The sequence below is a fragment of the Arvicola amphibius genome, chromosome 3 (genome assembly GCF_903992535.2).
Source record: "Arvicola amphibius chromosome 3, mArvAmp1.2, whole genome shotgun sequence".
NCBI classification, from domain to species: domain Eukaryota; kingdom Metazoa; phylum Chordata; class Mammalia; order Rodentia; family Cricetidae; genus Arvicola; species Arvicola amphibius.
In genome coordinates this window covers 10,853,643-11,430,358 of record NC_052049.1, presented here as the reverse complement: position 1 = coordinate 11,430,358, position 576,716 = coordinate 10,853,643, and the positions used below count along the sequence as shown (strand labels likewise).

At 40.0% G+C, this 576,716-nt stretch overlaps 1 protein-coding gene across 1 annotated transcript; it reads right to left on the bottom strand.

The window, feature by feature from the left end:
• Positions 1-114,367: 114,367 nt before the first annotated feature.
• Fbxl7 (F-box and leucine rich repeat protein 7) lies at positions 114,368-454,656 on the bottom strand. Its single transcript, XM_038322814.2, has 4 exons — positions 454,162-454,656; positions 351,167-351,256; positions 125,194-125,805; positions 114,368-117,650 (listed from the first exon to the last, which is right to left on the bottom strand). The coding sequence occupies exons 1-4, from the start codon at positions 454,196-454,198 to the stop codon at positions 116,914-116,916; spliced, it is 1,476 nt and encodes a 491-aa protein (XP_038178742.1). The 5' UTR covers positions 454,199-454,656; the 3' UTR covers positions 114,368-116,913.
• Positions 454,657-576,716: the final 122,060 nt, after the last annotated feature.

The following is a 576,716-nucleotide window of genomic DNA, read 5'->3' as shown; positions in this document are numbered from 1 at the left end:
TGAACTCAATTGACAGTCTTAAAATCCATCAGTACTCAAGAATGAAAATAGAAAAACTTTACAACTATCTTTATGAATTTGATAATTGACATAATAATTGCACATGTTTGTAAAAAGCAGGGTGACAGTTTGAATGCTTGCAGTGTGTACTGATGAATTTGAGTACTTCTAGTTCCTTAAATATTGGTCATAGATGTGGGGAAACTTGTCTCTTCCAGTACTTTATGGATGGCATAATAAATAACAACAGACATTGTCAGCCTCTTATGGTGTAGAACACTAGACGTATTCTTTCCATCTAACTGTACTTTGAGCCTCTTTACCCAACTCCCCCCTCTATTCATCTACCCTTCTACTCTCTGAGGACTATGACCAATCCTCTGCTCTATACGTCTATGAAATCTAACCTAACATTCTCATAAAAATGAGGAGGAGAAGTAGTTGTTTTTCATTCTGTGGCTCATTATTCTTAAACACAATATTGTTCAGTGCTATCCATGTAGCCACAAATAGCAGCACTTTTTCTTTTTCAAAATTGATTTTATTTTAATTGTAAATACAATTACATCATTTTACTGTGTCTCCCTTCCAACCCATCTCATGCCCCCAACTCCATCTAAATTTGATTTTTTTCTTAATTATTGTTGCACATATATACATATATTCACACAAATTGATATACATTCATATGTATACATTTATACATACATGTGTGCATAAATATATTACACACAAAGCCTACTAAGCCAATTCAGTGTTGCTCATATAGTTTTAGGGCTTACTATTTGGTATTGGGTAACAAATCAGGAATTTCACCCATGAGGAAGAGTCTCCATTCCTCTCTCAGTAGTCACTAATTACCTGTATTCCTTTATCTTGGAGTGGGGTCCTTTGATATGTTTCTCATCCATACTGGCATATCAAGTGGAATTGTCATTGTTCTTGTCTTTTGGGCAGCCATATTGTTGACAATGCTTATTGATACACACATATTTTTGGAAGGTACTACAGTAGAAGGTAACTTTCCATATGACTTTTTGAAGGGCTTTAAGAGTAATTTATTTCTCCCTCTATACCTTCCTCTCCGCTCCCAAGTTTTACCCCACCTGTCCTATTAACCCCCTTTAACTCCTGTTTTATTACATTCCCATCATTTAAAAGCAACCCTAAGACCCGTTAGCAATTTCTTTGACATATATGACTCTCTTCAATGAACTGTGTACCTGCAGATTCAATGCTAGTCCCCACAAATGAGAGAGAACATGTGATATTTGTCTTCTTAAATCTAGATCCCCTTATTCAGAATGATCATTCCCAGCTCTATCTATTTATCTGTTAATTTAATTTTTTTTTACAGCTGATTACTATTTCACTGTGTAAATATACCACAATTTACTACCTGTTCATCAGTTGGATATCTAGGCTGTTTCCATTTCCTGGCTATTGTTAATAGATCCGCAGTGGAATTAATAAACAGGAATCTCTGTAGTAAGATTTAGAGTCCTTCAGGTATATGTCCAAGAGTGAAACATCTGGATTATATAGTAGACATATTTTTGGCTTTTTGAGGAAACTTTATATGATTTTCATAGTGTGGCCGTACCAATTTGCAATCCCAGTAACAACAAATAAATTTTCCCTTTCTCCACATATATGCTAGACTCTCCTAAAAATGGCTGCATAAGTGTTGGGAACAGTGAGACCCCAGATCCTGAGTACAGGTTCAATCAAAGTGACCAAAAGGCTGTGTGGTCAGGAGGGTCTTCTGTTTTATAAAAAATTTAGAGGGGAGATGTTGGGAGCAGTGAGACCCCAGATCCTGAATTTCTTGTAATCCCCTGATCTGAGTGCCTACAGCTGCTCTGAGCACGAGACCTTTAGGAGTTCCTGATGGCAGGAGAGTGGTTTCTGGTGGGTTTGGCTGGGGCGAGGCTATCTCTATATATTCTGCCCCTGAACACAATAAAGGGGGCATTCTTGGGGAAATTCAAGGATGACCGCTGTTGTCTCTCTGAGTCTTTGTGTTTTTTAACCTCCTGCCCCTTGCCTGAAACTCCCAAACTGGGTGCCAGCACACCGAGTGCAGACACAGGGGCGCGGTGAGTGGCACATAAGCAAGACTGGATCCAATCCATTCCTTAGCTTTCTGAGAGTATAGCCTCAAGACAAAGGTACCAGAGCCATGTTTATTGCCATAACTCTATAGCATTTCAAGATCCCTGACATCACTAAGAAGCATGCTGTTGGCAATTCATAAACACCATTTAAGTGCTTGGTGACAGGTCCTCTTAAAAGAGCTGCAAGGTTTTGCAGCTAAAGCTGAGTCAGGAAGCCTCTCTTAAATGAGGCACACTTGCCTCTAGCAAACAGAGCCCACCTGAGAAAATGCTACCAAGAAGCCATGCAACTCTGGTATTTTTGTCCAGAATTACTTCCTCAGCTCTCTCAGGCTTTAGGTGGATGCACACGTTGGGCACCATTTTTTGACTGGGGGTTTCTGTTGTACCATGTCCCACATCCATTTAGTCCCAAATAAACACACAGAGGTCTGCATTAATTATAAACTGTTGGGCCTAGTATCTCAGGCTTCTTATTAACTCTTATAACTTACATTAGCTCATAATTCTTGTCTGTGTTAGCCACATGGCTTTGTACCTTTTTCAGGGAGGCAGTGACATCTTGCTTGCTCCGTGTCTGGCTTCCTCTCTGTCTGGGCGATGACTACAGACTGAAACTTCCCTCTTCCCAGAATTCTTGTTGTCCTGCCTCTACTTCCTGCCTGGTCGCCCCACCTGTACTTCCTGCCTGGCTACTGGCTAATCAACATTTATTTAAAATATAATTGACAGGGTACAGACCATTGTCCCAAGCACTTATCCTGTAGGTCTTATCTCCCTGGAGTTGATGTATTGGACACCTCATGAACACACATATGCACACATGTGAGAATGAGTGACCTCCGAAAACTAAAACTAAAAGAAAAGTGAGAATTAAAACCATTTGGCCAAGTGAGACCAAAAATGCAGAAAGTTTTGCTTTCTTGTATTGCTGAATAGCTCAACATCCTTCAGGCTTTAGCGAACATGTACATTCTATCTTTAGAACACATTCAGAGAACAATTCCAGAAATGATACAGAGAGACTCCATCTGGAATCAATTGTTTAAAATGCTCAGCAAAACCCTCCTTCTCTTTGGAATGTTCCAGCCCCGTAAATAGAGTTAAGATTAAAATAACTCTCCAATCTCAATCTTGGCTGGAAAGTAGGAGTGTAGTTGGTGGGGGGGGGGATGTTCTAACATGAAGAATTCCTACAAAATATTCCAGTATGTTATGTGGTTTGTCCATGTAGTTCTTTCTACCCTTGTACCTTTTTTTAAAAGTTGTCTCTACCTTGCATAGGCTTAGAAGTTCATTTCTTTTATAAATACAGTAACAGAATAATGATTTTAGCCTCAGAGAGAACAGTCAACACCAGAAGATAAAAATGAAATGACTGGTTATCAGATGGGCATCTACGTGCCCATCATCCTCAGCACAGTGCTTTCTTCAAGGTAAAGAGAAGGTAAACTATCTTTTGTATAGTTTAGACCAAAACAGTCATTCTTTGTGGGTGCATAGAGGAGTTGAAGATGCAGAGAGAGAGAGAGAATGAGGTAATACGGTAATCATGTATGATATTCTAAAAAATATACTCACTATAAATAAAAATGAAATCATATCCATTCTTTTCCTTCACTGTCTGGGCCCTGTAGCTCCTATAGATTGGGTTTCTGGAAGTGGTTTGTCAGAAACATCTTTGAGCCTATTAGGTGCAAATTTTATGGTGTCAATAATGGGCCAGACACATGAAGCTGTTTTCCAAGGTACCAGGGAAAATGCATTTCCTATCCTCAAGTAGCTGTTACTGCCCATGACACTCAGGTTCACTTCTCCTCCCGTCTCTTTTTATTCATCCTAATTAGAAACAACTGAATCCAGAGCTGTTCTCTGCCTGGTCAATCTGCAATTGGATGTCTGTGTAATTCAGATGGAGAGACCTGATCCTGCCAGTTCGTAATGGGTCCTCTCCAACAGGCAAGCAGTGTGTCTGATTTTGAGGGTTTTTTTTTTGACAACACAAACTAAAAGGCTGTAGGAGCCTGACAAAGCCTACCAAGGTTTTCTCATGTTTCTTATTTTTGAGACATGTAAAAGTTTGACTTGCAAGGATTAATCTGTGCTCACTTGCTGCTGTGTTCACATACAGTGTGAGCACCTGGGCTGTGCTCGCCTTGCTGCTGTGTTCACGTGTAGTGTGAGCATTAGGACTTATTTTTAAGGAAAAGCCCCCAAATATGACAAAAGGTCTGAGGAAATCCACTCACAAGTGAAGGACAAGAATGTTTCAGTTCTCCTGGTTGTCAACTCAGAAGGCTCTTTCTGATCAGGAGTCAAACACAGTTGTCTTGTGTCATACGTTAACGGCAAGTTATTTGAGACCATCCTCTGTTTCTTTTTTTTTTTAATATTTATTTATTTATTATGTGTACAATATTCTGTCTGCATGTATGCCTGCAGGCCAGAAGAGGGCACCAGATCTCATTACAGATGGTTGTAAGCCACCATGTGGTTGCTGGGAATTGAATTCAGGACCTCTGGAAGAGCAAGCGGTGCTCTTCTCATCCACTGTTTATCTCGTTCATCTCAGAGGTTAACAAAAGAGTTGGGTCACACGGGCTTTTATAGAAAGGAATAAACTAACTTCCTACATGTAATCCAATTTAACATCAAAACTTCTCTTCAAATCAGTGCTAGAATATCCATTTCAGAAAGGTCGTTTTAAAATCACATGTGGTTTATTTTGCTACCTTTTGAGGGCTTTTATTTATTCAAGGCTGAGCTTAGCTTGAGCATCACCTAAGATTTCTCAGCTGCTGTATAAATCATGAGCCCCCAAATTCTCCCTGTGGTAAGATCCATGTATAAGATCCATGAATAGTTTGCAATCCCGTACTCTCCAGGTACCAGCAACTTTGGAATTGTGTAACAATTTCCAGTTCTATTCTCTACATGGGAGAGAACATTATCGTCAGGTATTACTATGTCTCTTCTGTTGTTTGTTTAAATAACAGTGCCTACATCCCTTTCAGGGGGATGCTCTTGGAAGAAGTCAGGAGAGAAAGACTTTGTGGGATGTCCAGAATCTGACCCGAAGGCGCCAACTCCCATTATACAGTTATTTGGAACAAGCAGCCAGGCAGATTTCCCAAACCCCTAAATCCATCTGCTTCATCTTCCTGACAGCTGTGTCATCTGTAAGGACCGCAGGGACGTGCTTCTTACTCTGTCTCACATTTCACATGAAAGTCACAGTCTGAAGCAACCCTGGACTCGCCAAAACCTTGTCATCTTCACGGAAGGTGTTCCGGACACCAGTCATCTGTTTCCACTCACCAGACGTCTCTAATTGTCTTGTAAAAGCTGGTAAGTCAGATGCCACAGAAGATGCCCTTGGAAGTGATCCTATGATGTTGTTTCTATTTGTCCTCTTAGAGGGTGAACATTCAAATCCAAGATCTCTTGATATCTCTGTTTCAAAGTACCAAGAATCAGCATCAACTGTACAGTGTAAGCTAGTGTTTCAAGATCATCTGTCTTGCAAAAATCCTTGGTGGGTAAAGGAGGAGCGAAACTTAGAACTCTGCTTCCTTTAAGCATGAGTCAAGTTAGGATGGATAGATAAACGACCATAATGAAGACCTCAGGAACTCAAGGGTTCAGTCAGTGTCCAAAGGAGTAGATATGGCCTTGAAACAGTAAAAAAAAAAAAACAAAAAAACTGGGGACCGTGGGCATTTAGTATGTGGGAACTGGCCATACATTATCAGTGTAAGCAGACCATAAAGAGGAATTACATATCCAATGTTGCTTCATGGGTTGTAAATAAACGATGCAGTGGGCATGCTATTTTTCATCTGTATGACATGAACTTAAAGTGTCTCGTGATGTACCTTTGTCCTTCCTTGACTCATTCTCCAGAGAAAGCATACCTCCCATTAGGAGGAGGCATAGCCTAGCTGGCAGGAACAGGGACAGCTCACTCAGAATGCCTGGGCTCGTATCTAGAAGCCCCTTGTTGGCTGTGTGGTTTCATGTGAGTTACTTCACTGTGCCTTGAGTTTTATATTTATGAAATGACATGTTATCATTTCCATCCCTGGCATAGAATGAATATTAATGAATTCAATATACCAGAAATAATTTAAACAGTGCCCGGCATATGATAAGCCTTGCAAAAGTGTTAGCAACCATTATAACAAAACAGAGGCAGATATAAAACGCTTTATAGCTGAAAATGAGTTCTGAACTATGAGAAGTTTAGTTGTAAAACATCTTTTTTTTTCTAGGAGTCTGGCTGGAAAAGTCAGAGCCACTTCCATTGTGGGTGTGAATCCTAGATGTTATGGTCTCTGGATGCAAGGCAGTTAATACATGGGTTTTCTCTGCTCAGACAGGTTCGTTCTTATTTGATGCTCCCCGTGCTAGGTAGCCTTCTGTCACTGTGAAAAATGTATGAGAAAATCAGCTTTCCCAGTTTTAGAGGATCCAGTCCCTGCATCTAAGCGCTTCTTCCCCAGCATTCTTCAGCCTGTGATGAAGCAGAATCATTGTGGTAGAGAATGGATGGTGGGCCTGAGCTACTGATCTCATGCCAGCTAGGAAGGAGAAAGGAGTGTAGTGGGGAGCTGCGGGCCGGCTTCCCGCCACCCGGCTCCCAGCCACCGGCTAGCTTTACCCAAAATAATTACACAGAAACTGTATTCTTTTAAAACACTGCCTGGCCTGTTACTCACATCTTGACTAACCCATATCGAATAATCTGTGTAACACCATGAATGGTGTCTTACCTGGAAAGATTCAGCACATCTGACCTGGTTGCTGGCTTCATCGCATCTCTCTCCCTGAGGAGAGGCACGGCAGTCTGACTAACTTACGAGAGGCGTGGCATCTGACTGAGCCATCTACCTCACTTCCTTCTTCCTGTTCTGTCTACTCCACCCACCTAAGGGCTGGACAAGGCAGTTTCTTTATTAACCAATGAAATCAACACAAACAGAAGACTCTCCCACATCAAAGGAGGGAGTGGGAGGGAGGGAGACAGAGAGTAAGAGACAGAGACAGACAGATATGAAAGAGAAACAGACTGGAGAGAGAGAGAAAAGATGAAGAAGAGGGAGGTAAGGAGGAAGGGAGGGAGGGAGGGAAGGAGGGAGGGAGGGAGAGAGAGAGAGAGAGAGAGAGAGAGAGAGAGAGAGAGAGAGAGAGAGAGAGAGAGAGAGAGAGAACCAAATTACTACTAAGGTGGCCAGAAAATACATTCTTCAAGGTATGACCTCATTCCTTCCTCTAATTTCTGTCCTTCCACATGTCTGTTTTTCTTGCCATCTCCAAATTACCCATCAATATAAAACAACTTGACTAAAACATCAATGAGGTCAGAAACATCATCATCTATCCACTGTACCAAATCTCCAACTTCAAAAACTACTGTATCAAAATGCACTATAGACCAAGCCTTTCACACACGATCTTTGTGATGCATTCCAGATCCAAACTATAGAACTCTCTGAACACAGGAGATGGTCGGTAAAAATGCTAGTCCCGGGACTTGTTCCTGCTCCAGGAATATGAAACCTGGATAGAGTATTCCAATACAGGTCTTGTCCCTCAGTTTGTTCTGAGAATTCTCCAATTCCAGTCTCCACTCCTACTCAATCAGATTAAACTTTAGCATTCCTGAGTTCCATGTAAAAAGTGATTTTAGTTACCTCCCAGCTACATGGTAATATTTGAGGTCATGGGTACTTTTGGCAGGGGAGAGGCGGTATGGGGGTGAGGGGAGTAGGCATCATTGAAATCATGACAGAGTTACAGGACTTGAAAAGGTACAAGCAGAATGAGAAAACATGTGCATTCTTTGTTTTCCAGCTTTTATTTGATGCCATTTTTAGTATCTGAGTAGGTTTAATACGTTTCTCTTATCCACTACTTCCGTTTTCCTGGGATGTCTCATTGCTCAGTAACAAGACAAAATATAAATAACCAGGACCTTCAGTAAAACCTCCTTACACAAACATCATTTGCAATTACTCAGGCATTGGTTTCAGCGAGATTAAATGGTGACTTTTTGTAGTGTGTGGGTGGGGTGAGAACAATACTTGAATTCCTATTCTCCATGCTGCTCAATTTTCCTCCGTGCGTGTTTCCATCTATATGTTTGCTTCTATCTATCCATCTCCTACCTACCTACCTGTCTAACCAACATACTTCTGGGTTGACGAAATACTGATAAGAGTTTTTGAAGAGATCTGGACTTTGGGGATCGAGACAGTTTGGGACACATTCATTGTATGGAGAAAGAGGGGCACAAGAAATCCATCCAGATAAACTCCCTATCAACCATCTGCACCAGGCAGATCATCTCACTTAACTGCACTGCCACACTGCGCACCAAGTCATCATTATTTCAGAGACAGAAAGCCTACCCTGGTACACGTAGCTAAGAGGCTGTGTATTTGTCCTTAGTGTAACAACTAACAGGCCACAAAATGCTTTCAGGTGAAATATTTTTAAACCATCAGAAATGAAATAAAGAAGCAGGCATGAATACATGTAATCCTCTTTGTTCCCACAGATGCATATTGTAACCAAGCCCTTAGCCCACCAACTTCCGCATCTCCGTGTATGTCTTCTTTTTCTCCAAGAATCCCTTCACTTTCCAATTCCTCCTAGACAAGCCTCCTCCTTTGTAAAGATAGAACCTTTTGCACCTCCAACCATTCGTAGTTTATATGACCTAGGAGTCTTACTCATGTAACTTTGTCTTTAGGATGCCTCTCTGGGGCATAAAAGATATATAAAAAAAACAGAGTTTTCATATTCTTATGCCACCTCCATGTCCAAATCTCCCTAGAAGAGAGAATAGAGAATATCCATGTTTTATAAGATTTCAGTGAAATATCATTTCAAAATATCAAATATTTCTGACATTTTTTTGTTCATAACAAAAACATTCCCCCAGAACTGCTTTGAATTCTGAAAGCTGTAACAATTTAAAGAAACATAATGGAACTTTTGAAAGTTATAGTCCCCTTTCCGAGTATTCAGTATGCTAAGGTGGGATCTGAGAAAATGGGGTGAAACTTCAGCCTGGGGGATGGAAACAATGTCACACGGGTCACATGAAGCAAAACCTGAAAAGAATATGAGATATATGGGTCTACTGTTAAGTGGCTTAACTATGTGACCTTGATCAAGTTACATTGTGTTTCTGTCCTCTCAATGGCATAAAACCCCAAACATGAATCCTGGTGATCTCAAAAAGCTATGTCGTCAAAATGTGGAAGAGTTTTGAAAATGTATTATGCACAAGGAATATTATATATGCTGTAAACAAACACTGCTTCCGGTAAGCCAAGAGCTGAGTCACTGGGACTAGCAATGAAGCAAATGGTGAAAGAGAAAAAAGAATGGAAAATATAGGGGCTGAGTCATTCTCCTTGAGCCTCATTACACTGGGGTAAGTCAGTGAAGGTGGCAGAGCTGAGGGCATAGCAGGTGAGCTGCTGGGAAAGGGAGTCAGACGGGGTTGTTCTTACATCCGGAAAATTGTTCAAGAGTCACGGGTGAATTAAGAAGGGGAGTGTTTTTGACAGCTAAGGACGCTCTGTCACATTAATGTGGATGGATCCTTTGCTTAATCAGGAAGTCTTACTTGCATTCAACGCCCACTGTGTGCAAGGTAAAAAATGCTGTGGGTGATTCAAGGTGTATGGTGCAATATTTGTCCTTGTTACAGAAATAACAAAATCTAGTAACAAGCAAGGTGAAGTGAATGTCACAAATGAATGAGATGTGGCAATGCTTCTCTCCTTGTATTTTAATATCTGTGTGTACTGCACATTTAAAATATCACCTCGGGAACAACTGTACACTAGTCTTCACAATATTTCGGAAGGATCAGAGGTTTCATTCCCAGGTTGGACATGTGAGGCTGTGAACCAGATGTTCACTTGGTTTTGCACATGTATATTTATTCATAAAGAAGATCTTTGGAAAAATATGAATTCTGAGCATGTGAGTTGGTTACCAGATATGGTCTAGAGCAGCCTTCACGTTAGCCTAATGGAAAGTCATGACTCACTGTAGTTTCTCTTTGCTTTCCCTGAGCATTCAGATTTGCTGGTCAGTCATTCTCTGATTAATTCATGTATGTCCTAAGTGTCTCAATATTTCATCTGTAAAATGTGAATGTAACATCAACTCACTTATAGTGTTGTGTGAATTAATACAGTGACGCTAAAGCCAGCAACCAAGTGTTCAGCAGAATACATGGCTCTTCATGCCCGTTTCCAGCAGAGAGCAGATACTATCCCATTACACTATTCTAGAGGTTATAATTTTATTATCATAAGTGGATTCTAATAACATATTTCTAAAGATTACAAAATATCTAAAATTCAACATAAAAAGCAAGCTTCTCTTCTCCTACACAGAAATGACCCTTCCTATGAAGTTCTAATGCACATTACTGGTTAGAATGCACGATTATTTAGATTAGTGAGCAAAGGGACAATACCTTGCTGCCTCTGAATTTATATGAACAAGGACACAGTCTTTGGCTCAAGGGTATTACCTGACTGTCCTTTGAGTCTTCAATAGGTTGCAGGAGATGAGAATAATTTCTCTGGCAATATTTAGAGCTGGGACTAATGAATCTTCATATCTTTTCAAGCTCATCTATTCTGATTTAAAAGCAATGAATAGCAGCAGTTTGGAGAGATGTACTTTGTTCATGGGCATAATAAAAAATAGATGTCATTGCCACACAAAGTTCTTAATGTCCTTTCCCCAGGGGAGAAAATAATTGTTACAAGGAATTAAAATTTAACTCCTTGCTCTTATTACTTCAAAAAGGCTTTCTGGCATTTTTTAGGTCCCCCCATGGTTTGTCCAATTTAACTGCAGGATATTTTATATTTCTATGTTCATTAATATTTTACCTGTATTTGGCATATTGCTAACAAACTAAATTTATATTCCGTTGTACTATTTTTCAAAGAACTCAGAGCTTTAGCACTTTGAATTGAATATACAGAATGCAGACCTCATGCTTAGTCACAATTTGTAGATGAGTATTGGTGTGTAGACCTGTCCTTACTCTCAATCCCTCCCAAAAGCTTCTCAGATAAAGGGGACCCTGCACAGATGCAAAGCAGTAACTCCTAAAGAAAGGAGATCACATTTGTGTCAGGAAGGGAAGCCAGATAGCAGTACTTTCTGCATTACAGTTTCTTTTGAGAATGAAGTCCAGTGTCACCACCTGAAAGGCAGAACTAAATTATACTCAGGCTACTAGGATGTTTCAGTGGTGTTGCAGAAGAGTCTGGATGTATGTGACCTTCTGACTGCCATTTGATGCTTTGGGAGCTCAGTTTTCTCGTCCTTGGGTGTAGATATGGAAAGGTCATAACTTTTATACTTGTGTCTGATACTTACTATGCTTAGTATTAATACTTACTATGCTAATATTTGGTGTTACTGGAAAGGGGGGTGAATCCAAGATATTTTAGTTATATTTATTTATTATAAGGGACAAAGTCATGGAACAGAAATGAGAAGTCCAACCTCAAGTGTGTAACATGAGAGCCAGAAAGAGAAAGAGCAAGCCCTGGGCGGGCTGGCAGTTTCCTGGGTACCCAAAAGGTCACACCCAAACCTAACCCAGCCTCTTAAAGGTCATATGCTGAAAGAGGTTCTCCATCACCTCCCTCTTTTTTCTAAATAAGAGAGTTTCAAACCCAGTACAAAACTATATACTAGGAACAGATATCAAGCATAAAATTAGGATTACCCAACATTAACAATATTAAGCAAGGTACATATGCTACATGTTTAATAAACATTTTATCCTAAGGAATCTGAGTCTTGTACTGAAAATGGTTTGGCTAAATCATAAGAGGAAGGTAACTATGACTATTTAATCTTTAGCCCCATCGAAGGCCTGAGAAGGGAGATTATATTACTTGAATGGACAAGAAGTTCTATCAAGCAGTTTCCAAAATTTGCAATATATGACAGAGACAACTGGCTACCCGAGTAATCTCTCAAAGTCTCATTTGCAATGTTGAAGCAACCAACTTTGGTAAGGCTTAAAGTAACTGATAGACCATTTTTTTAAAGGCAGGAAAAATTTTAGAACCATCTTACCCTTTCTTGGCAAGGCTTGACAGTCTTTTTCTTGTATGCTGCTTGTCCAATTCAGACACCATTCACTTTGTCAGTGGTCGAGGCATGGGCAGTTCCAAAGGCCAGTTGTGCCTAGAAGAAAACAAACTTCAAGTGGAGTGTCTTTGGTGCTCAACATTCTCTCACCAATAGATTGGTGCTGTCAGGATCAATCGTGTCTCATGTCAACAAAATTCTAAGTTATTTAAATGCCATGTTCTACAGATCTTTGAAGTGGTTGAAGTTTACCTATCTATGCCTAAATATATATATATACAATATATATATATATATTTACATATATATATGTATTTAAAGAACCTAATTAATCTAACTATAACAAACATGAATGACTATTGACCTATAATACTTAATACCTGTATAACTTAAAGACTAAGACTTTATATCAGAATATCAAATAATCTGTAAACAATTTTGCAGTAAATGAAGACAATGACTTCAAAATGTAAACAACATGTAAGTATTTTCATCAGAGGTAGAAATATATAATGTAATATGATAAATATATCCTAAAAATTGTATCAATAAACAAAATGTCTTAAATAGAGGTAGAAACATGCATGTATAAAATCTGACAAAATTTTGTCAGATTGTAAACAGAATATTGTAAACAGAAATAACAAATATAATTTGAACTTGTACCAATATACAAGAATCTATACCAATGTAAATTGTCCATAAATAATAGCTCACAAGTATTTACTTTTTTACTTACTATTATTATTAATGTAAGCTTACACTAAACTACCTATTATCCCATTTAATTTTTCCTCTTTTTTTTAAAGAGATCTCTGGGCCTATATAATTTCTACTCCAACCCTCTACCCTATACAAGTAATAATCAACCCCTAAATAGTGTTCCCGACCCTGAGGAAAAACTGTGTTGGGAGTGGGGATACCATTGGTGGAGCATGAGACTCTTAGTACCAGGGTTGTGGGTTTGAACTTCACATGGAGTGCCAGATGTTACTGGAAAGGGGAGTGAGGACACAGGTAGCCCTGGGAAGGCTGGAGGTTTTCTCTGAGTACCTAAGAGGTCATGCCTTAACGTGGTCCAGCCTCTTACAGATCATTGGCTGAAGGAGGTTCCCTATCAATTTGGTGCTAGCACATTTCCCAAGACTGTGCGTGCTCATTTTTATTATCAGTGTAATGGTGTTTAGATTCACTTCAGATAGACAATTTGGGGCACATCTGAGCATATTTCTAGAAAGGTTTGCTGAGGATGTAAGATTAATCCTAAATGCACCCAGTACCACCTTACAGTACCGTTAGCATCCCAGACTGAATAAAATGTAGAAAGGGAGAGAGAAAGCTACAAGTGAACACTCATTCCTCTCTGCCTCTAGGCTGTGGGTACCATGTGACCAGCTGTCATATAATTCTGTTGTGTTACCCTGTATATTCTGGCTGCTAAGACTTCCTTGCCATGATGGGCTGGGCCCTCAAACTATAAGCCAAAAGTAAACCCATCCTTACTGGATTTGACTTTTCTTGGGTATGAGTAACTAATAGGATGCTTTAGGTAGCTACCAGCAACTGTTATAAACTTACCACTGGGGTAAAGTCTACTTACCATTCATGGACTGGAAGATTTCAAAAGCACCATCTAAAATCCTAGGACTCTATTCCTTCTATAGCATCTACATTTTAATAACAATGATTTATAACGATGGAACATTTGGAAAGCACCCATAATACCCTTTGTTATATGAGAGCCCCAGGGAGCATGGCCTCAGACTAATGAAGTACTTAAAATGTCGCACACATAGTCCATAGCAGACAAGTGCTAACTGATGGGCTGCTGGGGTCAGACCTCAGGGTTTAGAGATATCATCTGGTCTCTCCCAAACATAAGCTGCACTATGTGATTTTAAAAATATGCCACAAGCAAAGGAGCAAGAGAACGTTTAGTAATAAAATGATTGAGCTATTGGCAGCAAGATACTATTAGATTTCTGTGGAATTTTTGGTGCTGCCGTGATTGCGATGACATTGCTAAGATGCAGAGCCTTGAGCATGTTCCCCTTTAGTCTCTTGTGCTGCACTGGAACCTTAGCAGTTTGGGTCTATGGTAAGGAACTGCAATACCACTTGCATATATTACCCAGTGCAAGCGACATACAGAAAATGCTGTATTTAGTAGCTGCCGTAAGTAGTTCTTCATTAAGAGATGCTGACACAGACCTTCCAGAGCTATTTCATTTCACTCCAGACTCTAATTCTCTCTGCATGGAAAAGTCAAGACTTTTATAAAGCAAATAAAGCATTTTGAAGACACAGTATTGACTCATGTCTGCTGCAAAAGGACAGTAGCTTTGGGGAGACTATGGGCTCCTTTTGGTTCCCATGCTGATTTTGGATGATTCTCACAATCATCTTCTAAAATAAATCTGTAAATTGACACAGATAGGAATGTCTTACTTCTCTGTCTGTGGTAAGTGCATTTCCTTCCAGGGTGTCCTTACTGATAAAGGGGTCCACTCTGGTGCTAGAAGGATGGAGCTACTCCAGACAATCTAAAGGAGAAGCTATAACCACATGCAGTTGAATTCCAGCTTTGCCTCAGCCTGCATTCTTCCACTCTCTTTGTCTTCATGGCAAAACTTTATGGGAACTTGTATTATTCTTTTCAGCAATATTAGAAAAAGATCACAGGCTGGGTGGCTTAAACACAGTCTGCAGTCTGGAGGTCAAAGACCAGCATGCCAGCATGGGGGTTACTTTGAGGGTCTGAGGGAGGGATCCATCCCAGACATCTCTTTCTGGCTTGAAAATGCCATCTCTGGCTGCATCCTCACATGGCCATCCTGTGTGCCTTGTTATCCCAATGTCTATATTGATAAAGAGATAAAGAATAGGAGGCGAAGCTGTTCTTCCCTGAGGTCACACACCACAGTGAGAGGGAGGCAGTGCCAGCAGCATCCAGCACAGCATGATAAGAAGACACATTCTAATTTCCACCTGAGAGGATTTAGAGATTTCTTATAGGGTCACTTTCCTCCAATTGTGAGACCTGTTAGGATAGACAATGCTTCTTGTTACCTGCACATGTATAGTCTATATGGAAAAGAACATGATAGATGTGGGTATAGAATAGCTACATAATCAATATGCAATTGCTCTTTTTGTTATTGTTACTTAGATAATGTGTACATCAGATTTGAAGTCATCCAGCTATGGTTGAATGTGAAAGGTGTCTCCCAGAGGTCCTGGTATTAGGGCACGTGATGTCCACTTGGTGGCACTGCTTGTGAGGTTGTGGATTCAGTTGTTGGGCATGTGGCCAAGCTATCCAGTGTGGGTCCTGAAGTATTTGTCAGCCTGGTTTTCAAGCATGAGTTCTCTGCTTGGAGCCTCTCTGCTACCTGTGAAACTCACCATCATGAACTTTACCATGCCTTCCCCACCAAGAAGGGTGGAAACTGAGACCTGAGTGGCCAAACAGAGTCTCTTTACATCAGCCAATATTATATTGACAGGTCATTTTTTGTCACGGTGATATGAAATGTAATGAATATCCTCTACTCTACTAGTGCATAATCTTTGTTCTGCAGAAGTCCAAAGCATATTTTCTCTGTTCTTTATCATTTTCAAGGGAAAACTCCTTAGTATGCTTTAACCAGAGTTAAGATACAACTTCAAAGCTCACCTTTGTTCCCTATCTACCACAGTTCTTACAGAGAGATCTTATAAGTTTCCTAGAATTTTCTTTGCTATGATCTGGTCTTCTTCCTCTTAGTTTCCACCAAGGGACATGGATAAAAACTGTCATTCTTCCTCCTTCACATTGCCATCAACCTTGTTTTACTCATCGCTAATGCAGGTAATTCAAAGGCTAACAGGTGTTGGCCTCTCCCCACTGAGACTTGACCTCAAAGGATGAAAAACAAAAACAAGCTACAGCTTCTGCTTTGCAGATCACCAGAAAGTGTCCAGTGCAAAGATGACCCCCTGTAAAGGACCAGACTAAAGATGGATCCTTGCCACTGTGAGACTTGGCATAATTTTGATATTATCAAAATTTAGACGCATGAAACCAGGCTGCTAAGTCCATTTTAGTGTGTGTTTTGAATTTGAGACACATATTTACATATTGTATACAGCTGTGGCTCTATGTTAAAAAGAAAACACTCCATTATAATGATATATGTTTACTTTTTGAAAGAAATGCTGCACGCATACCCCTCTCCCAAGCCTCTAATTTCTGGCTCTGTGAAACAGCAGTTTTATCTAGTCTTTGGGTTCTAATTTATACCCCTACTTTGGTTTTGATAGAAGGTAGATAGCTTCTTCAAATGTTCTTTCCTTGAAGGCATTTGTCTGATCTGTGTAGAAACAACTCTCTTTCTGCTAGTCTCATACACAAGGCGATGAGTGTAAAGCTCCTTATCTATTTGTCTTAACACGGAAAATTGTAAGGTAGTCATCGCCAGCATGTTCCTTATTTTATGGTGATACAAGGTAGTCATCGCCAACATGTTCCTTATTTTATGGTGATACATGCTTTTAATTCCAAAACTAAGGAGGAAAACACTAGTGAATCTTTATGGATCAAGAATATTCCAGGTTTCACAGTGAATTCCAGGCTAGAGAAGGTCTACTTAGTGAGACCACCTTGAAAAAGTAAAAAGTAAACATTTAAAAGTAGTTACATGTTAGTTGTTTCATTCTAATGATTTTGCCAAAAAAGAACAATAAATGTATTAGGTGCTGGATATGATAATTCTGCTTAGGCCATTGAATCATTACAAATATTTTCATCATATAAGAATGTATATATAAATACATATATAACAAGCAAACGCCTTTATGATTCACATAGCCAGAATTAAATATGAGAGTATTTCTCAGGGTAGTGAGCCTTGTAATCTCTGCTTGCTCATATACCCATGTCATATTAAAACCTGTAATTATAAGGTAGGGCAAAATCACTGTTTTTCTCTAAATATAGAATTTATTAGTCTTGATAAAAGATTGCCAAGACTGAACCAGAGACCTAGGCTGGAGTGGGCCTGAGATGGCAAGCTCCATGGGAGCAGGTCTGAGCCAGCAACCTAGGCTAGAGCAGGCCTGAGACAGTAAATTCCACAGGAGCAGGAACAGATCCAGACCAAGAACATATGTGCAAAGAGGACTGAGCCAGTGACCTAGGCTGGAGCAGGTCTGAGGCAGTGAACTCCACAGGAGAAGGAGCAAATCCAGACTAAGGACATTTAAGGAAATGGGACTGAGCCAGTGACCAAGGCCAGAACAGGCCTGAGACAGTGAACTCCACAGAAGCAGGTACAGGGGAGCAACTACTGGGGGAGTGGGACAAAGCCAGAGACCTCTACAGGTCAGGACATGAGTCTGGGACCTCTGAGAGAGTAGATGAGAGTCAGAGACCTTTGCAGGACCAAGGGACCTCAACAGGGGTGGATCCAGACCAGGGATATTTGTAGAAACAGGACTGAAACAGCAACCTAGGTCAGAGCAGGCCTGAGACAATGAACTTTACAGGATAAGAGCAAACTCTAGGATTGCTGAGTGACCTCCAGGAACACAGAGTGACTGAGAGGATGACTGGAACCATGGCACTGACTGCACCATGAGGAACAACCATATGAGACTTGGATTTACTGGCACCTGGAAAGTTGATCACCAGACTCACAGATAGCACCAGCTACACCAGTCAATGGAAAAAGATGGGTAGACAAGGTAAGAGCACATGCAACACTACAAAGAGTAATATGACACCAGTAAAACCTAGTGAACATATGATACACCAAATATAGATGAAGCAGAAGAAAATTACTTAAAAATAACTTTAGGAGAATGTTTGGGGCCTTTAAAGAGGAAATAAAAAATTCCCTCAAAGAAATGGAGGAAAAGACAAATAAAAAGTTGGAAGTTATCAACAAATCCCTTAAAGAAAACCAAGTAGAAGCAATCAAACATATGAAAGAAGCTATTCAAGATGATATTTTTTGGAAATATGTACCCCACAAAATTGGAAAACTTAAAGAAAATGAACAACTTTCTGGATAAATATCACTTACCAAAATTAGATCAAGACCAGATAAGCAAATTAAATAGACCTATAACTGCTAAAGAAATAGAAACAGTCATCAAAAGTCTCCCAACCAAAAAAGGCCAGGACCAGATGGTTTCAGTTCAACATTCTACAAGATTTTCAAAGACGACCTAATACCAATACTCCTCAAATTGTTCCACACATAGAAACTGAAGGGACATTGCCGAACTCCTTTTATAAGGCTACAATAACCCGGATACCCAAACCACAGAAAAACATTACTAAGAAAGAGAATTACAGACCAATCTCACTCATAAACATTGATGTAAAAGTACTAAATAAAATACTGGGAAATTGAATCCAAGAACATATTAGAACCATCATCCACCATGATCAAGTCAGCTTCATTCCAGAGATTCAGGGATGGTTCAAATCTGTCAGATGATTAAAATATGTCAATGTAATCAACCATATATGGTTGTGATATAAAAAAACTGTGATATAAAAACCACATAATCATCTCATTAGATGCTGAAAAAGCTTTTGACAAAATACAACATCCCTTCATGATAAAGGTCTTGGAGAGAGAAGGATACAAGGAACATACCTAAACATAATAAAGGCAATATATAGCAAGCCAACAGCTAACATCAAACTAAATGAAACTCCCAGTTATCCCACTGAAATCAGGAACAAGACAAGGTTGTCCACTCTCTCCATATCTATTCAATATAGTTCTTGAGGTTCTAGCTAGAGCAATAAGACAACAAAAGGAGATCAAAGAGATACAAATCAGAAAAGAAGAAGTCAAACTTCCATTATTTGCTGATGATATGACAGTTTGCATAAGCAACCCCAAAATTCTACCAAGGAAATTATACAACTCATAAACAATTTCAGTAATGTAGCAGGATTCAAGAGAAGCTCAAAAAAACAGTAAAAACCTTTTCAAAGATAATAAATGGGCTGAAAAAGAAATTAGAGAAACATCATCCTTTACAATAGCTACAGATAGCATAAAATATCTCAGAGTAACTCTAATCAAACAAGTGGAAGACTTGTAGGAAAAGAACTTTAAATCTTTGAAGAAAGAAATGGAAGAAGACATGAGAAAGTGGAAAGTTCTCCCATGCTCTTTGGTAGGTAGAATTAATGTAGTAAAAATGGATATCTTACCAAAAGCAATCTACAGATTCAATGCAATGACCATCAGAATTCTAGCAAAATTCTTCATAGACCTTGAAAGAATGGTGCTCTACTTAATATGTAAAAGCAAACAACCCAGGATAGCCAAAACAATCCCGTACAATAAAAGAAGTTCTGGAGGCATCACTATCCCTGACTTCAAATGCTACTACAGAGCTAAAGTATGGAAAATAGCCTGGTATTGGCATAAAAACAGACTGGAGGATGAATGGAACCAAATTGAAGACCCAGATATTAATCCACACACCTTCGAACACCTGATCTTTGAAAAAGAATAAAAAAATATAAAATGGAATAAAAGAAAACATATTTAACAAATGATGCTGGAATAACTGAATATCAACATGTAGACAAATGAAAATAGATCCATATCTATCACCATTCACAAAACTCAAGACCAAATGGATCAAAGACCTCAACAAAAAGCTAGCCACACTGAACCTCATAGAAAAGAAAGTGGGAAGTACACTTGAACACATTAGCACAGGAGACCACTTCCTACATATAACCCCAGCAGCACGGACAATGAGAGAAACAATTAATAAATGGGACCTCCTAAAACTTAAAAACTTCTGTAAAGCAAAGGACATGGTCAACAAGACAAAACAACAGCCTTCAAAAAGGCTGGAAAAGATCTTCACCAACCCCACATCTGATAGAGGTCTGATGTCCAAAATATACAAAGAACTCAAGAAATTGGTCATCAAAAGAACAAATAATCCAATAAAAATGGAGTATATAGACCTAAACAGAGAACTCTCAACAGAGGAATCTAAAATGGTAAAAGACACTGAAGTAAATGCTTAACATTCTTAATCATTAGAGAAATGCACATCAAAACAACTCTGAGATCCCATCTTATGCCTGTAAGAATGGCCAAGATCAAAAACACTGATGACAACTTATGCTGGAAAGGTTGTGGAATAAAGAATAAACTCCTGCATTGCTGAAGGGATTAAAAGCTGATATAGCCCCTTTGGATGTCAGTATGGTGATTTCTCAGAAAATTAGGAAACAGCCTTCCTCACGACCCAGCAATTCCACTTTTGATTGGTATATCAGAGGACACTCAATCGTGCCACAAGGACATGTGCTCAGCTATGTTCATAGCAGCATTGTTTGTCATAGCCAGAACCTGGAAACAACCTAAATACTCCTTGACTGAAGAATAGATAAGAAAAATGTGGTACACTTACACAATGGAGTACTACACAGAAGAAAAATTAATGACATCTTGAAATTTGCAGGCAAATGGATGGAGCTAGAAAACATCATCTAGAGTGAGGCAAGCCAGAACCAGAAAGACAGTTACCATATGTACTCACTCATAAGTGTGGTTTTTAAACACAAAGCAAAGAAAACCAGCCCACAAATCACAATCCCAGAGAACCTAGACAACAATGAGGAGCCTAAGAGAGGCATGCATGGACTTAATCTACATGGGAAGTAGAAAAAGACAAGATCTCCTGAGAATATTAGGAGCATGGGGACCATGAGATAGGGTTGAAGGAAGGAGAGAAGACGAGGGGAGCAGAGAAAAATATATGGCTCAATAAAATCACTTTAAAAAAGAATTTATTAGTCTTGGGTTCAGATGTGTTTCTGGTATCTTGTTCTTTAATGCTTCACTCTTTTGGCTTTTGTGGGGAGACACCACCAGCTCCAAAATAGATCACACAGAGGCTTATTTTTAGTTATGAATGCCTGGCCTTACCTTGGTTTGTTTCCTTGTTTCCTGCCAGTTTTTTTCCTTTCCTTTCCTTTCCTTTCCTTTCCTTTCCTTTCCTTTCCTTTCCTTTCCTTTCCTTTCCTTTCCTTTCCTATCCATCTATCAATCTATCTACCTATCTATCTAACATCTATCTGCCTGTCTGTCTGTCTATCTATCTATTTATTTTAAAAAACCCTATCTTTTCTCCTTTTATATAACAGTCCCAGTACCTACTTCTGCCCCTCCTCCACTTTCCTCCACCTTTCCCCCTCCACTCCACTACCCATTCACTACTCAGAGAGTTTAAGGCTTCCTATGGGGAATCAACATAGTCTAGAACATTGTTTTGAGGCAGGATCAAGCCCTCCCCCACCACTACAGAGAATGGGTTCCAAAAAGTCAGTACAAGCAGTAGAGATAAATCTTTGCCAACTTTTCTTAAATTATCCTATGTTTTTGTCTCTGAGCTTTTATCTTTGTCTATTTCTGTATACCTTTCTTTCCTGCTTACTCTGTGACTGGCTGGGAGGCAGAGTAGCAGAGTTGTCGGGTGGCTGGACCCTGATGTCCTCCTCTCCTTGTTCTCTTGATCCTCTTCTTCACATTTCTCCTTCTGTTTATACTCTCTGTCTGCTGGCCCCGCCTTATCCTTGGTCTTGCCTCACTATTGGCCATTAATCTCTTTATTAGGGCCATTCGGTGTTTTAGATTTGCACAGTACCACAGCTTCATAGAGTTAAACCAATATAGCATAAACAAAAGTCACACACCAGAAAATAATATTCCCCAGAAATACATCAATAATCCAAGGGAATAAACAAACAAAACTATTACATGTAAAACTCTAGGTCACTAGAATAATGCTTTGTGATGTCATTGTACTGGCCTTTGGATAAGGCACTCATCCCCATTGAGGGGCCCATACCTGAGGACTCAGGCTTACTGCTCAGGGGAAGAGAATTACTATTCCTTAAAATGATAGTTATTGTAATCAGAGCAGCCAAAGCTTAGAAAACAATTACCACATTCTCTCTTGGATGGTTTGCATATATTGGCTCAATGACTCTAGTCTTCCTCACTTCAGTAAATGGAGAAATGTATAATTCTAGGCTTACACATAAAATGCCTTAGAGATATAAAATAGGAAACCAAGAGGAAAACTTAGGGCCACACCTTATTCAAAAAGCAAAGACACACACACACATACACACACACACACTATACACACACACACACACACACACACACACACATATATATATATATATATATACATATATATATATATATATATATATAAAATAGAGTTATGCCAAACAGAGAGATAACACTTCCTCAAGAGCTATAGATTATTTAACAAAACTCTACGAAAAGGAGCTTCAGCCATCATGGAAGAAGCATATGGAGAACATGACACAAAACCACAGGGGCTCAAAGGCAGAGAACAATTGACTGTGAGGTATCCAGACCCAACTGGTACATCTACAATGCAACTCTTACACCTAAGATCAGGGAACATTATACACGAATGGGAGAAATGATTGTAAGAGCCAGAGGATCAAGCTGGGAGGTGGCATTGTCTATATTTGCACACACGAATTCTCAATAGAATTGTTGCCTAAATAAGACTTGAAAATTGCATCATCAATTGACATGCCAATGCAGATGGAGAAAGAACTCATCCCTAGAAGAACTATAGGAAATCAGTGAAAACTATGGGAGGGGAAGTCCATTCTATGAATGGATGAGTCTGATAGGTTGCCCAATCCCACGTGGTGAATACTACACACACATGCATAAAATCAACACTAAATGGATTCAATAACAAATGTACATAAAACACACATGCATGCACATATAATTTTTTTTTGTCATGAATCTGAGAAAGAGTGGGGAAACATGAGAGGAGAGGGTGGGATGGAAATGATGAAAATCTAGTATTCATTCACAGTATGAAATCTCACCAGTAAAAAATCTGCCTCTCAGAATAGGGCAGAACATAGGTAGGCGGGGAAGACAAAACTAAATGCTGGGAGGAAGAAAGGCAGAGAAAGGGAGAGACACCATGCCAAATCTTTCCTGGTAAGCTAGTGTCACATTGTGATACACAGATCAATAGAAATGGGTTAAATCAAGATGTGAGAGGGCCCTCCTCTTACGATTGGTGCTAGCTTAAATCCAAGTAAAAGAGGAGGGCCCGCTCATTCCTCCTGACCGCTCGGCTAGCTTAGCCCTGAAATAACCATCCAGAAATTATATTAATTAAATCACTGCTTGGCCCATTATCTCTAGCCTCTTATTAGCTAACTCTCACATCTTCATCAGTTCCTGAGCACGGAATCCTACCAATCCATGAAGTTCCTGAGCATGAACTCTCACCAGCCCTTGAGTGCAGACTCCCACCAAGCCCTGAGCACAGAATCCCGCCAATCCCCAAGTTTGCCCCAGAATCGGGCTTCAAAATGCCACCAACCCCAAGCCCCCTCTGGTAAGCTCCACCCCCACCAAAATCCTTTTTAAGCTCTGTACCCTGGGAGGTCACATTACATTAGCCTTATTTCTGTGTGTGTGTGTGTGTGTGTGTGTGTGTGTGTGTGTGTGTGTGTGTGTGTGTGTGTGAAGGGGGTTCATGGAGAGATTAGTTTGATACTGGTAGTCTGAGTAAGAAACAGTCTTCTCCATTGTGGGAGGGAATCATCGCAATGTGTGATTGGAACAGTTTCAACTGCTGATTTTGTTCTCAGCCCTTCGGCATATGCCTGGAACCGACATCTTCAACTTTGTTGTCAGGTCTCCACACTGTAGCAACACACTTCTGTGTCTTCAGCCTGCAGAGGGAAGATCAGTGGACTTTCACAGCTGCCACATGTATTTGTACAAATGTCTTACACCAGGCTGTCCTTTAACTCAGAATACACCTACCTCTGCCTCCCTAGTGCAGGGATTAAATGTGCGTGCCACCACCTTCTGGCTTACACCTCATTTTTACATATTTTCACAAGTCTTTTGCTAGTTTTATTTTTCTGGAAACATCAGAGAGTGCAAAAGTCAATACTTCAATTAGGTGGACATTTTGCAAATGTGTTCTTTTAGAGATAGGCTTTGTGCAGACCAATTCCATAACTGCACTTGCAAACCATATAATTTATTTGCTTCTTCTGTCTAGTCCTGAGTTTTGTCCGCTTCCATGATTAGTAACACTTCTAGTTGAACATAGAACCTCTCAAATCCCCACACTGGGAAAATACCACTGAGAAATGATACAGAGCAGCAGAGAACACTGGCAAACAGGGACATCACAGTCTTGGTACTGCACTCTGAGAATACGCAGATTTGAGAACATGCTTCCATTCCCAAAACACCATGCATGACATTTAGTGGCTTTTATTTCTGTAAATTTTTCCCTCTAAGAACAATTGTCTGATAAATGACATTTTTGAAATTTGTCTTATTATGAGTATCAATTAACTTATTCATATATAAAGGTCACATTCAGCAACAATGTCTTTAATTTTATTCTCTTAATATGGTCTTTATTTCCATCACTAGGTATTTCAACATGACACATTAGTGAGTAGGAGTATATGACTCGGTGTGTATATATGTACATGTGTGATTGTAATGTTCATAGTCTAAAAACTGAAGAATTCAGCTTAGTAATACAGTAAAATGAGGTATGGTGCTGGAAAAATTTTTCAATTGTTCCAAAATACATCTTGTCACTGCATAGCCTGTTTGCACATAACAGACAATCTTATACTTGAATGAAATATTGGAGATAATCTATGTTGAAATATTACAAAATTTTATTTTATTTATTTATTTATTTATTTATTTATTTTGGTTTTTCGGGACAGGGTTTCTCTGCAGCTTTAGAGCCTGTCCTGGAGCTAGCTCTTATAGACCAGGCTGGTCTCGTATAGACAAGGCTGGTCTCGAACTCACAGAGATCCGCCTGCCTCTGCCTCCTGAGTGCTGGGATTAAAGGCGTGCGCCACCACCGCCCGGCCAAAATTTTAAATATTTAATCCCCAAGTTTTTCTCAATATTTTCTTTTAAAAATAACCCTGACTTCTCTAACTCTCTGTCTGTCCAACTTTCTGTTACCCCCCTCCTTCTCCTTTTTCTGTGTGGTATGCACATGTGTGCATGTACATGTGCAGGTACTTTCATTCATTCATGCTCATGTGAATGCCAGATGGTGATATTGAATGTCTTTCTTTGTTACACTCCACTTTTTCAAGACAAGGTTTTATTGAACTCACAGCTTACCACTTTGACTATATTTGCTGGCCAGTAAGCTCCTAGGATCTAATTGTCTTTGCTCTGGCCTGCAGCATTGTGTTTCCAGAATATTTTTAAGTGGGTTCTAATGATCTGGACTCAGAGCCTCATGTTTCTGCACAAATATTTTGCCCACTGAAAGCTATCTCCCAACTCAGGAACATGGGCTTTCCGTGTGTGTTTCTTTAGTTCTCTCTTTTCTTTTTATTGAACTTTCAAGAGCTCACATGCATAGATTATACTTTGCATGTCCTTATTACTTCTGCTTTGACTGTTGCTATATCTGACTGCTGTTCCTATTTTAAAGTCGTCATTTTTCATGTAGACATTTATTTTCTTCTGTATTGTCTGTGCTCCTTTCCTTTTCTCAAAAACCTCATGCAAACTAATAGGTGTAGATTGAGAGCAGAAAGAATTGCCTTCACTCTTTAATAGACTGTTGAATATTTTCAGGACCCTAACCACCCATAGGACAAATAAACATCAGGAATCTAATAATAACCATCATATAGCATCAGACTTACCCCTTCCTCAAGCGATATCAAGGAAGGGAAATTTCTGGGCAGTGAGTTACATACAGAAGATACAAAGGCCACAGAGTTAGCTGGGATGTTGCCCCAAACTCAATGAGAAATTATTATCTTCCAGTTGAACCACATGGAAAACTTCTAACAAGCCTCTTCACCTTCAAAACCCAAACCCAAATATGTGCTTTCCTCAGTTTATAAAGAAATGTTGAACCAGTGTTTCCAATCAGTGTCAGTTGGTGTGGAACCCCAGAAGACACCTGAGCCTGGGTCCATCTCGCTTGTCCAGGTGAGAGAGATGCCCATTAATTAGAAATTTAACTTTTTCAAATGTCTACTTCTACACAGAGTTCAGGAATATTCTAGAAACTGATTGTTTTGGTCACTATCTGTTGACAGAGATTTCTGTCCTGCCTGGTACCACAGCTGTTCAGTCCCAGAGAAACACACAGAAGCCTACATTATTATAAACTGGTTGGCTTATTAGTCCAGGCTTTCTATTAACTCTTACATCTCATATTAGTCCATAATTCTTGTCTGTGTTAGCCACATGGCTTGGTACCTTTATCAGTGAGGCGTTCTCATCTTGCTTCCTCTGTGTCTAGGTGACAACTGTAGACTGACTCTTCTAATCTTGTCTCATCACCTCTACTTCCTGCCTAGTTGCGCTGCCTATACTTCCTGCCTGGCTACTGGCCAATCAGCATTTGATTAAAAATAATAAAAGTGATAGGATAAAAGACCATTGTCCCACAGCAACTATCCTTTTTGAACCTAAAGGACACTGTTATTTTCTTGATAAGTGGATGTGTGGAAGGTGTGTCTGGGGAGGCACAGATAAAACAAGAAGAAACTTTAAGGCCCATTATATTCACCCAAATGACAACAACTTTTAGTGGCATTGAGCATAGACTGTCCAACCAAGCACTGCATAAGGCAGTCTCCAAACAGCTGCTGTGTCTATGGTGCATCTTTGAATTTAAAGAATAAAACTTTATTCATGGTATTTCTAATGAAATAATCAGAAAGCACTCCCTGCTCACCCTCCCTCAAACATGCAATGGCATCTCATCCCTTTCTCACTTTGCAAACTGCACACATGTCTATACATCATGGACTGATTGGACACCATCAAAACAGAGTCACACAGCAAGGAGTATCTGGGAAGAGGGAGAGAAGAGAATATGATCCAAAATGTGTAGCATATTTTATTTAAAAATTTATATAACAATACACACACATATATATAGACAAAGCATGCATACACACATGGTTCATGTGAGCAGTTTGGTGCCTTTAATGAACTAGTTAATTTTTCAGGCAGCTTTATAAAGCAGAATACCTTAAACGAGCAAATGGGGGCAGGAATCATGCATGGAATTCCATATTTCTTTAGGATTAAATTTTTTAAACAAAAATTTCCCACAAATTTGTATCTTTGAAATGAAATAGAAAGAATTTTCCTGAGTTAGAGAGACAGCCCATGTGTTTGAGTTGTCCGAAAACAAGTTGATATGATGTCCATCTGTTGAGTGGGTCAATCACAACCTTTGCTATGTGGAGGACGATCTTACTTCCTTCAATGACTCCTAGATCTAACCAGAATCCCTTTTTTTTGGTGGTATGGGAGGAACCACAAAAGTAAGCTAATGTGTACTGACTTTCCCCACACTGTGAAGTGTATACTTCATTTTTAACTCATTAAAAATTCCTCTGCGCTGCAATTTCATTCAATAGTTAAGGAAACTGAGGATAAAGAAAGTTCAAACAAGCCTGTCTAAGATAATGCAACTAGTAAGTGATGGAAATGACATTTCAATTGAGCTTGTCTGCCTCCAAATTCCATGTTATGTCTAGCAAAAATCGATTCTATCTCTGCTGAATAAAAAGTTGCCTCCTCTGGTAATATTCGCATCAATAATTGAACAAGGCAGAGCCAGCCTTGGCATGAATGCCAGTGTAGGTCATCTGAGGTAACTGATGCCTGGCAGAAGCCCTTTTCCCTTTAGCTCTCTCCACTTTTCTCCGCCTAGTCAAATTGAATTCCAGTGTCGAGTGAGCACTGAAGTGTAACTTTCTACTCAACCCCATCTTTTCATTTGTAGAGCTTGGCAAATTATAAATTAAAGAAAAAATGCAGGAGAGAAGAAAAGGAAGTAGGAGAGATGAAAGAAGAAAGAGAAGGAGAGGGTGAGAAAGGGAGGGGAGAGAGAAAGGGAGGGAGGAATTATGTAAGGAAAGTAGGAAAGGAGGGATGGGGATGGGAGGGAGGGAAGGGCCAAGGAAGGAAGAGAAAGAGGGAGGGAATGACTCTCTTTAGTGTTATACTTTTCTCTTCTTCTTGAGATGTATGAAAAGGGCCAAATTCAGTATCCTGCATGCTAGCTTAGAGGCTGAGAGAGATAAATGTCCACGATGCTGATAAGGCACCAGGGAAGCTGCAGTTCAAACCAATTCATTGATTTATTTGCCCCCTATGCTCCTTTCTTTAAGAAGGACCTGTCACAGAAGTATCATGGAAAAGGCCTTCTAGGGCCATGAGCTAAACTAAGCTGAGGACCTCAACACTGTACAAGACGAAATCAATTATGTGCCATTCCCTCGAGATGCTCTGTAATGCTATGAGGAGTAGGACTCAGTCTCCCTACAAATGTTCTGTCAGACAGTGACAGCTACCTTCCCTGTTCCTCAGCTGCTACCAAGCTTACCTTCTGTTTCCCCAGCTTTATGTGTTCTCTCTTAGCATTGGGGTTCTGGGCTTTGTCCTTAAAAAATCAATATTTTCAATTTTTATAGCATCCCCAGTGAGAAATTCAGTTCATCACTTGAGGCTGCTTTGTTTCTCTTAAACAAGCCTGGAGGTATTTTCCCTGTTTTCATTTCAGAAGAGTTGCTCAACTTTTGCCAGAACCATTGTATGATTGCTTCTCTGTTAAAGAAAACTAGTATAATAATCATTATTTGCTCAGAGTTGGCATCTGGGTTAAATAAAGCACAACACAGGCTATAAAATTTAAGCAGGTTTGGTGTGTGTGTGTGTTTAGTTTTTGTAAGAACACTTTGTAATTATCAAGGTGTTTTGAAGGAAGCTCTTGGTATTCCTGCGGCCATCATTACAGCTATTCATCGCTCCTTCCACACAGGGAGGAAACTACAATTACTGAAACGTGAAGTGACTGCAGCTCTGACAGGTCAGTTTTAACTGAACAACCCTGAAGGACAATACTGTTTCTATGTTCAAAGAGGTGGGAGGTAAGCTCCTTAAAATGCCAGATATCCGCACAGACTCCATGACTTACACTCAGAATCTAAAGGAGAAGATGATTAAAAGTTAGAATGCCTGGTCTGGTTACACAATAGCATCAGTAATAAATCTGTTTAGGGAAGGTTTCTTTTTATTTTACATGCATAAATATGATAATAAGGGAAGAATATATATACACAATTATAAAATCCTAGTTGTTCCAACTGTGGCTGTCTCCATTTCTTTGAATTGTAGGCAAGGAAGCAAGCAGAATTGAGATTAAAATTTCTGCTGACAGGGATGCTGGTGATGTCTCTGTTCTGTAGATGGTGTTCTTTATTTCTCTGGGAAACTTTCTGTGATAATTTGAGTACATAATGATTTCTGATGATCTCAGGAGAACAAAAGGCTTACCCAGTCAGAATTTATCTTCTGCTTGCAAGTGTTGACACAATCATTTAAAATGATATTAAATATGGCTGTAATAGTTCAACTGAACATGCCCACCTTCTGGCACTGTGGTATCTATGCCCAGTGTCTGCCATTGAAGAGATGGGTGTGTTGCTAAAGGAGGCCTTGGCTTGAGATTCACAGATGGGAAGAGCATTGAACTTGAAGGGGCGTGGTTGATCGGTAGTTATGATTAACCAGGCTAGCTTTAATATATAATATTCAGCTTTAATAAAGGAAAGAAAAGGGAACTTACAAAAGCCAAGGTTCCAGCGAGTAGCGCAGGAAAACAAAGAGAAGGCGGGCCGCATACCCACAAGATTTTATAAGTAAATATTAGCCTAAGGGGACACGCCTTACAAACAAGATGATTGGCTGGGCTTCCCCTTCATGAGCTGGCTTGTAATCATGACCAATTCTCAAAGTAAAGGTTCCATTTCTGAGGTAACCCCATTCATCCACTGACAAAGCATCATTTATTAGTCTTCTTCTCTTGAAAATGTGACATTGAGGATTAAGTTTTCCATGCAAGTTTTATGGGGACACATTCGAACCACTGCGCATGACCTCTCCAAAGTGGTCTCCCTATTGTTTGTGCCACGTGACTTTAGACTTGCATGGTAAGTGCTGCTCGGGGCCAACAATCAAATCAATGTTGTGTTTTATTGCCCCTTCTCTCCAACAGACTCTCCTCAGAGTCAGCAAAGACCTAGGTTGGTGCTGGGATTGGATTGGGTAGAGTAGTCTCAAGGGTTTGTATGCTTCTGACCATCAAATAGGCTGAATGGTAAACATTTTAGACTCTGTGGGTCATCTGTCTACAGTAGCTGTATATAACACATAGTAATGTGTACATCACGTGACAACGTGAGGGAAGAATTGACAGGCAAAGGTCTTGAGTCTTTGGCAGCATCTAAAGAAGGGTTTATTTATTGTGACTCGTGGTTTAAGGGTATAATCCATCAAGTTGGGGAACGAAGGCGTGGTGGCAAGAGCTTGGGGCATCTGGGTGCATTACATACCCAGTCAGGGAGCAGAGAGGTGAAGGCTGGTGCTCAGCTCACTTTCTCCTTCTCTTTTAGCTCAGGACCACAGCCCAGGAGACGATTCCACCCACTTTTAGGAAGGATCTTCCCACCTCTGTTCACACAATTTAAAAACTCTCCTATGTACAATGGCTTGTCTCCTGGGAGATTTTAGAACCTGTCAATCTGTCAAGTCAGCAACCATTATTTAGCTTCTCCAAAATCTTTCTTAACTTTGCACCTAAGGGTATTATTTCTTTTTTGCCAACATAATATTTTTATTGATTATTTGGAAATTTTGTGTAATGCATCACTATCTCAGTCACTTCCCCATTCTCCCAGGTCCACCCCACCCTTTACTTCAACACACCCACCCCAAATAAAAGAAGAAAAAAAAAGAAGAGGAAAAAATATACCAAGTTCAATTTGTGTTGCCATATACCCACTGGAGCATGGTCACACTCCCAGTGGCCAGTATTCCCTTAAAGAAAACTTATACCTCCCCACAAATGGTTTCTCTCTTACACCTTCATCTTTGCAGTTTTTCTTAAAAGGCATCTCTTGGTCCTAGCATCACCATCATCTTAGGTCTCCATGGGAGTTTAGGTTTTATCTCCACAGCTTTACTAAAAGGTTTCTTCAGGCCTCATTATAGAAGTCCTGATAGCAACACACATTGCTTATCCTCAATGGCTCTCTGTAATGTTGCTGCAAGACTTTGTGACTTACTTAATTTTGTATCTGTTATGCTTGAAAAACAAGTAACATATGAACTATCCTACCAAGTCCACAGGAAGATCAAAATTGAGCACAGCCCCTTTGGAGCATAGCTGGATTGTCCTGTGTGTGCTGACCCTGAAGAGACACTCTCCTGAGGCTTCTTTTTGGGCAGGAAATGCCTTTAGTACCTCTCCTGCTCAGGCTTTTTCTTTCCAAGTGGTTTCAGCTGGGTGGGGCCTGACCCTCAGGGTACCTCAACTAGGGCTTCACCTGTGTGCTCCTTTCCCACAGTTTTGAACTTGCTCACACGACTTTCTTAGCCACGCTTCATAGATTTTCATTTCCGTTTTCTATTGCTCACTGTAGAATAGAATAAGAAATCAAACCACAGCTCAAATGCTATCCTGTCTTAAAATTACTCCATCAAACAAGGATAATAATCCATTATTTTTTTTCAGTATCTGTGGGAGGAATGGTTCCTCAGAAAGTTGGAAAAAGAGGCACCTCAAGATTCAGCTATATCACTCTTGGGCATATATCCAAAGGATGCTCATCCAACTACAGAAATAATTGTCCATCCATGTTCATTGCTGCTGCCACAAGTCTTACTGAGAACCACATGACTGGGTTAGCTATGGCAATGGCCCCATTTCTCCATATCAATTTTCCATAATAGTTACATTTATTGTTGCAAACGTAACACTTTCAAAGACAATGCAAGGAAGAAAGGGTTTATTTGGTTCTCAGTATAAGGGTCATCATGGCCAGAAGCCATGGAGAAAGGAACAAGTTCTAGTGATCAGCTAGATTTTTAAAATTCAGTTTAGAGCCCCATTCCTTAGAATGGTGCCATCAACATTTAAGATGGATCATCCTACCTCAGCATACCCTTTCTAGAAACCTTCTCTCAGATATGTCCAAAGACTTATCTCTTATATGGTTCTAGATTCTGCCAAGCTGAAGATTAGCATGAACCATCTCAATCCCCCTGCTTTTTTATATCACCAGTTCAGAAGTTGGACATATACGTTGTATTGATCAATCTTTGATTGAATGCTCACACATTCTTTAGGAGAGGGTTTGATGCACTGTGAAGTGTGTGTGTGTGTGTGTGTATGAGAGTTGGGAGGGAAGAGAAATAAAGAGACAGAGAAATGGGGAGAGATAGGGAGAGGCAAAGAACATGAAAGAGAGAATAAGACCAATACAGAGGGACAGACACACTGCAATAGAGGAAAAAGTCTGCAATATTTTCTCACCTACAAAACACACAGGTTGGATTAAATGATTGTGGAACTGTTTTGACTTTTCAGATGCTGCAATTTTCAAACTGTAACACCTAGATGTCCATGAATAATTATGAGTGTTTTCTTGTCATCTGAAAAAGATGGGAGGAATCAACACATCTACCATCTGCTTTCTAAGCTTCTTGGACCCAGCAAGTATTTCAGTGCTTGCTGTCTGGATGGCAAATAGATTTCATCATGCATACTAACTCCTATTAATTGGTTTCATTTTCCCAAAATGCTTGTGCAAAAATGTAACTCATGCAACAACCCTTGTTTATCAGGAAAGAGAGTCGGGAATGTTTTGAAAGCTTGAGGAAAGCGAGGAACTGGACCAAGGTAGAGCTGTTGATGGCATATGTGTCGCCTGCCCATTGTGAACCCTCAATTAGAAAGCATTTCCACACAGGGACAGGACTGGCGTAAGCTGTACTGTGTGGCTGATTGCTGAGACCCTGAGCTAAATGCTGAGCCAGATAGGCTGTTCTGCAGTCAGCATGGAGGGCAGCAACTTTGAAGTCATCAGTCGCCAGTGTAGACACTAATGCAGACACCAACCCCATGGCCTTACGTGGCCTTTCAACACATTCTAGGGGACAGTGGTGCAACATTTAAAGATAACTTTGCATGAATCCTGAAGATTCTTTACCCAGAGCACAGTTCCTGAGGTTATAACTCCTCCAGAATTATAAAGAGATAATGGAAAAGTAGAGCCTAGGAAAGGGATGAAATAGTTGGCACATAAAAATCTGAAGGCTGTTTACAAAAAAAAAAAAAAAAAAAAAACAAAAAAAACTTTCCCTGTTTAAAAAGTCTACATTCCCTTCCCATCCATGCGCCTAACTTATGTCTGTTAGCCCTTCCAGACTAGCCAAATTTGATTCACTGATATTGTAGGCACACAAAATTGAATGGGACAGCCATTTTCCTACATTAGGTGTGCAGATTCCTAACTGACACTTAGCCAAACACTCACAGAAAATGTGAGCTCAGTTTGTTGCATTTGCTTGAAAATGTGAATCTCTCTGCATGGAAAACAGTGGCTTTAATCTCTGGCAGTCTTTATTTGACATGTTATCTGTTACACGATTATGAACCATAAATATAACCTATATACCAGGATAACTTTTTAAAAAAGTTAGCTGTGACCAAAGCGAGAGGAAGACAGGGAAATGAAATTGCAAAGGTCTGAAGAGGATGGAGAAGTGGGAATTCTGTGGGATACTAGGTTGCTAATGCTGTTTTTGAATAAAAAGATATGCTTTAAAGATATATTTTGGTATTAATTATCTCAGACTCATATAAAAGATTGAGGAAAAGATAATTCTGGGAAGTAATAAAAGTCTGGCTGCAAGGCAGTTTCAGCTAAGATAGTGTGTGCTGGGACTGAAGAAAGTTTCATTTTCAATCCGTTTATTTCATCTAGAATCTATGAATTAAAATGCCAATGCAAGTGCATGAGACATATGAAATACTTTCTTGCTATTTACTTCACTTTTCCTCACTGGACTGAATGATTTAGCTACTTATGAAAGTCATATTAGCCCTGAAAAGATGATATCTACCTTCAGTAAGGAAATGTTGTATGTAGACTGCCTTCAGTGAAGGACATATAAGTGATACGCTACTAAAGATAATCTTCCAACAGCAGCCTCACCGGAACGGGGGTGGTACACGTTCTCAAGAAGCTAACTTTGAGGAGAAAAGAGTGATTTGTGTCAAATCCTGAATTGGAGGAAACATTAATAACATAATTTATAGTCAGGATTCTCCTCAAAATCTTCATGGAAGAATTTTTCAGCAGTTTCCATGGTAAGATTTGGAACTCTATTGCATAGACACTAGTTTTCACATCAGTATGACATCTCTATCCCTATCATTCTGCTTGTCATATTTTGCTTCTTACATTATCAGGATAACTGCTACTTCATGAAATTCAACCATGAAGTGCCCATAAGGTGGACATCAGATCTTATGAGATAGGTAGTAATGCCACTTCTGCTTCTGTTCGTTTGCATGCAGTTAGAGTAAGCATATAAGCACGAGAGATTGTTACAGATTGATAGCAACTGGTCTATTGAGAGTAGATATTTCCTACACAGTCACAGATTTGGGTATGAGAGCTGAGATTCTTACCCACTGAGATTCGGAGACCCTTCTTGATTGCTGTCAGATCCTCACAAGAGACATTGGCTTCTCTGATACAAGGACTTATTTCCTTGACCATAGAAATTAATATAGATGTCTCTGAAATACCAAGAAGACATCTAGAATAAGTTACACTGTCTTGATTTCCCCCAGTTCTTTGAAGCCTGATAAATGAGGATCTCAGCATAGTGCTGCTCCCAGGAGATACATCACATGTCCATAGTGAGTTATCACTGTCACATGAAGTCTTGCTAGGTTGATTTCCTTGGAAGGAGACAGTTTGGGCTCCTTTGCATCGGTTGCTAGGTGACTTGTATTCATCAGCTAGAATTACAGATGTACTGCAGAATATAAGAGGAACGCTTTAAAAAATAGCTTTTTACTTAAAAGTCCTGCAGGATGCAACTTCCCCACATCCCCAAGCCCCAGAGACACACGACCATAATAATTTATGGTACATCAGCCAAGAGGACAGAGAAATCATCATCTGTAAATTATGAAATCATAATGCACTCTATATAAGCTCTAGATTTCCTTCCATGCAAATTTAGTCTCTACCATTAAATGCAAATATAATACATTCCCAAACCACTGAGAAAAAACCTTCAACCTGCAAACTAGACAGTAGTTTACAGCTGAGTAAACCTGAATCAAATTTGAATTCCAACTAACATACAAATTTAATAATGTTAACCATACCCATATCCACTACCGTAGAATTGGTAGCTTTTTGATAGAAACTTGGGGAAATTTACAGTTGTATTCCCATAAACCCACCTTACACCTTAGTTTCAAACTTAAACTGGTTTTCAAGGTATCACTTGAAAACGTCTCCGATTTCCAAACGCACTTAAGCCTTGTCTCTGGCTGTTTTGTCTCAGAAAAGATTTTCCGTTAATCTTCCCAACTTCAATCATTTTAATTCAATTTCTGCTATGAAAGCTGATGTTCTTCCCTTTTGTTCAAGTAAAGAACTTTGGTGCACTGGAACAAATTTTCACTGTTGTGCAAAAAGAGATTGGTCATGTGCAAACAGTAGGAAAGCGGGGCCTCTCTGGGGACCTGACTATGTCTTAACTATAAGATATAGCAAATTGCTGAAAACTTATTAGTTTGAAACAGTTGGTAACTAACATCTCGCAGTTTCATAGGACCTACACTGGGTCTTCTGCTGTGAGAACAATGAGGCCTGAATTTGTGCAGCTTAACTTATTTGCAGATTCTGAGGATAAATTCACCTTTGACCTCATTCAAAATATTGGTTGCAAGTTTAAATTAATTTTATGACTGGGACCTCTATCCCTCAAGCTTTCAACCTTTGGGCCAACTTTGCATATATGGGCTATATATTTCATCCTGGCTTTTCATTCATCCACTCACAGCAATGGATGTGAATCCCATTATTGTTTTACCTATGTATTCTTCTGTGCTATCTCTCTATATGAAACTGGGGTAAAACATCCAGTGTTTTTCATGCATGAGATTTGAGAGTGCTACTTAAATATTACTGTGTAATCTTCTTATTGTAAGTTTCCTAGTAATTATATCACTAATAAGTCCAAATTCAGTGGATTAGAATTAAAGACAAGCAGTATAGTGGATTCCTTTATGAAGTGAATACCAAGTTACATAAACTGAACATTAAGCAACCAAAGAAAGTAAGACAAATTATAATAAGAAAAACATAAATGTTAGAGCGATCCGTAAACTAAGGTCTCCCTTCCTTTTCTTCCTCCTCCTTCTTTTCTTGTTCCCACTTGCTGTGAACTGCTTTTCCATAGCTCCTGGCTTATTTTTTTCTGCCTTGTCAATCAACCATTAGATTATTATAAAATTTAACTTCTGGCACATCCTACTTTCACATTACTTCTAATATTTTTTCAAATCTTTTAATGTCTCACTTGAAGATAGACAGCTGGCTGAGTCTGTTTCCATCAAAGTGTATAAGGAGTATCTGTTCTCATAATGTTCACCTGTGTGGAGGAGGAAGCGTTTGACTTCAGGAAGAACCCAGTTCACTAATCCGTTCAGGGAGGCAGGCAGAAGTTTCAGTTGAAAGGGATGATCTATTATTAGATCTATTATAAATCATATTATTTACTTTTCTTAATAACAAACGCACATTGATGTATGTATGATCAAGTGCCAAATCTCACCAACATAAATGTGTAACATGTTATTCCAATTAAAACATTTTATTAGAAGTGATCAGACTATATGTGTTGCAATATTCATAAAAAATATGACTGCGCACCTTGCTGTTAGCATGGCAGCATTCTCATAAGTGCTTGTGACCCTCCATAGCTGTCTTGTTCTAGACAAGTTCTTTATTGACAGAAGAACCCACAGCATTGCCTGACATGTTCTTTGGGGCCCCCGGGTTGCTTCCCTGTCTCTTTACCTCTTGTTTTTGTTTTGTTTTTTGAGTTCTGCTTCTGGACCAGGACAAAATTTTTTTTCCAGTTTATTTATTTTTTATTAAAAATTGCCATCTCCTCCCCTCTCCTCCCCCTTCCCTCCCCTCCCCTCCACCCATACCCCCACTCCCTCCCTCTCCAGGCCAAAGAGCCATCAGGGTTCTCTACACTATGTTGAGTTCAAGGTCCTCCCAACTCCCTCCAGGTCCAGGAAGGTGAACAACCAAACTGACAAGGCTCACACAGAGCCCGTCCCAATCATATTACAAAAGCATCTGTTCAACTATGTTTATAGCAGCATTATGTGTAATAGCCAGAACCTGGAAACAATCTAGGACAAATTTTTTTTATCTTGGTTGTGTTGTGCCCCAAAAAACAAACAAAGAAATGCTAGGTGTGCTGAATCTGACCTGCTTATAAACAATTCACTGAGCTGCCCAGTGGACAGACTAGTGACTTCAAAACTTCCTTAAGGATACATCAACACCAGCCTAAGAACCGAGGGGAGCTTATGAGCTTTCTTCTAAAACCAGCACAGATAATGTGCATGGAGCTCTGTCAGTACCATCTAGAAAAGGGTTACTGACCTAGGTGCAGATTTTACTCAGGGGCCACTGAGACTCAATCACTAAGGTCTCCTCAATATCTTTCTCACCTTGAAGAGATTTCACATAGAAGAAATGACCCAAAGGTAACAATATTATACTACTTCCATGCTTTCCGAGGACATGCCACAGTTGTGGAATTTGTAGCTTTAATAGTTAATGAACAAGTCACTTTTTGTCTAGAGAGGACCCCAATGGGAAATGTGGTGTGGTTTTGGCTTTTCAACTGTCATATGGCAAAATATTATATGCACTATTAGGTCCAATGATCCAGGAAAGATATGACATATTCTGTGAATGGAAGGTGTTATCCCTGGCTATGAGACATTCCAGAGAGGCATAGCAATGAAAATTATTTCTGAACATCATAAACATGACGCATGGCAGCAAGGACACAAAGAGTCAGCATATAGACAATTGAGGAAAGAAACAAAATACACAAATGAGACCATAGGTGGAATGAAATAAGAATTTAGAATGGGTGTTTTAGAGAAATCACGGGCTCTTCCTGTCTCATTTCCTCCAAAGCTTGAAGGTCAGTTTCCTTACTTGGTCAAGAATAGAAGTCCTTGTCTGGCAAGCTCTAGACCGAGTCCATCCTGCAGTTCTGCTACCTTTGCTATTGTTTGTTTGATAGTTTAGTTTGTTTGATTGGGAGTATCGTCTCACTCTAAAAATGAGGCTGACCTAGAACTCACTATATAGTCCACACTGGGCCCAAACTCCTGGGCCTTATCCTCCTCATTCCTGCCTCATCCTCCCAATTGGTGGGATTATTTTGTTTATGTAAAGCCATGTCCACTTTATATCCTAGTTCTGAAGGTGAGAAAAACAAATTTCTTCATCTTCCCAAGGATATAAAACATCCAAGGATTGGCTGTCAATGTGTAGAGTATTAAAGTTAAAAGAGACCTAATTCTCTCTTGTATTGTGATGTTGCCTTTACATTCATTTCTCTTAATGGCACAAGAATTTTCATGATCACATGAGGTTCGTATTAGATAAGTCAAACCAGAAAATCAAAAGTCAGAGAACCATTGCTTCTTCAGGAGCATCTTTTCAGGCCAGGATGGATACCAGCTCTTCCTGTCTTTGTCTTCCATTGAACATGTTAGGCGCTTCAGAAATGATCATGGCATGGGTAAAAATCTGTTGTTCATTCATTATATTCAAAGCCTCTTAAGCTCTGAAATCAGAGCAGAGATATATGCATGACAAACTTTACTACCCAATACTTGGAAGCAGAAACCATTCTTGATCTTTATTAGGAGGAAATGCAGTTATTGTGTTAAAGATACTGCATATGTCTGGACACAGAAAGTTGGGCAGGAAGCGAGAAAATGTTTCTTGGTACGTCAAATATATGTTCTGAACATCAAGCCTTAGGAAATTGCACCGATGACACTGGTTAATAGCAAGAAATATCAGAGAACTGTTTCAGGACTGCCTAAGCACCCAAGGGAGAGGGAACATCAGGAAATTCCTTGACATGGATTGATGCTCAACTTAGGCTCTCTACCAGCTCAGAGTCTCCTGAGACTGGGAGGGCATAGTATGCGCTGAGCTGGAGCTTTTAAGTTTCATGACTGAGGACCTCTTCTCACAGATCTGTCATTTCTGATCGCAAGATAATGTAGGGGTCACAGAGCACATACATGACCTACGCATGCAAATTAGAAGGAGGAGCCTTTCTTGGAAGATACAACGCAGTGCTAGGTGGGGTGCATGATGTATCAGTTAGTACATAAGCTGTGCTTTCATCCCTATAAACCTCTCTGGCAGCCACACTCGCAACAGGGCTCAACTTTGATAGAGTGGGATGGCCTCAGAAGTGCAGCGGAATTTTACCGAGAAGCCAGGAGGATGGAGAATGCTGAATAACTCCCTGTTTTCTCAATCTCTTATTTTTGCTCCTTTCCTGAACACAGGGGACAATTTGGTGACAGTTTTCCTTAGGGCTTCTCTGAGTCTCAGAAAATGCAGGAAGCACTGTGAACACATGACTACAGAGACTTTTCTAAAATGATTAAACTTCGTCAAACTCTCCAAGGATCTCCAACCTCAAGAGCGTAAAGGTATGACATAAATAATCTATTGCAACTCAAATATTTAAATCAATCAACATAAGGGAGAAAGAAAAGAGCCTGACAAGGACTCACTCATTATCTCGCTTGAGTTTACATGGCTCAATGAACACAGCATAAATATGAATTACTTTGTGAACAGCTGCCCATTCAAGGAAAGTTGCTATGTTTACCTGCTTCATATAGCTCTGACCACAACTTGTGTATACTCTAATAAATAAGTTATTAAACCAATAGATCCAAAAGTCTTCCAAATGGAATTTTAAAAAGCTCCTTTAATGAATGGCCCGTGAAAGGTTCAAAAACAACCTATACCCTGGTCCACCAAAAAGAAGCCCCAAGTGGTGACTGGGACTCCTGTTTGGAGTCAGGGTTAATTTTTGTCACCAACATTAAGTAATGGGGGTTGCGAGACTTCGATAGCATACTGAGTTTTACATATGCAAAAAATGGAATTAAGAAAAAAATGTGTCTACTTGTCAGGCCTGTTTAAACAGCAAAAATATGAAATAATATATGTTAAGCATTCTCCGCAATTCTTAAAAGACAGTATTGAGTCTGTACATATCAACTTTTTCATGTTATTACTTTCATTATTGGAAAAATTGGCCTATCAGAACCAGAGGGTATGTGGACTTAATATTTTTGGTGACATTTTCCCTTTCTTTGTGCTGTTTTCCCCAGAGAGTTAAAAAAAGATAAAACAGTATTTTAAAGATACAATATACATTACATTCCCCTTATTACACCTATGAGATATGTTAAGGTAAATACAGTCTTTAAATAATTTTGCAGTGTACAACAGAAAGGACTTTAATGAGCAGACTGACAGGTGATAATTGATTGTGTTGTCAAACTCTGAGGCTCTGTTCATAAAATTAACCTTGGATCAGGGGTGGAGCCAGACAGTAGTTGACAAGAATTAGTCATAAAGAGTACAGAAAACCCAGGAAGATGAAGAGATACACACAGGAAGACGTAGGGAAGGACTCATATGGATGAAATCTTGTCCCTGGGTGGGACAGTTAGAAGCAGTTTCATTCCCTTTAAATTTGTGTTTGGGGTAATCCTGAGCCCTTTCAGCTTTGGGAACTTCCCCATATAATTTAAAAAAAGAGAAGCCATTACATTGCAGACTAAATGTTCAAAGAGCACCAAGGCCAGCTAAGTCCTTAGAGTCCCTTCTGCCAACTGGTTCCAGTATGCAAGGGAACTCTTAAAAAATCTCTTTGTAGCCTTTCACTAATAGTCAGAATTCCTGCATCCTGCACATGTTTGTTTGAGAAGATTTTTGGTTATTTTTGCAGGATATTTGATCGCATTGTGAAACTCCAAGACTGCGTTAATAAAATTAACCTTGGATCGGGGGCAGAGCCAGAGATGAGTTGCAAGAATTAGCCATAGAGAGTACGGAAGACCCAGGAAGAATTAACCTTAGAGAGTATGGAAGACCCAGGAAGACAGATAGAGAGATGCACAGAAACGAGGTGGGAGGGATTTAGAGATTTGCAATCCTTTTTGGTTTGGGACAGGTGGAGAGATGCTCTCTTGCTCGGTCAGCAGCAGAAAAGCAAGGTCAGTTGGTTGCTTCTCGTCTTATCATCTAGCAGGTTTTCACCCCAATATCTGACTTCCGAATCTTTATTGGTAAATAGAACAACTCAGATAAAAGCAACACGTTATACGTCAGTTAATCTTTAAGGGTCAGGTCAGAATTTAAAATAACAAACAGTCAAAGGAGACCAGAAAGTGCCGAAATCTCAGTGGAGACCTCCAATTGTAACGCACCGCACCCCCGTGTCTGAGCTCTGTGCGCTATTACCCAGTTACCAAGCTTCGGGCAAGGGGCAGGAGGTTAAAAAACAGACACAGACAGACAGCGAGACAGAGACACGGGTCATCCTTGAATTCCCCAAGAATGCCCCCTTTATTGTGTTCAAGGGCAGATTATATAGAGATAGCCATGCCCCAGCCAAACCCACCAGAAACCACTCTCCTGCCATCAGGAACTCCTGAAGGTCTCGTGCTCAGAGCAGCTGTAGGCACTCAGAGGATTACAAGAAATTCAGGATCTGGGGTCTCACTGCTCCCAACATCTCCCCCCTAAATTTTTTATAAAACAGAAGACCCTCCTGACCACACAGCCTTTTGGTCACTTTGATTGAACCTGTACTCAGGAGAGAGTGACAGCATCTCCTCAGGAGAATACTGGCTTTTAAGGAACACAAGAGAGCAACTTAAGCCTGTAAAACAGGTAGATTCAAGTATCCCAGAGACTGTTGGTTCCTCATACTGTTTCCCACACACCCTCTTCCCCTCAAGTGAACAGAGGTGTGTGACCATATTAGATTTGGGACTTTTAGGAGTGGCTTTGCCATGACCCCAGGAACAGTCAGAAACCACTGCTCCTTCAGCAGTCCCCTAAATAACATACTCCAGCTGCCATACTCCCGTGGCACATTCATTCTTGTCAGCTGAGTGCATGGAAGACACCTTCTCGCTCATGCACCTTTTTGGCTTCCCTAGCAGCCCAGCTGATCCTGCTTCTGCTAAGTGACCATATGCTGCATTCTCATGAGTTGTCTGATCTTACACAGGATTTAAAGATGAATGCCCATGGCAACAGGCATTAAGATTGCCAGCAGTAGGGTCCCCAGTCACCACTGGACCCAGCCTCCCATTTGAGCTATGGTCTTCAACCATCCTTTGGCTAAACAGTACAATCTGGTGTGCTAATTGTAACATTTCAACAGTTATTCAAGTAACCATTAAGTTGTTTACCACATAAGAGGCATTAGCAATATTAACAGATGTCATACAAATGGAATAATGAACAAGATATTTGTTGTACTAGCCATTAGTCCACCTGCTCCTACAATAGGGCAGTCTCTTGATTTAAATTTGCTCTGCCACAGACTCTTCGGTGTGCAGAGCCTAGAACTGCCACTGCCTTTTCCTTGTCCCGCTGCTGCGTTTTCGGGCAGCCCAGTGCGGTCTGTGCTCCAGCTTGTCTCAGCTCCAGCACTTCTTGTTGCGTTTGCTGATACTTCTGGCACTGCTGTGGCATCCACCAGGCTAGGCACCGACTGGGCTGAGGCAATGTGCCTTCCACCACAGCCACCTAGCAAAGCTCTGCTCCAGCTGCCTTCTAGCCCCAGCTGCATTCGTTCTGGGTCCAAACCGGTGCATGAAGTGGAGCAGAACTCAGGGTAGCAGGCTTGCTGTCAAACCAAGTGAAGGTTGTTAGGATTAACCATATACCCCAATCCACCCTCACCTTCTGAGGGCGACCTCTCAGCGTTCCCTAGTTCCCGATCTCGGCTGGGACCTCCAATTGTCGAAATCTCAGTGGAGACCTCCAATTGCTGCGCACCGCATCCCCGTGTCTGCGCTCTGTGCGCTATTACCCAGTTACCAAGCTTCGGGCAAGGGGCAGGAGGTTAAAAAACAGACACAGACAGACAGCGAGACAGAGACACGGGTCATCCTTGAATTCCCCAAGAATACCCCCTTTATTGTGTTCAAGGGCAGATTATATAGAGATAGCCATGCCCCAGCCAAACCCACCAGAAACCACTCTCCTGCCATCAGGAACTCCTGAAGGTCTCGTGCTCAGAGCAGCTGTAGGCACTCAGGGGATTACAACAAATTCAGGATCTGGGGTCTCACTACTCCCAACACAGAAAGTACCAACAATATTCTTAATCTGGGGTGCACGTTACAACCAATAGGCACATATTCATTACTGTTCAAATAAACATTCATGGACCAGATCCACAGCACGTCTGTGAAGGAAGACAGGGGTCAGGGCTAAAACATTTCCAGAAGAGAGTTCAAAGTATTATTGTACTATGATAATATGTTAACAACAAACTTTTCTGCCTTTTGAAGAATAACCAATAAAGATGAATTCACAGCTAGAAGTAACACAGGGATGGGATCACCTCTCCTCTGCATATGAAGGACCCAAGACTCAAGTGTGAGGATGAAATGAACACTGCTGAAAAGAAACAGGAATACAAGGCATGAAGAAGGGACAGGCTTCCATGGTTACTCAGTGCTAGTTCTCCCCCATTACCCTGACATGTTTGAGGGAATCATTTCCTCCTGACTATGTGTATGAACTGAATGGGAAATACACTGTCTTATCTCACTGCTCAAAGACAATGGTGTAAATGTCTTTTTATACCACCCTGGAAATGGACAGTCATATCACTTATCAGTCCACAGCAAACTGACTCAGGGTTGTGTGGTTCGATATGGAAGCATTGAGCTTTCTGTGTAGTTAGGACAGTGCCAAAGGCCAATGAGAGTTGCTTTTAGGATTTGTTGTAGGCAGAGCTGGAAAATGGGTGCTCATTTCTTCACCAATGTCAAGGATGGAGAGAAGAAGCTGATGATTTTGCTTCTTGGGAAGTAGATGCTGAGACTTGGTGTAAGTTGCAGGAATTTTGGGAAAACTTCCAGGGGTACACAGTTATTGGAGGAAAGAGAAGGGGCCAGGACCAAGCATGGGGCAACTTGTGGCTGGGAGCTGCTCTTAATGTTTCCGTTCTTCCTCTTTAAATTGTACTGAGATTCTGTAATGAATACTGTGATGTAGAAGTTTTGGAACTAAACCACATGTCTCTCCAACACCTACACACCTCACTGAACACAGAATAGTCGAACTTGTACCTACCTAGAGCCTTCAACCCTACAGACTAATCTTCATGGTTTTGAGACACTCTGAATGATACCAAAGGAGAAAGGTAAACACTAATACAGCTGCAAACCCTTGGATCTACAACGATGGCCACCCTGTAAGACACACTAGTGTAAGAGTGGTACAAAGTTTATAGGAATAACCAGTATTTTATTGGCTTTAAGGTCCACTCTTTGAGATGGAACCCATACCTGATACTGTTTGGGTGGAAAAGAACCCAATACTAGATAGGATAGGCACCTAGGAGAAAATTGAATACTCCTGGTCTACAAAAGGAATGTAGAAATAAAATGACTCCTCAGGATATTCTGCTATACTCATAGACCAATAACCAAACCATGAACTTGCAACTAGAAGTAACAAACAGCACATCTTTGCTCAGTCACCATCAGAGAAGCTGCCTTCTGCAGCAGATGGGAACAAATACAGAGACCCATGGCAAGACAATGTGTAAAGAGTGAGAGAGCTTGGAACACTCAGTCCTAGATTGAATGTTTCCATCAAATTCCTTTCCTCAGGCCTCAGGGAATCCCTCAGAGGTGCAGGGGAATAGATTGTAAGAGCCAGAGGACGTGGAGGACATCAAGGAAACAAGACCTTCTAAAGCCAGCAGGACCGATGCACATACGACTCACAGAGGCTGCGGCAGCGTGCACAGGTCCTGCACAGGTCTGCATCAGATGGGGTCCAAGAGATAAGAGAAAAAGTGGACACACATCTCCATCCCTAACACAGAAGCTATCTCCAATGACAACCATTTGCAAATGGAAAATTAGTTTTCTGCAAACTAGTCTCATGGGGGAAACAAACCACTCTTAATGGTAGACCCTTTGCCCAACACAAAACAAACCCACTGGCATGGTTGGAATTTCCTTGCCTCATAATGTTATGTCAGTGCATTTTTTCTTTTTAACCATACAGGTCCTTTGCATATTTATTATTGCTTCCAGTTTTGTGTTTATGGGATTCCCGTGTGTAATATGTGTGTCTGTGCATTTTGTGTGTTTCTCGGGCATTTTCTTTGGCTATATTTCTTCTGTGGTTTTTTTTTTCCTATTTGGATTTGGTTTTATTTTATCTTATTTAATTTTAATATCGTTCTTTAGAATAATTCCTTAGAAACACACAAGAGAATTGTTTTCTAATAAGAGACAGGAAGGGGTAGATCAGGGGGAGGAGGTGTGGAAGAACTGGGAGGGGAAACTGTAACCTGAATATATTTGAAAAAAATCGGTTTTCAATAAAATACAATACATGTCTCCCCAGATGCCCCAAAATGCTGTCTTCAAGAATTTCCTGGACTAGAAAAGAGTCACTCACCTTGAGTTCATCACTGCGTTCCAGGGCAGCCACATCTAGTGAACTGTCAATGCACGATAAAGGCTTGGTCGCTTAGGCAGGCACAGAAAAAAATCCCTGCTGACCTAACTTACATATGGATTCTAACACCAGAAAAAAGGAGGCAAAATATAAAACATAAAATGTAAAGGAAAAATGTCACTAGAGGTGGTTGGAAGGAGGGGGAATGAAGAAATGTGGGTCAAAGGGCACAAAGTCAGAAATCTGGAAAATGAATCGATTTAAAAGGTATATAACATGAGGAGTACAATTAATAATATATAGTTCTCAGGATTGCGGGCTGAAAGACTGGCCCTTGCCACACACACCGAAGTAACTGTGAGATGATGAATCTGTTAATTTATTTGATGAAAGGAACATCTCATTGCTCATGTACATGTCAGGACACTGTATTACCTGCTTTAAAAACTTACAGTGCAATTTAATTTTTAAGTTCCAATGTCTCTCACTGCCAAGTGAGTATGTAATACAAAGTGGCCAAGAAGAGAGACTGTACCAGGAAATAAATCCTGCCACAACTTCACCCCTGGATTTTCCATTCTTTAGAATTATGAGAAAATAAGTACTTGTTTAAGCCAAAAACAAAAACTCAGGATACCTAATAAGTTCTGACCAGTCTTTCTTCCAAGATGTTTTCCCCAACTGCAAAAGAAATACACACACAATTGCTCCTTTGGTGTCAAGTCAGATGAGCAGGGAGAGTTTAATTGTAGAGGATAAAGTTTTTTTTTTTTTTTTTAAATCATCGAATGAAGTAGTTACAGTGTTTTGGAAAATATTGATAGCTTAAGGGTGGAACTTGATAGATGTAGGGGTCATTTAAGAAAATGGTTGGGTGAATTGAATAAAGGAAAGGTCTTTATTTAGCCGTTCAATCCTTGTAACTCAAATTTTGAGTACATACTCCAATCATGTAGGCAGATTGAAAGGAATGAAGATCGTATTCTCAGAGAAAAAGAACATTTAAGAAGTTCCTTTGGGGGGGCCTGGCCTGTTTGGATGCTCACCTTCCTGGACCTGGATGGAGGGGGGAGAAACTTGATCTTCCCACAGGGCAGGGAACCCTTACTGCTCTCTGGATAGGAGAGGGAGGGGGAGTGGAGGGGGGAGGGGGTAAATGGGAGGCGGGGAGGAGGCAGGAATTTTTAATAAAAAATACATAAAAAAAGAAGGCCTAAACTAGGTCCTCTGAATGTGGGTGACAGTTGTGTGGTTTGGGCAGTCTTTGAGAACACTGACAGTGGGATCAGCATTTATCGCCAGTGCTTGAACTGACTTTTTGGAGCCCATTCTTTCTATAGGGATACCTTGCTCAGCCTAAATATAGGGAGAAGGGCCTTTCTTGGGCCTGCCTCAAAGTCATGTGTCAGACTTTGTTGACTCCTCCTTACCCTCTCTGAAGAGTGGATGGGGACAGGGTAGGGGGACAGTGGGGAGGGAGTCAGAACTGGGATAGGTATGTAAAATAAGAAAAGATCACTTTACAAATGAATGAATGAATGAATAAAGGCTTCAATGACTCCAAAACCCTGATGATGGTAGCAGGTGCTTCCGAAAACTTTGGAAGAGAATAATCACAGCCTAAGTCATTGTTTGAATATATATGAAGTAATTATGTCATATGTTTAACCGTAGTGAGATCACACCCTATATACTTCTTTTCTTTCTGTTCTATTTGTCATTTTAAGCAGAGAGACCCATAATTTGAAGATGGAGATTGAAATATAATATGTATGGAGAATTGAAAACGAAACTTTGGCTAATCTTCCTTGGCTCAGACTATGGCCCCACAAAGACCAGCAGCAATAATAGCTGTGATTTATGGGTTTCTTGCAAAGTTCCAGGCATTGATCTAAGTTCTTTGTGTTAGTTATTTTATGCAATCTTCACATAAGTTCTCTAAGAGTAGATGCTCATTAATATCCTCATTTTAAATATGATAAAAATCCAGCTCGAGAGGTCAGATGTCCTGTTTCAAGGGGGGAGAAAAGCAAAGTTCAGATAGAACTAATGTTGCAGACTGCTTTGCAGAAAGTACTCCAAATGAAAGTAATAAATCATGTCCCATGATCTTTGGGGATGGCCAAGAGGGAATGGGATGGTGCTGCCTAGGATGAAACAGAGCACACACGTGGCTTAGAAAGGGATGTAGCGAGGGAAAATATGTAAATAGTTCATTACCCCAGCAGTGACAGATAGATAAAGGGCTGTGACATTTCAGTTGAAGGGCTCCACTTTCTACCTGGTGTACACAGAGGGTGCCTCTCCTGTGTGTCTTCATGGAACCATTCTAATTTATCCAAAGTGCACTGTGCTCCAAAGGTTTGGGAAGAAAAATGGAACAGATCAATGAAGGAATGAGTGAGTATAAGTTTAAGGAGGGGAGATAGTAATACAGTTTTCAACAAGACAGACAAAATATATTTTTAAAAACTAGCAGCCAGGGCGGTAAACTTCTGACTTGGGGACAGTTCCTGCAAAGACTTAAGTGAATGAATGAGGTGCTTTGTTTCTCTGCCCTACTTGTCTGTAGGTTGGTTTGAACATAGAGTCAGGAACTGTGATTTCATTCAGATACATACTCATCCCAGTAAGCAAAGTCTTATTTGAGGTTTGCCACATATGCTTAAAACATACATGTATTGTCTATGTTTATATATACAAACATATATATATAAACATATATATACATATATATATATACATATATATATACATGATTTTAAGAACTCAATAATGTTTGTTGAACACTGAGCACTTGTATGGCATAAGGACAAATTCAAATAGTTCCCATGTTTTTTTTTTTTTTTTTGGTTTTTCGAGACAAGGTTTCCCTGTAGTTTCTAGAGCCTGTCTTGGAACTAGCTCTTGTAGACCAGGCTGGCCTCAAACTCAGAGATCCGCCTGCCTCTGCCTCCCGAGTGCTGGGATTAAAGGCGTGCGCCACCACCGCCCAGCAAATAGTTCCCATTTTATATACTAAAATTAATTTGGTCTTACAGTATAGTTATTGACACCAAAACAGCAATGGTCTCATCTCTATTTGTCATCTCAGATTGAGTGTCCCTTCTTTATAAAAGCCGTGCTTATCTTGAAAACCTAACTCAAACCCCTTCTGTTATTTTTTTCTTGGTGACCAAATTTTGTCTCTTTACTTATTGTGTGTTCTAACTAACATCTATTGATGTGGAATAATTTAAAATGGCTTTCTGGTAGCAAAGGCTAGACCCTCTCATTCATTACTGTAACTCCAACACTTAGTGTCCAGCATGTAGCAGCTACTTAAATAAATTTAAATATCAATGAAAGAGGAAACAACACTCCAGTTTACAGTAAGATGAGAAAAACCACTGGGATGGTAATGACCTTTGAGAGGTCAGACTTTAACTGCCCACAGATGAAGAAAAGTATGCCGAGAAGAGGTGAACCAACTCGTTATCAAAGTTATTTGCATTTAAGGTAAATTAAGAATTTTATTTATTTAAAGGCCCATTGATTAATTTCCCAAGATAAGAAAAAGGTTACAGATGACGACAGCCAACACACTTCCTTCAGATATTGTATGGATTCTCTGAAAATGTGAGAATTCACACACACATGCACACACACACACACACACACACACACTCACACATATATAAACCAACACCCCAGCACACACACAAGCTGGTATAATATGGTTTTGTGAGATAGTCTAAGGTCAGTGCTGATAATTGCAAGTGTTCGAAGGCAAACATCTGATCTAACTGTAGAACACTGTTTTCAGAATTTAAACCTGCTCCAGGGGTGTGTGCAGCCGGGTAAGGAGGTCCCCGGAAAGTTCTGGTAACCCCTGCTTTAACCTGACTGGCCTCCTGAAGTAACCTTTGATTTTTTATAACTCCAAAATTCTACAGGAAAGCGTAATTATAAACCCCGTCATTTCCTCAAACTGCCATCATCTGTTCCTTTCTGGAAAAAGAGCTGAGCAGTAATTCTAGCCTCTGTGTTTGAAGTGCATGGGTTTTTTTTCACTCCAACAGCGATGCTTTATAAACTCATAACAAATGGGTTATGATTTAATAAACTCCACTCTTTCAAAGGGAACATGAGAAATCTGAGCAATTGGCCCAAACTGCATAACTGTTAGCCTTGATTTATTGGTAACAAAAGCAATTACATATTCATGGCGCTGTAACCACTATCTAGACACAGCATTAATATTTATTAAAGCATTTTCCAGCAATAAGTGAGCTATTTTTTCTAGCAAATCAAAATCCTGCATCATCTTGATTAACAAATATTATTGTTATACAGACTTTATGTGTGTATCTCAGACATTTAATCTTTATCAAACTTCTCAATCCTTGATTGAATTGCTGTGAGCTGACCTCGGAACACATGCAAACTTGGCCTTTGTTTTGTCTCCTCATTGCATACTATGTTTGGGGAATGGAATGAGTGTTTGAATATGCTAAGATGTCTGACCTTGAAATGAATATATTGTTTCACTATTTTATTCGATTCTATTTATATGTCATTTATATTATTTCCTTCACCATTTTATTCTCCTATAGCCACCTCACCAAGTCCTACTTGGGATGAAAACAACCCAATAATTTCTCTAGTTTATGGTGTTTATACATGCTGGACTGTATTCAGCCATACCTTGTAATATCATTTTAAAATTCACTACCCAGAAAACCCATTTGACCCAAAGCCAAGACCACAGGTTTGCTAGATTTGGGGACATGGATATCGCAGTTCCACAGTACAGCAAAACTACACTCCGGGTTCAGCAAGGACTCTCCCTTCTCTGTTATAATTAATACTACACAAGCTTGTTGCCAGGTTTTCCTCAGTTCATTTTTTTCCTTTCTAATTTCTTTTAAATCGTATTTCTTTCCCACAAATTATAGGCAAACTGGCTGCACCGAGGCAATCTTCAGTACCAATAAATCACGCATTCCATAAAACTGTACAGTTTCTTGCTGATGGCATTTGAAGAAGAAAGTTATTAAATCATCACTCATTTAATATGAATTTTAGGATGCTCAATTACAGCTTACTACATACTTTTCTCCTCTGGTCAGAGTGCAGGAATTTCGATATTGTAAAGACCTAGGCTGGATGTTAATAGCTTTCAAGGTATAATTGTCTGCTGTTGCTAATGCTAAACTAGATGGGCAGAGAACTTCCAGGTATGCCTATTTCCTTTAACTGCATGTTCCCAGCTTGGTGCCATGACATGAAGGAGACACTTTGCACTCAGAGAAGACAGCTACTGTGGCCTCATTGGACATCTCATGGAGTAGAACTCCTTTATTCCTCTCTTGAGTTCCACAACTCACATTATAGAGACCAACTCACATTATAGAGACGTGAGCCTGTAATAAGCTAATTAGGTCTAATGAGGTATATCCATGTTTACTTATGGGGAAGGAGAGAAGAGACACACGATGTAAGTGTAGAGAGATGGCATTTTCCCAGGCAAATGGATTGGTTCCTTGCTTTCTTGGAGGTGACATTCTTGGGGTGGAATTCCCTGTAGTAGAGTATGCCAGGCTTCAAGACTAGAACATTGATTCCTTCCCAAGGCTCAGGTCATTGTCCGTTAAGAGCATGGAAGTTGAATACATAAGACTTCAAGATTTTGCCAGGCATAGTGGTTCACCAAGCACTGGAGGCAGAGGCAGGAAGATCTCTGGGAGGGTGAGGCCAGTCTGTTCTACATAGCAAGCTCCATGACAACCAGGACTATACAGAGAAGCCATGACTAAAATGGAAGGAAGGAAGGAAGGAAGGAAGGAAGGAAGGAAGGGAGGGAGGGAGGGAGGGAGGGAGGGAGGGAGGGAGGGAGGGAGGAAGGAAGAAAGGAAGGAAGGAAGGGAAAAAGAGAACAGGGGGAGGGAAAGAGCAAGTAAGGGAAGGAAGGGAGGAAGGGAGGGAGGGAGGGGGGGAGAAAGAAAGAAAGAAAACCTTCAAGGATTTATTCACACCCCACAGCTGAAAAACTTAAAAAGACAGAAGACGTTTTTATAAATTCTAGCTCTATCACCAACTGCAGGTGGATAGAAATCGAGTCTCTTGGAAGCAAACGTTTGGCCCACCATCTTCTAGAACCCCCTTCAGTGAACCGCTTCTTGCACTGAGCAGCGACTTGCTGAAAGGCTTGTGCTGAGAGGAAAGGGTAGGACCTCAAGTAGTGCTCTTCCTTAGGGACTGGTAGCTAAAATTCTCTCATTGAAAACTGATTTTGACTTCATTATATTTCTCTTCCTCTAGTTCTTTTCTATAATTTTCAAATGTAAAATCATTAGTAAATTAGGGTAAATTTATAAAAAAACAATAGAGAAAAGTAGGGAGATATGAAATTTAAAGAAGTGGTGGGGAAATATGAGAATACTTAAATAAATAAATTTGTTTAACCTTGGGTTCTGGGGTCACAGCCTGTCTTTACGCATAAATTTCACAGCTCTTGTTTCCAAGCAGGGTTCCCCACTTTACCATCTGCATAGAGAGCTCTCACGTGTGCCGTAGGATGCTTAGCAGCGTCACTGTCCCTATACCAACAGGAGTCAGTCAAACTTCAGCTCCAGTTATTCCTTTTTTCAGACATTACCAACAATTCCCTGGTGGATAGAAGAATCGCCCCTCATTGAGAACTCCTGGCGTAGTGTTCTTTACAGACTCGAGGGTAGAAGGCTGAATAATCGATTTGTCCTATAGATGGCGCTCTTGTTCAAGAACAAGGTTCTCTGAATGGAATTACAGCATTAGTTCACCCGTCCCTGACTCAGCTGCAAATTACCCCCTTGGTTCTGTTTCTTTCTGAATCATCAGGAGTTGAACAGCACCAGGTAGCTCTGCTTGGTGATGCTGCCTTGACTCTCTCGTCTGGCTAGCAAAGCTGATTCCAAGGGTGGAAGGTTCTGGCTTCCAGGACAGTTCTTATCCAGGGAGGCTACCAGGAGAGGCTGGGGTGAATGCCTGCGTTTGCAGATCGTTGCCCATGAGGCAGACCGCTCACATGTTTTCAGTATTGCAGAACTATTACGTGTTGCCCTCTACATTTTGTTGTTAAATTGTTTTTATTGTTTTATGTGGTCTGTGGAACACACCTCATCTCTTCCTGCTTATAGCCATAATATTGCCAGTGTTTACCCCATTTAACAGAAGTTCCTTTCAATTTTTAGCCCAAGGGAGTCAACATTAATTTGGAGTTGCGGCGTTCAACAAATAACCCTTGAATAAGAGGTATATAAATACCTCCAACAAATTCCTTGTTACCCAAAAGAATACATATATCCTGCACACCCAAAATGTTGCTCAAGAATCCCAATGGCTAATTGTGGATCTCATTGTACAATGTTGGGTCAACTTCCGGGTTGGAAAGCCAAAGTGGTCCTCTCGTTGCTAGAGCACACTGCAGACCTCATACCCGTTCTCTCCCACCTGTGAAGGGAGTGATTGACAGGCACTGGAGAGAATGGACCACATAACTGTCTCTCATTTTGCCTTTAGCAGCAGGAGTGAGATTCATCAGCATTGGGAATTGTCAGCCCAGCTTGGTTATTATCCATAAACTCCCTCCCAACTTCTGTAAAGATTCGTGCTGCACAAATAAACACCCTAGAGGCCAGAGGTTCACATCCCCAGAGAACCCGCACTAGATTCATGACGTGAGTACACACTCTTAACGATTTACCATGTGAACATGGCTCCACTTTAGGCGAGGATGTTACTCCCAGGCAGGGGCACGAAGGGTCATCTAAAAGCATATGAGCCCATTTGCAGGAAACCATCTGGTCAAGTCTGCTTTTCAATACTCAAGAGCCGCTTCTTGGAACCTCCCTGGGGACCACTTTTTCCAGTCACAACAGCAGCAGCTGGACCTGTGGTGGCTTATAGCACCTCTAACGGGATATGAGGAGTTCCATAAAGCAAACCCATAAAGGACCCCGATGACCAGCAGCAGACAGAAGTGTGAGTTTAGTGCCCTGAGCTCAAGGGTGCTACCTGCATTCCTCTTCTTTATCTCTTTGAGGAGCCACCTCTTAGCATGTTCAGCTCACCTGGAACCACTGTCTCATCGTAGAGGTCCTCAATCCAGGTCATTCATTGCTGTCACTTATGAGATCTTAAAAATACCGCTGAAGGGGGCTGGGAGATGACTCGGCATTTAGGAGTATCTGTTGCTCTTGCAGAGGATCTGAATTTGGCTTCAGTACCCACATGGCAGTTCACAACCACCTATAAGTCCAGTTCCCGGGGCTTCAGTGCCCTCTTCTGACCTCCACCAGCACCAATCACAAGTATGGTGAGTTTATATAAATGCACGGAAGAAGTTATGGAACATACCAAGATGTCTACCCACAGTGGAATGGATAGAAATAGGCAGGGTGTAAACACAAAGGGATATTTTTCTATGTTAAAAAGAGTGACGTTATGATATTTGAGGAAAATGCACCTGGAGATAATCATCTCAAGCTAATTAAGTCAGTTTCAAAACGACAAATATCACATTTCTCTCCCTTTTATGTGCCTCACATTTTATGTAGTTGCATAGACTAATGTGTGTACATATTGCATGAAAGCAGAAGCAAAATGTCTAGAGAAGCCATTGGTGAGGACCAAGAAAAGTAGATAGAAGGTGGTATGGTGAGGATATATTCAACATACTTTATATACTTGTATGAAAAATGTCCTTATCAACCCCAGTGGTATGCAAAGTGAATATACACCAGTTAAAACATAAAAATGAACGTGGATGAAATACTGTCGCTGGCCCCCTGCCCCTAGAGATTCTGATGGCTTCACTCTGAAGTGGAGTCTCTCCTCCATCATAACTCAGTTCTTCATCCGTGTCTCTCAAGTCTACCTATGTGTGGACATAAGCTGGGGACTCAATATCCTGGTGTCTGAGCCCAACCTGAGACTACAAATCTCTGCAGAAGTACCAGCACCCCCCACCACTTTTGAAAGTTTCTCAGTGTCTGAACATAAGAATGTGGGGCCCATTGATGGACCTTCTGCTTTGTAATATGGGAAGAGCCCACACCAGAAGGAAGAATCTAACACAGACTGGCATCAACCTTTGTGTAGTAAGCATCAAAAACTAGATATTCCTTTGAGAATCCATGAGGAGGTATGTGTATGTATGCATGTGTGTCTGTCCATTTAAACATGTGTTGCACAATCATTGGCAAGGCGTGCTCTGTAAAGCTACATGGACACAGGTAGTAAACTCAGGACTAAGAAAAATAAAGTTGGTATCTCAAACATCCCTTAACAACTCCTGTACCCGAGCATTATTGAGAAATGATTGAAAGCTCAATCTTTCATGATTCAGAATCATACACTTCCAAAAGAAAAGATTGCCTTAATAGAACTTAGTGTGTTTATCAAATTAATATTGGGAAGAAATAGCAAATACCTAGATTTAAAGAAGTCTCCAAATATGTAACTTGTGTGACCTTTGGGAAATTTTATCTTTCTCGGGTTTTTGCCTATGAAGGTAGATTGTAGATGTTCTCCTGTATCCTGTCTCCCCTGTTTCTATTTCCTTAGGATAGTTATGTAGGTTCTATGCCATACACTCTGTATTTACTTGTGTTCAGGGTTCTGGATCTGTTGATGAACCCACTCCTGTCTTTCCTAAATATTTCACCCCAACATATGTCCTATTCTCTGAGGACTCTGTCTCCCAAAGTCTTCTGAGACAACTGATGTGCCAGAAAATTCTTAGAGGTGACTGGCTAGTGAAAAATGATTATAAAATCATCTTTCCTCTCAAAAATGAATGATTGTGAGAAAAATATCCAGAAAGTCCATTTCTATATAGAAACTGGTGAGTTGGTGGGAAGAACATGGGCTTTCTGTGGTGACTCTCAACTAATCCCCAATGTGAACAGCTGCTTTACATAGGATCTGTGTCGTCTCATGGCTGCCTGCCTGCTGCAGAGAAAGAACAAATCCTCTTTCTTTACTCTGGGAATTGTTAACATTGAAAAGTGTAAAAAAGTTAAAACTTCAAGATTTTACTTATTTGCAAATAGTAATTGATTTTTCCAGAATTTTTATTTAAGGTTAAACAGAATCCTACATGTTCTGAGAAGGTACGATGTTTTTATAAACAGATAGTGATATATGTCTTTCTACTAAACTAATAGAAAACTACCCAAAATGTTCATTTAAGTTTATATGTAAGATCACAGATAATGTAGAGACACTGGAAAATAGCATGGGCGTATTCCAAAGTGTTAAAATAGAACCTCCCCATGATCCAGCATCCCATCTCTGAGAGCATGAACAAAGGAAATGAAATCAGAACATCAAAGATATTTCTGCTCCTCTGTGTTTAGTGGGGATTATTCACTACATCCAAGATAGCGAACAACCAAAGTCACTTTTGATGAGAATAAAGAAACTATCTCTCTCCCACTCTCTCTTTCCTCTCTCTCCCCTCTCTTTCTCCCCCCCCCCCCAACAGAGGCATATGGTTCAAAGATGGAAATATTCTAGTTGTGACCACACATGTGAAAGTAGAAGAGCATATACAATGTGAAATAACCCAGGTACAAAGAGACAAATGCTTCAGAATCTCACTGACATGTGAAATCTAAAATAGCCAAGTTCACAGCAGCAAGATAGAACTACAGTTAGCTATATTTGAGGTGGGAAAATAAAGCTCCAGGAGTATGAAGTGTCTCTTACACTCAATAAAAACATTCTGAATCCTATGTGAAGCTACTATGTGAATATAGTTAATATGTGTACCTGAAATATACTGAGGCTATATCATAATTAAGTGCCTACACACACACATACACACTCACACACACAGACACACACATGCACAGACACACACATGCACACACACACACACACACACACACACCACCCCACTAAGGAAAGAAGAGAGGATGGTAGGCATGTAAAATGATTGTTAGGTTAATTGGCTTTACTGTTATGATTATTTTATAATGTATATATATTTTTATAAGATAAGATGTACATCACACACACAAGGATGCTGGAGATGTAAGTGATTGTCTTACTCATGTTAGGCAAGCACTCTAATACTGAGCTATACTCCAATCCACTGTTATAATGTTTCATTATAGATTAAAAAAGATGGGCAAGAACTGGCAGTGGGAGCATCTGGCTCCCACAGTTAAGGACAGGGTAGTTTACACAAAGATGCTTGAGGTCATCAAAGTATTTTGTTCTCACACCAGTTAGAATCACATCTCTACTAAGTGTGAAGACATCCCCTGTGAAATAGTTTAACTTTCTTATTTTACATAGATGAGCTTTTAGTTCTATATATCCAATGAGGAATGATCAGGCCAGATTCATGATTCTAGGATCATTTTTTGATGCTCAGACCACTGTGATAAGACAGGAAGGAAGCTTCTCCCATCCCCTTCTCTTCCTTATTTCATATTTTACAAGCAATGAGGTTTTGTACACAGAAAATTGGTGTATGTGCACATATATGTGTAAGGGTGCACAAACCAGTGTATACAGAACACAGAGGAGGATGCCGGGTGTAAACAGAGAATGCTTATTCATTCCCTGGCCATCCAGAAACAAATAATCACACGGAAACTATATTAATTACAACACTATTTGGCCTATTAGCTCAGGCTTCTTATTAACATCATAAATAAACCCATTTCTATTAATCTGTGTATTGCCACGAGGCTGAAGGTTTTCCGGCATCTTTCTCATTCAAAAGCTACATGGTGTCTCCCTGACTCTGTCTACTCTCTCTCTATATATATATCTTATCCAGCCTGGCTATATTTTGCTCTGCCATAGGCCAAAGTGTTTTTTTTCATTAACCAATAAAAGCAGCACATACACAGAATGACAACGCATATCAGTGGGGTATCCTGCTCTACCACCCTGTGCTTTATTCTCTTGAGAAAGGGACTTGGGGCTTACTATTCTGTTTAGCTTGGGTGGCCACCAATCAACCTGTGAACTTAAACTCATGACATTTTGGCAAAAGGATCTAAGAACACACAATGGAGAAAAAAACAATCTTTTGCAATTAGTGCTGGGAAATTTCATGTGCAGACACATAAGCTAAACTCCCATGATTTATGGGTTACAACTTTCAACTGAAAACAGATTAAAGACTTGAACTTCATATCCCAAACTATGGGACTTCTGTAAGAAAACAAGACATGATTCAGAGCATTAAGGTCAGTAATGGTACTTAGATCCCACACTGACTGAAAAAAATTTACAAATTTACTAATTGGGACTATAGCTAACTCAAAAAGATTCTGAAAATCAAAGGAAACTGTTGAGGAGAGAAACCAGTTAATGGGAGAAAATATTTGCAAATTATGCATGTGGCAAGAAATTAGTATCTAGAAACCAATGAGATTCAAAATAATCAAATACCAAATTTTAAAAAGTGTGAAGATGAAACACACATGATCTTCTGATAAGGGAAAGGGGTAAATAAACAATGATAAGCACTTAAGGAAATGCAAAGCAAAATCGCAGTGGGATATCACTGCACCCTGTTGAGAGTGATTATTATTCAAAGGACAAAATCTTAACAGCTGTTGGGGAGTATTTGGAGAAGGAGAAATGCTTACATACTGTTGCTAGAAATGTAAAGTTTTCTTGATGCCCAACCAGACTGCCTAACCTACCACACGTTCCAGAGCTCATGTCCTTGTCTACTTCAAGTAGAGATCTAAGGACAGAACATAAACAATGGCAGAGCCCAGAGCAGGCTGAACCACGGAAAGCAGTGCAGAAGAATACTGATGACCACACATTGCTTTATCCCAGTGCAGCTTACAATGAAAATATGTTAGTGATGTACAGAAGGAAATTCTGAGACTCCGACCATTTAACTAAAAGATCACTGGGTTTTGTTACTCCTCAGCAGTATTCTACAGCTTTATTGGAGAAGTTAACACACAAATATAACAGTAATTGTGTATTTTATGGTTTTATCATTGTATATCTTGGACTCAATCTAAATGTTGCTCCTTGGTTCCTTCCATCCATCCAAGAGAGTGAAGGACTGAATGAAAAGGCAAAAAGACAGAAACAAAGCTATTGCTGCATTTTTTTTTCCTTGCAAAAGCACCAGGCCACCCCTACTTACTCTTGCCCAGGGGATATTGGAACAAGAATTCAGAAATACCTGAAAGTTTGATTTGGATCTGAGCCAGTTCTTTATCATTGTCTCATCTGATGGACTCTCTTACATCAGGTGATAAGTTAGAAGCTTCACTAATATTTCCAAAGGTCGCCATGATTTATTGTAGTTCACTGAGTATATCTAACTGTGATGCTCCGATGATTGTATAAATTAAAATTCATACAGAATTCCAGATAAATTCAAACAAACTGAGATTGCCTCTCTTCCAGGTCTGTGGTTGTACAATCGAATTCCCATAAGGAAGTTATTAAATTAATATTATGAGATTTTGAAAAGATTCACATATGCCGCCAATTCACTGGTCTCTCAATCTCCTAGTCACAGAGTGTGCAGGGGACCGTTTAAAGCAGGGACTTATTTGATTCTGACATTTTAAATTATGGAAAAGTTAAATTTTATACTCAAGTTTTTTAAAAGATGAATAATATATATATTTTCTCTAACTGACACATAAAAATTTCATATCATTTTGAGCTAACATGTGATGTTTCCATTGATGATTATCCAAAATTCAAATATTGGACTAAGCGTATCTATCTACTCAAACATTTATCATGTCTTCAAACATGTATCAGTCAGGAAGAGGATACTTCACTGGAGCTAGAGCTACAGGCTCTTTCTTCTTGCCGTTCCTGTCTCCTGAATTGTGAGAATTGACTGCTTGCTAGTTTGTTATACTATTCTAAGTAATGGTCATGTTATCAGCATTTAAGGAAATATTGTAAGCTACTGGACCGTAGAAGAGGGGATAACAGCTTGTGCCTTATCCTTCACATTGACCCCAAATGGTGCAACACTGTAGTTTTTTTCTGATTGGTTCTTTTAGAGGCTAGAGGAACAATGAGAACTAAGGCGACATTTAAGAACAATTTAATTAAACGTCGAATCAGTAACTGTGCAAAATATATTCAACTGGCCATTAAGGAAATGAAAATTAAGCCCACTTTGAGATTCTATCTCATTCCAGTCAGAGATATTGTCATCAAAACATAGGACAACAGATGTTGTTGAGGGCACAGGAGAAGAGAAACCCTCATCCATTGCTAGTAGGTGTGTAAACCAGTACAGCCATTATGGAACTCAGGATTGAAGTTTCTCCAAAAATAGAAAAAAAAAGACATAATTACTACCTGAACCAGACATATCACTTCTGGGTGTATACCCCAAGTTCTCCCTACACTGTTACAGGGACACTTGCATGGTTGGTCACTGTTGCTGCATTTGTGATAGCAAGGAAATGCAGCCTGTTTACATGCCCATCAATGGATAATGATAATGGGGTATAAACAATGGCATTTTACTCGGCTGTAAAAAAGAAAGTAATTATGAAACCGGCATTGGAAAAGAAATGGGGAAGTATTATATTTGAAGAGGTGACCCAAAATTAGGCTTTAAAAAGTCCTCATTTTCTTTCTCATATTCAAAACCTAATTTGTAATATAGATAACAGTGTGTACAAATGGGAGTAAATGAGGATAAAGCCTCAGAAAAAGAGAAACGAGAACAAGGGATGGTAGAAGGAGACACTGGGGAAAGGCAGGGCAAAAGCACACATTTGCAAGGAGACTGGGGCAAGGATATGGGGCAGGGGAGCATGAAACTGGTGGAGAGGAGATGCAACTGAAGCAAATTTTACCCAGAGATGTCATAATTATTCCTAATATTTTATACTCTAATTAAATATTAAGTATTGTTTTTAGAAGGGGAAGGAATGGGGGCAGGCTCGAGCTATGCTTGAGGTAACTGAGGGATAGCTGTGTCTGGCAGGAGTATGGACACACGTTGGTATAAGGCCTGAGTTGGTCCCCTGGTCTTTCACAGGCTTCTCTATTTGAACATGAGTTGTCATTGTTCTGCACAGACCCACCATCTGCTGGGTTATAGAGCGCTCACAAAAAATTGGTCTAAGCTGTTTTGAAATTTTGTAATTAAGTCTCTTTCTGTTGTGATGCTAGCCTGTCTGAGAGACTTCATTGTGATGTGATAGTATTAAATAGACTAATATCCTGTCATCATAGCGCTTCAGTGACTTGTAAGTCACAGAGGGACATACCCTCCTAGCTCATCTACCCCTCTCGCACACCTGTTGTGTGCAAACTGTCCCATGGGATCCACTGAATGGATTAAAATGTGTTAGTGATTAGCTCTGAGCTACCAATAATGCATCCGTGTCAAATTAAGGAAAGAAATAAAATCAGTGTCCTTGGAGTTGTTTAACGGAGAGTGAGTCCAGGTTTGCATCACCTATGCCATGCTCCCCGTGTCCTCTGTCTTTTGGTCTCATGGGTCTGAATCTGTGTGTGTCTAGAGCTGCCTTGTGAGTCTTGTTTGTTATTTTCTCTGTGTATGCCTGTCCCTGTGTGTGCAAGCCAGTTATAGGAGATCTGTGTGGCTGGTGTGTGCTGCATGTATCTATGTGTGCGAGTGCTGTCTGTCGTGTGACAGGTTGTGTCTGTCTTCTCTGACAACGGGACACACTCTCTTGATTGAACAGCATAGAAAGTATAACACAAGGAAAGGATCTTTAACGGAGTTTGGCGAGGGCTTAAGTCACTGCCTCCAATTGATTCCAGCTGGTCCAGATAACAATGCCACCACTGTTTATCAAGCAATATCCATAAATGGTTGCTTTCAACCTTTACGGTAAACTTTCGAAAGTTGTTTTTAACTTCTGTATTTACTACTTCCAGCAAACACAATGATACACAAACATTTTCTGGATCAGGGTACAGAAGTCTACATAATTAAGATGGCAGATATGCATTTGTTTAGGTGGTACAAATTGATTACCTGGAAAATCCAAGGCTAGTAAGGTTGATGGTTACATTTTTCCCCTACAGGCAGGTTAAACAGAATATGAGTATACCCTCATTCTGTAGGTAGTTAACTTATACCCTCACTCTCTAGTTAGTTAAGCCCTCAGTCTTAAGTCTTCAACACATGTCCTATTAACTCTGGCTGTGAGGTTCAGCAAAAGTTCCAGTCGCTTGGAATGTAAGATATTATGATGATATTGTAGAACCACAATCCGCAGCATTTCTTTTGGAAAGTCATTGGCCTTTGTAAATCTGTACGTGCTGTCTCCTCATTGGCCCATGACCTCCACTCCTCTGTTCTGCTCGCTTCTCTGATGGCTGGTCCTGCAGCTCAGGGAGAACGATCGCCCATAGAGTGCTCACATGCATGGAGTGTGTTCTCTTTTCCTGTCTTCAGCATTTACTTCTACCCGAGGCCAGCTGTAAGCACACTGGAGGGGGAAGCAAGAATAGGTTTAAAGGAGATAAACTAAGTCTTTGAAAGGCACTTTATCTGATTTTGCTTATGGAACGTAGATGCCTTTTTTTTTTTTTTTTTTTTTCTGCTCAGACTCTCAGAGCTATGTAAATGGAAACTGAACTTCGGAAGCCAGTAGTAGGGAATTGGGGAAACAAATCCCCATTTCCATGCCCCTGTGGTGACTTTAGGATAAGAGGCAGATTCAGAGAATTTTTGTAAAAGTTATCAGGTGGCTAGCTAGGGAAACTCCTTTTCCCGTTTTAGCGTGGGCTATACCAGCACTCAACATAATCTATTAAATCGAAAATGTAGAATTAACGGAAGAAAATGTGATGAAATCTGTTTAACTCTGTTTTGTAAGAAATATTTTCCATGGGAAAGAACAGCGGCACTTTGAAATGGCTTGTATTTTGGCTGGCCGCCTGTGTTGTTTTCAGTGTAGGGTAATTATGAACGAGAGTGTGAACAGCGGGTCGGCAAGAAATGCTGAGTAGGAAGATCCCAGGTGCTGTTGGTTTATAATTCTCTATTTCAAGGGATCTTATGGAAATCCAATTCGACAACACCATGCTGGATAACTTCTAAGGCTTTTCTAGAAAGATGAAAGCACCTTCAACAAAGAGCCAGACACCACACACATGCTACATCGGTTAAGGACTTACATGGAAGAGTAGTTGCCCCATGCAGTTTAGCTTTTTATTTTAAAAGACAGAAATTTGGTCTGGCCAGATGGTTCAGCCGACAAAGAACCTGACAACCTGACTTTAATTCCCACGACCCACATAGTGAAAGGAGAGAATCAACTCTGGCAAGCAAGTTGTCTAAGTTCAACTGCACCATGGTATCCACACACACATACACAGAGAGAGGGGGGGGAGGGGGAGGGGGCGGGAGGGGGAGGGGGCGACGAGGGCGAGGGGAAGGGAGAGGGGGGGGGGGGAGGAGGGGGAGAGGAGGGGGAGGGGGAGGGAGAGGGGGAGGGGGAGGGAGAGGGAGAAGGATAAAAAACAAAAGACAAAAAATATTAAAGGCTTCAGTAGAGAAGCTTTGAAACTTGAAGCACTATTTATTTAAAAAATAGACTTTAGTTCTATATGCTAGATGAACATAAGGCAGAGACATAAGAGTGGAGGGAAAGGACAAAGCATAGAAGAAAGAGTACAGCAGATTTCTATAAAACAGGAAACAGATTTCTGTAGATCAGGATGAACAGAAAGGTCAGTGTGGTGCTATCTCCCCCGGCTGAGTAGGAAGATAGTGGCAGCTTCTGTGGTATTAATTTGTTAGCATCTAGTCACACATTTTAACATAGCATACCCGTAAAGAAATGAGTGGTCACCGCAGCCCACCATGGGACTTCCATCATCTGTGCTCAGTAGAACCCACCAGTCTGCCTTTATCTCCCAGACTCAGGGTCTGGGATTCTCTGTTCCACTGAGTTTCTCTGTCTCCGTACAATCTCTCAGTCTGTGACAATTCCCCAGTTCCACTTTATCTGCCAGGAACTGACATTTAGAAGATCATTGGATAACTGTTTTGAAGAATTTCCTGCAGCTAGGACTTTCCTAATGCTTCTTTATAAGTGGTCTTAACATTTGCGCGGGAATGGCATTGATCAGTCCTCCCGAGGCAGTGACTCGAGGGATCATCCCGTTGGAGTATCTCTCCCTGCTGATGGAACCTGCACAGTTGGTAAGACTTACCTGGATGAGGGGTGAGGACTGCACTGATCTGTGAACACAGGACAAACATTTAGAATGTACTTAGAGTTCACGCTGCTAAAGTGGATGGAAAAAAGACCTTGGAGCATCAACACTATAGCAAGAACTGCAGGCAGCTAAGGAATGCTGAGTGGGAGAAATAGTCTCCAAGGACAATTGCACCGATTGGTTATCTAGTACCCAATGGTTAGGCCTGAAAACAAATACAGGATTCAGAGCATCCAGACAGAGCCACATCGTGTGTATATATTTAGGAGGACAGAGTTTACTATTCTGAAAGAAAAGAAGGTAGTGGGGTACATAAGAAGGCTTGGAGGGAGGAAAGGGAAGGTGGAAATGATATAATATTATAACGTCAAAAATCAAAGAAATGATTTGAAAACAGCTTGCATTTCATTGGCCTTATTTAAAAGTTGTGATTTTCTTTTCAATAGCTGTTTTGAATGAGATCTTTGCACATTGCCAATTTTGTGTTTCTCTTTCAGGTTTTGTGTGTTTTAGGTGAATATTCATTAGTAGATTTTGTCTGCAATATGTACTGCTGTGGTATTCTAATGGTGAATTTATGTTTCTATTGTCTTTCTTATATTTGTGAATTTTTGTTTTGTTCATTAAATTGTTTAAAAACTATGTTTGTTTATAATTTAATTATACCATTTTTCCCTTTTCTCTCTCCAAACCATCCTATGTACCCCCTACCTTCTACCTTGATCTTTTTTCTTTTATTGTTGATGTGTGTGTGTGTGTGTGTGTGTGTGTGTGTGTGTGTGTGTGTGTGTGCCTGCATGAATACAAACTTCTCGGTCCGCATGCTACTTGTGTTTATGTTTTCAGGAATAATAACGGATGCTCCCTCCATCCCTGGGGAAGACTATTTCTTTTTCTCTTCGCATTTATTATTTTCCCATGGTTTTATGTAGAATTGAGGTCTCCTGGGCTTTCCCCATCTGTGCCCATTAGTGTCTTCTTTGTTCAGGTCATATTTGAGCTTTCATGTTGATTAGACTTTATGGGTGTACCTTCTGACATTACAATCTTTCTACGCCTCTTCCCTAATGACCCTTAAACTGTAGATGTAAGTTAATGACCCAAAACCTTGTTTTGTAGATGTATTCTTTGGGACTGGGATACACAACTCTACATTTTTATTTGTTATGGTTTTTTTGAAATGGTCTCCATAACTACATCCCAAGTATTTGTACTTATAGCCACATATAAGTGTATTCTTCCCCTTCACTGGGAAAACTTCTTTTTGCAATATTCATGAACTTTGGGAACTACTTTCTCCAAGTCTTAACATTAGATTATTTTTATGACATTTATTCATGGATTTTATTGATAATTCTACTGGTATTATCTATAAAATATTTTCACAAACTTACCCATGATTTGGACATTAGGAAGTATTTGAAATGTGAGCTTTTAAATGTTTTCACTTCTCCCCCAACATAATACTTGTTGATTATTTGGGAATTTCACATCATGCAACCCTAATCACACTCACTTCCCAGTCCTCCCAAGTCCAGCCCCCACCCTTGTTGAGGTGAGAAGAAGGAGAAGGAGAAGAGGAGAAGGAGGAGGACGAAGAAGAGGAGGAAAAGGAGGAGGAGGAGGAGGAGGAGGAGGAGGAAGAGAAGGAGGAGGAGGAGGAGGAGGAGGGCCACCACCACTAACAACAACAACAAATGCAAGTCCAATTTGTGTTGCCCATGGTCAAAATCCTGGTGGTCAATCCCTTAAAGAAAACTGAGTCCTTCTCTACCCATACCCTCACCAGAAGCCATCAGTTGTGGAGAAAACTACACATTTGAGGCCAAGTTAATGTCCGTGGTCCATGTTGCCACAGAGAGCAATGTATGAGTCTGTGATCCTGCTGCAGTCATGTTGACGTCCACAGCCATGCAGTTTACCTGATCTGTGCTGCTGCCTAGAGCTGTTTCTCATATTTTAGTACTTTCCCACTTTCTGAGCTACAAGTGCTCCAGGTTCAACATAGGTTGCCCACTCTTCTAATACTGACAACTTCAGAAGTATTAAAGTTTATCTTAGGCTTCCTGATCATCCCTTGTGTTGACTACTTTTGTAATACCAAGATATTTAGTGTCTTTTCTTAGAAAGCAGTTCATATGTACATATGAACTCTATGTATGTACATACATACATGCATACATACCAGAAAATAAGGAAAACAGTTCACAGTTCAATGTTGGCATGTCATTGATTCTGAATGCCACTGATGTTTATATTTTAATCAATATTTTGTTTTCCTTATTAATGTGGTTCTCTATTATCTTGAAATTCCTTAGTATGAGAGTTCTAACTTGACTTTTTGTTTCAAATCTTCGTCTTTTGCTTCATGTTCAATCAGTTTGTCAGTTTGTGATTATCTACACAAGGATCTGATAAATCTAGATCTAAGAGTTTTCACTGAAGCTGTGGATTATCTTGGTGTAAACAGACCTCAACAGTATAGACTCTTTCAGAATATTTGTTTTTCTTATGTGGACTTTTGCTCAGGCATCTCACTGTTGTTTGGCTCTTAAATATCCCTCAAGGTTTTAATTTTATTACTTATTTGCCAACCTTGGTAGTGAGAATAATTATATTCTCCTGTTGGTGATAGAGCACTTAGTCGATGGGTCTGATGGAAGGCAGCCCGGTCACTGAGAGAGCATGCTTTTTAAGGGATAAAGTGGCTCAGGCTGCTTTAATTTCTTGTCGCCTCCCAGAATGCAGACCAGTTCTACCCCGTCTTCTTCCATGTGGCTCTTCACTGTCACAGAACTAGAGGTATAGAGACAAACAATACAGACTGATACCACTGATTCTGTCAGCCAAATAAACTGTGTTTCTTTCTGACTTGATTTATCACAGGGATTTGTCACCTTGACACAAACTGAACACACTCCTGATTTTCCAAAAGTCTTTTTTTTGGGGGGGTAAGAAATTGATACTAATTAATTAAAATCTTATTTAAGGAACCTGGTTTCAGAACTTAATTCTTTGAATTGAGGAATGGACTATAACAAGGTCCAATAAGACAACTCAGCGCGTAAAGGTGCCAGCCCCCAAGCATAGCAACACAAGTATCTCCGGACACACGGAAGAAGAAGGAACCCAGTTCCTATAAATTATTCTCTCACTTCCTTCCATACTTTGTGGAACATGCATTCTTCCCCAATAAATAAAATGCAGTAAAAACAATACATCATAGTAATAGGCACCTTAACTTTTGGGTGGACAACATTTCACATAGTCCTCTTTAATTTGATTTTTATCTCTCCCTTGTCAACAGCAGATAGACCGAGGGAAAAAGAGAAAAGGAAAAAGTATCCATATGATAGGAGAGTCATAGGAGAATGTGAGTTTTTGCTTCTGCTGCCATTAGCAAAATTCACTATGCTCAGACTGAGGTAATGTCAAAATACCCATTACCCTAAGACATGTAACATTTTTATTTGTAAATGTTGTGAGAATTGCCTCCTGTGTGGTTCCTTTCTTACTCTGAAAACTCACAACCTTTTTTTTTAGAGATGGAAAAACATACCCATGTAGGATAAGATTGCAAATATGTGAAATTATTTTTTCACCATGAAATCATTATTTGTTGGAAATACCTTAGATTTCATTTATTGCAGGAGCTTAGAATAATCATTCCCAGTACATCTATTGTGGTTTGGAAACCAAAGAAGACATGCATGTGGTCTTTTACAGCCCATTTAGTTTTGAAGATTTTCAAGAATTAATGTGTTCGCTGACATTCTTTTTTCAACTTCATCCAATTCCACACAAGTTGCCCAGTTGGGAGAACATAATTAGGCCTCTGTTGTAGCTTAGAAATTAGCGATGCAAGGCAAGGATGGCTCAGAACAGTCTGAAGAGAAAGCCCAAGGGAGGGCTCAACTGACATATTTCACTTCTAGAAGTGTGTATTCCCGCTGATAGCTTTGTGGACATTTTTCTATTTAACTAAACTGTGCTGTGCGGTGGTACACAGTATGCCTGTGGTTTCAGCTGTTGGGTACCTTGGTATAGAAAGTTTAAAAAAAGAGGCTAGTATTATCTTTTGAAGGAAGGCCACTAGTGGATACTTTACTATTGATTTTATTCTATAATAAAAATGTGCTGAAATACACATAGTATAAAATTTACCATTCTGGTCATCTTTAAGTGTTCAGTTCTGTAGCACTAACTGCATCCATATTCCTCTGAAACTCACACCGCTATCCATCTGCAGAACTCATTTCATCTTGCAAAACTGAAATTCGATACCCATGAAACAATAACTCTCCATTTCCCTCTCTTTCCAGACGCTGGCAGCCACCATTCTGCTTTCCAGTTTTATGATTTTTGACTACTCTAAGTACCCCATATAAAAGAAATTATATAGTATTTGTCATTTTGTAGCTGGCTTATTTCACATATCATAAGTTCCCTAAAGTTGTTTCATGTTATAGCAAAGCTCAGCCTTGTATTCCATCACAAGGCAGAATAATATTCCCTTGTAGGTGTATGCTGCATTTTGGTGACTCATTCATATATTGATGGATGTTTGGGTTGCCTCCATATTTTAGCTATTATAACTAATACTGCTATAAACATGGGTGTGTTCGGATCTCGTTAAGACTCTACTTTCAGTTGTATGGTTAGTTCCAGCAGTGAAATTGCTGGGTCCGTCAGTAATGTCATTATACTCTTTTTGAAGATCCGTTGTTCTGTTTTCCACAGCGTCTATACCACTTACCATTCCCATCAACAATGTACAAGGTTCAAGTTCCTCAAGAACTACTCCAAGTACATTTGAGAATGTGTGTTGTTACTGAAGGTTACTCTGTTAGATCTAGGTGGTTATAGTGACATTGAGCTCTCCATTTCCTTTTGTCCTTTCCTGTCTGATTGTTCTGTAACTAACAGTTGGATGTTGACACCTCCAGCTGTTATTATAGAATTACCTACCTTTTTCTTTAATTTATTAATTTATGTATAATATCTTTTGAAGGTCTGCTATCATGTGTACAAAGGTTTTAAGTGTTTATGTCCTCTTTCTGTATTAATTTATTAACATGTATTTTTGTGTTCTGTAACCTTTGAAATTTTAATGACTATTTTACCCTCTCCTGTTTACTTATTTGCTCTTCATTTTGTCTTTTCCTCTTCTTTTCAATTTTTAATCTTTGTATTGGAAATGAATTTTTTTGTAGATACAACCTAGTTGGATCATTTTTAAAAATCCTTTCTACAGATCTCCACTTTTTATTGCAAAGCTTAAACTCTCCTGATGTAAGGTAACTGTGGTAAAGAGGTACTTGCTCATTTTGCCAAGTACTCAGGGCACTGTTCCCTCACTTCCATTTCTCTTCTTTCCGGTTGGATAGAGCGTCACCATGGGCTGCTAAAATGTCTTCTTTTTTTTTTTTCCTGCATCCAGCTTCTTGGTGCTTTTTAAGGGAAGATCACACTGGCTAGTTCAAGTAAATTTACAACACTCTAGTTTAGACTGTTCAATAACACTGGAAACTCCTTTGTGACTGTCTACATCACTTTGCATTATAATGTCACAAGCTAAACCTTTACACAATGTGCAGAAAAATGGAACTGCACCCATTTTACAAATCAATTACCTTAGTTACACAATAGCAAAATAAGGAGCTACTAATGAGGAGTGTATAACTGTTTTAATTTTAAATTTGCATTGTAGGATCCTATAATTATAAGCCTAAAAAGAAACTTCATATTCTGTACTTTGTCTTTTCATGCCAATTCTGTCAACTGACAGCCAAAGAGTGCATGCTCTGTGTTTGGTTCTGTCCTGAGAAGATGGTGTGGCCGATGAGTTCATGGTTTATATCCTCAAGGGACAGCACTCTAACAGGGGTGGCAGAAAGTCCATAAATATTGTGGGAGCATGTTGGGAGCAGTGAGACCCCAGATCCTGAATTTCTTGTAATCCCCTGATCTGAGTGCCTACAGCTGCTCTGAGCATGAGACCTTCAGGAGTTCCTGATGGCAGGAGAGTGGTTTCTGGTGGGTTTGGCTAGGGCATGGCTTTCTCTATATAAACATAATATAAATTTAGCAACCCGTGTCGCTGTCTCTCTGTCTGTGTGTGTCTGTGTATTTTAACCTCCAGCCCCCTTGCCTGAAGCTTGGTAACTGGGTAATAGTGCACAGAGCACAGACATGGGTCGTCCTTGAATTCCCCAAGAATGCCCATTTTATTGTGTTCAGGGGCAGATTATATAGAGATAGTCATGCCCCAGCGAAACCCACCAGAAACCACTCTCCTGCCATCAGGAACTCCTGAAGGTCTCGTGCTCAGAGCAGCTGTAGGCACTCAGAGGATTACAAGAAATTCAGGATCTGGGGTCTCACTGCTCCCAACATCTCCCCCCTAATTTTTTTATAAAACAGAAGACCCTCCTGACCACACAGCCTTTTGGTCACTTTGATTGAACCTGTACTCAGGAGAGAGTGACAGCATCTCCTCAGGAGAATACTGGCTTTTAGGGAACACAAGAGAGCAACTTAATGAGGTAGAAGGATCAGTCAGATGCCCACACCTCTCCTAAGTGAGACAGACCACTGTGCCTCTCCTGAGAGAGAGGCCAGACGCAATGAAGCTCCAGCCCAAGATGGATGTACGCTAGAATCTTTCCGGTAAGCATCACTTCGTGGTGCTACACAGATTATTAGATATGGGTTAATCAAGATGTGAGAAAGAGGCTGAAAATAATGGGCCAGGCAGTATTTAAAAGAATACAATTTGTGTGTTGTTATTTCGGGTTTTAAGCTAGCCAGTGGCCGAGAGCAGGGCAGTGGGAAACCGCCCGTAGCCCCTCACTACAACTTAAGCCTGTAAGACAGGTAGATTCAAGTATCCCAGAGACTGTTGGTTCCTCATACTATTTCCCACACACCCTCTTCCCCTCAAGTGAACAGAGGTGTGTGACCATATTAGATTCGGGACTTTTAGGAGTGGCTTTGCCATGACCCCAGGAGCAGTCAGAAACCACTGCTCCTTCAGCAGTTCCCTAAATAACACACCCCAGCTGCCATACCCCCGTGGCACATTCATTCTTGTCAGCTGAGTGCATGGAAGACACCTTCTCGCTCGTGCACCTCTTTGGCTTCCCTAGCAGCCCAGCTGATCCTGCTTCTGCTAAGTGACCATATGCTGCATTCTCATGGGTTGTCTGATCTTACACAGGATTTAAAGATGAATGCCCATGGCAACAGGCGTTAAGATTGCCAGCAGTAGGGTCCCCAGTCACCACTGGACCCAGCCTCCCATTTGAGCTAAGGTCTTCAACCATCCCTTTGGCTAAACAGTACAATCTGGTGTGCTAATTGTAACATTTCAACAGTTATTCAAGTAACCATTAAGTTGTTTACCACATAAGAGGCATTAGCAATATTAACAGATGTCATACAAATGGAATAATGAACAAGATATTTGTTGTACTAGCCGTTAGTCCACCTACTCCTACAATAGGGCAGTCTCTTGAATTAAATTTGCTCTGCCACAGACTCTTGGGTGTGCAGAGCCTAGAACTGCCACTGCCTTTTCCTTGTCCCGCTGCTGTGTTCTCGGGCAGCCCAGTGCGGTCTGTGCTCCAGCTTGTCTCAGCTCCAGCACTTCTTGTTGCGTTTGCTGATACTTCTGGCACTGCTGTGGCATCCACCAGGCTAGGCACCGACTGGGCTGAGGCAATGTGCCTTCCACCACAGCCACCTAGCAAAGCTCTGCTCCAGCTGCCTTCTAGCCCCAGCTGCATTCGTTCTGGGTCCAAACTGGTGCATGAAGTGGAGCAGAACTCAGGGTAGCAGGCTTGCTGCCAAACTGAGCGAAGGATGTTAGGATTAACCATATACCCCAATCCACCCTCACCTTCTGAGGGCGACCTCTCAGCGTTCCCTAGTTCCCGATCTCGGCTGGGACCTCCAATTGCCGAAATCTCAGTGGAGACCTCCAATTGCTGCGCACCGCATCCCCGTGTCTGTGTTTGGCGCGCTGGCACCCAGTTACCAAGCTTCGGGCAAGGGACAGGAGGTTAAAAAACAGACACAGACAGACAGCGAGACAGAGACACGGGTCATCCTTGAATTCCCCAAGAATACCCCCTTTATTGTGTTCAAGGGCAGATTATATAGAGATAGCCATGCCCCAGCCAAACCCACCAGAAACCACTCTCCTGCCATCAGGAACTCCTGAAGGTCTTGTGCTCAGAGCTGCTGTAGGCACTCAGATCAGGGGATTACAAGAAATTCAGTATCTGGGGTCTCACTGCTCCCAACAGGAGCAGGGATCAGGTCTCAAGAAAAACTCAGCAATGAGGAGGTCTTCTGTTTTAGTTAGGGTTTCTGTTGCTATGAAGAGACATTATGACCAGGACAACTCTTCTAAAGGAAAACTTTTAAATGGGACTGATTTCCAAGTTCAGAGGTTTAGTCAATTATTACGGTGGGAAGCATGGCAACACAAGGACAGAGAGTGCTGGAGAGGTAGCTAAGAGTCCTACATCTTGATTCATAGGCAACAGTAAGTAAACTGCATGTCACATTGGGCATAGCTTGAGCATTTAAGACATCAACATTTGCCTCCATAGTGACACATTTCCTCCAACAAGGCCACACCTACTCCAATGAGACCATGTCTCCTAATAGTGTTACTTTCTATGGACGAAGCAGTCAAACATATAAGTTTATGGAGGCCATAACCATCCAAACCACCACAACCTCCAACACGGGACTATAGAATAAGGGTGTCTAAAGCAAGCACACACATCCAAAGTAGCAATTACTGGGACAGCATCCTCTACATGCTGAATAGCAAATAAGGAAATTGTCTCATGAGGTCTTCACATGTCCATGTTAAAACAAGGAAAAGGAAAGGACCACAATGTAATGTCATCAAGTATGTGAGATTGGATTTATTCTGTGATAGATACCCTTGTAACATTTAATGATATAATCTTCTTTCAATAATAAATACATGTACTCAGTTATTCATATATATATACATATATATACATATATCTGCATAGAGAGAAACAACAAAATGTTAAAGTTGGTGAATCTGGATAAATTATATGTGGTAGCTATTTATTCTAGTCTACGCTTGTAATTTTCTGAAACTTGGTTTCAGAACAAATGCTAAGGGGCTAGAGTGAGAACTCAGTAGTCAAGACTATAAACTGCTCTCATAGAAGACTTGAGTTTAGTTCCTAGAACTCGAAGTGGATGGCTTGCAATCACCTGCAATCCAGTTCCAGGGGGATTCAAATCCTTCAAGGACAACCAAGCTCTCTCTCACACACATACTCATAGCCCCCACCTCACACATATTTAAAAATGCAATAAATATAAAAAAGCACAGAAGTAAAATTAAACCTTTTAAAAGGCAAACTCTGATGATACAATTATTTTTTTTATAAAATAAATGGAAAAATGTTATTGGTTTCAAAATTTTATTTTCTATCAGCTCCCAAGGGAACAATATGACAGTTTCTTTTTGATGTGGTAATAAGTTACTATGAAGTTATTAAAATGTACATTTTATTCTGGATTTTAGAAAGCAGGAATCCAAAATAGGTCTCAGTGAATTAAAATAAAGCTGTGAACTTGGCTTGTATTCTTCTGGCAACCCAGGAAAGGAATCCATCCCTCTGCCATTTTTAAGTATCTACTGAGTGATTTCTTTTGTGATTATATAGCTGGTAGGTGAGTACAGGATAGGAAGCTAGAAAGAGCAGAACACAAATTGGCTGGAGTACCCTGGGCCAGGGTCATGCTGTTGTCCAGAGATGGGCAGTCAAGGGGGATGCTGCCAGACAAAAGGGACAGCTCTAGACTCTGCTGCTCACTGGGGTCTCTGAGCTCATGGAAACCCCCTTGTTTCCTTCCAAGGATTCCAGGTGATTAAGTCAGGCCTGCCCAAGGTTAGACTGGTTTTTAGCTACCATAATTCACCATAAGTCATCTGATTAAGGATTTTAATTGCATATGAAAAGTCCCTTTCAACAGAACCTCTTTGGCTAAACCCTTGGGAGAAGTCTGGAGACCACCAGCTGCCTGCTTCCTTTCTTCCTTCCTCCAATCCTCATGGAAGAATTTCTCACCCAGACACATTATAGGGAGAGAATTCCAGACTCCGTGCTTCAGCCTCGCCAAGTTAGTTGACACATCATAAAGCTACAGCAGGAAGGGAGGAGTGAAGGAAACATGGTGTGAAGTTTCCTGGTTGGAGGCACTGAAATGAACTCTGGGGAGACAGGCAAGCGTGTGACACACAGAGCAACTCAGAAGAAGGACCTCTGTTATTTTACACTCTGTTGCTGTCATGACTTCAGACAGAAAGGACAGCAATTAGAGAGGTAAGTGCATGAAAAGAACCACACATTGTAAGGTCAATCAGCCTCTTTCTGGATGTCTCCTTCATTTTAGTTTGTGGTGATTAGACCCATGTCTTCAGGAGTCATGAGTATATGACCACTGGGAACTGACAGGTGACAGCAAGGCCTGTAGCTTTCCTGTTGGATTTTATTGCTTGGTAGTAACATTCACACCTCTTGGCCTCTTGGCTTCTCTGTGAAAAATGGCATCTGCTCATCTCTCTAGGGTATACACATAGGAAATTGAGCATATGTGGGATAAAAGGGGATTGGGTGGGGTCTGACGTCACTCTAAGAGCCATTTTGCAGCAGCTGTGCCTCATGCTGTTCAGCTTTGCACGTCATCATTGGTCATTTAGAAATGTATTACAGGGCATCTGTTGCTTCTTGGAATCCATACAATTTACCATCTTGTATTTACAGGAAAAAGTTACCCATGATGAGTCTTTATGCGTTCACTCTAAGTTTTGTAGTATCATGTTCTGTGTGTACATGTGTATTTGTGGAATAAACATGTATGTGTATGTGTGTGCAGGTATGCTCATACACGCAGGCATATGTAAAGACTGCCGCGCACCGTGCCCCCGTGTCTGCGTTCGATGCGCTTTTACCCAGTTACCGAGCTTTGGGCAAGGGGCAGGAGGTTAAAATACACAAACACACACACAGACAGACACATGGGTCATCCTTGAATTCCCCAAGAATGCCCCCTTTATTGTGTTCAGGGGCAGATTATATAGAGATAGTCACGCCCCAGTCAAACCCACCAGAAACCACTCTCCTGCCATCAGGAACTCCTGAAGGTCTCGTGCTCAGCGCAGCTGTAGGCACTCAGATCAGGGGATTACAAGAAATTCAGGATCTGGGGTCTCACTGCTCCCAACAAAAGACCAGAGGTTGACATTGGGATATCTATTTCTACTGCTGTCCACTTTGTACTTTGAGATAAAGTCACTCTACTGAACATAGAACTTGCCATTTTAGGTGGACAGGTTAGCCAGTGAGCCCGGATATCTGCCTGCCTTTGCTCTCTGGCACTAGAGTTACACCATAATTTTTGCATGGATGCTGAGGAACCAAACACAAGTCCTCATGCTTGTACAAGAAGTAATTAAACATTGAGCCACTTTTTCAGTTTTGGTTTGATTGTTAAAGTTAATGTATTGAATTGAAATGTAGGTTGAAAAAACAAAATCTACTTTGTATTGAAAATGAATTGTATACTGCTTTTATATTTGTTTTCCTATAGGCAGTCCAAGACATTAACCTTATTATTTACTCTTTACCAATGAGAATTTCCTAAGTCTATTTTATTGTTGTTGTTTTGGTTTTTGGTTTTTCAAGACAGGGTTTCTCTGTAGTTTTTGAGCCTATCCTTGGAGCTCATTTTGTAGAGCAGGCTGACTTTGAACTCACTGAGATCTGCCTGCCTTTGCCTCCCAAGTGCTGGGATTAAAGGTGTGCTCCACCATCTCAGTCTGGGTTTTAGGAAATGAATGGTAGAGTCAGGTTTTGAATACATATGCGGTTGAACTAAGGTTAAAGTTTTATTAACTATGACACAAATAAACTTTTATTTGAAGTTTGATGGCTATAACACAGTCAGGTAGTGACTATTCATATCAATGATGTTCTCTTACAAACTGATAGAAAAGCTGCAATCTTCAGGTACTCCATTGCTGAAAATTGATATCAATCAAAAGAAAACCACAAACTCATAAAACGTAAATGGCTGGAACAGCAATGAAACTGAATGCCCAGCAATGTAAAGTTCATGACATCTGTTGTTTGATTGATCGAGTCATCTTGGGCTAGACGCATATGGTGATGGGAAAGATAAATGTGCCGTACACTATGAGTGTGGCAGTAGATACGGCATAGGTCACCACAACACATGACAGTCTGATCAAGAGAGAAGCAAGTTTGGTAAGTCAGGAAGTAGCAATTCATAGAATTCTCAACAATTTCCATCATCTAGTCACAATCACCTTCTATCTCCTACATTAGAGAATTTTCATATTTGAAGTTCGGTCATTTCAAATTTGAGCTGGTTCATGTGTGTCTGAGAGCTGACACAACTACATTGACTGCCATGCCCTGGTAGCCGAGATGCAGTAGAAAGAAAGCTGAAGTATCATCAGTCGCCTCACAGTGCAGGATATTATCAAGTGAATATTTCACATTTTATTTTTAATGTCATTTAGAAAGAACACATAATAGTTATGAATGTTTACCATACCCATTACCTCAAACATAATTGTGACCTTGTGGTAAGAATATTCAAATTATATTTCGACCTATTTTGAAGTATATAAACCATTTTCACTGGACAGTAGTCATTCTCCTATGCACTAGGACACCAGAGTTTATTATTCATATCTAACTAACCCACTTGTCCCTGGTTTATTTCCTGCCTGATTGCCACAGTCTTTGGTAACCAATATTATACTATGTACTTCTATGAAATCAAGATTTTTAGATGCTAGTGTGCATTCATGAAGTATTTATCTTTCGGTGCCTGGGTGATGTCACTGAAAATAGGTTGCTTGCTTGTAGGTTTTGTAAAGCAGCTAATTCACAATTTGGTTTGAATTTTTTGAATAAGGTACCATTCTCGGACTTGGCATTGCGTCTTAAATGATTGTGCCTGCTGTCTTTCTCTCTCCTAGAATAGAGACATAAGCAGAAACATCACCACAGCTACACTGAGGGATGGAACTCACGGCAATGTGTCCGGCAGATTGAGGAGGGCAGCAACAGATAATGCATCAAGACAGGAACATAAACTGCTTTGCCTTCTAGAGGAAAGTTCAGATAGGGTTTGCCACTGAGAATACTTGAATTCCTAGACGGTAGGTAAAGGGAGATCATCATTCATTAATTAGCTTAGTTAATACTCATATAGAAAGCTCTGATGGAGGAGTGTTTATGTGTTACTTTCATTATTAATAAAGAAAACTGCCTTGGCCCTTTAAGAGACAGAAAATTAGGTAGGTGGAGTAGACAGAACAGAATTGTGGGAACAAGGAAGTAGAGTGGGGGAGACGCTTCAGGCAGTCGCCATAGGGAGTCTCCATGCTGCTCCTCTCCGAGATGGACGTAGGTTAAGATCTCTCCTGGTAAGCCACACCTCGTGGTGCTACCCAGATTACTAAATATGGGTTAAAGAAAGATGTAAAAATTAACCAATAAGAGGCTGAAACTATGGGCCAGGCAGTATTTAAAAGAATACAGTTTCCGTGTAATTATTTTGGGTAAAGCTAGCCGGGTGGCGGGACGCAGCCCTGCCGCTTCACACTACAAAGCTCCAAAAACGCACTGTTTTAGCATATCTCAGAATGCTTAAGGGGAAATAGTAATAAGTATCCCTGTAACTCAGGTGGAATTTGCTGAAGTCATGCTAGATAAACAGAGATGCACCTAAAAGTATCCTGTCTCTGGTCCTCCATTCTCCTGGTGTTTGAAGACAGAAAACTAAAAACTAATGTCATAAATAAGTGTGAACTACCAAGGATAAAAAAAGGCTGAGAGGATAGATCACGATAGTGTACTTGGTCCATTCAAAGCTGAGAACTGAGCAGTCGCCCTCTCCATCTTCCCCTCTCCCTTATTCTCTCCCTCCTTTTCTTGGTCTTTATCCATCTCCATCTCTTTTTCTGAGCCTCTTGTTCTTGTCACCATCATCATCACCATCATCATCACCGTCATCATCACCATTTCCGTCTCTTCTCCTTTCTGTCTCCTTCCTCCTCTCACTGTGTCTGCTTTCCTTGTGTTCTTTAATAACTACTACACTGATGCAGATAGGGAAGGAGCCAGCTAGCGTCACTTACACAGGAGCTAGTGAGCAGGTATAAAGCATTTCAAGAGCTAACAAAACATGGTTCATGCCTTGGGCACATCTCTGTTGCAAGATGAACCATATCTTTGGAAGCACCTCTTGTCCTGAATTGGATGTGAGTGCGTATTGTCTACATTTCTTTTATTTCCTTTTGATTCTTTTTGGTTTGGAGCCAGAATTTTATCCTTAACTGTGACCTACCTTTCCTGTAGCTGATTGACAATTTATTTACTCCCAATGTCTTCCTTTTAACCTTGTTTCTCACATGTAAAATGGTTGTCATCGTCTTAGTACACCTTGCCTCATGAGGTTGTTTCTGAAGCAAAATAAGAGTAAGACTATAAAAGTTCAGACAGTACTGAACACATAATATCCTTCACATAAAAGTTACATCTTCTAACTGTTGCTATTATGAGTATGATTTTTATTATTATTGGGTCATAAAACTCCTCAGTGAAACACGTGGCCTCTTCTTTCATCTAGTTCTCTGTGCATAGCACAGATACATCATTTTAAAATTGCTTCCAGGTTCGCTTCTTATATGGTCTTGTAAATCTAAATCATGATTGCTGTCAACATGCCTAAAATATTGCAACAATGAAGAAAATACCTTGTTTCCCCATCTAGGAGATAGTACTACTAACCCATTGTATATATTTTTCTATGTTTTACTGTGAATTTTATGCAGTGGTGTTGAAGTCTGTAACATACTTGTATATGCTTGATTTTTTAAAAACTATTGTAGTCTGATTTGAAATATACATGTTCATATAAAATGAAAGTAAATAAAATTTGTATGTTCATCATAGAAAAAGTAGCAATACTTACAAAATTTATCTCTACTCATTAAGAATATGTACCTCTTAATTTGTGGTTTTTAGTAAAACATTTCCATGATTTTAAAGAAAAAGAGTTGAAATGAGATGATATATAATAAATTAATTTTGATCAACAGAATACCTTTATCCTATATGAAAAAATTATAAAAGGCTATTGACTGAGAGATAATATTAACCTCTGAGTACATTTATTATTTTTCTAGTTGATAAACTCTTACCTTACTTACCTTCATATTAAATTTATGAGACCAAAAATTTTCATTTAAGTAACTTGAGATGCCATCTGACAATATACTACAGATATAGTTTTGCTTTTATAAGTAAAAGAAGCAATTTTTCAGTATTCTGCTGATTCAATTTCTTACCTACTCAAGAGATAGCTTTTCTTGGTATATTAGTTTTATTTCTTATTACTGTGACAAGATATCTGACGACAAGCAACTTGAGGGAGAAAGCATTTAATGTTGCTCATGGTTTGAGGTGAATCACCAGTCATAGCAGAGTAGGCAAGAGGATGAGTGGGCTGGCTGCTTTGTGTGTGATGTAAGAAGCAGAGTGTGATGAATGCATTCCTTTTGACTTAGACTTTCTCCCTCCTTTAATTTACTCTAGTATCCTAGAGTGTGGGATACTGTCATCCACATTCATTGTGGGTTTTTCCTTCTTCAACTAAATCCCTGTGGAAACATCTTCCCTAACATACCCCAGAGATGAATCTCATAGGTGACACTTAATCCAGGCAACGAAGAGCAACTATCACAAGAGTCCAGTTCTTGCCACTGACTTCAGACTTGCCAACATGATTCTTGTTTTTGCCACCCAAACGCTTCACTTTTTAGTTTATAATGTTTCACCATGGCTTGTGTTTTACATTAGTCTAACAATGCAAAGTGATTTAATCCGTTTCTCCAATTCTCCCAAGTTGTAAAAGTTCTAACATTGTTCAGAAAGTGAGGTCCACATTCAGAGGGCTTATGGAAACTCAGACAATCTCTTAACTATCAAAGAACAATCCCAATTCAGAACTATGGGATGAGGACACATTCATTAATTTTCTTGTTGCTATGTTAAAATACCTAACAAAACAACTTAGGGAAGGAAGATTTATTTGGCACATAGTTGGTGGTTACAGTCTTTCTTGATGGGGCAGACATGGTGGCAGAAACATGTGGCTGATCTCATCACATCCACAGCCAGAAAGCAGAAAAAGTTGAATGTTTGTACACACCTTTTGCCATTTTTTATGAAGTCTGGGATCCAGCCCATGGAATGATGCCATCCATCCATCCATATTCAGAGTAAATATTCATACCTCAATTAGCCTGTTTTAGGAATTCATATATATATATATATATATACATATGTATATACACATATATATGTATATATGTGTGTGTGTGTGTGTCCAGAAATTTATTCCCTGGGTGATTCTAGATCATTTCAAGTTGAAAGCCAATGTTAGGTATCAAATGGAAGCTATAGAATGGAAATATTAATTGAAAGCAAGAGTGAATTTCAGCATGGTAAATACCCAAGTCTGCAAGGCCTCATGTGAAATCTGGAACTTATTATTAAGTAATCTGGGCTCAAATACCCTTAGGTACATTCACCCCCTTTAGCTCTGACACTTACAGTACATAAAATCTCTGCTAAGAGTGGGCTCCACATTGTGCTGATATCTTTCTTGGTGGGTATACCATAATCCTGGCTCTCTCAATTCTTAGATTTTCATTGTAAGTTAGGCTTCATGGTCATTGCTTCATACATGACCGTTCAGTATTTCCCTAAAGAAAGTCTGAATGTGCCTCACCTTGCATAGTTTTGGGGGCTTTCTAGTCTGGTATAAGTCTCCATAACCCCATAACTCTTACCTTTTGCATTTCTGAAAAGCCAGCATGTAAACGATACTGGCCCATTGTCTAGACAAATAAATCGTGGTCTCCTAACACAGCTGCAACAACTTCTGTGTGGGTCGGTGACTAAACCTGAGAAAGCATTACCCTAGGTAGTTGTTTTAGAGTAGTGGTTCTTAATCTATGGATCTCAACCCCTTTAGGGGTCACATATCAGGTATTTTGCATACCAGATATTACATTGCAATTCAAACCAGAAGCAAAATAGCAGTAATGAGGTATCAATGAAGATAACGTTATGGCTGGGATCACCGCCGCGTTAAAGGGCCACAGCACAGGAGGGTTGAGAACCACTGTTTTAGAGTAAGGAGGATTCTCAGTTCGGGTTCCTTCCTTGGAAATGAATTTGGTGCATCAGGGAAATAGTTCTATTGTCCCAGTGCAGAGGGAGAGATTTGTTCAAATTTTTCTCATCTTTTCAACAACTGCAGCTGTTCCCTTTGCACCCACCTTGTCTGCAACTTTGAACATTCCAGTATTTCTTTCTTTGCCAAAATGCAAATTTTTAAATATATTTCTGCTCTCCCTCCCCCTCTCTCATCAACTAACAGGAATAAGAAATAACTAGGCTACTCCCTGAGTGTTCTCCTATCCTGAAATTTCCTTTACTGAGTAACTTAGAATAATGTTTTACAATCCAAACTCAGTCAAATTTACAAACAACAGGTCAGCCTATCATCAATCAATATATCATCTATCTATCTATCTATCTATCTATCTATCTATCTATCTATCATCTATCTATCTATCTATCTATCTATCTATCATCTATCTATCATCACCTATCTATCATATATCTATCTATCATCTATCTCTCATATATCTGAAATTTAATGACCCTTGTCCCAGTTCTTGGTAGAGTACACTGTTCTCTTTTAAAGCTCCATGAATATCTTTACTCTCTTTATATTTGGCTTCTTGACATCCACACTCTGGTTACAATATTCTTGGGCTATCCTATGCTATAATTCCGAGCTCTTCTTCATTACTCTGAAAAAACAAGTTCCAAAAGCCTAGAAATGGCATGGTCAGATTTATCACAACACTAATCCTGCTCTCGGTACTTCTATCTTAGTTATTTTTTTTTAGCACTATAGTTAAATACCTGAAAATAAGCATTGTAAGAGAGGAAGGTTTTATGTTGGCTCATAATCCGAGAGTCGCAGGCCATTATGGGAGGGAAGGCCTGGTAACATGAGCTTGAGTCAAGTTCCAGATCACATTGCTTTTTCCCACTTTGTCCAGTGGTCTGTAGAGGATGGGATCAAATAACAAGCCATGCAGGTGTGCTGGAGCACATTATAGATAAAATTATATGTGAAATTTATGTTAGATGTGAAGTTTGACCATTCTCTCATTCAATTCAAGCTAATCCAAGTGTAGATATAGTTTTCTGAACAGGTGGATTTTGCAATCTTTTTGTTGAAAACTCAACCTTGTAAACTGTATATTTCTCTTTATGTGAAGCCAAGGTTCTCATGCACTTAAAGTTACAGAGGAGAAAACTACTAATAGTTGCCAAGGCAAATTTTACTCAACCTATCCTAGAAGCTTATAAATTTGTCTTTATCTTTGAAATTCAAAGCTTCTGGCAGAGAATGGGTGTAGTTTGTCTTGATTTCCTCCTCCCCCAAGAATATAGTAAACTTTTCAGATTTTCACTCTTCAATTTTAAAACTCAAGTTCCTTGAAGTTTATCAACACAGAAATGTTATTTTTCAAACATAGCTTTGATTATTGCTTGTGTGGGGGAGCTCCTTCCCGGTTCTCATTTATAGCACACCATCTTTCACTTGATCAATTGTCCTTTATTTCGTTCAGCAGAAGAGGATTTCAACTGATTGTATTGCTAACTTCCTTACATTGATTACCTATTCCACCCATTTGCTATTCATGCTATTGTGTTCTGTTTCTTTATGTCTTCTCTGTCATTCCATCTGTTTTGTATTTTTCATTAATATCATGTTTTCTCTGACTATAATCATGAATAATTTTAAAAGAAGCTTTGTTGTTCTTCTGAGGTTTTAAGATGGTGCTTAAATGCATTTAATCACACCTCAAACACTTGTGTGTCATACCAGGCTGCTGGTGCAGGCCTTTGCGGTTGTTTATCTTTCTCCATGTGACATTCCCACAACTCCTTTTTTAAAAGAAGATTTAATCTTATTTATTTTATAAGAATAAGTGTTTTCCTACATGCATGTAAGTGAACCTCATGCATGTCTGCTGCTGGCAAAGTTTAAAAGAGGAGTCAGATCCCCTGTAACTGGAGTTAGCAATGCTTGTGAACCATCCCACATGGGTGCTTGGAAACAAACCTGGGTCCTCTGCAAAAGCAACAAGTGCTCTTATCCAGTTAGTCATCTCTTTAATTTCTAATGTTGATTTTATTTTTAATTTTTGAGACAAGTGCTCACTGTGTAACCCTAGATAGCCTGTATTTCACTAATTAGACCAGACTTGTCTCAAACTCACAAAGATCTGCCTGCTTCTGCCGCCTAAGTGTTGGAATTAAAAGCATGTGCCACTATGCCCAGTCTCGCACGAATCCTTTTCCTCTTGGTTTTCCATAGGCTAAGATCACAGAAATTTCTACTTGGAGAATAGAGGGAAATTGAGAGTGGGCCTGGGAATCTGCACTTTCTGTATCCCTTCTTGGGGCTTCTGTCTTCTGGTTCAAGTTCACTATTTCTTTTAAATTCCTCATCTACCCAACTCTACCCAGACCCTAGAATCTGCTCACTGTTCTCTTATCATTTCTTGTTACCAAAGCTTTTGATTTTCTCTATTTTATCTCTACTTATGTAAATAGAGAGGATGTCCCGGCTGAAGATGACACCGACCTACACTGCCAACATTTTAGCTTTACTTGCCTACTGGCCAAATGCTAAAGCCTTTATACAGACACACCCAGAAATGATGCCTTCCTAACCATCCAAACATCTTATGAGTCAGTCCAGGTGACATAGAAAATCAACCGTCACTTAATGTAGACTGGATCTGTTGACTATCTGTTCATACTGATCCATCCTTGGCTTCAGTCTTTGCAGTATATTCTTCAATATGTCTTTTCATTGTATTTAAAGTATTCTGAAAACAGTAGGATTCTAATTATCTAATGAATTTAAGTGTGGATATGCTACCAAACCTCCAAAAACACTTAGTGGCTCAGGTGGCATGTCTATGCAAAAAAAAAAAAAAAAAAAACTCATAGGACAATATTCTGGTTGATATTTTTCTTCCTTTTCTTGGTCACAAGCAGACACTATAGCAATTTTTTTGAAATTTTATACATTATTTAATTCTTCCTCAAAGAATAGAAATATTTGAAATAAGTTATACTTTTCAGAGCTACTATGATCTTAACAATTTGCTCAGTTGATTAATCCATTAATATTTAGCAAGAATTTTACCCAAATGAGGCAAGCTTCAGGGGCTCTTAAGAGAGGCTTTCGGTAGCTGCTTGCCAGATGTCATTTGAAAACCAGAAGTCTGAGCCCATCATTGTTGATAAGGAAATGATTCAATTCCATTTGGGTAAACTATGTCTCTCTATGAAAGCAGACACTTGATTGAATCAAAGGAGGCTTTTCTTGGACACTCTGGTAATTGCTTCAGCTCTCTGGCTAGCTCTCAGATATTGCAAAAATGGTGTTTGGGGGAGTGGAGGATGGTAGGTCTAATTGCAGAGTCTGGTTTTATAAGTAGGCTGCTTTCATCTTGCTCTTCTTTGGAAATAATGAGGTTTGTAAAAATCTCTGTAAATATACATCTGAACATGTAACCCTCCTCACTCTCCTGCATGATTTCATAAACAGCTGGTGTTGCCATGGCAGTTGAACAGAATAAACTTACTCATTCTAGGACATCTGTATCCAATACAGACTCTCTGGCATGTCTCTGTCCCACCTCTGTGTGTAACATGATGGAAAACAGGCTCGGAGTTTTGGGTGCCTGCCTCATGTACTTCTCCATATCATGAAAAGCCACTTCCTTTCCAACTCTCATAAATGCCTCGAGGATTTTCATTTTCCACTAAGAGGACAAGATTTTCCTTCTCTCTGTGATCTCAGAGGTTCTTGCAGCTGGTACTTTGAGGAAAGTGAAGAAAAGGCCGGAGGCTGCGACCCATCTGCTCTACAACCTCACCATTCCCACAGTTTTAACTTTTTATTTCGGTTTTGTAAATAAAACAATAGGCATAAAAACAAACGATAATTGATACCAAAAGTTGAAGGGCAAGATTGAGTGGCCTCTGCTTCTAAAGAATAAATTCTGGCCCATGTCGTCATTTTGTTCTACGTTTCAATTCTTCTCGAGTTCCCTACCCAAGGAGATCACATGCTACCCCAGTCTTAAAAAGTATATTTTTGCTTAGAAATTCTGATAAGTGATTTGAAATATATCACTAGGACATTTATTTAGTTTAACCCGATTTTGTCTCATTTGGAAGAAAAGGGTTTGCTTTAACCAAAGGGAAAAAAAATTTAGCAGTGTGTATAGTCTGAATTGTGATTCGCAGTGTATGGCCCTCGAGAAATACCAACATTCCTTAAACATTGATGGGGATGAGAATTCTTTGGACAAATCAAAACATAAAGATCTGGGATTGGGACCCATCTGTGTGTGAATTAGCCATATTTCCAGGTGACTGTTAGAATTTGAGAACACTTGCTCCCTAAAAGAAAACTAGAGGCTTAGAAACAAAATCAACATTTATAATAACCTACTCTCTCAGACCTTGACATAGAGACTATGGAGATAGCATATGCTCTGTGAGCACTCTCTTGAGTTATCTGATTTACTGGACTTCAAGTAATGAATCATTACAGCAACCAATGGAGTAAGTACTGTCATTCTGATGGCCAGAATGAGCTAAGTAGGACATTTTTAATATGACACAGCTTAATCAGCTGAGTGCATTCCAACCCAGCCCAAATGTAGCTAGGCATCCTGGGGCTTCTTACCTGGACCTGCAGGACCTAGGAAAGAACTGAACATTTTTTTCACATGGAATCCAGGGAAGCTCTTGGAAGAGTGTTGTGAAATATTGGTTTAAGATGAATTACCTTTTTTATGCTGTGGAATATTTCTTTAATGATGCAAAGATGTGTTGTATTCTTTTATACTGCCTTTGTTTAACTCTGTGAAGCTGTGTTACTTTACCTGTCTAAAATACCTGCTTGGTTTAATAAACTGAAGAATAGCCAACAGCTGGGTCAGAGAGAGAACTAGGTGGTACTGGCAGGCAGAGAGAATAAAGATGAGAAGAAGAGAAAGAAAAGGGAGGAGGGAGAAAAGGAGATGGAGAGAGTATGCCAGGGAGCAGTCACCCAACCACACAACCAGCCACAGAGCAAGAAGGAATAAAAGGTACATAGAATAGAGGAAGGAAAAATCAGGGGCAAGAGATAGATGGGATAATTTAAGTTAAGTAAATCTGACTAGAAATAAGCCAACTTAAGCCAGGGGTTCATAAGGAAGAATAAGTCTCTCTGTATTTATTTGGGAGCTGGGTGGAGGACCCCAAAAGAGCAAAGAGTTAAAAAGAAAAAGAACCAACTGCAGGTGAATGTGAGGTCAGGTTCATTTCCAAAATATGAGGTAAGAAAGTGTCTCAAGAGAACAGATAGGTTAAAAGTTAATATATGTGGTAAAGAAGGTGTACTATAGGTATATATGTGTATGATATTTGAACATTACATCTGAGCACAGATTTCTGCAGGTACTTCTCATTTTTTATTCATAGTAAAATATTTTTTTTTCATAAGCATCAATTGCCCAGCTAGTTCTTGAGGTTTAGAAAGTTTTATATCTCTCTGTGTCCAGAACACAGCCCTGATAATAGGATTTTCCAAGGATAATTTCAACTGTTTGGGGGTGTTCAGAGTTGTTTACATAGGGGCTCTTTGACTAGACTTTGGCTTGCTTTATGTTTAGAATGTAACAGGACTCTAGACCTTAGCATAGTGAATGCCATGTTAGAGGCAGCATTCTGATCTTGAAACTCAGGATGTAGGCTGAACACTTGTCAAAATGAGAACAAAGATCTAATCCATCAAAGACCTATTCCATAGTCACAGGAAAGTCCCTAAATGTACTGATCCTGCTTTGTGGCTGTTGTTTGGTTTCTTCATAATTAAGTATGGCAACCAGGATGTGTTTTGTGCATAAAGGACAAGGGCCATAAGGCTGCATGATTTGGTAAGTTCTCCAGGCAGCCTCTGGCTGGCAATAAATCCACACAGTGGTCTCTGGTGGGCTTATCTTGCAACAAGAACAAGCGATAGACACCTGTAAAAGATATCAAATTTTCATTAATGGTTAATGAAAGTAAGATGTGAAATTGAAAATCCTTACTTGGAGTCAGTAGAAGGCAACACTATATTGTGCATACCTGTATTATTTGGGTACCTGTGATTTGAGAACAATTTTAGGGAAGGGTCAGTGGGGCAAAGGGTGGAGTTGTGACCTAGTAAAAGTCAACTCTTTGTGTCTGTCTATAAGTGTGAACCTCTTGTTTGGACAATTTCTTCATGGTCACTAAATTGTTGAGCAATAGCATGGATGATTTTCTTGCCTTCTCTAGAACAGGGTATCAGGACTCAAGTACCTGGGTTTTTCTTTTGCTCCAGAATCCTCCATCTCTTCCACAAGTCACAGTCACCTTCTGGACTCCTTCTCCTCAGACTGGTGTGGTCTACCTTCTTCACCACCTCACTGTTGCATAGTTTGCATAAGTGCTCAGCATCTCTGAGGGAACACGGCCCACAGAAAGCCTTACGTGAAGTCACTTCTGCACTGATGAATGAATATGACCAGAGCCGTGAAGTTATCAGATTCTCTGGCAGAGTTGCAGAGGCTCGCTCACCCATCACCAAGTTGCTGCATTCTCCCCAAACAGAGCAGCTCTTTTTGGTACCTTTATTGAGCATTTGGTACATCTATTCAGGGATGAGGGTAAGACACTCTATGCCTCCCTCCTAGTCTCTGCAAACCGTTACTGAATCTTCTCTCCTGTAGATGGCGTATTTTTCTTCTCTATGATTACATACAGAAGCCAGATTCCACAGAGCATGACATGCCACCAGTAGAGATAGGTGAGGAGAACAAATCTAAAACAATTTGGTCCTGTTTAAAAAATATCTAAAAAGAGGATGCTAATGGAATATTTTCAAAATTAAATTAAACCTAGATAACTGATAACTCTGAATTCAGGAGCAAGGCTCTTTACAGAACCACAAGCATGGTGTCACAATGACACTTAAGAGGTGTCTTGATATTTAGAGAGACAAAATTTTCATTGCTTTAGAGTGTAGAAGGGCTGTGGAAAAGCATCTTACAAAGTTCACTGGTATACTTACGTTTTTTCCCCTTGAAGACTCTCACAGAAGTCCAAAATAGTTATTGGGTAATTTTCATGAGGTAGTGTATATTGAGCTAAAAAACTATATTTTGGCTCTTCCTGTCCCTTCCCAGCTGGCACCCAGAACCCCCCCCACTTATCCTCCCGTCTTTGGGGCCACAAAATCCCACAGCTCAGCCTGTTTGGGCACCGGGGACCTGGAATTGAGTGCACCCAGGCCGGTGGGAGGTCCCCTCCTTCATTAGCCTACCTGCAGCAAGGCAGGCCCTTTGTCAGCGAGCTGCTTGGCCTGCAAGGAGACCTGACAGTCTGCCAGAGGATCCATCATTCATTGGGGTGAGTGAATTGAATTCATTGGGGGGAATTGAACTTCTAAAAGAAGACCCAAAGGGGATTATTCACAGGAAGAAATGGGCAGACGCCAATGCAAGAATTCCTCCAACAATTTGAAAAACAACATGAAAGCACCAGAACCCAGCGAACTTATAACAGGAGGACTTGAAAACACTAATCAAGAAGAAGTAGAAAAAATTGACTTTATGAAAGTAATAGAGTCCCTTAAACAGGAGGTGAAAAACTCCCTTAAGGAAATGGACGAGAAGAATAACAAAAAGTTTGAAGAATTGAGTAAATCCGTAAATGATATCCTAGGAAACCAAGAAAATACAATCAAACAGATAATGGAAACAGTGCAAGACTTGAAAACTGAAATGGAGGCAAGGAAGAAAACACAATCCGAGGGCTAGCTGGATATGGAAAATCTATGTAAACGAACAGAGACTAAAGAAACAAGCATAACCAACAGAATACAAGAGATAGAAGAAAGAATCTCAGATTCTGAAGATACCATAGAGAAAATAAACGCACTGATCAAAGAAAACAGCAAATCCAACAAATTCTCATCACAAAACATTCAGGAAATCTGGGACACAATAAAAAGACCAAACCTAAGAATAATAGGCGTAGAAGAAGGAGAAGAATTATAGCTCAATGGTCCAGAAAATATATTTAATAAAATTATAGAAGAAAACTTCCCAAACCTAAAGAAAGATATTCCTATTAAGGTTCAAGAAGCTTACAGAACACCAAATAGACTGGATCAAAAAAAAAAAAAAAAACCATCCCCTCGCCATATTATAATCAAAACACAAAACATACAGAATAAAGAAAGAATATTAAGAGCTGCAAAGGAAAAAGGTCAAGTAACATATAAAGGAAAACCTATCAGACTAACACCTGACTTCTCTATGGAAACCATGAAAGCCAGAAGGTCCTGGATAGATGTTTTGCAGAAACTAAGAGACCATGGATGCAAGCCCAGATCACTATACCCAGCCAAGCTTTCATTCACTATAAATGGAGAAATCAAAATATTCCAGGATAAAAACAAATTTAAACAATACATAGTCACAAATCCAGCCTTACAGAAAGTAATAGAAGGAAATTCACAAACAAAAGAGTCCAGCATTGCCCCAAATAACCCAGACATCTAGTGACCCTTCACTAGCACATCTCAAAGAAAGGAAACACACAATCTCTACTACCAAATAAAAAATGACAACCGGAGTTAACATCCACTGGTCATTAATATCACTTAATATCAATGGACTCAATTCACCTATAAAAAGGCACAGGCTAAGAGATTGGATACGAAAACAGGATCCAACATTCTGCTGCTTACAAGAAACACACCTCAACCACAAAGACAGACATCTACTCAGAGTAAAGGGTTGGGAAAAGGTTTATCAAGCAAATGGACCTAAGAAACAAGCCGGTGTGGCCATACTAATTTCTAACAAAGTTGACTTCAAACTAAAATCAATCAGAAGAGATGGAAAGGGACACTTTATACTCATTACAGGAAAAAATCTATCAGAATGAAGTCTCAATCCTGAATATCTATGCCCCTAATAAAAAAGCATCCACTTATATAAAAGAAACATTACTAGAACTCAAGGCAGCCATCAAACCAAACACACTGATAGTGGGAGACTTCAACACTCCTCTTTCACCAATGGACAGGTCAATTCGACAGAAACCTAACAGAGAATTAAGAGACTTCATAGAGGTAATGAACCAAATGGACTTAACAGACATCTATAGAACATTCCACCCAAACAGGGAAGAATATACCTTCTTCTCTGCGGCTCATGGAACCTTTTCGAAAATTGACCACATACTCGGTAACAAAGCAAACTTCCACAGTTACAAAAACATATTAGTAACCACCTGCATCTTATCGGATCACCATGGATTAAAATTAGAATTCAACAACAATGCTACCCCCAGAAAGCCTACAAACTCATGGAAACTGAACAGTCAACTACTGAACCACACCTGGGTCAAGGAAGAAATAAAGAAAGAAATTAAAGTCTTTCTTGAATTTAATGAAAATAAAGACACAACATACTCAAACTTATGGGACACTATGAAAGCAGTGCTAAGAGGAAAACTCATAGCACTAAGTGCCCACTTAAAAAAAACGGAGAAAGCACACATTGGAGACTTAACAGCACACCTGAAAGCTTTAGAAAAGAAAGAAGCAGACTCACCTAGGAGGAGTAGAAGACTGGAAATTATCAAACTGAGGGCAGAAATCAACAAAATAGAAACACAGAAAACAATCCAAAGAATCAATGAAACAAAAAGCTGGTTCTTGGAGAAAATCAACAAGATTGACAAACCCCTAGCCAAACTAATCAAACGGCAGAGAGAGAACACACAAATTAATAAGATCAGAAATGAAAAAGGGGACATAACCACAGACACAGAGGAAATTCAGAGAATCATTAGATCTTACTACAAAAGCCTGTATGCCACAAAATTGGAAAATGTACAAGAAATGGACACTTTTTTAGATAAGTACCATATACCAAAGTTAAACCAGGGCCAGGTAAATGCGCTAAATAGTCCTGTTAGTCGCGAAGAATTAGAAACTGTTATCAGAAACCTCCCTACCAAAAAGAGCCCAGGACCTGATGGGTTCAATGCAGAATTCTACCAGAACTTCCAAGAAGACCTAATACCTATACTCCTTAAGGTATTTCATAATATAGAAACAGAACAGTCATTGCCAAATTCCTTTTATGAAGCTACAATTACCCTGATACCTAAACCACACAAAGACTCAACTAAGAAAGAGAATTACAGGCCAATCTCACTCATGAACATTGATGCAAAAATTCTCAATAAAATACTGGCAAACAGAATCCAAGAACACATTAGAAAAATTATCCACTATGATCAAGTAGGCTTCATCCCAGAGATGCAGGGCTGGTTCAACATACGAAAATCTATCAATGTAATCCATCATATAAATAAACTGAAGGATAAAAACCATATGATCATCTCATTAGATGCAGAAAAAGCATTTGACAAAATTCAGCACCCCTTTATGATAAAGGTCTTGGAGAGATTAGGGATACAGGGGTCATTCCTAAATATAATAAAAGCTATTTACAGCAAGCCGACAGCTAACATCAAATTAAATGGAGAGAAACTCAAGGCAATCCCACTAATTTCAGGAATGTGACAAGGCTGTCCACTCTCTCCTTATCTCTTCAATATAGTGCTTGAAGTTCTAGCAATAGCAATAAGACAAAACAAAGGGATCAACGGGATTCGAATTGGAAAGGAAGAAGTTAAACTTTCGTTATTTGCTGATGATATGATAGTGTACATAAGCAACCCGAAAAAGTCCACCAAAGAACTCCTACAGCTGATAAACTCCTTTAGTATTGTGGCAGGATACAAGATCAACTCCAAAGAATCTGTCACCCTCCTATATACAAAGGATAAGGAAGCAGAGAAAGAAATCAGAGAAGCATTACCTTTCACGATAGCCACAAATAGCATAAAATATCTTGGGGTAACTCTAACCAAGGAAGTGAAAGACCTATTTGACAAGAACTTTAAGTCTTTGAAGAAAGAAATTGAAGAGGATACCAGAAAATGGAAGGATCTCCCTCGCTCTTGGATTGGGAGGATCAACATAGTAAAAATGACAATACTACCAAAGGCAATCTATAGATTTAATGCAATCCCCTTAAAGATCCCATCAAAATTCTTCACAGATCTTGAGAGGACAATAATCAACTTTATATGAAAGAACAAGAAACCCAGGATAGCCAAAACAATCTTACACAATAAAGGAACTTCTGGAGGCATTACCATCCCTGACTTCAAACTCTATTACAGAGCTACAGTATTGAAAACAGCTTGGTATTGGCATAAAAATAGAGAAGTCGACCAATGGAATCAAATAGAAGACCCAGATCTTAAGCCACAAATCTATGAACACCTGATTTTTGATAAAGGAGCTAAAAGCACACAATAGAAGAAAGAAAGCATCTTCAACAAATGGTGCTGGCATAACTGGATGTCAACCTGTAGAAGAATGAAAGTAGATCTGTGTCTATCACCATGCACAAAACTCAAGTCCAAATGGATTAAAGACCTCAATATCAATCTGAACACACTGAACCTATTAGAGGAGAAAGTGGGAAGTACTCTACAACATTTGGGCACAGGAGACTGCTTCCTACGTATAGCCCCAGCAGCACAGACATTAAGGGCAACATTGAATAAATGGGACCTCCTGAAGCTGAGCAGCTTCTGTAAAGCAAAGGACACTGTCACTAAGACAAAAAGGCAGCCTGCTGACTGGGAAAAGATCTACACCAACCCCGCAACAAAGGTCTGATCTCCAAAATATATAAGGAACTCAAGAGACTAGACTTTAAAATGCTAATTAACCCAATTATAAAATGGGGCACTGAACTGAACAGAGAATTCTTAACAGAAGAAGTTCGAATGGCCAAAAGACACTTAAGGGCATGCTCAACCTCCTTAGCAATCAGGGAAATGCAAATCAAAACAACGTTGAGATACCATCTTACACCTGTCAGAATGGCTAAAATCAAAAACACCAATGATAGCCTTTGCTGGAGAGGATGTGGAGTAAGGGGTACACTCATCCATTGCTGGTGGGAATGCAAACTTGTGCAACCACTTTGGAAAGCAGTGTGGAGGTTTCTCAGGAAATTTGGAATCAACCTACCCCAGGAGCCAGCAATCCCACTCTTGGGAATTTGCCCAAGAGATGCCCAATCATATTACAAAAGCATTTGTTCAACTATGTTTATAGCAGCATTATTTGCAATAGCCAGAACCTGGAAACAACCTAGATGCCCTTCAGTGGAAGAATGGATGAAGAAAGTGTGGACTATATACATATTAGAGTACTACTCGGCGGTAAAAAACAATGACATCTTGAATTTTGCATGCAAATGGATGGAAATAGAAAACACCATCCTGAGTGAGGTAACCCAGGCCCAAAAAGATGAACATGGGATGTACTCACTCATAATTGGTTTCTAGCCATAAATAAAGGATATCGAGCCTATAATTCGTAAAAAATCCTAGAGAAGCTATATAAGAAGGTGAACCCAAAGAAAAACATATAGTTATCCTCCTGGATATTGGAAGTAGACAAGATTGCCGGACAAAAAATGGGAACCTCGGGGTGGGGTGGGATGGGGGGAGGGGGGATGGGGTGAGAAAAGTGTGAAGTGGAGGATGGGAAGAGCTTGGGGGAATAGGATGGTTGGGATATAGGAAGGGTGGATATGGGAACAAGGAATTATATATCTTAGTTAAGGGAGCCATTCTAGGGTTGGCAGAGACTTAACTCTAGAGGAGTTCCCAGGTGTCCAGGAAGATGCCCCCAGCTAGTTCCTTGGGCAGCTGAGGAGAGGGTGCCAGAAATGTCCAGATCCTTTTGCCATACTCATGAATATCTTGCATATCACCACAGAACCTTCACCTGGCATTGGATGGAGAAAATGACAGAGCCCCACTTAGGAGCACTGGACTGAGCTCCCAAGGTCCTGATGAGAAACAAAAGGAGGGAGATCATGAGCAAGGAAGTCAGGACCGTGAGGAGTGCGTTTACCCATTGAGACGGTGGGACAGATCTAACGGGAGACCACCAAGTCCAGTTGGAATGGGACTGATGGAACAGGGGACCAAACCGGACTCTCTGAATGTGGCTGACGGTGGAGGAGGACTGAGAAACGAAGGACAACGGCAATGAACATGAACTCTACAGCATGGACGGGCTCACTGTGAGCCTTGTCAGTTTGGTTGCTCACCTTCCTGGACTTAGGGGGAGCTGGGAGGACCTTGGACTTAACATAGTGAAGGAAACCCTGATGGCTCTTTGTCTTTGGAGAGGGGTGGAGTGGGGGTATGGGTGGAAGGGAGGGGAGGGAAGGGGGAGGAGGAGGAGAGGAGATGGAAATCTTTAATAAAAAAAATGAGAAAAAAATATGAACAACAACAAAAAAAAAGAGTAATCTCAGTAGGAGGGATGGAACTTACTCTTAGGTTATCTTACATTTTATTGGCTTTTTTTTTGTTTTTGTTTTTGTTTTGTTTTGAGACAGGGTTCCCTGTAGTTTCTAGAGCCTGTCTTGGAACTAGCTCTTGTAGACCAGGCTAGCCTTGAACTCAAAGATCTGTCTGCTTCTGCCTCCCATTTGCTGGGATTGAAGGCGTGCGCCACCACCACCCAGCCCTACATTTTAAACTATAAAAAGATGGAGCCTGAAAAAAAAAAACTGACAAGAAAAAAAAATCACACAATTAACCTGACTAAAATAGGGATTCTCTTTAACTTCCTTGTTTTGCAGCTATTCAAGCATGAGGTGTGAGACCCTGCCAGTGTCGCTGAGTGTGCGCTTGAATCCTAGTGAACAGCTTCACCTCATTTCACCAAACAAGTGAACACAGCCAAACACATGTAGCTTATAATGTCAAGGGTGTTTAAAACCTCAATCCATGATTGTGTTTAAATAATTGAAACACTTGACCAATCAGGTTCTGATTGGCAGACTCTCAACTGTTAGACTTTAAATGATATAAAATAGTCTCTAGTTCTTGAAGCTAAAATATGCCTTGAGGTGGGACAGAATTTGGCATTGTGATGAAGGGGGCTGGAAGTTGATGTCACAGAGGTTGGCTTGGAGCTGGTGGCAATCTCTAGCATCCCTGGCAGACCTTATCCCTCCCTCGGTGGAGTACATTGGTCTATCTCTGAACTGCTCGAAGAGAGTTGTTTAGGTCCTTTTCTCAAATCACAGGTTTGAGAAACTGCCGGTTTCTGAAGCAGCCTAGATCAGAAACCTTTTCCTTCTATTTGGAGGTGTGTGCGCACACGTGTGTGCACGCACGTGCATGCGCGTGCTCTAAGTAATTGTCGTTAATTCAGTGCTAGACATCTTAACTTTGGTAAGTATGCTTTGTAGTCATATTGTTTTCTGTAGTCTCTGGGCGTGCTGCTCCCCATTTCCTGATAGTAGACTAAGTCCAGGAAAGGGGAACTTGGTGGGAGGGTTAAGTGTTTAGCAGGGAGACACATAGGCTGCTAGAAGATGGAATGAGGCACAAGAAACTTCTGAGAAAGTTGGCTCATGGTCTCAGCAAGCCTGTTTCAGCTTCAGCGAGGGGTTGGCTGGACACATTCAGAATCTTTTTAACCCTGAGATAACATAACCTACTTTGTTTGTTTGTGGGGGTCTCCCACCCCTCAAAAATCCTGCTTTTAACACAATTATTTACTCAGCGGTGTAGGGCGGTAACGTTTTGAAGTGTCATTCCCTCAGTCCATGAAACAGGTCTCCCCAGTGTACTTGCTGGAGGAAGTTGACTCAGGGAGCACAGTTGGGAAGGTGTGGGAAGCTCCAGTGTGGGCTTTTCATTCGCTCAGGGTCCTTCACTGCCTCTGAACACTAATCACTTTCTACTGTCATCCTCCTTTCCTGGTATCTGGATTTTACTATCAAGTCTCTTTTTGTTGTTGTTTTTCATTTTTTGTTTGTTTGTTTGTTTTTCAAGAAGGGTTTCTCTGTGTAGCTTTGAAGCCTGTCCTGGAAACTAGCTCTGTAGACCAGGCTGGCCTTAAACTCAGAGATCCACCAGTTTCTGCCTCCCAGATGATGGGATTAAAGTCTTGGGCCACTAATGCCTGGCTCAAATCCCTTTTCAACGACAAATAAACTCTCTTACCCACCTGAGGTCAGCGTGGACCTCCCTGGCCAGAGTTCCTTCTACTTACACACATGAAGATCCATGCTTGGGACCTTTCTTCTTCACTGGGAATGGGACATGGGGCAGCTGTGGCCAAGTGGCTGCTGAATTTGGGAGTGAAGACAACTCCTCTGCCCGATCTTCTCTTCCAGGTGTGAAAGATGTTAGACATGAAAATGAAGATTCTTCTTGGCATTGCTGGCGGTCTACTGTTTATTATGTATATGCTGTTAATTTCTCTTTATTGTCTTGCCTGTAAAGCAGTCAAGGAAGTCAAATTCGCAAATTGTCAAGATGTTGAAAAGTGTGTTGAATCAAGAAAATTTACTCAAGAAAAGATCATCGAGGTCAAACAGATTTTTGATAATTCTTGTACCCTGCAGTACTGTGAGGAGTGTAGCACCTATGCAGATTCTGACACCCTGCCACCTTGTATTTGTGGCCTCAGTGATGGCTGAGACGGAACCCAAAATTATCACAATCAGTATTTCTTTGTTAGTAGAATATTTTATTTTTCAAATTAATTTCTGTTATGTTTATTCTTATTTATCCTTTAATATGGTTTTATGTTCTTTGTATAAATGCACCATAATAAAAATAGTCTTATACCTTCAAAAAAAAACTATATTTTGTGGATGAAGATCTTACATGTACCAAGAGCCGTGAAGTAGATATAATACTACCACACAATGTTTTAATGCAAACCTTGCGACTTTTGAGTTAAAGTCAGCAAGTTTTAGTCTGTGCATATTATCAGGTTATAGATACAATGCTGATGTATGATTAAGAAGACAGGATAATGCAACATAAATAAAAAAAAGTGGACAGGGTGTTTCTAAAGATAACTATGGCATTTGGATCAACAGAACATGGAAACAGACGCAAGAATCTTTGACTTGCAGTATACAGACTTTTGAGGAAGGACCAACACATCATTCGTTATTATTTTATCATGATTTCAGGTTGATGGAACACTTTCTTTCATCATCTCTCACATAGCACCCATTTGCTATGTAAGGAAGAAATCTGGGTCAAATTCTTACAAGTGAGGAATGAGGAAGCGAGGTAAAAACATGGCTTTGCTTTTCTCCTAGGTGCATTGTCCAGGACCATAGCAGATTAATGAGAAAAATACACACAGAAGCCTATCAACGTGTACATGCTGCATGCACATGGGAGCATTCAAACAGGAAGAAGAAGTGATTAGAATTTGAAATCTATATGCTTTGTGAGAAAAAGAGGGGAGGGAAATGCCTATGGATTTTGGAAAGCATAAACAAGTCTTGCTAGAGTAAGTGGAAGATATGACCACTTGTGACAGTTTCAGCCTGAATGTGGTATCAACTCTTCTTCCATGTGAAAGGTGAGTGACAGCCTAGGAAAGGGATTTGTAACAGCTGAGCTGTTTTGGGAGCCTTTACTTTTAGGCAGCTGAGATTTATGAAACTTCCTTGTCATGAGTAGAGACTCCTTAGGAGTAGGATGTCATATTCGGGTCGTCTTACAGCCACTAGGAACAGGGAGAGAGAACAGCTCCTGGAGACAAGTAGCTAAGAAGGTATAGAGCTGGCGCGTTGCTTTCCAAGCCTGTTGGTGTTCCCATGATAGCTGTTATGTCAGGAGAAGGCAGGGGCCATTACAATAAAGAGAGAAAGAAAGCAGTTACTGAGAGCAGCCGGTGGTGGCATAAGAACCAGGGAGAGCAGTGAGTGGTTTCTTTACAGACACCATACATCTCCCTCATCCTGCAGCTGACAAATAACAGCCACTGTTTCCACGGGCTAGTTCTTCATTCATGATAAATGGCTGAGACACTAGAGTCATCAAGCTGCAGATGTCTTTCTGGCACCTGTACACTTGCAGCAAGTAAAAACTTTTTTTTCCCTCATGGAAAGGCTTGCATCCTTGAGCGGATGGCTTCAATGGATGAGATCAGAAAAGAAACATTTTTATCAGGGCGTACCAGCGTGGAAATATTTGAAACATCTCTGTGTCTATCACACTGTATAGAAGATAAAAGAAGCTAAGTGCCATCAGCACTTCTGCCTCGGGACACATGAATATTTACATCCGTTTCATTAACAGGAAACACCTACTGTAGCTTAAAAAAACAGTAATAGGATAAGAGGCAATCCCTGTGTCTCTTTAACTTATCTATAGGCAACAACTTTTCCTGGTTGTAAATCTCTTTTCCATCACTTCCTACTGCTCCCTCCCCCCTCCCCAGCCACCTCCACTTTGTAAAACCACAGTATCAGAGAAGTTGCTGCTAAGGTTACTCAGCCATGATTTTAGCAGCCATGCATTGTATTGGAAATTTTTTGGGCCAAGAATTACTCCTGTCTACTTCGGGAAGCAAGAAGGACGTGTCAATCAATTTTTACGTCCAGACTGACAGGTGATGCACATGTTTCATTTTCTCCTACCCACAGCTCCAGGTCTCTACCAATGTGTAGGTCTCAAATACAGAGATTTAGAACAATTTCAAAAGATAACTAGAACATGACTATTGGTTCTCTGGGCAAATCGTGGTACTTTACAATCATACAGAGAAATACAACCTTTTTCTTAAGCACCTGTCTCTTCTCCCCTATTTGCATGACCTAAACCAATGAGGGTTCAGGGGACTGAGTTGCTGATGAGTTAACCGTGACATTGACACTGCTGTGTTTTGCAGAAAGTTTGTTTCTATGAAAGTTTATCCTGGCCTCAGCCCCCAGTACCAGTGCAGAAGTATTTGAACCTGAATTAGATGTTAAGAAAGATCAATGATTTGTTCGAAGCTTTCATTCCGGCAGGATGGATTGGTTAGTGCAAATGCAGATTGAATTTCTAAAGCACATTAAGATTCCTTGGCTCCCCTTATTTCCTCTTTCACTGTATAATCTCTCCCTGGCATGCTGCTTCTCCTCTGCTTTCTGTCAGGAGGGCCTCAACACAAGCCAAGCAGATGCCATCACCATGCCTCTGGACTTTAGAACCAGGAACAAATCATCCCTTTTGTTTATAAATAATCAATCTCACCTCTTCTGTTGCAGTCACAAATGGTAGACAAAGACAGTTCCAGAACTTAAGTTGGGATGTAGCTGATATCTGGATGTATGATTTGAGTATAGTCTGAGTGTTGCCATCCTCCACCCCTGAACAACAACTGGGAGAAAGAGAACTGGCATCTCCCAGGAATAACTCTTACTATTGGTTGTCCAATTTAGGGTGTTCAGCCCTGAAACCATGTTCCCACAAGTAACAGAAACAGACGCAGCAGGTCTCTCTTATTTCTCTCTCTTTCTCATGTGTGTGTAAGTGTGTGTGTGTGTGTGTGTGTGTGTGTGTGTGCAAACTGCAGTGATGATGGAGACAATTTTAATAAAGAGCATTGAGTGAAGACATTAATAAACAGCATCCAGGTTCAGTCCATTCCAGAGGAGGTCCAAATATAAACCATCTTTTGGTAGCTTTGTGGTTTTTAGAAAGAAATTACACACAAAAAAAACAAAACCAAACAAAAAGATGACATTCTTGGGATACTAGAGTGATCAGCTGAGGATTCTTAATCTTCAGTATTTCCCTGATGATGAGGATGAGGAGGATGAAGGAAAGATCTAAAGCAGCCCATATCCTCAGCGCTTCAGCATGCCAAAATACCTTTGTATGACAGACCATAGCATTCAAGCCAGAGCTAGGAATCATGTTCTTTTGGCTAAAGCTCTCATATTATACCATTTATTAGAATATAAATCTTGCCTACAAAAGGATTGGAGACAGTATATAACTTTAAACAACAAAAAGCAAAAGACTGGTAATCACATGAAAATCTTTGGAAGGAATAGATATTACCTGGAAAGAGCTAAAATGATGGCTTAGTCTATAATGTTTTTATTTCCTAGAAACAAAGAAAGACAAAGAGACACATTGAGATATGCCATTTTCCCAGACTCTTAAAGAAAGCAGGCAAACTTGTCTGCAGAGTAAATCTTTTTCCTGGAACTAAAGCCAAGGAGAAATTTATTGAGTGAGGCATTTTGCAGAAACTTAAGTGAATTAAGAATGTCAGATGTTGAACAAGGGATAGCAGATCATAAAATATACAATGTCTTCAAATAGATTTAATGAAAGCAATTATTTATAATGAAAACTGCCTTATAGCTAGCTTTAGTCTTATAAAAGAAATACTTGTTGTAATTCTTATCCTTGGGGAAATAAAACCTTTACAAAACTCCCTCCTTGTGATAACGGTGGTGACAGTGAGTGGGAGAAATGAACCTTACAGAACGAGGAAGCTGTAGAGTGCCACACGAGCCATTAGTGATTCTTCTTCTTTTTTTTGTACACGAATCTCCTGTTGATTGAAGATGCCTGTTTAAGACAATGTAGCGGAATGGTTTTTCAGAGAAACTCGAAACTTCGCTCTCTATATTTTTATCTTCCATCTTACCTCTCTGACTTCTTCCTTCTCCCTTGCTTTCTCTACTTCTTCTACCCGTCCTTCTGACTTTCTCCTGGCCTCTGAGACAGAGGGATCAGCATTGACCTAGCGGTATGACTGAACAACAAACAGTTGAGTAGTTGTCAAAAACAACATGCCCAGTATTCTATGTACCCGGTCTTCATTGCAGCTGCAAAGCTCACCCTTCCTTAGACATCACATCTTCCCTGGCTCACCCACGCATACTCTGTGATGGGTAGTGTATACCATTAGTGACAGGATGCTAGTCTAAAACAAGTTCATTAAAAAAGACATTTACACAATGGAATACTACATAGCAGAAAATATAATGTCATCTTGAATATTGCAGGAAAATGGATGGAGCTGGAAAACATTATTTTGAATGAGGTAACCCAGATACAGAAAGACAATTATCACATGTACTCACTCATAGGTGCTTTTTAAACATAAAACAAAAGAAAACCAGCCTACAAACCACAATCCCAGAGAACTTAGACAACAACGAGGACACTAAAAGAGACTTACATAGATCTAATCTATATGGGAAGTAGAAAAAGACAAGATCTCCTGAGTAAATTGGGAGCATGGGGACCTTGTGAGAGGATTGAAGGGGGAGGGAAGAGGCAGGGAGGGGAGCAGAGAAAAATGTAGAGCTCAATAAAAATCAATAAAATAAAAAGACACATGACATCTTGTTTGCTTCGTCTGCCTTCTTTCTTGAATCACTCACCTCATGTTGTGTCCTGTGTTCCCATATGGAGGAATCCAGCTTGCCAGGAACCAAAGCCTGTAGCCAGCAGTCACTGAATGAGAACGGAATTGGGATTTTCAGCCCACAAAGCTATCCAATGACGTTGGTGTGGCTACTGTTCTCAGTGAAAGACCTTGAATCATAATATTCAGTAAAAACTGGCCAAAATTTCCTGACCATGGAAATTGTATAATGATAAATGCTGTTTTAATTAACTTCATTTAGAGACAATGGGGGACCTTTAAAGAGGTATTGAGCTTTAAGTTGCCACAAAGCAAACGTTTTCTCTCTTCCTACCATGTATCTTCTCAGAGACAATTTTCCAACTGTTCCATGTAGAACATGGGTATCTAGCCTCACCTTTAACCCCTCTATTCCCTTTGTAGAATTCATTGCTACCTAATTTCATTTCTTTGTTCACTGTTTCTTTCAGCAAAGAAAATTTCACAGGGTTAAGGTGTCCTCTGTTCAGATTTCAGAATCAAAGAGAGTATTCAGCATGTCGTTGGTCTCAAGAAACCTTAGTTAGAACAGATAAAGAGTTAATTAAGTCCTTAATGAGTGTTCACTCACCACAAAGGAATCTTAGTGCAAAGAGAACAAGCAAGTATGCGCAATGAGATGGCTGAGGGGACTGAGCAATGCAGAGTTAGCTGGACCCAGAAGGAAAGATGGTATTTTGGGTGGGTTGGTGGGTTTGTTTCCAGAAACTTCCCTGTAAGGAGAACCAATGAAACACTTCATTTTGTTTAAAACCCAAGCTGTGACATTACCTTTGAGACCCTGACTCCCCCTACTTTGCTCCACATGCTCACTCCCTCCCCTCTCCCCCATTTCCTCCACCCTTCCTTCTGTGAAACTCATCTCTGAGTCCCTAGGATTCTCAAAGAAAAGCCTTTGCTCCGTGTTCACTTCTGGAACTCAGAAATGTCTTCCTAAGGCCACCAACTGGCCTGCTCTCTCACACTATACGCATCTTTCTTCCTTGCTAATTCTCAGAAAACACTTATTAAACTATCATTAAAACAAAACTTCCCTACAGTTTTTTTCTGCTGTGTGTTCTCCTTTTAATAAAAAAATGTTTCTCAAACTTTAATCTGCAAATTCTGTTAAAATGAGGGGGATGGCTCTCTCTCACCTATGTCTCTGTGTGCTGGCTGAGGTTCTAAGAATGAAACTCGGGTGTCAGACCAAATGCCATATCTACCACTAAGCAGCACACTAGCCCAGGGTCTGAATTTTAGCATCCCCAGTGCTGCTCACACTTCCATTGTGTGAACTGTACCTAGAGAGACAAGATCTACAACAACATTCTCAACAATCACCTGCTATAGGTGTTTGTTTAAACTTAATTAAAATGAAACTGGGAGTTTAATTGTTCAGTTAAACAGCACTGCGGCCACAGTCAAACTACTCAGTAGCTTGGTTTGTCCAGCAGTCAACTCTATTATGGGACAGTGCAGACATTGACTGAGTCTACCTCTGGCTTCTCAACTTTTAAATTGATGTTTTATTTAAAAAATTAAAAAACCTAAAGCCTGGCATGGCAATTCATGCCTTTTATCCCAGCACTCAGGTGGAAGAGGCAAGTAGATTTCTATAAAGTTTATGCCAGTCTGGTTTATGTAGCAAGCCAAGGCTACATAGTGAGACCCCTTTCTAAATAAATAAATAAACAAACATATAAATAGAATAGCATGCTCTTGGTGGCACATACGTTTAATCCCAGCACAATGCAGGTAGAGGGAGGTGGGTTTTTATGAGTTAAAGAAGAGAGTTTTAGGCAAGCCACAACGAGACCATGGCTTTAAAAATAAAATTAGAAAATTCATCTGGCAGGTTGTGATGGCTTTAGAATGTAAGCACTGTGAGGGCATGGTATCTGTCCATTATATTTCCCACTCTACATCTAGAGCCTCAAAACGTGGCATCCTTTTGTGGGCATCTAAGAACCCCTTTTCCCATTACAATTTTTATTTTATTTATAATTTACATGGAAGTGCATTTCTTTTTTCATATTTTCATGCAGCAAATTTAGACTCTATCCATCCCCCCCCACTACCCCTCAACTTTGTCTTTCTCCTTTTCCTTATTCTCTTTCATAGAGCACTGGGTCCTGTTTGTTGTATCCATGGAAGCATGGATACAGAACATCATCCAATGGAAAGAGAGCTAACTTTTCTTCCTCCAGCACCTATGAACTGCCAATGGCAGCTTTGCAACTGGTGGGGACCTCGTGAGCTTCTTTCTTGTCCACGCTGAAGTGTTGACTGAGTTGATCTCATACAGATCTTTTGATGGCAAAAGATTCCTGCTAGTTCATGAGTGCAGTTGTCCTTTCTTGTCCACAAGACACCTTCGTTGTCCTCTGTTCCTGGTTATCTTTGCGATTCCTTAATGTTACCCAAGTTTTGGGAAAGCTGTGATACAGATGTCCCATCTAGGGCTAAGAACATTTCTTTATTCTTGTCAAAACGCCTCTTAATGTTGTCTCTTCATCAACACCTGATGGCCACCTCGAAGGCACAGATTCCATGTGCTTGTGACAGAAACAGAGGGAAGACCACCAGTAAAGGTATACTCAATTAAATGTCCAGAAATTGGTCAACTTTATAGACCCCAAAGGACCTTTGTGTGTTAATAGCATGTGAAGGTTGAACATCCGGCAGGTGCATTAGCCTTTTCCCAGACTTTAAGCAAAAAAATAGAATTGTTCAAGTCATCAGTGGAAACTGAGTTTATGTCATTGCACAGACTACAATCTCTAGTCTAAACAAACTACTCATGAGCAGTCTCTTCCCCTTCTTCTGGACAGTATTTGCTATGGAAAATAACAATATAAAACATAATGTGGTACGTTTATATTTTTCTTTGTTTGTTTGTTTCTTTTTACCAAGACACGTTTGTTCTGTAGTTTTGGAGCTTGTCCTGTAACTAGCTCTTGTAGACCAGGCTGACCTCGAACTCACAGAGATCCGCCTGCCGCTGTTTCTCGAGTGCTGGGATTAAAGGCATTCACCCGGCTAAGTACTTTCATACGTTGAGAGTATTTCTGTGCCCTCAGTCCTTTCATTATGGCTTTCCACAGTCAGATCTAACTGTGCCATCAAACAGAAAACACTAAGAGGCTTCACATCAAAAGTTTGGTTGTGTTTTTCGGAAATTAGTTCCCTGGGATGCTGGTTACTTCTGGCTATCAACAGTATGCATGCATTCTGCTATACTTTTTGGCTAGTGGATTTGAAAAGCCAGAACAAAGCACACATCTGAATACTACCACACTGGCAAGGAGTACCAAAGAAACATTGTGTTTGGCAAAAGGGTAACTTTTAACTGCGGCTGATAAATACACTCTTCTTCACTCACAGTAACTAGAACTGAGAAAAATATCGAGGCCATGAAGCCCTGTCTCCATCCTTTTCAGATCATTATTTATTCTTTTGGCTCTGTCTGATGGCAGGCTCAGTTTTATTGGCTGAGTCAAACGTCTTTTTGGTTTTCATTCCGGCATCAGTAGTTTATCTTCCTCCTTCATTCTCCTAAGCAGTCAGAGGGACTAGAACTAGGATGATGCTGATGGAAACAGAACGGCAGACACAATGCTCAGCGTTCTTCATAGACACACTTTGATTTGTGTATTGTTTTATATTGAATGTTGTATCGTGTCTTGAAATGATTATGCTTCCTGAGGCTAACTGAAATGAGGAAGAAGCAAACGTGCCAAGAACACCAGTTTCATTATGATGGTACCAATGCTGGGCACTTTCCAGCCAAATTGTGTGTGTATGTGTGTGTGTGTGTATGTGTCTGTGTGTCTGTGTGTGTGTGTGTGTCTGTGTCTGTGTGCTTATATGTGTGTGTAGTTTGGGTCTGTCTTTCTTTCATATGAAGACCATCTTGGAACTATGAACAATGGGAATATTTCCAAGAGCTTTGGCTCCCAAGCTGCTATTGTTCTCATAAGCAATAATTTAGAAAAAACTCCAAGCAGCAACACGACATCAATGGCAGAACGTGGAAGCAACTTCTTCTAGACTGTTCATCTCTAATGTAGTGATTAATGAACACAACAAGACCTGATCTTGTTATGAAAAGTCAAAGCAGGCCTTTCTTTAAAAGCCTAACTGTGCCATCAAACAGAAAACACTAAGAGGCTCCACATCAAAAGTTTGGATGTAACTGCGCTTCAGCTCAACTGTGTCACCAGAATATCTCCTGCACATGTTTCCTCTTCACCTAGGTTTTGAAGTTTCCAATATATATGAATCATATACTAAAAGAGCTGTGGCTACTGTCTGTTTCATATCAAAATACATCTAACACACAAGCAGATCTTTGCCTACTTCAAGTCAGCATTTTAGTACATTTAGTGGGACTTTGCACATGTGAAGGTGTAATAGCCCATGAAAGCACGTTCAGCTGCCATCCTGTTGTCCGGGCAGACTTAGAACTGCTTGCTGGGCCTTTCTTCGCCCTTCCTTAAAGCTCTGCAATACTCCAAGCTGAAAGTAGAGAGCACTGACAAAAGTCTCAGGATAAACAGAGTTGATCCCTGCTCAGCATTTTTATTAACAGTTTCCAAATGCCCTTCCTTAAATTAACCATGGTTCCATGCTTGTGATATCTCCAAAGGTGATTACTAAAGTAATAACTTAATGTCTCCTGTCAACAATCCTGTTGACATTAGGGATCCATGGTAAAAGTCCCTTGGAGTAGTCATGGACCAAGATAAATCTCCATGCTAAGTCATCTCATACCCTGAAAGAGCAAACTCGGAAGTACAGCCCAACTCTACCCTTTGGTCAAAGGGCATTTAGGTTGTTTCCAGGTTCTGGTTATGACAAACAAAGCTGCTATGAACATAGCTGTGCACATGTCTTTGTGGCACAATTGAGCATCCTTTGTGGTATTACTGTGTCTTGAGGAAGATTGTTTCCTAATTTTCTGAGAAATCGCCACACTGACATCCAAAGGGGATGTACCATCTTACACTCCCACCAGCCATGCAGAAGGGTTCCCTCTTTACCCCACAACCTCTCCAGCATAAGTTGTCATCAGTGTTTTTGATCTTGGTCATTCTTACAGGTATAAGATGGAATCTCAGAGTTGTTTTGATTTGAATTTCTCTGATGACTAAGGATGTTAAACATTTCCTTAAGTGTCTTTCAGCTATTTTAGATGCCTCTGTTGAGAGTTCTCTGTTTAGGTCTGTACTCCACTTTTTTATTGGATTATTTGTTCTTCTGATGACCAATTTCTTGAGTTCTTTGTATATTTTGGAGATCAGATAGATATTATGATATTTTTAGTCAACAAATGTTGCAAAGAGCTTTGGTACTGCTGTAAATTGTTTTTTATGAATTGCTGCACTTTATCTAGCAAAAGGCTTTTTCTAGCTCAGTAACAGCTCCCAAAGACAGATTGACAGTCATTGTGCTGGTTAATTTTTTATTTTAATTATGATTTATTCTAAATGTGTTTTATGTCAAGTATCCTGACCTCATTCATTTCCCAGTCCCTTTATATCTGGCCTCTGCCCATGCAGCACCCTCCAAATAAAACAAAATTTAAGAGAAAAAAGGGCATAAAATTAAAGAGGAGAAGAATTTAAAATTTCATCATGAAAGCTGCAAGGTGACACCATGAGTCATGCCATAGACCCCTTGGTCCATACATCTTTATTTGTAAGTGCTCATTGCAAGGAGCCATTGGTCCGGTTCGAGGCCTCTGGATTTTACTATGATCAATGCTGGGCCCTCACTAGGACTCTTCCTGTTGTTGCTGTGTGTTGTGGAGATCCTGCAGCTTTAGGTCTATGAGTCAGGTTACTTTGCAGGCTCCAGCAGGTCATAGATGGGGTGGATGTTTGGGCTGGACCTGGGCAGCTGTAGGATTGGTCTGCCAGATGAGAAATGGGGAAGGGCGGGGCACTCTCATCTGCCCATGTCATCACAAGGCACATGGGTAATGGGGACAGCTGTCCCATGCTCACAGTTTCAGGGCTGGATCACCCACACCTGTGTTAACACAGTTGGCTCTATTGTGCTGCCCTGACAAGGTGCAGGGCCTGCTGTCCCGAGTATTGCAGCTCATTAGGTTTAAATGTTAACTTGCCCCAACCTAGTATCCCCTTGGAAGAGAGTTTCAGTTGAGAAATTTCCAGATCAGGTGGATTGTGGGTACATCTATGGGGGAAACATCTCTGTTACTCAATGATGAAGAAATGACAAACCAACACCGGGCAGCACCATTTCCTAGGCATGTAGAAATGAATGGTGCCAGAGAGCTAGCTAGCACAAGCCTACTGGCTAGCAAGCAGTCTCCTTGACTCCTACCGTGCTTGCTCAGATGTGGAGTTCCTGGGGTGGAGGAGATGGTTGGTGAGATAACAAGCAATCCTGCCTTCAAGGTTTTGCCATGATATCTAAGTGATGGACTGCGGAATGGAATTATAAGCTGAATAACCCTTGATTCTCACAGGAGTGAAACTTGAGTCTATAAATGCACTATAAAGAGCAAAAATGAAGAGGCAATCATGACCAGTGAGTCAACATCTTCAAATATCATGAATATTTTTGACAAAATAATCCAGCCCAAATGTCATCAGATCTATTGCTCTCTAATTCATAGTACGGGATAATTAAGTTTTTACATACACGGTGTTAATCTTATTAGCATAAGTATCCTATATGTTCACATTGCTTTGTCTGGTTCCAAAATGCACTCTTTCATTTCTCTGTTATAGACTTTTCGTCCTTGGTTTTTCAGTGTAAAGTTGGCTAAAAGCTGCAAAGAGTTGCCCGTCAGTAACCTGAGTGTTACCATGACTTGAAATATCCTCTAAGTAAATTAGTTCATTGCATTTGAATTGATCATATTTTAAACTTTCAGGACATGGATAAAAGGAAACCAGAACATGAATTCCTTCTGAAAATGGCACATAACAAATATGCAAATGACCAATTCCAGCTAGCAAAATAAATGGCCGTATCTCAATATTCAAAATGGGAGCAAAATGAATAAAGCCACCCGACAAAAATGATAAGATCTAGAAACTTAAGACCCAAATCTGAATTTGTATTTCCTTATTGTGGACATAAACGTGGCTGAGTAGCAGCGTTATGGAAAACAAAACAGATTTATGGGATTATATCTCATCAAAATTAAGAGATATTGCCTTAAAGGGGGTTTTTAAAGTTACATTTAGGATTCCTTTAACAATGACCAGTTAACTCTCAGTTTCAGCTAAAAGACACTCTTAGACCTATGTCCTTAAGTCTCACGTGTATTGGTTTTGTAAGTCTTTCTTGTGACTCTAACGGGAGCTGGGTTTAATGAAGTCTTCCAGGTCCTCGTGGAGAGGAAGATTTGAAACTGCTCCTAGGGTTCTTTCTCACCATTCAGAACATCTGGTAGGAAAGGTCAATTTTCTCCTCGTTCAGAACAAGCTAGTGGCTGTGAAGAATTTTCCACCAGGACCAGAAGGTCTTATACACTAAGGGTAAGAGAAGCTGCAGAAACAAAACTTCTTACTACTGCCGCAGGTGTTAGCCATGATCTACCATCATCGCCTGTAAGATCATCTTGAATAGAGTTTTAAAATGAAGGGGCCAGTGTTCTCCCACGTCCATGTTTGCTTTCCTCTGTGTGCTGTTTCAAGGAAAAACATCACACACATGTGCGTAGGAGTCTCAGGGCAATAGCCCTAGTAGAACTATGCCAGCTTGGGGATCTGGAAAGAGACTGGTTTTCATCATATGAGTGAGAGGTTACTATCTGACTATCTCTCCATTTCTCTAGATCCACAACCTCTTGTTCTCTAGGTTTGCAGCATGCCTGTGGTCATTCATTATTCTTTGGGTGTGCTAAGATTATAAACACGGAGGGGAGCCAACTGGAATCCCACTGACCCAGTTCGCTCATGGAAAGAAAGATGCTGCAGCACAGCTGCCTTCATATGCATCAATCAGAAGTCACACGTTTAACCGCATGCAAGCACAGATTCGAAGAGGAGAGACTGGAACTCTCTTACTCTGTTCTATGGTCAGTAATTGTTAGGCCAAACAGTCTCTTCTGCCACTTTACCAAGTGGTAGTAGAAGATGGAAACTCAATAGATCTGGATTAGCTCAGTGTCTACTTAGAAACAAAGAAACTGTACAGTCGAAATTAAGAATATTTGTTAGTTATTCTCAAACAATACAAAATCAACCTTCATATCTTTAAACCAAACCCACCCAAGGCTCTCAGATAATAGTGGAATAGGCTGTTTCAGTTCTGACATTTTTAACCCTTTATCTACTTTTCCCATAAATGAAAAAAAGCCATGGTAAGTTTGTTTAAAATGTAAATGAAATGCCATGAGAAACAAATGGTGTAGAAATCTGATGCTTTCTTTCTTTTTTTTTTTTTTGTTTTCATGTTACTGATAGAGTGTGTCTGTGTGTACGTTAGTGTTTAAAGAATAATGGGAGTAAATAAAGTATCAATTACTGGTTGATCTTTGTAACTAGAATTCCTCCCTTCTGTATCTTTTGCATGACTATCTGGGAATGGGATTAATCAGGGCCTGCATATTCTGGGAGACACTCAGGGGTCTCGGAAACCATGACAACTGTCATTCTGCCTAGAGGGAGGATTCAAAAGCCTTTTTGTTGCTTTTGCACTTGTAGCTGCTATTGCTGTTTAGTTCACTGTTACTCTGAATAAATAAATTAACGTTTGCCACCCTAGTGGCAAGTGCGATTGCCAAGAGCTCATCCTTTATGACATTACAGGCCATGGTAAGGGCTGTTGCTTTAGTCTTTTTAGGCCACCCATTATTTTTTAAGAGTACCGACACAGTCCATTTTCCAGTTAAGGGGCATGGTAAACTGAACTGAGACGCCTCGGTTATTTGGATCACCCTCAACATAGGTATTTGTAGCTAGAATAATACCAGAGGAGAACCTCACCGCTAAATACTCCAAGGATAATTGATAGAAGAACAGTTAGCTTCTTGGGAATCCTGACTAAATGTTCATAGGCATATGGGCCACCCATGCTTGTACCATCATGACATAAGTTGTTTGAAGGGGCATGCAAGCTTTTGGTATCATAGTTTCTCAAAGAAATTCTGTTTCAGGGCCCTTCTTTTCACAATGCTTCTATTTACCAACACACACACACACATGAGCCATGGGAGTAGGAAGGTACACATGGGAAAAGGGAGTCATCAAGAACAAAAGAGTGATCAGAGAGTTTAATGAAAGTATAAACATCATCACAACATACCATGTACATGGAAAAAACTGGCAAAAACTTAAACTATTTAAAAACTTAGGTTCAGAGAGTTAAATGGAAAAACACGACAATATTCATTCATTAATCCAACAAATGTTTATTGAAAGATGATTATGTTCTGGTCCCAATAGAATTACCAAAATACTGCTATAAGAGACAAATGATTAATCGTGGCCTCTTAGAGAAGCAGACCCTTGACGTTTGTTTCCCATTCTGACGAGGTGGGCATTAAAAAGTAACAGAATGGAATCCTATTGAATGTTCAAAACAGCATTTATGGAGAACACTCAAGGGGATAATATTGGGTAGCATTTCTCTCTCTCTCTCTCTCTCTCTCTCTCTCTCTCTCTCTTTCGTGTGTGTGTGTGTGTGTGTGTGTGTGTGTGTGTGTGCAGGTTGTGTACAGGTAGCCACAGAGGCTAGGTGTTCGTGGTCACAATGACCATGCCATAGCCAGGGACAGTAGTTCCTACAGCTCTCTTCCTCTTCCCCTCTCTCTGCTTGGTCTTACTGTCTTTCTGTCTCCTTTGATGTGCTGGTCCCTGGGTCATAGAGCGACTAATGTAGACACCTTATTTGGCGCTGACTGCTCAATAGTCACTCATTCTTAGCACTTGAATAATTTGTCTTTGCACTAACCATTATCCTCTGCAAAAAGAAGCTTTTCTGACCCCAGCTGAGTCATGCTGGTCTGTTTTTATAAATGTAAGTATATAGGAGGCAGTTTGGCTACAGTAGTATGTTTTTCATTAGAGTCTATAATTCCCTTCTCCCTTTCCAAGTTAGAGACTTTTTGACCAGGTGTACGGCACTAGCTATTTCTGTCTGTGCCGTACTCATTCGCCCACAGATTGCAACAGTGTCTGGTATGAGATAGATGGTCAATAAATGGTTACTTGGTGATTTTTTTTTTTTTTACCATGATCACTTTTTCATTCATGAGAAAAGATGATTGAAACATCCAGTGTTTATTAACATACTAATTTACAATGTAGTCGAGGATGGAATTTCACCAGTGTAAAAAAAAAAAAAATAAAGAAAAAAAGAAAACGAAAAAGAAAAAAGGCCCAGAGGCGAAAGGTAGATGGGTTAAATTAAGAAAAGCTGGCTAGCTGGGCGGTGGTGGCGCACGCCTTTAATCCCAGCACTCGGGAGGCAGAGGCAGGCGGATCTCTGAGTTCGAGGCCAGCCTGGTCTACAAGAGCTAGTTCCAGGACAGGCTCTAGAAACTACAGGGAAACCCTGTCTCGAAAAACCAAAAAAAAAAAAAAAAAAAAAAAAAAAAAGAAAAGAAAAGAAAAGCTGGCTAGCAATGAGCCAAACTAAGGCCAGGCATTCATAACAACAACAACAACAAAAAAAAAAATTCAAAAGCTGAGTAGCTGCTAAGACAACCATTTCACAACACACAAAAAAAGTTGCTAGATAACACAATCCTTTACATCTCTCCTCAGACATCTGAATGATTTTAACTGCTAAACCCTTGAACAACACTAAAAGCAGAAAAATGGGTTTTTTTCAGTGGTAAGATTGGGATCGGAGATACAGACATTTCTTGAGCTTTTGAGTCAGACAGCACATCTATTTTGTTGAAAGGCAGGTCTCGTATCCTGCATAACTTCTGGGTCAATGTGTTGTTAGAATACAACCTGATCTGCTAACTGGGGATTGGAATAGGGCTTCACAAGATGAACTCATGGCCTAAGAAATGACATTGCACTGAAGCAGAGAAAAGGACTGCATGTACCAGGTTATCCAGTGAAACAAGCCCAAGTTGCTCTTGAAGGAACTTGAGTTGTGTTTAGGCAACTTAGTGATAACACCAGCATACACTCAAACGGGTGACGCAAGCTCACTGCTAATGGCATTCTTCCCTGCTGAAGAATGATTTGGTAAATATGTATCAAACCCCAGAATAGAATGTACTAATAGCTTCCAAGTGGAGAATATCACAGATTTTTAGTGTATTTTCATTGCAACATTCACCTAGCCTTTCAATATTTCTTCTCCATGTAGTATATATTTACCTTAAGAAAATTACCTGGAATGATCATGATGGCCAAATATTGACACACTTGGTAGCTTTTCTTTGAGAATGTGGACACGGTAAGCAGTGATACTGTGTTACTTTTTCTCTTAAACTACTCAATCTTTTAACTTGAAATTGAATTCTCTTGAAAGTCAGGTATCTGGAAGGCATTGTCTAATTGTAAACAAATAATGAAATTTCAAGTCAAAGAATCTCAAAGTGAATAGGTTTAACTCACCAGTATTCTTATTCTCAGATCTTGACAAGAATTGAGCTATTGATAGCTCTATTGGTTTAAGGGACAGCTGTCAAAGCAATACAGCTTGAAAAGGTGCTTGAGGACAAATACATTTACAATTGACAAGTCAATGTCCCCTAAAGTCTTTCTGGGTGCTAAGGGGAGAGCTCGCCAATGCTTCCTTTCTTCCATATTAGTTTAGCTTAATTCTAAAGGTTCAGGCAAAGAGGGGACAGTTTGACATTTCACTTCTTCTACCTGACTGATATTATGTTCTTCCCCATCAGGTTGCCAGAACTCCTCTCATATTCTAACACTCTGAGATACTAATGAATGGCAAAACCTTGAAATTCTCTCAAGTATTTGTAGTGAGAGTCAGGGTGTATTGAAATTCAAGATTATTCATTCATAATTCTGAAATCCGTACATTTCTGAAAAAGTGGAATATTTTAATTATTTACTGCAGAAATCAACATGTTAACACCTGATCTGGATTAATATAATGCTATCTATCGAGCTTAATACTATCAATTGCATTGCACCATATTCACTACAGAATGCTAATATACTTAAGGACACTGTCCCAGATTCTCCATGGTATTAGAAAATCCATCCAATGTAACTTCTTTTTAAATGCAAAGTTATGAATTCAGTTATCTTGTGGGAAGGGTTTGGATGAGGAACTAAGTCTTGGGTCAACCTGCAATGTTTTATTCACTTACCTACCAATTTAAACCCAAAGTCCCAAGGTCCCTGGAGACAACAGAACCTTGGGTCTGACTTTAAAGGGACAATAGCAGCAATGAGCTGCTTGTTCTGACTTCAACAGGAAGCACTGTTGATTGATTTATTGATTAACTGATTAATTTTCAGTGCCCATATCCAAGCAGCACCACCTTAGGCAAGATTATTAAAAATGGAACTGAGTCTGATTGCCAACATCTTGCTTTATTTCTTGGTGGAAGTAAATTAAGGCTTTCTAGACTCGTACAGCACGCAGTGATTTGAACATTAGAGTTAAAGAGAAACAAACAAACAAACAACAACCAATGAGCATTCAATGTAACGGAGCCAGGAAAGAAGCCATGTTTTAACACAGGAAATTTCTCAATGAGGCCTTTTGCTTGTCCTCAAAAACTTACTGAGCTCTTCCCAGAGACTTCTGTCACAGTCCATACCCCTACCCTGATGGAGAGCAGAATGGGTGAAGGGGACAGGAAAGAGAGAAACTGGGGGAAGACACACATGCTGGGCAGCCAGCAAGTGTGAAATCTCCCCTGGGTCTCACATGGAAGAGAGTTCAGGTGATGTACTCCGTCAGCCGTGATAGTTACTAAAAACAGCTCAGGGAACCACTTAGGATTCCCCGGCTCATTCTGGGGAGTATTAAATCAAATCATTTGGAATGTTCCGGTATCGAGGGTAACAGACAACCCATTGTGACTCTGCAATTCACAAACTTTAGGTAGAGCCACAAGTCAGAGAGCAGAGGGGCACTTCACTCAATTTCTTTTATGGTTCTACACTTGGCGGCTGTCACTAGATCCCGTTCCCAGCCAAGACTTTTGCTTTCCCTTATGACATAATCTTGTTCACTCATCCATACGAGGATGGTGTGAACTGAGCAGAAGCTGGGGCTCATGGAGTGAGTGACAGAAACCTCATGACGGTTTGCCAGCTTATCGCCTAACTTCTTCTTCCCAACACAAGACAATAGTACACAGCGGAGCCTACAGTGGGAGTGCAGTTGTCGAGCAGTGTCTAAGCTTGGTCTGTAACAAAGGCAGCGTGCTTGGCTCGGAGGAGCAGAGGCTCTGCGAATGGAGGCTAGACACTCCGAGAAGAAGATGGGTGAACTGAGTGTGGCCAGAGAACAAATTGGGGGAAATTCTGGGTTTACTAACAAAAGACAACGGGAGTTCACAGAAACAAGTGACAGGATTTCTTCTGGCTATCTGATTCTTTAATAATGAAACTAGTAAATTGCTTTTTGTTCAGAAGGGACCATTTAAAAGTCCATCAACTGAAAATTCAAAATTTGAACTGATTTTGATGTTCTGTCCCAATGCCTTGGTGGGTGGAGCAGCATCTGTGTGGTCAGTGTGTTCCCTCTCCTGCATGTCTGGCGCTTCTGAGAGAACAATACGGAAACACCTGGAAGCCTGCTTTACATTCTTTAGTGGAAAACATGCAGACAGCAGGCAAGGTGGCCTTGGTACAATGAGCCACTTACAAATGTAACCCCAGTAGGCTCATTTGATGGAGCAGCAAGGAGATGAGAGAAGTCAAACTGAAATGTGAATGACAAAGGACCAAGGAATCTGTCCCCACGGGCTGCAGGACAGATGTGTCTGAAGCATAGCATATGTGCACCGAGAAGGGTCAGAAAAACCTTTAAGGACGTGGGCTCCCTTGGACCTCACTTGTTAATTAAAAATTATAAGGGTCTGTACTTGGATTTGAAAATGCTCAGTGGATGCAAGCTGACAGGGAGATGCGGGCTCGGTGTCATGGTGCACTCTCTTGCCTGGGTTGCGTGTGGTGGAGTGAGGGAATGCTACAATACATGAGCATGGAAGTGCAAGCATCCAATATGGCAGAAGACATGCCAAAGCCTAGCCCACCACACAGTTGTGCCGGGTCTCAGAGAAGAGCACAAGGACTTCCACACAGGATCCTAGGTGCACAGCAGTGACCCCACAGACCCGTCTGAAAGCACAGTTCATGCACACAACCAGTTCTCTCAGAAGCGTTGCCCATGTGCTTTCTACAATGCCTCTTATACAAAGCTCTGCTTATTGGCGTCACTATTCTCTCAGTTCTAAAATGGGTGTGAAGCTCATCCCCACCTCTGGCCTCTGGTGGTGGGACGCTGAAGCCCAGAAAGGTGAGACTGACCAAGGTTACACAGCTAGGTAGTGGCAGAGCTGGGAGAGGAATTACATCTCTTCTTATTCCATGTGATTTGCCATAATGCATTAGCACAGGGAAGCTCTCTGCACACAGAAAATGATAGCATGCCTTTAACCCCAATTTGCTTTGTGAGCGATTTAGGAGTGGTGCTTAGGCAGTGTTAGAGGGCCTTATTCTGATGCTTAATGCTGCAGCTGTTGCAGGGTTGGATGCACGAGTGAGGAACTCGGGAGCATAGCTTGTGTACAGGAGGGGGAAGGGAAGCCAGGGTAAGGTGCGTTTCTGAAGACACACTGACCACCTGATGAGCTGCATCCTTTGGAAGAGGATATGTCTACCAATGAACCGAACAGAACCAGTTTACCGTGGTAGAAATTTGGTTTTTCTCCTTCGTTTCTTTGACCTCATTTGCGGATGAGAAGTAAAAATAAAAGCCAGACTCCTAAGAACGTTCCTGGAAGAAACAGGGACTGTGAGTGGGCGTGGGTGCTCAACATGGGCAACTTTTACAAAACATTGTTTGGTTCTCGTTGCTGTGAAAACATGCCCCGCGGGAGCTGTCCCTTCAGAAGAAAGCAGGGTTGGTATGCTCAATGACACAGCGCTTGCAGTGCCGCTTCACAAACCGCAGGGCCTCCACTGAAACTTCACAGTCCTGGACGTTCAGCATCTGCAGGTCAAAGCAGTTGGCAGCCACGATCTGCAGGCCCTGGCCGGTGATGCTCTCACAGGATTTGAGGCTTAATCTCTTGAGATTGAAACAGTTTAAAGCCAGAGATTCCAGGCCCGTGTCAGAGACCAGAGGACATTTGCCAATGTCCAGAGACTTAAGTTTCGTGCAGTTCTTGGCAAGGTACTCCACGCCATGGTCCGTGATGCCCTCGCAGCCCCTCGCATTGAGGTAGCGTAATTTGCTGCAGTACTTAGCCACATAACGAATGCCCACATCCGTGATGCGGCCGCAGTGGGCGATGCTGAGGTACCGCAAGCGGGACTCCAGCTTAGCAATCTCCCGTAGGCCAAAGTCGCTGACAAAGCGGCAGTCACTGACACTCAGCTCTTTGATGGACGTGCAGTAGATCACCAGGTAGCGGAGGCCCTCGTCGGTGAGGCGGACACAGCGGCGCAGATAGAGGTGTGTGAGCTGCGTGCAGTGAGCTGCGATGGTGTGCAAACCTTCGTCCTCCAGCACGAAGCAGTCCGTCATATCAAGGTATCGGATGGAAATCTGTTTGCCATGCAAGGGGGACAGTTTAATGGAGGCCTCCCGGGTCAAGCTGATGCAAGTAACTTTGGAGCACCCTGCGTAAAGACATAGAACACACGCTCAGAACAACTTGCCGGAGTGGGAACTTGATGCTGGGGAGCCATAAGTGACTCTTAGCTCTCTCTAGCCCGACCTTGGGGTTAATGCTAATGGTCTTGACTCCTGAAGATAAAGATTTTAGGAATAATTTCCTGTTTGTCAGGGTATTTGATAATTTTGCTGAATTTGGGGCTTAAGGGGAAATTAGAATTGGAAATACCAACGTTTATTGGGGCAAATCACACTTTGGTTTCTTTCCCTAAAATGGACACAGGCCCTTTCCTGCAGGGCAACTGTAATGGGGTCAGACCATATGCCTACATCTCTGGCTGTGACCCTAGAGGTTCACGTAGTTTCTAAAGCTCTGGTAGTGACCCAGTGGCTTCTTGATTCGAATAAATGAAGTGAGAGAGAAGGATAGGGAGAGAGGACCCTGGAACTTGCTTGGGCAGCCCCTTCTGGGTTCCCTAGGCCGATGTTTTCACTGAATTTAGGACCACTTTTCACTGCTTTCCCAGGAGGCCAAATATTCTGCATCTCAATGCTGTGTCTGTCAATCCTATACTTTGGGAATAGAGTGACTTGCAGTGAAGCCACAGATAAGGAAAGACTTTGGAAATTATGGGATATTTCTGTCATTATTACTCTATCAAAATTAATGTGTGGGATTTGATTCAATAGGTATTGACAGAAGATAGCAGCATCATCTAAATGGTTGCTGTAACATGTCTACCTGTCTCCCTCTTTTGTTTGCCCTTCTCCCCAGTATTTCTATAGTTGTTAGAGGTCATTAGAGGTCTAGAAATGGCACTCAAAACATCTTCACTCAGAGTCTTTAGAAGGGGGCCCATTTTGTGCCGAGTGTAGTATCTAGTCAGTCTAACAGATCACCCAAGGGCTTCTCTGTGCTCTTACTGCTGGCCCTACTGTGTGCTTGTCATTTCCCTGACACCACCTCTGCCCCAGTCTTGTAGTCTCTGGGCCTGTATTATGAAAGGATCTTCCTCGGAGAGCTCTAGGAGCCACCTTCAACTTTCTCAGGTCCCCAATATAATGCTAGTTTACCCAACAATTGCTTTCCCGGACTGTCAAATATAAACCAGCATCCCCTTATTTTAAGCGCTTTTCTCAGTTGGTAGCATCGCGTGTTTATCTGCTCAGCTATTTATTTGCTGTGTCCTCACTCTGGAATGCACACTCCTAAGGGAAAGTACTCAGGCAAGTTGATGACCATACCTCCTGTGTTCAGTTCATAGCTGGCACCTGGTGGGTGCTGTTGAATGAATGAATGAGGGAGGGAAGACATGATTTACAGAAGAATGTCTCCATAATAGATCAGATGGGAGACTTGAACATTCATCATATACATGTTCAGACTTTGGCCTTAGCTCAAGAATATCTGCATTAAAAAGTACTTGTTTATTTTATAGTTAATAGAAATGCCTTTCATTTGTGTTGTCTTATGGCATTTACAAAGTACTGTGATGAAGATTTTTTATCTGATTCTTAATAATTTAAAGAATAGGATAGCAATGCCCAAGGAGATATTCTTGGTTAACTCCTATACAACATTTTTAATCCCCTAGAACTATGTCTAAAATTATATATATATATGTATGTATTGTACAGTTTAATTATTATATTGCATATAATAATAAAATACTCATCAAATATCACTTTACAAAAACATATGTAGCCAACTTTTATTATGTAAGCAGTCAATACCCATTAATATAAACTATAAAAATATACATTTAGAGCCTATCCCATTCTACTACATTTTTTTAATTCTCATTTTCTCCTCTTATCAGATGCTGTTGCAAGTACACCACCACGTGCCTCACTTCAGACACCCCAAAATTTTCGCTACTCAATACAATATCTAAGACTTGTGAGTAGCACTATAACAATTCTATTGGGGACTTTTCTCCTATCTCCTGACAGGCTGACCAGGAAACTTTGATAAAGCATAGTTCCTGGGAATTACATGTTTCAAAGATCATATCTTCAAAGCAAGGGTTTTAGGGTGTGAAGCACAGAACCAACCACGAGAGACAGATGGGGTTCTCCTCTGTGGGGGCATCATGGGTTACTGGGAGTTGGTTAACTCTGAGGTCTTCCCTTCCAGTTTTTCTTTTAGGTTTCTTTCTTTGGGATGACTGTAACCCTGCATATCTTGAATTTTTTTTCATATCTGGGTTGCCTGTGAAGGCATTTTTGCTTTCTTGTATTATATAATAAGTTTTAATTCAATATTTTGGTTCAAGTTTCCTTTCCAGATTCTTAATATCCAGCAAATCTATTGTACACCAGGAAGAACACAATATTTAGGCAAAACATATCTGAAAAATAGGAGTTTCAAATTTAAGAAAATTTTTGTTTAGTACAATTGCAGGAAATGATTTTGATATGCTTGTATGACTTACTATCAATAAATTTTAATGTTATAGCTATCTCTAATTCTTACAGAGTTGTTGAGTTTGCATTGGAAAGAAAATAAATTTTTTCATGGTTCAGTAATGCCAATGGATAGTTCATGCATTCCTGTTATACAGACACCCAAGGACCCTTAGAAATCATTTATTTAGACTTCAGTTTTAAAAGAGGAGGCATGTGCCTTCTGTTCACAGGCTAGAGCAAGTTCACAACTGTTCAAGGTTTCAATACTAAGAGGGACGTAAGCAATGACTATGAAATGGCAGCATTGTGGGTTACACAGGGATTTTCAGTAGATGCGTCATCAAGAGGCAAACATGCAGACAGCCATGGAAGAGCTTTTTGAAATGTCTATATTTAAGGAGATGATAAAAGAGAAATAACTTGGATTCACAGACATGAAGTAGCGATACTGAAACAAAGGAAACCAAACTTGAGAGGCAAGAAATCACTCAGTATCTGGAGAAATAAGAATATTCATGGGGTACATCTTATGGTTTCTGGAAAGACTTAACAGAAAATAAGGAATGGTTATCTGGAGCCATAACATGGGGGACTGCCTTAAAGTCCAAGATAAAGGGGGTGGGGTGAGAATACTCTTCCACCAAGAACAACAATGGTTGAACAAGTATTGATTCAAGCTTTCTCAAATTTTCTCCGCATCTGATTTACTCTCATTTGGGGTGAAGGGCATCTCTTCTTTCTGTAGAATGCAAGGTAGTCCTATCAGTGAAGACTGATGACTAATTTCTAAGATTCCTGATAAAAATATGAAAATGAAACAGCAATCGTTGCTGTTTATTGAGTGTTTGTTACAATTTTCTCAGTGGAGTGCATGCAATGACTTAACTCAGGGAAGCCTCAGCTACCCTAATTTTAATTATGAGATTTTTGACTGTCTTTTTCCCCCAGCTTTTGCAATGCATCTTGGTATATTAACCAATGGAAACTTGAATTATTTCAAGATAAGCATTTCGGGTTTTGGCAATTTTTCCCCCCACTTAATTACAAGATCCTGAAGTACAAAACAAAAATCCCTTGTTTGTGCCCATAAAAAGCTCATGACTTGAGAGAGTTGGACCTGTAAAAACACAAATACCAGGAAGTAAATTCAATGAGGCTTTAGTGGCCACATTCAAAATACAGCCACCAAGAGGAAATTCTTGGCTCACTTGACATAAGGTGTGGAAGATTGCTCACGTGAGATTCCACCTGTGGAATGGCAAATCTCTTAAGAGAGTTGTTGGTAAGGCTTTGGATGGGAGCAGAAAGGGTACTAGTATGGAATCCATATAGGTAGACATTCATTAATGTATGCGCAGGTTCTTTGTGTTTGGGGATCTGCAGATAGTTCTGTAGAAGAATGAGAATTTGAATCTCATTGGAAGGACAATTGGAAGGGCAATTCATTTGGGGCCTTAAATGAACTATCCTGTAAGTCTTAAATGGAGAACAACTGGAGATTTTAGGCATGAAAGTAAAGACTTAAAACTTGAAAAATTTTCCTCCAGAAGCTGAATATGTGGAGTGCGGACTGAAGCGTTAAAAAGAGCAGTTGATGAAGTGCTCCTGTAGGCGGGCAGGGGGCGGAGAGGGGATGGACTCCAGGGGCTGGGAAATTCACATGGTCTGGATAGGATTCTGCTGATCAGGAAGAAAAGATTAGGGAGGGAAAAAAGGGTGGTTCTCAAGTCTCCTATTGGAGAGAGCCTCTTTGAGATAATTTTACTTGCAACAATTACATTTTAGTTTTCAAAATAAGTTGGTTTTAAGATATTGTAATTATTTTTAAAATATTCATAAGACCCTGCCCCCTGCCCCTGGCATGGGCAGCATGATAGAGCCAACTTCATTGGCAGAGGTGTGGGAGGGCCAGGTCTGAAGTTGCCAGCATGGGAGAGCTGCCCCATGGGTGGGGGAGAGCTGGCCCTGAGGTCACAAGAGAGGGAGACCTGGCCCTGCTCCTCACTGAGACTGCAGCACTTGGGAGAGCGCCCCCTAAGGGATGCCTGGGCAACACAGTAGCGCTGCCTTGAAGGTGCAGGTGAGGGAGATCAGATGCTGAGGACATGAAAGCAGGAGAACTGGCCCTGCCTCTTGCTCATTGCTGCAAGAGGCTGGACTAGCCAGGGCAATGTAGGAGAGCTCACCCTGATGGTGAGGACAATGGAGAGCTTGGAGCTGAACAACCCTGCCATTATCCAGGCCCAGAACCAGGATTATGAGTCGGCCCACCCCAATATCCGCCCCATCTGTGATTTGCTGGACCCAAAGCTGCAGGACCGCCACAAGACAAGACAACAACAGGGTAACCAAGACAAGTTCCAGTGAGGGCCCAGCAACAACAGTGTAGCAGAAACCTGAGGCCTTCAACCAGACCAATGACGTTTTGCAATGAACACTCACAAGTAAAGATATGTGGATAAAAGGTTTACTGTGTGACTCACTGTGTCACACTACAGCCTCAAAAAAATACTAATAAAAGGTAATTTGTGATAATGTTAAGATACTGTATCTGGCTATGGTAATCACTAGTAATTTGAAAATGTAATATTAAATATTAGCATTTTCTACCTTGCTAAGTATGGCCCAGGTAATCTCATGCTACCTAGAGCAGTGGTTCTCAACCTTCCCAATGCTGCGATCATACAGTTCCTCATGTTGTAGTAACCCTCAACCATAACATTATTTTGTTGCTATTTCCTAACTGTAATTTTGCTACTGTTATGAATCATAATGTAAATACCTGATATGGACCCCTGTGGAAGTTGTGACCCAGAGGCTGAGAAATGCTATTCTAGAGGATTTGAACTCTAGACCAGAAAGTGAGCCTTCCTTACTGAAGTTTACTGTCATTGGAAAGCTAGCCACTATCTGAAATCCACTTAAAACCATGGGGGTTGGGCGATGAATCATGAAAGCAGTTTTGGCAACCTTCTGGCCTCTCTGTGTCTTTTGGCATGACCACTTCCAAATTCCCCCAGAAATGGAAGAAATTTTTAGTAAGTGCTGAAGGAAAACCCGTCCTTTAATCCAACCTGCTAAACCTTTCAAGTCCATCTCTCCCCAGCCACATGTGAAATTGCATCTTAAGTAGGTGAGCCGCAGGCTCCTCTTGTCCTCCTGCACAGATATATAGATCTGTGGTATTATTGGCAATCTTTATGAAGCTGTAGAAGTACGTATAATGTGAGAATGGCATTAAGGTAGAGGACAGCTAGCAAGACTTCGTAACAGTTAGTGAAGTCGTACAGCAAGCTTACCCAGGCCAGAAAGCTTAATAATCCCATTCCCAAGGAGTCAAGTGGCTTCAGCCCTTTAAGACCTTCAAAACGACCTCAAATAGGAGAACATAAGTACTTGAATTCTGTATGAAGACCTGGGGACACACTCTGACATAGTAGGGGATTCCAAACAAGTCATTCTCTAACCTGAGGAAATATAAAGAAGGGTGTGTAAGATGTTCAGATGGCAAGAATGGGAAAGAGTCTGTCAATCTTCTTAGCTAAAGAGAAAACACATCAGGCTGCAGCTCTGAGCACTAAGTGAACTGTCCCACATCTCAGGGCTCCATGTTTCCCAGAGTGCCTTGGAGAAGGACTCTGAAAAGGTCTTGTTTTCTGCTTCTGTAAGCCAATGGCAGCTCATGACTAATCTACCACACAGTCAAGATGGCTTTGTCCCGCAGCCAGCTCAAGCAGGAAAGCCATAAGCAGCTTTCCAGGCAGGAAAGGAATCTGCAAAAATAATGGGCTGTCAGCCGAAATATTTTCAGATGTCGGCTTCTGAAGGACAGAACAAGCTGGGAGCTGTTTTACCTCCAAGAGTTTTTTTTTTTTTTTTTTTTTTTTTTTTTTTTTTTTTTTTTTTTTTTTTTTTGAAGAGCTTCATTTACCTCAGATTCTTGTAAATCCCAAATTCTATTTCTTTGCCTGACACAGCGGGTTTTACCTTCTGACCTTTCTCCAACCATTCCTGAGATCAAAGATCACGTCGCTCATTTTTTTTTAAAACTCTCTGACACATATTACACATTTCAGCCTCTGTAATGTTCATTTTTTGACTGTATAGCAGATGAGATTTAAAAAGGGGCTGTTATTCAGGCTGGGTCCCTGTCTGGCGCCAAAGTTTGACTCTGGGTTTTAATTTTTCCTGCCTGAGAGACTTTTAAGTAAAGCAATTATATGGGGATTTCCTTCCATTTTTAAAAGAATGAAAAGTTAGATTCAATGGACCCTGTCCTTGTACTATGTACCTGAGAAATGCTTTAAAACGTTCTCTGAAGTTAACCCAAAGGAAGGGAGGAATGGGGAGGTACCACTTGACCATGACAGACTTCCCCAGTGTTTAGAGAAAGACAAGCCATTGTGAACGCAGCTGCCAGGCTTGCATTTTATTCCTCATGGTGGACTGTCTGGTCATGACGTGGTACGCAGGGGCATCGCTGTGGCTTTACCATGGTTCGCAGGCTCTACTAACTCATAACACATGCAAAAGGCTCGTTTCTAAATGACCTGTTTAATTAGATATTGCCTTCTGTTTGTCTTAATTAGATTTTTGGTTTCCATTATGCAGGTTGTTCTTAAGTATAAGGTCACAGTTAAGGTAGACAGACCCCCAAAACCTATCAGGACCAAGGTGCCCACAGTTCCTTCAAGAGGCAGATGTTCAATGCAGGGGCTACTTGTGGCCTTCAGAGTTATGAGTCCACAGTAAGGTATGTTCTGACTAGTTAGCCTCCCTACTATGGACTGTCTATCTCTGGTAGCTATCAAGGAGACACTGGGGACTGGAGAGATGACTCAGTGGTTAAGAATACACACTGCTCTTCCAGAGGACCTGAGTTTAGTTTCCAGTACCTAGGATTGGTAGCCCTTGACTGCCTTTAACTCCAACTCCAATGGATGCAAAGCCCTCTGTGGCACCTGTGGGCACCTGCACTCATATGCCCACACTATACACAGACACACAAATACACCTAACTTTAAAAATAGAAAAATAAACACTAATAAGAGAAAAGGACCCTATAAAGTTAGCAATGTATCTTCTACTCTGGGGTGGTGCATTAAGAATACACAGGTTTTAAGTTCAGATTCCATTTACCTGACACATCCAGGTGCTCGAGGTTGGGGCAGAGGGACACCACATCAAAGACAGCTTCGTTGGAGATATTGTAACATCCTGAGACTTCCAGGCGCCTCAGTTCTGGACAGCACTGCGCAATGGTGTAAAGGCCTCGGTCTGTGAGCCTCCGGCAGCCACTGACAATGACAGTCTCCAGCATGAGACACACACTGGGGGTGTCCTGGCAAAGCCTACGGGTCAGCACTTTCAGGGCACGGTCCACGTTGATGGTCTCACCCGTAAGGCGGATAGTCCTCCAGAGGCGCGGGTCCCAGGCCAGGTTGTACCAGCGGCGGCACACGCGTGCGCACCGGCACAGCTGGTTGGTGGGCAGGAAGGAGAAGATCTGCACCATGGAGTGGTCCGGGAGCCGGTCTATGCTGGCTTGCTCTTTCTGGGGTCTGGAGGCCAGACGGATGAGTGGGTGGGTGAGGCGGGTTGGGGGTGGGGAGTGAACCATTGCCACTGTCTCCCCGGTGATGGAGGATGAAGAAGTAGAGGAGCCCCTTCCATTCTGAAATCCTGGCAAAGTCGGTGGACATATCAAGGCTGGGCTGGGCGTGCTCAATGTACGCATGCTCAAGTCAGAATCTGGCAAAGGACAGAGAACAAAGGGTTAAGAATGAGGGCTTTTAATAGAACCTAGAGCTGGAAGGAAGGAAAGACACACATGGGGCAATGGTGACACTCCCCACGGCCTTCACTCCTGGACGTCTTTAGAGGCCCAGGCTGCAAGCCCCATCATTCCCTAAAAGCTTCTAACCCTCTTGCACCACAACAGGGTGAGCAAACTGCAGCATTCACTTGTTAGGCCTGGGCTTTTCATTACAGTGACTCAGCCCTGCTCAGGCAATGCAAAAACGGTCATATAATAGAGAGGAAAACAGGCAAGGGTGCCATAATCTTGACTCACACAAACAGACCAGTTGGAGAGGCCTCTGTGCAGACCAGAGGCAAATTCCCTCATTCCCCTATTCGCCCATAGCCCCCCAGGACTGATCATAAGAAAGTTCAGCTCCCAAGCTGCACTGCTTCTGTCTAGGGAGAAACCTTGTCAGTGATAGAACTGATTTGCTCTCCTAGCGTCTCTTGAAGAGGCAGCTGATTGTACTGTATTTTACAAGAGAGGGGGATGTGGTTCTGAGCAGAGAGGAGAGCTTGGCTGTAGAAAGCCTCTGTTCCTTTGTACTCACTTGCTCTGGCATGCACTTGGTCCTCACTCTGGTGATAGTTTCCCAGAATAGGGAAACCACCAGGCTTTCTGAGTTAGGCCAGGCTCCAGTCCTTGAAAGTTCCTTCTTCCTTCTTGCTAACTTTATTTACATTGCATTTGAAAGCCCTATTCTGTTCTTTGAAACCAGAGAGGTCACATAATGAGGACTCTTGTAGCTTCTGAGTCATTGAGGAATTAAGACTTACGAATCCCTCAGAGGACTAGAGAGATAGCTCATCACTTAAGAACATGCACTTTTCATGCAGAGGACCTGAGTTCAGTTCCCAGCACCTATTTTAAGTGGCTCACAATGGCCTATAACCCTAACTCCAGGAGCCTTGGTGCTTCTGTGGGCGACAGTAATCACGTACACAAACCCATATACAGACACATACATATACATAACTACAAACAAATCTAAAGAAAAAGAATTCTTCAAAGAGAATGCTCAGTTCATTTCTCTTTCTCTACGCACAAGAATTTAGTCTCTCCCTCTCTCTCCAAATACACTTAGATAATAGTATCTATTTTACATAAACATTATTTAGAAAATAATCCATTCAATATAGTTTATATAAATATGCACTTATAAATTCATACCCATATGTGTTTATGGTATGTAGAGATAGAGAGGCAGAGAGACACAGTGAAAATTTATTTCTAAACTATAAATTTCTTTACCTGCAAAAATAAATGACTTGGTTAAATTATGTCTCAGTCAGTTCCACCTGTGACCATATTTCTAAAGATTTAAGTCCTTTGAATATTCAAGAACAACTAACAGTAAAGTCTTTAAGGAAAATTTTAAGCAGAAACTCAATTATGGATCTTAAAACTGCCTCCAACTTATCATGATACCAACTTATCATGATCGCTTGTCCTCTAGGAATTAGCTCTGATGCCAGTATGTTTCTACAGAGGTGAACAGCTTACTTTGGGCCAGGAAGGAGGGACAATTCCAGGCTCTGGACTCTGATGTGTAGGAAGATAAGAAGGCTCTGAAATCTCTGTCTTGCTTGCGTAGGCTCCATTCATCTCGGAAAAGGTGTTTTAGAGCGCCACACGGAGCTCTGTGCGGTAAAGCCCTGAAGCACCGCACATACTCCCCTCCCTCTAGTGGAGGGGAACAGATGGCGTCACAACAGGAGTCTTCACCTGCCCCACTTTGTTCACTCATACCCCAGCCCTGAGGGGGTAATACGAATACATCCAGATCGTTTGGCACAGATGTGCCTTTCATGACTATTTCAGTCATTTGCTTTTTCTGTCTGCAAGATTCCCTGGGTGTGGTAAGAATTTATGCCCACCCTGAAATGGAAATTACCCACAACTTTGAGGAATATTCTGGGCTGGGAGAATTGGGAAGCTCTCTGATAGCTCTTCTTGCCATCCCACTTGGAGTTCATCTACAGGAATTCTAGAAGGAAGTCCACAATTCTTCATTGTTCACAAATTGTCTATGCGTGCATGCATGAGTGAGTGAGTGAGTGAGGGTGTGTGTGTGTGTGTGTGTGTGTGTGTGTGTGTGTGTGTGTAGGATTTATTCCAAGAAAGCTGATATTTCTTTTTACCAGGAACACATAGCAAGATTTGCTGAGTCCTTCAGGCTGACTTTAAAATGGGTAAATAATCCTCCTAGAACTTTTGAAAGTATATAATCATAATGAAATATATAGCATCCAGTAATTACAAAACAATAAAATGACGGTCTAAGCTTGAAGTATTCATACCTAGAAGTTTCTATAAAATACTTTTCTTGATATTGTCTCATATAAAATTCACACATTAAACTTAAAAGATAAATCTATCTATCTATCTATCTATCTATCTATCTATCTATCTATCTATCTATCTATATCATCTATCTATATCATCTATCTATCTATCTATCTATCTATCTATCTATCTATCATCTATCTATCTATCTATCATCTATCTATCTATCTATCATCTATCTATCATCTATCTATCTATCTATCTATCTATCTATCTATCTATCTATCTATCTATATTTGTGTGTGTTTAAATTGAAACACAATTATAAAAAAAAAGTAAGTATGCTTGCTAGACAATGTGCCAAAGAACCCTTTATTGACACTAGATATGGCTTGTAAAACAGACGACCCACAGAGCTATCAAGATACTACACTGTGTTGGCACACTGGACAAACAGAATATGGCTTCCACTTCAAACAGGAACCACATATGTCTCAGTTAGCAGCTATCGGTTGCACCAGAGAACGCAGAAACACCAACTCCCCTCTTTATACATTTTCTCTCCTTGGATCCTTTCAGCTAACTGGCACTGGTGTTAGCTGTTGACGTTTTCAAGTCAGCTTAGAAACAAGAACCTCAATGCCAAGCTACCGAGCATGCTCAGAAGAGTAGGGCACAGATGAAGTAGCATGAAGATGGCAATTATGGAAGAAAGCAACAAGCCTTCTCTTAGTCTTCTAGCATTGTGGTACAAACACACAGAAAGACAGCTAAATACATTGGAACTCAGACTTTGCAGGCATGACTTAGTTCAGTCCTAAGTAGCTAATCTTAGTAAAATTCTACCCTGAAGCAGAAGCCCACCGTTTGTTTTAGCAGGAAAGTGGTATATATTGCACTAAAGAACAGTTCAAAGACAACTCTGAGAGGATATGAATGGTCATCTTAATACTCGATAGGATTTTGCATATATCTATAGAAAAATTAGGTAACATACATCATCGCTCTTTGCCCCCCATCACCACAAGATGAGAACATTTGTGATTGGTACAAGGAGTTAACTACATACTGTCAGAAGGTGTTTTGCAAGGGAAAATGGGATTTTTTTTAAAAAGTATCAAACCAAATATGTGAAACCAAATGCTTCTATAAAGTGCCCAATTAATCTCTACCAGTACCAGCTGTTCTTAAGTTCCTGTGTATGGGAGTTGGAGAGACGGCTCAGTGGTTAGGGGCACTTGTTCTCTCTACAGGATCTGGGTTCAATTCCTGTCACCCACATGGTGACTCACAACAGATTGTAACCCCAGTCTTAGAGGATCTGATGCCCTCTTCTGGCCCTGGCAGGCACCCAGCATGCACATAACACACATACATACATGCAGACAGAATACCGCCACTCACAAAATAAAGCAAGAAAAATTTTTAGAATCCCGTCATAAGCCAAAGATTCTTGGTCACTATTTGAAGAAAGGATGCCAGTAAAGGAAAAATAGAAACTCCTAAATGAGGAGGACATTTTTTACACATATTTAAAGCATATTCCAGTGTTTATATAAAGGCTGGCGGCTTTTCGAAATCCACCAAGGCTACCGCTCTGTTGTAGGCACTCTTTGAACATATTTTGTTTATACATAAGTAAGTGCATAAATTGGTAATAGACCCTGTTAAACACAAATTAAATGTACCAAGGACTGTCATTTGGGTCTAATGTGTATGGCATATATGATGGTGGCCACATTGTGTTTGAGAAGGGTGCAGCTTTTTGGTTTCTCACCGCCCAGCTAGCTTAGATCGGAAATAATCACACAGAAACTGTATTAATTAAATCACTGCTTGGCCCACTATCTCTGGCTTCTTATTGGCTAACTTTCACATATGAATTTAGCTTATTTCTATTAATCTGTGTATCGCCACGTGGCAGTGGCTTACTGGCCAAAGTTCCAGCACCAGTCTCCAGTGGCTCCATTGCTTCTCTCTGATTCCATACTTCCTTCTTCCAGCATACAGCCTAGCTTTCCCTGCCTACCTAAGTTCTGCATTGCTATAGGTTCAAAGCAGTTTCTTTATTCATTAATGGTAATCCTAGCACACAGAGTGGACTCCTACATCAACATTACATGATGCTGGTATATTGACTATCGCCATCTTAGCTTGCATGACTTCTCTATGTTGTTTCCACAGTAGTGAAACTGTCTAATGATGTATTCCTCAGAATGCAGATCTGCTGTTGAGTGGTACACGGCTGATCTTTGCAGTAGGTAGTAGACAGAGAAGTGTCTCAGAGAAAGGCTGATAAAATCTGCAAAGGGAAAACATCCGGTTGGTATTAACTATCACAACTGGAAATGGTGTGCTGAGAAAGATGGTGGATAAAGTCACTTGCAGTGTAAGTATGATGAGCCGAGTATGGATCCCAAGAAACCATGTGAAGCCGAGCACATCAGTACACATCTGTAATTGCAGCATTCCTTTGGTGGGATGGGAGGGAGAGACACGAGAATCCTTGGAAAAATGCCAGCCAGACAACCTGAAGTACACCACGATAGGAAGAGACCCTAACTCCAACATGAAGAAATGATAAACTAACACCTAAGATTTTCCTCTGACTTCTACGCATGCTTCATAGTATCAGAATGCCTGCACACACGCACACACAAACACACGTACACACATACACACAAAAATGCACACATACACATACACTCATATGTCATAAGTTCACACACATTAAAAGAGAGCCAGAGAATATCTTGTCAATTAAAAATATGTAAGGACAGAGAAAAGATAGAAAAGAGAATAATTCATGTGTCATAAAAGCTGAAGAGGATATGAAAGTGAGAAATGACATAGTCTCACAATAGAATGTAAATTTCTGTATCTGGTCTCCTAGTGATACTAGAAAGGTAGAGATAGCCAACGGATAGTGAAAATATACTGGTATCTTTAGGGTGATAAACAAAATGGGTTATAAGGAATATTCTGACCAGGGAGGACAGGACAGCATTTTAGTTTTATATAATTCAATGTAATAAATGGTACTGTTGCAGATTCTTGGATTACATGGCTATGGGCAGATGGAGTTTTCATTCATTCAATGAATGATTTAACACACACTGTTCCTCATGTCTAGTTGAGGCCAGCAAGGGAGAGATAGCATCTGACTGGATTATAAAACAAAGGTTCCTAGCCTGCCTCCTGTCTTTCCCTCAGCCCCATTAGAGTGCCACCACAGCCCACACTCAGGTGTCTGCAATTTCTTGCAATCCTTTGGGGAGACAGACAGGCAAATGACTATATTGAAGTTATTCCCAAATCCCATAAAAGACAACATGGTAAAGGATAAAGAAGTTTTTATAAGTCTTGAAAAAAATAGAGTAGGAATCCAACATGGAAAAAATAAATGTAGATTCTACTAGCAGTGGAAAAATATGCTAAACAGTATTTTAATAAGCTTTTATGTTTTTTTTTTGACAAAAACAAAGGCATATTTTGACATAATGGCGATGGTGAAGTTAAATAAACATAATTGCATTTTATGATTATAGATACAGTCGAGTATGGACTAAATTAAGAGATTATAGATTCTTTAAAGAAATCCTGGTTTGTTAATTATTTAAATTACTTCCAAAGTATGTAACTGGTACAGGAAAATGTCCTTTAAAGAAATCATTTAGTTACTTCAAATATAAAAAAGAATTGCATTGTTTTCCTGGGGGAAAATCTTATGAATTTTTTTCTTCCTAATTTCAAAATTCTGGAAGTTTTACATCGTTAGTAATCACAGTACAGTACCAAAATATTCAAGGCATCTCTCAAAACATGCTTGTTAGTCACATATTCTTCTAACAAGCTAGTTGTCTATTTTTGCAGTTTTATTTTCAAACCACTGCTGTTTACACTCTAGGAATTTTATTTACATGATTTTGGGTTTTCAAAGTCAACGTTTACAAGCCCACCCTAGTGTTCCCTGCATCTGATGACCTAAGCTTTAGTGCAAGAGGCTTTACATCACAGCCATGCTTTCTCCTCAAGGACTATTGCCATAAAAAGCAAGGGTTCTTTTCTTATCTTAAACTCGAGCTTTAAGAAAATGGATCTATAAAACCGAGTTAATGAAAAAATAAATACACTCCAAGTGTATCATTTATCTCCTTGTTTTATTCAAAAATATTTTCTTTTAATGTGGTTCAGATCATATAAACAATCTAGAACCCACTTAAGGCCCTGGCAGCTCTAAAGTAGAAAATTATACATGGAAGGTTAAACCTGCATTTCATATGGAGGGAGTTAACTTCAGGATTTAAGAGTTCTTGTTGGGACTGCAGAAGGTGGCACTTGCAGAATTAAATAAATACCGGTTAAAGACCTGTCCAGAAGAAAGTACATCCATTGACAATCACCTGGACCAGCCTCACATGGGTATCTCTATCGTAACTGGCTTGTGGAATTCCAGTGAAAATAACGAGACTTTTCTGCTAGTGCATGTAAAGCCTATTCTAACATGCAGCTCTTTGTACATGTTTGAACTTTATTTTCCTAATGCTATGCAGCATCTGACTCACTCTGCTCTTCTAGAAGGGTATATTCCCATTGCTATGGAAGCTTGTAAGCCACAGATGGTGACATGTACAGATCCACATGTTTGGACCTTGCCTGCAACGTGAGTACTCCAAAAGGACCACTTAGGAATGCAATACTCACAGAAAGATCAGAAAGTCTAACAGACTCTTTTGGCTTGCTTTTGTGCTCAAATAACATCTAGCACCTTGTATGTCAAATGGCAAAGTAGGGTGACTTTTAAATATCCCATAATGGGAAGAATGCATGCACCATTCCCGAGATAAACCTCTGCTAGTAGAAGCTTCCCCCATCATGCCTTAAGATTTATTAGTTACTTTTCCTTTTGCTGTGATGGAGGAGCTGACAGGAAACAACCTCAGGGAGGAAGCATTAGTGGCTTACAGTTTGAGGGAATGCAGTGCATCATGGGTGTGTAAGGCATGGATTCAGGTAGCTCCTCAGTGTCAGCTGGGATCCTCCCATCTTCTAAGAGGAAGTACAATGTGAGCAGGAAGTGGAGTTGGGCTGTAAAACTGCAGTGTGCACCCCCAGCGATGCCTTTCCTTTAGAGGTTCCACTTTCTTCTGCTTCACTCTTCAAATTAGTATCATCAGCTAGTACTCAAATATTCAAAAGTATGGGGGGCATTTTCTTCAAACCACAAGGCACACACATAACCTATGAGAATTACAAAATCTCTCTAGACTGCTGATTTCCCTTCTTAAGAAGTCAGGCCCCAAGTTCAAAGTCTTTGACAGGAAGAATTTTTTTGTAGTTGCTATGGAGCTTTGTCCTCCAGGGAAGACATGAATGTTGTCATCTTGAATTGAGAGTAGTTGTGATCATGTATATGAGATCCTTACAAAATTGGGCCCCTAAGATTCCTCTATCAAAGGTGGGGAGGGCACATGAAGGACAAAGGTGTCATAAACTCAAGAGGTACATGAGTACAGACCCGAGGCCACATAAACACATAAAAATTGTGTGTGTGTGTGTGTGTGTGTGTAGGGAGAAGTTTCTGTCGTCACTGGTCCCACAGCCATTCAGTCCTAAATAAACACAGAGAAGCTTATATTATGAACTGTTTGGCCTACTGATTAGGCTTATTACTAACTACCTTTTACAACTTAAATTAACCCATAATTCTTATCTATGTTTAGTCATGTGGCTTGGTACCTATTCTCAGTAAGGCATTCTCATCTTGCTTCCTCTATGTCTGGCTGGTGACTGCATCTCTGCCTTTTCTCTTCCCCAGAACTAGAAACCAGACTCTGGTTATCCAACCTATACTCCTGCCTGGCTACTGGCCAATCAGCAATTTATTAAACCAATATGAGTGACAAATCTTTACAGTGTACAAGAGCATTATCCCACAGCATGTGTGTGTGTATGTGTACACGCATGTGCATGCATATACTTGCATGAGGGTGGACATCTTCTTTTGTGTAGCTGTCCATGCTTTTGGTTTTCATGACCCTATAAGTCACCACTCACCCATGCTCCTATAAGTAGTCCAATTAAACTTACTGGTTCACAAACTAGGCATGCACAGAATTATTTCTTTCGTCTGACACTGGTTCCGTAATTTTTGAATAGATATTTGTTAGTGATCATTCAGGAGAATTCCTGTCACACTAGGTACCCAAGTGAGGACATGACAGAATCACAGGAAAGTATGGTATAAGTGAACTAAACAAATGCCTGAACTCTCTGCCTAAAGAGAAAATTGTGGTGAAAAATCCACAAGGCAAATTCTGCTAAAACATGTTCCTCTACTTTGTATGGATGAGACACCTCATGGGCGAATGAGGTTTGACATAGGAGTATGGAGACATCTCGTACAGGACTGACAAATGAGAGTATGGAAATACTTCAATGGCAGGACCTGCATTGCCTTTAGGAAGGGCAGTGAGTGATAAGGCATAAGGCTGAGCAGTCTTCCTAGAAGGAAGCTTCTCAGGTAAGGTACGATGTTCAATAGACATGTGGGTGCCATCTTCAATCATGTATCCCCAGGAAAAGTTACACAACAGCTCTTGGTCAGGGAAGCTTGTTTTTGCGTAGATGATAGCTGCTATCCCTACTTATAAGTGACCAACCTTTTGGGAATAAGTTATTGATGTTGTGGTATAGTGGTTCAATGTTTTTTCCTAAATGAGAGAAAACATAATCTCATCATCCCCTCCTCACACCTTCGCTCAGGGAACATTGTACAAGAAGGGGCATAAAGAATGTAAGAGCTGGAAGTATTGTTGAACCCAGTCTTCTTGGCACTACATGGATGTTGCCATCATGATATCAGAGCATTTATGATGACCTGCATGAGAGCCTCAGAAGCTTGAGTTCACTACCACTCCCTTAAGAAAGAGGATGAAAGCATGAGGTATAGGAAGCCTCACTCATTCATGATGATACACAGACGTCATTGACTATTTCTAGGGGGTGAGAGGGGTTCTAGTTCAGTGGTGTAGCTTCCTTTAAGTTGCTCATGCTCTTGCAAATAATCCCACACAATAAGTTCCTGCAAGTAACCCTACCTAAATTAAGAGTGCCATAGAAGATAATGCAATCCCACATTACTTTAAAATAACAATTTAATTTTATGTTAAAAATCTTTAAGTGAATAATAGTAGAGAAGGGAGAAAGATATCAGACAATTGTTACTGCAGAATGTAAATGTCTTCACTTTGGGGATATTTTTGATGTGCAAAGATAGTTAAATTGAATTCCCACTTATTGTCTACAGTGTGGAGTTTGTATGGTCATGGAAAAGTCCCTGAAACTTCATGATCCATAAATTACTCTTTTGGAAGCTAGAGGGCATTCTACCCACTTCTCCGCATAGTTAGGTAACTTTTATGAAAAGAATATTATTGTTAGCAGAGACCTTAAAAGTCCCAGAACCTCTACTGGAGATGCCATGGGAAAGCAATTCTGGCCCCTCCCACTATGGGTTTGTTTTTAGAGTCATGTTAGTCTGGATTCCATGGAGAAACTCTTTGGAAATTCCCTACTCTTTCCTCCATAAACTTTCACAAGGTCTTACATGTGAGGAGGTGAAAGGAGTTAAAACCACAGCCTTTGGGGGGGGATCACAGTGACCTTTCTTCTAGTTAACAAATTTGTTCATTGACTTTGAATTGGGTAAGCTCTTTTCCATGGTACATGTGACATGGTAGATGCTTTTTTGGAAAATTTCCCATGTTTGTGCAACATTATACCAGTTTGCACTTCTCCTTATTTCTCAGTAGCTATTTCCTGGCCCTCTTCTGTGGTGGAGAGATGTGGGATTCCTCTCTGTATGCAGGGTCAGGAGAAGCCATGTAGCCCCACTGGAGACAAGACACCGGAACTTTACCCAGTAAGCCACAGCCTTGTGGCAATACACAGATTAATGGAGATGGGTTAATTTAAGATATGAGTTGGTCAGAAATATTGTTCAGCTATTGGCTGAACAGTATTATAAATAATATGGTTTCTGTGTGATTATTTTGGGGCTGAACAGCCAGAAACAAACAAGCAGCCTCTTACAACAGTGGACCATTTAAATGCTGATATTCCTAAATTATAGTCCCATTCTCAGTAGCTTCTCTGCTTCTTGGTAATTTCTATCACCTTTCCTCTTGACTATGAGCACTTGAATTCAGTGTCCTGTTGACAGAGGTTTCTCTCCTGCCCAGTCCTGCAGCCATCTAGTTCCAAAGAAACACACAGAGATCTACATTAATCATAAACTGGTTGGCCAGTAGCTCAAGCTTCTTATTTAACTCTTACATATTAAATTAGCCCATGGCCAGGTGGTGGTGGCGCATGCCTTTAATCCCAGCACTCAGGAGGCAGAGGCAGGTGGATCTTTGTGAGTTTGAGGCCAGCCTGGTCTACAAGAGCTAGTTCCAGGACAGGCTCCAAAGCTACAGAGAAACCCTGTCTCGAAAAGAAAAAAAAAAAAAAAAAGAAAAAAAAAGAAAAGAAAAATTAGCCCATAATTCTTCTCTGTTTAGCCACATGGCTTGGTACCTTTTATCAGTGAGGTGTTCTCATCTTGCTTCCTCTGTTTCTGGGTGACGACTGCAGACTGAGATTTTCCTCTTGCCAGAATTCTGTTGTCATCACCCCACCTCTACTTGTGCCTGGTCACCCAGCCTATACTTTCTGCCTGGCTACTGGCCAATCAGCATTTTATTAAAATACTAGTGACAAATCTTTACAAAGTACAAGACCATTGCCCCGCAGCAGTGTCCAGTTGATATTTTTTCTATCTCTGTGTCTCTTAAAAATATTAAGCACACTTGCCCGAGCACCTGCTTGAGCAGTGCTATGCAATATGATAGCCATCAGGTACTGTAGCTATTAAAATTGAATGTATTACATTTTACTAAAAACTCAGCTCCTTGGGCACAATGGCTACATTTCATGAGTTCAGTAGTCATGTAACTAGTTTGCACATATTTGAAAAATTCTCCTTGAGAGATTGCAAGGACTCTGCTTGTCCTTTGGTACAAGGATCAAATATCCTAGATGCAGTACATGTACAGGGGTGAACTCAGCTGTAGTGATAGTTCATTTGTATTTTAATAAATAAAGCTAGCCTGAAGATCAGAGTGTAAAACAGCCAAACTGATCAGCCTTACAGACTAGGAAGTGATAACACACACACCTTTAATTTTAGTAGCCTAGTTTGCTATAGATACCAGGCAGTAGTGGTCTATGACTTTAATCCCAGCACTAGAAAGGATTATAAAATGGGAGGAGACAGCTCTCATTCATAGTATCATCCTGAGATTCCTGGAGGCAGGATTACCATTTCAGAATGAGGTAGAGGTAACAGCCAATGGCTGACTGATTTGCTTTTCTGAACTTCATGTTGAACCCAATATCTGTCTCTGAGTTTTTATTAATAGTGCTGCATTAACAATATTATTGGAAAAACATCTTCCTATGCCTACATTCTGAATTGTTATGATACCATAGCTCATCTGCTTTCCTAGCTAAAACCTGGGAATCCCCTAGAATCTTCTCTCACTCTCACCCAGTGGTATTGGATCTGACGCCAAGTATTTAAGTTGAAATGTCTACGGATCTCAGTTTTCCTTTAATTCTCTCTACCATTCCATAACGGTTCAAGTTTTTCTTTCTCACAACTTCAATAACTTGTTAGGTGACACTCCTGATTCTTGTCTTTCCCCTGCTCTACATATAGAGCTATCTTTTAAAAATACAGGCATATTTTCCAGTGCTCAAATCCTAAATGGGCCATTCTTTCTGTTAAACTCTGTTCCTCTGTACAAACATAGTTTCCTTAACACAGTTAAGACATGTTGAAGTCCTAACTCTGGTGCCACGCACCGCACCCCCGTGTCTGCGCTCGATGTGCTGGAACCCAGTTACCGAGCTTGGGGCAAGGGGCTGGAGGTTAAAATACACAGACACAAACAGACAGAGAGACAGTGACACGGGTCATCCTTGAATTCCCCCAAGAATGCCCCCTTTATTGTGTTCAGGGGCAGATTATATAGAGATAGCCTCGCCCCAGCCAAACCCACCAGAAACCACTCTGCCATCAGGAACTCCTGAAGGTCTCGTGCTCAGAGCAGCTGTAGGCACTCAGATCAGGGGATTACAAGAAATTCAGTATCTGGGGTCTCATTGCTCCCAACACTCTGGTGTTGGTGAGTGAGACCTTATGAGCCACAGGAAACACATATAACTTCTTCTGCACTGCTATTATTGAATGCCTAAAGTATGTAGACATCAGTAATACTAGATATTACTCAATGAAGACAATCAAGTTTTTATAGTGTGTATGGAACCCACAAAGTTCCCAACTCTAAGCACTTGCTGGTTTTCCAAGTCAATGCCTATTACCCCAAATTAACTCTTAAGTTATCAGCTACAACTCTGGTCTCTAAGATGGCACTATGTCAGATATTCTGTTGAACTTTCCAAGCTGAATAACTTAGCTATATTTACTGTTTCCTTTGATCTCAAACATATGTATATTCCATCCTGTCTCTCTTCTCATAGTGCCTCTTCTGGGAGGAACAATGAGCATCTAAGGGCAGTTGTTGTCCTTTTCATCTCTAAGTCATCCAGACATACCTGTATTCAGTCACCCAGAAGTTGTTCAACCGACACACTAAAGAAAATCTGCTTCCCTTGCCCCAAGACAAATCACTTGTGGTTTCCTGCTGGTTGCCATTGGAAACCTTGGTAGGGCTAACAGCAGAAACTAGATGCTTTAGACTGGAGAAGCGGACACATCTCTGGGATTTATTTAAATTTCATTTTTGGACATTATGTCTTTGTCTCTCCACTTAATTAAGGCTGAAGTAGCACACACTTAGTTTAATAATATTCATACGCGCAGAAGCTTTCTTAAAAGATACAGGAAGACTCAAAGATGATCTCCCTCAGGCCTCATCACACAGCGCATCAGAGTCAAAATGCTTGGTGATCCTGTTTTCTTTTTGATAATCTGCTTTCAGCTCTTACCACATAGAAATCAGTTGTCTTCTGTCAGTAAAACCACAGACAGAGATTAAGATTGTGCTGCATCGGCTCATTTAGGCAATCATTATGTGGACACAGACATGATATTGGGCACTTTGTCCCAGAGGTGTTCAGAACTCTTGTGTTTCATGAGTTGGGTCATAGGTGCCTGGTAAGGAAAATGAAGTGATAACTTCATAGATTTAGACAACATACTCCATCTCAAATACTAACCCCCTGTTATAAGGAAGGAAAGAACACAACCACAGGGAAGCAATGAAGCCAACGTCAAATTTCTACTGTGTAGTTTGAAGTCACAAGAGTCTGGACAGCAACACGTTGAAAAGCAGTCACAGGGGACTTTCTTCTTTGGAAAATTTCATAGGACCCAGAGTGGTGAGTTACTGGAGTGGATTCTATGGATCCTGTAAGCATAGCTTTTGTCCCGACTCATCACACCACTGCGGGTAGCCTGGACAGAGTAAGTTAATTATTGAAGGATGCAAGGGGATTCCTTGGACATTTAAATTCTAAAGTGCATATTAACCTGAGAAAAACAAGCTTGCTGCGGTAAAACAGATAATCAAATCCAGATTAAAATTAGTTAAGAATGAAAATTCAATTATTCATTAAAATTATTAACATATTCATTAAAATATGAATATTGAGTTCCTTGTGCTAGTTAGACTTCCAAGTCCCTTTGATGTAAGAGACTTAGAAAGGCCCAGATCTTATGTAAAAGTGTAGAAATTCTCATGTGATTTGGATCTATCTATCTATCTATCTATCTATCATCTATCTACCATTTTGATTTACTCTGTTGTGTTATTATTCATAGGGAAGATACATGTAATTAAATAAGGTATAGCTTATTATTTTTAAAACCCACAAAACAAGAAGAGACTTTTTGACTCTTCCAGAATTATTAATCTCAATAGATTGAATATTCATAACCCCTAAATATGTTCAAACCTAATGAACTAATTAAACATTTGTTCAAACCCAAATGATAGTATTTGGAGATGGGGATTTTGGTAAAGTGGAGTCATTGTATATGAAGATATTGCTCTCCTAAAAGATACCAGTGGACACTATTGCCCCATTCCAACTTGCGAAGAGACGTGAGAAGACAGTTATCACTGAACTAGAAAATGTGCCTTCACTGGCATCTGAAGATCTTTGATCAAGGACTTCTCATCCACTAGAACTCTGAGTATGAATGTGTGCTATACATAAAACTATGAGTCAGAGGTATCTTTGTTACTGCAGCATGAGTGAATGATACATAATAGAGAAAAGACTACTTAGAACTGGAGTAAATACTGAAGAATATAATCCTAGTGTGGTCACTAAAGAATCTTCTTTTTATTTTTTAAATTCTCTAGTACTAGATAGTTGGCCCATATTTTCAGTATCAGTCACAATTTCCGTCTTTTTGAGTAGGTCTTAAGACCAATTAGAGAGCTGTTGGTTACACCACAGTGTGTGTACCATTATTGAAGTCATGGATCTTGGAGACAAACATACAACTACAACTTTACTAAATCAACATAATCCCTAATTTTATGTTCTAAATATTGTCTTTATATCCATAGATAAATGCAATCTTCACCCCTCATCAAAGAAACTTCTCTTTGCATCAGACAGAGATCATTACAGAAAATCATTACATTTTCACAATCAATGAAAATGATGAATTACCAAATCTAGTCCCAATTGATACATCTACGACACAACCCCTGTACCTGAGGGAACACTGAGGAAGAGAGAGTAGAAACAGTGTAAGTGCTAGAGGAACAGGAAGTCTACTGTGAGGTCATGTCTCCTAGAAATATCAGAAGTTACACCTATGAAGGCTCACCAACATGCCTACCTAAGCATAGCCTGAACAAGGGTGCCAACAACAGACATGCTAACATTGGTGGAGGAAGTAATCTCACAAAGCTTCAAGTCTAGAGAGAACCACAGGCAACTAAGGAAAGGCAAGAGCAGGAGAAATAGTCTCCCCCAGGGAAGAGCTCACCAGTTGTTGATTCAAAGCCAAATGGTCAGCCCTGAAACCATGCATATAAAGTAACATTCAGATTGAGCAGATTGTATTTTTGAATATGTGTCATATTATATATCAATATATATCAGGAACATACACATATACGCCACACACACACACACACACACACACACACACACACACACACCAATAATTTAACAGGCTACTAATCTAAAAGAAAGAAATTATACATGACAGGGTTTGTCAGGGGAAGGAAGAAATAATGTAATTATATTATAACCTCAAAAAACTAAAAAAGATTTTAAAACAAAGAAAAATTCTTTATATGTGTTCTGGAAACTAAATAAGTTCCTAGCTATTTTTTTCTGAAAAAATATTGTTTCAATAGTAATCCAGAGTTTTCTATTCCTAGAGATTCTCATTTCCAGTTACATAGTTATCACAAGTTATCCATCTATCTTCAGACTGCGAAGTAAAATTGGCCTTAAGAAAGTTGGAGATCTATAAATCAGACCATCTGCTATCTATGCTTATTAATATCAGCAGAAGTTACAGTAAGTTTTTTGTTCTCAAATAAAATCCTTTCCATTTTAGCTGACCAATACTACTACGTGGGACTTCAGTGTTTTTCTTGCATTATTTTATTGTAAATGTGCTTGGTGTACATATGTGTCCACTCTTAGGATGCTAGCGCTTTTTTTTTTTCAGGGGATTTGTTTTTATATGTTGTTTTGAATTTTATAAGAAATCTGTAGTGACAAATTTTTTTGGGAATTGAAAGTATTTGATTCATAAGGTTAAAAATTTCTTGTCAAAATGAAGTAATTCTCTTTTTAATATCTTTACTTGTCGTCCTGGCTGGTTTGTTTGGCAGCATTAGGAATAATGCCTACCTACCCAAGTATCAGGAATGAGTGATATTTTCCCTTCCTTCAATGTATTGTGTGCAGAATAATATTCATAGGTGGTGGACACTCAGTGTGTGAGAAAGAACCATATCAGGAAGGGGGTGAGAGTGACTTCCCTTCACCTTCCTTATTGAGATGTCTTTGTCTGTGGAGACATCCACCTGCATTCTCAGGTTCAAAAGAAGCCACCACAGGATGCAGAGGACTACAAAGTAACAGCCACTGATTCCTCCGTATCAATAAACCATCCTTTTGTGAGGCTGCCCCAAGCAGTGTCTGTTTTTGCATTTTGAGAAAAATCAAGACCTGAGGCAGATCAAGCTAAGTACCTGAGACAATGAGACAGATAATGAGCTTACCCACAGGGTTTCTCAGATAGCTCTCCTAGTCGCCAACCGGTCGTGGGACCCAGAGCAACTCTGTGTATGACTCTAAAGAAACACTCTCTGACATATTCTTTTTTTTTTTTTTGTTTTGTTTTGTTTTTCGAGACAGGGTTTCTCTGTAGTTTCTAGAGTCTGTCCTGGAACTAGCTCTTGTAGACCACCAGGCTGGCCTCGAACTCAGAGATCTGCCTGCCTCTGCCTCTCGAGTGCTGGGATTAAAGGCGTGCGCCACCACCGCCCGGCTCTCTGACATATTCTTAAACATGGATCTGTGAGTGAGCATTAAAAAGTTCTTTGATCATTATTATTAGTGTTATTTAACGAGCCTCTATAGAGTGTCTTCCATTGTCTGTAAGAAGACCCTCACCAACCCTGATCATTTTTCTCTGCATGAATGATTTCTCTTGTGGGTTCTTTGCTGTTCAGCTTTGATCAGGTCTCTGAATAGTTGTTGATTGGGTCAAACTACCTGGTCTTAGCCTTTTGATTTTCATACATGTAGGTGTTCACCATGTCTTAAGAACTGTGGGAGGAAAAAAGTTCTGAAATTTTTGGTGGCAGGGCTATTATTTTAATGATTCTTAAGCTGATTTTCTCAAGTATTCAGACCAGAAGTAAAGCCTATAAAGATTTGTTCTTTCAAATCCATTTATTTCAGTGATAACATCTCCTTCATGTCAATGACGTCACATGCAATGATTCAATCAGCAGAACCCATGAATCAGACCAATGTCTCAGAAGACTGAAGAGTCAAAAATAGTATGATGATTGATAGCATGTGTGTGCAGATATATAATATGTGGTCAACTCTTTCTATTTAGGGGTTTATCCAAAAATACTGATGTTTGAGATGATTTAAAAATGTACTGTATTTGTACAGCTCTTTTATTGCTGGTATTTCCTGAATAATAATGCATAGTAATGGGTATATACACAGAATTTACACTTTATTAGGTATTGTAGGTAGTATAAATCTGATTCAGCATGTACAGAAACACACATGAAGGTTCTATGTAAACATGTATACAGCACTTGCAAAGACTGGAGTTCAGAATCCACAGGAGATCGTAGGTTCACTGTGCACAATTGCATATAGACTAAAACATACAAATTCATATTATATTTTGTGTATGTATATACATGGCCAAGATAGTCTCAGTTTTGTGTGTGTACATATATGTGTGTGTGTGTTTGTGTGCACGCGTGCACATGTGCATGCATTAGTTAACTACTTATCCAGTCTTCTTTATAAATATAAAGAGAAATATCCCATGAGAGACAGAAACTGCTGGGGAAAGTATAAGCACCGTGCAGAAGTGGAGCAGGTGCAACAAAGTGACTTTCCAGCTGAAAGGGGAAATCAATGAGAAAATGGCACTGAAAATTCATGTGATTTGGAACAGTGCAGACTTTTAGCGCTGAGCTGCAGGTTTTCATGGATTACAGAGCTACAATCACATTAAGTTTTATTTTCTGGCCTACGGTAACTATTTTAGATACAGAGTTGTATCCAATGATACAGATTCCTGGTTTGAGGCTATAGTATAATTGATCTATAAGAATAGTTTTCATATGGCTATGCCTATATTTGTTGGGAAAAATGCACAGATATACTTAAAGAAAGAATGCTAATGTCAAATTTCATTTCTCCTTTATATCTATAGATAGATAAAATCTCTTTATCTTCCATCATTCTCATATATCTCTATCTATCTATCTATCTATCTATCTATCTATCTATCTATCTATCTATCTATCATCTATCATCTATCTACGTATTATCTAACTATGGGCATAGATGTAGATATAGATATATTAGTATACCTAAAGACATTATGAGAGCCTCAATCAATCAAGCTTCTGACTGGCATTGTACTTCCACTAGATATCATTGCCAACATTATACATTTATTTTGTTATGTAAATCTACAGAACTTTCCAATCTTTGGGGAAGAAACAAGAGGAGTCATTCTTAGTCCACCAGAAATGAGCCAGAGATGAGTAGCTGGTTGAACATAAACAGATGCTAGAGCTCATGAAATTTCAATGTGACTGAAGGGTTATACAGTTCATATGAATCTGGCTGTATTCCAAGAGCAAATTTTAGTGAGACCATCTTCATTATTTTCATTTTATGTTTGCATATCCAGGCCAAATTTATTATATTTTCAATGTGTCTTGTTACTGTTTGTATAAGTACACAGTCATAGTAGGAAAGGTATTGGGCTGAGGTGGGTAGTTCATTGTTAGTGTTTGCTCATTCTCAGAGTGACAGAAAGATGCTGATGGGCTATAGAGGGATCTCAATGAATTCTATGTCCTTTGCTTTAACTTCCAACCTTAATCCGTTCTCATTGGCTCAGTCTTCTCACAACACACCTGCCATCCATCCACTCCTTTATTTAACCTCTTCATGGACACTGGGAAAGATGTGTATTGCTTGCCAAATTTAGATAATTTTCTTGTTTACATACATTAAATTGAATTTGCCAAGTCTTTGCTGCAACTTTTCAAGTTCTTCTTCCAGTGGCTTAACTTTGCAGAACAACAAGGAGCTGATTTCAGTTCTCCTACTGCTAAGGTCCCACACACAAATTCCTCTTATTTCTCAGGTTTCTTTTTTTTAGAATTTATGCTTTTACAAAAACTTTTCATATGTGACTCGAATGCTATAATCTCTGTAATTCTTCTCAGACTCTTAACATAGATGTGTGCCTCATTTAAACATAGCTCTTTGCATTTTAATCAAAACATATACTTATCAGTCTCCTCGGTGGATTTTATCCTCCATGACAATGTGTGCCTTCATTATGTTATTTAAAATTATTTTCCAGAATCTAGAAAAGTGGCACACACACTTCAGAAGCAAATACACAGAGTATGGATAAAAAATATTATAAAGGATGTAGATATAACTGTAAAGTTTTTCATTTTAGGATTGGTGAGATGGCTCAGTAGGCAAAGATGATTGTCAAGCCAGGTGACCAGAGTTCTATCACTAATACATGGTGGAAGGAAAGGACTAATTCTCTCAAGTTGTAACCTACTTCCAAAGACACTCTGGCGTGTGTGCACCAAAGGACACACACACACACACACACACACACACACACACAATACATAAATGTAAATTTTAAAAGCTTTCCCTTTTTGTATCCTATGGTATAAAGTTGAATTTACACAGATCAGATACATAATTTTTTAAATTTAGAGGACCCTAGAAAGCACGTTTTTATTCAGGAAAATTTATACTTGTCACCAACCTCACTGCAGCCTCACTTCTGAACATGCAACGTGCATTCTGCACTGTATGTGCTCCCATGCCACCCAGAACAAATGCTTGCTGCCTTCAATACCTCTGCTTGGAGCAGAGATCACCATGTATAGAAAATATGGTGTTTCTACTGTGTGTGACGTTTTCTGCTTTTATGGACATATCAAGGCTTAATTATGGAAAACAAAACCTTTAATCTTGTGCTACCTTCATTCTTCTTCATGTTTCAAACTACTAAAACTTGGGTTAGAATATTTCACTTTAAAAATTGTTGATTTTCACTAAAATGAATGAATCAATGAATGAATGAATTCAGGTCAGGGTTCCCAACAGTTCAGAAATAGCCCAAATGTATTTTATGCCTTTTAGCATTATATATCTATGTGAAACAGAATTCTTATTATTATTATCAAATAAAAATGTAAATCAACTCTGCAGAATGCCATTGCTCCACAGTGTAGTAGGAGGCTGCTTGTTTGTATTCCAGCTGCCCAGACTCCTGAAATAACCACACAGAAACTGTATTAATCAAATCACTGCTTGGCCAATCATTATAGCATATTCCTAGCAAACTCTTACATATTAAATTAACCCATTTCTATTATTTTATATTTTATCAAGAGGCCCAATGGCAAGGTTCCAGCATGTCTGTCTCTGGTGGCGGCTCCATGGCTCCTCTCTGACTCCACCTTCTTTCTCCCAGCATTCAATCTAGTTTCCCCCGCATACCTAAGTTCTGCTCTGTGCAGGCCTTAGACAGTTTCTTTATTAACCAATGGTATTCACAACATACAGAGGGGAATCCTACAACACCACAGTACTAAGCTTCAGCCAGGATTTAATGCTTTATGTAAAATAAACAACACATCTATCTCATTAGTGTACAACTTTGATTTCAGATTTTAATAGGTATATTTGTATGTATACAAAATAATTATTTTTTAAAACCATATGATTTATTTTAAATAAATATTTGATTTATATATCTGCATATGAGTGCATGAATTCCTTGGTCAAAAGCAGTTGTGAGTAGAAAAAGCATAAGAAGTCCTCTCTAGCATAGAGATTTTAAGGATCTGACACACACAATTTATAATGTTTTCAAACAAAGCATTCAGTGCATGCAATGGCTTGAGCTCAGAGTAGCTTCTTTCTTCATTGTATTTTAATTTTATTTTCCATGATAAGTAGAGTATTTTCAATTTTGTTTAAGGCTCCCTGCAGAGTTTCAGTTATACCTCTTCCCATATGTCTTCAGCTCTGCATGGTACTTGCTTTTCTTTACCATTGAAATTAGCTAGATTTTAAAATTCGGAAATAGCTTATGAGATGCCAATTACATAAATAATGTATGCCTACTACTAACATTAAAATATAGATTATCATGATGATAACGATAACTTATATAATTTTCTCAATCACTTAAGCATTCTGATAGGGATTTTTTATAAATCATAGGTACGGGGAAAGGTAGATCCACAAACAGAACATACAGGACAAACTGACAATGGCATGTTGATAGTTTTGAACTGTTTCAGAAACAGATATTTTGACTTTCAGTTTGATCATTTACTTTATTAAAGGGAATATCTCATTGTCGCTAAAATTTTATGATTTATCTTTGGACTATTTTGAAGGCTTACTTTATCTTATTTTGTGTAGCAGCTTGCATACAGCTTAAAAATTAATATACCTTCTAGCAAATCTAATACCAAAAGGTCCGTAAGAAATATTTCATTAGCCTGATTGTGTTTGTATACAGTTGGTGTATAATTGTTGGCCAGAGTTCATATTTCTTTCTTGAATCTACCTTTTCACAAGAGTTAATAACAACAAAGTCTCTACTCATAAGTAGTTAAAATATGACATGCTCTTTACATGCCCACTGGACATGTGGCAGAATCTTTTCCTTAAAAAGAATCTTACAGTTAATTCCCATAGACCTCAGGTTGAACTTTACCTACATTGTAAACAGTAAACACTATAGAAATTACAAAGTTACTCAATTCTCAGTTCTGATGATCTTCCTGGCTCTGAGACTGATATTTATTGTCTGAGGTCCCCACCAACAGGTAGCAGGCAAGTTTTGTATTTAAATACACCCAAGAATAAAAATGTTATTCCATTATTAGAATATTTTCTCTGTGATACCTCTGTGTGAGAACAACCAAGCAAAATTCCCAAAGTTCTTTTGGCATGTGTGACTCAGCTGATATCATATAAACCCCATTTACCTTGACTTTTTATATGTTGATGCCTCTACCTGATGGCATAAAATATTGGTCAGTTGAGAGTTCGCTATGTCTCTTGTTTGGTTGCTTAAGTTCAGCTTAAGTTTGCTTCCTTACTCCTTAATACTAGGCATAACAGAGAGACATAGTTCAATCCATTCTATACCACTCACTATATGCTCAAATGAAATTTGTGCTATCAGATATTTGACTTACATCCACCCAAACAAGTTGAGCAATTTAGGGTTAATGTTGAATTAGAAATGTGCAAAGGATTCTCTATATCATTTCTTTTCAATTGGATCATGTAGACAATGGCTCATTTAGAATTAAACTGAAAATCACTATAATCAGGTCATGCATTAGGTTCATTCAAGTTGAATAGGTACTTAACTCACCGCAGTCGTCTTTCTGATTTATGCTGATTCTGCTATTAAAATGATTGTTGAGGTGGTGAGTTTGTAGGTCCCACCGTGCTCGTTTTGTGCTTATAAACCCAGTACTGATTTGGAACACATTAAATCATAATGCTCATTTCTTGCTATTGAAATGGATACGAATGAACTGTGATCACTATTTTTCTTTATAATTTCCTACCACCTTTTGAAGGGAATGCTGGAAGAGAGATCATCACATGTTACGAAACAAGCAACATCTTTCCTGACTTTTCTACCAGGGTCATTGTGGTTAGTGCAAAAGCACAGATTTGGAGTTCAACTGATTTCTACATCATCGGCCCCTAACAGAGTGACCTTTCGGGAATCACTATAATTTTTCCAAGCCTTGATTTTTGGATCTGTAAAATGAGGAAAATAGTATCTATTTGAAATGCCATTACAAAACACAAAGCGAAGAAATTACTGAACAGTAACAACATGCTTGGTTTTCAGATATGATGCAATCACAAGCCCAGAGAACAGTGGACTCAGTTTCCACAACAATTTCCACAATTCTTGGGCTTTCCTTTCTAAAAAGCACTCTGACCTCCCATCTGAAGCTTTGCTATCATCTCTGGGCTACAGGAGCCATCCCCCTCCGTTCTGGCTTCTCCACGCCATGCTTACTACGTGGGGGCTTCATCCATCCTCTGCCGCTAACTCCCTTCATCTTTGTCTTTCTTGTTCCTAGTATCTAGCTTTGATAAAATCCATGCTTAGCAGATGGCTGTTAAATAGCTATAATCTAAAAGACAGAACATTCTATTGGGGACTTCTTTCCAAAATTTTCAATAAAAAAGTTTTTGCCTTAACATACACAGCAACTCTGCAGATTAGCATTGCAGGAGGGATGGAGAGGAAGTGGACGTGAGATCCAACAGTTGAGTTCTGTCATGGTCTCATCAGTCCTAGGTTATGCTTGTTGTGTAAACTGCAAACACTAGCCGAGCCGAGCACAAACATCCATCACTCTCTGCTTTTTCACTGTGGATGAGACATGAATCAGCGGCTTCAAACGCCTGCCGTCCCGACTTGATGGACAGTGTTCTTACACGGTCTGCCAAAATGAACTCTTCATTGAGTTGATTTTGTCATGGTGTTTTCTTACAACAACAGGAAAAGAAATAGAAGTCATACTTGAGGATTCTATTTTCCGGACATAGTTCAGTGCATATGGTAAAATTAAACACTGAAGACCTGCATTGCTTCTTTGGAAGTCTTTCAAAAATTCTTCATCAGTATTTGTTGCCATGGGTATGCAAATACTAATAGTGATGAGAGCATCAATATTAAAATTCAAATTAAGCAAAGAAAATATTAACAATAACACATGGAGCCACATAATAAAGCTATAATTTTCTCTGGCCATATGATAGATTTTAACAAGCATTAAATAATTTTAATTTTCAAGGTATATCAATTGTCTTTTCAATATATTATTATTTAAGTTACTTTTATTTTAAATATTACCCTCAAATTTATCATAATGAACTAGTTAGTGGATACTTCATCTCCTTCAGAACTTGGATAAAGTGTGTAAAGAGTACAGAGTCGAAGGCAGGATTAAAGAGTGGACATTCTTGTTGGCCTGACTTGTAGACTCCCTTATAGAGAATACCAAATCAAAGTCTGTCAGTGTTATTCTCCTTACTTGCAAAGTCAGAATGAAATGTGATATTCCCAAGAATGTCTTGTTCGTTCTCAAGACAGCTCTATGGAAAATCTTCCTAGGTAAGTATGTGTTAATGCACCTTGTTCCGTTTGGGACTGATTGCTGAATGATTTTATAGCCTACTGCTCTTTATCAGCTGTGGATAGCTGCTAAAAAATCATGCACGTGGAAGGAAAGAATCAATGGACTCTGGAGACAGAGACGCACAAAGCGTTGCTGTGAACCTGGTGGCACAAAGGCACCATTCCAAGAATTGGCTGCGATTAACAAGAGAGGGTTAAAACAGCACCAATGCCTGGATTCTTCCCCTGAGATTTTAATTTGATGGTGTATGGAGTACACAGGCACTAGAGTTGTTTCACATCTCCTGGGAAGTCTTACGAGGCAGAGGGCTGGAGAGCCACTGGCTTCTGGGATCTAAGCATCCCTGGCGTGCCTTTGCCCAGGGTCTCAGCTGAGTTGAGGCAGCAGTGGCGTCTGCTGTCTAAATGTAAGAGTACTATCATTCTGTAGTTTTCCACTTTGGCTCATTCGAAATAACCCTCTTTGGCTCAGTGTTTGTCTAAGAAGTTTTGATTTGTAGATGGGAAGGCATCTTGAAATCACATGTAAGCACCATGGTAATTATGTAAAGAAAAACCTTACCTTAGTCCCATGTAAAGCTGCTTGAGGAAGGGTCCCACTGAAGAACAAACTCTGCTTGCTAATCTTCAGCCCCTTGAACTGGAGGGCCTATGCTATCAAATACTCTACCATAGAGTTATATCCTCAGGCTTATTAATGCCTCCTTTTTTGATCTGTATGTTGGTGTGTGTGTCCATCAAGTTGGTCTCACATAGACTATCGGTAATATGAAGAAACCAAAGTTTAGATACTCCCAAAGATATGAAGAAAGAAACTTTACACAAGTATAGTTTTTAGTACGGAGTGAACTGTATTATCCGTTCATGAAGAGTAAGACCAATATTGTCATTTTCCACAAAGGACAGAAAAAATTAACCTTGAGTGGCAGAATGGGTGCTTCAAAGATGGTGCAGATTGTTTGCCTTGGACATCATTTCCTAACCATATATAGTTTCTCAAGCCAAACTAAATGATTCTTTGAATAATTTACATGCATATATATTCATATATTTTAAAATATACACACATATATTCTACTTGTTATATTAACATTAATTATCATTTTGATAAGAAGGATTATAATAGATTATTAAAAACATTTCTGAGTGGATGACTTAGATTTTATTTTCAGAGAATATTCAGGACTGGGAGAAAGTTCACCCTAAATGTGGGTGGCCCCATCCCACAGACAGAAGCCTAAGAATAACAAGAGCAGACAATGAGACGCTCCAGCTCAGAACAGGCATTTCTTCTTGTACAAGTCAACAGACAATCGTGAACAGAGCCCTCTGCTACTCCAGGTCAAACAAATCTTACTTCCTTAGGTGGCTCCTGAGTACATGTAGCGAGAGTAAGAAGAGAGAGAGAGTACACAGGGCAGAAATGGAGGAGCAACACATCCCAGAGATGTTAACCCTTTTAAAATACACTTCATATTAATTTTTTTAGAGTATGTATACCATACACATGTACATTTTAAAATATCAGAATTTCCTTTTTCATTGGCAACAGAAATATGTTTAAAATAATTCAAAAATATTCACACGCTGCAAACCTTCTCGAGTTTACTGAAATAGGCACACGAGATACTTGTTAGATTCCCCTCAAGAGCTACTCATCTATGCCTACTCAAAGACTACAGACAACCATTATGGGTGGTGGAGCGGGTAGTGGAAGGACTGTGTTTACCAAGTTACTTATCGGCTCGCGATCACCAGGGACATCACTTCACAAAGCCTGGAAATGCACATGGACAATATTTATGCTCATGAGACACATGGAGAGGGTGTGGAACCGTGTCTAACGACAGCTGTGCAAATGGTTCCTGTTGTGGTACTTTCCAGACTTAAATATCCACTTGGCAATCCCTTGTTACATGCAAACACTGAAAATATGTTCGCTTTTGATATGTGGCAGAATCCAATTTGGGATTTAGAAGTTAACCCAAGAGGGATCATCTATTCTTCATGCCGTCTCTCCAGTCTCTTCCTCTCTCTCATTTTTAGTGACAACCCACACAGCCATGGCTCTCCCTAGAGAAGTTCCCAGAGCTCTTTTGTGCTATCGTAAACACAGGAGTGAAACATTGGCTGGAAATGTAAACTTGGATCAAGCTTCCAAAACACAACAGAACAATTGGTGGTCTTGTCAAGCCCAGCCTTTCATTGGGCAAAACCATAGGCTTGTCTACGCTCCATTGTTTATAAGGTCCATCCCCATATATAAACTATTTTTCTTAAATTATGGGAGCCCTACGTTTAAAAGTGCAACGAGTCTTTGTTTAGAAAAAGCAATTTATCTGTCTCTAGAATTGGTAAAGCTTCTTCTCTTTTCTCTTACAGCCCGAAGCAAAGCAAAGTGTTTTTTGGCCTTTTAACTGCATCTGAGTCACAATGAGCTTGCGGAATGTCAAGCCGTCTTCACAGCCCTTTAAATCACTGTCTGGGATCATGGAGGTCTGAGATCAGTGCTGTTGCTCTGTGAGCCGCTTCACGGAGAAAATATGTGCTCTTGAGGGTAGGCACACACACGCAAACACATACGCGATTCCCAAGGTCTTGTCAGATTTTATTAGCAAAGGACTTCCCCCTTGGCTGTGTATCCACTGTTTGTAGCCATGCTAATTAAACAAAGTGGAATACCCTTGCTTTATGGGGTGAAAAGCTCCTGTTGGCAGCATGGCCTTCTATAAACCAGAATAACGAAGGGACAGAGCAGGGATCACTGAAATTAGTCCCTAATTGAAGATAAAATATAACTTTGAAGATGTACCAAGTAACATGTTCTGGGGTCACTGCTTCTACAAAAGGAAATAATGCACTTATGAGAAAGGAAATGCCTTTTGGAGACAGGGATAACTGAGGCCTCTCCAGTTTTAAAAGTCCCTATGCCCGTTTTATGGCCATAGTGAGAGAGAACCAAGGTAAATATACAAGGCCACCCACTGGGACATAGTTCCACTGCCCTGTGTGTGTTCTCACTGTAAAAATACACAAGGCCACACACACACACACACACACTCACACACGGGCATGTGTACACATCGTTAGGGCATGGAAATTATTTCACCAGACTTATGAACACTGAAACTAGTGCATGATCTATCCAGGCTACAGTCAGCTCCGAATATCCTAGCAGTTCAAGCCCATGTCTTTTTCCTTCTTGTTCTTTTTTGGTAATTTATTCTTGATGAGAAAATGCTATCTTGAAAAATATTATGATATCAGAAATTTTAACGTATCCTTTGTGATTTCATATATTATTATATATTATCACAGAAGTGGAGCCAGGCGTCAGAGCAATGAAGCTACACACACACACACACACACACACACACACACACACACACACACACACTAACTTCCATTTTGGGGAAACTGAGGCTGGCAGCGTGGACATTAACTTTCCATTTTACCTTCCTTTTTGCATCTATTGGGGTGGGAAGCAGCCATCATTTGGGATTCCTTGCTGGTATTTACTGATGTGTATGCTCATATCCCCTGAGTGTGAACTGGAATGAGTGAAATCCTGAAAACTGATATTTGGAACGGATGGCAAAGAGCTGAGTCCAAGGTTATTTAATAGAGTTATATCTTTTATTTCCTCATTTATTTTTTTCTCTTTCTCACTCTGTCACTTGGTGAACTAAGATATTACCCTGGGAACCATTCCTTAGAGATGCCCACATAGCAAGAAATCTAAGGAGGCCTCTGGCCAGTAGTGCATGGGGAAATGAGGATCCCAGGCAACTACCAAGTGAAGAACTGCATCCTACATCCACAAAAGTGAGGATAGACTGGATCCCTCCTAGGATGAGCCTTAAGGTTGTCGTGTCTCCCACAACTCAACCACAGCTTTAATCGATACTCACGGCTTGAGAATGCTTTTCTAACAAACTGTGTGTTAGTAAGCACTATCGTGTGTATGTGTGTGAGTGTGCATGCACTTTATGCATGCATGAGTGTCTGAAGGTCGGTGTACATGGCTGCCTGTGTGCTCATGGAGGCCAGAGAAAGGTTTCGTGTGGGGCTGCTCTGTTACATGCGTCCTGCATTACACTCCCCACTTTATCCCCTTAAGAAGGGTTCTCTCGCTGACCTAGGCTGGGAGGCAGCAATGCCCAACAATTCTGCCCCCTGCTTTCTCTCCAGTCCCAGTCCCATCGTTTAAAGCTACAAACTTGGGTGTCATTTGTTATCTAGCAATGTGTAGCCAGAACACAAGAGCTGGAAACACTCTCCTTCATTTATCAGCAGGTTTTGAATTAAGAAAAGACAAATTGTACACATGCACAATTTAAATTTAGTACATTTTATTCTCACTTTCCTTTCTCCTTTAAATGCTTTATTTGGGGGTCAGTCATTCTTTCCTATCTGAAAAAAAGAATTCGTTAGTATAACTAATCCAAGTGGTAAAAATTTCTCACATGCTGATTTAATTCATTAGTCGGAAACTGTATTTTATCCATTCACATTAGGGATTTGCTAACTTTTAATTTTTAAATTTAATTTTTGAGTTCCAGTGTTTCATGCATGCATATAAAATAATATGATAAAATTAACCTAATTCTATCCCTTTCAAATCCTTCCCTGTCCTCATCAGCACTTTCCTTCCCACACCACACCCTCACACCCTCCCTCCCTTACACTCTCACACACTCACAACCACAACCCTCCCACACTCACACCCTCACACCCTCCCACACTCACACCCTCCCACACTCACACCCTCCCACACTCACACCCTCACCCTCACACACTTTTTAAAAACCCCAGGCCATCCACGTCACACTGTCTCTATGAGCATGTGTAGAGTACCTCCTGTCAGAGCATCAGCATCCTCTTCATGTGTGCATCCCTGAAGAAAACTGTCTTTCCCTCCCTCCACAGTCATCAATTGTCAATCACTCCTCAGATAGGGGTGGGGTTTCATGATCCCATCCCTACTCCATGCTGGGATTTGGGCTGGCATGAATTGGTTCAGGCCTTGTTGCATGAAATCATAGCTGCTGTGAGTTGATTGTGCAATGGCCCTGTAACATCTGACAAATACAGTTGGCTGTAGATGGCCACTATCTCTAGCTCTTACAGGCTTTCTTCATTCTCTTCCTCTGAGCCTTGGGTAGAGGTTTGTGACACAGACATTGTATTTATATATGCTACACTCTCTTACTCTCTGCTCTTTTACAAGCTGTGGGACATGTCTTTATCAATCACCAATTATTGCAAAGAGAAGCTTATTTAATGAAGATTGGGGGATGCATTAATCTATAGGTATAAGCACAAGGACTTAGAAAGCAATTTATTACTAGCTCAACTATATAGAATATCATTAGATTTACCCCTAAGGTGTATGACTTAGCCAGCCACTGCTTTGGGGGACAGATAACAGAAGCAGGCATGTGTTCTGCCTTGTGGAGTGAGATCTAAATACAATCAGAAAGCTGGTTTTTAGTCCTATAACATTCTTGCTATTATTACACTAGTGGGCCTAATTTGCTAGGCAGGTTATTTTAGTTCCCAAGGTTTACATCTGGGTAACACCATGGTGACTTTTCTCCATAGTAGCATGAAGAGAATCATCCACCTACATGAAAGCTAGCTAGCTTGGTTTTCCCATGTCTTGTAACTCAGGTATGTGGAATCTTCAGCAATAGGGTCTGACTATCAAGTTCGATAAGGTAACAAAGAATAATGACAAGAGCTTATCATGCTTTAGGGGACCTATGGGACTCCACTGACCACCAAGTTGCTAAGAAGTAAGCTGGAGATGGCACTGGGCCTTTTCTTAGTCTTTGGGGTCTGGTAGAGGTATTGTACTCCTATTATAGGCTAACTACATTTAAACTCCTTTTATATGTCTACATGGCTATATTTTAGGAAGCTTCTAGAGTAAGGGAACTCTATTTTAAAACACCCTTCACTGAAGCATTGTCAATCCAGTCTGCGAGACTCAGGAATGGTCACAGCTCTAGCACCAGCACTCTGGTCCTGGCTGTGTGGACAGGTCATGACCAAGGTGACATCTGGGGCTATATTGTGCGTACCTTGCATTTCTATCTACTGTGTGTGGTTTCTTGTGCATATGTGCAGGATTCCAGAACCTCCCATGAGGCAATATTTGGAGATTATGTGTCTTATGTCTTTACACAATTAAGGTTGAATTATGTCAAAGGACTGGGCTCTTATCCACTTGCACTAGCGTCCTTATAGGAAAGAAATCAGAGGACTCTGTATCCTGGGGGTGCATGGGCAGATGGCACCCACCTACTATGCAGGAGATGAAGCTACGAATGAAAGTCACCTCAATAGAACCCAGATCCTGGACTTTCAGCATCAGGAGCTGTGAGCAATATATTCCTGTCCTTTAAACCACTCAGACAGCATTTTATTATGGCTGCTTTAGCTGACTAATATTTACTCAGGATATTTTTGTTCTCTTAATAGCAAAAGGGTAATTGTCAGGAATAAATATATTTAGTTGAAGGAAGGACTCTTTTATTACATAAAAGGAAAGATTATTTTATTATACAAATTCATCCATAAATTATTAAGCAGTTAGCCATGTTGGAACTTATATTCCCCACTTTTAGGGGTAGCTTGATATTTACAAACAGTTTGTTTATGCTCAGTAAATCCTTTCAAGCACAACAATAATTATAACTAATTAGGAATTATTTAGGGGTTAAGCTCTAGCCTCATACTCTTGTCCTACTGCATTCACTGAAAACTTTTTTTCAAAATTTCAACAAAGCCAATTGGCAAATAGAAGTGGCAATTTGATCAGCAGTTTGACAGCATTATGAACCTGCTCCTTAAGTTTTTGCCAACAAAAGTACCTGTCTCATCCATTCACAGAGTGGCAAATGACTTTATAAAATGTAACCAAAATTGATTATGATAAAATTGAAATCAACAAAAATATACAACTCATGCATCCCCTGTACATCTCACGCGAGGCAACTGTCTTCCGACTGTGGGGCACCTATGTATTTTCCTACCAGAGGAACTTACAGCTTTCTGAAAATGGCGCTTAGCTCTGAGCATGGGTGCTGAAAAAGCTAGCATCCTTAGCCACTCACACAAGAGTACCAGTCTATGACCTCCTTGGACCACTAAGATACACATAAATACACTAAGATACACAAACATGAGATGAAGTGGATAAAGTCAGCCTTCTGTTAGCACAGGCAAAGGTAGAGGACCATAGAAGGATACACCATAGACCAGGACACCTGTTCCTTCAGTATCCTGTCAATCTGTGGTCTACTGCTCTCGAGTAGACTACTCTCTGGTTTCATATTCATCTGGGGACTTAGCATCATATGCCTTTCCTGATAGATATCATTTAGAAAATAGTTTTTGATTAAATTAAAAACTAGATTTGTATTTCTTGAAACTAAGAAGCATGAGTGATAATGGACTGAAAGTCATAGAGGCAGCCTATGTTACCATGAGACATCTGACAATTTTCTGGATGCTTCCAGCACTTTATACAATTGTCCACAGCTTATTTAATAGCTCTAGATATATTGCTTTCTGTTCTCACTCTCTATAATATACCTAAAGACATGATTCACTTTAGCTCAGAAATCAAACTGAAAATCACTGGCTATTTTATATTCTGCCCAAAAGTTTAAGAGGCAGGGGCTAATAAGCAAGCCATCTGTCACCATTATGAAGGAAATTGGTTCCCTGGGTTATCCTTTTTGTACTAGATTTACAAGGGAAAGTCACTCTTTTTTTGATATTAAGTAAAGATTTCATTCTCCACAGCTGTTACTCAGGTAGGAGACTGCTCAAGCTCACGTTTCTGTCATTTAATGGGTGAGGGTGGTAATTTCCTGGTCAATTGCTAATGGCCTCTCTAACCTCCATAGAGGATAAGGGTGGTTTTAGCAGGGTCTGAGCTACATATTCCAGTGCTGCTCAACTACAATCAGGACTATAGGGTCATCTTGTAAGGATGCTTTAGATTTAGAAAAGAGACTATTAGAACTAAGGATTCCTTTCCCCTCCCAATTTTGGAGAAGCAGGTTACTGTCCTGAGAAACCTCTTCTGGCCATTATGAGCTGTGAATGTCACGTCTGAAATGCTGGCACATTTGCAGAAACTCTGCAGGGAGGGACAGAAAAGAATGGAATGAGCTACTGGAAATAACAAACACTGAGTCAGGCATGTGGGTTGTGTAGTTTTGGCATGGGTAAAGGCAATCATTCAAGGGATAGCAAATAAAACCCTTAGGCAAGTATAAAAGGTGTCTTGTGCAGCGTCCAACTTACAAAGAAGGTGAGAGAACTGGTGTAGGTGAAGTCAGGACACCAGTATTTTAAAGGCAATCCAGGTGACCTGAATGTGATGTCACTGTCGAGACACATTTTATTCTTCTTCCTAGGTTACATATTCTTTTTGGAGCAGATGTAGCCCAAGTTCATGGTAGCTTGGTGGAACTTTGAAAATGAAGTGGGCTAGAAAGATCATCAGTTAAGACTAAATAATAAAGTAGGAGGTTCTGCTTATTTCCTCCAAAACAGAGACAATTGATTGTTGGGATCATGTTAGGTATAGATGAAAGACAAAGTGGTATACTATAAAGGGCCCCAGGAGGAAAGCATTAATGTTTCCTATAAGAAATAAGTCAGGTGAAAATGACAAAAATCCCAAAGACTTGGAGATATGGAAACCGGATCGTGGTGACCTGAGAATGGATTGTAAATAATTGACAAACCACTTTTTCCTGGGTGGGGATTAAACCTTGAGCTCGAAGCTACTGGATTTTTCATCTCCCCAGTGAGGTTTCTGGGGAATACAAAGAGAGAGATGGTAGGAAAATGAAATCAATGGACATTTTGGAGAATACTCAAATCTGAACTATTTATGAAACTTTATATTGAGCTTAGCAGGATTATCTGTTTATAAATGTACAAGGAGATTAATAGCAGTGATGGCATCTATTTATTTATCTATCATCTATCATCTATCTATTATCTCTATCATTTATCTGCCTATGTACATACCTATCTATCCACCTTCATCTAGAAGCGTCTGATAATTTCTCTCTTCCTTTAAACATAAGACAAATACTCTGCAGCATCTATAGTGTTTTCTATCCAAACCTATGTGGCTGACCTTGAGGGTGGGAGATCTGTAAATAGTCTCCCAGACAACTGAAGGACTTCCTTTTGCACTACTGTCATCTCCTAGGTAGAGTCCTTTTGGGGGGATGTTAGCCTGTGAGCTGGAGACAGCTGCTGCAGTTTCAGTATGATATAATTACATCCTCCAAAGGTTCATTTGATTGAAGACTTGGTCCCTACTGGGAAAATACTAAAAAGGGTTGTAGAACCTTTAAGAGATGATGTCTTGTAGGAATCCCTTAATCACTGAGAGTGTGAGGGGTGTTCTCATTTGATCACCTGGGAGTTTTCAGGAGACAGTTATAAAAGCCTGAGTCTGGCCTCACCCAACTCTATCTGCTTCATGCTCCAGATGTGACCAGCAACCCCTCACGGGATCCTACCCTCACTTAGGGTTAAGGTGAGGGTTAGGGTGTGTAACTGCTCAACTGGAATGAAACTGATGCAAGCACCATGGCTTTAAGCCCCCCAAATTGTGGACTAAATGGGCCTCTTTGAAGCCGTGTCAGATATTCCTTTACAGCAGCGAAGCTCTTACTAACACAGAAGCTATGAGTCCAGGCAATGTGCCGTTGAGGCTGATGCCCATGAGCTCTTTAAGAAGAGATCTTCAAGTCAAAGAAGGCCAGAGATCAGCCAAGAAACTGTATGTTGTTCCATGCAATAGGATGAATGTTGAAAGACAAACACAGAGAGGTGGGGAGGATTGACATTCCTTCAGAAGAAAACCAGCCACAAACATCATCTTCTTTGTGGAAATATTAACAAACAGCCGTAACTCCCTTAGCAACTCAACGATCATAGTAACAGACAATGAAAAAGCACGGAAAAGAATTTTAAAGGGAGTTAGCACCAAAGATAGGCTCTTCAATGCAGACATAAGAGGGTATCGGGTAAATTAATGTTATTAGTAATTTTGTTTGGTTTGTTAATTTCCTGCTTTATAGGATATGACTTTTCTGCATACTGAGAGATGGCTACAGATATTAGTTTTAAATTATTTAATTATTCAATGTTATTTACTTTGCTATTGCACAGTAATAAACGGCAAAGAATTAGTATGACAAGGATGGATTGCTTGTGTTTTCCTAATTGTATCTCTTTAATCTTCAAGGAGTTGAAATATGATTAAATGGTACTTCCACTAAATTAACAGGTACCATAAAGAGAATTACTATCTCTGTCACTATTCACATTAGTCTAACTTTCCTTTGGATATTGCATTACAAAGTCATCAGAGACTATGCAAAGTGATTAAATAAAAGTCTTCCACTCAAATCATCAAACAAGCTTCAAACTCTCTCCCTGGAAATAGAACCACTCAATTATATATTATATATATAATATATTATATATAATATTTTATAACCACTTGACTTTATATATATTTCCTTATATATAATCAAGTGGTTAAAAAAAAGAGACATATTCCTACAGAGAAACCAACCACGAAGCTCACAGTTTCAGGCATACTATTCTGGTGACAAGAATTTACTGACAACAGGAAGCTAGACACTGGAGACATAGTTTGGTTTGCTACTACCTAGTTATGCTATCTAAAACCAGCACTTTAGAGCTTCCTGAGAGGGTAAAGCATAGTTGAAAATGCAGTTACCTGAAAAGCTCAAATGATCTCCATAGAAGCAAATTCACAGGAATTAAAAATTAAGTTTCCTCTCTTTGATACATAAAAGTTTACAAAAATTGATCTAGGATTTCATCAGTTCATACAATACTATAACCCATGGATAGGGCTCAGCCGCTCAAGTTAATAAATTTGTTTGCATCTTGAAAATAGTCAAGCATCACATCAAAAAGGTATTTTTCATAAAGAACTACCTATGTTTAATTTCCTAATTATTATTTTAAAGATATAGGAAAAGAAGCACCTATTTGCCAGAGACCACAGATGTGAGTCTTGTTCTACTTCAACTAAAGTGTAGAGTGTTTGAGCTTATTCTTACTTTCTCAAACTTGTTGACAACAGGTGTGGCTACAAACAAGAAATCCTGATTAGGGTGTGGTTAATTAGTATTTTGAGTATAGAGGTGGATACGGTCTACACTGACCAAAGACCAGAGTATTCAAGCCTATTTCTGTTCCTTCAAGGAGACTAGCAGGAGATTCCAGGGAGTGGCTGCCTGAAGAATACTTGGTCTATTCTTATATCATGTTAATGAAGTCTCCTGCATCCCCCTCCCCTTTTGAAGTGAACTATAGAAGCATGTGGAAAATAAACACGGGTGAATTCAGTATTCACTGAATTTCCCTCCTGGTGCTGTTCTGTGTCTTTTATTTCTTTCACATCTCAGCTCCTTTTGTTTAATAATTCTAATCCTCACTCTCCTACCCTGGAACATGTGTACTTCATCGAGGCTAATCTGTGATAGACAGCACCTCAGTGTGGTGCTTCATGACAGATGATGCACAGCGCCTTATGACACCTATTGATCAAAATAAAAGGACATTTAGATTCCAAATGTACCTAACTAAAGAATTAAGAATGGACAAAGTCAACATAATGGTTTATGCCAGGAAGTGAGGTCAGTGTCTCATCTCCTGTATTAGTTAAATTAAAGGTTGCTGGAAAAATTACGAAATAAGCTAACTTAAGGAGGGATTTATTTTGACTTCCAGTTTGAGGGTTCAGTGAGAGATACTGTCTTCTCCAGGGATGATCACCCCAATTGGGTATTCAATAGTAAATGAAAAAAAGGTATATCAGGCTATATTTAGGAATATGAATGTATAGACATTTAGGCATGTAACAGCAAGAACTGGAAAATGAGCACAATCTGAATTTGAATTTGAAATAGTGAAAGGAAGAGTATTTAGGAGAGTGTGAAAGGAGATCAGGGTAAGGAAAAATGATGTAATTATAATCTAAAAATAAAAGAGATAATTTTAAAATATCAGAATTATTTTAATATGAAAATTTGTTCATTTGAAAGTAATACAGCTATAATAGCAGTCTACCATACAATAGTTTGTAGAGTCACACTACAGCATTACACGTTTAAACATTTTCCTACCATAAAGACACACAGACTCTCACACAAACACACGCACACACACACACACACACACACACACACACACACACACACACACTGCTATCTTCCTACCTTCCTTCTGGAGACATCTAACTTCATCCTCTCTCTAGTATCCTGAGTAACTCTCTTTCTATTTTGGATCTACACATTTAATTCATCATTGTCCCTTTTCAAATGCTCTGGTGGAGGGTTTTTTTTTTAAACAATGAATTCATGAGCTTCAGAACGGCTTCTAAGTACTTGTTCTTCCATATATTGCTTTACCAGTCTTCTGTTCCAGACACCACAGCAGCCCAGAGCTAGACCTATGGATTTATGGGCTTATGATTCTGAACTCAGCACCAGGTCACCAGTTCTGAAATACCACCACTACCCATATTCCACCCTTACTAGTCATTTGGGCTGTTCAGGTCCATTTACTCACCATGGTAACATATTCTGATATCAATAATTAATTTCCTATTATTCTGATTATTTTTCCAAATGGTTTTGATACCACATAGTAGCAATATTTATTTTAAAGACACCAATTGTCTTCAATGGTAATAATTTTAAACGTTTTATAACAAAATACACAGTCAGTTGGCAAATACATTTTGAACATTGATCAAAATTCTAGGTATTGAAGTCAGTGATAAAAAACTTTTTAAAAAGATAATGTTCCTACTTAGTAAAATATTTAGGTAACAGAGCTTTTGTTATATTGGACCTTGTTAAAGAGAGAGGACACATAATTTACTATCTAAGTTAGGACATTTTTGAATATAAGAAATACCACTGATAACAGGCACACACATATGCAAATATGAGGTTCTATGGATAGATAGTTATATAAGGAACATATAAATAAGAAAATATCACTGAAGTCTAAAAATCCAATATATGAACAAGAAGTAATAAACACACACACACACACATGCAGACACACACACACACACACACACACATATGCAACAAGGCAACATCTCTCTAATCAGAAGTTTAACTGAAATTACAGTAGGACAAAATCTGTAAACTGATAATGCCCCATATTGTCTGGGAGGTGTGCCATGGTAGACACCTATTCATAGATCGTCCAGGCTGCTCATACCCTTGTATATCATGCCTCCTTAAAATCAGGGCAAACTGAGTGACTTCCCTGTAACAAAGAAAATCCTGGGAGAGTGATGAGATATTACTTCTAAAACTGAACTGCAAAAGTCTGTGACTCTTGTCTGGTTAGCACATTCTCATATTTATAGGCTTGTAACATTGACAAAATGCCCATGTGGTCTGTAACTGAGTTCAGTCTACAGCCAACAATGAGTGAGAACCTCTAGGTCCAACAGCACACAATGAAAAGTCACTTGTGTATAGTGGGAAGCAGATACTTCATCTGAGCTTTGACACATAACCACAGCCAACGAGGTGTCCTGGGCTTGGATTTCTGACGACAAAGGCAGTGAGAAAAGGCAAGGGCATTGTTTGAGTTGCTAAGCTCTGAAATAAATTATTACCCAGCAGTAGTTATGTACGATCACTCCAGTGGGGAACAGTGAAAAGCAAAGGGAAGAGACCCAGAAAGAGACGGAAATGAATTTACACAAAGTTCCCCCAAAGGCCTCACTGAGATGGCTCCTTTGAGTAGAGATTTCACAGAAGGCATAAGCATGAGTGGAAGATGCCTGTAAAGAGGATCCTCTTAGGCTCATGTGGTAGAGATGTAACCCCAAAAGAGCAACAATTCCCCTGTGCCAACTATTCCCTGGATGATTTACCTACATTTTCTTACGATACGAGCACACATGCTAAAGACAGATCTCGGACTGCAGGACTGCTCCTGTTCATAGGCCAGGACAATCAAGTTCAGCTCTCCCAAATCACGTCACCAAGTCAGGATGCTTTTTGTTTTTCTAGTTGCTATAGCCATGTAAGGTAGCCTGAAGATACAGCAAGCAGTAGCTGCATGAATGGGTAACAGAACTATGGCACAGAGAGACATAATACAATTTCAATCAGCCCCCTTGAAAGAGAATATTTGCAAGAAAAACCATTTTTATAGGGATGCAATTCCTTCTGAGGTCCTGAGCAATTCCATGTCCTTGGTAGATGAGGCTCTAGAAGATTCTTTGCAGCTGTAGACTTCAGTTTGCAGGTTAGAGATCCTTGTTACCTAGCTGGACACTGGTCAATGGCTGATAACAGGTTCTAGAGCATATTACATTCCACGGCCCGATGTCTCCTTCCTCTACCTTTAAAATGACCCATAATTGGTCAAGACTTTTAGGATTCCAGTTTCTTCTGCCTCATCTTTGATGAGGCCTTTCTATTTCCTTCTTCCATTTATGGACTCCAGTCTTAGACTGGCAAACGTGAAGAATCCAGGCTAACCCTTTTAAATTAAGTTTCATAACCATAATTTCACCCACAAACATGTTTTCAACGTCCTATGGACTTTGGGGACTATTATTCTGCATTCCACAGAATAGCACTTTGGGGAAACAGTTTCATAAATACCAGATAGAGGTGATTCTCTGATCAATTAAAAGGTGAACTAATAGTTTTCATGATTGATCCATGTGACAGATGCCATCTTTGGGAACAAATATACTCTGAGATAGTCAACTGTTAATCAAAGTTTCTGTAGCAAGCAGGCTTGAACTGATTAAGTCTTGTCTAAGTACAGAGTTTAAGGGCAGCATTTTCTGGACACGGAGTACCTGAGCAAATCACAGGGTTGACCAGCATCATACTATATTTAAAGAACTGTGTTTTGATAACTTATTCACACCACGGCTTTAGGGAAGCAGTGGGTGTGGCTAACTGCAGGTCAGTTAGCTTAGGGAAGAATTTTAGCCACATGGCCTTATGTTTGAAAGCTTTTCTAGGAATGTCATAAATACATTGATTTATTTACACATGGAAAATATGTGCTTCTCCAAATTTATTGCCTATTATAATGTAGCTTTCTGATGTTTCTATATTTCAGTTAGAATGGACAAAATTGAGGGGAGTAAAGGCCATTCTGTGTAAGTAATGGCCACAGAAACAGATGAAGTCACCGTAAAATCTCTAGGAACTGTCTTAGTTAGGGTTACTCTTGATGTGATGAAACACCAGCCATCAAGTTGGAGAGGAAATGGTTTATTACATTCACAGTCTCATTCATCATTGAGGACAGGGACTCAAACAGGGCAGGAACACGGAGCCAGGAACTGAGGCGGAGGCCATGGAGGAGCACTGTCTCTTGGTCTTGCTCCCTACGGCTGCTTTCTTACAGAACCCAGGATCATCAGCCCACAGTGGGCTGGGCCCTCTCACATCAGTAACTAATTAAGAAAATGCCTTACAGGCTTGCCCGCAGCCCAGTCTTATAGAGACATTTTCTCACTAAGGCTGCCTCCTCACTGATGACTCTGGTTTGTGACAAGTTGTCATAAAACTAGCCAGTACAGGAACAATTCCTCCTCAGCACTATCTGGAGTTTTTTGATTACATCGATGTATACACACACCTGTTTGCTCTCCTATTTGTAACCTGGGAGTTTTCATTCATGGGCTTTACTGAGGAATTTCACTTGCTGAGTAATTGCTCCTCGCACAGTTTGTTGTTGTGCCTGCCTGTGCAAAGCCTCATAGCCATGCTCTGCATAATGGAAAGCCAAATGCACACCTGTCACATTTGTATACCATTGCGGGGGAAGGTGACATTTCCTCCAGTGCCTCATTTACTCATGTAAATTTTGTCCTAGGAAGGAAAATTCACACTATTGTTTGTGTGAATTGTTTGGCCACGGTAGGACTCCTGGGCTGGGCACTTCCACTGTTGGCATCTTTGAAGATAATAAGAATGGATAGGAGAACTATTCTTCAGGAAAAACCTTGACAATTACATATTCTGTGTCAGGAAGGGAGCAGTTACTTTATGTAGGTATTTTCCCTGCAGCTAGAATTTAGGGGATTGTTTTCCATGACCTTTGGAACAATTTTAATTTCCACAACACAGAAAGACCATTATTTAATCTCAGCAACAATTATGGTGAAAACAGCTCTAACTACGAATAAATTGAAAGGAATCGTCCTCACCAAGTGGTGCTATTGAAGATTGTTTTCAAAGAGCTATTTTTAAAATGAGAGAGGGGAGTAAGGAAAAAAGAAAGAGGAAATTAAGGAGGGGGTAAGAGAGAGACAAAGAGGAGGTGAGGAGAAGAAAGAAAGGGGAGAGGAATGGAAGAATGGGGGGTAAGAAAAGAGGCAGAGTGACAGAAAATGGAGACAAAGGAAGAGAAATCTTGGATGAGGATATGAAAGGTCCAGGAGTTAGAAGGAAGCAGATGCTGACAGAGATTCCCAGATTCCTGAATGAATGACTGTGATGTGCTGATGGATCAGGTCATTATGTAGAAGGGTAAAGTCAAAGTCACAGAAGCATCTTTAATTTGGATCTTTAGTAAAAACATATTCTCAGTTCAGACTTTCTCTTCTGCTTCTTGGAGAAGTATACAACCCCTTCCCCACAATGCTCTTTGTCTTCCTACACCTGGCTAAGCTGCAGTTTGCTCAGTAAGGGGTCACCTTTTCCTTCACCAGGTTCTCATGAAATCATTCTCTGTCGCTTTTATTTGTCTTCTTTGGAGATTTACCTTTGGGACCTCTGTGCCTTCAAGGAGTGGATGCAGGTGGAAGTGTCTGCTTCCATGTCATCATACAGACTTGGCAAACAATGCACGTGATCCCATTGCAGGCCTACTAGAAGCATGCGTCCCTGAAGCCAGAGATGGTTTGCCTGCTTGTAATATTTTGAATTTTAAGTTTAAAAGACAAGACTTCCAATAACATAAAAAACATAGAATTCTTCACTTAATGAAGGTGGCAGAATCCAGAAGTAAGTCTTAGAGGCTGAATTTCTTCTCAGACTATACATAGAACAGCTGATCCCAGACAGTCTGACCCAAGAAAACAGTGTAACTTGTTTAGTTGCACTCACCAATGGGTCCTCGTTTTATCTTCAGGATGATTTCATCTTGCCTTTTGTACTTCTTGTATTTTTTTTTTACATAATATGGCATATCTTTAATATTTTCGTACTTTGACAGAAACCAGAACGTTCTAAAACCTACAGCACGAGCTTCGGCTGAGTTTCAGCATTAACAAATCTGCACTACTTTTCTGGCTTCTTCCATCAAATCTCTCCATCCTTCTCTGTGACACTTAGATTAAATTATTTCTGCCAACATCTATTCTTTTCTCTGGGAGAATTGGAGACAAATCCCCTCATTTCGTCTATTTTTGTACCTCTCATTCTTCAACAGCCACCTAGCAGAACACGACTGAGAAGAAACAAAGCTCTCCATTTCTTGTTGTGAGAATGAAATAGCTGAGGTGAGCTACTTTACAAAGAAAAATGTCCGTCTTGATTCTGGTGGGGCCTCATCTGGCAATGCCTATATGCTGGCAGTATAGGAACAATTCCTTATAAGCACTATCTGATGGGACAAGAGACAGGAAGCTTCCTTTTGGTCTCTTTTGGTCTCTTGGTATTGATGACACTACTTAGGATTCAATCATGGAGGTTTTATCTATTTCTAAGCATCACAGATATTCTTACTTCTCTAAAAAATGACTTGCTCTATATTTTATACCTGTGTGGTTATGCAGGTTGGTCTGTCTGTGTGCCTGTGTTTGTGTATGGCTGTGTACATGTATATATACTTGTGTGTGAGATGCCAGCAGAGGGCATAAGCTCCTTTGGAACTGGAGTTACAGGTAGTTAAGAGCTCCCTGATGTGGGTGCAAGGAATTTTGAACAAGCAGCAAATGCTTTTAACTACTAAGTCATTTCTTCAGCCTTGATTTCCATCTTTTTAAAACCTCACAATGGGGCCATATTTGAACATATGATGCTACAGAGGACAAATAAATCATATCCAAGCAATATCAGGACATCTCCTATAGTTTTAGCCTTGAAACATCAATGGCAGAGTAGCTAGACATTTCAACAACAGCACAAAAACATCAACAGGCCACAAAGATTTTTTTTGTCATCAAAATGAGGTCACATTGTCCACTCTCCAAGGACCCCATGAAGCTATTTAGTTCACATGTCTCAAATTAGCCTTGCATCTTGCAAAACTTCTGCCTTAATTATGTAAATTGGACTTTATATTCTGGGTGAAAAGAAGTAATCAGAATTTCATATATAGGAAAACCAAGCTCTTGAAAAGAAGTATGACTAGAAAGTTTGATGACTAGAACGTAGAAGTCTTGGATGAAAAAGACAAATTCTGGAAATCTTTAATTAGTAGGGATTTTCTCAGCTCCTTCCTAGATTTGCATTCTTTTTTTTTCCACTGCTGGGTTTTTATTACATACTACCACCAATGGTCTACAACAAATGAAGCAGATCTAATTTAAAAGGGTTAGTCAACAACCTGGCAATACCTTATAGAACAAGTCATGGTTTAAAGATTTGCTGTATATTAGTTTCATATGTGAGGGCTTTAACTAACCATGCTATCTCTATGAAGAATTTGTTAACCCAGACTCAAAAGACTGCACACATTACCATATCTGAGCTCTGTAGAGATTCTCTTAATGAGGGAAAGGCCCTGAGTCAGCATTATGTCTAGTATGGCACAGAGTGGAGAGAACCGGACACAGTTCCTTTCCTTTGGGCTGAAAGTCAAAGGTTTCCACTTAGCTGTAGGAGCTGAGGATCCTCCTCATAGTAGAACAACGCTTCTTATTTCTGTCCCAAACCATTGGTGCCAATATTCCCATGGCCACATCATTCTGCTGCTGCAGAGGCGTATAACTATTCATTATATGAAAGAGCTAGTCTGTGTTTCCCTCCACTCAAGCCATGAGTAGGGAAAGTCTAGTACCAGTTCCCCTCTTTATCTTTTCTCTGTGAGACTTGAGTGCTCTGCTGCTTTGAGTCTATTTTTCATTTTAGAATCTGAGGTAACTACCTAATAGATGTGCTATAAACACTCAAAACAGAGCTACATACAAACTGTCTTTTTTTGGTAAGTGTTCATAAATATGATCTCTATATTCTGTTCTTTCTATTTTTTGTTTTTTGATATGTTTGGTATTGTATTTTAATTATAACATTTCTCCCTTCCCTCACTCCAAGCTGACCCATGTACCCTATTTGTACCCTATTTTTTCTCAAATTCATGGCCTCTTTTTTTATTAATTGTAAATGTCTTCATATATATACTTATGTATATATATACTTATATACTTATGTATATATACTTATACATATGTTTCTAAATACAACCTACTTAGTCTATATAACATTATTTGTATGTATTAAAGAAAGTCAATGTTAGCTAAATTTGTAAATTCATGTTTCCCATACTATGTCAATACCTATTGTGTAATACATGCCCCATAGGCATGTTTATGAAATAACCAGAAGAAGTTCTACTAAAAGTCTATTATCAATTTGTGTTGGTAGAAGATGAATGTGACCTGGATCTTCACACACAGAACAACAGAATAAAATATCACGACAAGGTGAGCATTTGATACACTTCTCAGATGGATATTTCAACCACATGCCACAAAGTAGAAGACAGTAATTCACTCCTGGGAGCAAATAGCATGGCTGTTCATAGATCTGTGACTCTATGTTAGCAAATGCTATTTCTATATATGATTAGTCTTGAAACAAGAAGGTGGAAGGCTCTGAGGATGAGGCTTCCTTCTTTCCCATCTTCCTTTTTATGTTTCTAAGAATCATAGCTTATTCACCATTATTTTTTCTACTGAATCAAGGTACTTAGTCAAGGTGCCTGTATAAAACTCTTTTCTCTTTGAGATACTCTTCAGAGAAACCTCTAATCCTCATTCTTGAAGGTGATGGAACAAATTGTATCTTGGTTCCTAAACAAACTTCATCAATTTGCATATCATATTACAGTTTGGGTGGTTGTACAGTTCTTTTAAAGGTGAAAGGTAAGGGGACAATGGAAATGTCAGTCACTCTGACAAAATCTGTTCATATCCGATATGAAGCACTATTATGGGAGGATCCCTTATGTATGGACTATAAGAAGGTTCTAATATAATTGCACTAATAGGTTAAACACTTGAGCAGTCACTGTGGATCACAGCACCATATCATACCTAGGCTTAGGCAACCACGTGTTTCCTTAGGAAAGCTGTAAAGATGTGCAACACAGGAGAATACACTAGGGACAAATATGCCAATCTGGAATTGGCAACATGTATAAATATTGTCTCAATTATTGGAATATCATCTTTGTGTACAAAAATAGCAGAACAGAGAAACCTAGTAACATAATCCACAGATGAGGACAGTGGACTCAGCATGAGTACTAGCTGGCTATTGGAACCTTTCCTTCATCAGGTGAGTAACAAAAGAATTTTTTCCAGAATAAAATCCTGGCTGAGTGATTTAATGTAGAATGGTCCTTTATCCCAGCTACAGATGATGACATTCCTTTATGGTCACTTGTCATAAGGATGAATTGTTTGAAGTCTGACACATCTGAGATGTTCTATATATCCCTTCTCCATTTTCTGTTATTTAATAGCTGTAAAAATGGAATACAATCTAGTTTTCTTAGAATGCTGCAGAATTTCAATATGAAAAAAATGGAAACAGACTGGAATACTGCACAATAAACTTGGAAAGAATCCCACATTGCCATAATGATGAGAACAACACAATCCTGAGCCACTGTGCCAGCTTGGAACAATTGTTGGATTTGTCTGTCTCCATTTCCCATATTTATAGATGTTAGTCCTTGAACCAGAGGCATTTCAAACAGACGTGCCAAACAATTATCCATACACATACACACATATATCAGAAGCTGTATGTTTAACACTGAAAACCATTCCTTGCAAAACATGTTTGTAAATGTCTGGTAGCAGTTATAAGATTCATAATCTCATTGCAAGAGAAAGGAAATCACCTTTCTCTGCATCATTAAGTTAAGCTTAAATGTGTTTTTGATCCCAATCCAATAGTGTTGATTTCTCACTTTGCCCAAGACCACAAGGAAACATTCGATGCTTTCAACAAGGCACTCTGTTATGAATAAACTTAAGTATTTTCATGGATAAAGATCATTGGGTATTTTTCAAACTGTGCTCTTAAAAATCTCTAAATTTCTGAAGACCTACATGAGAATTAGTCTAACACACACAGGATGGTCATACAGATTTCTTTAAGAGCTTTCCTCTACTTTCATCCCATTGTAAACACAGATTAAATTCAGTCTATGCAGCAAATGGAATATGGATCTTCTACAGAATTTCATTTCAAGGAAGGCTCTACCACTGGAACTCAAAAGTTATTGTGAGTCTCCAAACTATAGTGGAAAAGGGACATTTTAACAAACAACTATTTTATTTTGCATGTATGAGTGTTTGACTTGTATGTATGGCTGTGCACTATCACATGCATGTAGTGCTCAAAGATGCCAGAAGACTGTAATGGATCTGCTGGGACTAGAGTTTTAGGTGGTTGCAAGCTGTCAGGTGGGTGCTGGGAACTGAACTTGCGTCCTTTAGAAAAAACGGACTGTGTTCTTGATCACAGAGCCACATCTCTAGCCCCCAAGGATGTATAACTTTAATAAAAATTTCTTAATCTAGGGGTCATTTTGGGGGCCCTGTTTTGAGTAAAGGGGAAAGGAAAAAGAGAAGCAAGGAAAGATCATCAGAGCTGTAAAGAATTTTGGAAGATGGTGAGAAGAAGAGGGTAAGCACAGCAGGGTGAGCAGAGGAGGTGAGTAGAGGAGGTGAGTAGAGGAGGTGAGTAGAGGAGGTGAGCAGAGGAGGTGAGCAGAGGAGGTGAATAGAGCTGGGCGAGCAGAGGAGGTGAGTAGAACAGGGTGAGCAGAGGAGGTGAATAGAGGAGGGTGAGCAGAGGAGGTGAATAGAGCTGGGCGAGCAGAGGAGGTGAGTGAGTAGAGCAGGGTGAGCAGAGGAGGTGAGCAGAGCAGGGTGTGTAGGAGAGGGCGAGCACTTCTTCACTGTGATCTGTACAGAAAGGAGGCAAATTAAGACTGGTGGTGAACCCTTGGCTGAGGCTGTCATGGCAGTAGCACAGGAGCAGGGGCAGGGCCTAGGTTATTCAAGACAAATGTTCCCTAGGAGAGAAATCAAGGAAGGTGGTTGCTTAAATTTTCAGTGCTGCAAAGGCAAAGGGAGAATATGAGAGCCGTGATGTGGGCTTCCTAAGGAGAGATAGCAGACAGAGCTGAGGGCCACAGGGGACAGAGGGCACTTTCTGCTGACAATAAGAAAGAAAGCTGTCTTGAGGCAGATAATGTTTGTCAAAATTTTCAGAGACCCATTACACCCAAGAAAGTCTGAAAGAATGAGGTCGTCTATCTACATGGGTCCTGTTGTAGAGCAAACATTGATAGAGCCATCCATTCGTGTGCAGTCTCAATTCTGTGTAAATAGACCAGTAGTTCCCTAGTAACTGCTATTGACTATGCCCTTTTAATGAACCGCTGTTGTCTCACGTTCCAGTCACTTTCATTGACAAAGTTCTTCAGTTTGGTTTGGGTCACCATCTCATAGTAAACGTAAAGGTCCTCCTACCTCCTAAATAGAAGGTAAAACAGTGGCCTGTGGTCAGTCGACAGAGTCCCCAAGAAACCCCAACTATACTTCATTGGTCAGAACCAGCACGTGATCAATCCTGTCTTCAAAGGAGGTTGGGAGAGTGACTTTTTTGTTTAAGTATGTGCTAATACAAGTACAACTTATGTGGTGTTAATGAATAGGGTGGACATGTCCTACCTGCCACAGGAAGTGGTATTTGATGCTTTAGTTTCCTTGCTTCTGCATCTACAGTATCTTCAGATTTTTCTCTTTCTTTATCCTCTCTCTCCCCACTGAATGCCCTGAGCTCTTTCACAGTGAAAATCTCCGATTCAGCTCTTTCTTCATTTTTGGTTATATATTTGGATCTCTTACATTCATGACAGCTTTGTGAATGCTGCCTGGACATGCTTGGAGGACCTCTTACAAGAAAATCAGAGTAGATTAGGACGAAAGTGTGGGAGGTAGGACTCCAGGGCTATACTGCCAGGTTCTAATGGATGAATGGCTTCTAGATATGTGGACTAGATGAAGTCATTTAGCCTCCCTCCATGCCTCAGCGTCCTCATTTGCATTTTAATAAGAGCAGTTACGCAAAACACAGACTTCTGAGGCAATTGTAAATGAGTTTACAATTGCATACATCAGTAGCTGAGTTTGGAAGTATTAATAATGATAACCATTATTGCTGTTGTTTACATATTTAATAATAATATTATTGAGCTATGCAAAGCACATTTTTAGACTTGGTATTATAGATGGCAAAATCAGAAGGATGAAAATCTTGTCTGCTTCTGTTGAACTGAGCGTTTATTGGCTGCATCTGGATAAAGAGGAGAAGGCGATCCTATACACTGTCCACAAGCTGACTGATTTGGAATGACTTTCCAATATGCCGTGCTAATGTTTTCAGTTTCAGAATTTTCCAGTTTTACAAAATGCTAATGTGTATGCATGAAGATAAATACAGTAGACACAGCCAGGAGGTGGTGACACACACTTTTTTAATCCCAGGACTCAGGAAGCAGAGGCAGGCGGATCTCTGTGAGTTTGAGGCCAGCTTGGTCTACAAGAGCTAGTTTCAGGACAGGCTCCAAAGCTACAGAGAAATCCTGTCTTGAAAAACAATCAAACAAACAAAAAACAAATAAAAAAGCACAGCAGACACTCTACTAACTCTATATTAAAATATTGTCGGTGATGTCATGAATAACATATGTTTTAGGATTAATAATCTATAAACTCTATGTTAACTTCAACTACTTTGAAAGGTGCATAGTACAAACTGAAGAAGACAACCAACAAGGATAAATGTGGCATAACTTCAAAACGGGGTTTGTATCAGGATTCATTAAAAACATAAACAAGAAAGGAAACAAATGGGAAGTAAATGAAAACCTAACATGTGGATCTTGGTATATATATATATATATATATATATATATATATATATATATACACATACACACATGTAATACCCCTGCATACATGTACATACAAGTTTATATGGATATGCACATATATACACAAGTCTATGCATATATACACATATAGGCATATTATATACATTTGTATAATATATATATTGGTCAGATACTTAGCAATTATTCTATTGTTGAAACTCTAGTCTATAAGTATATTAACATGAGTGAACTTTACTTTGGTAGTCAGAGTAACAAATTTGCTTTTTCTTTAGAGTAATAGACAAGCCCAGGGTCAAACTGCCTTTGTGGCTTTTTCTCAGTGTGAGTGTAGACAAACTAATGGGTCTCTGATCTTAGTTCCCTTAGCTCTGCCATGGGTAGTCCTGCACCCTCTCACAGTAAGGATGGACTTATAAAACTGAGCACAATTCCTTTTTACAAAGCCTGGCACACCGCACACCGCCAGGAACCACAGTCTACTCCCTTCCTTTCCTGTTCATTACAAGACAGTTTCATAGCAAGCACAGTTTCTTAAAAAAACCGGACTGAGCTCCCAAGGTCCCGATGAGGAGCAAAAGGAGGGAGATCATGAGCAAGGAAGTCAGGACCATGAGGGACGCGTTCACCCACTGAGACGGCAGGACAGAACTAATGGGAGACCACCAAGTCCACTTGGAATGGGACTGATGGAACATGCGACCAAATTGGACTCTCTGAGGGTGGCTGATGGTGGAGGCTGACAGAGGAGCCAAGGACAATGGCGATGGGCTTGGTCTCTATGACATGGACAGGCTCTGTGTGAGCCTTGTCAGTTCGGTTGCTCACCTTCCTGGACCTGGGGGGAGTTGGGAGGACCTTGGACTCAACATAGTGTAGAGAACCCTGATGGCTGTTTGGCCTCAAGAGGGAGGGAGTGGGGGTGTGGGTGGAGGGGAGGGGAGGGAAGGGGGAGGAGGAGGGGAGGAGATGGCAATTTTTAAATAAAAAATAAATAAACTGGAAAAAAAAAGAGACAAATTTCTTGACCAAGATTTTTAATTTTGCTCCATGACTGAGGTAAATTTTACAAATTTAGTTGTAATCTTTCTTCAATGTATCAACTGTCCTGAGATCATGCTTACTTTTAGAGCAAACAGGGAAACATGTTATCCAAAGGAATAAGATGGTTATAGCAGGAATGATTACTAGGTTATGATTAGTTCAGAGTATATACATATATACATAGCCTTTGTGTCTCTGCCCATCCATCTATAGCCAGCAAAGCACTCTACAGTTAAGTGGGAAAGTGGCTTCCTGATAGAGACATTCATGTGTAGGAAAACAGCAGGAAAGGCATGTCCCACAGCATCAATAATAGCTGTCTTCAATATGCAAAATCAAACATATATTTACCCATCTTACGAGCTGATCTGCATTTGGTACACTAAAAATAGAATTCATTTTGAAATAAAATGCATAGCAAATATTGCAGAATTTTACTTATTTATGTTGGAAATATATGGAATTAAATGATCAAACATAAAATATGTTCTTTTAAAATAATATTTTTTGGTCAAAATAACCAGCATGAATTTGTAGCTATGTGTTTTCCTTAGCATGGATGAGGTCAGCTGAACTCTGCAAAGGAAGTGAGAACAATGGAGTTGGGCTTGTTTCTAACAGTAGGAAATACACTGGTCTTATCACATCAATGGATCTCAGTACCCTTATTCATTGTAAACAATTCAATGAGACATTAGTCAAACAGTTGATGGATATTATTTTGGGAATACCGTGTGTTTTCTGCAGTCAGTCTGAGTCTGTCAGGATGGAGTCATTTAGTTTTATTAGCCATTTGTGAGCAGGGAAAACCCTTCAAAATGCCTGTTTCAAATAGGGCTTAACTTTTTTAAAATGTGGGTGAGTTAATATAAGGAGAAATTGATGTCAGAAGTGGGGGCTGTTTGTGGCTGGTTTCAGACAGAATGATGTACTCCAAGATGAAGTTTAAATCTGTAACAGGTGGGAAACACGAGGGAACACATGGAGCCTAGCATTCTTCACATGTTCACGTTTGAAGAGGATTAGCAATTCTTAACGTTTCTTTTCCTTTTTTTGTAGAAAATCATTTAATTTAAAGTTGAATCACTCCTAGGACCCAGAGGATCTGCTTCCTCAGTCGTCTTTCTTAATCCTGCCCACTAAGGCATGTTCATGTAATTAACTGTCCAGTAAGGTCATGGGCACGTATGCCACGGTTTAGACAGACACCCAAAATTTAAAATAATAACGTATTTGGAATTCGATTTGCTTCACCTTTAAATGGCCTATTAACAATAAGCAACTGTTATATGCAAAATTTAGTTGTGAAAAACACTTGTTAGTGTTGCACGTCCAGATGAGCCCACAAGTCTAGGCCTTGGATAAATATTTGCCACATGAATTATTAACAGATGCTTATTTATGATATGGATACCACAGCTCTTTCGCCTCTTCTATCTGCTGCACATTCTGGAGCCAGAATTATCTCTAGAGACAGCGATGAAATCAGAGTAAAGAAACTCCCAAGTGGCCCACTTTATTTTCCTGACTATTTCGTCCAATGGCTTGGCAGAGAGAAGCTCTGTGAACGGTGATGAAAACAATCTGCTATGTCTCAGTGTCTGTTCGGTGGGAGACTTGCAGGGATCTACCATCCACATGTCATTCAAGAAGAAGGCCAAAAGGACAAATGGAAAATTAGTGATTCTGCACTTAAGCAAACTAAGCTCCACAGGGCTGCTGCATTGATTTTTCTTGACGTTAATGAATGAAGCCCTCAGCATTGCATCCCTACCTAGGACCTTGACTTTACATTCTCCTTCTTGTCCTTTACTCAGGGACCCCTGGTCTAGGAACTGCTGGTTTTCTCTAGTAAATGTGTATTGCTACCTTAAGTATCAGGCCTCAGGGCCTGAATTGAGGAAGGGCTGTGGGATACAACCCTCACAGGGTCTCTATGCTCAGTACCCCACACTAACCATGTCCATTGTCATGGCCCTTAGCCAGGATTTTCTCCCCACTCAGGTTCCAGGGACAGCTGCTTCCCATATGCTCCCCATAATCCTCTCCACTCAACTGTAGGCACCATTTCTCAACTTGAGGCCCTGGTTGAACTCCATCCTCTTCTTGGTAGGCTCTTCATGTCTCCTCTTTCATCCCTCCCCTTTAACATGCCACCTCCTTGAAAGCATAACTAGAATGTGATCATGAGTCCCCAAATGTCTGCTATGCATTGCATCACACGGTGAGGATAGGTTTCAACACTGTCTTCAGGGCCACCAGGTAAAGATGCCTGCCACCAAGCCAAGCCTGACCTGAGTTCCACCAAATGATATAGTAAGAGAACCAACTTCTGCAAATTGTTGTTAAGTACACACTGGGGCACACATATGCACACACACACACACACATATACAAATTCCCATTCACAAAGTGAACTTTATAAAAATCTAAAAATCTCCTAAACAACAACAGTACCCTCCCCCCCCCCCACACACACACAATCATCAGTCTTATATTTTGGTACACTGGTTCTGAAGAAGCCACACAAACTTTGGAGCCCAAATCCTAGGGTTTTACTCATCAACAGGTTTACATTAGGCCAGTAATTTGCCTCTGTTTCCTTTGCTGTAAAACAAATATAAAGACGGGCTCTGTCTCACAGAGAGTAAGATCCAATAGCCAGTGTATTTCACTCTCACAATAGTGAGCTTTGATGAGGCTGAGCTAGTTTCCTCAATTTTAATCCATCATGTCTAGATTTATTTTTCCCTGGAAAAGACACTTCAAGCTATCTGTAGGTCCTTCACCCCTGACACAGGGCTTGAGATGCAGTGAGTTTCACTTACACAGTGCAAACATGAAGTTGGAAAAGTATGAATAACTTCTGAGCCATTAAAAAGAAAGCCCAGGACTGGAAGTGTCTACATACCAACGTTAGTTCCAAGTTCATAAAGCAAGGAAGCATTTATCTGGGCAGGGAGTGCCACTTTTTCCATGGAAGAAATGATTAACCATGCAGATGATTGTACCCCACTGCAAACATAGGTGTTTCCAAATGCAAAGACATGACAGTGGACCTGAGAAATGCCCAGACGCTGCATATCTGTGTGGTGTGTTCTCTTATTGTTTCTAAGAGGAAGTGTGAATTACAGGATGCCTGATAAATCCATCCAGAAGTGCTAAGAAAAGCAGATGCTGATTTCCAAGCCTTATCAAACGATTCCCTCTCTCTTCACTCACTTGGGTAGTTCGGAGTCAAACAGGATGGAAAAGTAATTTGCCTGCCCTGATCACTTATGCGCCCTGGGCGGAGAGGATGGGAGCAAGTCAGAAATATTAATTTCCCACAGTCCATTCTCTTTCTCTGGGTGGTTACAATAAAATAAAGTATTTGATTTCCCCCAATCTTTCTACTGATGAAAGACGACAGGTCCAATAGGCGAGCTCATGGATGGAAATCATTATTTCCTGTGCATAGAAGTTTTCTGTTTTCCCTGTAACCAATTCTGTACCACAGAGAGAATTCCAAAGTCTGCAAGGAGAGTGCCAAGTGAGTTAGCATCTCTCCTGGAATGGCTGGCTCCCCTCTGACATATAGCTCCCTGCAGGAGCCCAGGTCTAACCAGCTTTGACCTTACTGAAGTTGACAGAGCTTGCGAAGGTGAATGTGTTCTTCCTTGCTTGCTGGGTTCAATCCTAGAGAGACTGTCATATTAAAATGTTCAAATTCCTCCCCCCACCCCCGAATAAAAAAGGCAACTAGTCAAATATATTCTTAGGGATAAAGAACTTGTTCTAGGGGGAGACCACTGGGTACTTGCAGATGGTGTCTAACATTCCTTAAAATCTATTGTAGTTTGCCTTTTTGTTATGTATATAGGATAAAATTTATCCTTAGGTACCTATGGTCCTTAAAATACATTAACTGCATATCAGGAAGAATTATAAGAAATATAAAACTATTCAGGACAGATGGACTTACGTTTTAGAATTAACTGCATACTAGAGACTCATGGTAGCTCTTCCTTGTGAAAAAGGAGAAAGCTTCTTATGTATCAGACCATATTTTAAATGAGCGGAGGTGTCCACTAATTCACTAATTCAAGTAGGTCTCTGTTACCAAGAACATGAGTTCTAGACCGTTGTAGGGCAGGGAAAGAGAGACGGAGCTTTGAATGGACAGTGTCCTTGCTCTATGTGTGGTGTTATGAAGTACGGATACCGAGTGAGTGATTCTGATGTAGTTATGCCAGCTCTCAACCCGGACTCCATTTTGCTAAGATTTTCTTGGACAGAGACTGCTCTGAACTGTGCTGGGACTCTCCAAACGGACACACGGAAGCCAAACCAAAGAAATGGCTGTGAGCTGCCCTGGCAGCATTTCTCCAGGAAACGGCCGGGCGTGTTTATCCTTGCTGATTACACACACAATCGCACACATGAGGTGTTCTGCAGCAGAGCACCCTAACAGATCCCTTCTGCAAAGAGGCAGAGCGGCATCAGAGAGGAACACCGAGGAGTCCCCGAGGCTGAGGACGGGAAAGAGGAGGGAAAGATGAGCAGACAGCACAGCACACATCCCAGAGGAAAGTCCAGGTCATCTCTTAAGCCATAAGATTTTTACAAGAGATTACGGGAAAATCAAATAACAAAAGCACAGTCATTTTGGGGCAAGGCCAGCTCCTTTTTGTCTTAACCAATAAGGCTGTGCATCCTTGAAGGGATGGGGTATGGTGTGAATGCTCCTATAAGGAAAAGTACCTTGCAATGAATCTCCTGCGAGGACCCTGAACCCATGATAACTTCAATGATAGCAGAGAAATTGGAATGTTGCAGGTCTAAAGCCTATTTACAATGTACTGGAGGCTATCTTTACCACTACCGCCCCACCACGACACACACATCACCATTCCTTCCTAACTATCTTTACCACTACCACCCCACCACGACACACACATCACCATTCCTTCCTAACTATCTTTACCACTACCGCCCCACCACGACACACACATCACCATTCCTTCCTAACTATCTTTACCACTACCACCCTACCACGACACACACATCACCATTCCTTCCTAACTATCTTTACCACTACCGCCCCACCACGACACACACATCACCATTCCTTCCTAACTATCTTTACCACTACCACCCCACCACGACACACACATCACCATTCCTTCCTAACTATCTTTACCACTACCGCCCCACCACGACACACACATCACCATTCCTTCCTAACTATCTTTACCACTACCACCCCACCACGACACACACATCACCATTCCTTCCTAACTATCTTTACCACTACCACCCCACCACGACACACACATAACCATTCCTTCCTGACTGTCTTTACCTCTACCACCCCACCACGACACACACATCACCATTCCTTCCTGACTATCTTTACCACCACCACCCCCGACACACACATAACCATTCTTTCCCGCCCTCTGTATCTGACTACATTTAATGGGTAAAACCTTTTTGGATTGTATTAAATTAACAGATCATTAGCTTCCACCAACCAAAAGGCTAACAAAGACAGCATCTGAGGCCTATAGCAGAGATGTCTATGCTTTGTTTTGACCTGCATACTTAATATTTCCACCATTGTTTTTGAAAAGCACCTTAATTTACCACTTTCCATTAATAACCACTGTTCTGTTATTATAAAATTTCATCAGATGCTTACCACATTGGAGTATGGAATTTAGGGCAACATAGAACTGTGTTTCTGGGCCATTGTCATTCCTCTTTGGTTTTAGATGAAACTATCTCTTATCCTGTGTGTGGTGAGAATTGTGTTTTTGAGGCAGCAATGGACAGGTGAGAATCAGGAAGGCAGGTCTTGGAGCCCACCTGCCTGGCTCAAATTGTAGTTTTCCCAAATAGGAAGAGATCAGCAAGCTTATCAGTGATGAATCTATATCTCAGTTATCTCAGAGGAACCAATTATGGATCATAAAAAAATGAATGAGTTTTAATAGTTTCCAAGTATAAGTAAGACAGGCACAGGAAGACTGTAATGTGTTTCAAGCTTAAATATGTAAGCTGAATCCAAATAAACTGTGGTAATAGTATCCTACTTTCATTTCATGAGATTAAATGGAAATTAATATGCAGAAGTTTGTATTTTGAAGCAGTAGTTATTCACTTATAATTTATTATTTCCTCTAATAATCCACTTACTGTTTATTAGCTTTCAGTCCAAGAGTCCCCTCAGATACAATGAAAGAGCTTATTTAAAATTGTGGTAGACAGATCAAGAGAGCATCACCGAACTAGTTACACTGTAATTCCCTTTATCCTTAACCTCTCTTTCTGAATTTGAGCAACCTATGGGCAAATTTAATGCCCAAATAGGGACCATTCCACAAAACCATTCATGTTTTAAACAGTGCACAGTGCTGATATATGCAATGAAAACCTAGCTATAGAGCTTCCTCATGCCCAGGATCTAAACCATACCCTTGCACGCTGTATCTACACTGGGTGTGCCACCTACCGCATCAATCGCTCAGCAGCTGCCTCAGTTCTCAGATTGCGTATAATAGTATCACAGTGCTTATAGAAGAGTTTGGTACCATTGTTAGTATCATGCATCCCCTGGTAAATATTGTGGGTGGTATATACATTTAAAATTGGCTTTACAAATGAAAAATATTGAAATCACAAATCAAATGATGAAATGTAGAGGCGTTGAAGGATATTAAGGGATTTTTCTAGTGCATGAGAGAATGACTTGCACAGACCACTCGGTGTTCATTAGCTGAACAGTATGAAAGAAATAATGTACACACTCAGCTATAAGGAACCTGAAAAAGGATATTCCACCTCAGCAGTTGCTGAATTTAGTTTTCCAGAGAAAGAATGATTTCAAGGAGCCACATTTGAAAACATTAGTCCTTGGTTTTGTTTCCCTTTAAACAGCCAAGGACTTGGTGCTCCTGTCAAAAAGGCTTTCTGGAATACCAGGGAAGCCCCGAGAGTTCCTGTAGAACCGGACTCCTTTATTCACGAAACAAACTTTAGGCTCTCAGGCACAGCAGTCTTGCTGAAAAGGCTGGTGTTTGTTTTCCTTTCAGTTAAATGATTCCACCAAAGCATGAGTGCACGCACACATTAAGCCAAGAGTGTTCAGTGCTGTGCATCTCATTGTGCATTAAGTGGAATGTTGTGGGAACTAAACTTTTTTGTAAGAAAGGAAAGAAGGAATTAATCGAGGAAATACTGTTAAGATACAGAGACATGTGCTCAACTATGTTCATAGCAGCATTGTTTGTCATAGCCAGAACCTGGAAACAACCTAAATGCCCCTCAACCAAAGAATGGATAAGGAAAATGTGGTACATTTACACAGTGGAGTACTACACAGCAGAAAAAAATAACATCTTGAATTTTGCAGGAAAATGGATGGAGCTAGAAGACATGATTTTGAGTGAGGTAACCCAGACCCAGAAAGACAATTATCACATGTACTCACTCATAAGTGGTTTTTAAACATAAAGCAAAGAAAACCAGCCTACAAACCACTATCTCAGAGAACCTAGACAACAATGAGGACCCTAAGAAAGAATACATAGACCTAATCTACATGGGAAGTAGAAAAAGACAAGATCTCCTGAGTAAATTGGGAGCATGGGGACCTTGGGAGAGGGTTGAAGGGGAGGGGGGAGGCAGAGAGGGGAGGAGAGAAAAATGTAGAGCTCAATAAGTCAATAAAAAGTAAATTTATAAAAGATACAGAGACATGCAAGCCATTGTATTTTCATCGAAAGATCAGATCAGTGCCAGACAGATAGCTCGGCAGGTAAAGGTGCCTATTGCCAAGCCTGTGGCTAAGTTCCTAATTTGATCCCTGGGAAATACATACTGTAAGCTGCTCTCATCCTCTCCACGTGCATGTGGCAGGCTCCACACACTGAAGAGAAACCCAGTGGAATATAAAGAATTACTTTTAAAAATAAGAAAAACTAAGACCTGACTATTATAAACATACTTTGTGAAATAATTGCAGGGCTGGAGAGATGGCTCAGGGGTTAAGAGCTCTGTTTCCTCTTCCAGAGGTTCTTTTTTTTTTTTTTTTTTTTTTTTTTTTTTTGTTTTTTTTTTTTTTTTCCTCATGGTTTATTTTTTTTTATATTTAAAAATTTCCATCTCCTTCCCTCCTCCTCCCCCCTCCCTCCCCTCCTTCTCCCCTTTCTCTCCCCTCCTTCTCCCCCTTCCCTCCCCTCCCCTCCAGCACCGGACTGAGCTCCCAAGGTCCTGATGAGGAGCAGAAGGAGAGAGAACATGAGAAAGAAAGTCAGGACCGTGAGGGAACCTCCAGCTGGCGACAGATGGGGAAGGTGACTGAGCCCCACATTGGAGCACTGGACTGAGCTCCCAAGGTCCCGATGAGGAGCAGAAGGAGCGAGAACATGAGGGAGAAAGTCAGGAACGAGAGGGGTGCGTTCACTCATGGAGACGGTGGGACAGAACTAATGGGAGATCACCAACTCCAGTTGGAATGGGACTGATGGATCATGCGACCAAACCCGTCTCTCTGAGTGTGGCCAACAGCGGGGGCTGACTGAGAAGCAAAGGACAATGGCTCTGGGCTCTGATTGTTCTTCATGGACGGGCTCTGTGGGAGCCTTCTCAGCTTGGTCCAGAGGTTCTTGAGTTCAATTCCCAGCAACCACATGGTGGCTCGCAAACATCTGTAATGAGATCTGGTGCCCTCTTCTGGCCTGCAGGGATACATGCAGACAGAACACTGTATACATAATAAATAAATCTTAAAAAAAGAAATAATTGCATATGTGACATACTCCATCTGAGAGATGATTTTGTCTGACATATTCTTCAAGTACATCTGCTGGGTGTATTAGTCACTAATTACTATGTGACTCATGATTAAGAACAATGCACTTAATTGCTGCCACTGATTATCTTACAGTTTCTGTGGGTGGGTATTTTATCCTCATCCTCAGGACAGGGAGCCACAAAGTTTCCATCAAAATATGGAAGTGATAGTTTCTCTTTCTGAGTCTGGGTTCTCTTTTAAATGTCTGTGACTGACAGGAGAATTTAGACTTCATGTCAGGAGAAGAAAGATTTCTAAATTCTTACAGGCAGCGCCAGTGACAAAGCTCCTAGAGTCCTCACAGGTCCTTTCTCTACACTCCATCCCTTTATAGGCTTCCCACAGTGTGCAGTTCATTTCTGTAAGTATATCAGCAGACTCCTTCTCTTTCTAACTTCTCTGTCATTGTTCTTACAGATTTCCTCCGATTAACTAGCAAAACCTAGGGCGATTCACTTTCAAAGTACGTAAAAGCCAACTTAGATGGAGCCTAATTGCAAACATAAACTCCCTGCATCTTTGCTATGAAATGCTCAATCACCGTTTATGCTTTTCTTTCCAATCAGAGAGGTTATGGTATTGGTACTGTGGTAGATATAGCTGCCTTTTAATGTTTACTAAGGTAAACATTTTATTGTAGTTTGCATCTATTCTGAGATATGGAAATGGACTCTCATCTCATGTGTTAAGAGATGCTCTCTACATAACAATTTTATAGCCTTTGAATTTCCTTCTCATAAGAGTCAAATTGATTATTATTTCTTATATTTACTCATATAGGTTGTTTGTAGAATTATTGGCCAAACATTTTATGTTTTGGTGTGTGTGTGTGTGTGTGTGTGTGTGTGTGTGTGTGTGTTTGTAAGGGAATTAATTCCTTTTTTCTCTATTATTTATTTATTCACTTACTTGTCCTTGGAGTGTTGAAGTGAATTAAAATAGAGAGCTGGCCTAAATTCTCCCTGGACAGACAATATCAATCAGGCCACATGACATCAGCCTTATTCGGTCTGGAAATAGGAACAAAACTTGAGCTCTTTCTTAAAAATGTTTAATTTAAAAAAGAACTTAAGATCAACCAGTGAGAAGCAGCCATTAAGTTTATATCCATATGACCAAGGCTTTACAAGGGGAGAGGTCAAATCAAGTTCCTCCCCCGGGCAACCACTCAGACATCATCTTTGCTTGATTTTTGTGTCCCTCTGTGGAGTTCCTGAACAATTCTGGTTTGCATCTATCTGTCTCATGAATGATCATCTCCTGAAGTAAACTTCCTTATTTTCTAAGATTCTATTTAAGGGGCTTATATTCTTTTTTTTTCTTTATGAGTAGAGATATATATTTAAAACAAATATGTAATAGGGGAAGTTTAAATTAATTAAATGCCCACTTCTTTACTCAATAAATTAAAATACATTTACATGAAGTAGAAAAATAAGGTAGCCTTCTAAGATACATACATGGAAAGAATATGCATATTTAAATAGTCGTACATATATATTTAAATGTATGTTCATAGAAAGATGCTGGAAAGACATACTTAAAATAGGCCCATATACTGTATCTGATACACACTAAGAATTGGATCGTGGGGCCAAAGAGACGGATCAGTGGTTAAGAGTACCGGCTTCTCGTCCAGAGGACCTGAGTTCGATTTCCAGCGCCCACATGGCAGCTCACCACTGCCTCTAATCCCAGTGACAGGCGATCTGACACTCTCTTCGGACTTCTCTAGGAACCAGGAATGTATATGATGCAAAGACACATATGCAGAGGAAAACACAGCCACACACATACAGTAAAATGAAATCTAAAAGAACCGGATTGGCACGGGCTTCGGTTTTCACCACTCCTGTAACCTTTCTCTTAATCTGCAGATAAGAAAAATTGATTTTATAGGAAGACAAACAATGATGACACATGATGTTTCAGTTCCAGTGGGAATCACTGTATTTTACTGTTTTTTAGCCAGCGGAATTCAATTATCATGGTTTGCACGAGAGGCGCATTCTTTTGACAGTATGAGCACCTTCTAACTCTTTATGCGGTTGGTTTATTCCCATTTCTTTCTTGTGAAAGGAGACACGTGGGCCTTGATGAGTCTGCCCGTTGGCTTGAGGTCAAAAGGTTGATTAGAAGGGAACGGGTACTATAACCTGGATGCCCAAAATGAAGACCTATTTTACACCCACAGATGGTAACTTATTGTGAATCCATGTAGAATTGGACAGGAACATGCAGAAGTACTAATGAGAAGCACTTGGTCAGATGAGTGCATTGGAAAAGCCTACAGCGAAGCGGCGAACGGCAAAACAGAAATCAGGGAAATATGATTTTCCTTATCTTCAAACTATTTCTCAAAAGGTACCTCACATAGCAGTAAACCGGAGGGATCAGCTCAGTAAGGTACGGAACTGAGCAGTGCACAAGACAAAGCAGGAAACAGTCTCCACCTGCAGGATGGCAGCGCATCTGAGAATGCAACACCAACAGCCAGATAGCTGAGCTGAAATCTCAACTGTGTCCTCAGTAAAGCAGGAGGGATTCCGTTGCTGAAGTGGCTTCAGGTACAGCCCCTTTCTACAGGTCTTAATCAAAGGGCTTTTCATATCACAAGCCAGTTATTTCCGGTCTTTTAAAAAGCGGTGGCGTCTGTGGATGACAGAGATTTATCCTTAACACGGGAGCCTTTCCAGCCTTCCAGCCGCCTCTGCAGAAGCACTGGCCCCAGAACATCTGCTAAGACTTCTTTCCTCTGAGTGATTCATATGCCCTTAGGAGACTCCTGCTTCTTAGCTCTGGGCTTTTTCGTACCCCAACCTGCCTTCCCCCACGGATGTAAAAGGATGCTGTTTTGAGGACTAGAGGCAAAGAATGTGGGGAATAGCCACTTGCCTTTCTGGATTCCCATTTCTCCCCAACTCTGCTTTATTAAGAATGAGACAAGGCTGGGCCACCCTGCTGGTTTTCTCTCCTTGCTCGGTGGCTGTGGAAAGAAACTCTGGAAGCTGCCCTCACAGTGCCAAGCGCCGCCACCCAAGACAGCACAGGGCAGGCATCAGGACGTTACCGCTGCCAAGTTAGAGCCAATTATGCCACGTCCTCTATAGGGGCTTTGCAGGGGGATGGCTCTGGAGAGAGTGTAGGATGCCCTGAAAGTTAAGTGGAAACAGACTGCAGAGTCGTGATGGTAATACTCCATTTTTCCTAGCACTTGAACAGGAAGTACTGAGGCAAAACAAAAGACCAATCTGTATGCAATTAAAAGCTTCTCTGGGTAATTGCTTTTTCTCCCTCTGTTAAAGCAGCAGAATTTCAAGCTTTTTATTTACTCAGCTTGTCCCACCTCTACTATGAAGCTGCCACCATTGTGGACAGTGTCTCAGGAGTTACTGCACAAAGTAGATCCATCAAAGGAATTTAGGGTTTCATTTTAGTTCTGAATTTTTCAATTATACATGACCTTTCTCGCAGGCAGTGGTTACTAATAGTTTGATCCCAACATTTGGAAATACATATATGTTTGCTTGTCTTGTGCATAAATCTTCATTAAAGTTTATTCATTTGATATCTTATTGAGATTTTAGGAAATTTTTTTAATTATAAAAATTTATTTTTATTAACTGTAAGATTTTGAAACTCAGCCCAAAATGAAAATAATATCAACTATTCAATAATTTATAAGGCTTCTAGAATTCTTGAAAACTACAGAATTTTACAATTTAATTTTCTTTTATTTCCTACATACAGCAATTTGAGACAAGCACATTATGAACACTTATTGCTCCTGAATACTACTTTCTTTCCATTCTTCAGGGGTTTTATGCATATTCTTAAATATATCATCACGAATCAACCACATAGCAGGCAATATTCATGTACTTTTTATTTATTCAAGAATTTATTGAATTCTTATCATCTAGAGAAGAACAGCAGGAAATAGACGAGGCTATTTTTTAATATATAGACTTCTTATTTATAGACAGGAAAAATGCAAAAATACAACAAGGAAGCATGTTTTTGCTGTGGTTAAAATATTATGAACAATATTAAGTGCAATAAAGAGAGAGAACACTATGGCACACAGCTAAAAGAAAATAATCTCACACACATATGCTATACATATATTTAATGTTATGTATGTTTTACATATTGTATGATTTTAAATATATTCTGTACCTACAACTCAGCTTGGCCTCAAATGTGCTATGTAGCCCAGGCTGAAGTTTACCTCAAAAATCCTATTATGTTTTGCCGGGCAGCGGTGGCGCACGCCTTTAATCCCAGCACTCGGGAGGCAGAGGCAGGCGGATCTCTGTGAGTTCGAGACCAGCCTGGTCTACAAGAGCTAGTTCCAGGACAGGCTCCAAAGCTACAGAGAAACCCTGTCTCGAAAAACCAAAAAAAAAAAAAAAAAAAAAAAAAAAAAAATCCTATGTCTTAGCTGCCTTCTCCAGTGCTGGAATTACAAAAGGGGCCAGTGTGTCTGCTTATTTACTGTGTATTTTTAATAGAAACAAGACAATATGTGATTTATTGTCTTATGTGAGAACACATATATTTCGTGATGTACTGGATAACGGGAAGGCCACCGGGTTGACACAGCTTTTCTGTGCATCTGGAGGCCGGAACTCTCGTCCTCATGATGTTATCTGGCATGTTCAATAAGAAAAAGAATTTCAAATTCACTAGCTTTACAAAAACTGTAAGGCTCTAATTTTCTAATACAAAATAATTATCTCACTTCATAAGCAAACATCACTTATAATGTTTGAGTTTATGCGGAAGCTTTGTATGTGAACATTCTCGCTTCAGTCCAGACTGGGCAAGTGTATCTGACTTGTCAATCAAGCACAAAGGATCTTGCTCTTGACTCATCAGTCACATGTTTTGACCGTAGATATCTTAAGCCTGGATAATTCTGGGTAGTTGCCTGTTGGATAAAGGGAGGGATCTAAACCCAAAAGATCTGGATACTTCTGAGGTTTCTCATAAAAAAGTAGAAGATTACAGAATCTCACAACTGGGACTATGCCCTAGACAAAGGGCGAAGGTCAAGTTGACAGACTTGCTAGACATCTCCTAATAAGAACCCTGTCATGAGTTCCTGATAGGGACATTCTAGACCAGTGGTTCTCAACCATCCTCATACTATGACCTTTTAATACAGTTCCTCATGTTGTGGTGACCCCTAACAATATTTTTGTTGCTACCTTTTTATATAATATAGGCTATGGATGACCAGGACAATGCTTGGCAGATGCTTCAAAACTTTCATGACTTTCTGAACAAAATGGGCTGTCACAGGCTCTGGTCTCTCATGACCTCCAGGACATGGTTCTGGTTACCATTCGTCTTGTCTATTCCTCTCCAATTGCTCCATCAGGAAATCCTGGTTTAGAAGGGTGATAGGACCTCTTACTTCTGTCTGGTGCAGTGGTGCATGACCACTTCTGTAAACCTCTATCTTTAAAAATATTTACATTATGACGTATAACAGCAGCAAATTACAGTAATAAAATAGCAATGAAATAATTTTATGATTGGGGTCACCACAACTTGAGGAACTATATTAAAGGGTCACAGCACTAGGAAGGTTGAGAACCACTGGTCTAGAATGTAACAATCAGAAATATCTATATGACACATATTAAGGCAGAATATGCCTGAGGCTCTGGGATCTAGGCTCTATTCGAAGCACCATAAACAAAACAAGACAAAACTTACCACTCATCATGTACAAACTCAACTTAGCCCAGCTCACTTGACTTCAAATTCAGACCCACTTCCCTGCCACTTTGACATTGCCAATCTCTTAGTAAGATCCAGCCTTTTCATTTTCTCTTCATTGGAATACAGTTCATCTCTTTCCAAGGTAAATATACATATTTTTCATCATTTCTTTCACATTTGTTTCTCAATCTGTATTTTTCTGGAATATATGGTTCAAGAGAAAGGGGAATTTTCCTTTCTCTACTGGTATAGCTTAAAGTTCCAAAAATAATTCCTAGAGCAGAGTAATTATAGAAAAATATTTGATGAGTCAATGAATGAGCTTTGCAGAGTACACTATATAAACATAAGAAACAAAGACCATGAAAGACAGAGACCACATGGGTTTTGTCTACCGTGATGGTTTTGGTATCTAAGTCACTGCTCACCAAACCAATTTCTGGGATCAGTAAAAGGGCGAGTGAACATAACTGGAGAGAACTGACTCATCATCTCCATAAGTACATTCCTCTCCCCTCGGCTGTGGTTTTGGCTTCTGAAATTTCTGTTGTCCATTACTCCCAATTGTCAACCACTGTTTAAAAGTTTAAAATGGAAAATTCCAGAAATATACAATTTATAAATCCCAAACTATATGTTATGGTTAGAATATAGTATATTACTAATTGTATTTTTTCTCATTATTCTTTTTGATTGTGTATACTTTGCAATTAAAATGTCTATAAGGACATGTATATATAGGCAAAACACAGCATACCAAGGTGTTAGTCAAATCTCTGTGTTGAAACATCCACTGATCATCTTGGGACGATACTACCCATGGGTAAAGAAGGGCTACTATATCAATAAAAAGCCATTTTCCCCATTACTCACCTGTTATGTGGAGGCATGAGCCAGCCCCAAAATTGTGAGGATGGGAGAACTATTTGTATTACTCATGTGTCATAAATCTGTCATGTGGTGGCACGGGTAGAGAGAGATGCCTCCCCTCTGCCCCACCACCCATCAATGCCTGTGGTAGGTAACAGGTGGCCCTGAGGTAATAGGAGAGGGGGAGCTGGTCCTGTCCCTCCATAGCTGCCATACACAGGATATTGGCCCCTATGCCATGCTTGGGCAACACAGTAGAGCTGGCCTTGAAAGTCTAGTTGCAGAAGACCCAACCCTGAGGACACAAAAGTAGGAGAATTGGCCCTACCCTTTGCTTTTTATTGCAAGGGGTGAGCTAGCCTCGGAAATACAGGAGATCTTACCCTGGTGGTGAGGTCAAGGGAAAACTGGCATGCTGACCAATCCTACAACTACCAAAACCCAGAACCAGGTTATGTGTTGGCTACCCCAACATCCATCCCTTCTGTGATCTGTTGGAGCACATGGAGGGAGCAGTCCTGCTGACCCAAAGTTGCAGGATTTCTACAACACAGGGCAACATAAGAATAATCAAGAGGAGCTCCAGTGAGGGTCAAGCATTGATAGTATGATAGAAACCAGAGGCTTTGAACCAAGCCAATGATTCTTTGCAATGATTACTTGCAAGTAAAGATATATGGATAAAAAGAGTTTATGGTTGATTCAACTGTGTCACACTACAGCTTCCATGATGAGACTGATTTTTTCTTCTCTCTATTTTTCTTTGTATTTCTTCTTTTTTCTTCTTAAATTTTATTATATTTTATTGGGGGGCAGGTTGTAAGAGCAGAGGATGGATACAAAGGGATGGGGAAATGGAGATGCATGGTATGAAAGGCATAAAGAATAAATAAAAGAAAGAAAGAAAGAAAGGAAGTGAATGACTTTGACCAGATTTTAGTAAGTCAATGCCACCAATCACCTCAGTTCTTCAGCTGCTTTTAGATGATAAAATTATCCATGGTGTTCCAAGAAAGATCGTTCTTTCTAGTGACTATAGTTATCTAAAAATCTATGACTTAAAAGCAAATCCTGACAAAGATGTCAATTTTCTTTTTCTTTTTGGTTTTTCGAAATAGGGTTTCTCTGTAGCTTTGGAGTCTGTCCTGGAGCTAGAACTCACAGAGATCCGCCTGCCTCTGCCTCCTGACTGCTGGGATTAAAGGCATGAACCACAACTGCCAGGCCGGAGGAAAGTAGGAACTGGGAATTGAACTCAGGACCTCTGGAAGAGCAGCCAGTGCTCTTAACCTCTGAGCCACCTCTCCAGCCCTCAATATCTTTTAAACAAAGTAAACAGTATATGAAAATGATTTATCCAATGACAGAAACATATAGGACTCCACCATTTTGTGACACATCTGTGTTCATTTCTATTTTCCCATGTCCTAATTGGAGCCCTAAATCTTACACCAGGTTTTGTGACTCAGAAAATCACCCTTGCAAGGCCTTAGTTTTCATATTTACAATAATGTGCACCCTTTCAGTTTTCTGTGAAGCTGAAAATGCTGTGTCTAGTAAAGAGGTTAGCAGAGCGAACATAAAACATCACTAAGACAGTTATATGCATTCCAATACATCTACTCTAAAAAATTCTATTAATTGTAATGCATATTATAATTAAATAAAAATACACAATTGAATGTTATAATTCTAAATGAGATTCTGAATTCAAGGTCTATTGAAATATCTCCCATCTTTAGATTCTTCTTGAATTTTGCATTGTTACTGTATAGTAGAAAAGACTACAAGAAATTTCAAATTAAAGTACTGGCTATCTCCCTTTCTCTTTCAAGCTAATCTGGCTGCTGATAGCCATAAGTAGTTATTAATGCAGAGTTCTTTCAAAGTTAGAGCTTGCATGGGAATATTTACTAAAGGGGTAGAGTGAGGATTCATAAATCACTCATTATTTACATTTGGGAAATGCTAATAGTGTATATTTATCCCTCGTAAGCCATGACTTGGTTGTCAAGCAGTAGAAGTGACATTAAAATATGAAATCTGCAGTTTACAGTGAGGAGCCAAGCTCACTTATATGAAAGTATTTCTTACTGAAATTTGAGTAAAATTTAGTTTCCGGAATTAAAGAGTAAGTAAATCTAAAGCCAGAGAATTTCTCCTTTTTTTCCTGTTGTCTTTCTAGATCTTCAAAAGTATAATGGGCAAAGTATAAATGTTAATGAGAAGCTATGTAATTTGCACTCTTAGAACTTGCGTCTTCAGCTTCAAGCCTATCAAAGATGCACAGGGATGAGAGAGGACAAAATGAGCACACTGCAGCTCTGAGAACATTCCCACAGCATCCGCAGGTCCACAGTGCTTCTCCATGCACTAGCTGTCATCTGAACTCCCAGAGAGGAGTGGGGGAAGGGGATGAATTTAGTTATGTATTTACATTAATTATGTTTATGTGTGTACATATAGATGTCTGTCACATACACACAGTATGGGTACCAGAAGAGGTCAAAAGAAAGTGGACATTGCTTAGAGTTGGAGTCATAGGCATTTAAAACCACTGAAAAAGAGTATTGGCAAGAACTTAAGATACTCTTAACCACTGAGACCTCTGTCCAGCCCTAAGGGCAAGGAGGCCACAAATTGTAGACTGAATGTAATACTTCCACTCTATCCTTTACAGGACACCAGCCCTTCCATCTGCTTTATACATATGCCTTTGTTATGGAAGACAATGATACAAATCAATACAGCTCATAGACTACTCAAATAAAAGTCTAAATTGAAAAAAAAAAACAAAACTCAAGAGTGTGAGTAATGGGCAAGTGTAAAGATCACCTGCAATTAGAGGAATAAGACACACATGCACCAGTTTAAGAGTAAATGAGACAGCTTTGTAGACAGTGAAGAAAGAATTTTGGAACAAGGTTTCTGGACCAGCTACAAAAACCCCCATCAATGTCCCACTTGGAAGATAATCCTTTTAGATTAAGCTCTACATGTTAGCATGTACCATCACAGAACTAGGCTTTGCGTCAACAGCACTTGGTGAGTCCAAGTTACATTTCCCACAGAAGTATACAATTCTTGGGTGGTCTTGTTAATCAGTGACACAAAATGACAAATGACATGTTCTCTTGCTTTGCCTCATTTCCAAATTTTGGATAACTTGAATCCCAATATGCATCTTACTGGGAACTGAGAACAGGCTAATCAGTACAGTGGAGATTCTTTGGGCATACTTCTGAAAATTATTGGGAACTCTTACATTTTAATATATAGCTTTACCTGGAGGTATGACAAACTGATATTTATTAACAAACAAGTTACTCCATTGCTTGGTTTATTTCCTAGTAAGAATTATTTCTGGGTTTCTACAGGTGACTTTTATACAAATGTAATATGATGATATTTCATGATATTACAAGGCTTCTATACTCGGTTGTTACTTCCTTTTTTAGTATGTTGTTCTCCACTGTTGAAGCAGCATAGACAGCTTCCTCTCTGACTGCCCTCAGGGAAAGAGTGATACAAGGAGAGTTTCAAAATGGGCTTTTGAAATTCATGGCAGAGACAACAGTCTTCAAAGACAGACTAATGTAAATTCATAAGAAACGCTTGAGATTTCCCAGGAAGAAAAAAAGATGTGTCTGTTCCATTAACCAGAGCCTGGAGTATTAATAGATTTTCACTATAAATCGTGGACCTGGAGGGTGCTTTTAAAAATACAGCTGCCTTTTCCCCATGAAGGCCCAAGGCCTGGTTAAAAAGTAGAGGAGCAGGTGCTGAAGGACTGCCTATCCTGTCAGGAATACACAGCCAGGCAGAATGAAGGCCACAGGTCTCAGGAGACCGATAAAGTTGAGCTACTACACATGTAGGTGTTCTCTGCTGACTCCATTCATAATTTAAAGATGTTCACATCTTTCTGCCCACTCCACATGAGGGCACTTTCTTCTCCTCACTACCTCACTTCTATAAGAGGGGATTTTCTTTCTATTTTTCAAGTGAGTGGCCGACTGTGATGGTTAGAACAACATTACCCAGAATAAATGCCATAGAACATGGTCTATGAAAGTAGACTTGCCTACTAAAATCTATTTTAAAAATTTATGTAAACATTCTTTTCATATAATATACTTTGATCATATTCTTTCACCTCCCACAATTCTTCCCAGAGCCTCATCACCTTCTTACCCACCTAACTTCATGTTCTCTCTCTTTTTCAAACAAATGAGAAAATAACAGAAAGTCGAGACAGACAACAAAATGAACAAGAAGAAGAAGGAGGAGGAGGTGGTGGAGGAAGAAGAGGGGGAGGAGTAGGAGGAGGAGGAGGAGAAGGAGGAGGAGGAGGACGAGGAGGAGGAGGAGGAGGGAGGGAGAGGAGGAGGAGGAGGAGGAGGGAGAGGAAGAGGAAAAAATCAGTAAGAAAAAAGGACACCAAATCAAAATTGAAAGCACACACACTACATGGAGTTCATTTGAGTTTAGCAGCTGCTCCTGGGGCAGAGGAACTACCCGGAAGTGTGGCTGATAAAGCCAGTGACAGGCTGTTGGAGAAAGGTGATTTTTCCCTCTGGCAGCAGCTATCAATTGCCGATAGCTTTTTGGTTAGGAATGGAACAATGTGCCTACATCTCCTTCTTTCTGTGACTTTTGTGAGGCTTGAACCTGCTCAGGGCTTGTACATGCTGTCATAGTCTCAATAAGTTCATATATGTTATCACGTTATCAATCCTGTTGTATGTGGAAAACATTGGTTTTCTGGAGTCATTAATCATGGGCTCTGACAATCTTTGCACCCCTGAGTTTTGAGGAGAGGAATCTGAATACACCCCATTTAGGACCGAGTACTCTGAAGTCTCTCCCTCTCTCCACATTGTCCATTTCTTGGTCTCTGATGGAAGTTGAGTGATGCTCTGCCTATGGGTATGGCAGCACGCCATTAAGACACATTTTATTCCAAAGAGTTCTGTGTTTGACAAGAGAATGCATCTCTTTCCAGGTAAGTCTCTTTCCATGTCTTACATCTCTTTCCAAGACATCTTGTGAGATGAGGTGGTCCTTGAATAGCACATTGGGGGTAATTGACCAGATCCTTTGTATCATGGTTGTGTCCTGTATTCTAGGTCTTCAAAAGAAAGACTCAAAGCAAGTACAAGGGGTATCATTACATGTAGCAAAGGAAACTGTCCTCAAATGTGCAGGAAGTACTGGAGGTGGTCATACATTTTACCCTCCTACTTCTGATAATTTTATTCCATCTGTCACTCCATCAGAGAAGAGGAGAGATTACTGACCATTTCAAAGACTCATGGGACAAAAGCATTATACTTGTGAGATACAAGGATAGTACCAACAATGTAAGACTGATTCTAGGTCCCTCTTTACTTGTAATATTTTTTCAAAGTATATAGGATCAGCAAGCTGTTGTTTGATTATTCTTTTTGTCTTCAGATTGTGAGAACAAATCAGATACATGGACTGAATCCCCACTGCTGGTGTTTCTTGAGAAGTGATCATTTGGATGAAAATGGTGGGAATGGAGAGATAAATTAGCAATTAAGAGCACCTGCTGCTCTTGAAGAGGACCATGGTTCCCAGAACCCAGATGGTGGTTCAGAGCCATCTGTTTTCTGCTTGTCCAGGCACTCATGATGTGCAGAGACATACATGCAGGGAAACACTCACACATACACAAGCATTTTCTAAAGAGTAAAATGTAACTGGATAGAGATAGGATAGGGCATTGTACTATGAAGGGTTGGGGGTTACGTCTCAAGTTCTTTTCTGCTACCCCACTCTTCCTTGTGTTATGTGTTAGAGACCAAGACAGGTTCCAAGGCCAACAAAGGACTAATAAACACAATATAGTGAAAAATACTCAACCTCAGTAGGTTATGTTGGCTAAAAGAGTAAACTATGCTGAGAAGCAGACCTGACCTCAGCTGGGTGGCCCCTCACATCTCAGCATGTTCCCTAGAGTTGAAGCAGAACAGGATTATGGTCTGACCTGATTGTGGTAAAGTATTTGAGTTTTGCACATTTTCAAAAACCTAGTTTTAGATTTCTCCCTAGACCTGGAAGGACCCAGACTAGTGAGGACTTGGATGTGTTACACTTACTGGCTTCAAGGCAAGTCTAACTACAGCGGCTAACGGAGGCATATGTAACTGCAAACAGGCTAAACAGACTTTTCTTACTTATCTTCAAATCCTACAATTTAATGGTCATGTTTTAAATATAAATGATACAGAAAAAAACCCTGAGGGCAATCACTTTCAGGCATTTTTCATAAGAAAATACCTGGGTGGAACATTATTATTTTGCTAATGATATGGTAATATTTCAAATATGAGGAGCTTATGCATCTGCTCAGAATAAAAATTAATGTTCTTTCAGAAGTCTTTCAAACCGAGCGAAGATGGACCAACTTCTCTGCTGACGGGGGAAGGTTAGCGAAGAGTACAGGATCCTGAAATGAACAGAACTGCAGGGATAGGAGGCCAAAACTTGTTACAATAGACCTGGGTCACCCACCACATTAGAAAGAAAATGAGAATGGAAAAACAACTGTGATTCATTTCCAATCATTTATTTTCTGAAAAGGTATTGAAACCCAACTTTAAATGCACACAAATACTAGGTGCAGTGTGCCGTAATATTCAACACAATCTTTGAAACATCCCACGAGATTCAGTAGTTTGAACATTTTTGTTTGTCCATGGAGTAGTAATTTAGAAAACAAGGGAAGAAAAAACTGCTGTCAACAGTGAGCTGCAGGAGATCCCCAGAGGTGACAAGGAAAAGCGGAAAGACTAAGATGGTGCTGACGCAGGAAGGGCAAGTTTAGATCCCTGTTAAATAGAGGTAGGGATGCCAGCCTGTAGGTAGGGAACCTTGGGAAAGTCAGCTGTGCCTCAGCTCTAATATCTAGGCCAGTGGCATGGCCCAGGGTTTATTATTAATACAGATATCTTTTCCATGCTCCATTTCTGATATTTAATTTAAAATGGTCATAACTCAGAGGCAGGAATACTTGTCAGAATTAGATATGTCTTAAGCTAAGTAAAAATCCCAAGCACCCAAAATGTATGTTTTTAACTCTTCCAGTAAGTTTAGAGAATATTACTATTCTTCCATTCAGGCATTAAATTGGAAATAAAGAGGAATGAAGGCAAATGTTTTGATGCCAAAAAGAAAAAAAAAAGAAAAAAAACACTGTCTTAGGAAGTTGTGTCCTAAACCTGGGTGTTAGAGAAGGACAGGAAGAACGATTTTCACTCCCTGGGAAAGAATTGTGAGCCCCTAGGTCACTGGGACAAGTGCATGATCAAGGATCTTAACAATTTTGGCATGGTATGCTGTTTTATAATTTTAGTATGGAAAATACTTACTACAGGTGTTACCAACCGCACTCAAAGAATATTGAATTTTATGTAATGAAATCCTGAGTGAGCCTTCCAAGATAAATTGGCTACAGTGCATGCCATGGAGTAGGTGCTGTGGATTGATCGTTTGGTGCCTCCAAACCTCAGCTTAGAATTTGATTGGCACTGTAACAGTATTAAAAGGATGGGGGTTTAGAGAGATGATGTGGGCTGTGTGGGTTCAAGCCTCATAAAAAGGTTTGTAGAGTGATTACAGGAATGGTATTGCTATCAAACCATGAGCTCACACCCTTGTCCTGTTGATTTTTTCCTGTCACCTCTTGTCTACCATGATGTAACAATATCACAGAAGGACCTCCCCAGACGCTCACACATTGATTGTGAACTTCCTATCCTCTAGAACCTTCCATTATCCATGTCTCAGGGATTCTGCCATAGGAGTATAAAAGAAATTAAGGCAATGGCTAAATGACTTGCCCTGTTTTTTGTCATCAGCTACTTGAATGACTACCAACAATTATCAGAATGAAGATTTCAACTTGTCCATCATTTCTAGTAGTGTGTGTGTGTGTGTGTGTGTGTGTGTGTGTGTGTGTGTGTGTGTGTATTAGATACAGGAAATATGAAGATACATAAGACAAATAGGAAAATCCAAATAGTAATTCGAATGCAATACAAGGATAATTAGCATAGAAATAGGTAAGATGTTTTAAAAATATAGAGTAGGGCAGGGCTCTCTACCTCAGCATTACCACCCCCCAAGAAAGGTTTTGTAGACGAGATGACAGCTGAAGGAAACCATAAGGAAGGCAAGCATGCTCATCAGGCAGGATTTGCTCTTGTGGATGAAGTGGACAGACAATGCTGGAGAGGACCTGGCCTCTGTTCATCAGAGGCAGCTGGATATGACATCCCATTAACATACACTTAGTACAAGGAAAAGAACCTGTGGGCACAGCTCCAAGTTGGTGGATTTGCTCTTTACAGTATTAAAAGACTCCTCTGGAGAACATGTTTTTCCTCTGTTATTTCAGGACTTACCTCTCTTTAATATCATTGTTGGTGCTCATGCCCCATAGATACATGGTAAAGTCTCTGTGGATGTGCTGGATAAAGCAACAGGAAGCTTACAGATGACATTTGAGGCACTCTTACCCCAAAGATAGTCACAATTTCAAAACCTAATAAAATTTTTCTAAGAGACATTTAGTATTGGATTATTAGAAATTATAATACTTAAAAATATAAAATCATAGACTTAGTCATATACTGGTGCCAATGCTGGTCAAACATCCCCTCAAAGATTGGAAGAAGATTGATTATAAGAGAAGCCTCCTTCTAGGCCTGCTGCCTCCGAATGCAGCCCCTGTCTTCAAGATCTGGATATATTAATTTCAAGCTCACCAAATGCTCTGCTTAGAGGATGAACTGTAGCGGGTGTGAGGTCCTCGTGCTCACAGAGAGCAGTTGGGAAACCAGAAATACTAAATAGGCTTCTCTCTTCAACCGAGGGATTTCTAACTGTTTCCACGTGGAGAGCTGGCAGGGGATGTAGTTAGTAGTGGAACCCATTCCATTGAAAGAGGTCACAGGTTCAACTTAGGCCAGATGCTTCCTCCTAGACCTTTATCCTGAGCTTTGTTTCTCAGGCAGTAGAATCCATTCTTAGGGAAGAAGTTACAGGTACTTTGTAAAAGACATGTACTTTGCAAAAGAGACCTGTGCTATGCAGGTAGTCATGTCTCAAGCTCAACTGTAAGAATTGTCACAAGGCAACATTTTCCCAAAGTTATATTGTGTTTGAAACATGTCCATATGTCTAAAATTAAGTGCTTGAGGTTAGATTCTAGAAGTCTAAACCAACCAACACTGGTTAAGTCATGTGAACCAATTTCTCTCTTGCTTCATGCAGACTGTTACTCAGCCAGCCATGGCACCTGCAGGGACCCCCACAATGAACTTCATGTACTGTGCAGTCAGCACTGGCCTCGGAATCAGCAGTAGCGAAACACATTCTTGGCCTTGCTTCCAACTTGGACAATAGCTAGCTGCAGAGCCTCTCCCGCCGGCCTTTAGCAAGAGGAAATGGTCAAAGGCAAGGAGGATGCCTCTCACAAATTCTGATCCTACAGCATAAGTTGTTAGACGGAATGGCTTTTGTGTGTCTGCATGTCACATCTTTAATAGTTTAGGTAAAAGATATGAGAGACCTGGGGAGGAAATGAGAGTGTGGGTGAAAATTTAACCCACGAAAATGGACACATGAAGATTCAGAAACCGAGCAACATCCACGATAAAATTTCAAAGCATCAAATTCTACAATGGGAATTGGAAACCTTTGTGTTTATACACGAGCGTGGCCAGATTTCTTCGCAGAGGAGCACATGGCCTCCGTCTGTTGGCAAGAAGCCAGTGGCAGCTTCAGACAACCCTAAATAAATAAGCGGCAAAGCTGCTCCAGTGATGACTTGTAGGGCCTGTTTGCTATTGCAAAACAAAATAGGTGGTGTTTCTATGAGTAGAGACTTTACATCTCCTATGAAGTCTTTTTTGTAAGTAATAAACATGACTTCAACTGGGCTAAATACAAGAAATATATTTATGGATGAATTCCAGAATTTCTTTGGTCTCCAGTAATCATGCAGGAATAAGAGGGATGACAGCAGCTCCATGAATACACTTAGTTGGTCAGAAGCTACATTAACAAGCATAACAAGAAAATAAACATTGAAAATTGGACTTTTAAGTCACTGGACATAGCTTATGGATTTTATTAAATAAATGCCAAGATAATTAAATTACTCTAAAAAGTTAACTGAATGTTTATTATTTATTTTGGCTTAAAATAAAAAAAACTAGAAAGTTTATAATATCTCAAGTTTCCCAAATTAATGTATTTGATTTACTAACATAAAAACATATAATAATAAATTAGGTTCACATCTGAACTTCACAGACTGGCTCGGGAACTACTTCAGCTTCTCAAAACTTTGGTGTCAGGTTTGTGCAAAGACTGTTCTGGCAAATTTTAGCGTGTTTTTAAGTCCATGAAAGTTTATGATTCAGGAACAATTCTCCACACAGAATATGAGAAAACCCTGCAACTGGTCAATATTACACCCTGTTTTTTTTTTTTTCTTTTGTACCCTTTGTTTTTTCACATCAGTCAGTGGCTGAGTCTGGGTTCCTGAGGTCATGAAACACTGCCTGAAAAGCCTGGGGGTGTTTATTTAATTCCATAGACTGTTCCACCTTTGAACTGAACTGAGCTTTCACATGTGACCTCAATCACAGAAAAGACTTCACCTTCTTACAAGAAACAAAACCCTAAAGTTTCCATCTCAGATTTTTTGTGAAAATGAACATGCTCTACAGAGGCTAGGAACAGCAGAGGGCACCAAAATCACAAGTAAACAAACAAAGGCAAACCTTGGCGATCCATACAGGGCCAGACAGTCCCTGGGAAAGCATCCCGGAGAAGGAACTCCAGCAGGGTTAGAACCGCATATTTGCAAAATGCATTTGGGAAGCAGCCAATGAAAAGGCTGATGCTTATTTTCAGTGTCTGTTTTCACATGAAGGTCCCGCGTCCTCATCCTCTGGCATTTATTGGAACATTTCATTCACTTGGAGATGCTAGAGGAGGGATTCGGGCCTGAACTGCGCTCAGAACAGGTGGTTCAGGAGAACAGGTTTGTATCTAATAGGAATCACTGAATGGTAGGATATCAGATCCCTGGGAGTGGCGACTTGGTACGCTTGCAATCGTCACCAGTGGGACGCGGTGTAAACCTCTATGTTACCAGAGAGCACAGGGTGACAACAGAGGCAGACCACAGGAAGGGGAGTTGAGACAACCAAGACAAAGATCCTGAAAGTCAGCAAGTCAGCAGAGCAGTCCTCCAATGAGTCAGACAACTGGGGAAGTCTCCAAGTGGTGGCACCTGCACTTCATGAATCATAGGGTCATAAATCCAGTGAAAAGACGAAGCTAATGACTTAGGAAACCTCAATTGCAGTACGTTAATTACACCTGTCATTATGTCAAATTGCAACAAGAACTATTCTCCTACTAGGAAGTAAGTATGAGATTGCATATGCTTTTGAAACACAAACCCTTTATTTTCAAATGGAAGGTTGTAGAGACCAAGATGAGCCCAGAGATCTGCTATTGAAACTAATGATCATAATTGTACAAATGAGCACAAGAACGATGAAAGAATTTGCTAATGACTATTTCCTGTTGACACATATTGCACTCTGCGGAATATGGAGTTAGAAAGTACACATGTCTATTCATCGGCACATGCACAAAAAGTAGAAAACGGCTTATATGGAAACCGAAATTTCTGTGAATACATTTAGACATGTCTAGTTAATACAAAGCAAGGAAAAGGCCTGAGGATGGATCCCCTGTTTGATGATAGCCTCTCATTTACCAGCTTTGCAACCCTGGGCAACTTTATCGTCACACAACCCATGTGGTCTCTGAAGCAGCAGCAGCAGCAGGAAACTGAGACATGTTCTCAGCACCATGTTCTTCTGTCAGAAACTGATAGCAGAATCTAGAGCCAATAGTAACAATCTACTGCACTAATTATGCACGAACATTTGGGAAGCCCTGCTCTATCTCTGTGTTCACTTTCTTCATCTATACAGTTGGAGCAATTGGTGTTGTGGTGGGAGACACATGAGTTCACACACACCCACAATGGTCAGAGCACGGTGCCTGACGTGCAGTGTGGATATGTGGCCTGATAGGTCTATATAAACAGCATGGCGTATGAAGGAAAGAGTAATATGAACTAGAATAAACAAACTATTTATTAATAGTAAAAGATGAAACACTTCTATTGCTATGGTTAATAATTAAAATACCAGATCCCACTGGAGAATGGGATGGAAAGATTTCTGGGCTTCTGCAGCCAGGACTTAGAGGAGTTCTTCATGACCATAGCCCAGCTAAGCTGCCTTCCCAAAGCAGCCTCATCATCCTCACTGCCTGGGCCAATGCTCTACCTTCAAGGGTGCATTGTTTGACTAGAGGATGGCTCATCACAAACTCCACATGGGAGAATCTCAACTGCAGACACGAAAATAGCATAAGGCATTTGGAATACAATGCCAGCCCCTCCCTTCTACCTCCAGATTGGAAGTTAGTTGGGTTTTTTGAAGCTGAGAAATCAGACAGGAGTGATTTCAGACATCGCCAGGCAAGCAGAAGAAGAGTGTTCACCCGCAATGTAATTAATCTCTTGCTTGACAGTCTTGGAAAGTCAGTCCAGCCTTCTCCTTTAGGGGCGAAAGAACCTGGTGGATATAAAAATGGCTTTGCAAGATTTTTGCTTAACTCTTAAGACTCCAGAAAGTCTTCAATGCTAATTTTCTAAATGTGTAAACCAGGCAGAGAGGAGGTGCCTCTGTGATAACGGTGATGTGGTGATGATGATGTTGATGATGAAGATGATGATGATGCTCCACATAAAGATGGGAGGTCAGAGAAGAGGAAGGAAGGAGGAGGCAATCCCTTAGCAAGAGCCCAGATGCTGTTGAGTTTTAGAACACTTTTTATGCGCGTGGCTGTTTTGCCTACATGTAGTCCTGCTTACCATATGTGTGCAGTGCCTATGATGGTCAGAAGAGGGTGTCAGATCCCTTGAGACGAGTTACAAAAAGTTGTGAGCCACCCTGTGGGACTGGGAATTGAGCCCAGGTCCTCTGGAAGAGAAGCAAGTGCTCTGAAATAATGAGCCATTTCACCAGTCTCTGCTGCTGTGGTAACTGTTAGAGCTAAATAAAATGATGTCTTGAGAGACTAAGTAATCTACCCACACACAAAACAGCAACAAATGATCGAGTAGGATACAGCTTGAAAGGCTTGGCTATGCGATGAATGTTCTCCTGCTCGCATTATGCTTTCTGTGTGGATTTGGGTGGGTGGGTGCTCGACATATGGGTGCATGCATTTGGCGGCCAGAAGATATTATCACTGTCAGGTCCTATGAATATTTATTTTAAAAGATAAACCTGGAGCTCAGTGGGTAGGCTAGCCTGATTGGTCAGGAAACCACAAGGTCCCACAGCTCGCTCTCTATCTCCCTAGCATTGGAATGTTAAGAATGTCCATCATTTCTGACATTTTTTCATATGGGTCATGGGGATCAAACTCAGATACTCATGCTTGCCAGACAAGCAATCTAGAGAGTAAGCCATCTACGCAGTCTTCCACAATGATTTGCTATGAGCTGTGATCATAGACCGACTAGAGAACAGTGGGTCTTAGGAATTACACATGATGTAATTACACACAGGATTAGGAATTTCATAAGAAATCTTCACAACAGAAAGATAAATACAAATAATCACTGAAGCACTTTAGGGAAAGCTGTTTCTAGTTGGTAATGTCAGTAAAATTGTTAACCTCATTAATGAAATTACCAATGATTTCTTTCCTTGGAAATATATTCATAATGACGCTATTGAATCATGAAAGTGTTTATTGAGGGCCTGCCGTGTGTTGGGACCTATTCAATGGGTAGAGAAGTTGAAGATGAGGGTCTCTTCTCTTGTGGAAGATGATACTCCCAAAGGACAACTGCTTGCATCTACTGTACCTGCTATCAGGGTATCAAGATGGCAGAGTAATGTGGAAAACATTGTTATTTTCTCAAACTTTCTTAGGTGGGGCCATGATAAGGAAAGAAAGCCTTTTCCTTATTCAAGTCCTGGACTTGTTCCCCCTGTACTGGCCTGTGAAACTGTTTTAAGAGGGTATGCAATATTAAGAAATAAATTGCAGCAGAAATGCCATTCCCTCCATCAGCTTTTGTTTCACACAGTACTAGATCCAAAGTGGAAGGGGAAAATGTATTTTGTTTTTGTTTCCAGCCTTTTAAACATGTTGAGATCACTCTTGGATTGAAGTACACAAATGCTTAGTAGCAATCATAATGATAACGTAATAGGTGTTTTTCACTTGTTAGCTTAGATTTCCAAGCATCCAGATGTTTGGCCTTCGTTGAAAATGTCCAGATGAGCGATTACATTTGTGCAGTGTTCATACAGCGATTTGACCCCCTTTAGTTGTAGAAGTATGATTAGAAATCAAAATTCGTGTCCTGTCCCAGATGACCTCATGGAGCAAACTAAGGTTTGCAGGCTCTTTTCAGTTCTGGCTGGTTCCTGGATGCTCTTTTATCTACAGGCAAAACTGAGTAACTGACAAAGCCCCATGCCCTGGGCTGTTGAAAATATGTTTCACTTGCCACTGAGCAGAAAAATCAGCTGCTTTTTGAGGTACATAATCTCCTCCCCTGAGCTGACTGGCTTCCCTGAGTGTAGACTGGAACGGCGGGGCTGCGTCCTGCCACGCGGCCACCGGCTAGCTTTACACCCGAAATAATTACACGGAAACTGTATTCTTTTAAACACTGCCTGGCCCATTATCTGTAGCCTCTTATTGGTTAATTCTCACATCTTCCTTTAACCCATATTTAGTAATCCGTGTAACACCACGAGGTGTGGCTTACCAGGAGAGATCTTAACCTGCATCCATCTCGGAGAGGAGAAGCATGGAGACTCACTATGGCGACTGCCTGAAGCATCTCCCCAACTCTACTTCCTTGTTCCCACAATTCTATTCTGTCTACTCCACCTACCTAATTTTCTGTCTCTTAAAGGGCCAAGGCAGTTTTCTTTATTAATTAACCAATGAAAGAAACATAGACAGATAACTCTCCTCCATCACCTGAGATTACCTTTCAGGGGTTCCAAATTAATGATCAACAGTTTCACAGAGTGTACCAAGGGCTATAGCTATTGCTCAATCGAGAGCTTCCTGCTTTGGAGATCATTGGGTTAACTGTCTATTTCTCTGTGTCTTAGGGTTTCTACTTCTGTGAAGAGACACCATGTCCATGGCAACTCTTATGCAGGAAATCATTTAATTGGTGACTTACAGTTTCAGAGGTTTAGTCTACATCATCATGGGCAGGGGCCATGGTGGCTGGAAGGATGGCTGCACACAGACCAGAGACATGGTAGTGGAGAAGGAGCTGAGAATTCTACATCTTGAGCCAAAAGCAGCAGGAAGTGGACTGAGATAGTAGGTGTAGCTGGAACATAAATGAGACCTCAAAGCCTGCCTTCACAGTGACACACTTCCTCCAACAAGGCCATGCCTACTCCAACAAAGCCACACCTCCCAATAGCGCCAGTACCTATGAGCTTATTGGGACCAACTACATTCAAACTGCCACAGTCTGTAAATCATTATATATTTGGGGGCAATTTAAGGTGAATCCATAAATGGCTTGTTTATCTGTTCTCTGAGATATTCATTTCTGTGAGTTTTTGTAGAGAACAGCAACTTTAGTGTCTTTACATCAAAACCATGAACCATTGAACTACAGAAGTATTAAATCAACTATAAGGTTAAAGGTAGCACATAAAATGTGTCAGTAACTTGCATCAATATCATAAGCAATAAAATGAATTTTTTTTACAAAATTTTTAGGTGTATGCCAATTTGAAAGCAACGAAGAAACTGAAAAATGGGTCATTTTATCAATGAGGAAAATATGTCCAAGAAATAACCACAATCCCTGATCGCCAATTAGTATCAAATGCAGCACTTTATTGTTAGCTCATCCTGCATTAGTGTTTGCTATACAAAAATATCATTATCAAATTAGCTGAGTTTTCACTAGATTTGAAAACTTGAGGTCCTATTTAGGGGTGGGCATTTCTCCTCCACCCAAGGATGGGACAGAATAGAGTATTAGATGAGTCACAAAGAAAATTATTTTGGTGTTTCATTCCCACCAATTAATTTTTTAAAGCTTTCTAAAAATGAGATAAAATATAAGTGATTGATCACGGTTTCTACTACAATAACATATTTGAAGATCCAAACATTGTTTGGTACCCAAATTCCATTTTAATTGTGCTTTCCATCAAAGCCTTGGCATAGATAGAGGAAATTTGCATTTCACTAGTGAGAATCCAATAGTACTTTTCACACACAAATATGTATTTATGGCATTCTCCAGACAGTTCAAAATGAAACATATATTACACTTTAATCTAAAATAAATTACATTTTCTCAAATGCAGCCATTGGCTGCCACCTTACTAAAAACACTCTCCAGCCAAAACTCAACGTCCAGCCATTTGACTTAGTGCAGCCTGCGGAGGCTTAATGAAAGTAAGAAAGTGTGAAACTTTAAACCCCTTAAAGCAAATACAGAACACTTTATAGGTGCTAAAATTCATTACTCATAAATCCAATATTTTATTTTGATTTCTCACAAAATTATCCTGTCCTAAGTGGTCAAATATGTAGACTGAGGTAAATGTAGAATGCTCCAAAGTAATTTATTAAATTAAGGTTTCTCATCAATGGTAGATGCCTCTCATCGCCTTCCAATATGTCTCATTAAATGAGGATTAATTCTCAAGGCCTCCACTCTGCTAAGAATCCACTATAAATATGCAGTAGTACAGAGAATGGGCTAACATCATTATGAACACACTAATGTCTTAAAGTGTTTAGCAAGTTTGCCTCTATAATGAGTCTGGTGAAGAATTCTGTTTCCATGGAGGCTGGATAACTATTCTGCACTGGAATCCTATTCAAAGGCTGTACATTTATGTTTCTCTGCATCCAAAATGCATTTCATTGCAATCCTCCTTCCCCTTATTCTTTTCAATGAAATAATTAGCTGCAAAACTGTGATCAAATGTCATTCATAATAGAGGAGTACAGCAGCCCCTTCCACGCTGGAGAAGTTGGTAGAGAAATTGGTGCCAATGGGTTGGTACAATATGAAGAAAAAAATTTTTAAAGTTATCAACTATCTTATGAAATGCCTTCCAGAAAATTAAGAGTGCATTTTGGAAATGTTATGAAGCTGGAGATGGTTGCCTGTTTTAGACAGCATGCACCAATAGAGCACTGAGGTTGCTTAGGAAAAGGCAGAGGCTAAGCAGCAGGCCATCAATCTGAATATTATCACAGTGGGAAAGGAATTTGGTTTTCCTTCCTTCCTTCCTTCCTTCCTTCCTTCCTTCCTTCCTTCCTTCCTTCCTTCCTTCTTTCCAGTCAGGATTCCAGGATTCTTCTACTTTATCTTCAAGATAAAAAAAAGAAGACCTATTTATTTATTTTTTTTAAGTTGTGTGTGTGTGTGTGTGTGTGTGTGTGTGCGCGCGCGCGCGCGCGCGCACGCACATGTGTGTGCTCATGAGTACATGAAGTACATGAGTACTTGGAGGCCAGAAAAGGAAGTGGGATACCTGGAACTGGAGTTATAGGCATCTGTGACTTCCACGTGCACACTGGGAACTGAATCCAGGTTTTTACAATAGCTTCAAGTGTTCTTACCCAGTAAATCATCAGCCCCACACACTCTTAGAGCTTACTAAATGTTCAGTACGTCCTGCATTAGGTGGACTTTTTGAATTTATTTATTTATTTGTTTTAAATGTTTATTTATTTATTATGTATACAATATTCTGTCTGTGTGTATGCCTGCAGGCCAGAAGAGGGCACCAGACCTCATTACAGATGGTTGTGAGCCACCATGTGGTTGTTGGGAATTGAACTCAGGACCTTTGGAAGAGCAGGCAATGCTCTTAACCTCTGAGCCATCTCTCCAGCCCCCCTTTTTGAATTTATTTACACCAGGTATTTTCAGACCCATCTGCTTGATCACGGAAGATGTTTTTCATGTAAGACTGTTGCAGGTTGAATTTCTCCTTTCACCCCAATTCAAATGTTGAAAGTCCTAACCCCAGTTCCTCAGAATGCAGTTCTCCCTGTCCTCACTATCAGGATGAGTTCTCTAGTGTTGCTCCAGCTAATTCACCCATTGCAGCAATGAGCAACAGGTAGGGCCAGTTCTCCTGCTTTTACTGCTTCAGGGTCAGTTCTCCCACACCTATAACATCAGGGCCAGCTCGACTGTGTTGCCCAGGCAAGGTAGAGACCACTCTCCTGAGTACTGCAGCTGGTGAGGGGCAGGGAGAGCCCTCCCATTCTTATGACCCCAAGGCCAACTTCTCCAGCCATCTCAGGCTTTGGTGTGCATGATGGGGGAGCACATCTCTCCTCTGCACAAGCTGGTACATGTAGTAGAAGGCTGTTTGTTCCCAGCCACCCAGACTCCCGAAATAATCACACAGAAATTATATTATTTAAATCACTGCTTGGCCTATTAGCTCTAGTTTCTTATTGGCTAGCCCTTACATCTTAATTTAACCCATTTCCATTATTTTATATTTTACCACGAGGCTCGTAGCCTACCAGCAAGGTTCTGGCTAACAGCTTGCATCTTTCTCCTCTGGTGGCTCCATGGCGGCTCCTGACTCTGTCTTATTTCTCCTATCATTCAGTATAGTTTTTCCGCCTACCTTTACTCTACCCTATCACAGGCCAAGGCAGTGTCTTCATTCATTAACCAATAAGAGCAATACATATATAGAATGACCTCCCACACCATTTCCCTTTTTCTATTAAATAAAAAGGAAGGTTTTTAACTTTAATATAGTAAAATTACATATAACAAACAAAACAGGTATCAAGTAAGAATTACAGCTACAACATTTATATCTACTTTATCTTTTATCAAAACTAAGAAAAAGGATAATTATATCTATTCTTCAAAACTCCATCAAAGTCTCCAGATGGATATAATATTACCTAAGTAAACAGGAAGTGCATTGTAGGCAACTTTCAAAACTCTATAATTGACAGAGATAACTTGCTGTCTGGACTGTCACCCAAATTTCTTCTGTACTGTTGGGGCATTCATTTTCAGCCTACAGGCCCATATTATACGGCAGACTTCCCCATGAAGCAGGAAATTTCAAAGACAGTTTTGCTTATTTTGGCAGCTTGTTAGTCACTTTCTTCTGTGTCCTGCAGAATGTCTGGCAGATTCTTATATGAAGCAGGAACCCCCAAAGGACTGTCTCACCTTTAGGTAAGTTCATGTTAAGTTCACATAAGCAGTCTAGGCAAGAGCAGTTTGTTGCCCAAATAGCTAACAAACTCCATGAGGTGATAGTGCTTGTCCCTAAACCTGAGAAGCTGGGTTGGATTCCTAGGACATACATAATGGAAGGAGAGAAAGGACTCCTTTAAGGCATTATTTGCCCTCCACATAAACACCGTGGCATGCATGCATATATACTCATGTATAGGTGTTTCTGTGTTAGGTTGTGTGTGCACATGTGTATGTGAATATGGACATTAGACATGTGTCTTCTCAATTATTCTTCACTTTACTTTATTGACACAGGATCCCCCATTGAATCTAGAGTTTTTAGGCTACTAACAAGCCACAAGGATCCGGCTAGCCTCTCTGTTTGGTTGACTGCGCTCTTTACATAGCAAGCATATTACCAACAGAGTTTCTTCCCAGCTCCAACTATGAGATTATTTAAGCCACTTAACTAGAGAAACACAAAGAGCTGGGCTAGATACTGAACTTTAATTTTCTCCTTTTTACTCTTAATCTGAAAAGTGAAAATCAATGCCTAAAGAAATTTACAACTTATAATAAATTCAGTGAAAATAAGGAAGCACCATGTTTCTTTTCCTAATTCCCTTGTGTTTTTGTGTTTCTCGTGTGTGTATGATTATGCACATGTGTAGGTGTATATATGTGTGTGTGTGTATGCACTTGTATACACTTTCATGTGGAAGGTTGAGGTTGATTTCAAGAATCGTAATTGCTTATCTTACTGTTTGAGGCAACATATGACTCTCAGTCAAAACCAGAGCTCAGTAATATGGCTGGCTGAGGTAGCAACTGGGTCTGAGAATTCTGGTCTCTGCCTTTGAAAGCTGATTTATAGGCAGAATGCCTCACCTGGTATTGATATGGATTTCTAGTGGTTTGAACCCATTCTATCACATTTGCTCAAGTGCTGAGCAATCCCCTTTGCCCAATAAGCACAATATACACCCACATGGTGTGGGAAGTCCTTCTGTCTATATGTTGCTTTTATTGGTTCATGAATAAAGAAACTGCTTTTGCCTATAGCAAGGCAGAACTTAGGTAGGTGGGGAAAACTAAACTGAATGCTGGGAGAAAGAAGGCAGAGTCAGGAGAAGCCATGTAGTCCCACCAGAGTCAGACTCCAGAACTTTACCCGGTAAGCCACAGCCTCATGGCAATTTATGGTGCTGGGTTAATTTAAGATATGAATTAGCCAGAAATATGCTAGAGTCATTGGCCAAGCACTGTTTTAAATAATACAGTTTCTGTATTATTTCAGGTCTGAGCTGCTGGGTGGCTGGAAAAGAAACACGTGGCCTCTTACTACACCCACAGTGGTTGAATTACTGTTATAAACAGATTCATAAGTAAAACCCATTAGCTACTTAAGTTACCATAAAGAACTAAGCTTGCATTAAAAGAATCCATGATTAACAAACAATTTTGCTCATAAATAGATTAGTTTTCTTCAGAAATTTATTATAGTCTATATTCAGTGGCCAACTAGTGCCTTTGGGGCCCCTCATTGACTATTTATAAATAAGAAGAAATGTTTTGGTTTTCTTCTTTAATAAACTTCTATATGGCTATGGTGACATATTATCTCAGAAAACCTTGTAATTAGGCATCATTTCTTGATTCACAGTGGATACTTGGCCTTTATGTAAATCTTAGGTTAGATAAACAAAAGACAGAAAACTTTGAAAATATGCTGTGTATATAAAGTTTTCTTTAGCATTAGAGGAAAGATAGAGTAGTTTAGTTATCAAGTTTCAAGAGTAGATTTCCACTTATGAAGCATTAAATTGAAGAATATAGAACTATATTACATATATTATACAATTATATAATTATTCAGAAAGTTACTACAATGTATGGCCAAAGGGTAGATCACATCAAAATTTAGCTCAATTTCTTTATTGTAGTCTCTATATGCTTATTACAAGTTGAATTGTGTCCTCTAGAAACATATATATTGAAGTATTACCTCTTAGCACCTGAGAATGTAAGTGTATTGACAGAATGCTAAGAGATATTTGAAGTGAGCAATGTCAATAGTGAGGACCCTATTGTACTATGAATGGTATCATATGAGATATTGAGGGAGAGAAGCACAAAAGCCAATAAGGTGAAGTCAAAGGGGAAGATCAGCTTTCACAAGGTGCAGAACCCTCAGAACAGACCAACCCTACCAATATCTGATCTTTCACACTCGGTTTTCACACTGTGGCAAGCCATCAGGGCAGTGTAGCAGGTAGATGACGGATGTTGGCTTTGTTCTCAACATACAACTGTAGAATAAGAATGCTTTAGTAGAAAGTACAATAATAACAATAAAGTTCTGTCACTAAAATAATAATAGCAGAGTATAAATCAGCTAAATATATGTAGGTTTGTAGAGAAAGATTTTAAAAAAATATGTGACAGTAAGAATTCTGAAATGACTATTTCAGAAAAAAAAATCTGAGTGCTCTAGTTAACTGATTAGCGTTTCTGCCTTAGAGCATATTGTGTGGAGTGTGCCACAGGTAAGATACATATAGATCATAAATGAAGCCCAAAATATCCACAACAACTCTAATTTCAAATCTGTTTTCACTCTTACCAGACTCCTCTGATTTCTATTAGATTCTTCACATAATTTATGTTTTTATATAACCAATTGTGTTAATTCCTGTTTTTGCAAATGGCTAATTGTACGAATATTAATTCCTATATATAGAAGGACAATCACAGGGCTGATAAAAATTATAAGCAGATTAATAGAAGTAAGTACTTAAATTAGTTGAAAAGAAAAGAGAGCAAGAAGTGAAGAGAAAAGCATGAAGTGATTAAGGAGATTTTGTTTGCTTTTCCATCATCCTTGTACAAAGGGAAGAGGAGAGAGTCTCTCCCTCGGCAGCTTGGCAAGCCCTTGGACAGTGTGTGGTTCATTGCGGTTCTATTTGGTCATCAGTCTCTCCAAATAAAAAATTCAGGGCCTGCCAGGAACATGAAGAACAATAGCAGCCTGGATAGCTTGTTACAACTTGCGGTCAGAAAAATGACATGAAATTCCACCAGTGTTCTTAGTTCCGTGGCCAGCTTGTTTTATGTCTCCATCCCCAAGTTCACAGTTTTCCTTGCTACCTCTCTTCAGCCATCTGGGCTATATTAATGGAGAAATGGGGGAGGAACCACAGCAATTATTTGGAAAATTAAGTTAAAAAAATCCAAATTACCTTCTCCTGAAAGGTCTGGGAAAATTTAAAAGCCAGTATTTCTTATGATTGAGATGATTTCAAGTTTTCAGAACATGTAATTTCTTTCAGGAATAAAAAAGTTACATCTTTAAGAGCACAGACATCACAAACTTCTTTTCTAAATTGTAGGCTATTATTGGGATATACTTTAATTGCCCCTTATTAAAATTTATTCCTTTCCAACTATCCAAAATGTAAGAGCCCATCTAATGTTGCTAAAAGGATAAAATGTTAACTATATTGAACTACATATATCCATACAACAAACCCATTCTCATTCTCATTACCATTGCCTTGTGCCAAGCTGAATCTCACAACCATTCCTAGTAAGATGCTTGGCCAGCATGATGCAACTACTGGGCTAAGGTAAAGTGTGCCACTCGGTGTTACCCTAGGTAGAAACACCCCAGTAAAAGGAGGTCCTACTGCAAGCTGTTCCACAGAAAGAATGTTTTCTTATAACACCCTCAGAGGCTACCTAGAAACCACTAGTGATATCAAATACCTCTAGGAGCCATGCTCACATTGCAAGAACAGATATCAGGTCAATCCAATTTGGTAGTACATTAAGCCTGTTGGCTTAGATTAATTATTGCTAGTGATGTATTGACTTGTTACAGTGTTTGTGGAGACATGTTTACTCTACTAGTCACTAGTATCCTTGGCTAAGACTAACATTTTAATTTTTGGTACTCCATCCAATGTCTGTTTATACTGCAAGATCTACTAGAAGTCAAAATAAAATCAGTTTTAAAGCTACACACATGCCAATACTTGAGATAACTACTTTATTATGCTGCATTTGTTCTTGAAATATACTTCACAGGCCATCAAGAGAGCTAGCTCAACAGGTAAAAGTACTCTCCATGAAAGCATGAGCTCCATCCCCAGAACCCGTATCAGAGTGGCAGAGATGGAGGTTGTATATCGGCTTGGCAATACATCCTTCCACTACTGCTGACTGTCAAATTTGCTAACAGCAGAGACCAACAGAGAGCCTCTGATATAGCACCATCCCCCATGTTCAGTCAGCAACCTGGAGGCAGGTTGGTTACTTTCGACCACTTTAATTGTGGAGGGAACATTATTTTGTCTTTACTGAAATACATACTGATTCTGTTTAGCCCATTTTTTCTTATACTGTCTAATACCACCTACACAGGAATGGTACCACCCACACTGAGCTGTACCCTCCCACAACAATCATTAATAAAAAAATGCTCTACAGAATTTCCTGCAGGCCAGTTTTATGGAGGATTTTCCTTAATTAAGATTCCCTACTCTCAGATATGCCTAGGTTTGAGTCCAGTAGACAAAACCAACCAACAAACCATATAAAGGTATAAGGAGAAGACAAACCCCTTAGAATTTTCCTCTGGTATCAACATGTGCTCTCTCTCTCTCTCTCTCTCTCTCTCTCTCTCTCTCTCTCTCTCTCTCTCTCACACACACACACACACACACACACACACACACACAGCACACACACTAAATGATTTGCTTATGACAAAAATTTTCTTTGTAGTTCAAACAATCTAGTTTAAATAATTTAAACAATTATTTTGTTTAAACCAATGAATGCTTCAGTTTTTGATGAAAACAAATCCTGCCTGCTTTGATGCTTCTCTTTCATGCAATTATTTGGGTCTTTACCTAGGACTCTGTTTTCATTGTGGTTGTTGGCTGTTTGTGTACAGGAACTAGTAAATGTTATAAACAGATGAGAAAATAAAGGAAAGGTTGTCACAATTCTTCAGAAAACGGGCAGGCAGGAAACATTTTAGGCTTTACAGACAAAATAGTCTCTTCTGCATCCACTCAACCCCATTATGGCAAACAGTCATGGATGGCACATAGATGAATGAATGGGGCTGTGTTCTTATTGCTCAGGATTCTAGAACAAGTAACCAGCCAGGGTTGGCCTGGGGGCTAGAGTTTGGCATCATCTAAAACTGGAGGACTCACTTGCCCTTGAGTCTTGTAAAACAACTCCTTATCAGAAAATCTGCCTTTATTGTCCCTGGGATTCATATCAATGTCCCAGTTGCTCTTTCCTTATAACAAAGCACTCTTGTTTTCTCTGGCAGAAATTCACCTAGGTTGAGTTATTTTAAGAGTCTCGTCACGCTTCTAGATTTATTCATAATTGAACAAATGGTTCTTCAGGCAGTCTGCTCAAGCACAGAAAATGTGGATCAATACAAAGCCTTGATTTCAAACGACATACCACTTGAGTGAGAAAATACACACTTAGAATACCTTACCTAGGAGAAATGCCTGTAAAGTCACGGACTTGAAACGTAGATGATAGATTGCCATAATAACATTTGAGAATAAGCAATAGGGTAGCTTTTGCTTCAATGCTGCTATGGTCTTTAGATGTCTCTCCCATCCCTTGGGATTCTGTATTTATGGTGGTGGATTTTTGTGAGGATGCCTGGAAGCCAACAGAATGCTCTGGTGTCTCTTGACCTCTGATTAGGCAAAAACATTTAAGACACATGATAATTTCCTTGTAAGAAAAAAAATGGTCTCCTCCATTCTGTCTTAACTCCCAATTAAAGAATATTGTTGTACTCTATAAAAACAAAACACAAAACTGTAATTAAAAAGAAAAATGATGCACACATTGAGCTGATTTTAATGACCAAAAATATCACCTGTTTGCAAATGTTTCCAGAGCAGAGTCTCCAGTGTTGACTCTTTGAAAGTAAATTAATAATGTGCACAGTACATAAATATTTTGTCTGACTTAATACAGTGTTATCATGAGGACAATTAAGAATATCTGGCTCCCAAGGATATTGTTATTAGAACTCTTTACACTTTAGGACCTGTAGATCCTATCAAGCACTAATAAGATTGTTAGCTTCTGAAATTCCGTTTTAAATCTCTAATGTGAAAAGGTGAATCAAGTTTAAGCTGTATTTTATCTGGATAGCAAACTGACATATGAAGAACAACAACAGTCAAGGTGTGCATACAAGAAAGGCTTCCCAGTATTGTCAGGAGTTGCCCTGTCTTATCTCACCCTAGGATTTATCAGAAGCCGTGGGTGTCTGTGAGAAAGCCATGAGATTTCCCCATTTATCAGCTGCTATGGAAAAATGCAGAGATAAGCCGGGCGGTGGTGGCGCACGCCTTTAATCCCAGCACTCGGGAGGCAGAGGCAGGCGGATCTCTGTGAGTTCGAGACCAGCCTGGTCTACAAGAGCTAGTTCCAGGACAGGCTCCAAAGCCACAGAGAAACCCTGTCTCGAAAAACCAAAAAAAAAAAAAAAAATGCAGAGATAAATGGAAGTTTCCAGACACAAACACACACACACACACACACACACACACACACACACACACACACACACACACATGCACGCACATGGGCAGAGTGAGACGGGGAGAAAGAGTGAGAGGAGGGAACAGACTAGATAGGCAGTGGAACCATTAAGGAAGAGCAATAGAATGGTGGGCAGGGAACCTTGTGATTTACCAGCCCACATCCTAGAAGTTCTAATCTTTAAAAGTTTTAGGAGCAATTTGTACTACGCCATCGTGAAAAAACTTTCTCACAGGAAATGCATCCAGTTTGCTCTCTCTGGCCTGTACTGAAGCCAACTTTCTATCTGTAAAGGAAAGACCTTTTGTGTTTTTATTCCTGCCTGTCTGCAATTATATTATTATTAGGTTGTAAACAATAGTTGTTTTGTTGTAAAGCATGAATAAAAAAGACTGAAGTCGGCAAACAATTGTGTGATCACTAGTCAGCCTTGACTCCCAAAGCTAAAAACAAAACAAAACAAAAAAACCAAAAAAGCCAGTCTTCCAACTTGTATGCAAAGATAGGGAGGAGGCTGGGAGTCTCCAAGCAGAAACCCCAGCCCGACTGTCTAATTTACAAGCCCTGCCAGCATTTCCCACAGGGATTCTCAGCTAGAATCATATTGTAGCTTTTGTTTGGTTCTGCTTTTTTTTTTTTTGACTCATGGGGGGGGGCTACTATTACTTGAAGCTTCTTAGGCTTCCAGGGCTTTGTTTGCCTTGAAGATAGTAGGGAAAAGCAGAATGGAATTAGAGTATAGAAAATGCTGATGGCTGGAAAGCAAACATTTGACGAACAAAATTTTCTCCCATTCCTCTTATATCTTTAGAATTTCAAGTCCCCTTTAGATGTCTACCTGTCATCGCTCAGGATAACCAGGAGGTGTCACTATAGTTGGATTAAAGGATTAACAGAAGACCTTGACAGTCTCCAAGAACACTTAGAATTTTCCACGAAATGACTACAACTATAAAAAGGATTTTATACTATGAGAAAATTGGCTATTCAGTTTTGCTTCTTAGTAAATACAGATACCATGTGTATTACACCCCAGATTCTTAAAAAATGATGATGATTTTTTTTATGGCTCCTTGGAAAAGGAACTTCATTTCAGTGGGCAGTATGATGTGTTGAATGGGAGATTAATGTAAGTAAAGGCTTTGAGGGGCTTGGACAGGAGAGCTTTGTCATGAAAATGTGTAGCCACTTAGGTGGAAAGGAGAGCCAGCTGGGCACAATATGGTGGGTGGAAGGAATAGAATATACTTAACTCAGCTGGTGGCTACGGGTTCATGATGCAATGGTTGCTGTTGCTGCAGTTTATCTAGGATAACACTTGAGACTCTAATCCATATTCAAGGCAAAGATCAAGTTCATCTTATTTACTGTCCTCTACCCAATATATATTATAACCTTGTTTAAGGAAGGTGCTCAAATATTTGTTAAACTAATGAGCTCATATATAGAACCACATAACTGACACATGAAAGAAACCCGGGGAGGTCAGGACTTTGAAAATTTTCTTCGTGTACAGTGGACTCTGAAAGAGAACCCTCTAAATTCAGTTCTTGTCTAGAGTAGGATATATGGTAGCCAGTCCTCAAGTATGTCCACCTTTTAGCCCCCTGAATATGTGAATATGAACTTACTTAGAAGACAGGTCTTTAGAGACACAATTTAAGGACGTTGGCATCACACCATCTGGCTTAAGCAGATGTACCGTGACTCTAATCATCTCCATTCTCATTAGAGACATTTCGAGAATGAACAGGGAAGAAATGTGAAGATGAAGAGAGACTGGAGTTAAAGAGGCTTCAAGACGGGGCTCTAACTGCCAGAATCTGGAATAAGCATGGTATGGGGAAGTGCTCTGTTGAGAGTGTTCTAAAGGAATATAGCCCTGTTGGTCTGATTAGTTAGAAATGAACTGTTATGGATCCTTTGCAGTATGGTGTAGGCTTGCACGATACTTATAAGTAGGAAGACCTAGACCCCTCTATCCCTACCCAGAAGCTGGGGCGACTGACCTCAGAACTCTGAGAGATGAAAAGTTACAGGTAGTCTGATACAGAATGGATCCCAGGCTCAGAGAGGCTGCTGAATAATTTCCCCAAATTATTCACCAGATAACACTTTGTGCCCTAAACTACCAAGAAAGGGAATTTGGGAAGGGGGAAAGTCATGGCCTATGGGAAGAGAGGACAGGAATTTCTCACCATTAGGGGATTTGAAAACCACTGTATTGCACCAAAGGGGAATGCCAGTCATTTTCACCTCCCTTTGCTGGGGTCCCTTTTTTGTATAATTGTATATTAAAACTGTTTCATTTACGTGTCTTGAATTTGTTGTTATCTTGTTCCCAGTATTGGTACAGGAGTGTCAGATGTCTGACCTCCAGAACTGTGACAGAATAAATGCCTGCTATTTCAAACCACCCAACGGTTTGTTTGTAATTTACTACAGCTTCCCTGTCCCCTCCCCTTCACGGCTTCCCCTTAACAGTTTACCCAGGAGACCTCATCCAATTCCCCTTCCCACAGTGATCCATGCATCCCTCTTAGAGTCCTCCTTTCTACCTAGCTTTTCTGCATCTGTGGATTGCGGTCTGGTTAGCCTTTGCTTGACATCCACTGTCCACTTACAAGTGAGTACATACCGTGTTTGTCTTTCTGAGTCTGGGTTACCTCACTCAGGAACATGAGGAAACTGGAGGGTTAAGTTGGGGGAGGGACAGAGTGGGAGAGCAACGAAAGATAAATCTTGATAGAGAGAGTCACTATGAGATTAGAGAGAAATCTGGTGCTAGGGAATTTCCCAGGAATTCATAAGGACGACCCCAGCTAAGTCTCCTAGCAATACTAGAGAGGGTGCCTGAACTTGCCTTCCCCTAGAATCTGATTGGTGACCACCCCAACTGCCACCATGGAGCTTTCATCCAGTAATTCATGGAACCAGATGCAGAAATCCACAGCCAAGCACCAGGCCAAGTTCCAGGAATTTAGTCAAAGATAGTGAGGAGGAACAAGGGAGGTCAAGATCATGAAGAGAAAATCTACAGAGACAGCTGAACCAAACTTGTGGAAACTCATCAACTCTAGACTTACAGCTGAGGAGCCTCCATGGGACCAAACTAGGCCTCTGCATGTGGGAGACAGTGGTGAAGCTTGGGCTATCTGAGGGGCCCCTGGCAGCAGGACCAGGCTCTATCTCAGGTGCATAAGCTGGCTTGTTGAAGCCCATTCCCTATGGTGGGATGCCTTTCTCAGCCTTAATGCATGGGGGAGGGGCTTGGTCCTGCCTCTACTTAATGTGACAGGGTTTCCCCCGAGTTTTCTCCCTGTGGAAGGGCTTACAGTTTGGGAGGAATGGATGGGCGGTAGGATAGTAGGGAGGCAAAGGGGGTGGGATGGAAGGAGGGGTGAGAGGGAGAACTGTGGTTGAAATGCAAAATGAAATTTAATAAAGGAAAAGAAAAAAATTTACTGCAGCAACCCATGGGAAGTATACCTTACTGAAAGGACTGACTTCCATCTGTGAGAATGTGGCACCAGGGACTCACAGTGGCCCAGAGAAGGGTGCTCCCTCTGCCTCCTGTACCTAGTTTATTCTACTACAGTTCTTGCTCTAATCATTGTAAAATTTAAGGGTAAATTTTAAGAGCCCACTTGATTTTATGCATGAACAAAGGAGACTTAACATAGAAATGAAATTATAATGTATAGGTCGACTTAACTCCAACATTTTAAAGTCACTGTGACCTTGACCTCATGATTAAATAGAGAGGACTGGGACTTTGAAACCATTTCTTCCCCATCTTCGTTTCTTCTCTCTTTGCATTCAAGTAGACTTAAGGTTGTAGAAGAAGTTTGCAGCTCTAAATATTCTCTGGTGTGAGCAACAGTGTAGTCCTCAACCAAGTGACCCCTGGTTCTGTGTGATAATACAGTAAATGCTTCTCATCCCACGATATCTCTACAGGTAAGCAGGGCACAGGCTTGTGGAAGCTTGTTCACAGATTCCTGTCTCTGTAAGGACTGCGGAACAGTGCAGAAGTCCCTGGCCAGATCTGTAGAGGAAGGTCTTCTGTCCAGACTCGCCTGGACTCTGCCAAACCTCCTCCTCCGGGAAGTGAGTTCATCGTCACAGTGAGGAGGGATTTCACTATACTCTTTTGGGTCTCTGATGAATCACGCTCTCTCCCCATGGATCACACAAAATAAGTGTCTATTGCTTGACCTTCAAACTTTTTACTTTCAAATATTTTCTGGAATACATTATAGACAATCAATAGGACTATAACTATGGACTACAACGAGGAGGACCCCATCGTGGTTGCATGTCACCAGCACAGGTCTGGCTTTGTATGCAGTCACACATGCACTCTCAGTCCAAGGAAAAAGGAAATGAAAATGTCCAAGTTAGCTTCTTCTTCTCAAGACCCTGGAAAGAGTCTTTACGGCATCTGGCATCATTTAATCATGGGGTCAAGGCCACAGTGGCTTTCCAATGATACTTGACAGTGAAGCTGGAATGTACACTATAATTTCATTTCTGTCATGTTCCCTTTAAGCTTGTACGAAACCAAGTGGGCTCATAATTCATCATTGTAATTACACTATGATTAGTTTTGGTAATCTTGCAGATAACATACTCTCAGCAACCGTTAATCACACTTAAATGTTGTGCTTTTAAAAGCAAATATTAGCTGGGTATTTTTCATGGAACCCACTCTCTCCCTTGTTTACTCCATCAAATCAACAGTCCAGGAGCCAGACTGAAGTGATTCATTGGTACTAGTGTCTCTTGCTCTCTGGCTCCCACGCAGGAAGAGACAAGCCAACAAAAAAGAGGACATGGCAGGGGAATGGAGTAACTGTGGTTTTAAACATCTAGTTAACCTCCCATGTGATTCAGACCCCTACCAAGTAGACACAGTTGGTGCCCACTTACACTTCTGCAGGGGACATGGGAGTAGGACATCCCTCATCTTTCCAGATGTAGGACCTAATAAGTTGCCTTCCTTCTACTGAGGATCCATCCGAATATGCCTTAACTTTGTAAAAGTCATCCTCCTAAATGCCTTTCAGCTACTCTGTTAGGACACTGTGTAAGCACATCATTTCCGAGTTGTAGGTGGCACTCAAAGCATAAAGTATGCCCCACTGAAAATTGCCATATTTACTGTTTAGATGCATGGTTAGCTAGGCATCACGATACTGACTTATATCTGAATTGAAATTAGCATTTGAGTTATCAAAGTCAGGTTCTTTTTAGAGAAAAGTGTAGAAGGACGCCGCTTATTTGTTCCGTTTGCCCAGAACCAAAATAACTACACAGAAACTATATTATTTAAAACACTGCTTGGCCCATTAGCTCTAGCTTCTTATTGGATGACTGTTACATATTAATTTAACCCATTTCTATTAATCTGTGTATGGCCAGGAGGCAGTGGTTTACCAGAAAAGTTCTGGGATCTGTCTCCATCAGGGCTACATGGCTTCTCTCTGACCGCTGCCTTCCTTCTACCTTGCTATAGGCCAAGCTAGTTTCTTTATTCATTAACCAATAAAAGTAACACATAGACAGAAGGAAATGCAAAATGTATAAACCATCAGAAAACACAATCAACAACGATGGCCATAACTTCTTAAATGAAATCTAGGCAGTGACAGGTCTAGTTTGTATCCTACTCCTTATTATTTACCCAATTATTACATGATCTTTTAACCTTAGGGGGTAAATAAAGATGGGAAATGAAAAGGAACCAACAGTCTACCCCTACATATCCGCCAATGTAGCTTTCTTTGGATGCTGAATTCCTGGGTTAATGACTTGGAGCTTGCTATTGGGAAGTGGGAAACTTCTAGAGGCTGTGCTGAGTGGAATTCCTTAATTTACTGAGGCATTGTACTACAGGGGCCTGTGGGACTCCGTTCACTTTCTCTTCCCCTCTTTGGTGCTAGTTATGGACAGCGTAGATCTAAAGCAACACCCTTTCCCGTCAGGGTTCAAAGGAACCTCTACAACTATAAATCAAAGGACGTCTTTCTTCTTCATGCATTGCTCAGGCATCTTATTATAGTAATAGAAAGCTGGCTCATAGAAATTCTATCAACATTTATAATTCACAGCACCACAGTCCACACTGGAGACTCACTTGTGGAAATGACCATCACAGGGCCCAGATGTGACCAGATGTGATGACGCCTTTTGGCTAGGAAGAAAGCATGTTTCATAAAATTAGGTCACCAGCAGAAGCTCCTTTTGCATTTTGATTTTTTTTTTTTTTTTTTTTGTTCAGGGACTTACTTCATGATGACAGTCTCACCCAATTAGTCAGATTAATGGAGTCATTCCAATATTGAATACTGTTTTTATAAAGCACATTCTGTTTATGATGAAAACTAAGAAGTGTCATTGGTTTACAGATGTCACCGGAGCAACATGCTGCTGTAGCTAAAGCTGAGGATTCTGCACTGCTGCAAAGCTGAAGCAGACAACAGGCCACAATACATGCCAGATGCCACTGAACTGTGATGTGGCATGAAAGGATTTGATGAGAAATGCCCTGAACTTACTCTGCCCAAGAATGATCACTCAGACAGTAAGCTCTTTGATATGGTAATACAGCCAGATGCTCGTTCGTCTCCATTTCCAAGGTGGGAATCCAGGATGCTTTTCATCTTCTTTAATATTGGGGGTTCCAGCGTCCATGTAAGGTATCTTTTTTTCTTTTTATTGGGAGTGGAAGCAGGTGACTGACTTACACACTTGGAATACAGAAGGCATGGAGACAAAGTTCCCTCTTTGCTTCCCTTTCTACAAAATCACTACAAAGGAACTTGGTGATGGTTATAAGCAAAGGTGGTCTGGTTGGTGCTAGAATCCTGTTTCATACTGAGATGTCCACAGTGGTGTGTGTGTGTGTGTGTGTGTGTGTGTGTGTGTGTGTGTGTTGTGTGTGTGTGTTGTGTGTGTGTGTTTACATTTGTAGCCATGCACATGCAATGTCTACCACAGTAAGATTCCATTGCTCCTTCGACCTTCTGAAAATGTGTGGGAAGATGCTTCTGTTTCCTTCTTTCTTCTCACAGTGTTTCTGCAGCCCTTTGTCAAGAACAACCACTGAAGAGCACTAATGTGTCTGGAACAATGAGACAGTAAGAGCTATAAAAGGTAAACAGTATTTCCTTCCCACCTTGTCACCATAAGCCATTTTACTTCTACTGTGATGACAACTAAACAGATTTGTGCTACTAAAGACAGAGTCTTGCTTCCACATGCCCAATATTATGGTATGGAACAGTTATCTAAGGAATAATAATACAATAAAAAAGATAAACACAAAAACCTGGAATAGTCCAAAATAAACAAACAGAAGAAAAAGAGCTGAAGTAAAGGCACCAGAAACACATAGACACAGAGCCACACATTTGCACACATAGACATCCCATAATACACAAATCAGGGAGCCATTCTCTGTCTGACTGTCTATCTATCTATCTATCTATCTATCTATCTATCTATCTATCATCTATCATCAATCAATCTATCTATGCAAAGAACATATAAGTGTTAAGAACACACACCCTGAAACATTATTAATCAAAGGACCTCCAAAGAATCCACTGAGTTTAGGTTGTCCATCTACGACTGGACATGGGGACTATTCTTAATAATTGTTTGTATCCCCCAAAATGCTATGGACAGAGTTAGATAGAAGGTACAGTGCTAAGAGCACCTGCTGCTTTTACAGAAGACTGGTTCAGCTCCTACCAGCATGTTCGGTAGCTTACAACTGCTTGAAACTCCAGCTTCAGAAGGGCCAAACCCTCCTCTGCTTTCTAAGGGTACCTGCAACTCAAGATAATATACCTCTACACAGACACATTTACATACTTAAAAAGTAAAAAAATTTCAAAATGCTACAAGTACATCTCATTCACATCTTGTTAGAATAACAAAATGCAAGCCACATAGGTCCTAATTTCCCTGTGTGAGGTGAAACTGAAGCTCCAGAGAAGCAGTAACATGTGCCGCAGATTCCCAGCAAGGTTGCCGACACAGTCCTGGCACACTCAGCTCTCCATCTTGTGACTAAGAAGTACTGCACTATCCTTTCTTTAGAGCAACTTCTGCCAAAGCGGTGACAACAACTATTACAAGATGAAGATTGTGACTGCTCAGCACTGCCGTAGCAGCATAGGCTTTCCAGGGAACAGTATTACCAAGATAAATACTGGAAGCTGTTAGGCTAGAACTAAATGTTCATCTGACAACGAGAAACCATGACTTCCTCCACATCCTTATTTATTTTGGCCGTTGGAAAGAACTCAGATTTCCAGTGAAAGCGATCTCAATTCTCATCCCTATTCCAAAGGACGATTGACTCCTGCTTCACAGAGCCAATGGTCTTCTGTCCACTGCTCGGCCTTCCTCTTATGCTTCTTGGAATTTGCAGTCGACTTTCCATACATCCTGCTTCCCATTTATGTTGCTGAACGCTCTCCTCACGCCATATGAACTTTAAACAAGACCTGGCTGGCCTCTACACACCCATTCCTCTGCTTTCTCTGTCTTCCATGAATCTCAGGAATTGGAGTTGAGGAGATCACCCCCTGGTCTCCTTGATACTCCTCAGGCACCTTAGCATCACATCATGTGACTACTCACCCCTACCTATTTAAAGACGTGTCAATCACCTGATGTTTTCCGTTTTTTTTTTTTTTCTTTCCCCGTACCCAGCCTAAATCCCAAATAGGCTACATCTTACCCTCATAGGAAAACCTACAACATTCTTTGTTCTGTCTTTTGCTGCGTCTGTTCCTGCCCAAGCCCAGATGCACTGTTGTGCTTCTCCACCTTCTTTATACCCTAGGACACACTTAGATTTCTGGGGAACATACTGCAGAAGTTTGTATTCACTTTAGATCTGTTGTTGCAGGTGTCAAATGAAGCCTCAATGTTTCTTTTATAAACTTTCTTTCTTATGTATTCTTTCTCCTTTTAACTCTCAGGCATCTTTCCAACCCCAGCATCTGCTCTTTGCATTGAGAAAACATGCATTGATATTTCACGGGGAAAAGGCGGCCTTTAATTAAATAGGATTTCACCCATATTCTCTCAAGAATGTTTCCTCTTTGAATTTTTCCTGTTAAGACTGTATCACCAATGCTTCTCTTTCAACTCTTCAATGCTACACAGAAGAGTAGACATTTGCCAATCTCCCCACTAAAAGAAATCTTCCTTTAACTCATATATCTTTAGCTTTGCTCTCTTTCCATTGCTTGCTTGAAAAATAGTGTCTACGTATTTCGGTTCCAATTTCTGGTTTCTCATGTACATATAAAACATTCTTAAAAGAAATTTTTATTGCTTTTGTACGATCCTTATATATTTTTAAATATCTAATTCACTTCCCTTTAGAGGCAATCATTTAAACGTGTTTTAAGCAAGTGACAAGTTATTTAAACAAGTAAATTTCTCACAAAGTTTGTCACTATTCTTAATACTGAATAATGACATCTGATTCAAATGTCTGTATACGTTATTTTAGTTTTACACACACACACACACACACACACACACTTTTCTTCAAGATTTCCAATGTATTTATATTAGGATTTGAGAAAAGCAATTTACAACTTCCAGTCACAAAAAAGACCCTTGCATGGAAAGATTTATTGCTTATGTAATATTAGGGCAAACAAGCTTCCAGATATTTATAGGTATCATATGTGATTTTTCAGAATACTATTCTTGAATAATATTGTCATACACCATGGCTGCATCTCATCCTTTGAACACTTTACTTTTTATACCTATCAACTGTTTAAATTTTCTAATAATTTTACTATTTATTAAAAATTCAGTATTGAGTAGAACTGTAGAATTACTCTAGATCTACTCAAATGTGAACCCCATCTTCTTACTCAAACTGATTCTTAATTGCAAAGGAGAAAAGTGTAATGAGAGAGGGCTTTGGGAATCACTGCTATAAGCACACCTGCTGCCTATGTTAGAATCCAGACCTGGCTAAGACACTGAAGGCAACAGTGAAATACCTGAAAGCAGAACAATAGTCTGAAGAATCAGAGTGCTGCTGTCTTTACAACCACAGGAAGCTTTGGTGCCAAAGACCATAGGTTTTCTGAATTCCCAAGTATCACAGGCAAAAGCAAATGAGATCAGATCAGATGAAATGATTGTGCTGGCTCACTGACGTGTGAAGGTTACAACATTAATTCTGATTAGCTTGACTGTATTGAAAAAATTAAAAATACTCCCGCATACACTCAACATTACTTTAACCCATGTAAGGGTTTCATCTGAGTGGTAAGAAGCACTTTTCTGTGTGTGCGCTAGACCTTAGAATGGACCGTGGAATGGAGACAAGACAATGGAACCAGCCTGTTACAGAGATACTCCTTGAGAGAGACTGAGGATGAAACAGTAACTCCAGCATCATTCCTTCCATTTATAGCAAGACAGGGTGTGCATTCAGCCAAAGACATCATGATGAGACCTCCTGCATGGATCTGAGCCATAAAGTGCACTGACAATATTCAGGAAATAGATAAGGCATTTCCCCACTAGGAAGGAGAAAGAAAACAAACGAACAAAAACCCAGTCAACTGAAAGCTCTGGGAAGTACAGAGAATATTTTAAGGGGAAGTTAAACTGCACTACCCTTTAATGACTCATTGTAGAGAAAAGATAACTGAAGTTTCTAATTACATTAGAGTCCCAAGAATTTACTTTTTATTATAATGTCTTCATATTCATTAGGTATAAAATAGGAAAATACAAGGATATTTCAGATACTTGTTGGTTTACCTATTTAATCTTTGCTAAATTTAACAGTGTAAACAAAACAAACTTCTTCTCTCAAACTATTTATATTGGAAAATCTTCAAATTGTAGAAAATACAAATATTCTCAAGGGGCTTATTTGGTTGGGTTTTTGTTCATGCCAGGGAGGGGACTCAGTGATTTATTTTCCTCTCTCCTCTGACACTGCCAAATAGAAGATAAATTCGTGTTGTCCTAGATTAGCTGTAATCCCCTTGAACAAATGAGTACCATTCCAATGTATGAAAAAAGTTATTCAACCTTGGAATTGGAATTTATTTTTTAAAAGAAATAAGTAGGGGTTTGTCGAACTATATATAACCAGTTTCCTTAAAAGGGAAATTCTTGCCTGTCTCCTGGGCCCCAGACGTTCTATGTATCGATCGTACTTGTAAGTTTTGATTCAGCTTCTTTTCCACTTTTCAAAGCGGCGCCATGTTTCTAGTAATCGTGTAAGTCTGACAGTGTCCTAACGAGAGTTGAACACAGCAGCTGTTTACCATTTCACACTAATTAAATGTGATTTTTCTCAACATTATCCATTTCATTCTCTTGCCTCCGATCACCTAAGCACAAGCAAGGAGAGGCAAAGGTAGATGATAGGGGATATGCTATCCATATAGTTCCAATTGACAAGTTTCAAGCATAAGAAAATCTTGGAGTTAAGATTCCAAAGCCACATTATTCAATATAATAAAAGTTGATACCCAGGTGCATTTAATTTTAAGCTAGAAGAAGAACCATAGCATCAAAATGCTCCAGGATCATGAGGTATAAGGTGAGGGTTTGTCCCAACTTCCACAAGACAGTGAAGATGGTGACCTTCACGTCAATCTCTGACGTTTGCCTTTCTCAGTTTGTTTGATATGCAAATGAGAAGCATCTTCTGTCACTGGTAATAAGAACAGGGTGGACATGCATGACTTGCAGTCTCAGTTTATTCCTACTATGAGGGTGGCATCTATGCAGACTTCTTTTAATAATAATTAAAGACCCACAGGTTCAGATTTTTAAATAAATTATCTTCTACCTTAATTAATTTATTTTGGAAATGTGGTCTATTGGGATATGGAGCTTCCTGGAAATAAAACACAACAATACACAGTTTGGGAAGGACTTATCAAGATACTAGAATACTAGAACTATTAGTCAGTAGTTTATACATTTTATCCAAGTTCTATGATGATTATCTTTATAAATATTAGCAGAATACATCGTTATCCATGTGAACATAGAAATACTTAAAGTAAGTCTTATGAATATAAAAAAGAGATTATGAGAGATTTTTTTTCTCTCCTGTGCTGATGCTGGTGCCATGAAGTTATAAGAAACATCTGAGAAAAATTAACCAAAAAAATGTGAGAATTTTTTCCTGCCTCAACATCACATATGCTGAGATCCAGACACAATTATCCTCTAGAATGTATTGCAGATGCAGTGCTTGCAAATGGGAGCAAGATGTTCGCTCAGATAGAAGCTTACAGGCCAACACGAGGGAAAACTGGTGAAAACTGTTAGCAGGGGTTTCTAGAGAGTTGCCAGCTCAGATCATTTTTTCCCTGAGAGTTTTGGCTGCTGCATTCCACCTCTTCAGATTGCATTTATAATTGGTTGTTTCCATGGAAACGTGGACTTAAGTCCATAGTCTTCTTTACTAACCAACTTTAAAATGGAGGTGCGCCCTGAGCAAAATGGGATTTGGAGCAGTGGTGGCAGACAACAAACCTATTGTACGTAGCTGTGTGGCACTAACTCCCACAAGCATGAGATGTAGTCTCATTGTTTACTAATCCACATGCAGAGTGGCATCTGTGCTCCTGACTTTTCATAATCTTTGGCAAATATCCATGGACTGTGATTTATTAATTTATTGTCCAAGTTCACCAATATTATTGTCATTGCTGTAATACTGCTACAAAGGGCTCCCATTTGACATAAGAGAACTCATGATGAGTTACAGCCTTTTGTTTTTAATCCTGATAAAAAAAATTGAAAGATTAGATGTTCTTCATGCCTTATATATTCAAGAGAAAACCTGGATAAGTGCAATGTCTGGTATGTCCCAGGGAAGACTGCAATGGTGGTAGGATGGTGGAATACATTTTGACAGTGCAATTGGCAACTGACTTAACTTGCTAAGTCCTGGGCCACACTGAAATTCTGAATTAGCTGAAACAAATGAAAAGGTCACAAGTTTTGTAAACATAGCAGGTTTGCCTAGAAAGCTCATGAAAATCAATATCCTGCTTACAAAATCAATTTGTGATTCCCATTCAGCCCCACCACTGGAGAGTGTAGAGGTTTCCCAGAAAAAAAAATCTGGTGCATGGAAAATATCAAGTAATTAAAGATGTAGTTTGTGTTTGGTGGGCTGGATTTGGAATTAGGAGGATGAACTACCACATTCCTTGGTAGCTTTCCGTGTATGTTGTATAGAAAGCAACTTCCACGATGAACCATTTTAGAATGCACACATGGCTAAATTGCACAAAGTAACACTTGCATTTTGTATAAGCAAAAATTACAAATGTTTAAAATCTCTGCCATTTAAATCATGATACTTAATGACTGACTGTCCAACTGCCCATCCCTCCCTCCTTCCTCCCCACTCTCTCCTTCCTCCCCACCCTCTCTCCCTACCTTCAACACTCCTTCCCCCTCCTCTCTCATAGCATTGCTGAATGAGGAAATGTTCTATATGCTCAGTTATGTGATATATACATTGTGGATAGCGGTAACTATTTCAAAATTGAAATTATTTAAAGTGTATGAAAATGTATATTTCTCTTTTGTGTCTTGCAATCTGTGAAGGCCATGTCTGACTAATAGTGTCTGTTGTGCATCTTGTCAGCTCCTCCCCCTGTTAGAACTTTGCCTTTCCCCATCTGCTTCACAACGTCTGGAAACCTTAGAGGAATTGGATAGAAGTCCCTCTATCTCCAGGGGCAAAGAATCAAAGTATCCAAACATCTGTGACGATTCAGGACCATGGACAACAGCCAGGGCCTCACCTGCCGCCACCTCCAAGTTAAAAAGGGAGGGCCAACAAAGGGCACAGTTTCATTACCTGAGGATGATCCATGCCTCTTGCTAGGGTACTATTGTTCTCTAACTATAGGTTATATCTGCATGCTCCTTGTAATCAGGCGAAAATGATTTGTCCAACTATTCGAGAAACAATAAACTGAGTAATAATTTTCAAGCCGGAAGTCTGGATTCTATACTACGAGAAGCACAGGGTTAAATTTACAATAAATACACAAAGATGGGAATCCTAGGACCATGGGAAGGTGAACAGTGAAATAATAATTCATAGTGGAATTAGAAAAATGTAATAATAAACATATACCTATACAAACACAAACACACATATACAACATCCTACTATGTATGTTATACATATATATATATATATGTATAACATACATAGTAGGATGAAGATGTGATCCTTCCCAAGATATTCATGCCCTAATCATTGGAGACTATTTTCATGCTTCTTTCCAAGGTATAAGCAAATTTGTAGATTAAATTAAATTCATTGGGGCTGAAGAGATGGCTCATCAATTAAGAGAGCTTGCTGTCCTTGCAGAAGATCTGGACTCAGCTCCCAGTACCCATGTTGGGCTACTCACAAAGAGCTACACCTACACCTACAGCTCTGAGGGATTTAACATTTTCTTCAGTCTTCCTTGAGCACTTACACTAAGAAGTTCAGACCCACAAATAGACATATGCATGCTCATAATTAAAAAGAAACATACCTTTAAACGGCAAACAAATTACATTTCTGATCTGTGGTTGTTAAGAGCTAAACCTGTATTTTATAATCACTTGGTTGTAGTTATTTACTACAGCATCAATAAAAACTGATAGGAAAGCCAGGCGGTGGTGGCGCACGCCTTTAATCCCAGCACTCGGGAGGCAGAGGCAGGCGGATCTCTGTGAGTTCGAGACCAGCCTGGTCTACAAGAGCTAGTTCCAGGACAGGCTCCAAAGCCACAGAGAAACCCTGTCTCGAAAAACCAAAAAAAAAAAAAAAAACTGATAGGAAATATGTACACAGGGTCTACATGCACACTGAAGGAAAATGAAACGAGGATAATGAGATTTGAAAGGAAGAGCTTTTAAATGATTTGCTTACTTCTACTTTGATAAATTGACTAAAGCATCAAAGTAGCACATTATTCATTCATTTATTCTTTAAAGGTTGTTATCGATTGATCTTTGTATGTTGTAAATATGTATTATTCTCTTTGGTTAATAAAAGAGCTGACTGGCCAAAGCTGAACATGTAGTGGTTTGGTGGGAAATGCAGACAAAAAGAAACATGTGGAAGAAGAAGGAGAGGAGTCTCAGGAGTCGCCATGAGATATGGAGAAAAGCAAGATGAAAATGCCATGTTAAAAAAAAGTATCACCATGTGGCAGAGTGTAGATAAGAGATATGGGTTAATTTCAGTTATAATAGCTAGTAAGTAACAAGCCAAAGCTATCCTCAGAGCATTTATAATTAATAATAAGTCTCTGCGTGACTATTTGTAAGTGGCTGGCATGACAGAGCTAACCAGTGGTCCTGATGAAAATCTCCATCTATACAACGTGGAATATATTATTTGATACCACATATATAGAGACATGCACACACACATACATATATACCACAAACATAAAATATCACATTTAATATTTCATCTTCTCTCACTTTGATATATTAAGATAATCAATATGGAACTCTGTAAAATATAGTCCACTTAAAATTCATACTTAATATTTACTTAAATATTTCCAAGATTAGGGATAAAGTACTGAATACAATATAAAGGTGAAGGCTAACTCAATCAGACTGGAAGAAGGGAGTGTGTTGGAGCAAATATAGGGTTGTTATCTGTAGACCTGGTTTTCCCCTTTTTATGTTTAATTTTCTTTAACTACTGAATATTTTAGGCATGGAAAAGAATAATCATGCATATTCCCAGGCCTGGATCACTGTTGATGTCTTTGAGAACTCAACCAGCCTTACGAGACTGCAAGAAGCAGAAACAGGAAGAACCAACAGAATAAGGAGAGAAACAAGGGGCACTATTGGAGGAGAGGATGGAAGAGTACTGGGACTCAGATTGTTCCTCCACTAATATGTAGAACTTGGCCAGAATTACGCTAAAATCTGTGCCAACATGTTCCACTTTAATGCTTGCAATCACAACAAACAGAGGGTATTATTCTCCATAGTTTAATAGACTCTCAGACCTGTGTAACTGGGCCAAACTGATGGAGCATCTATGCATGAGCCAGCAGCAATAATTTAAAGGTATCTGAATCCAAAGCCACGGTTTTCCCATCATGTTTTTCAGGGATGAGTGCACAAAACCCCTTCCTTTAACTCTTTGTCTTCCAAACAGACAGGATTCTGTTTTCTCATCATGGCAACAAGATTTTTAATGGAACCGGACACTGATTCAGGCCGCCCAATACACCAGCCACTGTCTCATTGATACACTGAGTATACCTCAGATCTCTCCTAGAAGAGTAAGAGCCGCTGTCCTTTGCTAACCTGCAAGAAAACCAGCTTCATTAGTCTCACTGAGATTGAACTCTTACGTGAAACACTGCAGGAGGTAGATGCTGGTACAAGAACAAGAGTTCAAACATGTAGTTTTCAAAAAATATTTTTATTTTTATAAAATAAACTTTGGGTTTATCCTATTATTTCATCTGTACATGCATTTTGCCTGCATGTATGTATGTGTCCCGTGTGTTCCTGGAAGCCCATGAAGATCAGTAGAGGGTTTCATATCTCCTGTGACTGAAGCTACAGAAGTTTTGAGTTGTCATGTGAGTGCTGGGTCTTCTGGAAGGGCAACACGTGCTCTTAACCACTTAGCCACTTCTCTGGTCCAATTTTAAATTTTTTTTGTGTTTGTGTGTGTGTGTGTGTGTGTGTGTGTGTAGAGGAAGAGTGATAGAGTAGAGAAGAGAGAGAGAGGAGGGAGGGAGAGGGGATATGCCATCTGAGTGCTGAGTGCAGTGACATGGGGGTCAGAAGAGAGTATCAAATCCCATTAAAATGAAGCTACAGGTGGTGAGACACCTACTATGGCTCCTGGAAACAACTGTGGTTCTCTGGGTGAGCAGCTAGCACTCTTTATTGATAGGCCAACTCTTGAGCCCCCAATTTCAGCAATATCTATGTATACCTTATCAATGATTTGAAATGTTTATTAGTTCAATTATTAATTGCAATTTTGTGAACATCAGATTATCATTTGAGCCTCTGTTTATTAAGACTGCTGCTGTGGGACAATAGTCTTGTACCCTGTCACTTACATTGTATTGTTTGAATAAAACGCCGATTGGCTAGTAGCTAGACAGGAAGTAGAGGTGAGACGATGAGAACAGGAGAATTCTGGGAAGAGAAAAGATGCAGTCTGCAGTTATCACCAAAAAATACAAAGAAAGCAAGATGAGAATCCTTTGCTGAAAAAGGTACCAAGCCACATGGGTATGACAGACAAGATTAACGGGCTAATTAAAGATGTAAGAATTAGTTAATAAGTAGCATGAGCTAATAGACTAACCAGTTTATAGTTAATGTAGACCTCTGTGTGTTTCTTTGGGACTGAATGACTGTGGAATTGGGCAGGATAGAAACTTCTGTCAACAGACTGCTATTGTCTTAGAACTAGAGAGGATTCGGTTGAAAGGGACAGGCCAGTTTTTTGAACAATTTTATATCTGTTATTCATAGATCTTTTCAGCAGCAATTTATATTGTGTAGTTTCTATAAGATCCTTATAAAAAGATCCAGCCTGGAATTAGATTTCCTCTTTCACAGATAGACCTTTAATTTATAACATCTTGATGTATATCCATTGCCTCAATATCATTAGAATTTCCAGGGTACTGATACTGTCTCCCATAAGCCCTCAACCTGCTACCCAAAATGTTATAATATTGCACTATGTCACATCTAGGGAAATAACATTGATAAATGTGATTAATTAACCCTTAAATATTTATCAAAATGTCACCACCAACCCTCAAATTGCTGTTGATTGGCCAAGAACCACTCCAAGATTCCACTGCATCTATTTCTTCATATTTATTAGTCTTTGCCAATCTGAGTAGTATAAATTATTTACCACACAATAAGAAACCTTCTAGTAGAGACTTAAGAAATGTACATGTTTGGAGAAATAACACATGTATCATTATGTAATGAGGTTGGTATTCTGAGTATTTGCAATATCTTCAAGCATTGCTCATTGTATGGGTTGGCATTTTGTACTCTTCCCATCACTTCAAATGATACCAAGGATAACAGACTACAATTACCTAAGTACTAAGGAATCAGACATCAGTTCACTCTGGGCTTTCACCCCCCTTTCTAGACTTCCTTCTCCTCTCCACTACTCTGGTCCTCAGCACTCACTATCTTATTAAGCTTTTCTACGAGATTTTGAATGTAGACATTTTTACTGTCTTGATGGAGTTACAGTAGTCACTTCTTTCAAAGTCTTTTGGATGTGCCATGTTGAATTTTAGAATCACATCACTATATTTTCTGAGAGATTACAGTAATTTGTTTAATGGTCAATTACAAGAATGAATGTAATGTCAGAATTGAAAGGAATGACAGGAGCATGGATTTATAAAAGGATGAAAGAACTTCTGTATCTCAATCAGCTCAATGCATAATTTTCCCCTGGATGATTTTTCTCTCCATAAGATATTAATTAACCTACGGCACTGGGTCAGTTTTAAAGGTTCCATGATGATTAATTCAAGATATATACAAACATACTGATAATTAGTTAAACATAGTCAGCATCATTTATTAGAGAATTCCAATACAGAGTGCTCAGCAATCCAAACTGTGGCCTTCTGCTTTCCCCACGAGAAAGCAGCTGGTGGTCGAAAGGGTTGAGGGCCAGAGGCCATGTGGCAAGTCAGAGAGGGCACAGCAAGGGATCTTTGGGCACCATCCTTGCCTCTGTATCCTGCTGTCTGTCTGTCCAGGTAAGCAAAATGATCTATGACTTTGGCAAACAGGTTGAAATACCATGCCAATACTATAGGTCACTATCTGGGAGCATTTCCCTACGGGTGCTTCATCCTGACTCTCTCACTGGCTGCTTTTATGACTAATTGAGACGTGATTGCCCAGAGATGGAAGTCAAATGAACCAATCCATCCAAGTTCTCTGATACATATTTGCAGTGTTCAAGGCTCAGTGCAACCAATATCCAGCTTATGCCCGATCACTACTATAGTCACCTTGCCCAGGGATGCAGGTCTAGGTGGATGACGTCTGGCCTCACAGCAGTGGAGAATCTGACACAGTACTATGCCATACCACAGAAGTTACTACCATGGCCTGCAGAATGAGTTGAGAAGAGCACACTTTCCCATCATTCAAACTCTGATGTTGGCTGTCTTCTTTGTTTTGCATTGCTGGCTCTCCATTAAACCTCTCTTTCAGTGCTTAAGTGTGAGCAAACTGTGCAATGTTATTCTTTAGAGTAATAATGGGATTCTGACTTTATCATGCATAGTCTGTAAAGGGGAGAAAAGGTTTTGAATACACAAAGAAAGAACATAACTTCTCTATCAATATAAATTAGAACCTCCCAAATTCCTGGCTCCCATGTAGTTGGTATCTATTTCAAGGGATTGCCTTATCTTCTGAATAGTTCTTGATGTTAGAGGCAAAAGTTCCTATGTGATTCTTCAGACAAACTTGATAAAATATTTATTATTGTGACTACCTATTGTTCTTTTAGAATAAAAATTTTATGAATAGTCATGTGACTCATAACCTGTGTATATGTTACAGAAATACTCACTCATTGAGACATTTGTATTTGCTGATGCGTGTTGTTGGAGACTCATTATTATACAAGTAAATAATAGGATCATGCTGAAAACAATAGCAAATTAGCTCACAAGGCACGAAGCCCGGAATGGAAATACAACTTCTCCAGCAAACTGCTCGTGACTGTTTTTACTATAATGAAGTGCCTCTAAAATTCTCATCTTGTATTTCCATATACACTTGCTAGTTATACAAGCTCTGCTTTTCTTTATCCCTAGAGCAGAGCTGTTCACTCGAAGCCAGGATACACATGGAAATGGACACTAGATGCCCACTTGAGCTTGGGGAATTGGAGAGGCTGATACACAGAGCCAGTGGCTTTGTAGTACTGGAATCTTTAGATCAGCTTCCTGGCAGAAGGCCAAACCTCAAGCGAGCAGATCTAAGCCCAATCTGAAATGCATCCCTTCAGCTGTGGAATGAAAGAATGCCCACACAGCCACTTAAGTCATGCCGCCTTCTGAATGAGAATTACAGGTTCTTATTTTAAATTTAAGTTTACTTATGTATCATTTGAGGCAGAATCTTATCCTGTAGCTCAGGTTGTCCCGGAATCCACCGTGTAACCCAAGCCTGGCCTCAAATTCACAGCACTACTTTGGCATCTGTCCCCTGCTTGTTGGAACGACAGGTGTCTGCCACCATACCCTGGAATACTGTAGAGTTTTAAAACAGAAAGATTTAACATCAGAGTGAAACTAAAAGATCCAATTAGCTTAGGGGATAGATAAGTGCCTTCTTGTCAGAGAGTACTGTCCATCAAAGTAAAATATGGCATGCGGATAGCAGATTGATCTCTACATGAGTGTCTAAGAATTAGAAAACTAGATCAGTTCTAGCCTCAACTATTTCTCTGGTTTGACGGGGCTAGCTAAACACAAATCCAAGTCTGAAGGGAAGTAGGATTACAGGAAAGTAATTCTTGTTTATATTCAGGAGTAGTGGACATATCCTAAGACAGTGTACACCAGAGATAACAAAATTCATGGTTAAAAGAGAGGCAGTTGTATTTCAAAGCAGTCATGAATTTATTCAAAAATGGAAGCAAGAACTCAGAAAGACCTTGGCAGTTATTAGGTTCCTGGCTTCATACACTTATTAACCATTTTCACCTGTGGCAATGAAACCAGGACCAACAGTGCCAGTATGCCAGATCTGTGATATTAATTAAATGAGCAAAAAATTATCGAATGCCTCTTTACTGTAAGAAATATTGTATAGGAGGACAAAGGTAAACACGTGTGTCTCAGGGTTTCTACTGCTGTGAAGAGACACCATGATCTACAGTTGCACATGAACCTTACATGAAACACAAGGTGAAGAGCTTTTACAGTGAAGCCCCTTAATTTGTAAACTTTATATGTATTAATAATTCAAATGAATTTGAAAAAAGAACTGTTATTAAAATGTATACATAAAGAATTCCCTGTTTTGATTTTTATTGAGCTGCACATTTTTCTCTGCTCCCTTCCCTGCTTTTCCCCTCCCCTTCAACCCTCTTCCAAGGTCCCCATCCTCTCAATTTACTCAGGAGATCTTGTCTTTTTCTACTACTCATGTATATTAAATCTATGTATGTCTCGCTTAGGGTCCTCGTTGTTGTCTAGATTCTCTGCGATTGTTATTTGTGGGTTGGTTTTCTTTGCTTTATGTTTAAAAACCACTTATGAGTGAGTACATGCGATAATTGTCTCTCTGGGTCTGGGTAACCTCACTCAAAATGATGTTTTCTAGCTCCATCCATTTGACTTTCATTTAATTATTTCACTTGTGAATAATTATATGTAATGATAACTATAGAAAGTAAAACTTTGGGTAGAAAAGACTTCTAGAGATTAAGTAGACTTGATGGAGCAGGTTCCAAAACATGGGTCCAGAAAAAACCAATACAAAGAGCATTGACCTATCTCTAACCAAGTGATAAATTACTGATCGTTAGGTAAGCACCATGATGGGAAAGAGAGTGGTATGGAAAAGACCACAGAGCAATACAGAGCAACAGGTAGATATACATTTACTGAGGATAGGAACCAATCATTTCCATTTTAAAGTGTCTGTTTGAGGTATCAGGCGACTGAAAATGTCCAGAGAGTGGATTTATACATCAGAAATTCATGTATGAGTTATGAAATAACACATGATGGGACTGGATTGTTGAAGGAGGTGCTGCACAGCTGATTCCAGAGCTGAGTTCTCTGCTTACCAATCTGCAGTGCACATGCACAAATGCATGCACACACACACACACACCCCACCACCACCACCACCACCGCCTCCGCCGCCGCCGCCGCCACCACCACCACCACCACCACCACCACCACCTCCAAAACTAAAACAGAGCAAAATAAAAACCTCTCCCTTTCCATCTGCCAAGAACCTCTACTTTTGAAACTCAATTGTAACTTTGGTTATGCAAATGGCATAACTAATATCCCATGTCATGAATATACAAACTACATAGACATTCAGGATTTGTAATCAAATGCTGAGTTAAGTGCTATCTGGGAATGGCAAGAAGGATGAATTTGGACATTATCTTATATTCTGAAGCACTATACATATTTATTTCTTTCATGGTAAAAAGTTCAGAGATCAATGATAATGAACCAATATTACCACAAGATTATATGACAACAAACAGACAACAGACAGAGGCTTTCAGAAGTAGTTCGGAGCAAACACTGAAAATAATGAACACTTTCGATCAAATGCCAAGATCCTCAGTACCCAACTGTACGTCAGCTCAGCCCAAAGTGACGATTATTTATGTGTAGATCATTGGTTACTGACTCAATTTTTATCCAGAATGAGCTTCTTGGAAAACATAACGTAATGCATTTTAGAAATATCTCAACTAAAATGTTAAACTAAAATTATCTAAAAACATTTTATAAGCCTTCCAGCATTCTAAAAAATTCACAATTGGTATGCTTCGTTCATTGATCAGCTTGCTCTAATTGCTTTCCAAGAATTATTTCAATTAATTTTCCAAACAACTATTAAGAGGGTGGCATTCCTTTCATCTTTACTTTAGAGATTTATGTTTACAGATGAGGATAGTGATGGAGTTTAAATCGTTCATTCTGGTTAACAGCACTAGTAAATCCTGAGTATCAAGTGGAAAATTAACCCCAAATCAGAGACTCGTTAAGACTAAATTAAATCTCAGACTGGAATGGGTCTTCAGTAAAGCAATTGTACTGTTGATGAGCTGCCTCAGCAGTAAAGAACACATGTTGTCAGCATCCACCTGGTTGCTGAGAGTCACCCCTAATCCCAGTTCCATGGAGTATCTAATGCTCTCTTCTGGTCTACAAGTCCAACAGGCATTCAAATACATTTTGATATATTCAGGCAAAGCAGTCATGCACACAAAATAAAATAAATAATTTTAAAACATAAAAAGTGATTGTAATATGTGATCTTTTAAGATAGCTCTTCCTGATCCCCACTTCCTGCTAGTCATGTTCCTGTGGCTTTGCTTACACATGTGCTTCTCGGCAACAGAATCTGGCAAAGGTGGAATGATGTCCTTTCTTGACACTTTAACAGAAGACTTTCCCAAGGATGCTTTGATGGAGGAAGCTGCCATGTTGTACAGATCCCACATCAAGGAACTGAGCATCATCACTGGCCAACAGCCAGAGAAGAACTTCACCTCTTCCTCCAACAGCCTGTGAACAACTGCACATTGCCAACAGCACAGTTCAGAGAAAGATCATTTTTCAGTAAACCTGACACCTTCAGGATCAGAAACAAAAGCTCCAACCAAGCCAGACCTGGATTCTTGGCCCATAGAAAATCTTATTTGATAAAAAACGTGTGGTGTATTATGCTGTTACATTTAGGGGTCATTTGCAGCAGAGCAATCAATAAGTTTATTTGTTCTGTGTTAGTACCGGGAACATGTCAAAGCACACTGTAGCACTTTAAAGTAATTCAAAACACCTTATTTCCATGTAAGATTCACTTAAACGATGTCTTACATGGGAGAAAAAAATCAAACAAATGATAATGTTGTTCCAGTCCAGGAAGAAAGAGACTTCATGAAGAAAATCTTCTCAGTTCTACAAGTCACCAGTTTCAAAGTTACAAGAATCGAGAAGTCCAGACACGGGGAACAGGGGCATCTTGAGAGTTCAGGGTCTTGTTGTTGGGTATTCTCTTCCCTGCACACCAGACTGTCATAGTTTTGGTACCCAGAGAGACATAAACAGTTCAATATAAAGAGAAAGGGAAGGAAATAACATACTTAAAATTAATTAACTCAGAAGACAAAAACAGAAATCAGTTGAAAGGAAATGGAAACACAGATTGCTCTGCACCTCCAAGCCAAGCCACCTCTGTCCACATGCATGCAGGGGCCTAAAGGAGATAGCTGTCCTGGAGGAAAATAAGGTCGCATCTTCTACTCTTTACCCTACCATTCATGCAACAAACTTTTATGAACACTTACAAATAAATTACTTAGAAGACTCTAATTCTCTCTCTGGATATCACTAGACTAGTTCAGGTTTCAAAAGCTTACCATTGACATTTAGCCAAGAGACAATCATTTTCTTCAATAAACTCATTGATCCAGACAACATATAATTTGAAAGTTAGGATTATCCTCATTATTACCTCTTCTGTCATACCATCCTCTGTATTGATTTACAGCAAATGTCTGGATAATGGTCTCTGAGTTACTACAAATGAGATATTTGTAATATATATATATTTTAAGTTTTTGGATTCATGGTGCCTTGCTCCTTATTTTATACATCTTGTTATTATTTGAAATGCCAACAAAAGTCTCAACGGGTTTACAAAATTTCATTAATAGAATGCATTTAATCCCAGTAGCCTATCACAGGCTCGCACCTCAGCATGCTGAAGAGGCAGGTGATTTCAATTATCTGTAGAGAGCTTCCTACAACCCAAGGCTTGTTACTGTTCCTCACATCCAGAGAAGATCACACTCACACTACATATGATTATTCTAGGAAGATATGTATCCTTTCCCTTTTAAGCTCTTTGTCAAGGCATTTCACCACCACAACGGGAACAGAAACCATGGCATTTCTCTTCATCCCCTTTCTCCTCCAGTGCTGTGCTTGTGACTAGTGAATCCAATAAACTTTTTAATGTCTCCTACTTTGTTCTTTCAGAAGACCACTTATTTCTTTGATAGCTTACTTTGGCAAGTGAATAGTCAGCTTTCTGATTAAACTTAAAAATGATCATGGGGAATATTTGACTTCAATGTCAGATGGAATATTTCAATAATCAATAATCAGCTTCTTTCCCCCATCTTTATAAAGTTCAGAATCTCCTACCTAGGTTAGAGTGACACCCATGGTAGGCAGGCATTCCCCCTTCAATTGAGGTGATTAAGATGACTCTCCGCAGATGATCCCTCATGAAGACTTTGTTATCAGTTCACTGTAGATTTTTCTCGAGTCAGCAACTAATCTAAGCATCACTGTGGTATCGCCTAGGAACATATATCTGTTTAGCTGAATGATCATCCCTCTCCAATTTCTTGATTCTTGTCCAAGAGTCTGTTGATGCTGAAGAGTGTACTTCTTGAATTGCATTGGCAAAAATGGGACAAGACTTACCACAAGAGCACAAAAGCAGGAAAAACAACTTTGCCCTAAAGCCAACATTTTTCTTCACACAGGAAGATTGATTAAACTGAGGACACATTTCGGGGTGTTATTCTGAGACACTGGAGAAGAACTGTGTTCTATTAAGATGCTCAAAGCTCAAGCTCCTCAGGATATTCTAGATGAAAAATTTGCAGTAGATTGATTTTAGGGATGAACATATCCGTATATGTGTAAAAATACATCTACAAAAATGAAGTTATAAAATAGTGTAGTGGGCAGGGCGCTAAAGTGTCCTGGAGATGTCTGCAAATCCTGCTGCTATGTGCTAAGATATCACATTTTTACATCATTTAATTTTTTATCTAATCAACTTTAAAACCCTCAGATATTACCTCTTATTATTGACCTGGTTGTAGTAGGTCAGAAAAGGCCAAAAGCTTGAGATGAACAATGAAGTAGAAAGAATCCTTGCAGCAGGAAGTACCAGGATAGACTTTGAGAACCACAAAGTACTCAGCCCACAAAAACTGGGAAGTATTTTGTAGCATGATTAACAACAACTCAGAGATAGAAACTTAGGTTCAGCCTGAAGGTCAGAAAAGCTAAACAGCCAGCCACTAACTCTTACCTCTTCCTCAGTCTGAAATGGTGATCCTGTCTCCAGGAATCTCAGAATGAGACTGTCTGCGAGCTGTCTCTTCCCATCTTACATTCTTCTCTAGTGCTGGAATTAAAGGCCTGCACCACTACCACCTGGTTTCTATGGCAAACCAGTGTGGCTACTGGGATTAAAGGGTGTGTCACCATTGCCTGGTCTATAAGGCTGACCAGGCTTTCTGTTTTACTCTCTGAATTTCAGGCAAGCTTTATTTATTAAAATACAAATGAAATATAACGATGATATTTCAAAAAGGGAGAATGGGACAACCAAGTTAAATTATTCCCCAGAGATATTCCAGGGAATGTAGATGGTCTATGGAAGGCCATGCAGAAGGGAAGTACACTGAGCCCCGGGATGCAGCCAGCAGGGCACCCTGTGGTAGGAAGAAAGCTCAAGGCAACTCACTCCAGGCCTCTGATGTCCAACATATCCCTCACTTTTTGCTATTTCTATGACCTGTACTTCAAATATACAAATAAATGAACTATGGTATTGATTCTTTAATTTAGTAATTTCTACCTATTTTGTTGCCTGCTGTTCTAAAACCTTGAAGACTGACACATGGTAGGGTCTTCAATGTTTCAGAAAATAAAGCCTGTGGTGATACTTTGTTTGTACTGTAACAGAAAAAGAAGCTTGCCTGAAGAGCAGAGATGAGCTAGCCACACTAGTTAGCCACAGAGGTTAGGTAGTGGTGGCACACACCTTTAATCCCATCAGAGACAGAGGCAGAAGGATTTCTGTGAGTTCAAGGCCACCCTGGGCTGTTCGTAACTGATCCAGTCTAAAAGAGAAATAGAGCCCAGAAGTAATGGTGGCTCACATATTTAACCCCAGCACTGGGGAGTCACATGCCTTTAATCCCAGCACAAGGGAGTTGGAGATAGGAAGGAATTTGGTTGAGAAATAAAAGAAATATAAGGCAAGAGGAGACAGGAGCTCATTGAATTCAGTCTGAGGATTCATGGACACAGGATCCTGCCCACTTTGGTTTGAGGATTTGGTAGAAGTAAAAGGTCTCTTTAGTGACTCACTCCTTTACTTCTCTGATCTTTCAGCATTTAGCCTGATATCTAAATCCAGGTTTTTAATTTTTAAGACCAATTATATGTTTTGCTACAAAGCCAATATGCACCCTCTACTAATACAATGTGATAATATACATATACGTATATATATATATATATATATGCATATATAAAACTTTTCCCTTCCCATATTTGCAACTCATTATTTAACATCTTTCCTTTATCTTCCCGTTTCTTTTTCTCTTCCTCTTTCTTTAACTTTAGCAACATTGGTGTCTAGGGTCATGTGTTTCTCTCTTGTCAGGGCTTTCTTACGTATTGTGTGATGCTGTACAAAATTGCTGATTTCAAGTCCTTAGAAGCCAAGCAAAAGGTCTCCAGACTTCTCCAAAAATTCCCTGGAGTACAAAATTCAGTGCTGATTGAGAACCCCGGGAAGAGGTAAAGTTGCCAGGCTGAGATTGGGGTGGAGCCAGAAGATGTTTAAACATTCATGGTTAATTAAAAAGAATTACCAGCCAAATACTAGAATAGGCCTGCCTAATTCCTTACAACTCGCTAGGCAAGCAGCCAAGTTCAGCTGCCCCAGTTGGCAAAACAGAAAGAGGTGAGGAAACAGGGTGAGGAGCAGAAACAATCACAAATGTAGGGCAAATATCACAAACACAAATGTAGAAGAAATATTACAAAGAAATATGTAGGGCAGTATTTATGGATGGCAGAGCAAGTTACAGATAAAAACCCTAGATGACGCTCTTCCCTTTTGGCAACCAGTCATCTTGCATTGCATTGTTAGGGAATATCTGGACCAACTAGAGCCCTTCTCTTTTCCTTTGCGTGAAATAGTCTTTGCTGAGAAGTCAGAACATCAGGACATTGTTGCCCATATTTTGATAATGTATCAGCTGAGAAAACAAACATCCATTGCTAATAAAGATCAAATGAAAACAGTGATGGCCAACTTGGTAATGACTTTTATTGCCAAGCTGCCCCACTACAGGCTCTTATCTAAGAGCCAAGCCACTTGGCAGGCCTCTCTTTTAGGTAGAAACAGTTTGAAAGCCTGAGCCAACACTGATCCTCACATCCGTTCCTCTCTGGTGGGCTTATGTTTTCTGGCTTGTCTCCAATCACCTGAGAGCAGACCTTGACTTTGTGATGGTTGAAACTGTGTCCCTCTGAAAGCCCGGAAAGGAAAGTCAAAAGGAAAAATGGCATCTCTGAATTGTCCTGGCATTTCGTGACTGAAACTCTATGCTAGAAGGAACCTCATTTGCGTACACCATATAAGAGCCCATTTGCTTGAAATACATTTTGACTCTGTGTTCTAGAGACTGCAACAATGATTTCTTAGCCCCCTCCTCATTTTCTTCCACAGGGATGAAACTGGGATCCAATCTCCTTCTCCCTTCTCATGCAGTACCAGATGATGTGGTCTGAGACCCCCTTACAGAATCTGTCATTCTTCTGCCTTCACCTGAGACCATCTTTCCACTGGCTCCCTCTGCACGAAACACAGCACCTACTTCCTGACTGGAAAACAATATGGGCATAGACCTGCCTCAGATACTTTTTGAAATTTCTCCTTTCTTCGTACTACTGGGAATGAGTTCATTCTTGGACCTCTGCAAAGCTCTCCCCGAATTCCCTGAGAATGTTTAAGCAGCACTGCCACCATCCACTCTGCTTCACTTTCTAATTTGATCTATATTTTGTGCACAGTGACTAATGATTTAAAACAATTATATTATTTTCCAGTTGACTGCTCTTCTCCTTCCTTCTAGGATATGAGTACCACAAGGACAAGGTCTTTAATGTGTTACTAGTTTTCCTTCCACATTATAAAATATCTGGCCCAGAGCAGATACCTAAAATAGGCGTGTCAATGAGCTTCTTATATCTAGCATTTTTATGTAAACAGAAAGCAGTAAAAAAATAGTGAATCAGCTAACACGTGAGTTTTGCTACTTAAATTATCAGGCATTGATGATGTTATTACTTTACCTCTGCATCCTCATAGGCATGACTTCAAAATCATTAAAGGAGTATAACTAGATCAGTGTATTAAGTGTAAATAAATATACGCATTCTGGCTCATTTGGTTTTGATTTTATGATAGCAGTGTGATTTTGTTGAGAAAAGTTCATGGTAAACTCAACAAGACTGAGTGCATAACACTGGAAAGCTTATTGAAATTTCTAAGTAATCCACTATTCAAATTCGTTTTAAAAGAAGATGTCATAAACATATAAATTTTTCAGCGGTAATTACACGAAGCCTTCTCAATTCCCTAGCATGAAAAGCTGTCTTAGATAACATCGAGTCTTGCCCATTCATTCATTTTACAAGCATTTCTTTCACACCTACTATGTGCTGGGCACTATAATTAGAAGAAGGAACTAAACAAAACAGGAATCAATAACGTAGCGAGACAGCTGCCTCCCTGAGCCACTTTAGCAAGCACCTCTTTTGACAGCAGTGGAACTTTTCTTCCGCCATTTTCTACGATTCACAGGATCCAAGGAGCGTTAACTCTCTTCTTACTAGGAGTAAGTTTGCTCTTTTCCCCACCCTTTATTTTAAAGTACCTGTGCAGCTCCAAAATTAAGATCTATTATTCTCCACCAGTGCCACAGGGAGAAATATGTAGGGAGTGATTCTCAGATTTTGATTTATCAAAGACAAAGCCATTTGTATTTCACACCAGGGAGTGTTTATACATAAAGCCCTTCTCATCAAGTAAGTGTGGACAAAAATATCTTTGGAAACAGTGGCAAGTGTTCACTATGTAGAGATGGATTTAAATGATCTTCGCACATACTCAGTATTTGCTCTTTTCTGCTATGGCTGCAGCAGAAATCCATCCATCCCAGGAAACTATCAGTTCTGATTTTGATTCAGTCCTAACCATAACCACCAGGAGGCCGGAGGCTTGGTGCATCTGCTCCTTCATCCCTGACTATTGAAATGCATGGCATGATTCCCATATGTGCGGCACTCCTGTGGCAGCTGGGTGGTTGGCATTTTCAGACATGGGGGCGTTCTTTCCTTGCGTGTCTTTCTGTTTGGTTAAGTGTTTCTACAGCTCCTAAGAATAGTCTCATTTTCCTCATAAAACCTGAGTTAACTAGACTACATGATATTTTCCTTCCTATTTGGCCTGACATCTCACTTCTGCAGAAAGCCACCTCTGGATACACATAAACCAGATGTCCTTTAGCCATTTCTAATCTTTAACTATTTTTACATCCAACATTTATTTCCTAGAAATGAAGAGAAACAAAAAGAGGAAGAAACTTTGGCTCTCCCACAAAGCACAATAAAGTATAAAATGTGGCTTCTGAAATATATAATTTCATGTCAACCATCAACCCACAATTTTGGTGAAAATATTTTTAATTGAAAATTCCCATGAGAAAGAAATTGCAAACATATACACAAACTCTCATCCACACCGTGTGGGAAACACCAATAAACTTTGACCTTCTGTTCACTACCAATCAAAATTAACACTGAGATTAAATATATACAGCAGTAGATTAAAAGTGTATTCATGTCACTATGAAAACCCAATATTGAACTATTCTGAAACAAAATTATCAATTAATATTGTGCTTTTGTCTATTTTTATTCAATTTTTAAACAAAGAAAACAAACTATCTTTTTTCATTATACATACCTATACAAGTTCCCACTGCCTCCCCTCCTCCCATAACCTCCACATACCCTTCCACCCCACCCCTATCCAATCCTCAGAGAAGGTAAGGCAAAAAATGTCCACCCCTCAAATTGAATGTTCTCTCATTCTTCTCAAATACAGTTATAAAATTTACTCAGATTTCAAGACCCATATCATGTGATCTTCTTAAATATTTCTCTCATACTTTTATAATGTTTTTGTGGTAGTGGTTATCAAACTCAGAGTATGTTACCACTGAGCTATGGCTCCCACTCGCTGTCATTAAAAAAAATTGAGACATGCATGACTTTACCGACTTACTCACAATGATCTTGAAGTCTGCAACCCACAGAAGCCTTCTGCCTCAGACCTATGCTACCAGGCCTAGCTGTTTCTTGTGTCTTTAATTAAAAAAAATGTCTTTCCAAGAATACATTATGGGTCCTTTTGGATCTAAAAGAAATAAAGGATCCTCAAAGGGAAAATGAGAAGAAATGAAACAAAAGAATGAAGGACAAAGAAGAAGGAAGACTACGGAGGTGGAAGGAGGCTGGGAATGCCTCGAGGACATCCCTGACAATGTGATCTGGAGCGGCCACAGAGCGTTTCAACACCCGTTACCTCACGGATCAGTTCGATGGAGTCTTACCAATATCCGCTTGTTTTTCATAACAGGACCAGAGAAATTAAACCCTGTATGCATTTACCTAGACAGTAGCATGCAGAGCTGGGGTTGGATACAAGCCCTGGAAGAGGAGAACTGTTTAACAAGGTCTCAATGAGAAAAGGCAGCACTGAGCATCAGATGCATTTAGACGAGGCTGAGGAGGCAGCAGGATTTGGGAGGAATTGTGGAAGAGGTCCGTCCGCACAGAAGCCACACAAACAGGAAAATACACACTAGGCAGAGCTTGGGCAGCAGACCAAGGACGAGGCTGAAGCAGAGGGGAATCCATAGGTTGCTTTATGAGGTGGAGAATATTTTTTAAATCAATATACTATAACTGAAAATAACATATGTTTTTACATTTTTTAATTAATTTAATAATTGTCTGCTTCCAGAGACTTGCACTGATCCCAAGGCATCAACACTCTTTGCAACACATTCTTTCGCACATTATGTTATCTGAAGCACAGGATTCTGGACCCTGCCTCGTTTGCTGACACAGAGGTTGCTTGAGGACAGCTAGATCGAGTCCTGTCTCCACACTCAGTCCTGCCAGGCAGTGCTCTTTACTTGGAAAGCAGGCATGGAACACTCACTGAATCCACAAACTTTATTTGGACTCCGCCAACCATTTTGGATTAAAAAATATGCTAATTTGATTTTCTTATCACTGTACTCATGTTAAATGTGACTCCTAATTTATGTGTTTGGCCCAAAGTAATTCGACTCCTGGCCCCTTATGAGGTATCATGCTTGGCAGAGCACACCTCTCCCTGTGGTGCCTGAGCGATTTTACCTCTTTAAGTGCAATACTTTTCTATTAAACCATATTCCAATACTAATAGAAAAATCAAGCTAGCATTGCTTAGTCCCAGAGGGGAGGGGCATTTTGACGTTCCATAGCTTCTCTGCTCTTTAAGGGGACAGTCAAAGAACAACGCAGTGACTCCCATTTGACACCAGCCCCAACATGGAAATGCAATTCCGCAAATCAGCATCAAACAGTGAGTCTGAATGGGATGTGGGGAGTTCCTTCTTCCACGCAGGAAACACCGCATGCGCAGGGAAAGAGGTTATTTTGTACGCCAATTACTTAAAATTACACAACACTAATCCCCCTGTTGTTTCGTCATACCCTCCTTGGGTTTTTATCTCCTTTGTTTTACACTAAACAGAGTGACCTTTAAACCCCGAGAAGAAGAGCTAATTATCGCCATGTTATCGCCGTGTCCCGATTCTATATAGCAGAAATTTGAGGGCGAAAAGTGTACTAGACACGAACAAACAAACACATCTGTGGAATTCACGTAAGAGCCTTTTGGCTACCTTTGCCAGAGCCCACTTTCAAATACTGAATTTCTTGTCTGGGGAGGAAAAAAATTAAAGGTATGTAAAACAAACAGATCACGGGCAAAAGGACTCCTCAGACTCACCGAGGGAAGGGAGACGGGTGAGTCTATTCATCTGCTCACACTCTTTTTCGGCACTTGGAAATATGCTGGGCATAGATAATGTCCTTCCCTCTTGAAGTGCGGCACGATGTGGCTATTGTTTCTGGCAACCATCAGCATCGTGGAGGATTCACGAGAGCCAGGAATCTCGCCACGGCAGGGATACTGCCAGTTGCTGAGAAAGAGACCTGCACACAGCCTCCTCTGCCTCTCTCTGCCTTGCAAACTCAGGAATTCAATTCATCAAGAGAATTCGTCATATGGACCACTGACAGCCTAACTTTCAGCACCAAAAGGTGATCGGTGTGTTCCGTGACAAGTCACATGCCACAAGAATGATGAAGTAGGGGCTGCCAGGAAGCCCATGCTACACAATGACTTATTTGTCGTCTGTGCCCTGTGGTCATTTGTTTTCTGAACTGGAGCAATATTGAACTTTCTGTATGAGTCTTCATCCCTTATGCGTCCCTCTCCACCCTGACTGATGAATTCCTTCCTTAGTTTCCATCATTCTCCTTTTGCTCCTAAGCATGGACTTGGTGAATGGTACCTCTGCGGGGCTGGGCTGCCGAAATGTCATGCCCAGTTGTTTATATTGGGAAACTTCTGCCAGGCAGTGAATATTAAGCAAGATTAACCCTTTAATTTCTCCTCCGGAATAGGTATGGGACTTCTCTCGAAGAGGAGTCAGGGTTATAAAATAAATCTAATTTCATCAAATGTTCTGAAAACCATGCTTGCTACCAGGCCATTCCCAATAACAGTATTTTATATATTTCACAGTATATGTGGGCAAATGTTCCTTCAGCACTTGTTACAGCCAGCAGAAAACTATCCCTCTATGTAAAATCACAAATTTTCTGTGAAAAAAATATTGGTGTAAAATGGCTTTTGCAAAATACAACAAAACATATTTTCATACCAGGTTGTATGAGGTCACAATCATGTAATAGCTAATCAAGTATATACTCTTATCCTGTATGTAAATCAAAATGGACCTAATGACATAATGTAAATATAAGAAGGATCTCAGTAGTCCATATGAATTACAGCTACTGTGTTGTAAGGAGGCCGCTTGTTCATTTCCCAGCTGACTAGATGCCCAAAATAACCACACAGAAACTGTATTAATTAAATCACGGCTTTTGGCCAATTACTTACGTGTATTGCTAGCTAGCTCTTACATATAGAATTAACCCATCTCCATTATTTTATATTTTACCACAAAGCTCCTGGCCTACAGGCAAGGTTTCAGCATGCCTGTCTCTGGTGGTACTTCATGGCTTCTCCCTGACTCCGCCTCCTTTCTCCCAGCATTCAGTTTAGTTTTCCCCCACCTACCTCTATTAGGTAGGCCCAAGACAGTTTCTTTATTAACCAATAGTATATAGAGAATACAGAAAAGAATCCCACATCACTACTGGATAAAATAATTTAAATTTGTATTTTACACATATTATTTTTGGGGTAAGATGCTGAAACACCTTATAGAAATTTTATAACATGATAAAAATACAAACAAGTAGAAATTAGGTAAGGAAATAAATGTAAAGCAAGGATAAAGTTTTTTCTGGATATACTAAATTTCTGTATAATTATTGAAGTCAGATTATACATTTCACTGGGAAGTTCGTTTTTGATCAGCCTAGCTACAAACCCTGTGATCCACAATGCTGACCTGCCTGTATGACACGCTGGTATATTAATGGCACAAACTGTGGAAGTAACTAACAACTATATGACTGGATTTAAGGATCACTCCATGAGATAGAACCTAGGACTGACACTGCTTAGGACGGCTGAGAACCTGAGACTAGATAGGCCATGGGCCTTAGGGAATAGCAAATACTATTTTTCTGCTAAAGGAACATAGCAATAAAATGACTTCTAATGACATTCTCCCATACCATAGGTCAATGTCTCTCTCATTCAACCATCATCAGAGAAGCTTCCTCCCACAGTGGATGGGAACTATCACAGAGACTCACAACTGGAAAATACACAGAAAGTGACAGACCTTTGGAATACTCACTCCTAAATGAGATGTCTCCATCAAATCCTTCTTCTCAGGGCCCTGGAAACTATGAGGAAGAGGAGGCAGAGAGAGTGTAGGAGCCACAAAGGATGTAGGACATCAAGGAAACGAGAGCTTTCCCAACACAACAGGACTGATGGACACGTGAATGCACAGAGCCTGTGGCAGCCTGCACAAGGCCTGGTCCAGATGAGGTCCCAGTGTTGAGAGCAGAGGACATGAGTTCCCATTCCTAACCTAGACACTGTCTGCAATAGACAACCACCTGCAAAGAAAAGTTGGCGTTCCCCAATGGAGTCTCACTAGGTCTAGAAACCAAATGACAGACAGAACAACAATGAACTCAATGGCATTTTTTTCAAGATTTATTTTTTTCTCATATTGCTTTGTTTTCCTGTTTTAAACCTTACTGGTCTTTTGTGTACATATTATGATTTTCATTTTTTTATGAGTTTTTCATATGTGTGTTTTTGTGTGTATGGATTTGTTTCTTTATTGAGAGAGAAAGAAGGTATGGAGTTGGATGGGTACGAATGTCAGGGCTGTCTGGGAAGGGAAAACTGTGATCAGAATATACTGTATAAAAATTAATTTCCAATAAAAAATAAAGAAGAGGGCATGTTTTGTGAAACCAATTTTCAAACATTTTATATACACACACACACATATAAATATATATAAATGTACACACATACATATGTATTTACATATGTTGAACATAGGGCAGGATTTACCTGGTCAGGAAATTTTAGTATTTAACACAGATATTTTCCTCTATTTCTTAGGTTGTTAAAAATTAGCTTGTATTATTATTATTAAAGACAAAAGTAGTGAAGTTGTTAAACATAGAAGGCCCCTCAAAAACTGTAGTCATTTTGCACATTATGGTAGTTTTAAGACAGACTCCTAAAAAGCTATGTTTGTCTATTCAACTTTTGAACTCTGTTACCACTAATCATTATTGTTTTCAGGTCTGGTTCATTATCAGTGAAGACAACTGGATTCTATTGTTTTAAAAAAAATTAAAAAGGAAATTCTTTAAGTTTCATTTTGAAATAATTCCTTGAGAATTTCATAATGTATATAATAAAATATAATCATAAATATCCCACTTCCCTTCCCACACCTTTTACTCCTAAGTCATGCATTTTTTTCTTTTTATTACTAAATTAAATTTGTGGTGCTAATATATGTGCAGCCATCCACTAGAGCACGGGGATCCCGTCATCAGCCATGCTCTTAAAGTAGAATGATTCTCCCTCCTCTAGAAACTATTGGTGATAGATCCTCAGTAAGTGGTGGGATCTGGAGATTCCATCCCACCCTGCCAAGGCTCAGGGAACATCTTGGAAGGAAGGAAGGAGAGCAAGAAAGAGATGGGGGATGGGAAGAGGGCTGTGAATTGCATGACTGTTACACGCTAAAGACACAGCAGCTCTGGTCACGTACATAAGATCCAGCCAGTAAAAATCCCTGCATGATGGTGTAGATTGTCTGATTTAGAATTCTAGCTACTCCAAAGAGAATCAGTAAACAGGGTCAAGGTGAGAGCCAGCGAATCTATAGAGAAGAAGGATCCATGAAACTTTGAAAGAAAATTCTCTGTACTCAAAAAGTAGAAACTGTGAAATGGGCTGAATGACTTTTTAAATTATCATGTTTCTTTATCCTGCAGGTCAGGGAAGTTCAGTGATATTATCTCTTGCTGGCCAGCAGATATGTGACCCCCACAGTGGCACCAGTTCATGGTTTAGACGTATTTTACTTGCTTTGTTAGGCATGTGTTTGATTCCTATGGGACTTGATTTTCATTCTTTGGTATTAGGAGATGGCATGACATGTAGTTAAGAATACATAGTCTGAGGTGGGAGGGAAGTGTCTGCTATTCCAGAGGACCCAAGTCCAGGTTTGAGAACCCACATGGTCTCTCCCACAACTGTGAAATTTAATTTCTCTATGCCTCAGGTTCTTCAATAAAAAAAAGTGGAAAGTGAAGCTCTCTTCTGTCTGTCTGTCTGTCTGTCTGTGCTATACATACGTAAATACACACAAAATGTCTATACATATAACATTATTATTAAATAAATCTTATAAGAAACCTTTAAAAAAAGGATGTGGGATTTATAACAGAAAGGCGGCGAGCAGTGGGGCCTGACCAATGCACTTCACTGCTTTGTGCTTTGTGCATTGCCTTTCATTTCTGCAAAGTGAGAACAAAACTCACATCAACTTTCTGCACTGTTTGTGTCAATGAAATAACATATTATGTTGCCTAAAGCAAATAGTCACTGAAACGTTCTTGTGGTTAAAATAGTCAATATAATTTATTATCAATAATTATTCCATCATCATCATATATAACTATTACTAGTTAACTAATAATGTTTATTTCAAGTATAGCACAACAGTCTACAATCATGACAACTCTGTCTTAAAATGAAGATAGTCAGTATGGATATCACCTAAACAGCAACACTTTCCCCAATTGACACTTATATGTGAGTTATAAGTTTATTACAGCTTTGTAACGTAATACCCTTTTTTCTTCTTCCTTATGAGGGAAGTAGAGTACCAAAAAAAAGCTAACAGCAGTAATTAGACATGTAATTAGTTTTGACCATTAATCATGAAAAGAAAAGGTCACTGTATTGATGGGGCTGTGAGGAGTTGCAAGAACAAAAGTCCTTTAGAGGACAGCTACCCCAGCACAAATTTTCTGCTGCTGTAAAAAAGAAAAGAGGATGTTACATTACTAATAACATTAATTTCAGAACTTGACACAACACATCAGCAGTCATACTTCATGTGGAAATGGCATAAGGAGAGGAAAACTCAAAAGTCCTTCCTTGCTATTTACAAGTATAAGTTTCTTAACTGTGCATATTCTAGTTACTATTTCAATGAATTTGCATTAATTTAATCCACAGAGGTTATAAATTTGATTCATGCAGCATTTTGTAGTTCTCCAAGACACTAACAGATTATCTATTATCCAATCCATAAATATGAAAATTAAAAAACAAATCAGTGATGTAAGAGGCAAAGCATTGTGCTCCTTCAGGAAGGCATTAAAGAAGCCTAGTTCACGCTGTGTTGAAATGGGAGTAGCTTGTGAAAGTCAGTCAGAGAACACAAGTTTGGCCCAGTACTAAATAATTTGGTCTCCACTTACTTAACTCTAAAAAAGAAAACCAATTATTCCTAGTTTAGGAATACATTATGAGGATAACATGTGATGTTTATAAATGCTTCTGAACTGGAAATATAGAAGTGGTCAACATTTCATAGTTGACCTTCAGTTAGTGACAAGAAGCCATGTGAGCAGAGAGGGTGAAAAAAAAGCTAGCTGAGATGTTTCCCCAAAGATTAAATGTAACAGTGTGTACCAAATTTAAAACTCCAATTTGCCATTATTCCTCTATTAAATTCACTATGCCTCAGGTTATTCACGTGAAAAAGTGGAAAGTGAATATTTTTTCACTTTTCCCCTTTGATTAAAAATAGATTATTTTCTCATATAATATATTGTTTTTAAATTCAAATGTCCAGATTTTGTTAAAGGCCACAGGAACAACACTCTCTCTTTCCCTCTCTCCTGTGTGTGCATGCACACACATAGAAGTACAAACAAATACAAATACACATATATACACATAAACATACATTCAAAGAAAAATTATTTATGAATATAAATTGCCTAAAATCATGACCCAATGACAAATATGTTAGATGAAAAGATTTAAAACATCTTATTTACAGATTACTAAAGAACTAAAGGGATGTTGGGAATCATTTTTGGGAAACTATATAAACAAAATCAAAATATTAAAAAATACAGAAATTTTCAGAAAACACAAAGAAATTATGAAGTTAAAACTACAATAAATGGAATAAAAAACTACAGCAGAAATATCTGCTATATTGTGGATGTAATATCACTGTACACAAGAGTCCATAGCAAGGTCTTTTTGTTTGTTTGTTTGTTTGTTTGTTTGTTTTTCGAGACAGGGTTTCCCTCTAGTTTCTAGAGCCTGTCCTGGAACTAGCTCTTGTAGATCAGGAAGGTCTCGAACTCAGAGACCCGAGTGCTGGGATTAAAGGCATGTGCCACCACCGCCCGGCCATAGCAAGGTCTTGATCCCCATGTGTCACTCTAAAAGAAGTGAAGACATTGGAAAGGAGATATGGAATTCATTAGGTATCAGAAATAAAAATGACAATGATGATTGTAACCTTTGGACACAAACTAGGAAACCAACACAAATAATGTGTGATCACAGAGAGGTATAGAGAAGAAAGCAGTTAAAATATTTAAGAAAATTATGTTTGCAAACTTCCCACATTTGAAGGGGGGAACAATCAGTGTTACCATCCAAGAACTACAAAGCCTTCCGAGCCAGATAAACTTAAAGTTGCCCGCAACATGGTCCATTCTAAACCAAACTTTCAAAAACAAAGAAACAACTTGTCCCATTTGAGGAATCCTTAAAATATTATTGGCAGTATCATCAACAGAAACTCTGGTGGTCAGACAGCACATCCTGATACTACATAGTTCTCGATGAAAAGAATAAAACCTGGCAACCAGAACTCCCATGACCAGTAAAAGCTGTGAACCGGGAAAGAGCAATTATAAAACTCAAAGCTGAATTTTATTTCAATAGACCAGCTCTTCAAGGGGGTGGAGGAAATCTTCAGCAATAGTGGTAAAACCAAATGAACAAATGAAAACAAACCAGAGAAGTGGGAAGAAATCAAAGACGGTAATAAAGTAGCAATGAACTAAAGGACCACATTTTGTCAGGTACAGAACTTAAGAAACTAAAATATTTTAAATCACTATTAGTTTGTATTTTGTGGCACAACTGAAGAGCAAGATGGTTTTGTGCCATCAATAACCATGGTTGACAAGCACAGCTGTAGCAGAGAGAGAGGGGGAAAAGGAGAGATAGAGTAAATAAATTAGAGGAGACAGATGAGAGGGAAAGAAAAGAGTGAGAAAGGAGGGCAAGGCATGGGAGGGGAGAAGAGGAGAGAAGAGGAGAGGCAGAGGTGTTAGGCTGTGATGATATTGGAGTCTCTGCACATAATTCTGAATAGAAAATAATACAGTCCCAATAGATAACAACAAAAAATTTTTTAAAAATCTGTTTTAAAAGAATAAGAACATTTTCTTCAGTAAAATAAGCCAGACAACAAAAGATTGTATACATTACTTTCTCATTTCATGGACTCTGAAAATGGGAAATCAATGTATGGTGATTTCCAGTGAACTGGTGCTTTTCTGGAGCTTGAAAACTGAATTTTACTGAAACAGGGGCAGTAAGGGACATTTTGGGGTGATGTGAACTCTCTCTGCTTTGAGTGGGTGGTAATTCTAGGCATATATAAATTTGTCAAAATACATCAAATTGTACATATAAGTGTGTTTCATTGAACTGTAATTTAAGAAATGTAAATGTAAATTATAAATAAGTAAATGTAATTGTAAATTATATCTTAACAAAATTAACTTTTTTTTTTTTTTTTTTTTTTTTTTTTTTTTGGTTTTTCGGGACAGGGTTTCCCTGTAGTTTCTAGAGCCTATCCCAAAATTAACTTTAAAAGGAAATAAAAGCAAGATAAAATGTCCTATTTTTGCAAATGAAAAAAGCCTTAAATATTTAAAATGTCTTAAATAGCATAACATTATGATAATTATAAATGAAAATTGTTTAGAGAAAATAAAATTCATGTGAAAAATCAACTCACCTTGCAAGGATGAAATTCTATTTAAAACTCCAAGAGGACTTATAGTGACATTTACAAAATAATTATAAAATTTATACCTCAACACGAAAAGACAGGTTGTTTCTGGAAGAAACTAAGATGACCTCTGGCATCTAGGTGCATGGAAATATCATGTCCATTGAAACATTGTACATGGGCCATTTTCAAAAGTCATAATTCTCTCTCCTGCTACCATGTGGGTGCTAGAACTGAACCCTGGTCATCAGGCTTGGCAGGAACCAGCTGCTTTACCAGCTATACTATCTTGCTAGATTTAAAGTTATAAATATTTAAAGTTCTTCATGGTCCAATGACTTTACTACACTTTCAGCACATGTTCTTGACGTTACCTATACACGTTGGACCTATGATGGAACAACACATAGGGTGTATGTACTGCTATACACCTCTGCTCCTCTCTGAGTTCATGCATTCATGTCTGTAAACTCCAACTGGCAGCTATGACAGTATTTATTTCACAGAGCCTGGCTAAACCACAGGCATTGTAAAATGTTTTACAGAGTTTGCAAACATAACAGAATTATGGAGAATTTGTTAACAATGCCCCAAGAGCTTAAAATGAGTCATGCTTACATATCTATAGACATTACATGCAGTATGAAAGAATTGAGAGCACACTCTACCTGTATTCAACACCGATTATCAGACTCAACAAAGGAGTCATGGATAGGACTGACAAAGGATCAATTTCTAACACATGCTGGAGTCCTTTGACTTCTGTGCTGGCAGGGCACACAAAGAAAAACGTTATGCAATATTCCTAGTATAGCCATTCATCAGTTGCAACCAGACATTGGCTTCCATCCCAAGGTTCAGGAAAAGCCAACAAAAGTACTCTGTGATAATCAGTTACATAAAATAAACAGTTGCCATTGTAATATATAATATAAAGTATTACATAAATACATAATATAAATAGCCATATTTCCTCCTATTTAATGTTTTCCAACATATAACATATTTCTTTGTAAGCCAACCACTAAGTTGTTTGGTGTGGGAGGTCCTTCTGTCTATGTGTTGCTTTTATTGGTTAATGAATAAAGAACTGCTTTGAGCCTATGGCTGGGAAGAACAGAAATAGGCAGGGAAAAGGTAGACTGTATGCTGGGAGAAAGAAGGGCAAGTCAGAGAGAAGCCATGGAGTCATGGCCAGGGTCAGTCATGCTGAAACTGTGCCGGTAAGCCACTGCCACATGGAGATGGGTTAAATTAAAATGTAAGAGCTAGCTGATAAAAAGTTAGAGCTAATAGGCCAAGCAGTGTTTTAAATAATATAGTTTCTGTGAGATTATTTCAGGTCTAAGCTAGCCAGGCGGCCACGAACCAACAAGCAGCCTCAGCCAACAGTTGTTTGGAGAGTTGATTTCTCTTTTAAAATATTGTTATATGAGTATTTCTGTATGTTTCTTTTAGTACATATGAACAAAAAGTTGATGGACTGTGTTCATCTGGACCCTGTATGTGTTCTAGCTTTCACCTCCAGTCACAGAATGTCTTTTCCACATGACTGCTAGGTAAACTCCAGAGAGTAGGTGATTATCTTCTCCTGGGTCTATCCTCCATGGACTGGCAAATGTCTGTAAGTCCAAAGGATAAGTGTTTCTGGGTGTTGAGACTGGAAGCAGGACACCCAGCCTGTGATGTACACGAGTCTGCCAATGGCATAAGATGGGGCAGTGAGTGGGAAGGAAGCAACGGGATGTCAAGAAAGACAGGATTCTAGATTCACACCTGGCCTGTCATGCTGCTGTAGTTGTGTTTGCAACTGTTTTACAGATTTTTCAACTGTAACAGAATCATACAATATAGCAGCAATACAGCAGGACACGCACTATCTGTATTAGAAGCTAAAAAAAAATAAATCTGACATATATGTAAATGAGCTATCTCAAGATAAATGAATCTCAGTTTGAAATATCAGTATGGGCTTTTCAGCCTACAACTAAATTATTTCCTAGTAAAAAAGAAAATTCCTCAAACAAAATTAAAGAAATGTTCCAAATACCAGTGACATTTATGCAGCACCTGAAGTTACGATGACAGAAAGTCATTATCTAGCCTGAGAAATATTCCTTGAAATATAGTACTGGAGGGTCAAAATTTTAATATAGTTATTTACAACAATTTCACATTTATATGAGAAGCAAGAAAATGCATGCGATATAAAATCTTTCTGAGAAGTTTAACTGCAAAGAATTGTTAAGAAATGACACAGTTGGAAGAGAATAGTTTTGAAAGTCAAAGAAAAGGGTCCTGCTTCTTTAAAGGTTAGGGTGCATTTAGCATCCTTGTGGATCTAGAATGGCAGGAACAGATTAAGAGTGGAGACAAGAGTAAAAGAAAGCACAAGACAGGCACTGGACCATAATATGAATGACTTTCTTGAAAATGCAAATGACAAATCCCACAATGATTAATGGCTCCTTTAGATTTTTATCCTTGTTTGATATCCTCAGAACACAGGGGCTTCCTAAACCTTTTTGAGGAACTTGACTTTAAATATAATTCTACATAGTGGGATTTCTTTTTTAATCAATTTCCACATCCATGTCTCTCTTAAAATGAGTTTTAAAGAAACTGAAGAGTCTGTTTCATTTGTTGGGAAAGAATTTACTCCAAGACTGAATCTTTGAAAGTCTAAGTTACAGACTATAAACAAGGAGCACAATGAAAATTTATACAGACCACACAAAATAAAAAAAAAAAAATGATGGTGAAATTTGTGTGTGAATGAGTAGTATATATGTACCTTTTCAAATACACAGTTACAACTTCCATAAAGGGAAATCATATCTGAAATCTAAGACAACACCTTTGAACCATAAAATTCTCTAGAATAAAACACAGATATTACTATCTTCAGGGAAACTGAACCAAGCATGGGTATGACTTAACAGAAAAAGGAAATGGTACATTAAAAGGTTGCCTCAACACTTGGCCCATCCAAACCTTTAACAAGTTGCGATTGTTCTACACATGTCATCTGCCATGTTGCCCTCTAGCAACTTTGATCGTATGACATAAAATAGTACAGCAGTTTGAGAAGAACAATTAAAAATAGATGGTAGCTGGTGATGTCATGCATTGTTCCAATGTGGGCAAGCCCATTTCAAAATGGTACATGACCTAATAAGAGTAATGTGCACTTACGGCACAATAGGTTATTTAGTACATTATATTAAGATGTATATTGTTGTCCAAATAACCTCAGACATTGAAGATGGCTGATTTTTAAAATGAAAGACAAATAAAATTAGAATGATATACACAAATTCAAATTTGCAGTTTAAAACATAAAGGTTTAATAAATTATTAAGTGGTTTTTAGGCTTCATAACAAATATGTGTGTTTTCAAGGACTCATAATAGAAGTGAACCATTTAATCAGGCACAATATGGTTTTTAAGATCATTTTACAAATGGATGAATGCTGATGAGCTTATTCTGCCATTCAAGGTAACTATAATCAAACCTTAACACTTATAATGTAGAAGGTTTTAGTGAGTCTTCTGATTTACCCTCAGTTCTTTCTACTGCCATCTACCATATAACTCCAAAAATAATATTATCAGAGAAAATCTCAATGGAAGATCACAGGGAAAAAAGGCCTGGAGGCACCACAGTGTGGGTACCCTGGAAAGATAACATTAATAATCATGATTGCAGGCTTTGTCTGTTTTATGGTTTATTGCAAATATCCTCTTTTATACACAGTAATTCAACCAAGATTGCAAATGCAGATTTGCCGGCATCTGTGGCTATTCCTTTTAATGAGTTCAGAAAACAGCCAGACACCTGGAATAGAACTGGTGATCATTCTTGACCAAAGATGAGGCAGCAGCTCAGGAAGCTGAGTAGGCTCCAAAGGCTTGCAGCAGAATCTCTGCCAGCTGGGGTGTGCCTATTATAGTCTGTTATTTAGAATTCTCCTTCCTGCTCTCCGCAACTTGCATGGAAGATCCCCGAGAACTCAAATGAATCTTCCTTGATCCTGAGCCTGAAGCAAAGCAAGCTCTCTTGACAGCAATCATTCATATAGAAGGTGGAATATTTCATTTGTTAATGGTACACATTTCACCTACAAATTAGGAAGTTTTAGAATGCCCAAAAACAAAACAAAAACTCTTAAATGGTGAATGCCTTTAGCCAATCTTCCCAAGACTTTACAATAAAAATATATTCATAAAAATGCAACTGAGTGTCTATTTAGAAAATACAATAGGATTGGCATCTTGAAAGAAAGGTCTGGTTGTGTTTTTCCATGCAGCCTGTCACAATTCCTTTTTAAAAAAATGTGTTTATCTTGATTTATGTGTATAAGGGCCCTTATGTTGCAGGATGCAGTAGAGGGTGTGAGTGGTGAGCACTCTACACTGCCCGACTGGCAGCTTAGTTGTAAAAGCTTTCCTTGCCTGTAAAACATAATGATAGTAATTCTGACTTTAACATCTTCATGGTCATATCAGAGAATCAGTTAGCTTATTATCTGAAGAATCTTCTGCGTTCACTAAATGATACTTACTGTTTCTATTGAGTTTTTCAGCTAAAAGAAATGAATAAGGAATTACAATGTAGAAAGACAAGAGTATAATTATCTAATTTTCTGAAAGGAAGATTTGTCTTATAAGACTAAGGGAGATCAGAAGCAAAGTCTTCGCTGGTCATTGTTTTCCAAAATATGAAAAAATGAGTATTTGAAATTCCACCTAAAAGATGTCTGCAGACTTTTCTGTTGTCCTTTGGAAGAACTTTGTGCTTTTAAGCGTGAAACAGCTACGACCATGAGAACAAATGAACTGCCCAGAACATGCTGTGTGAGATAGGTCCTGAGCGGTCAGTGAGGACATCGTTTGAATTTATCCTTCCTCTCTGATCAGGTCTCCATGAGTAAAATCTGCTGCACCACAGGCAAGCGTGCACACATGCTTGGATAAAAGCTGAATCTTATCTTTGGGTGAAGGCCACAAAAAAAAGGGCTTTGGGCACCAGATAAAAGTATGCATCTTTTGTGTTTGGTCTTTTCGTGACCACCCCCACCTTGTAGTCTTTGTCAATTCAAATCCTGTCCCCCTATCTTAATGTTCATGAAACCCTTGAGTCATCTTAATGCTTAAAGGAGAAAAGGTCACTTATGTTTGCTCAATGCTACAAAATTGCACTGATGATATTTATTTTAAACACCACGTGTTTTTCCCTCAGTGGAACAGCCTGCTATTGTTACAGCTGAAAGGAATAACTTCCAAACTAGGAAATATTTCCAAATCAAAAGCTTGTGGTGACTGTGTGGCCTGGTGCCTGGCTATACTATTATTTTTTCATATCATACAGGCTCAGCATCCCTGAAAAGGCCAACAGGTCTGAAGGCATGTCTATTTAGTAAGTCTTCAGCAGTCTTTACTGCAATATTCAAACCTTATCAATATTTAAATTTGTGCTTTGGTAGCTTGGAGATTTTCCACTTCAGTGTATCAGAAGCCTAGAAAGCACCCAAACAAAAGTCAAAGTCAGTGACCCTCTTAGATTTATTATCATTTCCCCTCTAGTTTCTATTATGAAAAATGATAAGCCTGCATAACAATTGCAAAAAGTGTTCAATGATACATGCATGCTGAGATTCACTAGTTACTATAAAGAGAAATTCTGTTTATATATAAAGTCGTCCTTAGATATCAATGGGGAATTCAATGCAAGAACCCAAATATGAGGATAACAAAATTTACAGTTGATCAATTTCTTTACTTAAACTGGCATAGTCTTTGCATATGACCTAAGCCCAGTATCTCATATATTTTAACTTACATCTACATTATTTACGGTGTCAACATAATTTAAATGCTCTAAGTCACTGATTAGAGATTGATGACAAGGAAAGTCATATATTAAAGAGTATTTTGGGCTCTATGCCATGATTCAGCAGGTGAAGATACTTGCTGCTAAGACTGAAGACCGTAGTCTGTCATGTGGAAACCATGTAGCAGAAAGAGCTGACTCTTCCAAGTCATACTCTAGCCTCCACTTGCATGCTGTGGCATGATCTACCAAGCCCAGTAAAGAAAAAAATAAGTAAAATATATTTATTGTCTGTGCTTAGTTGATTTTGTTGCTATGGAAGTCTCTGACAGGAATGGCCAATTGTCTGTATCAGCAGTTCTCAAACTGTGGGTCATGACCCCCAGAGAGGGAACATATTAGATATTTACATTACAATTCATAACAGTGGCAAAATTATAGCTATGCAGTAGCAATGACTGGAGGTCACCACAACATGAGGATCTGTATTAAGGGGTCCGAATAGGAAGACTGAGGACTTTGGTATACATAGTTTTGCTTGTGAAAAAAAAAGCTAACACATGTGTAAGGAATTTTATTCTGAATTACTTGAAATATTGCTAATCTCACATTTCTGACATCTTTTCATTTTACTTTTGAAATTAATATAAGTAGGACATTTCTCCTTTTTCTTTCCTCCCTCCAAACTCTCCAATATACCCCCGATTTCCTTTATATGCCCTCATTTTTTCACTGATTATTATTGCATGCAAATGTATAGACATATATATCCCTAATTATACCTGTTCAGTCCATATGGCATATATATATATTTAAGGGCTGACCATCTGGCAGCAAGCAGCACACTGCTTTCCTCAGTTGCCTACGATTCTTCCTTTAGAGTTGAAATCTCAGGTGCTCCCCCCCGACTCACTGTGGAACACCTGTTGGTGTTTTCCTTGTTTAGATCACATTTTAGTAGTCCTGAATTTTTAAAATACATCAGTGTGTAGCATCTACAAAGAACATCACCTGCAGTGCATCATTTATTTTTTTACAGAAAGTTTTATGATTCAACATGATTTTTTTACTATAAAACTCAGATGTAAACTTCCATCCTTGACTCTGTTTTACATGCATGTCTGGACTCTAGTTCAGGGTTCTTTTTCTAGAACACTGACACAGACTCTTTTCTTCATCTTTGACACCGGGAACTTTTTCTAAAGGAGTCCAAGGCTGTCATTTTGCACAATGCTCCTCTTCATGGATTGTGTGATTTATCACACTGACATTCGGGGAAACAACTCTGGAAGTAGGCAGCAGAGAATGACATTCTGCAGAATGCCTTAAGGTTTATTTTAGTTCTGATTCTGATTTAGACTTACTTGTTTTTCTCATTCGTCTTAACAGTGTAATGTGTAAGAGAGCAGGTGAACATTTTAAGTTCAGTTTCTTTTTTTTTCCAGTTTATTTATTTTTTATTAAAAATTGCCATCTCCTTCCCTCCTCCTCCCCCTTCCCTCCCCTCCCCTCCACCCACACCCCCACTCCCTCCCTCTTGAGGCCAAACAGCCATCAGGGTTCTCTACACTATGTTGAGTCCAAGGTCTTCCCAACTCCCCCCAGGTCCAGGAAGGTGAGCAACCGAACTGACAAGGATCACACAGAGCCTGTCCATGTCGTAGAGACCAAGCCCATCGCCATTGTCCTTGGCTCCTCGGTCAGCCTCCACCATCAGCCACCCTCAGAGAGTCCGATTTGGTCGCATGTTCCATCAGTCCCATTCCAAGTGGACTTGGTGGTCTCCCATTAGTTCTGTCCTGCCGTCTCAGTGGGTGAATGCGTCCCTCATGGTTCTGACTTTCTTTCTCATGATCTCTCTCCATCCGCTCCTCATCAGAACTTTGGGAGCTCAGTCCGGTGCTCCAATGTGGGGCTCTGTCTCTATCTCCATCCATCGCCAGGTGAAGGTTAAGGCTCACAGTGAGCCCGTCCATGCTGTAGAGTTCACATTCATTGCTGTTGTCCTTGGTTTCTCAGTCCTCCTCCACCGTCAGCCACATTCAGAGAGCCCGGTTTGGTCCCCTGTTCCATCAGTTCCATTCCAACTGGACTTGGTGGTCTCCTGTTAGATCTGTCCCACCGTCTCAATGGGTAAACGCACTCCTCACGGTCCTGAACATAGGGGTGGGGTGGGATGGGGGGAGGGGGGATGGGGTGAGAAAAGTGTGAAGTGGAGGATGGGAAGAGCTTGGGGGAATAGGATGGTTGGGATATAGGAAGGGTGGATATGGGAACAAGGAATTATATATCTTACTTAAGGGAGCCATTCTAGGGTTGGCAGAGGCTTGACTCTAGAGGGGTTCCCAGGTGTCCAGGAAGACGCCCCCAGCTAGGTCCTTGGGCAGCTGAGGAGAGGGAGCCATTGGATGGAGAAAATGACAGAGCCCCACATAGGAGCACCGGACTGAGCTCCCAAAGTTCTGATGAGGAGCGGATGGAGAGAGATCATGAGCAAGGAAGTTAAGTTCAGTTTCTTATTCCTTAACTGTGGCTAGTGTTCTGAAATACTTCTGGAGTTGAGAAGTTTATCATTGATAAATCATGACGGCTTTTCCTGTGAAGTGGACTCTGAGGGACAATTTAGTACAGAAAAGGCTTAGGCCCTCAGAGTTTCTGCATTAAAATGAAAATCCTCAGTGGTGGTATCTCCATGGAATTTCTCTTTCAGACCTGTTTGGAGAATAGAAGCATCCATCACCCAGGCAACTGGAGCATCTTACGAGATGCAAACCTGACTTGCAAGTGTTTTAGGGAGCTACATCTACCACAATCCTCAAGGAAAAGTTATGTTTATCAGGATGGGAAAATGTATGGAGTCTTCTATGGCAGATTTTTTGAGACAGAATTAAGTCATGAAAGGCGATTCTGTACCTGCATTCTGTGTCTTTAAAAGTAATAAATCTTTACTCATTCCAATGTTCAGCCAGATAAGCCCAATTTCTAAGTCCCAGGCCAGCAAGGGAGAAAGACCTTATCTCAAAGACAGCTAGATTACACCTAAGGAACCATATACAAAGTTGTCTTTTGGCCTTCTCAGATGTGTGTGCCTATGTGCATATGAAAACATAAGCCACAAAGTAGTCATCAAATATAACCTATAAACAAACTATATCTCAGTTTGTGGATTTGAGGTTCTATAATTCAGGATATATGAAATATCTTCTCAATGAAAAGGCTTTACATAACATTAGGTAAATCACATATAATGTGCAAAGATATTAGGTTGAACAGAAAAAAATGGTGACATCGGCTCGGTGTGGAGTGAGTGAAATTGGATCTGAGCTGCTAATCCTGCAAGGCAGCAGACAGGCCAACAAGTCTAGAAAGGAAGCAGTCAGCAGGGACTGTTACTACAGCAGACAATTGGGAAAACATGTCCCTTAATCCTGATATGAAATATGACCAGGATAGAACTGTGTGTAGCAAGCCAGGTTGCTTTATTCATACAAATGGTGGGGTCATGTGCACACAAAACAAAGAGTCATATGACACACAATAAGAATCCCAGTGTTCAGTGATCTCCTTAATTAAATATCATGTTGTTTGTATATACCTGGGGAAAGTGAACACCCAGCTCAATAGAAACATATGAGAAATCAGTTATAAATGAATGAGCTTCAGCAATCCTGAAAGTTGTATGTGGCACATAGTTGTATCATTCCACTTAAGCCTTCTTATAGACAGCTGGGAGATTACCTTTGAGAGAATTGCACATTCTTAGCATTAAAAAAAAGAGTCACCTTCTTGAAGTACAGCGTGATCTTGGCAGAAGAACAAATGAAGCCGATGTCATCCAGGACTGTGTCTACAACTCTGGACACACACATTGCTCATGTGCAAATTCTGATGCTTTGAAGATGCCTACAGTACATCAATAGTGAGTGGACTTTTACAGTTAAAGCCCTAAGCATTTTCTGTTGGAGATCATACTGAGGACCATGGCTGAATGTCCAATATCTAGGTCAGTAGTTCACATGGCACACTTAATAGGATGAGGCTTAATGGAAAACAATAAATGATGGTTCAGTACTGGTTTATAGAGTCTGTCCATCACTACAACCCATAGGCCTGTCCATTCTACTATCTATAGCCACAATGTTAGCACCCCTAGATATATACATGCATACACGCGCGTGTGTGTGCGCGCACACACACACACACAGACACACATTAAACCTTTTCTATGGATGCTTTCCTGATCGATGACAGAGATGAGCAACTCACAGACTACACTATTTCACCAAACTTAGCGAAGATAGCGATTTTGTCTGTTTTTACTTGCCAGAGCCTTCATTGCCTTTACCATAAAACTATTACTGCACTGTTACCATAGTAACTAAGTGAAAGAACGAGTATTCCCACAAAGAACTACTACCATGTCATGACTACCACCACAAACTGAAAGAAGGACAATGACAAACATGAATTAATTGACAGTCATGCAGGCTGGAAGTCCTACAACAAAGGCACCAACCAGGCTTCTCCTTCAGAAAGCTCCATAGAGAACCACTTCCATCTGTTGAATTTCTAGAAGAACCTGCCTGCCCTGGACTACGGCATCTTTGCTGTACTCAGAACCATCCTTCACAATCGTTTTCTTTCTACCTCGGTTCTCACAATTCTTTCTGAGGCTATTTCTCCACCTTCTTGCTTCTCGAGTGAGACCATCCGTTTCTGAATCCACAAAGAGGATCAAGAGTAATCTTCACATCTCTAAGATGCCTCCTTAGTCACACCTACCCCTTAACATAATCACCAGTTCTCAAACCAAGGATGGATGGAGCTGTCTTTAGAGGTTATCGTTACATCAAACAATATGTTTTCTAAGAATAAAGGATTATGACCAATGACATGAAGATCAGTAAGTACAAATTAGTCTAATATAATCTTATTATATTTACCAAACATATAATAAGTGTCTTAATTATTCCTTCTCTAATGTGTCTTTGCACTAAGGTGTGCTGTCATCTCAGAACGCAACAGAGACACATCAGAGCCTTAAATTTGGTTTTCACATTTCTTTATTCAAAACCTTGAGTGCTTTTGCAAGGAACCAAAATAATTACACAGAAACTGTATCAATTAAATCACTGCTTGGCCCATTATCTCTAGTTTCTTATTGGCTAACTCTTACATCTTAATTTAACCCATTTCTATTAATCTTTGTATCAATGCGAGGTGGTGGCCTACCAGCAAAAAGTTCCAGCACGTCTATCTCTGGCGGTCGATCCATGGCATCCCCTTACTGACTGCCACCAAATTTTGAATATGATAACACCTTGATAATTTTTTGTCAACAAAAATACTACATTTATTTGTTTCTCATTCTAATACAGGATAAAGAGGTCACACTTATGCATGACTATAATGAGTATAAAGAAAGAACGCCATCAACACGGTGGGGCACAATTGTAGGTGTGCTTCCATGAAGAAGGCTGTGGGAAGAGTTTAAGTAGCGGTTACACTTGTCAAAGGTTTGGGTGAAAAGCATCAGACAGGAAATATGTGTGGGGATTCAATTGAGTGACTGTCCCACACACTAGATGGGTTGTATTATGTGACAAAAGTAGCAAGCAAAAACTTTCAAATTCTAGATCAGAGGATTTATGCAACATATACGTTCTGAAGGATCTTGATTGGAAGTGGATGCTGAGGTGAAGCTGTGCTAGGAGAATATTACTGTGACTGAAATTCGGAAGAAAGAGGAGTAGGCTTCCTGTTCTCCATCCTTATTTCCAGACAGGAGCAGCAACCTCAGCACTGCAGCTTCAGACAGCCCACTCTCTTCTTCCTCTTATTTTCATGTTTTATTTTCTATAACATGACTTCTTAGCTCCAGGGCAGGCAAAGATTGAAACAAAATCAAATAAACAAAGCCCCCAAAACTGCATGTCTCCCTGGAGTTTGCCTCTTAAAGGGGGAGTGAGGGACATTAAACAAAAGTTCTAAGGTTTCATATGGTAATATCCATATGGAAAGCTTAACAAGAGCGTATTTATGCACACATGTGTCTGTGGATTTAAGACAGTCTCAATATGGATGAAGATTTAAAAAAAAACAAACAAACAAACGAGGAAACAAGCCATGGAAGAGCTGTGTTCCACACAGAGAACTGCAAGTGCAAAGGTCTTGAGGTAGCAACATCTCCAGTGTGCCCTGGGAGGGGCCATGAGGTGAGAATGAAGGATTACGAGCCTAGTGTCAGAGACGGTGAATGTGTGTGTGTGTGTGTGTGTGTGTGTGTGTGTGTGTGTGTGCGTGTGCGTGTGTGTGTGCATGTGTGTTACAGTCACGTGGAGAACACTGTCTAGTACTGCAAATATAGGTTTTCCTTTGGAGTTAGTTAGGACCTGGGGGTTTCTATATGTAGTTGATAAGATCAGATGTGTGTTAGTTAACTGTCATCTTGATGACAATGCTGAATCTCGTCTACATGGAACAAGGGCGGAAGCCTCCTGTATAACACCAAGGAGGGGCTCTATTTCAGCGTGTCACCCATACATATACTGTTAGCTAGTAACTTGAGTGGAGATATTAAGAGGGACGATCTCTCTACGGGTGATCGCAAACGTGTTCAAACAAGCCACACCCTCTCTGTTCAGCCTCACTCGCCTTTTGTCAGGCGAGGCCATGGCATACATCTCATTTTGTCCTTCTACCCTCCCACCATGTTTGCCTAAAGCAAAAAGGCATCATATAGGTTACAGGCCAGCAGCACGGTGCTGTAACATATGGGGGTTCCCCACAATCCTGAACTAGGATGAGGTGTGTGTGTGTGTGTGTGTGTGTGTGTAATATATTTCTATCTCAAAATCTTATTCTCCCGTAAAAAATGGACTAAGAAGTTCGGGTAATAATATAGCTGAGAGATGAGTCCAGAGTGTTAGCAACATAGAAAACAAGGAGCCTGAGTATAGACATGTACTTAAGATAAAACCTGCGGGGCTTATATGTTTTAGGACGGCTTTAAGACATTAAACTGTCTGAACTTCTCAACTAAACTAAAACTTCCATGTGAGGAAGGCTTGTAGCTTATGTGTCCCCAGGGACTTGTTCAGGTTGGACCCTGGATCTTAGAGAGAACAAGTACTTGATTTGGATCAGGTTCTTGATCATTGGATACAAAGCAGCTGAGCAGCATCCAGAGACCAACTGCAGCCTTGCGACTGATTCCAGAACTCTTTCCATTTGCATCCATGACCAACTATGTGACAAAACATTTTCTGGGACAAGTCCCAATCTTCCCCACTTGCCAAAAGCCCTCTAGCACATCATTTTATTGCTGAAACTTTAGCTGTACTCAAATATTCCAAGACTGTATTATTAAGCACTGAGTAATTTTTTTTATTCCATAAACTTTACTTAGCATGCTCTTTTGGTTTGAACACAAATAAACAAAGCCCCAAAGGCAGAGACGTAACTTGCAGAATTCACAAAAATAGAAGAGAGAGTAAAAGCACATTGGATCTTTGGCTCTGGTTTCATTAAAGAAAAGGGAAACTGTGATTCTTTTGTTCTCATGATAATGGCTCAACGATTTTCAAACGTTTATGAGATGGGATAACTGATTGCTCATTCCTAAAAGAAAAGAACAGCAAGGGGATTCTGTGCCATGGTGATCTCCAGCAATGTTCCTTTTGGTGTCAGCAGACAGGCATCGGCATTCACATTCAGATCCTTCATCTAGTGATTCCTTCCTGCAGTCATTGTGAGCTCATTGGGATTACCCAGTTTTCAGGTAAAGAACTTGAGAATAACTGAGTTAGGAACATTAGGTCAGAGTCTCCCTCTGCACCTGCTAAAACTCAGCATATCTGGTTTTCATTCAGAAGCAAACCCTGTGTTGCATGTGTATGCCTCTGTCCCATTAGCAGAGAAATGGGAAGCAGGTGAAACGCATGAGTCCTTTCCATCTCTAAAAGCTGGGACTACTTGAACAGCCACTGCAGGGAGCAGAGAACTGACGGAAAGAACAGACAGTCCTGGGACTCATCTTCCACAGTCAGATTGCTGTGTTTTCAAACAGACAACATGGAAACCACACCATCTGTGATCCGGCACCACCCCAACCCGGTTGGCATGGGATGATGTAAAACTCAGGGAGGAACAGTGAGAAGAAAAGCATCCCCAAACTCTTGGGAAATCCATTTTCATTACTTGGCATAAAAATATAAATAAAATCATTTGTCAGTCACTTAAACAAGAGACCAAGATGAAGCAACAAGAAGGAAAGAAAGCAGGTGGTATTATATAGATGGAACTAAAGTGAAGGGTAACTGGAAAGGAAATGATGTTGAAGAAGGACAAGAGCTTGGGAAGGTTGGAAACCATCCATGAACAAAGGCCCTCTTTATTCTTGGCTGTCAGTATTCCCCAAAATGCCAAAGCAATATCTACAATGCAAGAACACAACTTAGTGCCTCTGAAGCTATGAGGTCATTTAGGGGTATAAGATGAGGAGGCTATTTTGATGAGTGTTCCCAAAATGAGTTCAGAAAACAGTCCCCTTAACAGACTGCCTCTCTTACCTGTTCTCCACAGTACTTGCTGAAGGTGAGACTGTGGGATTGCTGTTTAATGTGGTGCTTTAAAGGCAAAGTGGACTCTAAGCTGACCTTTGGAAATCCTGCATCAGAAGGAAATAGAATCCAAATCTATGAGGTAAGCAGGATAGCAAGGACCTCTTTTGTGGTAAGCAAATGACCTCTCACTGAGAAACAGACCCAGCCTGCAGGAAGGAACAATTCCTAAGGATCCAAATAGTAGGTTTAGTGACAGAGGCTCTAGACAATCAGGAGGCAGCCTGCCTTCTCATGGTAGTTTGGTTGGGGACACGAATTTGTAAAGCTCATCGTCACATTTCAGTTTTCAAGGTCTCTGCTAGTCATATTTTAACAATCTTTCTGGTGACACACTCCCCATAAGGCCCCTGCCTCTCCTGGAGCAAGTCCACCATCCTTTCTGACTTGGATACATCTGTGCAGGAACACAGCCAAGTACACATTCCTCCAAACACCAAGGAATCTGAAACTTGTAGAATGTGGGTCCTCAGTGTTACAAAACAGATGATATTTATTCTTTAGGCTGTTCAAATGACTGTAATCATTCCATACTAAAAATGAGAGCATGTATGAGAATATACATGTAATATGTGTACAGAGATAATTATATATCCAGCTAGTCCAGTAAAACATCTTGATATCATTTTAATGTAAGGATAATATTAAAGAAAATCATTCTTTTCTAGTGCTAAATAGATATCTTTAGAGAGAGTTTATTCTTGATACTATACAGATAGTAAGGAATACTCAGAATATTTGTACAATTTGCATATGCTAACTGATTTGAGATTAGGGAAACACCTGAATGACACTGTTGGAGCTAATTTTACTTTGATCACTGAATGTTTAAAGAGCTGCATGCTTTAATCCACATGCCTACAGAAGACTCAAAGTATTCTTTTAAATAAACCTATTGTAATGAAAATACTGATTAAAAGCCAAAGAGGAGTGGAGAGGGCGCTGAATAAATGAGCAATGGGTATGTGTCCAGAAACAAAGACTGGACCGTATAGGGTACATGGTATAGAACTTCAAAACAGGCGTCACACCTAGAGAACTGATTTCATTGAATCAGTAACCTCCAATTCGACCTTACAGTGTATATAACACTGTAATACTGCAGGTGATTGGTTTGCAGTATTGAGTGTGGAGTTCATGCAGTAAGAACAATGTTGTCATTAGACACTTTACCTTCTTAGTGGAAGATATTTCTAATCCAAAGTATTAGTTCAAAACACAAGAAAGGTATCTCACGAACACAATTTACTGCACAGTTCACATGGGAATAGCAAACTTTCGCTAAAAGACCCTATGATCAATGGCTTGCCTCTTTGATCTTGCTTTCTTTTTGAAATTCTACATCATTGCTGAATAAACAGAAGGGGAGTTTTCTCAACTTCTTTGTAGGACGTGGAATATTATTATTAACATAATGAATATTACAGAATCTGACATCACAGCTTAAGTTGCTTATGACAGAACCCACTTTTTTCCCATATTGTTCCTTCCCACCTACATTTTATAAACAACAACAAAGAAACAAAAACAAAATAACAACAACAAAAGAAAACATGAAAAAAGCTTCCTTTTCCTTGGAGACCATCTTCTCTAAAGTGGGAGCTCTTCAGAATCTGATTCAGTCTTCAGAACCAGGTGAAAGGTCTCTCTAAGTAGGCAAGTTCCTACCACACTGCTCCCTCTCTCAAAGTTGTTCACAGATCTCAAGACTTATAGCCTTAAAGGTCATCTGTTTTAGAACACTTTTTCGGGCCAAGGATTCATTTTTTGTTTTGTTTTGTTTTTTTTTTAAGTTAACACTGATGAATGACGTGCTTACTGTTAAAACTAGATCATTAATTGAAGCAGTTAGATCACAAGTTCATTTTAGGTACAGACATATATAGCTTACTCAGCATTTTGTCTCCAGTCACCTAACATAGAATAGAATGTTGGAATCATTCTACAATGGAATCAGCATTCTAGAATCAATTCAATTAACCCACTCATTCAGCGATCACTCAATATCCAACAATGTCAAAATCTACTGGGGAGCTGAATTCAGTTATAAATTGGTATGAAACATACAGGGCATTGATTTATATAATTACGTTGAATATAAATGCATCTCATTTGGGCTAAAGAGATGTTCCAACTCTTTCAGAGGCCTCAGGTGGTGCCAGAATGTATATGGTGGCTCATTGCAGTTCAAAGGGAGCTGATGCTCTTGTGTGGCGTCAGCAACCATATGATATACATACATAAAATGCTCATACAAATAAAATAAAAAATAGTTTTTAAAAGAACTATCTCCTGCTATTTTCCCATTGAGTCTCAAAGAACTCTGATGGTTACTACAAGTGCATAGACTGCAAAGAACCCAGTCCTTGCCACATCAACTCCAGTGTCATCTGTGTGACATGACATATGTCATTATGCCGGACGGGAGCTACGTGTCCAATGGGACTAGGCTTCCTGGAGGTCAATGGCAGACAGCCCGGTATTGGCTGCCCTTGGGGCATAGACAGGTTTCTCGATTAGCTGACTATGTGGGATATGAGCTTTGCACAATTTCTTTCATAATAATATAGTCTTTATATATACAAGACAAGGATCATTCTCTTCAGGAACAGCTCTGAGATAGGGAAGCACAGTATGGGAATATATGAGACTACAGCAGAACTTTTGTCATACACTGGGAGTATGGTGAGCGAGGGAATAGATGGGTTAATGTTGATGGACAAAGACTGTTATATTATACTTTGAACTTTATGAATAGGCTTGCTAGATCCCAACCCCCACGGTGTCTCCTGCATAAAAAGGTACTAAAAAGTATATCTCCACAGGTGCAGAGAACTGATTAGGCATATTTGGTCACTAGATGATATGAAGAAAGGGTTAAAAAGAGGAAAGGCCATGATAGCAATAATGAGACAGAAACTTTCTATTCTTAAGATGAAACCATTTGACTGAGGTTTATGTTCCCAAGAACAAGATTTCCTTTTCTAAGGATGTTTTATATCTAACACCTGTCCCTGATAATGTGACTAAAAGAAGCTTTCATACTGTGCCAACTGATGACACATGACCTCCTGATTTGTTCTTTGTTTGTATACTATATAGTGAAAACACGAATTTAGTAAAATTGCAGCAGTATGTTGTGTCTCTTGTGTGTTGTGTCTGTCTGTCATTCACCAAACTTTTGCCTTCCTGTTACCAAGACCCTGCTTCTCCCACGGTCTGAGTGGCTCTCCTGAGCCAGTCCGTGGCAAGTCCTTAAATCTGTTCATTCACACTTCCAGTGCGATGGGAACGTAGTTCTCAGGGCTGCAGCCCCAGAGCTAATGTTCTCTATTTTAAATGACTCTAGAGAAACCTTCTTCTCACTAAGTCAATCTACTTAGCAAACTATGTGGCGGTACTGTTGCTGGCAAAAGGAATATAACCATTAGCAATCATTTGCCCTTGTGACTACGTTCTTGCACAAATCTAAACTTACATATAGTAGTATCTAGCACCTAACAATGAAGCTATTATTACCTATTTATGGATTTTGTCTTAAAGCATATTAATTTGTAAAGGTAAACAACTGTGCACTTAATGAAAATTCAGCAAGATGCTCATTTAAGTCATAGAAAACAGTGAGAATGCTAACTCAGTGCACAGAGCAGACCTGGAGCTCTGGGTGCCGGAATTATTTGGAACCATTTAAACAAGATAAAAAGTAACTACATTATCTCTAACCTAGTTCACCCTCCCAACAAAAATGTGTTGCCTAGGCAAAAGAGTCTTATTTATGCCTAACTAAAAACTGAAATTCTACAGTGAAGGAAAAAGAGTGCCCGGAGAAGAGACTAGGGATGGAAGAGAGGCCTAAACCCAGTTCTGCCCGGCCAGGGCTCTACTGACTTACACTACATCTCAGACAAGTGAGTTCACTCACAGAGTATTTTAAGTAGTTTAATATGTGCTCTGACAAACATTCCAGACCTTAAAATAAATAAATAACTAAATAAAACCATGCACCCTCATCTCCGGTAGGATTTAAATGCAATCTGGTGCCAAAGCAGAAGAAAGCCAGTGTGTCTTGCTTTAAACATGGCCACTGGGAGATGGAAAATGTCACAGAATGTGGATCTAATTCTTGCTGGTGACAACACCACGTTATGGCCTCCCGTGTGGTAGTTTTTCAGAATCTGATGCTGAATGGTCCGTTTCCTCCTGATAATCCAATCTTAGAAAAATAAAATAAGTCTCAAAGTTTCCCTGTACTCAAAATCCAAAAATATGTAGGCTAGGTTGTCAGTAGTTGACAATGAAAAGGGGTTTGCTTTTTCTTCTCTCTCTCCAAATGAAGGCATATTCCACTTGATTTCTGCTCACAGAGCCTCAGAGGTTTCCTCTTTCCCCTCCTGCACAAGGGAACCAAGGGCCTCAGAGAAGGAAGGATTTTCCTAGGGTCAACACGTGAATAAACACTATAAAGAAGATTCACTGGAGAATTTGCAACCTCTGTTCTTACAGACTACCTTCCTCAGCTTCCTCCTGCTTTGGGCCACTTCCTGGTCTCATCACATCTTGCTGATCACCTGTAATCAACTGCAAGCGTGAAAGGTCAGAAATCCACGCCACCAAACACAAGAGGGTCTGGAGACTAGGAGCCTTGGTGTGACGCCAGCCTGTAACTTGGGTCAGAAACTCGTCCGTGTGACACCGGCCCCTTACTAGGGTCGGAAACTTATCAGTGGGAAGCCGACCTGTTACTTGGGTCAGAAACTCATCAGTGTGACCCCCAGCCTGTTACTCTGGTCGGAAACTCATCAGTGTAATGCTAGCCTGTTTCTCGGGTTGGAAACTCATCCATGTGACACCAGCCCGTTACTTGGGTCAGAAACTCATCAGTGATGCTAGCCCACTGCTCATGTCTAAATCTAAGAATCCAAGATGAGTCAATATCTGCCTCTGGCTGTTTAGGTGCACTGCACAAATACAGTAGCCAACATAGGTTGTGCCACAGAAAGGTACAGCTGCCAGTGTCATCGTTCTCTCACTGAGCTAAAGTGAGGTCACTTTTCACTTAGAAGGCTGAGCTAGACATTAAAATTAATAGCAGATCTCCGTGATGACCAATGTGACAACCTGAGTGGAGTCCCCAGGATCTGTGGTCAGGCAGAACTGGCTCCTATCAGTTGTACTCTGACCCCAGGTATAAATGCCTGTATATTCACAACACTCCAAATAAATAAATAATGTAATGATGGAAAATATTAAAATATTTCCATTTAAAAAGGCTAATATTATTGGCATAAAGCTGACATTAACTAGCCTTGTGAAGAGATTTTTTTTTTTTTTGGCTGATCGAGCTAACACATTGGCAGCTGTCATTTCCCTTTATTGCACGCCTAAAACAGCTGAAACCTAAAATGAGCAAGGTAATTTCGAAAGCTTTGATCAACGTGAAACCATCATTCATGGCTCACTATGTAAATTCACCTTTCATGATGGCATATTAATTTGTCAGATTTGACACAGTCTTTTTAAACTGCACAATTCTGATGGGACCACTTCTAAATCTTTAGAGGATAATATGACGATGACAGGCATTTCAAGGAATCCCAAAAGTCTTGATGGAATGGAAGATAGAATTGAGATGATACAGTTGTGAGTGTTACGGTTCTCAGGGGAAAGGTGTCAAGGTGTCTACCACAAAGCCACACGGCACAACAAAACTCACACGAGAGATTCATCGGAAGGGATGAACCCAGGAGGATGGCTGCCTTTGATCAAGCCAGAAGCAGCAAAGAACTGAGAAGACGACAGGGTTTATATAGCCTTTCTCGGGGGGAACGGGCATTTTCCAGGGTGAAGATTGGAGGGATTTCAAGTTCAGAGTTTGAGGAGAGTTCAGGGATTAGTAGAATTCAAGTCCTGAGGTTGGGTTTTTTCTCTGTAGGGCACCTGCTCCTGGTGGTGGTGCTGGATCTAGGGATTAGGGCAGTTAGAGAACTCTGTGGGTGGAACATGGAGGGGTTTACAAATAAACAGGTGGTGACCTGTTTATTGTGTTAGAATTTTATACATATATATATATATGTATATATATATATATATATATATATATATAATGTGATTTGATCAAATTCACCCCCTTTGACCTCCCCTCCAAATGTTATCCTACCTAGTCCATATACACTCCACAACAACAAACTGCGTGTTCTTTGTAATCCCACACTGTCTACTTCAGCGCCAATTCTGGGGACTATGACTCCTCTAATTTACCTACTGTGCCATCTTACTGATCCTAGAAAATGAAGCTTATTCCATTACAAATTTAGCTATATCTATGTATTTCTTTTTTTAAGTGATTAATTTTTTTCTCATTTTTTTATTAAAAATTTCCATCTCCTCCTGTCCTCCTCCCCCTTCCCTCCCCTCCCTTCCACCCATACCCCCACTACCTCCCTCTCCAAGCCAAAGAGCCATCAGGGTTCCCTTCACTATGTTAAGTCCAAGGTCCTCCCAACTCCCCCTAAGTCCAGGAAGGTGAGCAACCAAACTGACAAGGCTCACAGTGAGCCCGTCCATGCTGTAGAGTTCAAGCTCATCGCCGTTGTCTTTGGTTTCTCAGTCCTCCTCCACTGTCAGCCACATCCAGAGAGTCCGGTTTGGTCCCCTGTTCCATCAGTCCCATTCCAACTGGACTTGGTGGTCTCCCGTTAGATCTGTCCCACTGTCTCAATAGGTAAACGCACCCTTCACAGTCCTGACTTCCTTGCTCATGATCTCCCCCTTTTTGCTCCTCATCAGGACCTTGGGAGGGTAAGGCACATTGCTTTGGGGAAGGTCCAAGGCTCTCCCTACCATATCTAGGCTGAGCAAGGTATTCATCCAAAGAGAATGTGTTCCCAAAAAGGCCAGTATAAGCAGTGGGGATAAATCCTGATGCCACAGCCAGTGGCCCCCACAGCTTGCCCCAGCCATACAACTGTCAGCCACATTCAGAGGGTCTAGTTTGGTCCTATGCTGTTTCTTTCTCTGTCTGGCTGGAGTTATTGATATCCCTTAGGTCAGGTAAACTGTTTCCGAGAGTGTACCCATCATGGTCTTGACCTCTTTGCTCATATTCTCACTCCTCCCACTCTTCAACTGGACTTTGAGAGCTCAGTCCAGTGCTCCAATGCAGGTCTCTGCCTGTTTCTGTCAGTTGCTGGATGAAGGATCTATGGTGATATTTAAGATATTCATCAGTCTGAATAGAGGGCAAGGCCAGTTCAGGCACTCTCTCCTCTATTGCTTAGGGTCTTAGCTGGGGTCATCCTTGTGTATTCCTGAAAATTTCTCTAGTGCCAGGTTTCTGGAGGAAGGGCGGAGATGAAAGCAAGGAAAGAGATATTTTGATTGAGGGAGCCATTATGAGACTATATATTTCTTAAAATCAAAAATAGAACATTGGAAATTCATTTTGCTAAAGGTGAAAAACAACCTCATTGTAAATGTAATTTAGAATAGTAAAATTATAAACACAATATTAATAGTTGCACAGTTGTTGTGAGGACGCCACTTGGTTCCCGGCTGCTCAGTCCCGAAATAATCACACAGAAGCTCTATTATTTGCAGTACTGTTTGGCCAATAGCTTAAGCATAATTTTGGATAACTCATATTCTAAATTAATCAGTCTCTATTAATCTGTTTATTGCCACGAGGCTGTGGCTCACTGAGTAAAGTTCTGGCGTCTCTGATTGAGCGACATGGTTTCTCCATGCCCTTCTTTCTCCCAGCATTCAGCCTAACTAAGTTAAGCAACACATAGACAGAGGAACCTCCCACACCACACAATTTAACACTAAGTTTAAAATTAAACATTTCCTGCATTTAGCAAAATTGACTCAAATTATTATGGACTTAAGAATCTATATAGAATGTTTTCTCTACTGAAAATATTTTGATCTACAGAGACAAGTTAATTTTAAATGTCAACAATTTTGAATATACTAGTGACAAAATGAAATCTTGAAGATGGTACTACATATTATTACAAACAAACCTATAGAAAATAATATCATTTAGTAAAGTAAGAGACTTAACATGGAGAAACTCTATGCAGAAGAATGAGCGTGCTCCTAGTATATGTTGTAGTGTGTGTGTGTCTGTCTGTGTTGTGTGTGATGGTGTGTGTTGTGCTGTGTTGTATGTGTGGTATATTGTGTGTGTTGTGTTGTGATGTGTGGTATGTGTTATATGTGTTGTGGTGTGTATTATATTGTGTGGGTTGTGTATGTGCTGTTTTGTGTGTGTTGTGTGTCTTATAGTGTGTGTGTGTTGCATTTCTGTGTTGTGTGTCTTGTGTTGTGTGCCTTATGGTGTGTGTTGCATGTATGTGGCCTGGTGAGCAGCTCTGTTGAGAAGGAGATCATCTCTATTTTGTTTCCTTTGGTGTCTCTTGTTTTTTTTTTTTTTTTTTCAAAGTCTCAGTTTTCATGTGTGCTCTCTCACTGGGTAAACCAAGTCTTTCAAGCAACAGATGATTATTTATTTTATTATCTTCCATTGATCCTCCCTTCATGATCCTCCCTTCATGCAGAAATGCCCTTGCAGTGCACTTGCCTACTTCTGTGGTTCTGCACGTGCACAGCTGCCTTTCCTCCAACCTCAGTCTTCAAGGCTGACACAAGCTCCAGCCACTGTGAGAATATTGTGAGCTAGTATGTGTCAATATCACCAAATATATGACAAATAAAAACACAAATGATCCCTAATTCAGAAGTACCTTCTTATCTCTAAAGTGGCTGATAATAATCCTTCCATAAAGCGTAGCTCCCTACTCCAGACTTCATGTTACATTCTTCATTCAGTGTTTGCTGCCCTTATTGTTTCTATTACATTCTATTGTGTATCATGTTTCAGGATTGAAAGCATTGCCTCATATATATCCTTAGTTAAGCAAAGGGGTATTTTTAAGCTGCATTCAGTAAATATTCTATAATATTTTAACACTCATTACACAGAAGAGACAAAAATGAAAAGTCAATGAAAGTATACTATGGACAAAGAAACCCTGTAAAGTAAACCCAGTCACTTAATACTGACAAATAGATGGTGAATTTTAAGACTGAAGTAGCACATACATACATGCACACACACAGTACACACACATTATAACTCAAACCAAAACACACACACATCACAACACAACACACACAATATACCACACATACAACACAGCACAACACACACCATAATACATACATACCATACATACCATAATACACAGCATAACACACGTGCACATACCTCTGTATAAACCTCTGCATGAACTTAGTACATTCCATGGAAAATCTAACTATTCAAGCAAATTAACACAGCCTTGGACTGCTTCAGCTTGTATTTTTCCTTCGATGCTTATTAACTAGAAATGCAGAATAGCAGATCAAGAGCTATATGATTCCTGATAATCTGGAAGTCAGAATTTTTCCCTTAGAGGAGACAAAATAAATCAACAATGCATTACTAATTTGTTCTCCTGGGCATGCCACAACATCAACTGCATTGACTCGCAGTCTTTCTCAAATCCAGCAAACACATCATCTAGTAACGAAGGAATATTTGAGTAATTTGGCTAGTTCTTATTTTAATGAATTCCTGCAATATAACTTTGAGCGAACATATTTTGTGGACTAGACCTGAGAAAGGAGTCATCGGAACCCTAGATCTCACTGCGTGGGCCACATCACCAGGGAAGTCGAATGCACCAGAGGGCATTTTACAAACTCAGTGCAAATCACTATCAATTGTACTGTACAAAAACATCTCACTGGGATATAAATATAACTAAAAATACTCTAAATAAACTATGAACTTACTATGAATTATTTAAGTATGAACCAAGTTTGCTTCTTCAAGACATGTTATTTGAAACAACAAACTACATAATAAAAATGCAGTGATTCAGAGACACACTTGATAATACTTGGATTGGCACAGTCCCATTTGCAGAGAAAAGAATGAATACCAAAGGATAGTTTGAGTCACATGAAGACCCAAGTCTTCCTTCCAGGATGACCAACTCATAGCAGCAAGCACTGGCAGACTCCCCTTATTATCATAGTTTAGGATATGCAATTTGCATTATCTGAGGCTCCCAAATCAGAAAATTGGTTCCACGCAGAGGCCTGAATTGCTTGGAAACAAGCAGAGATTAACAATGAACACATTATTGAGTGCATCTCCACAAGGAGCTCTTTTGGCTTCAGTCCATCTACATTTTATCTGTACAATATCTTGAAAGGAAGATTTTTAAACATGTCATTTTGATCAAATGCGTGGACCCCTTCAAGTCCTTGGAAGTTCGGGTGAACTCATTATTGAGGTTTAGTTCCACTTCAAGGAGAAATCTTGCCTTACTACCAAGACAAAAACAGTCATTACATGGGTACTCAACCTTATTTCCATCATCTTTTCGATAATAAAAGATACCAGCAATATGCTTCATTTTTAAACATGATTCTTAGGATTGGTTTTGGTTTTCTTTAAAAGCATGGCCATTAATGTGGGCAAGCAAAAGCTGTAAACAGTGCTTGTTTATCATTGTCTAGATCATGTTTTATAGAAACAATGATTTATGAAGAGGATATTTACATATTGAACTGGCTGCTAAGTTTTGTGTCATAATAACTTATTATGTACCTAACACATTCACCAAAAAATCATTTAGGTGAGGGGCTGGAGAGATGGCTCAGAGGTTAAGGGCATTGCCTGCTCTTCCAAAGGTCCTGAGTTCAATTCCCAGCAACCACATGGTGGCTGACAACCATCTGTAATGAGGTCTGGTGCCCTCTTCTGGCCTGCAGGCATACACACAGACAGAATATTGTATATATAATAAATAAATAAATAAATCATTTAGGTGATGCCTCTGACAGGGTTTTCCCGGATAATAGCACATATTCTAAGATATCTATAGTTTAGATTAAATGATCCTACAGTTTCAAAATATTTCTCAAGATACCATTAATCTCATGGTCAATTGCTGAATTTGATATGGTAATCTTTGATCTATATACTCCAGCCCAGCGGTTCTTAACTTTCCCAATGCTGTAATGCTTTAATGTAATTCTTTATGCTGTGGTAATCCCCAAATAATGAAAATTATTTTTATTGTTACTTAACAACTGAAACCTTGCTACTTTTATGAATATTAATGTAAATATCTGTGTTTTACGATGGTCTTAGGCAACCCCTGTGAAAGGGACATTTGACTCCAGAAACATCAAGATCCACAGTTTGAGAGCTATTGATCCAGCCCTATCTCCTTTTTCCCCCAATATCTATTTGCACCCACCAGGAGCGAGAGAGTAAAATCCGAACTTACTACTTAGGTGACCCCCTTCTTTGTAAATAAGATTGCTGTTAAATAAATGCATTAAGTAAAAAAGAGGTCATCCTGAAGTAGGGTGGTCTCATAACCAGGTTAGACTAATGCCCTTACATGAAGAGAGGAACAACTCAGAATGAAGGCCTGATGTAACAGAAACAGGAGAGGAAGCGATGCTGCGGCAACTAGGGGCACCAAAGATGGGCAGTCCTGTTCAGACTCCTGGAAGGATGCTGCCCAGAATATCAAAGGGACAATGACACTTCAAACTGAAACTTCTATCATTCTGAATTGTGAAACAAGTTACTACTGGAGCAATGTACAAAGTTCATGGTATTTTGTTTCAGAATCCTTGGGAAACCACAGCACCTCATGATGGTGCAGCCAGTAGCAAGATTCCGAGAGTGGAGGGTACAGCCAGAGCCTTGCTTGGGGGCCTTTACTAGAAGACTCTCCCCAACTCTCACAAAAACAGGGTTACTACCATTAAAACTCACTTAGACTACTAATTTCCCTTCTTCTCCAGTGACAGATCAAATTTTGCTCTGAAGGTAACTTCCTCCAAGTCAGGAGTGAGTGCCTCTAAAACCAACAAAATGCATATTACTAGTTTCATGTATGTCCTAGGATCATTGTTTGTAGGGACCAAAAATTTAGACAATTAAGATGGTTCATGTTATCACATTTATAATTAGTTTGTAAACTCTGCCTAAAGAAAGAGGAATTATTGATTAATTTGATTAAAGTTAATTAAGTACTGTTTAAGCAGTCCTTTCACGTTAGCTTTTGTTATGGAGAGAAACCATCTACAATAATAGGCCAAATTTTTTGAGCAGCTGAATTCAGTCATGCTAATTGAGTCAATGTATAGCAACAATACTGATGTGTATGGGTCTTACAGAGATAAGAAAAGAATTATTTTCTAACTGGGGATAGTCCTTGACCATCAACTAGTATTTATAATCATTGTTTCAAATTAAACTTAGAATAAAACAGTCTTTTACATTATAAAAATACATTTATTCTATTACCCTTATTTTGTTCAGTTCATTATTGACTGATAAAAGTGTAAAGATCATTAGATTCATTCATAAAAGTCACCACTATAATTTTGTAATTCTTAAACTTCTATTTATTGTTTATTTACTTATTGAGACAAGGTCTTACAACTAATCAGCAGGCCTGGCTTGTCTTGAATTCACAGTAATTCTCCTGCCTCAATATCACAAGTAGTAAAAATGTAAGTAAGATTGACAATACCTAGATAATTCTTCACTGATTTTGCTTCAGAATATTTCACTGAAATATTCCTCTAATATTTCCTGCACATTCAAAATTCATATGGAAATCCATAAACTCAAGATTAATGATATAAGATTTATATTTATGAGATGTCTACTGAGTTTGAATGTGTAACTGATTCAGTCATGTTCTAGAAGTTGGCCGGATTTCATAAAATTCTCTGATAATATCAGCTATTTTTCCAAAGAGTATTATGGATGATTTAAGGTGCACAGACATGTTTGTCTGTGTGTGTTTTGCATGTGTGTGTGTTTGTGTGTGTATGTGTATGCATCTTTGTGTGTGTGTGTGCTTGTGTGTCTGTGTGGTTTTTTGAAAAGGACTCTTTCTATAATTTTGCTTCTGAAACTTACATTAAAAAAAACTTTGTCTTCATGTTGCAACTTTCCATGTGAGTATCAAGGCTGTAAATCAACATCAAATTTCCTCGAAGTTATCAGTCAGTAGACTGATCTTACAAGGAATATTCTAATCTTAAGAGTATGTTTGAACCATTTGGCAGCTTTTAAAAGCAGAATTTCATTAGTTTTTAGCTCCAGGATGCTGGTTAGCTTGGGCAAAGTCCAAAATAGCGCTGGCTTTTTTAATTCAGTCATTTTCTTTTTTTTAAACTTACATTTAAGCACATTTAAAGAAAAAGACAGAATCTCATTATTTTGCTTTTCCAGGCAAGTTTTAAAATATGCAAAAGAGAGGCAAATTTGTTCCTTTGATAGTTTAATTAAGCCTGTGTGTGTAGATGGTCTGTCAGCTCCCTTTACGAAGGGCTGTTTTACCTCCAACATTCTGTCTTCACTCTTTCCGTCCCCGCTCTGCCTCCTGACCTTGAGTTTAGAACGTGGAGATAGTCTGTTCAGGAACCCTTCACAGCTTTCACTCTTTCTACACACTAAGCTCATTTCAGTCTTATCAAACTTACTAAATCTTACTATTCTTTGCCTCAGAACCATACATTTTCTCAATGATTCCCTTCAAAATTAGATGTAATTCCTCGGTCAAGCATTTATGATCCTTGCAAATTTTGTCACTGAAATGTGTCTGCATCTCTTTATACTCCCTCTCTACACACACACACACACACACACACACACACACACACACACACACACCACATGCACGGACGGATGCACGCAACCACACCTTGAAGCTGAACAAATATACCAAACACTCTTCTTTCAAGTCACTCTGACCCCCAAAGGGAAACAATCTCAAAATTTGGTGAACTTTGACAATCTGGTTACTGAATCCCCAGAAACTCCCACCATCTGCTTGCTGATGGATTACACGTGAGCCTCTTTTCCCTGTTATACTGATCTGTAACACCTTTGTAAGTCACTTACTATTGCTGATAGTAGTGACATACAATTGCTGACACCACAGTTTTGCTGTGAAGGATGGGTTGTTAAAACAAGCATGCAGATACTACAGTATGCAGCTACCAAACAGGTGAAAGGAAGCTTATACCAAAGACTATCATAGATTGAATGGGCACTTCTCCAAAAATAACTGTCAGGGAGCATGGGATTCCAGAAAGATAAAATTGTCCCTCAGGACAATTCTCAAGCACACCATTGAATAAATTAATATCTTATCATGATAGAAGTCATCACTGATGAGATTCTAAAAAACTGTGGAGCTGATAAAATACCACAAACAAAAGAACGTGAAGACTCATTTAATGGAAAATTCCCTTTAGAAATTTAATAGTAATAAAAACTTGTCATAAGCAATATGTTAAAGCACCTGAGAAATACAACTATTGAAAAATAAAAACTAAACACAGAAATACACAGGATAGGGCTGGAGAGATGGCTCAGCGGTTAAGAGCATTGCCTGCTCTTCCAAAGGTCCTGAGTTCAATTCCCAGCAACCACATGGTGGCTCACAACCATCTGTAATGAGGTCTGGTGCCCTCTTCTGGCCTGCAGGCACACACACAGACAGAATATTGTATACACAACAAATAAATATAAAAAAAAAGAAATACACAGGATAAATTAGTAAGGTTTTATGTGCAGGTTTGGAGCAATCACAAAATAAAATAAATAAACATGGTTTTAATTATTTAAGGGTCTAGGTTGTATCTGGAACCCTTCTAATTTACAATAATTCCTTTGTATCCTCTCAGATCAATGTATAGAATTTGAGGGAAAGCTGAATTATAATTTAATGGATAACTTTACACCCTGTTAGTTTCATGTGATGGCTCAGACACATTTAATTCTGGTTATCTAACATTGGCGGTACTGCTGTGTCCTGGGGGTTTCAGAACGGCTGGGGCATGATGAAAATGAAGCGGAGCACAATGAGCCCCAATCTCAGAAAAGCAAACTCCATGCCCAGGGAGCCAAAGGTATTCAGGGAAGGCAAGGAGAAGCCAGAGAAGCACAGCAACTCCACAAAATTCTCCAGTTGGGTCCCCACTCTCAGTAGGCATGCCTTTTCGACAAGAAAATAAACCTTTGCAGGGCATCTGCCACACCAGGGCATCAGGCTCACGCTCAAGGCTGATGCATTCACAGTTGGAGAAAACAAGTGTGCTCAGACGGAGAAGCCGCCTGCACATCACGTACTCTAAGTGAACCTCCACCTCCTTCCTTGGCATAAAGTTAAAGAGCCAGACAAGCCTGGGTTGTATTCTAGCTCTGCCTCTTCTATGTTGTGAGATAATTGCCCTCCCGATGATGGCAGGGACTGAGTCTGTCTCCAAAATACTCAACATGGTGACTGACACAGAAGGAAAAACCCGCAGACATGTCTGTCATGATCATCGTTAATAAATCACCTTCATTCTGCCGAAGATTTGGCCCCTGAATGTCGCATTGTGGATGGGAGAGAAGCACGTGAGATGCCCACCCCTCCCCCGAGGGATTAATTAATTAATTAGTAATTAATGGTGGAAATGGTGCCTTTTTCCTCAATGGTGTTGCTATTGACAAGTTGCCTCTGCTCTAGTAAATAATCCACCCACAATGAAGCAAGAGATTCTAATTAAACTCAGTAGGTCACACACACAAAGACATGAAAGGCAGAGAGGGACATGTTGGGAAGAAGGAGAGGAACGGTAATGAGAGAAGAGAAAAAGGGAGGGTGAAATCAATTGAAATTAACTATGAAAATGCATGAAACTGTCAAATAAATCTAAAATAAAAAAAAAAAAACCAAATCACTTTGTGATGGGCAAACGTGTACAGGTATGCTAGCTTTCTTTTACAAACAGCAATGGGCTGACTTAGGAGGGCCACATGCTCTGAAAAGGGCTGTCATTCATGGTATTTCCAGCCAATGTCCTTCCCAAGCCATGGCTGTTTCAGATGTCATCAGAGCAAGCTGGAAAAGGATGATAAAAAGCAGGGGCTGTGACACTCTCAGTCGAAAACGTTCTCTCCTTCAGGGTTCTCCAGCACCACTGGCTTCAGCTGCCTTCCAAGCTCAGTGTCCAGGGAGTGTTTGACCAGGGAGCTGTGGCAGCAGGTTAGATAATCCCTCATCAAGAGAGCTCAATGAAAGAATCACTGGAGATGAACCGAATGAATACACAGCCAACATCAAGGTCATCTCCCCTTTGATTGCAAAAGTAAATCGTTATTAGTACCAAGTTTAAATAGGAATCTTAATCCTAGCCCTTAAAGAAAGGGGTTAAAGGCTCAGACAGCAATTTCTGTTTTTATTTATTTTTGTGCAGATCTGTTGCCTGTGCTTAAATGTTCTTGTTAAATCTCTCTGTTTTATAGCTAATCACATTTTTATAGCAGGCATGAAGCTCTCTCTACAAGGTCTTTGCTGAGCTGTTCCTGTAAATCAAAACCTTGCTTGACTATTCTTCTGGCTGGCAGGAGAACCGGGTAAGTTTTACCATTTATGGTCCTGAAGACCAACCCGATTCTTTTTCTGTTCCTTTTAATGTTTTTCCCCACTCGGCCCCCTCCCTTCCTCTGGCCTTCAGATGTATATTCCAGGCTTAGCTGAAACCTGCATGAATAGATTACTTCATTTCTTACCACGTAACATTAATAAAGGTGTCAAGATGACAGAGGATGCTTGGCTTATGTTCTTCTGCCCCAGATCTATTTCTCGAGGGCAGACTGCTGTTGGTTGGAAAAACATGATCTGTTCAGCTTCTGGAACCTGACCTCCAAAGTCTATTTAAAGTATTAACACACATTTTTTAGTGAAATATATTTATAAAGTACACAGGACACTTAAGGAAGTCATGTCTTCTTAAACTGTTTTGACGTCAGTGTCACCATGACCACATGTCTGTGTTAGGATGGCACGAAGAGATCCTGTATACTGAACCCCTTTCCTGGCTGTAGGGCTCTGGGCATCAGGTACGTTACCAGAATTACATTAGTATTAAAAAAAATGTTTCATAGTCTTTGTTAGTTATTGTGAGACCAAGACCAAAGGATGAGCAGTGATAGTAAAGTGTATATTAAGCATGCTTAAAGCTCTGTGTTCAATTATCAGCCCCAAGAGGAAAAGGAAAGAAAAAGGTAGAATGTTTCATGGTGATTGTATAGAGCATGAAGAGCTGCGCCTACCTGGTGTCACAAAATGACACTTGGAACATCTGACTTGGAAGCAGCTGGCACGGTATATCAAGCCATGAGCACGTACCAATTTTTATGCCTAAAAGCACAAGTCTGTCAAGAAGAAAAAGAAGAAAGAAGAAGAAAGGAGAAGGAGAAGGAGAAGGAGAAAGAAGAAGAAGAAGAAGAAGAAGAAGAAGAAGAAGAAGAAGAAGAAGAAGAAGAAGAAGAAGAAGAAGAAGAAGTTGGAGGAGGAGGAGGAGGAGGAGCAGGAGGAGGTGGAGGAGGAGGAGGAGAGAAGAGGAGGATGATTGAGACATATGATGTATAAGCGAATTATAATGAAAAATTTCCAAGGCGCCTCTCTCCTCCTCCCCCTCTCCTCCTCTAAGAAGAGAAGAAGAAGAAGAAGAAGAAGAAGAAGAAGTTGGAGGAGGAGGAGGAGAGAAGAGGAGGAGGAGGATAGCAAGAGAGGCCTAATGGCACCATGATATTTAGAAGAAAGAAGCTGAGAACAATGTGAAACATTACATGCATGGTTAACAAGAGACAATAGAGGGAAACAAATGATGGGGTAATTTTCATGTCTCAAAAAAAAGAGAAAAATGAACAGGCAATTTGATTAGATAGGGTCAGCCCTTGTAGCTCAGAAAAATTCAAGTAACAAAAGTTCACACTTCATATTATTAATGTCATCCCAAGTGACTTAAATGCATTAACCCTCCATCTCACTGGAAAAGATGCTGTTATTAGCCATCCTTCACAGAGAAGAGAACTGACATATATAAATTTGAAGGAGTTTGTAGGATTTTGAGTTAACAAATGGAGCCAAACCAGGCTTCCTGTCTTTGAGACAACCTACTCCAAGGTTTCACCCTTTCTCAGTCTCTCACTCTGACACTGTTCCCTTTGTGGCTACATGGTAGCTGCCTAGATGTGGCAGACTCACCCATGGGAAACACTTTGCTGTGGGATGATTATGCCCCTCCCATCTTCATGGCTTGAAAATTTAGTTACCAAATTCATATGCCAACAGTATTTGAAGGTGACACTTTGGGGAGAAAATTAAGATAGGATTATGAGGGTAGGTCTGCCCAGGATGGCATTATTGGCTTTATGTGGAGAGGAAGGAAGGCAGAGCTAGCGAGCTTTCTCTGTGTCTCCACACAATGTCCTCTGCAGTAGCATCCTGCAATGAGAAATCTTTACCACATGCCAATGTCCAATGCCATTCTCCCCAACCTACAGAATTATGAGCCAAAACAATGTATTTTTTATTGTTTTTATTGAGCTATATATTATTCTCTGCTCCCTTCCCTGCCTCTCCTCTCCCCTTCTCCCAATTTACTCTGGAGATCTTGTCTTTTTCTACTTCCCATATACATGTGCTTTAGATCCATGTATGTCTCTCTTAGGGTCCTCTTTATTGTCTAGATTCTCTGGGATTGTGAATTGTAGGCTAGTTTTTTTTATTTATTTCTAAAAGCCACTTATGAGTGAGTACATATGGTATTTGTCTTTCTGGGTCTGGATTACCTCACTTAAAATGATGTTTTCTAGGTTCATCCATTTGCCTGCAAATTTCAAGATGTCATTTTTTTCTGCTGTATAGTACTCCATTGTGTAAATGTACCACATTTTCCTTATCCACTCTTCAGTCAAGGGGAATTTAGGTTGTTTCCAGGTTCTGTCTATGACAAACAATGCTGCTATGAACATAGTTGAGTACATGTCCTTGTGGTATGATTGAGCACCCTTTGGGTATATACCCAAAAGTGGTATTGCTGGGTCTTGAGGTAGGTTGTTTCCTAATTTCCTGAGAAATCACCATACTAAAACCCAAAGTGGCTGTACCAGTTTGCAATCCCACCAGCAATGGAGGAGTATTCCCTTTACCCGACAACCTCTTCAGGATAAGTTGTCATCAGCGTTTTTAATCTTGGCCATTCTTACAGATGTAAGATGGAATCTCAGAGTTGTTTTGTTTTGAATTTGTATGATGGCTAAGGATGTTGACCAAAGTGTCTTTGAGCCATTTTAGATTCCTCTGTTGAGAGTTCTCTGTTTAGGTCTGTACTCCATTTTTATTGGATTATTTGTTCTTTTGATGATCAGCTTCTTGAATTATTTGTATATTTTGGATATCAGCTCTCTTTCTGATGTAGGGTTGGTGAAGATCCTTTCCCATTCTGTAGGCTGCCATTTTGTCTTGTTGACCATGCTTTACAGAGGCTTCTCAGTTTTAGGAGATCCCATTTATTAATTGTTTCTTTCAGTGTCTGTGCTGCTGGGGTTATATTTAGGAAGTGGTCTCCTGTGACCATGCATTCAGGTGTACTTCCCACTTTCTCTTCTATAAGGTTCAGTGTGGTTGGTTTTATGTTGAGGTCTTTGATCCATTTGGACTTGAGTTTTGTGCATGGCGATAGATATGGATCTATTTTCATTCTTCTACATGTTGATATTTAGTTAAAACCATGTATTTTTAATGAATTAAAAAGTCTGAGCCATTTGACAATAGCAACAGAAAACAAACTAAGGCAAACTCCTAGAATCTAAGCCAAATCTAACATGGCATCTGCCTTCTATGATCATTATTTGCCAGAAACCTAAACTGTACATCTTGTCTGAAGTCTGCTTTTACAACTTAAACTCGAGGACACAAGTGACACTGAATTGTATTGTTCTTTAAGTTGGCATCCACTTTCCTCTCCGCTTTGAACTTCATCCCAGATGACAGTACAATGATAAGGGATTTTTTAAATGTTACTGTACCGTGATAAGAGAACTGGACCAAAGAAACATGCATTAATGACCTCCTGACTCAAGGATAAATCATAATACAGCCTCCAAGAATTCTTCCTGCTCTCTACAGCACTGCTTGGAATAGAAGAAAATGTCAAGGAAGAAAATACATTGAGGAGGCAACCACCATAGGGAACATAACCCCTCAAAGACACTGGGCAGCCTCTGGGTCTGCCTGGTTTGAATTAACCTCCACAGGACCAGGGAAGCCTGCAGAATCCATCTCTACCATTTTAACACTGCAGAGAAGGTGAGTTAAAGCGAGATCTGCAGACAGCCACAACGTTCAGAAAGACCTTGTAGAAGGAGAAAAGGGGAGATATTTAGAGTCTTGTTAGCAATTATTCCATACATACTGGCAATTTCATTCAGTCCATTTTTAGTGAAATATCAAGAGAGGTTTGATTCTCTCTACATAGACAAATAATGTCCCTCAGTGAGAGGGTGTCATCTTTGGTGTCTACCGTATCATGTCTTGGAGGACAATGGGAAACTTTTCCAAGAAAGTTGGTGTGCATTCGGTCGGCTTCACACTGATGGCAGCAGAGATACACAATGACAAGAAGAGGAAATCATTTAGTACAAATATGAAGTAAATGTGATCAAAGTTTCACTTATAAATACATATCTGTTAATTTCATAGTGAAACTGCTTAATATAAACAATACACAGAAATAAAATGGCATAGTATTTGTATTCAACCTCCCATACTACTAATTTATATGTTTGTTTTATACTACTCTTTGTTTGTTTGTTTTATATTGTTTTTTGTTTCCTTTTTTTTGATATTTCTATGTGTATATAGCCCTGGCTGTCCTGGAACTCAGTTCATAGACCATGTTAGCATCAAACTCAGGAATCTGTCAGCCTCTGCCTCCTCCTCCAGACTGCTAGGATTAAAGATGTAATGTACACCGCACATAGGCAAATTTTTTAGTGTTGGTTGATTCTTTGGATTTGGAACTTGCACTGATAGGTACCATGAATATAGACAGCTGACTATTTCAAATGAGATGAGAACATGGTCTTTGAATCCTGAGAGGCCCATGACCTCAGACAGTAGCATCTCCTACTCACCCTCCTTGCAACCCAAATCAAGCCCCATAACAGTTTCAGTGAGGAGCTCCTGCTGCTCATCATTAAATGAACCCAGCTGTGTCGCTCCGCCACCCTCCCCCACTTCCATGGAGTTCAGGAGCAAATTCTGAGAAACAATGTATATTTGTTCTAATCACTGACCAAAAGGACAGTTTCCTAGCTATGTATCATTATTTATTTGAATTGAGTTCGGTTTTGGTTACACCCGCAAAGCTGATTGTTTAAAGTAATTATATAGCTTTGAAAGTTGGAAAGAAAAAGGTTCTTTTCTAGAGTGAAGAAATGCCTCATCACTTAGCTCATCTGTTTAAATGTGTGTGTGTGTGTGTGTGTGTGTGTGTGTGTGTGGGTGTGTGTCTATAATGAAAACACTTCTCTACATCACAAGAACAGAGAATGGCACAAAACAAGACTAGATTTCAGCAGGAGAGCTCATACTCAGCACAGAGCACACAGCCCAGTTCCTAAGGACATACGATCATATTTGCAGGGGATGTTTTAGATTTTAATTATTTACTTTCTATGTGTGTAGACAGGCATGACAGTGCCATGGTGCACAGATGGAGATCAGCAGACCACTTGTGTGAACTGGCTTCCTTTTTCCACCTGAGGTATCAAACTTGGCTTGGTGGCAAGTGTCTCTATGCACTGACAGTTTCTCTGACTGTAGGAGGGTGGATTGTGATTGCCATGGTATGAGACCAGCATCAGAGACTGGAGTCTGGGATGTTCAGAAGCATCTTATAGTGCAAGGGACAGCTGCCTACAATAAGGAACAATCACAACAAAATGTCAGTGATTCTAAGGTAGGGAAGGATTGGTTTAGACACACCACAATTCACCCAAGTCCACTATTAGCTAAGTACATGTTCTCTTTGATATGGGTTTCTCTCTTCAAAACAGCAAGATATTGTGAACAATTGCACATCTACTCTGACAGCTGGGTCGTATTGTGTTTCCTTAGGGTGGGCGAGTCATCGTTCTAACTTGGTTTTCCATTTGTTTGCTCACCCGTGATCACACTACAACTAGTTTACAAAACACTGTTAAGATGTTTCAGAGGAGGGAAACTGAGACACAAAGTTGGTCTCTTTTCCTGACCTAATAAGAGGAATGTGAAGCCTGAAAGCTAACGTATACTACAGTATAGGAAATACCTATTGCCAGAGCACTTGCTGTTGCTATTGCTCTGAGAGACCTCTGGAAATCACAAAAAGACAGTGACGATGGAAATTCCAGAATCTTTATCAAGACCATGTTCTATGATGAAGAGAATCAGAAATCATTCATAAACCCATATATTCTTATCTTATATATGTATATTTGCATTTCCCTATTACATTGACAAATGACCTTACAAATTGTTCTAATAAGTGCTTGTTGTATTAATAATTGAAAAATACTAATGTGAGGGAAAGAACTGATGGTAATTATAGAAAATGGATATGAAAAGAAAGAATAAGGATGGATAAAAATGAAAACAAAGACAGAGAGCAAACCCTGATATCGCTATATGTTCATCAGTCCAGAAAGCAACCATGGTACCACCTGGCCCATCGAAGTCCCCACTAGGAACTGGGGGCTAGCCACACTTCTGCCTTTTTAGAAAAAGGAGATTGATGATGAACCATGATTCACTGACAGTGCCCTTTCAGAAACAGGAGATGGAGAACAAATTTTTTTTTCTTTTTTTTTTTGGTTTTTCGAGACAGGGTTTCCCTGTAGTTTCTAGAGCCTGTCCTGGAGCTAGCTCTTGTAGACCAGGCTGGCCTTGAACTCAGAGATCCGCCTGCCTCTGCCTCCCGAGTGCTGGGATTAAAGGCGTGCGCCACCACCGCCCGGCGAGAACAAATTCTTTTCTGAGAAATTTCCTACTAGAAATTATAGACATTTTTGGCCCTCTCCAGAGTCTCTGCAGAGGGGTTTCTCAGAGCCTTGTTAATAGTCACACAACATGTCAATAAAACATTCAGTGTGTGATGGAGGATGTTCATCTGTCTATGTGTTACTTTTATTGGTTAATAAAGAAACTGCCTTGGCCCTTTAATAGGACAGAAAATTAGGTAGGCAGAGTAGAGAGAACAAAATTGTGGGAGAAAGAAAGGGAGTCTGGCAGACACTTCAGGCAGACGCCATAGCTCTCCTCTCTGAGATGGACGCAGGCTAAGATCCTTCCCGGTAAGACACCACCTCGTGGTGCTACACAGATTACTAAATATGGGTTAAAGCAAGATATGAGAATTAGCCAATAAGAGGCTGAAACTAATGGGCCAGGCAGTGTTTAAAAGAATACAGTTTCTGTGTAATTATTTTGGGGCATAAGCTAGCCAGGTGGCGGGACACAGCCAGCCGCTTTTTCTACAAGTGTGAACTTACCTGACTCCCATCTCATGGAATACTGTTAGAGGAGTAAACCACGTATGTTATGGTCATAGTAGAGGCTAGAAACTTTTGCTCTTGGTTACTTGACCTCATCACCCATGTTTCTTCTAGCAAGACATTTATAAGTTGATGTGGGCTGATAGGCCTGGAAAGCAATTGACAACGGAGAAGGAAGAGGGCATGGAACAAGAACATGATCCAGCTTTTCCTGGTGATAAGGTGGCACTGTGACAGGGTAGGGTGCTTAAGAGCATGGCTTGTGATTTCAGACAAACATGAGGGTGAAGGCCAGCTCCCAACTCCAAGAACACTTCTGACTCTCACTAAACAGGCTTCAGTCTTCACGTTGGGAATTGAGAGGCTATAAGATAGACTTAAAGGCTAAGGATTTGTCACAGCATCTTTATGACTGCACTGGAAACTGAACAATACTTGATCTCCAGTTCCCACTGCTAATAGAACCCAACACTCCTGTATGGCAACAAATATGTGGTCATATTGTAATCTGCCCACATGATTTTAAAAGAAATAATGCGATGTCTTAACTGAATAGTTGAGAAAAATAAGAAAAGCAGCAAAGTACTGTGCATATAAATACAGTCAGGGTCTTCTCTTAAGATGCACGAGATACTGACCCGGGAAAGCCTTAAGTTCACACTGTAGAGCACTGTAATTTGCTATGGTTTGAACATGCTCTTCAGTGTTTTCTATGTTTGGAGCTTTATCCCCACTGTAGTGATGTCACTTCACGGAGGGATCTATAAGGAGAAGTACCCAGGGGTACAGCACTAAGTCACTGAGGATGCTACCTGTGGGACATTCTGATTAGTTCTCTGCTCAGAGGACTTAGAAAGGAGCATGCCTGGGTTTTCCCCCTTGATTCTAGTTTGCTATGTAAGCTTTCTCTCTTCCAGATGAAGGTACTATAATACTTCCTGAGATATAGTGAGAAAGCCTTCACTATAAGTAATCACTTGCTGAGGCCATGGTCAGAACTGAGCTAAATAATCTTTACTTCATAAACTACCCAGCTGTGGGTATTGAGTTATATTAAAAGAAAGCAAGCTTATGCAATGAATCAGGTAAGGTTTTCCTGCTGTTCTTGTCAGACCACAAGTCTCCGCACAGCAGTTACCTAGGTCTAGTCACTCATGTACCACTCTAATTTTGAAAAATTGGTTATAAGGATGCTGCAAATAGAAGCTGGGCTATGAAAGTATGATTGACAGGAGTGGTGAATGCGTGGGTGCATGGCAAGGTCTAATGGTGCATGCTTGCAATTACATCTTACAATATGCTGAAAATTATCTAAATGATTGCCTCAATCAAACCTTAACAGGCTTCTATATTCGTGAAAGCAATCGCCTACTTGCCTTTGACAGGCATTACAGTCTCTTTTTCCATCCACAAACACTACAACTTCAGGGCGTGAAAGGGAATCAGATATAATAAAAAGTTTATAGAAAAAAAGATTGCAACTTCTGATCTTTGAAGTGGAACAAAATCAAGAAAGTGGAGAATTTCAGGAAAGCTACGTGCTGAATAATTTTTGGTAAAATTTGGATTACTTAGGAGAAGGGTCATCTGCTTCAGACTAAACCCGTCCTTTTATCCACACCCTGTGTCAGGAGCAGCCACAGGCTCAGGACTGTGTGACACTGATATGGCTGCCCTTTCAGGTATACTCTGAAGAGGACTCTAGATGTGAAACAAACACCTCCAACCCCGCCCTACCCAACCCCCCACACACTGACACTTCTACCTTCCCTCTGGGGTCTCCTCAAACACGGCTACACTTCAGAGCAGAACTAATAAGACCAAGAGTCAACTACAGTAGAAGGAGGCCTTATACAGAATCCTTTCAGAAACGGGTCTGCAGGCAACCCAAGGCAGACCTCCACAGAGTGAAGAAGAGCACCGAAGTTGACCATGGTTGCTGCTCACTGCTACGTGACATCTAAACCAAAGTTACAGGACCCCGGAGTCCCTCCCCACAATCACAGCACTGCAAACCACACACTCCTAGCTGATTAATTAAATACAACAGTGAACGATGCCCAGTGAGCAGAGGGTTTCAAAAACAACAAAATTCGGGGTTCCACTTGCCAGAGACTGTACCCAGTCAGCCCTGAAGCACTGGGAGACTGATTAATTTTACCTTTGAAACAAACATTTCCTACCCACACCTCTCATGAATATGCAACAGCCCTTCAGCCTCCCCCCATCTTAAACTCAGTGCCACCTGCCCTTGGCTTTTGGAAACACTGCAGGAGCACTAATCAGCGCCCTAGTCTGTTTATTATGACTAAGCAGCATCTGAAGTTCTAGATCCCCATAAATGAAACCAGGTGAGCCCATAGGCTCACACTTGTTTTCAACATGTAGGACCTGAGACAAGAAAGTGTTTCTCTGGCGTCCGGTCAGCTAAAGAGTTTCCAACCAGAAAGAAACTCGTCTAAGGGCACAGGGTAGCAGAATCCACGGGTGGAGCTCCAGCATGAAGCAGCATGTGATCATTAGGCAGCTGTCCTTTGACCCAGCACCCTTTGAGAGCAGAACTATGTTCTTGGGCATCACTTAATCCCTGATAAATACAGTTGTATTTTCTCAGCTGCTTACAACCATTTAGAGCAAGGTGTGATAAAAGAAGACATTGATAATTTATGCAAATAAAACTTTAAAGCATTAAATTATGTATAGGATATTAAAGACCATCGTGTGACTATAAGGTGAGGCAGGAGCTGAGGAGATGAGTCAGTGGGTCAGGTGCTCACAGTGCAGACATCAATACTCAAGTTCAGATCGCTAGCACCCAGGAAAACACCTCGTGGCCATATCAGCCACAGGCAATCTGAAGACTCAGGAGGCATACACAGGAGAGGCCCAGAGCAAGGTGGTTAGCTTGACTAACAAGAATGGGAGCTTCAGTGAGAGATCCTGCCTCATTAAATAAAGCGAGCAATTTAAAGACACTCTGCACCAAATTTAGGCCTCCAGATTCAAGTATACATACACACAGATGCACACCACACAAACATGTACATGCAAATCACAGAGGTACAGGTAAAAGTAAAAAGGCCTATTAGGTGGAAGTGGTGTGAATCGTGTTGTGTGGACAACCAACTTGTATGCTTTCCTATGGAATATCCAGCAACACTACATTTCCCAGCGTTCCTTGCAATTAAGTTTAACTAAGCCAATGTGACTGTGATCTGGACAATAAACCATGGGCAGAGGTGATGGAAGTCACCTTCCATTTGGCAATCATTCCCTTGCATAGCCTCTGGCATCAATGTTTCTTACGTTTTCTGGCAATTCTGTTGACCATGTGCTACTCATTACCAGCAAAGCTAGATCCCTAAATGCATCAAGGTCATACTGAACTATGTAGTTCGGGCCCTCGCCTGACTTCTGAGTACACCAGCCTGTGACAGAATCGATAGGCAAAGCTTCTCACTGGGTGCTTGTGTGTGTGTTGGGTGATGTTGGTCACAGCCTCATCCTCTGATTAGTACAGATGGAGCTGCATTGCCCAGCCTGACTGACATGCTATAGTCTAGTGAAAGTGATCCAAGGAAACAAGCCGGGAAATTCTCATCAGCAGAGAAAATTAATCTTGCCTAGAGAGCAGCTGCAATGATCCATTCTCCAAATAAAGAACAAACAAATAAAATTCCTTTACCTCGTGTTTACACTCTAGATGTTCCCCTTTCTTAGCCAAGACAAAGGCACATGTAAAACCAACATAAAAAATATCAAAACCAACACTAACCCACTTTCCTGAAGAGTCTAATTTTAATCGAGATAAATGATTATATTTAGTGCAGATTCTAGACACTTACTTGTCAAAAAACTAACAGAGTTTTATTGCAGAAAGTAGACAAAAATAAAACAGGAATCAAACAACAAAAGTACCCATTTTCACAATTCTTTATTAGCTATGATTTATAGTCTTATATAAAATATTCTGATCTTATTGTGAGTAATAAATATTTGCATAATATCTATTTGTTCTTTTGATACTTCTGAATATGTCAAGAACATTTCCAGCAGACTGCTTTTTCTGTGATGTTCCCTTCTTAGTTGCATAGGGATTTGTGTTTCTTTAACTACAAGACTCCCATTGACAAAAGCATAGTTTGATTCAGATTTTGTTGTTGCTGTAATAAGTAATATTAGGTTGTGAAAACTTAAGGAGCTATGTTTGCTAACCTGTCATTATCCATTCTGGGTGAATTCTGGGCTCTGAAGTTAGTGAAATGGAAGCTATGTCTTTTTTGTAACATATTTAATTCAAATTGCTAAATCATGCTATATACCTACTAGGTTTGACATATCCTACACAAAACCTCCGTGTTTCCTAACACATATGTTCTTAAATGCAATGTACATTAATTAGAATATCTTAATAATTTTATTTTTCCTATATTATTCTTTTCTTTAAAGGATTTTTTTGTAGGATTTTTTTTTGTTTGAATATGTGTGTGCATGTGTGTGTAATGGGAAAACATACATGTTTGTACAGTTGCCCATAGATGTCAGCTAGGAGAGCTAATGGAATTCCAGGTCTGTAAGCTTCCTGGTGTGGGTGCTGGGAACTGAACTTGGGTCCTCTGTGAAAGCAATATAGACTCTTAATCTCTGAAAAATCTCTCCAGCCCCCTATATGGTTCTTGAAGGATATGGATATGCTACTGTCATTTTAATATTTACATTCCAGTCAAATACACACACACACAAACACACACACACACACACACACATACTATGGGTCAGTTCTGAGGTATTGTCTCCACTTCAATGTAAGCTTCACACTCCTCATTTAGCAAGTGAAAATAACTAAAACAACTATCCTTCACAGAATTCTTGTGGCCATTTACCAAGATAATACAGAGGCCATTAGCACACTCATACTGAATCTATACATATTTTGGGCAAATATTTATTGAGCCCAACTCACCTATGCATTAATTATACAAAGTCAAACCTCCCCCTTAATTTTACAAGGTCATGAGCATAAATGTCTTTGCACCCCATATTCAGTGGTACCATCATCTCCCTTTCCCCTCTGTGACTTAGTTGCTAGGGGTGACCCACACAGTCCCTCAAGACTTCAGCTCAGTCAGTGAGCCATCAGGTTGTTCCCACTCCCCTCCACAAAAAAAAAAAAAACATCCATGAGATGCTTCAAGAATTGAATATGTGTCCTTGAGGTAGGCCAGTATTCATTTGTTTTACTTTTCAGGAAAATTGCAGTTTTCTACACTTGTAGTCACGAAAGCATGTGGGCATTTTTATCTGAGTAGGAAAGAGATGGTGTGAACACAATGTCAACAAGATGTTTTTCGGATGCTTAGCTGCCCAAGCTTGAGCTGATATGGAGGCATTCTCTATCACCAGTCACCAGAATGGAGTGCAATCTACTTACTAACAAACATTTTTTTAAAGTCAAAATTGCAATTGCATCTAAAGTAAGACGTTAAGAAGCGCTACCCAGAATAGCTAAAGTGCTATACATCTGCCTATGCATTGTATTGGGAGGTTAGGCTACTTTAGCTGACATATACTAAGTATACATGGTGATGGATTATAAAGAGAGAACTCAAGATAATCTATAGCATATGAGGATTAGATGACAATAATCAGCATGTCTCAGTCTCAAACATGTATTGTTTCTGAAATCTTCTCTTGGAGGTGTTTGGAACACAGTAAATCCTGAGCAATTTCAGTCACCCTGCTGTGCTACAGAGCTCCAAGGCACACTGCTCCTGCCTTTCTTCAATTTTCACTCATTCAGAACCCTCCTTCCGTCCCTCAGTCTTTCTAACCTGGAGTAATCTTGACGTCAGTTGTGCCTGGAAGATACCACACCCTTGGCATCAATATACAAATGAGAACAACTAGTATTTATTTTACTCTCCCAGGCTTGTTTCTCTCAGTATAACATTCTTGAGGTGCATCTGTGTTGTTGCAAATGACAGGAGTTTCACTGTTTTTGTGGCTGAGAAATGTTACATTTTCTACACACACCACCTTTTCTCTACTCATTCACCCATCAGTCGACACAGCAATTACAAACAGCACTCCAGTGAGCATGGAAGAACACAGGTCATTGTTTTTAAGTAAACTCATCAAAATCAGCAGCTTCTCAAAGTAGACTGTGAGAAGCCTTCAGAGGTTTATAGCTCCCTCGTTGCATACTTTGATTGGTGTCAAGGAGGCTAATGAGGTCATCAAAGTCATTTCATGTGAAGAAAATGGGGACCGGAGAGGTAGATCAGCTATTGTAAGTATGTACTAAACTTCCAGAGGACTTGTTTTTAATGCCCAGCACCCTCACTGGGATACTCAAAATCACCTGTAACTCTGGTTCATGGGAACCCCAAGCTGTCTTCTGATATTTGTGAGCTAAAAGTACACACCCTGACACAGACATACACAGTCACAGAAATTTGCAAAATAAAGATTAAATTAAAGGCAACAACTGAATTTCTAGCTATATAATATTAATAATAGTCTGAAGAAAACCGGAGTTCCCCATTCCCCTGAATGTTAATTCAGAAATACCAGGAGCATAAATCCCAAGGTGAAACTATATGATACCGAAGTACTAGGCCCTTTGAAATAAGTACCATTGAAATAATGAATCATTCCTTCCCAAGACACAGCAGCTGCGTGACAGGATTCACAGAAGCCATTTGAAGAAGCCATTCATCTGTTTCTCTTTTTATTAATTATTTTCCACTTATTTTACATCCTGGAATTTATTTATTTTACACCCTGACTGCAGTTTCCCCTCTGTCCTCTTCTTCCGTTCCCTCCTCCTAGCCCTCCCCGACCCCGTATCCACTCTTCTTTGTTTCTGTTACACAGTTATCACTCATAAACAAATCTGAGTCAGGAAATTATAGTTTTGGAAGTTTGTATCTATCCTACTTTCCGGAGAATCACTACTCTGAATTCCAACATCTGTGACATCTAAAGCTGAGTATTCTGAGTTTTACCTCCAAGGTCAAGAGGAGTACATTCTCACTTTATGCATCACCAGAGAGGAGTGAAATGGGTTTGTTTCTCACTTTCTCTGTGTTTGCGTTACATGGTTTAACATCTATTGCTAATCTGACTGAGACTTGGCAGTGGGAAACCTGTGAGAAGAGTAGCCCTGCACCTTTCTTAGCCATCCTGCAAAGGCTGTTGGGAGAATCCCACACAGGAGGACATCTCCCAAACTACAGGAGGCCCAGGACCAGGAAAGAAGAAAGGTCAAAGTGTTCTTCTGAGGCTCAGACTCTCAGTGCTCTGAAGGAGAGGGACACAGTGGAGAAGGCATTAGGACAACAACTGACTGCAGATTTGCTTTTGTCACGATTGTTGTTGTTTCAATGGCTGTTCATGGCAGTAGTTGATAAGGAACTACACAGTCACCTGAGACACATATTCTAAGATAGGCTATTATCTGAATATAATCAGTGGTTTCTTAAAATCATCCCCTGGACAATAAGAAAGCTACATTTAATGCTATGGAAGCTTAAGATTCAATACTCAACACGTACTCTCTTCAATCCTTCTTTTACTTTTTGTTTTGTTTGTTGGTTTGTTCAGCTGGTTGTGTATTGTTTGTTTGTTTTAAGGCATAGTATCTTGTAGTCTCTGCTTTCAATGAAACTGCAATGTAGTCAAGGATTATATTCAAGTTCTCATCCCTCTGCTTTTGCTACAAGAGGTCTGGAATTCCAGGCACGGAGTACTATGCATGTTTTTCTATATAGTATGGGGGCCAAATGAGGGCTTCCTGCATGCTAGGCAACTATATTGACTGAGCTCCTAATCTCAGCTCTCCAGACATTTTTTGAGTATAGCAATTCTATTTCTAACTGCCTTTCTACCTTAAAAGCAACAACATCATTAAAGAAACAAAAAAAAAATGGGGCACAGAACTCTCAACAGAAGAATCTAAAATGGCTGAAAGAAATGCTCAACATCCTTAGCCATCAGAAAAATGCAAATCAAAACAACTCTGAGACTCTATCTTACACCTCTAAGAATGGATTATAGTCATTGATGACTACTTAGGCTGGGGAGGTTGTGGGGTAAAAGGAACACTCCTTTATTCCTTGTGGGAGTGCAAGCTGGTACAGCCCCTTTGGTATCAGTAGGGAAATTTCTCAGAAAATTAGGAAACAATCTTCCTCAAGACCCAGTAATACCACTTTTGGGTATATGCCCAAAGGATGCTTAATCGTACCACAAGGACATGTGCTCAATTATGTTCATAGCAGCATTGTTTATCATAGCCATAACCTGGAAACAACCTAAATGCCCTAAATAAAGAATGGATAAACAAAAATGTGGTATATTTACACAATGGAGTACTACACAGCAGAAAAAAATAATGACATCTTGAAATTTTCAGGCAAATAGATCTAGAAAACATCATACTTAGCGAGGTAACCCAGACCCAGAAAGACAAATGTCATATGTATTCACTCATAAGTGGCTTTTAGACATAAAGCAAAACAAACAAACAAAAAAGAAACAAAAAAACACAAGCCTACAGTTCACAATCCCAGAGAACCTAGACAACAATGACGACCTTAAGAGAAACATACATGGGCCTAATCTACATTGGAAGTAAAAAAGACAAGATATCCATAGTAAATTAGGAACATGGGACCTTGGGGGAGAGTTGGAGGGGGGAGGGGAGAGGAAGGGAGAGGAGTAGGAAAAAATGTATAGCTCAATAAAATCAATAAAAATAAGAAAAATTAACAATGTAATAATACTGGTGAGATATAAATGCTTTGTACTCATATTGACAATAATAATTAGGATTAGCTAACATAATAGATATTTTTGTATTTACATTTTTGCCACAATAATGTAATATACAAACAAGAGAATGAAACCTTTAAAGTCGGGAGCCATATTTAATTTAGGTCTTTGTAATAAAAAAATCAAATTGCAGGTGTGGGCTGTCTAACTAGAAATCCAAAATGAGGTTAATTTAATGGCAGCCTACTGCCACTGCTGTCAGGATTAGCTATGTGGCAATTTGTTGAATCTGGATCATGAACTCTTTCCCAGAGTTCAAGAGACTGGTTTCCTTGGCTAATCCCTTACCAGCAAGAGTATCTGAAGCAAAGAGACAAAAGCCTTGCATTTGGAACTGGATCCTCGGTACATGAAATTCTCTCAGCACACACATGAACACTATGTAGGGTAAACCACAGAAGACTTAACATTTAACTGGGTAGGGGTCTTTTCTGTCTATAAAAGAAATATTTTCAGGAACACTGAAACACTAACTCAGATCCAGAAAACTTTGTTTTAAAATATCTAAGTAAGATTTTAAAAATATAACAAAACTCTTCATATTTATGACATATTCATGGCTCTTAAATTACAGTCCAAGGAAAGCCTTGGCATCAAGATCCAATTGAAGTTGAAGTATCAAAAGCAGGAACCAACAAAGGGATTTAGACAAATTAGATATGACAACAGAAAAGTAAGAAGTAAAAATATACCATATGCCTTCCTGAGTTCAAATCCAGACTAACTTGTTATACCTTAAAAATAACCACAAATGTGCCTCAAACACAGAATTCTGGAGATCCAAAGTGTCTGCAGAGATTCAGCCATCCTTGTGTAGATAAACCAACTGGGGCACAATGAAGGCCAAGGACATGTTCAAGACTAACTAAAGAAATGAGAAATCTTAGACATCCTAATATAGTATTCTCCCAGTAAAAATGGTGCTTAGAAACACTAACACCACTGAAGTAGAAACAGTCAAACACAAGGCATCCTACACATGCAAGGGTATGTACTTTGCCAGCACAGACCAACTTCCTTCTTTCAGTGAACCTCTCAGATAACCATTGGGATTGAAAATATTACAGAATTAAAGTTATGGGAATGAAGAGAATCCTCAAAATCCATGTTGTCAAAACTCAACAAATCTTTTTTATCTTCTTTTTAAATTAAATTTATTTTTAAAATGATCTTTTCTCATTTTACATACCCTTCCCAGCTTCCACTACCTCCTCTCCTCCCATTCACTCCACCTCCTGCCCACCCCACCCTCCATCCACTCCTCGGAGAGGGTAATGCTTCCCATATGGAGTTAAAGTCTGACACATCACTTTGAGGCAAGATCAAACCCACCCCTTCCCATATTTAAGCTGAACAAGGTATCTCTCAAAAAAGAATGGGCTCCAGAAAGCCAGTTCAAGCACTAGGGGTAAATCCTGGTCCCACTGCCAGTGATCCCACAAACTGCCCAAGTCAAATAACTATCACCCTCATTCAGAGGAACTAGTTTGGTCCTATGTAGGTTTCCCTGTTATCATTCTGGAGCCAGTGAGCTCCCACTAACTCAGGTTAGCTGTTTCTGTGGGTACCCCATCATGGTGTTAACCTTTTCGGTCATATTATTGGTCCTCCCTCTCTTCAACTGGTCTCCGGATGCTCGGCCCAGTGCTTAGCTGTGGATCCCTGCATCTGCTTCCATCAGTTACTGGATGAAGGTTCTATGGTGACAATTAAGGTACTCATCAATCTGATTACAGGGAAGCCAGTCCAGGCACCCTATCTATTATTGCTTAGTGTCTTAGCTGGGGTCATTCTTGTGGATTTCTGGTAATTTCCCTGGTGCCAGGCTTCACACTAGCCCTACAATGGCTCCCATAATCAAGATATCTCTTTCCTTGCTCTCCCTCTGTATCCTTCCCCCATCTCATTCATCTTGCTACTTCATATTCTCCTCCTCCTTCCTCTTTTCCCTTCCTCTTCCACACTCCCTTCTTCCCTCATCCATGCTTCCAATTTTCTCAGATCTTTTGTATTTCCCATTCTCAGGGGGATCCATGAATATCTCTCTTAGGGAGTCTCCTTGTTACCTAGCTTCTCTAGGGACATGGACTCTAGGCTTGTTAGCCTTTGCTTTATGTCTAATATCCACTCATGAGGGAATACATACCATGTTTGCCTTTCTGGATCGGCATTACCTCACTTGGGATGGTTTTTTCCATCTATTTGCGTGAAAAATTTTCAAGATACCATTGTTTTTTACCACTGTGTAGTACTCCATTGTGTAAATGTACCACATTTTCTTTAGCTTTTCTTTGGTTGAGGGGCATCTAGGTTGTTTCCAGGTTCTGGTTATTATGAATAACGCTGCTATGAAGGTGGTTGAGCAAATATCCTTGTGGTATGAGTGTGTGCCCTTTGGATAGATGCCCAAGAATAGTATTGCTTGAGGTAGATTGAGCCTCAATTTTCTGAGAAACTGCCATACTGATTTCCAAAGTGGCTGTACAAGTTTGAATTCCCACCAGCAATGGAGAAGTATTCCCCTTACTCTGCATCCTCTTCAACATAAGCTACCATTAGTAAATCTCACAATTCTTAAAAGAGCCAATGTTGAGAGGGCATTCCACACACCAAAGGAGAAGGACCAAGTGCATCTTTGTAATCTGTGCTATCTACAATCACTAGATAAAACTTCAAGAGGCAGAGCCTCCTTGGATTGGGTCCTAATGAATGAGTAGAAGTTACTTTGGGCTTTAAAGAAAAGAAGAAGCCATGAAGAAGTGAAGGTAGTGTGGTCAATTAACTGGGTGGTCCATGCTCGGTGGAGGAGTAAGACTCACATGCGTTGTATGAAGGAAGGAACTGGGGGAAAGGGAAACACAATAACTAGGCAGTCACTTTATATGGCAGCCAAATGCATTACAGCTTTAGCTCATAACCCATCACTCTGGAAAAGGAGTGCAATGGAACAGGAGTATAAAGAAGTTCTCCAGTTTGCTTTCTCCTTTGCCTGTTTGTTCATAAAGGATTCTGCATTCTTACTTATTAAGAAATGTTACATGTGAGTAAAACACCCTTACAACTATTACAACTATATTCACAGCTTCTGGTACCCAGTAAACAAATTACACAACTCTAGCTAGCTTTTACCTGGAAATGAGACAAATAATGGTTTTAAACAATATTTAAATTCTAAGGAAACATGAACTGGAACACAGTATTATGGGGAGAATCACTGGAACGTTTTCTGAGAAGCATTCAGTCTATTCAATCTGACTTGCCTACAAAACTCCAGAGCAGTGGCAACCAAGGAGACAAACAAGGCCCATGTGGATCAGTTTAAGTCCAGATGGGGAGAGGCGATCCAGGAACTAGGGAATGTAATTTGGAGATGATTAAAAATATAGAGATTTTGATTTAGTTCATGTTCTTTTGGGTTCTCACTCATGAGAAGCTACCACTAGACCCCATCACAGTGGCCAAGTTCTATCACCAAGAAGTTATGAAAAATAACCAAGGAATAAAACAGTCACATGTTCTTTCTACTTGGTGAAAAAAGAAATCTAACCCAAACCAACAGTGAGTACTCATATAATCAAGGAAAGGTTTCTATTTAAAGTAATCAGAATACATACCAAATATTTAAAATGGTGCCATTAGTACTTCTACTGAGTTCCCATGGTAGCAGGTGCTTAATTCAATAAATGCATGAGAAGTGGTGAGCATAGGAGCCATCAGAAATGAGGGGACTAATACGTAATGAACAGAAAAACAATAGCAGAGGGTTAGTTTCATGTTTCCTGATAACTTAAAAACGGATAGTTATTAAAAAAATCCACATCAACATTTCAAATCTGGAAATAAAATAATCTGATGTGTCATATGAACTTGAAAAGGCAAACAGAGGCAATCAAACAAACCTCCCAGGCCTCTGCAATGACAAAGCTTTAAAGTAAATACACAAAAGTAATCAATAAAAACGGAGGTGACACATGTCATTTTTTTTGATGATTCCCAGGTGGTAAGATGCCTTTTGTCCATTATTAATTCCAGATAATCCCCAATCTAGGAAAAGAATTATGCAACATTTTTAGACATTATACAAGACATTTGATTCTTGTAAATTATCTATAACTAATGCACTCCCAATTAACATAAGTAAAATAAATGAATATTGTGAAGGTAAACCGCACTTTGACTCGGTTTCCTTTATGAGGAGTTAATATATGGCTACATTCTAGATACTGCAGTTGATGCATTATTCATCTGACTGCTGATGTACCTGTGTTCAAAATGAATTGTGACAGACCAGCTTGTTGCAATTGAAGAAGGCAAATGAGAAATTCTATACCATCAGGTTTACTGGTGCAGAAGGCTGACCACAGTTGTGTATGTAGTATTATGTATTCCAGGGATCATCCTATAGGTTAGTCCTGGAATCTGAAGGCTCTACATGGAAAAAAAAATCTCAGGAAATTTATCTTTTTGTTAACGTAAGGCAACAGTAAAACCTCTAACAGACGACAACATATCAGAACCACCTGAGCTAATTATCAGTTACATTTTTATGGTTGGAAGATATTGGGCTAAGCCCTAACACAATGGTAAGGGTGGAAGGGTTGTGTTATAGCTTTGAAATAAAATAATCAGCCACCAGCCCTCTCTATGGTTAAAACCAAAAACTTGTAACGTAAACAGTGAAATTCCAAACCTTGGGAGTTATGATAATGAACTTTGTGGATTGGAACTCTTTCCACAAGTAAGAGGGTAGTTCAAATTGTGAGTATGATTTATGAACAGAAACCATATACCCAACTGGATTAGATTAGCTATGTACAATCCAACCATATTTAAAATTGTTTTGCAAAGTAGTGATTGTTGTCAGTGTCTTTGTTTAATGATACTGATTTCTTTGCAACATCCTTTTGAAACTTATTGTTTACATTTTCCTCTTATAGTATTATTTTAATCATATTCTTTTCCCTCCATCTTCTCTCAGATCCTCCCCACCTCCTGACCCACCCAACTACATGTTCTCTCTTTCTGTCTTCTCTCTCTCTCTCTCTCTCTCTCTCTCTCTCTCTCTCTCTCTCTCTCTCTCTCTCTCTCTCTCTCTCTCTTTCTCTGTCCATAAAATCCAACCCCTAATCAGGAAGCTATTTACAACTGATATCTGCTGCAAAATAGAAAATTAGTTTTAATCAATGGAGTATCACTGAGTTTATAAACCACATTCTAGGGCAGGCACCATGCCAAGGAGAGTTGCCTAACACAAAATGGTCTCCATGTTTTGTTGTGGGTTCTTTGTTTTCTTGGTACTTTTTTACATTGTTGACTTTTTTCCTTTCCGTCTGTCCTTCTTCATCCCTTTCTTCCTTCTCTTTTTCTTCTTTATTTCTTCTTTGTGTAGTTTGTTCATCCATCTGTCCTTGTAACACCTTTTTTGACCAGTCATTAACAGTGAGGACTGTTGATTTTATTTTTAAAAAGGTCAGGAAAACTCATTATACACCTATTTGTTTCTATAAGGTGAAAGTTAATATCAATGATCTAAATAAAATTCCCAGTTATGTATATATGTATAGGTACATATGTATATGTATATACATACAGAACATGTGTTGCTGATGGCTGAACCCAGGACCTCATGTCTGTGGGAAGGTGTTCTGCTGTGTCACCTGGCCAGACAATATAAAGTTATTCTGACGACAGTAGCATCAATTATGAGGTCATTAGGTGAGCTCAGAATGGCAATAGATTACAAGTGACCTTTCCCTCATCTGAATGTCACTTTTCACACTTCCACTTCAGAGATGAGTAAATGGTAGGTAGTTCAGAGCTTACTGTCACATCCTAAACAGTAGAGTCCCTTTTGAAGGGACTGATAGGAGTATAAGTCTAGATTTACTTTTCCACTATAGAATACTAGGACATAATGTGACCGATTTCCTCAGCACTCCAGGTTTATCCACAAACATATATTCTCATTTGCAAGAGAATATGCTCAGAGAAGCATGTGTTCTGTCCAGCTCCAGTATGCTACCATTGTCCATGTGTTTTGATTCTTTATCTTCTTTTCCTTTTGGAATTAACTACTGGGGTATAAAACAGTTAGAATAACAAAAATATGTTAACTGAATATTTAAAAGATAATAAGGATGAAGACATATAAATTGATGGGCAGTTAACCTTAGGGATAGTACTTGAAGTAAAATAATCTGATATAACTAATACCACAAAACTAATTTTCTTATGTAGCTCATACACCGTGAAGGCGTTTCCAAAGAAAGCCAAAATTTATTTAAGCACCAGTGACTGTTGGAATCAGCACACAGTCTTCTCCTATGACTATCTCAAAGGAAAGAATCCATTTAAACACTAACATCCACTTCAGATGTGTTCCTGTGCTTTATGACCAATGGTTAACAACATTGGTGCATGTACTAAGATTCCCCATTTAATTCTCAACTCTGGTGTATAAGGGAACAATAGATGCTTTATCCTCAGAGTGCCACATGCCATCAGAGTGGATGGGTTTACAATGAGGTACACAGTCACAGGGTCTTTACCAACACAGTCAACCAACCATGGATTAAAAAAACTCCTTATTAAAAGAATCATCATTGCAATCTATAATCCCAGCTATTCATGAGGCAGAGGCAGGAGAATGTTGACAAAGTCTGCCTGGGTTCCACAGTGTGTTCAAGGCCAGTTTGTTATATTTAGAGTAATCTTTCCCCAAACCAAATCAAAATTCAAAGGAAAGAAGATGCATAGTGGTCGTCATTGAAACCATGTACACACCACCACCAAATATGAACTCAGCATGTTGTATGAACATGCATGCATATATGTGTGTGAATGTATATACATTTGTCTACACACATACATAAATGTCGCTAACAATAATAATCAAGTAAAAAAGGCCATCAACTCGAAACAGGTGGCACATAAGAGTGGTTTAAGGGAGAAGGGGGACCGGACAAAGGAAAGAGGGGCAAGAGATGAAATTCTATTTTAATCAAAAATATTTAGAAGAGAAAATAATTTTTTAATTAAAAAGCAAGTAAGGAAAGGAGAGGGATTTTATAAAGGAGGGAGAGAGGGAGGGAAGCAGAAAAGAACAAAGGAAGGGAGGAAGTTACTTTACTGTTCTGAACATGCGCAAATTTTCTTTTGTAAATATTACAAAAGATAAGGTATAAAATGTTTACATGGCATATGTATTTCATATTATAAGTAATTTAGAGGTAATTTACAGTCCTTGAGGTTGTAAAGACTCTGCTGTTTTCACATAAAGAACTACAATGTTAATATATTTTTGGCGTCCTTGGGTATCCTGGAATGGAGCCCCAGTTATGGTTCCGGTATGAAATGTTTCTACCCGTTCAGGTGTTGAAGTTTAGAGCCCTAGATTGTGGCACTGGTTTTAGAATTGGTAGAATCTGAAAGAGGATGGAAATTTTTGGAAGACAGAAGTCACTGGCTAGCATTGTGCAATGTTAAATCTGACTCCTAGAGCTCCAAATCTCCTTCCTATTTCCAGGAGGGTATAAGTCATTTGTCCTCATCTGCCCCAGGATCCTCTGGCCAAGGTGCCCTGCCCAAGCAAGTATGAGCGGAACATTCTAAAATGTGAGCCAGGATAAATAATTCTCACCTTTAAGTTGTCCTCTTAGGTACTTTGATATTGTAATGATGAAAGCACACAGTGGACATAAGAGAGCTATCTTTAAGAGTGATTATTTACCAATTTTTTTCTAACCTCAAATGCCTTTGAAAGCCCAAGTACACTAACTGACTCCCCATTCCCTCACATCTTACTTTCAGTCTCCTGGGAAAAGTGGAGTCACCATCAAATGAGGCCATCAAAACATTTTACCAAATATATAAAGTAAGAGAGGTGGACAAGAGACGAGAATTACATTTTAAAAATAAATTAAAAATCGTTATTGATTTTATAGCTTCATATTTTAAAAAGACCCCATAGGCTGTTCTTTCCATCACAAAAAAATTTCTATGAAAACAGAATTATCTTTAGAAAAGAAATGGAAACAATGTTAGCATATCTAATTTTAAACAGGAGGAAAAAGAGAGGCATTGCTGGCCAAAGTGTTTCAGCCACATAAAAACAAACATTGAGGACATTTTGAAGAGTTAACAGTCTTCAAAATGACAATTCTTCCAAGTCCTTTAAAGACATAAATGGGCAGGAACTCATTTAGAGACATTAACATGTCTCAATCCTGGGTAGTTGCATTTTTATAAGATTAAATCATCATACATGAAGACCTGGAGAGTGAGCCTTGAGACTCACTGTCCCCGTAAAATGGAGGTAGAATAAGGAAAAGGTTTCTTTTCAACATAATCCAGAGTGCAGTCGTGGCATGAAGTGGATTACTTTATCATTAATTAGTGGACTTTTTTACGGTGAGGATTTTTTTTTTCTAAGAGGATTTTTACGGTGCCCCATCTAGTACTAGATCTCTTGCACCAAGGACAGTTTCACACCTGCTCTGGACACCTCTTACCTGACATTCTCTTGCTAGTGAGGTGTTTCTTTAACCCAAAGTATTTCTACAAAGCTATGCATTTCCTTCTAGAATGGCTCCATGAATACATCAGATCTGCTTTCATTCTGACCCGAGAGTCACTGCTGGATTTTCACAGTTCGGGATCAACCAAAGCATTCTTTATGTATTTTTCTTGCAGTTTCTATTCATCATCAGCTGTCTAAATTACATCATGGTTGACATAATCTCCAAAATCTTAGTCTTTTTGACACTGGTAGTTGTCAAGGAACTTAACAATGAGAGTTTTAATAGCAATAACGGTTCGTGCAGAAGGGAATTATTACATATAAAACACAAAGTGAGAATCAGAAACCATTACCCAGCCGGGCGGTGGTGGCACACGCCTTTAATCCCAGCACTCGAGAGGCAGAGGCAGGCAGATCTCTGAGTTCGAGGCCAGCCTGGTCTACAAGAGCTAGTTCCAGGACAGGTTCTAGAAACTACAGGGAAACCCTGTCTCGAAAAAAAAAAATAAACCATTACCCAAAGACCCCTAAAATGAAGAATATTTGTTAATCCACACTGATACCTAGTTTCTAAAAGGAAACACCCAGTTCCATTTAATTAGTACTTCCAATGGAGGAGAGGATTAAATGAAGAAACCTGGCAACAGTTTTTGAAAAGGACTCCAAGACTCAAGAAATAAATTATATTGAAAATGGAATGATCACTTAATTGGTGCCAAATGAATTATCTGAAAGGCACCTAGCTGTGGTGGTAAGAGTGAATATATCGAGAATGGTGTGACTTCTGTAGACCGTGTCCACACATGTTCCAGGATATGAGAACACGTTGGCCATTGTCCAAATAGAGCACGGTGAAACTAAAATGGGACGGATTATAGATCACTCAGTTGCCAGATTCTAGGCCCCCCTTTCTCACGCACGCAATCAAAGCAGACATAACAAATGGTTCTAACGAGTAACTAAAGAAGAAGGCAAAGTGGCCAAAGCCATGAAGCTCTATATTGGAGGAAGGTCTGAGGGTCAATCTGGGAACACTTTATTCATCCACTTGATTCTGATTTGTTGGAGGAAATAACAAACAGGAGTCCCTGTGCTGTGTGTGATGTCCTCAGAGAAGCAGGAAATCTTAGCTGTGCCGAAGGAAACTTAGAGGAAGCAGGTGACACAACATTAAGCTTGAATCCGAGAGTCGCAGCATGAATGGAGCTCTCAGTTACAGTTATCTGTTTACCATTGATCTGCAGTGTGGGGCTGGATCCCAGAGCCTTACACATGCTCCACAAGCTCCTCACCTCTGAGCACCATCCCAGGAAGAGACTTTTAATGTCAAATATTTATTCAACTTTTAATTATGCATGTGTGTCTATGTGTGGGTTTGTGCCCATGATGGCAGGCACCTAGATCCAGGGGCACACATTCCTCAGAAGTTGGAGTTACCTGTGGTTGTCAGCTGCTTGCTATGGGTGCTGGGAACTGACATAGATATTTGGGAAGAGTAGCATGTGTTCTGAACTGTGACTCACCTCCAACCCAAAAAACTTTTGATTTTAAATAGAAGAGAGGAAACAAAGAATACAAAGACTCATTCATACTGCCAACGACTAAATCAGAAATTAGGTTAGTTATTTTTATTTCCACATGAAATGTATTGGCAAGATTCAAATGGAATGGCCTTTCTTTTGGCTCTTATGTATACTGACTTCCTACCACGGCAGGTATCTGGGCATAAGTAAATAATTCATGATATGACCAATCTACTTGAGCGACAACCTTCAAAGCAACACCGGGTTATGCTTTCACCACTACCCGTTGGTGGAGGCGATAAGACAAACCTGACACCCATGGAAGGAAAATGGCCAACTCTCCCGGAAGAATGGGAAACAAATGTTCGTGAGCATTAGTGCAATTTTAAACAACCTAGGTTCCTTTTAGGAGAGATATTTTCTTGCTTAAATGGACGTTTTTCAAGAGTATTTGTAATTTAAATTTGAACATGGATTGTGCAAAGAAAACAAAGGGAAGGTAGAAAGAAGGACTGACATGCCTAAAGATTGCTCTCCAATACTCCGTCAGGGAAAAGGTGACAGACGGTCTAGGAATTATTGGTCTCCAATCTTGGAATGGGTAATGACGTGATCGGATTTAAAGTGAGAGAAGATTCACTATAGCATATCAACCTGCACTCCAACACAGGAAATGCAAAAATAAAAGAAGTCTATCTACACACGGTATTTCATGGGAGTAATATCAGGGTTTGTGAAGAGGAGATAAAAGAATCAAGACTTCTGGGTGAGCCGGGACTATATGGCACAAGGAGGCTAACTTGCCTCGAGAAAGACAGAGGAGGAGGAGGAGGACAATAATGATGACTATGATGACAAATATGAAGGAGGAGGAGGAAGAAGAATCTGTAGCAAGAAAAGAGAAGGAGAAGGAGGAGGAGCAGGAAAGAAGGAGAGGAGAGGGAATGGGAGGGCAATAGAGGGGAGGGAAGAGATGAAAGAGGAGTGGGTGGGAGGGAAGAGGAGGAGAGGGGAGACAAGAGAGAAGAGACTGAGATATTGGAGGAGCGGGTATCAGGTATCAGTGCTATCAGTCATGGGTATGTTGTCCTTACTTCTCTGAACAAGTTACCTCTCATGCTCGGGTAAGCGACAAACTCAACGTAGTGAGGCACAGCTAAAGCAGGACATGAAAGTGGCAGCGTTCCCGTGGAGAATGACAGTTCAACATACAGATATGCAAAACTGTCAGGTAAGAAAATTGGAGAAGGATGAAGCTAGAACTTCAAATCATTTGAAATCATTTAAAAACTACTATGTCACATCCCAAGTTCTACCTAGCAGACTCTTAATTTAGATTACAGGAAGTGTCTGAAAGCACATTGCCGGGTCCACACATTCCAAATGTGGCCGCCAGCAGTTGGCGTTATAAGAATAGGAAAGTAATAATCAATCCATTAACAATGGATCTGTTTGCCCTCTTGTAACTTTATGGAAGGCTGAAAAAGTAAGTTGGATGACTACTTTTGCAAATCCTTGAAGAAACTTGACAGGTACCATTGGCCCCCTAAAAGAGCTTATGCTTTATAGATTCTTTCCATAGATGCTGGATTTGATTCAAGGACTAAGAGTACTGATAATTATCCAGTTTCTTTTAAAATAAAAACAGAAAATGGACGAGTAAAGGGCGACGGCCTTACACTACAGAGTGCAGGGGGTGGGAAGAATAAAGATACCTTTCTTTGGTAATTTGGCCTCTAGGGATACACTTGCTGATGAATATGAGGCTCATTCTTCAAAGGAGTCAGAAGAGAGGAAAATCAAGTGGATTTAGCAAATGTTCCACCTCCGAAAGGGAAGGTAATTGAGTGAAAGATGCGTGGGGTACCAACCTCACTACTGCAAAGTTTTCCACAGCCGTTTTGTAAGAGCAGCTGTGACAAACCTAAAGGACACTGAACTATCAAAAGTCGAGTATATACGCTTTCCCTCCCAATCTAGTATCTTTATAATGTAAGCACCATTAATAATTCAGTATGTATCTTCTGTAATATTAACTTTGCTTCCAGAACTGAGCTTACACATGCTCTATGGCCTTTTACTGAAGGGAAAGTATCATTTGTGGTCTTCATTTGTCTCAGAAACTGCAGGCAGATCTGCTTTAGCCGTGCTCTAGAAGTCTGGACTCTGGGAATAATTCTTACAGCACGGTTTGAAATGACTCAGATAATGCTCACATGGAGAACAATGGTGTAAGAATTACTTTCACATTCCAGTTAAACCTTCAAAAAAAGCTTGATAGACATTTATGTAAGTCATGTATATTTTGTTGTTTTTATAATTATATGTGCAAATGTTTTGCCTGCATGTATGTTTATACACCACCTGTGTTCCTGCTGTCCACAGAGGTCAGAACTGGGCATTGGGTCCCCTAGAACAGGAGTAATTGAGTAGACAGTTGTGAACCAACATATGAGTTCTGGGGGTGGGCCAGAGGATGTTCCTCGGGGAACTATGGCCTAGATAGTAATTTATGATTTTCTTTGTTACGTGACTAAGACTTTATGAAATTCTTAACCATATTGCTACATAAAATTTAAGATAACCTGCAGCGGGTAGGGAACAGGAGCAGCCCACCCCTCCTATTACCTTAGACTAGCTCTCCTACCTGCCTCCAGCATTGATGGGGCATCTTTTTTTTTGGATACCATGTTGAAGGGGGATGCAAAGTTTTGGGAAATTGTGACCCAATAATGCTTTTTATTGTTAAAATGTGTATATTCATCCATCTTTATTTTCACTTATAGGAGTTTATCCAAAGACAAAATTCAGGGATTTAAGGTATGTGATCAGGGCTGAAGAGATGGATTAGAAGATGCTAAGTAAAAGTTGTTGCTCTTGCACAGGGCCATGGTTCAGGTACAGAACTCAGAGGATCTGATAGTTTACAGAAGTGACCCCAAAAATTCTACCAGGGAACTGCTATAGCTGATACACACCTATAGTCATGTGGCAGGATACAAAATAAACTCAAAAAAAAAAAAAGCAGTAGCCCTCCCATATGCAGATGATAAATGAGCTGAAAACGAAAAAAGAGAAATACAAACCTTTACAATAGCTAAAAATCAACATAAAATAACTTGGGATAACTCTAACCAAAGGACTGAAAGACCTTTATGACAAGAACTTTAAGTCTTTAACGAAAGTAATTAAAGAAGATATCAGAAAATGGAAAGATCCCCCATGCTCTTGAACAGGTAGGATCAACATACTAAAAATAGCAAACTTACCAAAAGCAAACTACAAATTCAGTGTAATCCCCATCAAAATCCCAGCACAATTCTTTACAGACCTTGAAAGAACAATATTCAAACTCATGTGGAAAACTAAAAATCCAGAACAGTCAAAATAGTACTGTACAATAAAGGAACTTCTGAAGGCATCGCCAAACCTACTTCAGGCTCTACTATAGAGCTATAGTAATGCAAATAGCTTGATATTGGCACAAAACCAGACAGGTGGACCAATGGAATTGAATCAAAGAGACTGTTATTAATCCAAATACCTATGAACACATGATTTTTGAAAAAGAAGCTAAAATTATACAACAGAAAAAAGAAAGCATCTTCAACAAATGGTGCTGGCATAACTGATGTCGACATGTAGAAGAATGTAAATAGATCATATCTATCCCCATGCACAAAACTCAAGTCCAAATGGATCAAAGACCTCAACATAAACCCAGCCACAACGAACTTCATAGAAGAGAAAGTGGGAAAGTAGCCTCGAATACATTGGCACAGGAGATCACTTCCTGAATATGGCACCAGTAGCTCAGACGCTGAGATTGACAGTTAATAAATCAGACCTCCTGAAACTGAGAAGCTTCTGTAAGGCAAAGGACTCAGTCAACAGGACAAAACAGCAACCTACAGAATAGGAAAAAAAAATCTTCATCAATACCACACTAGACAGAGGACTAATCTCCAAAATATACAAAGCACTCAAGAAATTAGATATCAAAATACCGAATAATCCAATTTAAAAATATGGTATAGGTCTTAATAGAGAATTCTCAACAGAGGAATCTCAAATGGTGAAAGACACTTAAGGAATGCTCAACATCCTTAGCCATCAGGGAAATGCAAATCAAGAAGACTCTGAGATTCCATATTACACCAGTCAGACAGGCTAAGATCAAAAACACAAATGATAGCTTATGTTGGAGAGGATGCGGAGTTAAAGGAGAATAATTCTCCATTCTTGTGGGAGTGCAAACTTGTACAGCCACTTTGGAAATCAGTATGGTTGTTTCTCAGAAAACTGGGAATCAATCTACTTCAAGACCCAGCAATACCACTCTTGGGCATATACCCAAAGGATGCCAAATCATACTACCAGGACATTTGCTCAACTATGTTCATAGCTGCATTATTTGTAACAGCCAGAAACTGGAAATAATCTAGATGCCCCTTAACTGAAGAATGGATAAAGAAAATGTGGTACACTTATACACTGGAGTACTACTCAATGGAAAAAAAAAAAAAACAATGACATCTTGAAGTTGAAGTTGTAGGCAAATGAGTGGAACTAGAAAAAAAAAAAAACATCCTGAGTGAGCTAACCCAGACTCAAAAAGACAAACACAGTACATACTCACCCAGAAGTGTATATTAGACATAAAGCAAAGGATAACCAGCCTGCAGTCCACAAACCCAGAGAAGTTGAGTAACAAGGAGAACTCTCAGAGAGACATAAATGGATCCCCCAAGGAAGGGGAAGTAGACAAGGTCTCTTTAGTAAAGTGTTGGAGTGGGAGGATGGGGGAAGGTAGTAGTAGGGAAGTGGGGAGGAAAAAGGGTAAGGAGAAGTAGAAAATGAGTTATCAGGAAGGTAGATCTGGGTGAAGGACAGAGAGGAAGAGAAAAGAAAGAGACACCTTGAAAGAGAGAGCCATATAGAATTAGTGAGAAACCAGGCACTAGGGAAAATCCCAGGAATCCACAAGGCTGGCCCCAGCTAAGAATCTAAGCTGTAGTAGACAGGGTACCTAAAATGTCCTTCCCCTGTAATCAATCAGATTGATGACTACCTTAATTGTCATCATAGAACCTTCATCCAGTAACTCATGGAAGCAGATGCAGAGATCCACAGCTACGCACTGGGCCAAACTCCTGGAGTTCAGCCATAGAGAGAAAAGAGCAATATTAAGAGCAAAGGGCCAAGACCACGATGGGGATACCCATAGAAACAGCTGACCTGTGCTAGTGGGAGCTCACTGACTTCGGACTGACAGCTGAGGAACCTGCATAAGACGACCTAGGCCCTCTGAATATGGGTGACAGCTGTGTGACTTGGGCAGGGTGTGGGGCCACTAGCAGTGAAACCAGTATTTATCCCTAGTGCATGAACTGGCTCTTTGGAGCCCATTCCCTATGGATGGATACCTTGCTCAGTGTAGATAGGGGGACACACTCTCAGGGATGTGCCAGACTTTGTTGACTCCACAAGGGAGGCCTCACCCTCTCTGAGGAGTGGGTGGAGGTAGGGAGAGGAAAAGATGGGGGAGCTGGAGGACAGGGGTAGAGGGAACTGGAATTGGTGTGTAAAATAAGATTGTTTTAAAAATAAAAATAAATTAAGACTTCCAACAACATTGGTGGAAATAAACAGGTAGATTATTTTTTAAAAAAAAGACAAGAAAATTGCAGGAATGGTCCTCAGCTGTTGCTACCTGACAGTAAGTATTCTCAGCTTTCCTTTGGTGGCACCTGGGAATCTGCCCATTTCATGGTATTTTCCTAATGGTCATGAAGATGTTAGGTCACGTGCAGACAAAAGATGGCTACCAGTGGATGCTGAAGAGGCTAAACATGGCCCAAGACCATTTGCAACACCCAAACCTCTCCACATCAGCCTTGTAGTTGCAGCTTCTTTCTAGGAATTCTTTTTTTTTTCAGTGGTGTAAGAATAGTTTTTTTTTTATGAATTCTTTTAAGGCCTCTTGAGTCTCAGGATATTTTTAGTCTGAACAAATGTGACAGATAGAGCTTTCCATTTTATTGTTTTCCTAATTGTCTAGGAGGCTGTGTTCTTTTTGTTTGCATTTTTCCCCCAGTACACTGCCCATTATAGCATTTGCATATTTTCCTCTGGTTGTTTTGACCCTTTGTTATTTGGACTGTAATTACCTTCTCCCAGTCTATCATTTGTCATTCGACCTTTCTGGGAGTGACTCAGAGTTCTTGGTTGCAAACACAATGTGCTCCTACCAGTTTAAACAAAAATTAGATTCATGAGGAGCACTGGATAGATCACAGAAAGTCCAAGGAAAAACAAGGAGTTGATCTTCCAGGATGCAACATGGTGCTCTGGCATCTCTGGTGAGCTCTCCTCATCCCTCCGGATAGCCTGTCTGCGCCCCCTAAGCTCTCCTTGGCAGATCACTGACTGACTCCACAGCTGGATGTTTCTCTGTCACTCAGCATAATGGATAACACCAGGCATCTCTCCTTGCATCAGAGCTTAGAACAGTGTCTCTAATGGAAAGAATGAAGCACCAAGGGTAGCTACAGGAGGGACCAGGACACCTCAGTTCTGTGTTCATCCTTAGGAGGCAAGTTCCTCAGGCATAGGAATGCATTCCAAAGTCAACAGCCAGTCAGCAAACCTTTCTGTGAACATCTAGTACTATGCAGAGACTTGGCTCACATATGCTTTTACATTTCATGGAATCAAGAATGCAAATTTTCTTTATATTTTTGTGGATGCTAAAAAAAGAGGCCCACAACTATGATAATCATATAATATTCTCCAACAATATTTTTTAAAACTGATAGTGACTAATGCTTTAACAGTGAGATATTTTTTCATTCACCTGTAACCTGTTGTATTATCAAATGGGAATAAAATTTTAATGATTTTAAAAGGTCCAAAAGTCCAGCTAGTTTTCTGTAATATATACTATTTTATTATATATATATATATATATTCATATATATATATTCATATATATATATACACATTATTTTAGCCAACTACTTATAACACCACCTTGAATTGTGTGTTAAATCATCTCTATTTTAGAAATTTCTAAAATTCTTTGTTTTTTTTTTTTCTTTGAGGGTCAGTACTACATAGCTTCAAGTAGTTGAATATCCAATGTTAATTTTATAATTACTTCAATTCAGTGTTTTCTAAGCAGTTTTCAAGTTCATTCTTCAATAAATACTTTATAAGGGGTTCAGGAAGACAGGAAGATACCAATGGATAGCAAAGAACAGAATCACCGCACATTGTATACATGCATGAAAAAGATAGGAAAAGTTTATAATCCCTTTATATATACATATATTCTAAAGAAGAAAGGCCTTAAACTATGATTGAAATGGCTTTAACTTTATATTCTGATATCAAAAAAAATAATGACATTGGGATGACATTATATCTTCCCATTTATGAACATAGTCTCTTCCTCTATGTTTATGTCTACAGTAAATTTATAGTCTTCTTTATGAAGCTCATTCCTGGAGAATCTATAGGATGTTTTCCATGTGTGACTATGAATAGAATATCATTCCTATTTTAGCTTATTATTCTGGTTGTATTTAATTCTATAACACATCAACTATATGGCTCGTGTATCATGTAAGTAATTTGCAGAGTGAACTCTACTGATAATTTAATTGTTTTATATAACACAAGTTTGACGAGTGATAGAAACATTTCCAAAGTGGCAGTGTCTATCTTTCATTGCCCACATGGTTGTTCTCAGATTGCTGTGTCTATAAAACAACCATCCCCCAGAGGTTTTGACCCTCTTTGTCTGCACTATAGTAACTGCACATACTGCCACCTATAAAACACTAGCAACTCACTATTGACATATCCTTAAAAATGACTACTATTCACATGAGACTATGTACCACCTCCCATAGCTCATTTAGAACCAGATCTAAAAGTTCCAAGACTTTAGAAAGCACTGTGAAAGTTCCCTTCTCTTCATAGAACACATAGCTCTAATTTCGCTGCACATCAAAAGCTAAATACTTTGGCTGATTACGAACTCATCAGTAAACACATAAGAAAAAATAAGTAAAATTATAATAATCTATCAGGCAAAGCAATAACTACAAACATTATTGTACCTAATAATCATCTGATACCTCAGCAATGATCACAACAATGTAGACTTCTGGTGAGGTGAACTGCTTTGTTATAAAAAGGAGCATGGCAGCTTGGTGATAGGCCTACCCCTATAACCCTGATTTAGGAGGGTGAGGCAGCATTACCGCATAATTGGGGCCAGTCTTCGGTGCACAGCGAGCTCAAGGTTAGGCTGAACTAGATAGTGCCCCTCCACTGAAACATTCCAAAGACAGAGATCTAATAACAAGAAGAATAAAAGGCAAAAGAGTCCTCCAGACCACAGTACTACAGGCAGAGGAAGTCAAATGATCAGGATTGCGGCTGTGTTGACATGCTGGGCTCCGTGACTCCCTCGCCTTCTCCGGGGTGTAATTTTCCTAAAGTGAGTGGCTTAATCTAAAGAGCATTTCAGTTATTCTCAATTTTCATGTTCCAAGAACCTCAGTTTCAAAAGGGCAAATGTGTTACCCAAGACCATGAGAAATGGATAACATGTCTGAACTCACAGAAATACAACTATTTTAGGTTCATTGAAACCATAATTTCAGACATGCTGATTAACCATAGTTAGCTCATAAAGACATTCAGCCATTGTCTGGGTCTTGGCTGATTGCAACACAACACAGGAGGTGATGATTAATTTAGCTATAAGTTATATTTCCAAGGCAACTGTACTTTGTCAAAGAGAACTAGAGCCTTTGTTTATGGCCACACTTTCACTAGTATACACAGAAAGTTCAATGTGGGACCACAGCATGTCCTAAGATGGGGAGTCTTAGCAATAAGGCAAAACCAATTTCTTAAAACAGGTCTACAGCCGCCATTGCAAGGGAACACATTCCAGTTAGCAGCAAGGCCCATTCAAGCAGCCATTTGGGAAATTTCCAGTATGTACACAGAATAAAAGGTAAAAATGATTACACCAATTTTTGACATGAATTTTTACATTCTAGAGATTTATAAACATGAAACCCACATGTGAATATCCAAATGAAGGAAGGCTGGTGGTAGAGTCCTATTTCATGATGTTTGTCTTCTAAAATGAAATTTTAGCCTCACCAGTCCAAAATTTATCCAACACGCACAGAGAAAACCACCAAAAATGTTGGATCGTATCTCCCGTAGCTCAATGTTTCACGGGGCCAAACCAGGCGGCTGTTTTCCTAATCAGGAAGTAACTCTGATTCAGAAAGTAAAGCTTTGGGGAATAGTTAGAGGTTTTGAATACTCTAAATAACCTTGAATCTTTCATAAAGTAAATTCAAGATGAAAATGAGCCATAAGCAATAGACACCAAGGATATTAAAAGAGAGAGATTGCTTCCGAATACTTATCACACATTCAAACTCTAAGGGTAGTCCACAGTGGGCAGTGGGCAGTTTGCTAGAAATCTGTTCCGTATTGTGTTTTACCTTTTCAGTAGCTTTTCTTCACAGTTAAGAAGCAGGCCACTCTCTTTTGATTGCATCTCTACACAAGTGGATGCCCAAACCACTTGCTTTCTTAGTGATGTAAATGAGCTCATTAAAGACCCTACTATTTCCATGTCAAGGTAAGTGACTGAATTGCCAATTTCATCTGGCCTGATCTGGGACCCATTTAAGAGTAGGCCAGGAAGTTACTCACCCTTGCCCTAGACTCAAAAACGAACAAACTTTTCTCTGAGAAATAATTGCCTCCACTGACTATGGGTGGTTAAGTCACTTTTAGTCGAGTCTAATTAGTTCACTGTTTGCTTTATTTGACTCAATTGAAGTTAAACGGGCATTTGCATGACCATAAAGCAGATTTCCATGTGTTGACAGGTTCAGTGCTTTTAAGTGATGTTTATTAGTTCTCTAAGTTTGAGTCAAAGTCATTAACACTCTTAGTAATGAACACCATTATGAAGAAAAGTGGAGCCAGTGTGGAAGGGCACAGTGAGAGGAAGCTGGAAGTATCTATCTTTGTTGGTAGCTTTGGTGCAGAGATACCAGGTGACAGCAACGCGCGCGCGCGCGCACACACACACACACACACACACACACACAGTGACAATGCATGGATAAAAGAAGTGGTTTTCATACCTTCAGCTTTTCTTTTTAATTAAATACCACACATTTGAGGGACTTAAATTAACTTCACATCTTTTAGCCGGTCAATGGCTTCCACATATCTCAAGCCTGTTCCTAAAAAAATACATGCATGTGCATACAGACAGCAATAACTGTAATAAATAGATAAAAAAAAATAAAGAGGAGATGAAATTAGAAGAGGATATGAGGGAGTCCAGAGAGAGTTGGTGGGGAATGGAGCTGACCAAAATTCTTTATATAGAACTTTGAAATTCTCAAAGAATTGATACAATTATTTTTTTTAAAGTTTATGGTCTTAATAACAACAGCTACAAGACTGAAAGGCAAATTAAGTGAGCCGGTCTGAGGGTGTTCCCACTGCAAAGGTGGATGTTTTCAGGGGACTCAGGGCCATAAATGAGTTTTTTGACAGAGGACCCTGAGCATCAACCCCAGTACCCTGAAATCAAATGTTTCCTTGTTGCTGATACAATTCTAGTGTTTCCAATGAGAAAACTTAAAACGCAAATCACTCCACAACACCAGTTCCTGGGTACCCAAGGGGCACCACAAGTGAGCATTCCACACATATATACAGAATGTGAGGACACAAGACCGATATAAAAAAAGAACCGCATAACATCACCTCAAGGTATTAGAAGCACAGAAAGCAAATGAATTTTGTATTTAGACTTAGATCCCTAAAGTATCCCCAGGATACCTCATTAGGTATATGCAAATATTCTCAAATCCAAAGGAAAATTATGGCATCTGAAACATTTTAAGACCCTGACCATTTATTAAGACATAACTAAGCTATAGTGCACACTTACAAATGCAGTCTGGAACGTGTGTAAGATCTCACAACACTGAGGTATAGCCTGTGGCTAGAGTAAAATCCTTTATGCTTCAGGAAATGTAATAGAAAATGGGAGAGAATTTGCGCTCTGAAAGGCTGTCATAGGGGAGTTTTGGAGTGTAGCAATTTCTCCTTGACTCCCTTCTCACCGCAGTGACACAAGTTGAAACCCATGCAGAGAAGCATTCTAACATCACAAATGCACAGGGAAAATCCTCCAGATCAAGCCTGTATCCCATCAACATTTACCTACCTTTGAGTGTTAGAGGAAAGCTCTGTAATTTCTGCCCTCGCCAAAGAGCTCAGTCATGAGTGAGGAGGACAGAGGTTGATGCCCATGAGTAAGACTTTGGCCATATGCACACTTATACCCTTCCTAGCCACCAATCTATGTATTCTAAAAACATATAGTTTACTTAATGTGATCATCTGTATTTGATCTACATTAATACAAATGATACAATTTTGTTCTTTTTATGGTAGAATAAAAAACACTATTTTGAGGCTATAGATGTAGTCTTTATCCATTCCTGTATTGAAAAACACCTAGACTGACTATATGACTTGAATACTCTAAGCATGTCTCTGTCTCCAAAGGGTAAGAATAAAGAATACTTCATTTATATACCCAACAGTGGTACAACTAGGTCATTATTTGGAGTAAGGTCCATACTGATTTCCCTGAGGGCTGGACTGATGTACATTCTTACCAGCAAGGTACAATGCCATCCCTCTCCATACAAATATTTTCCATCAGTTGTTGTTTAATTTCTCAACCAGCCAATATGATTCATGTGAGATAGAATATCAATGTGGTTTTAATTTGCATTTCTTTGATGGCTAAGAATATTTAACATGTTTTCTTGTTGATCAGCTGTTTCTACTTTATCTTTTGGAAGCCGTATTCATTTATTGATGAATTTATTTGGAATTTGATATTTTGATTCGTAAGTTTTTTACATCTTCCAAATACTTATCCTCTCTCAGATATATTGCTAGAAAAGATTTTCTCACATATGCTAGTCTGTGGATAGATGTGATCGTTTAATTTACTAAGTAGGTTTTTTAATAACTATTGAAGTCCCTTTCAGAATGATTTTCAAATATAAAAATGTTATAAGCTAACAGAAATTCAGTTTTTTGTGACTTGGCATTTTGTATGATTTTTTTTAAGCATTGGCAAACTATTAAGATTTCCCCTTCTAGATATTTTCTTTTTCTTATGTGTGCCACAGTGCCTCTCCAGATATCAGGTGACAACATTGGGTGCCATGTTTTGGTTTTCACCTTCTTTGAGACAGAATCTCTCTTGCTCTTGAGCAGCATAAGCCAGGATATCTGGATCATGAGCTTCTGGGAACTCTCCTAGCTCTACCTCCTGCTTCTTGGTGTACATCCTGGATACAGACATGCATTACCACATCTGGTATTCATATGAGTTGTGGGTCTCCAAACTTATGTCCTCACATAAGAGTTCCAAGTTTAGTTTACCTACTGAACCATTTTATCTTTTTTTTGAAATTGGTTTTATTCTCAGCTCTTAAGTTCTGTCTACAGTCCATTTTGAGTAATCTGTGTCTTGCAGCTAATTTTGTTGCACTGTGGCTTCCCAGTTGTTATTGCACTGATTGTTTAATAGATTATACTTTTTCCCATTGGATTAGGTTTTCATATTTGCTAAAAATATCAGTTGTATAGGTTTATTTCTGGATTCTGTTCTATCCTACTGATCTATTTCCTACCTTGGCACCAATCCCACACTGCCTGATTTCCTGCAGCTTTAGAGTACATTTTGGAATCGGGGCAGAAATCAGCTTCCAAGGACTGAAGGTCAGAATCAGATAAAAGCAGGTGTTGCTTGGTGAAAATGCCCAGAGGATGCTGCTGGAACTCCTCGCATCTGTCCTGGTAGAGTCAGGGTTTGTCCCTGATGCCTCTGAAGAGCTGATGCAACAAGGAGGGCTGGAACAACCCCAACCACAAGACAAAAGCACAGGCACACAGAGAGACCTGTTAATATGTAGCTCAGACTGTCAGACACAGATTGAAATGAAATTGAAGAAACCAGCTCAGCATCTTTCCCTGATGCTCCCACTGAGATGCCATATGAGCAATAAGCTGTGGTTACGCACTTGCATGATTAATGCCTTAAAAACCCAAACCACAAGGACACCTTTAGATAGCTATATACTGCCAGAAACAAATCTACTTGCCTAAACACACAAATAAGGCAGCTGAGACAGCTTAACTGGGTAGCTCAACATCATTCTGCCAAAATATGATACCCTTCTCTGTTCCATTCTGGTCTCAGGGCCTCATAACATCACCATGGGCAGTCCCCGTGGAATTTTCCCCATCTGCTCTATTGTTCCCTAGATTGGCATGACCTTCTATAACTACAAGACCTGTCCTTGTTAAAATACCAAACCAATAATTTACCATCAAAGCAACCAAAGGGGAAGGCACAATAGATTTACAATGGTAAAATGTATGCTTCCTGCGTTACAGAGAAGAAAGTAAATACATCACAAAAAGAAATGAAAACATGGTCACTTTCCTAAAAGCGTAAGAACAATCCTGGCTCCAAAAAGTTGAAATTGACTTGGCTAAGATTCTGATGAGCACAGTCAGAGGCAATAAAAGTTGTGGAGTCAGACGTCAAGCGGTCGTTTCTCCATAGTTGGAGAGAAAGTTCATTTTAGTTGGAGTACGTCGTTCATCGGAAGTCTTCAACAGGGCATAAGACGAGAAGATTGGAGGCACGGAAAATTGCTGTGGCCAGGGCAGACTGAATGGAAAATACGTTCCACACATATGCATGGAGAAGTTGGTCACAGAGACTATCCTGCAGCAGCGTTGCTTCACTTGGCCAAGTTGGAGCCATGCTGGGGTTTGATCCACTTAGTTCTGTGAGTACTGAACAGTTAATCTGGGATTTATTTCAGACAGGATACATACATAGACAGACAGACAGAAAGACAGACAGACAGACACACACACACACACACAAACACACACTCACCATAGGAATGACCCAAAATATTAAAATACAGAAGTGGCCATGCTATTAGAAGAGTAAATCCTTCATGATGTGCCTAGTGCGAGAGCCCCAAATCACATCCTATGTGACTGCTTATGGACTACTTCTATTTCATGCATCTTAGGAGGTTTCACGTACATTGTTTTACCTATACTTTAAACACGTGGATATCAGCACAATCATGTGGCTTTATTTCCAATTCAGGCTGAATTTTTAAAAGGCTCATCATAATAAGATTCCACAAAACTAATAAATTTCACACCTGACTTTCTGTTCTTGAATGACTTCAACATTAATGGAAACACATCTGCCACGTGTGTTTAAAGAAAACAAAATTCAGTAGTAGGTAGCAGTGGGGAAATTAAACCACGTGGTTTAAGATGGCTTTGTTATTCAATCCCTTTGTTTGTGGGATGCCTTGATTGGTTTTACCAAAGAACATTTTAGCGGCAACACTTTATCAGCTGTAACAGCACTGGAACATTCCTTAGGGGCGTACTAGCCTTTCCCTCACTTCCGGGCTTTAGAGAGACAACTTAAAAAAAGGAGAAGCAGTAGGCATTGCGGTCTCCAAACTCTGATAGGGAATCTCAGTTGCGAGAACAACTTCCACCTGTCTCCCTAAGTTTATTCATTCATAAAGATGGAAGAGCCATTGGCTACGTTGGTTATATTAACTGTGGTGATGGAAAGTACAGACTTTTTATAACAATTAATGAAGTATATCAAAAATTTCCAATAAGCATTAATGTTCTGCCATTCTCTTTTCCTCTTCTATTAGTGCAAAGTAAAACAAGCTTTACAATGTTCTTCATACTTAGACTCTTACAGTTATCTACCATGTACTATGGGAAGGAATAAGAATGGAAAGATAAACTATATTAATACATTCCTGTATTAATGCAACTTTATATTAATCCAGTACTATTAATGCAAACCTGGATTCTTCCAAGTACTTCTTTCTTCAATAGATTTTTGTAGTCACTTAACCTTTCTGCTTGCTAGACTTTAGGCTTGACTACTTTAGTAATTTAGATTTAATAGATGATATACTACAGGAGACAGCATAGAAAAATTATGGTGACCTCAGAAAAAAAGAGAATAAGAAATAAGTTGTATAGTATACAGAATAGAACAGTAGTCTCGGTATCTGAGATCTGTGTTTAAATCCACTACAGGATGCTTGTTTCTTGCTTGGAATTCACATGAGTCTTCCCACATTGAAAATGTAGACACTATGCTTATTCTCTCTAAACCATCAGAATTTATGAAAGTCAAATAAAATTGTTTGATAAGTTTTCTTATAAATGCTAGGTAACTTTTAGTGACTGAAAAGGTTTGTTGCTATTTGAAGGCAAATAGATACACCATGGTTACTGATTTTACCATGCTTTTCTTATGAGGCCACAACAATGATGCTAATGTAAAACTTTCACAGATCCAATTGCATCAGAGAATGTTATCCAGTGCCATTTAACACCTGAGGACCAGACTAAACATGATTCTATCCTGTGGTGTGAACCAGCAGATACCGTCAACAGCATCTCTGGCAGCTTAAGCCTGGAAAAGTGAAACTCTCCATAAACTCTAGGCTTGAATGGGCCACTGTTGGCACCTGCATTTTCCAGGGTACTGGTTAGCCATATATGAGTTGTTAGCCAGCTGACTGGCAATAACACATTAGAATATTTAGAGTACTATAGTCCATATGCTTTAACCAGTGGGAGTAAAGGTCCTCAGTTATGATCACCTTGTAACAAACCATTGACATTAAATAGAGAGTCTTAGGAAATCGCAGAACAACAGAATAACTGAAATCAAAAAATGTGGTGTTTAAACATTTCCAGCAACCCCACAGTCCTGAACATCTGAAAACGATTTGAGGGCTGGGATCAGCCAAGGAGAATGTCTAATTTCCACTAATGTAGGAAGGTCTATCCAGGCCTTGCCATAGCCACACAGACAGCAGTTGAGACAGTCTTCAAGGCTGATTCCAGCTAAATCTGCTGAAAATTGTTCCCTGGCATTCTTTCAAGTTCTTCATTTTGGAGCCATACTGTCTGAGTCCAGTTCTTAGGTGACCATTTACTAGATATATAACTTTAGGCAAGACTGCCTCTGTCTCACTTTCTTCACCTGTGAATGGAATAGTAACACCCCCCATTAGGGTGCTGGCAGATTAAACTGGGGGGAATAAAAGAGAATTCTACAGAAAAGCAAGTTCCCTATTATATCTTAGTTCTTCTTAGTGGATATCGACTAGTACATAAATATTCAAAATTAAATCATTGTATATTTTCTTGATATTGTGCCAAACACCACACCTTTAATTTGCATGAAATGTCATGCTGATTCTCTTACCTTTACATTACAAAGAAGCACAAGAGAGGCTGTCCCAGCCAAGCTGCTAGACTACTCCTGATTTTCAATGCAGGCTCTTCCTGCTTTCACAGTTACCCACCCCAGTCAGGCCTCACCCCCCCCCCCCAAGTGTTTCTTAGAGATACCAATGAAGCAATTACCTGCCCATGGTTGTTAGGAGGGAGAAAGCTCTGAATAAGCCAAAATTTCATGCTGGAAAGGAAGGCTCAGCAGTTACCTTGTAGTTTTCAAGGGAACAGTGTGTCCAAGTCATTGCCTTATTGACAAAACCTTCTATCTTATAGAGCTTTCTATAGAATTGAACCAAGTAAGACTATTGCAAAGAGGACAAAGAGTTGAGAAGATACTTTATAAACAATATAAGACAACACAAAATAGCTTTCCCATCATCATGAAGGTGTAGGTAAAGGAATTCATCAACCAATATAAGGATGGAATTATAAGTAGAATCTCTAGTCTAATGAAAAAAAAAACAACAAAATCTTTCCAAAATCAAATGCCCATCTTGAAAAAAATGCACTTAAATGGTGGTGAGAACTGCCTCACTTAAACTATCCCTGAGTATCAACCACTTTGCCCAAGAAAACTACCTGTTACTATGGTAGGTCAGCTAGAGATGAAAAGATCAAGTAAGCCTTGGGAGTGCCAAATAAATATCTGAAAACATTTTGGCTCTTACTATCTTCTTTGCTGCAGTCCTGAATCTATCCCAAGGTGAAAAATTTGACCAGGTATCCCATCCAATAAGAATTCACCATGGTATCAGTTGCTCTACTGTCTCATTCCTCTTAGATCTAAAACTAAGCAATGAGGACTATCAACCTCACTCATAGCATTTCTGTCTCTAAAAACAACTTAGCTCATTGAGGCTTCAAGCTTCCTATCCCACTCTGCGACGATAAAGTTTAGTCTCCTGGGCTACGGATCTACTTAAGGTGGCAGAGTACTTGCCTAACATGTATGAAGAGTTAGGAGCCATCCCTGGCACATAAACCAGGCATGGTGGCTCATATGTGCTACCCAACAATCAGCAGGAGGCAAAAGCCCAGAATCAAAAGTGTAAGTTCACCCTGATCCCGATCTTAGACGACATGAAGCTCCATCAAAACAGAAGGGAGGTGGGAAGGGATGGAGAGGAGAGAGCAGGCAAGATTTAGATTCTTAACAGCAACCAATAAAACTGAAACCATCTTTAGACTAAAAGAAACAGAGTCTTTCCTCAGAAACAAAGCAATTCTCAAGTCAGAAAAAAAGTAATGAATAAATTAGTCTTGCGACTTTTCTCTCCTGCCCTTTGGTGTGGCAGGGGAGGATGCATTACCATTTTAACACATTCCTCCCTCACACATCAACCTAAACAGCAAACTGTTAGTGAGGCCATACTGGGTAAGGAAAATTCCAGCATTATCACTTTTAATGAATGAAACAAGAAACTGTCCAAACAATGTTTAACTCAGAAATCATTTATTTTGGCTTTCAGTAGTGGCAAACACTAAGTCAGATTCCCATGAGAGCACCAATATGGACAGTGGTGATATTTTGTTTGAGTTCTAACAAATAAAGCTCTGTATGAAGACCAGAGTGTGGAGCTAGTCACTAGTTAGCCATGGGGAACAGGTAGTGGAGGTGCACACCTATAATCCCAGCACTTGGGAGGCAGAGGCAGACAGATCTCTGTGAGTTCAAGGCCAGCCTGGACTACATGAGGTGGAGCCACTCTAAAACAGAAAGAGAAACAAGCAGTGACAGCTCATACCTTTAATCCCAGTAGCACTAGGAAGGTGGAGACAGGAAAGGATATGGCTGGACAAAGAGAGGAATATAAGGCGGGAGGAGACAGAACTCATTGCATTCAGTCTAAGGATTCCTAGAGACAGGGTTGCCCATTTGATATGAGTAGTCAGTAGAGTTAAGAATTAGTGGCTGGCTGCTCTGCTTCTCTGATTTTCAGCGTTTACCCCATATATGACTCAGGGTGTATTATTAAGAACAATTAGATTTCACACTACAATGGACACATTACTTCCCCATCTTTTCTAGGCCTTGACAAGAGCCTCAGGTCAAATCTGAAGAGTCAGGTGACCAAAGCCTGCAATAAAAAGATACAACTTTGGTTCTTGAGAGAACATGACTCTGTGGTCAAGACAGCATATTGCTACGGTTAAAGACTTGAATTCAGTTGCCAAAACCTATGCATGCATTCGCCTATAATAATGTCGAGACACAGAAAAAAAAATACATGTGTGCATGCATGCATGCATGGGTGTACACACACACACACACACACACACACACACACACACACACACACAGTCAAAAAATAAAACAAGAAAGAAAGACACATCTTTCCGGATTCTGCAACCCCATACATCAACTGTACCTTCATCTCACCCTTCTCATTTCCACAACCTTTCAGAATAAAAACACATGGGTTAAATCCTATATTTCTTCATTTAAACAAGTAGACTTCATTTTCTACACATCTTCTCAATCCTTCCCATAATGAGAGAGGTATGGAAGATAAGGACAGGACAATGAATATAGCCATGTGCTGGGCCAGCCCTTACTCTAGTAGCTTTGTACTGTACCTCTTTACACTCTGCCACAGGAAGGCAATGTATGGTTTATGAAATACTTCTTCAAAGATCTGACTATAAGCATGGCATGGGGAACAATGTGATTATAGGCTACATTTTGTTAACCCTTAGAAATTCAAAATTTAGGCTGGGGATGTAGCTCAATGGTGGCAAGATCATCTAGGGTATGTAATATCCTGGTTCCTCCTTAGCATTTCCAAAGAAGAGAAAGAAGGAGAAGGGGAGAGGAAGGAAGGAAGGAAGGAAGGAAGGAAGGAAGGAAGGAAGGAAGGAAGGAAGGAAGGAAGGAAGGAAGGAAAGATCAAAAACATACACAACTCTCGAGTTAGAATTTAGCCAATTTCCTCTTTGCAAAACTGGACCGGAGGAGAGGAATTTGGCTAGTCTAACAATTCAAACCCATCTGAAGAGAAGCATCTCTGTGATGGAGTATGGAGAGTAGAACTCCTGCAGCTAAAGTGAGTATTTAAGCTTATGCAACTTGAGCTATTTCTATTTTTATTTCACATAAAAATTTATCATGTGAAAAATGTACCTGCTCATCATCGTTTTCATTTTAGACACTCTGAAGTACCTGTTAAACACATAAGTCCTGTGTTTTACATGTAAAAAGGAAATGAAACTCGTGAAACAAATTATATTTGAGATGTGTAAAATGATTCTCAGATCTCAAGAAAAAAGGTCAGAAAACAGCAGAAGGTAGGTGCTCAATTTATGAAAAAAAAATGCAACTCTACTTTTTTCTTAATCAAATCACAAAATCAGTTGCACACCCGGTCACTTGTCACAGGATAGGAACACTATAGGAGACTAAGGAAAATAAGAAGACTGGATGGAAGCTCCGGTCCAGATTCCATCCGTCCACTGCATCTCGCAGTCTCGTCCAAGAGGCTCATCTGTGTCTTTCTAAGGGAACCAAGTGTAACCTGCTTTGTTCTATGCTGGGCAATGGCTTTGAAAACAAGCCAATTTTCTTTACTTTCATTCAAAACCACCCAGAAGGCTAACCTCGCCCTCACACTACATGGGGAGCTTTCGTTTAGCTTTAAATAACATGTTCCGTGGATTATAAACTTTAATGTTCCAGACATCTCTAAATTGTTGGTCATGGCAATCACACTATGTTCTTATATATCAGAAATCAAATATGAGGCATGATTTACAGTTCAATACTATGTGAGACATGAATGGCTGCATGAGCCCTGAATTCTGTGAGTGCTGAACCCTCAGTGTCAAAATTGATAGTGTGTGTACCTATGGAAGCCCCCAAACCGTGTTCACTTCCAAAATAAATGGGAGTCCTTTTTTATTTTTTTAAATTATATAACAGATAGAAAACATTAGAAAATGTCAAAACACATAATTTTCTTGTTTAATATATTCCAAACAGATATATAAATAGAGCTAGGGTGTAAATACATTGCTACAACAGGGCTCTACTAGGATATCTCTACCATTTCTTCTCAGCCATAAACTATCAAATTTTAATTACCGGTCTTGCTGAAATCATATGTCAGAATATATGTCCTTCAGAATGTCACTCATACATGAGAGATGTGACATTTAGGATGGAGTGGTTATTACAAGGAAATAATTCATGATTGTGGAGTGATTCGTGATTGCAGACCCTAAGGTCTGCAGTCAGAAATCTGAAGGAAATCCAGGAGAAGGGATGGAGTAAATTTAAGCTGAAAACCAAAGGAAGACAATCAATGCTCAGGCTCAAAGGAAAGCAGAAAGAATTCTTTCCTTCCATCCCATTATTCTACATAGATGGGACGATGCCTTCCTACATCCATCCTACATTGAGGGGAACTATCATTTGTTGCCAATCTACCAAATTTAAGTGTTACTCTCATCAGTAGACAACCACATAGACTCACCTAGAAACATTGACATTTAAAAACAATCGCTTCTCATCATGAAGCAATTCTCATGCAACTAGTTCATCCATTTGTCTCTAATATCTCCAAAGTTGATACCCAACCAAGAAAGAAGTTCATTAATAGATTGTAGAGAGTGTAAGGAGGACCTAAAAATTCACAGTTCCATTCTGTCTGGGTTCCCTATCTTGATTATTCCTGCTGATAGTGTAGGCAAAAATAATCTTCGGTTCTCAGTCCCATAGAAAAATGTTAGGGACACTACGAACCTAAGGAAACAAATTCAAGAAGCAAAGGTGGTAAACACAGAACAGAGATTCTACAGGAAGTTTCCACTGGGATTCTAACTCCAAGCTTAATACTAAGCTTCAGCCATGGGGCCTCATACTAAGTTAGCTTAGTATGCCAGACAGAGTCTCCTGTGTCACCACCACATGCAGGAATTCAACACTAGAATCACTCAATCAAACCTGACCTCTTCAAATGTTAATGGGAATGCAAGCCCCTTTGATGATTTTTAAATGCAAGTCCTGATTCCACAGGTTTAAAGTGCATCGTGAGATTCAGTTCCCTAAGGGTTACCAGGTGCAATCCAACTGGCCCTCTGATATCACTTTGAATATCTCAGGGTCAGATGACCAAGTTCATAAAACCCTTGACACTACCAACAAGTCTTTCAGTTTATGTAGAAATGACCCTGTCTTCCAGTTCCTACTGGACAACTGCTTTTCATATTTTGAACCTAGACCACACATCAGCTCCTATGGGAACCTTCTGCAAGCTCTCCACTTCCATAAACACAGATACTCCTCCCTATGGGTCTTTCGTGGCTTCTGAATATTATATTGCTTCTAATTATAGACTTAATTTTGTCTTCATGACAAAGTTTATCCCCAGAGGTCAAGGTTGTTATATATCATGCCCCTTTGTCCTTCAGAATAGCTAATCAGGAATAGGTGTTAAAGGATTAAGTGTTAATGGAGGTTAGCTGAATGGAATAACCAGTCATGGGCTGTGATATAAGAAATTTAGATCCTTTCAAGGTAAACTGTTCATCTTTGGTTCTTTCTGCCCTCCACACTGTGATTGGTTCAGCATGGTGCCTACTACTCACCTTCAAGATTCTCTTCAACACACACCATCACTTTCTGATGGACCAGAGTTTAAAATCACATAGCTCTCCTATCAAAAGTAGAATTCAGGAAACGATACCTTAATTTGAGGCACTAGGAAGCGGTGGTGTCTTGAGCAAATCACTATTCTCTCTGTCTCGGCTTCTTACTTTGCAAAGAGTTATACTAATGCCTTCCTACTTTTTCTGGGGTTAGGGGAGTTAATAGAAGAGCCACACGGAGCATAAGGGGAGCATTACTGAATGTTGTCTGCTGCTGCTGCTGCTGCTGCTGCTGCTGTGAATTGTACAATTTATTGGCACGTGCCCTCCTAGCAAGAGAAGTGTAGATACCTTCCTGAGGTGCTCTGCTTCTCATCAGGCTCGCATGCTCCCACAGACAGGCTTCCTCCATCACCTGCACGTGCAACAGTGTGCTTTTGCATGTGTTCTCATTCTGCATTCTTGCTTGTCTCGGCTCATCCTTGGTCCTTCCGTGCTGCTGCCCAAAACGTAATGGCCATTACCCTTCCTTCGCGGTGCTTCAGCCCCTTCCTCCCTTTTTATCCAGGCACCGAGCTCACAAGGAAAACATTCACACACTGACTCCAATCTCTGTCCACTGAACACTGTCTTTATTACATGGTTGGAATTTCATTTTCATTCACTTGTTTTTATAACTGTCCATACCATTACCTTTCCTGACTTCTCAGATGACCCGCAACAAATGTCAGGGGCTCTTTCTCACCGGGAAGAACATTTCAGCGCTGGAGAAACCACCAACCATCCCAGTTGTTCCTCTTCCATCAAGCAAGACACTAGGCCACTATCATCAGATTAAACACTTAGACAAGGTGCTCTTCTGTGCCCTCTCTCTCTCCTATAACTATTAAATTATACTATTCTGGTCTCAAGCATGTGGGTTCTGACAAGGTATGTAACACATTGTTTCCATATTATATTCCTCAAAGCCTTTCTATTGGACACGTCACTTTGGAGAAAAGAATCCAATTTCCCAGACACCAGTACTGATGACCGCAAAGGAGAGCCTGGCACATGATTAATGCGAGAAATAAACAACACAGAACTCCAATCCATCACCAGCTACATAATCAAAGAAAATGATTTAACATGACTTCAAATTATAGCAGAATGGATGTGGTGGTGTGTTTCAATTTAAAGAACATACTCACAGTACACCTACTAATTTTTCAATAATTCCCTGCCTTAACATTCCTCAACATTAGTCAGTCATAAATTGGACCCTGTCACTGTAAGAGATCTTGCACTGTTAATACAACTGGAGAATACTTAAATCTAAAATGAATGTGTTGAAGACAGCAAGGCTTCATGGGGGTGATGCATGTAGCTCGATTGGTAGACGGCTTCCCTAGCATGCACAAAGCCCTGAGTTCAAAATTCAACACAACATAAATTGGGAATGGTAGAATATGGCTGAAATCCCAGTACTGGAGAAGATAAGAACTACAAGCCAGCCCTGGTAATATGAAGCCCTGCCTCAAAGAAAACAATTATTTTATGAAATCAGTCATGTTAAGGGTAGTAACAAACTATTGAAGACAATCCTTATGTCCAGGTCCTCACTATTACATACTAAATGGGAAAATACACTAAATCAGATCTGCAGCTTGATATAAAGCACTTAGAATATAGAAATATGAGCCACACAGAGATTATCAGTCCTCTAGGGAAAGTGATGAATAATTAAAAATAGAAGAAATGTGGGTGAAAACACAGGCCAGGACCACAGAACAAAGCTCTGTCAACTCTCACCCGGCCTAAAGGAATCTCTGAATGAAATGCTGGCTCCTCTTACCATCCAGCCACACCCAACATAGCAGAAAACGTAGTAGGTCCACCCCAAAGCCCTCCATGTCTCCTCCCTGTTCTTTTACATAACTTGGAGGAAGCTATTCAGACAGCCCTGACTTTTATGTATATCTCATCTTTCCTGTTATTGTGTCCAAACACAAACACTTCCCAGAAAACCCTGTAACTCAAGACCAAGTCTGATTGTGGTTCCCCTCCATAGGATCCTGAAGCACATCTGCACCCTGTTTACTAGTGATAGTGCCCTCTACAGCATCCTGAAGCACATCTGCACCCTGTTTACTAATGACAGTTACAAACACACAACCACTGATCACAAATTAGTGGAATTAGTGAGCCCTCTCCAATGCGATTGGATCTATGGCTGACTGTATATTCTCAGGTCTGTGACCACCCACTGGAACATGGCCAGTTTATCAGAGGCCAAATCCTTGAAGAAAACTGGCTCTCCTCTCGGCAGTTATCAATTACCAATATCTCTGCAGTGAGGGGTCGATTTGGTGACCACCTTCTGTCTCTAAGCTGGATTTCTCTGGCTTGAACTGAGTTAATATGTAACTGCCCCATTATGTTCCAAATCACAGTTTTGTTATAGTCATGTGTGACCTCTGGCACCTAGAGTCCTTCTGCTTCCTCTTCCACACTGGTCCCTGAACCTCGGGGAGAGAAGGCTGTGATATAAATGCACCATTTATGACTGAGCACCTACAGACTCTCACTCTGCATGCTGACCAGCTCTGGGTCTCTGTTAATAGCTGTGTCAACTGAGAACGCAGGTTTCTTTGATGCACAAAGCAGGTTTAAGAGATGCACTAAACTGGGGAGTTGTGCAGTATTTCTGTGCCAAGGAAATGTGAAAGAATATCCTCACTGCTAACACCCCAAAAATACAACAAGCTTAGAATAGGATCTCAGCACACCCAGAAGTTTTAGCTTCAGAACCTGTACAGGCTGCTGTGAACAGACGCTTCCAGGAGTATCCGGGAAAAGAATGAAACCTCTCTTCTATCATGCATATTGCCTCCTTCCAGCTCCCATTATGGCAGAGTTCAACAATGAATCAGACTGGTGTCTGCAACAGTCCAGGCCTTCTACCTATGAGACCTCAGTGACCTGTGGGCCTCTCCCAGTTTCAAGATGTTTTTTCCGCTGAAACATGGATCTTCCACTTTCGCTAAATATCTGTATGAACGCTGGTAACAAAAGAGAGATTTATGTCAGACTGGCAGACTGGAGATACAGGCTGCTACCTCCATCCCTGGACTGGGCCTGTGAACTGGGCATGAATTGCTCATGGACTTGAGATTTTTTGTGCTTCAATTGTAAGCACATCTTTCTGACCCCAGAAAAAATCCTTTGTTAGATACTTCACCACTTTGGACCAGCTTCCTTGAAAGTTGATGTAGAAGAGCTTAAAGAAGAAGCTGACCTTCCTCCTGAGGATGATGACAGCTGCTACACAGGATGATGCTGGCTGAAGGAGAAGCACAGCCCATCTGCAGGAAGGGGAGGAGCAGAAGCATGAGGGACACAGCAGCCTTAGCAATCCAGAGTCTAATCACAAGGCTGCAGAGCCACCAAGAGAATCCTCTGAGGCTCCAATCCTTGTGAAGCAGGGTTCTTTCCTTAATTACTTTGGATAATATCTTAGGGCCAAAACCTCAAGAGACAAGACTGGATGATATGAATGAGAATGCTTTGAATGCTTAGATGGAAATGCAGATTTAGGCCTTGAAACCAGGATCCTGGTTCACCACAGTGGCAAGTTCTATGTGACCCAGATAGACCTGAAACGGGGATACAGGAGCATTGGCAAGGGTGAGCATCAGCACCCAGAAGCAAGAGAATATTGAATCTCCATTCCATACTGTACAGAACAGTTCAACTGAGGAAGACTGTGGTACAGCAGATGGCACTGTGGCAGCAGTGGGTGACCCTGGTTTCAAATATACTGGAACATTACAGCTCCAAATCAAGGCAGGTGGGAACTTCTTCCAGCCTGTTACATGGCACAGATGAGCGGTAGAAAGCAAGGTTAATTAAAGTTACATGGAAATAAGGCAACCCATGACACTTTTGTCTCACAGGTTTTTTTGTTTTGTTTTGTTTTTTTATTAAATGAGTGATTCAATTTATTCTGTTTTTTATATACATCTACTAAACAGAATTTAGAACATTGTAAGTATCTGGTGTTGAATGCATTCTTTCTCAACCTCTGTACTGTCCAGATTTAATGTAAATAAATAAATACTAGAACAAATACAAATGCATAAAATCTAACATCTAAACTTCAGATTATCCCACTTTCTAGGAAGATAATCTGAGGTCAAAATGAGTTGTAATATAGTTCTAAATTTGATAAAAAGTAAGCAAAGAGCAAAATAAAATATTATTTTTCTCTGGGAGATAGTTCCTCCATAGTAAATGGAGAAATTAGGAACTCTGACCATGTTTAATTAAAGGTCAAATTATCTATATTTTGTGTCAACAGAATGAAACATATCTCTCTAATAATAATAATAGTAAGGGCTACAAGGCTCTAACTGGTACTCTGAAATATGACTAGATAAAAATTCAATATACCTAGATCAAAATACATTTTAAAAGATTTAATACATTTAAAATAGTGAAGGGTAGAGAACATATTCCCTTTGGTCTTAAAAGTAGTGGGAAGGGGGCCAAATAAATTTAGAAGCCAAGTCTTACCCAGTAACCTGATGCAACTGGTTTTTAGTAGAAAAGTGTTCACAGAAGTACTATGACTGCATTTTGTGAAATTAATAAAAACAGAAATTGGAATTATCTTCTATCTCTATTTTCCTCTTATCATATCTGTTCTGCTTAAAGGACATGTTTGTTTCATTAACAAGAAATCAACTAAATCAAATCATTTTCAATTATCCCCACAAAAGACCTCAAACTTACCTAAGCAGGAATAGCTACCTCTTTTTTTTTCTGAGAATCAATCCTGGTACTAAAACATTATCTTCATTTCTGTGTATCTTTTGAAATCATAGTCTCCGTGACTATATTTTCCAGTGGTACTCAGCAGGGCCATTCTAAAGTTAAAAATAAGAACATAGTCATGGATTCCAAGGACATTTGTCAAATGCCTGTGCTTGTCAAATATTCTGGTAGTTTTCTGGGATAGGTTTATAAATCTGGATAAACCTTATTTATTTCTAAGAAAAAAAAATCAACAAACCAGATTTTTAAAAATGTAAAAAAAAAAAAAAAGCAATAAAAATCATCCATGAGACGTAGCTGTGGATGCCTGGTTTGCTCAGTAACCCGTTCCTGCCACAACCTTCAGTGATCGTATCTGGTCATTTTCAGATGTTGATTTGAGAGAGCACACCCATATAGAAATCAGATATTTAATGGCTCAACAGTAAAGCCTTGTGTCCAGTGAAAACACTTAGAAAAATAATATGCACCAAAAAAGTTTTGCAATGTCCAGCAATATAAATTGAAAAACTCAATACGTACGGATACATTGTTAAACACATATTTTCAGCTATAACGTTGTTAGAAATCAACTCACAGCAGCAAATACCCTGTGCTTGATTCTTGACTTATGTGACAAATATGGATTTCTCTACTATAAGAACCCAGATACCTACTGAACATGACTTAGAAGAAGATAGAGGAAGAGGATGGATAAAGAGTATGAGGAGGAGGGGGAAATAGGTAGAAGGAGGAGGAGAAGAAATGAGGAGGGGGAGGGGAGAAAGAAGGGATGAGGAGGAGGGAGAAGAAAGAGGAGGGGGAGAAGTGAGAAGGAGGAGGATGGGGAGAAGGAAGAAGAGTAGAGGGGGAGGAGGGATGGAGCAGGAGGAAAAAGGGGGAGAGGAAGGAGGGCATAAAAGACGGAAGTAAGGGAAGTTGGGGATGTGAGCCTAGAATAGAAGGGTAGTTTTATAGCAAGAAATATTGATGACAGGAGAGGGAAGCTAAAGGATCTCCATAGCAGTTCTAAAATGCACTATATGAGAACAGTAGCTAATAACTGTAAGAATATTAGTTCAAAATTACATTCAAAGAGCAAAGCCATGTAAGTCACTCAGATTTAATGTAAATTGCACAAGTAACACAAGCGATCGCAAATACTGCCACACCAACAGAGGAGAAAGCTAAGAGAAACCTGTGCACAATCGCACTTGTGGTGAAGGGTTGGAGGGTGAATTATGTAGAGCAGCTTTAGTTGTATCTGTGAGGGACAGTGATGACTGAGAAGGAAAGCATGCAGCCTCAAAGTGTGCCTCTCAGTGATTGCTACCGGAAATCTAGGCCACCTGCAGGCCTGTGACTATAACAGCCTTGACTAAAGATCTTCAGAGACTCACGGAGTGTCTCTAGCAACTAATACACTGATGATGGGGGTTGGGGTGGGGCATCCTTGGCCCCATAGCCATATCTTCTTCGAGAGCATCTATTTCTCTCCCTTCCTTAACAGCTCTATCATTTACAACACAAAAATCTCTTCTGTGTAGAAAAATGTGGATTTTTTTCAGCCCATTTATAAGAAGTCACAATCACAGTTATTGAGGACAACAGTCCCTTAAGGCACAGGAAATTGACCAGAGGGCAGCATCCTTCCACACAGCAGAGAGATCCCTGTTATGTTTCTGATCATTTACCATATGGCTGCCTACTTCCCACAGAGAACAGTCACTGCCAAATTACAAATAACCCCTACGTGAGCTTCTCCCTCTAGGCTGTGCACACTTTAAATCTATAAGTATCTTGGACATAAAAGAACACCTTTGACAAACGAGTGTTTTTTATCTCCTTATTTGTTAGTCTAACAGCATGGGATGTTAGGAACTTCCCAAGGAAGTGAGTATATCCTCAGGAAGCTATCTCCAGGCAGAGGAAGTAAACAGGCATGTTAATCTGATGTTTAAGGTCACCATGTGTTTACAGCTCTAAAGGTCAAATATTTTCAAAATCAGATTATTTGTACAGAGATAATGAGTCCCTCCCCACCACCGGGGCTGTGTCTCCTCTTTTCTGGAGAAGATGGCTTTTCAGTGTTACAACGGAAAGGACGGTGGACAAATAAGAGCAGAATGAAATAGTGTTAGTGTTACTTGTCACTTATTTCACTCACTGTATGAATTCCACTAAGACCCTCATGCAAAGAGCAGGCACTCAATATTGTCAGGCAAGAAAGGTTCTATCTAGAAGCTTCCACCATCCCCTTGATGGACCCAGGTGGATTTCCTAATTTGTGAATGCCCTGATTCAACATGTGACATCTTCCTCTTGCTGCTGTACCCTCCACCCACAGAGCAAAATCCAAGTCCCAGTCTCCCAGGCGGCTTTCCCTCTCCTCTGGGTCTAACCCATCCCTTTTCCTCTGCACGTCTTACTGCAGCCACCAGATAAGACTCACTCCTGCTCTACCCTGGATTACTAGTTAACTGCTCCATCAATGTCACCCTGGGTCCGACTTTGTCAATTATCAGACTCCTTCAAGAATCACAGAATCCACTGAACTATTGTAAGAGATGCATGTTTGAGGTTAGGGGAAAAGAGGCAACGCTGGAGTGCTGCAGAGTACATTCTCTGTCTAAATGATGAATTGAAATCCAAAATGTTAAAGGTTCTTTGGGGAGAACAAACTGTATTTTAGTGAAGTATTGCCCACTATGCTACAACTGTATGACTCATGGCTTCCACCTATTTCTGATACTACAAGTGCCAATCAAAGGTATTGAAGTTTACACACCACACTGTTCAATACATCCCCATTTAACTAAGCTGAAGCTGTTTCAACAATGTTAAGAATGAACAAAGCCCATCATTAAAAACATGTGTAGTTGTCATATAAATGAACCAGAATGTTTTGCCTCTGAGACCACACTGATTGCTTATTGAGTAACTCTTTTTTCCTAAAGCAAAGGTAAACCAAGAAGAGTAAATATAAGATTACTTTATAAGTGGCTTATAATATGAAAGGTCAAAAATAATATCCCTTCCTCAAAGGCTACATAAAGATGCTTGGATGTCATACTTTAAAAAATGACTCTAAAATGGAGGGGTGGGGGAGGAGAGAGCAGGAGAGCCGGTTTCTCTTAGAGAGTGGTGTGTGATAGCCATTCCAGATTATCCAGTTTTGAAGATGTTCCTGATTCCCTCATGAAATTACACTAGTTTTGAACTCTGAGTGTGTCTGGGGTTTTATCTCTAAGCTTATATACCAATTTTGTAGATCACGAATTGACGAGATCACAGCTTAGTCTAATCTTTGAATGCAAATTGGACATCTTGTCTTTACTAAATTGGACACACTGACTCTATTACATGCTCAGCTCCCCAGAGGTAATTTGTGAAGTGCTTCAGATCTACCTAAATTTATAATTAGGCAGCAGCTTAAGCTGTAAGAGCAACTTCATCATGTAGCAATGAACTACTAATTAAATTAGCAAAACACATTAAATCTCATCAGCTAAAGGTTGGCAAAGATTTTCTATGCGATGCTGACACTTTCAGAGATGGTTAAGTTTTAAATTTAATTTTAAAGCAAATAAAAGCCGGGCAGCGCGTTGGCGCACGACTTTAATCCCAGCACTCGGGAGGCAGATGCAGGCGGATCTCTGTGAGTTCGAGACCAGCCTGGTCTACAAGAGCTAGTTCCAGGACAGGCTCCAAGCTACAGAGAAACCCTGTCTCGAAAAACCAAAAAAAAAAAAAAAAAAAAAAAAAAAAAAAAAAAAAAGCAAATAAAAACTATGTACTAATCAGCTAATACCTTTGCTTATAGCTAATGAAAGTTCCAAAGACTACATCCAATTTTCAGAATCTCTAAAGTCTCATACCCAAACACTGATCTTGGGCCCATGTCAGTTTTGAACTATCAGTACTTTAAAGACATTCTTCAGTGCCATTATTTTCCACTGACTCTGTACATTTTGTTCATCTTTCTAGGTTTTATTATTACTTTTATGAAATAGACTTCTCTAATTTGCTTGATTTTTTAGGCTGAGGTTTATTTCAAGGTTTGTGCTGTATAATCATTATCTTCTTCTCGAGAAAATTTGAACTAGAGAATAAATAACCCACGAGGGTGGTCTGGCAAGAGCACTTGCTGTGTAAACAGAGGACCTGAGTTTGAATCCCTATGGAAAAAGTTGGGTATAGGTGCGCATGCCTGTGACTAGCAATAGGAAAACAGACAGGTGGATCCTCCGAGCTCACTCACCAGAGAGCCTAGCCAAATCAGCAACTTTCTGACTCAGTAAGAGGCAATACATCACCCTTAGTAGTTCATAGGATTTTAATCCACACTTACCCTGAGTGCCCTTGCCTCATCTTCCCAATGGAAGCATGGATGTCTATTTGTCAAGAGATATATGATGACAGAGCAACTTAAATGCAGTTCTACTCATGAAATCACTTGTAAGCACTTGATACAGGAGGCTCAGCAATAGAATTTGTTTGTTGGGTGAAGCTGGGAAGATGGTTCGATGAGTTAAGTGTTGCTATCCAAACATAAGAGCCTGAGTTCGGATCATCAGCACACACAAACAGCTAGGTGCAGATTCATATCTGTCACCCCACAAAGGTGAAGAAGACCTGGAGCTTGTTCGCCAGTTGGCCTACCTAAATCAGTGAGCTCCAGGCTCAGTGAAAGAGCCTGTGCAGAAACAGCAAGTGCAAAGCCACTGAGGAAGACACGTGATGCTGACTTCCACACACACGTTTTATCTGTAAACTCACATATATGTCCACATGCATACCACACACATACAAACACAAAATTCATTGAACAGTGCCAAAGATTCTCAAGATCAGGAAACCACCCTGAGGTTAAAAGCCATGATTTTCCCCCTTCCTGGGTGAATCCCATTAACTTTGTTTAAGAATACACCCTCAAAGAAGTAGAGCACAACAGAAGGCAGAGGGATAAACAAAGCCATGTGCCTCCGCACATCCAAATCAACTCTTTTGCTACAGACCTAATTTGGGCACTGAAAATGTAGAAACCACCAACTACATAAATAAGTGGGTGGATGTAGTCCAGGAGAACATCACTACACATTCTTTGTGAGTCGACTCATGTCACATGCCTCAATGGAAGATTTAAAATCACTTCTTACCAGAAGTCATTTAAAGACACAATTCCACACAGCACTGGCAAGGAACGCTATTCAAAGACCCAGAGAGAAGTGACTGGGTAGCTTAAGGCCCTCGACTGTGAAGTCACTTGGCTGAGGTCTTTGATTGAGAAGCCACTAGGTAGGTTGAAGTCCTCGATTATGAAGCAACTAGGTAGGTTAAGGTCCTCAATTGTGAAGTCACTTGGTTGAGGTCATCGACTGTGAAGTCATTAGGTAGGTTAAGGTCCTCTAACCTTCCAGAGCAGATACTATTCTGACAAAATTCAGAATCTACCTGGGTTCAACAACCTTTCTCAAACACTTCTTCAGCTTCATGGATAGGTGTGATCTTAGTTTGCTCTGACAAACGGGATGTATCCTCACAAACTGCTAAGCTAAATTCCTAACAACCCAATTAAACAGCTTCACATGTTAAGAAAGGAAGGTAGGTTAAAATATAGGAAGGGAAGAAGGCAGGGAGGGAGGGAGGTGAGGGAGGGGAGGGAGAGGAGGGAGGGAGGGAGGGAAGGGAAGGAACTGGACTAGTCCCCCTAATAGCTTCAAAATCCTAGAACTGTGCAGGTGACTAGCCTCATAGCCAACGTTTACAAAACAACCACCGCACTTGACCAGTCCCTGGGAGCAATAGCTGACTTGGCTGTGTTTAAAGCACAGTGAGCTGAACTAACTTCATCTTACTCCAGAGCAAGAGAAAGACTATACCTATAAAGCCACATTCTCACGCCATGTGCAAAACACAGCTAGCTTTCCAGGAGACTCCACTACAGTCTACTGACTCTGCTCAAGGCTGCTTGGTGTGCGCCCCCATTCAATCCAAACATTATATGTGATTTTCACTGTTTGCGGTCAACGGTCATTTCTTTTTAGGATAGAACACCTGAAAAGATGGGAATGACTTCCAAGAGTAGAACACGAAGAAGAGCACAAATGGCAGGAAAAGTGCTGTGACTTGCAAGGCTAGCATGCAGAATATGCCAGGAGGATGAAAAATGCAGATTTCTATACTTGAACCTAAACCTCCTGTAGCATTGGCTCTCAATCTGTGAGTCAAACCCCCTTTGACAGGTTTAGATATCCAGTATATCAAATCTTCATAAAAGTAGAAAAATTACAATTATAAAGTAGCAATGAAATACTTTTGTAGTTAAAGGTCACTACAACGTAAAAATGTATTTAAAGGGTCACAACATAAGGAAGGTTGAGAACCACTGACCAATAGTATCAGGAAATCATTAGCGTCAAGTATCATACTGAATATAATGGGTTATAAAGAAAGACTCTATCAGTTATCACGGAGCACTCCATGCCTCCAGCCATGTCTTAGGATTGTGTGTCTGAGCCACAATGAAGATACGCACCATGTTTACAAGAAAGCATTCCTTGTGGTTATTAAATGGCATTCTTAGCTAAGTGTTACAATGCATACTATGATGCTAGCACTTGAAAAAGCAAGGCAGAAGGATACAAGTTTAAGGTCAGCCTAATCTACAGAGAGAACCTCTAAATCAAAGATTAAAAAGATGCTTTTTTTCTCACGGATGTAACAAACTTTACTAACAAATTTCATGGAGCACATCCTGTGCTGTGCCATCTCTAAGAAGACATTACACAGTCGTTGGGCACACCAGGCCACTCACAGCCAAAGCTCCAGAGCAGGTCTTACTACTTCCTGCTGCCCTCTCAAAGCTTAGAGGCAGCAATTTCAAGCTATTGTTACTGTGATCTACACGGGAATCTGCAGAAGTGCCAGCTCCCTCTACAACCTTCCCCACTGTAGAGTTAAAAAGCACGGTCATCTCCTCAATGATTGCCCTTGTGTCTGCTTAGAGTTAAACCTGCTCTATCATCCTTCACCCAAGTTAAAGGCAGACATGAATGTCTGTCTCTGCACCGTGCACCGCGTCCTCAGTTTATCCCACCACACACTGTAGAGTAGAATCCATGTTTTCTAATAAGGAACACAGCCGGTATCATTAGCGACATGACAGAGGTCAGACTCTAACTCACACAGATATCTACACCCATCACCACAGGCAACAACAAAATCGGGGACCAATAGAGTCCTCCCATTTCCTTCCCATCCCATCTGTGACAGCTCAGCACCACCGTATGATGTTTGCAATCCAACTGCTAATGTTCTCAAGAGCTCAGAGAAATTAGTAATTTACATCATTTGTTTACTAATCAATCTAGATCTTAAAACTGAGAGTCAGCCTGTCCTCGCGGGATGCAACGCTGACGAAGTCAGAGGTAAAAATAACCAGGAAAGGGTCAACACACAAACCACTGTGAAAAGTCAGCTCCACTCTTGCCAGTTTCCTTATCATGGAAAGTTACACAGTGGGGCTGGAGAGATGGCTCAGCCCTGAAAGGGACATTCTCCTCTCCTGAGTTCCGATGCGAGCACCCACATGTGGTGGTTCACAAATGCCGGTAACACTAGGTCCTGGGAACCCAGTGTCTTCTTTGGCTTCTGTGGGCAATTACACAAGCGTGTGATTGTACACACACGTGTGCACGTGATTCTTTTAACTTAAGGTTAAACACAATTCTTGACAATGGTGGAGAAAGAATCAGAAGATAGTTTTAAAGGAGCCCTCTGTCATCTCTGTAGGAAGTTGGTGCCCGCCTTCTGTTACTATACGGGAGCATTGCCAAGAAGGGTCACCTGGTATTTTCCAGAAGGAAGCAACTCACACAACATCAGGTAAATCCACCTGTGGAGGTCAGAGAATATGCCACCCTAATAATTCATCCTGAGAAGCAGCCTGAGGCTCTGTCGTTTGTGTGGGGGAGAAAATTAGCCCTGGCTATTCACCAGCCTGTGCAGGAGCATCTGTGTGGCAGGCGGCCCTTGCATACACGTCCCTCAAGTAAATGCCCACACTGCATTTATAGTTTAATATTTTAAATTTTCACTGACCAGAACCATGTAGACAAAGAGGATCTTCATTCTTTACACCCCATCTCTCTCAGTTAGCAAAGGTCAACACATTCCTTTTTATTATTTTTTACCTCTCCAACTATAAATGACATCTCCACAGAGATTAGGCTTTCTCCCCTAAGATATGGAAAGGAACTCCACAAAAATTTAGCCCATTCTGTTTCAAAAGAATATAAAATTTTCTTAGTCTTTTTTCCTTGGTATTATTTTCATAATGTCACAATATAATCATGACAACATATATAAAACCTTGGTGTGGAAAGCAGTGCTTCTCCCTGGGAAAAACCAAAGAAACGAAAGCGTGGGGTCCCCAGGGTTTCCTTATTTTATTTTCAAACATAGATAGTAATGTTTGTAAATGCACAAAATACTAGAATCTTCTTTCTCAATTCTTTCAACAAAACATCTATGGTTCAGTATTTCCTATGTTTAAAGGGAAAAAGAATAATGAAAAAACATAAACACAGGCAAACGCCAAATATTTAAATTTACCGATTTCCATAGACGCACGGGTGTGGCAAGCCTGACTGCCACATACTAGTGGGAAGAACTGAGAATCTTGTGAAAGGAATTTCAGGCTGAAGAGAGCCACTCTGGATAAATGGAAGTCATTTTCACTCTGCATTCTAGGAATGGAGCTGCCAAAAGCAAGAGGCTATATAACCAAACAGTTATATTCAGCTGTCTCCACTGAATTCCAAGAGGGATCAAATGCCCCCACTTAACCTAGCAAGCGGAAAATTAAAATTGGATTGCTACCTGGCCCTTTGCTGTGCTGAGCGGAACACACCAATCCATCTGCCTTAGAAGCTGCTGATGCACTAGAAACAATACAAGGGTCTAAACACAAATGAATGCCATGCAGCCATCCAAGTCACCTATACACTGGCCTGAGGATAACGAGCCTGTGGAAGGTCATTCTGTGCTCCCTGAGACAGGACGAAACACATGGGAAGAGAAGAATCACCAGTGGAGGGAAAGAATCAACTTCAGCGCACAGGTATCAATACAGAAAGACAGAACGTAAAGAACTCAAAGGGCCAACATCAGCCTGTAAGCATGATTCCTGATGTTAAGAGCAGCAGACACTAAGCCCCCAAAACAAAAACTCAACACAAGCTTCCTTAGCACCCTGTACATTTGAGAAAATTAGGACGCATAAAATATGCAAATCAACTGACCCTGTTTTTTAAAAAAGCCTTCCGGCATAAATGGCACATAAACGACCTGTTGGCTGATTAATCTAGAGGGAACTCTCATTCAGAGAGGAAATATTCACTGTGTTTGACATTAAAACAAAATACCTGGGTCAACCTTCTACTAAATATCATAGAAATAATTCCTCACTCAATTAAGTAATAGCTCAAAGCTTCCTGGGAAGCAAATGAATTCCAACATGTACTGCAGAAACTGCTGTGGAATCCTTGACCAGGCGTAGGTGAATAAATGTTCGCGTTCAACACAACGTCTTTCACATATTATTTAAATAATGAAACAAAGCATCTTTGCATATGCCCAACTTCAGTCATTAATTCCAGTCCTCCACACGTGACTGACCCTCTCGTCAGCATCATCCTGAACGTAAGGAACAACTGTTCTGCACATTCTTGCGGGAACTTTCAACTTGTATCAAAGGCTCTTATATCATACCACTTTACCATAGTGGAAAATTGGAATATGATGTCATAGTGGTTTCTCTTGAGTCAGTCTATCACATTTTCTCAAAATAATAGCATCTGCCTTAACATTAATACACTTAAATCCCACCAAGTCAACTTCAATGGAAGTAAGTGCAGCCAAAGTGAACTCCAGGAGGTCACTGCCTGCTCCTTTTTAAGATCTGATAGAGTCTCATGTGGTCAGCTAGAGGTCAGTCTCCCACATTCTCTTCATCTTTCAGTCGGCTCAGGAAGGGAAAGACGAAATATGAAGACCAGACGTGCCTACCTTCGCTGGTGGCCACATTCTTCTGGGCTTTGGTTGGCGTGTGATCTGTACTTGAACTCACGTCGGATGAGATGCTTGAGCTGCCTTTGCCTAGAGCAAAACAAGAAAGAAAAAAGAGCTTCTGAGCCTTGTAATCTCAGAACTAGATCATGCCTTTTACTCAGCTGCACCCTAAGCCCCTCATTTCCAAGTAAGCGGCTCTAACACAAAAGATGGAGCTCATTAAAGGGGTTTGACTTATGTATTAAATATCTTTGTGGAAATACCAGACCCACGTCACAGCAGAACAGGGCCTAGTTATAAACTCAGACAAGGCTACAAGACATGGCCAGTGTGCTATTATAAGCCTGTGTTGGGATAAATGGGAATGAGCAAGCCCATGTGGGGAGCACAGCCACTGCATTAACACTTTGCACCGCACAGCGCTGGAAATAAAGAATCTCAGAGTGAAGGATTACCAGAGAAGCAAGAGCTCGCTGGCTCCACATAGCTTTATCACTTTAAGATGATGGGGAGGGGAGTGGAGGGAGGGGGAGGGAAATGGGAGGTGGGGAGGAGGCAGAAATTTGTAATAATAAAAAATTTTTAAAAAGAATACAAATTCCATGATCTAATGTGTCTTTCTTGGAAATAACAAAAAATCAAGGGCATGGGTATTTGGATGAACAGGGGTCCTCAGTCCAGGAAGCATTTTCTACTCAAGAAGATGTTCAAGAGCCGGGCAGTGGTGGCGCACGCCTTTAATCCCAGCACTCGGGAGGCAGAGGCAGGCGGATCTCTGTGAGTTTGAGGCCAGCCTGGTCTACAAGAGCTAGTTCCAGGACAGGCTCCAAAGCTACAGAGAAACCCTGTCTCAAAAAACCAAAAAAAAAAAAAAAAAAAAAAAAAAAAAAAAGAAGAAGAAGATGTTCAAGCATCACAGACTCTTCAGCCAAAATTTCAGAAAATCTCTACAATTTCCCATCACACAGAGACTCAGCAAAAAAAAAAAAAAAAAAAAAAAAAAAAAAAATACATCTAGTTATCCTAGAACTTGAACTTGGCCATTATCCCATTTTTCTCCACAACCCATAGGGAGGCTGTCACTCCCATACAGCAAGAATCAGTATAGAGAACACGGCACTGACATTCCCAAGAGGTGGAATGGGTGGTTTTTGGTCATTTGCTGGGTTATGGATGTTTGTCATTATTTAGGAAGGTTGGTTGTAAGTTGTCACAGTCATAGAGAAAATTAAACAAAGGAGATTTGGTTCAGGGATCTCTTTCTGAAGAAAAGAAGGGGAATATATAGAAATGATTAGATAAATGGATGGATTGACAGGCTCCAAAGCTACAGAGAAACCCTGTCTCGAAAAGAAAAAAAAAAAAAAAAGAAAGAAAAAAAGAAAAAGAAGATGCATGTGAATGCTTGGCATCATTTTGGGTTGCCATAAGCCGTACAGAGGTGCTACTGACACTAGACACCAGGGTTGCTCCAAAAGGCCTTACAACAGACAGGACAGATCCTCTACTTCAGTTGAGATGTCTGATCGACCTGATTTTACCTAAGTCCAGGGCTGAGTTTCCACACAGGGGAAGGCCTAAGATCCATGGCGGGAGATTTCAAAATGCTCCAAGTTACTGATGTCCATATGCGCTACTTGCTGATACCCAAGATTCCCATCTCCTCCCCGCATAAATATACCTGTAACTTTTATTAGCACAATATGGCAATGCTGAGGGGGTTTTGGCAATGTGACTAAAGTCCATAAATTAATAAACCTTTAATTAAACAAAAGAAACCCTATCTTGTGTGGACCCAACCAAATGAAGTAAGTACTTTGAGAGAGTCTAGAGGAAAGAGCTCCTGTTGTTCTTGACTCTCAAACAGTTAATGTTAAGGTCAGGGTCAGGCTTATCATACATGGCAGTGAAGTGAATTTGGTCATCATCTGAGAAGAGAAGAGGAACCCAGATGCCCACAAAGAGCATGGCTCTTGTGGTTGTAACTTTGTACCACCCTGTGCAAAGGACCCTGTGCAATGCATACCCAGAATTCAACTTCAATTGTGCAATATTTACCTGTGTTGTATATAACAGTGACTTTTGCAGTAACAGAAAACCCACTAACTATATTAAAGATACAATTGTTTCATCCCACAAGTTATGATCAAAAGCTTACAGTGCACCAAGAACAGTTTTCTAATAGTCCGTCCAATGGTATATCCAGTGCATTGGATATTTACTTTCTACCAAACTGTTGAACTCTTAACTTCCAAGGACACAGCCTTAAGTAATGAAGAGCTTGGGGATAATAAGATCACGAGAGTGTAGACCTCATAAAAGACAACTGTGCCTTTATCAAAGAGCTCCCTGTCTTCTCCTGTCACATGAGGGTACAACACAACAAGAGTACGAGAACCAGGGAGCAGGTCCTTAGCAAGAACCAACTGTGCAGGCACCTCAACCCTAAACTACCAGCTTTTAAACTGTAAGGAATAGGTTTATTGTATGTAAGCCTTCCAGTCTTGGGTATTTTGTCTTAGTAGTGCATATGGACTAAGCCAAGCTTGAATGAGTAAGTTCATAATCAAAATTTTACAGAGTAGAACAGCACAAAGTCTTAGACGTAAGAAGTTTCAGGATTCTGACTGCTATGTTGAAAGTCATGGAAAAATCCAAGTAGGTGCGAATAAATATCACCTGAGCAGGCAAGACAAAGGCTGTCTCCCATTACTACTGCCCCTAACTCACTGTGACTTAATGCTCCAAAACGACTCTGTTATTCAGATTGCATTTCACAAATGCTTCTCCCCGGCATTAGGTGAGATGTTGAGGTAACTCTGTTTTGGTTTGGGTCTAACCAACCCCTTGGATTGGAGCCGTTAGACTGACATGGTCAGCCACTTACCTACTTAGAAGCATGTGAACTTGCTCCCTGACCTCAGTACATATCTCCTTTACTTTGTAATCCTGGACACTCACTCCCTCTGCCTCCCCTCTGTGCTGGAAGATCAGCAACTATATCTGGTAGGGGCGGTCCTTAGACTGAAAGATTTCTGCTGGCTCTAACTGTTAATGACTCTGAGTCCATTAGATTATTCTTCAAAGCCAAGTAACATAAACACTCCTTTTAACAAGGCAAAAATGTTATTGTACACCACCTAATACATAGACTTAAATTATTTTAATTATGTTATTGCTTAGTGATGTGCAAATGGAAAACTTGAAATAAATCCCATATGTTCTACCTCTGTTTCAACAAGAAAAGCAAAACAAAATTACAAATTAAGCACAAAATAATAAAACACATAATATTAAAGCATAGCAGCATTAATTTAACATAATATATAATGGTGGTTTTTGCTAAGACTAACTTGCATTTCCAATCTCTTTTAAATTGATTTTTATTGAGCTCTGCATTTTTCTCTGCTCCCCTCCCCGCCTCTCCCCTCCCCTTCAACCCTCTCCCAAGGTCCCCATGCTCCCAATTTACTTATGAGATCTTGTCCTTTTCTACTTCCCATGTAGATTAGATCATGTATGTCTCTCTTGCATTTCAAATCACTAGCTGCTAAAGCCAATGTGCGCCTGGATAGAAGACACCTCTGATGCTCTGGGATGGGTGATAATTAACTCCACCTATCCGTAACTCCTTACAATGAACTCAGGGGTTCCTCTGGTGTTTTGTAGAGAGGGTCTTACAATGTAATTTTGTCTGGAACTTTCTATGTAGATCAGGCTAGCCATGAAATCACAGAGTTATGCCTCCTTCTGCCTCCCAAGCACTGAGATTAAAAATGGCTGTTACCAAAACAGGCAGGAAGTTCTTTCTTGTAACCAAGTAGACCATCAGCAGAGCTTCATTTGGTCTAATTTAATTGTTTACATCTTCAGAGTTCTGTTTTTCTATGCTATTGGTCCAAAATCATTGCAGTAGAGTCAGAGTCTTACAGCAGGATTCTTCTGCTGTGAAGCCTAGATGCCATGTTCTAATTCTCTCACTGCATACAGGAACCATCCCTGTCAATGGACTAATCTGTTATATGAATATGTGCACACAATGAGTAATGATTAGATCACGATACTCGGAGTATCTATCACCTTAAATGACTATTCCTTTGAGTTAGAAGCATTCATTTTTAAATTGCCATGACATTGGAAGTCCAAAGATAACACACGCCTGAGGAAATTCTCAGTCACAGTTGGAAATGTGTGTGTACCCTCCCTGTGCTCGTGAATAAAAAGGGGAATGAAGGTGAGGCAATAATATTATCAATGGTTCCATATGGAGCTGGCTGCGAGCACCTGGGTTATGTGCTGCAACCTCATATGTTAGATGTTTCACCTTGTTAAATATTCACCATGTTCTCAATTGTGCTTTGGAATCTATTGCTCCTCAAAGAAAATATTAGATTCCTCCATTTGCTAATTTTCTCCACCAACACCAGCACAACATCGTGGCTATGATGGACAGCTACTAAACACTGACTGTATACATGTACTTTATGCACAAAAAGAGCAAGGGTTTTTTGCTCAAGAAACATTTTTTGTTCCCTTGAGGGAAAAACTGCCTCCATTGATGTTGTATGTTCTTCAGTAAGTAAACATTTTGAAAACACATTAACATTCAAGGCATTAGTTAAGGAATGCAAGATAATAGGAGCTCCAGCCCAGTTGGTGCTCACAGCTTGAGGTAGTTACATTTTATGCTACTACAATTACAAAAGCATTGCTCTGAACCTCGGCTCACAACATTTTCACCAACAGATCCATACAGAACCTTGTTTTATATGTGTTTCTCTTCATAGTCATCATGTTTGATGTGCTTTTGGCTCATTTACATTGAACTTAAGGCCAACAGCACTGTAAATCAAGCCTGGATGAGGATAATCTATATGGGACATCAGAGTCTGTTTTTTAGGAAACCTAGAAAGCTTTGTAAAACTATGCCTGGCACATTTTAAATGGCAAAATTACCAAGAGACAGCAGCGATATATACCATGCCAATAAACAGACCATAAAGGATCACGGTGACAGCTGGAGGTAGATGACTTACCCACGTCAAACAAAATCCTGAGTTTGATCCCAATAATGGAAAAAAATAGGATTGCAAGAATAACAACACAATAAACAAAGGTGACATACAACAGGAGACAGATGGTGGAGTGCTCCCTCGCTACTCATGAGAACGTATGAGAACGTACTTGAACATAACTAAATATAAATAGTAGTATGATTGTTTCAAATGAAGCTTTTTAGCTGATATTCTGAAATTCTGCTCTTTTTAACTTTTTATTGAGTTGTATTGTTCTTTCTCAAGGGATAAGAAAGGACATGGGGCTCTCAATCAACTTATCGAAGGGCAAATGAATGATCAGTATTTGCACACTGTCAGACTCACAGATGGCATTTTCTTGTTTTACTTCTAACACTAGTCCTAGCCCGTTGTGTAACTGTTTCTTCAAACAATAAGAATCAAGATGCATTGAACGAAAATCATTTTTGTTTTTTCCATCTGATTACCAGCTCCAGATGGGCAGGTTCTGCATCTGTTTCCTTCACATCTGTATCCCTGTGCTGCTTGGTCTACACTACGAACCCTCGATACATGTATCAAACAATTTACATCAGTGGCTGGCTACAGGGATGAAGTGGAGATTTATCCTATTCTGTTAGTACTGGTCCCATGATACTTTCTAAGAAGCACCATTCAAACCCATGCTCACTCAACAAAGTCTATACAACCACTGTGCGTAGAGCTTGTAATACATAACTTCCAAAACACGTACAGATTCCCAGCAGGGACATACAGTATAGTAGTCTGCATTAGCTTCCTGGAACCATCACAATAAATTACTTCTAGCTGGATGAGCTAAAATAAAAAAATAAAGTGTATTATTTCACAGCTATGAAAGCTACAAGTTTGAAAGCAAGGTGTTGACAAGACCATGTCCCCCTGAAGGGCTCTGAGGGGAATCTGGTGCAGGCTTCCTTCCTAGGTTCAGCGGGTTGCCAGCAATCCCAGAGGTTCACTGGTTGGTGTCAGCCTAGTTCTCATCCCTGCCTGGAGCATCAGGTAACTTCCTTCGCTCTGTGGCCCCTGTTTCTTGTGAGAACGCCATTCAGATGCTCAGAAGCCACTCTACCTGTGGCCCTCAATGCAGCTAAAGGACAGGAACTGCAGAAGAGAGGGAACACAGTTCACTCCAGTGTGAATGCAAGAAATTAAATAGAAAAATCCCATTCCAAACTGCCATGTGGGCACTTGCTCAAGTTTCACTGTATAACAGCATTATCATGGTTGGGAAAGCAAGACGAGCAAGTCAGATTTAGAGAGTCATTGAATTTAGGAAATTTGAGTTGCCCTATTTGAGAAAAGGCAGTGCCTAGCACATAGCACCCAGGCTAGGTGGTTTCACAGTGCAAAGGTAAGCCCCTTTCCACTAGTGGCATCAGGACAGAGCCCAGTCCCCTAGTCACACACACCCCTACTGGCCTACAGGCGATTCAGTGAGAGTTAACACAGATGCCAGCTGACACAGACAGATGCTGCTGCTGCTGCTGCTGCTGCTGCAGTCACTGACAGATGGTGTTGCCCAGCTAATATTATGAACAGAGTAATGAGAGGATCAGAACCACGGACCGGCGAGAGGCTTCGTGCATGAATGCAGAATTTCCATTGTGACGGAAGTCACTACAAAGTCATCCTTATTCTAATAGCACCGCTACAGTGTATTCCAGTAATTAATTTCATCACAAATGCCCAAGTTCTGAAGAGCTGCTGTATCATGCACGATAAAAATTTGTGCCTGAGCTCAAGGGAAGACTATACTCACTGTTCCTAGGGGTCCCTTCCACTTCAGTGTGACCTGAGAGATCCTCCAAAGCCATGCACACCCTCCTGGCATTGAGCCTAAGTTTGGATAAGTCTACAATGGCCTCTTCTGATTCACTTATTGATTTCACCCCTTAACATCCTGTGTCACAAATAATTCCAAGAACCATCACAGTCGGGATGTTTTCTTTGTAAGTTTTTCTTTTACTTTCTTTTGTTTATTCTATGTGACTTTCACATCATGTATCTTGATTCCATTCATTTCCTCGTCCCTTCTCATAACCCTCTGCCCCTGCAATCTCCCCCCCAAAAAAATTAAGAGAAAAAAGAGAAAAGGGGGTAATTAAAAATCTCACCATGAAAGCTGCAATGTGGCGCAATGAATCCCTCACCGAACCCCTTTGTGCATGTATCTTTACTTGCAAGTGTTAACCACAAAGAGTCATTGGTCTGGTTCAAGGCCTCTGGTTGCTACTCCACTAATATATTGGGCCCTCACTGGGACTTTTCTTGGATATCCATCCTGTTGTTGCCCTCTGATAGGGAGATCCTGGAACTTTGGGTCTGTGGGTCAGGCCCCTTCGTGTGCTCCAGTAGATCATAGATGGGGTAGTTGTTGGGGGCAGGCCAGTTGGTATAAGTGAGGGAGAGCCAACCTGGAAAACATGAAAACAGAACTAGCCCCACTCCTTGCTTACTGAAGCAAGGGTGGAGGAGCTGGGGCCATACGGGAGAGCTCACCCTGGTGGGAAGGACAGGAGAGAACTGGCAGACTGATGAATCCTACAGCTGCCCAGGCCCAGAGCCAGGATTAAGAATTGGTCTTCTGCAGAATTTTGAGGGTTGGGAAATAGTAGAAAAACCCACCATGGCCTTTCATCAGCGTGAGGGGTACAGTGAGCATTGACCTCTGAGTCTGCAGCTGTTTGTGACCTGGTCCCCGGCTACAGTTAGACAATTATAGACACTTGAAAATGGCTGCTGCTTGCTGACTCCAGGCTTTTTGCAAAACACCTTCCCATGCATTTTTCTTAATTGTCATCGATGATAAATCTAAAGCCATGAAAAATCTTTACACAGCTTTAGGTCCCCTTGCTGTCCTCCTTTCAACCTTAGCAGCAGTCAGGGGTGAAGAGGGTAGGAGGAATAGAGGTTTCATATTGCATCAAATGCAAAACAATCAGGATCTCGTCATTTCCAACCTTACATGGGATAGTCAGAAAAAAAAAATCAAAAACAAAACCAAAATACAGGCAATAACCTATTGCCAAAATTCTATATATGGAAACAACAAAACAAACATAAAAAAAAAACAGCCTTGATTTGATAAAAAGGTTTATAATGCACACAGTCTACCACAGAGAAGATTTGGGAATCAAATGCACAGAAATTCACAGCTCAGACCCACAGTTTCTCCCTGACCAGCAGAAGGTTGGAGACAGCTACCCAGTGAGTCTGACATCCACCCCTCACCTCTAACAGGGGAGGGGAAAGCTGAAGGAAATGGCTTAGAGATTCTTCTCAGATTTCCACTTACATGCTCTTTTTAAGCCTCCACTTAAAGCTGTATCCATCCTCCGAGAAGACTATAAACTATTTCACCAGCGGCAGACAAGCTCCAGAAACACCTAAAACTGAAGGGAACATCATCCCCCCTTTAATAAAAAGGACATGCACAGATGCGCATGCTCATACACAAAGTCACACATGACACGCACATACATATGCATACCTAGAAAATGCATACACTTACACATATATGCCTGTACCTCCAAAGATAATACATGACCATGTTGTACAAACTGCAGGACAAAAACTTCCTAGAGGAAGAATTAAATGTGCTACAAGGCACGCCTCAGAACCTACCTTCTGCAGCTAGTTCACATCTCTTGGCAGCTTCATAACCTCCCTAAACCAGCTGAGGACCAAGCCAGAGAGGGAAATTCACATCCAAATCATAAAATAAATATATATTTAATTTTCCAAAGCACAGGTAGAATATTTCAATGTTGGGTCTTTGAATCTCCAGCTTTTGAAGTGGTCAACCTAGTAGGTTCTTTCTAGTCTCCAAATGATGGCCCACATTTTCTTGCTCTTAAGATCATTCTTACTGATCTCTCATTTCTTCCTCTTTTCTTGGAATGGGAGATATTTTCTTTAGCTCAATAGAGGGAAACTGGAATCCCATTCCACAGGAGTGGTGATATCTCTGAGAACCAGCAGGTGAATGGCAGCAAGGGGACACCCCAAATGACCAGAGCCTTTCTAATAGGGAATCCTAAAGGGAGGAAGGGCAACAGGAGTATGCCTCAAGGAATGCCTGCACGACTGGAAGTTTGCTCTGTCCTCTAATTCCATAGCTGCCACATACCACCTCCAGTGTCAGCAGGCAATGCAGCCTGTCCTTCTCCATCAGTGCAGGCCTGTCTTTCCTGTCCCATGAAGGAAGGGCAGAGACATGGTCAAAATTGTTCACTGCTAAAGGATAGGTCTTTGCTCTTTGAATAACTATCTATCTATCTATCTATCTATCTATCTATCTATCTATCTATCATCTATCTATCTACATTCATGCATGCATACATATATACATACATAATATATAAATATTATATATCAATAGCAGCAGGCATCAATAATATCCATACTGTATCAAAAGGAGCTATGGTTTGACTGACTCAAAGGCAGAAGCTTGATCTCCAGTGCACAGGTATTGGAGACAGGCCTAAAGAGAGACAACAGGATCATGTGAGCACTGGCAATCATTGAGGGCAGCTTTAGGAACTGAGGTCGTCCCTCCTTGTTTTCTCTAGTATGATCTCATTTGCCCTTTCACATCTTGCCATGACACAGAACATCACAAAGGCCTCCACCAGATACCAACAAGATTATGAAGCTGGACTCTCCAGAATCATAAGCTAAATAAACTTTATTTTTTGATGAGCTATCCAGTCTGGATTTTATAACAATATAACATGGAGTAAGAGGAAAGGAGAGGAATACTATTTACTTTTCTGTTGCTATGATACATGTCTTCCCAAAAGCAACCTAAGGGAGAAAGAAATTGTAGACTCATGGTTTAAGGCAGCTGATCACATTGCATCTACAATCAGGAAGCAGGCAGCAATGAATGCCTGGGCTCAGCTCACTTTCTCTCTTGGACACAGTCTAGGCCCCAGTCCATGAAACAACATGACCCACAGAGGGAGAGTAGGTCTTCCCATCCCAATTAACCAAGTTAAGATTATCTGCCACTGGTATGTCTAGACACCCATCTCCCAGGTGATCTCTACAAGCTGTCAATAAAGACTAGCCACCACAAGGCTGAATTTCTAAGGAAGATAGGTTGTACTCAGGTAAAGGTATCCCTGACATGTTCCAGATGAAATTGCTACTATTAGACACTTCTCCATGGGGTGAAGCAATGACAGTCAGAGGAGCCGGCATGCTACACGAGGTTGTAAATGTTGGAGGCAATTTTTTTTATAAAACTGTAGCTTGAATAAAGGGAGAAAAATATATGCCATAAATATGTATTCATGCACTTCTGACTTCAGACACTGACAACTTCAAAAGGCAGAGTAAGCATAAAGCAGTAATGGGACTAGTGGTGAATTTTAACTTCTTAAATGAGTACAACCAAGGAAAACACAAAAGTAGTATGCTTAGCCAAATGTTAAATCCAGTATGACTTCTGGACCCTAACAAATAGTCTAATTTTCTCTGTGCAAGGAACAGATGACTCGCTAGGTCATTCTTCCCCTAAAAACTTCAATTCAACTTTCATTTATAATCTATGTTGTATTTTTCAAAGCTTTATGCATTAAAAAGTATCACTCTCCCTAAATTTTGCATTTATGGCCCTTTTATCATATAAATTGTGGTCATAACCTAAGTGAAGGTTTTCTGGGGCCACTGGAGGAAAAGGTCTCTCTTCTGTAAAGGAGATACATTAAGCAAAATAAATCTTGCCCGAACGTGGAATTGTTCTCAAACATATAGCACTTTGGAACTAATCTCTTCTCTCTTGAAAATATAATCATTTTTCTTTGGCCAGAAGAGATCAAATACTCAAGGGACAGTTGTTGTTTTCTTCCTCTGAAGTACTGACTCTTGATTAATAATCATAAAATCCCCCAGCATTCTTGTCCGACACTCTTCCGGCACAAAGGCAACACTTCAACCGTAAAGGTGTCAGAAACACGTGAACTACCCCTACATCTGAAGGATAAGAAGGAACCAGGGATCGAAGCACAAATTGTGCATGTCGAGGTGTCCCTCCATTCCAGGCCTTCCTCTTCATTGTCTTGTCAAGTTTAATATTCTCAAACTAAAAGCAAGCTGTGTTTGATGAATAGGCTGGGAACACATTTAGAAATTTAAGGGCATGTTTATGCTATATATATATGTTCATAAAGATTTGAGTGGAATGTAATTTATAGGTCTTTGACTCATTTAAATATAAAGTAAGAATTTCAGGCATCTGAGTTGGTAGTGTCTAGGGAGATGTTTTTAAATACATAGTCTGAGACAAGCAGAATAATCTTATTGCCTTAGAGATTTATGTATCTCTTATAGATATGAAATGGGATCAAATATAAAAAGGGATATTTTGGCTTGTTTTCTCCATGCTCTTCTCACTCATTCTAACATATGAGAGATGAGACGGAGTAAAGATAACCACACTGCAATGCTTTTTCTGTGCTCTGCTCCAAATACAAGGCAGCCATTTCTGTGACCCCCTAGTAATCAACGTGTGTAGAATGTGGGCTTTTCTACCTAGTAATCAGAAAACAAGCCATAAATTCTGTAGCAACCCATGAAATTCATTTGGGTATCCCTTGTTTCAGCATCCAACAAGGTAAGGTGAGGGTTCACTTCTTCTGAATTGGGAGGGGTCTGGTTGCACGAAGAATCAACCATATAATTATACATTTGGAACATTAGTTACAGGATATGGTTGATTTCTCACATAATTACACCCCACCCATTTTTCTGAGAAACAAGTTAAAATCTAGGGACCTCATGTTCTCTTCCTTGGGTTGATTAATTGGCTAGGATGACTCAGAGAACTCAGGGGAAGACTTCATTATGCTAATTGGCTTATTTAGAGGATATTAAAAAACAATATAGCTAAAGAGATATGGAAGAAAGATTATTGAACAATTGATTTGGCACCATCTTCCAGAATCTTTCATGTGTTTACTTAGAGAGAAACTCTCCAAATTCTTATGCTCTTCATGTTTCATAAATGCTTCATTTCATAGGTATGAATATCTCTACCCATTGCCATTTATGACTGGCTCAACTGTAAAACCCTTTCTTCTCTGTTGATGGAGGTGTAGAGCTCAAACTTCCATCATGCTAAGGAGTGGTTCCTCAGGCAACTGTACCAACCCTTCAAGAGCTATCAAAATCAGCTATCTCCTTCGCATGTAAAAGACATGCTTTGGCTCTGAATATTGAAGTTTGCTGGGCAAAAATTGGAACTTGGGGGTGGGGTGAGTTGGGGGCAAGGGGAGATGGGGAGAGAAAAGCGCGAAGGGGAGGATGGGGAGAGCTTGGGGGAAGGGGATGATTGGGATATAGGAAGGGTGGATATGGGAGCAGGGAAGCATATATCCTAATTAAGGGAGCCATTTTAGGATTATTAAGAGACTTGACTCTAGAGGGGTTCCCAGGTATTCAGGGAGATGCCCCCAGCTAGTTTGGTGGGCAGCTGAGGAGAAGGAGTCGGAAAAGGCCAGATCCAATAGCCATACTGATGATTATCTTGCATATCACCATAGAACCTTCACCTGGAGATGGATGGAGATAGAGACAGAACCCCACATTGGAGCACTGGACTGAGCTCCCAAGGTCCTGACTAGGAGCAGAAGGAGGGAGAACATGAGAAAAAAAGTCAGGACCGTGAGGGAATCTTCATCTGGCGATGGATGGAGATAGAGACAGAGCCATACATTGGTGCACCGGACTGAGTGCCCAAGGTCCAAATGAGGAGCAGAAGGAGGGAAAACATGAGCAAGGAAGTCTGGACTGCGAGGAGTGCTCCCACACACTGAGATGGTGGGGCTGATCTATTCGGAGCTTACCAAGCCCAGATGGACTGGGACTGAAAAAGCATGAGATAAAACCAGTCTCCCTGAACATGGCGGACAATGAGGGCTGCTGAGAAGCCAAGGACAATGACAATGGATTTAGATACTACTATGCATAGTGGCTTTGGAGGGGCCTGGCCTGTTTGGATGCTTACCTTCCTAGACCTGGATGGGGGGCGGGGAGCTTGGAGTTCCCACAGAGCAGGGAACCCTTACTGCTTTCTGGACAGGAGAGGGAGGGGGAGTGGAGGGGGGAGGAGGTAAATGGGAGGCAGGGAGGAGGCAGAAATTTTTAATAAAGAAAAGAAAAGAAAAATGGTTTTCTTATATATGTATCTCTTATAGATATGAAATGGGATCAAATATAAAAAGGGATATTTTGGCTTGTTTTCTCCATGCTCTTCTCACTCATTCTAACATATGAGAGATGAGACGGAGTAAAGATAACCACACTGCAATGCTTTTTCTGTGCTCTGCTCCAAATACAAGGCAGCCATTTCTGTGACCCCCTAGTAATCAACGTGTGTAGAATGTGGGTTTTTCTACCTAGTAATCAGAAAACAAGCCATAAATTCTGTAGCAACCCATGAAATTCATTTGGGTATCCCTTGTTTCAGCATCCAACAAGGTAAGGTGAGGGACCTCAGCCCAGTTCTTGTATGACCATACATTATGATTCGCTTACTGCCTGCTGTAGACACAAGAGCTCTTATTTTTGCAGGCAAGAAAGCTTGATTTTAAACTCTACTTTGTAATTAACCAAACAAACAATCTGATAGTGCAATGCCACTCTATTTTTCTTTTGCCACATAGGAGGACTGGGGTTGAGGATGCCCCTGCCCTGCAACTCTGAGAACAAATAATGACTACTCAGCAAGTTTTGTAACCTTTTATATTTCACAAAACCCTTACAGCAAGCCCATGGTATAGGGCCAGTATTTCTACCCTCACTGTCTTCACAGGCAAGCTAAAGTGTTGATTGTGCGCTTCTCCTCAACTTTTAATAAAAGCATAGACTTCTGGTCCCTGAGCGTCTACCTGTTGTCACACCCCTAGGTTCTTACCCTTGTCCCTATGGAGGAGCTCGGGTGATAGATAGCTTTGTCCTCCATCTGATTGATTGGGGAAAACACTTAACTCTCTGATTCAGTGTTAATACTCATACAATACAGTCAAAGAGTGGTTGGTTTTCTTTTAATTACCTCAGATAAGGCAAGACTCCAATGGTTGGTCCGCAGTCAGTGCTCATAGAACGGCACCTGGCAACACTGTTGCAGAACTTGAATTGTGTTTATTGATTGACTGAGTGAGTGAGTGACTGACTGATTGAGTTGGTGTGTGCGTGTGCATGTGCGTTTGCGTGTGCGTGTGGGAGAGGGAGAGGGAGGGGGAGGGGAGGGGAGAGACTTTAGGTGGGTGTGCACATGTTCATGGTGACCAGAGGTTAATGTTGTGAGTTTTGTTCCGGATGCTTTGAGACAGGGCCTCCCACTCAACAGTTATTAAAGATTTTGCCTCAGACTCCCAAGCGCTGGGATTACAGGTGCCTGTCATCATACTCAGCTTCCCAGTTGGGTTCTAGAGGTCTGAATTCATGTCTTCACACTTCAACACCAAGTTCTTTCCTATCTGAGCTATCTCCCTACCCCTAAGACTGCAAAGTAGCAAAGGTGTGTAGGACCTAAAAAGTAAAGTTAGGTAATTTCTTTAACTCAAAGGATTCTAGCATTAAGACTTGTAATCTTAATAATCAGATTGATAAATTTAGAGCATCTCTCTAGGTTTTTCTTTCAACCCTGTGTGTTAGCCAGTCTATTCTGTGTGAAATGCCCCCAAATTCATCACACACAGTACTGGCCCGTGCCTTTTAATAACTCTTCCTAGGGTATAATAGTGGTTTTATAAATAAAACTTCCCTTCATGTTCCGCTTTCTCCAAATAAACCCCATTTGTCTCGGAGATGCTTCCTCACTTGGAGTGTTGGTACAATTTACAGTCATTTGGCACTTTCTATGATATTCACAGCTGACCCTTTCAGCATGCTTGGGGATACACCAATGTGTTCTTACGTGTATTTTCTCACTGCATTCCTATCTTCTTACATGCCCTGGGATCACAGACACTGCAGCTGGCAGCAACACTACACCATGGAGCCCTTGAGAACAAATTATTGCTGAAGATTACTGTGCTCTAAATACTTGGCGATGAAAACAAGACATAGTAAACCTCATTTTCCACACAGGTATGTTTCTATATATTTTTATATTTTCTATGATTTTCTGTGTTTTATATGAGACTGGCCAAATTTCCACACCACTGTACACGCATGTACAGAGAACCATCAGCAAGCAACCCATGTTAGTAAACCGCAATGGCCATGAGAACTGGGGAAGAAACAACACTTCTACTGCAATCAAGAATATTGACAGTATGTATAACAGACCCATGCTGTACTGTTACCAACAATCACTAGGATGTAGAGTCACCACTTTGGGAGCAGTAGCTAGGATGTCATACCAAAAGCCCAGGTTATTATTAGAAAGGTTCTGAAAGCAGGAATGTTGAAGGCATCTCTAAAGCTGTCGGTGAGTGCCAGTTTTGGACCCACCTCCTCCGCAGCATCTGCCTAATCAGATCCATGGAACCATATTCAGTCCCATTCCCCAAGCAAAAGCCCACAGACCCACAATGTTACTCCCTTCCCTCCCTAGTGTAAGCTGGAAAACTCAGTTCATGTCCCTGCTGTTGCCCTTGAATTTCATGCATCAGGAGTTCAGCCTGTCTGGTGAGTGGCTAAGGAGTGCTCCCATAATTCCTGGAAAAGACAACTCCTCCACTACCAAGTAAGGAATGGAAATGCCAGTTCAAAGAGTAATTAAGTTTATTGGCCTGGACCGCCCAGAATTGGGACAGATACACTTTTAACCTTTCCAACTGTTTACTTTCTAAATACCTTACCAAATTCTTGACCTCTGTGACCCACCATATGTCCTCCCTCTACACACTATGAAAATCCTGGACAACCAAGACACCAAACCTCCTGTTGCCATTCTCAGTTTCACTTGAAAGGAAAATATTTTACTTTCATTGTCGGGTTTCAAAGCAAAGGCAAATGCTTCAAAAACCTCCCTAATTAGTATCACCCACGTTGACTCTAAGGGTATCAAGAAATAAGTATTTAATGTCCAGTGCCTATAGAACATATTCCTGTCATTGGAGACAGTAATTTGCCTCAAGAAAGAAACTAATAAAATTAATGTTAAATGTTATGTGGAACTGCATGGAACTGTCACTTTGTGGCCATTACATACATTACATCAGTACCATTACATAGCACAATCTATTTTAAACATTTCTTTTGGGATGAAACTTTGTCATCGTTGACCACTATGAAAATAAAAATAAATCGTAAATAGAGGCATAAAGTCTTCTCGATATACATTACCAGAATGAGTTGCTAATGAACATGTTTATAGAAATAATAGACATTAAAAATTGAGAGAAAATTCCCCATCTTCTAGGAAAATGGATGAAAAACATCCATTATAGTAATTAATCAAATAAACAATAACAATTACAACAAAACCTACATGAGTTTATGACTATCTCTTACATTATTTAACTTCTTTAAGCCCTTGGGAAAATTAGGTTATTAATTTCTAACCTGAATCTTTGCATTCAATTACTTTTTGAGAGTTCCACACTGAGTAGGGGAAGACTAAGAACTGCTTCTTTTTAAAGAAGAGGCAAGTGGGGAAAAATCGCAAGGAACAAGTGAAAGGTAGTAAATGGTGCCAGCTGTATCCACTGCAGCTTCCGATCCTTCTGAGGCTGGACCTTTATTTTAAAGGCTCTAAACTCTTCAATGAGAATGGGTTTACGTCTTCCCCTGAAATGCAAGCCAATGATCCAACCAGTGCATATGGTCTCATAGGAGCGCACTTTCCTTGTGCTTGACCTTGCACATCTTATCCTGAAATGGGTCCTTCAGTCACTCTGTTTTTCATTTTCAAACACAAACAAAATTTTATCTCTAGGGTGAAATCTAAAGTGAGCACTCTCTACCTGAGCATGTCTCCAAATCCTGAAAGGGGCACCTTACTGATATCACTTCTGGCCTCCCCATGGCTGTGCTGATCTAAATTTCAAGAGTACATTTTTACTCTTGCAATCTTTACAGAAAAAAAAGAGAAAGAAATAACAGTTTGAACTAGCTGCTCAGATAAATACTCTCCTCTTACTGATGACAAAGGTCTGCTATTCATTTTTCTTCCAAACACAGAAGGGCTGCTGATGTAAGACCCCCCCATCAAGCTTTTGTGGATACCTATGTATTAAATGGGGTGCCTCAGCTAAGGTGGCCAAGGAGGAGCGATTTTAAGCATTGCTCACAGAGAATAAAAACCTAGCTGTGTAGCCGGGCGGTGGTGGCGCACGCCTTTAATCCCAGCACTCGGGAGGCAGAGGCAGGTGGATCTCTGTGAGTTCGAGGCCAGCCTGGTCTACAAGAGCTAGTTCCAGGACAAGCTCTAAAAAAGCTGCAGAGAAACCCTGTCTCGAAAAACCAAAAAAGGAAAAAGAAAAAAGAAAAAAAAAAACCTAGCTGTGATGGTGTGAAGCAGTGCACCTGACACTAACTATGTATAACCTCATCTAATCCTAACAACCTGTGGAGTTCAGTCTTGTTACCTCCGAGTTCAAGATAAGGAAGCTGAAAATCACCGTTTACTGCAGAACTTAACTGTTTCCTCTTTATGAAGTACCACCATAAATTAAACTGATGGCTGTCCCAGATTGGGAGTACAGAATATCAAATTGGAGCAGAACATGAACAGACAGAAGACCTAAATTTCAGTTCTAGAACTAACTAGCTGAGTGACTTAAGAGCTTGGAGCACCAGCGAGTGCATTTAGAACACAGACTAAGTTACTATTAGGCAAGCATTCATGAAGACCAAAGATTCTCATGCAACTCTACTATGTCCTCAGCATATCAGTCTCCAGAGCGGCGCACCTAGCCATTGAGACCCAACATTTCCCCTTACAAGATTCAAAACAGACTCATGATATAAATCCAAGGCTGATGTCACTAAACCCAGCTCCCTAAGAACTAGAAGAGAAGGGCTAGCTAGCACTCATGGAGTCAAGCATATGTCTACCCCAAGCTTTTCAATCAGCCCCTTCTCCATTGCCCTACGACATAATAAGAAAATCACTTTCATCTCACAAGATGAAATTTCTAAATTGATACTCCCAATGTCCCTATCTACATGGGGAGCTGCCACAATCTGTCATTACCCACTGGTAAAAGTGATGCAGTAATTGTTAGGCTCAGGAAAATCCTACACTCCAAGGAAAGCACATTTGATTTCTTAAAACATTAAAGGGGTGACAGAGTCTAAGACATGTTATGTACAGAACAAAAAAAACTTCTTAATATAGAATCCTCATTTCTATGTTAGAACTGAAAAGAGACAAGAAAACACAATGTAAACTCAGTAGAAATTATTTCCCCAAGCACAGCTATATGTCTCTAATTTACTCATTGAGTACTGACATGTTTCTTGATGACACGATCAGGTATGAAGAGCCAGAAATCTAACAGTAGTATCACTTCTCCCCTCCAGGCATATACAGCTAGGATGGGACTAATCTGGAAATGGCAATCACCTCTGTAAGTCACAGGAATAAGGGCTATGTGCTCCCCGCAAGTCTAACTAGCTCACATGTGGCAAGCAACGCACCTAGTGTGCTGGGAAATGAGACAATGATCAGTGCACAGTCCAATGGGTTGTAGGGCACAGCGACCACAGGAGGCACTGAACACTACTAGAGAATGCAGATGAACAAAGGGAAGGAGATAGGAGAGGCTCATAGAATTCAAATTAAGTCTTACAGATAGCAGCAAGGACCTCTTGGGATATATCCAGAGAGCTATAGAGAAATTTGGATGACTTTTATGTCAGATTGGAGAAAGTTGAGATTACGGAGGGGGGAGTAAGAATAGAAGCATAAAGACTATGTAAAAAGCATGCCCCAACCACCGCAAGACTCAGTGCTTCTATTCCCATGATTGTCATTATTTATGAAGTCCTAGGTTCCTCTCAGGAATTGGAGACCCACATGCTTAGAACACAAAACTCAGGTGATTCAAGATAGACCTTATCTGAGAGCCTCTTTCCTACAGTCTAGCTTCCACAGTTCCAGAAAATACTCTCCAAGAGAGGGGAGTGATTAAACAGCTCTATGCAGCTTAACCAGGACAATGGCCAGCATTACAAGACATCCATAAAAGTGCAAGTTGGCAGTAACCAAGAGCTGGCCAATTTGGCTTAAGGTCCACTCAATAGGAGGCAAATTATGCCTGGTCTTGAAAAGCCAGACCGTTTCTTTAGGCTAGTGATGCCATGAACATTAGAAAAGTATCGCCTGCTGCTACTTGGCTGGACCAGTATATGATTCCTTAGTATATTATAAATTTTATCCTTATAGTCACAGACAAGGGTGGCTAACATCCATCATCAAAAAAGCTTCCTTTGGAGACTATCACAGAAAATCACAGCTGGACATAGTGTAGTGGGAAGCGGCGGGGCTGCGTCCTGCCACCCGGCTGCCGGCTAACTTTACACCCGAAATAATTACACGGAAACTGTATTCTTTTAAAACACTGCCTGGCCCATTATCTGTAGCCTCTTATAGGCTAATCTCACATCTTCCTTTAACCCATATTTAGTAATCTGGGTAGCACCACGAGGTGTGCCTTACCAGGAGAGATCTTAACCTGCGTCCATCTCGGAGAGCAGCAGCATGGAGACTCACTATGGCGAATCCCTGAAGCGTCTCCCCAACTCTACTTCCTTGTTCCCACAATTCTGTTCTGTCTACTCCACCTCTCTTAAAGGGCCAAGGCAGTTTTCTTTATTAATTAACCAATGAAAGAAACATAGACAGATAACTCTCCTCCATCATTTCCCCCTTTTCTGTTTAAACAAAAAAGAAAGGCTTCAACTTTAACATAGCAAAATTACATATAACAAAACAGTTATCAAGCAAGTATTACAGTTACAATATTTAAATCTATTTTATCTTTTATCATAACTAAGGAAAGCTATAACTATCTATTTATTCTTCAACTCCATCAAAGACTCCAGAAGGATATAATGCTACCTAAGTAAACAAGAAATAAGTAACTTATAAAACTCTAGAAATGACAGAGACAACTCGCTGCCTGGACAGTCACCCAAAGTTCCTCTGTACCGTTGGGGCATCCATCTTCAGCCTTCAGGCCCATAAGTATCCAGCAGACATTTCCATGAAGCAGGAAATTCCAAAGACAGTTCAGTCACTTTCTACTGTGTCCTGCAGAACGTCTCGCAGACTCTTTCACGAATCAGGAACCCTGAGAGACCATCTCACCTTTAGGCAAGTTTAGCAGTCCTCTTTCTGTGGGTTCCTTGTGTCCAGTTTATGCAACAGTCCAGGCAAGAGCAGTTTCTTGCCCAAATGGCTAACAAACTCCATAAGTAGCCTCTTTGATGCCCATCTTCCTCTCGAAGTAGATTGGTGCTGCCAGGAGCAGACGTGTCTCATTGTCATGAAAAACCCTAAGTTATTAAAACATTAAATGCCATATTCTGCAGTCTTTGAAAGATATGAAGAATGTCTATCTAACTGAAATATATCTCTACATATCTAGAAAATCTAATAACATGACTACAAGCTTAACTATTATCAATGATTATCCATTAACAACCTATATTTCCTAATTATACATTACAGTTTTTAAAATGAACTACAATCACAATAGCTTAATCAAGATCAGAAATACATATACATATAACAAATTGACCTTAAAATCCATACCAATGTAAATTCATATCTATATCATCTCCCCCTTTAAATGTAAAAGAACATTTATAAACAATATTTGGGAAAATGGGCGCAGTTTTTCTCTCCAAACTGCTTCCTGCTGAATGGGGGCGCTGTTATTTAGGTCTTTCATGGTGTAACCTGTGTGCTAGGTTCCTCTCAGTTGGCAGTTGAGTGAAGTAATTTTTTGAAGATGTTCACAGCAACCTTTCAGGAAGGCGTGGTCTATCATACCATATTGGGATAGAAGCAATCCACAGAGTCTTGTCCTCTGTGAAAACAAAAGAAGAAACTCTTTTCCAAAGCATCATGTTCTTAGATCCAAATCCTGAAGTCATACCGTTAAGATGTCCATTCTGGTCTAGCCTGGCAGCCCATATAATGAAATGTCTCTCTGTACTTAGCTCCTTTACAGTCAAAAAAATCAAAGAAAACACAACAAAATACATAATCCAGACTCTCTGTGAATTTTCCATTTTTACGTGGCTTATTTTTACTCTATCACTTTATTTCTTTTAATCTATAACTATCTATATTCTGTCTCTTTAAAGACTTTAACCTTTTTTTTTTAAGGCATTAACTTTATTCTCTATATTTTCTTTTTCTCTCTTTTAAACCTACGTGAGCCATTTAAAGGCCTTCTATGTCTGAATCTTTTCTATTGTGAATCTGTAATTTTTTACTATCCAGGAGCACTTCTTAAAAGGTTAACCACTTCTTAAAATCTTAAGTTGCGCCAGGGGTAATATGGTACTGCCTGTTTACAGCCAAGTCTAAACCTTAACTGCGCTGTTATTATGGTAATTCCGATAGTTCCTGCCTGAGGTCAGCACAGTTCAGCATGGCGGAGCAGAGCCAGATCCGCTCTTGTCTCAGTCATTTGGTGCCCCTGAGCCGCACACAGTTCCAGGCACACAGCAGTCGACATTGGAGCCGCACTCAGCAGTTTAATTTTGATACTGAGCGTGCAGCACAGAAACTCTTTTAATCCAAGTCACAGCCGAATCTGAGGCGCAGAGCACCACGCAGTCTGAAAACATCTCTATGGCGGCAGGAATCCGCCATGCTCTCCCGCTCACCTAAGCCTGATTCCGCCATCTGCCCAGGTGCAGGAAGGGAGCAGTGAGCCATTGGCATGGTCTCAGAGAACTTTCTTTCCGATCCCAAGCGGGCAAGGTTTTTAAGTGGATTTAGTCACCACGTTGGAGCGCCAATCTGTAGTGGGAAACGGCGGGCTATGTCCCGCCACCCGGCTAGCTTTACCCAAAATAATTACACAGAAACTGTATTCTTTTAAAACACTGCCTGGCCCATTATCTGTAGCCTCTTATAGGCTAATTCTCACATCTTCCTTTAACCCATATTTAGTAATCTGGGTAGCACCACGAGGTGTGCCTTACCAGGAGAGATCTTAACCTGCGTCCATCTCGGAGAGCAGCAGCATGGAGACTCACTATGGCGAATCCCTGAAGCGTCTCCCCAACTCTACTTCCTTGTTCCCACAATTCTGTTCTGTCTACTCCACCTCTCTTAAAGGGCCAAGGCAGTTTTCTTTATTAATTAACCAATGAAAGAAACATAGACAGATAACTCTCCTCCATCAGACATAGTGCAGATATCAAGAGAAGCCAGACCCAATAGATTCATCTATATCATGTCTCTTGCATCTATGGTTCAGTAAATATTAAGAAAGAAAAGACAGAAAGATTGTAAGAACCAGAATATCAGAAAATGACCCATGAAACAGTCTCTAATAAAAACTGTTGAAACAACATGACCAGCACAATGGCAATAGCAACTGGTACATCAGCACAGAAGAGAGAAAGTATCATGGGGTCCCTTGCCGAGACAAGGACAATTACTGACTGCCTGGAGAAGGAGAATTAACTTCTCCCAGGGATGAACTCCCATAATGGTTCCCCAATGTAGAGTGGTCAGCTCTGAAATCATATACACATGAACAATAAAATGGATTTGATGTATTTATATATTGGTGCATAACTACACATAATAATAATAAACCAAAGAAAAACAGGCTATCAACTTGAGAGTGGGAGGAATAGGAAATTTGAGAAAGGATACCTGGGAAGGGCTGGAAGAAAATGGAGAGAGGAAAGTGATACAATTCTGCTTAAAATAAAACACATTTTTTAAAAAAATCTGACTTTCACTTCACAATCAACAAACAAATAAATAAGTAAGTTATATATTCGTAAAACAAGGAAACCAAGACAACTGATTAGCAGTAGATAAAGCAACATATAACTGAGTTTACTTTTCTTTTTTTCTTTTTAAGAGAGTGAACTAAAATCTTTAAATTCAAACCAAGTGTCTTAGTCACTGTTCTATGGCTGAGAGGAGACAGTATGACCAAGGCAACTCATAAAAAAATATAAAATTAAGCATAAGCTTGCTTTGCTTACAGTGTTAAAGGCTTAGTTCATTCTCATCATGGCAAGGAGTGCGGTGGCACACCGACAGGTTCTGTCCCAGACCATAACCCACTGTAGTGATAGTTTGTTTGTAGTCTAACAAATAAAGCTTGCCTGAAGATCACAGTGCAGAGATAAGCCACTACTTAGCTACAGAAACCAGGCATTGGTGGCACATACCTTTAATCCCAGCACTCGGGAGAAACAGGCAGATGAATCTCCATGAGTTCAAAGTCAGTCTGGGCTACATGAGATTGAATCTGTCTAAAAGAGAAACAGAGTTCACACAAAGGTGATCCCAGCACTTGAGATCACATGCCTTTAATCCCAGCCCTAGGGAGGTGGAGACAGGAGTGATAGAACTGGGCAGAGAGAGCAGTACAAGGCTGGAGGAGACTGGAAATCAGAGAATTCGTGATTCATAGAGACAGACGTAGTCTGAGGTTTCCTAGAGAGAGATTCAGTCTGAGGATTCAGAGAGAAGGGATCACCCCTTCCATCTGAGCATTGGTAGAAGTAAGAACTCTCTAGTGGCTGGCTGCTCTGCTTCTCTCATCCCTTAATATCTGACTCGGGTTTTTATTAAGATCAATTTGAATCCATGCTACAATCCACAGTCAGAGAGAGAGAGAGAGAAACAGGGAGGAGAGAGAAGAAGGGAGGAAGAAAGGGAGAGACAAAGAGAGGAACCAAAACTGACATCTTGGCATGGGCTTTTGAAACCTCAAAGCCCTCCCCCAGTGATAAACTTCCTCCAAGCCCACACCTCCTAATCCATCTAATCTTATCAAGGAGGTCCACTCCCTGGTGACTAAGCACTTAAGTGTATGAACCTACAGGAGTCATCCTTATTCATACCAACACACAAACAAACAAAGTTCTAAAATTGTTATTCTCCCAATTTTCCTATTTTGGTAATAATCCCATCACTAGCATTAAAGCTTGGTGTGGACAGAGGAAGGAGGTACATCACAAGTAGGAGGAAAGGTAATTGATACGTCTCAGGTGCATGTAGCCTGCTATGACTTCTGCCCCTTGCCAGAGTTCTTTTGGACAATGACCAGTCACTGACTTATACATCAATGCTTTAAATGTGTAGTAATATAAGTCTAAAGCACTTCTTAAAGTGATGACTTATTTGGGGAATAACAGCATTCATTTTTAAAACATGGCCATTCATTTTTGACAGTAAGTAAATCATGCAACAGTCTCTGCGCAAACTACCAACACCGAGCAATAAATCTTTGGATTCGGCCCTACACCAGGCAGGCACAATGCTATAAAACGAAAAGTCTAGTTTTAACTCAGTGACCTCAGTCTTGCCTCTGCTGGACAGTAAATCTGATGCAAAATGAGCAAATATGGGTGGCTGAGTTTCAACCTGGCATAACACTGAGGCTTTGTCAAGGTTCCCAGAATTTAGAATTTTTAAGAACAACAACAGAAAGAGAAGGCTGAAAACAAAAACACATGCTACACAGCTGGAGAGGGAGAAATCAAAGGAAGAGTTTTCACCTCAGTTGGGAGAACACTTTGGCGAGTCCTTTAACTTTGGGAATGGCTACTCCATCCCCAAAATTTGGCTTTTATTCTCTGAACTTATTATCTCTGAGACATATATGCATTGGGTGAATGATGATATATTTACTCTTTCATCCATTCAATTAAAATTCCATCAATGTCTCACCTCTTACTATCTCCGGTACCCTGAAAATCATTTAAGTTTGCTGTCGTTCAATTTCTGAATCACTGACACTGAAATGACCTTCGCACATAATGCACAGGACACCTTAACCATAGCCCTTCATACCCAGTACCATATAACATGCTGATGCTGAAGATATAGTGAGCAAAGCAAGTGAGACCCTGCCTTCATTGGGACATAATGAGAAAATGAAATTACATTATATCACATGCAGAGGATTTAGAATGGAAGTACAGGGTCCTGCTCAGTAAAAGCAGAGCTCCCCGGAGGATGATTTTAAGGAAGGCCGTGCAGAGCCGGAGACCACTGAGCTCAAGCCTTTGAGGTGAAATAAGTCATACAGAAAGAACGGGCTTTTGGAACATCACCTGGGCACTGAGCAGAACTAGTGAAATGTTTCTTGACCACAAATCCCAGACAAAGCATCCATAAGGAGTAATCCCATTTCCAACTTTACACACAGATGTTGAAATAGGTAATGCTGGGGGCTAGAGACATGGGTTAGCAGCTAAGAGAACCCAAAGCTCTTGCAGAGGACCTGGTATTGGTCCCCAGCTGCCAAATGACAATGCACCACTGTCTCAAACTACAGTTCCAGATGATCTGATGCTCTCTTCTGGCCTCTCAGGATAGTGTGCAGTTCACATACATTCATGAAAGATCACCCACATAAAATTAAAATGAACTTTACAAAAGGGGGGAACTTTTCATTTGCTTCCATTTGAAGGTGTCATTTGTTTCTACCTTGGTTGCAAGATACAAAGAAATCAAGCTGGAACAAAGCTGGCAACGTCACTACTGCTAGCTAGTTTTCAAAGAGCCATAAGGTGCTATGCAGGCTACTGGTAAAGAAAAACCATCTGTGGTTCTTACGCAGCTATGAACCTTATGAAGTATAACATCAACCTGCTAGATAAGTTGTGTCTACCTGGATTAACGGCATACATGCTATGTGTGCAGCCAAACGCTCTCTGATTGAACTTGAGGCTCTTTCCACTGGAGGAAATCCACGTCTGATATTCTAAATTCAGTCAACACTCGCTCTTGAGAAATTCATGGGTCTACGAGGGAAACTGACTATTTTGGTTTAGCTAAACTGACATAGCATCAAATGGGCATTCTAAATATCTATGTTGACACCCACAGACAAACGCTACTCTCACTCTTAATCAAAGAAGCCTCTCTTGTTTTTGCAGCAAATGGGGGTGACTCATGGCTGCCCAAGATCCCAGGAGTAAGTGCTGTAGGAGTAAAGTAAGAAAATAAGTAAAGGTAAGAACATAAAGGCAAGATGCGGTCTAAGTGCTGCTACCTGCCACCTTCTAGGTAGGACACATCCATTGCACACATGCATGAACTTAGCCGATACAGTAACTAGCAGTGTCACCAATGACAGAGGGGCCGGGGAGGGCTCATGGGGCCCCATTCTTTCCTGCTTAGTTAATGGCTCCCGACAAATCCTGCCAGACAGTGGATCCTTATCACCAGTTGTGTAGACACAGGTGAGCTCACCAGACTAAAAAAATTAGCCAAACCTATGGTCGCACAAATGGCCCTGGTTAAACTCAGTGGGTGTCCTGGTTGGGGTTATTATTGCTGTAACGAAACCCCATGGCCAAAGAAACTCAGGGGGAAAATCCACATCACTATCTATCATCGAAGGATGTCAGGACATGAACTCAAACAGGCAGAAGCTGAGGCAGAGGCCATGGAGGGGAGCTGCTTCAGGCTTTCTCCTGGCTTGCTCAGCTGGCTTGCTCAGAGAACCAAAGACCACCAGCTGAGGGGGGGGGGGCACAACCCACAATGGGCTGGGCCCTCCCACATCAATCACTAATTAAGAAAATGCCCAGCAGGTTTAACTACAGCCTAATCTTATGGAGGCTTTCCTCTGTTAATGTCTCCTCCTTACTAAAGCTTGTGAGCTTCTGTAAAGATGACACAAAGTTACCCAGCACAGTGGGTCAGTCACAGAACAAGGCAGAAAGAAAGGATGGTAGGGAAGAGACTTGTAGAGAAGGTGGCTGGCAGTAATGTGAGAAAGAGGGATAATATGAATATGTCTGAAACTGCAAAAGCACTAACTAAGGAAAAAAATACTTTAAAGAAAGACGAGAGATACAGGAAAGGAATAACTGCGAAAGAAAAAAGCGAAAAGGGGGGAGGGGTGGGGTGCAATTTGTCATCACCCAGAAGTGCTAATGCTGGCTCCAAAACCTCAAACTCAGACTCCCTCATCAATCTTAATACCCCCCAGATTCTGTGCAGAGCAACCACAGAAAGAAAAGAAAGTTCTTAGCCAAATACTGGATTTCAGCTTGGAAAAACGAGCTTTGCAATGACAGCACATATTTTAGGGGCTTATTGGGATCTAACTAAGGAGACTGGCTCCAAGCCTTGTAGGTTCACATATTTTCTTGATTCCCAAATTAATCATTTTTAAATCATCTGCTTTAAAATAAACCAAAGGGGAGCTTCCTCCAAGAACAGCCACTTTATGGCATTTCACAATTAAAAAACTAGATCACATTTTTGGGATGAGCATTGAATAAGACTTTGATTAAGATTTAATATGATACATGCTCATGTGTAATGCATAGCAATGAGGCTGAAAAGAAATATATGACAGGATACAACCCTAACATAAAGCTAAATCAGTTTTAACTACTCATCAGGATTTATTAACCAGAGCTGAGCAACTTGATAGCATTGTGCTTAATGTTATCTGAAACTTTGATGGGAGAAAATGATAATTATTTTACTCTTCCTATAGATATATCTCAGGCATGCAATCACATTCTTCTCCACTAATAAAATTCCAAAGAAAAATAGGATTTCAGGTCTAGTCTGTATATTACATTTACATTATGGTGAATTAGCTTACAAGGGCAACTAGTATTTTTAAACAGTTTTTAATGTTAATCATTTTATTGTTTTTCCTCTCTGAAATATATCTCCATACATATTTTTAAAGGTCAAAATATCCATATTTTCATAATTCTTATGACTTGCCTGGCTGTGACTCACCTAAGTAGTCCTACCCTCTCTGTAAGTATGGAAAATGAATTAATCAGTGGCTTGCTTTCTGCAGACTTTATTGTATTTCTTTTTATCATATGCATATACAAATATGTTTTTCCTTACAGAATGTGCTAGAAGTTCTCAAACATCATACATGGTAGCCCTTCTCTCTATATTCACTGTTAAACACAAACCATGCAAGCTTGCAAGGCAGTAATTACAAAACTAGCTAATTGAAAGTCATGGAATTCCTTAGGAAACAAATTTGATTATGTATGTTCAGAACTCCACCACAGGATTGCTGAATAGGATTCCAAAGGAAGCTTTGCTGCACCTCTCTTAGAGACACCACAAAACTAGTTTACCAAAGTAGCTGAGAAATTTTGCATCTTTCAAAGGAACTCTTCTCGAGGGCATTAAATAATGCTCCCAGGAACACAATTTTCATCCTCTATTTTATAGTCAGAGGGTCCCAGTCCATTGCAGCTTCATGACCAGATAAGAACAGGATTCTCTAGTGGTCGCTCTTTCTATGATTTCCCAAGAAAATCAAAGAACTAGGGAGTTACTGCATTGGGTGAAGGTTCAGGTCAGCAACTGTGAACGCCAAATAAACATGGCACAAGCCAGAATAGAGGCCTCAAGAAACAAGTGTATAAAGTAAGAGTAGCTGAGCTGAGCCGACACTGCTGGTCCTCATATTCCACCACTGATCAACCCCAGGCATATTGATACTCGTGCTTCATAGCAATGGCTGTTCATATACACAGAACAACCTGAACTTGACCCGAGATTGGAGATGAAAAAATGTCAGGACCCAAGGAATATTTGTCTCAGATTTCTTCTCCACAGACACCTCAGTGGTATCTCAGACTAGCTCACATCGGTGTGTCTTAACACATACATAGACAATCCCACATAGTGATGTGGGATTCCCCCACTCTGTGCTGTGAATATGTTTTATTGCCATTGGTTAATAAAGATGTTTTTTCAGCCAGTAGCTTAGCAGAATAGAGCAAGGCGGGAATTCCAAGCAGATAGAGGAAGAAGGAAGGTGGACACCTCATAGCTGCCAAAGGAGACAGAAATCGCATGGTAAATAAAAAATAATAGGAATGAGTTAATTTAAGATATAAAAGCTTGCTAGCAATATGCTTTAGCAATAATACTATTGGCCAAATAGTATTGTAATTAATACAGCTTCTGTATGATTATTTCGGGTCTGAGTGACCGGGAAGGATGAGCAGCCTCTCCCTACACAACAGAATCTAATACTCAAACAAGTGCAGTGGAAAGATTGCCCATCTATTCATTTATTCAATGTATGTTTAAAACTATCCATTATTTTAAATATCCATCACATAGGTCGTGAAAGGGAGATCTCTATAAGCAAACTTAGAGTCTAATGAATTAGCCAAATAATCACATTAATAAATATAAAATACATAACTAAAGACTTTAAAATACACATGTAGTTTTTTTAGTACAAGTAAAGAAAGGAGAGAAGGTAGAAAAGAGGGAAGGAGGGAACGAAGGAAAAAGGAAGGAAGAGAAGAAGGGAGAAGAAATAAAGGGGGAGGGAGGAAAGAAAGGAAGGAGAAAGAGAGGGAAAAAATAGAAGTAAGGAAGTAGTGTTATACAGACTGGACATAAGGTAACCTGTGTTGAGTAAGTAGTAAGCTGAACGGCAAGGAGTTTGGGAGTGACAGGCAGCAGTAACAGTCAACATGATAGTTACAAGTTACAAGAATGTCCATGAGCTGGGACATAGAAGACAACACACAGAGGACAGGGGTCTTTGTTCAGTACCAAAGAATTTAAAGACAAACTCTAATAATCACTGAATGCAACTGTACAACAAAAGAAAATGTGTTTGAAGAACACTGCTAAACAATTTCAAAAATTGTAATAAGGATAGATCTTACAGCATACTTTACCTGAAATCTACTTCAGATAAATGAACAATTAAAAAGTTTAAGTTGGTGATTGAAAGGGTATTAGAGGGTATAAGCACTTGTTTGATAATATGAACTAGAGAAATATTTTAGTCATGTCAGGAAATGCTGAAATCATATAGGAAATGATATAAAAATGTGACCTAAAAGAATCTTAATTCCTGCATAGTAAGGATGAGGGAACAGAGAAATAAAAGCATCCAAAATGATCTCATGGAGAAATAATAATAAATACATACAAATAAAATGTTATTAGTAACGCATTGTATGACCAAATAATGGTTATTACTCAATTCTATATAATAATAATAGTCCTAATTTATAAATTCAAAAAATGCAACAGCAACCTTGGGAGAAAACATGAGCATGGTCAACGGGTGTGGGAAAATGGTCTCTCTCCATGGTAATAACATGAGCATGGTCAACGGGTGTGGGAAAATGGTCTACCTTCATGGTAATAACATGAGCATGGTCAACGGGTATGGGAACATGGTCTATCTTCATGGTAGTAACAAAAATGAGACACTGAAAAGACCTAAAAATTCCATAGGAACCAACGGCTATCAGAGAGACCATGGCAACCTGTAGTCAGCCAGAGCACAGAATTTGGCTGAGAGTTGAGAAAAACAATTTGAAAACATCTATTCAATTTAAATAAGCAGGGAGCTCAACTCAGCAAGAATTCTAGATCAAACCACAGTCATTTAGCAGACACATCACATGAATGAAGAAATTAGTATACTGAATTAAGTAAACTGTCACTGATGGGAGGGACGCACAGAAACTTAAGCAATTGGTACATTTATTGACAAGCTAGTATTTGTATGACACTATTGAATGAAATTTGGCTACAGAGTGTCATGTGCAACAAGAGTCACATGTGGAGACCAGTACACATACTTTCCCTTTTATACAAAAATACAGAATACTTGTCTTTCTTCTTTCCCTACACATGAGAACACAGAAGATCAAATCCATTCACTGTTTCCCATATGACCGCAAGATATCATATTACTATTAAATGGATTTTCAGGATGCAGAATAGAATGTCCTGCTCATACCCTTTTCATTTTCAGTGTGTGTATTTTAATCTCTTGTCTCTGGAATACATTTCAGTGTAAGATAAGAGGGAAGAGCAAGTCTGGCTTCTGTCTGGACTTTGAGATGGGGCCTCAGGGAAGGAGCTTGCTTTCCTGCCATCACCCGTGTTCCACCGCTCAGAAATTCCCACAAATCCCACAAAGCACATAAGCAAACAAGAGAGCAAAAGAAGGGGAAAGGCGGGCAGATACTCAGGCAACAGAGATTCGAACTTACAAAACTAAACCTGAACGTCTAAGTCACAGCAGGGCAAACTGTTGAGTAAACAGCTATAGGTGTTTCATCAAGAAATTTGTACAAGAACACAAGGGTCCTGAAAGCTGTCGAAATATCTACATTTTTATGTCTATTCCCCACGTTAGAGTCCTAGTGATTGTTTTCTGTTCCAAACGAAGCATATTAGATCCAACAGAGAGGATTACTGGAGTCCTCACCATAATAATATTAACTCCACTTTTCTTAACATCATAGGGTTGAGCAACATGAGCTTGGTAAAACCTCAGAATAGCAGCTAGGGTTGGAGGGTGATGGGTGGGACTAGCTGATAGTTGTTTGAATTACATCTCTCACGCATCTGCAAAAATGGTAGGTGGTTCACTGGAGAGATGGCTCAGCAGTTAGAAACACTGGGAACTCTTCCAAAGGACCAAGGGTCAACTCACAAAAGGCTGTAACTCCAGTTTCAGCCAATCTGAATTCTTCTGGCCTCTATGGGTGCCAGGCACATATGCAGAGCAGACATTCATGCAGGCCAAACACTCATAGACATGAAATAATAAAATTAAAATTTTCAAAGACAATAAAGGGTTGGTTAGAATTAAGTTAATTAATAAATGTTATAGGAGCAGCCAATAACCACAGCTGGGGAGGTCAGAGGTCCTAGTGGGAGCCTACTACCACTGCTTTGTTATTGTGTCATCCTGCCAAGCTGCCTTGTAGACACTCCTAGTGAAACCTATAAAGCAGCACTGTGTCCAGTCTCCATCAGATAAGTATCTTATTACAGTGGGCAGTGGAAAGCTGGCACCCATAGCTTGTCAAAGTGCTGAAGATATGTGATGGAAAATGCTCAGCGCAAAATGGGATAACTACGTCACCCACATCTACGGCTTAAAGAACAACACAGATCAGAGAACAGAAAGACTTTCAAGAACCAGAGGATAGAGAGATGTGTAGTAAAAAGATGTCTTCTGGATGGCTTCGCCATTGTACCCGCAAACTCAATGCCTCTGTGCTTATCCTCATAAGACTGGGCCTATTAGAATTTCACCACGGATAGGGAAGGGTCCCATGAGGTCCAACTCCTTCCTGAGGGACTACTGACAATTAATGGCTGTTAGGGAGTGGGAGTTATGTTCTGGGGGGGTTGTGGTCACTGCTAACTTGCCCTTGTTCTAATAAATAACCTCCTGCTAATAGTATGGGCACACACAAAAAGAAGACACAAAAGTATGGGCGGTATTGTTGAGAAGGAAGATCTCAGGAAATGAGGGAGGGGGATAAGAGATGGGGATAAAGGCTTTGTGCTAAAATGGATCCATGCATTCAATGGCCCTCCAACATGACTTTTATAGACTGGGCAAACACCATAGCATTCAGGTAGGGCTCTAATTTTACTGTGAGAGGGAGCAAGTGGACTCTGTTCACTAACCAGTGGCAGCTGCTGTCTTTGGGACCTGGAACTATTCACTGTGACTAATGGATGGTTTAAATTGAAATCCTGGAGCTGAGTGAAGCCTCTGGTGAGCAGTCTGGCCAACTCTGAGTGGAGGGATGCAGGGCTTCTGCCTCATATCTTCCTTGATGCCCTTGCTGCTTTTCCCAATACAGGGCTACATCCATGAAGGCAGCTGTGACACTCTACACCGAAGACTGCTCATCTGGACAACTGAGACATATCATAATCTACCCTGCAACCTAAGCTCAGACAGGGAGGTAAGATTCTTCATGGCCACCACAGTCCATTCCTGTTCCAGTACCCTAGTGCTCCTGGACCTTGAGGCAGCTGTTCACAGAGCCTTTGTTATTTTTCCCCAAGAGTATACTCTCTGGGAACATACCAGTTACAAAAGAAAGAAACAGGCAAAGACCTATTTGAATACTTTGCACAAGACAATTTCTCTTTGAATTTATCCAAGAACTGGGATTAAAGCTATTCAAGTCATTGTGAAACAACATGTAAGACATCACACTTTGCAAAAGTGACCATGCATTGTACCCTACTCCACACAGCACCCAAGCCTGGCTATAACTTGAACAAGAAGTGGACTCTAGTTCTCTTCCCCTTGGAGTTAACACAAGCTTGTCAATCACTTTTGACCAATGCCTAGGCTATAACAAAATGCCACAGACAGGATGTTTTCAAAATCAGACACAAATTTCCTGTTTCTGAGGTTTGAAGGTGGAGATCAAGGCATAATCACAGTTTCTAGTGAGGGCCCTTTCTATGATTCTGACAGCTACCTTCTTTCTTCCAGCTCTATCCTTACAAGGCAGAGAAAGAAGAACTTTGTACTCCTCATCCAGGAATTGGGATTAGTTCTCCACTCTACTTCATAAGCTCAACCAAACCACAATCAATCCCCCAAAGATGCTACCCACCCATACATCCTGTATGGAGTCATAACTTTGTACAGCATGAAAGAGGTGAGACCATCTGGGAAAGGAAGGGTCCCAGTGGCAAGGTGACATGGGGAGAAAAAGGAAAATGCTTAGGGTACGGATGGTGAATAGAATCCAGTTAGAATATATGCTTAAATAAAATGGTTATACAAACCCAACAGTATGTACCATGAATATGCCAGATTTTAAAAAGTAAAAAGCAAAGACTTTGGTTTCAATGAACGAAATGGAGAAAGGCAGGCGAATAAACAAGCTTCATTGACCAACAGAACATTCAGAAGATACTGGATCTTCAGTCATCATAAAAACCAGTGAGGCTTTTGTTTAGCCGATGGGATAGACCACGCCTGGATGTTTTCCTGATGAGTGGCAGTTTGATTGTCCTGAGACTCTCATTCTACCAGGAAGATCTCATGTGGTCCTAAGGCCGCACTGAAAGATAAGGAGGGAATATTGGTTACTCCTGTCCCAAGTGCCCAGCGCTGTTGTCTCGGGCATTTCCGGTCCAGACACTAACTAGCCCCAGAACCACGCCGCTAAGTTTTTCTCAAACACTGTGCCTCATAATCACTAGAAGACTATAAAACAGTGCGGATTGCTAAAGGCACTACGTTTTAAGGCATTTTTTATTCAGCCACGGAAACTAGAACCTACAGTCACATAATAATAAGGCAGCAGAACTCTTTATTGTGAAATACGATTATGTGCACTTTTGTGAAGTCATTTTGTTTGGCTGAGAAAGGAAACTGTGTTTTACAATGTTCATGATTTACCTTCAGACATGCTAGTTTTCTTGATAAAGAATTACAACGTGTATTCCAAACCTACATTCTACTTGGCAAATGATAGCATGTAAGAGAAGCAGGATCCTAGGATCCTGTGTTACTCCAGCATGCCAATTATTCGCAGAGCCAATACACCCAGTTTCCCCTCCAGGAGTCCACTGCCAACCCTGGATACAAACAAAAACTTTCTGTTGAAGCAAGTCTGAACTTAGATTAGGTTACAAGGAAAACACAAGATGTATTAGATACTTTTGGATTGTCATGACACAACACCATGATCAAGGTAACTTACAAAAGAAAGTGCTTAATTTGGCTTATTGTTTCAGAGGATTAGCATCCATGATGGGAGAGAAAAGGCTTGGCAGGAGGAACATCTGAGAGTTCATATCTTGATTCACAAGTAGATGGCAGGGTGGGAATACTAGGGATGGTCTGATTCTTTTGAAACCTCGAAGTCACCTCCAGGGACACACCTCCTCTAATAAGGCCACATCTTCTAATCCTTTCCAAACAGTTCCAGCAATCGGGGACCAAGTATTCAGTTATAGGAGCCTATGGGGGTCATTCACATTCAAGTCACTGCACAAGGTATAAAGCCTCATCCCACACATATGTATGAATGACAGGACCCCCACCACTCTCCTCTCCCATCCTTCCAACTTCCTCCACACAGTAAGGAACTTGTGCATCTAAAGAAATTTACACCAAAAGACCTGAAACTGTGAAAATATCAAAGAGTAGGACACTGTTACATTTCAAAAGAATGATGCATCATCAATTCCAACACAAAAGCCACACATTCTGACAAAAAGTATATATATGTATGTATATATATATATATATATATATATATATACCTATACAAATCTATTTGATGAAAAACGTGGGCTAAACAGAGAAAGTGTTAAAGACTGAAACAGCTGGTTAATTACTTCTCATGAAGATGCTCCATGTCATAACGACAGTCACATATAAATATTTGCTATCCCCTTCTGCTCTTGAGATCTCAAGTGCATTGCCTGTCCCATGAGGCAATATGGAAATTTGTCCTAAAGTAAGGCAATATAGAAATATTTATGTAGCAAAGAGAACTGGGTTCCTCATACAGCTGGCTGTCTTGCATTTTCATTTCAAGAAGACTTCTAAAGGGCCGATCAAAAATATTCCTTCTTAAATGAATTCAAATGCCCTGTCTCTCTCTCTCTACATGGGGCCTGGACAAGAAAAGCTTAATATTTTATTTTACAGAATGAGAACATCTGTATTTATTCCAGATGGGACCAAAATTATGTCCAATTTCTTTTTTAAACATATAGCATGTATGTTGCTTTCAACTCAAGTTCTAGAAGTATTTTGGATCTCTTGTACCATCATCATGGGTGGTATGTGTGAAAACCTTACCGAAGAGTCAACTGCTGTAAACACTGGCTAAGAGAGACAGCACTCTTCAGATTTTCAGAATGACATCAGAGCTTGCTTATCTGGATTAGCGAAGGATATATCATTTCCAAGTCCACTAGACTTACACATAAGTACTCAGAAGGCCAACAATAAGATGCATTGACGTCCTTTGTCATGTGGTGCCATGCCAGGAGCAAAACTGTTTTTCACTGAGATCTAGTCTCTTACTAGGGAACTACATTTTAATTATTACTCAAGGGGAATTTTTCCCAATCTATTTTTGTTCTTCATGTCAAGAAATCATCAAAACATGTCCTTCATCCTGTTCTCTACCTGACTTCTTCCTATAATATGGGAGGAAAAGCAGGACATTACAGAAATGCCTCTATTCCCAAAAGAGTATCTCTAGGCACATTCTTCATATAAGAAAGAAGTGTTTTACGTTACGGGTGATGGCCAGTTAAGATCCACGTTTCTCTGGATGAACTACAGCATTATCAGCCAAAGGAAACACCTGCATAGCTCTGTGTTCCTGCATTATATCCATGATCAAACATCCCATAAACACGGAATTCGAATCCAAAGAACAAAAAGACACGGGTGCTGTAGGAAAACAGTCCCTTATAAATCTGCAAAATGCAACAATCTTTCAAAGCAAACATGGCTATCTATGTATAATTATAGCTAAAAAAACTTAAGTAACAATCCCAATAACTCTAATTAATTTTATAATGTATGGAGCTGGAACTAAACATGACCATAGATTAAAGCATGACAAAAGAGTTCTCAGGAGACAGATAGCAGTTGACAAATGCAACAGACCACCATTATCAAGACTCTGGTTTTTATTTTCTGAACAACTTCAGAACAGAAAATTACCCCAAAGATTCATTAGACTCAAGGCCCCCAAAGTATTATATCCTTATGTCCATAAAAAAAATACAACACACACACACACACACACACACACACGGGGAGGGGAAGCTACTATAATAATAATGTTTCATTGCATGAATAAGGGCATAAACCAAGAGAATTAACCACTTTGATTTATTTAAAAATACTTATGCCCAGAACCCTCAAGATGTCTTCACGAAAGGAAAGTTCAAGACAGCCAGCTGCATGGGGAAGCAAGTCCTCTTCACCACATAGACCGTTCCATATTGCCTGACTTTCCCCATAAAACAAGCTCTGTACATGGAATCTCAAGACCATACAGGAAGACAGTGTCCCCATGTCACTGGGACAAGGGAAGCCAGTCTCTAAAGAACCCACATACCGGTCTACAGAAAATAGGTACCACGTGAACAACATCAACAACGAGCACATTGAGTTAGGGGGGCTGGGGATAGGAAGAAGAAAGTTACTGAATTATGAAATGAGCAATTGAGCCGTGCCTGTCAAAGTCAGTTTCATGGTAGACAGAGTGAAATGAAGCAAATCTCCCGGAAGACAATCATCTAGGCTGCCTCTCCAAATATTTCCCAGATAATCTCATGACTTTAGAGTTTTATGTTTAATAAAACCTTTATGGCAAAAAAAAAAATCATTGATACTGTTTGTTTCCAGTTAAGCTCAATTTTTACTCAAAATAAAAAAAAAATTTAATGTTTGCTATATTCTCATTGTTTTGCTTTAAGAATTCTGCAAATACCATGATAATCAGTAGATGTCTTCTGACCTTAGGGAAGTGACAGCAGAGCTGCAAAGATGGGTCTAAAAAGACAGACAGATAAACAGCTCATCCGAGTGTTAGTTAGTCCATGCTGATGACCACAGTTACAACCCAGGGAAAGACTTGGGAATCATAATTCAAACTGAGGATGCAGACCACAGACAGCCAGCTACTTCATCTGAGGTTCATGGCTGCATGGAGTTATCAGAGACAAGGGGAAAATCAGTCTTTGGGAAGGTGTTGCAAGGAGGGACCACTTGTTCATCCCAGCCACCCAGCTACCTTTGCCCCGAAATAACCACACAGAAATTGTATTCATTAAGACTCTGCTTGGCCTATTAGCTCAAACTTCTTATTGGCTAATTCTTACATCTTAATTTGACCCATTAATTATTAATCTGTGTATTGCCACATGACAGTGGCTTACTGTGTAAAATTACCAGCATCTGTCTCCAGCGGATCCATGGCGTCTCTCTGACTCTGCTTTCTTCCTCCCAGCATTTTGTTTAATTTTGCCCAACTACCTTAGTTCTGTCCTATCAACAGGCCCAAGTAGTTTCTTTATTAACCATTGAAAACAACACAAAGACAGAAGAACCTCCTACACCAGGAATCTTAACATCAGTGATCCAAACAAGCACCAAAGTTAAAAAAAAAATAAGTCAAGTGTCTGTTTGCCTAGTGAGTGTAGCCATGTGTTGAGTTCTTATAGCCTTAATGGTATTCATATTCCCAAAGATACAGCTTATTCTAAGTCCAGCTACTTAGATGTTATCATTCCGCTCTGTAACATTAGCCATTAGGTGCATATGTCATCACTTCTCATATTCTGTGAAGGTCATACATTATAAACCCAACTTGATCCTACAAAGGGATAAGACTACCAATAGTTTGCCTGGGGCTGGAGAGCTGGCAGAAGCTACAGGTGTTCACTGCTCCTGCAAAGGCCTGGAATTAGATTTGTAGAACTTACTTTAGGCAGCCTACAACTGCCTCTCCCTCCACCTTGGGGGGATCTGACATCCTCCTCTGCCCTCACTGGGCATATACACACATGTCCATAAATAAAAAGATGAACCTTTAAAAAATATAATTGTATTTTTGACATTTAATCATTCATCATTCAGTAGCTTTCACTAAAATACAGAAATCACACACACAGACACACACATAGACACACACACACACACACACACACCAAAGCAAAGAGTAAATTAGGGAATGGAGAATGGAGAAAATATCATTAAAGGCCAAAAGATCCATTGCCAATCATTTAACTGCAGCTATGAGCCTCTGTTGTTCTTTTTAAACTACAATCCTTTGTTCCCTAGTATATTAAAATAAAAAAGGAAAAAGTAGCTACAGATTACACCATATTTCCCTAAGGACATAAGCAAGCATTTAATATATCACATTCTACTTATGATATTACATCCCAACCTTAAAATAGTTGAAGTAAGATATAAGAAAATTATAGAGTTACCAGTCATGCTTCACAGGAAATGAAATGTTCTGCTAAGCACTCTAAAAAACAAAGGACAAAAAAAAAAAAAAAAAAACAAAAACACTTTTCAAGTAAAGAAATACTCTTTTATTACCACAAGCTTAAAATACTAAGACACTAAGTCTAGTCTAAAATAATACAGCTAGCCACACATGCCTCTGCCACAATGATTCAGCCAAATGTATATTTTGTAATCAATCGATCACTGTAAACAGAAAGCTATTATATCAGAAAACATACAAGGAAGAACTCACATTCATGTGATTTTTAAACCTCTATTGGGGTCGTCCATCAACCAAACTCTAGATTTGGTGCCTTTTTTAAGTAAAAGGTAATGCAAGTGTATGATAATAAGAATAAGGGTGTGGGGGGAGGTAAGTTTATGTGTTAAAATGTCAGAGGCAATCCTGAACTCCTCCATAATTCAGACAGAGAGTAACTGAGAAGTGTGGTTTCTGGGAGCGAGCTCTTTCGAAACCATGTTTTCTCAATTTCACCATGATTGCATTTGGAGCTAATTTGCTGTTGTTGTTATCACGAATATTTGTCATAATCTGCACGTTCTCCCTTCTACACACTGATAGGACATGCTTATTTTTATAGTTATGACAATCAAAATTATGACCCTAGATAACTAAATATCCCACAAGAGATAAGCTTGCTTACGTTGACAATTACTATTCTACTGCCATGATGATGAAGTGAATACTAGTCCTTGGGAACCAAAACCAGGTTGATGCTTCAAATAGTCTAAAGCGTTCGGGTCAACCCAGTGTGTTGTCCACTTAAGAGGTGATATCAAGGGCAAAGCAGAGAGCAAAATGCAAGTTAATTTACTAGGCTACCCTGAACCAGGTCAGCTATCTTCTCTTTTTAAATAGTAATTCTCAAAAATAACTAAGACATGCTAGACATATAAACTCTTGAGAAGTTAAGGGCCTGGACAGAACGTTCAGGATCCATTCTACCATCTTCTGGAAAGACAATGATCAGTTCTTTAGTTAAGAGCACCTTTGCAGGGAAGGTTATTTTCTGTAATCCCTTCATTGTGATGTAAGGGAGACAGGCTTTATGGGACATTTCCTGTTTTTGTGCATCTTCAGTGACAGGCTCATAAGAGGGTCTAGGCCACTTCCATCCTTTGCTGCCTAATGACAAGTCACAAATATTCATATGGTGACTGTTTCTGGACTTGTTATATATGAGTAAATTCAGTATCACTCGGCTCAGGCAAGCTCATAACTGTATTAGTTACCTTTCTGTTGCTTTGATAAAATTCCATGATAAAATTAAAGAAGAGTTCATGCACTTTACGTTTGTGAGGGTTATATGTTCATAAAGGTGGTGGCGGGGTAGGGGTCGGGGAACAGGGTATCAGGAGCAGGAAGTTGAGAGGTCACATCTCAACCACACAGAGCAAGGTACACCTACACACTCTCAGAGCTCACGCCCACAACAGATTTCCTGTAGCTGGGCTCCATACCTGGAAGGTTCCATAATCCTCCCAAACCGCACCACATACTGGGCACCAAGAGTTCAAATTCATAAACCTGTAATGGGCATTTGTCTTTCAAGCCACAGCCCTGAGATCTCATTTCAACCACTTGTGAGAAGCAGAGAGAGTAAACTGGTCGGATAGTGAGCCTCATATATTCCCAAAGTCTGCATCCCATGATGTACTTGATTTGGATAAGCGAGGCTCCAAATATTAAAAATGCCATGACTTCTCCAAACACTGCTATCAAGCGGTGATTAAGTATACAAATACTTGAGGTTAAGACAGACATTGCTCATTCAAGCCACAAATGTAATTAATGCGCGAGGCACCTCCTTCACAGAATAAAGCAATCACCCTCTTTCACAAAAAAAGATTATGAAACATCTTTTCTACAGGATGTATTTTCCATTTTAATGCAGGGCTTAGGGGAGACGATATGCAAAAATATATTTCGTAAGTATTCAAATAAATACAATGATTAGAAACTAGAGATAGAAAAAATAAGAGGAAGATAAAATATTTCATAGATATATAGAATAATAATCCTATTACTATTCAGTGATGGGAGATTTTAGAAACATAAATTAATAATGTATTCATCATAGCTACATTACAAGGTGGCCATGATTCAAGGTGTGGAAAACGAAGACAAAAGAAAAATAGATGTCATCATTTTAAGGATTTGGGGATCCAACAACGACGTATAGACTAGTCCTCTGAAGAGTTGGTTGAGTCAAAAAATCTGTGGTACTTTTTCAAATCACGACCATGCTCAAACCCTGACAAACTGCATAAGCATCTGAGTACCTGAACATTCTCTAAAAGCCTTCTAACTAGATCAGAAAGGTTGTAGGGACTTTGTAGACAGAGCTATGAAACAATGCAATTTCTGAATATACAAACAATAACAGAAGAATTGCCATTGTAGAAACCAAGAACTTATAAAAACATCCATTCACATGTAGCCCCACCGGAGATGCTGGAACTTTTCCTGGTAAGCCACAGCCTCGTGGTGATATACAGATTAATGGAGATGGGTTAATTTAAGATATGAGTTAATCAGAAGTACGCTTAAGCTATTGGTCAAACAATATTGCAAATAATATGGTTTCTCTGTGATTATTTCGATTCTGGGCAGCCAGGAACAAACAAGCAGCCCTCCTACTATACAGTTTCACCATCTAATTTGTGATATTGGGGCCCTTCTCTGAAACACAATTCTCCTCACTGCCTGCTCCCTATGCCTCTCCAGTTAGAGCATCATGGAGAACTCATGTCATGTAAGGGCATGAATCTATTCTATATTTTCATTTTATATTCTCCAGAGACTCCAACACATGAAAGACTCAGAGACACTCCATGCAATCGAGAAAACATTTATTGAGCTGCTGTATTGCTCACTGAGCCTTAGAATTAAAAACAAATAACACTGAGCTGTCTCTCTTCGAAGACTGCACAATCAATTACCAAAGACAAACATATTCTCTAAGCACCAAAGTGAGATTAAGGTGAGCCCAGGGACCCAGGCTTGTGGAAAAGAAGACTGAGTTTTCCCCATGAATTTGGACTTCAGGGGGTTTTCTCTGTATTTCTTCCTCATCCTTGCCAAAGAAAGAAAAAAATCTATTCACACAAGGGTAAATCTGAGTTACTGTTAATCAAGAAAAGGTCTTCCTTTAATGCTGGGAAATACCAAAAATGCTGGGACTGGACAAAAGGGTGCACTGAAGTGGATGAGGTACAGGTTAGCTCACACTACTTTGTGATGGGCATCAAGGGAGAAGGTGAATTATTGTAGGTGTCAGTCTCCAGGACTTCCACGTAGAGTACTTTTAAACCACCAGCCTTACGAACCAATATATAGCAATATACAACCATCAAGAGAGGGAACAATCTGACTTCCTCAAGGCCCATATCTAGAGCAAGAGCCCCAGATTCCTACATCGCTGCGACCTAGCTGCCCTTTGAGCATTGACAATTTAAATATAATTTGTTTTTCCAGTGTCAAAGACAACACTGATGACTAAAAACCTTGCTGTCATCTGTGCTTCCTATTTCAGAAAGCTACTTCAAGCTGCCACTATCGGGGCCACTGTTGGCACATCTGCTGAAACTCTTCTCAACGCTAGTGTGGCCTTTTTGAATGTCTTATCTGAAGGCACCAAGAGACTCTCCAATCACCAAACATTTACATTTTACCCCTGTGGTCTTTCTTATTACTAAGTAAGCATTGTCATTAAAGCTTTTAAAAATAAACAGCAACATAAACAAATGAGTAAAATTACTTTCATCATGACTAAGGGATTATGCCAAATTTATTTAAATAGACATTACTTAAAACATCCAGATGCCACCCATACCTCTATTATCCATGCCAAAAGAAAATAAAACATGATAGATAACTTTGCAGTAGCTTAGGGAATTGCTTTTAAACAATTTTTAAATGGCAGAGCCAGACTATCTGAGTAGAAGAGCTCTGTGTGCAGCAAAAGACCCTGCCTCACTAAATAAAGTGGAAAGCAGTTGACAGTCCTTAATGTCAACCTCTGATCTCTACAGGCTTGCCCCTCTACATGCACTAAAACATATGTGTCCACCTACATGTGAACACACATGTATACACATCATATACATATATACAAATAAAAAAGGTTAAATATGCAAAAGCTGGATATTTTACACAGAATTCAGGTTTCAGAAATATGCTTATACTGGGGCAAGAGAGTGCAGTGGGCTGGCTTTCCATGGTTTTATCCTCTCTTTCCCACATGATATTAACTTAACTTCTGTTCTGGGCACTTGTATGGCCACCATGGTGCTCATCCATTTGTAATAGGAGTGAGCACAAATCTACAAGTGGAAGAATGACCTCACACAGAAGGTTTGGAGCGCTCATCCCAATGGCATGGAGATGACCCCAGAATAATTACACACCCATGCACACCACCTTTACCCGAGCATCATCTGCTAGACATCAGCTCCTACAGATCTAAAGTCATAGGAAGAATACTTTTGCTGAAGTCACTTGTGTGTAACCTGGTCAAATCATTCCATTCCCAACACATGAGGTGGGGAGAACAATTAGATTCAAACCTCATTCTCAAGCCCAACTTTAAAACTGTATTTGAAATCAAATACTCTCAAGCTCTGACATTCTACACTATTTTGTTTTCTAAGAATCTGGAGATAAAGGGATGATCGGCTGAAGATCTTAGAGGCTTCCTCCTCAGAAAAAAAAAAAAAAAGTTGCTTCCACTATAACTATTATTAAACAAAGGATGGCTAAGTTCAGGACTTCTACCCAGCATTGTTTAGAAAGACAAACAAATAATAAATAAATAAAGGTCCTTGGCTTAAGTGGCAGAATCAAATCTTAGTTAGATTTTTATCATTTCAAGTCCATTGGCGATTTGAATCTGAGTGTGAAAAATAGACATTGAGGGCCGGGCGGTGGTGGCACACGCCTTTAATCCCAGCACTCGGGAGGCAGAGGCAGGCGGATTTCTGAGTTAGAGGCCAGCCTGGTCTACAAGAGCTAGTTCCAGGACAGGCTCTAGAAACTACAGGGAAACCCTGTCTCGAAAAACCAAAAAAAAAAAAAAAAAAAAAAAAAAAAAAAAGACATTGAGGTTGCTAAGACTAAACGTTTTAAAATTATATTTCACAAAACCGAAAGCACAACTACAAATCAGAAGCTCAAAAGGAAGGAAGCTACAGAGTTAGTGAAATTCGGGACAATTGGTAACTCAATTCTGGGCCCATAGGTTTCGGGCAGCAGTAGACAATGACACTGGGTGGCATTTTTTGAGTTAGCAAAACAGTGATACTATACAAGGTGGTGGTTGAGGTTGGTACCAGGAGCGGAGCTATAGAGCTGCAGATCTGCCACCTCGTTTACCTGGACCGAGACACCAAATGCTCAGCAGAAGAGGATGGTTTCAGTGACAACACCATAGAGGTTTAAGGGACAGGCAAAAGGCTCTCCTGAAACCATCTGGGTCCTTTAACGGAACAGGCAATGCATGCTGGCCTGCACAATATCCATGCCTTCTAATTACGAAGGCAGGCCAACACACCATTTAGCTGTAAAGGAGAATAAAGACAAGGAAATGCAAATCTTCAAAAACAATTCAATATTCCACTATATAGTCAGGACAGACAAATCCACTTTATAGTATTAAATCTTATTAATAAATAGAAATGTAGAAGTGTCATTAATAATCCACAAAATCATAAAACTTGATTGGAAGGGAAGTTGGTGAGTATTGAATTAAACTCATTCATCTTAACATACCGAGAAACTGAAGCCAGGAAAATTAGGTAGCTTGCCCAAATATAAATGAACTCCGTCTAAAAACATCTCCTGGTCTGTAGGAAAGTATGCCCCCAAATGAAGCAGATGAGCTGCTGGAGCAGTCAAAATTAAGTGTGTTGGTGTCCTGCCAGGGCTACTGGCACAAGTTTTGAGTGTAGAACTGCTTAGAAGGCAGTTCATCAATAGATGCTATCCTTAGATAAAAATCATTATTCTCCAAGATTATATACTGCACAGAGGCTATGCACCCCACTGTCTAACTCTGGGGAAACAAATGATTTGGGGGTAAAATCAGTGAGAACTTTCCTACATGTGTAGCTACAATATAATGATCCACAAGGAGCCAGGAGAATACCAAGGCACCAGAGAAGTTAAGAAAGAAAATAAAACACAGGACCTTGCATTTCACAAGATCTAAACTAAGATGCTTATGCTATCTGATCCTCTCTGGAGACTATAGGAAAGTGGCCTCTTACTTTAACAAAAGTGTATAATACTTAGTGATCTCTAACAAGTTTCTTGAACCTTTACTATACTTTATAAAACTTACTATACGGCTGGAGAGATGGCTCAGAGCAGAAGAGCACTTGTTGCTCTTTTAGAGGATCTGGGTTCAATTCTTCAAACTCACATGGTGGCTCACAACTGTTAACTCCAGGAGATACAACACCCTCTTGTGACCTTCACTGGCACCAGGCATGTATGTGGTACACAGAAAAAAAAAGTAATGTGTGCTGGCACACACCCTTAATCTCACTGAAGAGGAAAAGGCAGGAAGATCTCTGAGCTGAAGGCCAGCCTGGTGTATGAAGTGAGTACCAGGACAGCCAGGATTACACATGGAAACCCTATTTTGAACACACACACACACACACACACACACACACACACACACACACAAAGGAGTCATAACTAGCATCTAGTTCCCAAAATTCATGTTTCCATTTTTTTTTTAAAAAGTAGGACTTTCCAACCCAAAACATTTGCTCTGAGTCACAGTTCTGTTAGCACACCAGCTCAGAGCAGTGCACATGAGATTCAACCAAACCGAACCAAGTTCCTACGGATAGTCTTAGGAGAAACTATTCAGTCTTTGCTTGGTATTCCTAAGCCACTTCTCTAAATAAAATGAGAGGCCAGTTCATTTACCTCGAAAGTGGGAGTCACTTTTATCACAAATGATCCCACAAAAGGGATTGGAACACAGTCCCAGAAAGCCCTACCCAATTAGGTCAAATTCCCGTGTGAATTTTCAGTTGACACATGGGTGAGTGTGTACCTCATACTACTGTTCCAAACCATGAAATATTTATGGAGATTGGGTCCATACACTACAGAGAACATGTGACACTTGTCTTGGTGGGCCTGTGTTATCTCACTTTTTCCAATTCCATTTATCTGCAAATTTCATACTGATAACTGAATAAAATCCCACTGTGTAAAAGAACCACATTTTCATCATCCATCAGTTTATGGGCATCTTAGTTGACTCCATTTCACAGCTAATGTGTCTATAACAGGGATGTATGTGATATGCAAATATCTTCATAGTGGGATATGGAGTCCTTAGGGTATATGCTCCGGAATGATAGCTCTTGGCTATGTGGTAGCTATATTACTAAATTACAAAAGCCACAACAACAACACCAACGCCAGATTGTTCAAAGTAGTTCCACAAGTTTACACTTCCTCCAACAGTGGATAAGGGTTTCCTTTCCCCATATATACCAGCATTCATTGTCATCTGTATTCTTAGTGGCCATTCTTGTTGATTGATATATGATCTTAAAGTCATTTTAAACAACTATATTTCTCCAATAGCTAAGGATGCTGAAAAAGTTTAATAAAAAGATTTTCTAGTGAGTTGTCTGACTTCATTTAGGAGTTATTCCTTCAGTTCCACAGTGCATTTGTAGTGGAATTTTCTATTTCTTGATGTTTGTTTTTTTTTCTTTTTTAGTTCTTTGTACATGGTAGACACTAATCCTCTTCTAGATGTATATAGCTGAAAAAGATTTCTTCCCTTCTAGGGACTTCCTCATTTATAGATTGGCAGCTTCCCTTGCTATAGCCCACTGAATATAGGCTTTTTTAGAATATCCATTTACCTCCAAAGTTCATGATTTGTCTTTACAGCAGAATAGTAACTAAAATATATATTACATATTCATATGTATATATGTATACACACATATATATATATTCACATTTTCATCCTGCATTCATGTGTTGAAGGCCTGTTAGGTTGCTTCCATTCCCTAGCTATTGTGAAAAGAATGGTAACGAACATTCCTAAACAAGTATTTGAAGTAAGATGTTGAGCCCTTTGGGAAGATGCCAAAATGATGTATACGTGGATGACATGACAGCTTTACTTTTAGTGTTTGATGATTCTCCATCATGATGTCCAGGAGGCTTATAGATTCTGCATTCCCACCAACCTTCTTTCAAATGCTTTGTCAGACTAGTACAAGTGACTTGACTCCAGAAACAATACGGGGTATTGCTGTCACCCTTGGTGGTCTCTCAAGAGTTTGATGGTAAATCCTACTGCTAAAGACACTGCACACTTACCTCACAAGACCCAGGTGATTCAAACTGGATCTAAATGGAGAGACTTCTCCCTGCAATATGGCTTCTATAATACTAGAAAGCAAGGTGCCAAGGGAGGAGAGCAATTAATTGTCCCACCCAACAATGACAAGCATGATAAGAGAGCCATGAAGGTGCAATCCAATGGCATTCGCATGTTGATGACAAGCAACAGCTATCTAATTGGACTATAAACTCATATGTGTTTCTGGGAGGAAACAGCATCAAGGGTCTTATTCAACTGTTATCCCTTTGAAATTCAATGCCAATCTGCCAGGGAAGATGTGCTCACTTGAAGACTAGCGGCACCACTGGTAAGGGGTCACCAATGCTCCCTGACTGGATCTGAGGCCTGCTCCACAGGGCAAATCCATTCCTACTGCTGCAGTCTGATTTTTACAAAGAGGTGGCTGGGAAAGTCAGATGTCCTAGGGAGGGGGTTTAGGGAGAGATAACACTATTGTTTAATTAAATTAACATAACATCAAACTGCCTGAAGAAAAGGCCAGCCTTTATAATGGTAACATGAATTTCGGGGGACCTAGAGACTGGTTATATCTGGGTAAACCTGCTTTTCAACTTATAGAGTGTATAAAGACAACTAACTACCCTTCATCATGTGGTTGAGCCTCATCCAGGCAGTTCGAGTTTAGTAGAGCAAAAACAGTGAGCCTCCTATTAATGAGATGAATTTCCTTCTGCCCAAGTGACTGGAGTTAGAATATCAGCTCTTTCATGCCCTTGAGTTTGAACTGAAAATGTGAGGTCTTGAGGCTGCCAGCCTTCATACTGGAACTAAAACTTTGGCTCTCCCGGGTCTCCAGTTTGCCAGCTCCAGACCTAGAGACTTGTCAACTTCCATAATTATGTGAGCCAATTTCTTATAATAAATCTCTTTGTGTGATTCTACAAAAAAAAAGAAATCCTGTTGGTTCTATTTCTCTGGAGAACCCTGACTAATACGACATGACATGGGGATTCTAACAAAGACCATATTTTCTTTCCTCCCCTCTTATAAATAGGTCTAACCAGACCATGAGCTAGTGTGTCTTCCTGGAGAAGAGGGCTTCCTTCCATCTGAGTATTCCCTTTCTCAATCTCACAGGCTGACTGTAAAACCATGCTGTTGTATTAGGACGGTTTAGATTTCAACACATATTTTCTCCATGGACACATGACAAAACTTTGAAAAGAAAAGGTTAATCATAGATTTATGGCATGGAAAAACTATATCCGAAAGACAGGAGACCATAGCCAACTGTCATTCACTTTAATGAGAAAGATTGCATGCCTTTTTGCTCTCAAACAGGAAAATAAATCCTACTGTATTTATTTTAATACTGGCATATTAGAACTAACTATAAGTGTTTCATTACTTATTGTTATAAAGCATTATCTTTATTTTTTAAAAGAAGATCAAGAATGGGAGATGGTTCAGTGGAAAAAGTGTTTGTTGTATGCAGGACCTAAGTTCAATTTTCCCTAACTGATGGAGGAGTGTCTATGTGTTAATTTCATTGGCTAATAAAGAAACTGCTTCGGCCCTTTAATAGAATAGAAAATTAGGTAGGCGGAGTAGACAGAACAGTATTGTGGGAAGAAGGAGTGGGCAGACGCTTCAGGCAGTCGCCATGCTTCTCCTTTCCGAGATGGACGCAGGTTAAGATCTCTCCTGGTAAGCCACACCTCGTCACCTCGTGGTGCTACACAGATTACTAAATATGGGTTAAAGAAAGATGTGAGAATTAGCCAATAAGAGGCTGAAACTATGGGCCAGGCAGTGTTTTAAAAGAATACAGTCTCTGTGTAATTATTTTGGATAAAGCTAGCCAGGTGGCAGGATGCATCCCGCCATTCCATCTACACCTAACTATATAAAAAGCTTGGTAGACTTCTTTGTACTTGTAATTCCAGCACCTAGGATGGGGACAAGCAAATCCTAAGAGCTCATGAAAGGCCATTCTAATTGAAATGGCAAGTTCCAGGTTTGATGAGAGAGAACGTATCTAAAAAACTACAGAGGAAAGCAACAGCAGAAGATACCCCAACATGTCAGTTTCTGGCCTTGATATGTTCCTGCACAGTTGAGTGTACCTGTACACATGCATATACTCATTCATGATGAAAAAGAGAGAGAGATAGGACACACAGAGAGAGAATACACTCATATACTGGAGCATTTGTATGTTAAGAGATCTTAAATAGTTATATTTTATAAAGCATATATAATATTACTATGTCTTTTAATATCAGTACTGTATAAAAGCACAAATCTGAAAGAACAAGCTTCCTAATGTTTTAAATATATTCCAGCCATATTGGTCACCAAATGGCATATCCACACATACAATACTTAAACAGATTTATGTGGGTTGAGTGTCGGAAATCTTCTAAAAAGCCATTTGGCATACAGCATATTGGAGCAAAGTCAAACTACAAAAAGACAGTGACAGCAAAGCTCACAAGCTGGTGTAAACGATGACTAAGTTTCCATTTTCTTCACTAACCCATAGTTCAGGGCTTAATTTTTTTCTTTTATTTCTTTCTTCAGTTCATTGTTGAAGTATGTATCTGCTTATTATGTGTTCATTAAATAAATCTTATGCACATTGGCATTTCTTTTCCCCTGTTCTGAAAAAATCCACAATGGGGTTTACCAAATATCATGCATGCATACACACACACACACACACACACACACACACACACTTCCTTGCCACTGAATTGAGGGTAAAAATTACTCTAGAAAATAACAACCATATTTTAAGAACGGTTCTTGACTTTCTTCCTCCATGCCTCCTCTTCCCCCACCTGATCCCATCCCTACCTGCCTTCAGTCTACCCACAAAATCTATTCTATTTCCCCTTCCTATGATCAGAGAGGGAGGAAAGACTGCGGGAGCCAGAGAAGATGAGGACATCAGGAGAACGCTGCCCACAGAATTAATTTTAAAAGGATCACAGAGACTGAGACTAAAGCAACAATCATGGAACCTGTATTGGCCTAAGCCAGGTGCTCTGTATCTAGGTTATTGTCATCTAGCTTGGTGTGCTTGTGAAACTCCTAGCAGTGGGATGTCTCTGAACATTTTGCCTGCTCTTGGGACCCTCTTCCTCAGATTGGGTTGCCTTGTCCAGTCTTGCTATGAGGGTTTATGCCTAGTCTGATTGTAACTTGCTATGGCATGTTCAGTTGATATCCCTGGAAGGCCTGCTCTTTCTTTCTTTTGTTCTTTCTTAGGGAAATTGAGAAAGAATGGTATGGGAGAGAGGGGAATCTGCAGTCAGGATGTATGGGAGAAAAATAAAACATAACAATAAAAGAGTGAGTGTTTAATACTAAATTAGAAAAATTACATGAACCATGTTGTGTTGTTCTGCATTAATAATACCATGTCTATTAGGAGTTTTTATCATGAAGAAGAGAAAGGAAGTAAGCAGGAATCTTGTACCTTATATTCTAAAAACTCTTGACAGGGAGAATGGTATATTATCCCTGACTTTTTCCTAAGGTAACTAAATAGTCCAATATATCCTCCAAAAGAATGGGGCCAAAAGAAAAGCTTTTAAATTTTATTTGTTGAATGTGGATGGGAAGGAAGTCAGTCTTTGGTGAATGCATCTCCCAGAGTTTCATAAGGAATGAACTCATTTCAAATGCTGCCAATGGACATCTTAAGACTTGGTGAGACACTCAGACACCGAGTGCATAAACTAAAGTACCAATTTCATCTTTAAATAGACTATTTAAAGGAGTAAACACATAAGTCTAATGCTGGACATGCATTTTTAAGTTCAAATAATTCCCCACAAACCTCAGATTCCTATTCTGCAAACAAGGGTATTTAGCTCTAAAATACAGCGCTCTCCTTGCCAAAACTTCAGCCTGACAGAAACATTCAAAGGGGCCAGTTCAAGTGGCAACTTCTGACTCTAGGGGTGAAAGCTGGAGAGAAGTCCTCTTCGGGCAAGCTTTAGCCTGGAGAGTATGCAGGGGAGCATTCTCTTTAAAAAAGTGACTTTGAGGAATGATTGAGAGGGGAGAGAAATACTTGCAGTAAGCAGTGAACTGCCTTGAAGTCTTCCTTCTTATTAAAAGGGCTTCAGTGACTCCAATTATCCTCACAGCTAGCATCAACTCAGCAAGTGTCAGAAGGGAATCCCTGAGAGTAACTTAGCAGAGAAAATAAATGAAACTCTGGTTGGGGGTTTGCATACTTGATCGCCACATAAATCGCAGAGCACAGTCAAGGATGGAGTAAGTCTAGAGCATTGGCCCCTGCTGGTTTCATTTCTGCAGTGAAGTTCGACTTAGCTCAATGCTAGCCCAACCCAGTGCCAAGCACTAGGCTAAGTCCTGAAGACACAAAGATGAACAAGTCATTCTCAGTAAGTAATTTGAGGGTTTCCCCCCAAGAAACTCAGGAGTTCTACGCCTCACTGATCCCTCCTCAGCTTTGCAACATAAGACACAAACAAGGAAGCGTGCATGGGTCTGAGACCAAATGTCTATGGGCAGAATAAGGAAGTGGCCTCTCACCGTCCTCTTTAAAAATGGAAAGTAGTCCAGCATGCCACGACCCAAGCCCCTTCCATGCTGACTTTTCTACATAGATTAGTAGCATTTAACACATGAATGTTAGAACAAGTTCTGTCATTTAGGTTCTGTAAGTCCACCTGGAACTTAAGCTCCATCTGGGCAAGAATTGTGATCTTATTTCAGCCACTGGCTTGACTATCCAGGGTCGAGAACTGGGTGTGGGTGTGGAGGTTAACAATAATCAATAAACGTGGAAGGAAGAAAGGAAGGAAAGCATGAATGGAGGGAGGGAGGGTGAGAGAGAGAGGGAGGGATGAAGGAAGGGAAGGAAGGAATAAGAAAATCAGTTACTTGATATCTTAATAGATAGAACAACAAAGAAAAGGAAAATTTTGCATAATAAAAAGATCTTAATAAGATATTTTAGATCATTTCAAGAAACATTAAAATCACTCAAGATCTGAACATATTGAGAAAGACTTCATGTCCAAAGAAGCCTTTAAATGAAACCTATGCACACATAGTCATACATCCTCAGTCACATTGATGGTTTGCATTGCTAACCCGGTGATCCCTTAGTCTTCAAGCAGTCATGGAGTCTATATAAAACTCACAGCCTTGTCAACACAGTCCTGTCAAAGCATCCCTTTGGATTAAACTGCATAGTAATTGGGGGATAAGTTTCAGTTTTCCTACATGTGTCTCCCCTCTAGGAATTTTGGGAAATGTATTTCATCTTCTTATACCTCCTAATTCCTAGACTTAGTCTCCCTGTGTATTCTCCTTGCGAAAATACGCATTGCTTCCTTTGCAGAGTCTATGCAAACAGACAAATACGAGGCTAATGTGGATGGGTACAACGCCTCCATCAGCTGTGTACGTAGTCTCTGCCGAGTACTGACTTGAGTTCTCATGAACTCACTTAATTCCTATACCATGCAGGAGAAGTCAGTCGCCTCGTTAAAACTATTACGGTGTCCACATGGAACACTCGGGACTCTCCTGTTTACATCCACTGGGGAGGAAGCTCTTGCCTCACTGCTCCAATTGCAAGAACTCTAGATGCTTCCATACACTCACCCAAAACTGATTTACATCTGAGGTTCTACATCATGGAAAAAAAATAATAAATTAAAAAAAACAACCTTGGTACAAGACAGACAAAAATAATTCCCCTCTTAAAAAATCCAATTTGGACACTATTCAATGTGGGTGTAATTCCAGACACTCAAATGAACACTTCAGCAGCCTTACCTATGTGGAGGTAGCATCTCTTAGATCTTAAAAGGCAGCTCTTGTTGACTCGGGAACCTTGGGGTTATTTTTGGAATCCAGAAGCAGGGAACTGGCTATTTCCATATTAAATCCCTGGGGCACAGCAAGCTGAGTACTCATAACTACGCGTGCCACTTAAGAGTGAAATCCGGCCTGGCACCTGTGTGATTCCCTTGGCTGGCTCCCTTTGGCCTGGTAGCAATAAATAACAGCACAAAAGCCAGAAATCATGCACTACATTCTAAGGTTTAAGAAAGTAATTGGGCTTAAGCGATGATTCTCTTTGTGTTGCAGAAATGGGAAGTGGAGATTTATTGTCCTGGAGAGCAGAGGAAAAGCCAACCCAAGCCCTTCTGGCTTCAAGAGAGACTAGCTGAAGCCTTGTGTTAGACAAATGCATATAATACCATTGTTACAGCAGGGAATCTATCTCTGTGGGTTTCTGCTATATGTATTGTGTGTGTGTGCGCGCACACACACATTAGTTTGCTGAGGTTACTTTTGTTTCCTTTGGAATTACTGCAGCTTGAACCAAGAGCCTCACACTTGCTAGTTATGCGTTCTACCATGGGGCTACATGCACGGCACAATAAAATTGTCCTATTTAACCAACTAAGGCCATTAGTTATATTTACAATGTCACACAACCATCACCATTACCTATTTCCAGTGTGTCGTTATCCCCAAAAGAAGCTCTGTCCTCACAGAACGTCAACTCACGGTCTCCCTCTTCAGTCCTCCTGCTGGAATGTTTACTCTTGTCCTCTATGACTTTGCCTATCCTCTACACTGCATACTAACGCTTATACTGTGAACTTTCTTCACTGTTTTGTGTTGCAGAGGTGTAAGGTTTTAAGCAGGTCTCTTCGTCACACAGCTAACTTCAAACGCCATACACTGGATGACCATGAGCAGAGGAGTTAGATCCTTCACTGGGTAGGCAGTACTATCTAGGAAGTAATTTCACTTCCAAGGAGTCTGGGGTTGACCCAGAATAAATCTCCACTTCCCACTGAAATAAAACATTAACCGGGCAAGAAGGCAACCCTTACAGTCTACTTCACTGGCTGAAAGACAGGTTCTCTGGCAAATTTAACTCATTTACTTCTAAAACATTCACCTTCTTTGTCATGGACACAGGCTGCCCAACCTTCAAGTTCAAAATAGAAGCATAAATTATCATAAAATAACTATTCTCAGTATCCCAATGCATAACAAAAAACAAGAAGAATGTGTGTTCTCATTTATTCTATGTCTGAGTTAATCCAGATGTTAATTTTATGAGTGATGGTTAATTTTATGTGTGGATGTAAATGGGTTAGAGTTGCTCAGATCAGCTAAACATTATTTCAATGTGATCTATAAAAGCGTTTCTAGAAGAGATTAGTAAAAAGTTAATGGGCATCTTTATCCAAGTTGCTGAAGGCCTCAGCAGAACAAGCAAGTGGAAGAAGGATGGAATGTTCTGAGCTCTTGGCCTGATTGTGTGCAAACCTTCTGACATTAGGTGAGAAACACATCAATGGGCCTCCTTGCTCTCAGACTTCTGAACTTAGACCACAGTCTCCTCAAGATCTCCAGTTTACAGTGGATTGGAGGAATTTCCTCAGCCTCCACAGTAACGTGGGAAGTTCCTCGAGATAAATAATTCCTACATATTAGATTCTCAATGCCAGCTGATTCTACTTCTTGGGAACCTCCTGATGAACACATGCAGATAGTGTACCTTATTTTATGCCACATCTGGTAAATTGGCGATCTATCAAGCCACTCTTCTCAGAAATCTAAGCCTTCATTTATTAAACAACAAAGAAGATCCCAGGAGAGAGAGTGAAAGCTGGTTCTGAAGAATGGACTGTAATGAGCAGAGTATAAAGATATCTCCTTCCTAATAGAAGAAGCATAGAAATCAATTTCCTTTCTTGGGTCTACCTGATGAAGACAACTGTATGAAAACAACTGTAGCGGAGAGCTCAAGACATCTCAGAGAGACTTCTTCCAGACTATCCCTGCTCTTCTAAACCATTCTCAACAATCACCGTTTGGGGATGCTTGGTAAGCTTCCCAATCCAATTAACTCTGCAAGTCTATCTACTGATTTCAGCTGTCACGTAGCTCCTGCTCTGACAACTGCTTCCCAATTGACTCAACTCTCCAGTCATCTGTCCTTGGCTGTATAACCAGGCAAACAACAAGCGTCTTCAATGTCTAAGAACACAGAAGGCTTCAGATGTCTTGTTTAGGATTCCTACAACTGGATATGTGTATGTATGTGTATGTGTGTATTGGGGTGGGGTGTCTGTAACTTTCAGATTTTATACTTTGAAGTTAATATTCCAGGACTGTTACTCTCAAAAGCAAGAATATGAGATGGTCAAAATGCCTGAATAACTCCATCACTCTGAATCATTGATAATCTATATTTAAAAACAAAAACAGATGCCTTAAGGGAGACCCTAGCAATATCATTCTGCTAAATGAACAGTGTTAAATTTACCTCTATAAATTCTTATCATTTTACCCACAGATTAGTGCTTCTCTCACCTCTCATCCCCCATCAGATAAGCAGATGGCAATTAACACTGAGGCCCACAGCTCATGGCTGTCCAGAGAAGACATTGTGCAGTGTTCAGCTCTATATCACATCCCTCTCTTTACGTCTCAGGAATTCTCACAGAATAGAGGGCAGAAAGGATGTAATGGCTGTCTATAGCCTAACGGTGTTTCCTGTACGTGACAGAGCCTTTGTACACAGGAACTCACATACCTGTGAATGAATGTAAGACACCTGCACAAGGTAAAGCCAGAAAAAAATTCTAGCATGAATTGGGGAGGACAGGATCTGGTACACCTGAATACATGCAGACAAACACACATATAAAAAAAGAAAAACACATGGTTAGTTTTCCACTTTGAAGTTAGTACTTACTACATCTTTCCTTCTGCCAAAGAGTCCTTAGAATAGGAACCAGATGATTCTGGCCCACCTAGAGTCACATGGCCACAGAGCAGATCTTCAACGATATGCTGAAACAATTTGTAGATAAGACCAAGCCAATTCTATTTCCCTCCTAGAAATCCAATTCAAACCAATCTTCCCCATACTTCATCCTGAGATCTGTTTGATCAGCGATGACAGTGTAGGCTGTCTGACCATTTAAATCAAGTACAACAGCAAAGATGAGCACACAGAAGAAAAAATGATGTCACACACTGAATGCTCACAAAAAGGATCTACGGAAAGGCAGAGCCACGCTCCTACCAATCCCCCATTCCCCCCACCCCCCGGCACTGAAAATTTTCTCTCCTTGTTTTGAGTTTCTTCAAAACCCTGGCCAAAATTCGCACCCTAACATAAATAAAAAATTCCCTTATCTTTTTTATTTTCTTTTCTTTCTTCTAAGGATAAATCACGAAGTGTATTGATAGTTAAAACCATTCACATATGTTTAAGAAATTTGAACGCTTAATTAACCTCTTTAAATTTCAATCTTTAATCTATAGAATAGCGATTTACTCATTTGCTCAACAAATACTACTGAGTGTCCACTGTGTGTCAATTACCAACAAACTATTGTGGTTATCAATGATTAGAAATTCTTGATAATATTCTCATAGCAGTTAATATAGAGTAAATGATATGACCAGATTAATCATAGCAGTAAGTCACAATGAGTGTGTCACCATTTAAGAAGTAAATCATGCAATGAGAAGAAGGACACATTCAAGAAGGACTGACTTTTTTAAAAAGTCTATGAAGAAAAGTCCAGTAGAGGTTAACAAGACAGAGAAGAAAGTGAAAAAGCATTTCAGGAGTGGGGTCATTAATGCATTGATACCTAGAGAGAATAGGCATGGGCAATACCAAGGTTCACAAAAAGACAGAGGTACATGGGCAGAGGTACTGTAACAAGATAAGAAACAATAAAAAGAAATGAAACTGTCACAGAGGGCCTGGGATCAGCATCCCTTAGGCTTACTCTCTAGTACGTCTCACTTCAGGGGACAGAAGCTGCCAGAGAAATCCAGACCAGGGCTATAATACTGTGAGTCAGTGAGACCAATAAGTCTTCACGGAGGGTACAATCACAGGCAAGAATAAGGGACTGTCGCAACATAGGCTGGGTGTCCACTGAAACGGGGAAGTGGTCAATGACATTCATCAAGTGAGAGACTAGCTAAAGAACTTTATGTGAACCTCAGAGAAGCCTCCGAGACAAGAGAAGGTATTGCGTGGTGTTCCCAGGAGAAAGGGTAATGGTAAACACTAATAGAAGCATGCAGATTTTTGTGGGCATCAAGCTAAACAATCCACATCAGAAAGCTCTCAACACAGACCCTCAAAAAATGGAAATGGGGACCTTCTTTCCTTTTAATTAATGACTACCACTCTATCCTGTGCCAACTACCCCTCTATCCTGTGCCAAATGTAAGTTAAAAGTATGTAAATAAGTAAGTTACCATCAGTAGGAATCTCAGTTCCCACCCTGGCATAAACACACTAGGAGATGCAGCAACAGCTTAAGTACTTGAGGCACCAGCCTCTCCTTGTTCTGCCTTAACATCCCTTGCAAATCTGAATGAATAATTCTTGTTCTTGATGATATCCAGCATGATGAATACATGATAGACTCCTGCTGTTAGTGCCAGTTGGATAATTATGCATCAATAATGCACTGTCCCCATCCTTTGTGGAGAAAACTTTGTAAGGAGCGGGGGCTTTCTGCCTTGAAAGGACAACTATTCAAAGTCGGTGCCCAACAGCAGCTCAAGTAAAAGGCTTCCATGGCAACACAGATGCTCTGGGTCAAGTACATGTTCTGAGAAAGCAAGCAGCATGCAAATGAGCGCAACACCATGGCCCACAGCCTGCACAGGCAGTGTTTACTCTAACCAAACCCTTGTCCTGCGGTAATGCACCAATGCCACAGTAGTGCTGAGTCTAACACAGACACTGTGCGGTAACAAGGAGGGTCTTCCTCTGAGGGGCATTTCTGCATGATTCTCCCAGTTCTAAAGCATGGATGGGATGTTCACTTCACTTAAAATTTGAAAATAAAATATAACTCCCACCCTATTTAATGTGGCCCAAAGCCCAGATTTAAATTGTAACATTTGTGCATGTGCTACTGTTTAAGTCATGTCTTGAACTGTTTCAGCTGCTTGGAAGGGCCGGTCAAGATGCTGGGTGAGTGGGTGGGTGGTAGGTGGGTGGTAGATGGGTGGTAGGTAGCCGGTGACTTCTAGATTGGACAGTGCTGATTCAGGATAAGGTGAGGGGGAAACAAGGTTAAATCAGGGCACTGTCTGACAGCCATGTAATTTTTGCAGAGCTCAAGAGAATTTGGATCACCCCAAAGAGATATGGACTTGATTTAAATATTAAGTTTTGAATCAGACAAATAATAAGGGGGATATAAAGGGGGATAGAGGGAGGAAAGGGAAGGAAGAAAGGTATAGAATTCTATTCCAGTTAGAATATATTTTAAATGATCATATAATGTTAAATAAAAATAAATAAACATTGAGTTTGGGAGCTGTCTAGCTAGCCTAGCCTACTTGGCAAAGCCCAAGCTACTGAATGATCTAGTTTCAAAATACACAGGTAGGGACCAGGGAGGTGGCTTAGCACTTGCCAAGTAAACATGAGGATGAGTTTGGTTACCCTGAATCCATGTACAGCATGCTATGTGCCTGAAGTCCCAGCACTGGGGAAACTGAGGCAGGAAGATCTCTAGGGCTCACTGAAGGCCATTCACTCTGTCCAAATCAGTTTCAGTGAAAGATGCTGTCTCAAAACTAAACTAATGAGCAACTGTGACTGACACCTAACATTGTCTTATGGCCTTCACATGCACACACATGCAAATGCAAAAGTGTGTGTGTGTGTGTGTGTGTGTGTGTGTGTAACAAAAACACACAGAGACAAAATAAACAAGCACATTTGTAAAGACCCTGCATCTGACTCTGGGCACTCAGCTGCCTAGCTCTATTGGAATTCTCCAAGTTTCCTCATCTGAATCTGACACAAAAAAGAACCTAAAGTTCTTCTGGATCTTCTTAAGCTAAAATACCAAGTGCCGGGACATCGCCTGCCAGAAGTCCATCATTTGGTTAATTTCCTTGGGAAAACCCAGCATCATCATGGCTCCCTGCCCCCAATCCCGATATCTCAGCTACCCGTATGGATTAAACACCAGAAGTTCTGTGCTAACATGATCTTCATCCCGTCTCCCAATAGCTACATGACAATGATGGGTCTTACAAGCTGCCTTGAAGGGAAAATAAAATTGTTCAAAGTTGCTTTTGAAAATATTGGCCAAAGCCAGATAGTCGTGGTGCACGCCTTTAATCCCAGTACTCAGGAGGCAGAGGGGGCGGATCTCTGTGAGTTCAAGGTTAGCCTGGACTATAAGAGCTAGTTCCAGGACAAGCTCCAAAGCTACATTAAAACTCTGTCTCGAGAGGAAAAAAAAATGTTGGCCAAGCTTCCAGGCATGTTTTGAGGACATCTTTATTTAAAGTATCTGGGATGTAGAAAGAAAAGGATAATCCTATGGATCCTGAGGAATCTTCTTATTTCAACAAATTTAGCCAACATCCTCTAAAAGAAGAAACTACTGGAAACCTATTCTCTGAGACCTTTGCACAGAAGTTGCTGGGTCCTGGCTCTTGCGAAACTCTCCACAGGTAGCTTCCAGCAGCAGCCTAAAGCTGCTCGCAACCCTGCTTCTATAAGCATCTCCCCACTTCCCTGGACAGTCCAGCCAGTGTCTCTACCCTTTTGACACAATTCACAGTGAATACATTCCTGATGTTCCCCTAGTGGAACCACTCCAACATCTAGTGCAAACGGAGCATGTGTTAGCTTTGTCTATCAAGGGCCAGAGCAAGTCTCCGAGTCTTCGCGTGCAAAATCACTCTGAAAGAGTCAGAATCCTTATGTCATGTTGATACTTACACAAGGGAGAAAAAGCTCCACAATTTTTATTCACGAAGCCCAAAACACAATAACAAATGGCTACAAATGTTTGTAATCAAAATAAAATAAGATGCGGATTGTGTGTGTGTGCGCACACACGTGCACGCACGAGTGCATGTGTGAGCTTTTCCCTGAATGCAGTTGAAGGTAACTGTTTGCTGGCTTTAATTTTGAGGACTGCAATACGCATCTCTCTCAGAAATTCTTAGCTATTAGGCTTGACAAACGATGGCAAGAGTCAGGTCTCAAACAGTGCAACATTGTTCTAAAGATTCTTGAAAATTATAATTTACTAACTCCATGACAGGCTTTCTTTCTCATTACTCCATTGCCCCTAATTCTGACTCTAAATCATAAGTCAATAGATACATCAGCTAATCGAGTATTAGATCATCTCCTGACGCAGTCTGTCCTTGACTTAACAAAAACGAACAAAGCGTCCCTTGCATCTTTGCACAGTAGACAGAAAACAAGAAGCACTGATGTACGAAACTTCCAGCCCATCAGAATCTGCTTCTCTGGCCTCTTCATCTACAGCCACCTATTCTCCCATAATCCTGCAGCCCGAGGCAGCCATGGATGGGAGGCAACTGGGACTCCAGGTGGGTCAGCTTCACTGTTTCACATCAGGAGTCCTGGTTCAAGACAGTTCTCCCAGAAGCCTGAAGTTTATCTGTGAATAGCCATGGAATGTACTGGAAATGTGACATCCTGTGATAAGAAGCTAGTAAGAAGCGTCATACTGGCTCTGTTCCAGTATCTTTTAGAAACAGTATGATGCTCCACATTTTAGTTCAATGACTTGTGGTATAAACTCAGGACAGGTTGCTTTCTGGGTTTCTTAAACAACAATAGATTAAACTCTCTGCAGCCCAGGATACCTTTCCTGAGATTAGGGGAACAGCTCATAGTGTACCCTGGGATTCTGTTATCCCTCACTGGCTATCAATAAGTCACAAGCAAAAAGCTTCACCTGCTACTCCAAATTTCCTAAGAACCACATTTTAAAACTTTACAAAGCAAAATAAATTTTGATGTATTTTATATATAACATAGTTTTAACATTATAACTAAAATATACAAGCAAAACTATCAAAGTGGTGCCTTAGATTACCTTTCTGTGCTAAGTTTTCAAATGTAGTTTGGACGCTCAACATCCATCTGATTTAAGGAAGCAGTAGTATTTGACTGGGGATGGAGCTCAGAGGTAGTTCAACTAACTACCATGTGAAAGGCTCTGGTTTTAATCTAGTGAAAAGGGGGGCATATTTCAAGTGTCACTTGTGGACAGCAGCTAGTATGCTGAATAATACAAACTCTACCCAATATTCAAAGATGGACATAGCATCCTGCACTCTGTATAAAGAGCTCCCCACTTTCCTTAGCTGTTGTATAATTTCCTTTCTTTTAATTGCCAATCCACACCAACTTTGAACCTCCAACCAACTTTGATAGGATTCATGGCTGTTGATTTATTGCTATGCCTTACACCAAAAATAAAAAGCAGGACAGGGATACAGTTCAGTCTTATTATTTACAGTCCCAGTCATAGTACTCAATAATTACCTGTGTCAGACTAATAAAGTTTATGTAAAAAGTAAAGAAAGGAGAAATTAAGGGAAAAATCATAAGTGAGGGAAGCACAAGTTGCTGGCACTCAGGTGGAGAAAATAACAATCCATTGGACAATGTATTAACAGTTGTTACCCTTTCTATGTTTCTATTATTCAATTTAATATATATTTGTGTGTATATAGATTTCAAATGCTGGCATATTTTTAAAGTATCTGTAATATTTACTAAATATGGAAAAATAACTCTAGTTAGAAAACTCACAATTATAACAAAATAAGATTCATTCATCAGACCCATATCCCAATGGTTTGGTCATCCCTTGGTGACTTAATAAAGCCACCCCAACACACCAAGGTATCTTGATCACATTGACCCATAGCCCATGAGACAATCAGTCTCCTTTCTCCATGGCGATCACATTGATCCACAGCCTGTGAGGCAATCAGTCTCATTGCTCCAGTGCATCTCTTTTCATGTCTGAGGTTATAAATAAACAAATCAGGCAATAAAATCTTAGTGTTAACTTGGACAGAGAAGATCGGGGGAGTGCCAGAGAGTGACACATGAACTGCAGAGAAGAGGATGGTCTGTGTGGGACAGGACATGCGGAAACAGCATGAGCACACAGGATGAACTTGGGCCTTCCCACCAATCAGAAGTAACGATCAGAGAAAGACCACCTTGTGCTCTGGAGAAGATGCAGATTTGGACAGCTGTGTCTTCAGGAAGACTCTTTTCTTTCTCTGAAACTAAACAATTGCAATAATCCTTTGAAGTAAATGCTGGGCTACCTTACCTTAGTGTACTGAAAGACACATACAATGATGGCCCAAAGAAAAAAATTCAACAAATAAGAGAAGCTTTAGAAAATGGGGTCAGATGAAGACACTAGTCACATGACTTACAGAGGAAGCCAAAGTCTGCTAAGCATTTAATATTCAGTATGTTCTTATATAATAAAGAAACACAATGAACACTTTTAGGCTAGAAGTGACTTCTAGTAGGCCACTTAATTTCCATTCTCATGAATTATGAGCAGGAATTCAAGTCCACAACCTAAAATGTGTGTATGCAATATATTTCCTCCTTTTTGCTTACCTCTAGAGGCATTTAAGATATATGTCTATGCATTCATTATACTTAACAGCCAGGCCAAAATCATTTATCATTTATATATCTGGATGACATCAGCAACAAATGGAGAATAAAAATCAATACTTGACAAGATGGTCTTATGGAATAACTAGAAGAACAGTAGAAAATTACTAAATGATGTTTTGGAGGTCACCTATAATGGCTAAAACAATGGGAATGCATTGCTAGAGAGAGCTCACTCGAGGTTCCCTTGACCTTCCAACAGAGGATGGGTGGGTGGGTGGATGGATGGATGGATGGATGGATGGATGGATAAATGGATAGATGTGAGGGCAGACTTGCTGAGTAGCAGCCAGTGCAAATGCATTCATTCCCTGGGTCTACTGAAGAACAAGAATGATTTCAAAGTAATTGGATGGTTTTGAAGGAAATCTCTATCATGTCTACAGTTCAATGTAGATCAACCATGAGGATCGTGTGACCTTCCTCCTGACATGATCTTCCCAATGAAGTCATCTCAATTCTTTGCCTTCTGTCTCTTCTGTATACAAAGATGACAAGACTCAGACTTGACAAATCCTAGTTACCACCCAGCTCACCATATGTGTTTTCAGTTTCATGAAAATATAACTCTCGGTGATTAATTTAGCTCTCCTGATTTCTTCACAACAGACGGGAGTGTGATTTATTCTACCTCCGGAGCCCAGATAGAGGTCTGTCATATATTAAAAACAGTGTAAATGATACTGAATCAAACTGGGACCATTGATTTTATTTTGGAAGGACTGGAAGCAAATGACTTTTTCCCAGGGGCAACTCTTTTGTATTACTCACAAGGAGACATCCACAGAACCTATGTTTAGACATCAGCACTATGAAAACAGAGAATTGCTTTCTGTAAGGAAGTACCCAACCATACCTGATCCCTACACTGTTCCCAGCTCAGGAAACTTGCCCTTCTATGCTCTAAAAAGAGAGTACAACTCCTGCTTGTAATGGGGATATAAAAGTCACAGGGACGTTAACACAGAACAGAATAACCTTGTGTGCGTTTCGCTGCACCTTATGATTTAAAAAGCAGAAAGGAAAGTGGTATCTTGGAATGTTTTAGATTTATCTCAATCAAAATAAGCGAAGTGTCCAGTGGATTCTGAAGTTTATCACTCTGTTCCAGGTCCACAAAGGGCTGATTGTCATCTGAGAAGTAAAAAGCTACAGTACGCTGCTGAACTTGTGCCAAAGGAAAATAATGACCATCACAGTTTTGAAGGGGCAAGATATATGGCCATATGCCCCATAGAAGACGAGCACCAATCATATTGGAAAAATAGTAAATGATGGAGCAGGCAACCATCTGTGACCAAAACACATTGATCATTGCAGAGTTGGAGAGGCCTGTGCACTGGCAGGCTTGATGGGTAATGGCAGAAACGTTCCCTGTACTTCCTTATGTGCTAAAGATGGAGGTGGGCATGTACTTGCATGCACCATGCAGGGAGTTATACAAAGAGCAAAAGCCTTCAAGCCAACTAGGCCATGGCTCAGAAAGACAAATGTCATGTTTTCTCTCATCTGTGGTTCCTATGTTTCATCTATTAACACATAAAAGCACCTATCTATGACATGAAAGGACAAGTGCCCAGGAGAGCAAAAGGAACTAACAATGGGGCAGAGGAACAAATAAGAACATGAGAAAAAGTGACAATTAGTGTTAACGGTCAACGTGAAGAAATCTATGCTCACCTGAAAGATGGGCCTCTGGACATACATAGGGCCGTTATTTTAATGAAGCCAACTGAGGAGGAAAGACTCACCAACTGTGGGCGGGTCCCTTCCCTGGGCAGCAATCCTAAGCTGTGTAAAATGCACAGGGTGAAGCGAGCAGTAGATTGCATTCATCCCTATTTCCTGTTTGTGGATGAAATGTGGCCTAGTGATGCCAGTCCCTGTTGCCTTAACTTCTCCCATCAGGGTGGACTCAGCCCTGGGATGAGGAAACAAAATAAACCCTGGAGAGACAGTTCAGCAGATAAGACTGTGCACTGCTCTTGCAATAGGCCTTGAGCTCTCTAACACCCACACATGTGATTCATAGCTGCCTGTAACTCTAGCTCCAGGAACCCAATGCCCTCTTCTGGTCTTTGCCGGTTCCTATATCCATCATGTTATACTTTAAAACAGATTAGATTATAAATGGCTACTGTAGCATAATTTAAATATCTATATAAATTTTAAAAGTTGAACTGTTAAAACAATCTACTTGAGAGTTATTTAGAACTATGCAAAAAATTCAACTGTTTTAACAGAAGAGAGATATTTTAATGAATTTGTATTTTCTTTCCAATTTTTTCACTGAATTTGAGTTATTGGCATAACGTGGAATCATGCATCCGTTTAAGTGTTTGATTCAAACACATGATTTCTTGAAGTGAATTATCTGTCAAATGGGTCCCCATTGAGAAAACTACTCTAATAAATGCTAACAGTGACTTCCCGGATACAGTGTTAAAGGATGGAGGGAGATCCAGGCTCTAGACGGTGGTGATAACATGCTGCCTTCTGTTTAAGAAAGAACAGACCACACTCAGCTCTCTATTTAAGAAGCAGAGAAAACAATGAAGAAAGAAATGGGGGAAAAAAAGAAGAAAACAAAGTAACCCAAAGACTGATAAAATGCTACATAAGTGACACAATCCAGTCTCCAGTTGATGTATTGAGCAGCACTGCCTGGGACGCAGGAGTTTGTAAGAAAATGCCTTGATTCTTAAGACAGACGTGCTGGAGGACTAAGGAGTGAGATTTCATTAGAGTGACAACTTAAAAATGTGTGAGCGCACCTGCACACACATGCACACTCATGAATACCTCTTGGGACACATGTATGGAGAGAGGGAAAGGAGAGATAAAATGACTGGGAGGCAAATTTTAAACTTTAATGAGGTCAGGTACGATGGATTGAACACTGTGCCCCTGAAATATGTATGATGAAATTCTGTTAGCCCTCAGGTGGTGATTTCAGGAAAGGGAAGAGGGTTAAGGCATGAGTGCAGAACTCTTGTGAATGAGATCACTTCTCTTACAAAAGGGATTCCTTCTCCAAGAATCTCCATGCCTTCTTTCCATATACAAGGAAACAATGGGACAATAACAATCCACAACCTCAACCCCAAAGACAGCTCCCTACCCTTGGCATACCATAGGCACTTGATCTTAGAATTCTACTCTTAGCTACTGGGCTGTGAGACTTCATTGTAGCAACCAGCTAGAATGGATTAAGATACCAAGTGAAGGTTATCGAAAATCCTTAATCTTTATTCTTCTTCTTCCTCTACATTAATCCTGGACATGGAAGAACTCCTAGTGATGTAAAAGGAAGACAATTGGGTGATCCAAAAGTGGTAAAAATCTTAGTTCCACAAAACTGATAACACAGTTTGAAATAGTTTCCATGCAGATTAAATTCCTATTAAAGTGGTTTAGAAAAAGTTGTGGGAGGGAAAAAGAATATGGTCAAAATATTTTATATGTAAATTTAAAAAAAAAAAAAACCTTTTTTACAGCCCGGTGGTGTTGGTGGCACAGGCCTTTAATCCCAGCACTCGGGAGGCATCGGCAGGCGGATCTCTGTGAGTTTGATGCCAGCCTGGCCTACAAGAGCTAGTTCCAGGACAGGCTCAAAAGCTACAGAGAAACCCTGTCTTGAAAATTTTTTTTAAAAATTACAAATAATATAATTTAAAGTATGCAAATATAAAATCATGCCAGTCTGGCAGAAGATATTATACAATTAGTTAGCAAAATATACTCTTGGCATGTTTAAAAAAATATTTTCTTCCTCCCAGGTAAACAAACATTTCAATGGATGAGAAAGAAAGTTTACATCGACCCTGACTCATGAGCTCCTTTAGTGATTTCTGTCAATTAAAGTGAATACCTCTACTCTGTACCCCGCTCCCCCAACCCGTCTTTTTACAGTGTCCTGCAGGGGCTACTGCTGAATCCAGCAGAATTAATTACTTGCATCTTGATATCTGACAGATGCATGATGAAGTCTTCCTGAAAAGGGTACTGGGTTTTAAAACATCATAAATACGACTTGAAATTAGATTCTCTCCTGGCTCTGTATTTCTGGAGAAGAAAAAATATAAGAAAACCGCCAAAGGTGGATCATATTTTTTTAAATTATGTTTTTAAAGAGAATGTCCTTGGTTATAGGAAGAATGCCACTGCTTTACAAAATAATTAAAACACTATTTGCACTGTATTCTTTAATTAGCAAAAGGAAGCCTATGAGAGTTGGTTGAAAATGGCTCCTGTCCCACAGGCACTCTTGAAGAAGAGCCCCACGGCATCACCTCTGGTAAGAAGTCCCACACAAGTGTCATAAAATAAAGTACAGACTACCTAGTAAAACCTCTCTTCCTGGAGACAGAACAGTCTGTCTCAATAGAAGTGTCTACATAAAACGAGGTGCATTGCACCCCAAGGATCAACCTCAGAGCTGATTCACAGCCAAATCAGTAAACTAAGCGCTGAACCAACGGGAATGACTTAGTCAACAAACACCCCACGTGAAGAAGGAGGTATCTTAGCGTCTACCCTCAGAACTTGGTCCGTGGGTAGGTGAGGAGAAATTCGAAACAGAAATAGTTCAGGAGGTGCAGTTGTTTTTCTACAGACCTGTTTACACCCGTTCCTACCAGCCAGGAGCTGGTTAGAGGCAGCTGCTACCAGTCAACACAGCTCTACAGACCGTGCGGAGACTCCGCCACAGGAGTCATTTATTGTTGGGTGTAATGAGACGGTGCTGTTGCCTTTTATTTTTTTTTTTAACTTCCATTAGCATGAATTGTTCACTAGAGAAGGATGCGTTGGCCATTAAAATAAGTGAGGGAAAAGCCCAGGTATATGAGGATATTTTATGTGACTCCTTCAGCCAACCACCTGCAAATCATTTTAGTTCTGTAAGCTCATAAAAAAAGCGTGGTGCCTTTTCCTTCTGTTTATTTTCTGGAAGTTTTCCTTCTGTCTCCCACTTACAGGAATACATTTTGTTTTCTTCAAGTTTCTCCCCTACCAACATTTTCCCACTGGCTCATTTCTAGCCTGCGCCATCTCTCAGGCTGTACAGACAAATTACCCGAACATACTTTCTGCGTTTGTGCAAGCCCCGGAACAAGCAAGCGCACTGATTCCCCCCGTGTTTTCACTGGAATGAAAGCAACACAATCCCAATGACCCACTGCTCCCGACCCGTTTCTCCAAGTGCTCCCTGGTCTGTTTGGAGTCTGTATAATCAGAGTAGATACATTTGAATAGATTTAAAGAGAAGGTTCTGCCAGATGCATGGAGAGAGAGTATCGGGTTCCCGAGGCACATTTGCCATTAATATTCTGAGTGTCTGAACGCCAGTAATTTCTAGAGAACTTGACGTTGAATGTCAACGTGAATTTGCTGATTTCTCTCCAATACTTTAAGGGGGGAAACACACACACACACACACACACACACAAATTGAGAGTGGGGGAATGCCCTACTTTTTCCAACCCTACCAATGCAAGAACATAGTACAAAGTACAAAGCACGGGGCAGGAGGATGATCGGCATCTTCTGATAACATGCTACTCTTCACTGGATCTTCTAAGAATAACAAACACATTGAAAAGAACAGCATGGGCTGTTCCTGTTCATTATTATTAAATTAAGCATAGGAGCAAAGGAGTGACTTGTGTTTTATGAGAAAACTGTGCTTTCTGTGTGAAAAGGGATTAAGAATATTTATTACCTGTAGGTGGTTTCAACAACTTCAGATTGCTTTGTCATGGAACCACGCTCTCTAAGTGTGGCTGGCAGATTCAAAAATCAGGACTTGGGGGGGAATAAGTTGTTTTCGTCTTCAGCTATTTTCAAATGCATTCAAGGGTTGGGGAAAGGATGTCCCCTGTTCCTGAATAAAATATATTCTATGAGGAATGGGATAAACAAAAGAGCTCTTGTGTACTGACAAAACCTAGGTCTGGCTAACATGTGATGAACCTTGCTGGAATCTATGGGATAACAGGATGTTCTATAATTAATGACCAGTTCCTTCGATTCGGAAGAAGTGCTTCTTTCTACCTGACAACTACTTCAACCCAAGCAACACATAATTATACAATTCAAGCATCCAGTGATACATCTAGGTTATTAGTGTTGAGAGGTGTCCAATCCCAGTGCTCCTGCTGGACAATGTCCACGACCCTCTGTCTCTGGTTCCCATTTACTGAGTGTCACATCCAGTTCTTGGAAAATGCTGCGCCATCCCTTTCTCTGCAAAGTCTCTCCTTTGCACATGCCCTCTTTAAAATAAAAAATAAAATAAAACCATATTCCTGTCACCCCTCCCAACTCAGGGAGTGCATTAGTTTGCCCTGCTGCAGACTCTGCCACATCTATGAACTGGAAAATGATCTCCACAATACCAACAACTGGAGATATCCACTTTTATATCTTCCCTTTTCAGTTTTAATGACCTGATTGATGTTCGGTCTTTATGCAATGGAAGCATTAAAGGTTTTAAAGCTGATTTTTATTTTTGATTTCCATTTTATTTGGAGTCTTCGATGTGTCATAACTACTGTGCTTTGTGTCTCGGTCAAAGCTGACAGATTAACATCTTGTAAAACGGTTGCTTATAAAAAGAAGATATTTTGATAGAAGATAATTACATAGAAAATAACTACTACTAGGAAATACACACCTATTAGAATCATGCAAAAGCCAGAAAACTGACATTATCAAAGGCATGTGTATGGAGCTGCAAAACTAAATCTTTCATTATTGGTGAAGATGAAAAATGGTGTGATGCGGAATTCCCCTCTGTGTGCTGTGATTACCATTAATGAATAAAGAAACGGCTTTGGACTTATAGCAAGGCAGAACTTAGGTAGGCAGGGAAAGCTAGGCTGAATGCTGGGAGAAGGAGGGGTGAAGTCAAAGAGAAGCCATGGAGCCACCGGAGACAGATGCTAGAAACTTTACCCGGTAAGCCACAGCCACATGGTGATGTACAGATTAATAGAAATGGGTTAAATTAATATAAGAGTTAGCCGATAAGAAGCTAGAGCTAATGGGCCAAGCAGTGATTTAATTAATACAGTTTCCGTACAATTATTTGGGGTCTAAGCTAGCAGAGCGGCTGGGAACCAACAAGAGGCGTCTCTCCCTCCAACAATGGTGTGTGTGAATCTATGTGTGTTTGTATGAGGATATGTGTGCCTCTGTGAATGTGTGTGAGCATATGTAAGAAAATGTGTACTTGGAAAATAGTCCGAAAGCTTCCTACATGGCTAACCACACTTACAATGCAATAGAGCAATTGTGCTCCTTGGTCTTCATCCAAAGCAGTTGAAAACTTGTGCACACTAGAAATATGCACATGGATCTTGAAGTGACTTTAAGAGTAGAAGCAAGCAAGAGGCCCTTCAGCAGGTGACTGGAAAATAAACTAACTTGCATTAAGATACTGGAAAATTGTTCAAAGTTCTAAGAATAGTTTCTATCCGCCATGATAAACCTAGAGGATAAAAAAAATGCATGTTAGTAAGTGAGAGAAACAAATAAACAAATCTCAATGTCTCTGCATGATCTTGTTCCAGCCAATGACACTCTGGAAAAGCAAAGAGATGTGGACACAGTAAAACAGTGGCAATCAGTAGCTAGAAAGGAGGAAGAGATGGCTCTCCAGTGCACAGAATATTTGTAGGGCAGTGAAATGTTCTATGTAATTCTGTAAAGGTGGATATATTTCACTGGGCCATTTCCAAAGCCAGAGAATCCACCACAGCAAGAATGACCTCTGGTCTAAAGCATGGATTTAGGAGGTGATGCTGTGTCTGTGTGTGCATATTATCTCTAACAAATGCGCCTTCTGGTGAAAGATGGGAATGCTGGGTAGATAGACAGCATTTGGGAACCAGAGAATGCCTCCTTCTCATTCTTGGTATGGGTTTAAAATTGGCCTAAAAATAGAGTATATTTAAAGGAAAACAAAAGAAAATGTGTGATTCTTTAACTGACTAGGAACATTTGATTAATATTCTGGAAACGGTCTTCCTTGCCTCTCTGTCTACAATTCACAAGACAGTGAATCATCAGTATAAGAAGTGGCCAGAGTTTGGAAAAATCCCTCATTCTTCCTGCATTCTTAGTCATTCCACATTATGCATACAAATAAGTAATTGCATGTTAATTCTGCCACCCTGAACTGTGAAACTCTTGACCCCTGGTTCCTCCCATGTGGTATAACAGCAGCTGAAGGAAGATGACCTTGGAGCAATTGGGGTCCTTCAGTGATGAGGTGAGGTCTCGAGAACTCAGAGTTAATCTGACAAGATCTCTGTTCTCTGTGTACTGGAAGCCTTGCTCACCCTGTGATGGCATGGACACGCTGAAGACATTAAAGAAGCAGGTCAGACAGAGCTCAGTGGTAGAGAACAAGAGCAAAGGAAAATCGGTGCCTCTGGAGTGTGGGTAAGTTTTGTGAGGGTTACAAAGTTCCACTCTCTTATGACTCTGGTTAGTTTCCATAAAAGTTTACTGGTATAAAAAGAACAAGCTGAGGCCCTAAGTCTCTTTGGTCTCCTGGATTGCCACTTGAGTCTTCCTTCTAAGAACACTTTATGCTGGATTATCTAGCATAATGGAATGGCCCTTGCCTGGACCAAGTTCCACTGGTACCATAATGAATCCCTTCCTAACGCAATAACTTCTTTTTTTTGATAAATTGCCATCCACTGAGCAGTTTGTTATAGCAACAGAAAACAGATTAACACAAAGATGTATCCAACTACATCGGGCTGGAGAGATAGCTCAGTGTTTAAGAGCACTTCCTGCTCTTCCTAAAGGTCTTGAGTTCAATTCTTAGCAACTACATAGTGGCTCACAACCATCTGTAATGCAATCTGGTGCCTTGGTGAGGAAGAGACCTGGTCAGTCGTCCTCATCAGCTTAGACCATGAAACCCAATATGGACAAGTTCAACAGAACTGCCATATACGGGCTGCCCATGCATGCTTTAGCATTGCCAGAGCATAAATTTCAATTTCATTTTCATATCATGCTGAACAGAGAACCAACAAGTGAATTCAGTCATGCATGGTTTAACCTTAAAGACAATAAGAAATGGCTTATTCAGCACTGAGCATGTACCAAGCACTGAGCTAACATTTTATACACGGCAGGTGACATCGTCTAAGATGTATATAATACTCTTACTAAAACCTCTTCCATTTTATAATTAAAGACATTAACAATTAGTGTAACTGAAGATCAAACTTTAACCTGTGCCCAGAGTACCAACAAAGACTTTCTTTCAAAGTAACACCACACTGTAGAGTAACAGCGTGAACGTTCATATGACTTAAATATGATACAGATCATGTTCTGGAAAGCCAGGGAAAAGCGAGCAGAGGGAAAATGATTATTCACAATGGCTAATTTAGTGCTAGGTACACAGCAGGCTTAGTTAAACTATGACTAAATTGAATGTATAATCAAAGAAAATTGGGTTAAATGAGGTAAAATCCTGAGTGTAATATTCACAAAGTTGACGTGAAAATTACAAGAAAACACTCCGAATAAATAAGATTTATTCACACATGACCACTTATGCTTCCCACAAGCCCTCAGCTGACCCTATACAATCTTCCTTCACCCCAGCTAATCGCCCCACACCACAGCTCCGAAGAGTTCCTCCCCAAAGCAGTCAGTTTGCCCCACCATGGTTCCCTTAGCAAATGTCTGAGTGGCACTTCATGTCAATGTAAAGCGTGACTGTCACCCTAAATTACATGGAATATTTTATCATGAATTGTTTACTGTCGTGATTCTTATGAATTTTAAAATGTGTAATTGAAACTCATCACACAGATGACCCCGATTAAACTATTAAGTCTGAAAACAAAACAAAAATAGATGAATACAGAAATTAGACTTGTGAGGAGAAGAGTGGGTTGATGGGAGCAGGAAGTAGACAAGGAAGAGTGAATGTTGAGAGCACCCAGAATCCAACGCATACATGCATGAAAATGTCAAATAACAAATGGAGTTATAATGTATAATTGGCAAAATATCTGTTTCATACCTCCAAATTTAGGGATTGCTCCCAATTGATTTTTCTTCTTTAAAAATTCTTGCTTATAGTTATTTTCTATATATTTACTGCATTTTTCTGTATTCACTATAAACTGTGTCTGCTTTCTGAGTGGCTCCTAGGAAGAAATTTAAGAGTTTGGGGTGGTTTTCCTAGTAAGAATGGCGTTATCTATAGCTACGAAGATTGCTCAATGGTTAGAGCATTGCCATGAGAACAGCAAGTGTGAAAACCAAAGTCCAGATCCGCAGAATCCACATATACCCTAAGGGGGCAGAGTGGCATGCCTAAAATTCCACAACTTACACAAGTGTGGATAGAGGATCGCCACTGCATTTCAGGCAGCAAGTTTCGCTAAAGTGGTGAGCTCTGGGTTCAACTAACAGACCTTCCTCAACTTACAATGTTGAAGCAATTGAGAGTGAGTATTCCTTTAATGTGTATACACACCACACATACACACACACACAAAAAAAAAAAACCATGACCATCTGCTGAGTACAAGTGATAGGCTTGAGACCGTCAGCTTTGCTACATGAATATAATCAAGTAAGTTCATTATAGTAATCAGATTTATGTATAACTAATGTATTTGTTTTACTTTGGGAGTGCTACTTAAAACTGTGACATGTGAGTGTCACTGACGCCATTATCAGGTCTAGGGGTGCTTTGTCAGTCTACCAAGGCCTGGGTTGTTTTCCCTGCACACTACACGTGTCATCATATAACATTGGCTAAAACGAAAACATCCCCCGACAACAGCCCCCCGCCAGGAAGAAACTCCATACCTTATTCTCCTGTATTTGTCACAGTCTATAACCTTTATGGAGAAACATGACCATGAGAAGAACACCTTTTCTGGAAGTCTTACTGTATCAGCACACCTGGACATTATTTTACAGACTTAGGAGACATTTCCTTATCTGAGAAACCAGAAGTCTTAGTCAATTAAGATGCAATATCAACTAAATAAGACTAAATAAAAATGTGCCGTGAACAAAATGCTGGCTCAATTAATAGACATGTAAAGTTCACTTACTAATCCATTCACCAACTATTTATTGCATCTCAGTGGGTGCCAGGCAAGAAGAGATCCTATAATTTCATGGTGTCTTATTTGTCTCTTCATACCAAGAGAAATGTTAGCGATATAGGGGAAGGTAAATAGGATAGTTGCTGGTTTCATAAGCCACTTATATCTGGTAGAATTTATAGAAAAGCCTCAATAAAAGTGACTTCAACTAATACATATTCATTTTTCTTGTTGCAAGAATGGAGACAAGGACTTGATGACATTTGTTCAGGATTAACATATTCTATTCCACCTTCTCCAAAGAGTTGGATTTCATCAAAATGACATTATATAACATAAGATGTCAGCTATGACTCCAGCCTTGAAAGTCCAGCTCAGTTTTGTCAGAACCCCAAGAGATATCAATATGCAATTTTCAACCATGGCAGACATAGGAGTCTGGCAAACTGTTTTTCTTGGCAAGTTACTGTAGTGGCTTGAGGATCTATGAACAAGATGATAGAAATATGGCTGATACAGGCATCCCATAATCTCTGTTAACCCATCTGCAAAATGTATAATTCAACATACTAACGCAAAAAAGAAAAGGGAACTGAGCATAAAGAAGGAAGACAACATGAAACATGAAAAAAACTTCCTAAAACATACATTTAAAAAAAGATAAAATCAGTCAAGTAAAAACACCCAGACAGTTAAATTTAACTATGCTCAAGAGCCAAGATATATAATCAACTGAAGTGTTCACTATTTAAAAAAATGGATTTTTAAAAGTGTGTGTCTGCAAACGTGCATGTGTGAGGGGGTGGAGAGAGAAGGACAAAGAGGGAGGGAAGGAGGGAGTAAGGGAGGGAGGGAGGGAGGGAGGGAGGGAGGGAGGGAGGGAGGGACGGACGGAGGGAGAAAGAGAGGTGGGGAGGGAGGGGGAGGGAAGAGGTTTCAGGAATTTTACAGAGTACAGCTTTGCTATTTTGACAGCATGAATGACGCATGCTCATTGAAACGAGTCCAGTGCAGAAGGAAAAGGCATCACAGGTCTCCCATTTGGAATCTAGGAAAGCAGAAGCCACAGAGAAAAGGTAGAAGAGCAGCTAAGGAGGTGGAGGAGGGAAGACATGTAGACACTGCCCCAAGAACACACAATCTTAGCACACTGGTACACTCAAGAGATCTATTGGATGGCATAGTAGCTACAGTTAATGAGAAAGTTACATACTTGCTGAGAAGGTAAATTTCAATCCTTGCCACCAAACTGGATGATAACATGAATGTTTACTAGCTTGATTTTGTTATTCCCTTATGTATATACATTTTAAAACATTATGGCATACACCATTAATATATGCAATTTAATTGCCCAATTGAATACAACGAGTAGCTTTAAAAAGAAAACCCACAGCCTCCAGATTCCAACCCTTTGTATGGGAAACCTAATACACACCAGATCATAGGTCATAAGATTTCTATCAGATTCCACCAAACCATTGCTGCAGAGTCTCTAGGGAATGACTGTCCTGAGTAAATGAGCAGAAAATAAACTGTTTCTCCCACAGATAACCAACGTGGAATAGGGCAAGTCTCTGAGGCTTCCTTATTAATGTCCACCGTGAGCCTTTGTTCACAAATGAAACAGCAGAATTATGAGAGTACACGATCATAATACATACACATCGGTGATGTGCCAATGGTGATGTTCTCTTAGACAGGGAATGGGTGATGTTCCCATGGATAATACATTGTATATGATAAGCTGCAGTTCCTCACAATGCCAAAATTCCATGGTGCCTCTTTATAATATATTCCAGAAGCCCATGTGTGAAGCATATAAACCATATAATTGGAAGGATATGTATCAAAGTGTTCACAGTGATAATTACAGAATGGAGAAATTAAACAAACTATAATTTTATCCTCTTGCATATCCATGTCCACCCAAATGTTTAGTGCTGATTTAAAAAGTATTACAAGTATTTGCCTGCATTTCTTTATATAAGGTTAGTGTGTGCTTGCTAGGGGCCTGCAGAGGCCAGAAAACAACACTAGATCTCCTGGAACTGGAGTTACAAGTGGCTGTGATGGGAACCAAACTTGGGTCCTCTGTAAGAGCAAGGGCACTTAACCACCAAAACATTTTCCCAGCCTCAACAGTGAATCTGTCTGCATGCTTTAGCGAAAATAAAACTCTCTTCAAAGTCAAGGGAGAAATTCTACTTATACTCCAGAAGTTTGCAGTAGATAATTCTCTTGTCTTTAAAAGCACATTGACTTTAATTTCCAGTGAGTTGAATTTTAAAATTATTATGGCATTTTAACATTTAGCAGGGCGTTTCTGGCCTTTGCTAACTCAGGGGAAATATTTTACTTGTTTCAATGATAGTACAACATTTAACTAAGATGGATATTGAATCTTCTCCCTGTCTTGATTCATTGAACAGTTTTAAGTTAATTTAGACATTGCAGTACTAGAAAATAATAACTAAATATAGGCCATTGAAGACACCTAATAGTCCTATTATACATTACATTACTGAAGATTCCCAGGAATTTCATCTTGCTTTCCACTTACTTTAAGCTCAAAGTCATGTAAAAAACAAAGCAAAAACTGAAAATGGAGAAAAGCCAAACTTTTTTTCATAACTGTTTTACTCAAACTAAGGACAGTCTGAAGTATAGATCCCAAGGGATCAAGGCCAAGCAGCCAACTAAACCACTGTGATGGGAAGAGTTACCAAGACTGAGCCTTGCCCTACTCAACCTGGAAAGGACATTCCTCCTGAAATAAGTGGCAAAATGCTGGTGAGAGCTCAGTATCTCAGGCAGGAAGTTTACAATAGCCTGGAGGACTTTCTAGGAAGGTTAAAAATCCTTCCTTGGCATGGGCGATCCTCTGAGGCACCAGAGAGCAACTCATTGCATTCAGAACAGTCTCAAACAGAGTATAAATTCTTATGCCCTTTTCTCTCATCTAGATTTGATTATGAGGTTTCCCATTCCCCATGATGACACACGCACATTCTCTTCATCTGGGTGCAGTTTGAATCTATGCAGGAATGCTCCTCTTCTGTTTGTGGATTTCATTTTTTAAGCAGGCTTCATCTAGTGAAAAACAAGCTCTTGCCTCATTCCTTTGAGGGTCCAGGTCTGTTTTGAATAAAGGCCTTAATTGGTCTGAAATTCTGACATGAGACACCCGATGTTTCACGCTGATTGAAGGGCTTCTTGTTCATTTGTCCCAAGACTAGATTTTAACCGCAACTTTAGGGGCAATCAAAGAATGACCCTGGGATGCTTGTTCCCACAGACAAGACTCTGTTTTTTTCCCAGACAAGGTGTATGTGGATAAAGCACATGATGAGGGATCCTCAAGACAATGTTTACATGTCAAAAGGAGCAACCTCTGCGGGCTCCTCTTGTACTCCACACCCAGGAGAACGGTGCCAGCCCATCAACCGTGCCACTCTCTGCACGAGGAACTTACTCGGATCTGCCCTCCTCATCACCAGCTCCCTGTGGGTGGGGAAGGCTACCCGTGTTCTCTACACACAGACTCAAAGTCCAGGATCCTCAGAAGTCTCCCTTCCACCACCATCCCCCATGGCAGATGATCTCATTGCCTCTTCCAGCTTTCTCCCCCACAATGCTCAGCATGCACGTGGAACGTTGTTTTGCTTCTTAGTGGCAATGTCACATACTTGGTCACCATGCTTGCTTATGTCTCTGTGTGCGCTCTACTCCACAAAACTGCGAGTTCCTAAACAACAGGGAATATGTAATGCAAGGCCACTGTGACACTTCATCTCTGCAAAGAAAAGGCGGTTCATTTTCAAGGCAAATCGAGGGTGCTAGCAGACTGGAATCTCTAAAATGGAACCCAGGTTGCCAAAACTGAAACAGTTCAAACATTTCCTTCTATGGTGTTCTGTGGACTCCAATGTCTGAATATCATGATTTTCTTTTTGTCCCCTCTTCCTTCTGTTTTATGTCAGAGCTTTTGGGCTGCTGATGTATATACCTAGGCTTGTGGACGTGTACATATGCAAACATACAAACAGACACACAGAGCCATCCATGTAAAGGAAAACCACCAACCTGTGAAGCAGGAGAACTGGAATAGGATAGAGTCAGCAATGCAACGCTGACCCTGGGTGTGGGTGAGTGTACCTCTCCAGCTTTTAGATCCTAATGCGCAAATAGAGGCATGGGACTCGGGCACTTTAAAACCGGTAGAATCTGTTCTAGATGACCAAGATAAAATAACAGTTAGCTAGAGAATTTTAAATAGACATGGTGAGACATCACACGTACCCACAGAAGTGCCTGCTGAAAGATTCTAAGATCCCTGGCCTACACAGTTTCCACTCCACTGCTGTGATAACACACTCTGACATAAACCAACTCAGAGTAAAGGCTTCACTCTGGCAGAATCCCCCACTGAGAGAGCAGCAACTCAAGTCAGGAGCATAGAGCAGAAACTCCAGAGAAGTGCTACTTTTTGGCTCCTCTGACTTGCTCCCTGGCTTGTCCCCTGGCTCACACGTGCCTGGATTTCTCGTACCACTCAGGCTGTCTTGACTGGGAATAGTAATGCCTGTCCATAAACACCATCAACTAGTAATGAAGAAAATATCCCACAGACACACCCACAGGCCAATCTGATATAGGCAATTCTTCAATTGAGGTTTTCTCTTCCAAGGTGATTCTAGGTTATGTCAAGTTGAAAATAAAATTTAACCAACACACACACAAATGTGTGAAACCCAGGTTAGAACAAAGCTCAATATACATTTTGTTTTTTCCTACAGATGCATATCCATAATATATAAAGAACTCAAGAAGCAAATAGTTCAGAAAACAAAGAGACCACTTAAGAATAGCCTAGGGATCTCTACAGAAAATTAATAATGGCTAAGAAACAGCTCAAAAAGTATTCACCATGCTTAGCTATTAGGGAAGTTCAAGTTCAGTTAAGTTGAGTAAGGGGAACATTCCTCTACTGCTGATGGGATGCTGTGGGACAATAGTCTGTACCCTGTCAATTATATTTTAAATAAATGCTGATTTGGCCAGTAGCCAGGCAGGAAGTATAGGTGGGGCACAGGAAGTAGAGGTGGAGCAAGGAGAATTCAGGGAAGAAGGAAGTCTCAGTCTGGAGTCGTGACTCAGCCTCAGAGGAAGCAAGATGTGACTGCCTCACTGAAAAAGGTACCAAGCCATGAGGCCAACAAGAATAATGGGCTGATATAAAAATTAATTAATAAGAAGCCTGAGCTACTGGGCCAATCAGTTTGTGATTAATGTATACCTCTGTGTGTTTATTTGGGACTAAACAGATATGGGACCTGGTGGGACAGAAATGTCAGTCAACAGTGGGAGTGCAAACTTACACAGCTGCTTTGGAAATCAGTATGGTGGTTTCTCAGAAAATTGAGACTCAATCTACCTCAAGACCCAGTGATGTCACTCTTGGGCATATACCTGGGCATATACCCAAAGGATGCTCAACCATACCTCAAGGACACTGGCTCAACTGTTCATAGCAGCATTATTCATAATAGTCAGAACCTGGAAACAACCTAGATGCCCTACAACCAACCAAAGAATGGATAAAGACAAAGTGGGGTATATACACAATGGAGTACTATTCAGCATTGAGGGACAGAACAACGACATCATGAAATTTGCAAGCAAATGAATAGAACTAGAAAAAAATCATCCTGAGTGAGGTAATCCAGACTCAGAAAGACAAACATGGTGGGTACTCACTTGTAGGTGGACACTAGATGTAAGGCAAAGGATAACCAGGCTATAATCCTTGACCCCAGAGAGCCTGGATGGCGGGGAGGACCCTACAGGGGATGCGTGGATCTCCTTGGGAAAAGGAGGTGGATGGGATATCCTGGGCAAACTGATGAGTAGAGGGGAGGGGATAGGGGAATTGGAACATGGAGGATCAGGGCGGTCCAGTCGTGGGTGGGACAGAGCAGGGGAGTGATGGGGAGATGTCTTGATAGAGAGGACCTAACAAGACAGACCTGGTGCCAGGGAGGTTCCTGGGTGCCCACAAGGTTGACACCAGCTGGGACTCCTGGCAGTGGTGGGGAGGGTACCCCAGTCTAGCCTTCCCCTGTGATCATATTAGTAACTGCTCTGGTTGTCATCATAGAGCCTTTATCCAGTACCAGATGAAGGCAGATGCAGAAGTCCACAACCAGGCACTGGGCTGAGATCCTGGATTCCAGCTGAAGAGCAGGTGGAGAAATCATATGAGCAGGGGACCAGGTGTCAGGATTGTGTTGGGGAAACCCACAGAGACAGCTGACCTGCGCTTGTGGGAGCTCGAGGACTCTGGATGGACAGCTGGGGAACCAGCATGGGATCAACCTTGATCATCTGCATCTGAATGATGGTGTGGCTTGGTCTTTTGTGGGGCCCCAAGCGGTGGCACCAGGACTTGTTCCTGATATGAGCTTGCTCTTTAGAACCTGTTCCTTATGGTGGGATACCTTGTTCAGCCTTGATGTAGGGGGAAGGAGCTTGGTCCTGCCTCATGTTGATGTGCCCTGCTTTGTTGATTCCTATGGGAGGCCATGTTCCACCTAAGTGGACATGGAGAGAGAGTGGATGTGGGGGAGGTGGAAGTGGAGGGAAGGGAGCAGGAAGAGAGGAAGAAGGAGAAACTGTGGTTGGTATGTAAAAATAAATTTTTTAAAATGATGAAAAAATATTTTGGAACTTCATCTCCTAGTCAGAGAGGCTAAAATATAGATGACAGATAGATAGATAGATAGATAGATAGATAGATAGATAGATAGATAGATGATAGATAGATAGATGATAGATACATAGATAGATAGATAGATAGATGACAGATAGATAGATAGATAGATAGATAGATAGATAGATAGATAGATGATAGATTGATAGATGATAGATAGATAGATACATAGATAGATAGATACATAGATAGATAGATAGATAGATAGATAGATGATAGATAGATAGATGATAGATAGATAGATGATAGATAGATGATAGATAGATACATAGATAGATAGATAGATAGATAGATAGATAGATAGATAGATAGATGATAGATAGATACATAGATAGATAGATAGATAGATAGATGATAGATAGATACATAGATAGATAGATAGATGATAGATAGAGATACATAGATAGATAGATAGATAGATAGATAGATAGATAGATAGATAGATAGATGATAGATAGATAGATACATAGATAGATAGATAGATAGATAGATAGATAGATAGATAGATAGATAGATAGATAGATAGATTTGAAAACAAATTCTGTAGAGGATGTGGGGAAAGTGGGATCCTCATTCTCTGTTGGTGGGATTGCAAGATGATGTAGACACTAAAGAAGTCGGTGTATGAAATCTCGAAAAGCTAAAACAAAACACCAGCTATACCACTCTTGGACATATTCCCAAAAGACCCATCATGTTTTCCATAAACCTGCTCAGCCATGTTCATCACCACACTAATCATAATAGCTAGGAAATTAAAACACATATGAGCAACACTAAATGATCACAGCAGGTCATATGTATAAATGCATGTGCATTTGCACACTCAAGAACTATAATTTAAAGGTAGAATCCATTAACTTGAGAAGGTATGGAAAAGATAGATACAGGGAGAATTGGAGGGAGGAGAGGAACAGGGGGCGATGTAAATACAGTACACACATGAAATTCTCAAGAAGTGAATACATTTTTTTAAATTTTTTAAATTAAAAATTTTTAATTTTTTAAAATATTCTAACCATACACTAGACAATAACCCTTTAAACATGGGGAAACTGAGTCAAAAGGCTCAAGGTCATATCATTTATGAAAACCAGAGTCACAACTCAGACTCTGCAATGGTGGTAACATGTATGGAGAACAGTTTCTATGAACACCCTGAGAATAAAACATGATGTGGAAGGTGGGTTACAGGCTCTAGGAGCTGGTACAGTCACCAGCGTGGGTCCATGGCCCATCGCATGCAAGAATATTTCCTTTCCATGGGGCTGAGATGTTCTTGCCTCTTCTGCATAAGACAGAAAATACATTACAAAGTACATTTAGGATAGATGGATTAACAAAGGCAAGTTGTTGGTTACCTATACTATATTTCCAATCTCCAGTGATAAGTGCATATAGTCTAGGAACCCTTTTGAAAAGAGATGAAATTCATGAGTAATAATAAGAAAAGAAGAAAATTAGTGACCCACAGCAGCTAATGTAAGTTCATGACATACTGTTCTAAGATTATCAAGGGATAATATCATTAGCTCCACCAAGTATACCCCAACACTTCCTAATTCGGCTAGGTTTGTATTAAGAGAGACAGAGACGGCAGCAGCATGTAGCCAGAAAATTACACACAAGCAGACACCCAGACACTTACCATTTTGATGCAAAAGACAAAAAAAGCATTACATGTAATTGTGCTAATTTGAAAAGAACGTCCTAAGTTTCTCAAGGAGAGATTTATCTGTTCATTACAAAAATGAGCCCTTCAGCCTCCCAAGAAGAACGTGTCATTTGCTCCCACAAATGGACCATAAAATCCTCTCTGTTAACTATATTTGGCTGCCTTCATCAGGCTGATTTCTTAGAGTAGCAAGAATGCCAATGTTTTCAATCCTCAGATATATCTACTGCCAGAAAGCAATCAGGAGTCATAGCCCATGGCTCCACAGGAGAAGCAGATCAAGGGCTCAACACATGGGGACTGCTTAGTGAACTGGAGAACAGGCCAGGCCTATAAAGCATTATACGGTTGTTCATTGGAGTTTTACATCCCTGTGTTCTTACATCACAACATAAAAAAAAAAAAAACCTGTGAGCTAGGCACTCCCTAAATGAACCCACCAAATCATCTGCATGAATATGCAAATTACCTGTGTTCCACTAACTTGTGATGTGGAATAGCCAATCTCTACATTAAACATCTGCTTATTTTTGACAAAACTGGCTGGTATCCCCCCCTTCTCTTTTTCTCCCACAGGAATACTACAAATCACCCAGGTCACCATGAAAAGGGCCACATTTCTCATTGACAAATACAGCTGGGTCTGGACATGAGACTCTGTTCGGGGCAACAGGATGTACAAGTGAGCTATGTCTATGTCTGGATCATGTTTGTCCTTCTTGTAAACTAGAACACAGATGTGTAGTGACATCATGGGGGACAATGGACCAAAAAGACAGAAAAGAACAAGCGCCTGAACGACCTACAATAAGAATCACGCAGGAAAACTAGACGCTCTGCTTCTGTCCAACATTGAATTTCTACAGTGTCTTCTTAAAGGAGCTGACATTTATCCTAATCAAGAAACAGGAAACCTGCAGGATGATGTCATTGACTTCAACTTCAATAATAATTTTTGGTGATGAACATGTGCTTCTTAGTAGGATAGGCACTGAAGGAGCAGAGGCCCTTGGAGAGGTGTTGGAATGTCTGAGAACTAAGCTTTAATTTCATTTACTTATAGCTAATGAAAACTCAAAAGAAGGAGGTTTCTAGTTTCTAGTTGCTTTTGTATCAAACAGTTCGGTGTCTTGAATATTGAACATGATTAATGTATAACAAATAGGAAGAGCCATTATCACCACAGACTAAACTATGTTTCTAAGTTTAACTATTGCCATCATGTCACGGAGTAACAGAAGGTCTCACTCCAGGACATTTTCAGAAAAAAAAGTACTGGGCTGAAACTAAATAGGAAGTATTTAAAGGTATTATGGTATCTAATTTTTAATTAAATTATTGTTATTTTACGTACTTAAGTGTTTTTCCTGTATGTATGAGCACCCCGGGTGCGTCTGGTGCATGTGGATGTTGTAAGAAGTCATTAGATCTCCTGGAACTGAAGTAATGGTTGTGAGCCATCGTGTGAGTTCTGGGAACTAAGGGCATCTCTGATAGCAACAAGAACTCTTAACCAACCCTTCAACTTCAGAGCTGCCATTTTAAAAGTGGCCAAAGCTGCTATTTGCACAGGTAGGATGCATGAAATTCTTCTGTCCCATCATCAATACATTGCTTTCCATAAAGCAAAACTCAGCTGATTGTTTTTGTTTAAAAAGAGAAATGCAACGTAACCAGCCACTGTTGATCCAAACAGAAAGTTTTCCCCTATTGCACCAAACAGAGATCTGGGATTATCCACACTAACTGAGGGGTATCTGGAGTGCTTTCCAAACAGTGTGGGCACACAACATATACAATTCCACTTTGGAGGGGTCATTTGCATTTCTCTGTGAAAACTCTATAACATTTCAGGAAAACACGCATGTTCGGAAAGATTGCAATGCCATTTGAAAACAGTTCTCTAAAGCACGTAATTGAGGTTCTCAATGTAATTATAAGAAGCAAATAATCCCAGCTGGGCACAATGCCTAGAAATCAGAGTCAGAGGCACACGTCAGAGTGAGACTGACAAACAGGAAAAAAAAGAAGCAGGCATGCTGGGATGAGAGGAGAACAGGACAGGAGAGAAGAGGAACTCCAGAGATGAACAGTGGACGAGCAGAGGAGGGTACCAAGGGCAGGAAGGCATCACCCAGAAGAGACAAGAAACCAGGCAATGTCCAGTACCACAAATATGTCCACAAAAACTTTTTTCTTTTTATTTATTTATGGGGGGGGGGGTTAGAGACAGGTTTTTTTCTGTAGTTTTGGAGCCTGTCCTGGAACTAGCTCTTGTAGAGCAGGCTGGCCTCAAATTCATAGCAATCTGCCTGCCTTTGCCTCCCAAGTGCTAGAATTAAAAGCATGCACCATCACTGCCTGGCTCACAAAAACCTTATTTAAGAATTTCCCTGAACAAATGGCAGAGACACATAAAATCTGCATGGTTTTTAACTCCAAAGTGAGCTTATTAATAAATTCATCTTGTACAATGTAATCTCCATTTCTGGAATGACTTTTTTTTTTTTTTTTTTTTTTTTTTGGTTTTTCGAGACAGGGTTTCCCTGTAGTTTCTAGAGCCTGTCCTGGATCTAGCTCTTGTAGACCAGGCTGGCCTTGAACTCAGAGATCCGCCTGCCTCTGCCTCCCAAGTGCTGGGATTAAAGGCATGTGCCACCACCACCCAGCTTGGAATGACTTTTAATGGCAATAAAAGCAGTGTTTTCTAGCTCTTATTCGAAGCTCCATATTAGTCTACATAGTTGTATAAAAAGATTCCATTGTTCACATGAGGACAGATGTGCAGCACTATCGTTTCTTGTGCAATCCAGTGTTAGCAGAGAGATGCATTTCTTCACGAGAACTCGGATCTTGCTTTATCCTCCTGCTTCTCATAACAGAAGCAACACAAGTTACTGATATTTTTGAAACTTACAGCTACAGAATTTAAATGTGTGAAAAGTTTTGAGTCAAAAGGTAATGATCCAGAAAGAAGTCATCCCTCTGTCCTCACAATACATAGGCAGTGTTGCTAGTTGCCAAAGTGAAGCTGCAGTTTATAAAAACACTCAGACACACAATGGACCAAGGGCTGGAGCACAAGCTGTGGCATTTCCTTCGATTGCACTGAAAGCCAGCTATACAATACTAGCTCCTGAGTACAGCATCCTATTGAACGCATCCTGCCCTACACTATATTAAGGTGCTGATAGGATGTGATCAGGATGCCAATGATAACAACATCCCATTCAACAGTGCTTATCCTTTTAACATCTTCATGTCTGATCAGTATAATTGGTAAGTTACTGTGACATGTTATAATTGCATGAAACTTTCCACTTGTGCTCCTGAGGTCCAGAAATGAAAAGTGTTAGCTCAGCATGCTGGTGCACGTCTGTATCCCCCATCCTTGGGAGGCTGAGGCAAGAGCACAACGATCTCAAGTCAGCCTGATCTACATTGTGAAAATCTCTCTCACAAAGAAAACTTTACTAAACGGCAGCATTAAAATGAACAAATAAATAAATAAATAGCAGCAACATTAGCATAGCTTCAGTTTGATAAAATGCATGTCTTAGTGTTTGTGATCTGTCAGGGTTTATAAATTTACTGCTTCAACAAACCAAAATCATTCCACGTAAATATGCACAGGGCATGTAATTCAAATCTATGACTACTGAAATAGGAAAAATGGATGCACACATAACATACAATCAAAACATAGTAGTATATTCCATTGACATGAGGACTCTCAAAAGGACAGAGTTTTCCTTACTACTCCAAAACCACTAAGCAGTTCACTAATAAACCTTCAAAAGGGCATACAAAATTTCTGCACAGAGTCACATTCCCAGAATACAGGTGTATCTTCAAATACACCAATCCTCCACCCTTCTGCCTCCTAAGGATATCTAGAATTGCCATCATAAAAGGGTAACTTGAACTGTTTCTTAAACGTATCAAGCAATCATTTGTTGTAAAGAAAAACCAATAGAAACAAGGTACATTCTACCTTCCCTTCAATTAAAGCCGATGTGAAGGGTTTCCCCCAAGAGGCAGAACTAGACAGGAACTCAGGCTCAACTGTGTCCAGCTATGAACATGATTTCCTTATCCAAAACTGTATTCCAACAGCTCTTCGGTTCCCTCTCTGACTCTTCCAGTATTCTGGAATAAAGCACTCAGAGCCCATCTACTAAGTTCCTAGAGCAAATTAGGAGAATTCAATGGGAGTACAAGAGGAGGTTGGTTTTGCCTTACCTCCCTACAAACAAGAGCCCTGATGAGGCTGCCTGACAGCAGGGACAAGATTCACACTCAGGCCCTTTTGGTTCCTAAGCTACTTATGGAGCCCCCCAACTTCCCCAAGTGTATCCTTCTCGGGTTTCCTTGGTGGACTAGGGGTTCCAAAAGGACACATTAGTATTTGATTCTTGTAACTCGAATGGATATAACAAAAAGGGCTGACCCATGGAAGGAGTTTAATAAATACCCACTAATTAACTATCAGTTCAGGAATTAGTATCTTAGATAAACAAATGCCCAAGTGCATTAATGTTGAAAAATCCTTTCATCCCATGAGTAGTGCTGGAAGAATCAGAAAGGCATAGGTAACTCATTCACTCAACATTCAACTCAAGAGAAGTTCAGGCCAATCAGAAATGGAGGAAGGTGTAAGAGCTGAAGTGCCCAGCCTTCCAAGTCTTTCCAGAGTCTTCCCAAGTGTTCCTTGCCTCCATAAGTCTACCCTCTGCTCTCATTTCCCTCTGCAAATCCCTGGGAGGGCCTTGATGGGGGTCCTTAATTTCCATTCTTGTCATCCATGCAGATTCAAACAAGGATGTCAGCATGAGTAGAAGTTGGAAAGGAAAAGAAAACATAGATTTATTTTGACTCCAAGAGGAAGATGATGGTGTCAAGGCTACCAGGAATAAGGAACCAGGAATCAGGCACTGAGGGCCAATGTTGTTCCACAATGGCCAGAAGTGCTTCCTGAGAGTTCTTCCCTCCCAAAGAGAGGAAGCTGAAATATTGACTCCCAATCAGGTAAGAACTCCAAGCTCGGAATTAAAATAATTATGGTTATTTTCCATGTGGAAGACAACATAAGCAGTGGAGATAAGTCCTCCCTAAAACATGCAATCTGCATGTTTGTCTTGTAATCTTTCTAACCCATGCGAAGTAGCCCTTATTAAACATGTGCCATCTGTTCTGCTGCCACTCACCTGTCTTTATGCTGTTGTTGATCACATGAGTCTGTCTAATCCTCCCAGTGCAAGACTCACCTCACATCACCTTCCCTTTCCCTTGTGGACTGTACACTGGTTTCTGCTTCGCTGCTGTGCCTGATGTCATCTCTTACTCCCTTCTCAGTCATGCCTGGGAATCTTTTGCTCACCCTCCACAGTCCATCCATAGCCACATCGAACAACAAAGTCCTTGTGAACATCCACAGCCAGGCTGTGATGTGTCCCTATTCTGTACAAATGGAACACTGTGGTGGCTCATAGGGCAGACACAGAAAACACAGAGGGAAAATGCCCAACAGGCTTCCTCAAAGTAAATGGAAAGCTCAAGGATTTTAAGGAAGACTTCATTTAAAAGTGAGCATTTGAGTCCATGTTGACCAGGTCAGAATGCGTAATCACATGGGAAGTACAGCATGACAGAGGCAGGGTCTAGGGAAACAAGATAAGTGTATCTCGAACACCATTTCCCTTGCTCGGCCAGGAAACTGTGTCTGGGGGAGGGTGGAGGCTTCCTGAAAGAAGCCTAAAACACCAACCTGGCTACAGAATACAATGCATATGGCCTTGAGTACTAGCCTAAAAACTATTTAAACAATGGGCAACAAGAATTGAAGAGTATCTCTAAGGCTTTAGAAATTATATAATGTATGGATCTTTGTAGAAGTCATACTAATAAACTAATATTTTTTTCTTTTCAGTTAATTCTAAATTTCTCAGGATCATAATGACTCTGAGTATAAAATAATTTGATAATCTCTGTGGGACATTATTTGAGCATAATAAAATGACTAATAAACTAGAATGAGTATGAGACCTCATATTAATTTATAGAATTTAGAAAAATAGAACATATTTCATCTTTCTAATGAATCTGTACATGCCACATGTCCTTCATGTAACAAGTATTAAATAAATCCCAATTCTCTTAATGACCAGGGATGTAAGATGTTGATTCCAGGCAATAACAACCTTGGTCATCTGCTCCTTCACTAACTCTCCCTGACGAGTGTACTACAAACTATGGTGTGCTCCATAGGTCAGCCTTCAAAGAATGGCACATGACCAGCAAAACAGAGCTACACAGAAGTTCCTGAGCTGTCTGATTTCAGTGTCCAAGCTGAACAAATGGATGAGACAGATGACGGTCTCTAGTCCCATCCGCAGTCAGTTCTGAGACACAGCAGCAAATGAAGTCTATGCTGATTCTAAGGCCCCTCAAAAGGCAAGAGTACTGGCTCGTTTGGCCTCCACTGCCAGTGAGCTACGGCTATTGGTCAAGCCACCTTAGTGAGCAGGGCTTGATGAAAGGATTAAACAGACCCGAGAAGAAAGCCAGCACAAGTCTCTTAACTATCAGCTAAGATTCCTTTCTAAAGAAAGTTGGAATTCCTAGAAATAAGTGGCACATGCTAGAACCTGGCTGACACCAGCCCTGGAACGCCCCAGTTCACATTTTCACATTCTATTTGTTCATAGTTATAAATTTTAGGATTTATAATATAATATCTTTTCCTCATTCCATTTCCTTCATATAACCCCTCCCATTTCTCTCTGTGTCTCTGTCTGTCTCTCCCCCATCTCTCTATCTCACACACACACACACACACACACACACACACATACACACACACTTATCCTGTTCTCTTTTTTATTTTTGACTTTATTTATTTATTTATTTTTTCACTGCCTTTGAGCAGTAGACAGGAAATTCCATAATGCAACATTAACCCAGTGGTGATACATACGGTTATATACAATGTTAATAAATTCCCATGTTCTGTTTAAGCTCATTGAGATGGTGGTTTTGGAACCCAAGCATGTTTGTGCTTTATTTTTTTGAAACAGGATCTAACTAGAAGGCCCCAGCCAGACTGAAACCCAAGGGATCTGCCTGCCTCTGCCTCCTCTGATGTGTACCCACCATGTCTGGGCTTTTTGTGTGTGCATTTTTTCCAGTTTTTTTAACTACTCAACAGGAAAAAAAAAAAGATATCTTCAAATTTGCAGGCAAATGTACAGACTTCTCTAGAAAAAAAAAACCATACTGAGTAAGGTAACCCAGACCAACCTACCCAGGGAACCTAGACAACAAAGAGAATCCTAAGAGAGACACACATGGATCTATCTAGGAAGGGAAAAAAAGACAAGATCTCCAGAGTAAATGGGGAGTGTGGGGGGCAGGGAGAAGAGTGGAAGGGGAGAGGGGCAGAATGAAGGGGAGTGGGGAAAGTGTATGGCTCAATTAAAAACAATAAAATATTTTTTTAGAAAAACAGCCTCTTAAATTACTGTTACACATGTATATGTATAGGTACAGGCACAGGTATGTAAATATATATTTCTAAATACATAAATACAATATCCTCAGTCTGTAAAATGTTGCTTGTATGTATGTTTTTAGGGGCTGTCTTCATTGTCTTGTGTGAATCCACAATAAACAGCCTCCAAGGTGCCTGGAGCACAGGCTTATTGAGTAGTACCATGACAAATGGAAGTCAAGAAAAAAGGCAGATTAGACAAAGAAAGCAACTGATATTTGATACAGTCATGAGGTAGAACTTGGCCACTTCTACGAAGCAGCATGGAACCCGTATTGCCTTTCAGGTTTGCCCCAAACTAGCCCTACTTCAGTGAATCAATGAATATGGCGGTGAGCTACTGGAGACCTATACCTTGTGAGGGCATACAATCATGCCAGTTCTGAAGGACATGGACAGAGAACTAGGGACAGCACTATTAACCCCAACACCAATAAAAAGAAGAACAAAGTGGGAGCATGCTGAGGAAGAGAGAATTGGAGAGAGAGACAGCTGGGCTCAGAATATTTATCTCAGCATGCTCCACTCTGACCCCCTGTGTGACCATGGCATGGCTGTTCGGTTGCTTTCGTGCAACTCTTTAATGTAGCATGCTCTGACTGGCTGTCACTCCAGAGATACCCAGGAGCCTTCCGTATTTCATCTGTGACCCCTGACTGAGACTCTCCCATCACCTACCCATGGCCTTGGTATGCCCAGAAGGGAAAGGACATGGGAAATCTCCTGCAGCATTTGAAATCCACTTTCATTCAGTATGCAGGACCATTTTTCACAGCAGAAAATTCTCATCTCCATCCTGCAATGGACACTCAGCAACCCCATGATTAAATGAGATTTGCAATGAACAATGTGGAGACTTCAACATTTACAATGAATATGATTATTCACTTAGTTGTATCTTTATTACCCATGCTCCCCCTTGTGAGGCAATTTTCCTTATTGGAAGTAAAGCAATCTCAACCAAAGCACTTAAAAATTATCCTTTCCTGTTTTTATTAGCTGGTATCAGAGAAATGACTATTTGAAGCACAACCAACAGGAGGGAATTGGTTTTTTATTGCTCAGTTCACATTGTTACAGCTTTAGGAGGGGAGAAAAGACTCCCCAAGGAAATGCCATCTCTCAAAACACACTCTCAGGGTAATCAACAGGAAAAGTCTTCCAAAAGGAAGGAAACAGAGAAAAATATTAAAACATAATTAAATAAGCAAAGTATAAGAAAAGTAAAACTTAAGAAGCTGTTCAAGACAGAAATGACATTACTTAAAACTGATTGCAGAATAGTGCCCAGAATGTACATTATCGCAAGGAGGTTTTGTCATTCTTTCTGATCAGTTTTAACAACTGTTAATCTTCAAAGTCAAAACCTGAAGGATGAGTGAGCTCAGTGGGTAAAGGTGCCCGCTGCCAAGCCCAAAACCTATCTTATTTTGATTCCCAGAACCCAAAGAGTAGGAAGAGAAAACCTGTTCCAGTAGGTTGTTCACCTCCTCACATACAAGGTAGCACACATGTGCACATGTGTGCATGCGCGCACACACACACACACACACATACACACACATATACAAATGGAAAAAGAATTTTAATCAAGACTGGGTGGGGCAGTAGGGAGTACTTAGTGGGTAAAGTACTTGTTCTGCAATTCTAAGGACCAGAGTTCGGTTCCCCAGCTCACACATCAATGAGAGAAAAGCAAGATGCACCATCTGTAATTAAAAACAGGGCACAGTAGATAGCAACAGAGAGAACTGGCTCAATAGACTAACAAAAGAGATGGGCTCTGAGTTCAAGTGAGAGATCCTGGCTCAACATATAAGGTGGAGAGCTATTGAAGGACATGCCAAAATCAACTTCTAGCCTCCATGAGAGTGCATACAAACGTACCTACACGCATGGGCATCCATACACGTGTAAACAAACGTAGAAAAATGCATTTACATATTACACAATTTTACACAATAGGTAAAACAAAATGCAATGGAGAACAGTAGTGAGCACTGACTATCCCCCCCATGAATATATGTATGTATATATCAGCACTTCAAATATCAGCCAGGCTCAATGCAATGCATAATAAACTCCCCATCCCACTACGGAGACATTCAGAAAACAATCAAAACTCACTGTTCAGATTGATGTCTGGCCTCCAAAGCTCAGAAAATTTCACTAATGCAACAATGCATATCCTTTACCCTAGGTTTCTTTCTTCAAGGTTCATGAGCTGGGCCATTTCATTACTCCTCTGTATCGTTTTGTAATGGCTCTGAAGGGATTCCTCTAATAGATGTCATGTGATTAAAGAAACAAATGGCCATTTTAATTGTAGTGCTCAAATTCCTTGCAGAAGGATAGTGTTTCTTCTGACAGAAAAAAATGGAGTTTGCATAATTTATGGGAAAGAATATATACGCACAAGAATTGTACAAGTCCATGCCAGACAAAATCCCAGCATAAAGAAGGGGAAGAGGGCACAGTGTCCCACCCTCACCAAGAAAGCTATTGGCAATTGAGAGTTTGTGGGAAAGGGAAAGTCAGTTTCCTCCAATAGAGTGTCACTGGGCATGTCAACCACACTCCATGCCAAGAGTGGTTGGTCAGTACAAAAACAAATACCTTGGGGTATTTGTTTGGTTGGTTGGTTGATTGGTTGGTTGGGTTGGTTGGTTGGTTGTTTTATTGGTGTGGTGTTTTTGTTTGTTTTGACCCTTGTTTGTGGGGATTTTGAGAGAGAGAGAGAGAGAGAGAGTAGGGTGGAGGAGAGAGAGAGAAAGACAGGGAAAAGGAGAGAAAGAAATAACATTAAGTTGAGTGGACAGGATCTGGGAGGAGTTGGATGAGGGGAAAGAACATGATCAAACTAAATTGTACATAAAATTTTTAATAAATTTTTAATACTAGGAACACATGGCCCACCAAATCAACTAAGGAGAGCCCATATGGGCTCATAGAAACTGAAGCAGCAATGGGGCCTGCATGGGTCTGCACCAGGCCCTCTGTATTATGTTATGGCCTCTAGCTTGGTATTTCTATGCGACAGCTAACAGTGGGAGCATTTACCTCTGACTCCTTTGCCAGCTCTTGGGACTCTTTTCTTCCTTATTAGGTTGCCTTGTCCAGCTTTGATATGAGGGCTTTCTCTTTGTCTTACTGAGTCTTGCTATAGTCTCTTGGGGGGCTGCTCTTTTCTGAAGAGGAAATAGAGGGGGAGTTGATCTTGGGGAGGAGGAGGGAGCTAGGATGAGTGGAGGAAGGAGAAACTGTGGTTGGGATGTGTTGTATGAGAGACGAATCTATTTTCAGTTTTAAAAAGTAAACTGCAATATTTTCAAAGATAATATCAAAGAAATGTTATGTTGAAAAGAACTCTTTGTGTGGTATGAGGGGAATGAACCAAGAGCCTGGTAAATTCCAAGCAAAGGTTATACTGCTGAACTCCATAGACAGTGCAATTTACTTCTTAAGGGCAAAATGTCTGAGGTGAAGAAATGTTCCCTGGAAGCACGACAGGAGTGCTCATGGTGTTTTGGAACCAACACTGACAGGCTATTGCTCTAGACTGACCCTCATTTATTCACGAACAAACTATAAAGACAACCTGCTTTGCGAGTAGGGATACATTCACCTGTGATTAAGGGCATGATGATGCATGAACAATGGATAAACACGAGACAAAAAAAAAAAAAGAAACAGGAAAACAGAGTTTAAGCTAGAAGACAGCAAGGCAATAACCCTCTGGGTATGGATTCATCCTTATAGCAACTAAAGGAGAACAGTAGGATAAAGGACAGTATACTAAATTTAGCATCAGAATGACCCCATTTAATCTTCATTGTATAATGAAGGCAAAGGATTTCATCTACTAAGGCCTTAGTTTCCTTGCCAGTAACCTAGAGACCATGGTAGACACAGTCCCTGTGATGTAAAATGGTATTAACTTCTGAAATCCTTAATAGTTTACAAAGACATTTCACAGACATAATGATGAAGAAGCCTCCCAGGACTGGGGAAACAGAAGGGCATGCTCTCAAATATATGTCAGGATAAATCCCCATATTAAATGCTGCTTAGAGTCTGTAGTTTTTAAGCCAGAGGGAAATATAAGAGATGAATTCGTCAGTATTTACAGAGGAAAGAAATTATGCACATTTCTTAGTCTTCTGTTGGCTATTATTTTATAAGCAGATACGAAGGTCATCCCAAGTAAAGGGCTATCTCAGAACAAAGCTCAATTAAAATGAATCGTGCTCCAGGGAGGCAGAGGACAGCCTCTCTGCTTTACACTCCGCGGACTCCAAGGAACACGCTAATTATTTTATATGCTAACATTATGAGATACCAGATAGCCTGCCAATCTGTCAGCAGATTGTTACCTAATGAGCAGTTAATCTGCCCTTTGGAGAGCCACACAGTTGGATAACCTCTTCCTTCAGATGTGTCTTTCATTTCTGACCAGTGACTCCACAGACCCATCGCTCTGGTTTCCCCACCCAGCTACTTCTAAGTCACTGAGACTTTGGAACAATAAGTAAAACAAAGCTGAAAAAGAGTTTGGGCGGACACCCAAATGGCAAAAACACAAGCACAGTGAAGTAAACAAGGGCCCTAGAGCAGCCATGGGTTTCAGACATGGCGTCACCAAACTGTCACCTGCTGTGTGCCCAGACTGACAACTTCCAAGCCTCTGTGTTGTAACTATAAATGAGTATCTACTCATCGCCTGTCCTGAGAATAACACAATGGCCGCATAACATGGCTCAAGAGAGTCGTGGGGACTAGGAAGGACTCAATGACTGTGGTCTAGATTACTTAATTATTTATTTCCCTACTTATTTTTTTTTTTTTTTTTTTTTGGTTTTTCGAGACAGGGTTTCTCTGTGGCTTTGGAGCCTGTCCTGGAACTAGCTCTTGTAGACCAGGGCCTCCCGAGTGCTGGGATTAAAGGCGTGCGCCACCACCACCCGGCTATTCCCTACTTATTTTTAAGAAAGCTTCTTGCTCCATAGTCAGTATTAGCCTGCATTTCACCATGCAGTCCAGGCTAGCCTTGAACTCACGTCAGTCCTTCCCTTTTAGCATATCAAGGGCTGGGATTACAGGCTGGCAACACCATGGCCAGATTTTAAATACTATTAATACAAAAACGGAAACTATAATAAATTCAGCAATATCCAAACCTGCCAGATATTTATTAGCAATCATTTTGTTTTGTAAGCGATATTTTTCTAAGTAAGGAAAACTAAGTGAGCACAAATTATATTGTAACATTAGAGGCAATTAATGCTCTGATTTCTCTCAACCTCATTTTTCTGTCTTCTTTGCTCGTTTTTTTAAAATGGGTTTTCTTCTTCTCCATCATTCTTTTCTCTTCTCATCAACTATGAACACAACTGACAGTTGGAATGAGTAAGGCTTTTTCTTGATCATGGACTTGGCCAAACTGTTCCCCAGATATGACCCAAGAATCCAGCTAAACCAAAAGGTTCATGTACATAAGTAAGTCAACTTTCCTGACTTCATCACCTTGCCAAAAAGTGGCATCCATGCAGCAAAAAGGTCAATCCACAAGTATAAGAGAAATGCTTGAGATTTTTTTCTAGATCTTCTGGTTGTCTTTCCACAGCTACATTTGCTTGGAAAATGCAGCACAGGAATTTACCACAGAAAGGGTAGCAAACAAAAAAATGTTTTAATAACATTTCTACACATTGCTCAGGGCTTCTAAAGTTACAATTATGAGTTCACGCAGTGTGAACAACTGTTTTTCATTTGTTCCTGGTTGAAGAATTGAAATAGGAATTGATAGAATGAGCCCGTCACAGGCACCACCTAATAGAGATTTACAGCTTCAGAAACAGTCCACAGTACTCCAACCGTGGAACAGACAAAATGTTGACCATGTGTTTATATTTCATTACCGAGGAAAATTCAGAGATGGTTAGTGATTATTCATGTCAAGACTTTTACAGCTATACCTCTTTGGAGTATTAGCTAGCATATTTTAAAGCCTCCACTATTAGGCTTCCCTCTGCTTTCATTGCAGCACTCGGGCTTGGGAAGCTCCCAGGCTGGCCAGACATCTCTGAATGCCCCTTCACTGAAGCATGTCAAGGTTCTCACTGATACAGAACCCACAGGAATCACTGACATGAACTAACTCATTTGAGAAATAGAACGAGAAGGTTTGGGGGAGACATGAGAGGGAGATCATTCGATGTATAAGAATAGGAGCCGCTATTTCAGAGAACTACAGTTTAGTTCCCAACAGCCATGTCATGCGGCTGAAAACTGTTAGTAACTCTGGCTCCAGAAGATCTAATGCCCTGCTCTGGCATCCAGGAGCACTGTACACACACACACACACACACACACACACACACACACACATACACACAAGCACATGCATGCATACCTTTAATGAAAAAAATTTCTTTGCAAATCATAATGTATCACTCCTCTGAGCAAGCAATATTTTTAATTTATTTTTAGAAAACGTACACATCTTTTAGGCATTTCAGAGACTGCAAACACATGTAAAGGCTGACACAATTAATAGAGTAACTTAATTCCTAAGTGTACATCCAACCTATCAAATATACATCTGGTATATTTGAAAGATGAAGTCCTGTGAATCTGCACTTGCTGGGCTGTTTGGCTACTAGGTTAGAGAAAGGTTAAATGTCCTGTGTCCCCTGAAGGTTTCATGTGTTGAAATTTGATCCTCATTACCAGGCATTAAGAGGGCAGAAGTTTGATCTGACTATGCTGTTTAAAGGGAAGCACAAGAACGGATTAGTTCATACGGTCCCCTATACCTAAGTCTTGGATGCTTTCTGAGAGATGTGAGCATGTTCTCACACCGCATCACTTAGCTCTTGTTAGGAGGTGCTTGGCAGAAGGACCATCATTAGATACATCCCTTTAGACCACAACTGCAAACTCAAATACGCCTCCTCTGCTCACACACACACCTAGCCACAGGTATTTCATTTAATATCAAAACATGAGCCAAAAAAATGACCCCTGTGTGTATCTTCTCAATTAGAACACGAATTTCCTTGGATCAAGTCTTATCCCACTGAGTGATCAGCAAAAGGTTTGAGCTTCTAAACCACACAAGGAAGAACAAGCTACTCCAGGGCAAGTTCCGCCAATGCTGATTGTACTTCCATGCAAGAGGAAGAAGGGCTGCCCTGGTGTCTCCCAGAAGTCACTGAACTGAAGCCTCTCACAGCTTCTGGAAGACCATGACTTCTGCGCACCCTTCTAGCCAGTTGGTAGCTTCTAACTAAATGCAGTAATCACTAATATCGACTTTCAGATCACATCTACAAGGGCAAATACTGACCTGAGATGTTCAACATGAATACAATTAAAAAGCCTGTCTTACATTTAGAGGTTCCCTGTGTCCTGGGGTAATAATTTTGAAAAAGTAACAATAACTTGATAAGGAGAGGGAGTCAGGATCCATGATTGCATTCAGAATAAGAAGTCATTTGTCAAACCTGATTTCCATGTCAGAGGCTAGACTCCAGAGAAGACAGGGGATAAAAACAATCAGTAAACAACCTGAAAATTAATATGTATACATTTTGATAGATATACTTATTGGGTTATATATATATATACATATATATAATGTGTGTTATATTTATTTATGTATATGATACACAGGGGAATGAAAATTTACCCAGAAAAAGGTGAAAGGAATGCTTTTTAAAAAATATGTTAATTTATATAGAATTATATCACTTTCCTCCCTCACTTTCATCCCTCTCGCCCCTCCAACATAGCCCTCTCATGCCCCACAAGTCTTTTATTATTATTTTTTTATTATTATTATTATTCCTATCATTATTATATATACATACATATGTATATATGTGCACAATGTATAGCAATATGACTTCAGGGCTGACCACTCAATAAGGCGGCTCAAACTACTCCTAGCTCCCTCAGACATAAACATGTGGGGCAAAATACTTGCTAAGGAACTGACTCAAAAGTCTCCATACTGAACCCTTCATTGCAATCACCCTGCCAGGTGAAGATCCTCCAGCTCCCTAGGCAGATCAGCCTCAACTATTACACAGGGCTTCTTCCATAAGAGCCAAACCTAACTCCCCGCAACTTGCACACTGTGGTGGATTTGCAATGAGAAGTTTCCATTACTCAAACAGCCAACCAAAACCCAGAGATAACAGCAAATATGGAATAAAGGTGGGGCAACTCTAAATTATGCAGAATAAATGGAAAATTCTTTCTGTTCAAGTGGTAGAGAGAGTTAGAACAGAGCTAATGACTTGGTTCCCAGCATGGAGAGAAAGCTATCTCTCTTTTCATGTCTTTATTTTAAAGTTTCAAAAAAGATCGCCAGTTCTCCAAAATTACTGCTCACCATCAGACCAAACATGGTCTTGCCAGCAGCACGGTACAGATGCTTTTATTTAAACCAAACACTGGAACAGTATCCTTTATCTTCTGATTTGCATCTCGATGGAATTGTTTGCTGCAGGCAAATGATGAAAACCTGCTTCTATCTCAGCATTATGGTGATAGTTACAGTATGTCTGGGCCAATATGCACAATTCTGATAGGCAACCAAAGACAAACAAGACAGAACTTTTGAGGAATGCAAAAGTTCGTGGAACCTATAAAGCCACGAATCTAGACAAATTCTCTATCCAGTGGTCAGAAGGTAGCAACTACTACAGAAGACTGACAATACTGTCCTCTCAATAGACTGAAAGAGACTGATACCCATAGCTCCGCCCCCCAATATATATATGCTGAAACTTTAATTGCAATATGTTAGCATTAGGAAGTGAATCCAGTATGTGTTGTATGAAGGCAAAACCTTCATGGAGGGGATTTGTGTACTTCTAAGAGTCAAGATAGGTAGCTAAGCCTGTTTCTTCAATGGTCTTGCCAGGATACAAGTAGAAACCAGCATCCACAGCCTGGACGAGGGGTTCTCACCAGAATAAGGCATGCAAACACGCCCCTTGCTTTCTGACTTTCAGGATCTAAAATGGTGAAAAATCACTATCTACAGTTTATGATCCACCCGAAATGTGGTGCCTGGTGGGAGTGTTTCAGCTGATGGAGACAAGACAGCAATTTGAAAGAGCAATACATCTACAAAGTTCCATGCCCAGCTTCCTATAAGTCTTAGTATAATCTTCAACTTTTCAATGAGACCACATGATGTCTAACTAAAACTAGGACTTATCTTAGGCTGACAAATTTCTCATTAAGAGACTTTAGCCCCTCATGGCAGACAAGTAAAATAGCTATTATTTGTCAAAATCAATGACTCTGGAAGAGACTAGCTTTTCTCCTCCATCATTTCTTGGCCCTGACTTTCTTTCTTGTTAACATAAGGCACATGAGAGACCCTGCCTGTAAGATTTACTTTGTGTGTAGAGTGAGACAATGCATACCAGGCATATAAAACCATGAACAGATACAGTAGACTTCAGCAAGTGTTAATTGCCATTCTTGTTATTTCAAGATTCATTTCCCCTGTGGTGATGGATTTGTGAGGACTCATGCCTTCAAGCAACCGGCTCTCCTCATTGAGATGGTGAAAAGGCCCTACTAGACCCCCAAAGCTACGAGGGGTCAAGCCCCATGGCTGTGGCCTCTCAGCTCAGATTCAACAAGACCTAGGGCTTTGCAAAGGAGCTGTTAACAGTGTGAGTGCTACTGCCTCTGACCTGGAGAAGTAGAATAAACATAACACTGAAGCCTTAAAAGGCAGAGAAGGCAGCTCCCCTCTTCCTACTTGAACTGAGATTTGTTTATTTTGCTTAACTAAAGTCAAAGCTAATGGTTCTAATGCCTTTGAATCCCCCAACTCATTCTTCATATTTCTTTGTATAGGCTGTAACTTAAACTTTCTGAAACCAGATAAAGACCAAAAATAATGGTCTCTCATGAAAGAATTTACCAGAACATACTAATCATTTAGACATTGGCTTATGTTTCTAGAAAGCTAAAGATTAAGAATGTAAGGTTTTTCCCTGGAGCAACATCCAAGACCAGCATAAGTGGCAGAGTATGAATCTGAACATTCACTAAGAAATTAGGGAAATAAAACACTCCAAAATTACTCACTATAAATTCAAAGATACTTTTGACCTCAAAAGAAGAAAAGATTGAGGTACCAGAATTAGGATGACAAGTGGGGATAAATAAGCATTATAGAGGAGGAAGGGGGTTAGTAATTATTGATTTCTTAGCAGTTAAGTCTTCACTTGCCTGTTAATTATAACAGGTCTTCACAAGGCTAACCTTCTCCAAGTGGTCCATTAGAAGACATTAAGAAAGCAAATTGAAATGAATGGCCATACAGTGAGCAAAGAGATAATGGCAAATCCTGTAACTGAGAACCACTCTCTTCACTTTGGAAAAGAAAGATCCCAGAATGTAAAGTTGGAATTAAATTCCAAATTCCCAAGTGGATGCTCTATTTTCTCACTAGGAGACCTCGAAACTGTAATGCACACAATATATGATGAGTGTGTAGCTCCGGGAGGAACCCAAAACTCCAATTTCTGACAGTCTTCCGAGCAGTGTTAACCCCACCTACCCTTGGGTCACAGCGAGGTGGAAGGTGCTATCCCATGGCACCTGTTAAGGTAGTCTTACAAAGACCTTTTAAAGTTGTATAAAGAGGAAGTAAGATTATCCACAAATTACCCAAAATCAAAATTTTTAATGATTCAACGATCTTTGTAATAATCAGAGGCTGTTCATATGCTGTCAATGGCCAGAATCATAGAAATATACACTTGCAGTTTTGAAGCATCCACAAACACCACTGATATACAGTTGAACAAACTCCTCACAGTCTGTGTATAAACACTGATTGATAAGGCCCCCTTTTGTTTGACATATACTATTTCTAAATCTCACTCCATCCAGAAAACTATCTTGATTCTTGGCCTTGTTTGATAACAGGTAAAAATTAATAGGGACAGCTTTCACTTTTTTTTAATTTGATACTTTGGATGGGGAACATGGCCCATCATATTCTGAGGCATCTCTGTATAGATTTGTATCATGCCACAACACAGATTTATTTACTATACCTAATTATATATAGAAACTTATTTAGAAGGGGACACAGAATAACAGGGAGGAGGACAAGGGAGGGGGAGGTCTGAGGTCACGTTACTTGGGTTTCTCTATTTTCTTTCTCGTCGATCACAGAGGAATCTTGACTCATCTGAAACGGCTTGATGGAAACTAAACACAGTGTGGCTCTCCAGCCAAAACTCACAAACACTCCCATTGGTCTCCCCTGATCAGCTGAGCACAAGAGCCCCCACCCCCTCAGAAGTCTACAGTGTATCTAAATCTGATCCCAGTAAAATCTGACTTGAACCGAAGTGAAAATGCAGAGGTAGCATTTACGGGTAACAGCTGGAGAACATTAGTTTCCCTGTCTCTCCCCACTTTTCTCCCAGGGATTGAAAATTCTGCTGTTCAGACCGGAAGTCGTCATATACCACACACTGTATGCTACGATATGCTGAGATGTAAGAATGCATTACAGAGGATTAGGGGAACCCTATCATGGTTTAGTGGGAGAAGCAGAGGAAAAACTCTTGCACTTCTCAGGCCCTGCTCCCTCCTCCCTATCAAAGCCAGGACTGACAGGCACACTGACAATTAATGAACACCTTCAAAGCTGGCTTCATTGTTCAGACACTTTAAAAACATTAACTTGAATACCTTTGGAGAGCAAAGGGCCAAAATTCTCCAATAATCTCTTCTGACACTTTCACACTTGCTATCTAAAAGACTAACTTTTTTTTCCAAAATATTTCTCTCATGTATCTGCCCAGGACATGTGCATACATATGCACAAGTACATCTGTTTATGTAGGAAACGCACACATACATATGGAATTCTAAACATGATGGTCTGGAAATGGATGGTTTTTTTTAATCGCCTACATTTTTTAGGACTTGCTTTCACTCTAATTTAGCGAAGTTGCTCAGAAATGAACACAGAGACAAACGAACAGGATGATAAAGGGGTGCTTCACACCACATGCAGAGTAGTTAGTTATTCTGCATTCCTACCAGTCTGCAAGGGCTGCCCCCCTTCTTTGTCATTGCCTGTGCTATAGGGGGAGGCTGTAAGTCCAAGACAGTCTCTTGACTCCCTCCAGCCAGGTTCACTAGATACAGTCCTTAACTCTTGAACTGCAGAAAATGTCTTTGCTGTGTGCTATCAGGGATATGCCGTTAATCACTGGAGTTAAAACACTACCGGTATTATGCAAAGCGGGGGAGGCGGGACTGAGAAGGCAACCCACACATCCATCATCCCTTTAGGAGTAGGCGGAGTTTAAAGTTTCCCCAACTTCCAAGTTCTCACTTGACAGGCAATATTTCTGTGCAATTTCCAGCCCCTAGTAACAGATGGTGCTCTGCCTGTCTTGAGCCTCGAGAGAGCCCAGACAAAGCTCCCAACCACTCCGTGCCTCACGGGACCGATAGGTGGTTAGTTTCACGGAGCTGTCAGACCAGGGCAGTTAGCAAAGAATGGAAGCTTAACTTCTTCCAGAAGTTTTTTTTTTTTTTTTTTTTTTTTTTTTTTTTCCTGGTACGAGGAAGTCCTGAGAACTGAAGCACAAAGGCCTGGGAAAGTTTCACTACTTCAATTCTCGGCCAAACCATCACCTACACCAAGGTGCGCAGGGAAGGAAAGCTGAGGCACACGTGTTCAGAAAGAAACACAGCAGAAATGCAACTTGAGCAGTCCTAAAGACAACCTGGAAAATTGCTTAAGAGACCCCGGTGGAGGAAAGACATCCTCGAAGAACCAGAGATTGATCCCGCAGAGCCCAAAGGGAAGACGACAACCCCAAAAGGCACCAAAGTAGGGTGCGCCTGAGCTGTGAACTAGAGGAAAGGGAGGGGGCGCGATCCTGGAGTCGGGGGACGTTCGGCCCACTCACCCTCACTGCCGTACTGTTTGCCATTGTTCGCGCCCATCCTGTCGCCGTCATGCCCGCCGTCTCCTTGGACACTGCATAGCTGGGGCGCACCTCCCAGGCGGCGGGGCAGAGGAAAGCGGGCAGGACCGGACCGTTAGCTGCACATTCCCTTTCTGTGGACCGATCTGGGCGGGGGACTGCCCTGCTCCGCGGAGGGAGGGGGAGTGCTAGGTCCGCTCCTGGCACCCCCGGGGTGGCAGGCTGGGTCCGGGACAGCCACTGGGGAGGGGGGATCTCAGAATCCGTGCTCCAGACGAGAGGGAGCTGCGCGACGCACAGCCCGCGCCCCGGTGCCGCCCCTAGGCTCGCCGCTCCTCCGCCGCGGGGTCCCCATGCGCCTCCGCGGTCCCCAGCCGTGCGCGCTGAGTCGCGCCTGCCCCGGGCTGTCCCGCTTCGCCGCCTCCTCCCTGCACCCCCGTGCGTCCGCGGCTTCCCCGGGGAGGGCGCGGCGGCCACTTGTTGCGGTGCCCCGAGTGAGTGGAGACTTGTGGCCCGGCGCTGCTCGCCTGCGGGCCGGACTTTTGTTAGCGCCAGGCGCCTCCTCTCGCCGCCCAGCGTCAATCACAGCTGGAGCCCCGGGGAGGAAGGCCGGCCTGGAGATGCGCGGCCTTTTAAAGGGGCAGCGCGCCTTTTCCCGTTTACAGCTCCCGGCCCCCGCCAGGGCTCCGGCTCGCTGAGCCACTCGCGAACCCTTGGGCGAAAGAGAACGTGCGGCGCGCTACGTTTTACTATTGTTCTTTTATAGACTATGAGCTTCAAGTTGTCCTTCGAATTCCCGGAGAGTTATCTACAAACACGGCCTATTTGGGGTATGTGGCGTTTAAAATAAACACGCCAGCAGTGTCCGGTCGTGACACACTTCAGGTACCTGTGCTGGCAATCTCCAAAGGCTCCCCGGGTTTGGGGGCTGACGTGAGGAATGGAGGAGGGGTGGGGAAAACTTGAGGCGAACTTAGCTGGGAGTGGTCTCTGGAGAGCAAAGACATTCCCCGCCCTGCGAAGGAGGTTTTCTGGCTCAGAAGTTTTAAAAAGCTTCCGAGCCACTAAGTTTTTTTCTTCCCCTCATTTCTATATTTTTTTTTCTTGTAGTTGATGCCGTCCTTTGTTTGGTCCTTTCTGCCTCCTTTCGAGATTTACGTGGCATTAGTAAAGCTTTTTATTTCAATGCCCCTGTGGTATTCCTTCCATTAAATAGAAAAAGGAAATTCTTCGTGTTCTACTCCTTTTCCATAAGTACCTACAAAGTCCCAGTGAAGAACGGAGCGTTCATCAGGCAGGTTTCTTCGTAGTGAGACAAACGGACAGCAGTTTCTCCTTACAGATGCCTTAAATTAAATTAAAGCTTATTTGGTTTGTATATCTTTACATATACATATGAATTCAATAGAAATTCTTGAAGAGAAACCCGGGGGATTAGTGATCATCTATTTCTTCTAAAGGCTTCCTGTGAGATGAACTGACCTCATGCAAATTCTCTCTGGGTAATTTCTCACAATGTCGTAGAATTTAAAATCTACACTTAACATGCAAGTGCCATGTTTAAAATAAAATAATAAACGTATAAATATTCTAGGGTAGAATGGAGTGGTTCTATATTGTATTGAGAACATTTCTTGTTTCCTACTCCAAAGCCTTGAAAAGGTATTTTAATGACTTTTAAAATATCTAGTATCTGGATAATAATACGTAATCTCCAAATATCTGTTTAACTAAATAAAATTAAAAAACCTATATCATGGGCTTTCCATCGGATCCTCTGAGAAAACATAAAGCCCATCTTAAAGAGAATCAACCTCAGGGTTATCTTCCTGCAAAGAAGCTGGGTCCTCCCAGATTCTCGGAGTGACTTTGAACTTCTGACCAGCCTGCCTCCTCCTGCCAAAGTGGTGGGGTTATAGGCATTGGTCTCCATACCTAGGTTTATGCAGTAGTAGAAATCAAACCCAGAACTTCATTCATGCTAGGGGAGCATTCTACCCACGTGATAATCCCCACTCTCCACTTTGGGTGAATGTCTCCATTTAAGAAACTGTCTGAACTTTATCATTTTTGTAGCTTAGCCGAAGACAGAGCAACAATAACTGAGGAAAGCTAGTAAGGCTTCTGCCATGTTAGGTGCGGAGTTTGTGATTTGTTTTGCTCAGTCGGCTCCCAGATCTTTCCATCCCTCGTTGTAGTGCCTGAAGTACGGAAATGGTGAGAAACAAAACAGAGGCTCCAAAGCTGTAGCTACCCAGTGATGTGGGATGTCCTCCTGTGTGCTGTAAATATGTGTTGTTTTTGTTGGTTGATGAATAAAACTGTTAACCAATGGCTTAGGCTTCTTCCTGGCTACCTCTAGCTATAAATTAGCCCATTTCTTTTAGTTTATATTTTACCACAGGGCTCGTGGTTTGTTACCTCACACCTTGCTTCCCCAAAGGCTACACGGTATCTCCTCAACTCTGCCTACGCTCTCTCTCCCTTTGTATATTTGTTTGGACTTCCTGCGTAGCTAAATTCTGTCTGTCTATTGGCTGAAATAGCTTTATTCACCAACCAATAAAAGCAACACATATACACAAAGGCATCCCACATCAATCAAGAGTCCACAAGGGGTTAAGTGCCAGAAATATTCAGCTTCTGTCCTCCGAACCCCATTGGTTCCTTGACTTCGTCATTAGTCAACTTGGAGTCAATGACCTCGTCTTTGGGTCAGGTCATCTGTCAAGGTCTTTGATATCCAGGTAAAGCTACATGTGACAAGCACATTGTGGTGACAAAATTTATCTAGTTTCTTTGAAATTAAAGTATATGTTCTTAAGTTTCTGCTACCTCCTATAACTGTGTACAGGGTTAACCCCATTCGTAAAATTCCTACTGTACATAAAATAGAAAAACTTGTTTAATGTTCTTCAGAAAATAGAAGTTGACACAAATATATGTTGGCCCTACTCACTGTGAAAGCTTGAGAACAGTAGTTAATCAAAACGAAAAGTCCTAGTCTCGTTAAACATCAAGTTATATTCATATGTGAATACACTCTGTTTTTCAAAATTAAGATATTGTATAAATGTTTGTATGCAACCCGAAATTTCAATGTTTCTGCATAGTTTCCAAACCCCAAATTTTCATCACCAATTTTCAAGCCTCTTGAGACAAGTACAGTGTGCTTTTCACCAACATACTCAACTTTCCAGCCCAGATCCTAACACAAGGACTCACTCACCCATCACTTGAGGAATGGATGAAAGCTGAGCAAAGAAATAACAGTGGCTGGTGTGGCATTCCGTCTTCCCTGTCCATGCCTGTTTAAAGGGGCCGAACCCCTGAAACAAGAGACTAAGTGAACATTCTATGTCACTATAAAATGGAATGAGAAAGCTTGCTCCACAGGAAGGAACATGTATCTGATGCTGTTTACTGGGCCGAAAAACCCAGACTGGCTGGGTCATAGGCCCCAGGGAAAACAGAGTACTGTGGTTCTGCTCAGTAGATATCATATTAAAACCACCCCTAAGTTCTCAGCATTATACCCATAGATTAGTGTGTCTCTTGGCTCTCATCAGAGAAACTTCTCTGTACTCTAGGTGGCAACTAGCACAGAGCCCCGCAAGTGGTCTGTGTACAGAGATTAAGAGACTGTGGAGGGCTCGGCTCTAAATGGGACATCTACATCATCCCTCCTTCCCCAGGACTCAGAGATAACCACAAGATGGACAGAAAGACTGAAGAGCCAATGGTGGTAGATCTGGACATCTGCAATGAAGCCGTATTTGTCGGACCTGGCAGGGCCATCACACACAAGACTCACGGCTGCCGTGACTGCATACACAACACCTACACAAGATTCAGTCTACAGAATTCCAGCATGGACTGAGGAAGCGGCTCACAAAGTCCCACCCCATCTGAGGATCCTTTAACACTTGATAGCTACTGGGAGATGGAAAGTCAGTTAGCTTCAGGGAAGGGTCCCCTGAAAGAATACCTATGCTCTGGTGGGGTCCTATCTCATATACTTAAAAGCAGCACTAACTAGAACTGCTTTGTCCTGAATGAACCTGATACAAAAAAGAAAAACATTCAGGCAGGAGGAAAAAAAAATCTGTTTTGATTGCTATTCTTTGCTTCTGGTTTGGTTTTGGTTTTGTTATGAGACTAAGTCTATTCTAATAATGTTGGCTATTCTAATAAGTCAGCTCTTTAGCTGAAATATGCACTTTCGTAGGAGGTATGCACTATTTATCATGTTGAAGTTAGATGTCAGCTTGATTTATTCTTATTTGGTCCCTATGTTCTCTGAGGGTGAAGCTATGGAGCTTTAGGTTAATCTGAACTTGACATTGGAGATAGGCTGTCAATGCCATCTGAAGGCAGCTGTCACCCCAGGTGCCCAGTTTGTCTCCTCTCTTCTTCTGGTCCTTGGCTTCCAGGTTCATCCACAGACCCTGTAGGTAAGTAGATGCCGATGCACCTTGGAAACCCATTTTGGGGATCACCCAAAGATAGAACCTCTGTTTAAAAGAAACAACTACTGAAAGTCAGCACAGAACATACTAGTTTTTGAGGCTGTGCAGACGACTTAGCTATCAAAATGCAGGAGGCCCCTGTATGAGACCCTGAGTTAGATCCCCGGCACTGATGCACAAACTAGCCCAGTGGTACCTCTGGACTCCAAAGCTGGGGTACAAGGGCTGACATGGGGACACTAGCCCAGAAGCTGAACCATATGGACTATTGAACTCCATGTTCAGTCAGAGACCCCATGTCAAAACATAAAATGTGGGCACTGAGAGTTGACTTAGTGGTTAAGAGCATTTGTTGCTCCTGCAGAAGACCTAGGCTAAGCTCTGTGCACCTACCTAGCAGCTCATGGCCATCTGTAATTCTAGTTCCAGGGGTTCTGATACTCTCTTTTGACCTTTGGCAAGCACCAGACATAAATGGGGTGCACGCTTTGTCCTTTCCAAGCTGCTATGGTCAACTGTTTTGGTGGGAGAGTTTTGGTACCAGAAATCAGCTTTGGTTCATACTTCACTGCAAGTCCTTCTACAGTCTAGGCTAAGAGGCCAGCCCAGATCATGTGTCAGTCGTGATGTTCAGAAGATCCAAAGAAACTGCAGCAAATATCACAAACACACCTAACATCTCCACATGCATCATAAACAAATGTGTGTGACCATTTTTATGCCTTACAAGGTCACATGATGTAAGGGAAGAATAAATTAAGAAAACTGAATTACTGCACCCAGCATGTGAGTAGATCCTTCATAGGTTTGTGAAAATAGATCAAAGGTCAGATTATATAAGGTGTTCTGATCTTAATTACTCTGAATTGTTCTTATAATAAATTGTGGGGGAATTTTTAAGTAAGGGTATGATTTGACCTGATTGATATTTGAAACTGTTATATGCATGGAAAAGGTACAGGCTCTTAGGACAGCAAAGACATGTTCATAGCTCTCTGCACTCGAATAGATGAGTCAAAGTTGGCTTTGATCTGTGCACCATGAATAGCTGAGTAAGGGAAAGCACTCAGACTCCATGTGTATTTTGGAGACAGTTCTAATGAACTCATCAGACTATAGCTTATGAAAAGAGGACAGTTAGGATTGGGAGCCAGGATATACCTGGTCAAGAATATATTGCATGATTAGGAGGGTGAAGGAGAGACATGTGCGGATAACTATTTGAAAGGGGATACTGGCATTCAGAAATCTATGTTGTACACATCAAACTCAGACACATGCCATCATTTGTGTTAATGACTCTGGTATCAGGGAATAAAACAGCACTGGGTATATTGATTTATGAGTCTTTAGCCTATAAGAGATATTAATCACATAGACCTGGATGGTGGAAATTAGGAAGAAAAGTATAAATATTGTAGAATGTGACATATGTCAGCATTTCATTCCACAGAGGAGAAATAACTGCCAAAGGAGACCGAGGAATAAATAATAATGCCGAATGAAAACACACATGATAAGGGTCTGAGGAAAGTTAAGATACAAACACTCCCAGAAGGAGGAAGTGGCTCAGTGTGTCCAATGCTGCTGACTATTTGGCAGGATCTGGCAGCAGGTGATAATTGTTAGCTGTCTGGGAAGCTATAACAAGCCACTTGGGCTGAGTGGCATGGACTAGACAAATGGGGAGGGGACAGGGATTGTTTGTTTTTATGGACTCTGCTCGGCGATGCTTCGAGGTTGATAGGGATAAAACCAACAGAAAGAAAGTACAATAACAACAGAATCACTGAGCTGGAAAAAGGAAGAAGGAAATGGCTTAGAGCGGAAGCAGGAAGAGGTGCTCCATCAAGAGATGCAGCTACACTCTGAGATCTGATGTAGACAGTTGATAATGCCAGGGAAGAGAGGGCTGTTGGTACTCCCTAATTAACTCCCCGAACAGGCAACTACTGTGGTGTTCAAGCTCCGAAGATACAGAGATGGGAGGGCATACTAATCATCTCTGCCTGGTTCTGCCACGGTCCCACCCAACCAGACAGATTGTTCTTGCTGGCCCAGCAAGAAGGTCTAATGAAAAGAGTCACAGTGGGAGTTGTCTTCCATGGCCCAGCTGTTAAAGAGTAGCTTTGCAAACTCCTATAGAAGCCCTAGCCAACTCCTCAGCCAGGGGGAGGGCAAAACATGGCAATTCCAGTCCATTGTGAACTGGAATTCACAATGAATTCACAATGCAACTGGAATGAATTGGCTGCTTAGCAATCTTCAGCTTCAGTAGTGTCTATAGCCCAGGACTGAGTTTGTTTTCTTTCTGACTTTCTCAGTAACTGGTGGATGTAGATGAAAACCGCTGCCTTAGAACCATGGTCTGCCCTTTCAACACCACTGTAACACTTGTCCCCGGTTGACAGAAACACAGGGTGCTGACACTTTCACAGAGAACCATGTCTATTAATCTGTGGATTGCCATGTGGCTCATTGCTTTATCTGTTCCCCAACATGTCTTGCTCCCTCTGTGTCTTTTGGCGACTCCACCAACTCTTTCCTTCTTTCTCCCAGCATTCTCAGTTTGGTGTCCCGCCTATACTTCCTGCCTGGCTACCGGCCAGTCAGCACTCCGCTGTTTACTGTGTGGGGGGAAGACTGATGACAAGGGCCATGAAATGAGTGGCTAGTAGAGATATCCGATCAATGGTGAAGGACGATGGAAAACTGAAGGTGGGCAATCACTAGCTTGTAATGGCACTTCAATTATTTTAATAAATAAAGCTTTCCTGAATATCAGAGAGTAAAACAGCCCCACTGGTCAGCCTTACTACCATGCAGTGGAAACACACACCTGTAATCCTAGTAGCCACACTACCTGCTACAGAAACTGGGCAAGGCGTGCCTTTAATCCCAGTAAGGCATGCCTTTAATTCCAGACCTAGAGAGGATTGTAAGACTGGAGGCGACAGCTCTCACACAGTATCACTCTTAGATTCCTGAAGGCAGGATCACCATTTTGGACTGAGATCAAGGTGAGAGCCAGTGGCTGGCTGTTTTGCTTTTCAGATCTTCAGGTTGAACCCCGATTTCTCTCTCTGAGTTTTTATTAATCATGCCTCATTAGATACTACCATCTTGGGATGGAATAGGAGGACAGAAGCAGCAGTGGAACAGTGTACATCCAGTTTGGTATATGAATGCCTGGTCTTCTTGTCCCAGTTTGGAACACCCCTGGAGATGCATTCCACCTTTATAGCTTGATTTACTTAGGCTCTTACTACTAGAGATAAAGCACATCCAACTCCTTACCAATCATGCTTCTCAGACTTCCATGTAGAATGTCTGTACACACTGAGACTTGTTACTAAGTTTTTACTAAGACAGTGTCCCAACAAGTCTCTTGGTGTACAAATGTCCAGCTTAAATTTCCAAAAATATTCTGTGTCAACTCTCTTATAAATACTTTGGCCAAATATTTTCTTGTACTTCTTGTTCTATTTGGCTTCCTTTCATTAAAAAAAAATCTTTGAGTATGTATTTATATCAATCTTTCCTAAATCTCCTAATTCTCATTTTTGTTACTGTCATTATCTAAGTCACTCTACTGACATAGATATTACTGAGATGACCAAAAGTAGCCATTTTAGAAAACCTTCTGAAGTATTTATTTTGTTCCAGTAGGGCCTCCACATCATCATATGAAAATTCTCCTGTCCTTTCTTGTGGGTAGTTATTTGTAAACACTGGAGATTTTTCCTATAAGTCTATGAAGAGTTCAAGTGCTTAGGTCATTGTGTGCACATACTCTCCAAACTCACACTTGCTCACACCAGTGATTTCAACACATTTCAATAATACTTTCAATTCTCTAATCTCTAAATCCATAACCTCATTCATTTTACCTCCCCCATCTTAGCTGCGTAAGCTCATCAACATCCCCCAGACCTGTCTCTCAAGCCCACCATAAACAACCTGAAGATCACATTGGCAGGGACGACATCCTGTCTTTCTGGTTTACGTCTATTATGACACTTAGATGTTCCCCTCTTCATGAGATCACCCTCTGAGGGCACATAACTGAGTTATCTTAGTCAGGGTCTCACTATCCCAATGTAGCCTCTTATGGTTATTTTTTTCCATGCAAGTTTTAGTTACCAACAATCACTGAAATTCTTCCAAACTCCCGTGATTTACTCTTATGTCAGTGTACGTAATCAGTCAAACCCAGAACACCAGCTCTGTCTGTCAAAGTCCTCAGCTGAACGGGGTTAGGGAAAATGTACCTACTGACTCGATAGAGGCCCTCATTGCCACCTGGTCACTTGCCCCATTTCTCCAGTCCTTTATTTCTCTTTATTCTCCCCTGTCTACAAGAGCTCCATCCTCCAGCTTAGTTGACATCTTTACTTGTATTTCCTTCTATACTATGACCCCCGGATCTTGTTTGTTCAGTTACATTCATGGCTGCTTTTCCATTTTCCATCCCTCCTTGTACTTTCTCTTGCCCTGTCCCAGGTATTCCATACACTGTTCCATACACAGTAGCTTTTCCCACTATCCTCCATGTTTTCGGTGCCTAGCTCAGCTTTCCTCTTCCCCACTCGACCAGGTCCAATCAGCCCAGCGGATCTACCCACTCTTGTGGAGATAGTGTTTCATTTTCCTTCCTAACTCCCCCACTGAGCCCATTCTCCATCTCCTTTGTGTATTCCTCTCATCTCTCTGCCTCTCTATGCTTTGTAGAAATGAGTCCAGGGCTGCTCAGCCGTGGCTTTTCTTCTATGTTCCTGTCCTAGTGATGTCACATGGAGTGTTACAGCGTTAATTTCATCTACAAAATCTCCAGCTCAGATCTCTCCCTTAAATTAAAGATCAATATCTCTTACTCTGTCGCTGCCTGCTCATTGGATTGTAAATGCAAATAGCTTAAGCTTAACAAATCTCAAAATAAACTCATATCATACCCCCTAGTCTTAATAAACAGAGACTTCAACTTCATATTTGCTCAGGCCAAAAATCTTTGTTTTTATCTTCAGCTTTCAAATAAAGAAAAATGGTGTGCTAGCTCTCCCTTCAAAATACATTCAGTTTGTATATGTCATGATTTTCTTTGTTTCTTACACTGGGATTTTTTTTTTTATGAGGTTCCTCTGATACAATTGTTGGTATTTATTTTCCAACATATTCCAGGGTGAGCCTTTCTTAGGAAGTTGAGCTATTGCTTCTTCTATGCTTGGGTCTCCATTGTCTCCCTGTCACAAGGTCACATCTGAAGTCCTGACGGCCATCACGTTGTCACTTTCCTTTGTTTTCTGATATGTTCTCTTTGCCCACCTTGACCCCAGGGTCTCAGCCTGATCCTAGACTCTTATCAGGAAGCCTGGGCTCTGCATTGCCTGCTTGCCCTGAACCCTGATACCTAAGTCTTTTGAGCATTAGACCCTTTCTAGTCTACAGGCACCTCCTTCTATGGGTCCTGAGGGCTTCCAAAGCTGTCTTCATGATTGTCTTTGACCTTTGACATTGTAGAGGTGGCCATCCTATCTGTCTAACTGTCCTGACTTCATCCTCTCCTTTACTGTCACTTTGACTGGTTTTCTTCTTACTTCAATGCTGACTCATCTAGAAGATATGAACCCCAAGTTTTAAGGTGATTTTATTACGAGGCCAGCACAGTAAGTCTCCCTACAGACCTCATGGATCCTAAGGTGATTTTATTAAGGGGCTGGCACAATAAGTCTTCCTATAGACTTCATGGATCCTCGTCTCATTGTTAAGTATGAAAGGGAAAAAATTCTTTCCCAGAAAGCTCTCCTGAGTAATGTGTTTGGGGTTCCAAAGAACTGAAATTACTGCTCCAAGGTCAAGTCTCTCAAAAAATATATTCCTTAATTGTCCTGCCCAATCATGTGCTTCTTTAGGCTTCTTTGGTCAATTACCAAGTCATTCACTTAACATATCAATGGTAATTTACGGAGCCAGACCCTGAAAGTCACACTGTGATTGTGAATGCCTTTGGCTCTTCGGTAGCCGTTCATAAACACTGGCAGTTCACCCATGTTAGTTCTTCCCTTGCTTCTGATAACATATACGATGCCCGTGTGATTGACAAGCTCTTAGTATCTTCAAGGACTCCCAAGTCTCAAAACGTGAGTCTGGCCAGTTTTTAAGCTGCAAAGGCATTCATATTTTCACATCAATTCTAGTCCCACCCATCCCACTGACATTTGTTGCTACTTTTTAAATGTAACACACACTAAACATTTGCTTTTTGTAAACAAAACAAATGCTCTAATAAATGTTTCTGTGTAATAAATTTGGCTCCATTACAGCTGCACGCTTTCCAGTTCAGCCAAACTGTACCATGACAGTGGAGCCACTGTGGTTCTGTTAAAAAGAGTTACTGCTGGCATATTCTTTGGGGAACAGCATCTCTGACTCTTCAGGGAAATGCTATTTTCTATAGTGTGAAAGGACTTTCTTCTTTGTCATGAGCTCAGAATATGCAGAATAAAGACAAATCCCCACGGAGGAATGTTAGGACAGAGTTGTCCCATTAGGAAAACCTCGGCTTTTTTTGCATCTGTTTTCTCCTATTAACATGGTCTAGTGGGTCAGAGAGATGGCTCAGGGGCTAAAGGTGCTTGCTGCCAAGCCTGACAACTTTAAAGTTTAATCCCAAGAAATATCATAAGCATAGTGGAGGGGGAGAAATGACAGTCCCAAGTTGTTCCACATACATGTTGTGGAAGTAAAAGGTACAAGCAGCATAGATCATGATGAAAGGGAAACTGTCTCTGTTCCTTACCTTACTTTTACCCCTTGAATGCATCCCTATCCAAATTTTGGCTTCTCTGTCAATAACACCAGAACTACTGTCTTTGGTAAATTCTCTTCTTGGCTTCTTGGTAAGACTAACAGTCCAGACATGTGTTTCCTTTTGTGGGGTGGGCTTTAATTTTAGCCAAAAAGCAATATGTTGCTCCCATAACATTTGGGACACTATTGTACCCCCACTGCTGTACTTTATCATACTGGTCATTATTATAATTCACAAGATTCAGAGATGGATATGGCCATTGGTGACTCTCTCTCCTCAGTAGCCTGGATGGCACCCTCTGCTACTATGAAAGTTAGCCTTAGTTAGGGAGCAAGCTTCCCAGTGAGTACTAACTTGAGTTCTCTACATCATGTGACCAGTGCATATAGTAGCTTCAGCAATAAGCTTTTTCATCAAGTTCTAATGGGAGGTTAAGCTCAATGACAGTAAGCCTTTGTTATTTGGGGGATACCCTTGATAAACACCAAGTGCTGGGCTTTATATATGGCAACATCACTTCTAAAAGGACATCATTCCTGTGTAGGGCAACCCTAATCCAACTCTTTCATAAGCTTATAAAATAGTAGCCTTCCATTTTTCAATGGAATTTTGACTTTTGAAATGCCCTTAATGCTAGTTAAACCTGTCCCCCGCCTCTTAGCCTCTGTACTCTCAGAGTCCCCTCCCCACGACACCTACCGTTATACCTGTTTCCCACTTCATCTCACTTGTGTTCTTATCTACTCCCTCTCTTAAAGCCACCCATCCCCTTCTAACCAATGGTTCCCTTTGAAGTTTCCTGACTTCTACAAGGACAACAAGCTAATCCCAGAGATCTAAAGACGTAAGGCTAAGATCCACAGAAGAGTGAGACCATGCAATGCTTGTCTTTTTGGATCTGTGATACCACAGTCAGCACAATTTTTTGCTGTTCCATGAATTGACCTACAAATTTAATAATTTCATTTTTTTTCCTTATGTGTGAATAAAATGCCATTGTGTATAGGTAACATAGTTGCATTGTCCATTCATGGTTGATAGACATCTAACTCATTTGTATATTCTATTCTAATATAAATAGAATAGCTATGAACATGTGTCTCTGCAACATGAGAAAGCCTTTTATAAAAATTCTAAGGGTGCTATAGCTGGGGCATATGCCAGATCTTTATCTAGTTCATGGAGCAAACACTAAATTGATTTCCATAGTGATTGTACCAATTTGCACTCCCATCAAAAACACATGAATGGGGTGTAATATGAAATCTCAAAGTGGTTTAATTTGAATGAAATTAAAAGAAAATTCACATTGCAAAAGAAATATGAATGAACTGAAGGGGTTGAACAGGAAACAATTCACAGCACATCTGACAGAAATATCTAGGATATATGAAGGACTCAGAAAACCAGGCAATGGAGTGATGACTCAGTGGTTAAACAAGATTACTATTCACAGAGAGAACCAAGACTTGATTTGCTGCACCCACATGATGGCTCACAGCCATCTCTAACTCCAGTTCAAAGGGATCCAATGCCTCTTCTGACCTCTTTGGGTTCCTACACACACGGTCCGCTAGTATACACATACATGAAATAAATTTTGAACTGAGCATCACTTTAAAAGTGGCTTATGGAACTGAACAAAGAGCTCTCAGAAAAAGAAATAAATGACTAGGAAATAATCATCTTGAGATTTTGAAAATAAATCTTCATTATCAAGGGAATTTTTACTATTGAATTCCCTGGGCTTTCCCTCAATAGCTTGACATTACCCTAAGTGCTCTCAAGATTCATAGCTTCTAAATTATTTCCTCTCTGAACTCATACACTTAGAATAATAATGACCTCCAAGTGATGTTAGTGAAAACTTACCTGGCTTTTATGTCAATAAACTCCAGGCAAGTGTTTCCTCAAATCAGGCGCAATGCTGTGAGATATAGCACAAAGCTGAAACAAAGGGGATCTGTGATGAAGGACTTTCAAAACTTTCGATTACAGAAGACATTGCCCTACAGGATTTCTTAGCCCCTTAATTCGGGCAGTCATTCCCCAAGAATCATTTATACCTCCAACAGTATCAGTGATGGTCATTTGCTTCCATCAACAACAACTAGAAGGTGCCTTCAAATGTCATCTACAAGACCACAGCCCTCACTTAATGGAAATTCATGGAAGTTAACCAACACAACTGCCAAGAATTTATCATCTAATATCAATTTATTGGCAACCTTGAAGCTGATTCTAGCTTCAACTGTTGAGAATAGAGAAGGCAGACAGAAAAGCTAGTTTGTTTTTAAATTATATTTATGTGTATGTTTGTGTTTACACATGCACATGTGCAGTGGATAACATATAGAGTTGGTTCTTCTCCTCCATCACATGGGTCGTTATTGAACTCAGTTCATCAGACTTGGCACCAGATGCCTTTAACTACTGAGCTACCTCATCAGACCTGAGAATAATTGTTATGATAGTTAATTTATTAGAGAGCATGCTAGCAGACCTGACCTTCCTGTGTTCCCATTGGTAGGCTAGCAGTTATATGACTTTGTGATTTTTATCCCCAAAGCATTGTCGTTTTCTCTGCAAAACATGTAAAGAGTGCAAACTCCTACCATCTTTGGAAACAAACCTTCAGATGTCCTTGGGTCCACGTTTAGGTTAGGTAGCTAAAACATCTGACTTTTTGTCAGAGAAAGCCTACAGCAGTTTTCTCCCACCACCTTGGTGCCTTCACTCTTCATACTTCATATATCAGTTGAAGAACTTACACCAGCTAATAAATCTGCTTTCCTAACAATTCAGTCTTAGGACACCATGTTCAGCATAAACTTAGAAACATAAACTTTTAAGATTTCTAAGGCGTTTCATAGTTTATCTTTGCAATCATTTTCTTTCCGAAAATAGGAAGGCTGATGCCCACAGAAGTTAGGAACACGTCCAAGAACACTTAGGAATAAACAATGTTAAAAGTCACTATTCCAGATAATGTATTTTGAAGTGGAACATGTTTAATACCCAAACTTTGAGGGAAAATGTTAGTTTAATTGCATTTTATAATATAACTTTTCTTCTGAACATGAAATTTAATACTAATAGGTACTCTACTGTACATGTACCCCTCAGAAAACTATCTTTGACTTGCAAATTATTTTTATATTTAAGTGTGTTTTACTTAAAATGATACTCTAAATAGAGAATCGGGGCTCTGATGTTAGGTACCATGTAAGTGTTTAAAACTAAGTCAGATATGATTGGTGACATGTTCCCGTCATATAGCACCCAGAAGGCTAAAGCAAAAAAGATCACACTTTGGGGCTAGCCTTGTCTAAAAATAAAGAATATCACTCATAAAATGTTAAAATTAATAACAAAGGTGAAGTTTCCTTTTGTAATGTTCAAAGTATGGAGTTCATAGTTTTAAGAGACAGAGCAAAGCTAAATAGGCCTTATTCTGCCTTCTGAGTCTACCAATTCAAATTGCAACATGAAGTGGGAATTATATTTTCCCAAACAGTAGTTCATAAATATAAAGGTGTCTCTCTGTATAATTTATAATTAATAAGAGGTAGAAAGAGATTATTAAATCTATAATTCTACCATTTTTCTATTCTCTTTCTACTGAAAAACCTGTATTCCCCATTTCTTAAACACTCAATTCTTCTACTTGCTAGTATTTTGATTTAACTGATTGACACATACAAAGAGTCATGCTTGACATGCACAAGAAATCTGAAGCTATTTTTCACAGGCAGAACAGTGAATAACGAGCAAAGAAGTCACTGGGTAGTTTTTCCATGTGAGAGATGTAATGTTGGCCATTAAAATCTTTCCAACAGGCCCGTAAGTTCAGAGAAGGATCAAGGTTGCCTTACAAAAACAAAATCAGTGAAAGGAGAAGGTGCATGTTTTGAGACATACAACTGCCCATAACGCTGACTGACAAGCAAAGAGGGATGAGTCCGCCAGAGTATAACCCAAGTTCTTACCATTCCAGTAACACAGCCTGGCATTTTTAGTTGGATGAATATACAAAAAGCATATTTTACCATTTTGTTGATGCTGACTTGCCAGCAAATTGTGTGTATTGAGTTGTACTCCGAGTTTCCTATGCATCCCTTACTTTTCTTTGTCCTTATAAAATCTGAAATTAAAGGAGCACTGAGGGAACACATAACTGATGCAGGCAAACTTCAAACAATTGTTCTATCTATGGTTCTGATGCCTAGACAGATATACCAGATGCCCATATTGATTCATTTTTCATTTCCATTGCAAAATACCAGAGGCAGGCTAGTTTCAGAAAAGAGAGGTATATTCGCTTACAGCTTTATAGACTGAATTTCCAAGCTATAGCACTTCTGTGATTTGGTCCCTGGTGGAGGTTGTACCACAATGACAGTAACCTTTGGAAAGAAGAGATCACATGCTGGAAGCCAGAAGTCAGTCTCACTCAAAAATAACTCAGTGTCAAAGGAGCTGCCTTAAGTTTTTTGGATGTCAAGAGCCATAATGGTCCAAGGATCTTATGCAGTCCCTCCTTCTCAGCGGCTGCACAGTCTCTCACATTGCATTCCCAGAACCACTGTGTAAACCTCTCTCATATGCCCCTCATTCGTGTCATAGCAGTAACTTCCAAAGCAGTCTCACTGCTGTTGAGGGAACTGAACATTACTTGAGACCATTTATAATTCATTTAATAGTAGATGCTGCAGGTAAAAAAAAGAAAAAGAAAAAGAAAGAAGAAAAATGAAAAGTATCCATTAATCAGCACTGAATACTGATTTTTCTTCTGCAGTCTTTCATCAACTACCTTGAAACATTTGATTTTCTATAATTCCCAGGTGATGGAATATTTCCAAATAACTTTGACTTTTTCCTCTTGAGGACTGAAACTAAGAAGGTTGATGTTTGTGTAGCAGATACACCTTACAATAGTACAGTTCTGTGTGAATATAGAACATTCTAGATTTTAAGCAACACAATCTTTTAATACTAGTCTCCTTCTCTGTCTAAATCCCACTTTAATTTGCCCCTCAAAGTACTTTCTCTGCTTGCATATAAAATTACTTCCATCCCTATTGTAGAACAGGATTTCAGAACTCTTGCTAAAGTGTTTACACTGGGGAATTGTCACCCTTTGTCGGGGAATGTCTTGATAGTTTTCACAATGACTTGAAATCATTTGCAATATAGATCACACAGGAAAAGAGTCTCCTTTAGTTCCTTCCAATCTCCCAAAATTCAACCCCTTCTGAAACTTTCTGTTTGGCTCATTGAAGATCATATTAACAGAGAGATAACAACAGCTAGACCCCATTCTTGACCAGCATCTCTATGCGGCCTTCAATGTTTTTGTAATGGCTAGTTAGGAACAACAGAAGACAAGCTAATGTGTATCCAGCTAATGGCAACACAGTTCTTGAAGGAGTAAACTGGAGAATGAAGAGAGGGTTCTGCAGTTAAGAACACTTGTGCTTGGCCGTGGACCCAAGATTGGTGCATAGCACCCAGATGGCAGCTTACAAGCCTCTGTAACTCAAGTTTTAGGGCATTCAATGCCCTAAATCTTCTGATCTCTGGAGGTGCAGCATACCTGAGATGTCTGCATGCATGTAGGTACACACACATACACATAAATATAAATGCATATTTTAGAAAGTAAGAGAAAAAACAAAATGATTTTTAGACCCAAAGTGAAAAATTGATTTAGCATCATATGGTTTCTAATCATTTATTTTCTGATTCAGTTTTTATTTAAACATAGTTTGTCTTTATTATCTTGTGAAGGAAGCTGTTACTAGCCTACACTGATTTCTACGGTTTTGTGTTTATGTCTATGGCTTCTCTATTAAATAGTCGTTACCAAAAAAAGAATCCCAACGGAATTAGCACTCAACTGTGAAACTCTTTGTTTGTATCATGAATGCTTAAATTATAGAAAACTGTAACTAATCAGGTTCTTCTTGTATTCCATAAATGTTTCCATTGGGACTCACCCTCCAGGACATGTTACTGTGATCATGCGTCCTCTGGTCAGCATTGAGCCATGGCTGAAAAGAATACAATTCACACGCAAGTGTCTGATGTGCTACTCAGTTATAAACCTGAAAGACAGTTGAGCCAGCTTATCTGTCCCTTTTGTACCATTTTTATTTTTAACATTATGAAGGTCTTTTGAAATTCACCCTTCCCTCCTGGAAAGCTCCAAATAAGTAGTGCTGATTCCAAAACTGGCCTTGCCAATATTTTGCTACTTATAGTAAATCCCTGGCTGGTATTTACATTGATAATCAATCTTTGTTTGTTGCTTAATCCATTCAAATTTCCTCTTGATGGACATGATTTCATTGAACAGAGGATATTGCATGCAAATAAGGACACTTCAGCTACAGAAAAGCAGCCGTCAGAACACATTACAGTCTAACAGTAGAGAAGAAATTAATCTCACAGTGGCTTCACTTCAAATTGGTATGATGTCCCAGTAATAAATTCCTGCCCAGATGGAATCATTTTCTATATCATAAATATTTTAAAACACTTGATCTATATTAAAACTCGTCAGGATTGAAACTAACTTTGGATATTTTGAATATTTTTAAATGAAACTTAAGCAGAAAAGTGTTTGGTTACTTTGAATGCACTTCAGAATTATTTCATATTTTCCAAAATTTGTTCTATTGTGTAAACTATTTAACACAAAGAAAAGTTCATCAAATGCTGCCGTTGTCAGACTTGGAGCACCAAAAGAAGGCTAACCTTCTTTTACATTAATACATTAATACATTAACTACCTCTCTATTGTATTTAAAGATATTTATCAGTCTTTTCTAATGAAAAAATTCTGAAAACAATCCTTACTCTTTTCAACTAAGGTCTTAGGTTTGTATTGCCAACTCAATTATTCTTTTTAAAAAGTCCGTTTTCTTTGTAGTGGTGAATGCAGGCTTTTGTAGTGAGGAATCTCTACTGTCACATACAGAAAACATCTCCCACAGCACCGTGTTTAATGATGTCAGAGTACTCAAGATGGTGGCCTTAAGGAGAGCAGACATTGGCTTCATCATGCCAAGGGCAGAAGCCAACTCCAGAGTTGATGTTAATCAGTTAGGAATTGCCAGTTTGCAGGAGGTAAAATTCAATGCTCATTGGCTTACATCAACCGTCAAGACAGTATGCTGTGGGGAGAGCTGGCTTTAGGGTTGCCAACGCTCCAAATCTCACATGCTTTTACAGATTAGCATCAGCCCTTAAATTATATCTGGGAGTAAACTGGAAAGCAGTCTGGTATCTTTAATCTAAGTAGTAGATAACCAAACAAGCAACCCAAAAAGCAATGGGAGATTTAGACATTAGCAGATGTTTTAACATCTCTAAAAAAATAATCAGCCTTATGTGTAAACCAAGGAAATACCTTTAATGACAATGATATGTAGCTCTGTTCTTATATGATAGACTGTGGACAAGTTTCTCCAGAGGTGTGAACCTTCCAGCTTGAAAGACTTCAAAGGCAGGAAGGCATTTGTCCAAGCACGTAGTACATTAGCCATCTCCTACATCATGACTTAAGAGATGCTTATGAAATAAGCAAGCATTCAGTTCAAAAAACTCAGCTTAAGTTTGGGATATCACTATTCATTATTTGAATTAATTTCAAAAGTAGCAAAGTAATAATATGGAAAACAGTTGGTTCAAGGTGGGTATATTAAGCAGGTGCTTTCTAGAGGAGAGAAACTGGAAGAATGAATATACATATAATATATATATGTATGTATGTGTGTGTGCTTTATCATATATGGATATATGGATATATGTATGTGTGTGCTTTATTTTAGTTGATTGCTGATCTAGTGAGCTTGGTAAGATTATTTATTAACATTATTCAGGTGTCAATCATATTCACTTGTCATCTCTCAGTTAAGCCTAGAAATTGATGTGGGATATCATCTTATATGCTGTGAATATGTATTGCTATCATTGGTTGGTAAATAAAGCTGGTTTGGCCTATGACAAGGCAGGATAGGGCCAGGTAGGAAATCCAAACAAAGATAGAGGAGAAGGAAGGAGTCTTGGAGATTCCAACCAACTGTGCAGAATTAAGACATGTCAAAAAAGAGATAACAAGCCACAAACTATGTGGCACAGATAAAAAATATGGGCTAAAATAATATGGGTTAATTTAAATGTAAGAGCTAAAAAGTAATAAGCCTGAGCCATCAGCCAAACTTTTATAACTAAGATAAGCCTCTGAGTATTGATTCAGGAACTGGATGGCAGGAGAGAAACCTCCATTTAAAAGAAATCAGGAAAATCATGTACCTTAGGAAGTACATTTTGTACAAAAGTGAATAGTTTTAAATTAATTCAAATGATTAAGAGTGGTGTCCAAGATTTATAATGATTTATTTTATTAAATTATTGCCTGCTTATTTCTTAAAACTTAGAGTTCCCAGCCTTCAGACACATAGTTTTATAAATGATGTGAAAATATGTGGGGAGAGGAAAAATTGAAAAGGGTTATGTCTTGACCTTGTCTATAGTAATTCATATTTCATCAGTGAAAATAACATGAAATTGCATTCCTTATTTGTTCTAGTGTCAAAGCTCTTCACAAAGGAGGAGATGATCACACTACCCATCAGCATGTCCTTTTTGACATATTTCAAGGATCCTTCTCAGAACATCTGGTCACTCTCCTATAAATAACCTTGGTGTGCTGGTTGATGGTTATCTATTTCACTCGTTAATCATTTGACAATATTTCTCCAGACAGTTAATAATAATATACATACATACACACATATGTATATATGTATATTGCAGTTCTATGAATCAGGACATGTATCAGCTAAGAATGGTATTTTTCTACATTCTGAACTATATGAACTACATGTGGAGATACAACATTTCTCAAGATAAAAACACCTGAATATCCTGGAGATAGTGAGACTATGATTGTATTTAACTTTTAAACCTTAGGTGTAGATATGGAGGCTACCCACAAGAAGCTCCCAGCTTATTGCCTTAAAAGATAGATACTTTGCTTTTCCTAGTAGCCTTGAATGTTACTAGAAATGGTTAGAGGGAGAAGTGGAGCACTGTTATTGATCCATATTCTACTTACTTCTTTGTTGCTTACTACTTCATACTTATGATCATCAATTCTGCTGTCAGCCTACCTGACTTTGGAAATGTCACTCCGTATCTCTGGACTTCAGTTGCCTTTCCACAACTTACCAGTAAAAATCATTTTGCTTAGCATCAACATATACGCATTCTATGATCATGCCTACCTTCCCACCTTTGTCTTTTGTTTCCCTGTCCAACGGGGGAGTTCAGAAATCTCCTTTTAAGTTGTTCTTTGATATCCATGTTTGCCATGTTGCTCTGACATCAAATAAATTTAAGCTCCATAGTTACTGAGGATATACATATATATATATCTATATCTATATATATATATATGTGTGTGTGTGCATATATAATGACTTATGTAATACATATATGGAAATATACATGATTTTCCCCGCCTATACATCCTGCTTGGCTATTGGCCAATCCGTGTTTTATTAATACAATATTATTGTCCCAGAGTACTTAGTCATAAATGGAATATCATATCGTACCACTATTCTTCAATTCTCACGGATCATGACAGAAGAGAAGGAAGGTAGATTTTAAGAGCCAGATATTGGGGAGGACTGCTTGGAAACAGTGTCTTCTGGACACAACTGGACCCAGATTTTGTGAACTCAACAGTAGATATGTTTGCCTGCAGAAGGTCTGCACATGAATAAGTAAGAAACCATTCTACCATGGATGAGGAGGCATTCACAAACTTTCACAACAACCTAAGGAACTGTTGGCAATTGAATGTTGGGAGAGGAAGAGTCATCATTCTCTAAGGGTGCAGCCCCTAGTATATTGATTCTGCTCTAGTGGATGATCCCAAGCTCCTGAATATATAAGCAGCACAAATTTGACTAAGTTGTTTATATAAAAAAGGGGCATCTTAACTTAGGATGGGTATCATGGCGTAGATCTGGAAGGAGCTGTGGGAGGAATGTGAAGGAAATAGAGAGTACATTTTATGCAACTATAAATGTTCAAAGAATTATTAAAAAGCACTTTAAAAAGAAGCTATTTGGACATTAGCCTGGAGTTGAAATGTACTCCTGTACATTTGTAGAGTATTTCACCTGTTGTTAGTCCTCAGTTCCTAGTAATGTTTGAGAAGGCACAATTTGGAGGCACAGACTTGATGGAGAAATTGTGTGGCTGGTACACTTTGAGGATCTGTGGCCTTACTCACTTCCTTCTTGCTCTCTGTGCTCCTTGTGTACAAAGGAAATGCAAACGGCTGTCTTCCTGCTCCAGCTGCCTGATGCCAGGCCATCCAACCACATGAGCTCAACCCTTTGGAATTGTAAGCTAAAACAAACTGTTCCTTCTACAAATTGCTTTTGGTCATGGTCTTTCATCAAAGCAACAAAAAGTAGTTGATACACCTCTCTTATTTGAGCTTTTCAGCCACTGCTGCTTCTCCTTCTACTTAAATACAGCAGCTGTGGTAAAGAAGAGCATACTTGAAGAACTGCAACTCTGAAATAAACGTAAGCCCCCAAGACAACATCCTTGATAATTCCATGCTACGCAAAAGAAGCAAATTGCCAGACTGCGTGGAGATAACAAAATGGATTGTGACCTTTATTACCATGGATTGCAAAGGAACAGACATTTCATTTACTAATTCAGTCGATATTTATTCCTACATCTCAGATTACAGGCTGTTCAACTGCAAACCTTGTGACAGGAATATGCAGCCAATTACAGGACATGATACCGTATTTTTTTTTTAAGATTTGGGTCATCGTTTTACGATTTTCAGACTGTGAACTATTGAGAAACATGTGTTCTGTTGGATAAATGCGCATACGGGAGCATTTGTCTATGTATTGACAGATAAATACACTTAGATCATGTACGCAGGATGTATCACTAGTCATGCTACGTGACTTCCTTGTGATTTTTAATTTCCTTTTCTGGGACAAAAGAGTGCATTCCATTTACTTCATACCGACAATGGGGCAATGGTTGCTTGGTTTCTACAAACTTAAAAGGTATCTGAGGAAAATGAGAAAAGGTTTGCAGGATGGCCTTTTAGACATCTGTGTGTGAGATAAAATTTAATTCTTTGTGTAGACACGATACCTAAATGTTGTTATTTACTATTACAGATGAGGAGAGCAAAACACAGAGAAGTTGAGCAGGTTCAGTGGGGGTAATTCCACTAAGTCAGAGTCAGGGTTTGATCTCCTAACAGTCTCACTAAAAGTCCACAGTCCCATACACTTTTCTCGAAGCACTGTCCCAAAGAGACACAGGTACTGCAATGTATTATAGTTTAAAGGTCAATATGAAACTTAGTTTTTGAGAGAGGAGAAATTTGTGCTTCTGATTTTATCCTTTGAATTACCTTTTGTGCACCCAAAAGATACCAGGGCTGCATTTTAATACAGATTTGCCCAAAAATGAGTGTGGTTCATACAAATACCAATAAGGAGAACATTACAATAAACCTCATAACATTTCCCCCAAGAGCAAAGGTTTATATTTCCAAGGTCAAACATCAAGGCAGATTTCCACTCGACAATGAGTATCTGAAAAAAAAAAAAAAAAACTCTGCACAGCTATATTTGAAATGAAGCCAAGTCCATGGAAAAAATGCCCACTTCAAAACCTTAATGAAGGCAATTTGTCAACAATTTCACACATCATTTGCCCACAACCTTTGAAGAAATGGTTTCCCCATTTACCTTTTCCCCTGTGAACTTCAGAGCACATGCATTTTAATGAACCATTAATCATCATCGTGCCCAGAAACTAAGACAGAGGGGCAAACAATCTGAGAGATCCATGGAAGTGTGTTCTATGTTCTTCCTTTTTTACATAATGTCAGAGAAATGTGTGCAAGATCCTATGAGACCATCATATCTGCTGCTCAGACCTGGAGTGAATTTGTCAGGCAAAGGGTTAGAAAATCAGAATAGATTTTGCAGTGTTTAGAACTTAGGTGTCTAAAACGTTTCTAGAGAAGTTAGAAAAGACAACGACGGAGGAAGAATCATGGACAAATGGATACGTGTTTCTCTAATGATCAAGAACACCTTTCCATGGCATGGAGTCTTTAAGTAATTACTTTAACGTTTTGCAAAGGATTTGCTTTTCAAACTAACTTAAACCATTACTGCTGATCACGGTTTCTTAACCAAAGTGCCTGAGGGAAAAGTTGGTGGAAAGTAATTAATAAGACCAAAAAATGAGGTTTGCTGCATGTAACGGATACTGTTTGTAAATCTGGGACTCATAAAGTGCTGTGCTCATGGAGGGGGGAGACACAGATGTTTCTGCTATTTTAGTTAAGGGGAAAAGTGTAAGAACACTTGGAACTACAGTGTTTACCGCAGAAACTATTGTCTGTCACTCTTCAACATAGAGTACAACTTCACTGCGGCATACATGTTTAGACCACATACGAGAATCAAGCAGGGTATTGATACAGCCAAATATCTGTGGCTTTGTATGACAGGGTGAAAAGTGTCATTGACCCAGCGTGTGGGGCTTTTCCAGAGGGGCAGAACTAAATGGCTGTTTATTTACCACCTATTTTTCTATCTCTGCATAAATTTAGTATGGTAATTATCTGAACTCTTTTAGGAGGCTGAGAAAAATCTACAATATTCTTGAGACCCTGTTCCCAGTGGTTATCAGACCCAGAGTCTAAAGAGTAAAGAACCATGCACCCCGGTGTTCATAGGGGTCCGAGTACAAGAAGAGCAAGTGAAAGAAGCAGAGGAGAGAAAAAGAGAACAAGGGGGTAATGGGAGGAGAAAGAAAGTAAAGGAAAATCTCGAGGAGAGAGAAGAAGAGGAGAATCTATCTTTTAATCTTTACAACTGTCAGCAACTTAGTTGATACCAATCTTAATGCTGGTGAGGAAACGTCATCACAGAAAAATCCAGAAACAATGTTTTCTCAGTTCTCACAGTCAAGATGACCTATAAAGTTATCCCTGATACTCCATTAGTGAGGCAGATGAGTATAAAGTGGGGGCAATAAGGAGAAGGAGGAAGACTCGGGAAAGCTGACGTGTTTTCTCTGAAATTATCTAGGTAATGTAAAATAATGGATAACTCTGAGTGTAAACATGACTGAGTAAGGACATGCTCTGAAAACTGATAGAGCATTTTATTCTGGATAGACTATGATGATGGGAACATTTTAGCCATTGTTCCATTTTCTCGGATTGTGTTTATTACACTATTCAAGCTGTAATCACTCACAATGCTAGCAGCATAATTTTTGTGCATATGGCATGAGTAGATGTATGTTTTGTGAAATACAGCTCAGAAAAAAAGCCTGTTTGAATGTGACATAATGGAAAACCTGTATATAGTATTTATATCAAAACTGAGGAGAATAAAATACATCTGTGACACTGGTCTGTTGTTATCTCAGTCTGGCTGACTTCACTTCCAATATAAGGAGGTATAGTGAGCAGTGGAAACACTGCATATTAACTAATCAACAACTGTGAGGTATCTGTTTAGACGTGGGTTAATGAAAGCAGGTGATGATAGCTCATAGGGGTCTTTTGTCTGAAAATGTCTCAATCCAAGTGTTTGTAATTGGTAGCCAACTTCCAGGATAAATACACCAATTCCCCTGGGTCACACAGAATAGGCAGAGACGTGGATAAATATCACCAAGCTCTGAGATGAAGATAAGATCCCGAGAAGTAATTCTGAGTAACCACGAATAATCAAAAACCACCTCCTTTGATTTGGCTGCTCAGTTTTATTCATCACAGCAATTTAACCCAAGAAATGTATGTGTCTCCCAGGCACACATGAGCTGCACTGAGAGCTGTTCCAGTTTTTCCTCATTTTGAAAATAAATATGCAAACCTAAAATATAAGAGAAGGGATCTCATGTGGTCTACATGGTGACATAGTTTAAGGTATATTGCTACTCCCCCATAAATGTTCAGTTTTTAAAAAGACAATAGCAAACGTGGTGGAGGGGCACTTAGAACCGTTTCTGTTCTCTCTTATTTCCATGTGTGTGACATCTGTTCATTGTGGGGATCACTCAGTACTGGGGATATCACAGCAGAGCTCTAAAGCACCCTTGCTCATAGCTTCTTGATCTCAGTGTCCTTGTGTTATTCTAGTACGCTAAAGTGAAGTCACACTGATAAGATGCCAGAGTTTGCTTTGCTGTGACATCACACCACAGTCTTACAGGGAAAAATCAATATGTCTGTCAGCCCATAAAGTACTATCAGGTAGACAATTTTAATGTTGCAACACTTTTCTAATTAATCTTTGTGCACATATAAAGTCATCTAGAAAACTTAGTGCCTTATAATTTTTCTCACTATTGTGACAAAATATACTCAATACAAGTGATTTGCTGAAGGAAGGGATTGCTATGACTCACAGTTTGAGGGTGCTGTCTATCACAACAGGGAAGACATCAAGATGGGAGCTTGAGGCAGATGGCCACAGTGTATCAGTAGTCTGGAAACAGAGATGGAAGTTAAGGCAATGTTTGCTTTTGCCTTTCTATCCAGTATGGGTGGGATCCCAGTCCACAGGATGGTGGTGCCTGCATTCAAGGTTGTTCTTAATTATTATTATGTATAATTACATATTCTTATTACTTGTGTGAGAACAGTAAATTTATGCCACAAATTCTCCACTGTCTTGATCTACAGCAAAATGAATATGTAACTTTTAAGTTGTAGAACTCTTCAGGGAGCTTAGATGAGACTCAAGGGCTTTTGAAGATACTGCTCCAAGTTGGTATTTGGGTTATACTCTACCTTACCTTGTATGGTAAAGTATCTTTTTATTTAATTATGTCACCTCATTTACTCAATCACACAATGTTTCATCACGAATTCCATACGCCCTAGAATATTTGAGAAATTACCCAAACTCAGAATGTATAAAAGACTACGAATTTCCCTATGTTATTAGCCCTATTGATAAACCATTTCTGAATAGAGAAATGACAGATAGCAATGGTAAATTTGGTTTATACACAAGACCTACAAGCCCAGATGGTTAAAATCGAGCTTGGGAGATCAGAGGGTAAAATAGGCACCCTTTTTTACATAGTATCATAGAAACTAAGACATATGCATAGTGTGCCTATTTCCTCATTTTGAACAATTTTACATCCAATGAAAACTTATGTTACAAGAACCCCACTGGAGACAATCATTAAGGCATAGTTTATATCCAGTTGAAAGTATTTATTCCAGCCAACTGGGATGACACTCAGGTATTTTGAATCTAAGCAGAGTCCCATGCATTTATACTAAGGGGCTTTCAAAGGCAAAAACCATATCCTGCGATCTTGCTCTACAGCAACAAGAATAGGCTTTCCTCAAGCAAGCAGTATAACAGAAGTTAAGATAAGCAGTTAGCTACAGGGGGTTCTGCACAAGCAGACAGTTTAACAGACGTTCAAGTAAGTTAGAGGGGGGTATCTTGAACTCGGGTTCATCAAATAGAGTTGAACAATTTTCCAGGAGATCCTCCATCAAGGAGATTAAATTCTAGTTAAATCCAAAGTAAGAGTTGGAGGAACCTCTGCACTGTCTTGCCCTGTCACACTAGTATACATTAACAGTAAACCAAGAAAAGAAACTGTATCATTCTGATTAACACACATTTAAATTAACTTAGCATTATAGGAAAGAAGGCATACTGTCCTAATGTGTACTTAACTCATTAGTGATCATGGTAATAGAGTATTCATTTGACTCACTGTCTTCCAAGATTTCTGTTTCCACACAGAAAGTCTTGCAGCACATGAATCTGAGGACCAAGTTACTGACTGATATTCCTTAAGTCTGCCATTTGTGTACAGTCTCTTGAAACTGCTGAAGGGAGGAAATACTCTGCTGCCTATAAAAGCTTTTAGGAGATTTGAACCAACTGTTATTTTCATCGTTTTAAAATAACATCACACACTTATGCCCAAACTATCTTGGTTCAAAGTCATCACAAAAACATTCAAATGAAAATATGGCTTCAAAAACAGTCTAGTAAAGGGGCGACAGTCCTCTGGGTTTATCAGCATTCCGGAGCACACAGCACTCAACCACAAAGTATTAGAAGAAGGAACACCATCCATGGATTTATAATGACATTAATATGATATTTCTGTGGTTAATGATGGGCAGATGTCATGACAGAAGGCCAAGCAGCAGTTCAAAAAACTTCAAGCTATGCAAACAAGTTTGCAGGGTTGCAGAATTAGAACAAAAGAAGTAGCTATTTTAGACTGTGTTTATCAAGATGTTGCTATTGAGTTTCAGATTTTTGCCCCTGTCTATTGTTTGTGGTGTTTCTAATTGCCATTTTCCCTTGCCAGAACCGTTCTCTCAGCTTTTAAAAATTTCCAGTCTCCCAAACGTGATGCTTCCAAGTAAGACTCATTCTGTTTCAAGTTGAGAAGTTTAACTAATTTGAGGACTGTAAGGATTCGTTTTTTAAAAATTAACTGGTCCAATTTTCTCATTTTAAGTAATGTGGTCAATGTGCTGTAGTACTCTAGGACATAAGTCTGTCTTCCTTCCACGTCTTCTGTTCTGGGACGAACTATTAGAATGTGGTCTCCAGCACATGGATAATTGTTAGAAAATATATAAAACAAAATCACTTGTTTTCATCAACAAATTTCTGAGTAATTTTCTTCATTTAAGAACATCACATCTTCACTATATATTGTTACAAAGGATTGAACCATTTGGGGAAAAATTTTAAAAACAAAAATAATGTAATGCAATTAGGTCTACCTGTTTAACAAGAAAAATAGCATACTTAGCATGCTTCTCCAGATGACAGCAGCCTGGAGGAAAAACAATCTGGAAAGAACTGCCACAAGATGTTTTCTTGTGATTCAGGCCGTGCCCACAGAATTGTCTCCTTCCATTCTGCTCAATTAGCTCACTGCCTCATTAGCTAGGGGTGTTTTATAGGAGCGCCTATTCCTGTTCCTCTTGTGTCCACAATAAATGGAAAAATTTTTACTCTAAATTCTGTCACTTCTCCAGATGGCTGTCAGAAACATCTCCTGTCTTCTATTGGGAAGTAAAGATGAGGATAAGAACGCATCTACAGAAAGTGATGTAATCATGTAACTCCTCCAGTACTTTTCCTGTTATCCCAGTACTTTGGAGACTGAGACAGGAGGATTAATATGAGTTCCAGGCCAACCTGGAATACTAGCAAGATCTTAAATTGCCTTAGAAAGAGAGAGGAGACAGTGTTGGCAAGGTTTTCATGATTCTATGCGAAAGCAGGGCTCAGAAATCATGACAAGGTGTCACCATCCTTCTTACGTAGGATACCTTAGTGGTATTTTATGTGAGGGAGAAGGTTCGAAGTTTGTAATTGGAAGAATTTGTCCCATACAGCTCAGCTCAAGTGCTCATTAGGAGAAAAAAAAATCTTAAGGCAGAGTATTTTATTCATTGATCACCTGGGAGCTATCTGACATAATTCTGGCTGTCAATGAGATAAAGTGGGTACAAAGAGCCCACCTTAACACACAGTGCCATAAATGTGAGAACTTGAGAGCTAGTTCCAGAAGAACAGAAGCTACTTCCTGCAGAATGAGCTCACAAACCCCAGCAGGGGAGGCAGCCAGGACTCCTTTTGGAGGTAGTTGTCATGAGGCTGAGGACAATGAGTCTGAAAGGGAGAGAGACTGAGGACAAGGAGGGTGACTGAGGACAGGGATCTTTTAAAGCACTTGCTGTAGACACACTGTGAGAAGTCTCCCTCTTTGGGGTGTATTGAACTGGTCAGACAAAGTTCCTGGTCTTGTCTTCCAACCTGGCATGCTTCTTTCTGTATTTCCTAGACCTACTTGAGTTGGAATGCATCTATGCTGGAGAGAAAGTTGTAGGACTTGGAAGGAGCCAATACCTGCCCCCTGATGTTTAGCAGGGGAAGAAGCCTTGATGCCTTACAGTGATGGATGGAAGACAAGGGAGAAAATCTAGGAGCATTTCTCTGCCATTTTATATTTTTCTGCATTTCCCTAGTCTTTCTTTCTCTTGGAGGTCACATGTAGACTCCACTATGCTATTTTAGGGAGTGATTTAGACAACAAATCCACGCAGGTGGTATCCATAGACAGCATAAGTAGATTAATTTGTAATGCTTTATAGCAGATCATTGCTGAAAAATTAGTGATTGTAAATAATGTGAATTTATTCTAGAAGAAGGAAGTCTAAGATCGTTCTCACTAGGCTAATATCAGAGTGTTAGAAAGCCTGTGTTCCTTGTTAGGGAGGACTCTATCTCCTTGCCTTAATCAGCTTTAGGGCTCTCTGCCCAGTGGCCAATCCTACCTTCTCTCTTCTCACCACTGCTACAACCCTTAGAGCTTTTCTCTCAGTGTTTCACCCACCCGTCTCTGTCTTAAAAAGTCGCTTGTGATCCACCCACATAATCTTGGGGACACACTCCACATTTGGAATCCTTAATTACTACGATTCAGTCTTTTACTGTAGAAAGTATCATTTTCATGTTCATAAGATTGTTTTCTCTGGTATCCTTGGCAAAACTATGATTTACAGTCTTTGCAGTTATGTGTAGAGATCCTAGGTAAGGACCCCTTGAATACCAAGGTTTTACGTTGTAAAGGTGACTAGGTGGTAACACAGGGGTTACTTCCATGAAACAAAAACCCAGTGTTATTTATTCAGAGTTCTCATCAAAAAGAAAGGCATAGAACACAGGTATAAAAGAAAGCATTTTATTGGACTTGAGGTTTTAGAGGGTTAGAGTTCATGATGGCCAACCAAAGGCATGGCAGCAGGAACCGCTGATAGATTAACATCTTGAATCTTAAGCAGGAGGCAGAGAGCATACTGGGAATGACACCAGCTGTCTTAGTTAGAGTTCTTATTGCTATGATGAAACACCATAACCAAAAGGAAGTTGGAGAAGAAAGGGTTTATTTGGTTTACACTTCGACAACATAGTCCAACGTTGAAGGAAGTCAGGACAAGAATGCCAACAGGCCAGAAACCTGGAGGTAGGAGCTGATGCTGAGGCCTTACAGGGGTGCTGCTTACTGGCTTGCTCATCATGGCTTGCTCAACCTGCTTTCTTATAGAACTCTGGATGGTTCACAATATGATAGACCCTATCATATCAATCACTAATTAGGAAAACACTCTACAGGCTTCCCTACATCCAGATCTTATAGAGAGTGCCTCCTCTCACATGACTGTTGCGGGGAGCTGCTTGTTGGTCCCAGCCACTCAGAACCAAAATAACCACATAGAAACTGTATTAATTAAATCACTGCTTGGCTCATTAGCTCTAACTTCTTATTGGCTAACTCTTACATCTTAGTTTAACCCATTTCTAATAATCTGTATATCACCACGAGGTCGTGGCCTACCAGCAAAGTTTTAGCATGTCTGTCTTTAGTGGTAGTGGTTTCATGGCATCCCTTGACTCTGCCTTCCTTCTCCTAGCATTCAGTCCAGTTTCCCCCCCACCTACCTAAGCTCTGCCCTATCAACAGGCCAAGGCAGTTTCTTTATTTATTAATGGTAGTCACAGCACACAGAGGGACTCCCACATCACATGACTCTAGTTTGGGTCAACTTGACATAAAGCCAGCCAGCACACCAGTCTTTGGAAACCTCAAGCCTGCCCCCAGTGATTCACCTCTTCCAATAAGACCACAACTGATTCCTCCTAAACATTTCCACCAACTGGGTGTCAAATACTCAAAACATATGAGCTTATAATGCCATTCTTAGTCAAACCACCATATTATACTTCCTGGTCTCCATAGGCTGTGACTATATCATAGTGTAAAGCGTAATTAGTTCAAATTCCAAGTTATAATCATCTTTTACTCTCAATGCCATTTAAAAGTCCAATATCCAAAATTTCTTTAGAAACTCAAGGAAATTATAACCCCCTATGAAATCAAAAGCCAATTATAGACTAAAACTATCCAGTGACATAAAACATACATTACCCTTCCTAAAGGGAGGAATCAGAGACTAGGGAAGAAAAAACTAAGGAAGATCAAAGCCAGCAGGGTAAACTAAAAATGCTCAAGTTCCATATCCAAGGTCAAAGGTTTAAATGGCTCTGTCCCTCCAGCTTTCAAGACCTCTCTCTCTCTCTCTCTCTCTCTCTCTCTCTCTCTCTCTCTCTCTCTCTCTCTCTCTCTCTCTCGTGCTCATTCCACTCCCATGTATAGCTCTCCGTGGTGACATTCCATGTCTCTAGCATCTCGAACTTCTCAGAGTATTCAACACCATCCACACTCCAGTTTACATCTCCGCCAAAGAGTGATTACTGACAATCATGCCATGGCATCAGTAGGTCTCTCCAGCCCTTGCACTGTTGCTGTCTTACCATCATATTGAGACTCTGTCAGCAAACTTTTCAAATTTCTAACTTACAAGTTAAAAATTGGTATTAGACAGTTACTATAAAAAAATACAGTAGACAATTATACTACCACTATTTGGATCAGTCATCCTTAGCCAGCAGTTAGGGAAGCTCTTTAAGACAAATGAAAGACAGAGACCCTCAGCAAAAAGACACTTTTTATGAAAGTAGAGCCAAGGGCTGGAGAGATGGCTCAGATGTTAAGAGCACAGGCTGCTTGTCTAGAAGTTCTGAGTTCTGAGTTCAATACCCAGCAACTACATGGTGACTCACAACCATCTGTAATGAGATCTGGTGCCCCTTCTGGCACACAAGCATACATGTAGGCAGAACACTGTATACATAATAAATAAATAAAATCTAAAAAAAGAAAATAGAACCAAACAAAATGAATGAGTTAAAAAAATACAGCAACAAATTATAAACTTAAGGGCAGGCTTTGAAGAACAGATTAGAGAAAAAGGAATCAGTCAATAGAAACTAGAACAACTAGAATTATTCCATCCAGACAATCCAGACAAAATACATTGACCTGTATCTGTATCTTTGGAACCAACAGAAGCACAGTGATTAATTTTATTTGTTTAGACAACACATTCTGATATCTGATCAAAAACTATGCTAGATGTTTCTATAAAAGTACTTTTAGAAGAGACTAAGATGTACATTGCTAGACTTTGAATAATATAGATTGTTTTCCAGAATGCGGTTAGCCTCATCTAATCAGTAGAAGACTGGCCTCACTGCAAGGATTTCTCTCAATCCAAATCTTCCCTGAGTCTCTAGTCTGCTGGGCCAAGGGTAACCTACTTTGGTCTTGTCAATCATCTATAATTGCTTAAGCTGATTCCTTGAATATCTTATATATCCTGTTGGTTTTATATCCTTGTATATTGTCAGGTTATGCACAGAAATGATAAAGTCAACCCTTATGTCTCAGTCTCAAATTGATAGAAAAAAAAACAAGCAGAGCTGGAAGAGAAGTAACGGAGAAAAAACACTGGGAAAAATGGTTTAAAAAGTGATCCAGGAAGTTGAGTGAAACTCTGAGTAAACTCATGGTCAATTCAAAGACATACCACTGGCAGAGTTATGAATTAAGATCAAGAAAGAACCTGTAAAGTAATGAGCAGAGAATGCCTTATCTTTAGAAATAGAGTTCAAATGGCAATAGGTAGCTGAGATAGCAAGAAGATCTGGAAGAAGCCATGCAAGGTTTTCAAGAGCTGAACATAAGGAAAAGTAAAACTAGAGCTCAAGATCTAGCAAAATCGAAGGAGGAACAAGACCATCTCAAATGTCAGCGAGCACAAAGATGCAGAATACAGGATAAACTCAGAAGTGCAGTTGTGTTTATGTGTAATAACAATGAGCATATGGAATCATAATTAGCTAAAATATGGTGCCATATTTAGATACTTTAAAACAAAATTACTAGCTACCAGGTTTATAAAGTACAAATGGAATTTTTATGTTTAAAACTACATTGATGAACTCCGAGTTGAAATGAATGAGAAATAAATGAGATTCATAGATTGAAATACTCATAAAAGAATGTCAGTTCTCCTTGACTGCCATACAAGTGCAGTATGATTTCTACTAAAATACTATGACAGCTTCTTGAAGACATAAATGTACTTTTGTAAAACATGATAATATGGGAAAGGAAGATCTCTCCTTCTCTCTCTCTCTCCTTCTCTCTCTTTCTCTCTCGCTCACTCTTTCTCTCTCTCCCTTTTCTCTTCACACTGCTTAATCTGTGTTAAAACTTTTCCTAATAAAACCAACTTTATTTCATAAAAAGTAAAAGATGTTAGAGTGCTGAAAGGAAGAAAGACCAGACCCAACCTGAGACTTGTAACATTACGGCATCAGTCATGATTGTTGTGATAACAGAGAAATGGAGGCATAGTTAGTGGAACAAAACAGACAACCAGAAATGGAGCTATACACATTCATCCAGCTTCTTTTGAGAGAGGAAAGGAAGGGAGGGTGGGAGGGAGGGAGGGAGGGAGGGAGGGAGGGAGGGAGGGAGGGAAGAAAGAAAGAAAGAAAGAAAGGAAGGAAGGAAGGAAGGAAACAAGGGGAAGAAGAGAAAGATAAAAGCAAAGATTTGGGGGAAAGAACCGCTTTTTTAACTAATGGAGCATGGAGAATTATGTGCTCATAAGCACAAGAAGTATGTACAAATAAACCTTATGTAAGTCTCACCGAAATTTAACTCAACGCCCCCCCCCACAAACTTAAATATAAGACATGAAATAGAAAAGGTTTAGAAAGTGAAAAAGTCTTATAAGCTGGGGTTATAAACCAATCTTAGACTTGAAAACAAAAGCCTGAATTGGGTAAGAAGATAATTTTAAGTTATATTGCACTTAAATTAACAGCGTGGAAGCATGTAAAAGGATGGACAAGGGGAGAATGTGTTTGAAAACCACAGAACTGACAACAAACTGTTATCTCTGTTATATGATTGTTTGGGTCTTTTTATAAAATCCTAAACCTCTAATAAAAGCAATCAAATTAGTCAATGGATAGAACATATAGAACATGAAAGCTACTGCACTGGAGAGGATCTACCAACAGTCAACAAACACAAAAATATGCCAACGTTATTAGCCACTATGTGAGTTCAAATTAAACCACAACAAGTCATGAATAACACCAATCACAATATTCCAAATTTATCTATAATCTTCATTCCATTAAATCAAGTTGTGTTCATGATTGCACAATATTAGGCGTGATAATAGTAATTTATGTCATATGTCCATGTTACATCAGAAACAGAGAGAATATAAAAGAAAGATAATCCAGGTCAAGAACATGGTGGCCAACAGCTTTTATATGGCCCATAGTTCCTTTCCTAGGGTATCATCTATTCCTCTCTCCTAAAGACTGCTGACCTGTCCACTACTCAACCTCATGTACATCATACCCAAAGAATCAGTCTTCCTAACCATGAGAGATCTCATACTGCTTAACAAATATTTTGTGGCCTCTGCATGCTCAAAATGTGATGCTGGGTAAACGGGGAAACTGCATGAAAAACTCCTGGAGGGAAGCTGTGTCTGCAGAGACACACAGATTAGAACTGCAGTTCTGCAGAGGGACAGGAACGTTGCAGGTCCAGAGGTCAGTCCCTTTATTTTCGGCTAACTGTAGCCCTCCATAACAGCCATTCCGTGCCCTCCTCTGTATCAGAACTAACATAATGTGATTAATCATGGAATTTATTAACTTTGTAGACCACTAGCTTCCACCAATGTAAGAGCTATTATTGCCATCAGACAGCATCTCGGGCCAATAGAAAACCTTCCCTCATAGTGCTGTAACTGTGCCTCTATTGTACTCCCTATATATTTTAGAATTGCCTTGAGTTCTGACTTTCTTTGTTCTGTAAAAACCATAAAACTTCATGGCACTGCTTCCACATTGGAACCTGGAATTTTGGGTAACCAAAATCTGTGTTCCCGGGTCCCGGGCCATGGCCATTCAAATGCCTCCAGAATAAACTACTTCTTATTCCTTTAAAATAACAGTAACTCAAATTTTAAAAAAAAAAATGGAAGAAAAAATATCAAATGATGAAAGAGAATGAAAACAAAGTAGATCTTACAGTTTAGCAGTGTTCTGTTTTTAAGAAACCAAGCTTGTAGTTATTGTGTGATCCAGTAATTATATGCTTAGACATTTATTCCATAAAAGTAGATACTTATGTCTGTACAAAAGCATATATGGATTTTATAGCAGCTTTACTGCAATAGCCATGAAATAGAAGCCACGTAGAAGTCTTTCAGTGAAGGGATGGTTGAACAAACTGTGGCATGTCCCCAGTGACCCATGCAACCTGGGAGACTACTCCTAGATCATATGAGCCAAAAGCACAGTTCTAAACATCAGCCACATGGATTCGTTTTGTACCCGTTACCCTTCTCATTGCCGTGATAGAACACCTGACACAATCGACTTCATGGAGGACTGGTCTATTTGGATTATGGGTGGGGCACACGACCCATCACAGCAGGAAAAGGCACAGTTGCACAGGAGCACGTGCCTGGGATGCCTCACTTCACATCCTCAGTAGAACAGGAAGCAAGTGGACAGGAAGTGGAATTGGACTGTGAACCTCAAGTCCAGCCCCAGAAACCCGTTTCTTCTAGCAGAACTCTACATTCAAGTGATCTCATGACTTCTCCAAATAATGCCATAATTTAGAAAACAGTACAGAAAACATGATCTGTTGGGGGTGCTTCACAACAAATCTGTAATTGTATACATTTATGTAACATTTCTAAAGTGAAAAAGTTATAGATTGAGAGCTGACTAGGGGTTTCAGGTGCTGAGGTTTGGGAAGTGGTGCGGGAAGGAGATGGCTTTGTTCTAAAAGGATAGTGTAGCCCCTTGTGAAGATGGAATTATTCTGTCTTGACTATATCCCAGTTGTGATGTTTTAGTATTAATCAATGTCACCATTGGAAGTGCTATGGATTGAGTCAGCGTCTTATCCCTCCATTCACATTTCAAAATTATATCATCTCCACCCTTTGCTGCTGTCAATGTAATAGTATTAGGCAGGGATCCTTTAGGGGAATGCTTGTTTACATGAGATCATGAAGGTGTAGCCCTCAGAATACACTTAGTGCTGTTATAGGAAGAAAAAGCTGAGTTGTTCTCTTTCTCTCTACTATGTGAGGACCTAGGAAGAAGGGAGAGCAGGAAATCCTACCAGAAACAATCTACATTGCTACATTGACCTCAGACTTTCAACGTCCAGGACTTAACATTTATTCTCTACTGTTTAAGCCACCAAGTCCATGGAATTTGGTTATGGTGGGTGGAGTGGACTAAGTCAGGGAGAAATTGGATTAGGTATGCTGGGCCCAAGTACACTATGTCTTTCCTCTTGTGAAAAACAAATATTCTAAAATGTCTCAGCCTTGATACAGTGGGCAGGGACTTAGTTCTGTCTCAATTTGGTATGCCAGTGTTGTAAAAGGAGCGGTGGGCAGCTTCCTGCAGTCTGGCTCCCAGCCGCCTGGCTAGCTAGCTTATACCCCAAAATAACAACACACAAATTATATTCATTTAAACACTACCTGGTCCATTAGCTCTAGCCTCTTACTGGCTAACTCTCACATCTTGATTAACCCATTTCTATTAATGTGTATCACTACTTGACTGTGGCTTACTGGCATGAGTCTAACCACCATCTTTCTTGGGTAGGAGAAGCATGGCGTCTGCCTGACTCCACTTTCTTTCTCCCAGAATTCTGTTCTGTCTACTCCACCCACCTAAGGGCTGACCTATCAAAGGGCCAAGGCAGTTTCTTTATTAACCAATGAAAGTAACACATAGACAGATGACCCTCCTACACCATGCCAGACTTTGTTCACTTTCCAGGGGAGGCCTTACCCCCTCTGAGGAGTGAATGGGGGTAGGATGCAGGACTGAGGGAGAAGGAGAAGGGGGGACAGGGTGAACTGGGGCTGGTATGTAAAATGAAAAAGAAATTTAAATAAAAATATTTCTTTTTTTGTTTATTTATTTTTTTATTTTTTTATTAAAGATTTCCATCTCCTCCCCCTTCCCTCCCCTCCCTTCCACCCATACCCCCACCACTCCACCCCTCTCCAAGACAAAGAGCCATCAGGGTTCCCTTCACTATGTTAAGTCCAAGGTCCTCCCAGCTCCCCCTAAGTCCAGGAAGGTGAGCAACCAAACTGACAAGGCTCACAGTGAGCCCATCCATGCTGTAGAGGTCATGTTCATTGCCATTGTCCTTGGTTTCTCAGTCTTCCTCCACCGTCAGACACATTCAGAGAGTCCGGTTTGGTCCCCTGTTCCATCAGTCCCATTCCAACTGGACTTGGTGGTCTCCCGTTAGATCTGTCCCACCGTCTCAATGGGTAAACGCACTCTTCACGGTCCTGACTTCCTTGATCATAATCTCCCTCCTTTTGCTCCTCATTGGGACCTTGGGATCTCAGTCCGGATCTCAGTCCGGTGCTCCTATGTGGGGGCTCTGTCATTTTCTCCATCCAATGCCAGGTGAAGGTTCTATGGTGATATGCAAGATATTCATGAGTATGGCAATAGGATCTGTACATTTCTGGCACCCTCTCCTCAGCTGCCCAAGGACCTAGCTGGGGGCGTCTTCCTGGACACATGGGAACCCCTCTAGAGTCAAGTCTCTGCCAACCCTAGAATGGCTCCCTTAATTAAGATATATAATTCCTTGTTCCCGTATCTACTTTTCCTATATCCCAACCATCCTATTCCCCCAAGCTCTTCCCATCCTCCACTTCATACTTTTCTCTTCCCATTCACCCCTCCCCCATCCCAACCCACCCCCATGTTCCCAATTTTTGTCCGGCAATCTTGTCTACTTCCAGTATCCAGGAGGATAACTATATGTTTTTCTTTGGGTTCACCTTCTTATATAGCTTCTCTAGGATTTTTATGAATTATAGGCTCGATGTCCTTTATTTATGGCTAGAAACCAATTATGAGTGAGTACATCCCATGATCATCTTTTTGGGCCTGGGTTACCTCACTCAGGATGGTGTTTTCTATTTGCATCCATTTGCATGCAAAATTCAAGATGTCATTGTTTTTTACCGCCGAGTAGTACTCTAATATGTATATATTCCACACTTTCTTCATCCATTCTTCCACTGAAGGGCATCTAGGTTGTTTCCAGGTTCTGGCTATTACAAATAATGCTGCTATAAACATAGTTGAACAAATGCTTTTGTAATATGATTGGGCATCTCTTGGGTAAATTCCCAAGAGTGGGATTGCTGGGTCCTGGGGTAGGTTGATCCCAAATTTCCTGAGAAACCTCCACACTGCTTTCCAAAGCAGTTGTACAAGTTTGCATTCCCACCAGCAATGGATGAGTGTACCCCTTACTCCACATCCTCTCCAGCAAAGGCTATCATTGGTGTTTTTGATTTTAGCCATTCTGACAGGTGTAAGATGGTATCTCAACATTGAAAAGAAATGTTCTTTTGTTTTCAGAAATGTTTCTAGTTTGGAAGAATCTTTGAGATGTACTGGTAGGGCATAAGGCAAGAGGCCTCACTCACGTGGTGCACCACACAAACACACACACACGCACACACACACACATATACACAAACACACACACACATATATACATACATATATACACACATACACATATGTGCATAAGTACAAACACAAACACACATACTTATATATAAAAACACATACACACGCATAGAAATATACACATACATACACACATATGTATGCATACACAGACACACACACATATATACAAACATATTCACATGCACACACATATAAACATACACACACACACACATACTATGAATTTCTGTGTAGCTTTGTCATGTGTTGGGAAGTCACTACTGCTCTCCTGGCAGTTAAAAAACTGGACCAGCTGGAAGTAAGCTGGTCTGAATAGAGTTGGACAACAAATGTTACTGAAGCTTTCTTGGAGACTTCTATTTCAAATAGCATTCTTGGAAATGAATGAGTTTACATGACTGTAGAAGAAGATGGATTAGCTTTGTATTCCCAGGGTCACTAGAGAAACTGCATCCCCACAGATTAGAGATTAAGAGACCAGGAGTAAGGTGACTTCATATCCCCAGAGAAGCAAAGCAAATATAAGTAGCTGATAACTGAAGGTGCACCTGGACACGAAGCCACCTAGAAAGCAGAGGAGCTGAAGGATCAAAGACAAGAAGTGGTCAGAATGAATTTCCTGTTGGCTCTTCTATCTCCAGCCCTCGGATAAGGTTTTCCTATGTGTTTCCTGAGAACGTAAAGTGTGCAGGGGAAAAAAGTCTCTATAGACTCCATTCAAATACAAGTATGCAAAGAATGCACGGGGGAAGCAGAGATCCTCTGTTTGCTTTGCATTAGGGATGGATTCCTGATATTCAAGGTCCCAAGCAGAAACTCCAAGGCCAGTTCCTAGAAACCAACTGTCTTGCTTTGACAGACCCGTAGAAAGCATTATCTGCTGCATAAATAGAAGAGCTGGGCTTCACGTTCCCTCACTCCAGCCACTTTGCCTAAGTTGGGAATTGAATGGCAGATTCCACCTTTTAGCCAAGAGCTCAAGATATTATTAGACTTTGAGAATTCAGAACATAAAGAACTTCCTGAGCAGTTATTTTGTGAAAACACACAGTAAGCTGAATTCACTGGAATGAGATTCCACTTGAATCTGAGACCGGTATGGGACCCTTCCTTTGGGTATTCGTTATGTCTTTAATTTCTTTTCTTAAGCTACAAACAGTTCATAAGACAAAGGGCTTAAAAATGTAGACTGGAACTTACTCATTCACTGTGGTAAGTTCACCTATGAAAAAGCAAAAGAAGACCATGAAGGGTTCATCCACTGAAACAGTTTACCTGAGCTAATGGAAGCTTACCAACTCCAGCTGGTCTGGGAAGGAACAAGCATAGGACCAAACCAGTCCCTCTGAATGTGGGTGACAGTTGTATGGCTGGGCCAGACTGAGGGGCCACTGGCAGTGACACCGGGATTTATCTCTACTGCATATACTGGCTTTTTGGGATCCTATTCCCTTTGGGTGTATACCTTGCTCAGCATAGATGTAGTAGGGAGGGCCTTGGACCTTCCACAAAGCAATGTACCTTACCCTCTCTTAGGATTAGATGGGGGTGGAGTGGGAGGGTGTGTGGAGGGAACTGGAGGAGGGAAGGGAGTAGGAATTTGGATTGGTAGTTTTTTTTAAGAATCTAATAAATTTAAAACAAAATAAAGAAAAAGCAAAAGTTAGCGTTCAGGCAGTATGATGCCCGACTTGTAACCAGAGGACTGAGTAATCAGGTAATCCCTGATGGGCACCTGAGCTACCGTTTTAACCAATAAAAGTGCCGCAGACTGCATCCAACATGCTGCTGAACTTCCAGTTCATTATAGGCTGCCACCGTGTTATCTCACTTATTCCATCAAGACCTTCCTACCTAGTTTCCTCAGGGCTAGACTTGAGAAGGCACCTTGGCTACAGAAGAGTAAGTGTTCAGGGCACTCATTGTCTAACCCATAATAATATCAGATGGCATTTATTGAATTACAACTAGGTAACAGCCACTGTGCCTGGTTCCATACATGTATTATGTCATTCAGTGCTCACTGGGGAGAGAGAGAGATTGTATCTATATCCTGTGACCTACTGGTAAATGGGCAGGTACATGCCTGCCCAGAGACTGCATCCATGCTAAATGTTTCATTTTGCTTTTTTAATACTCATGCTCATTCCCCAACTGAACCCACATCACCAAAGAGTTAAATCCTCAGGCAACTCAGGGAATGTTGCTTTAGAACAGTGTGAGGATGCTGAATTCTGACTATTAGTGCTTGTACATTTTAAGCCCTCTGAAACTGTCCTCATATACTACCTTATACAGCCTATAAGGTGAATCCACCCAAAGGCATGGATTTCCACACAGTGCCTCACACAGCAAATAAGGTAAAACCATCCATCTGATGGCATGGGTTTCTTTGTTCCCTGTTCAGGACATTCTTTATCGGTTGGTGACATTTGATAATCCCTTCTGTATTTTAAGCCTCAATCATTTCATTTGTCTGGCCACACATGGTGTCTTTAGAACAAAATATGTTCTGGAAACAGAAGCAAGGAAATTCATGTCACAGGCATTTTGGGGGGCAATTTTATCCAATAGAAGTATCACACACTATAGCCAACATGTCATTGAGCTCCTAGTATATCATGAGCCACCACAGTTGAAAGTCTTTTTCCATTTCTGTGAAGACATTCTAAACTAATGTCAATATGGCTACCCTTCAGCAGTGGGCATGCTCATACATCCATCGGCATTCACCTTCTCTGCTCACGACTCCTATACCCCTGGCTCTATTGATTAAACGTTTCTCCACCAGATCTCTTCTGCTTCTGCTGTCATGTCACCCTTTGTGACACCTTCCCCTCTTTCCTCTTCTCCCTCCTAAGATCTCCTCCTCCTCCCTTAGGTCCTTGTTCCCATTTAACGATATGCACAGAGACATACCTATATTTTAGCACATATACAATTTAAACCTAGACTCTGAATATGACAGACAGTATGACATTTGTCTTTCTGAATGTAGATTACTTCACTTAATGTTCTGCAGTCCCGTCCATTTTCTTGTAAATGTGGTTAATTCTGATTTTCTTTGATGGAACTAAATACCATTCCAATGTGTATAAGTAGCATATTTTCTCTAATTCTTCATCTGGTGATAGACATTTAGACTCATTCTATTTCTTAGCTATTGCCAATAGTGTTCCCCTTAATCTTAATCTGGTAAGAAAATCACATTTCTTAGAAAGCTCACCTCCCTTTGCAACCTTATTATCTAAATCTAGTTTCCTTGGCATCTACACATAACTTAAGACAGCAAATAAGAGTCCTAGTTTTCAGTCTCAATATGAATGGGATAAAGGGAGGAATGGGTTCATAATGGCTTTTGAAAGCAGTCATTGATATCTTCTATGTTCAACATTGCAAGAAATGCATTCTATTCAAGATTTTCTTACTTTCCCCCTCTCTCCATCCTAAATAACTAAACCATTACCTTAAGCATCCACCATACCTACCCATGTTTTCCTACATACTTGCTGTCTTATGCAAGTGCAGGTACCAGGGGCAGAGAAGACACAGCAGATATTCATCAGCGAATCATTTCGATGCAGAGCAATAACGAGCTTCTGTCAGATAGTGCTGTGTACTCTTATTGTGTCATAAGAAGTCACCACACAGACTCGTGTTTCCATCCTGTTTCGATGTTGAGCAAATCAGACACAAGATATGTGTAAATAATGCTGAAACATCTGGATGAAAAGGAAGAAAACCAATTTTCTGGATGTTTTGTCTACACAACATCAAAACATGTAAGCCCTGTGTAGACAAAACATCCACATGATTGAACACTGCACTTTTCATCCAGACACTTCACTGTCATGTGGATGAAAACCACTGCCAAGTTAAAGACAAAAGAAAAAACAATTTAAAAAATTTAAAACACACAACAGAGCAAAGCTTGTCTGATTGGTAGAATGTGAGGGAATTGTCCCTAAGCTTGATATGGAAAAGAGAGACAAAATAGTGTGTCAAATCAATTTTTGAAAACTCTAATCCATACTACAAAAACCATATTACAATGAACCACAGGCTCATAGTTATCTTAATAAATCATGGACACATTAAGTAGGTCTTAGTATAAACATACAGCCACATTTTACTTAAGGCTGTGTTTACAGATGAGATGATGCACTCACAGAAAAGGACAGTTGTTACTCCATGCCAATTTGTCTTCTGGAAAGACAAAAGTAATTTTAGTTGTCTAACAACAAGTCAGCTTACCAGTACAAATTCAGTAGTCAGTCACTGTCAGAGGGCCAGGAGCTGCATGGGTTTCCTTTTAATAGTCAGCCTGTTTGTTTACCTACCCAAACTATGCTTAGTAGTCCTGGCTATTCCTATTTTATACATAACAGAAGCGGGTCATGAAGGCAAATGAAGAAACTGACCAAGCTCTCACAAAATGATCTTTTCTACAAGTTGGATGGTGCTTAACAGAATTTTTTATTTAATACATCTTATTTTGAATGGAATATCTTTGAACAATAGATTTCAGAAAGTGGATGTAACTGATTCTAAGACATCTGGGAATTACAGTTTAACATACAACCATTCATTCTGTCTATAGTTTTCCTTCACATTATCAGTAGTCTTCCATTTCCTAAACCAAATATACCTAAGTGAGAGCAACCTGCAGGGATGGAGCTGTTAGCACCAGCAGCTATTGTTATCACGAAGAACGCAACAGGAGTGTCCTTGCTGGCCATCTGATATCGTTCAGTGATAAAACATGGTAAGTTTCATGATTTACTGTCACTATTCCTTCTTTGGTGGACAGTTCCAAAGGCTGTACACAGAGGCCATCGGGGACACTCTGCCTTCAGAGTCAGTTTTATTCACTTTCGTTATCTGGCAGTGGCTTGCTTGGATGGGAGAGAAAGGATGAGGGGAACTTTTCCTGCCAAAACTTGTGTAATCAGGACTCAGTGGACTCAGATTTTCCAGGTCAAAAAACTGTCAAAAATGTCATCAGGAGGAGAATGGGATGCTCCACTTGGGCCATAGAAATGCATCACAGCAAAGATGCTTGTTCTTGTGATAATCCCTGAGCATTAGTCTGCAGCCACGCCAATGGATTGAAAATTGCTGTGATTTATGACTGTGGCATCAGGGCTGGAGTAAGCCTATGTTTCACAGTACAAACTCATATGCATTCCCAAGCAGGAGCATCAAGAATTTGATGCTGAAATTGCATGGTGCCAATGCTATAACTCTGGGAAGATTCTGAAAAGTGTTGAATTTTACTTTAAAATGGGGAGGGGGAGTTTTGCAGTATGTAACTTACATAGCAGTCTAAAGAGAACTTCATCAGACTAATTCAAATGGGTTCCTGGACATCAAGTATACAAAGTGGTATTTTGGGGATTTAATGTAAATGAAACAGAAACATATGGAGTAAATTGTTGCAAAATTACTCACGATTTCTAAAATTAAGGGGGAAACTTTCTTGGCAAAACATAGTTGTATTTTATCTAATCCAAAAATATTTGAAAAATAAATCGAGACATTTCATAAACCAAGATACAGCTGGTTTTTCCATCCATTAAGTGTTTGTTTTGTACAGTCATTAAATGCACTTATCCTCGTGTTGGAAGGAACAGTCAGGTACCTGGGTACAGAGCCACAAACACTTAGGACATTCTAGAACACAAAGCAAGGTCATATTATGGAAAAGCAGCTGCAGCATATTAAACATTATTTTCAGGGAAATAATATTCATGGCAACCAAGGAGAACGCTTTTCACAACAGCCCCCTTGTTGAGTTTAAGAGCATGAAAGTCATTAAAGGTGAGTTTGATCATCGTAAGCATCTGTCCATCTCTGTTACCTGTTAACATCTCTGGGTGCTCAAGAGTCATTGCTACTGGACAGTAATCCTTCTGCACGACTCAATCAAATGAGCTTATAAGTGACAGATGTTTCCATATCTATCACAAATCTGGAATGATCATTTAAAGCCACACCCATGGTCTTGTTTTCCTTTCTCTTGCTAAGTCCTAGATGGCAAGTCCTCAAATAATGTTACCCAATGTCCTTCCTACAGTGAATTGACAGTGTCTATGGGTCCTTTATACCTGTGAAGGTGGAAGAGGTTTTAACTTCCTACACATCTGCTCACTGTTTTTTCCTCAAGATAGTTTCCTGGACTACAAGGTCCCAACCCAGAAAGAGCAATGTCTAAATAGCTTTAATTTAGGCCTAGGAAAAGGAGTGTTAAGCACAGTTCAAACACATCGACAGATCTACTTAGAACTGGATGTTTAAGGCCTTGGAAATCTGCTCTGCTCCTAGGTCCAATGAAACATGGTGGGTTTCTCATATGATGGCAACTCCCCCTTCTTCCTTTCATGTCATGTGTCTTAACAATGTTGATTCTGGTGCTCTGTGTCAGGATCAAAGATGTACAGGAGCAAAAGATGGCAGACCACACATGTATAGATTCTATCCTCTGCTACCACATATATCCGCAGCAGCTACATAGGTAAGCTGGTACCAAACAATCAAAGAGAAAGAAGGACAAACCCAGTGATCATACCCCCCTAGGAAGAGTGTTCTGGAGACCAACGTTTCATGCAGCCTTCCTGGGGAGATTCCATGTGTCTATATAAAGAGCTGAGTCTTCCAGTGGAGCCGTCATCAGCTTGGTAACATAAACACTTGGAGTTCCTTTCTCCCCCAGGCAGACTTGACTCTTCCTCCTAGTTTTACTACACTAATCCAGATTGTAAAGTTTGTTGTAAAGAAATTCTAGGCCCCTTGGATGAGATAATCAAAATAGAAGGCATCCTTTGGAGTAGCATGTTTGGAGACAATAGGGATGACAGGTGTGAGAGCAACTGTCACCAAAGCTCTCTTCTTTTGAAAATGGAGATACCATACAGTTGGAGATCATGGACCCCAGGAAGTAAACTGACTATTATTACTGACAGATGTAAAGTACATGGTGACCTCAAAGATGCTGGAGAGAATGGGATACTTCTGCTGTGGGAACTCCTTCAGCCAATACCCTTTAAAATACTGGCCCACTTTGGACATGGTCTCATGTACTATAAATGCAGACAAAAGGTATGCACAGGCCTCTTGGCTGCTAGATTTGGTTCCAGATCCCAGTGCATGCAGAGGACTGTGGGTTGTTACTCTTTCTGTGAGTTTATCCCAAGGTAAATTAACCTTTGTTATACTCCATTTGGGGCTATTGTGGAACTCTTTTATATGCCAACACATTGGTGCCAATGGGGTCAGAATCCATGCTACTGCTGGGCCTTGTCCAGGCTCCCATGGACTTCTCACACCCCACACAGCTGGATGACCCCACTGGGGAGCTGTGAAAAGTTTGGCTCAACTGGCCTGACATGGTGATTTGGCAATTTCCCACTAACCCATGCCCATGTGGCTTGGTCCTACCTACTGCCACCCACAGCCTGTGGTTCATGGCCATGTGGCTTTGTCCTGCCTGCTACTACCTCCTGTTGCTTTCTGCCACAATTCCTTCGTGGTTTCTCTGGCTTCTGTCAGGCCTGTTCTGATCAGGCCGAGCTGTGATTCTGGGAGCAGGGGCTCTAATCCTGTACCTGGAACACAGGTTTGCATTCCCAGTTTGGATCTGCAAATGCCTGGCCCAAGCTCTGGCCAGTATCCTTGTGGTTCATGGCTGCCGGAAGACTCTGAGTTCCTTGGTATTCTACCCAACTCAAACCTTCTCCATATACAGATGTAATTAACTAAATCTGTTAGTATTTCTAAGTCTCAGGTAATTCAGGTACAGATCTAAGACCTGCCTTATTGCCACAACTGTGACACCTACTGGTCAATCTAGATTATTATACCCTTAACAACTTTCTGAAAATTATAATGGAGGTAAGCTAATTTGATTAATAAATGCATAAATTTGAAAATTGTAAATGAACCCCAAGATAATTACGGACAATATCGCCATCCAGGAATCTAACAACCTTTTTTATTACTATGGATAGAATTTTGCCAGAACTATATGAGCTACCCTGAACATATAGTTTTGTGATCATGGCAGCTATTGCCTTTGTTCTTCATATTATATCCTTAAAGAAATTTTTTGATAAAAGAGTCAAGAATGAGAATCTCCTAGTAAGGATACAATCTTTAGCTGAAAAGATTCATACTATTGAAAATAATAACCTTAATTTGCCCAGCAAGATTTAATCTATGTCAATGTGTTATGAAACCTTACAAAAGGGTATTGAGAGATTATCTGAAAGGATTCATACTGTTGAAATTGATAATAGAAATCTGTTAAAAAGTTATAATAATCTAGCATATAGAACATCCCTCCAGGAAGACAATTTATACACCATCCAAATAATATCTAAGGATGAGAAGATATCATTAATGGAAAATTTTAAGAACTTGGAATTACATGGACAAAATGAGAACCAAAAATAAATTGATTTGATGAAGTCATTAGAAATATTCACAGGTCAAGAGATTCAGTCTTTACAAAAACAATGACAAAAAGATTTAAATTGATTGAGAAACTTGTCAGAACTGATAAGCAAGGAGAGGAGGTACAAGCAAAGGATTTAGTAATACCAGTACCTGTCAGAGTTAGAGATAACTTACTAAGAGTTTTAGCTGCTTATCCTGTTATTACCTCTGAAGAGCCAGCAAATATTAAATACCCCAAAGGATACAAAGAATGTAAATGGAAACCTATAGGCATGAAAGATCTAAAAGAAATTAATCAAGCAATAGTATATTATGGCATGCATTTACCATTTGTTAGGGTGATTGATGTTAGGGTGATGGGCATCAAGCAATAGGGTTACTCCACATGATTGGCTTCAATTAGTATCAGTGGTACTAGAAGCTGGGCCACAGTTACAGAGGAAGTGCTATTGCAGAGAGGAGATTAAAGCCCTAGAACAGCAAGGTAGAGTCAAAGGATTTGAGGCTTTCTAAGATCAATTTCTTGGTGAGGGCCATTATCCTGATCCACATAGTCCAACTACTTACAATAAACACATCTTGTCTCTATGCTATACAGCAGCCTTGAATGCTTGGGAAAGGATTCAAGAACTATGAAGAATTGAATTATATACTAAAGTCATATATAGCCCAAGAGAACCTTTTAGTGAACTTTTACCAAAGATTACCTAAAGTTGCAGAAATAGGGGTAACAGATTCAGAAGCTAGATGAGTACTTATCAAATCTCTGATTTTTGAAAACTTAGAATGCAAAAAGATACTTGGGCCTTTAAAGGTCAGATCAGTACCAATGATGAATGGATCCTGCATACAGTTAATGGTGAGTCATTTGACTATAATAGTGAGACTTGGGTAGGAGAAAACAATTTCCAAAGGTATGAAGATATCAAAATACCAAATGTTTTAATTGTGGTAGAATAGGACATCTGAGAAGGGATTGTAGACAAGGCATTCCTAGAAATAATGTTTCCTCTGGAAATGACAAATTAAAAGGTCTCAACCTTCTGGATTATATAGAAGATGTGGCAAATTCCAACACTGGACCAATGAATGTAGACCAACAAGAGACAAACAAGGCAACCAGTTACCATTGAGAAACTCCTTGAGGGTCTGTCGCAGGCCCCAGGTCAAATGTGGTCCAGTCATTCTCAGTCACTGTGAAGGACACACCTTCCCCCCAAAATTAAAAAATCCAGTGCCTGTTGTAAAAAACCACACTTCTCTGGATTATAGAATAATCATGGAGAATGAATCAAAAATTCCAATAGAAAACAAGAAACGTATATTTTTGGCAGATTTCTATAAATAATCAAAGACCAAAGCTGAGAGTACAAATAGGTAACATTGTAATTAAAGGATTAATGGACATGGGTATGGATATGACTATTATTACTCCATACTCTTGGCATCTGAATTGGCCTCTTCTTGAGGCAGATGTTCAATTCCTAGGAATTAAAACAGTATCTCAAATAAAACAAAGCATGAAACTGGTTGAATGCATAGGGCCAAAAGAACAGAGAGGAAGGCTAATACAGCACTGAATCTATGGGGTTGTGATCTGTTGCAGTAATGGAATATCCAGATTAACATTCCTGCAGTCTCAAAAATAGGACATAAACCAACTCGTGTTTCTGGGAAGGATATTATAAGGCACCATAAAAAAACAGTCACCAGCCATTCAGGCTGTACAAAAACACAAAACAACTAGTAAACCTTCAGAGGTATCAACGCCCTACCTTTATGGAACCAATATGGCTTAAATAATAGTCTTTAACAATAGAGAAACAGGAGGTTTTAGAACAGCTTGTATAGGAGCAACTAGATGCTCAGCATATTGAAGAATCAACTAGCCTTTGGAATTCTCCTGCATTTGTTGTTGAAAGGAAATATGAAAAATGGAAAATGGTGACAGATCTAAGAGCTGTTAATAAGGTGGTACAAACAATGGACCCTCTGCAATGGGGAATTCTTTGACTTCCCTATTGCCTAAAGGATAATTTATTGATAGTTATATATTTGACTATATAGTTATTGATTTGAAAAATTGTTAATTCACTATATCTTTACAAAAAATATAGAGAAAAATTTGCCTTCACAGTGCCTACTTATAATTCTTAGCCTACTAAGAGATATCAATGGAGGATCCTCCCATAGGAAATGTTAAATAGCCCCACCTGTGCCAATATTTTGTTAGTCAGCCATTGGAAATAATATGTAAAAATTTTTCTAAGTCTATACTTTACCATTACACAGATAACATTTTGCTATCTAATTCAAATGTAGACACTTTAGAAAGAATGTTTGAAGAAGAAAGTTTTGCCTAGTTGGGGATTACAAATTGCTCCTGAAAAAGGACAAAGAAGAGATTCTACCAATTATCTAGGTTATAAAATAGGTTTACAGAAAATTAGAACACAAAAAGTACAAATGAGAGATTGGGTGGAGACTCTTAATGATTTTCAAAGATTGTTAGGAGAAATTTCCAATCTATGGTCCATTTCTGGTATAACACCTGATCTAACAATTCATTTAAACAAAACCTTGGATGATGAAAAAGACTTAAATTGTACCAGAGAATTAATAGCTAAAGCTGAGGAAGAATTGACTTTATTTGAAGAGAAATTACAGAAGGCACATATGGATCATAACTGCATTCTGGTCATATTACCCTCCAAATAGTCCCCTATAGGAATTTTAATGCAGAGGGAAGATATTATCTTAGAATTGATATTTTACCACATAAACTGAATTAATAAATTAAAATCTTATGTGGAAAATGTCTCTAAATTGATTTTAAAAGGACAATTGAGACTTCTTCAGTTAGCAGGAATAGATCCAATAGAGATTATAATAACTTTTACAGGGCTGGAGAGATGGCTCAGAGGTTAAGAGCATTGCCTGCTCTTCCAAAGATCCTGAGTTCAATTCCCAGCAACCACATGGTGGCTCACAACCATCTGTAATGGGGTCTGGTGCCCTCTTCTGGCCTACAGGCATACACACAGACAGAATATTGTATACATAATAAATAAATAAATAAATAAATATAAAAAAAAACTTTTACAAATGATGAAATTTAAAAAAAAATATATGGGAAGACAGCAAACCATGCAGGAAAGCCACAGCCACTTGGCAATGCGCAGATTAATATAAATAGATTAATTTAAGGTACAAGAATTAGCCAGAAATATGCTTAAGCTATTGGCCAAGCAGTGATTCAAATAATATAGCTTCTGAGTGATTATTTCACGATCCAAGTAGCCAGGAACCAAGAAGTCTCCTACTACATCAAAGAACTGTAGATTATGGCATTTAAATAACTTAGGATTCTGTTGACATGAGACACAATTGCTCTTGGCAGTACTGATCTATTTCTGAGACAATGTTGGGCACCAAAGACTTCCCACTTGGAGCTTGCTTTCTTCTTGGCAAAACTGGCTTTTAGGCAAAGAACTGCCCCTGCCTTGACCACTGAAAAAAATGCACTGTGTCCAGACTGAACAAGCAGATATAAGGAAAAAGACTGTTAAACCTTGCCAAGACAGGGTAAGACAATCTTTCAAATTTTCCTGCCTGTTACTCTAGGCCTTATCCAAAGTTGACTGCCCCAATGTTGCAAATGAGACTTTGGGTAATTACACAGGTAGCCAATTGTCTCTGTCATTTCTTGCACCTTTTGGAATTTGCTTGATTGTACTTCCTGTTTACTCAAGTAATATTATTTCCCTTTTCAGGTCTTTGATGGGATTAAAGACTAGATAGTCATAACTACTTTTCTTTCATGACTTAGCCAAGCCATTTTTAATATAAGACTTAGACTCCTTAGGATAGGATAACTACTGAAATATTTAGCATGTGTTTCTTGTTTGATGTTGTTCATTCTGGTTGCAATTTTAATTTTTATGTATGTTTTGCCTCTTCTTTTCCCTGGGCAATACTTAATATTTGTTCTTATTGTATATAGTTTTGTATTATGCTTAGAACTCTCTTATTTAGACAAAAGGGGGAGACGCTGTGGAAGTTCCTTCAGTCAATAACCTTTAAGATACGAGCCCATTTTGGTAACGGTCTCATGTACTATAAATGCAGATAAAAGTATGCATGGGCCTCTTGGCTGCTGGATTAGGTTCCAGTTCCCAGTGCACACAGAGATCTCTTTCTGTGAGTTTATCCCCAGATAAATAAACCTTTGTTAAACTCCATTTCAGGCTATTGTGGAACTCTTGTACACCAACATACTTCCTTCTTAACAGCAAGTACTTGTAGGAAGAAATGAGACTTAAATAAGAATTTTACAGCATAGAGCCTCTATGATGTCTTAAAGAGAAATGTTCTCTTTCTTCAGACATAAAATACACTATATTGAAAATCATGTCTAGTATTTGATTATTGGGATGATAAAGTTGCTGAGGTAATATGTGGAACTTGTACAAGTAAGTTCAAATCTAACAGGAATAATCAAGGAAAGGAGCTTGACAATCTCCCTCCCTCAGATCACAGAATTATGCTGACTAGCAAAGGAATTTCCTTCTCAAAGTAATAAGAGAGAAAATCTTACTTTGCCTGAAAATTGTACGAGGACCTGAGTGGAGGTGCCTCTCAACATGACTTACCAATTTTTTTCTGGGGTTTCTGCTTACAGAATCCCACTGTAACTCAACTTTGCTGAAGCAAAGGACTTAACTATCCAGGGAAAACATGATCTACTCGTGGGCAGAAATGGCAAAGCAGGAACAGGAGTGGGATCAGTGGGATCAGTGTTTGATCTATAGAAATCTATGATAATTGTGTGTGGAGAGAATAGGCAACCTTAAATGGTTGTAATTTTGCTAGTTAGTACAGTAAAACATCAAAGTACAAGGAGCTGTGAGATAGTGCCAACACAGAGAAAGAAAATCTAGTGTCTAGATCTAAGTCCATGCATAAATCAGGAGACTTGTGATCTAAGGGATACTTGACAGGTAGAATGAAGTAAACAAAAACCACACTTCTTAAATTCTTCCTCAAATTAAGGTCTTGGCCAACATCCAGAACCACTATGCACTAGAGAAGAACAGTACCCAAACATTTGAAAGCTGCATGAAATCTTACCATGATTTGGTCAAAAATTTCTGGCCTAGTCTTCTGCTTAGGATAGACACTTTAAAGATATTTGAGAGAAAAAGAGATGGAGAAATCTTTCCCAAGTGTGCTTAGAGAGAGTATCGAAGGCATGGAGTTAATTTAGACATTAAGCGGTAAGGTAGGTGAAGACACCAGTTGCATGTATTTAGGGAAGTTAGCTAAGGAAACAGAAGAGGACAAGTTGGAAGCTTAGAGAGTAAAGAATTTAGATTAGGAATGTGTCGGGCAACATCCTGTGTATAATTTTCATTTGTCCTCAGGATCATCTTCTGAGTATTTGTTGCACTTGTAGAAGAACCAAATACGTTTTGCTCACGGCTATTCATGAGAAAAGGGGAATTCCTTTTGTCTTGCTTAGTTTTTAATTAATTTCAAAAAAAAAGAACCTTCATGAAGCAAGACTAAGACAGGCGAAAATAGATGCCTGGCGTAAGTCTCTGGTTAATGGGAATGTGGTGATCGTGGAAAGAGATTTGTTTGGCCAAGTTTCACTCTGTTCTTGTGATCTGGCCTTGGGCTAGTGGATTGGAATTGAAAAGGGTCTGGGGAGACATTAAACAGAAAAGAACTGTTGGAGACTGTTTCAGCTGAAGCTGCAGGAAAGGAGCTTAGGATAGGGCTTACATGCTCACACTTTCTCAAATTTTGCAACAAGAAAAGATTTGAAACAAAAGAAAAAAGGCAAAGTATAATTATGAGGTGAAACATTACCTAGATGACCACATTTTTCAAAGGAACACTATTATTGTTGCAATATAAATATAGTCTTGTGGGTTGAAGGCTTGAAGCAGTGTTCAGAGATGTGGCTTTGGGGGAAGTGGTTGGATCAAAAGGACTCTTACTTCATCAATGAGTTAATCCATTTGATTAACAATTTGACTGTAGAAATGTCAGGCATCAATAATTAGCTTTGATTCAAGTTCCAGGGGATACAAGACCCTCTTCCTGATGCTGCTGGTACCTGTCCATATGCACATACCCACAAAGAGACAACCACATGCACACATAATTCAATTGTTAAATAAATCTTTAAAATTATTTGTTAAAGCTTGGCAATGTTATCAGAACATTGAGCCTAGTGAGAGGAAATAGGTCCCTGGGACATGACTTTGAAGAGCACATCTTGTCCCCTTCCCCACCCCACCCCCCCCCCCGCATTTTCCGGTTTCCAGGAGCTGGGCAGCCTTATCTGCCACACAGTATTGTTGCCGTGATTTTCTGTCTTGCCTCAGGCCAAAGCAGAGAGTCAAGTCAAGCAGACTGGAGGTTCTAAAGCTGGAAAAATCTCTTCTCCTTGAGTTAATTTTTTCAGGCATTTTGTGAGAGTGATAAGAAATTGGCAGGGACACAAAGGCCAAATATGAAATTGATTATTCACTAAAATGAGAAAGCTATTTTAATTAATATGAAAATAAATCATACCTACTGACAATAAACAAGTTATAAAATAATTGATGGGAATGAAAGTACAAGTTATATACGTTATCGGGTTAGAATAGTGTACTTCCTAACTGCTTCTGAAGAGAGACTAGAGTACATATTTTCAGTTATGTCTGACATTCTTGTTACCTAGAAATATCACCAATTTACTTAAAACAATTATTTATTTTATTTTTGAGATTATAATATAATTATATCATTTTCCCCTTCCCATTCTTCCCTTCAGACTCTCCAAAATACTCCTCTTTGTTGCCCTTCAAATTCATGGTCTTTTTCACTAATTATTGTTACATAATATATGTTTATGCATTTGCATACATATTCTTACATAAATACAACCTGCTCAATCTGTATAATGCTGCCTGTATGTATGCTTTCAGGTCTGGCCACTCGTGACTGTGGTCTTCCCTGGGGAAGACTATTTCTCATGTTCTCAGCATTCCCTAGTAGCCGATAGTTTTCTGTGAAGGGTTGAAGCCTTTGGGGCTTAAGAAAATTCCCCAATAAAAAACAATAATGGTGGCAAAGAATCTGGTGTGACTATTTATAGATCCTTCATAATTTTACTGATGTTTAATAACTGTTTTTAAGAAAATAGATAACTTTCTAGAGAAGCAACAAAGCCTCTTCAGAGTCAGTGGGCCTTTTTCCAAAGTATCATTCTGGTGGATAGAGACATTCTAGTGATGGACCCAAGTGAAGCTCAATGTTTCTTAGTTCTTTCCAGGTGGCACCTGTACTATTCAACCTCTTCCTTCCTTTCTTTCTGTGTGTGATGTGTTGTGTATGATATGTAAGTGTTTATATGTATGTGAATAGGTGTGTGTACATCTGTGTGAGTGTGCATGGGGAGGCCACAGCTTGGCATGAGTGTTTCCTTTCATGGTCCAATTTGTTCTTGGAGACAGCATCTCTCATTGAAACTTGAAATCACAGGCTGTCTACGATGACTGGCTGGCACCTCCTAGAATCTGCCTGCCTTGACCAACTCCATGTGCTAGCATTACAGATGGACATTGATTCAGTTGGCTTCTATGTGAATTCTAAGACTCAGGTTATCACACTTGAACTTTGCTCTGATCAGGGCCACTTATAATAGAAGAAGCACTTTTTTCCACTGGGCCATCACCCCACCCCTGTCTAGCCCTTCTCTGGGTATTTGTCTCAGCCCCGTGACTCCTCAAGGTTTTACAGAGTTTCATCTAACATAACGTCTGTTATCTTAAAGATACACACATGGAATCAAGTCACTGGTATAGATCATACATGTTTAATCACCACTAAAATTAATACCTCATTTAACTACTGTTGATAAAACTATTTTCCTGAAAGACATGATAAATGTTTGAGGTGACAGATATGCTAGCAGGGTTTACTTATTACACCTTTGTTTTAGTTACTTTCCTATTGCTGTGCTAAAACACCATGACCACGGAAACTTATAAAAGAAAATGTTTTTAGTTGTCTGACCCTTTCAGGGGGTTAGAATTTGTGAGTATCATGGTGGAAAGCATGGCAGCAGGTAGTCAGGCATGGTGATGTACCAGAAGCTAAAAGCTTACATCTTTATCTACAACAACCATGTGAGAGGAGAGAGTGAGAGATGATAGATAGATAGATAGATAGATAGATAGATAGATAGATAGATAGATAGATAGATAGATAGATAGATAGATGATAGACAGACAGACAGACAGACAGACAGAACTGGGAATGGCCTCCCTTTTGAATGTTCAAAGCCTGCACTCAGTCATACATCTCCTTCATAAAGATTACACCCTCTAATCCTCCCAAACCGTTCCACAAACTGGGGGACCAAGTATTCAAATATATGGAAGCCATTCTCACTCAAACCACCACAACAAAGTATGCATGTATTCCAACACTATACTGTGTCACTCAACATAAAGAATGATTATAAGTCATTTACATATAAGCTTTTTAAACTGTCTCTAAGTCGACTCTAAAAGTGGTCCCCAGTATAAGGTCTCACCTTCTGATTCTTTCTAAGAAACGGATGGATTCTCTGCACACATACGAACGCTTTTCTAGAGGATCTACTTTTGAGGGCTCCAGGACACTGAATTGGCAATGTATTTTGGTTTACAAATACTCTTTCTACAGCCTGATAGTCACAAAGCCTTTTCTTACCCAAATCATGTAGCACTGAAACCTCAAGAACATCAGCTTAGACAGTGTGTGGAAATGCTGAGATCTCAAAATGGGGTATTTGAGGATCCTTCAAATAATATGTACCACCTTTCACCTATCTGTATGCAAAATTAGGGTACTGAATTACACACATGTTCATAATAAACACACTAAGATATTTAGAGTTATCTAAACTCTTTCTTTGCTTTTTTTTCTTAGCTTAATATAATGGAGCGCAAAAATTATTTGTTCAGTGAAAATGTCACATTTTGTGAGTCATTCATTCGGCAATGTTTGGTTAATTTGATTTTGTTGGGCATTTTTATATATCTGATATATTTACCCAGAGGACTTTTGGCACTAGCAGCATATTAAAGTTAGAAAAAATAACCATGTAGCCTAGAATTGGGAAGACTCAATTGCATCCAGATGAGGGCCAAATCCACTTCAGATTTCTAAAGCAAACAAAATTAATTGTGTCAAAAATTAATCCTTTGGAGACCACTGGAATGTGTATTTATCCCTATCCTAATTACTGTGGCATTCTGGTGACCCTATTTTGTATTATTTCACATCCCCCATCCTGCTTTTTGTCTTCCCTTTGGTTCCTTATCCTTCCTATTTCTGATTCACATTGTTTTTCTGAATCCATAATCAAAAGGAGGAATTGAGACAGGTATATGGAGAGCATTTGAGCTTTTTAAATGTTTTCCAAGTTTTTACCTCACTCTGGTTCAATATAACAGTGGCTTATCTAATTTCCTTGGCTTCCCATGCCCTCCTTTACCCAGCATGCCTTAACAGTCAATCATCCTTAGATGTGTTGGTGTCTTATCTGTTTAAGGTTAAGTTGGCAGTTTTGAATGGCAGTTTGGGGACACATGAAAAGAATATTATCAGTGGAAATGGGGGAATAGACAGAACAAGACAATTTGGATTTCTGTATGAGGTTGTATGACTTATGTATCATGGTTCCTGGATAATTAATGTCAGTGTGTCATAGATTTTAATATCTCCCATTTAATGTGGCTTTATTAATGGTATGGAAAGCAGAGCAATAAAACCTTTGACCAATGACCAGCATGCATAGACCAGCATGCATAGTGTCCACTTACTGATGATGTGACCTACCTCATTCCTTTGGTTTTCCCAGATTTGTTCTGTCCCTAGAGCTCTTATTCTTATATATGAAAAATTAAACTCAAATTTGCCTCTAAAGAACTCATTTTCAATCAACATCACCCACTCCCCTGTAACTCCTCTGCATTCATCCACATGTTTTGTGAGAAAATGGGGACTCACAGTAAAGTAAGAATCTGTGCTTTAACATATATAACTACAAAATTTTTTCTTTATTATTATTATTATTACAGATTTTCACCTCCTCCCATTTCCCTCCCCCTCCCCCATTCTGCCTCCTCCTCCCTCTCCAGGCTACTGCCTCTCTCTTTCTATCCCACCCCAGCTTGCACCCAGAAATGACTATAAAATTGTAAGCAGAAAATTTGATGTCATGTCATGTGGTTATTATAGACTGAATCCTTGTGTCCACTCACCATGAAAATTCATAAGCTGAAATCATATCCCTAATGCAATGATAACTAGTATGTGAGGTCTTTGAATGGTATGGGGTGGGGGGCAGCTAAACCAGGAAAGGTGGAGTTCACCTAAATTAGGAACAAATATAAGACTTCTATCTCCACTATATAATCAAGGAGCTGATCTAAACTCTGAGAAACATCCAGAATGGTCAGTGGTTTCATCGTGTTGATTGGTCAGTGCTTTGAACATCAGATTCAATTATTTCTGCATCAAATATTCAACACAGACCTGATCCACTGCAATTACATGATACTATATGAAGCAAAAGAATGAGCTGGTTTTTGAGCCAGCCCAGAAAAAAGGTAAATTATACATCAGCTATTAACTACTCTAGGTCATAGGCATTACTTCTACAGCTGATTTTATTCCTCATTCTGACACTTCGCAAAGTTAAACACAGGGACAGATGATGTGCATATGAAAAGAATGTGAACCAAGTCGTGAGAAAGAGCTGAGAAAGAAGATGACTGGAAGAAGCAGAGCTTTGGAGACCGACAAAGCCTCCCTTTATCTCTCAGCAAACCAGGGGGGCCGTCCTGATAATACAGCAGAGTCAGCTTTTCTATGCAGAGCGACCTGGCTCTCTCAATTCATATGCATGAGTTTGACTTCCTGACTCTTCCGCAGTCAAATTTTCTAGCATTTTCTTAATCTCTCATGAATTCAAGGTGGTTCTAAGAATATAATCAGATTGCTTGATTTCTACGCTGAAAAGGCCTTTTTTGGTATTTATTTTAAGACCAAGTAAAATACATTTCTTAAAAAAGTAAATGCAAAATTTTCACCTGTTTTCTCTCAATTAAGCATTTTTTATTCAAAAACAAACACATTTTTACCAGGTATACGAACTCAAAAAACGACTGATTTAAAAAATCAATATCGATTATTCTTAAAGCAGAGTGAAAACTGTAGACACAATTCATTGTCTAGAGTCTACCTATGTCTTTAGGAATCTCCAGCCACTTTGATTTACAATATTATAAGCTATTTTAATGTCCCAAAGTAGGATGATATGCTTATGTAAATGACATTCATATTCTTCAATGTATTTCAGATGGCCTGCTAAGTACAAATATGCTAATGTTTATAATGCCAGATACAAAATGGAGGTAAAATCTTTGTAGCCTGACTTTGTACACTCGTAAAAGAAACTTGAAAACTGTCACTATAAATGTTAAAATGGAATAACTAAATGCTTCTGGAATAAAAAAATGATGTGTGATGTTATATATTTCAGACATATAAATTGTAGTCAGCCGACTGTGGTGGTGCACACCTTTTATAGTCCCCGAACTCAGGAGGCAGAGGCAGGCCAATCTCTGTGAGGTCGAGGCCAACCTGGTCTACAAAGTGAGTTCCAGGACTGCTAAGGCTCTTACACAGAGAAACCCTGTCTCAAATAAACAAATAAATCAACACCAACCAAAAACAAAACAACAAAAATTTAAAAAAAAAACAAATTTGTAGTTAAACCAAAGTTTTCTAATTTCATTAAAATGTTGAATATTAGACTTAGCATCATGTACGTAGACTTTTTCCCTTGGGAACAAACCCAATGGAGACTTGATAGCCATCTTCATACCTTTGTAATATTCAATTTGCAAAACCAAATCTACAGGGCCTAGGGCAATTTAATGAAAGCTCTCTCAGACTACTAGAATGAATCATCTCTAGTATCATCTAGGAGTCTATGGCTTGAGATTATCCCTAAGCAAAATAAAACCATCACAAAGACTTAGTTCAAACACTGTAAATAAACAATTGTGGGCATTTACTTTGTATCACGTTTAATGCTTACAACTGGCTAAAGTGCCGGATTTTTGTGGATTCTGTGGGCCATGCACAGGTGACCTTTGGGACTAAGATTTGCTCCTCAACCCACTAGGGCAATTATTTATCCCTAGAACTTGATATTTACCAAAGGATCTCACCTCACCTCACATCTTCCTTCTAGTGTAACTTTATTCAATAGCCAAAGACCTGCCTGTATTGTCTCAGGTTATGATAGTAGTGACTGATCACCCAGCTTCTAAGGCATTCTTTGTGGGACCTTCTGAATCCTCTCGTCCATCCCACTTCACTGTCTCCCTTTGAGGCATGCTGTTTTCTTCATTTTCATTCAGACTTGTTGCTGGTGTATACTCCAGTCAGCATCCTCCTCATGCACAAAACCATCTCTCTTGGTTAGGGTTTCTATTGCTGTGAAGAGACACGGTAGCCATGGCGACTCTGATAAAGGAAAAACATTTTATTGTGGTAGCTTGTATTTTCAGAGGGTTAGTCCATTATGATCCTGGTGGGACATGGTGGTGTGCACGAAGACATGGTACTGGCTACATCTTGATCAGAAGGCAACAGGAAGTGAACTGTCTCATTGGAGGTCGCTTGAGCATATATAAGATCCTGAAGCACACCTCTATAGTGACACACTTCCTCCATCAAGACCACATCTACTCCAACAAGGCCACACCTCCTATTAGTATCATCCCCTTTGGGGACCATTTTCTTTCAAACCACTATATCATCTTTCATCTTACTACCAAGAAAATTGATCAGGCAACCTTATTAAATATTTAATGTCTGTTGAAAGTGAAACATATTCTTAAAGTAGTTGACAAGAAGCTAATAGTTTACCAGGAAAATCTTTTGAGATTTTCCAATAATTAAAAGAAGAAAATTTGTGAGAAGTTGCACGGGAGAAGTTGGAAGGGGAAAAGAGAGGCCAAAAAATGTATGCATACACATATATACATAAACATGAGCATGCACAAATACATATAAACAGAACCCACTAAGTACAATAAGTGCAATACAAAAGAACAAAATTATCCAAAACCTTTTAAACTTAAAAATCCCAATGAAAATTTAACATGACTCTATTAAAAGCAGGACCCTTCCCATGTATAGGCAGGGCTGTCCAGAACATGATATAATGCCAGATGGTTTCCCATTTGGTGTGAATAGGGTTGAAAGAAAGTGTTTCTACAAAAATGAATAGAGACCAATAGAATACTCACATCTTCAAAATAATAAGAGTCAACAGGTTTAAAGGAGAGAAACATCACAGCTCCTGCATTTATGACTTATGGTAACACAGCAGAAGAAAGATCAGAAAGATTGCAAGACCTAGAGGATCAAAAGATCCTCTTTTGAAACAATCTCTCCTAGAAAGAGCTGCATAAACAAAAGTGGAACAGTAGCAATATCAATGGGCAAGTTTACATGGAAGGATGGAAACACTGCAGGGTTTGATCCCTAGAGAAGTAACTATGGGCAACTATCGACTGCGGCGAGAGGGAGAATTTAGCTTCTCCAAGGGATGAGCCCTTTTATGGGTTATTCAATGAAGAATATTCAGTCTTGAAATCATAGATTCACAGATAACCAAAGCAGACTCGGCAGTTTCTATTTATATACATAAAGGTATTTGGAAACTTGTGTGTGTGTGTGTGTGTGTGTGTGTGTGTGTGTGTGTGTGTGTGTGTAATAAATATAACCAAAGAAAAAGAGGCTATCAACTTGAGAGTGGGAAGGTATGGAATGGGTCCAAGGGAGGGGAGTTGAGAAAGGCTAGAGTTAGGAAAAGGGGGAGTGCTGTAATTCTATTTTTTTAAAGAAATAAAGAAGCCAGGTGTGGTGTCACATGGGAAGCAGAGACAGACAGGAGGATCACTATGAGTTCAAGACCAGCCTGGTCAACATAGTGAGTTCCAGCACAGTCAGAGTTACATAGAGAGACCTTGTATCAATCCTCCGCCCCCTCCCTGCAAAAAACAATAAAAGAAAGAAAGAGAACATGGTGTTAATTTTAGCTGATATATGCAGGACTATTGAATGAGAAGGCGCTGAAAACCATGTCTAGATAGAGTTCAGAGGCTGGTTCTTTGTAGGGGCTGTACCTCAAGAGCATCATGGGAGCTCCAGGTATTTTCTTAACACAGATTTTTTGGCAGCTGCACAGGGAGAGACTTCAAAGAGAACAGTTAGCCAGGAGAAGAAGACCTTAATATTTAAAGTAAATTAGACAACCTGTCTAACCCATACTATGATAGTTTCTCTACTTCATGGAGAAATGGTTGAAATTAATACTAGAAAGACCACATGAACACACACACACACACACACACAAACATATCTACTAGACAATGGGTTATTATTTATATTGGGGTTTCCAGTTCATTGTGCTATCATTTATAAAGTCCCATGTTGAAAAACCGAGCCTCCCTTTGATAGAAAGAGGTATGTGCAGCATTACAAACATCACCAAGATTCTGGAACATCAAGACAGTCAGTCAGTGGCATCAGGTGACATGAAATGATGTCATCTCAATGGAGGTGACCTCACGATCTGTGCCATGTTCTTGGAGCTTTGTTGGCTTACTGTCTCCTATGGTGTGTCAGACAACAGGAGGCAGAACTAAGCTCTGCACCTGGTGCTGGTCCACGACTTAAATCGAGAAATGCCTCAAAGTCTCGGCTTTCATTTTCTTTTTGATCTGGCATCACAATCTATAGCATAACTAGCCAATAAAACTCTAACAAGAATGGAAAGTTTCATGTTCTATGCTGACTAATATAGTAGTTATATACATCCATTCAGCACTTAAAACACCAGAAAACACAAAGTTTATATAACTTTATTTGATTTTATGTTTAAATGTACACTGCTACCCAGGGTTACCTTATTGGAGAGTATAGACACAGGCTGCCATGTAGGTGCTAAAACCCTGTACTGTCATTTTTCCAAGAAGTAAGAAAACTCTGCCCCTTGTATAAATAATTGTGACATTTCCTGATTTCACTGAAGGTAAATACTCATTATCATACTTGATCTGCCTTGGATAACATTTCTGCTTGCTACGACTTGAAACTAAAGTTGGCAATCTGTAGTCTGGAGGTAGTTTTTGTAAAAGAATGGGAAAGCAGTAACAGTGGCATTGGAACACAGCATGCCCACTTGTTTAGAAAGTCCTCTACAGCAGCTCTACATGCTGCATGGCACAGCCAGATCATTTTGGCAGAGACTATTCAGGAAAGCAGAAAGTATTTCCTCTAGATTTTATAAAATAAACCTGCCCATCCCTGAAGCAGAATAAGGCTAAAAACAAAGTCCAAATATTGTCTTTGTAGATTTAAAATCTTTTTCATCAGATCAGACTTTCACATAAGCATGTTGAATGCTTTTCAACTTCTTCATTTGACACCAATGAAATGTTATTGGTTGTGTGAGTTCAACCTTCGCCTAGCCTCAATGCAAATTTTAACAGACAGATGCTTTCTTTGAGAGCCTGTGTCTGAATAAATGACCAGATCCCGTGCTTGCCTGCTGGTGATTTCACAATGCTTCCCAAGACCTTTGCAATTCTTGCATAGGATTTTTTCCCTCATTATTTTAAAAGAATGTAAAGTTTAACTATGGGCTGCCATCCCATTTCACTGGTTTTCCAAACTTATGGGATGGATTTATCCACATAGCAAAATATGCAAACTATCACTCATTCAGTGTGGAAATACTAGCTCAATTTCTCGTTTTAAGCCAGATCTAAATTTGTATGAGAATGTCCACTACATCCTTGGCTTCTTTGACTTATCAATTGAAAACTCATGATGTGTCTCAATCTGAAGTCATAAAGGCAGATGTTCAAGATGTGTGAATGGTTATCCATGTATTAATAGATAAGCTAGCAACTAGTCTATTATTTTGGTTGTTATTTTTACATGTGCATATATGTGCAGTGGATTTAGGTACATATATGCATGTTCTCACAAGTGTTGACACAAGTATGTGTGTGTGTATGTATATGTGTCTATGTGTATGCATATGGAAGCCAACTGATGCCATTGGGTGTCTTTCTTGACTTCCCTCTACTTTATGTGTTGGGCAGGGTCTCTTAATCGAATCCCGAGTTGGATGATTCACCTAGTCTAGCTAGTTAGCTTGCTGGTGTGTCTGTGTATGTGGGGGTGGTAATCCCGGTATCTCCCTTTTAAGTGCTTAGGAAAAGATTGTCCTAGCTTCTCAGTTTCACATGTGACCACTTATTCAAAGAGTGGTAAAAAACCAATAACCATCCCTTTGTGAGAGAAAAAATGAACCAATACGATATGTAGTTGGGTTTGTTTATACTACCAAGCATGGCCTGGTCCTAATAGACACATTTCCCATCAAAGAAAAGGAATGAAACTACCAAACACCACGAATTAAGTAACTGACCTCATAAAGAATCCTCTAAGTAATGAACGCTAATGGCATCACCTTCACACTGATTACTGTAATTCTTGTACCATTACTGAAAATCAGTTTCTCATGTGAAATATAAAGTAGCCCTTCAAGCAAAGGAACAAACCCTTCTCTTGGTTGTTTTTTCACAGACTTCATGCCTTGATGAAGTTTGATTTTTCAGCGTAAAATGTTTTGGCAAGAATCAAATGTCTGTATACACACACACATATATACACACATACACGCATGCACACATATATATGCATTGAAACCTGAATTAAAATATATTGATATTATTAAAGGACTTCAATATTATTTTACATATATATGTATATATTTTACATGCACGCACACACACACATATATATATATACATATAGTTTTGACTACATGTACAGTTATGCTATGCTACCTGTTAGGTGTTAATTTGTCAACTGACTTACTGAACAAAATAGTCTGGAATGAAGTTGTGACATTACAGGAACAGAACAATTCTTGTGCTACTATAACATCTACACAGACATTTGTTTCTAACCCTGAGTCTAGAGCATGCTGATAATTTTTTAATTATACATTTTTTACTTTTTGCTTGATATGTAATACATTAATACAATGATTATCTTGTGGTTTCTCTTTTATTATTATACTTCATTTTTCTGATCATGATTTTCTTTTAAATACTTCTTTCTTGCTGGTTGCTCTGAAGTGTTTGGGAGGGCAGTAATGGAAGAAGCTGCAGAGACTATGTGTTAATTTACCCATCCCTTAAACCAGTAGATCTCATGGCACTGTTTGACAGTCAGAAAAAGCAGGTCAACAGCAGACCCTTCTGAATCCTGCAGAGTGACTTTACTGAACTGTATTTTAGCGTCATAACATAGGACATTATAAATTAAGATAGCATTAATAATTCTGTTTATCGTGGTGATACAGAATGTTTTACAAAGACTTTCATGTCTTCTTGATGTGCCCCCCCTCCACCATCTTTCCTCCTAATCACCTTGAAGAGAAATTGCCTTTATCTAGCAGTGTTCCAGCAGTCCAGCACTGCTTGTATTACATGCTGAGAAGTTGGGACCAATACAAAATATAGGGGAGGGGGATTAACTTTGTCCCTAGTTTCTGGGCCTTTCCTTTCCCCCAGTCCTCTGATTTCTCCTTACATAGTTTGTCACGTCTAACTTTGTGCACCATCCTGAATAATATCTGCAACGATGTAGAGAAGACGAGAAGGTAGAGGTTGTATTCCACTGATGCCACCAAGAGATGGGAGAGTCAGAGAGACAGAGAAAGAGGAGGAGAGAAGGAGGAGGGGAAGGACAGAGAGGAGGAGAGGAGAGTGGAGGGGAGAAGAGAGAAGGAAATAGATGGGGAGAGGAGAGGAGAGGAGAGGAGAGGAGAGGAGAGGAGAGGAGAGGAGAGGAGAGGAGAGGAGAGAAGAGAAGAGAAGAGAAGAGAAGAGAAGAGAAGAGAAGAGAAGAGAAGAGAAGAGAAGAGAAGAGAAGAGAAGAGAAGAGAAGAAGAGAAAAGGGCAGGAATTTGACATTCTCTCTCCTGTCCCAGAGTGTGCTTGTTAGTCATGGTTGTGGACTAGATCTGTAAGGGATTTTCCTGCTCAGTTTCATTAAAGAGGGACGATCTACTCTAAAAGTGAGCAGCACTTTCTAGTGGCAGCCAGACAGAAAAGAAGTTAGAGAAAGAAATACTTTTCACCTGTTTGCTTTCACTTCGTGATCATTAAGTTCACCTGCACTATTGGGAACCATGAGTGTAGTACGCAGGAGGGAGGAGAGTTGATCTTCGGAGGTCATAGTAAACTGGATGAGATTGGGGGACTCGTTTGCAAACATTTCTTCTGTTAATAAACTCACTTTCTGAAAATGGAAAGAACTCTCCAAATCGAACTTTAGGAAATGCCATCATTCAATAAAAATGCAAGCATTTGAAGAGTCGTTTCAGTAAAGATAAGGAGTAAGGATTAACATGTCAGATAACACATGTTAATGATGAGCAACTTAATTAACTAATGAAATGCAAATCAAGACCACACTGTGATATCACGGCAAACTCACTAATATTAGCAATTATGTATGAGCCGTGAGTTTCAAACAAGCTGGTATAAATGTTAACTTTTACGAGTACTTTGGGAAACAACTCTGTAGTTCTTTTAAAGAATAATAATGCATTGTTTCATTTGACTGGTATATTCTACTCACTAGTATTTAAGAGAATCAAAAGCTTATAGGTTGATAAAGACTTGCCCATACATGACTTAAAGTAATCAAAACCCAGAAACAACTCAAACATTCATTAATGACTGAATATAAATAAATATGTTGCAGCTCTGCAGTGGAATGCCACTCAACAACAAAAATGAATTATTATTGCTATACTCGCTCAGGTGAATCTCAAAATAAGTATGTTAAATAAGAAAAGCCAGAGAGAGAATAGGGGATAATATGCGGTCAGACTTAAATAGAATTCTGGGACATTCAGACCAATGTAAAGCAACAGAAAGAAAACCAGCAGTCACCTGAGGATGAGATTGGTGGGGTCAAAGCCTGCCAACAAAGAGGTTACAAGGCTCATGAAAAGAACTTTTAGGGATTGTGAATGTGCTAATTATTGTGACTGTGTTTCAAAACATACCAATTACACAGTTCAAGAACATTCAGGAGCCGGGCGGTGGTGGCGCACGCCTTTAATCCCAGCACTCGGGAGGCAGAGGCAGGCGGATCTCTGAATTCGAGGCCAGCCTGGTCTACAAGAGCTAGTTCCAGAACAGGCTCTAGAAACTACAGGGAAACCCTGTCTCGAAAAACCAAAAAAAAAAAAAAAAAAAAAAAAAGAACATTCAGGAAAAATATAACATTTAGTTTATTTTGTATAAACCATATCTCAATAAAATTTTCTTATGTAAAAAATTGCCACAGGAAGAAAGAGCTAAGAAGAGGAGCACAGACATGAGCAAATGCCAGCAAGAACTGTGCACTTGGATCAAGAAACAGAAATGTTTATTCATCATAATATGTCAAATAAAAACCAATTTTAGACATATTAGAGGTTAAAAAATAAAAGAATGCACACTTTTGCTTTTGGAGACTTTCTTACATTTATTCTGAAATATTATGTATTGGGTTTGTGTGTGCGCATTCTTATAAAATAGAAGAAAATGAAAAAGTTATAAGAAAAATTGTTAGAAGTTAGAAAACAGATTAAGGTGAGGAGAATGAGCTAAGTGTGTGCACACCTGTAATTCCAGCACTTAGGAGGTGTGGCAGGAGTTCAAAGTCATCCTTAGCTATATAGCCAATTTGAAACCCACCTTGGCTCAGTCCTTATCTCAAAATAAGAAAGGAAAATGAGGATGATGTCAAATCCATAAAGATAAATGACAGAGCCCCACATTGGAGCACCGGACTGAGCTCCCAAGGCCCTGATGAGGAGCAAAAGGAGGGAGATCATGAGCAAGGAAGTCAGGACCATGAGGGAACCTCCACCTGGCGATGGATGAAGAAAATGACTGAGCCCCACATTGGAGCATCGGACTGAGCTCCCAAGGTCCTGATGAGGAGCAGAAGGAGGGAGAACTTGAGAAAGAAAGTCAGGACCGTGGGGGGTGCGTTCACCCATGGAGACGGTGGGACAGAACTAACGGGAGATCACCAACTCCAGTTGGAATGGGACTGATGGAACATGCGACCAAACCAGACTCTCTGAATGTGGCCGACGGTGGAGGCTGACTGAGAAGCCAAGGACAATGGCGCTGGGCTTTGATTCTTCTGCATGGACGGGCTCTGTGGGAGCCTTCTCAGCTTGGTTGATCACCTTCCTGGACCTGGGGGGAGTTGGAAGGACCTTGGACTTAACATAGAGTAGGGAACCCTGATGGCTCCTTGGCCTGGAGAGGGAGGGAGGGGGGGTATGAGTGGAGGGGAGGGGAGAGAAGGGGGAGGAGGAGAGGAGGAGATGGAAATTTTTAAATAATAATAATATAATAATAATATAATAATAATAATAATAAGGCAAAAAAGATAAATCATGTTTCAAGATGAAGGGCAAATTGGCTCCATAAAGGTACATGCTACATGAGAATAGCAACCTAAGTTTATTATTCAGAAACCATATAAAGGTGGAAGGAAGTTAGGAAATGGCTCTAAATAATTGTCCCCTAAATAAGCCATGATGCTCATGGCCCCACAAACATCACACACACACACACACACACACACACACACACACACACACACACTCATACACATATCAGCTAAGTCACTATGGTATGAGAAACTAGACAGGCAAAACATCATAAGAAATGAGACTAGAACTTGGATTAAGTGAGCCAAAGATGTCTGTGCTTTGTGAGTATTTGTGTGCAGACATCTTTCTCTAGTATGAAAGTGGAGGGTCTTGCTCTGCACAGTAATAATACACACATGTTCTGATGATACTAAATTGAGTTATCCCTAAACAAAAAGCCATGGAGCCTGTGAATCTGTCCTCAAGCAACTTATCTACAAAAATACTTATAAAAGCCACTGCTCTGCATGCTGAGGGTGGTCATATCAGCAAACAGACTGGATTAAGTGCTTTCTCAGATGAAATTTATTTTATTAATAAATACCAAGCTGATTAAATCAGATGCAAATATGCTTTAAACCATACCTTTCTTCTTTGTCCACAAGACAGTAAATTTTTCTAGCATGCAGTTTTAAAAAGCCTTTCTTGGTGGTAGCTAAGTATAGTACAATCTGTTGAAGGATTGAGAGCTATTTTAGTTCTTTGGTTTGAATAGCGTAGATAGAGGTGGCTCCCTTTATCTGTGCTGTCTTGTGAGTGCAAATATCAAATAAATACCTCCTAAAAATAACATGTCAAATCCATCCTCTCACCCTTTCTGACACTGCTGTACTCTCTGCCACTATCTTAGGTTTTCTGGGATGAGAAGTGAATTAGAAACCATCTTCCAGATGCATGGTTCAAAAGTCAGGATTGTAATATTGTTGCCTAAAGAATTCCCAGCACCAGGGACTCTCCCAAAGAATGCTAAAGTTATGTTTATCCTCAGCTCCTGCAGTCCTGAACTGCCTGTAGCCCCTCTGAGCTCAGGCTGCCAAGAGAAACACAAAAGTGAGAAGCTATCTCTAAGAAACGGCACAAGAACGCTCACGGGCACCTCTCCTCTTGTTTTTCTTTTTCTTTTCTTCCTTTTCTTCTGTTTCTTTCGTTCTTTTTCAAAAAGTCAGGAAAATCAGGTCAGTTAAACATTTTTAAAAGTACGTCATTTTCCTTCATTGATTGTAGATTTGCCTGGCTGGAAGTTTGGCTAAACAACCAAGAAAAATAGCCTTTAAGAAAAGGCACAGGAAAAGCGTGCTACAGAAACACAGTAATGGAAACATTCAGTGTTGATTCTTTTAGTATAAAATGTTTCAGCTCTTCAAGGAGTGTTGCCTCTAAGGGAGTTGGCTCTGCCCCGGCAGGAAACTGCAATAAAAGAGACCCTGGTATTTAGAGAAAGAGAGAAGTATGTTATTCTAAGATACTCAGTCCTTCTCTAAATCCACACCTGGTTCATCAAGGGTAAAATAGCATGACGTCTGGCCCCTGGCTTCTCCTTTTCCAAAATGATTCACTCAGTCAAGTGAAAGTTCATTGCATTTTCCACTCAGCTAAAATTGCTAAAAATTATGATCACATACATGAAAATAGACAATAGAATATTCTACCTTATAATCAGGAAGAATCTTCTAGTTCCGTTCTAATAGAATACACTTAAGTGTTGGTAATGTTAGATAGGGATTTATTATATTTATTTAAAGAATGCTTCAATCCCATCTGTCCATTTACACCTCACCTCGGAATGCAAAAAAAAAAAAAAAAAACAAAAAAAAAACAAAAAAACAACTCTGTGGGGAATGAGAAATTCCCCATAGGTTCATAGATTTGAAGACCTGGTCTCCAGTTGCCAGTGCTGTCTAGTAAAGTCATAGAGCCTTCAGGAGGTGCAGACTTGAGAGAATAATATCCCTAGTTTCCCAGTTTTGAGGATTTATAGTCTCACTCCACTTCCAGTTCACTCTCTTTGGTTCTTTTGTGTGGTTGAAATGGGATCCGCCAGCTTGCTGCTGCTCTGGCCTCTTGCTGTCATGCCTTCCTGACAATTACGGATTCCCACTCCCAAACAATAAGCCAAAACAAACTCTTCTGTGAGTGGCTTTTAGTCATAGCATTCTAACGTAGCAGCGGAAAAGCAACTAATAGATGCAAATTCTGAGAGCACATCTGGATACCTCTTTATTTCCACTTACGTTAATTGACCCCCAAATGAAAACTGCTCTCCACGCTGTGATTTATATTCATTTTAAACATGTATTTTTTATTTGTGTGTTGTGAGTGGTGACTGAGAATACTGGGAGATGGCTTCAAATCCACTGGTGCTAAAATTACCCACAGTTATAGGCAGCCCTATGTGGCTGCTAAGAACTGAACTTAGGGCCTCTGGAAGAGCAATAAGGGCTGGGAACTCCTAAGTCATCTCTCCGGATTCAATTTTATGGCTTCTTTAGTCAAGGAAGATTATAACATGGGGATCTGTATGACGTGCAAAAAGTTGAAGTTCTGCGGCTGTTTAACTCTGTGCTCCAAGTCGGTCAGCTGTACCTGAAGGCAGAGGGTGTGCCTATCACATCAGAAGAAGTTTCCCAGGAGTACTGAACACAAAGCAGTAGACTGCATAAGCAGGAACTCATGAATGAGAAAAATAAAAACAAAAACAAAAACAGGAGACAGTGTAAAGTCCCAGAAAGAAGACCGTAGGATACACAGGCTATCACGTTTTATGAAGTGTTAACAAAGAAAAGGGTTAAACTATACAAAGGCCACTTCTTAGATGTCTTACTGCTTAATTTTTTTGGCATGAGACTATGGACTATGAATGCTCTTGAACAAATCTTTTAATAAGTATAACCTACATACTTCCTTTTTTAAAAAATTATTGATTTTCCTCATGGAAGAGAATTTCAAAACCAAAATCATCTGACGTCTTACTTAGCGTGGACTAAAACGCAAATCCTGTAGGCAGGAACGTGTAATGCTCACCAAACTATCTCCTCTACCAGAAAAAAACACATGCTGGGCTTGTATTCCAGGACCAGGAAAGCACAAACCCAAGCCATTTGTCAAAATCAAGTTGCATTTTCCCACCAAGAAATCATCTGTCCCAAGGTCTAAGACTAGATTCTCAGTTTAACCGAAGTGACTACTCTTCTCCAAGAAGAGGGCTTCTAGGCAGAGATACTTAGACCCCTGGATTCTGATGTGGGATTCCCCTCTGTATGCTGTGAATATCATTGGTAATAAATGAACTGCTTTGGGTCTATAGCAGGGCTATAGGGGAACAGAGCTAGGCAGGGAAAACTAAATGAAGAAAAGGAGGAAAGGAGGTGGAGTCAGAGAGAAGCCATGTAGCCCTGCCAGAGATAGACCCCAGAATTTTTCCTGGTAAGCCACAGCCTAGTGGTGATATACAAATTAATAGAAATGGGTTAAATTAAGTTTTAAGAGTTAGCCAATAAGAAGCTAAAGCTAATGAGCCAAACAGTGATTTAAATAATAGAGTTTCTGTGTGGTTATTTCGGGTCTGAGCTGCTGAACAGCCAGGAACAAGCAAGAGATCTCTTACAACAGGATTCCACTCTGTCCTTTATACTCAGAGAAAACTCACAATCCTGAGTTTAGGTTGCATTCACCTTAATTTGCTCCCATAGTCAACAAATCTTTTCCAAAAGCATAAGAAAAGCCAGGTGTGATGGTATTCATCTGTAATCTCAGTATTTAGGATACGGAGAAAGGAACATCAGGAGTTCAAGGCTAGCTTAACAACAAGAAACCTTTCCTCTCAAACCACACAGAAGAAAATACAAAATATAGTGGTACATTTTCTCTTCTGTTTACTGAGATGCTTGGTAAATGGGGTCTGATATGATGTTGCATGTGGAAAATTCAGTCCAGTTACCACTTCCTTCCTTCTGCCATACTCCCTTTTACTCTCTAGCTGCAGCCAAACTGCCTGGGGTTGGCAGGCTGTGTCAAGTTTTAAATCACCTATCACAGACATTTCGGAGTGGGAATTCTATGCCTGTGATGGCCTCTCTATCTGCTATTAAAGTAAGACCAAAAACCAGTTGATTACAAGAATGACGCACCAGTGGGTCTTTCCTTTGAAGTCACATATAGTGACTCTTTTATGCTTTAATAAATAAAAGCTTGCCTAAAGGTCAGAAGGGCAAAGATAAGCCACTAGAAGTCAGGCAGTAGTGGTATACACTTTTAATCCCAGGATTTGGGAAACAGAGGCAGTTGTATCTCTGTGAATTCAAGGCCACCCTGGGCTACACTAGATCAATACAGAAATCCAGGCGGTGGTGGCCTATACCTTTAATCCCAGTACTAGAAGGAATATAAGATGAGAGGAGAGAGAGGCTTAGTCCACTAACTCTAAGTCTATGATCGCCTAGCCTTGGTAGAGGTAGAACTTCTCTAGTAGCTTGACTGCTTTGATTTTCTGTTTTTCAGGTTGAACCTCAATTTCTGTCCCTGCGTTTTTATTATTTGTGCTATAGGCAAATACCTGTAAAAGCAGTGGTTCTCAATCTTCCTAATATTGTGACCTTTTAATACAGTTCCTCATGTTGTGGTGACACCCGAACCATAAAATTATCTTATTGCTACCTTATAACTGTAATGTTGCAGCTGTTATGAACCATAATGTAAATATCTGATATGTGGGATGTCTGCTGTGTGACCCCAGTGTAAAGGTCACTTGATCCCCCCAAAGGGGCACAACCCACAGGTTGAGAACTGCAAAGTTAAAGGAACGCGTTCAGGAATTGTTTGGATAATGAGCTAATAGGAGTGAACAATTCTAAACTCATCCCGTGCCTTCCATGTTTATTTCTTTCCCTGGTGCGAAACACGTTTTATCTTAAAGCTTCCACTTTCTCCTAAATATGGGGGTAGACTTCATTTATGACCTGAAATCAATCCAAATGGAAAGGATTCACAAAAGGCATCTTAAAGCTCAACATAATCACAAACACCCTGAACTGTGAGACTAAAGAAGAAAACAGAATCCCCAGCGGTCCTCTGCTCTGTCAACTCTATTCGTTTGACGTGTTACTTCCTCTTCCTGCGCTGGTCAATTCAGAAGTAATAGCTCTTGAGCAGAACTGAAGGCGGGCCGGTGGGCGGACGCGCGCTCCAGGAGCTTGCCCTGAACTGTAAACAGACCTAGCTTTTCTAGGTTTATGTGTGCTGTTCCCAAACCGACCACATCTGCCTAACCTGAAATGAACATGAACTTCTCTGGCTACAACTGACTTCAACGTGCACAGCAAATATGATGGATTTTCTCCTGTGTGAATGCCAGATGCACACCAGATGTGGATGCGCTGCAGCCCATTGGCCTCTTAGGGGCCGTCTGGACATTTACACTGTAGACTGTCTCTGTTTTAGGATCGCTTTGAGAAAATTCACTGAAAACAGGAATCACCAAATGTGATTGCTGTCACTTGAAAACAACTACACGGTGGCATGTCATCACCACTTCTTCCTTCTTCATCTCTCCAGACTGTGGCACGGCTTCCCATCTGTGAATGGATGCACCCTCTGAGCACCTCGGAGTACCCAGCCACCCATCAGAAGCTCCAGGAAGCCTCACTTCTTCTAAGAGTGAATACCATACTGCCTCTGTGTAAGTTTTACCTCGCTCTACATGCATTCTCATGATTTTCCCTATTAGACAGTCCTCTGCAGTCTTCTGGAATGCCATGCCTGCAGCAAGTCAAGGTCATTCTTAAATGGGGGTTTTATTTTGTATTTCTTATAAGGAATAGAATCCTGTGGGCAGGCACGTTGGCTTGGTCTTCCATTCCTTGCAAGCCCATGCACAATATTTAGAAAATTTTCTGCATTCCTTTCAACATCTATACCAGGAGACACAGACACCACACAACCACACAACACACACACACATACACACACACACACACACGCACACAGATACAAGCTATGGCCCAAGAGCCAAAGCTAGTCCTCTGTTTGTTTTTGTATAGCATGCCAGCTTGTTGTAGGGCAATGGTCTTGCGCCCTGTCACTTGTATTGCCTTAATAAAACACTGATTTGTCAGTAGCCAGGCAGGAAGTATAAGTGGGGTGACCAGGCAGGAAGTAGAGGCAGGGCAACAAGAACAGGAGAATTCTTGGAAGAGGGAAGACTCAGCCTTCAGTCATAACCCAGACAAAGAGGAAGCAAGATGAGAATGCCTTGCTGATAAAAGGTACCAAGTCATGTAACTTAACAGAGATGGGAATAATGGGCTAATTTAAGATGTAAGAATTAGATAATAAGAAGTCCGAGCTAATAGGCCAACCAGTTTATAATTAATGTAGACCTCTGTGTGTTTTTTTGGGGGGGGGACTGAATGGCTGTGGAAACAGGCAGGACAGAAAACTCTGTCAACATGAGCTTATAATAATTTTCACATTTTAGCCGGGCGGTGGTGGCGCACGCCTTTAATCCCAGCACTCGGGAGGCAGAGTCAGGCGGATCTCTGAGTTCGAGGCCATCCTGGTCTACAAGAGCTAGTTCCAGGACAGGCTCTAGAAACTACAGGGAAACCCTGTCTCGAAAAACCAAAATAATAATAATAATAATAATAATTTTCACATTTTTTAATAACTGAAAAGAAAAAAGGGAATTCTTCCCAGATTTAAAATATTTATTCTCTAGCCTTTTATAGGTCTGCTGGTCTATGATTTAAGCAACTTCCCCTTCTCCTTTTCACAAAACAGAGAGGTCTCACCCTGACCCCTGAAGAAACTGAACTTTCTGCACCTGTCCCTTCTCCACACCACAGCTCTGCAGAACTGACCTTTGAACCCCCAGGGCCTGGCTTGGTCCCTTTGCAGCAGAGCCTGTCAGCTCCCACTGTATGCTTCATTCCTACCTTCCTGTGCACTCACTCTCTCGTTCCCTTGTCTGCACAAGTTAGATTCCCCATGGAGTCAGCAGCCTTCCCCACCTATCTCCCTTCTCTTATTAGGGTACCTTCTCTCTAGCTGTGACATTAAGCTCTTTAACCAGGTGGCTCATGTAAGAGTAGGGGTTACCTCTGTGAATGACTCTCTCCATGGCTTCCTAAGGATAGAAATGACATAAGTGAGGAATATAGAGGAGCCCTACAGACAAACCACAGTCAACCTCACCCACATGGCCATGAAAGTACCTGAGAGCCTTGTCTTGTCTGTCTCTACGCAGTGGAGCAGTGATAGGAACAAATGTTAAGGGGAGAGAGACGGAGATATACAGAGGCAGACAGAGACAAGAGAGAGACCGGAGCACACCCCCAAAGAGAGGGGGAAAGAGAGAAAAAGATCACTGAATCACTGGCATGGGATTAGCTGATCCCGATTAAGTGGAATGATAAAACAAATTGATAAAACTTGAAAAAAAAAATAAATGAACAAAGACAGATTAAAATGGGGACATTTAAAACATAGTTTTAAAAACCTGAATGATCAAGCCTACTTTGATCAACACCTCAGGTACTTAACATCCAGCTTCTAGAACAAGATGCTGTCCAATGCAGGGATGGTATTGCATCCAGAATCCGAGCCACAGATTGGCTCCTTGTAAAATCACATACAGAAGCTCAAATATAATATAGCTTCTCCCAGGGAGCAATGAACAAACATCTATTAAAAGGGAGGGGGTTGTGAGTCTCAGGTTCTTGCATTTCTGGCTGGCTGGATCTTTTCAGGTTCCCTCCTCCCTGCAGTGGGTAATACTTCAATTTAGAAAACGTAACTACACAACAAGTCATTAGAACTGAATACAACCACCCTGAGTGTTGTTTCTAACTACAATGAACTCTCATAGTTTTGGTCTCAAGAATCTTTTAAAATGCACATGTGGCTGCCACAGATGTGAGCATTTTCCACCTTGACTAAAGGTCAGAGACTTTGAGCTTATTCTTGCTCTCTCAAAGTTGTTGATAACAGGTGTGGCTGCAAACAAGAGATTCTGACCTAGCGTGTGGTTAATTAGTATTTTGAGTATAGAGGTAGATCTGCTCTACCTTAGGTTCCAGAGAGCGTCTGCCTTCAGGATACTTGGCCTATTCCTCTGCCTTCAGGATACTTGGCCTATTCCTTATATTATGTTAATGAAGTCTGTTGCCTCCCTCTCCCTTTTAGGAATGAACTATATAAGGATGTGGAAAATAAACATGGGTTAATTCAGTATTCCCTCCTGGTGATGTTCTGTGTTTCGGTCTTTAATTTCTCTCACATCTCTATTCCTTTTCCTTAATAATTCTCACCCTCATGCTCCTACCCTGGAATGTGCGGATTTTGACGAGGCTGGGCCCTGACAGATGTCACCCCAACATGTGGCTTATGACATGCACTTATACAAAGAAGAGGTGAGTATTAGGGGAATTGTCTGGGAAGAAGAATGCCAACAAGAGTGGGAAGGGAATGAAAGACTGTAATAGTTGTGTGCATATGAGGTCAACATTGCATACATGTATCCAACTGACAAAAGTAAAGAGGAAATGATTAACAGTGAATGAATAGAAAAATGAAACATACTGGACATCTCAGCTAGTTGTTAAAGAGTATAAAATTGCATGTCTGATGATAAGGTGATTGATTTGTTACAAAATGTATCAAATAAATTTTAAAACTAAAAAATTTAAGAGTCAAAATAAATGTGTTTTGAGAAATTATTGAACCGTTTTATAATTATTTTGCCTATGTATGAATAAACAAAACCTTCACACTTAGCAAAGGATAATTATCAACATTTATCTTAGTAAAAATTTTAAAACATATGTAATATGAAGGTGTAAGGGGAAAGGCTAGAGGAGCAAAGGTTTAAAGGGAGATGGAAAGGGTAGACAGAGAAGGTCAACGAATTATAAGGATGTATGAAAAATCCATGTAGAAACACACTACTTTATAAGTATGGAATAAAATATCATTTTAGAAAGGGAACTTGAACAGAAATACTCTGTACAGCATTAACTCTTCTTCTAGATGTCACGGGTTTCCAAACATGCCAGTCCTGCGTGCTGAGTAGCTTTCTCCAAGTCATTACCCATGCAACTTCCAGATGTTTCCAAAACAAAAGCATCTATTGTTATTGTTCCGAATTCTCCACTATAACTGAACTAAGACACAATTACTGAACATCACATAGTCTGGATTCAGGACATAGAGATACCAAACAGGAATTGATCTGGAATTTTTTCCTTCTGGCTAGGGTTTGTAAGAGCTAGAAGGTGTCATGCAGGCTGATGGGGAAGAGCCCTCATCAACAACCACTCCCCAGTGTAAACCCTGTACATAATCATACTGAACTACCTGACAAGACATAATCACGGTTGCAATAGAGGCATGAGTGTTCTGGGGGTAACTAACAGCTTCTTGATTGTATCTGAAGCTTGCTCCATCAGAGGAAACTCATGCCTGACTCTGTAGAAATGGTCGAAAGCCTACGGCTCTGGATGCACAGGGTCTTTGCAGGAAGCCTACTACTGACATTTTGCTACATAACATATAATTAAACTGACTTCTAAACATTTATGTTTATACCCTTGGACTAGGAAAGCTCTCCTGCTTGGTCAAAGAAGCTTCCTTTGACAGTGGGTAACAGTCACAGTAGGACCCTTAACAGATAAAAATGCTGAATGATACACGATGGCTGTGTGCTTGTCCCTAACTAGGACGTCTATGCCACCCCTGCGGAGCCCAGGTAACATTGTGGAAAATGAAAAAGAACTGTGGGAAGTAAAGATGTGTATGTAGGAGGGTAAGACATTGCTGTCTCATGAATACGACACGGTCAGTGTAGTCATGAGCATATAACATCTATGACTGCCTACAGTGAGTTCCAAAACCAAAAATAAAGAAACTTCATACAGACTAGCAGGTTGCATTTATGTGTACACACATAATGAAAAAAAAAGGTCATGGATTTGAAAGAGAGCAAGAAGGGGTATATGGGAGGGTTTGGGAAGCAGAAAGGGAAGGGAAAATGATATAATTATAGTATCAAAAGAATATTTTTAATTAAAAGAGGGATGGAGGAAGGAAGGGATCTGATGCCAGCAGGAGCAGGAAGGGGTCAGAGAAGGTAATGAAGGTGAATGCCATGGCCCTGTATACATGGAAGTACATAATTGTCCATGTAAGGAAAAGCTATAGGATGTGTTAGTGGATTTTATTTCTCACCTGAATAGATGAAGCATGTTTAGCTGTTAGAGAGTGCATAGATACACTTGAACTAGTCCATTCCTTTTTCTTTAAAGTCTAAATGGCTGTACTCAAAATGACGGTACCCCTTCCATGTTACCGAAAGGCAAGTTAAGAAGTGCTGTCGTGCTGCTCTCAGTAAGATTCATTACTGACATCTGTAGAACTGAGAGGAAACATAGCTTGGGGAAACATTCATTTCTTTTAGCAGTTTTGCCCAGCAGTTTTGGAAAACATTCTTCTGACTCATGCGTCAGGAAACCCTTGACAAGCCCGTTAGAATTTAGAGGTTGTAGCTGATGGTTGAAAAAGTGAGTCTTCTGTTTGTTTCCTCTCCTCTGTCTCCTCTTCTCTTTTCCTTTCTTTTTAGCCAGAATCTTGTCAGAAACAATCTGGTTATACGTGATGAGAGACTTTACTAAAAAAGATGGCTATAATGGGTGAGAGAGGCTATTCAACATTGAGAATTCTGAAACATAAAATCTTGGAAACTCTGGAAGTCAGAAAAAAAAATGATGCCTCAGTTCTAGAACTAAAGTCAATGAGTATTTGCCTGCATATACTAAAACCATAGAAATAGAATATACAAGAGTGTGTGTGTGTGTGTGTGTGTGTGTGATAGGATGGTAGAATTTCAAAGAAAGAACGCTGTCAACTTGTGCTGCATGGGTATATCACGCTAAGTGAAACAAGTGAAGCATGGTAGGGGACATGTTTCACACTGTCTGTTCTAAGTACAAAAGCCACCCCTAAAGACATAAGCTGAAAGTTGAGGCATAGGAACACAAGCAAGGGGAAGTGGAAGAGGCTGGCCAAAAAGCACAGTATTTCAGTCAGATAAGAGAAACTTATTTTAGTCTCCTCTTCCTCAGTATTCTATTGATAGCATATATCTCAGAGTTACTGGAAATCTACAATATAAATGTGCTCAACACAGAAGTGATACCAGCAAGCTGATATGAGCATGATCTTGGTTTAATAATTAGTCCCACCATTTGACATACAGCAAAGCATCACACCGAATTCCATAAATGTATATAGTTATTGCTAGCTAGCTGGAAATAAAAATTGTAACACTTCTCTTTCCCGCCACTAAGGAATGTACTTATTCCTGAAAGAAGAAGATACATCTTTCTCCCACACGTTTAAGCTATCACAGGCTGTTGGGCACACCATTACCAGGGAAAGCAATACACCAACTAAGCCCTTTGTAAGCCAGTGTTCCACCCAGGACTGGAAAGGCAGAAGCGATACCTGGAGTGTCTGAAGCCAGAAATATCAAAACTTGACCACTGGGAACCAGTTCAAAGAATTTCCTAATAAAAGTGACTCCTTCCCTACTGAGTTGGAATGATGAGAACATTCCACAATGGGGACAAGGTTTGCCCCATCACACCTAAACATACCTTGACTGATTCATATAGACCAGTATGCATTATATAAGATGTATTCTGCTTTATAACAACCCCATCATCCTTTTCCCTGGGCCTCTTTATTCTCAGCTCTCTCGAACCTCCAGCAAGCCCACTGAAAATGGAGAAAACATTCTCTTACAGAAAGTGGAGAGATCACTTCCAATGCTGCTATGCTACTGTTAAGTACCACCTTCACCCGAACTGTGGTATTTGTCATCCATTTTAAAAATATGAATAAGCATCTTCTTTGTTCTTTTGATGGGTGCTGAACATTTGTCAGTTGTAAACATTGTTTTATGTGCAGTAATTCTTACAACACCCTTGTTCTACAGAAGCCAGACTATCAAGTGCAGGTTGAGTCAGACTCTTTGGCAAGGTCTGACCTAACGAACTTAAAACTAACACTGTCTACTCCCTCTAAGTCAGCTACTTTTAAGACATTAGTTATGTTAATAATCCAAATCCATTGACTACAAATCACACATTAGTTCAACATATATATGGAAATATTTTAAATCCTGGTTCTACTGTGAGGGGTCCCACAGACCAAGCTACTTTACTGTCACCCACATTCAGAGGGCCTAGTTCAGTCCCATGCAGGCTCACCAGCTTTCATTGCCCTAGGAAGGAGAAATAGATAAGATCTCCCAGGTAAACTGGAGGGGGAGAAGGGAGGGGATGGTTGAGTTGGGGAAGGAATGGAGAAGGAGATCAATGAAAAAACATCTTGATAGAGGGAGTCATTATGGGGTTATTGAGGAAACTGGTGCTAGGTAAATTCCCAGGAACCCACAATGTCTGTCTCACAAAAGAAAAAGAAATCAGAAATAAAGAGTAAAATAAAGACTTAACTGGTGTGTGTGTGTGCGCGCACACGCGTGCATGAATGTGTGTTTGTGTGTACCATCTTTCCTCTTCCCAGCAAGAATATTGTGAAAACTACAGTACCTCTTGGAATCTAGGAAGAGGAAAGGACCCAGAGATCACAGGTGCAAAGTTGGTATTCAAAACATTAGGACTTGTTATGAGATTAACCATTGGTCAGACAGAATGGGTACTGGCTACAAGAAAAGAGTAGATTCCAGATACTTCCATGCTTCAGTCAATACCATAATTCAAGGAATGACAATAGTGACTTGAACTTAGAAGAACAAACAAATTTTCCCTCTCTAGAACCTCTGGGGGCATAACACCATCTTGACTTGAGACTTCTAGTATATAAAATAGGGAAAGAGTAAATTTCTTGTTTCAAACCACTGAGTTTGTCGAATACATCATAGCATCCAAGAAAACTTACACACTTGTATTTCTGCTGCCGCCCCTACCCAATATCTATTTAGAAAAAAAATGACCTCCATATTCACAATGGTTTACATGCATGGACAACACAATTGCATCTGGAAACATCTCATCCTGACATTATGACTGTGGATCCACCAACCCTCCTAAATTTTATAGGTGAGAGAAAATCTTGTCTATAAAGTCTCATTAAAGTAGATAAATATGTAATCATAGATATTTTCTGATTCAGGAAATAATTTTCAGACTACATTTCTGTTTCTCAGACTTCAAGAGAATAAAAACTCAGGAAGTAAACAGGACCTGTGACAGAAAGGTCCCTCTCTCAGAAATGAAGTTATTTACTTCTACAAAATGAATATTATCTCCTAATTAAGTGCTTACTCCTAATCCTAACTTGGATTAACTGTGAAGATTCAAGTTATGCTATATGAGATCATTTCAAGGTGCACAAGACAGTCTAGATTGCATCTGGTACTTGGGACAGTGCCTCGAAGACAGTATGTCTTGTTAAACTGAAATTGACTGCACATCTCAAATCAAATAATCTACATTTTACAGTCCCCGAGGAAAAGGCATTACCTTCATCCTCTGATGTGCTGTCCATTGCTATTTTTCTCACTTCTAAATCAAAGTGACCCAGAAAGGCACAAAGTTCCATGAGAATTTAGAAGATAAATTAATTTTATCTAGGAAAATAGGGTATTTGGTTCTGTGGTTCTTGTAACAAATGTGTGTGTGTACACACAACCATATGTTTAAGTAAATTTCTCATAAATCACTCTGTCTTTTAATCTCCCCTCTCTCACTCAGACCATCCACCCACCAAAGTCCATTTCATGCAGAAAAGGCTGAAATATAAACCACCCAGGAAAGCTTCCAGGCTGTCCTGAATCCTCACATCTAGAGGTATTGCAGACTTCATCTTGCATTGTATATGGTGGCCTTGATGTACAAATGAGTAAAGAAGCAAATGGCCATGGTCACTCATGGGACACATTTCTGTCTGTCTTAAACTTTCTATTTCTGTCAGCATTCACAAGGGAATTTCTCCTCTTCCAGGGTTACAAAGTCAGATGCAGCTGCTTTACTTGGGCAGCCACTTGCATCATTTGAGGTGTCCCTCAAGAACAAATTGGAATTCTCTACATTTGTCAGTGGAGTCCAAAGCATAATTTATTTAAGCCCAGCCTTTTGTCGTTAGAAACCTCAACTGGTCCATTCCGTGCACTTCAGACCCCCACGTGTTTTTGCTCATTTTTGGTTTCTTGTGCAAGTAAGTTTTGCAATTAGATTTATCATTCTGTAAACTTGAGTTCTGCCAATGTCAGGAGCCAAGATTTCTAGTTATGACTTGAATCCATTGCTATGAGAACTTAGGGAGAATGGCAGAGTTCTACTATGGTTATTTTTATATTGGTTTTTACCTCCGGGATGCTGAAGTAGTTATGTCAGTTCTGGGGCTAAGAAAAGGAGGAGTGATTTGGATTTTGAATTTCCTTCCTTCTTGGATTTTTTTCTCATCATACTTTTGTTTTGGAATTTTTCTTAATTTGCTTTATTAATTTTCCTTGGGGAGTAACTCTGCCATTCTTCATCTCTCATAAAAATGAAAACAGTTTGGTGGTGATAAATGTTAAGATGTTGTTAGTTGAGGGGATGCTGGTGTCTGGACAAGTTGCAAAGTTTATACACCACACACAGTGTGGCTTCTATTTCACGTATCAGTCCTTCTCATGGCAAATGTTTCATTCAGTTATTAGCATAGGTGTGAGCACTGAAGTTTGAAAATAGGAATGTCTGGCAAGACCAAGAAGTTCACATGTGCAACAAGAAACAATAAGCGACTTTGACCTAAGCATTGGCTTCTCAGTGTTAAATTAACGTTAGCCCCATAAGGAAACAGAACTGCACAGGAAATTGTACTATGCTTGTGTAACCTCACTAAGATCAGTTTAAAACAAATCTAGAGATTCTGGGTTTTTTTTTTTTTTAAACTTCCTGAGTGCCGAATACTTGTTCAATTCAGTTAAATAAGTAAAGACTTGGGGATTTACATATTACTATTTTCAACCTTATTGCACTGTAATTGGCAAGTGAAAGTGGTATTTATTTAAAGTGCACACAATTGTGATTTCTACATGTATACAGGGTGCACTGATTACCGTAATCAAGTTAACCAACACATTCATCGCCAAGTGAGATAGCATGAGGTTAGAAGAAAAACAAACTTAACATCTCCTTTGTTGAGTTTCAAGTAAATTACATGGTTTTATCTATAGTCACTATGCCATAAATTTGTGTGTGTGTGTGTATATGTGTGTGGAGGGTATGGGTACCTGCACGTATGCATGCTCATACATGTGCACTGAGACCCAAATTGATGTTAGGTGTCTTCATTAACACCCTCTGTTGCATGAATAATAAAAACCTAGAGACAGATACAAGAGTTCAAACTGAAGATCAGAAAAGCAAAACAGCCGACCACCCGAGAGACCCTGAGCTCTGCCAAATCTTCAGACCGAAAGGGCAGGATCCTGTCTCCAAGAATCCTCAGAATCCTCACTCCAGTGAGTTCCTATCTCTTCCCCTTTATATTCCTCTCTCTATATAGCCGTGTAGCTCTTGTCTCCACTTCCCTAGTACTGGGATTAAAAGTGTGTGACCCCAAAACACTAGGATTAAAGATGTGACCCACCACTACCTGGATCTGTTTCTAGATCAATCTTGTGTAGCCTTGAACTCACACATCTACGTCTGCCTCTATCTCCCAAGTCCTAGGATTAAGGGTGTGTGCCACCACTCCCTGGTCTGTATGGCTGACTAATATGACTGCTTTGCCGTCTGATTTTCAGGCAAACTCTTTTTCTTAAAACACAAATCATATACCACTGCTGTAGGAAATCCTTCAGCCAGTAGCCTTTAAGTTACCTGCCTACTTGGGCATGGCCTCTTATACTATAAATGCCAATGTAAAGTGCATGTGCCCTCTCTCTTCTGGCTGCTGGATTTGGTTGCTGTTCCCCCCTTCAAGCAGAGGACTGTATTCTGTGAGTTTACCCCTAAATGAATAACCCTTTAGTATACTCGGTTCTGAGCTAGTGTAGGATTTCTTTTTAGCGTTCGTCTTCATGTGGCCTCCTCCCACGTGGATCCCAGCTCCATACCTACTGGGTGGACTGGTCCAAAACGCCCAAACGGTCCACAGCCCAGAAGGTTTCCCACCCCTGCCTGGCTTGCTTTTACCTACTAAGCAATTTTTTGTAAAGCCCTGCTCTATGTGTGTGTTCCCTGCTGCCGTGTTCCCTGCCATGCGGCAACTTGTGCAGCTACCGGTTTGTGCTCCCTGCTCATGAGTCCTGGGCTTCTTGCTCTGTATACGGAATTGATTTAATTGCTTTTATTTGTCAAGCAAAGCATATTCGTTAGTATTTAGCCAGGCACTAAGGCAGAAAACCAAAGCAGCGCAGGACTGTGTGCAATACCAATAGTTGCGTGACCAACAATTGAGCCACCAGTCGCAACTCTTTGCCACGTGGCTGCAACTGGCTGCAACTGCGACACCTGCTGGACAATAAAGATTATACACCTAAAACAATTTACCAAAACTCATAAAAATGTTAACTATTTGATTAATAAATAAATCAATAAACTTCAAAATTATATAATTTCAGACAATATTACAATGCAAAATTTTAATAACCTTTTTGCTGATACTATGAATTGTATTCTGCAAGGCTTATATAATTATTGTGATACATCCATTTATTGGATATTGGGACTCAGCTTTCTTCTGTATATTATATCCTTAAGAAAAATGGTTTAATAACAGAGCCAAGAATGAGACACTTTTAGAAATGATACAGTCTTTACAGACTAATAATGAACAGCTAGCAGACAGCTTAATACCATCAAAAATCAAAAGTCACCTGAAAAAATTAATACTATTGAAAAAGATAGCATTAATTTTACAGATAAAATTCAATCCATTTCAAAGGGTATTGAGAAATTATCTGAAAGAATTTATATTATTGAATTTGACAATCAAAATCTGTTAAAAAATTGTGATAAGTTAGCTGATAGAGTATCTCTCCAGAAAAGCAATATGCATGCTATCCAAATAATATCCAAAGTTGAGATGTTTCCTTTAAAGGTAAAGTTTTAGACCTTGGAATCACATGTACATAATGATGACCAGAGGCAAGATGCCTCAATGAAATCACTAGGAATATATACAGGCCAGGATATTCAGGCTTTACAAAAGACAGTAGTAAAAATATTTGAAACTATTGAGGAAATTATTAGAACTGATGAACAGAGAAAGAAGGTACAAGGACAGGAATTAATACCTTCAGTACCTGTCAGAGATGACCTACTCAAGGTTTTATCTTTCTACCCTGTAATCTACTCTGACAAAAGCAGAGTATCTTAAGCAGTAGTATCTTATGGCTTGCATTCTGCATTTGTTAGGGAGATGGTAAATGCATGGGTTTCTAGCAATAAGGCTATCACATACTACTGGCTTCAGTTAGTTTCAACAGTCCTGGATGATAGGCCACAACTTCTGTGGAAATGTTATTTGCGAGAAGAGGCAAAAATTTTCAAACAACAGGGAAAAGCAATGGATGTTTAAATGTTATTTCGGGGAAGAAGGTAAAATTTTAGAACAACAGTGAAAACCAAAAGGACTTGAGACTTACTAAGATCAAATTCTTAGTGAGGGTACTTATGGTGACCCACAGGCTCAAGCTCTTTACGATGAAGAAATCTTATCCTTATGCCATAAAACAGCCTTAAATGTTTGGGACAGAATTCAAAAACTAGGAAAATTAATTGAATCATATGCCAAGGTTAAATAGGACCAAATAGAATACTTTAATGACTTATTACAAAGATTAACTAAGGCTGTATAAATAGAAATAACAAACAGAGAAGCTAGATGAGTATGTATTGAATCTCTGGCTTTTGAAAATGCAAAAAGATACTTGGGCCTTTAAAGGTTAGATCAGCACCAATGAATGAATGGATCCAGCATACAACGAACACTGAGACATTTGACTATACTACTGAATCTTGGGTAGGAGAAGCAATTTTCAAAGGAATGAGAAGACATCAAAGTGCCAAATGTTTTAATTGTGGTAGACTAGGACATCTGAGAAGGGATTGTAGACAAGGAATTTTTAGAAATAATGCCTCATCTGGGAATGGCAAAAATAAATGATATCAACCTTCTAGGATTATATAGAAGATGTGTCAAAGGCCGACCTTGGACCAATAAATAAAGAGCAAAAAAAAGACAGACAAGGCAACCATTGGGAAAATCCTTGGGGGGCCTCTCACAGACCCCCAAGTCAAAAGTGGTCCAGTCATTCCCAGTCACTGTGGAGGACATGTCTCACCAGGAAAATTAAAAAAAATCCAGAGCCTTCTGTAAAAAACCATACTGTTCTGGATAATGAAATAAACATGGATGATGAATCAAAAATTCTAATAGGAAATAGGAAACATATATTCTGGCGGACTTCTATAAATGATCAAAAACTAAAGCTAAGAGTGTGGATAAATGACATTATAATTGTGGGCTTGATAGAGATGAGTGCAGGCATAAATATCATTACTCCAGAATCTTGGCATCCAAATTGACCTCTTCAAGAGGCAGATGTTCAATTCCTAGGAATTGGAACCCTATCTTAAGTGAAACAATGCATGAGATGGGTTGAATGCATGGGGTCAAAAGGACAGAGAGGTAAGCTAAGGCCAAATGTTGCTAATATTGCAGTGAATTGATGGGATTGTGACCTGCTGCAGCAAGGGAATACCCAGATTAACATTCTGGCAGTCTCAGGAACTCATAATTCTGGGAAGGATATTATAAGGTAATATTAATAAAAGTCAACAGCCATTCAGGCTGTACAAGAACACAAAGCAACTAGCAAACCTTTAGAGGTACGAATGGCCCTACCTTTAAATGGTTAACTGAGAAACCAATATGTATTAAACAATGGCCTTTGAATGAAGAAAAATTGCAGGCTTTAGAACAGCTGGTACAGGAGCAAATAGATGCTCACCATGTTGAAGAATCAACCAGCCCTTAGAATTAGCCTGTATTTGTTGTTTAAAGAAATCTGCTCAATGGAGAATGATGAAAGATCTAAGAGCTGTCAACAAGGTAATTCAACATATTGACCCTCTGCAATCTGGAATTCCCCTGCCTTCTCTATTACCAAAATGATGACCTTTTATAGTTTTTTTTTTTTCTTTTTTCTTTTTTTGGTTTTTCGAGACAGGGTTTCTCTGCAGCTTTCTGTCAGAGCCTGTCCTGGAACTAGCTCTTGTAGACCAGGCTGGCCTCGAACTCACAGAGATCCGCCTGCCTCTGCCTCCCGAGTGCTGGGATTAAAGGCGTGCGCCACCACCGCCCGGCCTATAGTTTTTGATGTAAAAGAATGTTTCTTCACTATGCCTTTACAAGAAAAGAACAGGAAAAAATTGCCTTCACAGTGACTACTTATACTAATTTTCCGCCTACTAGGAGGTACCAGTGGACCATCCTCCCACAGGGATTTCTCAATAGATGCACCCTGTTCCTGTAAGTCAGCTATTGGAAAAAAATGCATAAACAATTTCCTAAATCTAGAGTTAGCCATTCCATGGATTACATTTTGCGATCTGATTCAAACGTAAATACTTTAAAAAGAATCTTTGAGAACATAAAGAAAGCCTTGCCCAAATGTGGATTACAAATTGTTCCTAAAAAAAAATACAGAGAGGAGATTCTGTCAACTACCTAGGTTATAAAACAGATTTCCAGAAAATTAGATCACAAAAGGCACAAATTAGGAGAGACCAGTTATGGACTCTTAATGACTTTCAAAGATTGTTAGGGGACATTTCAGTCTACAACCAGCTATTGGAATAACACCAGATCTAATAGTTCATTTAAACAATACCTTAGATGGTGGCAAAGACTTAAATAGTACCAGGAAATTAACAGCTAAAGCTGAAAAGGTATTGATTGTCATTTAAGAAAAATTACAGGATGCACATGTGGATTGGGTGAAACTAAATCTTAATTGCATTCTAGGCATATTGCTTTCCAGAATTTCCCCTACAGGTATTTTAATGAAAATGGAAGATATTATCTTAGAATGGATCTTTTTACCACATAAACCAAGTAAAAAATTAAAAACTTATGTGGAAAAGGTCTCTGAATTAATTATAAAAGGAAAATTGAGACTTCGTCAACTAGCAGGAATAGACCCAGCAGAGAATATAGTGCCTTTTACTACTGATGAAATTAAATAAATTATGGAAAGACAATGAATTTTGGCAAAGAGCTTGTATTAGTATTTTAGAAGAGATTAATAGCAATTATCCCCAAAGTGATAAAATTAACCTTATAAAGAGAACTACTTCCTCGAAGTGTACATGACACACCAATAACTGGAGCCCGTATATTCTATACTGATGCAAATAAATTAGGAAAGGCAGGTTACAAATCAGAAGATTTAAGTAAGGTGGAACAAAGCCCTTATAATTCTGTCCAAGAGGCAGAATTATATGCTATTCTCAAGCTATTAAGGGATTTTAAAAAACCTCTCAATATAGTTACTGATTCACAATATTCAGAAAGTTGTCTTGCATATCAAAACCACTGAATCTATACCAGATGATACAGAATTAACTTCATTATTCATACAAGTTCAAGATATAATCAGGAGTAGGCTTTGTCCCATATACACATAACACACATCCGATCCCATATGGGTCTGCCAGGTCCTCTAGCACAAGGTAATGCAGAAATTGATTGGTTATAGACTGGAAGTGTGTTGAAGGCCTCAGAATTTTATAAGAAACATTATGTCAATAGCAAAGATTTAAAGAAAGAGTTTTTATTACATGGCAACAAGCTAAGGAGATTATAAAAGGATGTCCTACTTGTTTTTTTTTTATAACCAAACACCACTACCTGCAGGGTCTAACCTAAAGGGTACTCAAAGGAATGAAATCTGGCAAATGGATGTGTTCCACTTTACAGAATTTGGAAAATCAAAATATGTACACCACACCATTGACAGTTATTCAGGTTTTCAGTGGGCAACTGCTTTAAACTCAGAAAAGGCTAATTCAGTAATCACAGTTTTTAGAAGTTATGGCATCATGGGTATACCTGCACAAATAAAGACATAATGATCCAGCATATGTCTCTAAGAAAATCAAACAGGTTTTTTGCTTATTATAATATAAAGCATTGTTACAGGTATACCACACAATCCCACGAGTCAGGCAGTTATAGAAAAATCAAATCGAACTATAAAGGCTATGTTAAACAAACAGAAAGGGGTGAAAAATAACACCAGAAATAGATTACATGCTTTATTAACTTTTAATTTTCTTAACGCTAATGAGAAAGGAACAACAGCAGCAGGGAGACATTGGATAATAGAAAATCATCTGAATTAAATCAGCCAGTGTATTTCATGGATATGTTGACCTCATAATGGAAACCAGGAGATGTGCTACATTGGGGAATGGGTTTTACTCTTGTTTCCACAGGAGAAGAAAAGCTATGGATACCATAAAAATTAATAAAGATTCAGTTTGGAAAAGAGAAACCTCTTGAGAAAGAGAAATGATGGCTCATCCACAGAGGTAACAACCATACAGGTGGTAAAGAAACCTCATAAGGGTTGGGACAGGGTTCTTTATTGTCTTAGCAGAAAAACACTCATCTTCAAAAAGTCAAAAGACACTGCACATCTAGATGCCTAAAGAGGAAAAGATAATTATCCAGATAGAATCACCAAGCAAAGAGAATTATTACTTGTGAGGACAGGTCATCTGAGGGTAAGAATCTCTGATCATAAACTAGAATAATAGTCATGACTCACTTAAAAATAAAAGCTGGATTTTGAGTTGGACACTGGCTCTGTCTTTCTCTAAATCCAAGCATGTTGTTAAAAGAAAAATTCAGCGTTTCTGTCTCATGCCAGGAGCCATGGTATGGCACAGAAGGAAGACAGACTATAGAAAAAAGTTACTTTTCTTCATACCTATTTTTGTCTCTATCATAACTTTCACTGAATATATGTCTGTATAAATAATGTTTAAGTTTTCCAAAATGAACAATGAATTTTCCTGCAGTAATCTTTGAAGTTTCCAGAAAGAAGATGGGGCTGCACAACAACAACTCCACCTGGTTGATATGACGTCATGATGTTGATAGTGTTACTATAAGACCTGTTTTAGGTACCAGCTGCTCAAGACGGTTTCAATTTGGTCAGTTGGAATGGTGCACCTTTTTCCAATATCCTGGCCATAACTCCAAATAGGATCCTCATAAAAATCATACTGAATACTCAGAGATTGTTTGCAATTATATCAGAGAGTAATCTTGAAACTTAACCATTATTTTACTTTCACAAGATCCCATAGAAAGAACATCACCCCCATGACAGTTGCAAGTAATTCTAGAAGACAACCTCCCCTCTCCCAACAAAGTTTGTCCTCATGGTTAGGGACATCAATTAAAGGTTGATTATAATTGGTATAGGATTGGGCATTGGGGTGGAAGTTATTTAAACTCAGGATCTCTTTGAAAAAATAGGAAGTTGGATAGGATAACAGATAGAATAGTGTGAGATTACTCACACTAATAATAGTGAGTAATAGAGTGAATACTTGTGAGCTATTATTCATAGGCAATTTACATTGGTATAGATTCTTGTACATTGATAGAAATTCAAATTATATTGAATATGTACCTGCTTTGTCTATAATATTTGTACACCTCAGCAAAGTTATTTTGTCATATTGGATGCATGCATGCTTCTACCTCTGCTTAAGACATTTGTATATTGATACAATTTTAAGATGTATTTATCATATTGCAATATACAATTTTGCCTCTGATCAAGATACTTATACATTGTTTACATTTTGAGGCCATTGTCCTCATTTGTTGCATAGTTGTTTAAAGATTGTTTAATATTATAATATGAAGTCTTATTCTTTAAGCTATATAGGTATTAAGAATTACAGGTCAATAATCATCCATGTTTGTCATACTTATAATTAGACTAATCAGGTTCTTTAGATACATAGAGACTGTAGTCTGCATAGATAGGTAGTCTTTAACCACTTCAAAGAGATATAGAATATAGCATTAAAATAACTTAGGGTTCTGTTGTTGTGAGACACAATTGCTCCTGGCAGCTCTGATCTATTCCCAGGAGAATGTCAAGCACCAAAGCACTTGAAGCTTGTTTTCTTCTTGGTAAAACTGACCTTTGGGCAAGGAACTGCCCATGCTTCGATCACTGACAAAATGCACGATGTCTGGATAGCACAAGTAGGATACAAAAAAAAAAAGACTGTCAAATTTTGCCAAGACAGGATAAGACAGTTTTAAAAACTTTCCTGCCTCTGAAAATTGTCTGTCAGTTACTCTAGGCCTAAGCCAAAGTTGGTTGCTCCAACGTTGTAAATGAGACTTTTGGTGATTGCCCAGGAAGCCAGTTGTTTCTGTCATTTGTTGTACATTTTGGAAGTGCTTACTCAATATTATTTACCTTCTGGGGTCTATGATGGAGCTGAAGACTAAATAGTAATAGTTACTTTCCTTTCATGACTTGACCGAGTTATTTATAATACAAGACTTAGACTCCTTAGGATAGGATAATTATTGAAACATTTATCACATGTTTCTTGCTTGATACTGTTTATGCTGGTTGTAATTCTAATTTTATACTTGATATTTGTTTTTAGTGTATATAATTTTGTATTAGGCTTAGAACTTTCTTATTTAAACAAAAGGGGGAGGTGCTGTAGAAAATTCTTCAGCCAGTAGCCTTTAAGTTACCTGCCCACTTGGGTGTGGTCTCTTCTACTACAAATGCCAATATAAAGTGCATATGCCCTCCTCTCTCTTCTGGGTGCTGTATTTGGTTGCTATTCCCTGTCAAGCAGAGGACTGTGTTATGTGAGTCTACCTTTAAATAAATATCTCTTTATTATACTCAATTCTGAGCTAGTATGGAATTTCTTTTAAGCACCTGTCTTCAATACCACTAAAACTTTCCACACTGTTTACATTAAGATGTAAGTGTTAGCCAATAAGAAGCTAGAGATAATGAGCCAAGCAGTGTTTTAAATAATGTATTTTTATGTGATTATTTCTGGACTGAGTAGCTGGTAACAAACAAGAGTCCTCCTCACAATACTGGGGGAAATGGGTGGTGCTGTTTGGTGAGGATTTCTGTGTTTGGCAGGGTAGAGTAAATACACTATAACCTAAAACTGGGCTTTGGATACATGGAGCTGATTCTGAAGATTATTTTGAAAGGTGAAAAGTTTGGCTTTGGGATAAACTTGGAGGACTATGCATAGCTCTTCCAGAATCCTGTCTCAATGTACACTTTTTTTTATATGACCATGTTGTTTGCAAAGTAGGAAATCTTCGGCTACATCTCCTGAGAACTTTCCACAAATGCAGCAGCAGTATCTGACCTCACTTCTGGAATCACCTAGACACCTTTGCTAGTAATCACAGTGTTAGGCAGCTCTCCAGGGTGACAGCCTCCCAGGCATCTTCCCAAGCTCAGCTCTGCCTCCTTCTCTTCCTTCTCTCTATCTTTCCCCTTCCCTTTCTCTCCTACTCCCCACTTTCACCCTCCTCCCCATCATAGTCATTCTCCTTTTCCCATTCTTCTCTCCTTTCCTCCTTTTCTATCTCCTCATAACATCCTCTTCTATTGTCTTTTTCTCTTCATCCTTTGTTTCTTCATTATTCTTTGCCCTCTCTCCTCCTCCCCCAACATCACTTTCTTTTCTTTTTTCTCTTCCTCCTTTTCATTCCCCATTACTGAAAGGCCTAGTTCTTTCCTCAATTTCTCTGATACTGTAAAAGATTTTGGTAAGCTAAGGATGATCTGAGGGATGATTTAAAGCTACCACTGCCCAACATCTAACATGGAGACATAGAATAATGCCACGTGTGGCTAGCCTAGGGAAAGATCAGAATTCTGAACATATTCTAAATGGGCAATGCTTTTCAACCTTAAAAATGCTGGGGAAAGCCGGGCGGTGGTGGCGCACGCCTTTAATCCCAGCACTCGGGAGGCAGAGGCAGGCGGATCTCTGAGTTCGAGACCAGCCTGGTCTACAAGAGCTAGATCCAGGACAGGCTCTAGAAACTACAGGGAAACCCTGTCTTGAAAAACCAAAAAAAAAAAAAATGCTGGGGAAAAGCTTAAGCCAAACCAAAGGAAAGCAGGGACCAGATCCACTGAAGAGCCAAATCATTTGCTGAAGCAAGACATATTTGCTTGTTTCTCTAAAGTTTTAGGCTTTGGACTAGTCCACCATTAATAACACATTCTCCCCAGAGTAGGTTATAGGGAAAGCAGCCACCTTCCTCAGAAGTGTGACAATATAATGAACTCTCTTAGTTCCCAAGTCCCCAGCAGTCATCATAAATACTTCTCTTTGTGGTAGGACAGGGAATCTGCTAACGATTAAGGAAGGACCTCTTCAAATTTCCGAACTGAGCCAATGCTCAGAATTGCTAAGTCACAGTCCAGTTCCTGCCCAAGGCCTATAGCTTCCCTTCAGCTATGGGGAGCTTAGGAAAGGTTCTTGGTGGTGGTTTTGCTCTTTAGTCATTTGCTGAGGGTACTCCAACAACAATGAATCTTCTACTCGTTGTGTAAGAGGATCTTTTTCTAAAACATTGAGAGTTGCCTTCTCTTTTTCTGTGATAATTCTTAACACACTTGGCGAGCATGGCATGTGGCTGACCCACAGGCTATCTCAGGAAGCCGGGTGACCTAGGGAGCAAGCTTCCTCCACCCCACTAATAGTCCCATTCCATTCATTGCCAAGCTTGCAGATTGCTGTGAGATGGGTCGGCCAAGGTTCAGATGTCTTTTCCTGGGGCAGATGTTCTCTTACTTGGAAATACCTTGAGCTGGTGGTGTGTCATTATTTCCTGTGCAGATAATATGCTGTTACCTATCTCCTGTCTCATGTAAGCCATGTGCATAATGGACATTTCAGGCTACAGGATGACAGTCTAAGATAAGAGCGTTAAAAATAACCTTTAGCATCCTCCTTTGTTTTTTTATTAATTAATTTATTTAAATTTTTTGCACAATATATTTTGATTATATTCTTTCCCCTCCTCTTATTCCTCCCAGCTCCTTCCCACCTCCTTCCACACTCAGGTTCATGTTTTTTCCCTCCTCCTCCTCCTTCCCAAAATGCCCACAAATAAAAATCAAAATGGATAAACTTAAGAAACAACAAAAATAATACAAAAAAAAAATGACCAAACAAAACATAAAAAAAAAATCCTCATTAGAGCCAATTTTCTATTGGCCAGCTACACTTCGACAAAGGCTTTCCTGGAAGTGCAGTTGATATACACAGTAACACTCCGCTTAAGAAAACTGATTTTCTCTTTCCCAGGAGGTATTGTTGCAACAAGCTTCTTGTTACTGGTAGGAGTCTGTGTCTATGTCCCCTTCTCAGGCCTGGAATTTTGTCTGGCTTGAACCTATGCAGGTCGCTTGTGTGCCGTCAGTCTCTGTGACTTCATAGGTGCATTAGCCCTGCCTGCTGTGTTGGGAAGACACTGCTCCTTGAGGTCATTCACTGCCGCTGACTCTCGCAGTCTTTACACATCTTCTGTGAATGGTTTGATGAAGACATCTCATTTACGACTGCATGCTGCCAACTCTCTCATCCTCTGAACATTGTCTAGTTGTGGATCTCTGTGGAGCTTACGACATTTTGCAAAGATCGGCTTCTCTGATGAAGTTGAGCAATGCTCTGATTTATGGGTAGAGCAATAAGTCATTAGGAGTCGCTTTATTGCTATGCTCCTTTAGCAGAATAAGAGAAGTTTTTCCCCTAGGTACTTCATCAGTGTCAGGGAAGGATTCTATCTCATATAGTGAAATTAAATCCAACCAAAGAGTGGTTTATAACATGTATGTCACTACCCCACCAGTCTCTCTTACAGGCAGACCAACACTCTGGTTTCAGCATTTCTATCTGTGTGATACTAATGATTACTTTCTCTTACGGTTGCATGTGACATACTTTTCAGGACAGGAAGGCTAGTCAGTAGGGGTGAAGTTGCTGGCTGGACACCAGCTCAGTTTCTCCATCTTCAATGACTTAAATAAGTTGTGTTTGCTGCAATGCAGCCTTACTGTCAGGTTATGTCAAGTAACGAACAGCCTTGGCAACAGCTTGCGATATTTGAGAGGTCTGTGGGACTCATTTGGTTAATGACTCCAACAAGATACAACCCTTTCTTGGCACTGAGATTTTACTCTGTGGCATAAGATGTCCAGATGGGGCATTGTCTCCCAAATTATCTGGTGACTCCATTTAGATTCCTTTTATAATTCATGCAATATTTTAGGAAGTTTCCAGAATAGTAGGTTTCCATACAACTTTTCATAAGGACTTTAGTGTTAATTATCAACCCCCACATTGCCTTTTCCTCTGCTCTCCCCTTGGCCTCACTGTTGACTCCTCTTCTCCACTGTGCCATTTATCTCTTTATGACTCTATATTCTATTTACCCTTCCTTGCTTAGCGCTACTTGGAGTGTGGTTAATTGTCTTAGTCTTTTTTTATGTTTCCAAGATTCCTCTATGACTTCCAAATTGAAAAAGAATATTCTTTTTTTTTAAGACAGGATTTCTCTGGCTGTCCTAGAACTCACTTTGTAGACCAGTCTGGCCTCAAACTCACAGAGATCTGTCTGCCTCTGCTTCTTGAATGCTGGGATTAAAGGCATGCACCACCATAGCCTGGTAAATATTCTTATACTTTATTTCTAACTTAAGTTTATTCATTAAAATATAGACATTCAGTCCAATTAGATTTGTTTTTCTGGTTTTTGTAAGCAAGGTATTGAATTATGTTTACTCTAACAATGTTTAAAGACTCGGTGAAAGTCTGAGTCATTTGAAAAATTGTAATATTGACAAAATTGTTTGCATATTTATATTTCTGAACACTGTGGTAGTTTGAATAGGAAGAGTCCCCCTAAACTCATGTGTTTGAATGATTGGCCTAATAGGGAGTAGCATTATTAATCTTGTGGCCTTGTTGGAATAGGTGTAGCCTTGTTGGAGGAAATGTGTCACTGTGGGGGCCAGCTTTAAGGTCTTATAGCTATGCTCAAGCTATGCTGAGTATGGCATACAGCCTCCTTCTGCTGCCTTCAGATCAAGATGGAGAACGCTCAGCTATCTCTCCAGCAACATGTCTGCCTCCATGCCACCATGCATCTTGCCATGATGATAGTGGACTAAACCTCTGAAACTGTAAGCCAGCCCCAATCAAATATTTTCCTTTGTAAGAGTTGCTGTGGTCACGGTGTCTCTTTGTAGCAATAAAAATCCTAACTAAGACAAACACTATATCAGATGTGCCTGACATGCAAGAAGAACAAACAGTGACGTTATTGGAGGACATGTGACATGAGCATGATCAGGAATTGTGGGTTTTGAGAATCCCTCTGTTATGGGTATAGTCCTTTAGCTTTCTCCTTCAGTAAAGAGGATGTGGTCCTGTATCACATGGAGGGATAGGGAAATTAAATTTACAGAATAAAATAATGCCTCCGGTCAGCATGGCTTCTGTTTCCTTGTATAGGAACGAGTGCAGAGCTATGTTTGTCAAACAAGTGGATCACATGAAAGCATTCCAATATTTACAACAGAAGAGACAGATGTTATACCACATGCTTGCGAGATTTTATAAAATCCATGCTATTGAGTGGCTTCCCTGGGGGAGGGGAGGCTTTGTAACCTTGACTATAAAATGAATCATATAGCTCAAAACATATATCTTGGCAGAGAATAAACCTTGGGTTTCACATACTTTGTTAAAGAATGTTGCCAGCATTCCAGTGACTGCATTTTTTAAAATTCCATTAATGAGCATACCTCAAGTTATAAATAAGCATTAAGCATTATTTCCAACAGCTCTCTTCCTTCAAAGAGCTATTGCTAGCTACAGAAACAGAGCACTTGTTTATAAAATGTGAAGAGGCTATACAAGAGACTGAGTCCTATAGTCGTGAGGGGTTATAAAGTGTGAAGAGGCTATACAAGAGACTGAGTCCTATAGTCGTGAGGGGTTATAAAGTGTGAAGAGGCTATACAAGAGACTGAGTCCTATAGTCGTGAGGGGTTATAAAGTGTGAAGAGGCTATACAAGAGACTGAGTCCTATAGTTGTGAGGGGTTATAAAGTGTGAAGAGGCTATACAAGAGACTGAGTCCTATAGTCGTGAGGGGTTATAAAGTGTGAAGCGGCTATACAAGAGACTGTGTCCTACAGTCACCAGGGACTGTTGCGACGAGACATCTTGAAGAAATTTTCTTCGATGAGGAGAGCAGTTGAAGTGCTAAGAATCAAGGTGGTGTGTAGGAAATGGAGGGAAGGAGTTCTCAGGAAGGAAGGCACAAGTGAGAAATTTATAAGTGCTGCCTTTTTGAAATTTTGTTCCTCACAAGTTTAATAAGCACCCATGAATATTCTCTACCCTGTGTGCTTAAGGCATGCTTGGTCTCCAAACAGAGCCTCTCTAATTTCATGATCAGCCTATTTGATTCCATGCTTTATTTTTATGCTCCATAGCTTTGCTGAGAATAAAAACTATTTTGAAAACACACAACATACAATCCAAGAGACATCTTTCCTAGAAGTAAAAAGAGAGTGTTGTTTCATTCCAAACAACAGGATGCCTCTGAGCACACTGTTTGACAGACAAGTCCACGAAGCATCAGGCCTTAGTTAAACCAGCTTGCAGAGAAAGCACAGAGGTGAGATGTCAGAAAGTCATTGTAGAGCCAGGAGTTGATAAAAAGAGACTCCTTGCCTATTTACCATGCACAATCTCTCTTTGAATGGGTACCAGGGTGGTTTCTACACCTCAATCTGCATCCCAGTAGTTTTGCATGGCATATGCTCTTTGCTCTTAGTGTGCAGTGAATTTGTTTTTAAACGTGAGACGCATCCCTTTCTCGCTCATAGAGCACCCAGCAACTCACTGAACTCTTTGCAAACGCTCCGGCTTTTATACTTTCCTTTCCTTCTTCCCCCTCCCAGCCTGGCCTCTCCCCACCTACTCTTTGTGTCCTGCAACACTCTTTGCCTGCATGCCGGTTCTCATTCTTGGAACCATTTCACAATTAATAGACAACAACGTTGCTACCCACAGACCGCCTTAAAGGGTGTTTTGGGTCGGGGAAGCTCTGTGAAGCTTTCTAGGCCAACAGCATTGCGTGGTAACTCTTCCTTCTAATTGTTTATACTGTTCAGCTGAAATGGTCAGCGAGGCATGAATAACGCTTTTTCTCTCACGCCTTAGGGACACTTAAGGTGCCGTGTAATTCATGCAAAATTACCATGGGAGAATTCTCTCTCCTGAGTTGCTTTGTCCTGTACCCCTGGGGACATGTCAGTTCCAAGAATGGTCCTATAAGCACATCAATTTTCTCTTTAGAAGTACCTGCTTTATTGACTTTTCTAAAACTAGCAGGCTCTTATTATTTTTCCTCTCAAGTGAAATACCCAAGCACAAAGGTTAATGGTAGGAGCTTCTCATTGATTTCATACGGTTTGTGGCTGAGACAGAAGCATAAGCAGAGTTCATGGGCAGTAATAAGAAGACTTTAAGTCTGGTCCTTTATTCCAAGATTTAAATCTTTTCTGAGAGTTTGGTTTACTAGATTTTGGGTCTTATAATTCATTCTCCAAATCTGGTTGGATTCACACTGTGATGGTAATTATCACAGTATCTTTCCACTTTGTCAGAAAGGCTCTGGGGAGAAAAAATGTATATTAAAAGCTCTAGTGTCTTAATTAGAAATATAGTCCACTCTTGTTCTTCTTACTCAGGCTGACTACAAGTATGGGCAAGTATTTGTTTTAGTCTGCAATGCAGAAAAAATTCAGTTTCAGCTATCTGCAAACCACACAATGATCTTGTGGTAAGTCTTTTCTGTGAGCCTGAAATGCTTTGTAAATAGATTCCAAAAAAAAAAAAAAAATGATAAACGAGGTGTTCCTGTTTTCTACTTGGCCATCCTTCCTTCCTGAACAAGGATACATCTCTATGCAGAAAGCACAATTGTAGAAGGAGAGAGACGTGAGAGCCACCCCATCTCTACTATTATTATAATAATATCTCCTCATTATTACTGACGGTCTTCTGAGTTGGTTTTCTGTGGCAATGACAAAGTACTTAAGACTGGGTAATTTATAAATAATAGAGATTTATTAGTAATGAATTTTAAAGGCAAAGCGTATGGTACACCACCTGATGAAGTCCTCTTGCTGTATCCTACCAAAGCAGAGAGCATCACATAGTGAGACAGAATATGTTAACTGGGGTCCCTTTCTTTTCCTCTAAAGCCATAAATGTCACCATAGGAAGTCTCAGTCTGAAGACTGCACTGAATCTTAGCTATCTCCTATGCTGGCTAATTTTATGTCAACTTAACATAAGCTGGAGTCGTCTGAGAGAAAGAAACCTCAACTGAGGAAATGTTTCCATAAGATTGGGCTGTAGGCAAACCTATAAACATTTTCTTAATTAATGATGGATGTGGAAGGCTCCAGCCCATTGTGGGTGGTGTCACCATTTGTCTTGTGGTTCTGGGTGCTAGAAGAAAGCAGGCTGAACCAGGCATAGAGAACAGGGCAGTAAGCAGCACTCCTCCGTATCCTTTGCATTAACTCCTGCTTCCACATTCTTGCCAGCTTTAAATTCCTGTCCCGGTTTCCCTAAATGTGAGATTTAGCATATATAAGTCAAATGACCATTTCCTCCCACAAGCTGCTTTTGGCCATAATTGTTGCATCATAGCAAGAGTAGCTCTACGACACCTCTGAAAAACCCAATTTTCTCACTGTCCACCTAAGACCTTTGGGATTAAGTGTCCAACATAAGAATCAAGCATACATCCAAACCACAGCAGTCTCGCTTCATTCAAGAGTTCTGCTCCTCTAAATCCCTGGACATCTAGGAAGAACCACACAATCTAGGGTCCTGTGACACAGTTACCTATTGACTTCGGGTCAGCTCTATCTGTGCATTTAAGAACTATTTCGTCATCTCTCTCTCTCTCTCTCTCTCTCTCTCTCTCTCTCTCTCTCTCTCTCTCTCTCCTTCCTATCTAATCTCTAATGTCAATGCCGGTATAAAGGAGGAATTTAGAACTCAGAGCCCACATAAAAAAGGGCATTAAGAACTCTTGCTCTAACACCTTGTTTCCTCAAGTCTAATAACCTTCCTCTCTAAATTATATTCTCTATATTGGTCTAGATCATGTTATTATAAATCAAAAACATTTGCTCCAATATTTCCCTCCTCTTAAGAATAAAATACCTCCTTTGATTTTCTAGGTATTGATCAAACACTGCTTGAATCCAAAGCACTCCTTATGGTGTTCTATCCTTTCTATGCCCCCTCTATCATCTTCCTTCATCCTTAGCCCCAGTGTGATATGGCATCTACTTCTATGCTGTAAATGTTCTCACTGATTAATCTTTTGTCCCAATTCACAATCCTAGTAGACTTGGGTACTGGATAGTCTAATGGACGTCACATCACAGAGCTTGTCATGCATCTTGAAGTAACTGACAGGATGTCTGTGTGTCTCCCTAGAGTTGGTAACTTTTCCTGTTTCTTTTATGATTACCTCTATGATTGCTTATCTCTGAGTTTTACCTTAGGCTTCTTTCATTTTTTCTACCATGCTTATATGATTAACCTATTCTAATTCCAATTTTTTAGTCGACTCACATTTATATACTAGTTACTTTCAAACTGATTCCTCAGACTCCTCAAGTTTTAGCTTATTAAACCAATCTGTTACACAGCCCCATGCAATTGTCTCAATAAAGCCTCATACTCAACACACTCATAAAGCAATTCACAATTTTCCTAAAATTGCTCTCATATCCAATGTGCCTGATGAATGAGTAACAATAGCCATTAAAAAGGTATTAGTGTAGTGCCTAGTTCAAGGTAAATGCACAATAAAATTTAACAACTGATATCTAAATAACTTGTAATCTGAAAGGCTAATAAAGACAAGATTGCCTTGCAATAATCTAAGCCTAAACACATAGCACGATAGACTGTTAATTAAATGGTAAATATACCTATAGCAAATAGCAAACAATACATGCAATCTGTTATTGATTCAAAGCATCTTTCTTTAGGAAAGGGAGGGAATAATAAAATCATAAGGCTGTCTTCCTTCACCAAGTGCTCTCTGTAAAATGCCTCCTTGGTCTATAACTCATTACTGATTGTGCTGCCTCGTTTTGCATCAACTTGACACAGGATGCAGTCATCTGAGAGGAGGGAACCTTAACTGAGAGGACGGCTCATAAGATCAGGTTATCACCTGTAGAACCTGTAGAGCCTGTAGAACATTTTCTTAATTAGTGTTTAATGTGAGTGGGCGAAGTCTATCGTCACACCTGTGCTGGTGGTCCTGGGTTCTATAAGAAAATGAACTGAGCAAGTCACGGGAAGCAAGCACTCCTCTGTGGTCTCTGCATCAGCTCACGCCTCCAGGCTCCTGTCCTGTTTGAGTTCCTGCCCTGACTTCCTTCAGTGATGAACAGCGATGTGAAGTGAGAGCCAGATAAACCCTGTCCTCAGCATGTTGGCCATGGTGTTCCGTCACAGCAATAGTGACCTTAAGACTCTATCTTTGCTGTGCCATGTTCACATCATTCTCTTATCTCTGTTTAATAAGGCCTGACAGCCTGCGGAGGTGTTAGAAGTGGTTCCACACACTGATGAGTTTTCTCCCTGGAAAGCTTTTTAGGTTAAGTATGGTTGTTTATAAACAGCAAAAGTCTCATTCCGAATGAAGAGGTTATAAAGTCTAGACATCTGTGGGATCAGAGAAGAAGAGAAAATTCCTAATGGAACCAGCAGTCGGGCAGTGGGTTCTCCATCAACAGATGTAAACAGGAGCCAAGTAGTGAAGAAAGAAAAGGCAGAGATCTACCAAGAACTGAAGGTAGACGAGGCTTCAAGAATAAACAAATAAGAACTAGGAAATCTAGAGCTAGAGATGATGCTTAAGAGTGCGTAAGTAACCATCGGTCACCAGTACCTTAGTTCAGATAGCAGGACAAAAATATATCCCCCTGCATGTAATATGAGTGTAAAAAATAAGATATTCCTGAAGGACTATTGAATTCCCTGGTGCATCTGAGTTAGGGCAAGGAGATAGCACGGTGACACACGCAGACCCGTTTCCACACAGCATTCCTCTGTAGAGACTGGCAAATTCCAAACTTCCCAACAAGTTTCCCCAACACATGGGGCTTATTAGGGGCCTCCATTTTCTTTGGCAGTGGGACAAGTTGCATTTAAATACTAACACGAGCTGCTTTTCATAATGTATGCTGAGTGGGCTTCACCCATGTGCTGGAATGACATCAGCCATCCCCAGCTCCATGCTACAAAGGTTCCAAATTACTGTATGCCAGAAAGATGAAAAGAGTGAGATAGATGTACACAGGGAAACGTGGACAAATTCACTGTCTCCAGCTAGCAGATGACTTGTGTATTGGCCTCCAATTAAGTGATATTTTTTTTCTAACTCTCCAAAACTAAGCTGGAGAATTTATTGGTTATTTTCCATCAATAGGAAGATAAAGCGCCGGGGAACAAGTGGGTCATTTTCTCTCTCTGTTTGGTTCCTGAGCAACGTTGCGCTGATCTCTTCTCCTTTCTGCATTTGTTCAGTGACCCCTGAAGTGTGCACCACACAGGAAATAAGATGAGAGCCAAACACCTTCTTCTGGGCTCTTGCCAAACACAAAACTTTCACAGATCCTAATCTTCCAGCAAATTCAAAGATACGTGGTTTATTGAAAAGAAAGATTAACACTGTGACATCTCAACATTCAATGACGTGATTTTTTAAAAAGAGTTTATTTAATATAATGCCTCCCCCACCCCAGTTTTTTCCCACTGACAGAATTTGGCTGCTTTCTTGCCCTTGAATGTAATGGCAGTTCTGGTGCCTGCCGATAGGCAGTGGGAAGCCAAAACTCTGAATGTGTTGCTAACAGGTAGGAAGATAAATTCACCAGCCTGCAGCCATGGCTATCTATGAGAAATAGCCATTTCGAAAAAACACCATGTTTTGATGAAGTGCAAAGGTTCCCTCTTTCCCACATGCCAATAGAAGAGAAAGAATCTCACAGGGGTTCTAGTGAGAAAGGAAGATGTAGAATTTTTTAAAAAATGTTTTCTGTCTGGAAATAAAAGTACATTTAAGGTTACAAAGTCAGCTTCAAAGTATAGTCTCAGCTTTGAGCTCAGTGATCCGCAAAGTTCTTAGCTTCCCAAGTATAAATTCTCTCTACCCAGTGTGGCAGGCTGGGGCACTGGATCATCTTTTTTGGCCCATTTTGCACTACCAAGTCTCTGAATCCTGACAGTAGTGTTAGTTTTCCTCATTGTAAGAAAGTGTCCCAACAAGAGCAACTTAACTAAGGGGTTGTGTTGACTCACACTTACAGGGCACAGCCATCACGGTGAAGAAGTCATGGTGACGAGAGCTTGAAGCAGCTGGTCACATTTTAGCCACAGTGAAGGAGAAAGCAATGTGTTCACGATCTTCAGGCTCATCTTTTCTTTTTTTATTGTTTTTATTGAGCTATGTATTTTTCTCTGCTCCCTGCCATTTCTCCCTTCTCCTTCAATCCTTTCCCATGATCCCCACTCTCCCAATTTACTCAGGAGATCTTGTCTTTTTCTACTTCCCATGTAGATTAGATCAATGTATGTCTCTCTTAGGGTCCTCTGGGGTTGTGAATTGTAGGCTGGGTTTTCTTTGCTTTATGTCTAAAAGACACGTATGAGTGAGTACATATTATATTTGTCTTTCTGGGTCTGGGTTGCCTCACTCAATATGATGTTGTCTAGCTCCATTCATTTCAGGCTCATCATTTTTATGCAGTTTGGGTGGATATTCCAGAATGGTCACCTTCCCACTCACTTAACCTAATTTAGATAATCCCTCTTAAGTATGCTCAAAGGCTTTTCTACTTCTTGATTTGGGACCTTATCGATTTAATAATAAATGTTAGCCATCACACAATGTATTTTGTACTACTGGGCAAAGTCAGTTCTTGCATTGCTAAAATAAAGACACACAAAGGTGCAGAGCAGTAACACATCTTACTTTGTTATGGACCGAGGGCTACACCTTCCAAATTCTTAGTTCAATGTCAGTGTCCACACTGTCACTCTCTTGAGAATAAACCCCTGAGGTTAGTAACGCCAAATGAAATGACTAAGAATTAGCAATACTGACCCTGATATGCTAGGCACCTTTGCAGTAAGAGGAAGAGACAACAGCAGCAGAGTCTCACTCTCTCTGAAGAGAAATATCAAGGAGAGGGCTCTCCTCAGACACAGATCCTGCCAGCACTTTGATCTTAGAAGTCTAGTCTCTAGGAGTATTTTTAAAAGCAGACTTCCGTTGTTGAAGTCACCTAGTTAATGTATTTTGTTATGACAGCCTGAGCATATTAACATATATTTACATTTTTTAGAAACTATTAAAACTCAGCCCCTACTCTTATAACCTTGATTCAAATATTATTAGATCCAGGGTCTGCCTGAACTCACGCCAGTTCTATATGACTAACACTTTGGATTTAATCTTTTGGGAAAATGTATAAAACCTAGACTTTTCTTTGCTTCTGAGAAACAATACACTTTTCTAGTGAGCTGTAGTACTCAACCGATTTTCAGTTAAGGTTACCAAGCCATTCATTGTGGGGAAAGGCTGGACTTCTTTACAAATCTTTATCAGAAAGAAGAGATAATCCACAGAATGGGAGAAAATATTTGCGAGCTACACATCTGGAAAAAGGTTAACATCTGAAATAGGCAAGCAACTCAAACAACTCAAGAGCTTAGAAAATCAAAACGTCATATTTAGAAAATGGGAAAGGAACTGACTAGACATTCCTCAAAGGAAGACATACACATGGACAGCAGGTGTATGAATAGTGCCCAACATCCCTGATAATTGGGGAAATATTGATTAAAACACAATGAAACGCCACTTCATACATGCTAGAATGGCTCATCTCAAAAGGGAATTTGGGCCAAAATGTAGAGAAATGGTGAACCTCGTTCAAATTTGATGGAAATGAAAATTAATACAGCCATAAGGGAAATCAGATAGATTCCTTTAAAAATTAACAGTAGAATTACCATATGATCTAGCAATTCCACACTGATTGCATATTTTAAAATTAATATGTAATCTTGTATGCATAGACAAATGCAGCTTCTAACCTTAGTCAAAGAAGCCTTGTTTTAAAATGAATGGTGGGAAATGGAGAGAGACTGTGACTGCCCATCATGCAGAAAATAACAGTTGTGTGCCCATCCCTAAACAAATTTATACTACCCCTTCTGTGGCTTAGGGAACATTTTAGAGGAGCTAGAAGATGGGGTGAAAGGCTACAAAATACCATTTTCTAGACTCAATATAACCCACATCTGACTATTGTTAACCTGCACTGGGCTCTCATGAGACCTGCCCTATCAACTATAAGTCATGGAAGTGGGAGGGACTCATGGGTTCCTACCCTTTGCCTATGAACTATTGGGTATTGAAAGACTCTGGGAGAGAATACTATTTTTATTATTCTTACTGCTGGGTCTACCAGACTCCAACTGTTAGTTCCAAACCAGTGATCACACAGATGGCCCTGGTTAATCTCAGTGGGTCACAAAGCAAAAGTAGTATACCTAAACATGGAGAGAATTCTAGGATGGAAGGAGGTAAGGGGGTTGCAATATCCCCTGATATGCAATAAGTACATCAGTAAAACTGTCCAAAAACAAATTTGATTGGTAAAAATGAAATCAGTATACATGATCACAGGAGCATGACATACTGGCTAAGATCTGGAACCAATCTAATGTCTAGCAATAGATGAATATATAAGGAAAGTGGCATATTGACACAGTGGAATATTGCCATAAAAGTGAAAGCCTGACATTTTTGACTATAGGGAAGAATTTTTAAAAGGAATTAAGTCAGACACAGAAAGACAAATACAGTATGATCTCACTCACATGTGAAATAAAGAAAAGATTAATTTCTGTAAAGGTGAATAATGAACGAAGGTTTTGAGGGGGGAAGGGAATGAGAGGAAGAAAACTGGAGGGATGTTGGTCAAATATACAAATTTCAGTTAAAAATAAGTTCATGAGCACTGGTGTCATGGTTTATGACAACATATTTTGTTCTTTCAAAACACAAGAGCAGTTTTCACCAAAAGGTGATAATAAGGTAAAGTAATGTATATAGTTTAGTTCAGTAGCTAGGTTTAGTAAATGTACTATGTCTGCATATATACACAAATATTAAAATACTGTACATGATAAATTCTTAAAATCTTTTCAATTTACATATGAAAACAGAATTTTAAAAATTTGAAATAGTACTTACAAAATACATATTTACCAGGCTTTCTTTAGAGAGTAAATCCCCTGAGAGTAGAGGCTTTGTTTTCATTTCTGCATCTATACAGCATATGCCCAGTAGGTTATCAGGTACATTAAGTATTCCCATGTGACCTAAGACCATCCATCTCCTATGACTACAATAAACAAGATGAAGCCCCAGAGTCAGGAACAAGGGAACTCACCTTCATCAGTTCTACAACTAAGCTACTGAACATCAACTGAAAAACAATTACATGGGTGCAGAGAGTCTCCCAATAGTTTCAACTTTTATACCCAGCAAGAGAGAAAACTTCAAAACTAAAGCAAAACATTCAAAGCTATCAGTTGGGAAAGCCTAACCACTAATTTAGTAAACTTTCTAGACTGTGATCTGGAAAAAAAAATGAAAGGACTTTTTTTCCTTGAAAAAGTATTTTTTATTTTTTGAGAATTTTCTACAAAATATTTTGATCAAATTCATTTATCTTCCTCAATTTCTCCCAGATCCTCCTCCACTTCTCTACTCATAAAACTTTATTTGCCCTTTCGCCTTCCCTCTCTCCCTCCCTCCCTGTCTTCCTTTCCTTCTCTCAAAAAAATTAATCAATTGACAAACTAGTCTATGGCATAGGGCTTACATCTGAATGTCGTCAATATGCCAGGTATGATTCCATTAAGGAAAACTCGCTTTCCTTTTCCAGCCACAATCAAATGCCAAATGATACTTAGGTAGGGGTGGAATTTTATGCCCAGGAATAATAGAATTTCTAGAACTAAATAAAGACGAGAGCTTTTGTTCACCAAGGTCACTTCAATGTCAAAGAAAATAAATGGCTGTTACCTCAGCTATAAACACCTCTCACAAAAACAAATTTAGAGGAATAATCACAAGACAGGGGGCCAGAAACCAAACTCCTCAGACCTAAGGTGAGACACGATGCCAGGGGGCAGTTGTAAAGAATAGGAGGACTGGATGTTGACCCTGTCTACCATGAAGGGCGCTGCTATGTTGATAAGAACATTGGCACTCCAGCAGACACCTTGGCATCCACAACTGTAACCCTGAAGCAAACTGCACAATGTTTAGTTAGCTTTGAAAGTACAGAGTGGGTCTGTCTGCCTAGCTCTCAGTGCTGTGATTGTTTCCCCAACTCCCAGGGCACTGTGGAATGTTCACAGCCGGGACATCAGTCACCCCAGGATGTAAAAACTGAGGGTCCAGCAGGGTAGGAGAACTTGCCTGACCCACACACTGTAAAGTGAAATATGGCCAGCAGAGATACCAATAAGCAAAGGAAGTGAGCTACTCAAGACAGCAATGGAGGACATCTGACATTTGTCCAGCACGGGGTCCCTCCTGTCATGGATCATCAGAAAGATGCACCTACAAGGCGAGCTGGCAGCCCTCACCCCCACACACTTCAAGAAGACTTGTTTCTCTAGTGTTTCCCTTTTCATCCCTGTGTTTTCCCCTTTCCCATCTCTTCTTGACCTAATCTTTTGATGTCTCTGGTGCGCCTTCCTAACAGCCCCACCCATGTGGTCTTACTTTTCCATTATTTTATCCAGCCTGGCTTCTTTCTCACTGTCTGCCATCTAGCCCCTTCCTTTACCTTCTTTAAATTGACCATTCCCACATTTACTCCAGATACTTTAAAATGTTATAGCATATTCCACTTTAGTTTTGACAGTCTCTGTTTTGGGGGCATTGACCATGTATCAATGGCAGCGTTGAAGCTGCAGCATTCTGTTTTTGTCCTATTTAGTTAGTCTAAAGATTGAGCCCTCAAAGACAATCTTCTCACCAAGACCCCTTGCATGAAAAGGGTGGCGCTATCCAAACAAATGATGTGAGGGCTGCTACATATATGAACGAGAAACATGAGAGAGCAAGGTGGCATGTCCCCTCCAAGTCCTGACTCTTCGGATACTGAATTGAAAGATATTGAAATACAGAGTGCTCTTGTAGAGGACTGGAATGCAGTTCTAAGAAGCCACATTGGGTGGCTCACAACTACCTGTAAGCTGCAGGGGGTCTAATACTCTCTTCTGAGCTCTGAGGGCACCTGTATATGTGCGCATACACCCACCCACCCCCTCACACACACACACACATTCACGCACAACTAAATATTTTTAAAGTTATAAAAGTATACATTTAGAGTTATACAGGAGTTATACAGGAGATCAGCAAAATAAGACCAGAAACAGATTCTTAAAAAATGATGAAAAATAGGCCTATGTAAGCATATACATTTCAAGAATTAGGATTTTAAAAGAACTTTACATATTTCATAGTATAATTAAGTCACTATGAACAGGTGCAGTGTTAGATCTGAGACTAGAACCACAAACAGCACAGAAACTTTTCCTTGCAGAAGCTCACATTCTAATGCTATAACTTACAGGGTGTTATTTGCATTAGACGTGGACATTCATAGGACTTAAGAGTCCATTGGACATGGGTATAATTTTGATCCTAGAGTTTTTTAAATGTGTGTGTGCCTCATTTTCTCAAAAACATAGAAAAGATGTTACTGCTCTGCTTAATGTCTCCTGAAGATATCAATAAATATCAATAATATTTCTAAAATGTCGAATGCTATAAACAGGGTGCTCACAGTTACATGTCTGGGTCAGCCCACTCTCATGCTCTATTCCTAGTTAAAATTGTTCCTTTCAGTGTTCCAACTTGGTGATTCCACTTTATCCTTATCAAGATGGCAGCTAATAAAGACGTGAAGCTAATGGAGAGGGCGAAGAATATATGTGAGTGTGGCAAGATGGTGAACTAAGCATAGAAGTTCTAAGTTCTTGTCCTGACTTAACCTCTATATACCTTGAATAAGTCATGACTCATAACTCTCTCTGAGTCTTGATACAATACATGAATGAATTTTGTCATGTATAAAAATGGCATCTAAGCACCTACATAATTAAGAGTTTAATCACATTAGAAGACTATTTAATTACTGATTGTTTTATTTTTTTTCCCCAATATTATTTACCTTTTAGCAGGGCTTTGGGTTTTTTTAAGGTGACATAAGTACTTAGAGAAAAGAGTGCTTATAAAGCTATAATATCAAGCATAGGAGTTTGGCAGCCCAAGGGTATTTTGGGCATAGAGTTATCATTGCAGGTCCTTAACCCCACACTGATAACAGCTCGTGCCTGGTCTGGGTTTCTCTGGAAACATACTAAAGAAGACTCAAAGCAAGATACATTAACAGTTTGCTGATGGTTACACATACTCCCTTCCAAACGCTAGTATTCAATAAAATTCCAGATGTGTCTGGCCTGAGCAATATTTGTTTTCAAACCCATGCATGTTTTAGTGAAAATTCTGCTGATATGTTTTTGATTAGTTATGTGTCAGTCATTGAAAATTAGTTTATGTCATAGTTATCTAATATCCAGAAGGTTTTATGAGTATTTAAAAGCTCTTTTCTTTAAAAAAAAAAATAACAGCTGTTCTAGTAACAGGCCCAATAACAGGCATCTGTAGCTTGCCAAAAGTAAATAAAATTTATACACCTAAAGTTTCCATTTTGAGTCAAAACTCCAAATCCATCATCTCTGTGTTGCATCTAAAGAAACCTTAACAAAACAAGTTCTTTCCAAAACAAGCAGAATACTGCCAGCCAAAAAAGAGACTTAAAGTAACAAAACATGATGCCCATACCCACAAGTACAAGCCAGGATTAGCTGTTTGGTGTGGAGATACTGAATACACAACATAGAACCAAATGAAGAAGTTAAGACCTCCATTTGTTGAGGAACTTCAATGAGTCATTTTCTGTAATCTTAGCTTACTTCCTGTTGGTGACTATGGAGTCACTGAGGCTACCCTACTTGTTTCAAGAGGCAAAGATAAGACACATACAGGGTATCATGGCCCTCAAAAGGTGCATAAAGCAGTGGGAAATTGCATTGTATTTAAAGAAGAGAAAGGTGTAAAAGCATAACCCCCATGAAGGCACGATGAGTTGTACAAAATGGCAACCTGTTAATTTCAAGGGAAGGCTACTGATGAAAAGGTAACATAAAAAAAATTGAATCCTGGCATTTCTTCAATATTTAACCATCAGATTAAGGTTGCTCTCACATTAATTCAGCACTTGAGTGTTATTTGGGCCAAAGACAGTCAAGTTTTCAGAATTTTTCAATGTAGAACCCAAATAAGCGTGTAAACGTCCTAGCCCCATTGATAACATTATCTTATTCAATTCTCACTAATTCTATTAAGTAGATAGCATGATCCTCAATTTATAGGGAAGGAGGCTGAAAAAAATATTTCAACTGTATGTAATAGTGGGTAACAGTACTAAACCAAATGATGTCTTTGGGCTCTGTATTTGCCATGGTCATGGTGTCTCTTCACAATAGTAGAAACCCTAAGACAGCAGGTATTAGGAACTTTATTTTCTCCAAATTTATAATGGGCCTTAGTGCTGTTTGTTTTTTTTCTTAAAATGTATACTAAGAAAGTCAGTCACAATATTTCCTAGAGTAGATAGGTCCCTTGGGGAAATACATTTAATGAAGTCTAGAGGATGGACCATGATCAACATATTTACCCAATGGCTACATGCTTGTGTCTGCATTTTACCATCTGACAGGATGGTCCACACATCTTCATGCAGTTGTCTCTTTCCAGGTTTCCAAAGAGGAAGGTGAACCCTGAGGTATTGGCTTTGGATGTGTATAGTGTCACCACCACTGCATTTCATTGGCATGGCAAGGCATTGTTGGGAACTAGATTAAGGCTGACTGAAATTGATTACACATCTTGCTGGGAGAAGCTAAAAAATGATATTAGGTCTTCTCATCTATTTCTTAATTCTATTGCCAGCATCCACTGCTCTGATACAACCATATATATCTCTAAAACAATAAAAAAGGAGGCAGACTATAGCTGTCCTGTGGACTCTGTCTATTTTTGAAGTGTCTATCTTGCATTGCCTTTTGGAAACACATAATATTTTCATTTCCCAGGCTCACAGCTGGGGGGGGGGGAATTTATATTGGGTGAACCCTACCTTGAATTTCATACAGAATTACTTTAAGTGAGATTTTTGACTTTTGACAGTTGAACTGAAGACGGAATGGGTTTAGACATGTGGAGGCTGTTAGGAATTGCATGATAGAAGAACATTCAGTTTGGAGACCAAGGTTGGAACTCTATGGTTTGAATATGAACCCTGGAGTTCATGTGTTAGAGACCCAGTCTCTATTGCCATGTAATTGCCTTGTGATGAGTTCTTTAGAAGGTAATTGGGTCACACATGCTCTACCCATGGGACTAGATTAAAGCTGTTATCCAAGCATAAGTTCCTCTTGAGGATGAGTTGAGTGTCCCACCAAATGTCTCACCAGCATTATGTTGTCCCTCTTGATACTCACAGCATGAAGATCTCACTAGTTTCTGTCACCTTGAACTTAATGAATACAGGACAAATCATCTTGTACACCTTACCTAAGATCTTACCTTGTTTTTTATTGAACATGCACATGGAATACTAGCACATTCAGCATGTGTCTATTTAGAAAATTCTTTAAAAAGTCTCTTCCATAGGCTTTGCAGCTCTCACCTAATTGTCTTCCTTCTAAGTTCCTGACCATGCATGGAAATTTTTAGCCACTATTTAAGAATGAATAAAGATCCAAAGTTCTGGACTCTTATTCCAATAAAAATAAACAGATACTGCCCACAGTCCCACTTCCTGGGAGGGGTTTCCTTTACTTAAATTTTCAAGTGACATGTCAGCCATCCAGGGCCAGTATTCTGTTGGAAGCAGTTCTGCGTGTCTGGCTTACATTGGCATTTCTGAGCTTCTGCTGAACATAATTACTGATGACCTATTTATTTATATTATATCTACACTATATTTATATGACATGCAAATACAAATGACTCTGGGTGTCAGAGGTTTTGTTTCTATGTAAAGAGGAAGTCATATTTTGACTACTGATGCCTGTGAAGACTCTAAGGCTTGATTCTTCTTATACACTAGTTTTATGTAAAGACAGAGGTCACTGGGACAGGTTAACTTAATTCTTTAATATTCTATTTCCACTTGACAAATGAGTTTAATTTTGTCCTGCCCTCCTAACTAGGACTTTGTAACTAAGTCCTGTTTAGCTCTTCCCAAGTGGGAATATCATGCTGGAAGGTTAAAATGTTTTTAGGGGTCAGTAGTTTGATGGTAAATAAAGGACAGCCGTGAGATCACTACTCTTTAGAGAGAGGTATGGTAGCCATGTCAAGAAGATGTAGAGTTTGGTTTTCTAAGCAGTCCCTGTGGGTAGACATTGCCCTATGCCAGATGGTACAATCATCAGTTACAGAGACTTACAGTTCAAAGAGGTCACTGGGGTCATGGGGTCCCAGAGGCACCAGCAGCATGCCACAGTCTTCTGGATCACTTCTCCCTTAGTCTGTTGGTTTGGCTGACACTCAGCCATGCTGATTTATGGGTTGGCTGATATGCATAAACAAATAGAATGCCAAGGGAATCACACATGTTCCAATACCTAAAGAATCCTATAAGGTATAGAGCATCCTTTTAATGTTGTGAAGACTGATTTTGCAGCAGATTTTCCTTGACTTCAAAATGTATAAAGCATTGCGAATTTATCCACATAGACAAAAAAACCTGGCAAGCGGGACCCTAGATTTTTGTCTGTTCTATTTTTTTCAGTGCCCACTAGCTAGTAGATTTATGATCCCATTATAATGATGCAATTTAGAGCAAAGCTCCTGCCCTGCTAACCAACAGGACAGATCCAAGAAAATCTATGAAGGTCAGAAGAAAAAAGACTCATTTTAAGCCCTTAACTCCACCCCTGACCTTCATGATAATGGCAGGTGGCCTGGACCTACCCTTCACTAACATTTTCCTACCTGTATGTTGTATGACTGTTTCCTCCAAATTTAAACAGTCCCTCAAACTAGAAGCAGGGATGGGAGCAGGCTCATCATGCTCAAAAAGAAAAGGAAACATACAAGTTAAAAGATTTCAAAGGAAACTGTTTCCCAAGCACAACAAGACTGATGCATCTATGAGCTCAGAGAGACTATGGCAGCACACACACGACCTACACAGGGTCAAAACAGATAAAAATCCAGCACCGAGAAGGCAAAGTGAACCCAAAGTTCTACCCCTAACAAAGAATCTATTTGCAATTGATATTTTCTGGGGAAGGGAAAATCCGTTTTCTCAAAAGGAGTGTTTCTAGATATTCCAACCACACATCAGGGCAGGCCCCATGTTGAGGTGTCTTTCTTGATTTCTGTATGTTTTTTTTCTGTTGCCTTGGTGTTGGATTTTTGCTGTTGATTTTTGAGACAGAGAGAAATAGGAGAGAACACTGAGTTGATAGATAAAAAGGGGTTAGTTTCTGGGAGTATTGGGGAAGGAGAAAGAATATGAACAAAATATATTGCATGAAAAAATTAATTAAAAAATAAATGAAATATACAAAGCTCAAGATGCTCCTTAAATTTACAAGACTCACAAGGCCCCAAAACTTGCCCAGAAGAAGAGACTCTGAGAGTGGCTAAGCTGCCTACAAGTTGTGCAGTGGGCTCCAGGAGTGCAGTTTTCATGAGTATTTGTTCCTTCCAGGGTGAGCTTTATCAGGATGTGTCGGCATGCTCCTGTAAGTAGCTGCTTCTGCATACTCTTATAACGGACCCTCTAAGAGCTTCACTATTTGATTCTCCTGGGCTTGAGTGGAATAATTTCTTTTGTCTGGTATCAGTGCCATATCTGGGAGTGAATGTGTGTTTGCTCAGGTCCCCTGAGAAGACATTACACAATTGGGTTGCTTCCTGGTTGGGATAGTTGCTTGTTGTGGAGCATACCAGCACAATAACTGTCATTGTACCTACAGGTATAGACACAGTAACAACAGCATCATGAGTTAAGAAAAGAGGCTCTGTACACAGTGTCCTAGCTCTTTTCATAATTTTCCTTTGTATTTCAGTGGTGGCATGTGGTATTTAGAGGTTTTTCAAAACTAGGAGTCCTCGGCTCATCTTGGTTAAGATACTTTCAAAAACCACGAAACTGTATAAAAAGAATACAAAGGGTCAAATGTCACGGGAAGAGACAGAACTCTGAACTGTTCTGCTTTGTGATCTAGAGGATGCTCATGACTAGATCATGGTTTCTGCTCCACCCCAAACATCTAGACTTTCATGGCCCACTAGTTTCATTTCTGCTTTGGAGAACCTTTGCTCATCAGGGTATGACAGAATAGCTACAGGCATGTTAGCTTGGCTCTCGAGACTCATTGCCCCTTTGTCATGATAATGCTTGAGCTTTAAAGAATATTTTTAAAAAGCTATAGCAACATCCAAGAGGACTATTTTAATTGTATCACTTGAACTCAGGGTCTAAACAGTCTTCAACAGGACTCCAGCTGCTCCTCGGATAAAGAACTTTGTTACTGTATCTTCTAAGAGTCTGCAACAACTTTATAAGAGCCACCTTCCCATTTTTTTTCTTCCAAAAAATGTCAAATCTCCATTCCCCACCTCTTTTTCATTATCAAAACCTTTTAGCAGCTATGAAGGATCTGAGATCATAGCATATTTGAAAAGAAGTAAATCATCTTACCATGGGCTCTGGCAGAAGACATGAGTCTCATGGGTCATTGGTAAAATACTTACAGAGCACAGCAGAGAGAATGTTACACCCTGTCTGTGTCAGCTTCCTTTGACTCTGGGCTGGAGGGAACATTTTAAAGTGTCCCAGACAAATATTGTCCATGTGATGAGTTTGCATCACTGTTGAGAATTACACATTGAGAGACCCCAATTATTTAATAATGGGCTTCAAACAAACCGGCCTATCTTTGCCTGAAAAGTTAATACTACTTTTTATTTTATTGGATGGTGTTAGGGTAATTCTATTCCCTTTCTAAGCACATTAGACACAATAGAGATTCCACGGACCACAGATAGATTAGCAGAAAAGTATTCAGGAAAACTTGGATATTTCAGATACTATCATTCTGGTTCCACTTCAATTTTGTACCTTTTTTGACTCCATACTTAACAGGCCAGAGATATATGCTAAGGATGTTTGCATGAGCCATCAGGAATCATATTTTTATTTATCTAAAATTACTTGTAGGGGCTGGAGAGATGGCTCAGAGGTTAAGAGCATTGCCTGCTCTTCCAAAGGTCTTGAGTTCAATTCCCAGTAACCACATGGTGGCTCACAACCATCTGTAATGAGGTCTGGTGCTCTCTTCTGGCCAGCAGGCATACACACAGACAGAATATTGTATACATAATAAATAAATATTTTTAAAAATTACTTGTAAAAATACATATACATACAGAGTTTAAATGACTTGAGCTCTCAATACCACCCCTAAGAGCTATAGAGTATGAAACAAAACCCTAATGCCCAACATGAGAAAGCCCCTTTCCTGTTTTTAAACAAGGGAGTCCAAGAGAGTCCCAAAACAATGTAGGATATTACTGTTGCTCTTAGCCACCAGAAGTTGAAGGTGAATCCCTATTTCTGAAGACACCATGTATTTTGGACACAGGATTTGAAGAATCTGAACTGGATCTGGCTAAAAGCCTCCTCCTGGGGACTACCAGGCATTGTTACAGAAGCAGCCTCAAGAGGAAAGTAACCACCCAGCTGGGATGCTAATTAACTGCAATGACCAGCATAGCAAGATACCCCTAAGGGTGCAATAGTGGCATTCATATCTTAGCTATATAGTTAGAAGTAAGAGCTTATTAACCAGAGAGAAACCTAGCCAATTACTTGGAACTAGCCACATCATGGATCTTAGGGGAAAAAATGTACTACTACCATGCTACTAGATCAGCATAATTCTTAATTGCATTCTTAACACTACCTCACCTTATACCCACTGGAAACTGTAGCTGTCAACCCTTTGCAACAGACAAAGAGCATTATAGAAAACCACAACTGTACAAAATTCAGAGAACAGGTGACTGTGGGGTTCCTAGACCAAGCGGATACATCTATAACTCGGCTTCTCTATGTAAGGCTCTGGGAACATCAAGGAAAAAGGAGCAGAAAGATTTTAAGTTCAGATGCCTAGAAAAGGAAATTGTGTCTCCTAGAAATGACAGGGAAGCTTCAGCCATGATGCTTCACGCATATTGCTGCCTAAGTAACACGTGAACAAGTAGAACAATAGCCAGGCTAACAGAGACGGGGAAACTCCACCCCTTCACAAAGAACTATGGACAACTAGATAATGATGAGAGTGGGAGAATTAGTATTCCCAAGGGACGAGTCCCTTGCTTGGCTATCTAATACCAAATGTCCATCCTTGAAATGACTTCCATACAAACAACACCAAATTGACTCAGCAGGTTGTATTTATATAGGGGCATGTGTGTGTGTGTGTGTGTGTGTGTGTGTGTGTGTAATAACAATTAAAAAAAAGGTCATGAATTTGAAAAGTGAGTAGAGGATGAGAGGAGTTAAGAGAATGAGGGAATGGTGCAATTACATTTTAAATTTAAAAATTAAATATAATTCTTAGGCTTCTTTCTCCTTCCTCCCTTTTATATACTTAAGTAGTTCAACACAACCCTATCTTAGTATACTGTCAGCTAATTTGATAGCTGCATATTAATAGATAAATACTGATGGAAAATCCTATTATCTGAATGCACTGTAAATCTGTGAGCATGTTCTCAAGTAGGAGTTGTGTTCCATTATGGGTTCATCACACTGGAATCTCACGAACACTGGACATTATTGATCTCTGGCCCTGGAGTCAGATTGATGACTATCTTAAATGTCACCAAAGAAACAAATTCTTGTAAATAAGCACTTCACAGACAATATTTCTACTTGAATATTTGAATATATGTGAAAGTTAATGTGTCCAATAAGCCTCCCCTTCCACCTACTTGGGCTACCTTTTCCTAGGCTACTCTTCACCCAGTTAATGCAGAGCCCTCTGCCCATTCAGCTCTTGCAGCCCTACATCTACGGATCATTCTTAACTAATCACTTTCCCAAACACCATTATGAGTAGTTCAACAAATTACGTCATTCGGCCCATAACATATGTTTCAACTTTTGTCATCTCTCCCTTACATATGTCCTGGTCTCATAAAACTTCCATCTTTTCTTCTGTGACCTCTTGATGTGAGGCCTGACGACCATTTCTCTAGTAAAACAGTGAGTTTTAGTTCTAAAAGCCAGGATTCTAGATGTATTTTTGTTGCCTTTCCTACGATAATAGAAACCTTGACCCACCGAGCAACAAGATCCTTGAAGACATTATAGTTATTGTTGACTTCCTGTTATCAATTTCATCTAACTCCTTTCTGGTTTTTCATTTATCAAGTTCATAACATCAAATGCAAAATTCCATGATCTTAAATAATTGGAAACATGTATAAAATAATTTTACCTGTAATTTAGAGCCTTAGATTATTCTCTGGGGCTCAGAGCATTTGGGAAATACTTTTATGGCACAGAGTGAGTTACACCTACTGCTCACACTAGAGACATGTATCGGGACCTTCTGTTTAGTGTTCTGTGTACTCCAAAAAGCAGCACTGCCAGGCTCAGGGGATGGATCAGTCTTCAGAGTGCTAACTCCACAAGCATGAGTACCTATGTTTGAATCCCCAGCCCAAACATAAAAGATCAGGCATGGGGGCATATATACAGCTATTACCCAGTGCTGGGGAGATGGAACTGCTAGACAGTGGTGACTTTTAGGTAGACGTTCTAGCTGAAATGGTAAGATCCAGGGCAGGCAGAGGCTTTGTCTACAGAGATCAAGTAGAGAGCAATATTAGGGAAAGACTCCTATTGGTGGCTTCTGGCTTCTAAATGCACATATACATGGTGGAGAACCTCCTTCCACCAGGTGGGGCATGGCCTTGGGTACCAAAAAGCCACAGTCCCTCCTGCCCGACCCCTCTTCTTCCCACACATCACACCTGGGTGTTGGATCCTGTTCCTGTTTTCTCATTGTGATCCATGAGCTTCCCTTTTAATAAAGAAAAACTCTAGGATACCCTATTTAGAGCTAGTGTGGGATTATTTGATTTGCATTTCCCCCATCTGACACGTTTTACTTCACATACATATACCACTAGACCCCCCCAAAAAAATAAATAAATAATAAGTTATGTGTATAACTACAAATGTATATATAACCACATGATATCATAGCAGTCGTATAACCATCTTTGGCTAATTGTTACAGTCCTTAACTTGGTTTGTGAGAAAGACACGCATGTCTTCATGCCCTACTTAGCTTCAGCTGTCAGCCTGGCACAGCCTGGAGTCTCAGTTAAGGGACAGTATACATAAGGTTGGCCCGTGGCTATGTCTGTGAGGGGCTCTCTTGACTGTACATAGTGCCATCCCAAGGTAGGAGGTCCTGTGATCTATAAGAAAGCTCGCTGAGTACGATCCTGTAGATCCTGTAAGCCAGCCAGTGAAGATTCCACAAGCAGCCTTCCTCCATGGTTTCTGCTTGGGTTCTTCCCCTGGCTGCCTGTAATAATGGACTGCCAACCAGACGAGTAAAATAAATAAAGCTTTGCTCCACCAAGTGGCTTTTGGTTGAATATTTTATCACAACAGAAAACAAAAAACTGGGCTAGGAAGTGATATCAGGACAGTGGGGGTTGCTGTGACGGACCTGACCATGTGACACTTTTATAACTTTGGACCATTTTGTTGGAAGATTGTAGGGATTTGGGAATCTTGGACTGGAATCAAACACTCAGAATTTAATGAGCCTTTTTTGTGGAAGTTTGAAAGATAAAAATATTGAGGAAAATGTAGCAATGGTGACCTGGCTTGTGGCATGTCAAAGGGAAACAGACATTATCAGGGTCATTTATGTGATATTTTGGAGTAGAGTCTGTGTTTTCTGGTCACTTTGTGATTAGCTTTGATTAACAAGAGACAAACTCCACTAAAATGAAAACTTCTGTTCATCATTGGGTAGTGGGAATAGCACAAATAGCACACCAAAGCTTGTGGTCCCAGGAAACCAAGGATGCATCTGAAGCCTGCAGTCAAACATATCACTGTGTAAGCACACCAAAGCTTGTGGTCCAAGAACACCAAGGATGCATCGTAAGCTTGCAGCCAAATGTATCACTGTGTAAGAGTCACCCATGCATTACTGGTTTTGAAGACATAAAGCTCAAGATTGAGGGGGTCAAGGAGAGCACCTGAGGCTTGTTACTCTGGCAGGGTTGGAGTTCCTGACTGTGAGGGATTGTGTAGCCTCAATTGCAGTAGAGACCTCAGGGTATTGCAGCGCAAGAGCAGGGGATCATCTGCCAAGGAAAGCAAAAGGTGTAAAGTGGAGTCACCTGAAGCCTGAGACAAGCTAGGGGTGTCCAAGATGGCGGAGCTGTAGAGTTGGGACTGCCCAAACCCTTAGGAACCTAGAAATCATGTGTCCTAAAAATTGAGCAACAGTATTTTATTACATAGTTAGACTTTTAGTATTGCTTTGATCTGACTTCCTAAGCTCTGCTCTCTTCTTTTTGAACTAAGAAATGTTTCAGTTGTTTTTCCTAATTGTCTAGGAGGCCACAGTTAAGTGACTATGAATTTTTAAAATGACCTTGACTTTTAAATATTTTTAAATTTCAAAAGATTACTGTAGGACTCTTAATGTTGGACATAATGGACTGTGTTTTATATTATGATATCAGCATGAGCTCTTGGGGACATGAAATGAAAAGTTATGGCTTAAAGTACTGTGTTTGTGTGTTGAGTTGACAAAAGATGGGTGTTCTAATCCTCTTCAGCGGTCCAGATGATATAGCCTAGAGCCCACATCAGATTGGCTTTAGCTGTGTCTGCAAACTCTCTTGAATGTTGATAGATATGGATGGTTGAGGTTACAGCAGGCAGTGCCAGCCCTATTCAGATGGTCCTATGGTAGGATGATTAAATACTTCTCTTTGTCCCTCTAATGTATAAAAGTACACACGGACACACACACACACACACACACACAGACACACACGAATATGAAAAACAAATCATTTGATTAAAGCTTACAAATATTTTAAGGTACAAAATTACAGAACTAATTTACAATCCTGCCCGTAGAAAACTCCCAATACTTCTTTGGTTAGTCTCTCCCATTTTTCATTTCAAGTTTTCTAACTCAGTATTAAAAGGCAAACTTTAATTTTTAATTTTTAACCTTTCAGTCAGCTTTTTGCATCTTTGACAATTCCATGTTTATATCCAATATATTATGTTCGCATTCACCCCCCCTTTCTGCTCTTACCCCATCCCACACTTGTTGACACTCCACTCCTTCCCAATTAGTACCCCAGTCTTCTTCCTGTTTCTAAGACTTTTGTGATCATAGATCTTGTGATTACAGCTTCCATGAATTCACAGTTACACAGTTTTGCCGCACTTGGGAGACAGTATCTTAAAAAGGACTCCTCATCCTCATATTCTACACTTAATATGTGAGGAGGCCTATTTCCAGGTTCCCTTCCCCACAAAGGATGGGAGCGATATCCCTGGTCCTCCACTAGGTGATACAGATGTCCCCATTAGGGATGAGCACTCAGCTATCCCTTATTCTCGGCACTTGAGGCATTATGAGTCTCAACTTTGACCATTGCCTTTTACCAAAAGAAGCTTGCTTCTCTAATTGAAGCTGAGAGCTATGTCCTTCTATGGGTATATGCCGCGCACCGCGCCCCCGTGTCTGCGTTCGGTGCGCTTGAACTCTGTTACCGAGCTTCGGGCAAGGGGCAGGAGGTTAAAATACACAAACACATACAGACAGACAGACAACAACACGGGTCATCCTTGAATTCCCCAAGAATGCCCCCTTTATTGTGTTCAGGGGCAGATTATATAGAGATAGCCACGCCCCAGCCAAACCCACCAGAAACCACTCTCCTGCCATCAGGATCTCCTGAAGGTCTTGTGCTCAGAGCAGCTGTAGGCACTCAGATCAGGGGATTACAAGAAATTCAGGATCTGGGGTCTCACTGCTTTCAACAGGTATAAACAAATATTTAGAAGGCAGAGATGTAATAATGTTGATTTAGCAAAACATGAATATGAGGATCCTTCTAGTGACAGTGACTTCACTGGCCGTAGACTTTTCAACAGGTCCACAGTTCCAGCATTTTCTTCCCATGAACTTGGCCTCAAATCCAACTGGAAAGCAGTTGGATGTCCCTCAAACTGTCATGCCACTAATGTACCCGTGGGCATATCTCCTCTGGGAGTTTCACACTGAGGCACACAGGATGAACAGTTAGTTGATACCATTGGTGACTTTCTTCCCTAACGCATACATAGTACATCTGGGACTTAGGAACACTAGTCATCAGGAAGGAAGCTTCCATCTCAGTTTCTAATTTTTCATATTCCTCTCTGTTCTTGACAATGAATGTGATTAAGCCAGTTGCTTCCATTTCCTAACCCCTCAGCTTTCCATAATAAAGGACTATAACATGGAACTGTAAAGCATAAAACCTTTGTCCAAGAAGGTAGCTTTGCCAGGATAGCCATTAGAGTAACAGAAGAGAAACCCATGACAAAAGGGATTGGGTGTCTACAGTCAAATTTTCATTTGAAGAAAACAGTAGTGACAAAAACTTGAGTTTCCTTGCTCTCTGTTGATGATGATTTAATCATCCCCAATATTCTGAGTTCCCATATGTGAGCCCTGTTGCTGTTTGCTTCTCTATAAATCAGTCAGGCATTTCAGAATGACTGTTTATAAGATTATTTTTACTTCACCGTGTTTCCATGGACATGTGAGAAAGATGGTACAAACAAAATCACACACTCTCACAACCAAAAATCAGTTTATTTTTAATTATACTTCCCTTTTCCCACATTATCTGTGCCATTTGTCTCAGTGTGTGGGGAAAGCATTGTTCTTTGGAAACTCATTTTGAAATAGGCGATTGCTTCAGCATTTCTGGTAATGTCCTTGTCTTGTCATTTCTTTTGTTCA

Bases quoted from the DNA above. Each gene is read 5' to 3' on its own strand.
- Fbxl7 (XM_038322814.2), bottom strand. From the start codon at position 454,198: ATGGGCGCGAACAATGGCAAACAGTACGGCAGTGAGG. The intron at 125,806-351,166 runs GTAGGCACGTCT...GTCCTTTGCCAG, and splicing joins GAATGTGGCCACCAGCGAAG to ATTCTGACTTGAGCATGCGT. The intron at 117,651-125,193 runs GTAAATGGAATC...GTCTTTACGCAG, and splicing joins CGAGCACCTGGATGTGTCAG to GGTGCTCCAAAGTTACTTGC.